The sequence below is a fragment of the Neopsephotus bourkii genome, unplaced genomic scaffold (assembly GCF_033783945.1).
Source record: "Neopsephotus bourkii isolate Nb327-2 ecotype Australia unplaced genomic scaffold, CSIRO-AGI_Nbou_v1 NB_266, whole genome shotgun sequence".
NCBI classification, from domain to species: Eukaryota; Metazoa; Chordata; class Aves; order Psittaciformes; family Psittacidae; genus Neopsephotus; species Neopsephotus bourkii.
The window spans coordinates 1,425,582-1,960,364 of NW_026900775.1; the positions used below are offsets into that span (position 1 = coordinate 1,425,582).

Sequence of the window (534,783 nt, forward strand, 5' to 3'; positions counted from 1 at the left end):
AAAACACACACCAAAGGAGGGGAAAAAAATGAAAGCAACTTTCTGTAAATTCTGTAAATCTATTTTCCCCTTTGTCTCTTCCACTCACAAATACATCTTCCTCTTGCCTGACAACCACTTTGAAGATTCGCCTCTATTGCCACCAAAGCAACCATGTGAGCGTCAACAAATCAGTAATGATTTAGAATATGTCAAAGGAAATTCAACATTTTTGTCTCTTCAGAAATCTTAATGACAGGTAGATAGAGTTGGACAACACCATCTCTGTTGGCTCTCTCTGAGTTTTGATGGGTATTTTTCACAGAATGAAAGTTTGCTTCCTTTCTGCAGCAGGCAAGGCAGTGGAAGTATACCTGTAAAATCTGATAGTGGCAAATAGTTGCATTACCCGTGTCTAGCTTTCATAGAATCACAGAATAGTTAGGGTTGGAAAGGACCTTAAGATCATCAAGTTCCAATCCCCCTGCCATGGGCAGGGACACCTCACACTAAACCATCTCACCCAAGGCTTTGTCCAACCTGGTCTTGAACACTGCCAGGGATGGAGCATTCACAACCTCCCTGGGCAACCCATTCCAGTGCCTCACTACCCTAACAGGAAAGAATTTCCTCCTTATATCCAATCTAAACTTCCCCTGTTTAAGTTTTAACCTTTCTGCATAATTAAAAATGTTTTGGACTTTATTACATAGAAGATCAATGATTACAAAATAATATTGTTTTTTTCTTTGTTCTGAATTATGATATAATAGTAATTAACTCTAAGAATACACTGCTAGCTTTAAATAGGGGATTAAAAGTACCCTTTCATTTGATAACTCACTGGAGAAGAGCCGCAGAGGTAAAAGGACATTGAATGGATCTGACAATACTATTAGCTTACTGTATAAATCACAGTGACTTATTTCACCGAATTTTAAATTAAGATAAAATATTAAAATGAAAAAAAGAAGAAAAATTGCATTAATACAACATTAAAGTCAGAAATTTTAAGCCACAAGATTGGGAAGTGAAAAAGCTTTGTTAGTAATAACCTATAACATGTGTGTGTTTTCAATGAGTAACCTGAGTGATAATACTGTATCTGAAGACATTGAAAACATCCTAAATATAAAGGGACAGCTACATTTGCTAGGAATAGATTAGGTACATAGAGTTTAAAATCCCTATTTCTGTTGTATTTACAGGTTTGATAGAATAGAAATGGCAGTGTGAGTTTTTTCCTTGAAGTTGTTGCATGCCATACTGCAAACCTTTTGGGAGTATATTCTCCTTGTGTCTTGCCCACTAAAGAAATGGAGCTGTCATGTTTCAGAAGCTCACTATGAAAGTACCATCAAGAAAGTACAGGAACAGGTTGTGCTTTAAAGAATTTGCAAGTTCAGTGTTAGAGTTACCAGATGCAGAAAGAGTTCAGAGAAAGAAGATAAAATAGATCACAATGGTGGATGGAAAGTCATTGACACTATGGGTCTGTCCTGCTTTGAATGAAGCATCCGTTAGGCAAGGTTGCTGCAGACTCATTGATTAAACCACCGGTGCAGAGTTCCTTGTTGAGTTTCTTATGTCTGAAGTGAACTTGTGCTCCTTTAATGCCAGTTTTGTTACTCCCCTGCCATCAGTGATTTGGAATTTCCTCAGCACTTAAGAAATAAAAAAGACTGGGAGAAGAATGGAAAATGAAGGTTCCCTAGCACTTTCTTTCTCAGTTTGTTCCTACCTTTCTAATTATGCAGATGTTTTCTCTAGGAGCTCCTTTTATTTTAGGGTCCTTGAAAGTCACATTTCTATTCCACTGGAGCACAGTCATCCCACTCTTGAATAAGTATTGTGCCAGAAAAAACTGCATCACATCACTAATACACATCACGTTGGTTACTACGTTATGTAGGTCTGCATGCCATTAGTAACAGACACATATGAGCTGAAGAAATTGAAGAAGCACCTGAACATACAATCATTTTCTATTCTTAATAGAAATAGCCTTTCAGGGATCTGAACACTAGTGCTCAGGCCAAAGCCACAACAGCAGAAAAAGGTGAGAGCTAGTGCAAACCTGTAGGTGCTTAGTCTAAATAGACAAAGCAAAGCGGGGGGAAAAATGCTGGGGAAATGGAGTACAGACGTGGAAACATAAAGGGAATAGCCTAACGAGCACAGAGTGCAGCTGGATGATGACAAAGCTGGGAGAAGAATCAGCTCCGCAGACCCCCAGTTCAGGGCATAATCTAGCAGGTTGGTGGATGGCCATACTGGGAACCTATCCAATTTGTTGGTCTTTCACAAGCCAGTTTAGAATGAAATAAACAAACAAACAAACAAAAAGAATTTAAGAAGTAAAAAGAAATTCTGGATTTAAAAGCCACTGGTTTTAAATGATTATAATAATCCTTGAGGCAGGGGAGAGGATGTATGTTGAATGTCATTGCCACCCGCTATTGCACATACTGATCACACCCATGGTCTGGACGATCAACAGACAGAGAAGGACCAGTCAGTATAAATATCATAGACACTTGTGTTACATAGCCAATCTTTATCTATTTACCTTTCAGAACATTAGATTGATCGCCTGTGAACTTTGGTCTTTTCACAGTCATAAATATTATTGCTTCCCATTCATAGCAACTACAGAAATAGCAGGGATACTGCTGATGGAAAGACCATGACCTTACTTATTACACCACCTGTGTACTCTTGAGAACCCTATAACTGAAACATTACATGTTGACTCACCTTTTTCTCATGATGTATTGTGACTTCTCAAGGCTAGTGTTTTCAATCATGGATTTTCAGAGCTGCATCAGTGTAACAGGTTTTAAATCTGTTCTATTCTGAGAGAAGCTTGTCCTTCTCAAGAAACTCTCCATCTTTCACAGTTATTTTATTTCATTAAAATGGTTGTTCTAAACAATTCCTTTTTCTCCTATAGTACAGATTATTCTTGAATAATATTTCCTACAAGGTTTTCTATTAACCAGGAAAGATTCAAAAGTATAGTTGGGCCACTCAGGACTCCAGCATATCAACACTGCACACTCTGTTCCTCCCTCAAAGACTCCTACACCTTTCTTACATCACATATAGATATAAAAATAATCCTCCCACTTCTACTATATCTTGCAAATGTTACCCCCTCTGTTCCACTTGTCTCCTGCAAAACCGTTCTTGTTGGTACTACCTTCAGCTCCTCTCTGCTACTGTTCCCCAAAACAAGCATTCAAAACAGGAAAGTGTCTAATGTGCTCATCTGTCAGCGGACATACTACACTTGCAGAAGCAGCCTGTGTTAGTTGTCTTCCCAGGAGATACCTCCTGATGGGAAGCAGTCGGACCATCTGCAGATCATCCTCCAGGACATTCCCCCGATGATTCATTATGAATAGTTCATTGGCCTAATAAAACCTATTAGTACTGTGAGACAAAATGACTATGGAGAGCAAATATGTTTCTAGCTTGACTAATATGATCGCCTAAATATCTTTTGAGGTTTGGCCCTTGTTCTGTCAGATGTTTGAAGGATGCCAATAGCCAGAAGACATTTCTCCCAGTGAACTCCATGAATGTTGCTCATCTACCAGGGCTTGCTGCAGCCTCATGCACACAGCTGAGAGTCAAAGGAACATGGAATATGGCTCATCTATCTGTGGCAGCTTGCCACTCCACGCTTTGCTAGCAGAAAGCTCAGTGAATAATGCATTTTAGCCTATAGCCCCTACAACACTAAGCAAAAAGTGGAAGGGACTTTGAAGACACTTCCCCTAGCTGTGGGAAATGCATTGCCGCCAAACTGATACATAAAATAATCCCAATGATAACCAAGCAATGCTTTGGAGCTTTTGATCACCCTGGATATTTAATTTTTCCCATCTCTTTATGCTAGTTAATTGCTAGTTTAAAACCCCACTGAAACACATATCACCTCCTGTAGGAACTGTTGGTGAGGATATGTTGCAGGAAGTTATATAGGAAGATACAGGTGAGAAAACACCTCTGAAATATTCTCAGATTTTGGAAAGCTTCCTTGCCAAACAACTGATGATTACAAAAGAAAATGATCCATAACTGACTAACTGGAAGCACTGACGTTTCTAGACTGATATTATTTATTCCCTGTCCACACTTACACACAATCTCCCCATTGCAAGTAATAGTACCTGCAGTGTTGTGTGGTCAGTGTTGTGGAAGGTTTCCAGAGACTTTCCAAAGACTTGTCAAGAGGACATTAGTTTACATAAAGTCCTATGGAAAAATTGAACCTAATTCCTGGCTCTACAATTGCCTGAGGGCTAAATAGGCACAAGTTCTACTTCCTCAAATATAGCTAGGTTCTCAGCATCTACCAATTCCACAGTGATTTATATGACTTAATAAATTCAAGGATCCCAGTCTAGATCTCCTTATAACAGATGGGATACTGGTACTAGTAGGTGTGTAGGGGTAAAGAATTATTATTGACAACAGTTTTAAGTGAAAATATCTAATTCTGTTAATTCTTTGAAGAAATCTTTTATTTTTGAGAAAGAGCATGTCATTCTTCACCTAAAATTCCTGGCATAGTTTCCAACTTCTTTCTTCTAATAGAGGTTCCAGAAAAATGCTTCTATATTTTAAATAACGAATGCCTTCAGAAAGAAAGCATAAAATCACTCTTGGATACGGTTACTAGAGAAGTTAATGTTAAGATACTTAGATTACTATGATAAAAATGTTTTCCAATGTTTTTACTAATGTAAGTCTATATTGAGAGCTTGATAGCGAATGGCTTTTGTTCTTCAAGTTCTTTTTGACCTGCATAATCCTTTGGTTTAAATTCTTGAGGGAAAATAAAAGGGCATTAAAGAAACCATGCTCTGTATACAAATAATTTTTCATTATTTGCATAATGAAGGAATAGTCTTTCTATTATTCATTGCTTTCTTCTTTCACTGAAACATTTTTTCACATCCACAAAATACATAGGCTCGAATCACAGAGGTCTAAAGTTTGACAGTGTGTTAAAATGCTTTCTCTGCAGTAATTAAAATTAGGCTGTACCAATTGCTACTTTTTCTGTCAACCAGAAGATTATGAAAGTTTTGCAGTGTGGGGGAAAAAAACAACAACCACCCACCCTGCTTTTTTTTGCTGGCCTACATGCAATTTCCTGACCGCTTTCTTCTTTACAAAAATAAGGAAATAACAAAAAGCAACCGAAGAAATAAACAACCAAACAAAAAAATAGACTAAGAATAAGGGTAATCTCAGAAGTTATCAGAAAAATCTAACTTCTGTTCTTTGTCGTCTTTTCTACTGAAGTGATAACAAGGAATTTCAAATTTTGAGGAATACTCTGCTCTCAAAGTAGCAAAACCAGTCTGAGCAAAGGGAGGAGACATTTAATGTGTTCACAGTGCCATGAAAATGCATCCTGACACAGCATGGCTTCTTCCCTCCTTTCAAGTTTAACCCTCATAACATTGCTGGTAAATATCTGCTGTTATTGATGAAGCTAATGGTTCTGGTATTGTTAGTTAATCAGTAGAGATTTCTATTTTCAGATACCTTACTATTCATTCTCATAGAGCCTTATCCTCAGGAGTATTGTAATGGTTTGTAGTTATCAGCTGATGGTAATTATGGAAGAAAAATATTTCAGATGAAAGAGAGATTGAGATTGAGTGGATTGAGCAAGATCACTGAAGTGATTTTGGGATTGCTTTACCACTCCATTTCCCATCTCATCCCCATCATCTGCAAGGTGTATTCTTCCCTTGACGACTTTAGCCACAAATAATACTGTACAACTTTTCCTTTGCTGTGGAAGTGTGGTAGTGTACTGCCACCCTCTGCTGGAATATACATGGACCAAGCACCCACCTCCCCATGTCTATTTAGAAAGGACAGTACGGATTGCATCATTGTCTAATATAGCAAAAAAAAAAAAAAAGGAATGTGGAAAGTTAATTTGAAATTTTATTTATTTTTTTTTAAAGAGGAGGGCTTGAACCTTTAAAATAATTTTTATTACAGGACTAATGTGCACTAAGTACATAAAATTCAGTTCCTACAACTCTTCCAAATGGAGTAGCGGTGAGGAGAATTTCTGTAGAGTTTTGTCAGGGAACTTCTGTGTTACTGATTGCAGAGTTGTGGACCTCTAGGGATTCCTTGGTTACTTCATATTGTACACGCATTATGGAAGGATTTAAACAAACTTCCAGTTGTGAGTTTTGCAACACTTCTAAACATCACTAGAGAACAACTAAAAGCAGAAACACAAGTTCAGCTACTGTCCATCCTTTCTATGAACCAAGGTCTACATGGTATCACTCAGGTGATAAGCCAGAATTTCTTGCTTTGCTACAGTGGAATCAAAGTCCTTTGAGTTACAAAAGCAAATAAAGGTTGTGGTGAGACGGGCAGATGTTTAAATTGTTTAAACAAGATCAAGAGATCAATAACTTTGCTTATGTGTTTGTTCTAAAGAGGTACAATAAGGCCTACTGTTTTATGTCCAAGTGATGAAACTGGGCACCTTCAATTCTGCTTGTCCAGTTTGGTAGTTTAAATGCAGGTAAATAGAGTTCAGTCCTCTCAGAGTACCAGACTTCTCCAAAATATTTAAGCCCAATACCAATGAGCTGCAAACCACTGATCCCCTCCGAAAGCTGAGGTTTATTTTTCCATCATTGCTAATGTGCAGGATGAGTTCAGTTTCTAAAAAAAATCTGAGCTATTAAGATCAAATTCTGACCATATGGGAGTTACAAGAAGGTCTCCGAGAAGGAATATTCCATCATGTTAATTGATTACTGCAATATGTTGCACACGAGGAGAAGGAAGTAAAAAGAATGCTATGAAGATGTTCCAGCAGGTCCCATCTTTTGAGTAATGCAGATCACTGAGGATTTATTGCCCAAGAACTTACAGCTTTTATTCACATTTGGCTCTGATTTAAGGGTCTGATCCAGATTATTGAAACAAATGGTAGACAAAACCTCGAATATACTTGAGCTTGGCTCTTTACAAAATGAAGTTAACTATTAAAGACAACCCTTGGCTTACGTAGGACAACCAGATCTTTACACTTCACAGTCTGTAGCTGTTGAACAACACTGAATTAAAAGGTAGTCTGGCATACATATGATACCACCAAGATTATATTCTATGTATGACCACCTAAGACGTTTCTCACTAATAGTATTTAATAACTTGTATTTGTATTAGGCAAGCAAAAATAGAAGGCATTATTTTGGATAATCACCTAGTCATAAAGTGCTGTTTGTGTTTATTTCTAATCCAGGCTGCATTCATTATTATTTCTGTTCAAAAATGCCTTCATTCTCTGTTCTTGAACCTTAGCTATATGAGGAAAAAAGGGCAAAATGGAAGCCACTATAGTGTAAGCAAAGGGAAAAACATGTCAGTTTATGAGGGAAAGTGTAGCATAAGGGGAAAGTTTGGTTAACATTAAGGCTCAGTATGTCATCCTCTTCACTAACAATTTGGAATTTAAAATCAACTCAAATTAGTAACACAAAAAAGCTTTCAATCAAATCATGGTTGCTGGACTTACGAGCCATCCGTGCCATACACTGAAGCTTAACTGCACTACTGTGGTCAAAGTCTGAATTAAAGGGCGTCAGGAGAGGGACAAGGAGGAGAAACAAGAGGTATAGCCTCTAAAACCTCTATAAATCCAACCTCCCTCCTTCCTACTGCCATCATTAGATTCCTACTCTGCTGCTGAATAGTCTCAGGTAGAGCTTTAGCATTCGACAAATGAAGGCAATTTGAGGATTTTATACTTGTGGGTACATTGTAAGACTTAGTGTGGGACTTAAAAGCATTTTTCTTGTAAATCAAATATTTTCTTGGAAAATAACAATACTGGCAAATGAAACCAGTGAGGTGCCACTCAAGACTACAGTCCTGCTTTAATCATGTTGCTCTTTGAGAATTTAAAGCTTTTAATCATGCCAGGCTGCCATGTTTCGGGTTAAAATTCATGGGAACTTACAGGTATTATTTTGGCCACTGGAGAGCTCACAAATACAACAGGGACTCTATTGAAGTCATAGAAATTTTTTGTGTTATTATTTTGTGAATACTCCACAGTGACTGCAAAGTTCAAACCTAGTTGGGTTCATATGTGACAAAGTTAGTGTAAAATGGGCTTAATTTGCAATTTCATCTCTTTTGTTCTTTGCCTGTCTGCTACGCATTAGCAGCTGTTTCAGTGTAAAAACAGGATCTTTTGATTGCTTCATATCTTCATAGCAAAAACCTGTTAACTTTTGCATTAGTGCTTTAACCTTGAGTTAATAAATACATAAGTGAGTCCTTACTATTATGCTGTTTTCAGTATCCAGTCAAGACCAATGTGGTCTTATGATACGACACAGGCCAACAATAAACTACTTAGAGTTTCATTCAGTAAGGTAATTCTTTATCTTTTAGATGAATTTTTCAAATAGTTACCTAAGAGATACCAATCCGGAATATAACCACAAAGCCATTAGAAGCTAGTCTTAGGGTTTCCTTCCTTGGAGGTTTAAGGACAAATATAAGGGCTGGCAGCAAACATAAGGGTAAATTCCATTTCTCTCCCCTACATTGCATGTATGCAGTTATGTAGCATTGAAAAGGTTTAGAAACCAATCGGGGCAGATAATGAATACAGCATACCATTATAGATACATAACCAAACAAAATGGTACTGACTAGTTGCTAGTGCAGACAAACTCTAGAATGACATGGTTTAGTTTTATGAGCATTGAAGTCTGCTTTTACGAAGCACAAGCATGAATGTCTAAGCCTTTTGAATATTCCTTCAGCAGTAATACTCCTGTTGACAAACCTTTTAAACACCTTATGTGAGCATCACTTCATGCAAATCACATTTTCAGAGGTGCCATGTGAGAACACATGCATTAGATCCAAATCCACCAGAATGCCAGGGATAAACGCATGTTGCCGAATCATGGGAAGATCAGAACAGTTTTTAAGAAGCAGTCTTTCTAGAATGTAGATTCATTGCTTCATAACACCATTTTCAGGCAGATTTATTTCTGAGTATGAAGTTTTGAGTTCATCTTAGTTTATATTTCTGAACCCAAGACTGTCAGCTAGATATTTGAAAAGCCATCTCCCAGACATTTAAACTAACTTATTCATGGATATGCATGGCTTGTAAACCTGCTTCCATATACCAATCTTAATGAGATTTTGCTCCTCAGCCCTCTAGTTATGGGCAAAACAATCTGTTTTTGTGACTCCAGTGTGTATGCTTTGAATGTGAAATCGACTTGCATGTTGCTGCCTCTCATTTTTGTACCTGGCTGACAATTTATGCTATGCACAGTGAAATACAGTTTTAAATCAGTAATAAAAACACTTTAATTGTATGTAATTTTCTGAATTTCATCTGTTTTCAATTTTGTGCAAGCACAGAAAAATTACTGAAATATCAGTCTACACAATGGAGTTCTTGGAAAAAAACCCGTTATGATTGTTGACAGCAATTATGTCCAAAATATACCCCATTTAATATGAAAAGAAGAATGCATAAGTCATTTCCAGTGCAAGCACAATGCCAAACAGCACAATAGATTTAATATTTCTCTCAAGGTGTTGAAATTGTTGATTAACTAAATTCAATTAGTTAAGTAAAGAAAAAAGGACTGTATCACCATAATTCTAGTCATTTAGCCCTTAATAGCTATGAATTATTAACATTATGAAGTTGCTTGTGTATAGCCTGGGAACTCATCTTCAAACTCCCTAGGTGCTTGCTACAGACATGCTTACATGACTTGCAGTGCCTAAGCAACTGCACTCAGCTGACATACTTCTTACCTGCTGACCCATGCAATCTGACCTTCTGTATGCTCCACTCTTACCCCATTTGTAAAACAAAGCAAATAGCCTTAAGTAACCATCAGGAGAGTTTAGCACATTTTAATTTGCATTTACAAGAGGTGACAAATGCACTGAAGAGTCAAATTCAGTAGAAGTTTATCAAAGAACCTTAATTTATAATGAGCAACAGCATGTGAGCACTAAACAAATGATTTACAGAGGTTCCTTCCATCCTAAAATCTTCTCTGGGATTCTATGAATTATATAATTTAGTGAATAAATTGCTCAAGGATTTGCAAACAGTGAACCCTGATAGCCAAGAAAAGTAATCAGAACATCCCAGTTGGAGTAATCATCACTATGCTGATGTTGCAATGCATATTACACAAAGGAACTTTCATTTGAAAGGAAAGGGATTTCAATCACTAGTGAATAAGGTGCTGACGCAGAGGGGTTATATTGGAATGTCTGTAGCCCAGACTGGCTAACCAGTTATGTCCCTGAACTGCACACAGCTTTTAGCACTGCCAAGGAATCTCTTAAAGCTTACCTGGAGCAAGAATAAATTGTTGAGGAAGGAGACATGGGAATGGGAACATTACAAAATTCACTGGTGAGGTAGAGGCTATAGGGAGGTAGGTTATAGCTCCAAGTTCTACAGATTTAAAGTTAGGTTTAAATTGTCCTAATTTGTTACTGAACAATATATATTTTATAATAACATGATGCTTTTTCTTCATGGACTGATAACCTCATCCAGTTCCGAGCAGAAGCCTGGCTCTTTCTGTCTGACCTACAATGGTTGATCCAAAACCAGGCATTTTCCCATTGCAGACAGACTGGGAAACCTGAAAGAGACAAACTGGGAAGTTAAATGACTTAAAGGACTTAGTTCCAAACCTGTAACACTTTCTTATCTCATGTTCATTCAGAATGGCTAACACACATGCTCTACAAAGTCAAGATAAATGCAAAGTGTGTTCATTTGATTTCTGGTGTGAGTCTGTTAAAGTCCTTTGGACTGCACCAGAGGAATCAGTTCACAGTTATGTTGGGGTGTTTTTATTTAGCTCAGTTTAACCTCCATTATGTTGGTATTGAAGAGCCCATTTGACGGCTTGATTCTGTGTAGGTAGGCAATGAAGAGGATGGCTCTTACTTTAGGTAACAGGACAAAGCAGACAGAAAGGAAGCAAACGGGAAAGGCCAGAATTGGATGCACATGAAGTGAACAACCAGTAGGAGTGGGAAAAGGACTTCTTTGGTTCATGGCTCACTCAAATTGCAACTGAAAGGCACCACACTAGAAGTAGTTTACCATCTCACTTTTTGGTAGCTTATGTGTTCATTCCTAAGTAGGCACTGGCTCAGATTTAATCAAAACTTCTTTTCTAAGGTGGGATAATATTTTCTGCAATGAGACACCAACCCAGTCACCATAGGAATAGTGACAGTACATACCACCCAGTACGTCAATAATTTTCTTTCCATGCATCTTGGACAGGCAATGCCTGCTGAGTACCTGGGTTACAGCTAAAGTCCTCAGTACCTACACACAAGTGACTGAAAGAAGCAGAATTCAGTCCAGTCATCTTATAATACCTCTTCGAGTTTCATCGTATTGGTAGCATGCTACACTTCTGCTTTCTAAATTTAGAGTAGCCACATTGAGCGAGTATTAAGAAACTGCCTGATTTTTTTTTTATCTGGTTCATGGATAAGACTGATTTTAAGCATGCAAATAGACCTTTTGAAGTTGTAGCAAATTTGCATGTGACACTATACATGTGCTTTAGCAATGTGCTTCATGGAACTGTTAATGATTTTTGTCCTGACCATTTTAATGCCAATTCTAGCAGCTTTCATGCATGAAATTCCTTTTACCGACACACTTATGTGGATAATCTGGCATTTAACTCCTATCTTTACTGAGTCAGGTACATTTTGCTTTCATCTTTATTCTAAGCCAATACGGTGTTCGTGATTACCTTTATCAATCTCCCTGCACTAGATTTGAGTATACTCACTGAATAAACTGCACTATAAACAACCTGTTTGGTATGTAGATAAGAATTGGATCCTTTTAATCCCAAATTGCTATTACATCAGGCCCCAAATGTGTAATTTAAGGATCAAAGCCTTAATTGCTATCACAAATGTAATTCAGCAGCAAGGAAAACCTGACTGATTTTCAGATAAATAAAATCAGGCAAAATCAGTGCAACTCTATCACCATTTCTCTCATATTACTTAGTGTATTTAATTTCATTTTGTATCTTTCTTTGTTAGGTGTACAAATAGAAAGACCTCAAGGTGTTCATCAGCTGAACAGGTAAGGGTCAAGTTTACCCTAGAGCCTCAGCATTTCATATTGATTATTTTATTTTGCTACTCTTCAGAATACTATCATAGTAAATTTATAACGCAAGATTCTAAGTTAGCTATCAGATCTTGTTTCCAGTTTCTGTAATCTTATTTGCACTAATTCTGCACAATCTTCTACATTTTATTTTCCTTTAGACAATTTTTATAGCTCCTTTCAGTTATTTCTCATGTTTAATATTTGCTGTTTTCTGTGTTTTAGCTAAAAAATGGAGGAAAAAAAATAAACAACAACAAAAAAACCCCTACAGTTTGATATGAAATATAATGTTGGAAATCATTAAAATACCCAAATCATCCAAACTGTATTGCTAGGAGTTTTGAATACAATTTCTGCATTCTCTCTTCTTCATTTAAATATACACAGATGCGTGCAAGATAATACATGCAAAGTCAGTACAGTCTACCTGTGCTCATGTAAACTTTATCAGTAGAATTTAACCAATAACTGAAACGGAATTGTGCAATATCTACCTGGAGTGGGGAGTGGTTAAATTATACTTTTTCTTTCTATAATGAATGTTTAATTATTGTTTACAAAGTATGAAAAGAGAGAAGAAAAATGACTGCTAATATAATTATATATTTGACCATTGTTTAGTAAATACATAAATCTTTTCTTCTTTCCTTAGATACTCAGCTCTTTTCAGCAGAATAAGAAGGAGTAGGTAAGTTACAATGATAAATTATTCTTTCCAGTTTCATATTCTATTTATAGCCTTTTCCTTCATTAGAGTTTTTAATTTGTTTTGGGGTTGCCAGTTTTCACGCTTCTGTGTATTTTTAAAGAAATATTTTATTGCAATTCATATTTCTTTCTTTTCAAAATTATAGTCCAATTACTTTCTCAGTAAACAAGAATTCCTCTTTTTTATGTGAAATAAACTACCAGCAAAAGTGGTTTCTGATTAGACAAGCTAATTTTGAAAGGACAGATAGAATCAAGCAATGAACTGGATAAAAATAATAATGGAGCATACCTTGTTAGATAACAAATGGAACAGGCTTTGGAGACAATTAATGCAGGAGATGCTTAATGCTGAGCTATGTTAAACAAGCTTTGTCTTATTTATTTGCTGCTATAAATCATAGCTAATTTCCTTACATAATGTACTGTAAGCACCTAGCTAGCATCACATTTCAGAAAACATATGCCACTGTAACTGTTCTTTCCTACTTTACATGGAAACACCAGCAGCCTTTCTAGGCGTGGTAGTGCATATACATATATATATGTGTGTGTGTACATTGATAGATGTATACAAAGACAGATCAATTGATAGATTGATCAATCAATCAAATGAAGAAGGGAAAGTGGTCTGAAAACATTCAGGATGAACACTGCAGGAAAATGTTTGGTAATTGCATCCAGTGGATGAACATTTCTTTTACATTGGGTTTCCAAATTGCTAAATTACAAATTGTGGGCCATTACTTGCTGGGCTTTATTCTGTTTGAAGTCTTACACTAAAGCAGCAGTTTTCATTGGTTTTTTGGGAAAATTGTATCAGAGTCAGGTGGTCCCAGGGATATTTTTTTCCTGTATTATCTGCTGTGTATATAGAATTTCTGTTTCTAAGAAACAGCATAATCAAGGGTTGTGGGGTGTTGTTGTTTTTTTTTGCGTAAAAAGCCAAAATGCTAGACTTTTGATAAAAAATAAATGTCTATTAATTCCTGTCCTTTTATGTTTATGAAATGAACATATGTGTGCACAATTCTAAAGAATGAATCAAGTTAGTGTTAAAAATATCCCTGTCCCATGTTAATGACCTGCCTCCTCTAACCATTGTCAAACTTTTCCAAACTCCAGAACTCAAGAGTAAACCATATCGGGTTTAGAACTTAAAAAATGTGTGCAATATAATCACAATGAAATTTCAAGTTCTTTAGTGTAGATCCCAGATACATCCATTCAACTTTTTGTTCAGCAGTTAAGTGACTGGCAATTTAGTTAGGAAAGGTAACATGTAGTTGCATATCCCTATTCTGTGTGTCCAGTGGTTTTTGTTTAATCTGAAGATAGAGAAATTTTATGTAATTAAAGGTGAGAATGGCTGTCTTACCTTTAGGAAAAAGAAAGACATTTTCTTTATCTTTTCTTAGCAGTAATACTTCCCTGGCAATTTTCAAGACTGCTTTCAAACCGTAGAGAAACACTATGAGCAACTATTAAGAAATCAGAGTTTGACATAATTCTCTAACTGTGTATTCTATGATTGCATTTTGTATCAAACAGTAAAATTTACTGCTGTGAAAGACTCAGTTATAATACTATTTCTTCGTCACTGCCTTCAACTAGGAAGTTGATGAAGCAAGCAGAGGATACACAGTGGCTTAAAAGGGAGCTGGGCAAGGTTATATGGAATCAAACGAAATTTCCTCAAATATAAATTTCCACAGATAGGAAGGGTGTAGGAAATGCTTCATTTCCTCTGGGAACATGAGGACCCAAGTGCTGAACTTTCTCATATGATTTTGGGCACAAATGACACCAAGGTGTCAATGGACAACTTCAGAAGCAGACCATGAATGGCTAAGGATACTATCCTCCAATCTACCTATGGACTTAATCCAATGTTTACTGCTCAATTGCTTCATCTTCCTCTTTCTGTGGCTTTATCTCATTAGCAAGAATGGTCTGCTTCCTCTTTGTCTTGTGATCTGTGACTGCATCAGTCATATGGAAAAGCAGCACTGTAAAAAACTCTCAGTATCACAGGGAGGATTCAGTCCTCTCAACATCTTTATGGTTTCTTCTCTTCCGTTAAACAAGTAAAAAATGGAAACAGAGTCCTCCTTCGTGTAGCCTGTCTTGGGTTTGTGTAGCCAAGTTCTTCCTTACAATGTAGGAACCCTGTAGAAGAGTTGTTTTGAACAGAGGTATGTCAGGCACTGTGCCTCAGTGTCCTCCACTTAGTCAATTCTACTATCTCAAGTCCGAGGAGTAGCTCTTTACAGTCCAGTTGGAATAACGTAAGGATATGATCACTTATGAATATGAGTAAGCATCTTCCTCCAGTAGCATAGTATCCAATTCAAGCTCAAGAGCGAGCCATCAGAGTCAGTTTTAAATGTCTGCTGATTTTAAGGACAAACATAGAAAAGTACCAAATACCACCAGTACCATAAACAGCCAGCCTTCAGTCCTGAAGAAGGAAATGGAATCATGAGGTTTTATTTCTTTCTGCAATCCGTGGGGAGGCCCACATGCTGTGACCGTGTGCAGAATAAACTGTTCTTCTAAGTGTTCTCACAATTGGTATGAAATCAGTTCTCCTACTTTCGCTTGCTGCAAATTTCAGTTCTACATAATGATTTAATAGGAAAAACATCCCCCTAAATGTGTGGATGGCTCCTATTAAAATATATTAACTGATTACACCTCTGTTTCCTGCTTTCTGCTTTTATTTTTCAGCATTCAGGCAACTAATCATGCGGATGGTAAATTTTCTTGCTGAATGGTAACAAATTTCTAAGCACTCAGTATACTAAGTTTGTTTTTATTTACTTCCAACACTTCTTATTTACTTCTTTTTGAAGATTATACTGCCAAATCCCTCTTATCTCTTGTGTGTCATCTCGAAATCATCCGTAACTTCCTTCTCTTCCTTACTCAGTTGAACTGCACCTTAATCCAGTGAAACAGCTTCACAGTTTCAACATCTGAAATCTCTTGTATCCTTCTCCAATTACCAAAGCCACTGCTTCCAGGTGTCTGCTACTAATGCTATATTGCATGTCTAGTGTTGCAGCAATTCTCATTTTTCTACTTGTTCTTTCCTCTCCCACATCAGCTTCCCTTTTGTCAAGGCTTCGTGGATATACACTGCAAGAGGAGTACAAGATGTGAAAGATTGTGCTGGGAGGTAGAGCCAAACCCAGGACATGAACCTCTAATACCTCAGCACAGGGGATGGGATTGGATTGGTAATATGTGTCATGTCAAGATTTTGGGGTATTATTGAATAGCACCACCATTCTTTACTTATGAACCTTTGCTTAATTTTACATCATTTCTCATCTCCTCTGTTCTCAGGAACTTGTGGTTTCCCCTTACCATACAAGAAAGTTCTTTCCAAGATTATTACCTTTGTGGACTTGTGTTTCCTTTTAGAGTACCCAATCCTACCTTGTGACTAGCCTGCTTACTAACTGAGATTAGTTTTATATAGAGTTCTTCCGCATTTCAGAAGCCCTTAAAACATCAGAGAACCACTGCACAAATGTGGTTACAATACATTGCAGCATGTGTTAGTAAATATGGCTGAATCTTATCTTGCCTGCCTGTTCCTGTTCAATCTCATTTTGTAAAGAACAAAAGCAAAAGATTAAGTAGTCATCTAGGTTCATGGAAAGATAGGTTTTGGTCAAGACAGTCATTGCATAACTGCATGTTTTATTTGTATTTTCATTTCTCATGGGAGGTACTGCCAGGAAAAAGACTTTTGCCTTCTCATGTCTGAATCAGACCCTCCAGGCAGCTCACACTCTGGTCAAATGTGACACAACTTAGAAATTGCTGTAATACGTGCTTTGAATTTTTTGTTGTTGTTGGCCTAAGGTTATGCGTAGGCCAGAGTTTCATGTTGCCACAGAGCAAAAGATTTAACACATAGGAATATTGTCCTTTAAGTTTCAGTTGTCTTAGGATATGCATAATGAAGTGCATGGGAAAGGATAGAGACAGGCATTGGAGCACAGGTTGGATCACTCCCATAGAAACAGAAAATGTGATGCATTAGCCTGAATGGTAGGAGAGACAAAGGTGGAAAGATATCAAGAGTGCAAGAAACATGGTGATGGGAGAGTAAGAACATCCTGAGGAGGAGGAAAAGTGCCAGAGGCAGATTGTAACAGGAACCAGCTGTGATTTCAAACACTTATTCAATCAAACCTCCTCCAGCATAGCCCTGTGATGGAGCTTGGGGACCACAGAGGTCCCTGAGGAATGATTTTGAGTGATCTAGCCAGAGGACAATGAGGATTTTGAGGCTCGCCTGTATTTCATTAGAAAGTTGAGCAAAATCAGCACATTTCTTGGGAAATAGTTCTGTATTGATGAACCAGCATTTTCTGTGAGACAGATATTCTGTTGACAACTTTGACCGGCTTTAATTTCAGCATCGAGGGATCTTGTGCTACATCTCTCTGTCATATCCACTCTGGTCCTTGATGCAGGAATTGTCATCTTTAGTTACATGTACACACTGCCTGCAACACTGTCTGGAGGCCATAGACAACAGCACAAATAGGCACAGAAATCAAGAAACCTAAGGTGTTTCAATTCCCGTGTCAATCTAATGGAGAAGAGAAGGCTGCGTGGAGACTTCATAGCAGCTTTCCAGTGGTCTGAAGGGGAGCTATAGGGATGCTGGGGAGGCACTCTTCATTAGGGACTGTAGTGATAGGACAAGGGGTAATGGGTTAAAACTTAAATAGGGGAAGTTTAGATTGGATATAAGGAGGAAATTCTTTCCTGTTAGGGTGGTGAGGCACTGGAATGGGTTGCCCAGGGAGGTTGTGAATGCTCCATCCCTGGCAGGGTTCAAGGCCAGGTTGGACGAAGCCTTGGGTAATATGGTTTAGTGTGAGGTGTCCCTGCCCATGGCAGGGAGGTTGGAACTTGATGATCTTAAAGTCCTTTCCAACTCTAACTATTCTGTGATTCTATTCTATGATTCTAATTGGTGACCCCTGTAATGAATTGTCATGGTTTTAACTCAGCCAGGCACTAAGTACCAGGCAGCCTCTCGTTCACTTCCCCCACCATCACCTCGGTGGGATGGGTTGGAGAATCGGAAAAAAAAGGTAAAATCCTTTTAAGCGTTTTTAGATAAAAACAGTTTAATAATTAAAGTAAGGTATAATATAATGATAGAACTAGTACTAGTACTAATACTAATAATACTAATAAAGGGGCATAATAAAAAAGAGGCAGAGAGAGATTAAAGAGAAAAAAAGTGATAAAACAGCAGTGATGCATGATACAGTTGCGGACTGATACCCAGCCCAACCGAGCATCAATCGCTTCCTTGTGGGTAACTCTCCCCCCCCAGTTTCTATCCTGGGCATGATGTGCTGTGGTATGGAACACCCTTTTGGTTAGTTTGGGTCAGGTGTCGTGTCTCTGATTCCTCCCAGCTTCTTGTGCCCCTCCTCACTGGCAGGGCATGAGAGCCTGAAAAGTCCTTGATCAGGATAAGCACTGCTCAGCAACAACTAAAACATCAGTGCCTTATCAAGGTTATTCTCAGACTAAATCCAAAACACAGCACTGCACCAGCTACTAGAAATTCGACTCTATCGCAGCCAAAATCAGGTCAATAATGCTGCCAGAAATCAATTCTGGCACATCACAGATCAGCCCTGAATGAAGGAACTAAATGCAACATTCCAGATTATTTTTGGTATTGCTGGCATAGAAATATTTTAGAGAAAAACCTCAAATTGAGAAATGTGGATGGTTTATACCCAAGCAAAGTACGATCACCAGTGGTGACACTGCTGTCCTCTCTTTTGTGGAGAAGCTGATTTAAATTTAAGTTTAGTTCACTCTTTTTAATTTATTTCTCCTTTTAATTTCCTCTTTTCATATAGGGGAAATGATGATCTTATGAAGGTGACATTAAATGATCAAACAATATTGAACAACCTAATGACAATCTTAAGCAAAAGGCATTGTGAATTAGGTATTTGCTAAACTGACAACGCAAGCCTTTGTAAACCTGATTATTGTTCTTATGTAAACTCATGAATGGAGACTTTCTCAAATAAATTACTTAATAACATCAGAGAGTCATTGGCTGTGTAAATATATCCCAGGGGCCCATACGAAGATTCCTGAATTTAAATGTTCAATAGAACTTCATATTTGTCACCTTTACTAATGAGTTTTTCCTTATGAAATCATTATTAGCATGAAAAAGTTAAATTTTGTCTCTAATTTCTTGAATTAATGCTGTTTGAAGACCCTAAGGGTTTGAAAGTTCTTTCACTGGAATTCATCATTTACATAATTCCCATAGCCCCAACACTTTGCTCTCAACTATGAATGCACATTGTGATATTTTTTTTTATGCATTAAGGCAGAAACTTCTATTTTTCTCCACACAAAACAATTAACAGAAGAATAACAGATAATAAATATTTTTAATCTTTAATGTTACATTAACAGTGAAGTGCCATATTTCAGGCTTTCACAGCAACACTGCTGAATGATGCCTTTCTGATTCTTTGCTATGAAGATATTTGATTAGAAATGGAAAAACAATTGAGTTATTTGAGATCAGTGGAGCTTTCCATCATTTCCTGCTTGAGATACTTGCGAGCACACAGCAGCATGGCCAGATTTTTAAGCAGACTAGACAGTATTTCTCAGTTCTATATTATCATAGCTCAGCCATGATCCATGAATGAGATGTTTACTTGATATATTTCTTTTTTTTGTTAATATAGCTTATAAGATAAGAATTTGGTTCTTTTCATAAGCCCAGACTTTGAATACCAATGCAACACCAAAATATCTCTCTATGATAACTTTTCCTCTGCCTATCGTTACTGATAATAATCTGTATCACTGCAGGTCTTTGTGACCTCAGGGTCATGGACATATGGCAGGCATAAGACAAAGACATAGAACAGACACAAATCTAAAAATGTTATCAAATTAGTGACAAAAGTAGGCCTAATATCTGGGTGCTAAACTAAATTTATTTTAAAATAACTGCTTACATCCAGTGCTTTGCTACAGATTACAAATCAATTTGATATGGTAGAAACATCCCTGTTCCCCAATTTAACAATGTGCATGATAATTTCATTATGATGACGATTATTATTATTACTATTTCTGTCTACGTACTGTGAAAAGACTAAAGCAAACAATGCCATCTATTTCATGGCAAACTTTAGCTTAGGAGTCAATGTGAGGTTAAGATTCTGCTTCTAGGTGTACACTTTTCACCCAGCTACAGGTATCTAAAATGCTATTGCACCCACATAATATACACTGACTGTACTGACTGCCTCTCCCCTGCCTATGATGGGAACTTGCACACCTAATGGAATTACTTCTATATTTTCAGCTTTTAAAGTCCAAATCTGGAACCAAATATGGCCCTTCAAGTTTGATTCATTTGCTCATAAATTCATGTTTAGTGTTATTTGAGAAGCCTAGTGTCATGTTCTCACATAACACAAGAATTATCACCACCTTCTTACACCAGCCCTGCAAGCAATTTATCCTACACCAATTCAAAAGAAGCAGCTTCACAAAGTTTAAACTGAACACAATTTAGCTTGCATTGCTAAATGCAATGCAGTACATTAATAGTGATTTTGCAGTGAATTAATAGGGATTTTTTTTAAGCTAGTCTATTGTGCCTCAGATTCCCTCCAATCTTTTCCATAGTTTCTGTAAACACACACTCTTGTTTTCCTGCAGGAATTAAATCACATATCTGCATGTTTTCACCCCAGTCACAAAATATCTACAAAGGGTTTCTAGGTGCATTGTGTAGATTCCTGTTGGTTTTCAACTGATGTTTCAAGTGTCATGTTGCACATTAATGTTGCTGCTTTTCCCACCCAGGGACAATACCAAAGAGTCTCAGGGATGAAAAAAAAAAAAAAAAAGATTAACAATCTTGGAAATATTGTTAGCAATTAAATCCAGATGTTAAAATTTTGCTGATCAGTGCTTAATGTAGAAAGGGGCCTAAACCAAATACTGAAAGAGAATGAACCCATAAAATGCTGGAAGTCTATCTTCTGACCACAGCAGCTTCCTTGCAATCCTTGTCCCACATTTTCTCACTAGGCAAATCACTCTGATTGACATAGTGGAAGAAGTCCAGCGTGTGTGATCAACTCTGTATGGCTCTGAATTCCCTACAAATCATGTTAGCTGCTTGAAAATATGTGAAACTGTAGGAATTAGCCATGCTAAAGTTATCCATTTTGGACTCCAAACAAACAACCTCAGAACAGCTTGTTGGAAGGTCTGGCACTTAGTTACAATCGAATTTGATGATGGCTTGTAATGTACACGTCAAAACGAGGTCAGCCGTTTGATACTGCTCACTACCAGCCTTCCCTTTCTACAATCCAAATCACTGCCCAGATGCTCAAAGAGGCTTGTTTATTACCGTAGTGCCAACATGTTATCCAGGTTAAAATGTGGTTTTGCTACTGATCCAAACATACCCTAAGCCACTGCAAAACTTCATCAAGGAGTGCAAGGCTGCTTAGGAATGCCAAAATTCAACTGGCTCAGAATTTTGAACCATTTTAAGCCAATTGCTATGTCCTAACTCACTGTGTTTTGAATTCTGGTTTGTAAGATATGAGGCACTAAATGAATTCAGTTGTTTTGGCTTGTTTTTTTTTTTTTCTCTCTTGGTTTTTCATGGCCATTTCCAATAGCCAACCCTCCCAGACCAGCATTTCCCAATGATCCCGACTGGTTTCTGAGAGCTGTGGCTGCAGCCATTGGAAAACCTGCACTTGACAGCCTGCTGAATTCCAGCCGATGTTCTCTCTCTGTGTTGATGTGCACTTCAGATCTAATTGTCTCTATCTGCAGCACCTCTTAGTATCCCACGCCACTCTCCTTGATTCATTCCAGTGACAATGGGCACAAATTGAAAAGAAGCACTTATAAAATTCAAATTAAAATATGTAATGCAGTTCATGCAATAGCAATGTTTGCCTGGTTATAAACAAAAACTCTCTGGAATCATTTTAGGATTTTAAGGCAATGCATTGTTGCCCTGTAAACCAAAGCCATGAAAAATATGACTAATGGTACCTAAAACATACCATGTGGGACAATGGCAGCTACATGTTCCCACTTGTTTCTTTGTTCTAACTTGAATAACTCAAGGATACATTCTATTCCACTACTATTAGGACACTAATTTTAGGTTTATGGACCTAAGTTACATCTATCTATCCACCAAAAGATCTTGAAGGTATGCGAAACATGTTTCATTGAATCATTCCTCTACTTTCAGCCATTTTTTTATGTGTATATTAGACATCATATTGGGGAGGAAAAAAACCCAACGTTGTAGTTTTCTTTTTTGCACACTATTATCTTGTGATTTTACTTCTAAGAAACATACAGTTCTAGGGGTGATTTTACTCATTGGTATAGAATTGTGTCCGAAGTTCACAGACAATTTCACAAATACAAACCCATTTTGGTTCTAATGCGCTGTCTCCCTGTAACTTTGACTTTTCTTTCCTCAGTTTGTGTACACAATAAACTTTCCCATGTCACTTATTGTCACCATTGGGATTTCTATTGTATGGCATACATTTTCTTTTATTCTATTGAGGAAAGATGGACTGTTAGGAAGGACTCCTTTTATTCTTACCCTGGATTTTCCTGATAGTCTGCATCTTCATACTGTTGCAGGATTTTTGTTGATTTGAATTGCTGTAACAGGTGCTTAGTGCATAGACTGAGCTTGTACATTAATTAAAGAAAGAGACTCTCAAGCTATTTAACTTAATAAGGAGAAGTTAACTGACTTGATCAGAGTCTAATACTTGCAGAAGGAAGAACGTCTGATAATCATCGACTCTTTAATTTAGCAGAAAAATATATAACAAGATCCAGGCAATAGAAGATGAAGCTTGACAAATTCAGAGGTAGAAATAAGATACTCAGAGTGTAATTAACATCACAGCCTGCCTACAGATGTGTTAGATTCTTTGCTGCTTGCAGTTTTGAAGTCTTAAAAGATTTTCTGCCAAAATAGCAATATTCGAATAGAATTTACTGCCTGTTTTCAACTTCCTGGTTGAAATTCCTGATGTCTATTGCACAGAAGAGCAGACAAGTAGTTTTACAGCAAGCCGTGGATCTCACCTACATTTATAGCAGAATGCTGTCAATTCACTCAGTTGCATCCTACACGTCTTCCATATGGTGAGGCTGCACATTTCTCCACTGAACTTTTGGTTTACATCCCTGTGTGGTGCAGATGATACAGGACAAATAATAACAATATTTAGTAGGATAAATAGCATAGAATGCGCATGCTACCGTAGTGTTGTGCACTACAGACACAGATCACAGAATCACAAAATCCCAAGGGTTGGAAGGGACCTCAAGAGATCATCTGGTCCAACCCCCCTGCAAGAGCAGGGTAACCTAGAGTACATCACACAGGAACTTGTCCAGGCGGGCCTTAAATATCTCCAATGTCGGAGACTCCACAACCCCCCTGGGCAGCCTGTTCCAGTGCTCTGTCACTCTCACAGTAAAGAAGTTCTGCCTGATGTTAACGTGGAACCTTCTATGCTCCAGTTTACACCCATTGCCCCTTCTCCTATCACTGGATATCACTGAAAAAAGCCTAGCTCCACCCTCCTGATACCCACCCGTTACATATTTGTAAACACTGATGAGGTCACCCCTCAGTCCCCTCTTCTACAAGTTGAAGAGACCCAGCTCCTTCAGCCTCTCCTCATAAGGGAGGTGTTCCACTCCCTTAATCATCTTTGTGGCTCTGCGCTGGACTCTTTCAAGCAGTTCCCTGTCCTTCTTGAACTGAGGGGCCCAGAACTGGATGCAGTATTCCAGATGCGGCCTAACCAAGGCAGAATAGAGGGGGAGGAGAACCTCTCTTGACCTACTAACCACACCCTTTCTAATGCACCCCAGGATGCCATTTGCCTTCTTGGCCACAAGGGCACATTGCTGGCTCATGGTCATCCTCCTATGCACCAGGACCCCCAGGTCCCTTTCCCCTTCGCTACTTTCCAGCAGGTCAGTCCCCAACCTGTACTGGTACATGGGGTTGTTCTTCCCCAGACGCAAGTCTCTACACTTGCCCTTGTTGAATTTCATCCAATTTCTCCCCGCCCAACTCTGCAGCCTGTCCAGGTCTCGCTGAATGGCAGCACAGCCTTCTGGTGTGTCAGCCATTCCTCCCAGTTTAGTGTCATCAGCGAACTTGCTGAGAGTACACTCGGTTCCCTCATCCAGGTCGTTGATGAAAATATTAAACAGCACTGGTCCCAGCACCGACCCCTGAGGCACTCCACTAGTCACAGACCTCCAGCTAGATTCTGCACCATTGACCACAACTCTCTGCCTTCTTCCTTCCAACCAGTTCTTGATCCACCTCACTACCTGATCGTCAAGCCCACACTTCCTTAGCTTATCTATGAGAATGCTGTGGGAGACAGTATCAAATGCCTTACTGAAATCAAGAAAAACCACATCTACTGCTCTACCATCATCCCTCCACCTAGTCACTTCCTCATAGAAGGCTATAAGGTTGGTCAAACATGACTTCCCCCTCATAAAACCATGTTGGCTGTTCTTAATAACCCCCTCATCCTTGATATGCCTAGAAATGGAGTCAAGAATAAGTTGTTCCATCACCTTTCCAGGGATGGAGGTAAGGCTGACCGGTCTATAATTACCCGGGTCCTCCTTCTTGCCCTTCTTATAGACTGGCATGACATTTGCCATCCTCCAATCCTCAGGCACCTCTCCCGTTTCCCACGACTTACCAAAGATGATGGAGAGTGGTCTAGCAATGACCTCCGCCAGCTCCCTCAGCACCCGTGGGTGCATTCCATTCGGACCCATCGATTTATAGATGTCCAGATTGCACAGCTGATCCCTAACCCAATCCTCATCTACCAAAGCAAACTCCTCCTTTGTCCTGACTCCTTCTGGGGCAATAGGAATCTGGGGCCCCCGGGGAGAGTCTGCAGGAGTAAAGACAGAGAAAAAGAAGTCATTCAGCACCTCTGCCTTCTTTATATCCTCTGTCTCCAGGGCACCTACATCGTTCAGCAGTGGGCCTATATTGCCTCTTGTGTTAGTTTTATTTGCTGTGTATTTGAAGAAGCCCTTTCTATTGTCCTTAACCCGACTAGCAAGATTAAGTTCCAAGGAGGCCTTAGCTGTCCTAATTGCCTCCCTACATCCTCTAACAACTGTCCTATATTCCTCCCAAGTGGCCAGCCCCTCTTTCCATAATCCATAGATTCTCCTTTTCCACTTGAGTTTGCCCAGCAGCTCCTTGTTTAACCACGCTGGTCTCCTAGGTCCCTTACTTGATTTCCTGACCATTGGGACGCTCAGATCCTGAGCTTGGAAGAAGTGGTCCTTGAATGCTGACCAACTATTTTGAGCCCCTTTACCGCCTAGTACCCTTTCCCATGAGACTTCTCTTAGCAGTTGATTGAACAGGCCAAAGTTGGCCCTTCGGAAATCTAGAACTGTGGCCTTGCTAGGTATTCTATTCCTCCCACACAGGATCCTAAACTCCACCATCTCATGGTCACTGCAGCCAAGGCTGCCACTGATCACCACCCCTTCAACCAAACCCTCCTTGTTGGTGAGTACTAAATCTAGCAGTGCTCCTCTCCTAATTGGTTTGTCCACCATTTGCATTAAGAAGTTTTCATCAATGCACTGGAGGAACCTCCTAGACTGTGAATGATTGTCTGTGTGAGTCTTCCAGCAAATATCGGGATAGTTAAAATCCCCCGTGAGGACTAAGGCATGTAGTCGCGAGGCTACTTCCAGTTGCCTACAGAAAGCCTCATCAACTCCTTCATCCTGATCAGGAGATCTATAATAGACCCCCACAACTGTATCACCCGTACCAGTCTGTCTCTTAATTCGTACCCACAGACATTCCACTTGCTCCTCATCTGGTCCCGGACAGAACTCAATGCAATCTAGTTGCTCTCTCACATAAAGAGCAACTCCACCACCTCGCTTTGCTGACCTATCTTTCCTAAAAAGGACATAGCCATCCATGACCACATTCCAGTCATGTGAGCTGTCCCACCATGTCTCTGTAATTGCCACGAGATCAGAGCCTTTAGACTGCACACAGACTTCTAACTCCTCCTGTTTATTCCCCATGCTGCATGCATTGGTGTACAGGCATTTCAGGGAGCGAGCAGAGCACGCTGATGGCTCATGCCATCTCTTAGGCAGCCTGGCTTTGACAAAGCATGATCCATACTCCAAGAGACTGATTAAAATTAGGCTATGAATATGTATTCAATTCCTGGACAGAAAGACCCTAGTAATAATAGCCTCTACTCATGACCAAACCAGTGGGGCGTTTGCACTGTGCACTTTAGGAGTGGAAGTCAGGTCAGCAGATTAAACATCTAATTTTAACCAATTCTCACCTTACGACAAAATACTCTTCATATAATCAACAGAGAAGAACTTCCAGAGAGAGGTCTTGCCTATCAGAGTTTAAGTTTTATATGAACCCAAATCAGCTTCTGAAACAGCCTGTTTCTCTCCTTTAACTGTGTAACAATTCTAAGAGATTTACCCCCTAAATTAGGTATCTGCTTAGGTTTCAGGAAAACACTTTATAGTACACCTCTGATTGATAACCTTCAAAAAACTACAGCTTCCTTAATTTTGTTCCCCAAACACTTGTGAGCGCTATCTGGCTGCAACACCTGACAGACCTCTTTCCCTCTTTAAAACCACATTGCTCTTAGGGAAGGTGATGATTTAAAAAAATTGGAGGTATTTGTAAGACTAACTGTAGGCTTCTTGGGGCAATCAAACCAATTCTCTTTATAGCCAGAAAAAAAGAGAAATAGTTGTTTGTAAGGCATGATTCACCCTCTGTAATGTACTGCTACATATAAATTGCATTCTAATGATGCCTCTTTTCCCTTATAAGCAAATGACATCCTAAAGAATTTAGTTAAGATTTAGATCCTGATACTGTAGATGTTTTAAGTTAGGTCAGATGAACCTTTCCAAAGGTTGCCATGCCAAGCATCTTCATCTGGTCAAATTAACAAGGGTTGAACAAAACCAAATGTAATTCAGTAACATTTCAGAAGACATCTCAGAATAGCAGTGAATGAGGTTTTTATTACATTGCATGCATCACTGATTTACTAGTTTAATACAGGAGAAAAAGCATGTGGTACACAATAGCAGAACAATGGAAATAAATTTTGAACACAGTGTACAGAACATTTCTCCTGAATAAACCTATAAAATGAAAATAACACATCATATGTGAAGTGCCATAAGTGTTTCTGAAGAACAGAACAGGCTGATTGTACTTTGGAGTGCATACATGGCATTTGGGTACCTAATTGACATTTTAAGTGGTTGAATGAGAGGAGCCTACATCCCATTCCTCTTGCTGAAAACACGCTCCCAGGGTTCACATCCAGGAACAGTCCTGGGTGATAGGCATAACAACAAATAGATGGGGAGAAAAGGAAAAGATGTTACCCGTGAGGTTGTACAGCTTCTTTTCATTGTGAGAGAATACTGTTTTTAAGTCAGCAAGGGATTTGGAAGAGAATGCCAAAGCTTTCAAGGTAGAGATTTCTTTTTCAATAGGGAGGTGGAGTTGGGGAAAGTATCAAAGAGTGTTAAGTTTAGAGCCATGGGCATGGCAACTATCCTGATACAACCAAAAGAGAGAAGGATGCTGGAGGATAAAAAGGAAATGTAAATCCTGGGACAAGTGTTATTACTTATTGTCCTTCACCATGAAAGAGGTAAGAATGAATGACAATCTCAAATGCCTCCAGCCTCTCAACAAAAGAAAAATGGAATTTTATACTCATTCTTCGCTTAAACTACACTTCTATTCTTTTTCCAGACTGACATCAAATGATTACCTCTATGTTCTAATTTGGTCCAAAAGTCACCTTAAAGGTGTACAGGCGAGAGAGTATTCACATACATGATGAGTATTGGGTCTAGATTTTAACAGTAGCCATTGAGCACTCTTTTCCATTTGAACCTGTTAAGCAAGCACATACAGTTGCATCAAAGTATGACTCTCATCTTATTGCAACTTTAACATCTTTCACTGCATATATCTTGAAAGCAAGTGAATTTAGTTCAACTCTGTGATTCTGAATGGGTTATCAGGAGTAAGTGGCTTTGAATTCTAGTCTATACAGTTGCAGAGCAAAAATTTTCTAAGGCTTGGCTCTACTAAATAAACACAACATGAAATCCAGCTGTGAGTTTCTCTGTGGGTTTGGCTGTTTGTTGAAAATCTCCTTTGAAGTGCTCAGATTCATACCCTATCACACTAAAAAGCAACACCAGGTAGCATCTTCTGGCAATGTTCATGCACTTGCTAATAAGAACTCCAGTGTACTTGCTAATAAGGACTCCTGGAAACTGGAAAGTTTCTAGGTACGGTTCTCAAATCGTGGAACTCTATAATAAAGTAACTATTTGCATTTTATTTCCATCAACTTCAGATAAAATTGCACACAGTTCAGATAAGATCGTAGTTGTATCCAATAAGGTTGCATATTTACCCAAAACAGCGACAAAAAAAGACCTTTTTCTATTGTGATTCTTGTCATGACAATTTGCAATTGGACCATTTCTAGGTTTTATTTTCTTAGAATGCATCAGAGCTACCAGCCTGGGACATATGAAAATGTAATTGAGCTTGAAATGTCATCTTGATAGCAAGTGATACAGTTAATTCTGTTGGTAAATGTTGTGCAGTGCTAATTGCTAAGTCTAAATTTAACAATTAGTTTAGAAAATCTGAAGTGTAATTTATAATGGCATATAAGCTGCAGGCTTCAGCTTGTGCTGACTTCTTTATTATTATTACTTATACCAGTTAAGGAGGATGCAGCTGAAGAATTTTAACCAAGAATTGAGATGCATGCCTAATTTAACTTCAACCAAATTTGATTATACATCAAGTAAATTTGCTCTGGCTGCAAACCATGCTCTAACAAACTAAACTTTTATCAAGTCTTTTGCTTTCTACAGTTTGTAATTATACATAAACTGATATTGTCATCCTAAACTTCATTAACTTCTTTAAAATCTTCAATGATGTTGTCTGTCAGAGAAGTTGGTTGGTACTGATCTGTGTGTTTTCTATGCTTTTAAAGAGGAATGTTGCTATATTCGGCATCTGGGGTTTTGCAGCCTTGAATTAGTCACACAGATTTTACATTAGACATTCTGCAACAGAAAAATCCTAGAATCATAGTGGTTTGGGTTAGAAGGGACCTTAAAGATATCTAATTCCAACCCTTTGCCATGGGCAGGGACCCCTTCCACTGGAGCAGCTTGCTCCAAGCCCCTGTGCCCAACCTGGCCTTGAACACTGCCAGGGATGGGGCAGCCACAGCTTCTCTGGGCACCTTGTGCCAGTGCCTCAGCACCCTCACAGGGAAGAACTTCCTAATATCTAACCTAAATCTCCCACCTTTCAGTTTATAGCCATTCCCCCTTGTCCTGTCACTACATGCCTTTGTGAAAGTCCCTGTCCAGCTTTCTTGCAGGCCCCCTTTAGTCACTGAAAGCTGCTTTAAGGTCTTCCCAGAGTCTTCTCTTCTCCAGGCTGAACAAGCCCAACTCTCTCACCCCATCTTCGTAGGACAGCTGATCCAGCCCTCTGAGCATTGCTTTCGTGGCCATCTCTGGGCTCTCTCCAACTGCTCCACATCCCTCTTACACTTGGTGCCCCACAGCCTGATGCAGGACTGCAGGTGGGGTCTCACAAGAGCAGAATAGAGGGGGAGAATCAGCTCCCTCAATTTACTGGTCACGCTTCTTGTGAAGCTTGACAGTCTCAAACGCAGGTGAGGATGCTATTGGCCTTGTTTGCCACCAGGTTGCATGGTCAACATGGGGTCCCACAGGACCCCCAGGTGCTTCTTTTCCAAGCTGCTTTCCACCATCCGGACCCCACCATGTACTGGTAATGTGGAATTATTCCTCCTCTTTGGTCTCAAGGACCTAGAATTCTGGAAGGCTGGTCTTACCAATAAAGACCTAGGCAAAGAAGGCATCGAGTATCTCAGCCTTTCCTGCCTCCTTTGTCATCAGATACCCTAATGCATTCAGCAACAGGCTCACTTTTTCCCTTGTCTTTCTTTTGCTGGGGATGTATTTCTAGGAATACCAATGTGAGGTTTCATTGCAGCTTTCCTCAGAAGTCCCAAAGCACTTCCGTAGCCTGGGATTGCTGCTTGGGTTACAGTGTGAAGTCATGGTAGCCAGGGCCTTCCACCTCCAAAAATGTTTCATTAATCAGATCAGAAGAAAACAAACCCCTCACCACCAAGCACACTGTTTAGACTTTAAATTACACTTATCATGGAGTCACAGAAAGGTTAGGGTTGGAAAGGACCTTAAAGTCATCTAGTTCCCACTCCTCAGTGGGATGTGTCAGTGTTCTTGCGTATTCATTTTGACATGTGCTTTTTAGTAGATTCAATGTCTTCCAAAAATCTGTGCTCTTTGGTCCAAATCTGGCACTGAAATCATAACTTAATCTTGAAACCACCGAACGTATCAATTTGTCCAACTTTATATACACCTGTGGATGCGAAAAGCTTTCACTGACATTATAGCCAAGATTCAGCTGTCTTTGGAGCACTGCTAACTTGCAAAATGATAAAAATTATTAAAGTTGTTGCTATTTCAGTGCAACAATATGCATGGGGTATTTAAGTTTTCATTTCAGCAAAACTTTTTTTCCCCCCTTTTTCTATTTATGCTTCATTTCTTCTGATTTCTGTCTCCTTCAAGTATGTAAATCTGCAGTTAGTCACCCTTCTCTGTTCAGATCTGTAGATATAGCACTGTAGAGATACTGCAGTTTTGTCATTGGCAATAAACACAATTGGATTTACTGAGTTGCATAACCATGAAAAGATTCACTTTTGAGAAAAGCAAGATCCTCAGCTAGTATAAACTGCCATGTTTCATTGAAGTGTGTCGTGCCAAGCTTGCATTGGCTGAATATTTGGCTCTGAAAGCTCCTTTTGAAGTCGATGAACTTCTCATTGTCATCCCTGTGGAATGTGGAATGTTGGACCCATGGCATAAGCTTTTAGGTAGAACCAAGATGAGAATTTCCCTTGCCAAGAGAGTATTTACAGAAATGCGAGAACATGTTGACTGCTTTTTAAGCTATACAATGTTGTTACAGAGCAGTCACTGCTCCAGCATGAGGAAAAGGAATGACTGAAAGAATGGTCACACAGTAAGCAATTTTCAGCCCATTGAAAGAGCATTCTTGCTCTCCCACCTAAGTTCAAAGACAATATAAAAACCTGAGAGTGGCAATGATAACTTGACTTTCTTCTGCTCTGCCCCAACTTAAAAAGTATAATTTTTTGTCATATAAAAATATCTGTATATCAACAACGCAATACTGTTTAATGTTGACCTTAGGTATGATCTGCCAATTCATTACTATGAGGAGACACTTACATGTCTTCTTTTCCACTTAATCCTTCTTTAAATGAACCAATTCAGATTCCCTGTGCCTTCCACCAGTCCTCCTGAGCATAGTACACAAAGCATCACAAAAGCTCAAGTGACATTAATGACTGTTACCCTGGGTCTTAAGATGATGGGGAAGGGCTGCAGTGAACTGGCAATGGCAGAGGGAATGGAGGGATTTCATCTTCTTCCTAGCTGTAAGAGGTGCTTAATGAATTGAAGACTTTTTCAACCACACACATAGTTACTTGTCTAGGTCTGTGTAGTACATTTCTTTGGGTAGCAGGCTTGCAATCTGACATTCTTCTTTCTGAAAGAAAAGAAAATCAGTTAAATGGAGTCTAAATGTTGCCCTACTAAAGATGCAGAGACTTCAATCCATTATAGTCCCTGTTTCATATCAGTCTTGTGCAGGATTGCCTTAACATTGACATTACCAACCTGAAAGTAACATGCACCTTTTACACTACTATTGTAGTAGTGGCACCTCGCCAGACCTCTTTGCTGAAAGCCATGTGAATTAAATGAGCCTAAAAGCAATAAACTATATACTTTACCCTATAATCATTGCAATGGACAAGATTATACTTCCAGCCATTTTCAAAGATTATCTCCATTACTAAGTATGACTTTTAGTGTTCTCTTTGTACAGTACCAAAGGCACAATAAATTAAGTTACTATGGTCCATAAGATCATTGTAAATGTAATACATGTCAGTTGATATAAATTAATTTACTTAGGATATCATATAACAGAGACGAGCCTTTAAATGATGAGTAATATTTCTACCTTTTCATAGTTAAACTACAGACGGTTTTTACCTTTCATTTGTAAAGAGACAGTTAAGACAGAACTTCCAGGGATCTCATCAAACAGATTTAAAAGCTTTCACATCAAAAAAAGCAAGAGAGGCAGACGGTCAACAGAGTTCATCAGGTGAATTTTGTAAGGGTTACTGAGATGTAGCTTGAGTATTACTACAGTTTTAGCATTAGAAATATCATAATTTTACATTAAGTGCCCAGCAAGAATTTTAATCGTTGGCATTTAGAAGAAGGAACACAAAAATGTGAATTATATTGAACACAAACCAGGTAGGAGGCAAGGAGCTAAGGCACATACAAAAGCCAGCTTCTGAGCAGTTCTTATGTAAAAGAAAACGCTAAAAATATTTTTCACGTTTTATATTTCAAAACCAATGCAATACTAAAGAGATATGTTCAATAAAATCAGAGAGGATTCACAACTAATAATGTACAGTTTGTCTAAGCCCTCATATGATTCCTGTCACTGCTAGCAAAGCTCTTTTGCTTCCATGTATTCTTACTGCTTTTTAAAGCAATCTGGACTTGAAGGCAATCCAAAGCTACATTGTTATGTTGTAAATTTGATGTTCATCAGCATTAAACCAGTCATTAGTGTGAAGAGAACCAGGAGAAGACAGGGAAGACATAAATTATTCAACATACAAGAGACCATGTTTTCATATGCTTCCTTTTTAATATAAAAAGTAAATGTGCACACACATACATGCACCCACATGTAAGGACAGTTTCTATTAACCCTTCCATTCCGAGCACCTTTAAAAACCATATCATACACAAATAATCCAAATTCCTAGTCCAGTTGTCTGCACAATGGCATTATTGTAAATAAACTATCGTGCATTTGGCGAGTAGTGGGATAGAACATTGCATTAAGCCTGGTTGTGGATTATAGGTACCCATGGTGAGGTTTTCAGACCTCTCAGATTTTGACCTGTTGACTTTAAGAACAAAGTTTGTCTAAAATGAAGTACTTGTCACAGTTTCAGCCATCGTATATTGTACTAAGAGCAATAGACCCCATTCATGTTCATAGTAATTATCTTAGATACTGAGCTAATGCTTTGCAACATTAGAAGAATTGGTTCTAGAGCTGGTAACGAGTCTTAATATAGCTTGGCATAGAACTGGAAAATAGCAAAGCTATACCTTTTAAAAGGGATGTCTTATAAATCTAATGTGTAAAGGTGAAAAAATAAAAAAGGAAAACAGCTTCTTCTGTATTAAAGAAATAGAAACAATAATTTTTTTAAATCCAGTTTTCTTTTACCATTTTGTCTGCATTTAATGTACAAGATGCACAGAATGAAAATTTCAGGTAAACCAGGCAATGTCATTTTCCAATTTATAATCAATAACAGAAAATATGAACATGTATTTCTGGTGACACAATGGAACACTTATGAAGCTGTATCTGCCCACTCCCATTCGCATGAAATATTTGTGGTATTACCATGAGTCACAACCTCAGAACTTGAATTTAGAACATATGCTTCCTAATAGCCTCTCTTTAATAATGTATCTGTGCTCCTAATCAATGTGAGTGAAATGTTTTCATAATTTAATAATAAAGTGGGTATCTTCAGACTTTTGAACAGGTGAGGATAACTCATGTTTGCCTGTGAATAACAGCTTTTATCATTTACTCAGTGGGATCATAATGTATTCCTTCAATCTGCACCAAAGGTAGTAGCAGGAAGCTATTTTATAGATTTCTTGGTAATCTGAGCTGATGTTATACCTGTTACAGGACACTTCCAATGAAATAGAAACTCAGCAGGATGAAAAAAGATACAAATGGTGTATTTATACCAGTCAATAAAAGCATGACTCTGTAGCAATAGAAAATTTGTTCACAAATTGTGAAGTACCAGTGGCTCAGTTGGTAACGTATTAAAATAATTTGTGTCCTGCCATTGTAACTTTTTTTTTTTTACAATTGTAACTTTAATTTGATGACTCATTTTCATTGTCAATGAGAAAAAGTCAGTCAAGTACATTTATGAATGATCTCATTAAAACAGTTCATTAGAATGAGCTTTTAGTCTGTAGGTCCTTCCCTGTAAGAAGGAAGTCCAGCACATATGTACATATGAACTTATTTCTAATGCCTGAAGTTCCTGGTCTAGAAGTTGTATTTTAGTGATACAAAACATATTTTGTTTGAGATTCCAACACCATAGAATAGCTTCCAAAATTGTTTAGGAGTCTAAGTTGCTGTCTGGATGCAAACACGAGTCAGCCAAAGTTTCTCTCCTCCTGGCTGAGACTCTGCAGATTTCAGGGTGCTCTTAGACGGCATAAAGGTTGCCAGCTGGGCACAGTTTGCAAGACAGAATCAGTAATGTGGAAAAGACTGTTACAGACATAGCAGTTAATTGGGCGCGTTGAATTCTGACCCCAGTTACACTACTTAAACTAGGAATCATCCCAGAATGAGTAGAAGTTACTCTGCTTTGCAGTTATGGTTTGTAAGCTGTGATTCTCCTCAGTGCGGATCTCGCATTTCTTTCAAACCAGGAAATTAAAATTAAAATCATTGGAAAGAAATAACAGTAGCCATACAGCACCTGAAGTGTAATTTCTCTGACTGGCTAACGATTATTTTTTATAGCTGTTATTCTCTCAATTTTGAGAGAATAAATAGATGTTTTGGCACATTTAGGTGTCCAATCTCCATCCTTTTACTTGTAGATTTTGCATGGTTTTTTAATGTCTGGTGGGACATTGCTCTATTGTTTTTGTTTCACCACAGGTGTATTTGTTGTTTTTCCTGGGTAGGAAATTCTGATTTTTATAAACATGTTGTACTTTTAAAGCACAGAATACTAAGATTATTCAGTCTGTAAGGGAATGTTCTTTCTACCTTCCATGGGAAAAAAAGAAAATGAGTGGTATAAATTTTGCATCTTAGATCTCATTTCCTCTTTAGAATATAAATCTTGTGCAAAGGAAACAGGGTCTCCATTATCTCTTAAAGATGAAACAGCTTCTAATACAGATAGTCTGCATTCCCTCTGTCATATTCCTGGGGGATAGGTTAATAAATAATGAACTAAATGTCATATTTTGAAGTCTCTTAGTTCATGGTGATGCAGCGCTCTTACATGTTTATTAAATTTCAATCTTCATTAGACAAGGTTAGTAGAGAAATTAGGTCCCTCTTCTATTGATTTAGTAATTCGGAGTCATAAAATAAATAAAAAGCAGAGAGATTTTTGCTTTTTTTCATCATCTCTGGGTCTTTCCTTGATCCTGACTGTGCTAGGTACACTGTCTATGACTGAATCAACTAAAACGTTCGTCAAAATAATTTGACACCATCCATTATAAAGGTTAGGAAGGGAAGAGTTGAGATTATGTTCTGTATTGGAACAACAGAGACCAGCCTGAGTAATTGTCAAACAACTCTTTATAAAAGCTCTTAGCACAAATTACTTCAGGACCTTGAGATCTGTTTGGATCCCAGACATAGGGACTTATGTGAACACTGACCTTGTTATCGTCACTCTTCAGCTCTACACTCAGCTGTGTTATTGGGGTGATCTTTTTTAACTTCTCTTCAGTATCCAGGAAATAACCTAAGTTCAGGTGGAAGAATTTGTGCTGACTTGATGTTCCCCCCTTTCCAAGCAGTATTTCAGTTATTCTTGAAACCTGCCATACTGTTAAGACCGCACTAGGGAAAATAGAATGTAGCACTGATCACTTCTATATGAGGAATGTGCTTTCAATAGTGAGCAGACATAGCCAAGGCTGCTAGGATAAGCAGAGAAGCAGAGTGCTTCCCTTTCAGAAGGACACAAAGCAAGTTTGGCTTGCTTAGCCTTGCAGAACATAGATGAAGACAGGGTATGATTGTTCTCTATAAATTCATCAGGTGGGTAAGCACCAAGGTAAGCACAACAGGGAGAAGAATTGCTTAAACTAAAGAAAAATGTTGGTCCAAGAACAAATAGTTATAAATTGCCCATGAATAAGTTTAGGCTGGAAATTAGATGAAGTTTTCTAATCCTCTAGCGTGTAAGGTTCTGAAACAGTCCTCCAATAAGAATTATAAAGGCAATGGGGAATCTATTTGGTTTTAAGAAGAGGCATTAAATAGTTTTTGGAAGGGATTATGTGGTGTGGGTACCTGTGATGAGCAGATTGGATTCAATGGCCCAGTGGACTGTTTCCCATTTTAAGTAGATATTCTGGTCAGACCGATTCCACAGAATTATATCTAACTCTTTACTCATGGGTGTCCTTTTTGAGCAGATAGTGATAGAAATGTAGGAGTCCTCCCTGATGGCCCTAAAACAGAATTAATAATTTACTGCTCTGGTGTATTTCATGTGAACTGGAAGGTAAAAGGCATCAGAAAATGAAAACAAATAGAACATTCAAAGCAGGCTGATCACTTTATAAAGCAAATCACAAAGAGCACAAAAAATCCCACACTTGATGCCCCCAAGAAAATGTGCAATATAAAAATAAAAACAGTCAAAAGATAGGTAACAGAATGAGAAGAATTAATGGGGCTGCCCTGGTCAGCGTGCTGAAGAGCTATGTTAGCACACGACAGGTTTTTGTATAGCTGTCAAAGGAGACTTTTGAGAAGGAAAATAATGTAAATACATTTCTGTGAATTTGCTTTAAAGCTTTTATGGCAAAGAAACTGGAAGGGCAGAAGAGGGTGAGTATATACAAGCAGTGAAGTTGAAGTTGTATTTATTACTTAACCAGAAGCAAGAGTCCACTGTATGAAAGAGGGAAATGATAGACAGGCAAGACTGCAGGTGACGTAGAGCTGTGAAAATAAAAGGAATGTCTCCCATTTGACACATGGAACACAGAAAGCAAGGAAAATAAATCAGTATCAAAATGACAAAATCAGAAAGCAGAGTTTGGCACCCCAAATGGACACAAGCAAATTAAAGTTGCATATGTCAAAAAAAAGGTATCACAGAAAAAGAGGTACAAATAAGAGATCCAGCCATGCTGGTGGGAAATAAGCCCTGCATGTTATAAATGCTGTGTAAAATGAACCTATAATACTTGAGTGAAAGTGAAACTTGAGACTGACAGTAAGACTCTAGAATGAAGATAATGTGTGTATAGAAAAATCACGAATTCATATTAGGATCTGTAAATAGATCTGTACATTGGTTTAGGATTTATAAATATGGGATCTATAAATTGCTTAAAGGTGGACATCCCGGATGACTGTAGATGCCCAGGTACCTTTGACTCCCAGGGAGACACCAGCTCTTCGAGGACTCATTGCAGTTGTTAAAAATGCTCCCACTTAAACCCTGGTCTAAAGACTGTCTTTAGCAGAAGATAGGACATTTCATGGATAAATAAGTGTTTAGTTTTCTTTCACCTGCACTTACAATGGAAACAGATTAGTGTCAGACCTAGCATTTACTTTTTCACTTTAAGTCTTTGTATCCATTTATAACTTTGCAGAATTATTTCCTTCAACAGGTACGCTCCAATTCTTAATGATGGGCCTCTTGTACTCCATCTACCCTTTCTTTTCTCCCAAGTGATATTAAGTAATTACCATTATTTAAATCCTGGATGAAAAATTAGAGGGCTCTGCTCTGTAATTATCAGTGACCTTTCGGTGTAGAAAAATGCAGCCCATCAGATGCAAAGGGACTGCCACAGGCAGCCTAAGTATTTGGACAGATATCTTAGGAAGAATGCTGTCCCTCCTCTGGATCTATTTTTATTGAAGGCCAGTGGAGACGTAAGGAGAGCTTTGAATAACATTTCCTTATTGCTCCTTGTCATTTCAGAATTACATTAAAATACAAACTAAGAATGAATCTATCTGGAAAATGACACAGCATTCATTTATTTCATTGCCTTGGACAACACTGGTTTATTAAGTTCATAAATGTAACGCTAACATTGGTAGTGTAACAAACCTGGAGTACCTGATATCGTATCAGGTACTAGACTGACACACGAAAATTCATTCTTTCCATAGAGAATTTGTGGCATAGTTAGGAAAAGCCAGTAACAATGAAAAGGGGAACTTCAATTATCTGCATTTTAGAGAGAAAAATGCAAGGATGAATGTCTGATTCAGCAAGCCATTGACTTCAGGCATGCTGGGTAGTTGCTTCACATCCATGATGCCTAGTAGACCTCCTCCAGTGTCTTTCTGCGTCACAGCCTAGAGGGGTCTGTCCCAGGTTACAGAAAACTATTCCAATGAGAGACCTATAGGACTCGTGTATTTTCCTCTGGAGACAAAAAATACCCCCAAAAAATCAATGATATAAGCACACCTCTGCTTGGCTGCTCTGCCCAAGGCATGGTCAGGAGGTGACACGCAGTAAGCAGCATCTATGAAAAAGCCTAGAAAAGAGCCTAGCGAAGCCAAAAGCACTCAGGACCCAGATGGGAGCTTCCCTGTCTGCTGCTTCTTCAGGTGACTCCACATGGAGCTGTCTCTCCTGATCCATGTTTGGTGCAGCAACCAGACTATAATTCAAAGATGAATTATCTTATATGCATCCCATTGACTGTTGCAACACAGGGAGTCACCCTTCCTGGGGCAAGTCTTGCCCTCTCTTCATAGGGTGAGCATCGCAATAGTTTTCTGAGCTTTGAAACAGGAACAAGGTGAGTTTGCTCATGTGCTTTTAGAAAGTTATTGTTCCTTAATTTATTCATTCAAGGACACTTTCCACTTCTCTCTGTGTCTGTTCCTGTATTCTAATGGACACATCTGATAAGAAGGTCCTAGAACTCAAGACATTCCTTTTATTACTTTTGCTTTTTGCCTAATGTGTTTGGTTGAAGCTTAAACAATTGTTCACTTGTCTAGTTTTGACAAGGGTTTACGCAAACTGCTCGCTTACTTCTATAGTAAGTGAAAGCCATTTACCTGATGATCTACAGTTGCCAGGTATTCATTGGTTACTTAGACCTTAACAGCTTTGCTTTCTGAACCATTTGCCCTAAGTACTACACTCAGAGAAATATGTCACCATTATTAATGGACATTGTGTTGCAGAACCACAATGCCAAAGCATTAGTTATAATTACCAGCATTCCTGTTTATGTGTAGGTAAACTACAAGTTTGTCTACACATAAAGTTTACATGCAGGTAAAATTTTCATAAGTATATGATGCTGCAATAACCAGTGGTGCCATAAAAATAGATAGGATCAAGAAACTATGAGGCATCCTCACAGAGCCATGTGTCAGAAAGGGTTATATATTTAAGGAATCTTTTTCATTCACTGAGCCAGAGTAAACTGTGGGAGCTGCTCTAACCACACCATTTAGGATGGGAAGTGAAGGCAACTACTGTCTTAGTAGTAGGAACCTAATTATCCTTTTGGAAATCAGCCAAGATGCTGGATCTAATGTAGATACAGTATTCCATACTAAATGATACAGATTTTTATGAACCGCACGTGGCCAACTCTCCATTCCACTTCCTTATTAAAGACATTTTCAGCAGCCTCTTGTCTTCTAATAACATAGACATTTCCTCAGGCTTGACATGGAGAAACAGACTGTCTAGTAAATTCAGCCATCCTGGTGCTTTGTCTTACAGAGAAGACTGCCATGCACATATTCACCAAGCTATATAGTCTGTATCCTGCTAAGCCTGGAAGATCAGAGGAGATAACTCCTAAGGTTCGGTGGCAGCAGGTGGTAGGATACTGTTGAGTGTAAATGAGAAGATAAATTTGAGCATCAGAATCTTAACTGTGAATCACCACTACATCCAACCAGCATGGTATATTAATTTATAATTAAATGTTGACTTCTTTTCCCTAAGGATATTTTGGCTTCTATACCATCACAGTTCATTAGTTAGTCACTGCGGTTGATCCAGTTATTGTCATGCCTTTGATCACTTTCCATCTAACTGAGCACATTAGAGAGGATACCAAAAACCTTTGTGCTTCTTTGTAATTGCTTCCTATGTAAGGAACAGCATTTTCTCAGCGTCAGTCATTGCTTCTCATGACAGTTCTCTTACTTCGTTGAAACTGCTGGAACTTTCTCAAAATCTATGTTTTGTATCAGGATATTTCCTTTTCCAGCACAATATACTTTAACAAGATAAACAGTCTAATTTTCATGGGACTCTCTAGTAATTCTTAAAATGAGCAATTCTTACTAGTAGAGTTGAAAAATTGCTTTTAAAATATCTACTTAAGATAACATCTATGTTGTTAGTGCTCGAGGTCTAAAAGCACTTCAAGTAATTAGATTTCCTTGTTTAAATATAGTGTTAGAATTCCTGTCCTGAATGAGCCCCCAAAGGATAATGGTGTTTGTCAGAAGGTAAAGAGGAAGAAGACAGAAATTTATAAAATTATAATTCCCTTTACCTTTGTTATCAATTGATTGAAATTTCTGACTCAAAACAGCAACAGTTTTGATTCTTTACAAGATATTTTCCTACTTAATTTTTTGTAGTTAAAAAAAAATGATTAAGTGCAAAAAACAAATACTGAGCTGAAAATACATTTCAGTAACAGTGTCAACACTGATGATTTGCAGATGATATCGGCTTGTTAAAATGCATCATCAACTTTATAAAACATCAATTTCTCTCTTACATTTGTCATAGCTTTTGCTACATATAACACCTAAGACTCCTGTAACTGAAGGTTTAATGTATTTTTTAAACCTGCCTCTTTAATCTTTCAGTATTTCTTTGAGCATTTGTCACAACTCTGTGCTTACAAACCTTCATTAACTCCCCTGTATAGACACCCAGTTAGGATTCGTTTAATGAAACTTTAACCAACTAAAAGTTCATATGGGGCGTAAAGGAGCAATCTAAGCTTTCTGCAGGTATGGCTGTTCCCTTTCTGGAATACACGACTGATTGATATAGATGGAAATATTTTCTTCTGAAGTTGTTTATCTATCTCTCTACACTGACTACAGGGAAGCCGAGGCAATTACTTCAAAAGAAACACCAAATAGTTTAACAGTTAAAATGACAAGACAGATTTCTTAGCCTTCCCTTTTGTTTATGTGGCTAAGCTATGGGAGAGGAAAGGACTGCTGTCATTTTTAACAGGGTACCGTGACTGAGAATCTAGCATGAGTGACACAGTTGAAAACTATGCTTCGATTTATGTTTTGAAAATAACAGTAGTGGAAATTGTGTCATTCCTCAGTTCATGCATATCATTGGAAAGTGTGTCCATAACTGTATTTCTGTATCTTGGGTACAACTGCTGTGCTACAGAGCTAGAGGCAATCATGGTATTTGCCCACTGCTAACTTTTAGCGTGATTTGATATAACAAAACCAGGGCTGTCACCACAAGGGGCCACTCCTCTTTCCTGATGCCTAGTCATTCACATGCATTCCCTCTCTCTTTCTTGGCTAAAACTTGTATGGAGAGGTGATTCTGTGCAAAATTCTCTTTGCATGGTTAGCTTTATTTCAAATCCCCTCACTGACCTTGCTCACCCAATGCCAGGTCAGTGGTGGGAACCACAGCTGAGCTGGCCACAGGGGGAAGAGACAGACTGTCCCTATTTGCAGCCTTCAGCAATTCTAGATAAATGGCAAATCACACTGTAAATGTTGTTCTCATGGCATGCATGGGTTTGAATTTGTATACAAAATGTATCAGAAATTTAAGCACAAACATAAGATTCAGATAAATATACTTTGCTTTACATCTTCAGTGATGACATATTTTGTATTTATTTGTTATATCCTAAAATATTCAGAAATGGACAGTGATCAAGTTTCACACCCCTAAAAGCAAATTCTCTCTCATCTGGACTTTGTAACTGGCTGTTGCAAATAGCAGAACGTGCCACTGTCCCACTCCGGGTGTTACAGCTCCACTAAGTTAGAGGGATGAAAATCCCAGTCTTCTTTATACATGCTGGAGGGACAGAAGAAGAGTAATGCATAATCAAATTGTGGTCATGAATCCATCAAAAGCACATCACTCCCGAATATAGTAGCCAAACTGTCATAACATTGTCTTTCAAAACATGTTTGTACAGTGCTTTGAAGTTATCTTTTGCTACTTATACATGATTTTATGTCGTTAATGATCTATCTTGGTCTTATATTACATTTTATGGCTTCCATTCATTTCACATTGATTTTTCCCTGACTTATTAAGGTCTCAGTCTCAGACCCTAGGCACTCTGCAAATGTAAATTTCCATACAGAAAATAAAAATGCCAAAATCAGTCTGTGCCTGCCAAGTCGTAACTCAATATTATCTACCATCTATGAAAATAAAATCCATAAATACTTCTTAATATCCACATTAGCTCCATAGAGCATAATCCGTAACGGCTGTAACCACTCCCTCCTCCAATGTATGAAGTTACTTAATCCAGATACTAGGAGTATTTCTTCTATGAGCATTAGTATTAAAGTGCTGATCAAAGTGAATCTTCAAAGCTTCCACATGTCTAAGTATTTGCAGGATCCTGGGTGATCTGCATATAGTCTTGCCACTGTTTTTCAGACTGTTTACATGCTGAACTTCACTTTGAATATATAAACAATACTGGATTGCACCAGGCACACTGTGCAAATACTGCAGTATGGAAAGTGCTTTTCTTCCTGGGCTGCACAATACCTGGAAAATGCTGGGAAGCTCTTCATAAAAGCAGCAGGAACTATTAGAGGACTGACTGAAAGATTAAGGAAGATGGAAGAGGCTAAGAATGAATTTGAGTATTTTGACTAAATAGTGTTCCAGATTTATGAATAAATTGGTCTAGCAAACCACTTTTTTTTCCTGTATCAGCAGGCCCATAACCAATTTTCACTATGGGTGTAGGGTACCCACAGGTAAAATTCATGCCATGGTGTCTTTCTATGTTATGCATATGCAGGTAGATACATCATTTATCATGTACTTCTTCCTATTTATTTGGAAGACAGTGGAATATTTTGCAGCATAATCCACTGGGATATGTAGAAAACATTGATATCCTGGTATGCAGTAGCATTACATTGGTTTGAGAGTTTAGTTTGCACAGCAAATATGAAGTGTAATGTACATGAATTATAATGCAAAATGACTGCTTAATTCAAGAGACATCCAAGGATTTAGATAACTGCAGGTATATACAATATGTATGAGGAATATAAGTAGATTCATATTTTGAGCAGAAGGACCTGACATTACAAGCATTTCGGTATTACAAGAATAACACTGAGTTTCCTTAACATCTCCTACAAGTGTAATTCCATCTTGATGTTAAAGACTTCTGTTTACTCTAAAATTAAGGAAGACTATTAGCTTAGTAAATGAATGCTTTTATCTGTTGAAAACAAATTCACTGTGTTTTAATGGATATTAAACAGGAGGAAATCTTGTTGAAAAAGCGTGAGGTGTCATTTAAGCAAAAGCTGTTAGGAGCAGGGCATTCCTTTCACATCCACCATGTCCTCAGTCCTTCTCCAGCTCTTCCTTGTGGATTCAGCACAGGAAGGAGCTGCATGGCTTATGGAAGACATGCTCAGCTCAGGAGATGCTCTCTGCACAACAATATCCTCTCCCAGACTTGATGTCAATCCTCATGGTAATTGAAGGCTACATATAATACTATTAACTCCCAGGGGGATGACTTTGCATCCCTACTCGGGGGGGACTTATAGGTAGGGGTGCCTACGAGGAATCCATATGCATCCCATATGCAGTTTCTCCTCTTCACAATGGGACCTTCTGCCTCCTCATGGCCCACTCTCCCCTGAGGGATACTGGAAAGAAAGAGGTTTTTCTCTTCATGCTGGTTTCTGCTCACATTCTGCTGCATGAGCCGTGCTCCCAGCTGCCCATTAGCAAAGTACCTATAGACGGAGAGCAGTAAGTCAAGGTGCTGACACAGCCAACTTCCTTTTCATCTGAATGTTGATTTCTGCAGTTCCTTTGACTGTGGTTCATCTGCTGACAAAGTTTCCCTCCCGAAAGAGCCAGCAGACTCATCGCTATTTCTTCACTATTTGAGAAAATAAAGCTGTCCTTGCCGCAAAGCCGCGCTCCACCCAGAGAAGGGCCAAAGCTGAAACTGCAAAGAACATCACAATTGCATACACAAAACACCCTTTCACTGCCTGAGGAAGAGGCATGCAAAGATGCTGTTTCTGTCCTGGTTGTGTAAGGAATTGTGGCATTTAATCTAAAAAGACTGTTTTTCCAGAAACTGAATATATGTGTACATAATGAGCTGATTAATGCAAAACAGACAAATGAACCAAGCTACTGTTGTTGTTGGAGGTGAGACAGTTGAATAGCTAGAACATTAATCTGTTAAGAACGTCCCTGTTGGATCTCAATTTTAAGTGGTTTGGAGCATCTCAGACAGCACAAGGGTAAAATCAAGGAAAAAATATAACAAAACCCACTTAATTTGAAAACTTAATTTGAAAACTAATGTACTTGGAATGCTGCAAAATAAAGCTTCCATTCAGAAAGATTAAGGCAGGCCTAGGCCAGTGTCAAATGTCTGCAACTATTAAAATACTAATTATGTGTTTGCTTGTAGGTAATATAATAGATCTGTGTTAATTTACATCAAAATAACTTGGAAGTTAAAAGTAGTTTATACGTAAGAATCATATACTTAGTTTAGGTAAGAAAAATATGTGCATATATATACACAATACACATAAAAATTTGTGTTTATGCATCTAAATATATCTCAGAGCTCCTATTTGCAGGCTTTGATTAATGTTTTTGTGCCAAGAGTTTCTGAAATTAAACCAATATTCCAGAGTGAATTTCCTCCTTTTAAGCACACAGATAACTTCTTGATGCCTTTCAGGGCTTTTTGGTGGCCAACACAGGAATTCTCTCACCTTAGGAGGACAAAAATCACATGGAAATAGGATGTGCAGGTAAATTAAAAGTCTGCTGCTACTATGGGAGTCCTATTGAAGCCAGACAAGTTAGAGCAGTAGAGAAACTGTTTCTGTTAACACAAAAGGATGAAGAGGCCAAAGGACTTGACAAGTGAAAACTTTTCTTCTTTGGATCTATGCACTTCTAGAAAATGAGCAGATGCTTTGAATCAAATCATCCTTATATATCAAATGATATTTAAAGAAATGCTTCTTTGTAAAAGCTTGCTATTTTATACATGTCCCTAACCAGGACCAGGCACTGAATCTAGTCTTGATACTGAAGTTTCACCTGACGTTGAAGCTTCATTTGTAGCTTCAAGTGTTCTGTGGAAAACTTCCACACAGAAATGTAAGACTTAGCATTCAGTAGGGCTCAGCCAGACATCCTCATCTCATATCGTACTTCTTCACACTGGCCAGGAGTGTGTAAGGGATAAAAGTAATAATATCAAATACTCGAATATATATACCTTTTTTCAATTACTTAATTTCTTCTTAGCAATCTCTTATCTGAATCTTGTCTGGTCTCACATTAATTCAGCTGGAAAGACTTGGTAAATAAAAAGTTCAAGTTGATCTGACTGCAGATTTCCAGTTAAAGGATTCGTATTAGATGGTTTGAGCTATTACACAAGAATTTGGCTAAAATCTCAAGGAAAATGTTGTATTTGTTTAGTAACCTTTTTAAATAAAAACATGCTTTGTCTGAAATGTTTCATGAAAGCTGAGTCCCTCTAAAAAATTCCAACTAATGCTCATTTTGCTGACAGTGCAATTTATATCCCACAAAACCTTTGGATGAAAGTTATCCATACAAATATAGCCTCTCGTATTCCCATTTTACAGCATAGGAAAAATTGGAAAAGTCTTTGGAGCTGGAAGTAGCTTTGAACTAGAATTATAGCTCTACCAGAGAAAAAAATTAACAGCAAAAGGTGGTGGAGATTTGTGTCTAGTGTCCTGCCAGTGTTTTTAAAGGGCACACACTCATACACATTACTCAGATAGACCTATGATACAAATACACCACTTGCCAAGCAGATGAAATTCATGCACTTCAAATATGACTACTTTCCCTGTCAGTAAAGTTTGTTGCTTAATTCACCCATGCACTTTGATAACAAGGTAGGAAGTGAAATCCTTTTTGGGGGCTGGCTACTTCAAAGATAAAACCCACATTTGCTCTTCAGAAGTACTTTTCAGAACCCCAAGGATAAGTCTTCTCAGGAAGGAGTTAGCTGTAGACAGAGGGGGTGGACTCCCATCAGAGTCAGAAAGATTCACACCGACTCTTGAGGTGGAGGAGGATTTCTGAAACTGGGACTCCCAAGAGTCCCCTCTAGCACTTCGTCATCTGAACACTTTGAAGATCTGTGACGGAAACTTGGAACCATATTCTTCAAAGGCTAATGAACAGATATTCTGTTTAGACAACTTCAACATACAAACAGTAAGCCCATTACTTATTTTTTCTATGTAATGTGAAAGAATTTAAACAAGGGGTTCCACTGAGGGGATATGGGGTTTGTGACTTTGAACTCTAGCACTTGAAGAAGAGGCAGTGATATTATCTCTGGGAAAAGCTGAGTGTCCAGCATCACGCCCAATGAAAAAAGGATTGTGCTACAGGAGGCCTTCAGCTGGTTTATTTAAATGTGAATATTTATGTATATAGCTTCCCTTATGCTTGACAAAACATAAATCTATGAGAAGATTCAGTATGTTTACAATTGCGAGATTACTACAGAGAGCTGTTGAAGCCAAAGGTAACCAGAAATATATCAGTTGACTGAAAATTGATTGCATTTCTCCTCATGTCTTCCCTCACTTATGTCTCCTGATCCTCACGGTTGCTGATACTTTACAGAAGTGTCCCCACACTTTTAGAACAGGATGTTAGACTTCTTCCTCAAACTGTTTTCTCCAAGCCTGAACTAACAGATCACATCTTTGTGTGAAAACCAACTCAGTCTCTAGATCCGTTTGGTTCTCTTAATAAGGCTGCAAATGGTGATATTTTTAAAATGGGGAAAACTGACTGTTAAAACTCATACTGAGTGCATTCAACTTATTTTACACAGAACTCATTGGCAGGTTGCAGGTGGAAAGGCATCCTGCTCCTTATCAAGCCAAGCTTTTAATCAGTTGTCTCAGGGTAAAAGGCTTTGTTATAGCAAATGTTAATCTGTTTCCCACTGCAGTGTTTGGTCTGCTATAGAGGTCAGGGATTTTCCAAGACAGCTTCATGCATCACAGACAGATTACAGTGCTTGACACAATGCCTTCAGAAAATGACATGCTTTCATGCTCTTAAAATAACATGCTCTCACAGGTTTGCTGCTCTTCTAGCTGAAACAAGGAGCAAGGACTTTTTGTTTGTCCTACATAAGCAATAGTATCCAGCTTGTGTGATTAGGTGGGAGACTTGCTAGAGCTCCAGTTAAATAGAGTCCTGCAGACAAATGCCCACAAAGCGCTGTTAAATGGTACCCTATATCATCAAAAATGAAGAAATCAAGGCAATTTGCTCACTGTGATCTCACAGAGTCGGTTTTCTGCATCACTGTAGAGTGCTGTCCATTAAATCCATGTCTCATGAGTCTGTACATCCATCATCATATTGGACAATGAATAAAAATTCATCTTTCTCAAGCTTAACTTTGAACCTTCAGATACATCCAAATAATTAAATCATAATTTCTTAAACAAGTAGTAAGTTGTATTTTATCAACTTATTAACAGAGGACTATTTGTTCTTAATGAGACAGTATGTATGATAATACAAAGAAGCCAATGTGAGTTCAACCTCTTTTATGGCTGTGTTTGAGAAAAATGCCAAGAGCACTGATAAGTAAGAGCAATGCCAACAGAAAGTCACGAGCATTACTGATGCAAACATGTACCTAATATTGCAGCATACCATGCCTCAGGGGTAGATTTGACCCAGCCTACTGTGGGCTAGTATTTAAAACATAAGCAAATACAGATAGAAACAGTTTTCTCTTTCAAGTAAGTAATTTACTTCATATTTCCTGAATTAAGTAAACTGTGAGAAAAATACTCTGTTCTCAAAAGCCTCACTTTTACTAAGGAAAAATAAATATTCTTCACCCAAATCTGCTAATATGTGGCAACTAATTTGAGATGAATTTATGAAGAGAAAGGCTGTTCATCCATCTTCATGGCAGTTAGCAGACTGACATGTTCCGTGTGAAAATCACTGGCTATCTCATTTTTACTTTATTTTAGCTAACATAAAATAAAGCCACTTTTTCTCCCCACTATCAACATGATGAAAGTCACTTCTTTTCATTGTAGAGAAATATTTTATTATCTTTATTCTAGACTGACAAAACACGTCTTTGCAGAGAAAGTCTGAAAAGAAATATGTGGCTGATTCTAGAATTTGTAGATTGCTCTTCACAGAGACAGGTATGTATACAGTAGGCACTTTCGTCTACAGGAAAACAAATTCAAACCATATTTCTTTAGAAATCTTCTATTTAACTGAGGGAATTAAAGAAGACAAACAAGCAGAAAGGCAGAAAACCAGAGACAGTGAATGGAAAGGAAAGAGAAAAAAGTAAGAAATCTTCAAAGTGCAATGATCTGATGCATTTGAAAATTCATTAGCAAAAACTGTATCTGGAGAAATATTCCCTCTTGTATATGTGCAATTAGTCCATTCAAATGCAATGTGAAAAGATCTTAAAATCTTTGAAGAAAACTTATGATGTTGCACCAGATGGTGAATAAAACATAGTCATTCATCTTTCACTTTACAACAACCCACTTAAAATGGAAACTATAGGCACACAGCAAAAGCTTTCATAAATGCATAAAGAGATTTTCACCTATAAAGTATACTCCAAAATAGATCCTTATAAAATCCATTGAAGGGAATTTATATGTAGAAAACAACAGTGAAAATGTTTTGTTGTGACTTTTTTTTTGTAGCTGTGACAGTGAGTGAGAGCAGGAACAGGACTTGTAGTCATCCCTTCTTGACAATTAACCTCCGATAAAAGTGATCTGCAGAGGTCAAGAGTGTTCACAACATGGATATAACGTCTCTGTTGACCAGTCTCCTGACTCAGACCTGTTCTCAGACCAGTACACTGCAAGAATTGTTCTCTCTAGCAATTTTTAATGTAGATTCCTTTTTTAAAATCAAAACAAGATTAAACTTCCTGTTTTTTATTATTATTATCCCCTTTCCTTACATCCTCCAGAAGAGATTTGTGCCTTTTTTAGTTAATTGCATTATAGGCTTCAGTGGGGTTTTGATCTGTCAAGGATTTGTTAAAATATCTTTGCAAAAACTGAGACAAGATTCTAGTGTAAAGTTTCAGACTAATCCTGAAACCTCTAAACCCTGTTTTGCCAGGTCAAAATGTAGTCAGTTTTTAAACACTCTGGGGAAAGGCCCTACACCAGTACAGATGGCAAAGCATTCTAGCTCTGGAGTCTATAAAAATAATTCCTCTTTATTACTCAGCTGGTTCACAAGTAATATGAAAATAGGTCTGTTTCTTGATGATTATATTAAGTGTAATTGGAAGAAAGTAATAGGGCATCTTCTCATTATTGTCTATGAATTGATGCTCCTCAATTATACCCTTTTTATGTGTATGTCCTGTATTTTTCTTTTTCCTTTTTTTTTTAGGCAGCAATTTTGCCTTCCAAATGTCTTTTCTAAAGGAAATTAACACATATCATGCTTTTAGACAAAGTACTGTAGCATAATTAATCTCCACACTGTCCTTTCCTAGCAACCCAAAGTAGGAAATATATGCAGCCAAAGTGTAAAGCTAAACAGGTTTCTATATTTACAAGAATCAAAGCAGTTAAATGACTCAGCTGCCTCCTAATGTGGGTTATATTTGAATTTGGGGAGGGTGGAGAAAAGAATGGGGCATTATTGCTTTAACAAGGTTTACTGCTAAACTGAACATATGTTGCTCATAATGTCACTTTCTAAATCAATGAAATTATCATTATAGAACATGTCGACAAATTAGACATGTAAAGTGCAGGCTGTATGTGGGAGAGATGTAATTTGGCTCTATAAAAAGAAATTAAACAATAAAATATCAATGACAGATGTAGTTAGCTAAAGGTTTTGAGGTTTAAATACCAATTTGTGAAAAAAAAAAATTATGCAGACCCAATCAGGGTACGAGATAAAAATACCAGCCTTCATGCAACAAGATGATTAAGTATTTGGACCAGATGTTCAGAGACCTTAGCTGTGCCCTTTATTTAACTGGCAAGCATGCTGGCAAGTCCTTAAATTTCCAAAATCCAAGTAACGAAGGTTAGCTCAGATGGAAGTAATAAACCAATCGAATATCAAGAGTCGTTCATGTCTGTGAATAATAGATCATGCTACAGTCCTTACCTCCACATTTGAACATACCAGCGTAGGTTTTAAAGAAATAGGGGGTTTGCCATTTCTTTTTTTTAAAGGAACTTACTGAAGTGTTTTGTTTTCTGCTCCAACTTTCAGTTCGCAAATCAAATGTAGGCACCAAATGCATCTGATATGTTTTAGATCCTTTTCCCACAGGTTTGTAGTTTTTATAGCTCTCGAGCCTCAGCTAAAACTCGGTGTCATAATTCCTGGGTTATAGCTTTGTCTTGCAGCTGCTGCATGATTGTGGGCAAGGTGTTTAAGTCTAAACAATAAAATGTCTGTACTTTCAAAGAAGAATGTCTTGCAGGTTAAGAGATGGCTTCTGTTTCAGACTCTTCTATCGACTTTGCAGGGTGATCAATCTCTTTGTGCTTCATCTTTTCCTATTCACAGACAGCAGGGTGCCATAATCTAATCTTTTAGCTCATTTTCTCTCTTAGGCATAACCTCATTCCTAATCACACTGAAGCTGCTGTGCGCAACCGTCTTGTGGCAAACCAACATTGTGATCTCCAGTCACGTATCTTGGGGTCCTGACTGGGCCATGCCATGGCTCCTGTCTGACCCATGCACCAACCTATCCTCCCCATGGAAACCAGGACAGGTTTTCACACATATTGGGATTTTACCAGAGTGGAAATATAGATGTATCCTGAGCTCAGAAATACTGGATCCCTTCTTTGATGCAGCCACTCTGCTTGGACAGTGACTAGCAGAGATGGCCCTGCTCTTGTTTGAGCCTTCAAGACATTGCCATAATATAATCAGCAGCAATTCTGAAGGCATAAATAAAAGATAACATTCATGAGATTTTCAGAAGGATGACATAGCGTGCATAAAACATTTGAATACCACAGACAGAGCAGATGAAAAGGGATTGAGCTGTAAAGAAGAAATCATTCCTTGATGGGCTGATGTAGCTTGGCAGTAGAAGATGGGTTTCATCTGATCAATGCAGGCATCTACAGTGTATGGAAAGCATCTCAGCTATTCACTCCTGCTCTTTACCACCCTTACAGATAATGAAGAAAAATACGCATCTCAGGCACAATTTAACTCTTCTGAAAATAAATCTTTAAAATAGATTAATTTTGGCTACAGCTTAAAAATGCCTGTGAATCACCATTAACTCTGGAGAGTGCCTACAGTGACTAGCCCAGATGTGGACATCTGTGGGATAAATATGAAAAGGCAAATGAGATGTGTGCCCACTGCAGGGCCCATCAATTGGTAGCTTTTCAGTCCGCCTTGATACCATAAGATCACCTTAGGAAGTGTTGCAGCCAGTCAGAATATTAAAGAAAATAAAAGCATATAAAAGACCAGCATGAAAAGTTTCCCATTTCTTATGAGAAGCCCAATTTGACATTCCCCACAATTTAGGCAAGTTAATACAGCCATCTGAGTAGAAGAATACTCCCTTGTGTATGCTGTTGCTCTTGTGTGATGCTTTTTGAAATACGGGTTTCAGCACTTCTGTTACCATGGTGGTGCTTGCAAAACACTTGTAGGCCTGCTAGGGACATCAGAATTTGATTAATTAATCTCTACAAAATGCTTTGAGTTTCACTGGGTGGAAGATACTCGGGGTTAGTTTCCTTGGCCTTCTCTCATGAGCAGCGGTACCTTCAAAAGATGAGGGAATGTATGCAAAAATTATTGCTTGCCTGGAGGCAGATAAACTAGTCCTGGAAAAAGAGGTTTTCTGTATTTGTTTTGACCCTTCTTTTTTCCCCATTGGCCTTTAAAGGGCAGATCCCAGTCCTATTCAAATGGCTACCCTCAGTGTATTGACTAAGTGTAAACTCTCCCTCACTCTGGGCAAGCAGGGAACACAGCTTTCATTATTCAAAAGCACTTAAATGAAGTGAAATATTCTCTTTAAAGTGATTGTCTGAACATAGAGAGTGATTGTCTCAACATAGAGAGATGGGACTTGTAGGAAGAAGTAATGTCTTTTCTGAAACAAACTGATGGAAGCAAAAAGAAACAGACAAGCTTTAAGGGGCTTTTGTCCTGGAAAGATTGTTTTTTTCCAACACTGTCAGTTATTCTAATAAAATATATTACCTCTCCCTATAAACCTTGCCTCTCACCTCTTAATGTTTCATATGCCGATACTTCTTTTTATTCCTGTGTTCAGAGCTGTATGGATTTAGAAAGAGTCCATATCCATCTTCTGCAGTTTCCAAGTGCTTAAAACACTCTGCCTGTAGAATTCACACTGTATATGGAGCGCTCCCAAAGAGCTACGCTTTACGTAACAGTGCTGATTGAATGTCTTGTTTGACACGTGCCAGTCCAACCGGCTGCAAATCAGGCCTGCTGAGGAATAGCTGCTTTCTGAAAATCATTAGTCCTTTTTCCCCTCCCTAATTAACTTTCTTGTACTGTTAGAGAGTTGCACTAGAGGTATCAAGGTGATCGAATCTGGATCATGCTCCAGTGTAACCCAGGCTTGCCTGGGAGTCCACTAAGATTCCCTGCTTGCTGCTAATGGGGTTATTTGTGAGCTTGACATAACTTTATTCCCAGGATATCTAGAGTTATATTTAATTGCTTTTCCTCTTCTTTGGACATGATTAAAAGGATGTTCGCTTTGCCTCTAAGATGGCTCAAAAAGGAGAAAGCTTCTGTGCATTCATACCAAATACCCAGAATCACTCCATTTATCTGCACAAGCTGAAAATTATCCTTATGGTTCTTTAGACTACGGCAAAATTACCTTGTCTACTGAACTGATTAAAAATAGCATCCCTCCTGTGTTACCCATCTTGGACTACTTTTTTGTACCTCCTAATTTGGGTTAGTTCTACCATGCCCTTTCTCAAACGGCTGGGGCACTGCTTCACCAAACTGAGACAAAATACTTCTGTAAGAAGAGCTATGACCCCCCTTTTGACCAATCTTCTACAGAAAGGCTATGCCCAGCAAGGAAATACCCTCAGAATTCACATGGTCTGATAGCCTTAGTTTAGAGAAAAAGCAGACAGATTATCTGTTGGAGAGAGAAAACAACAGGCATAAGCAATCCAGGAGGTTCCTGGAGTGCACAGTTGCTCATTTCCTTCTCCAAGCGATAGAGAAGCCAACAAGGAGGGTTAATCATGACAGACCTCATATACACCAGCAATGAGGGGATTGCTGGGAATATGAAAGCTAAGGGCAGCCTTGGCTGCAATGATGACAAGATGATGGGGTTGAGGATGCTGAGAGCAGGAAAAGGAGTGAAAACAAACTCACAATCCCAGGCTTTAAGAGGACAAACATTGGCATCTCCAAAGATCTGCTCAGAAGAGTCGCATTAGATATGGCCCTGGTGGGAAAGAGGGCTCAAGAAAGCTGGTTCATATTCAAAAGTCGCCTCCTCCAAGCTCAACAGAGCTTCATTCCAACAAATACGGAGTCCAGCAAAATTCCCAGGTGGCCAGAGTGGGTGGACAAGGAGCTTCTGGCCAAATGCAAATACACAATGGAGTTGTATAGAGGTTGGAAACAACCAGCTCAAGGTGGTCCTGCTTGAGCAGGAGGCTTGTTCCAGGTAACTTCCAGAGGTCCTTTCCGACTCCAACCATTCCATGATTCCATGGTTCTACGCTGTCTGCCATCATGTCTTGAAAGCCATCCAATTAGAGACAAAATATATTTTCCAAGCTATAAGAAATATCAAGACATCATATCTGGCTCACTGAAACAGAAAACACTGAAGTCTGGGTGGTGTTCTGGCACTGTATCATCTCCCTTTTTCATCTCTGGGCACTGGCCACAGGGCACTGGAGATCAACTTGACCTTTACTTGGAGCTAGAACATTTTTAACATGTGGACAAAAAAGGCCAGCAACTATCATGAATTTCTAACTGCTTTTCCATGGCATTTTTTCACCATCAGTGAATGAGTTTTGCAGACATATATAGGCACAAATGACAGAATATAAAATTCCTCTCATTGTATTGAGGGTACGCAAGGGTGTTTGAGAAAGACTACAGCATCCAAGTGGTCATTAAGGTAGTTTTCTGCATCTATGAGACACACTTTTAAAAATCATTCCTGGTGGAGTTTCATTAGAATAGTTCAAGGTTTTTGAAACTCTCTTTCGATGGCAAGCTCTTTTCAGTGAAATGGAATGTCCTTATTTGGTAAAATTTGCAGGTTTGGGCCTGGGGAAAGAAAATAAGATGATAGATTTTTAGTTTTGCAGTCATAATCTGAAAAGTATAAAAAATAAAAAGCATATTTATTAATACTTAATTAATAATAATTTCTGTGACTTTTTTCCACCAACACAGGATAAATTACTTTCCGACTAGCTCTCTTTGTACTACCATGCATTTTGTATGACAGGTTGTATCAGCCCTTTCTCCCATATGCTTATAAGCAAATGCAAATTGCTGGCATGAATCCAGACAGCTGGCCTCAGTGGGACATCCTCCTTGGTCATGCCTTTGAATCTAAACCCTGCAGACAAAAGGCGGCGGTGAATAAGTCACCCTTTTCACACTGGGCTCCAATTACATCTGTTGCTTTTTGAGGGAGGGCATTTGAGTTTTGCAGACGGTCTTTGTCCAGCTGTTAGGTTTGTAGCCCTATCTAAGTCTGAATTCTCATGAATTGGAAGTACTTAAACTCCACTATGATTCCCATATCCAACAACCATGGGAACCGTGAGAAAACTTAGGCAGATTGATTAGACTCTGAGTCACCTAACTTCAGTCAGGGATGTGAAACTGGAAAGCCAAAATAAGCTTCCTTCAGACAGGGGCTCACTGGAGATTTCTCTACAGTGTTTAATAATACGACTGTGCCCAAAGAAAACCGAGAAATTGTGAGCTTCCTCTCATCTGACATTAATAAAATTAATTTGCCTTCAGAGTAATAATGAAATGTTTCTCCAAGGAAACTTATTTTATATGCTCTTTCCCCCCTGCTTTTGAAGAGAGAATCTTCTGCATATTCTGCTGTTGTATTTTTAAATGCTACAGTATTTTGAAATCTGAAATTAAAAGGTTTTCAAGCCTAAAAAAAATGCAAAATCTGATAATAGCTTCTTGGTTTATTTTTCTCTCCTCCAGCCTTAGTCCCATGAAACCAGAATGGTAGAAGCTATTAATTCCCTATTATTTATTGGTTATCTCAAGACTTCATCCTTCTTGTGACATCTTAATATACTGTTTTCTATGAAAATGATTAAGGTATCACAGGCAGAATACTGTGATACTGCTTGAGAGGTTCCAGAGCATGTGATCTCCAAGGAAACAGAGATCCTGTTACTAGTCCCTTTCCTACGGAAGTTATCAATGGTACAAGATGCTGCAGGTCATACGGTTGACTTCAGCAGAACTATTCCTAACTTGTGAAGTACATGAAGTATGTTTAATTGGTCTATTTTTAAGATAGATTAAGCAGTACACAAATTTACCTCACTGATAAGCTTCTCAGACTTTTGGATTTCTCTTCTACTCTTTTGAGACAACTATTGGTGTGCAAAAAATAAAACTTTACAGCAAAAGTACAGCTTTTAGTACAGAAAAGCCCACGTGGACTGTACATGTGATCTGTCCAGGCATTGTAGGGGTCTGCCAGCTTTTGGTTAGCTTCACATTTTGAGGCCACCCTAATCCCAAAGAAATATCAGAGTCTCTGCAGAAGTCTAAAGTGATTAATACGCTTCAGGAGACACTTTTACTACAATGAGGAGGGAAATACAAAATAAATTATGAGTTTTACGACCTTCCTTTTACCTCGTGACCAGCCTCTCCAGTTAATTATATGAATTATTGTTCATATTTCCACTGCAATACATGCAGGTTTCATTGCTGCTGTATCAGGGCCCCTCATCCCTTCACAAATGAAGTCTGGGACAGCGCCACAATGTGCAGGCAAATCCCAGAGGGCTAAAGTAGTGTTATAGCCATAGGACAGCCTTGCAAATTTATTGGGAGGAGGATAGGAACATGATGATTCTCCAGTGCTTTGCTGAACTGGGACCTGTATAAGCCAGTTTCCAGGTGTTTTTTCCTTAGTTTCTCTCACACACTGCTTTATATTGGCTTTACAAAATCCTGGTGTGTTAGATGTATTGCAAATGATGTCTTAAATATCACTGATGGCTCCCTGATGTATATTCTCTGTTAAAATGTTCGGTCTGATTTAAATGACCAAAGCTACAGAGCTCCCACCAGCTCCCTGAGGAAGCTCTTGAGACTCTAACAGATCTCACCTTCCAGTCAGCAAGACTCTCTTATTTAATTTTGCCTGCCTATTACCTGGAGACACTTCTCGTACCCTAAGCATGCCATTTGCACTTTCACTGTGATGTGTTATAGCTTAGGATACAAATGACTTACTCTCTGTTAGTTATGTCGAGCCATTTGTTCAGAAAAGATGTGGATAGAAAAACATACTTCAGAAAAACTGTTAGGAATGTTATAACTAAGCCTAAGAGGTTATTCCCTGGATCTTCTACCTTATTCTATTTTTACTATTTCCTGGTTTAATTGTCTTAACGTGGATAGCTAGAGAGAAGCACTAATCCTATCAATTGCACTCTCTAAATCCCAGTACTTTTGTTCAGGTTAAACTGGAAGTCTTCTTTAGAGAATGCCTTTAAAGACCTTCTCATGAACTGTATCAAACAGTAGAAGCTTTTAGTTTCTGAAAGTAGAATTGGAAAGAAGTTTAAAAGCTGCTGTTGCTGGGTTTTCTTTAAAGTAATGCATCTGGCACTGAGATTTTATAAACAGGCTGAAAGATTTAGAAACTCTGTTTTCTGTAAGTTTATAAAGATATTTAATGAAGGCAGCCCTACAATAAAATGGGCCTGTTGGTTCTGGAAAAAAAGTGTAAACCAGACATCTCTTCTGTGATATCTCAAGTGAAGCTGATTTAATCCTGTAGACTTTGGGTAGATTGGCATTCAAATGTAAGAAAGAGAATATGAAAAATAGGACCTTCGGTTTCAAGATGCCTAGACTGCCTTAACATTGCACAGGATATTTGCAGAGCAAAATGCTATGCTGTAGAAGTCCAATTGTCCCTGCAAGTGCAGAAAACTTTTAGTGAAACACACACAATTTAGTTATTAAAAATAACACTCAAGTTTGTCTCAAACCACATTAAGATAAGGAACAAGGGATGGCTTTGTTGGACTGAAGAAGACAATCTCCATCCAAAGATCTGCCATCAGCAAAAAGTGGAATTCATCCAACATAGAATTTTATATATTTTTGTCCTAGCTCTATCTGTCTTTCCCATGTCAGCTGTAAACTTCAGTGAAAGGGCTCAATTTTAGTGTATGTGCCTGGCATGAAGGATTACTCATCTTGGACAGCACTTTTGGATGCTAACATAATGCAGTAATGACTCACCATCAAATGCAAAATGTTCTCAAGAAATCATATTTGATTATGACTTGTACTACAGTGATGCAGGATGAGGACTGCCTCTCAACAAATAGGGTTCAGATGAAGATGAAAAATCCCACTGTTAGAGAAAGAAACAGCATTTCAGGGAGAACATAAGGCTATGTGGACTGCCTGTACAGTGCAAACAATACAATGAAGCTAACAGCATTTTTGTCTTTCAGTATTCCTCAGCCCTAAAAGCTCATCCTACAGGATGTTAATGCTTCCTTTAATGTCCTTTGGTCTCATTGATTTTAGTGATGCTCAGTGCCTTAGAAGATGACATGAAACATTTGAATAAAATATAAACAACTCTATAAAACCAGGGTAAATATTGAAATTGACAGTCATGATAAATTTAAATGGAAGCGATTTTTCGTGTTATGTTCAGCTTCCATTCATTCAGTGGATATTTCCACTTTGAGTCTTTGTATCTTTAATTATTTCAGATATGAAATAGCTGCTTTTTAAGAACGTACAATTGACCAGAACATACAATCAGAACAACTTTCATGCAGTAAAAGCAATTTGACTTGTGTGGAACTGAAATGCAAATAGACAACGGTAGCATTAGTCAGAAGGTTTGTCTATGCATGACAGTTGCTTTATGGCCCCTGTGATAAAGTGAAAGAGCACAGCATTGTCACCTGCCTGTCTCTCCATCCATCATTAGTTAGGCTAGAATTGGTTAAGGTGTCATATACGCTGACTGATGTAGCAGGATGCTGTTCAGCATCAGTTGCTACAGGTCCCGGAGTTACTAAATCCCTTTTTATTCCTATTTGGAGTCAGGGTCTATGGAAGGTGCCATATCCCTTTGCTAAAAACCACAAGTTGGCACTGAAACCTACAGAAATGACAGACATTATTTCTCTGAATACCTGTAGGAATTTCAGACATGTTTTCTGCAATGCTTCAAAGGGGAAACTAAATATTTTCCCTTATTTTTATAATAAAATAGAGAGGGATTAGGAACACGGTTTGTCTGTGGGAAATACCTCACAAGATTTGCTAGTGACTAATTTCAGTATTTTTTTCATACTTTCCTAGTACCCTATAAAAGCCCTCACAAATCAGAAAGTCTTTGACATTTCAGACTCTCGTTAGCTTAAAAAGAATGATTCAGAAGAAACACTGAAGTAAGGAATTGTGGGACCAAGAAAAACTACTCCGAGAGGCTTTGCTCCCAATGTAATAAACTAACATCTATGTAATTAGTGTTTATAGGAAAATCAAGGTGATGATTTTTGAGGCAGAGAGAGCAGCGTTTTGTCCAGCTTCTCATAGCACCTAAATGTAATCCATCTTGTTATTTGATGCAAATTTTTGTTTGGAACTTCCTCTATTCTCTCTGTTTCTGAAATTTGGCATTGGGATGCCTACATACACTGTTAGAAAATGAAAAGCAAGAAGTCTTGTTTATTTTGTTACTTTTGGACCATTTGTGCAGTTTCTATTGCATGTTCTTGATTAAGATCAGAATTTCCAAGTATTATGAAAAATCAATATGTACTCACACAAAACAGCATGTGCATTAAAAAATCAAAGCAAATATTGCCATGCTAACTGCTGCAAAGGCAATATCAACACGAGGAATAGCAAAGGGTTCTACTAAAGAGCCACGTGCCATTGCAAGCACTTTATCACCTTACGTTTACACTATAATTTATCCTGTGCAATGATCATACTTCAATACTGTTCACAATCATCACACTCAAATTATAAAAGTTAACGTGACTTGCCATAAAGTGAAATGAAACCAAAGGGATAAGTATCAACCTGCAGGAACTATTTGGTATTCTTTCCATATTAAAAACAATATTTTCAGTATTGTTGCTGTCCTTATTGTTTTCATTACTATCTCAATAATTTCTGCAGGGCATTACAACTAAGAATTTCATTACATGTATATCAGTGGATCTGAAGTACTGCAGTACCACGCCAAACAGTTCTGAGTCTTACAGCTATCATTTCAAACTTATGGTTCCATTGCTTCCAACTGGGTTTGCAGGTTGAATACTGGTTTATGAAGCATTCATTCCTGTTTTATGTTTCAAAATACTGCTTTCTCAGTTTACAAAAATCAATATACACAAAACCAAACATTTTCCCACTGGGTTACAAGCACTTAGAATCCGCGAAATGTCATCTGTCAATTGCAAACGTACTTAAAAAGAAATCCCCAATGCTGTCTGACTGAGCCAAGGTTTAAGCAAATAAATATATTCAAATATTCAAAGATATAGTCGATGTAGTAACACTTTTTCCTGAGCTTAATTCAAAAATCACTGCAGTGTAGTAAACAGAACACCCCCTAAAACAGAGATTAAAACAAGCAATGATAGAACTGCATATAAATGACAAAATAACCACAGGTATATGAATCTTTATTGCCGAAAGAGACCACATTTCACACTAAACACAAGAGGTAGAGGTGGGGGGATAAAAAGTAACGATTTAAATAAAAACTAATAGGATGTTATCAGTCTGTGACATGGTCCCAGTGTTTGACAATGCTCAGTTCATGCACCAGACTAATAATGTCTTGTTCTTTTGGTCATATATTCTATTATATATTATATACAGACACAATATTATGCATTTGGCTGCATCTTGTTGATCATAAGACTTTAAAACAAAGCATAAGATTTACTTTTTCATAGGTGTTTTTTTAAGTCTATAAGGCTCACAAGTCATATTTTCATGCTTTTCTTTAAGGTCTTATGGACCTGAAAATTCATAGTTCTAATAAAAGATGTTTTGTTTTGGTTTTGTATGAGTCACATTAAATCACAGGACTTAGCAATTATACCATAAATTTATAAACATGCATCAGAAAGATTAGAAGGCATTTGTTATCTTTGACTTTCAAGGTGCATACTTCTTTTTAGGGATCTCTAAGTTTTAACACCTTTTCTTATTTTGTCCTTCTTTTTTCCCCCTATCAAAGTGTAAAGCCCAAGGATCCTTAACACCAGATCCTCTGAACCGGTGTTAAGTGCACAGCACTAAAGACTGTACTGTAAGGTCAGTGGCAAACCTGCCTCCCATAATTTGCATGCAATGCTGCACCAACGGTAAAGAGAGGTTACATTGCCCACTGCTTGGTTTAATTGGAGCTAAGTAGATCTATTATGTCGGTGTGCCCCATACACTAGCTGCTTATTTTGATTAATGCAGGCATCCCTGTGAGTGAAATGTCTGTGGAAGAGAGAAACTTAATGAGCAGTAAGACATTATATACATTAATTTTCTCAAGAGATATGTGTATTTTTAACGCTTCCCACTGCCTGGGGTAGCCGATTTCTGACACTTTGATATATCTGCTGCTCAGGATGAGTCCTCATCAGTTGTTACATTCCACAATTTGGGACCCTAAGAATTGAGACACCCTAAATCACGACTCCTGATTTTAATTTATTACTTCTAATTTGTGACAAAAATAATAGTGAGCAAAATATGAGCAGGGATCAGTCAAAAGGGATGTAGAGGCAGTTTAAAACAGTAAGATCTGAAATAAGACAGGCAAAAAAAAAAAGCAGTTGGGAAGAAACTTAAAATTTGCTCATAAGCAAAAGGATATAAAGGATATACAGCCTGCAAAGGTACTGTGACGGGAAAGAACAAAGGTCAAGGCATTAGCTTTAGAAAGGTGAATAAATCTGCTATCTATAGATATCAGACAGACAGAGAATTTCAACGCTGTAATCCTCCTGGACTGCAACCAAAAAGAAAGTGGTTCTGCTTTGGTAGGCTCACAGGAGAGAAGATAACTAGAAGGGTTGATGAATGTAACTGAAATGCAAATGTGAGAACCAAGACAAAACCTTTCCAGCCAAGTTCCATCAAGGTCAGGTAAATTCAAGTCCTTTCCAGCATCAGCTGAGTCTTCCTGGTGGCTACAAAGGGAACCTAAATGACTCTTTTATGCTAAATGCCTGAAACCAAGGCATCAACCCTGGGCCATCCGTGTATGTTACCAGCCATGTGTGCTGCAGGAAATGGTTGGACTGAAGGTTATTTAAAGTCCTTTTGTGATGTTATTTATTGCACTGGAAAACTCAGGGCAATGTAGTGCCCTCAGCAGCGAGAACCTGCTCAGGAATTCACAGGGCCACACCAGCCACATATTCTGGTGGGAACCAGGGACAGAGAGATTACCTGGGGGACATTATTTAGGAGGTTAGGGCCAAGAGAGACAGGCACTTATTAGAAAATAAGGATAACAACCAAAGTTGGAATAACAGCTCATAAGCTTTCAAAGTTTCTAGATGCTTATCCTAATGAAAATTGAACCTCTGAACCTTCTGAGGTTGACTTGTCCCCACTTATAACATCATTAGGAGGTAATGTCAATGAAATGGAACACTGTCACAGGACAACAGTTTCCCATTGCTAAACAAATGCTGAGCCAAAGCCAAGATATTTATTTTCAAAGTGGGAGATATTTACCCTGTAAACATGTTCTGTTCCAGTGACTTTATGTCTGTTACACCAAACTGCTAATGGGGTAGATGCTGCCTGATGCATGTGGTTAAACTAATAAGAGTTTCTCTGTGTCCTCCTATTGAAAATATTATCTTTTATTGGATCGAAGAACAGATTAGCTCAGAATTTCAGCTAGTCTGGGAAACAGTTGACTCATTCCAGTGCAGTTTCCCATATACACCCTACTTTAGTGGCTCTTCGATGTAAACAGCTGGAAAGCCCTATTGTCATTCAACAGTTATAAAGCTGCAAATTAACTGGCTTGCAAGGCTAACAATTTGACATATGATGTGGCACTAGCACTGAAGACATTACAGGAACCAAAATTGCAGAATCCCGTTCATTTTGATATGAACAGTTCTAAAGAAATATTGACAATCCCTGGAGAACTGGAGAAAGAGGAAAATGTCTGGGCTAAGATGCTTTTTGCATGGACCCAAAACTTTCCAGTTTCAAGCCAAAGGAGGTGCAGGAATTTGGACAAAGCTGAATCAAGCATGTGTAGTATGGGTCCCAGAAGAAGGGAATGAATATAGGGACAGGAAATGTAGATAGTCTTAATAGCCACTTCCATTAAAGCAAATCTCTATCAGAGCTATAAACTGATTTCTCTCCTGCTTTGACAATCACAGTCCTTGACTGTTGACTGCCTAGAGGAAACAGAAAAACTGTTTGCATTAAAGACCTTTATTTTTAATTGCTTTTAATATAATGTAATCAAAGCTTAAATTCAAAGTTCTGAAGTTCAAGAAATTCTTCCTTTCTTGCCACATATATTGAGGAAAAGTTTAAAAGTATGATTTTGGAAAACAACTTTCTAGAGAGAAATAAAATCCCATAAAAGACACTCCTTTTTCCCTAGTGCACTGAGTTCCTAAGTCAGACTGATCTTAGTATGATATAGTAGTATATTTGTTATTTCAGGGGTTTAAGGCTCCTTAGAATTTCTGTGGATCAGGATCTTCATGCCTTAAATTTATCAAATCAGTTTCTTCAGTACTGAGAGCTGAATGTTGCATATTACATAGGCTGGAACTGGAAGTTGATACACGCAATAAAGTACTCACTGTGAAGGAATACTTAGATACTGCAATGAAGCATCACTTAATATTTACATCTATTGTCCTTTCTATTTTTATCACATGGGCTTATTTGTAGGCAAGGAATTTGGGTAGAATCACCTATTAAATACATTGGTCCATTGCCTAGCAATTATAGTAAGGTATTCCTGGTGCTTCTACCAAGGTGAGGCAAGGATATTTTACTGTCTCAGAAATAAGTCACTTTCAGAGCATTAAGCACAAGGGCACACCTTTATGACTTACTGTATTCCATTTTCTTGCTTTTGTTATGAACTCTTTTAGTGTTTTATTCTGTTCTGGAATATATTTTCCAGGAGCACTCCTAGGCAATGCTGACATGGATTTGAGTTTGCATTTTGAGAAGCCTTGTTTTTCATCATACATTCATATCTCCATGACAGTCCTTCCTTGGACCACATATGTTTCTATGTCTCTACAGCTTCCTCCATATTCAAGTTGCCTCAACATGCTTTTTTCTGTAGGTTTATTTCAATTCATTTTAATATAGCCTCAGAGCAGATGTCATCAGGATCCAATAATCACACTTTATTGGGTGGACAGAAAGCAGGCAGTCGAGTCTCTATGGGGACCTTCAGCATCAGTTTATGAGGTGCATTGCAAAACTAAAATCCATCTGATTTCCATCAGCTCAGCTATGAATGTAGGCATAATGATTCTGTCCACTTATTTTCAAATCAATTTAACATAACTATCTCCCAGAATTAGGAGACACAGATCACTGCACAGTTTAGGCACTAGTATAGTAGTTTTTCCTCACCAGTGTCCAATAGCACTGATTAGTTTAGTATCCCCACTCCTGTATTCACCCCACATTGTTAATAACTATTGTAAACCATAGATTTGTGTTGTTTGGGCTTTCCTACACAATCCAGGCAATTTAGAGAGCAGAAAATGCAAAATGTTTTAATATCAAATGTTGCCATTTATAAGCACTTAGTGCCTCAGAATGCTAAAAACTGTTTGGGGCTTTGGGGATACAAATGTCAATAGCTTAAAATTTGGAAATTTGGACCAGCATGTTCATGGAAAACATGAATTAAGAGAAATGTATGTTTTCTGCCTGCTTTCAGCTGTCTCACCAGCTTTGCTGAAATACAAGAAGTTTACATCTTTGTAGTCATGCTGATGGCTGAAATGGGGGCAAGGACCAAGTTAGATAATGTACTGGTGGAATTTATAGGAGTACGTAAATATGCATAGCAACATTTCAGTGTACATATTATTCCAGAGAAAAATTCAATTCAAAACATGTAAAGAAAGAATTGAGACATTCAGTTGGATGCATTTTAACACTGGAGTTTAATTTATATTTTCTATGTTTATTTATAGGGAAGGCTTTATTATGAGCAGGATCTTCATCTGATGAAATGCAATGATGCAATTAAATTTCTGCTTGTTGAAACAGGTTTTATGGTGCTTATTAAAAGTAAATATAAATAAATGTTTGAAGAACTGTGTGATCAAAAATGCCTTTTGATATTAGATGGAAATATAGCAGTGCATGAAATGCCTTAACTCTTTAAGTGCCGCAGATGAATGATTTTAACATCACCACACCGATCTACTATAAACACAACTTATTTGGCATTTTCAAAAGCTTTTGTCAGCGATCTCATGGGAGTCTATTAAAAAAACAGCACAAATTATCATGGACTGTATTAGAAATATCCAGGTCAAAGACAGACTCCAGTATGAGAGTATACTCTTAGACAGCAGTTCAAGAAGAGGAAGGAAAGACTTGTTCTGCTACCAAATGAAGTAAGAGACCTACAGACAGAAACACCCAAATAAGCCACAGTGTCTACTTGCCTTTTTTGATTCTGCCTTCACTGAAGAGACACTGATTTGATGAAACAGCTAAAGCAATTAAAGGCATGAACAAATGAAGAAAAACTAAGTAATAGAAGTGGTTATATTAGTTATATATTTTCATGGTCACTGAGCCCCAGGAAATCCACCCCAAAGACAGCACTATCAGAGCTGTCAGGACAATCTCAGAGCTGTCAGTGGTTATCTTGGGGAGCTTATGGGAGGGGAAGCCAGAACTGGAAAAGCGCAATTATTGAGCCTATCTTTAAAAGGGGGGAAAGGAGGATAAATTTGTCAGCTTAACTTTAATTCCTAGAAAAATCCTGGAGCAAATAACCAAGCAAACAATTTGTAAGCCCCTAGAAGATAACAAAAAGATGAGTGACAGCCAACATGCATTTGTCAGTTGGGTGGGTTGACCTTGGCTGGATGACACATGCCCACCAAATTTTTCTATCAATCCCCTCCTCAGCAGGACAGTGTGGGAAGGAAAAAAAGATGGAAAAGGAGTCGTGGGTCAAGATAAAGGCAGTTTAATAAAGCAAAAGCAAAGGCCATGCATGGAAGCAAAGGAAAACAAAAGAATTATTCTCTGCTTCCCAACAGCAGGCAATATTGAAGTAGGGCTTCAATAGGCATAGCGGTTCCTCTGGAAGACAGGTATCATGATAACAGATGCTCCCCCTCTTCCTCCTCCATCCTCTAAACTTTTATTCCTGAGCAGACATTGTATGGTATGGAATATGCCTTGGGTCAGCTGGGGTCAGCTGCCCCGGCTGTGTGCCCTCCCAAGATCTTGCCCATCCCTAGCCTGCTGGTGATGGGGGAACGCTGGAGAGAAGCCTTGGTGCTGTGCCAGCACTGCTTAATAGCAACCAAACCACTGCTGTGTTATCCACACCTTTCCAGCTGCCAATGCAAAGCACAGCACTGTGACAGCTGCTATGGGGAAAATTAACTCCATCTCAGACCCAATACATTCAGAAACAAACCTTGTCAAACTAACTTCATTTCCTCCTCTGACAGGATAGCAGGCTTTGTAGATAGGGCAGAAGCAGTAAATGCTTTATTTCTTGACTTCAGTGAGGTTTCTGACAATGTTTCGGCTGACACTGTCATAGTAAGGAAGGGAAACATTGGTGAGATTAAACTACTATGAGATGGGCAGAGGAACGGCTGCAAACTTGTACTCAAGGAATACAGAGGAAAATAAAGTGTATTTATTAGGACAGAAGATGCCAAGTAACTGAAAAGAGGTCCAAGCACTTGGGAGGGTAAGAATTCAGAGTGAGCTTGAGAGTTTGTAGAAACAGCCTGGTACATCTAAGATGACTTCAGGGAACAACTGGCTAATCAGCAGCTCTGCAGAAAAAGAACAATGATGGAGAATAAGATAAGAGCGGATCTCTGAAATTAATATTATCAGCAAAGTGACACTTTTGCAGAAAAGCCAAATGCTATTATGGGATGTACAAGCAGGAATAATCTAAGTTACATGACATAATCTTTCTGCTCTATTTGGTACAAATAAGGCCGTAGCTGAAGCATGCTCTTCCCTCTGCAGTTTGCATTTCAAGAAATATTTGGGTCAGCTGAAGGCAGAGCACAGTGATTAGGGGTGTAGAAAATCAGCCTATTAGAAGTCAGAGCTGAGAGTGCTTCCTCAAGAGAAAAGAGCAAGTAGAGGCAGGGTCAGTAGTCTTCAAATACAAAAAAGGTTGCTGAAAGGGGGAAAGATTGAATTGTTCCACATACCCATCTTGTATGTGACAAGAAATACTGTGCTCTAAACTGTAGAAAGGGATATTTATGTTAGACACTGGAAGAACTTTTTACTGGTGAGAACAATTATGCTCATATTTCTATATGTTGCCTGAGTAGACTGTGATTCTCCATCAGTGGAAACCTTAAGAGCAGTTTAGATAAACATACGTTAGGAACAGCTCCCAGAGAGCTGATCCTGCCTGGGGTGAACGAATGATCCCTTGATGTTCCTTCTACCTATTCTTTCTGTATTCCTCCCACACATTAACATGAGGGTGCACAAAGGTTCACCATTTAGAGTTGTGGAGCTGAATGTAATTGCTAATGATGCGCACAGTGGATAAGCAGGACATTGGCAGGTGACAGAACATTTTCTCTTAGTTGAAGTTTACTCAGAGGAATTTTTGACAGTACTAAATGGGAAAACTGATAGCAAAGATAGCTTGAATTACTTATTCACACTGCTGCTAGGCTAGCTGGCAAACCAGAAGATGTAGGTGATTTTGTGCTTAAGACATATGTGGGCTGTTGAGCCCTCCCCGATGGTGAAGCTGTGCATGAGAGTCCACACTGAAACTCATAATGCTGTCAGATAAAACCAAAGGATTTTTTTTTTTAACCTGAATTATTATATGAATTTTGGTTACAGAAGTCCAAATTTGTATTATTTCCTTATTAAATAGGAACTGAATTACTAGACTGGTTAGAGATTAGTGGGGGATATTAAAAGGCCAACAAAAATAATTATATATTAGAGTGTATTCCATCTTATAATTGAAGATCACATGAACACACAACATCATTTGTGCCATCCAGAATGATGAGGAAAATGAAACACTAGAATATCCCTAACTGGAAATTTTTTAGGTTACCTGTCATTTAGAGTAGTCTGGCGTGGAGACAGCAATGTGTTCATCACAAAAGCAATAGAGCAACACTCATAAATATGCAGTATGACATGAACTCCATAACACTGCTTCAGCTTTCTGCACAGTAGAGGCTTGTATTCTGGTAAAGGGTTTCTTTCTCCTTAGTTAGTAACTGTGCACTGTTATTAAGCATCAGAGTCTACACCGAGCCATTCCTCCCTTGCAGACATGTAATCTATTCTCATTTACTTCTTTACAACTAGCAGCTCTTTTTTGAAGCATGCTTAAATAGATATGTTTTATCTCAGGGAAATGAATAGCACGGGACATGAATCTACCTTATCTTTTGAATTTACTAAGGTGTTACCTGAGGTCTTTACCATCATGACAAGGCAAAGAAAACCTATGTGCACCAAAATGCAAGTGATTCCTGTAAGGAGCTTTGTCTTCTGACTCGTCAAAGAACAGAGCTGTTCTCCTATATTCAAGAACTAAAACACAACATAGCCAGGTTTTCTTGATTTTTGTTTTAAAGATGAAGAAACGAGATCTTCCTACCTGCCAAGTGTGTCAAGGAGAGAAACATCACTGTTTACATCTCCTATCTAAATATATTTGTCTCGTGTCAATATAAAATGATTGTTGTATTTCCCCCCGCTGCAGTTGTCTTTGCAAAGTGGATAATTGTGCTTCAGTCTTTAAATTGTGTTGGTGTTCTTTGAGATATAAACTGCTACACAGATGAGTAAAAAATCATCTGCATTCATGGTTTAAGTTTGATCATAAAGGAATGACAATTGCTTGCAAAACCTTTAGAGGAGGAAAAGTTATCAGCAGAGTTTGAAAGTGTTACTTGTTGAAATACAGCAATGCAGACTTGACAATTTGAAATTACTCAGTGTCACTAAATAAAGTAATGGGGTCAAATCTCATGTGTCTCTAAACTGGTACAGGTCCATGGAGTTTAACAGCACTGTGCTAATTACATCAGCAGAGAATTTGCCCTCTAGTTTCTTAAGACATGTCACAGGCAAAAATGCTTTGCACACAGGCATTTATTGTCAATTTGGTATCCTTGGATGTGTTTTGGTTTTGCTTATATAGACGCAAACACTGATGAAGGGATAGATCTGTGCAGTTCTTTAGCTCTGGCATGGCTATCAGCAATCTGTACGTTTTCATTTTGAACTCTGGCACCTCGAAATAAGCTGGAGAAGAACTAATAACTCTGCCTGGTGTCTCCAGGTCTAGAGAGATCCGAAATGCTTTTATTGATAGACAGTGAACTCTGTTTATGACTGAGGAGAGTTGAGGGGGGTTCTACTGCTGGAAAAACATAACTATTGAACTACTTTTACTGAGGGAGGGAAAAAAGCGAGCAAACAAAACAACTCAAGGTACTGTGTGTTAGGCCTGAATTCACCTTAGGCCCTTTATCTTTTTTCATCCTGTTTTCTCTCTGCTTTATTCCATGCTCCAGCCTATAAGGATTTGACAGCTCTGCTGCCCTTTAGCAATGCTTGCTCTACATGGGAGGGCAGCAAAATATTAGCTAGTTTAATGACATTCTCTGGCTCCCTAGAAGAGGAGCATTCATCATCATCACTTAAGAAAACACCTTATCTCAAGTAGATAAGCTCAAGCAGGTTATTGCATCCACATCCATTACAAGGTTGCAACATCTACACTAAGGTTACCAAGAGTCAGCATGCATTTTACTACCGCTACAGAGAGATTTAATGTATCGAACCACAGTGTTAGTTAATTATCCATATCATTGACCCCAACATACTTAATGGAAAGTATTGTTTCCCATTGCACAGCAGCTCACACAGAATTAGTGCTGCATTGGACATATTATAATTAAGGCTTGAAAGCACATAAATGGTTATAAAAAGAGGTCACTCTTGGTCTACCTTACTACCTCTCTCCTGTTCCTCCTTCAGGTGCAACTCTTCAAAGTGGACTTTCAGTTCATTTATGTGTGTTGAAACCTTGTGTCAAAAAGTGATGTCCAAGCCAGTATTGTCTTGGGATCCTAAAATCATTGGCTTATGTTAATTCAGGCTGGAAGGGACCTCATCCATCCAAGCTCCTGCTCACAGCAGGCTCAGCTTATTAACACCCCATTCCTTTGTCACCATGCTCATAACAGTGAGGTAGTAAGTCCCAGAAAGTAGCTCTAAATATGTATTTATTTGTGTGATTTCCCAATCAACATCTATTTTCTAATGAATTTCTTTGCCATTATTAATCCTCCTCCCTTTTGCTGCTAGTCAGTTGTCTTAAATATTGTTCTTTTAAGTCTCTATAGTGTCTGATGTAAAAGTATTAGGCTTCTGAGTGTATTCTCAGACTTAATCCTGCAATTATCTACTTCATATCATGCACCACTCTGCCCAGACTCCTTACAAAGATTATTTGGCCTGAATAAATACCTTCAAGGTTTGAAGATTCAGTTTCAACAAAGTTTACAGAAGCTTTCATCTTTATCAACATTACTAAAGTCTGCAGCGTGATTTTTAAATTTAGTGGTATAGTGTCTTCTTTGGACTCGCAACAATACTCTTGGCCAAGTGTTAGGAAATCTGTAGTAACCACGTTATCATTATTTTGATTCTCTTCCTCATTGGACTAAGAAACTGGATATAAAAGATATGGAAAACTGGCATAAATATATGGAAAATGTCAAGAACCTGTGAAGATCAAGGCATAGGACTGAAAAGTGAAGATCCAAACATTATATAGCATGTTTCAGATGGATATAGATCACTCACAAAAGATTTATTGCCCTTAAGTTTTTGGAGCATTAATTGTGGTAGCATCTCAGTTTTTTTTATGTAAAGTAACTTCAGGCAACTGTCAAGCTTTTAGAAGTGCTCACAGTTTTGAAATCCTTGAAAACTGAGTTCCTCTGAAGTGAGCAAAACAACACTCTCATGGCAAAACTTTCCTGAAGCAGCCAGAGACACAGTAATGACTCCAGAAACAGAGATCCCTAAGGAACCACACCGTCATTCAAAGCACTAATGAACAGATTTGCTCAGGATGCTCCTGACTGCTGAGAGCAAGAGCATCTTGCTGGTTTTGAACCTTTAACCAGGTATCAGCATGAAGATATAAGCACCAGAACCAAGACACTGTCCCTGGAAAAGTAAACCTGACTTTGATGGAGCAGGAGGCTGGACTAGACAGCATCCTCTGGTCCCTGTCATCTTGTGATTCTATAAAGCATGTGTAAAAGTAATTTCTGGGGGTTTTTAGAATATAGTCTTACGTATTTCATTGCCACTTTTATTACTGTTGGTTTAAAGGTAAGTATTTTCTGAAGAAATCAACTTAAAAAAAATCCAACAGCAGCAAAGAAACTGTAGAATTAAATTAAACATCATTCTTTAATATCTAGGCCAGAAAATACAAAGTTTGTAAGGCAAATCTATGTACATATTTTAGTGGATTAGATATATAATACACATGGATGACTGTCCCGTGCTATGTTTTATTTGCTACACTAAATGCATCGCATCTTACAGGCCACAGAGAATTGTGCTGCTGTATTAATTACATTTTAAAGTGATTTTCTAATCTTTAGACCATTTTAATATAAGACTGTTGCACAGAGAGTATTAGAATTTCACACCACTGCTATCTGAAAGAATTTAAATAGTAAGCAAAAGCTCTCCATTTTTTGTGTTCTTTCAGCCATTTATTTCTATTAGTATCAAAGTGGCTGTTTTACATTATGCAAACATTCATTGTGAAAGCAAGTTGGATGGTAGGTTAACTCTTAGAGAAGATATATATACTATGATAACATTACCCAGTGTGGATATGTTATACTTAAGCCATTAACTTCAGTATAAATCGTTCTTCATATGAAATAAAAGTGCTTTATTGCATTACAGCAAGATCCTAAAACACAGTAGACGGATGTTGTAGGATGCATTCTGGGTGCTGCCAGTCAATCGCTGTTCTTTTTAAAATAAAGGATAAAACTGTAGACAATGATATCCAGGAGAACATAAAAATCTGATATATACCCACAAAATCAATGACTATTTAGAATGAAGCTTGAAAACTTGGTATAAAACACTATCTTTATCTCATCAAACTAGGCCTACATCTTGTCCCATTGAAGGGATTTATGGAGGCAGTACTGCAGTATCTTTAAATGAATGTGAATTCCCTTGCTCCTTCAGGTCTGAGGCACACAGTGGAACATTATGACCTGTTGAGACTTTCCTGAGCAGCAGCAAAGGTAATAACAGCTTCACTTACAAGGATATAGGAAATCAACCAGTCTTTCCTTCTATGATTCTCTTTCCTTTTGAATAATATAACCATAGTATAAAAGCATGTTTAGCAAAACAACGAATTAATTTGTTTTCTGAGCTTGCTGGAAATCTTCCATCCACCTTCTTTCACTAAAAAAAAAAAAAAAAAAAAAAGGGTTGTGAAAATGAAAAGATCTTTTGGAAATTCATTTTTTTCATGAAAAAGGTTTTATTTCTGCCTTAAAAACATGCAGCAGACTAAAAAGCTATTTAGTTTATTTTTTCCCAATAATTTCCTCTCTACATTACTAACTAATCTTTAGGTGCCAGTTTTCATCAGTAGCTTTCAAATCAGTACAAAAGAGAAAAATGTCATTGTTCCTGCTGAACCTAAGGTACAGCAAGGGGGTAGAAGGAGATGGTAAGTGGCTTGCATTAATCTCCCAGCAAGCCAGAGCAGCAAAACCCACCTCCCAAGCCCTAGGACAGTTTCCTACTTACTTTTCACAACCAGCCAGCACTCCTGTATGACCTCTCTTTTGGCAAGAATCCCATTGAAATCCTCAGCCCAAAATACCTGTAAGTATGGCAGAATACAGATTTAACCTTCACATTTGGGCAGTTCATCTGCTGAAGGAGGAACTCAAGGCTCAATTAGAAGCCTTCTTCCTCAGTTCATCAGTTTCTGAATATCAGGAGCCAAACCACATGAGTTCTTGTGCCTTGGATGTTTATTGTTTTACTTCGTAGCCTAGCAGACAAAGAAGAAGAGAGCAGGTGTCGAAGGCAGGGAAGAACAGTGGGACTCCTTCAAGACAGGAAAATACATTCTCAAGCATGGGGAGAAAAAGAAAGAATAAGTTGCTTTGTGCTGCCAATGCCTATAGTGGAGGAGCTGAACAACATTCCCCGCATCACTTCTGCCTCTTTCTCCATGCACATCATTTTTTGCATGATAAAGAGAAGTGATACTTTGTCATGCTGTATTAAAGATGTTTATCTCCTGCAGTTCATGTGGTTTTCTATAGTTCTAGAGTTAACCTAGGTACAATCCTTGATATTTGCACAACAGAACAGATACTTGCCTCAAAGCAGAAATCCTGTGTTTGTTCCTGAGCAGCTCCTTATCAATACAGATTTTGACCTAGATTGCTGGTCAGCCAGCAACAGCACAGCCAAATTCAGCTTGAGCTGTGGTCAACCTTTTAATTAGTTGCATTCTTGAGATTCTATGGGAAAGATCCACATGGTTGTGACACATCTGGGGCCTACATCCCTATTACAGAAAATGGTGGTGACCCATGCCATGAGTCAGAAGGGCACAAAATGAAGCAAATATCTATGGAAGTTTTACTGATTTCCATGTGGTTGTCAGGGAGGAAAAAAGTTTGGATGCAGTGGGGCTTGAATTACCTATGGTAGCTCCTCTTCTAGTGGAGGGGCCTTTGTAGGAAACCCGGTCTCAAAGGAGACATTCAGGGGACCTACTCTGGAGGACCTGTTAGGTCTGTACTTTGATGAAGCCTGGAAATCTGCTGATGTCCTCGAGAATATTGTTGTGTTCTTCATGTTCTCTGATGCAGCTGAATGGGTGGCTTACAGACAGATGTGAGTCGTACCTGTGAAAACAGCTCAAATAGATGAAAACCAGACCAATAAAAGAGATTCCCTGAATGAGTAGATAGCTGTACATCTGTCACTGAATACAACCAGTGAATACCTTTGGAAAGCTTATGGGATGCAGCCAGTATTGGGCACCTGAGACACACCAGTGCATCAAAGGGCTTGCAGATCGCAAGACAGAAAGACTCATGCTCCAGTATTTAAGCACACAAAGGCTTGGATTTGCCTATGAGGCAGCTCTGGAGTCCTCTTTGTCTCAAGGCTTGCTTTCTCATACTTGCAGGAGAGCAGAGGCACAAACACACCAGGGCAGCATACTTAGGACCCTAATGTGTATTTTCACCTTATGGTAATATCTAAAAACATCAGCTGAAATAACTGCACCGTACTGTGCACTGTACCAGCACTACAAAAGACAGTAGGATTCTCAAGCCACCTATCACTTAAATAGACAAAAGAATGGGAGAATGTAAACATTATCATTCCGCTGAGCAAACAGAGAGCTGGTATCACTCGAGGGGGGGGGTGTCAGTCGGATTAAGGAAGAAAACTCAGATCTGGCGACTCCCAGGCCAGTGTCTGAACCACACAGCCACAGTTCCACTCTCAACAGAGCTGCTGTCTCTGGGTTTTGATCAGCACATATTGCTTCCAGCAGTTGCCCTGTCTGATTTCCATATCCATATTAATTTTTCCACAGATGATGCAAAGGGACAAGGGAAATAAAGCAACACAACTCATGCAAACGTGTCGAGAAAAATGCCACCCCTTTTCTGAAAGCTTGTTGTAAAATAAATAAATAAAGTCATATTAAAGACTGGAAAAATTACCAAGGGAGTCATAAAAAGTTAGCTTTAGGCCAGAGAAATGTTGCTTTTCATTTCTATATAGTACATGAGAATATTCTGTGGACTAACAGTGCATGAATAATGTTTTATTAAAATGTATATCTTTACAGCTTTATTTTATCAGGTCCTTCAAGGCCTGGCATAAAAAAAGGTTTAACAAGTTTGACACATGCTGATTTAGCATTTATACCACAAACGGAATCTGCTGCTTTGTGAGGGAAAATAGGCCAGCTTTCAAAACACAAACACTGTGAAGTATTCAAAGTGAAACAAAAAAAAAGTGAGAAGTGGGAAGAACAAAAAAAAACCCAGGACGACGATCGAAAATGCAAACCATGAAGCTTCCAGACCTGCTGTGGAAAGGCTTTGGTCTAACTTAGAAAATATACTGCATTAAATGGTGCAGTGTTTATGGTCTCAGCATCCAATCTTCTTAATAGAATATGCCAGTAGTCCAATGTGTAGAATTCAACTGAAAGCAGCCAGTGAGGTTTTTGTTCCCTTTTCTTCTTTCAAATGAGCATTTGATCAGGCCCTTCCTGAGTCCTATTAACACTTTAACACTAAACATACAAGCCAAAAGAAAACACTTCTGAGAACAGAAGAGTTTTAAAACATTAATATCAGATTATCAGCTGCAGAAGGAGGCGTTTTAGAAATCTCCTTGTTCAGCCAGAAGAAAGCCACCCAAATGTTCATTAGGGCTGCTATTTGAAAGTTGATTTACAAGGCAATAATTATGTATTATTATTAAATACATACATATTAAATACATACATATTAAATACATTAATAAATATGTATGTAAACCCCAACCTTTAGGACTAAAAAAGAACTTTTCCTGTTCTGTGCTAAACTCTGACATAGATTCCTGCATTCTGAAGTTAGTCTAACCTGTCTTGTACAAGAATTTCTTAAATACTTTAATCACAGTTTTTCTTTCCATGCAAACCCTGGATATCTGGTGTGGTTTGTAACTTTGCATTGCCAATTATTAAAATTGACAGATGGAGACCAGTTAATATTATTTTTATTTCTGTTACTTTGATAATTTTGTACTTCTGCTTTTAAAGTAGCCAGACTAAAGTTATTTAAATCCTCTGAGCTACTTGTTTATATAAGTGGGCTGTAGACACAAGTATATGAATCTATATACTAAGCTTGCTGGAACTGCTACAGCACTACAATAGGGAGAGGATGGGTAACATAGAATCATAGAATCATAGAATAGTTAGGGCTGGAAAGGACCTTAAGATCATCAAGTTCCAACCCCCCTGCAATGGGCAGGAACACCTCGCTCTAAACCATATTACCCAAGGCCTCATCCAACCTAGCCTTGAACACTGCCAGGGATGGAGCATTCACAACCTCCCTGTACAGCCTATTCCAGTGCCTCACCACCCTAGCAGGAAAGAATTTCCTCCTTATATCCAATCTAAACTTCCCCTGTTTAAGTTTGAACCCATTACCCCTTGTCCTACCACTACAGTCCCTAATGAAGAGTCCCTCCCCAGCATCCCTATAGGCCCCCTTCAGATACTGGAAGGCTGCTATGAGGTCTCCACGCAGCCTTCTCTTCTCCAGGCTCAACAGCCCCAACTTTCTCAGCCTATCTTCATATGGGAGGTGCTCCAGTCCCCTGGTCATCCTCGTGGCCTCCTCTGGACTTGTTCCAACAGATCCATGTCCTTTTTATGTTGAGGACACCAGAACTCCACACAATACTGCAAGTGAGGTCTCACGAGAGCAGAATAAAGGGGCAGGATCAACTCCTTCGACATATTTTCATTAATAAGGCATCATCTTTACAGAACTAATCAATAAGCTAATTAAGATTTGGAGTTGTACCGTTGCCCAACTTCACAGTGGGGCTTTTATGTTCTACATTTCCCATATTTCTGGCAAATTAGAGATAACAAAAATTTGCCTCTATCATGACACACATCTGAACTTCTATTTCTTAGTATATTGAACAGCAGAATTGTACATCATAAATTAAAATGTATGTTAGAAGGAAAGACAGTTCTATACAAAGCCCCTAATGGTTCCTCTTATAAGTGCATTCTTATGACATTCAGTTAATTTAAAGATTATTTTCCTGAAAACTCACAAGCTTTCTAGTGCCTTAAGGTCCTTTTAGTAGCAATCATTCCAGAGGTAATTAATATAGTTTTATTTGTATAACAAAAAGAGACTTCAAAGCTGTTTGTACAGGTTGTTTTCTACTACTAAAAGTGGACACAGACACTTTCTGCAGCAATCCAGGAGAAGGAAACTGTGATGGCTGTCACATTCCATTGCAATTTCAAAAAAACCCCCATATATTTACATTCTATAAGGCCTGAATGTCAAAAAGTAAAACCATCGTGGTTTTGATGAAACCAACAGTTCTCTACTTACATGCATCTACTGGAAACAAATGAATACGGGAAGTATATATCAGAAAATCTGGAGTTTATTAAGCTTTATGGAATTATCCTTTATTCTTTTAGAAACAGACTAATTTGTAGTTTTAGCCAACAGTTTTTGCCTTAAATATGTCAACTCAATAAATCTTTCTTTAACAGTATTTATAGCTGATAAAATACTGGAGGGAATATGCTGTTTCTTGTGGTTACAGGTTTGATAGCATTAACAGAAATTTTAAGTCAACTTTTACCTTTTTAGGGTATACTTAGCATAAGACAGGGTCATGCTTTCCTGAATAAATAACAGAAATCTATACAACAATTGCCAAATTCCCTTCATTGTATGTTTTATTGCTGGGTGATTCAAAACTGTAAGAAAATACTGAAATTGTCCTCAGAAAAAAAGAAATAGCTAGATTGGGTAATGAAAGAGTGATAATGGGAGATGCTATCAAAGTTGAAAATCTTCTGGTCTAATAATAAAGGAACAAATGATGATCTTAAGGTCCTTTCCAACCCTAACTATTCTATGATTCTATAAATGTTAATTTTGACTGCTTTTCAGTAATCTGCACGAGAGATCTGTATAGCAACAGAAATCTGACCAATGAAGAAATTGTCTTGGGATTTTAATACAAATTGACATTTGCAAATTTACATTTCCTGGTGACATATTATCCTGTTTGTTCACTTGCCTTTCCTACAAATTTCCATTTCAGATTTAACTTTGTGAATATTGTCGGGTAGTGTGACAACAAGAGAGCACTCTGGATCATTATGGCCCTTTCTGACCAGTGCTGCATATTGCATGGCAAATTTCTCTTATCTTCAATGGCAATGGCTCTGAAACACCATCACAGATTTAATTTAATGTCATCCTCCTCATAATATCATCTTCTTCATAGTGTCATCCTTCATATTGTTTTCTTCTTTAGTTTAACCTTCTTTCCCATTTGGAGAGTGGAAATAAGGGTTAATCATTGTAAATGTTCACTGATGTAAAATCATCTGATAGTAGGAGATGAGTGTGTTCGACGAAGGTCTGCAGAGTAAGTTATTCTGCTTTGTTTTCTGCTAAGCACTGTGGGCAACCCAATCCTCTCTGCAGGCCCCTGCTCCCACAGAGCTGTCCAGATGGTCTAGGTCTGACTCTCTTTCCTTTCATGTGAGGTGGGGAGGTGATGAGGCAAGTTTGTGTCTGGCTTAAATGACTTATCCCTCAGATCCCTGGGCCTCAGCTGTTACACAGCCCTCAGAAGATCCCCACACGTGCCTTACACCATTGCTTTTTGGTTGTCTGGGGTTTTTCTTTTAAATAATCCCAACACCACCTCTTGCTTCTTTCTTGCTCTTGAGCCCGCTTATTAGCTCTAAATTGTAAGGCAAGCTGGAGAGTGAAAGGCAGGGCACACTGGAGTGGTCCTTGCTGGCTGCAGCAACAGTACAGTAGAAATCATAGTGCTTTTGGCACGTTGGTAAAAAGGCTGGTTTTCCACTTTTGTGAAAGACACAGCCTGACTGGGATGTATTGGAGATTGGTCTCCCCCACTCCCCATAGGATGCATCTGTGCTCAGGGCTGGCTGAAAGCTGTCTGTTGAACCTGTGCAGCAGTGAACATGAAATAAATAAGTTATCTTATAACTTACATGTGAGTGTTAGACCTACGCATTAAAATTAAGGGAACTCGGAATATACAGAAAAATCTGATACGTTTATCTTGTTGAAAGACTGATAATTTGAATAAACAGGTTTAGTATCTCTACCCATAACTAGTCTAAAAAGGGTGGAGTGAGCAAAAAAATGGGTTAGTGAAGGGGATTTCAGGATCATAGGATGACTTGGGTTGGAAGGGACCTCAAGAGATCTATAGTCAAACTTCCTGCTCAAAGGTAGGCCAGCCATGGGGTCACACCAGGTTGCTCAAAAAGAGGAGTCTGCAAAAATGAGTCCATGTAAAGCATAAATTACATTTACTATAAAGAAAGTACTTGAAATGGAGTTCATTGTGGAATTAATGGATGAATGTAGCAGCAGATGCCCAGAGTCTCAGTGCTGTGGAGCTCTGTGCAAGTTCATAAGGTCATGGACCTTATCACAGGATAGATCACAGGATAGATCGCAGGAGAGGCAGTGCTCTGTACTAAAACCACCACTTGCATCTGCATTAGCAGGACTGAGAGTATACATCAATCAAAAATTAACTACAAGTGCTGTAAAGGTGTCTCCACCCAACTATTTCAAACAAGAGACACAAATCAAACCTCACAATAAGATGTGTTATTCCATAAACACCAGTCAGTAATGCATGAAGGGGAATTGAGGTGTGATGGGACCCTTCGGTTCCTGAGACATGGCTACTGTACCCATGAAGGTGACAGCAAAATATCAGTCATCATTTGTTTAGGTTTTTTTTTTAAGTAAAGTAGTTTCAAACATAACTAATATTGTGCTCAACACAAACCAAATCTGTTCTGGACTTCATTATGTCAGATAAAGCTAAATTTGTCACTAGACTGGAAGTTAGTCATTGCCTAAGGATGAATGATCATTACATGATTACATGCAGTATAACAAACTGAGTACATCCTTGCTAATCATACACATACTGGTGCTTTAAAAGAGATAATTTTCTAAAGAAGAAAAATTCTGAATGAAACTGATTGGAAAATAGGAAGTTCTTTATTCATGATTTTATTAGATTATCTTAACTCCACAGTGAGTGAAGAGGGTATCTTTGCCTAAAAGCTTATACCATCTCAGTAGCATAGACACAAAAAATAAGAGAAACGAGAAGAGAAAGCGAGAAAAAAAGTGGAAATGGGGGTAAATGAAATGTTATGAAATATGTAAGGGATGTAATAGAGAAGCCAAAGGCATAGCAGGGAGTGTGGGCTGGCTTTCAGGACTGAGACCAGTGAGAGAAGCTGAAGGTGTGCCAGGCGCAAACAAGCAGTGCTGTACCTCAGGGACTGTGAACATTTATTGCCACATACTGGTATTGTTGCTGGTAAGACAGGAACAGATTTTGGCTCTGGGACAGCCTATTTACTTGAAAGTGGTTCTTATATCACTCTTTAATTTGGGAATTTCCTCCTTTAGGAACCCTTTTCTTGTATTACTAAAAAAAAAAGACATCATTTCTAAAAATCCAATGTATTTTTCATGCACTAGGTTATTTTCTTAATTATATTTGCTGGAGATACAGTTTCAATTGCAGTTTTGCTCACCTTCAATTTATGTTCTTATTTCTAGAGCCTTTGGCAGTCTTTCAAAGAGTATCCATATACTCTGAATTTCATCTCTCAGCTTTAGGTGATAGCTCTCAATAAATCCACTAGCAGGACTAGCAGAAGGGAGAGCACTTTCCCTCTTCTCCTCCCCTGAGCAGAGCTCCAGAATAAATCACAATCCGCAACACTTCATTGATTGTGGGAAAGCTCTCCTTTCTGCCAAGTTCAATGGCTGATGAAGTTGCAGCTGCTATTTCTCCAGTCTCGTGCCAGGTTTTACAGCTTTCGGAACAGAAATTAAAGAATCTGTAGTATATAAACATTTAAGTGTTATTTTTCGATTGCAGGTTTCCAAAAGCTGTCCTGCCACCCAGGTCAAGACAGCTTTCCACAGCAGTTATCTTGCTCAGTCGTGAGTTCAGACTATGACTGATGTATCAGTTCAGGTTGTTCATTAAAGTGGTTGTCACCTCTGATGGCAGCGGAGAGTAACCAGGTTGGAGCTGGAAAGTAGGAATTTGATTCAGCAAGAGCTAGCAAACTTTCAGCACGCATGGGTAGGGATAAAAAATGGCATTATTCCTCTGTCCTGGGCTGCATACTCTTTTAAAACCATTTCTTTTAAAACACTTCTGTATATGAGCTCTTAGTATAGGTCATAACTAGCCAGACACAAAGTTGTTAGTAGCATCGCAGGAAAGACAGAGGTGGGCAACAGGATTTTCTAGATCCTGGATGACAAACCCTTGATTCTGTATTGGAAACATAGCAAGATGATTTGCTCACATCATCTAAGTATAATGAAATCTGTTTCAAATATTTAGAAGATTTAAATAGCTAGAAACATCTCTTGGGAAGGGATTATTTTTAATATGCAAACTGGGGTAATCTGCACTGAAAGGGAAATCTTATTTGCCATACCATAGAATCATAGAATAGTTAGGGTTGTAAAGGACCTTAAGATCATCCAGTTCCAAAGCCCCTGATAGGGGCAGGGACACCTCACACTAAACCATGCCACCCAAAGCTTCGTCCAACCTGGCCTTGAACACTGCCATGGATGGAGCATTCACAAGCTCCCTGGGCAACCTGTTCCAGTGCCTCACCACCCTAACAGGAAAGAATTTCTTCCTTATATCCAATCTAATATCTAATATCAATCTAATATGTTATATCTACCATGGTCATGTTTAAGTTATGTGCGTCAAAAATGCCAGATGTGCTCCCTCACATACCCACGGACCTGTAAGCAAAATGCCAGAAAAGATACAAAACATTTGGCTGAGAAATATTTTACTAATAGGAACGTAACCAATGGAAACCAGGAATTCCTTCAAACACACCTATTTCATTCCTTTATAGCATTACAATAGAAAAGTATTAATACTCCTAGGCTCTTAACTTTGCATCCCTTGGCAGTCTAGGGGGGATGGCTATTGATACCAGCAGAGCACAGGTTAACTGGATTGAGCACAAGCCAATTAACATCTCAAAGCAAGCCTCAGGTGGATGATTGTGTTCTAAGACAAGTATTAGTCCCAGTTTTGTCATCAGTAACATCAACATGAAGTCCAAACTCACTACTGACATCATGAACCACACATGAATTTTAGATGCAGCATCCATAATTTGGAAAGAAGTTTGGAAGCAACCTTTGAGTGCAATTCAGGATCTTGAGGGAGGTAGGATGATGAAAAGCAAGCTCAAAAAGCTGGACTTCAGGAGAGCAGACTTTGGCATCCTCTAACATGAGATAAGAACCTGGAAGGAAGGGTGACCCAAGAAATATGGTTCATATTCAAGGATAACCTCCCCCAAGCTCAAGAAAGTTCCATCAAAGAAACGAGAAGTCAGGCAAAAATGTCAGAAGGCCAGAGGGGATGAACAAGGGCTCCCAGGCAAACTCAAGACACTAAAAGGAAGCATACAGAGGACTGAAACAAGGATAGGAGGAATACAGAAACATTGTCCAGACATACAGGGATGAAGTTAGGAAAGATGAAGCCCAGATGGAATAGAATCTTGCCAGGCATGTCAAAGTCAACAAGAAGACCTTCAGTGAGTATATAATTGACAAAAGGAAGACTAGGGGAAATGTGGCTATTGCTCAATGAGACAGAAAAGACTGGGGTACTGAATGCTTCCTTTGCCTCAGTCTTGACTAGGAAGACCAGCTTCAAGGAATCTCAGGTCCCAGAGACCAGGACTAAAGGCTGAAACAAGGGTGATCTGCCACTGGTGGAACTGGCTCAGGTCAGGGAATACTTCATCACTGAGGATGCTCTCAATAATTTTTGACTGGGATTAGTGTCCAAAGACTGGAAGAAAGTAGATGACACTTCTATCTTCAAGAAGGGCAAGGAGGACAAAGCAGGAAGCTACAGTCCAGCCAGCTTCACCTCAATCCGTGGCAATGTGAGGGAACAACCAATCCTAGAAACCATTCCAGGCACATTGAGGACAAGAAAGTCATCACCAGTTATCACCAAGGGGAGATCATGCTTGCCCAACTCGGTAAACTTCTACAGTGGTGTGACTGGCCTGGTAGATGAAGGGAAAGCAGTGGACATCCTAGACTTCGTGGATATCCTATCAGCCTGGATATCAGTAAGGCGTTTGGCACTGTCTCCCATAAGATACTCATAGACAATGAAAAGACAGTGAGAAGGTGAACTGAAAACTGGCTGAATGGCTGGTCCCAGGGGGTGGTGAATGGTGGTGCTAAGTCTAGTTGAAAGCCAGTAAACTAGTGGTGTACCACAGGGGTCACAGTCCTTAAATGCCTTAAGTTAGTAATATAGAGTTCAGTTTGTTTAGGAGGATTTCAGTCTTTATTATTATTACTATTTTCTTTCTGGAGATGTACAAATATTCCATTAGAAGAAAAAAAAACCCAACCAAACCCAAAAAATCTTAACGGAAATTCTGTCCTGTTCATTAGCTCACTTTCTATTTACTTTCCAAGGCTCTGGTATCTAAAAGAAAAAGGAAAAAGGAAGGGTTTGGGGCACCTAAAGGCATCTTGGTGAGTGACTAGACACCTATTTCTGCAAGAGGAAATGGCTTTCTCAAACTAGTGGATAAGGAACAATTAGCAGCAGCTGGAACTTCTCATTTGCAGGCAAGCTACAAACTAAAAGAGAGAAATACAAAGTATTTGAAGAAACTATTACAGAAAGCAGAAGCATCTTTCCTTCCTGATTCCTCAGGCAGAGAATGAACTCCTTCCCAGCTGACGAGGAACAAACACAATGTGCAATTCAGTTCTCTGAAAACCGTGTCAGAGGGCAGTGAAATCTAAGGTAGTGATCCCTTCTAGTGATCCCTTCTTGACTGATGTACCAGTCATGAAGTAGGCTCCTCAAGGACACCCCATGAGTTATTAGCAATCAACCCACTCCAGGCTTGAGGGACTCAGCCTGTATTAGGTTCCAGAGAAGCCTGAATTTGCTTAGGCTATGACAACTGAACATCCAAATGAGTAAACAAGGATATTTTTCTTGCTGCTCTATGGGCCAAACTATGCAATATGCAATTTTCAAGACATCCGGTGTCCAGAAAGCGATGCAATGGTCTAGAAAGATGGTTCTATTAATCTAACTCTTTTTGCGGGATTTATTGGTTGGATTTTGTCAGGTGAAGCAATGAATGTTTATGGCTGAGGTTTAGAAAGTAATAAGAATATTTTATTTTCAACATGGGGATCTGTGCTTGTCTTTATTGGAATCACAACCTAGGTCTTGTCTGGGAGCAAAACTGCTAACGTGCTCAGGCTTTTGTAAATAAGGTCAGCAAGAAAGAAAAGGGTGACATGAGATTTGGAGTAGTTTTGATCCGAAGGAAAGGATTTCTTGTAAACAAACTATGTGTGAATTTGACCTGTGTATATAAATAATGTAATCCGGCCTACAGTAGCTATTAATGCTTTGAAGGATATAAAACTTTCATGAAGAGATGTAGGAAGTAATGGAATAGCCAACATGGGAATGAATGAACATTTACGTGATGCTTTTCTTAAGATGGGTAGTCCTCAGAAATAGAAAAAGCATGGCGCTGCATTTTCACAAATAAAAGACATAAAAGAAGTTTCTTTAGATAATAAAGACAAATAATTGCACCCAGTAATTAAGGAAAACAAATATGCTTTCTCTGATTTCCTTTCAATTAGGAAAAGGACCTTTTCAGTGAACCTTTTATATGGGTAAGTTGCATTTTAGAACTGAATTTAATTCCAGCCTTCTACTGATAAAGTAATACTGTTATGAAACTCTCTCCTGTACTGTTTTCACAGGGATAACATGCTTTTGGTGGGGTTTTTTCCCCCTCAGGAGAGCAACAGACTATTTCAGTGTGTTCCATAGTGCTTTGTTTAGACATATACACGCACCTGTACATGTATTTGTAGATGCTTGTTCCTATGCAAGCAGATAAGCACTTCTAAACAAAGGCTCCAGGGAGTTACATGCCCAGAATCAGGACACTTAATTGGATTTTGTGCCTATAAAAATCTCCTGCCAGCTGTTATGGCAAAAAGTAGTCATCCCATTTTGTCAGCTCTCCCTGCCTTTGTAACACGAAGATGAAACACTGCTCTCTCTAGTGAACCCAGCAAATCTTGAATCCCGACCAGAGTCAGACATAGGCTCAGCCTGTGCTGGTGTAGGCTAAAAGGATGCTTCTCCATGCCTTTATATGAAATATGTATGTGATAGCTCTGGCATCTAAAGCATTTTCTCTCTCCCTACTTGCATGTCATCATCTTCAGGTCAATAGCAAAGCACGCTGTCACAAGGGACATTGTGTGTGTGTCTCTCTGTTTAAAGGGTATAATCTCCACGTGCAAGGTGTTTGTGGTTGGCACTTTTAAAATCATGAGCCTGAATGTCGTTTAATAAAGATGAATCTCAAAGTGGAAGAATTATTTCACCATTTTATTAATTTCATAACTATTCCCTTTTGCTGTTTTCCCCTTATTTTCCCCTATGATTCTGGAGCTTTTCAATCATTTTCATTTTAAAGGGTATAGTATAGGTGATCATTTTTTTAAGCTTCAGGGCTTCCTTACTGTTCTACAGCAACTCCTAAATTTTTGAAGTGGTGGAAGCCATCTGTCTCAACAGATCATGTTCTTTTACACTGAATGACGAACCAGCATTTCACTTGATTTAGACTTAAAACAATCTTGGAAAGGAAGGAATTTCATAAAGCTGCCAATTTTTATGTCTTCTATTAAGTTCCTAGTGCTCTGCTCTGTAGATTGCTAGGGTGGTATCTGTCCCTCCCAGATGGGAAAGTAGGGCACAGATAAAAAAATAGTTTTCTCAATGTCAAGTAGAAAGACATTGAGAAGAATTAACTGAGTATCTCCATCTAGTCCCTTACCAATAATCGTCCTATTCTCTGGACTTCTGTGATGAATAGAAAACCGGAGGTAAATATTTGAAGAGTCTATTAAAGACATATGGGTATGGAAGCACTGATTTTCCTTTGTCCCTTTGAAAATCGTTTCCTAAATATTTTACAGTATGCATTCAGCATAATTTAATTTCTTTTAGATTTATACTTCAGCGCCGCATGAGATGGCATTCAGACTGTGTAAATGCAGCTGTAGCCCATGTGAAAACATGGCCTTCACAACAAAGCACTTATTAAGGTCATTACTGAAATTTTTATTTTCTGGACTACGTTACAGAGGAAGCCTGAACAATAACCTTTTTATAAGGATGCATAAGGACCTCCTGGTGTTCACTGTATGACCTGACACCAAAAGAATGAAAGTTAAAGGACGAGCAGTGTCAGCTCTGGCTTTTCCGTCTGCCGCAGCACTGGAATAGTTAACAGCTGCTATTTTCCTCTCTCCCAGATTTGACCCATGAGTCTTCCGAATGGAATGAAAGGGTGTGCAAGTGGCTCTTTTTGAACATGTCTGGCAAATACAAGAAGCTTTTCTTTTCCTTCCTTCTTTGCTTTGGGTTAGGAAGGGCAAGCCCTGCCTTGGACTACAGAAGTGTTCTTGGTCTACCAGTGCTGCAGAATGAAGAATTCCTCCTACTAGCCAAAAAAGAGAAATTTAGCAAAGGTTTGACTCATATGCTGCTTAAAGTAAACTACAAACACAATTAGAACGATGTGAGTTTGGGGAAGACTGTCTTTACAGAGAGCCTGGAAAGCATTGCTCCCATAATAAATTATGCCCTAATAGTAATTTTCTGCCAGGTGTGAATAGGCACAAAACACATCTTTGTTCATGAGGTTTTTTATTGTAGCAGTTGTCATAAGCAAAACCTAAAAGTACTTGAAAATCCATTAAAATCACAATCAGAGTTATAAAAGAAAAAACCCATCTCTTGAAAGTTTGTCTCTGCAGACTTTCTAAAAGTGAGAAGTCGGTAAGTATGAGACACATGTATGTAACTTCAGACTAATGATTAACTGTTGAAGTGCTAGCTTTGTACAATCAGGCCTGCTGCTTAGCAAAGAAACAAACCCCTTCAATCTCTTAAGCTGCGGATGAAGCCAGCTTCTGAATCGCTATGTGTGATAAGATGTGCTGAATCCCAGACTGGATGGACATTGACTGGCCATGAATCAGTGATTACTGTCTCCAGCATGTTCCAGTTACGGTGCTCTTTCCCAAAGGGTAATTGTCAATTGGATTTATGCCTGCTTGTAACTGCTTTATCTGTACTTGTGTCCAAGCCCTGGTGCATTTCATAAACTTAGGGCTTACAATTTCTTGTCTTCCAGGTCATGTATTTCACAAAGAGAGAATGGACTTGCATTAGAGATTTGTAATGCTTGGATTTACTCAAACAAGTTCTAGAAGTGAGACTTTTAATATTTTATTTTTTTTTACAGAATTATTGAATTCAGACAGATTTCTTTCTTCACACATCCAGGTCATGAACAAGCGCTCGAGTTCCCAAGTTAAAACAGCATCTTGCCAGCTTCAGAACATTTGGCTGGTCAGCAGGAAAGGAAAAGCTGCTTGTAAAGCACTGGAGTGGATTTTCAATTAGTCACTCCATTGCTTAAAAGGCCAGGCATTAGACACTGGGAGGAGAGGCTGGGGGGTGGCTATGCTGGTGGGGAGGGACAGTATGAGGCACTTTGGAGAAGGGCCTTTATCAGCCCACAACAGCAGCCCTGAAGTTGGAGGCCACTCTAATAGATAAGCTCTTGTTTAACAGCAGGCTCCCTAGAGACAGTGAGGTTTTCCTGGTAGAAGACCAGGATTTCTTTCAAATAACTTAATATTGCTTTGTATGAAAGAGCGGTGGAAAATATGTGTTGGGAAGATGCTGGACGGTTATTTTTCTCTCTAGAGAGGTTATTTATTTTATTATTGCCTGATAACCAGGCTGTTGGGCATCCTGACTAAGAGGTCGTGCTTTGGCAGACCTTCCTTGGCTCCTAAAATATTTTGAATGAGATAACACCCTTGAAAGAAGATTAAATAACCAACGCAAACTGCTTACTAGGTTTACTTTCCTGCCCAGCGCTATGAATTCCTCAGTCCAATAGGTTTCTGGTAAAGAAACAGCTGGGAAAAAACCTCTCAAGACATAAAACCATCTTTCTAATACTCAGTAGCCATCACTGCTTCTGCCTTTTTTAAAGGCTTTGTCCTGTACTTGACCTTCAAATGTTTGTAGCTAGCTGATCTGGAACGTTTTTGACTCCACAGCTGTCTAAACTAAGGGTGATGACATTGCTTAGAGATCCTTTTGTGTATGTGTGTATATGCGAATACTGTTTTCAAAAGAATATATGTATATTTACTTTAACATGACTCAGAATCTTGGAAAGCTTATACTTCTTTATCATATTAACTGAGAACTGCCAAGCTCTTGCTAGCTCATGCATGTTATGGCATGAGAAACCAAAGGTATGCAATAGGCTGGTTTTCAGCAGGTAGAGGAAATGTTAAGAGCTGTTGCCTTCTGGCTAAGTGTGATAAATTTGCTCAAGTAATGTTTCACAGATGTGCTGGCTGTTTTGGCAAACAAGGCGAAGATCATAGGAAATTTCTTCACTTCAAGCATAAAAATTACAGTTTTGAAGACAAAGTTCTTAACCGCAACAGAAAACCACACTGAACTAAAAGATGGGCTGGAGCACCACTATCCAAGAGCAAGAGTTAATATAATCTTGCACTGAGTTTCTGTTTTATTTGTTTTCTCCTACTATAGCTACACGCTGCATGAAATACGTGAGGCTGTTTTGGAAAATCCATTGCCTGCCACAAGTTTCTCTGTGCTAAACTTAATCTTCTAGCTTTATTTTTAGCAAGCTTATAGTTGCTTTCTTCAATGTTGGAGGGAAAAGACGGCACAATGACAGCCAGGTCCAGCAAAAGGGAGACCTGGCTTTCATTTCAGTTTAAGATAAAAATAATAAAAACCACCACAAATAGTTTCAAATATGAAAGGAATAAGAATCTTAACTTCTATGGTATAGTTTTCATGTGGAGGAAATAATGGAGTGTTTTCTGCGCAATCAAAACTGGGTTTACAGAAAGTATAAAATATACTGCTAAGAGAGAAAATTTTAGACATGGAGATAGTTTGTGGAATTTCTGGATGAACAGAGTAAGAGATGCTCAGCATCCTGGTGCAGTTTGGCACTCACCTGAAGTGCGGGACAGGGGATCACTTGTTGCTCTTGGTGTTGGTTTCTCCACATCGGGGTAAATTGCGATCCTCCTCTCCTTGTGTTGGAAGTCTAGGCATATACAAACATCCAGCCTCAAAGTAAAGGTCTCTTACCCTTGTACCTCTCACCTACTCCTTACCAGTACAGAAACTAGAAACCAGTCAGGTCCCGAAGTGGGGTGGAAGTGCAGAGCATCATTGCCTCTTTCTTATTGCACAGGAGTGGATGGGTAGGATGTGACAAGGACTCAAATCGGGCTTGTCAAAGGGACGTGATAGAGTGGTATTTTGATTTTCTTTTTTTTTGTTTGCAGGCTAAGCTTGAAGCCTTTGCTAATTTGAGCCTGGCCATCAATATGAGATGTTCAGTGAGGGGTTTATATGGGACAATGTGTGAATATAGCTCTAAACCCAGAAAATTTGACAGTAGAAAAGACAGTGTATGTAACCACTTATGTCGTCCCCAGCCTCAAGTGAGGGGTTAGCCTGTATAACAGTGGTTTACAAACTTTTGGAAGGAAAAGACACTGTCCAGTCTCTTTTTAATCGCTTCCCATGCTATAAATGAAGGTTTCCTGAGCTCCACAAAGAAACACATGACAAGTGCGGATTGAATTTCATTTTCCATGGCAAGCATGTAACCCACCTCCTGTCGGTAAATTAATATATGGCCTCAAAGTTTCCAGAGGTGGATACAACCCTTATCTCCGAAGAAGTGCTCAGAGATATGTGTGCATAAGGTGAGAAACACCCTGTGCCTGTTAAGAGGGAGATGGGGCATCTGTAACACCCAGCCGTCCTCCTCCCCCAGATATGCATCTTCAGTCTCACCAGCAGCAGTCTCTGATGTGTTTACCCTTGTTACACCCCTCAGAGACAAAGCAGAGCCATTGGAGCCATTGCCCAGGGGAGGGTGTAAAATCCAGAGGTCTGAACTTGGGGCCCCACTTGCAGAGGCCAGAGGGGGCTCAGGGTGCATTTCCCTTAAATGAGGGATCAGTGATGTACTGGCCTTTGAACATAGAAGGCATTTTGTATCTAGGTTGTTTAAACCCGGTTGTTTTATCTGACCCCACTATCTCCTGCCTGCTGTCTGGCAGGCAAGATGGTCACAGGGCAGTGGGAAGCCTCAGTGTCACCTCCTGGCAAGGGCAACACTGTGCTGCCTTTGTACTATAGGGATGCCAACAAGGGGGAGAGGGGGAGCCAGCCTGCCCCAAAGCAGCCTACAGCATACAAGAGAGCCCTGGAAACTGTTTAGACATAGCTCAAGTTCTATCTCTCCAAAGGAAGTGGTGGTGGAAGACTTAAAGCAGCCTCAAAAGACCTTATTGTACCCCTTATTATGTTTCCATGAGCGTGTGATCCCACACATTACCAGAACTCTACGTGACCACAGTACTGCTTCTTTTTAACATACAGGGGATGAACTTATTTCTTTTTTTTTTTTTTTTTTTTTACTTTTTTTCCGTCATCCGTCATTTGGGCTAGTTTGGTTCGGATTGGGCATTTCATAAAGTGCAGTTTTGCTCCCCCCCCCCCCTCCCCCCGAATTTTAATTTGGGAATTTCTAGCAATCCCAAGAATCAGTGGAGCTCAAGGAGAGGGTACAGTCATTCACATGATGAAAGGAAAACACTGGCGGGGGGGGTGGGGGGGTGGGGATGCAGAAGATAAATCTTTACATATACGGAAATCAATGTCCAGAAGTGTTACAGAAACACAAAATAAGCCGCACATCCAGATTTTCCCACATAAATACACACTATCAGCAGTTACACAACTTTTCAGATCACCACAGTGATCTGGAGGATGCTTTACTACTCATTTATGTAGCAACAGACAGAAGAAATGGAGTTAACAGAATTATACAGACACCTTCCCCCCCCTCCCCGCTCTCAAACACCCAAAGGGTTAGGCTTTATATTATTCCACCATCATACAAATCAGGCTGCTTTCAGTCACAGCTTCAGCTCACAAGTCTAATGGCTTTTAAAACATAAAGGGGGGACACAACGACGACGATTCCGTACTCAAAAGGTTGTGAACTGGTTTTGATGTGTGCATTTGCCTGTCTATACCAGGGGTAAGGGGAGGAGAAAAGGGTGGGAGAGGGAATTGCGTTAAGTCCCTCCTTTAAAGGTGTCAGACTCCAACCTGCACAGAACAGGGAAAGCCCCCAGCAACCTTCAGGAAATAATATAAAAGCTAAACCTCAGAGGTAGAAGGAAATACCCAAAAGGAGAAGACTGCAGCTTGCAGTAATCTGTAAATGATTGCTGGCAAAGACTGGAGGCTTCAAGCTTGAGCTGTGTTTGCTCCAAGAGAAAGCCAAGAAGGACGGTGTTAATAAAGAGAGATTTAACTGAGGGCTGTGCTTGGAATAAAGTGGGCTACAAAAAGGTCAAATTTGATCAGTTGGAGCAGATTACAAGGGCTTTAAAAGGTAGTGGTAAAGAAATGAAACTGGGACTGTGAAGCAATATAGCACAAGATTGATTTTGGGGGTGGAGAGAAGCTGGGACAAGTGCTTATCAGCTTGAGAAGGAGGAAGAGCTGTGCTGGGTTTGTTGTCATTCCCACACTGAGTAGAGTACTTGCTGCTTTTGTGGTTAGGCTTCCCTGCCGTGGGGTTGTTTTTTTTCCTTCTTATATATATATTTTATTTTTACTATTCCTGCAATGGTGTCTATAATCTCTGACTTGGATCCTCTGAAAAGCTGGAAAGTTTTAAGGTAGGCCTATGCTTTCTTCGGTTTGGTACAGGCATTTTTGGTTTAGCCGTAAATTAACGGGAGCTTGAGTTATAATCGGAATGTGAGCCCTGGGCTTAAGTAAGAGAAAAGTTTCTGGCAATTAGAGCCCTTTTAAGATACAGCAAACCTTTGAGCAGATGTTTAGAGAGACCCGAGGGAGGCTTTTAAAATACACTTCTCAGTGTTACAGTGAAGAGAGGTTTTTTTTTTCCTTTCTTTCTTCCTTTTTTATAAGGAGAGGTTGCTCCGCAAATTCAAGTTAGCAGCAAAGGCTCACACCAGTTGAAACTGTGGGATTAACTCCCTGCTTTCCGCACCGTGCTCTGCAGGGGATCCGGGTGGGAAACAGCATGGAAGTTGAGCAAGGAGCGGGAAATAGTCTTGGGGGGAACGAAGGGGGACAAACGTGCTTGTTACTTGTTTCGTTTTGTTGTTGAAGCTTCCACACTTTGTTGTCCCTCCAAGGCATGTGTTTGATACTTAAGTTTGATGCTTGCAATCAGTTTGGTACTGATTTTTACCTTCAGCGCTGCTATTTTCCTTTGTATAGTGAAAAAGGGTAACTTGAGCTGCTAAAGAGAAGGGAAGGGGGAATCATTGTTAACGCCTGCTGCAGCTATTACAGCTCCACAGTGTTAAATGACCTTGTTTAATGCTGCTTGTAAGTGCCTTATTGAGTGTCCGAACATGCAGAAAGTTTGCAGAACTTTACTTGAAATATTTGGGAATGTAGACGGTGAAATGTAGTAAATGAAAGAAATGAAATAAAATAGTTAAATATAAAACTAAGTGCGTTTTCTTCAGCTCTTAGGCAAAACATGAAACTGCACCTAATATTAATGCAGTATTTTGTTATTTAAAGGGAGTAAATTGCAAGGGTTTGGAGAGGGTATGTGAATTGAGATATTATGCTATATACAATAATAGTAATACAGTATGTTTTAGCTTCTTAGTGCAGTGTTTTAAAGAACTTAACTAATGTGTCCTGAGCTGAATGAGGGAAAACAACCCTTCTAAAGTCAAACCATAAAGTTTGCTTACATTAGTAGGTTTGGTTTTTTTTTTTCCTCACATTTGCTGAACGTTGAACTTTTCTTTTTTGGAAGCTTGAATTTCTCTGTCAGTCTTCTGAGCCTGTGCATAGGAATGTGAACTGAAATCCTTTAGCCTTGACTGTGGCATGAGGCTTGGCACAGCGGTCTTACTGCAAGTTTGTTTTGTTGGTTTGGTTTGGTTGGGTTTCTTTTCAAGTCATTTAGGACTGTCAGCACGGAATGATGAGTTTGTATTCGACTTCCAAAGCCTCAGCGTGCATGTGAGCTCAAATGTGCTGTGCGGGATAGTGGAGTGCTGTGATTGGCATCTGGGGTAAACAATCACGTTACATCAGACCGGAGCAGGGGTGACTGCTGTGAGTCATCACCAATGAATGCCAGAAAAGGACTTTTGCAGAGCTTCATGTGTGTTGTCTTACAGCGTGTGCTCCAGAAAAGCTATTCTAGGAGTTACTTTAAAAGTTCATCTCACTCTATGAGGCTACTTCTGATTCCTCTGCTAGTCAGGTCAGGTGATGCCAGGTTTTTGCTGCGTTGAAGGATGACATAGAGGACTTGAAAGTTGAAAAGATTGAAGGAGGAGACAGTGTTACCACCCTCAAAGAATCCTGCTTTCTTAGAAAAATGATGCGTTTGCATGACTGTAAAAAATCTCTCCTTGGCACTTTTTCCCTACAGCATTGTGACGTTTCCCAGTGTTGTGTGTATATCTGGACATTAGTTGTATGGATGCAGAGTAGGTCAAAGGTGTGATTAAGTCAATTTTACTGGACGTGTCTGTGTGTAGTTACAGTGTATGATTACAGCAGCAGCCCTGTATGAATGTGGCATTGTGTTGATCAGCTGCAGGATGCAGAGGGTTAAGGGGTGGTGCATCGCAATATGTAATGTAAGTGAAATAGTCACTGATAGTAAAAAGCTAGAAGTCATCGTGCAGCTCATATGGCTTATGACTTATTACACTGAGATGCTGCTTCTGCATTTCATAAATTTTAGCTCCTCTTCTGCAGGCCAATTTCCAGCTTGATGCTTCTGAGCTTACTGATTTTAGTGCCTCTTCTCCATGTACAAAGGAGCCTATAGCTGATATTCATAAGAAACAGAGGAATGTTTCTGTGTGCTTCTCTTAGGTGGCATGTAGCAAGGCTTAAGAGCCAAATTAAATGCTGTGGCAAATGCTATGCTCAGCTCAGAGTAGCATCCTATGGCAGCAAATACTCAACTTTGTTTTCCCTGTGCTTCTGCTGTAATTTATTCTGTGACTCGCTCACAGTTTGAGACCTGCTTAGCTGGGAAAAGACTGAAGGATGCAGATTTCATGGAGGCAGGGCAAGGAGGAGGAATAATGGCATTTGGACTCAATAACTCTCAGGGGCTTGGTGCACCTATGGACTGCCTTGGTGCTGATTACCCTCACCTCAGCTGAGCTCTGGCTCCTCTGCCCTGCTCCCCAAATCCACTGGCAGCACATCCTCTGCCCTCTGAATAAAGGTAATAATAAAGGAAAAGGTACAGTATAACAACAGACAAGGCTGTGGGAGGTGATGGAGCCTGATGGGTGTGAGAGGTGGTGTTGGAGGATGGCAGGGGATTTGTTGGACTTTAACCAGCAACACTGGGAGAGCTAGCAGAGGTATTAATGGCAATAAATGGCAGTGTGGTGTGTATATATAATATTACATCAGGCCTCCCTCTTCGTTGTCTGTCTGGGGTAGGACAGGTTTGCAATGCTTTCTGGCAAGCCTCAGCACCCTCTGGATTCACATTACAGCAAGGGGGGAGGAACTTGGGCTCTAAACACAGTTTAATGTGCAGAACAAAACCCACTTCAGAAAGTATTTTCTTTCACTGGATTTCTTGATAGTGATCTGAATATTAAAGTTACTGGAAAGTAATCTCTGATAGCTCATGGATTTGTTCTTTCCCTCCTGTTGTCTCTCTTCAGATAAGCTCCCAGCATAAAATCTATGCTTTGACATTAACACAGTGCTGCCTGTTCTTCCTTTATAGATGCTTTCTCACTTTTCAGTGACTACAGTAAGCGCCATGTCTGTTGTACTCTTTGGAGCCAGGAGAGATTGGCAAAGCTTCAGGCCTTTTAAAAATCCTTCAGAGCCTTACAGCAAATGGTGTGTGCTTGCCCAGCCCTCTGTAGACATAGGAATCCCATTTGCTTACATCCAAAATGATAACAGGAGTTGGAATTCTAGACCCCTAGTGCATAAGAGGCCAAGATCAGCTCCTGTGACTCCAGAGTTATCTCTAATCCCTGTTTGAAACTGCTTTGTACATCTTAGATATGGTTTTGTTCCTCATATGTGATAGGGCCAGCTTTGGTCACTGTTTCTGAAGTGACCTGTGCTCTGGGCCTCTACAGCAGGTAAAGCATGGCAAGGAGAGGCGCTACAAGAGAACAAAATACATCCCTCAAGGCCATGTCTATGCTGCTGCTTTTCTCCCTTAATTTGCTCCAACAGGGCTAAATGCAGCACTATAAATCACATGAGCTACCTATACAAGGAAAACCTTGTCCCGCGTTTGCATTCCTGTCTGAAGAAGTATGTGACCTTTCTATGGCTTATGGCTGGGAATGCAAAAAAGTGGGGTTTAACTTGACTTTGCAACCTCAAGGTGAAATCCAAGCAAACAGTAGGAGTGCTTCACTCCCTTACAGACTGTGAAGCAGTGGATCTTGCTGTGCTACTCTGCATTCAAACGACCTGCATTTCACAAATACTATTGAACTGGCCCATAAAGCTTGGCTGGTGGAGTTGGGAACATCTTGTTTGGAACACACCATGTGTCAGGCAGATGTACGGATTCAAATGTTCTCTCTAAAATGCCTTTTCCCACCACACATGCCATCCAAACAACCTGTAAATGGTTTGGCTTTTCAGGAAAAAAAAAGCCGTTTTCATGCTTGACAGGTCAGTCCAGAGGGAGCAATTTCAGCCTTGTTGGTGTTTGTATTATGAGCTATTTTGGGTAAGTAGACCTATCATCACGCCCTGCTCCTGCTCCTGTGATTGCCTATGGACAGATTAGTTTTAAAGTGATCAAACTGGGGAAGAGGGGGGGGAAGTTCACACAACAGCTCAAATACAGTTGTAGACACAGAGCAATAAACCAAGACCAAACACTGATGTGCGAGTCTTATTCCTGCTTTAGCCTTTGCCTTTCCATCTTAGCAAAGCTTAGTGTAAGGCATCCTGCATTGTATTCAGTATCAGAATAGACCAGTTGAGTGCCTGAATCCCCAGCACAGAACCTTTGTTCAGGAAAAAGGGGGTTAAAGAATCTTATTTCACATGTGCTTTACTCTGAGGACCAAGACAATGTTGTCTAAACCCGCTACTCAAAACCAAAAGAAAACAAGTCCTGAAAGTTTGGCCCATGGATATAATGCTGAACTCCATCACCACTAGATAATGGAATTTCAGATGTCAGTGGACAATGCAAATTCCCCCATAATTGCCACAATATGCTGGCTTAAAATAAATGAATAAGCACAAAAAGAGAGGGGTGTGTATCATGTAATAACTAAAAACACGTTTCAGAAATGGTTTTCCAGTTAACCCCTCCAACAACACAGAACATGTCAGAGATGGATGGCACTGAAAGGGTTGCTAGTGAGGGTCACATAAATCCCGAGTTGTGACACCAGGGAGATGATGGTTGGTTCTAAGCTCTGATATGTAAAATATGAGCAGCAAAACAGTCTGGATTCCTCCACTTTCAGTTTGAATGACTCTGGAGCCACTCAAGTGCATAATACAGGGATGAAAAATTAGGGCCAGCTATATCAAAGTGTGAGATTTTAATCATTTTTCCATCTTTTGTATCTGTGATTCCTCTGCAGTTTATTGAGGACAATGCTGGCAGTTTTTCTTGGTTTGTTTCTTTTTCTTAGAAATGCAGGATCTATGGGGTGATTGGAGAAGTGAAGATAACAGAAAATAGCAGATTAGGATGTAACACACTCCTGCACCCATTGTTGATGGCTGAGAAAGTCATCCAGTCCTTCTCTAAGCCGGTGCAGATTTATTCTAGCATCTTTATTTTCCCTGATTAAAATTCAGTATCACTCCTTTCAAAAAGAGGTTATTCTCCACTGTTTTACTAAAAACAATCCACTTTTCATATTAAGCCTGTATACAAGCGTATTATATCTTGTTCATTTGGACATGAGTTGTTAAATCTTCCATGTGCTTTATGGGGGATTTAACCATCCAATTCAAATGAATGCTCTCTCACAAAGAGGTTTACTTGCCATTGCTGCTATGTTCCTTTGCCTAATTGTTTAAATTGCCCCAACCCCTAAAACATAATATGAAATTACTGTGCCAGCAACACAGATGCCTAGCAAGAGTGTGATGGTAAGCGTGTAGTAACGCTGTGATCCAGCCACCAGTGATGCACAGTTCAGGGACTTCCTATGCCAGCAGTGGTGTCTTTTTCTTGAGGAATGCTTCCTCCATGAATTTATCTGGTTTTGCAGTTGTAGCTTGGAGCCCACAGCATCTTGCAGCAAGGAAATTCTGTGGTTTGACACTTTCCTGGTTGCATTATGCTACAAAAGCAGTGCTTTGGCAGGGCTCTCTTTATGCGTAAGTTTGTCTTGCGTCTGTATTTTGGGATATATGGTAGCCGTTTCGAGTGGTTTCCCTGCTAAGGCCTTGACACACTGAGTTCAAGTTCCTTTCTTTTGAGGGGAGATTGTGTTATTTCTGTATCTTTTATACCCCTAAATTTCACTCCTCATCCTTGGGCGACATGGTCTAGTGGAAGCTGTCCCTGCCCATGGCAGGGGGGTTGGAACTAGATCGTCTTAAGGTCCTTTCCAACCCAAAACATTCTATGGTTCTATGACCTGTGATTAGTGACATTAGTTACATGGATCCACATGTTGCAGGATGCAGGTAAAACCAAGATCATCCTTTCCTTACATGCACTACTTAATCATACTGATTTTCACCTACCACTTCATAGTCTTCATCTCTTAAACCAGTAAGAGTTCTAATGTACTTGTGCAGATCTCGGCAGCTCTTTCCTAACTGACCCACTACTAATTTTAAGTTTTGTTTCATTCTGTGCTTAGTAGAACTGAAATAAGGAGGAAATTGCCTGCAGAAAGGAAAGGAAACTGAGCAGTGGCAGGGTTACATTGTGACTTGAGAGATGAGGTTATAATTTCAGGGTTTTCCCAGGCTTTCTGTGTTAGTTTGGGTGAGATATTTAATCTTTGTGTTCCTCAGTTCCTACAAGTAAAATGGAGTTGTTAATACCTATGTTATCTACTTTGGCTGTAAACTTTTCATGGCTGTAGAGAGAGATGTACGGCTCTTTTCGTATAGAGCCCATAGCAGTGAGGGCTCAAGCCTTGGTTTGGGCTTTTCATGACCTGCCCTCACAGAAATAACTTACTTCACTGAAGCTAGAATTTAACTCTTTTTGAGAACAAGTAATTCCTTGGTCATTTACTAAACCCCTTTCTTCACTTTTTCTGCTTTTACAACGCAGTTCCTCAGAGAAGCCATTAGAATTCCCCACATGCACAAGCTTTTTTCCAAGAGGTTGTTAGGCTGAAGCTGGTTTTAAGCCTGGAACCCAGAGCTGAATGATCTGTCTGAGCTTTGCCTAAATTACTTAGCTTGGGTGTCTGGGTTTCTTACTATTCCCCTTTGGGTTTTTCTCTGTGTGTGATGCTTCTGTTCAGTAACCCTTTATCAAAATGTATAAGCTCTGTTACTGTTCTGCTTTATTAAACTGCCTCCAAACTTAGTCTTTCCTTTGGTGTGCAAGTTCTTTCTCTACATAGCTGCTTTTTTCATGTCTGATAGGTGCATATGTGAATAATTTGTTTCAATAGGCTCATTTTTTACTCTCCATTTTTCTAATCCCCTCCTCAGTTGACATACAACTTTACTCACCTGTATTCCATCACATTTATTCAGTGATACCTGTGCCACGTGGCATTTTCCCAGCCATCAGTAATGTAACCCCTTGTCCGCATGCAGTCATTAGAGCAGGGGTGTCATTAGAGCAATGAAACTCTTCTAGTAGTTATTATTACAGCATTGCCTGGATAACAGGCTTTGTTTTGTTCAAGGTAGATTCATTAAAGATCTCTTGCACCCCTGTTAGTCTCAAGTGCTGTACAAAGGATGAAGCAAAGGTGCAGATCACCAAGGAGATTTGCAGACTCTCTTCCTGGACCTTTACATCAAGACCAGGAAGATTTTTACTTTGTTTTACCTGAGCAGGAGCTAAATTTCTTATCTGTAGGGAAAATGCTCTAACTGCTCCCTATGGGTGTTGTCTGGTGACTCTCCCAAGGAACCTATTCAGGCTTCAGAGCTCTAATGCTCCTGAAAAATGCTCTGTGGCACTAAAAAATTCTTAGCATAACCTGACTTTTATTATCTAACCTCTGAGCGTGCTTGTACTGATTAGACTCAATTTTTCCTGAATAAGGAACCCAAACAAACCAACCTCATGAATCACATTGCTATTTACCTTTCTCAGAAACTTTTTCTTTGACTGTGTGTTTCCTCATGTTTCATCACATGTAGTAGATGTCCCTCGGGGTTTTTTATCCCTCATCTGTGAGAGTCAGTGCATCCCCTGCGCACAGAGTTTGGTCTGGTCGTTCATTATAGGATGCATGTTCTTGAGTTGGTCCCAAGCCAGTATTAGCCGACTATGAACTGTTGACCTGCAGATACTGGCCTTTTATTGTTGGTCTTTTTTTTTTTCCAATTGAGATTTAAAACTAAAGCATTTCTAAAGGTAGGAGAATTTCTGAAGGTAGGAATATTGGGAGACTCCAGTGATTCTCACAATAAATGTACTGCCTCTTCTGCTGAACAGGTGGATTTCGGATTATTCGGAAGATCTGTCATGTCAGTTGTGCTAGATTCTTTTTCAGATGTCAAGTTAAATTGTCAGTAGCTGGTTACCTTCAAGAAATGCTCTATATGGATACTTTATATCTATTAAAATATTAATTTACTTGTTCAAGTAGCTTTGCAAGAGTCTTAGGTAGTAGAAGTCTGATTCTCAGCTAGACATACCTGAACTGCAGACTAATACTTTTATGTATTAAATTAGTAGATCAATGGAGCCAGAACTTAGTTGAGGTTTGAAATCTTGGTATGACTTTGGAGCGATTTGATTAAGCATATTCCATCCAAGAATTTGCATGGGTATTACAGAAGGCTTTAAAGTAAAAGGGGAGAGAGGTTAGTTGTTTTTATTTAGCTTTTAGACTCTTTGTTCTAAGTAGGGTTCTTGTTTTCCAGGTCCTAAAAAAAAGTATCATGTATTATAGAAGGGACTTCAGTCGAGTCTTTGAAGCTGTGGGCATTCACATTCTGAAAGATATGTGGACTTACTAATCTTTTTCCACAAAGAATAGGTTCTAAATCTGCAAGTGAGTTAATCTACATGTGTCACCTCAGCACTACTCTTCCCGTTACACTCATCCTGAACCAGGAGGCACTGTCACATCTTAAGCTGAGACTACTTTAAATCTGCAAATAGTAACTAAATTCACCTTCAAGCAGTTGTAGGATGAATTTCACTTCTCGGTCTCTTAGGCTGTAATTAATCTGTTTTAAGCAAGCAAGGGGTTACTGTATATTAATCAGAGTTGGTTTCTAGTCCCTGGGAGGTTTACATGGCTTTATGTGTGACTTCCTTCAAGAAGTGCTGGGTCTGTCATCTGTGTTATGTATTTGAGCCTTAATTTTATGTGCCCTGTCGGTAGAAGAGCTGCTGGGCATGTTTGCTAACCTGGCACTTCAGCTGAACATCCTTTCTGCCTCAGTGTGGCTTAGGGGAAGAACTTCAGTCCCACCAGTAGCTGGCACTGCTGAAGCTGGTGGATGCCTCTGTGGACCGTGGACTTCCCCCTTGTTGGAAAAACTGACCTTGCCACGAGCTGCAGGATGTTGTTGACTGGGGTAAAGTTCTGGCTGGACATGCCAAAATAAGGGATTTGGGAAGAATTACAGGCTTGGAAGGGGAAGATAAGCATTAAAAGTCTCAAATGCAGTGGTGGGGAGAAAAGTATTTATACACAGATGTAAACTTTTGTTGACTCGAAAAGGAATTAATTGGCAGGGTCTTTTATGTGACTTTTGAGGTTAGATTTCCAGATGGCACAAATTGACAGTGTTCTATTGAGCAAGATCTACTTGCCCCACATGTACAGCAGAAGACTTGACATTTTTCTTTTTGTACATGAAGTTTCTGGATCTAACAGGAGAAAAAATGTCTTGGTCAGAGTACTTATTGTACTAATTAATTCCATCCTGCTGATGCCCAGTTTTACTGTGTCTGAAGTCTGGACTCTAAAAAGCTCTTGGGAATAAGGTTACATTAAGTTTTAATTTTCTACTTATTTTTTCCTGTGTTTAAAAGAAACAGATGACCTAGCTCTTTCCTCTGTAGTCAGCGTTCAAGTAGACTAATAAATTTAGCATAATCTATTAACAAACCTAAAGCTATGGCAACCTAGGTCGCAGACAAGCTGTGTAAACTAACTATATAAGTTGCATACCAACTCCAAATCATTGGGAAGTGGTAATAGCAGAAACCAAACTTGATATATTAGACCGTAACTTTATTTCCTCACTACCAATTTAGACTGAAAGTTTCCTGATTTTTGCAAAGGGATTTTGTAGTTTATTTATTAATTAATTCATGCAAAAGCAGATTGTATTTTTAACTGGGAACAACGTGGTTCTTGCATATAGCTCTGGGACTGCTCTTAGTCTGAGTTCAGATCTCCCTGCTGTTCAGTGAGAGCTGCAGCTATGTCTGTGGGCAGCAAGTTGCTCTGTTTGCCATGAGAGTCATTAAAATCTGTGGTTAATGAGAGCTTACACTATGAGCATAGGTCTTACGAGTGCTACCATGGAGTCTTGTTACATGATGCCTCAAAGCTGGCTAGATTGCTGTTTTATGTGGATTTTGAGGTCTTCTTTTATGTCTTTACTGTCATTCTTCTCATAAGAAGCATTCAAAAGCAGCTTCAGTCTTCCACCCCCACACCCCAGAGAAAAAGCAAGTCTTTTATTAAATGATCCCTTAATTTAAAAGTACCCTGTCTAGCAGTATTTTCTATAACAAGCTACAATCCGAATTTTCCTATTGGTAGGAATCTGGGATGCAGTTTTCACACTTTGCATCCTTTTTTCTCTAGCTTAGCTGTAGATACTGCAGAACCAAGCACAGCAGGGCATCCAACAATAAAAATAAGTAAATGTTCTTACAGTGACAAAACAGCACAAAGACTATGATCCACTGCAAAGAAAACTTGTGATGTTCACGTTGGTGTGGTTGGGTAAAGGCAATAAGAAGAATGAGCATGGAGGCTTAATTCCAGGAGGCATAACTTCATTCTATTTACATGCAGTTAAGAAGTTACCTTTGCCAGTATTTTTGATACAGACACAGACGCCTCTGCCCAGTAATTAACTCAATTACTGTTCAGTTAACTTCTACAGTAGTCACTATTAAAGAAGAAATCATAGAATCATGGTTTGGGTTGGAAGGAACCTTAAAGATCATCCAGTTCCAACCCGTCTGCCATAGCCAGGGACAATAAAATGAAACATAATAAAATAAAACACCTTAAACCAGAATGTCTTCTAATGTACAGAAACCTAGTTTGAATGTAACTATGCATCTGTATTAATTTGACTGTACTAATCACTGCCTTGTTTTCCCATTAAACTCCCTGCAAGTTACTGCAGGGCTGATTGTGCATCGTGTATTGTCAGTTCAGGTTGTGGATTAAATTTAAGCAGGTATTATGAAAATACAGTCTATAGCAACAGCAGGAAAACAAGCTCTGTTGATGAAAATGAGCCATGTACGCAGTGAGCTTGCGATCTGAACATGAAACAGTGTCAGGCTCCAGGTTGCAACATCACAAACAATGTAGAGGAAAGTATTAGTTCTGCATTTATTCTTTTTGTCCCCATTTGTTCTTATGATACACAGCAGCAGTCAGACCACACAGGAAGTTTGCACAAATCTACATGGTAAAAGTGGGATGGGAAAGCAGAACTAGCCCAGCAGCAAAGGGCTGGGCATTTTGTATTTCTTCCGCAGCTGGAAGCTTAGCGTGGCACTACCCAATACAATCAGCTTTGCAGGGAGGAAGCTGTGCAATCAGTATGTATGATGGTTTCTTAAGATGTGATGATCTGGAACAGAGCAGTTACCTATATATGGTATCTTTGTATCTCCTCAGTAGTAGCAGCCAATTTTAATTCCTTCAGGAAGATGATAAAAAAATGGGCTTTAACTGAGGGTTTCCAGCAATAGTTAGCTAATAAGGAAGTCCTTTTAGGTCTGAAATTATGAGGAATGTTTAAGTATGGAGGCAGAGTTGTATAGAATCACAAATGCTTCTCAGTTCATTTTTCTTTTTGTATTTTGTGTTTCTTTTCTGGTTTTATTGTTTGTATTTTGTCATAATAAGGGGAAAAGGAGGGAAGACCTTTTGAGAGATTTGAAACCAATAACCTAATGTTAGCACAGAGGATGCTGTGCCAGTAGAAACCAAATGCTTAGAATTGGGAGGGAGGGGGAAATTATGGATGATAACATCTACAATTAGACAGGATTAAAATGGATGGGGAAGGACATAAGTCCTCACGCTTTGACCAATTACTGTCTGAGGTCGAGAAGAATCCTTCCTTATTTGGCAACATATCCCGTCCATGTAGGCTTTTTGTACCTCTTAGGGATGGAAGGTTATAAAAACAAACTCCCTTCTGACTCCGTGAGACAACAACTGTGTTATACAAGAGTGTTAAAATCCTATTAATTGATTTTTTTTTTCCTAATACTGAATTCCAACAGCATTTACTTTCTTGATGCAAGGCATGAGTAAAAAAAAAAAAAGGATAAATCTTTCAAGCTTTATGTCACTAAAGAATATACTTTTATTTCACAGTATTATATATGGTATCTTAACCACTTTCTAGACCGATGAGTTTCCACAGAGTAATTTTTCATTGCATTAAAACAATTATCCATCACCATTTGAACTTGATGTACTCTCAGATAGGTAAACTGTGTACGTTAGCAAACCAGTATGCATTCTGACGTTGTTATGGGCAAGATTTGCATGAGGGGAATGTGGGCTTCCTCCCCCTCTTTCCCATGATAAAAATCTCCGTACACAATAGCTGCACTGCCACGTGTCATGGGGACATTGTGTAAATTAGAGTTACAAATTTGTCAGCCTAACCAAATGTCTGAAAGAATAATGTCATATTAGTTGTATTTCATCTGTAAGCCTGGCCTGATTTAAGGTTGATTTGTGTGGCAGCTAGCCATACCAACAGCTTGTGCATGGTTGATTATAAACAACTTTGTTTTAATGTAACAAGATTCTCATTTAATTCCTGGGAGCTTAATGCAATGGTGATCAAAGATAAATTCAGACACATCTGTGAGGTAAAGGATTAGATTAGACTGGCCAGAAAAGAGGGTCTTGAAGATTCTAAGACTGTAAGATCTTTTGCATGTTATAACTCAAACTTTCTGAAGTTGGATAGTGCGCCTGAAAATGTAGAGATGGAGAACGGCATTACATGCATAGCAAGCCTTGATATAATTTGGTCCAGTTTTGATTTGCATTTAATTCTACATTTTTATGGAAGGGCGTGTGTGTTCAACCAAGGGTTTTGGCCTTTTTGGGGGGGGGGAGGGTTGTTTGTTCATTTTGGTGTTTTTTTGTTTGTTCAGAAAAGCTTCATTCCTTTGGGATTGCAAGGTCTTTTTCTTTTACATTTTTCTTTCCATATTAAGGAGGAAAGATTTATTTGCAATGAGTTGAAACCTTGAAATCTGTCTTGTTTGCCCGGGGTTTGTGTGTGTGCCTCGGTTGAATCCTTTTGCAGCTTGGTTCAGACTTGGGGAAGGGGGGTCATGTTTGAGGTCTTTTGACATTTGTGGTGGTTTCAGCGTTGTAGGGAGGGGGTTTGTGTTGGTCTTCCCCCCCCCCCCCCCTTCTTTTTCTCTTTATAACATTTGGATTTGGGGTGGATTTTGGCTTAGGTTTATTTGTTTGGGGGCTTTTTTGTTGTTAACGGCTTTTTGGGTTTGGTTTTTCTTTCGGTGGTGGTGATAAAAAGTGTCCTTGTCTAAAGTGTTGTACCTGAGAGACACTCTGCTGCCTATTTTTAGGAGGCTTAAGACAATTTATTATTTTTGAGATTACCACCTCTGTGCCAAGCATCTTGGAAGCTGAGCGAGAAGTTCAGAAAAGGTGGGAGGGATTAAGGTAACCTTTGTTTGTGACTATACTTACACATCAGCTTTCTAAAGAGGATGGGGAAGCACTAAGATGTTCGCTTTGTTTTAATATCAGCAGTAGTCAACTTTGGTCCCTAAATGTCAAATTTGAGGGGTCTGGTTACATAATCACAAAGCCTTGAGTTGGACCTTTGAGTGCTTCTTAAGCTTGTCATGAACTGAACCAAATTGCAGGAATGATTCCTTACTTAATTACCCCAATAAACTCCTGTCTGCTTTGCAGCTTTATGGTCTTTCTTTGCAAATAACTGATTTTGAACTTTCCCTCTTTCCCTCTTGTAGACAAAGTCCAACTCCTGCTTTCAAACAGAATCAAGCCTTTACAAAACCATGGTTGTTAAAGTTGGGAGAAATCTGGGTTTTTTCTCCTTCCCTTTCTCCTCCCTCCCCCCCCCCCCCAAGTCTTTAATTCCTGACTTTATTTTGCTTGACAGAGCAACAATATAAATCATGAACTTTAAATTTTCTGTGTGGTGTTGTTAATAGCAGTGGAGGAACAGGGGTAATAAGCTAAGGTCTGTCATTACAAGTCTGGTATCTGTATTACAGGGCAGTGTGATCTTGTCCGTCATCCTGATATTGAGAAACTTTTAGAAGTGAAGATAATGAATCCAGTGCAGCTAGTTTTCATAGTTACAAGTTTCCTTGGCAAGCTGACTATGTGAATGGGGATTTCTAGTCTATAAACACACGGGGAAAAGGCACATATGTTCATGTGTATTCGAAGACTTTTAAGGTCAAAACCCTCTTGTTCAGTCAAAAGGTAAAAATGCAGAGATATGCTAGTATTTATATCGATAGATAGACATAAGTATAGTGGGGTTTTAGTTACCTCTACAATTATTGCATGGTGTTGGGACTTGCTTTGAGACCCACATTTCTTTTGTGGTTGTCAGTCCATAAGTTTTTGACAGATTGCTGACCTCACAGGGTAAGAGAAATCACTCTTCTAAATTTCACGTGAGCTTCTGGCCACATGTTAATTTCTGCTTCGGCTGGGATATTTCCCTTTCACCTGGACTACTTGTCATACAAATGGTTCTTGATTCCGAATGGAAGCATCAGTCCTGTTTCTGGGTCAAATTTTCGTGTTCCTTTTAATTGTGTGCTATAGAAACTAAGTAAAACTCCTGCCCATCATGCATAGAAGACGTCAGCTTATGAAGGTTTTTGTCAGTGTGTTTCACGGACAGATACTAAGTTGTTTAAAATAGTTTAGGTCTAGTTCTTCTGTATTCTCATGCTTATGGCTTGCTGTTTTAAAGACCTGTGAGTTTTAAGACTTCATACCAGTACTAATCAGCCTTAGCTGCACGTCCCCAGACTACGTATGAAGAAAATACGTTTTTATGTGTCAAAGAAGACTCTATGCCAAACCAAAAGCTCAATAGTCACTGAGTGCTGGGTGGGGATCTTTTTTGTTTAGCTGTGTTTGTCCTGGAGATTGTTAGGCTGAGCTATTTGTTTAAAAGAAACAAAATGAAAGTTAAGAGGCCTGTAGCCAAGTTTTCAAATGATCCTCTTGCTCACTGGCACTCGCTGAGGCAGGAAAAGTGATGGCTTCAAAAATCATTTGGGCTCTCATTTTTGGGAATTTGAGCTCCTAAGAAAGCCTGACCTTTTGCCTGCGTCCTGAGATTAGCCTGAGCACTGGGTTTTTTTCCAATCTCCACAGTCTAAAATGAAGGCATCGGTTGGGAAGTTTCTAAGCTGATTCTTGTTAAGGCATCTCCTTTGAGGTACTACCCGCCTTTAACTCTTCTTGACTTGAAAGAGTGCTCATGACTGAGTTCCATATAGGCATATCAAACCAGAAATAGACCCCCAGTTTAAAGAGGTGTGCTTTCAGTAGGGTTTGAGCCTCTCCTGCCATTTCTTCTTTGTGAATCTCAATTGTTTCTAATACCGTGTTTGACTTTGCTGTGAACTTCTGTTTGGCAAAGGAACATATTTGTTTGTGACGGGCTGAGTTTTGTTGCTTTGCTTGAATTTTCTCCTGTTCTGTAAAATCACAGTGGCTTTCTTGGGAATCTTGCCAGTGTTTTAAGACTTCAAAGAGTGATAGTAAGATTAGTGGGCTTGTTTGAGGCTTACATAAGGCTAAAGCTAATATTTGTGGGCATGATTAAATGTGTTTGGTATTTTTGAGGGGAGGAATATATCTAACTTAAGAGTTATGCTTGCTGCCTTGTGTGGATTCCTATGATATGCAGCAGCATCTCAACAAGTTATCTAGCAGAGGGAGAGTCAATACAGGGTGCTGATACTCATAAATCAGATTAATGCCTGCCTTACACCTCTTTATAAAAAGTGGATAGCAACAATCTTAATGTACATATAATCAGTAAACAAGTGTTGTATTCATATACAAACCAGATTCTTCTCATTCTTCTGCTGCAAAGTGTGTGACTTCGCAATGAATCATTTGCAGGAGATGAGTTAATACATGCTTGATGGCAGCTCCAGCCAAAAAAGAATAAATCATGAATCTTAACATGAGGCAGATAATTGGGATGTGGGGGGTGGATGTCCAGATTTGAACTTTTGAACTGTCAAACATAAATTCCTGCTATTTCCTCTCAGCAATAGGTACAGGCTGGCTGTCGATTTTGTGAGCACCTGGGCTCAACAGAAGTGGCACATGCTGTCTTCCAGTTAATAGAGAGAGATGACACTGAGTCATCAATTAGCAGGCTGATCACTTGTCCTTTTGCACATAGACTATTTTGACTAGTAAATGGGAAGTTTGGGGACCCAGAAAGAAGAGAAGGCTGAAAAGATGTGATTAGAAAGAAGTGGTCTTGGAGAGGAGGAGGAGATTTAGAAAGAAGATGAAGGTCGCAGCTGGAGGAAATATGTGAAGCAAGCCCTGGACATGAGGAAGGTAGGCAGAGATGAATGTTGAGGGATGCCTGGAGACCTCAGCTGCCGATGCCCAAGATGTGTAACCGTAAGCAGTGGCACAGCATGGACCAACACAATGTCCTACCCAGCCTTCCAAGACCAGAGACGTTGAGACCTTGGGAATGTATCAGGAATATATTATGTAAGGTGATCAAGTAGGTAGAACTGAGTTTTGTGTTCAGTTTTGATCCCCATTATACAAAAAAAGATGTGGACAAGATGAGCAGGGTCCAGAGAAGGGCCACAAAAATGATCCAAAACCTGGGGAACCATGTGAGGAAAGGCTGAGAGAACTGGGTTTGTTCAGCCTGGAGAAAAGAAGGCTCAGGGGAGACCTTATCACCATGTCCCAGTATTTTAAAGGTGGCTACAAAGAACATGGAGACTTCCTTTATGCAAGGACTCAAATGGAAAATATGAAGGGCAATGGGCACAAGTTACTCCTGGGGAGATTCCTATTGGACACAGGGAAAACTTTTCACAATGAGAGCAGTCAGCCATTGGAATAATCTCCCCATGGAAGTGGCAGACTTCCCAACACTGGACACTTTTACATTCAACTGGACAGGTTGCTGTAGTTTTGCAAAGGTTGGACCAGATGATCTTTGAGGTCCCTTCCAAACTGTTATTCTGTGATTCCATGAGCTGAATGTCCTTGGTTCCTAAATAACTCCTTGCACCACCAGGAATGGTCTGCTGAAACATTAACTGATATTCAAGCCTACATACATAAGGACACTCCTTAGGTGGTGGCATGTAGCACTTCTTGAAGCAGAAAACAAATGCTGACTGCTAGATTTAAACATGGCATGCATACATATGCATGCCCATGATATACAGACTCAATGATGATATGGAATTACAATAATTCCATAAATGGTATTTATAGCAGGACTGTAAGCAGCAGTGTAATCATACGTATTTTCCAGAGGAGACTCTGGTGATGATTTCAATGCCAGTTGACTTCCAAAAAGCACAAATAAGCTTGAAGCATTTTGAATTAAATGGTATTCTGTGAAGCGTACGTAGGATTCATTATACACATTGCTAATTAGGTCTTTGAATATAAATGATTGTATATGGTATTGAATAACATGTTTTTCTTTGAACTCTCAAACCTTGCTCTAATCACCTTCTAGCTTCCTTTGGTACTCTTGGGTACAAACTAACCCCATCTCTTCTTCCTCAAATAATCTGTCGAGAGTTGTTAGCTGTTGGAAGAGGGTCCGCAGAGAACGGGGGAAGTCAGTGACATAACTGGTTTCCTCTCAAAAATATGTATGAATGAAGATAGTTGCAACTGTCGGTACAGAGAGAAACTTTCCCTGCTTTGATTAAGAGCCTTTTGATACAAATTATTTGTGAATGCATTTTGCAGCTAACCCATTTTAAGGAAAAAAATTTGCATAAATAGGATGTCTGTACTTCCTAAAAAGTAAACTCTTATTAAAAGTGAAGGAAATTACAAACTATTTCAAAACTTTCTACTGGAAAGACATGGAAAAGTAGGTGTAAAGCCCTGGTTTGTATTTTGAAGCTGGAATAGAGGATGACAGGCATAGTTGTTATTCAAATATCTTCCTACATAAAGCTAATAAACCATTTTCCACCTGACTTTTTCAGGGCTTTGAAACTACTTCTAGTGTAGGTGCTTCTTCTCCAGCAGTCTTCATCACTGATGGTTCAGAAGGTTAGAGGGGAAGTCTCTCTTCTGTCCCCATTCCCTCACCATCCTTAGTCCATCTTTTTTTCCAAACATTAATTGATGTTAAACCATAAATCTGAGCAGATTCCAGGTGTCAGAACCTTAAATCTCATCCTTGGATATATAGCAGCTGTATTAACCCAAGCAGAGGAAAGAGATCAATCGTGTAAAGACAGTTTAGGCCCTGAGCAGAACCATTTGGTGTCCAGTCATACTCAGGGGGCTCTCAAACCATCGTATAAAAAGGACAGTCACAGATTCTTATAGCATTGGATACTTGAGAGCTGAAAGAGGTTGGATAATCTGTAGTTAAATTGCAGTACTGGCTGAAACAGTAACTCCCAAATCAACATCAACTCTAAACCTACTAAGACTAGATTAGATTTTAAAATACATAAATATGTCTAAAAACAAGATCTTTAAAATTAGGTCAAGTGAAGCTTCTCTGTAACCACAAGCGTGGCCCTAGTGCAATATTAGTTAAGGTTGGTTTTTTTTACTTTAAGCAAGTCTCTGTCTTAGAGATTTGTACTCATGTAACTACTGGACAAATACCTGACTGCAATTTATTTCTATCAAATGAGGACACAAATACAGGAACAATTTAATTCACATGGGTTTTGTTTGTTCGTGTGTGTGATTTACAGGGACTTTTAGAGAAGTGCCCAAACAGACAGTGGCCCTGCTAAGTTCAAGGTGACTTTCAAAATCTGCCAGAACGCTGGCAAATACTTCAGCAGTTTGTCAAGGATCAGTTCTTTGCTGCTTAAAAAAGTATGTAAATATATACACTGTTACCCATTTTCAAGTAGGTTGGGGTATATTAAGATCTAAATGAGCTAGATTCAACTCATGAAGGACTAAAGGAGTGGGTGTATCTTTAGCATGTATGCTGCAGCTATTTACCTATAACAAGTTTTATGTCCAGGTAGATGCATTATTAAATAGGGGGGGACACATCAGCATTTGTACCAAAGTACACCACTCAGATGAACATGAGAAACAGCATGTTGCACACAAGGTTTTTCTCCACTAGTGCATGAGATTGGCACAGGTATGAAGTGTTTGAAGTTTGTTTTGGGCCTACCACACCTCCTTGCCCCTGGTTTGCTAGCTGGGAAAAAAACCCCACCATAATATAAAATTGCTGTCTCAGTTGTTGGGTTCACAAGATGCTTCATCAGAGAGTCATACCAAATGCCACGGTATGGTTATCATCTGTGGGGGTTAGTTGATGGAGATCTCTTCAGAAACAAGAATAGACTCTTAACTCTTCTGCATAGTGTTTCTCCTTTGTACAGAGACAACACAAAGGGAAGGAAGTCTTCATGAAGGATCTTGGTGAACTGATGAGGTTATACAAAACAGTAACAGAGACAACATATGGGTTAATGTGCCTATAATATGTTGTAAAACCCAACAATTTACACATGCATATTTGGGATATCCAACATACATTCCATACTTGTAACAGAAACCCTGTTTGCACTTTCCCTAACTTCTTCCTCTGGGCTCCACCCTGCTGTTCAGTTGAAGCCTTTTTTTGGTCACATCTAGGTGCTAAAAGCAAATTAGTGATAACTGCTGGTCATGACAGCTATTGTGCAAGCTGTTGCCAATGGCTGGGCTAGTTCTTTCCTGTTCTTACCTGCAGCAGCCTTTGTGTTTTAATCATGGGCCCCTAGCAGAAATTGTCAATTAGATTGCGCCTTGTGGTCGTCTTTGAATAAATGTTCTTTATCAGATAGATTTAGTGCTTTGCTACTCTATTCCCCTGGTTTCTATGTGCAATATACCTTCCATATACACTAAAATGAAGTATCTTCCTGGGGAAAAAAAATCTATCCAATCACACACGAGATAAAGTGGCTACTCTGCTGAACTCAAGAAAGAAATGAGAGGGCTTGATGAATGCCTTGAGGCCAAAACAATGATTCTCTTGCTGCTTTCTCTTGGAGAAAGAAAAAAAGATGGAAAAATCTCAGTTATTTCAATTTAAACAGTACAGAGGATTGTGTTAAAAGAGGCAGAGTCACTTCTTTTATCGTGCCTACATTTGATCAGTGTTTCTTGAACGGTTTTGTCCCAAGCAGGCTAAGGGAAACTGGGATCTTCTGTGTAAGTGGTTACAAATTATTGGTAAACAGGGCAGGATACGTGAGGACACAGGGGTGGGTTGTTCCACTGACTCAGGAGAGCTCTGGGGGATGCTGGATACAGCAAACACAGCTCAGTTGTGCTTCAGAGGATGGTTGCATAGGCAGAAACTCACTTAAAAATCACAGACAATTTGCACATAATTGTATCTGTTGGACTTGAGTGGGCTGTGAGAAGGAAAGATGATAGAGTCTAGAGTTTGGTTATGTCTAAGTCTAGTCTGAGACAGGGACAGACAACATCATTTTGCATCAAACTTGGAAATTTTGTGAGTTTGTGATTCTTTTTGTCAAAATTTCTTAGTTATCTTTTATAGTGGAATCAACTATATATGTAAGATGCTTATATACTGGGGCAAGTGAATGAGGGAAAACATCCTGCTTGAAGGGAGTGTGCTGGGTACCAACAGGGCATTGACATGAGTTCAGGATCCCCCAGCACTCCAAGATGCTGGGCTGGGATATGGTTATATAAGCCATAAGAGACACAAGGAGGTTTGCCATTATCTAGCTAAGGGGTCGAGTCTGGAGATGAGGCTGCCGACTGGACAGTGTGACTGAAATGTTCACAAGAATGGTTTTCTCTTTGGTTTTGTCATCTTTTTGTTGGCGTTTATTATTTTTCTTTCTTCATTCCACCAAAATAGTAAAAAAAAAGAAGAAAGGAAACAAAGTGGAATAAACCAACAAAAACATGGGAAGAAGTTTATCTAGCACATAGTTCAGCAGTTGTCCTGACTGGCCCCGAATGCACACACTTGTGAGATGCCAACTAAAAAAATGACTTTGGGGGTTAGAGGTGGACAATAGGATTTGTTATGCTTGGGATGCTCCAACATGCACTCTCTGGGAGAACGTATGGCTGGAGGAGGCAAAAGGAAAAGGGATTATTTGTTGCCCATGTTATGGATGGGTATAATTAGGTGTCTTGCCAAAGGTGACACGGAAATCCTCTGTCAAAAATGAAAGTGGTAGTCCAGGTCTGGTGGAGAAAAGCCTGCTGCAGTAAACACAGATTTACTCTTCCTCTTCTGACTGCCACTTTCCAGCTAATCCCTCTACTCCAGGGCCATGAGCTTTTGGTTTTACCTCTAGTAACATAATGATTGAGAAAAAGGTGCTTGGGCAAAAGGCATCAGAAACTCGAAGCTTCCAACCATGTGCAGAATGTGCAATAAATGCCTCATAGTGGCAATCACTTCAAAGGTCCATCTTGGGCTGTGTGTGTGATTTACTGTTTTTACTGTAAATCAGTTAATGTTTTAACTTCGCCAGAATGGAAAAGCCTCCTGTGCGACACAAACCCCAGCAGTTTTGCCCTGAATAAAATGGAGGCAGCACTCGCCTGTGCTTCCCCTGCAATTACAAAACAACTCTGGTGTTTTCTTTGAATTCCCGTTGTCGTTATGAAACGCAACAGGCTGACGGCTTGGTATTAAAAGCAATTGTGTTTCCATTCATGCAGATGCCAGCCTCTTTAGGTGAATTTACTAAGTCCCTAGACGTACATTTTTATATTATTGCTGTCTCTGGGCCGTGCTGAGCATTTTAATTCTCTGAACAGAACCTCTGTTTTCCTTTCATCGTTAGCTCTTTCATCATAAGAACGTGAATTTAAATATATATATATCTATCTTAAAGTTGTATGTAATAAAGATGTTTTTATCATTCCAATTTGTTGAGCTGTGCTTTTAAAGTTGCATGGCATTCACAGCTGTAAAACGGCACAATTATTTTTGTGTTGTATTGCTTTGTACCCTGAGGTTCCATTTAAAGCAAAGCAGAGAGATGTGTTTATAGGCAGTATTGAAAGTGATGTATATGGATCTTGATGTCAAGCATATTTTATTGAAGTAAGATTAGATGACAAGTTCTGCACTACTGAAGTGAAATCAGAATGAGATTTTGTGCCAAGCTGCACATTGTTAAATCAAAATTTAAGTAATACCCAGCTGTGTTGTTACTTTTGTGGCTTTTTGGTGGCATCTTTTAAAGATGAACTTTTCAGCCAGTTAAGAGTATTTTTAAGTAAGCATTCTGAGCTTTTTTGGGGCATGTTAGTAAATTGCAGTACATGCTCATGTTATCCCAGCCAGGTCTTTGGGCTGGGGGGAATTTCTGTAGGTGTATCAGATATCTGAAGATCTCAGTTTCCAGCTCTATATTGTGCATGTATGCTTGGATTAAATCCTTGCAAGTAAAACTAATTTCCTTTCTACATAAAATCACTCCATTAAGTACCTCTCAGGTAAAAAGCCCTTTTTATTTGAGCTCTTCATCTGTTCCGGTAATGCTCTGAAAACAGGCTGTCAAGGTTTGTGGTTTATTGGGTTTGGTTTCTTTTTCTCAGAAGGAATACGCCTAAATTCAGTCGGTTTTGAAGTCAAATGCCTGGGATTGCGTCTAGTTAATATCTGCAGTACAGGAGGGAAAATAGAAAATTAGCAAAATCGTAGATTTTTTTTCTGTGTACAATTTTTGCATTGTGCTTGGAGGGGATCCCATAGGAAACATAGTTTTGCTTTCAAATTTGCATTTTGAATCATAGAGGGGATCCGTTCCTGATTAATAGAGGGGGCTCCCAAATTACAGGCTTAGTTAGACTGTGCTTCAGGATGCAAAGGAATCACTTCTTAACGGATAGTCAAATTAAAATCTCTTGCTTTAGTGTTTTATGATGAACTGTTCTGCAGGACCACCTTGTAGTTTGCACAGGCACTAAAATTTCTATGGTGTTTCTGCAGTATTAGTGTCTGGAAAATACAGTTACTTGAAGGCTTTTGAAGCTCTGAAGTACCATGACTCAAAATTCTTAGTGTACTATTGCAAGAATCTAAGTATGTAAGGGAACACCAGGTTCCTATTTTAACTGCCAGCTCTGCATGTTCAGTCTGGCTCTGAATGTCAAGCTGGATTTTGTTTTAATCATCACTGGTGTTATTACGTTTCTCACCTCTCCCTCCCATGAGACAGTAATCTGAGCAATATATGATTTAATAAATATAAATGATTTAAAATCCCGGCTGTCTTTACTCCATCCAGTCATGGTTTAGCCACTGCCTGGTATGTGGCACATAGCATCTTCACCCTTTTTTGTTTTGGCTCTTTCCAGGTTTTTGTTTCTTTTCCATTGAAATTAGGAAGGATGGTAACCTTCCTGCAGTCTGCAGCATTCAACACAATCCCATTTCAGGCCTGTAGATGTAGGAATCCCTAACATATTCTTACTTGCTATTGTTATTTCTTTAATATGTGGAGTTTTGTATCTCAGTCTCAGACTCCCTTCACCCACAAGGGTGAATAACATGGAAGTACTGTGCAAAATACACTTCATTCTGGTGGGCTTTCTAATTCCACAACTTATGTTCTAATCATTGAGCGATGATCCTATGTAATAACATTATCACATAATCATATATAATATTCTATATAGTAGTAAGATCTGTGTTACAGCAGTACAATTATTACCTGTGTATGAAAGGGCTGTTAATTTGGGTTTTGGTGGTTTAGGTTTTGGGCGGGTTTATTTGTTTAGTGTTAGCAAAATCTCTCTGCGTATTAAATCCTATCTGTACTACTACTACTAGGTGAGGACTAGTAATCTTTAAAAGCTAGCTTTTTGAAAATGCGTTTATCCAGGGGGAGGAAGGAAGAAAAGTTGCTTTCATTTAGTTTTCTATTTCCAGTCATTTGGGTGGCACAGTAAAAGGTCTTTTGCCAAGCTCAGGGGAGGAAGATAGTAAATGACTTATTGTTGTTTAAAATTTTTTGGCTGTTGCAACGTGAGCCCACAGATTTTTAGTTAATTTTTGGAATTTTTCCTTTTGTTTCAGTTTTCATGGAAAAACCTGATATGTTTAGAAACTGAGGGATTTACTACCCAGCAAAAAAAAAGCCAACAGCTGAATGTGTTACCAACCCCACAGCTGTCTTGTCCATTCTAAAGGGGCATATAATGCTTGGACTTGAAGAATGGATCAAAAGAAAAGACTGATATGATAGATTTGGAGGGAAACTTTGCAGTCATGTTTGTGCAAGTGTGCATGAATTGGCACAACTGGGGAATCCATAGCAGTGACCCCCTCTGTCTAAATGGTACTGCTGTTGTGTTGTTCAATGTTAATAAAAGCATACTGGGGCAAACTACTGTCCTACAAATAATGAATGTTAGTAAATGGCAGTGAGAGTGCACAGGATGCTCTCTGAGACCCAATTACCAGCATTAGCAGAGTTGTCTGTCACCTGCTGCAGGTAATACACAGAAAGGGATGTCTTGAAGGAAACGATGTTATCCATATTTGGTTGCTTTTCTTCTGATGTTGGTATGAAAGCAAATAGGCTCCATCAGATCTGGGTTCTTTTGGCTCCTCACTTGTTTATCGGTGCCAGATGACTTCTACCCTTCACACACAGTGCCATTCTCAGTCAAGCATGTGAGTGCAATATGTGTCAGCAGTTGCCCTGCCTATGTATTTTTCTATTTATCCTTGGGACATGCAGGGTGAAAGACTTTGAGCCCCTGCTGTAATGCAGCATGTCAACTTGGCAGCCTTGTTTGTACAGCCGCTTGGCCTCTCCCTTTTCTCACCCATTCACATGCTCCGTTTTGGAACGTGTGTCAACAAGTGTGACCAGGTGTAAAGAGGCATGCAGCACAGAAGTGACACAGCTGTCACATAGGATGGATATCCTGCGGTCAAGATGCACCTCCTGTGGTACTGCGCTGGCTGCCCATGCACACCCCATTGGCACCCATGCGCCCGTGAGAACTGCTTCATCAGGAAGGAGGTAGAGTTTATGTATTGGTAAATGGCTGTGTTTTGACCCTGGTGTTGCTGTGCAACTACTGTGATTTCTTTGCTTTACCCTCTTCCCAGTGTGGGCATGCGCCATTGTTCATCCCACTCATATTCCGGAGTGGATTGGAAGTAATCCAGCTGGAGGTGACTTGATTGCAGTTGTCGGTGTCAAAATCTGCAGACAAGATGACATTCCTGCCTTATTGGTTGTTGCCAGGAAATCATCCTGGTGGAACAGACCATGAAAGTAATATAATGGGAATGTTATATTACAGATAGCTCTGAGGGCTCCACTGACGGCAAGTCCTGGTTATAAAGAAACTTCACAAAACGCTGTGCAGAGTTAACTGCAGAAAATACTGTATGTTGTGTTGGCCATCCCAGATGAGGAAGCGCTGCAAGTGCTAAACACTGGTGGAAGAAATCATCAGAGATGTTTGAAAACATGATTTGGTCAGGAAGAGTTGTGAAATGTTGGTTTCAAACCATTAATGATCCAACAGTAATGTTTTGGAAACTAGTTCACAGTTATATTTTGGTGTTTGGGGAGATTGATAGCAACAGGTTCTGTGTCTAGAACAAGCCATACCAGCTGGAGAGGTTTAATGATGAGAGGTTTTACAGACTGATGGATCTGATGCAATTTCCTAGAGGCTGGATGGTGAGACCCCAGATTAGATGTAATGCCGTTGTGAAATATGTGATGTCTCAGTCCTGTCCCAGAGGTTGATAATCACAAAAAAGGCTTCCCTATTCTCAGAAAAGAGACCAAGATGGGTTACTCAAAGTCAGGGCTTTTAAGCTGCCTGTCAGGAATTGGCATTTCTCTGCTGCCTGCTCGTGAAGTGCAGCAGACTTCATGACTCCATCATATGGACTCCATCAGTAACTTCCAGCTGTAGAGCTGTCAGTCTTCCACTAGTTCAAATTTAACTTTCAAATAAAGCCAGGGCTTCTCCATAGCTATGCAGGCTATTTTTGATGGCTTCTACAATAGCGGAGAAGTAGGCAGGTGTCTGTGCTAGTTTTCAGTGGTTGGGACAAAGCTTTGTGAATGAAATGGAGGAAGGAAATGAACAAGGATCATAACAGCGTCACATTTTGCTGGGCTTGCCTGTCCCCTTTCAAAAGTTACCTCCCCTCCACCAAACACAATTCTTTTTGACTTCCATGAAGTTATAAGTGATTAAGGACAGGAATCTAGAAATCCCAGAGTGAGAGCTCAAAGTGTTCAGATCAAACAGGGCGTGATGACAAAAATGTAGGCAAAGGACATGGAGCAAAATTCCAACTGTAACTGCAGCTCTGCTGTATCAAGCAGTTATTCAGACAATGAAGAGTTGAAAAACTATTCACATCACTTCACATTTGCTTAGCCTTGTGGCTAACATATCATTTTGGTCATTGTTAGATGGTAACCAAAAGCTGTGAATAGTCTTTACTACTTGGGAAAGAGTTTAAAAATATGACTAAATGAATAGCTCTTTCTTGGATGCCTCTTATTGACCTAAATTACACATGGAAGTGTTAGGTGAACACAACCTGTTCTCTTCAAGTGCCTTGGTCTGTCTATAGGATATGTGAAAAGCCAGAGAGAATTAATTAGGATGTATCTTATTTTGGACAGTGAAAGCTAAGTAAAGCAGATTCAAGCATGACAAATAAAGGTACAAGGAGACATCTCGACAGGACACTGTGTCTGCTCGCTTTGGAGATTTTTTTACTTCCATCGCGTAATACAGTTCTTCTATTTCTGACTTTGGATGAAACTGGAACAAAGGCTCCTTTTGCAGTACCTATCTGAAGGCTGAAGAAGAACTAAATCAAGCTCATTTACTCTAAAGAAAGCATGTGGTTCAAATACTGGCTTTGAGCTTGTTGGCTTCTTCTGTAGAAGCTATTAGCCCTTCCCTAGGTCTGATCTGGGGCTTCCAAAATCTGAGGGGTTTTCTCTTTCTTTTGATTGCTGGCAGCAATTGCTTTTAACAGTTATGCTTGAAAAACAAATAACAACCCACTACTAAAACTAACTAACACTGATGTCTAAAGTCTGTATTACGACGAGATTACGCATTATATCTTTGTGAAGCAGTACAGGGGAAACCAGCTACACAGGAAAGACTGTCTTTAGCCACTGAGACTTGTGAGGGTGTTAGGATAAAACTAATATTAGTATTAATCAGTGCCAGTGCTGTTGTTTGGTTTTAGCATTTCACTTGATGCAGAACAAGCACAGGCAAATAGAAGAAACCTGTTCCTGACAAAAAATATCTCTCAAATACTCTAGTCAAGAACCACCAAGCCTGTTTGCCCAAATTCTTGACATGCAACATAATTTGTGATTATTTTTTTTTATAATTAATTGTCATATTTGTGCTGAGTGAAAATCAGGCAATGCCATATAACTGTTCTTTGTGTGACTGCCAAGGGGTCCTTCTGTTTGTGTTAATGTGTAGCCTGACACAGTGATTCACAATGGGAGAGAAGGAATGTCTCAAACTTTCCTTTTAGTTTCCAGCTTTCATGACTGCTCCAGAGCAAACATCAAAATCAGTAACCAAAGAGGGTTGCTGATTTGATTGGTTTTAAATTGTATTCAGCTCCTTACATTGTAAGGACCAGAGCTTAATTACTTATCTGCCTGTTAAAGAGACAAAGATACATGGTTAATAAATAGATAAAATGAGGTCAAGACATAAGACTTGGAACCCATAGGAATCAGGGATTGCATCCCAGGGTGGCAATAGGCATCTGGTGTGAACCTGGGCAAATTGTTAACAGGAGGCCTCTGTTCAGTATTAGAAAACCAGGATGATTACAATTAAAGTATTACAAAGATATAACTCATTACAACTTGCATGGGGCTTGGGCATTGCAAAGATGGAAGCACTTTCATGATGTGGTCTTAACTTCATAGCTAGAGTAGACTCAGTCAAAACCCAGTTTGCCCTCAAGAGTCCAGTTCTCTGTGTGCTTTAAGAGTAAGAACAAAAAAGGTGTAGGTTCACTTTGGGTTATTTTTTTTTCCCATGGTTATGCCAGTCCTACTGACGAGGTAGCAGCAGCAAAATGCTTTTGGAAATGAGGGATACTGCACTTAGGTTGAGTGAAACAGTGCATCATGCGAGCTAAATTTGTACAAATACCTAACACGATTATGGTTTTATATTAAAACCAGTAATTCACAGTCACAAAAATCCGTTCCCTGAAGACAGCCTAATGGAAAGGGGCTGATTTGGCGGCTGTGTGTTTTCAAAACCTTTCTGAAAATTAGATATTTATTTTGTGGTGCTTTGTTTGTTTGGTTGGGTTTTGCTTAAGGGTACTTAAAAAAATAGAAATATAAATGGGTGTCTCCTTCTCCAATTTCTTGTGTAAATAGCTAGACTCAGAAAACCCAGACAGACCTATCTACCACTGTGCTAGGCTTTGTGCAAAAGCAGCTAAATTCAGTCCATATTACAATTTAATTAAAATAAACTGCAGCGAGTATGAGAAAATCATTAAAAAGCAAAAGGCGAGAATCTTTGGAGCTTAATCATATTTGTCACTTAGAAGCGCTATCAGCACAAGAGGTTTCATGTCTTTAAGATAAGTAAATATATGTAGGTTAGGAAGCTCCTAATATCGTCCAATTAAGAAGTGATAGCTCCTATATCAGAAATGGTATTTCAGGAAGGATTTTTGTACCTGGAAGACTTTTCCTAGGAATGTGAGCTGGGTGCAGAAGGAGTCTGGTTAACCTATTACAGGTGGTTATGTCCCTTCCCGGAGGAGTGATTTGAAGCAGATGCTCAATTTTGAAGAAGCAAGCTACTGTATAACCTATACGTGAACTACACAAGTGAGTGATGAACACCACTGCTGACAGAGTGGGGACTGTCTATGATGATGCCTTAAAATGAAAGTGAAGGCTAGAGTTGGGCTGAAGTCATTAGGCAGCACGGGAGTTTGAGTATTAAATATTCCCTGTCCTTTCCTGAACTTAAGCATTCACAGCTCAGTTGTGAAAATCCACTGATTCACAGTGTTGTGGATTAGTTACAGAATCAAAATGGTTTGAGTTGGAAAGGAGTTAAAGATCATCCAGTTCCAACCCCCATGCCTCACACTAGACTATGTTGACCAAGGGATGGAGCGAGCACTGAACACTGCCAGCGATGGAGCATTTACCACTTCTTTGGGCAACCTGTTCCCTCACAGGAAAGAACTCCCTTATATTTAACCTGAACTTCCCCTGTTTAAGTTTGAACCCATCACCCCTTGTCCTACCACTGAAGTCGCTAATGAAAAGTCTCTCCCCAGCATCCCTATAGGCCCCCTTCAGATACTGGAAGGCTGCTCTGAGGTCTCCACGCAGCCTTCTCTTCTCCAGGCTGAAGAGCCCCAACTTTCTCAGCCTGTCTTCATACAGGAAGTGCTCCATTTCCCTGCTCATCCTCGTGGCCCTCCTCTGGACTTGTTCCAACAGATCCATGTCCTTTTTATGTTGAGGACACCAGAACTGTACACAATACTCCAGGTGAGGTCTCACGAGAGCAGAATAAAGGGGCAGGATCACCTCCTTCGACCTGCTGGTCACACTCCTTTTGATGCAGCCCAGGATACGGTTGCTTTCTGGGCTGCAAGCGCACACTGAAGCTGGCTCATGTTCATTTTCTCATTGACCAGCACCCCCAAGTCCTTCTCCGCAGGGCTGCTCTGAATCTCTTCTCTGCCCAGCCTGTAGCTGTGCTGACTGCATTTTAAAAAAATGTGGTGTTTGTGTTTTAAGGTTCCTTTAGCACAAAATCTTTCTCTTGGTGAAGGCGGGTTGGGGGGGAGGGTGTTAAAAAAGAGACTACTTCCATGCAACATTAATAGTGAATCCCTTTTTGCTTTTTATCTGCAGCTTATTTCTGTTAAGAGAGAGATTCATAGTTCTGTATAGGAGAAGAAATTTAAATTCCTTATTAGATTGTTTTGGGTTTTTTTTTTACTTTTTTAGGTTTACTTTCATCTATGTTGATATATTGGAAAAGCAAAGTTAGAATTATTTAAGCTGCTTGCAGACATAGACGTCAGCAGGCTTGGAGCCTCTATTTATCAGGGCTGTCCTGTGCAGCTGCATTTATAACATCTATTATGAACAGGCCACATGGCAAATAGTTTAAAATGTGTTGCCATTTAAAAGGCTGCTTCTCTCTTGTCCTCTGTTCAAAATGGAATTGTAGTGGCAGGTCCCAAATGATCTGAAGACAAGTGTTGTTTTATTCTCTTTCTCCAAACTTGTCTGTCTTGGACTTGCTGTAAACATGCATTTTTAGTTCGGTGATGAGTCTTAGAAACTCAAAGTAACAAGCCCCTCCTAGACAAGAACATTGTTGCAGTTATCTATGCAAAAGAGAAGCTGAAGCGAAATCTAAGACGATCGCAGACCCTGAAACCTAATTTTAGTCTTTCAGGGAGTGGAGAGGGATGCACAGATCTATTTACTCCAGCAGTAGACCAGCCAAAAAAGGCACATGTCATTTGAGACTTGAGCCTGTGGAAAACATTTGGAATTAAATGTAGGAGGAAAGCGCTTGCTTCATCATCCTCTTTCCACATCTTCACTGTAGAAGAGAAGGGAAGTCAGATAAATTAAATTTGCATTAGATCTTTCATGTGTGCAGCTCCTTCTGTGAAGTAGAAAACTATTTCTGCTATGTCTGGAAAAGCCACGATAGCCTGCCAGTGGCTAGTTTAACCTGTAAGCCCACCGGGCTCTTAACCAAGCCCTATGAATCCACAAAGTGATCTTATTTTGAAGATAGTAAGTTCAAATCTAGTGCCTGCACAGTCTTTTGTCTTCCATGTACAATCCGTTACTGTTTCTAGCACTTACTTCCAATATCGTACGCAAGTAGTCTGAATTGAGAATTATGTCCCACTACAGAGGACCTTGCCTGAGTAGTAGGAATATCTTACTAGATAAAAAAATATTTGTCCATGTAGGACATGTTTAAACTTTTTCACTTACATACCAAAGGAAAAGTGATTGTGATACCTGGTTTTAAGTAATGCTTTCACTAACTGTTGTGTGACTTTTATAGTTTTTCCAAATAAAGCCCTTCAAGGGCTTTAGATGCTTTAACTTTGTTACAATTAGGTGAAGGCAAAAAGGGAAGAAGTGTGTTTCACACTGAAGTCTTCACGACATCTTTCAGCTTTGCCTGCCTCTGTGATTATGTGCGTAGCATATCATGTAAAACCACAGGTTTACTATTCCAGATCTACAGAGTTGGAATTTATATCTCTCTGGGTTGTTCCAAGAAGTTGTTTTAACCAGGGAATGTTGCTACAGACTCTTAACAGCTGGAGTTGGGGAAAGTTGCTATCAATTGGTCATGATGGGAGCTGCTAAGGGAGTCTTAATTGCAGTTAGATTTGAGGTGCTACGCTGGGATGGTCATTAAAATTGGTGTTCCGTAGTCAAAGCAAATGCTGATCAGAAAGCTTTTTCTGCTGACGGGAGAGGGAGGTTTGTATCATCTATTCCCATTATATCACTAATGGGTTGGTGCACATTTCCAAAGGAAAGGAAAATTTATACTTGTAACAGCAAAGCCTTGAAACACTGCTTCAAATGCTGAAAAACACCTTGATGGCATTAATAGACGTAGGAAAACAAAGCACATGAGAATTTAGGTATGTAAAGGTGTGGTGCTGCAAAAGAAGCGGTGCTTCCTGTGTGGTCAGCAAGAGCAGAGGACCGATCCCACCCTGGCAATTCCCAAAAGCTTTTCTCAAACAATAAACTAATGGGTTTTTTTTGCCAGTGATAATTTTCCCTGAATGGCAAATAAACCTCCCAAGAAATGTAAATGGAGAAGCGCAAGCCCTCCGCATGACTTCATCTGGCAATGAGAAAATGTTATTATCTGGGAGTGAAAAAATTGAACTTTGGGAACTTTGTTTAACAATCATTTCTCTTCCTGATTGAAATAAATGAGCCCAAAGATTTAGCCCCATGTTCACTCTTCAGAGAAAGGGCTTTTGCATTGATTTCTTTCAATGAGCATAATTTTTTATTTTGATGTGCAATTAGGGCAAATTCAACTTATTTTTTTCCAGCTCTTACTTTCACACAATGCCCCTTAATTAAATGCACTACACAGAGATGGCAGGTGACTTGACATGCAGGGCTGAGACTCTGCTGTGATCAGAATTAGAGCCACAGTTCATACCAACCCATGGCACTTTTAGGAACATATTGCAGCAAAACTGAAAGTAAGAAAGCCAAAGCACATAATAGTTAACTACAAGCTAGACAGTGAAAGCCAAGCACGGGCAAGCTCTCAGCTGTATGCTTGAGCTGGTGTGTACAGCATCATGTTAGCTTGCTAGTGGTCACATATAGCAGAGGATACATCTCATTATCAAAACCCAGGACTGAACCCCTAATTTGCTTGCAACTTGCTGTTCGACAGCAACCCCCAGTAAGAAAATGGAGACCCTGCTTGTCAGTGAGGGCTGCACTAATTGTATTTAATGTGATCCAGTTCCCTGCTCTGAATCCTGGGCTGAAAGCCAGTGGGGACCTTTAGCTAGCTCCTCCTGGGGCTTTGGGCATTTGCAGTTTCCATTGCCCTGCTACACAATTCCTGCATCCTGTACCAGTGTGCTAATTCTCCAAAGCACTTTGCAAATCCCTATGTGGTCAGTTCCAGCTGGCTGCTGCAGGGGCACGTTGGTTTGAATGCGTACATGTAAATGCTGACCTGCCTGTGCCATGTTATAGCATAGCTTTGCTTGGAATCTTGCATGCAAACTGTGTCTCAAAGTGCCTTCCAATGATAAATGCTCTTTTAGAGTAAAGCAGATGTGACAGAATATGGAAAACACAAGGAAATAACTGGGGGTTTTCTACTGTATTATAAGGAAGATGGAAAATTAAGACAGCAAGAGAATCCAAGGAGACTTGTCCAGGTGGCTAAAGGACTATTTCAAATTACTTTCCTGCCAAATTCTTTCACACTGTTAAATTTCTGACCTGATCAGGATTTCAGTTTCTTTCTTCTACATACACCAATGCTTCTTGACACTTAGAACTATGAATATACTCAACTTAGAAAAGAGATCAGTGTTAGGCAAAGGGAGGTAACCTGAGCCCCTGAAAATGGGCTTTAAGGATAAAAACGGAACAACGTCATATTCTGAGATCAGTTGGTATTCCAGCAATAACCTGTTTTCAGATCCTACGTGTTTTGCTGAATATATGACAAGGATAGCTATGACCCAGGGACTCGAGGAGCCTTGGAGAAAAACATAGGAATACTTGGGGCTTTGCAGGACATTTTCTTACTTTCTTTTTTTTTATTTTTTTTTAACTTTTTAATATATCCTGACTGCCACAGTCCATATTTTCTTTGTTCCAAACTATACCGTAGCTGTCTACAAACTGCTGTAAAGTGCAGTTACCTGTTATTGCCCTCTAAATAATTGAATAACCTCTTCCAGGCAACATGGTCAAGATGCAGATTTAATTTACTTACAGGCCAGGAGTAAAGATAGTTGCATCCATTCGGTTCACTGTCTCTGTCTGGAGGTGTTGCGTAGGGGTACATAAATAGTTTACTGAACCTGTCAAACTCTCTGCCAGGAATGAGCATGCCCTCTGGTCTGCTACATGTGCTTATACGAAACATTTCCCCTTCAGTCCTCAAGCAGTAGGGAGTAATATATTTTCCAATACTTTTGTGGAAGTAGGTAAAAGCCATAATGAATCCTACACATAGTAACAGAAATGGACAGAGAGTTTGGATTTCTGGGTTTGGTTTCGGGTTTTTTTTTTTTTTTTGGTGGGATTTTGTTCTATTTTCAAAGGGAACCGTGGTATGACTTATTTTTGACACTCTGCCCTTATGAAATGCTATAACCTAATTAGAAAGGTGATGTGTAATTGTTTCTGCCAAAGTTTTGACGTTAATAGACAATAGGGCTGAAATGTTCCCCAATATAATATTCAGGCTTTGAAATTAAACACAGGAAAATCAAAACTCAAATTAGTCCCCATAAACATGAAATGAGATGCATGTGGCCTGCAGCTTGCTGTGGTGATGGCTCTTTGAGCTGTGGTGCTGGGGACCAGCCGGTCACCTCCTACCAAAGTCAGCCTTTTGGAAGTGCTGAAGGGGCTGCATCCCCACATTGCTGAGGCATAGGTTTGCCACATATCAAATGAGGATGTCACATTAAAACTGCTTTTTGGAGAAGTACCATGAAATCCACAGATTGGAAAAGACCTTTAAGATCAACAAGTCCAACTGTTCCCCCAGAACTGCCAAGTCCACCACTAACCCATGTCCCTAAGGGCCTCATCTACACAGTTTTGGAACACTTCCAGGATAAGGAGTGTGATTAAACCAAGAGATTACCTTGCATTTTACTTAAAGCCAAGATCCAAAGTCAATAATATCTCTTGACTAGTTGCCTGAGCCTTTCAGAATCTTTCATGTCTGATTTTCAAAGTTTTTATGTCATAGGTATAACATATATCGCTTAAAGAAAATGTTTTGATTCTGATCTGCATTCATTAGATAATAATTTAATTGATATAATTTCCTCCTCAGGTTTCTGTGTTTTGAATTCTTTAGCCTCTATAATATTTTTTAAAAATAATTTTCAAAAGATTAAGAGAAAAATAATTTTTAAAGGATGAGATATGTTGGAGGGAAAAGAGAGGAGGGAAATCTCCTGTTTATGAGGGGAGTCTTAAATGAGGTATCATCTGCAGATGTCCCATCATCTAAATTGCTTTTCCAGGATAAATATTAAAGTCTGGATGCCACTATTTCTCCATTAACACTACCCCTTTGGAACTGGAGATGCTAAAAATCATGTTGACAGCATGACTTCTGATTGCTGCCATTAAAAAAGACTAAGATAATAGAAACAAGAACACTCCGTTCAGCTGTCAGTCTCCACAATGTGAATGCTTTAAGTCCTGATCACATATAATCAGTAATATTCCTCTTTATTTTGGTAGGATGGTGGGTGTCTAACACACTGAAACACACACGCGTGCTTGCAATGTCCTGGCGATATTCCAGGATGGATAATGGTTTCCCTATCTCAGTTCCCTTACAATTTGAATTAGCTACAGTGTTTTTCTACTCTTGCTGTTGTAAACTCTTTTTATATCGCATGGCTGTGCACTGTTAAACAGCTGTTACCGTCCTCTCCAGAGGCAGATGCATTATGCGGTGCTGTTCGCAGAAATGCTTTAAGTGCTTTTTAATGAAAAGAATGGAGGAAGGGAGCCACTGCCCAAAATGGTGTTTGCTTGGAAACTGCCTCTCATTTGAAGGTCACTGAAGATACTCTATTGTTTTGAATTGGATGGTCAATAGTCTTTCAACAGTCCATGTGTCCCATGCACGGTTGCCCTCCATCCAAGGATAGTGCGGTGTCTTCCATCGAAGTGACCAAAAGGTGACTGTCCCCAGTGTGTAACCAGATGTTCAGCCATAACATAAATGTTTTTCCATAAGCTGACCAATAAAGACATAGCAGTACCAGCCAAGACAAAGTGAAGCCAGAGTGACATCTATGGTGTCACAGAGATGATGAACCCAGTGGCAATATCTATGCCCAAAAGCCTCGCTACTGCACGACCTGGGAATTTCAGGAGTTGTTATCGCTGCAACTCTTGACTTGAAGTCTGTTAGCTTTGAAAATAACCTTCTTGTATAGATAGATAGAAGTAAGGGCATTATATTGGTATATAATAACGTGCAGCTAATATTTATAGAAGTGCTTCGTACTGCTTAATAGTTTGTCGCTTTTGTTGCAAGCTTACATAAAATCTGTGGCTGCTGTAGGGCAAAGGTATAAAACTTTCATGAGTAATATAAAATATACAAAATGTTGTTGTTAATATTTAATACAATTTGCAGCAGTCATTGAGCACAATCAATGTTTATTAATTAAGTTGTTCAGTTGCAATAGGAATTTCTTCTTTTTGTGCGTGTGTGTCTTCGGGGAGAACTTTGCAAGCTTTTTTGACCCTCTGCAAAAAGTCGGCATGTTTAACAGTAGTGCTGGCAACATCTTACGTTAGTTGTTTGCCTTTTCTTCAGCAAGTAAACACAACTCTTTTAGTGATATCTTCTATTTAAACACACTACATGATAAGGGGACTGGGTTTTGGCCAGGATGTTTAATAAGATGTGTCGTAATTTGGGCTGCTTGTAGCAGCCATATGGATGCACTGCAGATAAACTAGCATGTAGGGGTGCTTTTTTTTTGTTTTAACCCAGTTTCCTACATGGTGGTGGCTGCATACAGTGCAATGCAGGGAATTTATTCAGCTGATACCTGTAAGATCATAAAATCTCTAGTTAGCTTTGTGTGTGTCTTGCTGTAACTGTTGAATCAGCTCCAAATGGGCTGCGCCTTGGCTGCAGCCACAGACATGCCTGTGTTGGGGATGCTACCCCTGGAGCTTACAACACCATGGGGTCCTTTCTCTGAAATGGCAGGAGGGAGGTAATTCCCCAACTCAGATGTTCTTGCAGGATTAAACTGGTCAACAACAGGATTTTAAGCAACCCTGCCACAGCTCAACTGTGTCTGATTCATCAAGATTACATGAAACCATGAGCTTTGAGGATTCCATGGTGCCAAAGCAGTTGGTTGTGATGGAGAACCACCAAGGACCAGGGCCTGTTTCAGCAGCAGGTGTAATGTTTGATTCAGGTGAATCCAGGAGATTATTTCTGTCACCTGAAGTTCATGGTTAATTTCTCATTGCTGTGTCAATCTGTTGCCTTCATTATTTTTTTTCCCCATGTTCTGTCTCTCTTAATAAAGATAAGCAGATTTCTTCATACTATAAAACACATCAACAAATCTATCAAGTTTTTTTTTGTGATTAATGGCTTAATGCCATATCCAAAATTATGCGTAGTCTGTAAAGTCCATCCTTTCATTTTAATCTGTGTGCTGTACCAGTTCAGAACCGCTTGAGTATATCTTATTTCTATTTTTCCACTAGACCATATCGAACTCTCCAACTGAGAGGTCTTGGGAGCTTTTTGGCTTCTTCAGAAGTAAAAACATTTTATGAGATAGACTAGAGCAGTGCAAGAAGCGGATACGAAGTGGTTAAGTCATTAATTTATTTGTCTAATCCCTAAAGTAAACATAAAAGCCATGCTACTTTATTTAATTTGTCCTCTGGGCTGAAAATGTCTCGAGATTACCAATGATCTTACTTGTAATAACTTTTATATATATTTATATATATCTGTGCCACATTATTTTGAACTACACTGCTAGGGTTTTATTGAAATATATCAACCTTATTGCTAATATTTCACAGGCGGTTCTTCATTTCAGCAATATAGAATTCAATTTAGCAGAAATGTGATATTCCTTCTGAAATTTTAAATTCCCAGCAGATGTATAATTCAATTAAGTCCAGAAGATTAAAAAAATTGAAGTCATTCTCTATACATACACTCTTTCTGCTCAGTTCCAAAATAATGAAAAACTACAGCTGTTCAGTTTTGGTTCATCTATCGCTTTGTACAATTTTTATGGGTTTTATGTGTAATCACATTTGCAGAGTGAATTTTTATACAGCCTGCTCCATTTTGCACAGTTATTATCTTTCCACATTAAAAACAGATTGTAAAAACTGATACACAAGCCTTGGGCCCACTCCTTAAGGAAACTAAAGCACGGTCATTAATCTTGGGGGGTAGAGTGGGGGCTGTAGGGGAAAAAGGAGCTTGTAAAACTTAATTGTTCTGTTTCCTTGTGCTATGGGATGGCCTTTGTCTCCTCTTCTTCCTTCCATCAACATGCTTGCTTCATTTTAAACTCTTTCCAGTCTCTGTGTGGAACTAAAGGGGTCATTTATTTGTGCGTAACCAACTTGAGCAGAAATTGGACACAGGCATTAACTAAAATTGTAATTCTCCTCTGAAGGTGAAGAGGTCCTTTCGTGTAAGTGCCTGCATGCTGAGAGCCTTGCCAAACCCTTCTTAAGTTCTTGGCTCGTGTTCCTACGCCAGCTCTCGAGGTCAGATTTCCATGTCAAATGTCACAACAGTGTCTGTGATCCGTGCAGATTAATTTAATTTCCTGTGCCTCAGTTTGTCCGGTTTTGAATGCAGCTGCAACGCAGACATGTTTCAGAGGGTGCTGCTTGTCCTAAGAAATAGCTCTGTTTGGGGTGCCTTCAACATTGTTACTCCACAGGGATATAAGTGAGGTAAACCTTGAATGTATTCATGTAACTTATGCCAAAGAATTTGCCCATTTCTGTCTTCTAATGACATCGATCTATCAGACATTATATCTCTCTCTGTCTCTCCAAATTCCTGATACAGAGGGGAATGAAAATCTGTTTCATCTTGGCATTTCAAACATTAAAATATATAACATATTCAGAGTTTCAAGTGTAGGGTGTCAGTTGGGCATTTAAAAACCATTTACCCCACGATTCCTTCCAACAAGAAAGCATTTGCAACTCTCCCTAAGCAGTCACTCAAAGGTAAATAGCTTAAGCAGTAGTGATCACCACTGCATCTAATCAACTACCTGATTACCTACATGCATTCAACACTGCTTGGTATTGACCTCCACAAAGAAAAAATTGATTCACTGACCTGTCACTAGATTGTTTTCCAGAAAGCATTAGGGACTCTACCCATGCTTGTTGAAGGTGTTTCTTATCTCTAAGGTGTCTCGCCATAAGCAGATAACATCCGGCTTTCCCCCCCCCCCGTTCCCCTTCCCAGCAAAACTGGAATGTGCAGCTGTTGAAATAGGAGAAGCAGATGATTTCACTTTGATTCTGTTTTTGCTAAAGGATATGGCTGTGGGGTGAATAAATCAGCTGAGGGAAAAATAACTGGCAAAAAACTACTGTTGGCAGGAGCGTAATACTGGATGGAGCTGTGAACTGTCACGCTAGGTGGAATACGATGTATGTGCTTGCTATAGCATGTGCAATAACACAGCTGTCCTGTCCATAGTTACTTCTTCAGCAGCTATGAAAAGGGTTTCAGGTCAGACCTTACGTTAATCTGTGTAACAAATCGATAATCAGATGACCTTAATAATTATGGAAGAAGAAAATCATATTACTGTTGGCCTGTGTTGTTGTTTGTGTCTTGTGCGTGTGGCAGCATGTTAAGATCTCAGTCATCATTTGGGTACTTCACATTCTTCTCACTACTCCTTTTAAAATCTGTATTTTGGTCTATGAAGTTTGCAGAGTTTGGTTGTGGCTCTGTAGGGATCTATCTCCCATGTTTATTAGTTTTCCAATGGGAAAAAATGCCCATGACATTAGGAATGAAAAGGTGTTAATACATACTGTAACTTTTTGCTTCCTTCTGAATCATGTCCTATAAAATATGAAAATCTTTGAGCTATAGTTAAGCAGTTTTTACCTTCCTTTTGCTGTCTCCCTGCATCATAGATGCCTCCCTACATGTACTAAGCCACCAAACCAGAACACTACCCTCTTCTGATGCTGCTATTCATATTTTTAGTATTCCTCTTTTATAGAACAGCAGCTTTTCCTTGGAGTATAGGAATGAACTGTTTGCCTTAGTGTGAAATAGATCTACAGGAGACATTCTAAGGCACCATAAGTGTTTACTGTGATCTCACCTGTATGCTTGTTGTAATGTGCCAGTCAGACATCTGCCATTAAATTTCTAGTTATGTGAATTCTGCAGTCTTTCACTCCTGGACACAGAGAAGCTATTCTCCTCCTCTTTTTGCAGTAGTCTTTTCTGCATTTGAAAGATGCAAAAGCCAGTCTGCAGCTTTTTACATTGAAGTTTCCCTCAGCCCTCTACTCTCTGGATCACAGCAACAACCCCAACTCTTCCCCCATGAGGTATTTAGCATTTGGAACTTGGACTGTTCTTGTTGCTCTCCTCTGGGTTCTGTCTAGTTGTCTTATAACTTTGTGGCAATTTGATGCTTGAAACTTCAGCAGCACTGGGCAGAGTGTGTTAAGAGTTAGTTTTGTGGAACAAAAATTCCCATTTCCTACTGGACTGTGTAAATGTGGAGACACTGATTCTGTGTTTGTCTCCTGTGATCCAGAAGGGTCTGCCCACCCTTACCTTCACATCTCTGAATGCTCCCTTCAAGGAAGGATACCGTCCCTCCACTATGTCCAGTGGTATATTAGAACTTGAATGCCTGCAGAAGGAACTCCTTCAGCCTGGCTAGTCTAAGCTCTAATGAAAACAAATACCATCCAGTTGGGTGATAATCTATCTTCCATGTTTTCTCATAGAATTTGCTGTATTGCAAAACTTTGATTCATGTGCCTGTAGCTTATGTTTTGAAGCTCATCCTGCTGATGCAGGAAAGGCTCAAGAAGAGCATCCAGAACAGAGTTGTTGAGAGATCCTACGGGCTCCTCCTGGCTGACTGATGAGACAATAAAAGAAGGGTTTTCTGATTTTAAGTTTCCCTTCTTATTTTTTCTGTTACCCAGTCTGTGCTCAGATATTATCTGCATATCTAGACACATTAACTTCTTCCCAAGAAAATCCATGTGAGAATTTTTTCATAGTTCTTCTATTGCAACAAAAATTTCATTGTCCAGTAGATGGAATGGCAGTACTGAAGTACTGTATGTAAAAAGTTTTTTGACTAAATAAATAATGCTAGTCAGTAAATACTTCTGGGTTGGTTGGTTGTTTTTTTTTTTTTGGTGCAAAATATGTATTTTCTTCATGAATGGGTTTCTACCTCTTAGACTATGACATGAAGCAGACATTTGAATTTGGCACTTAAATTGATTGGAAAATAGGCTATGTGACTGGAACCAGAAAGGAGCTGGGTTTCTTGCGTTACTGGCCATTGTCTTGTTCTTACTGCAGTGAGCATGTTTCACTGTCAGCTTATGGAGGGTTTCACAGCTAATGCCCCACAGCAACCTCTATATAATTTACAATTCATCAGGACCTTAATGTAATTTTCTTTGTAAAAACCTGATAAAAGTTTTGAAGAGCTTGTGAACTCACCTTTTATCAGGCACAGGCACAAGTCTCTATTTAACCTGCCTGAGTTGCAAGTGAGCGAGAGTCTGGGTTGAGTTTTGAAGTATTTTCTTGCCAATCTCCTATGATTAAACACAACTTGGTCTGAGAATGATGGGCTTTGACTGATTCAAGAACATAATGCCAAACTGGTAAACAACATCAGCCCAATTTGTAGGGAAAATTCTCCTTCCTTTTAAAATGTTAAATCCTTTAAATCCAGTTAAAAACTGGAGAGAATAAGAGAAGCAACAGTGTGCTGCTACAGGCCTGGTCCATCTTGGGTTTGGGTGGTTTTTTACTGCTGGGTGCACATTAGGCTTTCAATTACTTTCTTGTTTACATCAAGAGAGGAAGACAATGCTGATTGTACCTGCAGGTGGTCAGCCTTTAGGTAATCAAATGAAAGCAATTAATTCCTTCCATGCGCAGCAATGCACTTCCTCCTAATGGAAAATTAACACTGTCACTTCCCACAATGCAGTGGAACATCAAGGGAAGGATACATGGATGCAGGCCTTTTTCAGCTGCCGTGTTTCTTTCCTTTTTGAACTGAGAGGGGAGAGCTGAGGGATTGGGAGTGGGACAGGGAGGATCCCTAAATGGATGTTTTATTTCTCAGATGCTGCCTTCTGTGGGAAACACATCAAAACCCACGAATCTCAGATGTGAAAAGCACTGGAGAAATCCATGTCCAGTAAATTCTGAGGAATTAACGTTTTAAGGGGCAGTTTGTGGTTTACTGCACACCTAAATTCTTAAGCAAGCAGCAAATACACGCTGGAAGTAGTGGAATTCCTCAAGCAGATACCATTCCATAGTGGGATGGGATCCAGGTACCTCATGACTCAGGTGCAGGTCAGTGGTTTCACAGCCATGGGTGTACCCTGTGGCACTGTCGCATTGAAAACCACCTCCTGTCTTTCCTTCAGTGCCCAAGAAGAGCAGTTCTTTTTGCCCAAGTGATGGCACAGCAAAAATGGGGATGGGTAAAGGGGGTATTATCGGCATGAGGACATGAATGCATCCATCCCAGCACAGGTAACCAGATATTTAAGAGATCCTCATCAAAACATTGTGGCATCAGTCCTCAGAAGAAATGAAGATGAATTTTCAAATGCTTAAAGGTATTCAAAGCCGTTGAGTTGATAGTTTGGTTTGTGGGTTTTGTTTGGGATTTTTTCTCTCAATTAAAGTGAGGCTTGGGAAAACAACCAAAAAAAAAGCATCCTGTTAAGAGAAGTGCTATCATGGGACTTGCAAAAAAGCGAAGGAGTTGATAATCCCATATCCTGTCTTTCCAAAACATACAGTTGAGGATTTTATGACTTTGACCTGGGTAAGCACGAAGTCTTATTCAACCCTAGCTTGAAACTCTTGTGGTTTTTGTCTTTTGAATTGCAGTGTGGGTGAGCCAACAAACAGTTCAAGTTTCGGTACACAGTGTTTCGCCATCTCGAAATTTAAATGTCTTGTATTCTAGTATTTACACAGTGTTTCCTTATAAAATGAAAATGAGGAAAACAAACCCTTCTGTACTTCATTCTCGCTTCAGTCTATTTCTGTGCATAAGTGGTCAAAGTGATACTCCTAAGAGACTCCAGCTTACGTGTGTTCTAGCAAAAAAAATTTGGAGAGAACCCAATAACAGACAAGGTGGGGTTTTGTTTTATTTGGGGTTGCATCTGTTGGTTTTTTTTCCTGCTTAGTTTATGCTGGTTTAAGGAGGACCAGTAAGAGAAGAAGACACTGGGAGGGATATGACTTTAATGTTACCCCCAGTTTAGCAGAAAACAGTAATTTAATGCATTTTTTTCTCTTATTTAGGAGTTACAAGATTATAAATCAAACAAATAACCCACATCAAGAGCAATTTAAAAAGGCAAAAAAGCAGAGCTCATGGAATTTATCAGCCCCCCCTTTTCCTGTGCTCTGGCAAGTTCAGTCCTGTATGGCTTGTTATGCAAATAGATAAACTTGAGTAACATGAGCTTGACAACACAAAGAATATTAGTGCTAATCACTTGGAAGCTTGTAGTACTTGGTACTCTGCCACATTTATCTTTTTCACATACATCAGAACGAAGTTTACCACTTTTTCTTAATCTCTCAACATTTAATCTCTGTAGCTGGACAACTTAATCTTTACTCCTACTACTACCCAAGATGTTGCACAATAACTAATGCCTTCATTCATCAGCCTGCTCATCCTATGGATGTCCATAACAACCTAAGAAAAATAAGCTTTTTCTTCTTTCCTGTGGAGCTGTTATGGAGGCCTCCAACCATCACCTTTTCTGTGTTTAGTTTTAGATAAAGGGCATAACTGTTCTTGTGCTTCAGGTGTGCATAGGAGTGACTAAAGCCTTGAAGTGATTTTTTGTCTCTGGAGCGGGAAGACCGCTGTGGTTTGTGCACATGACTTCAGCTGCTGCTATCGAATGTGCGAGTTGTAAATGCGAAGTGTCATGACTCCTTCGAGTGGATCAAGTGCTGGGAAACTGCCTTGAAAGCTGTCAAACCAGCCAAAGCGCTGCTCCTCAGACATGATCTGTCACTAAAAAATACTTCCAACCAGAAGTTGTCTCAAATAGCAAACTCGCTACCTGGGCTATCGGATTTCTGTTCATAGGATGGCAGAAAAGGAATGTACAACGCTAGGAAAATTACTTGATGGTAATTTTTTGTTGTTATCCTGCTCTTTTCCCAGACTGCTTTCCTGCTTTTTTGCCTGTCTGGGATATTGGTTGACAGATGTTTCCTTCTTATCTCACTCCTTCTTTATTGCTCTGCCAGTAGTATCTGATTGATAGAAAATGGGCAGGCTGGTACTTACAATGCTATCCTTGGCTGATAACTCTTTTGCCACCTTTTTAAGTCATTGCAATATTTTGACTGATTTCTGCTAATAGAGGAGGAAAACGAAAGTAGGAAAAATTACCCAGTGGTAATTATTCTTCTTATTTTTTGTGTTATTTTAGTGAAGCCTGAATAAACATGAGCAAAGCCTCGAGTTTTAAGGATCTGAGTGGTCTATTTCACTTCATACATTTAGCTGGGCTGGGACCTGGATTGAGCTGAAACAATGATGTAAAAAGGTTTAGGGCAAAAGTTTAAGACTGTCTTACTATTTCTGTTTAAATAAGCCTTACTGGCTAAATTGCTGGTCATGCTGGAAGTGTCATCCTTTTGCCTGAGTCTGTAATTCCATTCGTGTGAGTGCTTATCCTAGTGCTGAATATCTGGTCCTGGTCTTAGTTTAGTAAAACACCATGCAAGTCGACAGGAGGATTTGTGTGAAGTAGGACCATTAGGTGAGATACAGAGGAGACCTAATGGTCCTCCCAGGCATAGGAGAAGCATATTTATTGCTTTCATTGCAATTTAATAGACACTTTTGTGTCTTGATGGCTCTTTAAACTATCTGGAACCTATAAAACCACTTACGTGGGTAAATTTTGCCGCGTAAGAAATGGAGACCAGTCCAAATTGCTACTGTGCCTACCACGTTAGGAGTGATCTCTGTGAGGATTTTTGTCACTGTATTTCTCTTTTATCACTTTATTTGCTATATGTCATTGCCGGTATACCCCATTCATCTGTGATTAATAGGATAATTTCATTCTTGACTTAACTGGGACTCTACATAGTAAGAAAAATGTGGTGGTTGTATTACCTTATGCGATAAGAGTTGTGTCATGTAAGCAATTGGGGAAACATTCTGCCTGCATGTGTTTATTGCAGTGCAGTACTTTGTAAAGTCCATTTGAATTGAACAAGGCTTTTGAACTATTGATTTAGCTGGCACTTTGTGCACTGAGAATAATAAACAGTTGTAGCTTGTAGGCAGAGGTCTATAAGAGGTAAGAGTCTGCTGGCATATGTAATGCAACAACTGATGTCAGCTGCTCTGATGGGAAGCAGTAATGAATATGGCAAAGCATAAATTAAAAAAGAAAATAAAGGAAAAAGAGATTAGCTTCAACCCTGTCTAAGCGGGAACATACAGGGCATTTTGTCCTGAAGCTAGCTTTAGGTATGCAGGAAATCCCATAATGTGTTTTGCAACGATGTATACTTTGCTGAAATAATTCATACAGTGCAAACAGACTTAGAAATCGATCTAATAGCAGAATAGCATATGTATTTATATTGGCTAGATATATGTTTGCATGGGCTAACCTGCTGCTTCTGAGAGATTTACCTGGAAATAAAGGAGTATAAAATATATTGTCTGAAAATTTTCTGGCCAGCCTAAGCTTTTGTAGATTATTTATGAAGTTTGCAGCATGATGATAGAGCTGAAATCTTAAAGTTTTCTGTTTGCTAATGTATCCGAATGGACTTTTCTGCTCTCGCAGGGAATGGCAGAGAAGGTTGCACCACTAAGGCAAAGCAGGCATGAGAGGTGGGAATGCAAAGTTCACATGGGGATAGGTGAGAATTCCTGCAGAGGTAATCATAAAATGGTTTAGGTTGGGAGAGACCTTTAAGATCATTGAGTCCAACCATTAACCTGACACTGCCAAATCCAATGTCTCTGAGCACCACATCTGCGCATCATTTAAATGCCTCCAGGGATGGTGACTCCACTGCTTCCCTGGGCAGCCTCTTCCAATGCTTGACAACCCTTGTGGTGAAGAATTTTTTCCTCAAATCCAATCTAAACCTCCCCTGGCACAACTTGAGGCTGTTTCCTCTAGTAACGGGGATAATATTTTTGGTCTGGGAACTGTGGCTAATGAATGCAGATCAAATCCTCAGCACTTAGTTGAATTGGTTTGGGGGGGGGTGGGGTGTTGTTTTTGTGTTGGGTTTGGGGTTTTTTTTCCCTTTGGTTTTACCTCAAATGCCTGCCTGAAATGACATCCATTAAAGTGTAAGCTTTGCAGAGGACAACGGGCCACATCACTCTGTCACTTTGGAGGCAGAACTCCCACAGACTTCAGCAAGCTGTGCTGGGAACCAGATGGTGTGTCTTGGCCCAGCCGAGGCGCACAAAGCTGAACCCAGGCACGAGCAGCCTGCTTGGCAAATCCTATTGAAATTGGGGTAAATTCTCGTGGCTTTCTCTGATCAAGCCTGGATTCCAAATAGTTGGATTTTTTTTCCTTCCCCCTTTATTCTATAGCACAAGCAAAGCTTTTTCGCAGTCCTGCCAATCCACTGTGATCAAAAAATGATGCTTGAGTCTTGCTGCTGGTGGGATGTTTCCTCCCGTACCTCTGTGCACAGAGATGATCCTCTGCTTAAACCTGTAGCAGGCGGAGAGAATAAAGCAGTGTGTTTGGAGCACATTTTAATATATTTGAATGTAATGGTTTGTTACATAAATCAAAGTAACTAACTTGGTATTTGTGGAGAAGCTCAGAATTAAAACTTGTGTGGTTTTATTCCTTCCAGAATTTTATTTCCCCCTTCACAAAGGCCCAAGGCAGCAGCAAGCTTAATACATCATGAGCGTTTAAGTGCAAGAGCATTTTCTTTTGTTTTCCCTTTATTTGTGGTCACCACATGCCTAAAGTTAACCGCATGCTTAAGAGCTTTGCTGGATCGTGGATGAAATCCAGAAGTCTGAATCTCATTTCTAGCACAAGCAAACGGAAATAAAGGATGGGCAGATACATTTTGAAAGCCACAATTGGGGCTCTAGAGTCCCCAGGTAAAATTGCTGGACCACATCAGGTGTGGAGCTCACGGTTAACCTGCAGCAGCTGGTTGCTACTCTCCATAGTCTTCTGGAAGTATGTATCATAGGCCGACTGGTCACCACCTTAATCCAAAGCATGTCACCTGTCAGCTTTGACAGCATTTTGGGTTTTGCTGTGGCATTTGAAATCTGGTTTTGATTTATTTTGGCTGTCTTTCTCGTATTCAGTTTGGTTTTGTTGCCTTTGTTCACTGCACATCCTTTGACTAAGCCTTGGGTGACACTGTTTAGTGTGAGGTGTCCCTGCCCATGGCAGGGGGTTTCTTTCCAACCCTAACTATTTTATGCTTCTGTGACCCATGCAATGAAAGGTTTGCATGTAAATGGCTGACCACAGGGAAAATGTGGTGTATGGTTATTCCTATCATGTGGGAGCCAGGTTTTGGTTTGCTGCTCCTTCTTTTTTGTTCTTTCTTTCCCCTCTGCTTCACTGAAGAAGCAAGGATTATATAGTTGAATTGGCTGTCAGCCCCTGTTTTTTCTCCTCTTGTCTCTGTGGCTTTTTATGCCAATGAATATGTTTTAACCAAATTTGACAGGCACAGAGGTCTCAGATGCATTTAATTTGTGCCAGTTTCATGAAAATAGCAGGCATTACAGAAGAGGAAAAAGGGAAAGTCAGGAGATCAACCTTTATTAGGTATTCAAAAATGCATGTGGGAAGCAACTCTGAGACATAAATCAATGGGCAACAAGGCCCCTTTGGTTCTGCTGCTCACCAAACCCCCTTTCTCTAACCTCTGTTTATCTGAATCACTAGGACAGATATGGCATAATTCTATGAGTGCACTGTGGGGTGACATCTGAGCACCAGAGTAAAGGGGGGCAATCACTTCCCTGGTCCTGCTGGCCACACTCTTGCTGATACAATCCAGGATGTTATTATTATGAATCATTGATTTTTCAGGTAGGCAATGATAAGTTACAACAAGAAGTTCAAGGGCAATCAAGAGAGACTTCAGAGTCTTGGGATGACTGGTTAAGGGACAAGAAGCACAAGCGGTGTTGTCTGTTCTTCCACTTGTGATGAATGATGAGAAAGAAGAACCAGCAGATCAATACCTGGCTCCAGCAGAATACTGGGGGCTTTTTGATCATAGGTCTGTTTACGTGACACTGGGGCTGCTGGCAACAGACAAGGTACACCTTCGTGAAGGGGCAAAAGGCTCTTTGAGCAGGAATCAGCAGGGATCACTGAAAGACCTTTAAACAAGATTTGAAGGAGAAAAGGGATAAATCAGGCTTGTTAGAGATAAGACTGGGGTAGCATGTCAAAGTTTGAGGAATAGCGTGCTAGCAAGGTCCTTTGGTCTGCCATCTTGGTGGAGGCAGGGGACAGGGATCCATGCAGCAGCAAAGAGGTAAGGGTTATTGAAACCAGAGAAGCACCTGAAAATGGTCACGTAGGACTTTGGGTTTGTTCCCCCCAAAAGAGTGGCTGGAAAGATTTAGATTACCTAACCAAGGGACATCAGGCATTGGAAAAGGCTGCACAGGGAAGTGCATTCCTGGAGAGATTTAAAAGACATGTAGATGTGGCAATTGGAGACATGGTTTAGTGGTGGACATAGCAGTACCAAGTGAATGCTTGGACTCAATCTTAAGGGTCTTTTCTAGCATAATGATTCTATGACATAAGATGAATATGAGCTGTAGTAATGTTACACTGAACACAAAAAAAACATTTGGAAAACTAAATTCAGATTTGCTTACTATTTCTGGATATACATTGGAGTCAGGGAGGGCAAGAAAACGACCCTGTTTAAATGGTCTGTGTGCTTAAAGTGGTTGAGCACAGGAGCAAGTTAGGCAGGCTGTGTGTGTCTCCATGTGTTTGCAGTGCCAATTAATTACATTTCTTTGCAGCTTGGTAGTGATTTCATCCAGGGGAAATGAAAGGATGTGCAGTTAAATAACTTGCATGTATATGTAATTTCTGGAGCTGCCTGTGAATGCTAATATTATTATTTGATAAGCTGCTTCTTGGCTCTTGCAGCCCCCCAGCAGAGCACAAGTGCAAGTTTGGGAACTTAAGAGGTGACTGGCCCAGTGAAAACACAGCAGGTTGGCGAAGCCATGGTTTGATTCTGTTTGTCTCTTCAGTTCCTAATCATTAGATAGAAATCTTCATTTTCTATCTAAGAATGATCTACAGCTTGTTAAAGAGAAAAAAGTCTAAAGGTGTAAATTCATCATGTGCATAAATTCATATAAATTCATATAAAAGGTATAATTTTGTCATTTTCAACTCTGAAAATGAATGGAAGCCAAGGAAATTTTTCAGCCTGAAATCTGTGGATTTGCTTTTTTGTTGTTCTCTGCTTCTGGCTGCTGTTCCATGAGATGGTGCCTGTTTAGAGGTGTTAATCTATACAGAACGAAATTTCAGAGAACGCACGTCCTATATCTGTAGTGCTCCAACTGTTCTTTGAGATCCCTGTGAATGCATCTCACATAATAACACCCAAAGAAAATAGTGGAAAGCCTGCAATTAGAAACCTAACAAGTAGAGCTTATGTAATGGTAGCTAAAAACGCTACCGTTCACATGTGTTGGTTTTCTTTATACAGCTCAACAAGACATAGGGGTAGGAAAGCCCCAGGAAAAGCTGGGGTTTTAAAGTTTAAAACAGAGTACAGGAATTCATTATTTCTGTGGCTTCCTTTGAAAATCTATCTTTTTCCTTCTTTTTTCCCCTTTTTTTTTTCTACTGAAAGCTCTTTCTGAAGCTGCAAGACCTGTTATACTAGCCAGCTTAATCTTTCTCCTCCACCCTGCCTCAGTAAAGTGAGAAACTTTTTGGGTAAACAGGTCTGAAAGATTAAGACCATTAAAAGCATAGCTGATACCACTATTGAGTCAATAATACAGCATCTTACATAAAACTATTGACCATTCCTTATGTACTATTTTCATGCTTAGTCTTCTTTTCTGGAACACTGCGTGTTTGTCACTTGCTAAATAGGAGGGAATGTGCAGTCGAGGTCAAAATAACTTGTATCTAAGCAGTCTGTGGCACATAGGCATGAATATGAGCATAGTAAGAAGTAATTGAAATGGCAATTAGCTGTAGCTGAATATTGCAGTACGCTGCTAATTTGTTCACTAGGGTGTTATGTATATTCCAGTTCACTGTTCTGTGTAGTTTGGGGGCAAAATTTGGCTTTATGAAACAGACCTGATGTACTGAATATTTTGTATGATGATATAAAATATCTGTGTTTGATTTTTATTGATTGATAGTGTAAGAGGTGAAATAGGAGTCTGTACTTCTGGAGGCAAGGGTGTACAGATAGATCAGGTTGCCATAATAAAGCAAACTGAGGAAGACGATGTGCAAGGGGAGTGTAAAGCAAGGGGAAGGTACTGCAAACTGAATATTGGGATTAAACTAGACTAGAAGAGATTTAAAAATAGAAGAATTTAGAAAGACACATTACTGGCAGTGAAATAAGGCAGGGCCACTGAGACTTCTGCCAGGAAGAAAGGTGGAAGAGAAGTTATCTGAGAGAAGTGCCAAGATAGACCTCAGCAGCAGAAGGGGGAAAATGAGAGCATCAGCTCAGTTTGCTGGGGTTTGTCTTTTCTTTAAAAGGTGGGTAAAAATCTCATGCATATTGATAGTATGACAGGACAAATTCGATACCTGACAAGTGATAATGTAACTGTCACTGTTCTGCACATGGGGAAATGTCCCTGGAGCTTTTATAAAAGTATTTCTAATTCCTAGTCCTTCCTATTTAAACATACAAAGCTTTTAGGATCCTAATAACCTGACTGTCCCTTTGGGTGTGGATTTGGTGTTACTTCAAGGAGTGTTACTTGTGAGAATCACCACCATCAACTTCCTGAAGCATCTGGGGTTCCCTCGGAGGTGTCTCCCACAGGTCAGACCCGGCCCCATCTCGCTTATGAGATCTGACGAGATCATAGCCTGGGGTTGGAATGGCTTTTGCAAAGAGCTCCATAGATTCGGGAAATAGGACAGATTAGGGTCAGGCTGACAAGATTTAAGTTGACGCACATTTCATGAAATGAAAAGGTCACGTTTCAATGAGAAGGAAGTGGGGTTTTTGTTTGTGGGATTTGGCTTTTGGCTTGAATTTCACTGATGGCATTCTGGTCCACAAACATAAGTGAGTGCGGCCAATCCTTGAACACCGGTAAGGGCTTTTGAAAGATTTCAGGTGGTTACAACTGATTCGTCTGATATGCCCCAGTTTGAAAATACCAGTTCACTCCACACCATCTGTATTTTAAAAGCCTTGTCCATGGCTTCACAAACTACTGATGTCCAGGAGAGCTTTGCACCTCTCAGTGGGATGGCAGAGATGCTCCAATACCGCTCCTTGAGGAATTCAGCAGGGGGGGAAATGTTGAGATTGCCTGGCTGTGAAAACTCTCCTTTTGTCCCTTCTATAAAGTTTTAAACCTAAGCAAGCAAGGATTTTAAATGGGCTAAAACTTCAATAAGGATTTTTTTTCTTGTGTTGAAGCGTTCCAGGTTTTGGCATTTTTGGGGTGTTTTTTTCCTATGGATACACTTATGGCATCACCTGCAAGCCCTAGCTGTGCTCTGTGCTGTTTCTAAATGCAACAAAAAAGTTGCTTCTGTCTCAAAGAGAATGTAATATATATGCAATATAAGGCAACTAGAGGGAGTTCTCACAAATACAGATTCCCCAGCTGGAAATAAACTGTTGCAGAGATATCTGCTGTGGACAGGAGGGTTGGAGGTTTCTGTTTTCTGCATTTGAGACAGCTTTTAAAGGGCTTCTGCTGATAGCTGTTTTTATTCTTCTCAATATTTTTCTCTTTGGCATCGATTTGTTTGCAGCTCTTGTAGTTGCATCCAATTTCCACCTGTCATGGAGGTGTGATGACTTAAGTTGGATCTCACACAAAGGACTCCCTAATACCTGTTTGAAACACAGTACCCCCTATGGTGAACATTTTAAGACCCTTTACACTTTCATTCACTGGTCCTACTTTTTCCCTTGTGCAGTTGCTGTGGTTGTTCTGAGCTGTTGGTATCACAAAGACAAATCTTTAGTTTTCCTAAATACAGCTGCATTATGATGCTACTGGAAGCTGTCTGGCCAAATAGTGCTATTGAGTGATGCGATAATGTTCGGCATTGCAGTACCCCTTCCTATAGGGGCAAATAGGCACCTCTATTTTTGCCTTCTTTGATCAGAGCGATCAGCATGCCCATCACATGAAAGAGGGTAGATTTAGGTTAGATATTAGCCAGAAGTTCTTCCCTGTGAGGGTGCTGAGGCGCTGGCACAAGGTGCCCAGAGAAGCTGTGGCTGCCCCATCCCTGGCAGTGTTCAAGGCCAGGTTGGACACAGGGGCTTGGAGCAAGCTGCTCCAGTGGAAGGGGTCCCTGCCTGTGGCAGGGGTAGGAACTGGATGAGCTTTAAGGTGTCTTCCAACACAAGCCGTTCTATGTATGATCCTGTGATTTTCTTACTCGAATGTGACAGCAGCAAATCTCCACTCCATGGGCAAATGCATTGCGCCGGCATTTTAATGATGAGGTAGGCTAGCCAGGTTATAATTGTCTTTAATTTGCACTTGCAGAAGCTGTAACATTTACCTGAACACGACTGGCACTGGGAGAAGTGGAAAATTATGTCGCACTTTTGAAAAAAAAAATCAAAGGAACGACTTCAGATCTTATGTTTGAAACAGAATATCCTGCTGAATGACCACGCACACTGGTATCAGTAGGCCTTTTTGATCCATAGAGCTGAATGATCGCTGCAAGTAGTGAACACACAAAATTAGTTCCATGGTGGAAAGCACGTTACTTTTTCTTTACCTTTCCTTTTGTTCCTGCCTTTCCCACAAGCATTTCGGAACGCTCAGTCCTTTTCCCTGCTGAGTGGCACGTTGAATTCTTGCTCTTCTCTCTTGCTATCCTTGGAGACTTGGAAAAATTTTTTAACTGAGGTTATCTCGGGTTTTCTCTAGTTTAGCTATTTTAACAATGGAGAGGGGAGGCTGCCCTTCCCATCCCGCCCACTGTTGCACCTTCTGACTGTAAAATATCATTTCCTTCATGAGTGACGAATGAGTGACAAACATAACTAGCACAGGCCTGTGCACTGGTCCTGACACTTTCATGAGCTTGTAAACCAACGTTGTGTTTTCTCATCTTGTTGTGCCTTGCACACATCCCCTCTTTCTTTGCAGAAGTTCTTGCAGGAAATACCCATAGGCTTTAATTTCATTCTTACTGCTGCTTCTTTTTCCTGTTATTTCTGAACTTCTACAGGGAGCTGCTTTTGCTTTCAGTGTTTCTGTTCTGTAGGAGGGAACTGTGGGTGGTTACAGCTGTAACGTGTGCTCCATCATCTCGAAGCATTTGTTCAAAACTTTGCCATTTGCTCTGTTTCAATTTTTAACCAGCTGAGGGGTGTATGCTGGTGCTCTGGGGGAGCCTGGCTGCTTCGGTGCCACAGGCTCAACTGCATCCCACCAACACTTGGAGCACTTGCGACTGGACCCTACAAGACCCACAGCCTCCAAAGAGAGGATGAGGATGAAGGCTATGTTGTAAACCTAGTAGTCACTGTGGGTGGGAGTTGAGGGGAGATGTGTCTGAAGGGCTTATTTTTGTGTTTGGTTTAATTTTTAACCCTAAGTTTCTGGGCAGCCAGTCCGCAACCCACGTTTCTGCTGGACCCACAGGGGAAAGCGGGAGGGCATATCAGGGAACAGTGGGAGTCGTCTTGTTGGTAGCCAGCAGCAGAAGGGCCAAAGTATAGGCTGGGAAATGTGTGAGAAAAGGATACTGCTGCCTGAGAGGAAGCAGAAGGCATGAACAGCAGGCGTTTTGGATGGGGAGAGGGAGTTCAGATTAGGGGTGAGGAGGAAAGAGATCATGGCTTGCCTTGGTTTATATCCATCCCGGGTATTTGAGAGCATATGGATGTTATGTCCTCATGTTAACATTCTCCACAAATCTTTTTTTGTTTCTCCTTGTTGTGATGATGTGATATTTGCAATGCAAGTTTCCTTGATACTGTTGTTATAGAGACATTTCTCCTCTCCTCAATGCCAACTATTAAGAGCCATCATGTGCAATAGCATTTGAGCTTATTCTTCTCCTGGCATTAGCAGAGCGATTTCTTCTCTTTATAAACGTTGAAATGTTTTGCAGCTTAGTTATAAATATAGAAAATCATGTCACTTTAGTTCCAGCATCTGGTAGGATCGCTTTAAAATATAATTGAGTAAAAATTAGAATTTAAACGGCAATTTTGTCCCTATTTTGCTACTTCAAAACGAAAAAATCCAACTTTTTTGTCATGATATGTATAAACAAATCTCTTCTTTCTTTCATGAAACTAAAAATAACTACAAATGTAGTCTCTTTCCCCAATTGCTTGCAATTTGTATTAGCATTGGCTTCAAGATTCAAGAGTGTGGATCTGCCTATTGAACAGTCCCTGAACTGGTGGATATAACACTGTGGGCTTTGTCAGGGAGGCAGCCAGACATGAAACCCTGGTTGCCTCTTGTTTACTGTTAGGGGTATTCACTTTTGATAATTCCGTAAAGAAATGAAAGGCAGATGAAACATGTTTGCATCTTGTTGCTGTGCATACAGGTTCCTGAAACATGGGCTATGCACCCTGGGATACAGGCATCAGTTCTCTGTGCTGTGAAAATTGAGTATTCAACCCCTCTCTTGGGGAAGTATGTTCTGAAATGGTGGGATCTGAAATTTAAATAAGGGATCTATTTATTTTCTCTCCTTTTTTAATCCCTCCAACCCCCCCTTTTTGTTTTCATACTGCTTTTTTTCACCGTCTTGTTTTTTTTTTTTAGTGGGGGGAGCCTTTAGACCAAAAGGCCATTGAATTTCTGTCCCAGGGTTTGTCTTCTCAACCCTGGTCATAGTTTCAGCACAGAATTTTTGTTCAGCCCTAATAGTAGGTACATATCTGTGTTTAGGAGAGGAAAACACTTCTCTTCCAAGCGGAAGAAGTAGGTTGGAAAGTTTGAGAGCACTTCCATGAACCGATTGTGAGTTTAGTATCTCAGTCTAATCTTCTTCTGAGCAAAGAGTGGCAGTCGTGTTCCCTTTTATAAAATAATTCAAGCCTCCCAATTCCCAGTTTATGTTAAAACAGTTGACAAAGCTTCTGTGATTCTCTGCAAGGAAACGTGTCTGTTTCAGAGAGAACCTACCGACCTGGAAAAGGGAAATACTGCTCTTGCTGTCTTAGCCCTCCTTATTGATTAAGTTCATCTTTGTAAAGGTGAAATGTTTTCATTAGCCCTGGTTTGTAATTTGTATTTCTGTGTAAAAGTTGTGAGGAAGTTGCTAGGGAAAATAACTGGACTTTCAGTAATTACACTGTATTGTTTCTTCTCATGATTTGAAGACTGAAGATATACACGGGAGATTTGTGGCTATGGTTTGAAATGTATTTTGTTAGTCCTTGCTTAGTTGAGCTGCTCTGGGGGAGGCTCTTCTTGGCGAACCCTGTCTGCCGCAGAGATTTGTGCTGTAGTCAGAAACCTGTTATATCTGTTAAAAACATGTAAAAGATGGACCCTATTGCAAGAGCTCCCTCTAAACTTAAGCCAAAGAGATGACGTGGGTAAAGGATGGATAAAGAAACAGCTCAGTGATCCTACTCCAGGCTTCCCAATTCCTGTGATTTAGATTTCACTGTTCTTAATCTCACCTTAAAACCTCCTTAAAGGCCTCACCCTTTGGACAAGATGGCCAGAAAGAAAACTTAGCAAACTTGGTGGTAGTAGTTTGCTATCTTTTTGCATCACAACACTTTGAAAAAGATGCTTTACAGAGTGAATTTTACATGCCATATCTTCATTTAAAAGCTGTGGCACACATTAAATTTAATTACTCTCCTTCTATGGTTTAAATTGAGGGCAGCTTCAAAAATGAGGGTGGCTTCTATTAAACTTAATTACTTTTCCCTGCAGTCTGCATGGTTAGTAATCACGGGTAGATTCTAAACAAAGATACAGTAGAGAGATTCTTTTATGAGAATAGAGCTGGAAAGTAGCCTATAAAATATAGAGAGATATCAAATATCTTTTATACTCAGGTTTAATTTATTATTGTTACAGTTAGCTGGTACAATAACAATAATAATAATAATAATGTTTCATTGTGATTAAAAATGTGTTGCTGGGGAAGGGCTCTTAGTTGAATTTGGCCTTTGCATATTTAAACAATGAATTCTTCAGTTTCTTCAAGTTCTTCTGCAGATTTATGGGGTGAAAAAAGGTTAATGATAGAATTTTTTTTACAATGTGTTCTATTGACTATAGATGGCAGATCTGACAGTTAAAATGAAAACTGTTCCAGAAGAAACTTGTGTCAAACTAATTATTGGAGATGTTATAGGGATGTATAATTATATTCACCTTAAAAAAAAAAAGAGGGGAAAAAAGTTTTACTACAACTGTGCTTTTTAAAGAACAAGTGGAGAAATAAAAGCTGTAATTGTTCTTAATTATAGTTAACTGTAATTGCACACGACTGCAATATGCAGCACATCAGCAGCAGATTAAGAGATCCTGGCATATGTGTAATGTACGGAGCAACTTTGAGCAGAGGTGTAGTTTTATGAATACACTTATGTATAATTCAGGTCTCCTACTTTGGATTCTATCCTTGTTGATTTTATTTTATTTTTATGGCTATTATGGCAAGATAATTGTCACTTGGAAAGTGCTGCTGCAGTGATTTATCTGCTCCAAACAAGTCAAAAACCTTCAAAAGGAAAACTTGTTTTCTCTTACAGCAATGATGGGATGTGACCAGGAGAGATTTTCTCAAATACGAGTGTGTATCTACTGGTGCAGATAGATGGCTAGAGGGATTTCTATTTCTTTTCTTTGCTTTAAGAATCTCAATATAATCAGCACTAAGCACCCAAGAATTTTGCGGCAGGGCTGAAAATCTTTGCTAGCAATCTACTTACGAGTTTTTTAGATTCAGACCCCTCAAAAATGTAACCCATGAGTCTTAGCCCATGCAAAAATGCTTCTCTGCACAAAATCTAAGGAAGCGAATGCCTAAAGGTAGACTCTAACTTCTCTTTGTACCTGATTTACAGCCTTTTTTTGTTTCCCAGATGCATGCACACAGCTCTTGCTTTTGGGTGCAATTCTGCCTATAAAACATTAAGCTGTTGTTACATAGTGAACTAAAGAGGGAACACAGATGCTTAAAGTAGGCTGTTGAGCTTCAAAACTGCTGGTTGTATTTCCTACTGTAAAGTAGATCATTGCTGAAAGAGTGAGGGTCAGTTTGCACCGTATTATGGATGAATGCATGCATGTTCTTGAGATGGTAATTTCTGCATCTCTTGAGTAATTCAGAGTCCTTCAATTTTTGCTTTGATATGCCAGGACCCTCTCCAATGTTCCCAACCTGTTTTAAGCTGTTCATTTTACCCCAAATTAAATAAAATCCATCTGTCAATGAATGCCTGCCTTCCAAACCATCATTTTGCAAAATGTTTTGGTCTTAGACCAGGAGCAGAGTTGATTCCACCTAAACTTTGTGGAACAGAAATGATCTTTTAGACTGCTATAGGATAGGGTTGTGGTTTTGCCCTGCTTCCTGGCACAAACAATAGCCCCAGTTGTAAGGAGCTGTACTCCTAAGTTTGTTTGGCTTTGCAGTTTGGGAAGAGAGTGTATACTTACTCCAAAGCAGTAAAGAAGGATTTGGGAAAGAACTGTTCACAGAGAGCAATGATGCACAAGAAGTGAGTGGCAGATTTCTGGGGGTGCAAAGAGGCATTGAGGAATCGGGTGAAATTAGCTGCAGCAAAAAGAGGTAAAATGCATGGTTAGATACACAAACAAGCACGCAAAGAAGCACGTATAATAGATGTTAAATGCTTCTTGCAGGTAGCAATCAGAAATTAAAACTTGTTCCTGCAAAAGGTTTACTGCATGGAGGATCTGATAACCAGCATGTTCTAAATGTTCGCTTCAAATGGCAGCACCATAGCAAAAAAAAAGATCTATTATAAGGTTGCTAATAAGCCAATGTGAGCAGTATTTCTTGACAGCAGGCAGTGGGTGTTTTTTAATAAATCTGTGTTAAGTAGAAGAGGAATAAAAGCTGAAACCCAAATAGCAATCCACTTTGGCTACTGTTTTCTCATTGCAACTCTAGATGGATGTGTTGACCCTGCTCAGAAATTCTTGAAGGATAATTTTGGTTAGTAGAAGCTAATGTGGAATTAAATGTGTATACATTTGTGTATGTGTTCCCGGAAAAGCTAATGATACGATTCCAGATGCTGAACATGTTCCCCACTCCTCTTTGTTAATACAGTGTTGCTCATGCTCTGCAATAAACTATTATTTCTGTGCTACTTCTGTAATTACATTTAATAATCAGCTCTCACAGTCCAATAGTATCAAACGTAGGAGTCTTTTCAACAAACTATGATAAATAGCTCATTGCAGAACTGCTGTACTTGAGGAAGCTTTATGGCTCTCTTTGTAAGATTTGTCATTTTCTTAATGCAGCTTCAAAAAGCTTCTGAGCTTCCTTGTGGACGTCAGTGTATTTTCCCCTTCCCCCTCTGCCTGTGAGTGTAGCTGGGTAAATGAAGCTTAATGTGCCATTTCCAAGCACTGTGACACTCCTCCAGGGCTGGTTACATTTACCATTGCTAAAGTCTAAATAAGTGAGTTTTAATGAGCAGGAATGCTTGCTAATAGCCGATTCAGGTACTTAGTAGTCCATGTTACTTAACTGTGGTAGAATTACAGAACATAAATGGTCTGATGATTAATAGATGTACCTGCTATATATTGCAGCCTAATAGTTTTTGCCATTAAAGAACTATCTTAACATCTCTTGGTTTGGATGTGATTGGAGAGAAAAGGGCTTGCTTGCAGATTTACATCACTGGTGACTTAAACCTTAAAGCACTTCATATAATAATATCACACCACCATCTATATATTGTTCAGTAACATTAGTGGACTCATTAGAGAATGGTGGTACTTGTGTACTTCAGCTTCCTGAGGTGGCCAGCTCAGATTTATTCTCTCTGCCTAGCGCTGTCAAAAACAAACTTAGCCTATCCTTTTAAGGTCAGAAGTAAGGCAGTGAATTCAATCTTAATCTCCTTTCTTCTCCTGTTCTTCTAATTGTGGGCACTGGTAAAGGGACCAGTAAGAGCATGGCTTGACTGTTTTTCAAGCAGTTCTGATCTGTGGACAGGAAGGTGGAAAGAGGGAGTTAAAAACAAGGCAGAAAGTAACAGATGAACAAGAATGAAGAAATAAAAGCATACAACATCTGTTGTGGCTTGCACTGAGATACTCCAGGAGATACTGCAGTATTTATGGAAATAAGGGCTGTTTAGAGATGCAGGTAATGGGACACAGACCGCTGCCTGGCAGGCCTGTTCAGAGTCCTTGCTGCATTTTTCCTATTCCATGCTATGTTTCAGCCTGACGTTGTTTCTTTTGGATCATAAGGAAAGGAGCTAAGCAGTGATTTTATCCTTGATCAGCCACTAGAGAAAGGCATTAACTATTTCAGCAGTTGGATTAAAAGACAAATAAGGACAGATTTCGGTTTTACTCATATAACTTTATGCACTGTGTGAAGATGTGACTTCTTGGGGTTGTTTAGCCTAGAGAAGTCCTTGGGGAGACCTTAGAGCAGCCATCCAGTACTTGAAGGGTGTCTAGAGGAAAGATGGGGAGATACTCCTTGTCACAGAGTGTAGTGAGTAGACAAGAGGTAAGGGTTTTAAACTGAAAGAGGGTAGATTTAGATCAGACATTAGGAATCCATTCTTTACTGTGAGAGTAGTGAGGCACTGGAGCACACTGCCCAGAGAAGCTGTGGCTGCCCAATCCCTGGCACTGTTCAAGGGCAGGTTGGACACAGGGGCTTGGGGAAGCCTGGTCTAGTGGCAAGTGTTCATGCCCATGGCAGGGGCTGGAGCTGGATGAGCTTTAAGGTCCCTTCTGACCCGAACCATTCTGTGGTTCTTCTGCAGAGTTAACTCGTGGCCCAGAGTTCTCATTCAGTTCTTTATTTGTACAACTGAGTTTGACCTCAAATTACCTTTGAGACTTAAGGTCTGATTCCCCTCCTTCCTTCTGCACTGTGGAGAAGAGACTGTGGTAAAGTTTAAATTGTAATCAATGGAAATGGTAGCATGAGCTACAGGTAACTCGGATGCCAAATGTGCAAAACTTTCTGCCCACAGAGGTTACAGTAGCATATGGGGAGGTCTGTCTGCTCTGTTCTGGGTGATCTTTCTTATTTTGGAGAGAGACAGAGGGTATTTTCCTCCCACTGAGCTCATACACCTCCCTGAGGCAGGAGCCTGTGCATCACTTTGTTCTCTCCTTGCACTAACCGGGTGAAGATGTAGGAGTTGGTACCGCAGCAGATTCTCCCACATGTTCCTCCTGCTGCTTGCTGTGCCCCAGAGAGACAAATTCGGTACCCATGGTGCTTCCTTCCCTCACTTCTGAGTCATTAACTTTCAAAATGCAGCAGTTCCCTGAGAAAACACACGGCATCAGCAGTCCCCGTGCCAGCCGCATCTGCGCATCCACAGTGGCAGGGGCTGACCTTGGAGCTAAGCACCAAAGTCGAACCTTCTTGCATTTCTTCTCTATACCCTGGTAATTCTCTCCTAATTCTCTGGCTAAACCTTATCCTATCTATGGCCCTATTAACAATCTGTAACATGGACACACTGCTGTGGTGGTTCTACCTGCTCATCTTTATCTTGCCCTTTAATACCACAGCAGATGATGTAAGAGAGAGGAGCTTTCATCTGACGGCCTTGGGGCGTACTTAGACAGGAGGCCAAGATCTTAGCTGGGCTTTGCAGGTAAATTGCAAGGAGTGAGGATTCTGGCCTAATTATGCTTGAATTTGTAGGTTACACTATTGCTGTCATCAGAGATGTTAGGGGGGAGGTGTTCAAATTGAAACTTGATTTTTTATGAGGTATATTAAACAGCCACAATGATAGGAGCATGTTTTATTTGGGGTATTATTTGTATACGAGATGTACAGTGGACTTACACTGTTTTGGTGGCAGGCGCTTATCACTGCATACACAGGGGTTTCTTTCCTCCTTAGCTGAGGAGGAATGAAAAATTCAGAAGCAGCAAATTGAGGAATAGTGAGAAATGCAACTTTTAAAAATACTCATAAGAGAAAACAGCAAACATGTTTGCTCATGTCCTTTATCTCAGTCAGCTAATCTTGCAGAATGTCAGCTTGTATAGAAATAGATTTTTACATATGAACTTGTTACATCACTTCCTAAAAAAAAGAGGAGTATTTAGCTTGTATTTAAATAGCACATTCAGAGGCTGTTTATGCAGTATTTCTGCTGCAAATGTATGATCCTTGTTAGCTAGCTAAGCGTTGTGTGAAGTTTTAAAACGACAATGTATTTATTTGCTCCTTACTGTGTGAAAGATAAAACGCTCACAAAAGTATCAGTGTGAAATCTTCACATTTTTAATACCTTAATTTTAAAGAGAAATTAATTTGTTTTCTACCGTTTTGGCTCTACTGGTCAGAGGGAACAATTCTTAAAAAAAAAGATACGTTAAAAGCATGTGATACAGAGAAAAAACCTGTGAAATCCATCAAATTAGTCATGGCAAAATTGAATTCACAATTTAAACCCCATTTTATCCAAATGTAGCTTGTTTGTTTTGCTACAGTCTAACAAAGCTGAGAACAATGTAATTTCCTACTGGTGAACTCTTGTGTCTCACAATGCCATTTCAATACATGCTATTAATTCTTTCAAGTTAACTCTGACATAGACCCCCATGTGGTTTTAGGGGGAGCAGAGACAACAATGTGTCTTTGGAGGTGCCATTTTTCAACTGAAATGTGAAATCAATGTCTTGAAACCATTTGTGGTCATTAAAAATCCCATGGCACTCTTCTGCAAGAGACATTGACTCCCAAGTCCTGGTGAAATTCCAGCTATGTAATTATATTCCTCCTGATGCAGCCTTCCTTTTAAAGCTAACTTAGTGTTCCTCTTCAACTGTGCTCCCCCACTTTAAATGGAAAATACTTCTTTTCCCTTTGTAAACTTGCTTTAGTTCTGCTTTATCCTGGCAGCCAGTAGAAGTCTTTTCTCTTACCACATCAGTGGTGCAAGTCCATGCAGTGAAAGATAGTGTGTGCACAGAACCCCTACAATTAAAAAAGCTGTTTATTGAGGGACTAGTTTAAAAACATGGGAATTAATGGGATGTATCCCATTGAGCTAGTTGTCACAGGAGCCATAAATGCTGTAGCTGAGAAGTGTTGCTCAACCATATGGTTCAGACCACTCTCTTACCCGATCTTCTTGTGTTGCTGAGTGTAGCATAGAGAGCTGGTGGTATGGTCACTGTTCCCTGTCTGTGTGTAGGCAGGACCAGGAAATAGTGGTCAAGCCACATTTGCCAGCAGGGCAAAACAAGGAACAACTCATGGTTATGCAACATTAGGAAATACTTCAAGATAGAACTTCCTAGTTATCAACATTTTCACAGTTTGTTACACCCACCTTGTCAGCATGCTTGGCATACAGAGTTATGCCCACATTGGATGTTAATGGAAAAATACATAACTTTTCAAATGATCCTCCTAGATACCTAATTTCTCTTTCAACTTGTACTTATTTCTGTTCACAAATACATCCCTTTGGTATGAATAATGCTTGTAGCAGGTGTAGGACTATGGTTAGTAAAGGGTTGGACATTTCATCCAAACCAGAAATATCAGCTTAACATTTGGGTTTCTTTTGTGCTTCATGGAAAATGAGTGTAAATGATAGAGCTGCTGCTACACATCCTAGGGAATCAAAGGGGTCATGGTCACTTGCCCTGGAGAAGACACTACCTTCTTACCTCCCTGGCTGAAATGATGACTGTTGGCTCTGATGGATAGAACCATGACCTTAGGGTTTGGATGCTTCTCTTCACAAGCTGGAAGTCTCCCATATTCTGCATCTTGGCGGGGGGGGTGTTCTGATTGCATTTGTGCTGTTTTCTTAATACCATACCGATTCCTTCTTCAGCTTCGCTCTTATCCTTATGTCCTTATCCTTACTTGCCCTGTGTGCCGTAGGCGGGCCTTACCTCTCCCCAAAGCATGAGATGGAAAAAGGAAGAACAGTGACACACTTGCAGGAATGTGTCGCTGCCTTCCTTTCTGCATTTTCCCCATCACCCTGACAGATTGCATAGCTTGAATCCATATGCTTCCCTGTTCACAACAAAAAGTGTTCTTGGTGGAGACCTAAGGCTTTCTATATCACTAAGGGTCATGATCCTGCAAAGAAAAAAATTGTTTCTGAGCAGAGCCTTGACTCGCATGGTTTGAACTCAGTACTTGCTAGGTTTCCTGGCATGCATCTAGCAGATTATGCACAAGAGGATCTCCGTTGTCCTTTAAACCCCTGCCCTGTTTCTTGTGCCTCAGTTTACACTTCTGCAGATGCACAGCACAGACTGTTAAATTGGACAAAAAAGATTCACAGTTAAACCTCAGAGCTGTGTTGTGCAAAACCATGGGCGTAGGTGGGTAACAACAGCTGCCAGTCAGCCTCTGAGGGAAGAGCACCATATGATTTCTCAGTGAACAAAACATTTAATACAAACACAACACTTTCCAAATATTCTTGAGACTTTTCCTGAACAACTTTCTTTAAACAAAACTAATGGGCAATAAAGTCTGTTTGCTGATCGTTATGCAGATCTTCCCACTTCCACTTTGCTATGAGGTTTGACTAAAATATTTATACTTTTTTGCTTTGGTACACATCCTACTCCGATCCTACAGGAAGGATTTCTTAGCCTGAGGAGAGAAATGCCAAAATGCGTGTGTGGTGCTTGATTACTTGGTTCACCAGCATTGGCTTCCTGGGTTTTGAGCATAACTATGAAGTCCTCTATGGAGCGTGCAGAGCCTTTCCGGTAGGTCAAAGCTCCTCACAGGTCTAGTGAATTATTAGTAAACCTCCAGTTTGATGTATTTGGAAGGCCACATCTGAGAGGGTTAGGGTTAGGGTTAGGGTTTTGGATACAGAGCTCCCACCTACCACCCTCCTGGCTTCAACAGCACTTTCATCTTCCATAGGTACATACCACCCCGCCCCAGATCCATCCTGCACCACTGAACACAAAATGGGAAGTTGTAAATGACCGTCCTAGAAATGCTGCAACTGCACTTTGTAATGTCATCCTCCACGTAATACCTTTTCTAGGGTTTTAGCCTAGTCCTCTCCTGTCCTTAATGTTGTTGTGCATTAGCTTATCCCATTTGCCTTGTCACAGGTTTTGGTGGAATTCAGGGGCAGCCCTGATGATGCATTTGGGTTCACATCTTCACCCTTTTTCACGGTCATCCATTCATATCACAGGCTGGACAGGAAAATAAATGGTCTTATATTCAGTTTACCTTTGAGAATTATCTGCTTCTTGGTTTTATCAAAAGAAAAAATAGTATTATCCTTCTCTTGTTTTCATCCAAGAAAAATAATAATTTCTGTAGATACAGTAAATGATGAGTTATATTTATTGTATGTGTCATTTGGGAGTACTAGGGTTCTGAAAATTGGTTGTATAAGTCTAGCTTCAGTTTCTTGAAATACTGCAGAATGAGTATCCATTATCTTTAAATAAACTTTAAGGGTTTTCTTGATGAGTAATTTGCTCCATAAGATTTTCTTTTTTAAACTCCCATGAAATATATTTATAGCGCAGTGTTTAAATTCCTGATATTTATAGGACACTTACAGTGGACATTAACCATCTTCAGCATCCCGTGTACCACTTTATTTTCAGTGACATTGCAGAGAAAATCGTGGTTGTTTTCTAGGAAAATTATATTATAGTTATAATCTAAAGGGTTTGGGTTTTTTTTGTAATAGTTTAAACGTTTGCTGAGTTGATGAGTAACAGTGAAATCTTTGGGTAGTTGGGAAGTAATCAGACTTCCCTTTTACTTGTGAGTTTGGGAGTTTAAGTTTGATCTGTATTTCAGAAATCATTCCCTTACGTATTTTTGTTTAAAATTGGAATTTGATCCAACCAAATGTGAAACTGGCAGCACGATTAATTACATGAAAAATGTATACGCTAAAGGTCTTGCAGGATCTTTGTTTAACATTCTGATCACATTCAGGGTGGTTTCTTCATCACTGTATCGACTATTTAATAATTGTTTTTATAACGCCAGCATCTCTTGTAGAGAGGGTTATTTAACAGAAATGAAAATCTTTAGGAACCTAGATGCAGTAATCACTCACTTCTCTGCTCAGAAGCTGGCAGTGTGTTTCCAGTTTAACGTCCTCTTTTAAACCTAGCTTCTGCTGCTGCTTGATGCTTCCTGTAGTACCCACCCGCGATTTGCCTGCTTGTCTCTTTAAGCTGGATGAGCAACTGCTATTTTATCAGTTGCGCTCCCATACCCTAAAGCAATAAGGTTTGTGCTGTTCTGTTATTAGAGTGATAATAGGTAGCTAAAGGGTAGGGAGTCCCTTTAGAAAAACTAAAAAGGAAACGCTCAGCTTGACTTTTTAGTCCAGGTTCTTCCCCCAGAAAAAGCATTTTCATCAAAATGCCTTTTCTTCCCCCCCCCCCCCCCATTTTATTTTTACTGAAAGGAGATGATGCCTGTGATTAGTGGTGGAAAATTTCCTGACTGTTGGAACCATTCAGTGATCCAGTTCTTTGATAGGTTACAAAAAAATATCTTATTAATCCTTTGAACTGTGTAAGTCATGAGTAGGGCTTGGGAAGGTGGTGTGATACCAATGTGCAGGAGTTTAATGAAAATAAAATAACCTAAAGTGTATAGCTGTACCAAATTACCCCATAGAAACTAAATCTGTATGCTCCACTATAATTTCATTTTCTTATCTCTTTACATTCCCTTCCTCTTGCTCCTGGCTCTCACCTTTGATGTCATTTATATCATGGACTTTGTTCATCACAGGCACAGCTAAATACGTACCTGTCTGCCTTTTTGCTGGGGTGGGAACAGGCTCTTCTGAGAGAGGCTTAAATGTCTCCTGGTCTGTCACTGAATGGTGTGTGCAAGAAAAGGGTGTGAAATGCCTTTCTATTTTTTTGCTTATTCCTCTTTGCAACTACTGAGCACGGTTCTGATCTGTGCCTTTTGAAGCAAAACACTGGGAGGTTTAAGGCAACCTTCTGTGACCAGCAAACTGCACACCTTGAAGATAGAGACTCAATGAAAATGCAAAGCCCTGCGTGCTTAGAGGGACCATTTTATCTTCTCTGACACTGTAATGGAGTCTATAATTGCCAGTGTAACCATTAAGGAAAGAGCCCGGGTGTCACTGTGGGGTACTCAATTTAAAAAAAAAAAAAAAATTAATAAATAAAAAACCCCAGACCCTTATAGGAGCTCTGAATTACTGTAAGTCTAATATGATATCTCCGTAGATACTGCATTAAAAAAAGTGTCTTCAGAACATGGTGAAGCTCTGCAAGAGCCTCCAAAAATGTCTTTCTTTTTGTCTTTTTCTTTCCCCCTTTTGATTTAGAAAAAAAATTAGGCTTAGGGGTTCAGTCTGTAAGGGTATAAGGTTTATACCCTCACAATACAAATGTGTAGGCTTGGTTCCATACTTCATCACAAGATCCATGGCTTTGGAAATTGTTAAGGCAAGGAAGATTTGGAGACCTGTCTTGATTACCACCAGGACCCCTCAAAAAAGACGTGGATGGAAAGATCTTCCTCTGCTGTAAATAAGGAGAAGAGATTGTGTGGAGATTTGTCCCATACCACAAGTTCAAAGCCACAAATGGGAAAATTTGCTGTTTAGATCTCAAACACTGAAGCAAATAGGGCATGAACTAGCCAGCTGTCTTGTATGCAGCAGACTTAAGCATAGGACAAAGAGTTTGTAACTGAATGAGCAACATGTAAAATGAGACGGAATTCTGCTCAAGTCTAGGACAGCAAACTCCCTTAATACCACCTTGCTGGTTTTCTTTAGGTCTTACGCATAGGAGAGAAAGAAGAAATGGGGCTGTCCAGCTGTTTTCCTGATATTTGGATCCAAGTAAATGTGCTGGGAAGGGGAACAAGGATACAGTGGTGCTAGATCTAGGGTGTATTTTAAGGGCTATGTACATATGTAATGATAATGTATTTAATTGTTCTTTAATGTGACATGCCCATTTTCACTATCTTTTTCTTTTGCAATTTGTTTCCCTCAAACAGATTGCAAACCTTCAAAATAGATTCAGACAAGAAGATTGGATCAGGAATCTCTTATTTGGAAAATAGTTATTGCCTAAAACCAAGCATAAGAAGATTTAACCTTAACATGATATTCTTTTCAGTCATGACATGGTTATGTATCTGTCTAGTATCTTGCTTTTGCTGTAGTACTGAAAAAAAGGAACTTTTTCTACTAGAAAATTGGCGCACTGCTACGTTTTGGCTATGTTGGATCATGCAGTGCTGGCATTTGTAGTAGTGATAATGTTATGCCCTAAAAAATGAGTAATTGAATTCTTGAGAACTTTATTCTGATGAAATCCTTAAATCACATTCCATCATCTGCTTCTCACATTCTTTTGTATATGATCATGTGGACATCAAATCCACAAGTGACGTATTTGTGTATAAAGCTGTATGTGTCTGCACTCATAAAAGTACAGGCAGTATAAAGGTCTTTAAAATTTTATAACTTCTTTAAACAGAAGCTAAGTTTTCCTCCCTTTGTGTCTTTCAGGGAGACTGCCACAGAGTTATCTGGAACATTACCAAGGTAAGCAAGTTGCTCTAAACTACATCCGTGTATCAACGTCTGAAAGGGGCTGAAAGAAGCAAGACTTTTTGAGCCAGAACATGATCCTTTTTCTAAGGAAAACTCCTAGGATACTGAGAACTGGGGTGCAGAGAGGAGAATATACACTGCATGACATAGACAAATAGACTGGGAAATACTGGCACGACCAAAACGACACAGCTTAGAGCAATGTGTTGGAAGTTGCTTTGAGACTTAGCACAGTTGTGCACCTGATGAGAAAAATCCCAGATGTGGCTTTCTTCCAGCTGTGCAATTATACCCACTTCAGGTGGTTTGGCTTTTGCTTGAAATTTCACCTGAGGGATGAAGGGAGACGAACTTGGATGTAGGAGGAAAAAACACTGTGATCTTAAGGCTTTTCAGTTGGAAAGCAGGAAAGCAGCTTAGACCGACTTCTATGCCGAGAAAGCTTTTCATTAAATAATAGAACTAGACACGACTTCTAGGCTGCAGTACAGGTTTCTGAAGAGACCTGCCTATGTTTTGTCAGAGGATGCAATAAATTGCTGCAATGATGCAGACAAAGGTGAAGTGAAGCAAAAAAACCTGATATAGTAACCTGATACTTAGCAGAGATGCTTGATAAGTAAAGAAAATGGTGCTCTCAGTCCTCTTGCATCTTCTGCCACCAGTTTTTGTTCTCTGAGGTTCAGGGGATTTTAATGGGGTCATCGGTTTGGGGTGTGTTGCTATGCTATGATTAATATCAGTGTTGTAGATCATACAATATATAATGTAAAAAGAATATTTCAGCAGGAAAGTTCTTTAAGCATGATACTTTATGCAAGTTAGAGAGAAGGACTTGGGGGTGTTGGTCGATGAGAAAATGAACATGAGCCAGCTTCAGTGTGCGCTTGCAGCCCAGAAAGCAACCGTATCCTGGGCTGCATCAAAAGGAGCGTGACCAGCAGGTCGAAGGAGGTGATCCTGCCCCTCTACTCTGCTCTTGTGAGACCTCACTTGGAGTATTGTGTGCAGTTCTGGTGTCCTCAACGTAAGAAGGACATGGATCTGTCGGAACAAGTCCAGAGGAGGCCACGAGGATGATCAGGGGACTGCAGCACCTCCCGTATGAAGATAGTCTGAGAAAGTTGGGGCTGTTCATCCTGGAGAAGAGAAGGCTGCATGGAGACCTCAGAGCAGTCTTCCAGTATCTGAAGGGGGGCTATAAGGATGCTGGGAAGGGACTCTTTATTAGGGACTGTAGTGATAGGACAAGGGGTAACGGGTTAAAACTCAAACAGGGGAAGTATAGATTGGATATAAGGAGGAAATTCTTTCCTGTTAGGGTGCTGAGGCACTGGAATGGGTTGCCCAAGGAAGTTGTGAATGCTCCATCCCTGGCGGTGTTCAAGGCCAGATTGGACAGATCCTTGGATGACATGGTTTATTGAGAGGTGGCTTTGGGGTTGGAACTGGATGATCTTAAGGTCCTTTCCAACCCTAACTACTCTTTGATTCTATGATTATTTCTTTTCTAAGGCAGAAAATAACTGTCTGCCTGTCTTTATGGTGGATGTAGTATATCAGTTGGCTAGTCTGTATTGTAAGCTATAAAAATGTAGATTTTCGTAGTATGTGATGGTTTTCCACCTGTACGTGATGATTTTTCCCCCCTCTGTAATGTATCAGCTTGTTCTGCGAGTATAAAGTTGTGTGATTTATATCAGGTGTTCATTTGTTAGATTCCTTTCTTTTTATGTCTTACCATCACTTGATATTCTTAGCTGTGCAAGCAAATATGCTGGTGAAATTTTGCCAAGCATTTTCAGTGCTGACCAATAACCAGGTCTGCCTGATGCACAGATGATTTTACTCATCTTTATTGCAAAAAAAATTACAATTCCTCATAGAAACAAAAATAAAGAAAGAAAACAGGGATTCAACAGAGCATCTGTCTCCTTGCTTAGGGATGTCAACAACAATGCCTAGCTATACCTTTTAATATGTTTAGTGCTAGAATATTTCTAGTTAGGCCGCATGCCCCAATTGGTTAGGTATTATATGACTAATATGCTGGAAACATGAAGTCCTTGTACTGCAGAAATGAATTGCACTTTAAATTAAAGTTAAAATAAGAGCTATGGGTGCTTGAATAAACATTGCGTTTCATACTTGCCATTAATGATTGCGTAAATGTGGGGTTTGAGTTATTACCACAAGGCTTTAATTTCAGCCATGGCAAGATGTCACCAGTAAAAATCAGATTGTACAAGCAATGTGCACAAGGCATTGCAATTGTGTTATAAATATTAAAACCTATAATCTTGTCTTGATTTAAACCAAATGTTTACAGCTGTGCACAGGTTGGCTACTCCTCCAGCCTTCATGGGGATTCACCTGTTCCTGTATTTCTCTAAACAAGCTGTTCCTTGGAGTTTTTAATCTTATGTTGTAATGTATTAATCTAATTTTTTTTTTGTTCTTCTTTTAAACTTCAAGTGAACCATTTTTCTATTATTAATTCATAGCAGCAAAACAGTCTAATTTCCCCTCCTACACCACATCTTCTTCCACCTGCAGCTATTTCATAGCATATAAAATTTTAGGTGTTGCACCTTGAAATGATGAAACTAATAACCACTTTCCCACAGTCACTGTGCTTGTGGTATTTTGTCTGATGGGGCTGAAAATGCCTTCTGTAATGTTAGAAATGTAACTCTCATTTGTGCAAGCAAACCTGATGTCTTTTCTCAGGGCATTAATGACTCATAGAACCACAGAAGGGTTTGCATTGGAAGAGACATTAAAGCTCATCCAATTCCAACCTACTGCCATGGGAAGGGACACCTTCCAGTAGAGCAGGCTGCTCCAAGCCCCTGTGTCCAACCTGGCCTTGAACACTGCCAGGGATGGGGCAGCCACAGCTTCTCTGGGCACCCTGTGCCAGCACCTCAGCACCCTCATGGTGAAGAAATTCCTCCTTATATCCAACCAAAATCCCCCCTGTTTAAGCTTGTACCCATTACCCCTTGTCCTCTCTCTACAGTCCCTGATGAAGAGTCCCTTTCTGCCATCCTTGTAGGCACCCTTCAGATACTGGAAGCTGCTCTGAGATCTCCACACAGCTTCTCTTCTCCAGGCTGAGCAGCTCCAATTTTTGTTAGCCTGTAGATTCATGGATATATTTGCGGCAAGGATTGAGCAAATACTTTTCAAGCATTAGTGAAAGTGGTGAAAGTGTTTTCACTGCAAGCGATGTAAGTGTGAGCAGATGTCTCTGTATTTGGAATGTGTTGTCCGACTGTCAGGAAGGATTAGACACTGGTGGCACTAATTTTTTGTTGTAATTAAAGCCAAAACCAAAGAACTGATGAAAAAAAAAAAAATCCAAATTTTACATAGTTGACTTAAAGAAGTGAAGTTCAGAATTTTTCCTAGAAAGCCTTTGTAAATATTCTGAAGTTACAGAAGAGAGTATTTTTTTGCATTCTCTTGTCTCTTATAGTAACCAAGTGAGGTTACATATGTGTGTTTTTTAAAAAACAAACATAACAGTGTCTTGTAAAATGGTGATTTTTTTAATGTAGTCATTTTCCATTAAATACTGCTGATTGTTCTCTAGTTATTATATTTAAGAGGAAGAAGAAATTACCTTCTTGGCAATGAAGAATATGTATCATTGATAGGCGAAAGTAGAAAACTGTGTTGGTGGGCATCATTTAGAAGGAAAGTTGCTAGATTAACTTTGCCTGTAGAAAGACATGCACAATTATATTGAGTGGGTTTTAATTTACCAGTTATTTCTGATGATTTTGGGAAGCTCAGGCTAGAGAATGAATTGAAAATTTCAACTCAATGTGATAAGGAAGCTTTACAATTTGTGTATTAAATGACATAATTATATCCATGAATGTATATTGTTTTATTCGAAGAAAGGTTTTCTGTATGCAACAGCACATCAAAGAACAGATCTTCACAAGGAAAACTTTATAATAATATTAAGTTGTTCATTGCATGACCTATTTAGAGTACTCAGATACTTCTTGTTGTAGACTACATAATTAAATTTTAAATGGAACATGATAAAGAAATTATACTGGTGATCTCCAGAGATTTGAATACCCTATTTGGATCTTTACAAGAGTGTAGCAAAGGCATACTTTAAAATTTAATAAAGGTCTGGCCTATTTTTTTTCCCCTTTTAGATGTTCTGTAGCTGCTATGGCAGTCCTATTTGATACTGTATTTGCTTTCAGCACTTCATAGATGGTACCTGCATTACAAACCAAACTAAAACTATTAGAAGAAACACAGCTCAAGAAACCCACTATTTAAACATATTGCAAAACAAAGAGTGAAGAGAATCGCCTAAAATCTTGCAGTGACCAAGCTTGTCACCACCCTTTTGCAGGCCAGCATCTGAGCTAACAGTCAAGTCGTAAATGAGCAAGGTGGAGTGCTTGAGAACAGTGCAAAGCCCTATGGGCATGAGGGAGATGATGTCTGGAGCTTAAATAAGAAAATACTCAGCTTCAGTATCAAAGGAGTGATTCCAGTCTCTAGTCACTTCTGTTTGCTTCTGTGAAAGTTACTTCATATTTAAAGAAAAACAAATATTTTAAATATAGACTAACCACATGGATTATTTATTTGATTAATGCTAAGTTAGTAATGATAACAGAAGTAAATCTGGGCTACTTTTCCACTTCTGTGTAGTGGCTCAATTTTACATTCCACTCGAGTGGGGGAGTAAAGTTGAAGTGGTCACTTCCTCCTCTGAACTGTTCTTTCCTAACGCTTAACAAAATCTCAAGAACAATTTGCACAGATTTTTTTTTTTCATACAAAAATGTATAGAATTTGAGCAGGCCCTGCTTAAATCATGAGCATAACTCAAGAAAACTTGTATTTTGAGGTGAAGGCCATCTTAAGACTGCCATTAAGAAATTTCTTTAGAGGGGTGAGAGGAAATCTGCAATAAAATATAGTGGCATGGATGCGTTGATATAAAAAAGGCCACGTATTTTCTAAACAGAAATTTAAACCTTCAGCTTGTTGTAGAATCATCGAACAGTTAGGGTTGGAAAGGACCTTAAGATCATCAAGTTCCACCCCCCCCTGCCATGGGCAGGGACACTTCACACTAAACCATGACACCCAAGGCTTTGTCCAACCTGGCTTTGAACACCGCCAGGAATGGAGCATTCACAACTTCCTTGGGCAACCCATTCCAGTGCCTCACCATCCCCACAGTAAAGAACTTCCTCCTTATGTCCAATCTAAACTTCCCCTGTTTAAGTTTTAACTCATTACTGTTGTCTTAGAATTATGATAATTTGCAAAACAGTGGTCTGGAGTAGGGCACGAATTTTAAGCCCTCTTGAGTTGAGAACTTATTCTCTGCCTTTCCATTGCTTTAATAGTGGCTAAGTTCCATTTACTGCAGAGGCTGGTGTTCTTGCAGGTCTACAGCATTTTGAAAGTAGAATGTAAGTACTGAAGTCACTTCTGTACTTTTGAAAAATGTTAACCTGCAACTTCACCATTATTTAAATCTAATGCAACTAAGCTTTTATCTAAAGGGAGAAGAAGAATTGACAACCCACCATATGACAAGCAAAATGAAATCTCTTGATCACTAACTGTCAGCAGTCTTTCTAATACCATTGTGTTAGGGAATGATATGTCTTCCAAGGAGCTAAGTACACAAGGTTTTGAATCATTTCTGTCTTGACAGCCTAACACAAGTAACTACTTGTAAGTGCTTGGATGAATTATAAAATCTATGTGGCTCAGTAAGAGTGAGTTAATAAAACATGTATGAGCATTTTAATTACTATAGAATGAAAATGACTATTTCCTGACAGTAATAGGTGCATGGACTAAAGACCTACTTGACATCTCAATTGCTTTCTTCACTGCTTTCGCATGGACAGTGGAGCTGGGGTTAGCTTCTGTGTTTGCTCTTCTGCTTCCCCTCCAGCTGAGATCTGCTGCCAAGCGGTTTCTCTCACTCTGAGAACACCAGGTTATGCCTTTCACCTCTCATGCTTCATATAGTGTAGATGTCCTCTCATGTTGCTAGTGCTGCTTTACAGTCATCAAAGTCTTGAATACCCATCCACCTACACCATACGTGTGTCTCTGCCAGACTATGACAGAATTGTTCTTATCTTGATAGAATGTTTACGGAAGTTTTATTCTCTCTTAAACAAGGAGGGATTTGGCATAGTCCATTTGTGACCCTGTCTTTTAATGGAGAAGTTTTGCTTTCCAACTCTAAATTCCTTCTCAAAACTCACTTTCATTTAGAGACATATAAATAATAGGTCAAGAAAATGTTGTTCATCCCGGGTGTCAGGCAGTGGTAGCTGATAACATTAAAATCTCTTGAATGTCAAACTATATGCAGCTAACCAGAGTCAGTCTTTGGAAATGATATCATCTTGTATCTTTTCTGAAACCACATCATTAAAAAGAAAAGAAAAAGATTCCAGCCCTCGGTATTTAAATCTTCTCAAGTCAACTGTCTTAAAGAGCATGTTTTCCATAATTTGGATGCCTGCTATTTCCTTCAGAAAATCATTATTTTAAATTGAGACTTGAATTTAAGTAATAATTCCCTTAAAAAAAAAAAAAAAGGAAAAAAATATGTTTGACTTTCTCTGTGCCTTGGATGCTTATTTCAAAATATTCTTTTCTTTCATCTAACCTTTGAGCCATTTTTCTATACTCCAAGCAGGACTGCCTGTTACCTATTGTATGAGCTTTATCGGAATGCCATGATGTTGTTTGGGCTTTCTGAGGTGCTGTAATATAAATCACAGTAATTATTTGGGGTAGTAACAAGTTTGCTGTTAGTGTAAGTGCATCTGTTTTTTTTTCAGGAAATAATACACAAGTTGTCCCTTCACTATTCTGCCCTCTATCTTTTCTAAGGAAAGTTTCAATATCATTAAAACATGACATGGATTCATTCCATCTAGTAGCTGTTGGCATTTTTGTTGTTGTTGTTGTTTTACATCCATTTTGAAATATGTTTTTTACAGCTAATGTTAATCTTAAAAAATGCTTATGTGCAATCTGATCTGTTTCTGAAGAGATATCTTAAAAATCTTAAGAGGAGCCCAAGGAGCATGGAGGTGATTATCCATATGTGCTTACTGATGACTTGCATTCAAAAATTACTAAGATACCAATGTCAGGATTCACATCACCTAAATTTAGCTACCACAAAAGTCCTCAGTCTGAAGAACCGAGGAAGAAATGAAGAGAAATAGGTACCTCATCTCAGGACAGGGTGAATAACCTTGGGGAATTGTTTTTCTTTCTTCATTGCCTGAAAGTTGAGCCTGGGGGAATAGCATAGTCTAGATGTTTCACCTGATGATAGCTTTAATTTAAGGTGAGTTCTAGCAGCCTGAGTTTTATAAGTGTTAAAGTGCCAAATGACGTAAGCTGATGCCTACTGGAGTTTTGAGGACATTGCCATGCTTAACCTCAAAAAAACTTTCAATATTTGGTACTTAAGTCCTAAATATAGACCTGGCGGGGGGAGGAAGTCAGACAAAAATGATGGTTGGACTTGATATGGCTCTGACCCAGAAGGCAGTAGCTCTTCTCACAGTGCAGAGCCCTCCGAAATCACAGCTCACAGTCTGAAACAGTTCCTAATTTTACATAGCCTTTGAATCTTAAAATGAGTGTAAGTGGTTTTGCACAGTGTTGGGTTTTGAACCCGCAACCATTTTCACCAGCCACTGTTAGCACGTCTCACAAACGCTAATGGATTTGATAGCAAACCTTTATCTTAAAAGTCTGGTAGGGCTTTCATTTTTATTCCCTGTTGTAAAACTCTAAAGCTAGAGACATAATTCCCTTCTTTTTTTTTTTCCTGTTATTCACCTTTACCAGACTTCCAAGCATCTTTTTAACTCACTTTACAAAGCACTGCCAGCCAAACGTGCCCGAAGAGGATAACGTGCAGCAAAAATGAAAGCACTCAGATCTATCTTTTTTTTCCATTCCTGAAGGTGAATTCCAAGATCATGATTATTTTTATTTATACAGTGCCTAAAGAGTGCTAAATACTTTATGGAACAAATAAAAGACCTCTTGTAAAAAGCACGCATTCCTATAATCTAATTTTAGTCTCAAATCAGGCAGTATGAATGCTAAGCAGCAGGGCTTGAAGAAAAATGGAAGGTATATGAGGGCTACACTAATAAGATTGAGCAGTTATTTATGTTCATTATCTGTTCCACTTAATAGCGCTGCAGTATCTTACTGGTTTATGTTAAATTTACATTGGTCTGTGGAGAAGATTTGACTGACACAGAATGATATTTCTTGGGTTTGCTTAAAAAATGAGCCTTTGAACGGCAGTTTGAAGGAAGATAGAAAAAGAGACCATTATAGATGGATTTTGAGAGGCCATTCCAATGTAAGAAATGGCTGACTAACTTAAAATACAAAGCTTTTCTTTCCCCTCTTCGCTTCATTTACCGTCTGTTGAAATACTTGTGCTCCAAGCTGGTCATTCATGTGTATCCTGAAGTGTTGCTTTAGCACTTAATATCATCAGCACAATGTTATTTAGAAAGTCAGTGCAAAGCATTAAACTTGTGGGAATAACTTCAGATATATATATATGCATTTGTGCATTTGGGGGAAGGTGTACGTATATCAGCTTCTGGAGAATCAGAGTAGCAACGGAAGTCAAGGAGAGCGTTGTTAACATTGGTGGAGTTGGTAAGTTTTCTCTTAGTACCTTTGCAAGGCATGTGTCTTATATTACGTATATATGTGTGTGATTATATAATGGTATACTATATGTTTTGTAAATAGTTAGAAATTAACTGCTGATTATTTTGTGTATCATCCTTACCATTAGTCCCAGAACAGCAGGAGTAAGATATACGGATGGGGCAATGTCAGGAGACCCACACTGATACTCCTAAGGCAGCAGAGACTCCAGTTCAGTACTCTCCTCAATGTTCTTTGCCTTCTGAGCATTGCTTTTATTTATTAAGTAATAGCTATTGTAACATTTACAAAAATTGCAACTGTTTGAACAGTTTCAACAGATTTGCTGTGAATTACAAGCAAGTTTTACACAATTCTGAGTAAATTATTTAAAGAGATTTAAAAAAACCCCTGGAACCAAACACGTTTCCCAGCGCTCAAGGTTAACAGTTTATACTTCGTCTACATTATATTAAAAACATTTTTATTGGATCCCATAAACGTTGCACTTTTTTAAAAGGCAATGATCGCAGTGGGATTAGATGCGTTACATAAAGCCAGACACAAGGCCTGCAAACAGCAATTTGTGGCTGTTTTGTACTTTCTGAGGGTGCTGACTTGAGACTCCTCCTGTGAGATGATGCAGTTCTTCCCCTCTGTGCCTTGCCAATAGAAGCAAGGCAGGCCCTAAAGTTTCTCTGTGATCAGCAGAAGACAACTGTGAGGCTCAAACTCACGTGTTTGAGGCAGTGTCTCATAGTGGTGCCATCATTCTCTTACCAGCAATGATGTTTTGCCAGTTTGGAGCCACTGAGGACCTACCCCACTTTCTGTGTATGTCCTCCCAATGTGTTTTGCAAGTTGTGCCCTACACAGCACTTCTTCATCAGCAAAGTGCCGGTGCGGCACTTCTCTTAGCTGGTCTATAATGGAAAATATTATTCATTGAGACCCTTGGAATTTTTAGAGCTTTCACATTGTTTTCTGCAGGGAACATTTAAGCCTCAGCAAAGCCATGATGTTGTAGAGTTGGATGCAAATCATGTCTGCTTGCCATAATCTAATCTTAATGAATATCGTGGAGAAAAAAAGAGGGAAAGGAAGATACTATTCTTCACCTCACACACATTAAAAAGAAAGAATTGACTTTCAGCTGTTTTTGATTATTTTGCTTTTGAATTTTTAGGTACTAATCTCACAATGGTTCATGTGCTTAATTTTGGGGAATAGCCCTGCTGGTACCAAAGTAACTGCGCAAGTCAATGAGATTTTAGCATCGGTGTTGCTGCTTGCTCATTGTTATGAAATGAATATCACCTTATTTGATCCTAAGCTTGTCACTAAGACTATATAGACAGCTCTACTTGATCAAGACTGAATATACACATAACAACTTGGATTTGGTAGAATCCTCTTGAAACATGAATTGAGAATCATAAAGTCGAAGTTTAACATAAGGGCCTAAATGGCTCCTAATGCAATTTAGATAGATGGTTTGGGTTAAATAAGAGTACTGGAAGACTGCAGGTGCCACTGACTTCGGTTCAAAGGGCAAGTGTGCTTTTCTGAACCAGGCTATTCATTCAAGCTTTTAAAAAGTGGCTGTGACATTTAGGAAATTGGTAAGGGCTTGGAGCTCAGGAGCCCGTCATTTAACTGGGTATTCAAAAGGTATTTTCTTTATTGATATATTCTACTGGGGGGTACAAATGCACCTGCACCGATGATCTTGTGAATGCCACAGAGGCTGTGTCTTTTCTCAGTGGCTGGTAGCTTTCATTCCAGGATCGCATGGTGAAGTAAGCAGAAGTTCCTAAAAAGTTTAATTTAACAAAAATGAAATATTATTATTCATGTCATGAGTAATTGAATCCGCAGATGTTCTCATTCTGTATCAATGGCTGGGGACAATATGACTCTAGATAGACTGTGACAACATGAATTGATTTCTTTCTCATTTTTTCCTTTTTTCTTTCTCTATTTTTTCAGTTTCTTTTTAAACCTGTGAAGCGACTGTGGAGTTTTTAGGTTGTTTTTTTAGCTGATTGCTTGGAACTGACACTACAGGCTGTGCAGCTGTAAAAAAGACCTTCTCATTTTCATTGAGAGTAAATAAAATAAAGTATTGCAGAAATAGCATTGCTTTTTTTTTTTCTGGTTCCTGCCCTTGCAGAATAAACAGAGATAAAGCAATTGAATTTGGAATGGCGTTCTCAGGAAGAGATGGTTGCTGCTAACACTGAATATTCAGAATATAATAATAAAAGTAATCATGTTGCTAAAAAGCCACCTGTTACTTCCTTCAGTTTTTATCTAAAGGATAGAGTTCGGTTTTTTTGTTTCTGAATTTATAGCAGGGATGGGAAGCCCAGTTCCTTCAAATCCTTATTACGTGTGCACGATAGTAATTCCTTATTAAAGTTGAGTAGAGAAAGAAACGATGCTCGCTAACATTTCCAAAGCTGTAAAAGATGAATGTTTCCGTGAAGGAGCAGAAGTAGAAAAGCTTTAAAGTGCTTGTTAAGGCATGCACGCAGAGTACATACAAGCAATAAGTCTGTTTTGCTGAACTGTGAAATTTCACTGAGTAATTTCTCTAATAACAGAATAGATATTGCACCTCTGACCCCAGAGGAGCTGCAGGCTCGGTGCAGCAGCCGGCCCTGGCATCAGCAGAAACTTGTGCAACCGAAGCACGGGCTGCGTGCTGAGTGGTGGGAAGACAAGGAAAAAGGTGGTAACAGAAGAAAAGCGACATACAACTTGTAAATGTCCTGGCTGATTTGAAAAAAATCAGAGAATGATTAATGGTGACGGTACTTTATTTATTGATCCCCCCTCCCCCCATGACCTATTCTTCAGTGGAGCCGCACAGTTGTGGCCATAGCTGTGTGTTTGACAGCTACCTCCTAATTCCAAGGAAAGCATTCAATCCGCTATGAACGTACAGCAGCAGAAAATTTTAATTGGCATTTTCATGTTAGCTTTCTCTTCTGGAAATGATGCAGTGGTGATGCTTTTCTTTTGTGTAACGGAGAATGCCTGTGGAAATAACAGTTCAGTAGATGGAGCAGGAAATAAAAATAACCCCACAGTATCCCTCAGGATAATGCTGCACGTGCAGGAATGGGAAAAGAAATCATATAAGAAAAACATTCAGTAAAAGCAGCAACTTATATCTTCTATTTCAGAACTTGCAAGGTGAAAAAGAGTGATGTGGTTTAAAGGGGATATTGATTTGGCTGAGCTATGCGTGAACTCATGCTACAACCTCAGTGCTTCTCTGGTCTCTGAACCTGTTAGAATTAATGCAGGGGTTTTAGATTGATTGCTTGAAGTTTTTTTCTGTAAAAACAGTGAGGCTGATGAATGGCAAGTACTGTGGGTGATTCAGAAATAAATAAATAAAGAAGTTACGTGAAGGACTGAGAGAAACTTTGTCAGCTGTACTTTCTTCTTGTGCTGTGTAGTTAGAGCAAGGTGACGAGAGATTCTATCTCATTTCTTCTGCCTTCCGTTTTACCTTGTGAGTGACTGACTTTCTTCAGCAGCTCCATCAGGTAACGTGACATAAATGGGAAATAAATCCCCATCATGAGTTTGTCTCACACTGCCAGGGAAATAACAGACATTCCCACGTATTCATCCCTTGAAAAAAATCAGGGCTCAAGCAGATGTTGGAAATCTGGCAATCAAGTTTGGCTTGCTATTCTAATGCAAGTTTGAAAATGTTTGTCTTAAGTGGGTGATACTTTATTAACTTGTGGGATGCTGTGGGGCCTTGGTGGTGAGTGCCAGGTAATAGAAGATATGCAGGAGGAGCTGTTTATTATTTAAGGAGCTCTTAACACAGCAGCATTCAGGAGGAAGCCAGTGGTTCATCTCTTCATCTGGTATTATGTAGCAGCTGCTTTGAAAGACAGGCTGGCAAAGTGGAGAAAAGGCAGCTATGCAAAGAAATATCTGCAGGAAAATCTTTTCAGCACCTACCCAAACCTCTTTTCAGAGAAATCGAATGCTTTATACCCTTGTTTTCTATGGGGCTTAAGGCTTTTACAACTCCTGGTATTCTACTTTTTCAAGAGATAAAGATGTCCAGTTTTCGTCTGACTTTTAGCTGTGATGATTTCTTTGGATGAACCAAAACCAAAACCTTGTTTCCTTTTGTAAATTCAGTTTGGATTAACTTCATTCTCTGAAACAAGACACAGATTTAAGGAATTATAGCTAGAATTCACCAAAACAATGAGTAAGGAAATAAGGATTCCCAATTAATAAGGAAAAGCTTAAATTACTTTTTTTTTTTTCCTGTTTGCCTGTATTCTGCATGCATCAAAGCTGGTCTTTTCTGACCTTCTAAAGACCTACAAAATGAATGGTGTCTATATATCTTATGGTGAAGCTTCGAGTCTAATATAAGAAAATCAAAATGTCCAAAGCGAAATGATACATAAAATAAAACAGAAGTCCAAAACCTCCACCAAATCCATCTTTAGTATTATTCTGCCTATGTAAGAACATCTCAGGGTAACTAAGAGACAGTTGCACACGATTTGCCTGTGCCCAGAAATGCCAGCACAATGCTCATCATTGGATGCTTCTCTCACCATGGTTTTTAGTCTTCCGTATATGCAGAAATGCTCAAAATATGCTTTCAAAAAAAAATCTGCTCCAAACACCGGTCTCTTTTACTGGTATTTCCTGATTGAAAAAAGGGGCTTTTATCACATATCCCATATGTGCTTTATGGTGCTGAGACTTGATAACTGAGATATGATTTTATAATGAAAAATCCCCCAGGGAAGCCTGCAGATGTACTGTGGAAAGATACTGACACTTTGTGCTTTATTTGTAGGGAGGGTATGAAGAATTTCTCCCCTTCTTTTGAACAGAAAAGAACATTAAATTGAAAAGTATTCTCATGTCTCTTGTAAAACTCCTGAAGACGTATATCCAAGTGGTGGCTGAATGATGTCCATGTTAAAATGGTACTCTGCAACACATCAGCCTAAAATATGGAAAATATACCTGACTACTGATGGTATCACTGTCTCCTTCCTTTCAACTAAATATGAAAGAAAAATAAATCTGAAGCCTTCGGAGTTTGAAGTGAATCCTACAGCTAAGGAAATTCAGCAGGATGCTAGTAAAGAGGGCTCTTGATGCCATGCTCCATACTGGAAAGCTGTCTTGTGATTGAATGCAAATGTGACTTAGATATGTAAATCATATTCAAGATTTCATCAGTAAGTATTTAATATATCTAGAAACTATCTTAAAGCATTTAAATAAAATGTTAATTGAAAGTATGGAATAGTGTTAGCAAGCTCTTTCAAAGAAAGCTTCAATTCAAGGCACGTAACAAGGAAGCAAGCGCTCTGATCTAGTCAAACAGAACCTCCCATGGTAAAAACCTATAATTGTTTTAAAGTTCTCTAAAAACCTACATCTCTGTTCTCATCTCATCCCACACACTGTGATATTCCTTATGTTCCTCACTCTCCTCTCTCAGAGCTGACTTTCTTTGTAGCCTTCTCCCACTCCCAGCGTGCTGCCTTCTCTCACCTCCTACACATGGAGCTGCCTCCTGCTGCCCATACAACAAGCACTTTTCTACACATCCCAGCCCTTTCCTTTCCTTTCCTTTCCTTGAGCTTGTCTGTGCTGGATTCCCTACGAAGCCATCAGGATGTCTTACCCTGCACCAAAATCCAGAAGGTGAACTTTGTTTCCAAACTGAGGAAAATCTCAGTACTAAGCCAAGCTCTCTTCTGAGAGCAGTCATCAGATGGAGCAAATGACTGATCTTTATATTTAATGAAACCAAACCTATTCTAAAGAATAAAGACAGAGGGGTTGAGCTAGACTGCAACCCTCTAGTGCTTACGGAAATGCCTTCACAAGCAGCAGGGCAGTTCTCAGCAACATTGACTTTAGTGGTTCAGCTTCAACCAATCTTGGTTCGATTCATCAACAAAAGCTTGATATTAGTCCTAAGAGCTAGAAGCGTGGGAACACAGAAGCACAAGCATCCTTGCTGCAGCTCTGGTTTTGATTGTCGCTCCTTACCTCCTCATTAAGCAGAGGGATTTTGGAGGTATGTGCAAAGTTACCTTCCTATCTGCAGATGGTCTGCAACAGTGGCAGCAGCTGTTCCAAAAGCAAGCATGAAGGGAGGTGTTGTCTCTTCTTTGCTGTGTTTACAAATCTTTAACAAGACTACTATTTAAAGTATGTTCTTTTGTGACTGCATGCAATATGTTATCATCTCAGTGCTGCTGGATTAATGGAGGACATCAAAGGGATGCGTCACGGATAAATTTCTCTGCTTTGGAGTGGTTTCTTTTAGAACCTGTGTAAATCTCTTAGCTTTGGGCAGAGGTTGCACGGATTAATACTGTAACCTGTGACTTGTGCTCTCATGACTGGGGGGGAAAGAAGGGCAGCCACATGGTAGTGTTCAGCTGACAGGAGTTTACAGAAGAAGGCTGGAGAAGTGCCTGAATTCTGGAAATACATAATTCTACACTGAGAAGTGAAAAATAAGGAGAAATAAAACACATTTCAGTTTTGCATGTTGAGTGCGCTTTTGGTGGCAGAGGAAGATACCAGCTTGGAATGATTTTCATGGTCTTTTATAACAAATCTCAACAACCACAGACTGAAGGTACTGAGAGGTGTGCTATGCCTTTTGGAGGCCATTGGAGGACTGGGATACTCTTGCATGGCTGTCCCCACCTCTCCAAGCAGCAGCAACTCAGGCAGGCTGTGCTGCTTTAACTGCAATGACTTATGGCATGACCAAAATGACAACCTATGCTGGTGGGACTGAGCTCCTAACGGTGTCAGGACCATATCAACCCAAACCATACATGAGGGGTGAAAGCTAAGGTTCTGCCCAAGCTCTTCTAGTAGAAGCTTCTCAGTTTCAATGTATCCTTTCTGCTGTGCTTTACATAAAATGGTTGCCACTTAAGATGGTTGGGTTTTTGTTGCTTTGCACCTCAGCTGTGAATGGAGGTTTCTTTCTATAGGAAGTATTCACAGGAAAAAGAAGAGGGGAATGCATGTAGTCAAAAATTTAAATATAAAATCTAAACATTTGGTAAGGAAGTGAAAATCCAAACAGCCTCATTTCCATTGGAAGCATGTTGAGTTTCCATGTGGTTCCCCACTTCTGTGACTCATTTGCTGGTGTTCGTGTTATTCCCACTTGGCTTTAAAATACTTCCCCACCTTCTCAGGTGAAGGGATTCATCCCACAGTCCTTTACGGATCCATACTGAAGTGAGATGAATCATTCCTGTCTGTTTTCACTGTCAACTTAAAGGGTACCTACGCAACAGGGTTCCCATGGAAAAGTCCACAGTGGAGACAGGTGAAGTTAAGGGGGGAAAGTTTCACTGTTGTCTTTGCCATCATTTTAATGAGACTGGAATTGCATTTCTTGAAATAACCCAGGGAGTGGGGAAGTGTCCCACTGTGTGGTACCACTTGGTGAACCACGCAAGTTAGGCTGATGAATTGAAGGCTGGGGTAAAGTGACAATGTGTCGTGTGGTTTGGGGCATTAAATGTTAATGAATACATTTTGGCTAGTGAAATATCTTTCTGGGACTAAGCGACTGTTGTTTCTTGATAGTGCTTGCATGTTGGGAAGCAGAACTAGAAAAATGCATTTAAAAATTGCACCTTTCTGAACTTGTGTAATCAGAGGTCAGTAAAATGAAAATGGGAGAAAAGGAGCTGATGCTTTCAGCTTGGGTAGATACGGTATGAATACAAGGAAGTTCTACAATGTACGGCTCAAGGTTATACAGGAGTTCACTCAAAGGGTAAGTGGTCTGTGGCTATTACCTGTTAGGGGAGGTAGAAGATCATCGTTCTCTGCAAAATCAAAAAGCCAGTATTCATTCACAAGACTGTTCCTGTATGTATTATAGCTTAACAACCGCTCTGTATAAGTTTTCCTGTCTGCTGCCATCCCCCTAACCTTTGAATACACCTGTGTAATCAAATCAGAGGGGAAAGGTCTATCATGTACTTCTTAATACCCTTGGACAGATTGCTGTCTCATTAGAAAGACCCGTCAAAGTAATTCAAGAACTGTAAGGTGCTAATAAGACGCTGGCTTTAAAAAATGGATTGGCTGAGTGGAAAGTCTGGCAGGACCCCAGAATGAATATCTGGCCACAGGCTGGAATCATTGCTGTGCTAATCTGCTTGGTGTGTTCAGAGGATCTTCTTGCATCTTGTGGAAGTGGGAGGTTTGGAAGCTGCTGACCCCTGATGAGCTCCCATCTGTGGATCCAGCTTGCTACAATGAGGTCTGGCTGGTGGCTGAAGAGTTTGCAGTTTTCTGCAGCTACAGTCCATGGGCCAGGGCATAGTTTATGAGTAGAGGCATATCCTGAATACGCCCAGCCCTAAACTGTATTTACATTTAACCAGGGTGATGTATAGGCCTTATGTAGCTCTGATTGCTGTGCTGAAGTGAGCTGTCAGAGCTTATCAACCTAACTTTATTTTTTTCTATGCAACCTTGGGAGAGGAAGCTTTGGATTTTAGAAAGGGAATGGCAAAGAGAGAGCTGACAAAAAATCTGAAAGTGCACTTCACTGAGAAGTGACTGGGCACAGCTCTTTAAAATACAGAGTTTGCAGTTGTACAGAATTGATCTGGAAAAGATGCAAATTCCATCCAGAGCTAAATTCAGATTTAGATTTAAAATGCTACTCGCATGGGCACCAACTAATACACTAGCCAAATTCACTCCATTATTAAGTTAAGAGACTATCAGGTGACCCCCATGAAATGTATTAACATAATGTCAATAATGAATCTTTGAATAGGAAAGTGTGGAAGGTAATGTAAGCAGAATTTGTAATATGGTACCGCACTTCCAGCCTGGCTTGTTTCTCGTTTCAAAAACCTTTATGTGATGGATCCATCTGTTCCCAGGAGATGAAAGTGTGTTGATGCCATTTTCATGGGAGAGTTTGTTTCTGGGTTGAAGCTTTCTGAAGTTGCCTGAGACTTGGTATTTGTTGCCTGGGGCTAACTATTGCCAAGACACTTAGCACAGCTAGCAGAGATTGCCTTCACAGGCCGGATGGGCCCTTTACTTATCTCTATCAAGGCTCATTAAAGCTTCAAATCTCTGAATGCACATTCGAAATTGAGTGACAGTAACTTCTGGGAAAGTTTTGTTGAAAAGCCTGGCATAACCGAGTAATTATAATATAGCAGTACTTCATATGCAACTTGATTGTCACAGCCTGTGTCAAGAGAACTCATAATTTCTGAAGGATAAGACCATATGTTCCAAAAAGAGCTTTCAGAATGTGGGATACTTGTTTTGCAAGTTTGGTTTTCTTTTTTTTTTCCCTCTTCATAAAAAACAAACTGTTATGAAATAAGATTAAAAAAAATCCCCCACACTTAATTAAACTGATTCCCCAAGAAGGAGTCCCAAACCTCTTGGATAAGCATGTTCTAATAGCTGTGGTTTCTGGTTTACTTCTGGGTTTAGCTGAAACAAAATGTTGCAAGAGTAGTCAAAAGGACACTGGTATCCTAAATATAAATCTAAGAACATATTTCTGCTTACGGAGGCTAATGCAGTAGTTAAGGATCTCTTCATGTACGATGGCAATCACCTTGTTGGTTGTAATTGGCCCCTGAAACAAAGTATGGATGGGAGAGCCTATCAAATGCCCAGACAGATTTGTGTGTAGCAATTGTAAATGTTACATGCTGTGGGTTACATCAGCACTGACTATAAATTCATCATTTTCCATTTTAAGCTGTATGTAATTCACCTATATTGTCCTGAAAACTTCACACTTCTTGAATGTAATGTGGAAAGGTAGCTTGGGCATTGCTGATGTCTAAAAGTCAGAATTGAACCTGAGCTGACATTTCCAAGGATGTAAGAATTATCCTGCTTCAACAGGAAGGAATAATAATGACTAACAAGATTTCAGTCTGGTTTTGGAGACCCTGAGTGTACACCATCGTTATATTTTTAGAGTACAATTTTATGTTCATCAGCAATAATATTCCAGTAATGGGGTAGTGAAAACCAGCTAGAGTCAGATTGGTGGCTTGGGATATTTTTATTCCCAATAAGTGACATGCACACAGAGAGATGTGATTATTGTCCCAAGAGATTACAATATCATAGTCACAAGCACAAATTCATCAGCTCATTAAGGATATCCCTGTAAGATTTCCTGATGGATTTTTTTCTGCATTTCATATTGAAGGAAGTTGCCATACAGCAATCAATAAAACCTAGCCTTGCTAGGGAGAGATTTTTACTTACATTGTTGTAATAAAATGGGATAAAATCATTCTTGTAAATATTTTATTTTCCTAGCTGGGAAACAATCGCATCATCTTAGCCATGCATGCTCAACTTCTTAATGTTACTGTTAGCTTCCTTTAAATGAGGGGAGCATCATATAAAGTCTACCAGAAAATTTCCCCATTTTAATTACTTGGAATATTCTAAATTATGTGTTTTACCTGTTTTCTTAACATTGTATATTTCAAACATCCTCTTATTACTATGTTCCTAGTAGATACTTACACAATAAGTGGCAGATACCTCCACTGGAAAGGAGCTACGTAGATTTGACATTTGTTAGGCTTGTAACTTTTCCTGATCCATGATTCACACGGAGTTGCGAATTGAGGCATTAGATTAATCCTAAACAACATGTTGTAACTGCGTTTTAGTATCAAACATGTAGATGTCCTCATCTACACTGGCCATTGTGTGGTGAGTAGAGAAAAACAGGCACTTTCCAACAAAACTTTTCCAAAGTAGGTATTTAAAATGGGTTGTATGGTGTGCTTCATACTCAATGTGGAAAAATAGGTGTTGCTACACAGGGAGTCAGAATTAGCGGTTGAGGTGTGAACGCCTTCTCTGAAGAGTTATAGAGAGCCTAAAGTCATGAGAAATGGATTGTACCAGCTTGCCACTTGACTCTTTATGGGGAGGGAAAAAGTAAATGCTTCCATAAATCCTTTCATTATCTGTCTCATATGTCTCATGGAATAACTTCTAATGGACTGAAAGATGCTAAAAAGATCACCCATTTTCCATGATCTGCCAAGTTAGACAGATTCTGCCTATATTCTTTTTATGTTCCAAATCCCAGTGATCTGGTCGGCTGAGTTTTGGCTGACCAACTTGCACTGTCTGCAGCAAACCATCTTGACTGCAAAGGATTCACTGACTGATGTTAAGAATAAGCTAATTCTGCGGATTGTAGCCTCCATCAGGCAGCTTTCTCGTAAATGCTAATGAGTAAGTAGCAAGAGGTGTTCCAGAAGTGATGTGAGCTGCCTCCACTTAACGAAATACCCACCTTTTTCCTAGTTTTAGCTTGTCCCAGTCTTCATTTCCTAATCTAGGCAAACCACAAGAGAACTGTTTAGCTAATGAATGATTGAAAAGGATGAACTCCGAATTCAGTAAGTCAAGAAGAAAACAAACATAAAACCCCACAGAGATAACAAAATGTATGCTTAAATGCATCATTCAATTACTCTGCTCACTCTTTGCTTCCCATTATACTCTCCTTTGTCAGTACACAGTGCATCTAAATGGCAGTCTCTTTGTGACAAGAAACTTTTCTTCATGCTTTTACCTGCTGGTGCAGAACACTGTTGTTACTTTGCAAATATCAAACAGTAAAAAGAATTGATTGCAAGCAACGTATGAATTGCATGATAGTTAGTGAAGCTTCTCAGAATTTTCCCTAGCCAGTACTAAGGTAGCCACCAAAGCTTACAGATTTGGGCAGCACTGATCTTTATGAATGAGAAGGGCAATTTCAGGTCAACTACTGTTAGAAGACTAGGTCCCCAAGTCACCAAGGGCCATACAAGCCACATAAGGACTATTATCAATATGGTATTATTCTTTGTTTTTTTTCTCTCAGGATAAGTCAGCCAGGAATCATATTGCCATTACATGCTTAAAACTGTTTGTCCCTGAGGATGTAAGTTTATCAGGTTTTGTGCTCAAGCTTTTCTTTCTTGAATGTTCCTAGAAAGTTGGTTCATCAGCCTGCCACAGTTGGACCAAAGCAGCTTTTCTTGCTCAGAGGCTACCCTTATGGTAGAAACCAGAAGTTCCCTTGCCTCAAAGAACAGAGCCAACTGCTTTGTCTTGCACCATTCTTAGCAGATCTCTTTAACTGCCTATAATAGAAGTGAGTCAAAGGCAGAGCTAACATTTGTATTATTAGGCTGCATGGCATTAATGTTTCTTGGGAGCTCAAGATACGCATTTTCAGTGCACTAGCATCTGAAAATGATTGTATGATTCTCTAGAGCCTTTGCTTGGATATTGCAGACAGCTGTTAGAAAAAAAAAAAAAAAAGGAAAATGGATAGTGGTATTGATGAGTCCCATCATAAAAAGATAAAACAAAAATGTCATTACCTTTGCATTGCTGTGTATCTTAAGATGATGAAATGCGACAGTCATTATGGAAGAAATGGTCTTTTTGCATCCTCCAGCTATAGTCTATTGCATGCGATTAACACTAGAGTCTTTACTAATTAGCTTTTATGGTCAAACAGTTTTCATGAAGTTGGTTTCAAAGAAATAAAAATTAAACTCCTTGCAGCTCTGAAAGATAGAATTATGGAATATGAATGCATAGATAATCTTTACAAGCTAGACGAAAATTATCATTCAGCAACAAAAGCTATATAAAAAGACCCAGTAATATCTCAGGTACTGCAAAATAGTGTGTGTGGCTAAGTGGTGACCCTAGGATTTTATAAATACAGTCTAAGTAGGGTGGGAGATATACGTTATTATCTGATGAAACTTTACATACTGATACTGTGAATGCAGGTGGTATAGAACTGAAAACAGCAGGATGCAAAACTTCCTAGAATCACAGAGCGGTTTGGGTTGGAAAGGACCTTAAGGTCATCCTGTTCCAACCTCCTGCCATGGGCAGGGACACAGGTTGCTCAAGGCCTTGTCCCCTTTACTCCTCCTTGAAAATTAAGAAATCCAAGAATGGGATGTGGTCGACTGAATTCATCCCATCAGAGGAACAAACCAAAATGAGTAATTTCCTGCTCCATCATTTTGCTCCTTTGCTTTTCTTTGCATTCTTTTCTTAGTTTGTCATACCTTCTAATAAAACACTGCTTCAACTGACTTCATCCCCACAGTGTTGCACTGCATCTTCTATTTGTAAGTGTAGTGACGAAAGAGCTTTTCAAAGGCGCATACACTGAAATGAGGTGTTTCTCTTCCAAGTTGAACTGCCTTCATTCACCTATGTGTTTGTGCAGATAAGCTTTACTAAACTGTGGTTCGGGAAATATCCTCTCCTCAGTGAGCATGTAGCAATTACATTTCACAGAAGGAAGGGGAAGCGCTGCATTTAGTACAGTTTTCAAAACAACTTAGTTTTATAGCAGAAAAAAAAACCCAACCAACAACATTTAAGCATTTAGGGGCTTTCATCCCAGTCACTACTGATACATTTCTGGCTCCCAGAAGATTTAGCAACCCAAGTACTTTTAAAAAATCTATCTTTTGCTCACTGAATCTCATAGATAAATCGCAACCATTTAATCCTTTCTTAGAAGAAAGGGGAGGTCTTAACTTTTGAGGGGACTACATTTGGAATTAAGAGTGGACAGCGGAGACAAACCCACCAAACTTCAAAAAGGCTAGATGTTTCATTAAATTTGCCACATTTCTGTATCATTAAACCCTTCAGCGTATGGCAACTTTATGTCAAAGAGATTCTTAGACAGTTATCACATATTAAAGATAAACACAAAAGAAGTTGTTCTCATAGGCTGGCTTTTCTTCAGTGTGATTTCAGAGGAAGGCTTTATTGTTCCAGTTGTATTGTGGATGCCTTCAACAGAGATTTTTGCAGTCTGATATGATTTACATATCTCAGATTGCCCAAACACTGTTGTTTTTGGTCCCATTGTTAACATTAGCTTCTGTCCTAGGCCAAATTATTCCAGCTCTTAGAACCTGAAGTAGCACAGGATGACCATGAGAGGCTTTGATCTGAATATTGTCCTCTTGCGATGGGATTTTGGGAGGGTTTGTTGCTTTTAATATGGTTTGGTTTTGTTTTTTTTGGGGGGGGGGAGGGGAAGGAGAGGTTGTACCTAGCTATACAAATTCCCAGTATTATTGTTAACAAATAAATACATATACAATTGTAGAATCTTACCTATTCAGAGGAGCATCAGGCTGAAGGAACTGGAAGCAATTAGGTCTATATAGACAATTCATGTTTTCGGAGTGTCTTACAAACTCCATTTTAAGCCAGGTGGATTGTCTCTCAGGATGAGGCGATCTCCACAGCATCATCCACTGCTGAGATCTTGGCTTCCGTTTTTGACCACTGCAGATGTAGGCCAAATAAATGTAAAACTTGTCTTGATTTTGAGATGCACCTTCTACCCTAGAGGTACACTGGTGACTGTCAGTTTGTGTTCAAGATTTGTATTTTGGTGAGGCACTGGAATGGGTTGTCCAGGGAGGTTGTGAATGCTCCATCCCTGGCAGTGTTCAAGGCCAGGTTGGACGGAGCCTTGGGTCCAGTGGTTTAGTGTGAGGTGTCCCTGCCCATGGCAGGGGGGTTGGAACTGGATGATCTTAAGTTCCTTTCCAACGCTAACTATTCTATGATTCTATGACACCACTATCCAGTAATAAACACATCCAGTACTACATCAAATTAACGGACTCGAAGCCTTGGAAATGCCACAAGGAGTTAAATTATGAAATGGCCCAGATGCACTCCATTAATAAAAGAAAAAAAAGCCAACTGCTATTTCAAGTGTTTGGAGATGTTTCTTTAGTGGTTGTAAAATAGGTTCCATTGCTCAAGAGTCTTAATACACGAAAAAGAGCTGAGTCCCATTATATCATTGAGAGAATCCACTTCTTATTTACAAGTTAGGATTAATTTTACTGAGGCTTAAATGCTATAAACCCCTGTTGTGTGGCAGAGACTGTGACATTCTGTTACAGGTTAATTTCTTTCCTTGCAAATTAGAAAATAGTGTGACTTGCAAACCAGGGGGAGAGAAAGGGGAAATATGCCAGCAGCTGAGCTTAGACTTCTTTGCCTTTTGGCTTCTTTCATTTTCTAGTCTGCTGCACTTCTTCTTTCAGTGATTTGGATGCTGGATGCCAATTTAAATTTCCAGTGCATTTAGCACCCTACAATACCAGGGGATTGGAAAGAGAACCAAGAATGTAGAAGGCAAAAACAAAAGGATGAAGTATTTTTTCTCCACAGTCCTTTTTATCTTTTTATTTCTCTGTGATCGCAGTGATAACAGAATCCAGTAAACTACAGCCGCAGAAAGCCAGTGGCATGTTTGTTTTGCAAAGGTGTGTGTTTAGAACAGGAACTAGACTGGGCTCTCTCACTCACAATCTGCAGAGGTCTCTTTCCAGATCAACAGACTATAAGATTACTTTCCTGAATATGAGCCATTGATGGACCCATACAGGCTACTAAGAGTCATGTAAGAGTCTTTTATCCTGTCTCAGCAGGGACATCTTCCCCATGGGCTTCAAGAGAGAGTGTTTTCCTAGCAGCAGATTTAATGGGGGGAGAGAGGGGATGGGAGGAAGATTAATGTTCGTGCCAGTTCCCCACAAGTCCACAGAAGATACTGGCTCGAGCAGGAGTGGCCCTGACTCCTGTCATGCTCCAGCCTTTTCTGTGTACTCAGAGTGGCATGTTTTTAATCAAATGTGAAATACAGCTTTAGCAGGTCGAATGGATTAGCCTTCCTTGTAAGTAACTCTGCCTGCTTTAGTCAAGGGTGCAACTTGTATTTTTAAACTGTTTCACACCTAAGGCTGTCGCCTTTAGCTTACATCAGTTTAATGTGTATTTGGAGTTTTAATTGTTAAAGGTGGCAACTACTTTAATAACCCTATCCAGTTGAGTTTCAAAGTATGTTCAGTGACGACAGCAAGGTAAGGAACTTCTCATCTGGTCTGTCATAAAAGCTTGGAAATGCTTGAGACAAACAGGGAGTGATCTGTTCCTTTTTTATTACTGTATTAAGACTACAGCACTTGTAAATATTTAAGTTTTCCTTGCTTTGGGCTTTCAAATCTGCCTACATTTAGAGAGTTAATATCCTTGTATTCAAAAGCTGGAAAATCTGTTCATGACAGTGTACATAACTGATTTCCTTCCTCTAACGCTTGTTGTTATTTATCAGCATCTCATCAGTCTCCTGATCTTACACAGCGTTGAAGCTATCAAAGAATGGAGGGGATTTTCACCTACCTTATTTCTGGGCCTCTGAATCAGCCGAGCCTCTAATAAAGTTAGGCTGTTCATATCAAACCATCCCTTATCAGTAATGCACTTTGAAAGCTGTTCTATCTGGTTAAATCCCAGTGAAATAATAGACCTCGTACCTGTCACATCCTCAGGCTGCTGTAAAGTGTTGTTGCTTCACTAAAATAAAGAGTTCAGGTGATTTCCGTGCGCCAAGAAATTGATGTCAATACTAGAGATAATTTAAAAAATAGCTTGATTTTCAAAGTACCTGAAAGTTCTAGATATTAATCACTGCCATATTTCAGTGCCAGGTGTGGTATGAAATTGTTCTCCATTTTTCTTGCAACACAGGCTTTAAAAACTTGAATTTTTCTTTTTAGTACTATTTGTAATTGGCATTTACATTTCAGAGCTGTTTCAATGTGTTGTTTAGACAAGTTTCCAGGGACTTGTTCATTTTACTAAGTCTGGTTATCGAAAAGTAAGGCTTCAAAAAAGCCAAATTGAATCAAACCTCAAAACTTTTAAAGCTTTGTGAGAATTTATGCGATTAGAAGCCTAAGGAGAGACAAGAAAATAAAAATGTATCTGAAAAGTCATGAGCTCAAGCAGGTCTCTGCCGATACTCTTAAGTTTAATTCTATTTGCATAGAAGTAGATAGGAAATGTTAACATAAAGTAGAAACCACCATTGACTTCTCTGAAGAGCTTATCATAGATAACTACCTTTCAATCGTTGTTGTCATGTTGAAATTCTTCTTCCTATGCTGCAACACCCAGCAATGTAAGTGCAGACAGCAAAAACTCCAGCAGTCAAGATATTCTGTAAAACTTCAGACAACAGAGAACAGGATATCATGATAGCTTGACCATATACCATTGGGTGAGAAATGTGAGACATAGTCTTTTGATTTGTATGGGGATCATATTCCAGTCATTGCAGTGTAACAAAATTCATTACTTACCATAATAGATTTCATAGAATAATAGAATGGTTTGAGTTGGAACTGACCTTAAGACCATCCAACCATGGGCAGGGACACCTCACACTAAACCATATCACCCAAGACTCCGTCCAGTGAACACTGCCAGGGATGAAGCATTCACAAGTTCCTTGGGCACCCTGTGCCAGTGTCTCACCACCCTCACAGTAAAGACCTTCCTAATATCTAACCTGAAATTCCCCTTTTTAAGTCTGTATATTAAGATTTATATATTTTCATTTAAAACAAAATAACAATAAGAATCAGTATAGCCCAGTAGTACTGCAAAAGTTGTTGGCACAAGATCTTCTGGTTCATATTCCCAACGCCTTGCCCATTCCAATCTCTTTTCTATTCCACTGCCTGCCTGTCCGTTAAGTAGGAACAAAACTCAAAGGGTGCCTGGTGTGTTTTGTACTTTTTTTTCTTTCTTAATTTGAATGTTGGTTCAAGGCCATGTTTCAGCAAAGCATGTCAGCAGTTGTTTAAGTCTCGCTGACTCTAGAGATGAGTGCAGTGTTTTGAGAGAGCAAGGCCTCTGAAGTTCTGCAAAAACACTACATCCTCAGTATAAATAATATCTCTTGTTTTATCTGATCAGGGATGGGCTATGCTGTTTTTGCTTTTTAAAGCAAGTGCCTTCATTTATCACCATCCAGGGACCTATTTGGATAGTCAGTGGACAGAAAATAAGGCATGAATCTGTTGAAAAAATCATTTGGCTTGTGTAGTCCTGTCTAAATATAACTCCCTGATCAAAGCGCAGAGTGTCTTTTGTAAGTCCTATCCAAAACGGGTATTAGATGAAGAATATACAGAAGCCTTCAGATTTTTGACGATGCCTTTTCAAAGGCATGCCATTCTGAATGTGGCATCATGTGATGCTGTTTGAACTGAGCATTTTGCCTTCGACTTCTTTTTCCTTACATTTATGCCACTCTACAGAGATAATTGTGTACACAGCTAAAACAAATATATATATATATATATAATAATTCAAAAATTCAATTAAAATACTGGGGATTTTTGAAGACTGCTGGAGAAAAACGGTTGCAGTGTTATGTCTTAGAAGTGTTTTATTTATTTATAGCAACTTACGGACATAAATAAGCATAAATTGCTGCAGGGTTTTGTAGTACATTCATAAACATAAGGGTCCTTGCAGCTGTAATGGTATCCTTCTGAAATGACACTGAATAAAAGCTGGTTTTCACAGTATCACAGTATCACAGTATGTTAGAGATTGGAAGGGACCTCAAAAGATCATCTAGTCCAATCCCCCTGCCGGAGCAGGAACACCTAGGTAAGGTTACACAGGAACGTGTCCAGGTGGGCTTTGAATGTCTCCAAAGAAGGAGATTCCACAACCTCCCTGGGCAGCCTGTTCCAGTGTTCCGTCACCCTCACTGAGAAGAAGTTTCTTCTCAGGTTTAAGTGGAACCTCTTGTGTTCCAATTTATACCCATTTCCCCTTGTCCTTTCATTGTTTGCCACTGAGAAGAGCCTGGCTCCATCCTCGGGACACTCCCCCTTTATATATTTATATACACTAATAAGGTCATCCCTCAATCTCCTCTTCTCCAAACTATAGAGACCCAGCTCCCTCAGCCTCTCCTCATAAGGGAGATGCTCCACTCCCTTAATCATCTTAGTTGCTCTGCGCTGGACTCTCTCCAGCAGGTCCCTGTCCTTCTTAAACTGAGGGGCCCAGAACTGGACACAGTATTCCAGATGAGGTCTCACCAGGGCTGAGTAGAGGGGAAGGATTTTGATTTAGCTACTAACTAGATTTACTAACTAGTTTATCAGTGTCTTTCAGGTGACTCTTCCTGTTTTGAGAGGAGACGCAGGTGTAAACTTAAGAAAAATATGACTAAACCCTGGTGACCCTTTACCAAGTATTAACTTAGCACTGAGATTTGATTGCATTGCTCTTCCAGTGCTGTGGTTTTACAGAACAAAACTGTTAGCTGTTCTGGGGGTGCAGAGACAGGAGAGAGGGATGTGCAGGGACTCAAGACCTTCCCTACTAGCACATGCTGTAAGAGTGGGGGCCGGGGAGAGAAAGTTGTTGTTTTTGTAGAGCTGCCACAAACAGTGCTAATTAATACACTGATTTTACAAGTGATGGAAGGGACGTATACAGACAGAATTAATTATTAAAATCTCTTTCTTCAAAACACTGTTTCTAAGGTGCTTTGCATGATTATAATATGAACCTGCCCTACAAAGGAGTCAGAGATCTAAGATCAGATTCAGACAAGAGTCATGTGCTTTATCAACAGTTTGAAGATGAATGTACGCACATATCTGGTGAAATTAGGGAGTCTGGTTTGGAGGGATGCTGTCAGGATCAAAGCCTGGGGAGCGCAACATAGTGAGTGAGGTCAACAAGCATCAGGGGAAAATAAGACTTTACTAAGTCAGTCCCAATATATGGGGCTGCTCTCTGGCTTTCAAGTTTTTAATGTATTAAGTTTCTTGATAGTTTCATGAACTTTCCTATGGGGTTTTCTTCGGAATGCAGAGAGGAACGTAATAAGCAAATCCGGCTGTGATTATGCTGGAGTCGCACTCTCTTGGTGCTTGATTTTCTCCTAACCTCCCTGCAGTAATCTGCAGTAGCTACTCTGTAGTGAGCTGGGTTGTTGGGTTTTTTTTCAGCTATCTAATTGGTGTTCATGCTTCAGGGACCTATTTTTAGAGTTATGGTGAAAATCAGACCTTGCAGTGCAGAAGGGTTTGTAGTAGATCAAAGGCCAAATTGTTATTTCTTATGCTGGTTTTATTCTTAGCCCTGCATAGTGATGCTCCTCATGTCTGGAGCACAGATAAAAATGAGATATTGATGACTTTCAGACTCCAAAAGCCTTTTGCTTGTCTAGAATACAATTATATAAGTGACAGTAAGTGATGCCTGAGTGAGACTAATATAGGCTGCCTTGCTCCTCATTGCTACAGGTACGAATGTGAAGGTCTAGGAATGGCTATTGAAAGTATTTAGCAATTGAGGTTGGTAGTAAAAAGGGGAGACTGGTTGTTTTTTTTTTCCCTTTAAGTTCATGAAGATCTGAAGTAATGAGTAGCTGCATTATATAAGCCATCAGGTGTGATGATGTATTACCTATATTATCGCATTTAAGAGTAGCTTTGAAAGATCTAATGCACCTTCCCAACCTCATTTGAAGCAGTCAAAGAATATTTAATAATAGAATTCTCTCTTTACAGCCTCAACATTTCTATCCATCGAAAGTCATAAAATTAAAAGCAGAGTTTGTGTAATTTGAAAGCAATTTATTCTACCAAATAACAGTGCACAGAAGGAGGCTCAGCCTCCACTGATAGAGTTATGTCTTTCTACTGGTTAAGTTTTGGGGCAGAATCTGTTCTTGGCTTTATACCTCCATAAACTGACAATGATTTCGTTAGTGCCATTACACTTAATCTGTGTAATTCAAGTAAGAATTGAGACCCTGGAGGTTGAAAAGCACAATGTCAAATTGCAGTAACTATGAAGTCAATCACTGTATAATTTCCCTTAGGTTTCATGGAAAGTGAAGTCTCTGGATACCTGGATAAACTCTGAATAACTAGGGGAATGTAAATTCATGGATTTGTGTTGAGGAATGGAGCTTTCAGGGAGGATGTTTGTTCAGTTGGGGCTTTTTTTCCAGAGAAGGTGAAAATATTACATTGATCACACTGATGTAATTGATGTGTGGCAGTCCATTTACTGTGAAATAAAACACATCAGAAGAAAAAAGAGTTACTTGAAAGTATAATACTAAAACCTGTTGAACTTAAGTGAATCCATTGAATTTCATTGTGAAGAATCACTTGCTTGAAAAGTTACCTAAACTGACACTAACTGTGTGCTGGGAAATGAAGCAAAAGAACGAAATTCTGATCTCATTTATACTGATATAATTAGGGAAGATTGTAGGCCCTTTGGCCTTTGAGGTGATTCTTGTGCATGAGTAGGGCCAATGGGGGCTATAATAATAAAACTGATATATCCGAGAAAATCACTGGCACTGGTGTAAAGCTGCTTTATGGGTAAGAGAAAAGCTGATCAGCAGATAAAACATCCACAATACATTTTTCTCAGGGGGCTGTTCACATAACACACACATGAGTGTGGGAATGACAAGGGTGATTATCTTTTACATTAAAGTCTTCTTATGTCCCCATGGAATATAAAGCAGCTCTAGGAAAGAATTTACACCAGTGTTCAGTTCCCAGCACATGGTGTCTGAAACATAGAGAGAATACGTGTGTGAATGGGGAGAAAGGCCATATAGAATATATCTCAGCCCTGAAAAGGGTTTTTTTGCTTTGGAAAGCTCATAAGAAAGCTTGAGCATGGGACTTTGTCCATGTGACCCCCAGATTGCATTTGTGCACTTCCTAGGAGCAAGTATATTCAAGGCAACATGAAATGAAATCCAGTAGCCTTGTCTGCACTGCAGATGGAGGCGGGAAGGTGGCCTCCCTTTCTTCTTGCAAGCCATTCAGCTCTGCAAAGAGAAATCTGGGGTATTGAGCTACCAGCTGGCCCTGCCGCAGGTGTGTCTGAGGGTGCTGCGGGGGAAGGATTCAGACTGGGGCCAGGCAATGTGGATCAGAGGATCTGCTGTGAATGCTTGTGTGCGCCTTGTAGGGCAGCTGGTGTCACTGGTCCGTTTTTGCTTTGGTGCCTGTTGGAGCTCTATGGAAAATCCCATTTATTATCTTACAGAAAAAATAGATCAGGATATGTCCGCAGCTCATCTATCCAGAGCAGCATTCTGATAGCCGTTTCATCTCTAAGACCTTTAGTGTGGATAAAGCTGTTGTTTCTCCTTTACTAAAAAATTAAAAAATATTTTAAATACATTTATATCTATAAATATATATAAAAATATATTTTTAAGCGTGGCAACTGTGCGGCGCATCATTCCTGTGAAACTCTTTTGAAACACCCGGTATTTCAGAAGTATTCACTAATTAGGGCTGCCCAACTGGGCCTGATTTTTCAGATCTTCTGAGTGTTCGTTGCTTTCATTGATCTTTAACAGGAGTGGATGGTCAGAGCATCTGAAATTCCGTGAGGCAGGCAGATGAATGTTGATGAACCAGAGGGAGAGCGTGGAAAGAAAATGCTTTGTTTGATATTGCTAATTGTTTTGTTTTGGCAATTAAGTATTTTTTGAAGCAAGTGATTGATTTGGTGAGAGATGAAAAGGGATTAAGTGTGACCCACTGAAACTCGTTTCTAGCCCTAGCTGCTTATTATGAAATTAGTTTTTGTTTCAGAATAAAACACACAGACAGACTTGGTGGTATGGAAACTATCAATTAGCTGGATATACAGAGAAATCCCTTTCTGTAAGTCGTCATCTTCTTATGTGACAATCTTCTAAATATATTCTTTTGAGAGTTTCAATTATTTGGTGGTTTGTTTTGTTTTTTTTTTTTAAAGCAGTGGTAAGGAAAATAAATAGATGGTGCTGGAAAACAACTGAAAATACTTGTTTACTCTTTTATTTCCCCAAAACATATCCAGAACAAACTCTTTTGGCAATTTTAAAATAATGCTGCTGGTTTGGTCAAGGAGCATAACCCTCCGTCAAGAGTTGTTTTATACTGTTATCATGAAGTATTGATTTTAGTGCCTTTGAGTTAAAGTAATAATAATACCATGTTGTTTGCTTCATTTTTTTCCCTATCTGAAGATCTGGGAATTATTATGAACTTAGGTGGTGGGTACAGACTCAAGCAGGAAAGTGTGTTACTGTGATTATCAGATGCACAGACATTACATAGAATGAGCTTAAGAAGACTCTGTAGTGTTTGGGACACCTTTGTTTTCAGAACTTTATCTGCAATAAATGCCTCATTGAAACTCAATCTCACGCACCTGCAACGATTTGAGACCTAATTTTCCACACAAAACAAGATTCAATGAAAAACTCAGATCTTAAAAAGTTTTTGCTTTAAAGGAATAATGGGGCTTCCCACATACTTAAATCACTTTATAAAACACAGGAGTATGGAAAAAAAAATACCTAGGATGCCCTAAATTTTGGTTACGTTCTTAGGAACACAAGTGGATTTCACAGAGGATTCAGCATGGCTGGTGTAGCCCCTTCCACAAGGATGATCCTTTGCCATCCTTGGGTGCCCAGCCAGCCAACCTCCAGCTCCATTTCTGTCGCTTTGTGGATAATTAGTCTTTGTAGCTGCAGCTGTCAGTGCAGAGATGAGCATCTGAAGAGGACATACAGAAGGAGGCAAAGAAGAAAGAATAGAGAAGAAGAGAATGCGGCTCTTAACAGTACAGCTTGATTTGATGTTTTGCCTGAATCTTCCCAAGTGTAAATATTTGACTGCAGTTTTGGTGCTTTTTTTTATTCTCCTTCAGGTAAAGTATTTGTTTACATAGCATAACATTTCCTCCTTCCTCTCTTCTGTTTTTACACTCCACGAGTGAAAATCTGCAGCGTTTTTTTTGGCAGGGGTTTAAACATAATGGCGCTATGAGTGTGAACGCTGCTTTTTCTTGAGACTGTATGAATCATTCTCCTTTTACTAAAGGTTCCCATGGAGAGGGGCATTTGAGTTTTGACCCATTTTTTTGCATCCTCACCGCAGTGAGAGTCCAAATGGACCTGGAAATCTTGGTTAACAAAACCATTACATTTCTAACGTTGAACATCCAAGTTTCAAATTCGTGCTCAGGTGAGATCTTCCTTACACAGTGGAGGGCAATTTAGTAGTTAATGCTGGAAATCTTGCCCTTGACAATAATTAGCGCAAGAGTTCTATTCCCAAGGAAAAAAACATGGAGACATCCCCACTTCTAGGAATCGCATTCATTATTTACTGTTCCATCCAGGCACCATTGCCTCCAGCACGTGCCATTACACATGCTCATGGAAGGAGGGATTGAATTCAGAAGAGTTTACCTCCTTTTTGACAGCTTTTTTGGAAATGAGAGGGACTCTACCATAGGTTTCTATTTAAGTTGTTTATTTAGAGAGTGGCAACAAACAACTGAACATATGTTCTTTCAGCTGTGTAGATGTAGAGACATTTGGTTATAAAGCTTAGCTATATGAAGGTTGCTTTTAAACACCATAAAAGAAACAAAAAATTAGCCTTTAAAAATCCATAAACAAGAATGCGTGTTGACATTTGGCAGGTTCGTACCCCATTTCTGGGATCTTGTACAACAAAACAGTCACAAAGGAGATTTAACACTGCACCATCCCTGGCATCAAAAAATCTGCCTCTTTTGAGAGACTTTGCTCAAGTATATAGTTGCAAGGTTTAGGAGTAGCTTAATTTAAGCACGTTGAAACCCAATGATTGAGTGAAACGGCTTTTCCTAATGCATACCTTGCTCCCAAGGCAGAGAAGATGACTTGCAATTTTTTTTCTTAATGAAAATGGAATAGGAAGGAATTAGGTTTCATAGGCCTGTTTCAGAAGTGCTAATGCAAGAAGCAAATCAGTAATGAAAGTACAGATCTTATTTTTTTTGTCATGCAAAAGAAAGTCACTGAACCTGTAATGACTGACAAGGGTGGATTTTCACAGTACTAACAATTTTCTCTGTACTTTTTATTATGAAATTACTTGACACTTAAATACCTTAATGAAATTATCAGGTTTAAAAGACCAGCATGGGAGTGTGTGGAAGATGTCATGCTGTCACCTGTGCGGCTTCTCATTAAAGATTCAATCTTATTTATTTTGATTTATGAGTTAGGAAAGAAGGTCTTTTGTAGAATAACCTGCAAACACATCACAATTAGTTGTTCGCACTCATGGCATCTCCGGAACAGAAGGTTCCTGCTAGGTTAATGATTTTCCTGCCTGACATTGGTCATATTCCTTGACTTACGGGACAACAGATTGTAATATTCTTTTAAATCACAGAGGAATGGCAAATCCCTCTTATTTGGATGAGGATGGAGCAGATGTGTTGAAGAGTATAGCATTGAAGTAAAGAGAAATAATTTTGGGATGGAATTTCTGGCACCCAAAATATATTCTGGAGCTTAACTGTAGATATTTTGATATGCTATTAGGAATTTTTAAGCTATATTTGGCTTTGTGTCCGTAGGGTCAACTATCTTACAGATAGCTGTTCTCTATCTGTGGAGAAAGGAATGCTTGAAAACCAGGTTTAGTGTCTCCTTGGGTTTTTATTCTGAATTAATCCTTTGGGAATGTCATTCTCCCTTCACTTCATCCATCACGGTCTTCAGGAATGATTTTATACCATTTGAAAAACTGAATCCAACTCTCTGACATACTCGACACTGCGTGATCTTATATCAGTGCTCTCTGGAAAGTAGTATGTAGCTACACTGAAAAAATGGACAGTGTGGGTTCCCATTAGCTGAAATACCTAAAGAATTTGTTATACTTAGAGTTTTGTTCACTTATGCTTAATAAATCTCCACTTTAACTTAGGGAAAATTAGTTTCATTTTCTCTTCCTGCCATTAATAGCTATTAGAGTTGAAAATAAGGCTTTAAACATATCATTAAAGTACACTTAAGTAACTTGCAATTGACGATTAACTCAGCATGGTAATACATTATCATAACATTTTCCTTTGATAGGTTTGTCTCTTAAAAGATACAAGGAAAGACAAAGGATGACTTTGTAAGATTCATGTTGAAGCTATTTCTGGTTTAATCTTTCAGATTTTTGTATTTTATTACTGGAATGTGTTCCATCATATATTCAAATACCATTTATTTGGTGTCTGCTGGTGGGCAGTTGTAACAGACTGTGTTGAGGGGGTGTCTGGGCTCTGTTGATTTGTTTCTGTGGGGACAGTGGTCTGGTGGGATGGATACAGAGTAATCAAAGGAATATACAGGCAGAATGAAGATCCATATTCAAACATGTTTGGCTCTCAGGTTTTATTAACGTCCTCTTCAGCAAAACATACATTAAGCTATAGGAAAAAAAAAACCTGGTTACTAACATCTCAGCATAACGTACCATGTGTTTTCCCTTTCATGACAGTAGTAAAACACAGTACTGCACTTAAAATGAAAGCATTGTTTGTCCTGTACATAAGACCGAGAGCTGACGGTGAGCACGTGAGTGTGCAGCTCCTCAGCATGGTGACCAAGGACTGCCACTTTCCAAAGCTGAGGTGGAACGTTACTATGACAGTTGCAGCACCAATGACATTCTCTATTCCTTGCACAGCCAATGGGCATTGACCTTATCCTGTCAAAGCATGTAAAAAGCAATGAGGGCAACACTGGCTTTGTGAAAACTGGACACATTTGTGTAGGACATTTCACCACATTATCATATAGTGAGTTGTAGAAGTGCAGCTGAAATACCTGCTGTGTTGTAAGGTGGGTTTTTTTTCAGTGGAGCTAGAAATGCAACAAAGGCAACTGAGGTCTGAGCAAAGGTTTTTTTCTAATGCTTTTAATGCAAAACCACTGGTGCAGGCATGCAAAATCCCATCAGTTCTATCCCCCAGATCTCCTCTCCTGTTTTCTTGTAAATCCACTCTCAGACATACTTGTTTGAAAATTGCACATCTTAGGGCTCTGCAGCCTGGCATACTGAGCAGTTTGTTTCATTTTGAACACTTTCACCATGCTTAAATCTGCAGAACTTAAAGAAATCAACCTGTTTGCATACATTCTGCTGAAGCTGATAGGAGCACAGCATTCCAGTGTAGTATTTCTTGGCTCACTCTCCTCCCTTTCTTCCTCAATCATTTCTTGAAAATTCCTTCATAATAACCTTATCCAAACCATAAATATGAAAGTCAAATAAGCCCAAAGGAGATTTATCATCCTCTTGACTCCACACTCCTTTTATGATTAATAATGACATTGATTCCTTTAGAAATGAAACAAAAATTAATTTAAAGGCTCTGATTGGTTTTAGTATTAGGTAAACTTACACATATTGAATGAGCGTAAAACAATTATCAGTCTTATTAACAAAATTAGCTACAGCAAATTTACCAGAAGGAAACTGTTGCTATTTAGCTCCCTAATTATGTCACTATTCTTTGTGACCAAATGATATAATGAAAATAATTTGATCTACTGGTGCTGCATAGAGAATTTCCAAGGAGCAGTTGAATATCATAATCTGCTTTGAATATATGTTTTCCTACTCTTCTTCTGTTTCAGAAAGTAGAGGTCAAGGGCTTCAGAGAACTTTGCAGTGAAGTGAACTTGAACTGTGCTGGGCAGAATATGGAATACATTCTTTACTATTATAACATGTTAGATAACCCTTTATTCAAGGCCAGAACCCTTTGACTTACTCAAGCGGTTCACGCTGCATAGATTTCAGAGTCTGGAAAAGCACAGGATGTATTTCATTCTGCCTGCCATTAATGACTAGAACTGGACTTTCTGTCCTGTGCTGTTGTCTACATATTTCCTTGCACTGTGCATCCATCCAGGCACTTTAATTTGGCAAGTTCTTCTTTTCAGCCTTGAGAGTTAAAAATCAAAGAGGAGTTGGATGCCCTTTAGCCGTAGACATTTCAACCCAGGGGGACAGTCACCTGGCCGACCTTGAAGGCTACCCAAGCAGTGGTGATATGAAGAACTTGATTTTTGGGTGCCATCTTTCATCTCTTCTGTGTGAGTATGCTCATGGGTTAGTGGTGCAGTGGAGTAGAAGCAATGAGAGCTGACGAAGCTAGTGGGTGAAATCATAACATGGTCATGGAAAACTTCTTGCAAGATGTCTCTACTGGTCCTACTGTAAAATTCTACCCCAGCAAGCATTCAAATAGTGGGGTCTCAGAGTGTTTCCCTTCAACCAGATCTGCCTGCTCTCCTTGGCTGCATCCTGACTTTGCCAGGATATGACCCTCACAGTATGTGTTCTCATTTCTTTCTTCCATCTGCCATCTGCCTTCCCTGGATTGCCATCAGTGGGCATCTTGGGTTTAGGCACATTTCCTAACATCATACCTATTACAGCTGCTCTGGGGAAATGGTAACTCTTATAAGTAGGATCTTTCCCTCTCTCCCTCCTTCATAAAGTGGAAATAAGGAGATGAAAACATTTTGCACAGTAAGAATCTGCAGAGCATGAGTGCCCTGCATATTGTAACACTGCCTTAGATTGTAACAATGAACTTCAACATGATCAACTCTAATATTAAACCACACAGAAGACGTGAATGAGAAAGCTCTGGTGGAATAGAAACCTCTTGAGTACACCTCCTGGCTGCTTGCTTAATGCTCATGAAGATGCTTTGAACTACGCAACTCATTTTCTTGCCCACGCTATGACTTTACATCTTTACAGTTTGTGTCCTTTGGGAAACATTTTTATTTTTGTTTCATTATTTAAAGCAAACCTAATATTAATGATGGGGTATGTGTATTAAAGTACTGTGCTACCAACCCACATCAGTGCATCAACTTTTAGTGAGGCTTTCTGCATAATTTATGTCTGAAAGAGAGTATGCTGACACAAAATTGAGGATTTAAGCATGTTTACTGCTGCTTGCAATAATTAGATCATTTCATACTGGAACTACTAAGCAAGAGTAGCAAGGTGGGCCTCTGGGTAACTGTTAAATTTACAGTCTTCTCTTAACTGGTCAAACACGAAGAAACATTTGAAATATGTTTTGTGGCCTGTTCTTTATGTAGCATCATCAGAAACTGCAGATGTTTTAAATAAGATACTTGGGTGCCATCAGATGGAATACAGCAAGAACTGGCGAACAAAATTCACGTCCAAATCTCAGGGTTTGACTAATCATCCTCAAATTCCTTGAGTTTATAAAGCATCCTACAGTGTTACTTGAAAGAGTTGTCCAAGAGCTGCATTAGGCCCCAGCAGAAGCTCCAAATATCACGATTCATTGAGTGTCCCAACACTTCTAAGTATGACAGGAACAGAAAGGGCTTTAAATGAAAAATCAGACTCATATGTGTGCTTCTATTAACTTCTGGTTTGGTACATTTTAAATCGCTGCACACAGTTCTATATACAGTTCTATATTTGGGTGTCCCTTGCAACATTCCAGAGAGCTCTTTCTGATTTCCTGATGGTGACTTGTTTCTTTCCTGAATTAGACAATACCTATTCTTATTTTTGCAGCTTTTATAGCAGCTTACTTTGTTTCTATTTAGATATCCTGAAGGGACATGTGAAGGTGGTGGTCTCTAGATAGGGTGCCAGTTACATGGGGATATGTGTTGGGTTCTTCCTGAAATGACAAGAGGTGTAACCTTCTCCTAGACATCATCCTGCTTACTTTTGGATGCCTTCTCTGAAAGATTGATTTTCACTCGTATGCAGTACAGATTACAGAAAAGGCATCCAAAATCAAGCAATCTGTAGCATATACCAGTGAATATTCATCTTTCATGACTTGGGTTTTGTGTGGGCTCAAAACAAACTCCCCAGTCTGCATCTTGTTTGCTAGGAAAACAAAAAATCCTGATTCAGTTGGGCTGCATATTTTTTCAATGGGTCAGAACCACCTGTGCAATCTTGGCACAGAAATTCCTGTTTACAAATCCAGTTTTCTAGTCCCTCATGCAAAGCGATCAAGAAAATCACGGTTCCCACATGTGTTACTCCCGTACTTCATTTCCTCAGTCATATCTACAAGTGAAAGGCATTCAGATGCCAAAACCACGTAGTGTTTCTGAAGCGGATTGTTATTAATATTGTTCTGTTTGGGTTTTTTTAGCTGTAAACCTTTTTGAAGTGCCTAGCGAACAGTGAGAGGAGCAGTTTTGGAAAGGGGAGACAACTTTGAAATCCAGAGAGCAGAAGCTTTAATCTCCAGTTGTGACTGACATCAAACAAAAGTGCAAAAACTCCCTTTGTTCTTGAGCACAAAGGGTGTGTTTGTTGTTTGTTCAGGGTAAGTGAAAGGCCCCCATGAAGTCCCACTGAAGATGTTTAATGAATCTGGCAGCCTCCAAGCTGTCTCTTCTACAGAGTAATCCTAATGACAGACCCATCACACATAACTTAACGGAGTGTGACACAACAGTCTCTGCTCAGGAGAGGCTTCAGCGAGGGAATACTTTCATTACTCAACAGCACAGACCCCTTAGGGTCGGTGCTGTGGAGCAGAGCTCTTGGTGGTGGTGGCCACACTTTTCGTCTCTGAATTGAGGAGATACACGCGCTCAGGTATTGGCTGTTAAGCTTCCTAAACACTGACTTTGAACTCATGGTCAAAATAGAGTGAACTGTACTATGTATAGTGGAGGGGGGGCTGGGATTTTGGCAGCCTCAGCTTGTAGTAGAAGTTAAAGTCAAGAATATCTAAGAAAGGAGGTCTGCTCCCAAAATCATGCCAAACAAAGACATGCATATTAGGGAAGGAAGGGAGAAACAGCATCAGGAGTGAAACGATAATGGAAAAGACTATAACAAGTAGGAATATTTCAGTAAAGGCTTACCATATATATGTAATTTTCTTACCAATTCTTCCTAGTTGGTCAGTCTCTGGATGACTAGAATAGGAATGAGGATGGCATGTGTCTTTAGCTTCCCTTTTCCTTTCTTTGGTCTAATGTTTATAGCATTTGGTATTATGGAAGTTGGGCTGCTTGCTGCCAGGTCTCATGTTCTGTTTGCCAGGATAAGCTTCTTTTGTGTGGCTGGGAGCATGTGAAGTAGCTGGTGTGTGCCTTTATGGTCTGGGCTTCTATTGGCTGCGAATGGGATGGAAAGGACTTAAATACTCTCAAGACATGAGTGCTCAGGTGGGAGCAATATCTGAATGTATTGTTCTTCTTTCAGCAAAATTTGTTTTTAGCTCTGCTTCATGCTGCATGTGCAAATTTGGGCAATTAACTTAATCTCTGTCACTGCTTCTTCTATAAAACGGGCATAATCTTGTTTATCTACTTTGGGATAAGCTATGGAGTGTGACTACTCACTACAGCAGAGCCTGTGAAGAAGAAACCACTGTTTTCTTGGAGCACACCATGTTTGGGGTTCTTTTTTCCCCTTCTTTATGACATAAATCAGGTTTTATCCCCACTGTGGATATAAATGCAAAATCCATTCGTAGTGTAAATGTCAGCTTCTCCAGGGACTGCTGAAGAGCTAAGCACTACCTGCTGTTGCATTTGATCCCCATGCCAATTGCCAACCAAAGCCCCAGCACACCATTATATATCAGGTCTGATGACTGGGATTCAGACACAGTCCCGAAACAACACTTACACCCTGGAACACAATACACAGGCCCTTTGTAAGAGCTTTTCTGCCCACTATCCCCATTTGAAATAATTCCTTGGTTTCTCTTGACTTGCAAGAATACTGTAGGATCTATCTAAAATAGCAGTTCCGGTTCCCCTCCCTTCTCCCCCCACCCTTTATCAAATCAGACGTCCAAAATCAAGTGCCTGTGTGCTCTGCTGACAAGCACAAGGGGATTAGGGAGTGATGGGTTTAACAAAACTGGCTCAAGGTTTTGTAAAATGCATCTTGGAGCTTGAGCTCTGAACGAGCCATAAAATTCCTCCCACGAGGTAGAAGTGAGGTTTCTGCAAGACTGGATCAGAACTTAATAATGCTTTTCTAGGTTACTTTTTTTCTTGCTTTCAAAAAGGAGCTACAAAAACATACAATTTTTGAAGATGCTGCAAGACTAACAATGATTTAATGTAACCATTGTGCAAAACGGTGTTTTACCACCAGCAAAAAGAACTGATTTCTGGGCTGCATGCAAACCGTTTGGGGCAATTAGCATGTAATGTAATTTGCATTAATCAGCACAGGGTCAGCAAGAAATTAACTTTGGGTGTAGGTTTTACATATAACAGCATATGAGAAGAAGGGAGGAACTGTTTTTACAGGGTGTTAATTTGGAGTTAAGTGCATTCAGGGAGTTCTACAGGGTTTGGCCTTGCAGAAGAAAGATGTATGATGTGGATTTGGGAGCACTGAAACCACAAAAATGATGTGGCAATTCAGCAAGCGTTTAATCTTGCAATATGTAAACCCTTTAACAGACTTATTGGCACTGGTAAAGATCAGAGCACAGGTTCTGCTGAAGCACTAAACATGCTGCTAGCGCTGAAGGGATGTGTATGGCTGGACGTGGATGGGGTCCCACAAGGCTGTGTGAGCTGACCACGCTTTGAACCAGATGATTCAAGAACGCAGATAACCCGAAAGCTCAGATCTCTGTCCAGCTCCACAGTATTACCTTACTGAGAGCTCTGAAGTGGGAGGAATTTAGGCAAATGACTTATTTCCTTATGCACCCCTTTGGCCCTCCAGGCTTTCCCTCTGCTGCCATTTCATTTCACATATTCTCCTGGGGCTCCATAAGCCTTTGGTGCTAGCAACATGGTAAGTGTTGTGAGAAATCCACTGCTGGAGACACAGAAATCAGTTCTGACAAGTGGTATCTGAGCATCTGGTTATGGGAAATGAGATGCTGAGGAGTCTGGTGGTGTTTGGCTACGTTTAGAGGGTAGGTAAGATGTATATGGCTCTTATGCCTTTTTCTTTGAATGAATCACAGAATCACACAATGGTTTGTCTTGGAAGGGTCCTTAAATATAATCTAGTTCCAGCCCTATTGTCATGGGCAGGCACAGTGAAAAGCAATTACCAGTTTCGTGGTATGGAAGGTGTCTGAAAGAGGGTCTCTTTTGCTACATGTTTTTTTGCAGGGGATAATCTCAAGGCACTTTGGAGCTGCTCTGTATATATATGTAGCACACATACATCTTCGTTATATGAGAGTTAGAAAGAAATGTGGGCAACATTGCACAACCCAGTTCAACAGAGGATGCCATTGCAAGGTCTGCACCCATTGCCTAAATATTCTTCTGGAAACAGGATTTGTGGACAAAGTAGACATGGAGATCCCATCCAGTTATTTGTGCTTAACTGAGATGCTGGTGTTGACCCTAGTTCACCTATGCTTCTTGCCTAGTCAAAGGAAGATCTGTGGTAGGTTGAATGGGAATTGAATTGGAAGCCAAAAGTGCTTATGCTCTTGGGCTTCTCTGTTAGGTGCGCAAAGTGGCATGCATCAGGCCCAAGACTGTCTGAAGGAACTGGCTATGCAAAGAATTTGGTCATGCAAAGTGCAGTCACTTTGGGATTCAGAATTAGGATCCATTTTTTTAACAGACTAGGTATCTTAGTTTTGCTTGAGCCTTCCTCCCTCTGTGGCTTAGGATATGCATACTTACTTCATCCACTACAACATTCAAGCTTGTGGGAACAGTCTACCTGGCATGGCTGTAAATGTATTACCCTACTTCTTACACCGCTTCCACTGCTTCAGTAACATTTTGGTATCTTGACACTGTCTTGTCAAGATATCCTGAAGCAGTATTTTCCCCATTTAGCTCTCTATTAAAAAAATGTATGCTTAATCTTTAAGTCACTTGATAGATTAATAGAAGCAAATTTGAACCAAGAGTCATAGAATCCTTTAAGTTGGAAAAGACTTTTAGGATGACCAAGTCCAACTGTCAACACAACACTGCCAAGTCCACCACTAAAGCATGTCCCTGAGCCCTACATCTACGCATCTTTAAAACAGCTCTGGGGTGGTGACTCCATCACTTTCTTGGGCAGCTTGTTCCAGTGCTTGACAATGCTTGTGGTGAAGACGTTTTCCAAATATCCAGCCTAAACCACAACTCGATGCCATTTCCTCTGCTCCTCTCACTTGTTGCTTGGGTGAAGAGACTGACCCCACCTCACTCCATCCTCCTGTCAGGCAGGTGTTGGCAGCGATCAGGTCCCCTCTGAGCCTTCTCTTCTCCACACTGAACCCCCCAGGTCCCTCAGCCCTTCCCTGTCACCCCTGTGCTCCAGGCCCTGCACCAGCTCCGTGCCCTTCTCTGGCCCTACTCCAGCCCCTCAATGTCTCTCTAGTAATGAGGGGCCCAGAGCTGAACACAGGATTCAAGGTGCAGCCTCCCCAGTGCCCAGCACAGGGGCACAATCCCTGCCCTGGCCCTGCTGCTGCACTGGTGCTGATACATGCTAGGATGCTGGTGGCTTCCTGGCTGCCTGGGCACAAGCTGCGCATGTTCAGCCAGTTCTTGACCAACGCTCCCAGGCCCTTTTCTGCCAAGCAGCTTTCCAGCCACTCTTCCTCAAGCCTGTAGTGTTGCATGGGGTTGTAGTGGTCCAAGTGTAGGACCCAGCACTTTGCTTTGTTTAACCTTATGGTATTGGCCTCATCCCATCAATCCAGCCTGTCCAAATCCCTCTGCACAGCCTTCCTAGCCTCCAGCAGATCAACATTCCCACTCATCCAGATCACTGATAAAAACACTTTTCTCTTCTTTGTGCTCTGACATTTTAAGGAATCCCCCAACCTAGAACCTCAGTTTGCCAGATTTTTCATCAACAGTTTTCAAACACACCTAACTTCTGGGTGTTTTTGCAGGGTCTGGTGTATTTCTTCCTCCCCACAAATCAAGATCCTAGCTCTGGAAGTAGTGGCCCTATGAACGTCTGTGAATTTGGGCAGTAGAATCACAAAAAAAGTCACTTTCTTAACACCTTGCACAAAATTGTCAAGTGTTGGATGACCTAAGAAAGGTCGGAGAAAAATGTATTGTGTAGTAAATCTAACTGAAGTTTTATATCCCAGCTCTTTCTTTTTAATCAATGCTAATAGAATTTTAAGGACAAAAAAAAAGGAAGAGAGAAAGGAAGACTATCTTTTGGATAAAAAATGTTAGGTAGAGAGTTTAAAGTATTAAAAAGTGACATGATTGGGGTTTTTTCTATCATGCAATAAAATTAATTAGGGACGGTAAAAGCTGCTGAAACAAGGCTTTTTGTTAGTTCATTTATTAAAGATATTTTCTAGACATTAGTTTTATTTTTATGGCAACTGTATAGATTGATCCACTTCCTTCCTTTCACAGGAAATATATGTACTGTGTGTCGTCCTTTCTTTAAAGTATGACTATTATCAGATAATAAATCAAGAGTTCTCAACTAGTATTTGCAACCAAAGATCACTTAATCTGATTTGAATTATACAACTTTCAGTTTGTTTCCCTTCTTGTTTTTAAATATCAGTGTTCATCCCTGGTGTTGGATACACGTCATGGGTGTGTGAAATGAACCTTTTGCCTATAGCGCCATAATATCATTTAAAAATAGGCTCAATAGAGCTGTTAAATGTGATTCTCATTCTAATTTTAACTTAAGAGCACAAGTAGACATTAAATTCTCGTCTGTAACTATTAACATTTTCCACGTTCATTTATGTGTGTTTAATGTTTATTCATTTGTATATATTGTTCAAGTTTACGTCCTGTAGACGGTGCCCATAACAAGGTTTTTGATATTCCACATGGCATGTAAAAAAGTTATGATCTTCCCATTGCTACAAGTGTAAACCAAAGATATTAATGTTTAGACAGAGCAGGTCCTACTTATACATTAAATAGACTTAAAATTAAAGCAGAAAAGATCTGATTGTACAACCAGCTGTGTTTGTTCCCTCTCTCCTTTCTTTTTTCTCTCAGATCTGGTGCTCTCTTGCCTCCTCTGTTTCTCTTTGCTCTTTTGATCAGCTTTTTCCTTCTTTCCTTTAGTTGCAGGCCAGATGTTCTTGTGACATGTAGCTCTTTCCAAATACGTTATTTGCTTTGTAGAATAGCCATGTCTGCAGTCACAACCTGGCCAGTTTTAAGTTGTTCTGAGTGATGTTTTTTCTCTACAAAACACGCCGATCTGTTGCTTATATGTTAGAACTTGTGATCTGCACAAGCTGCAGGTTTTGCCCCTTCCTTGTTGAGGGTTGGGGGAGCAACAGAGCACATCACTTAAGTAAATAGAAGGGGGATTGTTCCTTCTCCTGCCTCTCTCTTCCAGATGCTGAGAGAGTCAGCACTGCTGAATGCTAGAGGGAGGCAGTGCACACCTTTCCTAATGGAAAGAACCAGTGGGTTTAAAGCGTACAGTCATTTTGTACACTTCAAATTCAAAACTTTTTATTCCCCCGCTGCCCTAATCTTACACACTTTGGGAACATTTTGTACTTCTGCATTTTCTGCCTGTGCTATTTAACTTTCATAATGCTCATTGGGTGCTCCTGGATGAAAAAGTAAGGCTAGAAAAGACCTTTTGCAACATCCAGACTGACCTGTGGGTCTGCAAGTAATTTCTACCCCCATGACTCAGACAGGAAAGACAGACATGCAATTTGAAAGAGCCACCAGAACAAGCAAAAGGAGATGTGGGCAAATGTCAGACTGGTTTTGTTGCCTGCTTAAACAAAAAATCTGCGGTTTGCTGCATCTTTACTGCAGGTGCTTGAAACTAATTCTCCTTTTCCTGCACACAAAGACAACAACACCCACAGGTACTGTGGGTGTGAATAACGCACACAATGCATGCAGAGTTAGAAACTGACCTGAAGACAGCATGGTCTGCACATGCGCAACTGCCTCAATATGGTTTTATCATGAAATTGAACTAAGATACTGGTGAGGAACTGTGTCTCCCTGGCTTGTGTTTTCATGCCCTGCAACAGTAAAGAAACTCCTACACCTGTATGTACATGCATAATACAGATAGCAAATGCAGGACTGTCTGATACCACATGGTTATAGCTCTCCTGATAAAGCAGTATCTCAGGTGTCAGACTGCTGGAGTTCAGGACCAAAATTTATCTCCCATGTACAACTATCTTAGTGGTTGTGTAAACAAACAACCAAATCGACAGAGAAGGTGGAGACAGAATGCAGTAATTTGTTCTACACAACAATGAACAAGAACTTCAATAAGAGGCAGAGGTAAAGCTCTTATTGATACACCTTTTACCTTTCTTAGAGATATAGCCCTTTGAGTTATTGTTCATTCCTAGCTATTCACATTCACCAGAGATGTGGTCCGGAGTACTCTGGTTCTAGCAACACCTGGTCTTGTGTTCCATGATTTTTAATAACATAAGAGCTGCAAGCAGTGAGTTGTCCATTTTCCTAGGAGATTTTAGGAGGAGATAACCTGAACGAACTGTCTGCTTTCTCAAAGCATGCTGGAAAGACTCCGCTTGTTCCACTTGTGAAGCTGAGGCCGATTTCCTTTGTACTTCAAATGTGCATAGGAGTAACATATTAATTGCTGTAGACATCCTGCAGGCAGGTGACAGCTACACCTGGAAGTGGCAGACATGCTCAAGGTATCTAAGCTGCACTTGCACAGTGGTCGCAGTGTGCTTGGTGATGCCGAAATAGAAACACAGGATTTCTCACTTTTGCTTTAGGCACATAGGTGCAATTCATCTTGCCTAATTACATATATATATATATAAAAGTAAGGGGGTTTATTGCTGTATAGTCAGTGGAGGGAGATGGTAACACTCTAGTTTAATTTCTCTTCACTGATGATAGCGAAAACTTAGGTGACTAGCCAAGACTAATTGCTCAACATCAAAGGTGGGATTTAGCTGTCTAAAACAGTAAAATGCTATCAGATTAAAGAGTAACTTTTCACACCTATACAAAACAAATGTGATTTGAGCCTAAATAACTGCACAGAACAACATATAACTGAGACATAGCTTACAAGTCCCTCTTGGGAGGAGATCTACTATAAATGTTTGTGCGACTCACAATAACACACTTTTATAGAGCTTCTAGTGTTCTGTATTATTGTCACAGTGTTTGGAGTTTATTGGGCTTTTCCATTTTAAAGATGGAGATGTGAGCAAAAGGTTAATTGGCTTGCACGAGATCTGACACAGGACGTGTGGTGAAATGGAAAAATGAATCAAGGCTTTCTATTCTGCTCATGATTGCATTCATGCTTTTGGGGCTATTGTCCTGGATACTTGTCCACCATCTCTCTGTCACGAAATGTAGTTCATTGCTTAGCTGGCAGCATTGCTTCTTGAGTGTAGCAAAATGGTGTTGTATTTTGGGCTTCTGAATATTGTAAGAATACTGTAAACAAATGGACCGGTCAAAGAATATTTTTAAGTAGAAGTAGGGAGGAGAAGACATTTTTAATTTATATAAATTACCTATTGTTTGCCACAGAGGTTTCTATTATTTTGCCTTTGTATATGATTGGTATTCCTGTGGCCTTTCAAGGATTTGTAAGATCACACGATTAGTTTGGCCATACATAGAAGGCTTGGGTTTATATTAAATATAGGACAACAAAACTATTACATTTCCACTGTCTGTAATCTGTGCAGAACATTCTGCTGTATATACATATCAGTTAAGAATCTACAATCAATTTTCCTGTTAAATGTTGACTTTAGACTCCACAGCTGGACTTTCATCTTGAAAGAAGCCAGATAGCCCTGTACATCTGGTTTAATCTTCCCTTTAGACATACTATTTTAAAGGCACTACTGCTTAGTGCATATTGCAATCGAAAAATAATGCTCATATTCCCTCTCATCAGCAACAGCTGTGATCTCTCTGCAGATGTTGCTCTGTCGGACATTTCATTATGTGCAACAGAAAGCATAGGTTCTTTTTGTCTGTTTGTGTTACTGCTTTGTGGATCTTATTTTCTTTTGCTTTATTTATTCCTTTGGCCATGGATGAGTCCTTCCATATAATACTTCACTTTATTTCCTATCGCTGCTGTTTCGCCTTCTTTCTAAGCACAGAAATGATCGGGAACTTGCAACTGTGTGGAGCCGCCCGACAGAAGCCCATTGATTCCCCACCAAAGGGCTCTGTGTGAGCCATTCTACTCCAGCCTGAAAGGAAAGCTTTGTTCTCTCAGCTGGTAGTGTCTTAAGATGCTGATCATTGCCATATTTTTGGAAAACTGTCGCAGTTTATCAGAATGTTTGACACTTCCCATTCAGCTCTATATTCTGTAGCATACCCTGGTATTTGCCTCCTCTCATACACCAGTCCCACAAGCACAAGATTGGTCTGGAGCAGCCCAGTCATTGCAATGAGTTTTGCTGGGCTGAGGTGAAGAGTGAGGTAGGAGGAATCTGGAGTGCTGGTGGCCATTTAGTATTTGGGGCAGGAGGTATGGGATTTGTCCTGTGTTGGTTGAGTGTTTTCCTGGCCGCTTTCCATGGCTGTTCAGATATTTTTAGCATGAAGTACAAGCTATGACCTTGGAGCATGACATTTTAACATGGAATTGGCCTGAACTGATAATCAGAAAATATGATTTATTATCTTTTATTACAAGAGTAACTAGAATCCCAGTCATGTTTTGCAGATGAAAAGGGAAGCAAACTGAAAACTGACTTTTCTTGACTTCAGGCCTCCATGATATCCATGCTTCCTAAACTACCATTTTTCTCTCTGCATCCTTAAAAGTACAGTATGCCTAGGTTTGTTTTTTGAGTTGTTTTCTGGTCATTTGACAAATATTATATCAGAATGACTGAAACTAATCCCAAGGTCTCAGAGTGCTCAATGAGAAGTGCAGAACAAAAGGATTGTTTCTGTCGCAAACAATTTATGACCTTAATAGAAGTTTACAGCTGCTATCAGAAAAGCAAGATCTTGCTACCAATATCTTCATACTGATGATTGCTCCCTCTGTGCTTTCATTCCCAGACTCAAGTTTACCAAAAAGATCCAGCTCCTAAATGCCAACTTCCGTTAAGGAATTAGAAGCAGTAGCACTGTATCAGGATGTTCAAGGCAGTAATATATAATGTAGGGAAGGAGGTTCAGCCCAACCACAGACATATCCAGAAGTCTACGAAAGTCTGAATTTATGTTTTGAGGTCCAGATCTATTTCTATCTTGGTCTATTTGACTTCCACTGGGTTTTTGACTGGTTGCCAGGTTTGGATGACTTGTGTTGAGTGAGTTTTGCATGTTCTTATGTTAAAAGGAACTCAGAGGAATCACTTTTAAGATGCATTTTACTGCCACAGCGGTGCAGAAAAGCCCTTGACTGAAAAAAGCATTTGAGGTCTTGTTGTCATTTTCAGTCTACTAAATAAGCACCCACTCCATTATCTGATGTAGACTTAAAGAACTAAAACAAACCCAAACCAAATGAGCCATCTTTCTGCCTCAATCACAGCTTCATGGTTTAAAGATTTACCCAGCAGAAGGTGAAATCAAGATGTGAAAATAAACCTCTCTCTGACTACCTTGGAAACTGGGAAGACCACAACCTGTTTCTGCCAATTCCATGGCAGATCTGCCAGGCAGGGCCAAAGAGGCTGTGTCCCTGAAATCAGTGTCACACTATAGTTCCTTTCATACATAGGAAGTGAGTAAATCATTGAATAATGCAACACCCTTTCCCGCCTGCGAGAACTCTGCCAAAGCCAAGTGTAACGGGCTGGGTTAAGGCAAACTCAGTTACTTGGTAACAGAGCTGTGTTTTGGAGGGGTTAAAATCGGAGGATTTTGGACTTATGTTTTTGGAGGGGTTAAAATTGCCAAGAAAAACTGAAAACTTGAAGAAGATCCCCAGGTGCCTGCATTAATACTCCCTCGCCTCTCTGATGTGAGCTGGCAGGTCCCATAAAGCCACTCAGCCTTGAACAGGGAAGGGAAGGAGGGAGAGAGCAAAAGCTCCAGCTGCGACTCCAGAGCTCCAGAAAAAGCCTCTAACCCAATTCCCTTAAAGTGCACAAGCATCTGTTTGCCACTGTATTCACCGAGTTTGCAGGGCAAACAAAAGATCCATATCAAGGATGCATCCTTCCAGAGAGAGAAAGCCTTCCCTCATTCACCCATAGATATTCCCCCCCTTTTCTTCCAGTTAAAAATCTGTATTTTTATATTTTTTTAGAGGAGGGATATGGGGGGGGAAATGTTGCTAATTTTTTCTTTTTTTTTGGATGGTAATTAAGAGAGCTAACACCATCTAGGCTAGAGTGAACGCAAACAAGACCCCTATAGGCAGCACAGTGCATTAATGTAAAATATGCCCAGACAACATAACTTGTCAGAGAGGATTATTTCTGCTTAGTGAATCTGCAGGGGCCCCTTTGCTCCACCACTCAGCGTCTGCCTAGAGAGAGAAAGAGAGAAAGAGTAGCCATTAGTGAGTAGCTACTGTGGCATTGATGTTTGAGCGCACTTCTGAACTGGCTTTTGTTGAGAATATCGGTGCAGAAAGCATGCGCTGTCCCAAATCCGCTGTTACTATGAGAAATGAGGAGCTGCTTTTAAGGTATGTTGTCTCCTTTGTTTTAACGCGTGCTTTCGAGTTGCCTGGGCCCGCTGCAACTATACCGGTGCTGTGTATTAAGTAGTTTCCCTATTTAAAGGAAAAGACAGGCGTTGCTGTGTGCAAGTAGCATTTTTCCACTAGTTAGAATCGCACATTTTCGTGTATGATGACAAATGAATGGAGAGGGCAAGGAGGGAACAAAATAAATATATATTTTCTTTTTTTTCTTCCCCCCCCTCCCCAAATGAGAGCTGATATTTCTTTTATCACCTCCTTTGCAATGTTTCTGCCTGTTTCATTATTATGCACTGGGCATGGAATAAGCATGGAAAAAAGCTCAGGGAGACTCCATATTAGAGCTAGTGCCCTAAATACCACTTTAATTTTCACTTAGCCTATGTAAATAGTTACTAATGCTCTACCTAGCCTTTGCCACTTGAAGATGCTTTAAAAATATCTAAATACTCCCATCTGTGGGATTACACATATATTCTCTAATGTTCCAAGGTTTAGCAGGGGGCCAGCATCGACTACTCTTTTCGGAGACATACACACAGACACATGCACACGTACACATCAACACAGAATTATGCTGGAATTGGCACCCCGCTTTGAAAAATGTAGTCTTTTGTTTATTTGCTAGCAGACATTGTAGCATTGAGTACATCTTTCGGTCTGACAATGGGACAGCTGAACAATGGTGCTGTCAAACTAGCTTAATGTATGTCTGGCGCTGGGGTGGTTTGGGGTTGGTTTTTTTCCCCCTTTCCTTTTCTCAACCCCTTTGTAATTTCCCTTCATCTTTATGTATCTGAGAGAATATGAAGTGCATTGCCTATTTTTTGATGGTTGTTTCATTTGATGCCTGCTAATAGTGCAGGGAGGGGGAGGTTTGTATCTTATAATTATGCCTATTGCATTAAGTTGGAGATTTATTACTAACCTCTCCCGTAACTGTGGCGAGAAAACTTATTGATTCTGGAAGCTCACAATAGTGCTGTCAATCTGGCAAACACAGAGTTGCCAAATGTGCCCTTGCCTGATTTTATGCCTGATCATATCAACTTTAACTGCTGTTTTGGAGATACTGTTTCTAATTTTGTTTAGGTAATGAAAATGCAATAAAAATGATAAATCAGATCTCGAAGTGTGAGCCCATGCTACTTTCCATTTTTATAATCCAGCTATTAGCATACGTTAGAATTTTTAAGGTCAAGCAGAATAATTTACCTGGATGATTCCTATCCCAAAATCTAGCAAATTATTCATATGACATTTCAGGAATTACCTTTCTGTTTAGACAGCCGTAGTTTAGCATTAGAATAGTTAACAGTTCTGCGTTTGAATTTGGCAGAATGCTCGGGTACCTTATGCATTATGAAAAGAAATCGTTACGGAGCTTTTGAACAATTCTGAGTTACTCCTTGGACAGCAGCTTGTATCTTAAATCAAATGAATTGTCATCAGTCTGCGGAGTTCCTGAAACTGTTTGAAGTCTTTAAATACTTTAGATGTTAAGTAAATATATTGCTTTTAATAACAGCTGTAATCGTTTGCTGAGAGAAAAGAGATATTTATCAGTGGTTTCTGTATTTTTTTTTTTTTGCTCAGATCAGTTAACTGTAGGGGTTTCGTGCTTTTTTTAAACTGGATTCTAGTGCATGATTTATATGGGTTGAGGGGTCTCTTGGACCCCTTAATTAAAAGAGAAAAGGCATTAAGGATTTCTCAGTAGCAGTCAGAGCTCTCTAAAGCGTGTATTTGCAACAACAAAATGTTTTATGGGGAGCCTTGGAGTACTTGCTGTTCTGCTTTGCGTTTTTGTTGTTGTCGTTGCATCTCCTTCCCTTGTGTGTTGAGATCAATCAATAGGAAAGAGTTTATGTGAACAAAAGAGGTAATATCACATATAAGGCTCTGGCAGCCTAGAGGTTATGGATTATCAGGTAATGCTTGTTTGCTGTGTGTTGTGCATAAACATGAAGAAAGCGGGGATGGTGTTTAATGCAATGGGACCATGCTATAATTCACTTTCTTGGAAGAAGTTCTTTGGAGATAAGCATTAACTCCTTCGGAACTGCTCTGCGCTGCCAGAACTGGAGGGGGGTATTCTTTACCACTTTATTATTTATAACACAGCACGTTCTCCTCCTGCAGCCTGGGCTTTGTAGCAGCTGCTGCCCTTTGTGGGTGGCAGTGAAGTGGATCCCTTGCTCTCGGTTACACAGAAATGCCCCTTTAGTCATTGTCCAGAGTAGGGTGAATTTCAGCCACTTTTGTAGCAGCCACTACCAGGCACCTGGCAGCACATTTAAGGACTATTCAATACTGAAACTGGCTCCAAATCTGTCTTCTCAGAGGTGAGTTCATACTAAGCTTACAGTAGTTCTTATATTTTCAGATAAAATACTGCATTAAACACATATACTACAGATTTTGTGTCTTGGATTGCCAATTACTCTGTTCTTTTCCAAGGGTGTTTTCTGACACTGCATTCACATCAAAGACTAATTTTTGAATTAGTCTATGTGCGCTTTACTAAAGAAAAGATATTCTTTCTATGCATATTTACTGAAATATTGCTTTTTTGAGCCATAATTATTATTGACATCAAAGAGAGTGAAGCAAATGTGTAATACAAGCCATTTCTTAGCATGCTTTAACAGAAGTGTCACTTTTTGAGGGACTGTATAAGTTCAGAGATCTTATGCCTGAACATTGCAGGTGTCCTTAGCGTTACCTAGTTTGAATCTCACCCATTCACAAAGGAGGGTGGTGCCCTGCAGTTGTCAAACTTGGCAACATCTGTTTGCACAACAGCGCTGAGAGAGGTAATTCAGACTCTACATGAGCTGTTACTTGTTCTTGCAATGACCAGGTGTAATGTCAAAAAGAAAGACGGTCCTTGGTCCTACCTGTCAGAGCAAGTGCGGGATAGGTCTTAACCTGGGAACTGGCTTTCCATGCTGCTGTAGGAAACTCAAGTGATTTATGTGTTAGCCGGGAGTCTTTGTCTGTTTTCTCTTTTTAATTCGGATTCATGAACCACAAGCTCTGTATCAGTACATTAAGATGCTCGTTGCTGAATGAGAATAAAACTTAAGGTGTTTTTCTTGCCAAATTGAAGTATGAAGGGATAGAGAGCAGCACTGCTGAGAGGAACTTGGGGGCACTGGTGGAGGAAAAGCTGGACATGATCCAGTAGTGTACATCTGCAGCCCAGAAAGCCAACTGTATGCTGGGCTGCATCAAAAGGAGCTTGGCCAGCAGGCGGAGGGAGGGGATTCTCCCCCCTCTACTCTGCTCCCATAAGACCCCATCTGAAGTCCTGGATCAGGCTGTGGAGCACCCAGCATAAGAAAGACGTGGACCTGTTGGAGGGAGTCCAGAAGAGGCCATGGAGATGCTGCGAGGGCTGGAGCAGCTCTGCTCTGGAGCCAGGCTGGAAGAGCTGGGCTGGGTCAGCCTGGAGAAGAGAAGGCTCCTGAAGGGGAGACCTTAGAGCAGCTCCAGTGCCTAAAGGGGCTGCAGGAAAGCTGGAGAGGGGCTTGGGACAAGGGCCTGTAGGGACAGGCCAAGGGGAATGGCTTGAACCTGCCCAAGGGGAGACTGAGCTGAGCTCTTAGGCAGAAGCTCTTCCCTGTGAGGGTGCTGAGGCGCTGGCACAGGGTGCCCAGAGAAGCTGTGGCTGCCCCATCCCTGGCAGTGCTCAAGGCCAGGTTGGACACAGGGGCTTGGAGCAAGCTGCTCTAGTGGAAGTGTGTCATGGGGTTGGACTATATGACCTCTAAAGGTCCCTTCCAACCCAACCCCTTCCATGATTCTATGATTCTATATAAGATTACAAACTACACCTTGGGGGCTGAAAAACAAAGGAGAACATTCAATTAATATTCATATCTAGAAGTTTTCCTGCAAGTGTAGATTGTGCTTGAATACTTAAGAAGTCATTCAGGAGTGAATCAATACTAATTATTGTAATCAGGAGGGTTAATTAGCTGAAGATGCTGCTGATGGAAAGTTCACTGCTTACAGCCCTGAAAACACCTAAGTTGATGAAATCTGAAAGCAAGATGTCTAAGAGGACTTTGTATGGAGAGAAAAGCTTGGCTTTCCTCTGGCATTTAAAGAGTCAGTTGTTCCAAAGGGGAAACATAGCTTGTACTTTCTGTTTTGCATGGTATTAATTCAGAGGGTATTAGAAGATGCAACTGTATCTGTCTGGAAGATATTTTGTGGTAGTTTCTCATTAAATGCAAGTACCATTTTGGATAACCTGTACTGTCTCTGCATCATTCATTTGTAGATTACCATAAATTAATATGGATAATCTAATGCATTTGAAATCTTGTTTCAGAACTGTTATTGGGAACAGTTTGGTGGTTTGGTTGTTTTGGGTTTTTTTTACCATTTGTGTGCAGGCACAAGGTCTTTATATGCTATATGTACATGAATTACACATGCTCTGTATCTAATATATGTGCATACGTACACCCGTACACATATGCACACAAGTTTAAATGTTTCTCATTGAGGGGGGTTTATATCTATAGTCAGTACCCTCAAACTTCCACTCAGTTTCTATCTGCAAAGATGTATTCAACTAAATATAATACAGAGGACAGTTACTGAACAAGGAGTTCATTAAATTTAAGTTAGATGGTAAGGAATTAAAACTAAAAGAAACGACTGAAGGAAACACTTTTCCCTTAATTAGAGCAGTTGTGTTTCTTAAAGTGAGCATGACCAAATTCCAGCAGAATCTTGCTCTACAAAACCTTTCTCACAAGTGAACTGCAAGATTTTTTCTGTCACGCTGCATGTTTACTTGGTTGTTTTCTTCCCCCCCCCCCCTTTTTTTCCCTAGTTATATCTATTAAGATTATAACAAAGACAAACGTCTGGATGTTTATTCGAGGAGGGGAAAAAACTCCATACTCAAAACCCCCCTCTCAGTCACACATACACTCACATAAACCCCCCGAAGTCAAGTGATGCTTTCAGAAGAAAGAAATTCCGTTTCAAAACACATCCTTCTTTCCTCTCTAATGACATTAGAGATTATCACGCGCAGGTGCTATTTATCTTTGCAACTGCTTCCCTATGACTGTTTTACTGCTTCCAACATATTTACTTGTATGTCAGCCATAGAAAAGGTAACTGAAAATGGCAGCTGTTGAGAAAGCATGTCGCCATGCCTGGAATGACATGCATTATCGGGGCAGCAGGAGTTGCTGGCTCTACAGCCCATTTCTACTTGACCTGCGGAATGATTGGCTGCCTGGGATGGTGATGAATCGCTGGAGTTTATGAAACAGGACTGCTGGCATCCTCACAGAGGAAATAACAACAGGGCTGGGGTTTTTTTTCCCCTCTAATACTCTTGCTGTGGCAAGAAAAAAAAGGCTTTTTTATTTCATTTCGCCTTTGTGTTATTTCACCCCGCAGCGGAAGTAAATGCATCAATTAAAGGCGCTTTAATACTGTTCTTGGTGAGTTGATGGTGCACTGAAGGTTAACTACCTTCATTGGATGGATGGGGGTAGGAATTTTCCCAAATTTGGTGTAAATCTTGATCTGGGCCCTAATTATCTCATCTCTCCCTCTGGTCTTGAGACTGAGACAGCACAACTAGCAATCAGCTCGAGCAGGATGTGGAAGGGATTTTAGCTGTTCTCACGCACAACTTCATTTTCTGTCGTAGTCTAAAGATCAGGGACCATTTTGTGGGCTAGTATCAGACAGACCCATCTTCAGGGATTCTGAACTAACGGCTAAATTGGCATTTCTGGAAAGCATCGACTCCCAGATTTACACTCAGTTTTTGAGGTGGTTCGTGAAATTATGTTATGCATTAAGCCCACATTACCAGATTAGGCTATTGTGAGTCAGTGCTGGTAGGAAAGTCTCGCAGGTCTGTAAACCTGCCTGTGCACTGACTGACACTGACACTGTGTGGAGCACAAGCTGCCCTGCAAAATGCAGCCAAATCAAAATGATCCTTCTATTTCAATTAAAACACCCCAAATTGTGTTTGGGGTGGGGAATGGAGAGAAGGACTTGCTTGTCTCTCCGTGTAGCATACTCGGGGTTAGCCTATTTGGGTAGAATAACTTATTATGAAGTTAACTCTCTCTGATTCAAAGGAATAGGGTTATCAATGAAATTGTTTAGGAAGTTTTAAATATGGTAATTAAATGAAGCTAATGCTTTCTGTCATTACATTAGAGAGGGGTTTTTTGAGTCTCATGCTTTGCTGCCTAAGCTTTTTCTCCTCTAGTTTGGAAAAGCAATTTGCATGCTCACATTTGCCATTAGACTTTCCCACCTTTCTCCATATAATAGAGCAGTGGCTGCTGCTGGACGCTGGGGAGGCTGCAGCACTCTTGTATTTAAGGCACAGCCTCCCAATGTCCCTGCAAGGCTTGTCCATTAGAGGAGGGCAAAGTTTTACTGGAGAGAAGGGTGGCGTGGGGAACTGTTGCGCGTGCCCTTTGGTGTGGGAGGGGTAAATGCTGTCCTCACTCTGGAGTTCCCATGGCAGCAAATCGGCGGGTCATCTTCAAGAGCAGCCTTTGAGGATGCCAGACAACAGTGTGTCACTGGGAGGAAGACAGAGCAGAGGGTTGGAAGGAGGGGGGAAATGATAGAAGATCAGAGAGAGGATATGGGAATTTACTATTCCTATTAGACAAATAGAGGAGTGAAGAGAAAAGGAAGGGCACCTGAACATAGATCATCTGGAAATTGAACCTTGCAAGTGTAGATAGCTGTGGATGATATGAGAGCTGTGCTACAGAGTGAATTTGAGATTCAAATCCTGCACCTGCTGTCCCTGCAAGCCGTAGGTCGGCATGTGAAGAATTGAGGCCCTCTGGAAAGGAAACAGTGAATTATCAGGAAACTTAAATTCTTGGAGACTCGACTTTCAACTGTAACAACCTCTTGGTTTCATTTTCCTTCTCCTCAGCCTAAAACCGATCTGTCTCCAGCTGAACTGCGAGGAAGGAGCTCACTCCAAAGCCTGAGAATTTGCCTGCATCATTTCAGCCCACATTTAATTTTAATGAGGGAGTTATATAACCCCCTTTAAAAATAACAAAACACCAACAGAACTGCATTGGCAACACCAGGTGTTCTGCAGTGCTGCTCCAATGAATCATATGGAGATCTGTCTGTGTGCGGCTGATGAACATGCATTTAACTCAGTTAACCCCCATCCCTGAATATAGCGGTCCAAAGTGACCAGAATGCCTCCTAAAGAGCCTTTCTCACCCAAGGATGCCAGACGAGGTGCCTGCCCTAGGAACTTCATGGTTTCAGCATTTTTCCCTTATAAAATTGTGTTATCAGTGTTTGGGGTTTTTTTTAAAGTTGTAGACGAATTATTGTGGCTTTACTGAAGTTAAGCATTTTCCGTTAAACACTAAGTTGGGTTTAATGTTCTGCTTCACAAAAGAAAGCAAACGTTCCTGTTTGTTGTACTGAGCCCCAAACCTCGGAAATTGTTAAGAACAGCCCATTTAACAGGCAGTTCTGGGAGTAATAAACATATGACTTCATCAGTGTTTCCTATGGAAAGAGAATGGGGGGGGGGGGAACTGAATCAGCAGTTTTGAGCCTGTTAAACACGTTGGTTTGGGTGCAGTCTTTGACTCAGGGAAATCCCTCAGCCACTGGTTGCTGGGAGGTAGGAAGGATCACAGTGCACTTACCGTACTCATGCTCTTCCTCTTTGTATGCATTACAAGCCATTACCAGAGCCAGGGTATAACCTAAGCGGGCCTTTTGGTCTGACCTATGGGGAAATTCATTCACTGTTCATTTGGGGCTGGGGAGGGAACAACAAAACCAAGCACGGTGCAGTTTTCTGCACATCTGAATGCCTTACAGTTACTACAGCAGCCTTTTCTTTCTGTCCTTCATGTCTGAGGTTTAATAGATTCTGTCTGTGGAAAATAATGGTGTCAAACAGGAATAGTCACTTTACATATTATCAGGATGATTGTTGTTTTTGAGGACTGAGGTGTACGCTAAGCACTTCATGAACAAGTGAAAAAAAACCAGACCTGTGAAATTTCCTACCTTAAAGATGTCACAGTTTGAGCATCAGGTGATATCCATTCATTTATAGGGGAAAAGAAAGAAAAACACATGGTAGAAATGAATGAGAAGGGCAGATGGAGGTTAGCAGTTTGAAAATCCTGCTGTTCAAAATAGAGTGCAATAGGTTCATTCAGATGTTGTAATAAACACCTCAGATTTCATTATATTTGCCTTTAAAAATAAGTCTACTTTTGGCTTCCTGTGTCTTTTGATCTCTTGGTTTCCTGATGCCATGTTAGAACTTCGCACCTGCCTTTGCCCGTTGCTTTTGGAGTTCGAGCTGGCCTTCAGCATCTGCTCCTGGTCCAGCCTTTATCTGTGTTCAGCCCCTCTTCACCATGTGCTTTCCTGATCTTGCATCTCTCCCAGTATCCAGCCTCCCCGGGTGGGCAAAACTCTTCCGAAATCTCAAATTTATGCAAAAGGAGAGGTTTTTGTGTCTCCCAGAAGTTCTTGTGGATTTGGATGGTGGGGAGGAAGGTAAAAACCTTCCTCTGTTACAGTGGGCTTTTTCCCCTGCCCTGTGAAGGCCTAAGGCTCTTCCACATGGTGAGGATGGAGCAACGCAGACAAGCACCAGAAGTGTGATTCCTCGTATCCTATGTAATACAAGATCTACTTTCACACGAACATAATACAGTAGCCAAATCCAACAACACTAAGTTCCCTTTTTCAGTGTTCTTTGGAAAGGTGCCTTTTGTAACCATAAATAATGAGCCTGCTGTCTAGTAGGAAATCAGGTCTGCCCAGTGCATGCAGTGCCCCAGTTTCTCTCTTAGCTGAGTAGTGGTTGTTGATGGAATCAGTCAGCAGATGAGAAGATAAGGAAGTCAATAAAAAAAGGAGGGGAAGAGGAAAAAACAGTCAATGCCTGTTGCCAAGTGGAGGTAAGACCAGGCGGACAATGACCCTCATCCTGTGTCTATATGCACAAGGCACTATGCAAAGGCAACACCTACAAATCAATAGTGATGCTCTTCAATAGGGCTATAAATAAACAACAGGACAGTAAGATTTGCAAATATTGCAAATATTTATTTGTTACTGCTTTAGTATTTGCTAAAAACAGTGCTGAGTGCCATGGATAGCTCAATTGGAGCAGATCGTACTGGGCAGCGCCTGCTCAGCACTAGGACTGCGCAGGATTGGACCTGAGGGTCCCAATTGACTATCCCAAGTATCTACATGCTGTTAACAAAGCAGGGTGTTGTTAACAAAGCAGGGTGTTCCTCTAAATAAAAGGCATTTCCTAAAAGCCCTCCACCACACGGAGCCTTGTGCCGTAAAATCTTGCCTAATTGTTTTTGGAAAGATTGGATTATTACCCACAAAATGGAACAAAGGCCTTATACCCACAGCAGGATGAAATCACCTCTTCAGTGGTATAAAATAGGAAGAGAGGGGGAAAAAAAGTGAGTGGGAAGTTTTACTATAGCAACCAAGTTTACATAATATCAATGTGCTTCAAGTGAAAGCTCTAGAAATGCTTAATTTGAGGTACCTTTTCACGGGGATAATTTTAAATGACGTTTGTTTCTGAAATTACTGATCAGCTACAATAGCCGACAGAAGAGGGGGGGAGCCTCACAGACAGCAAAGACTTCAATGCTTGAAGATCATTCATGACCTTTAACCAGCGATTTAATTTTCTTTTTAAAAGGGTTTTGATTACATGCAAATTGTTTTATTTCTCAAAATAAGATAAATCATAAAACCATAGAACAGTTAGGGTTGGAAAGGACCTCAAGATCATCCGGTTCCAACCCCCCTGCCATAGGCAGGGATACCTCACACTAAACCATGGCACCCAAGGCTCTGTCCAATCTGGCCTTGAACACTGCCAGGGGTGGGGCAGCCACAGCTTCTCTGGGCCTCACCACCCTCAGAGAAAAGAACTTCCTCCTTATATCCAATCTAAACTTCCCCTGTTTAAGTTTTAACCCATTAAACCTTGTCCTGTCACTACTGTCCCTAATGAAGAGTCCCTCCCCAGCATCCCTATAGGCCCCCTTCAGATACTGGAAGGCTGCTATGAGGTCTCCATGCAGCCTTCTCTTCTCCAGGATCAACAGCCCCAACTTTCTCAGCCTGTCTTCATACAGGAGGTGCTCCAGTCCCCTGACCATCCTCGTGGCCTCCTCTGGACTTGTTCCAACAGATCCATGTCCTTTTTATGTTGAGGACACCAGAATTGCACACAATACTTCAAGTGAGGTCTCACGAGAGCAGAGCAGAGGGGCAGGATCACCTCCTTCGACCTGCTGGTCACGCTCCTTTTGATGCAGCCCAGGATACGGTTGCTTTCTGGGCTGGAAGCACACACTGAAGCCGGCTCATGTTCATTTTCTCATCGACCAGCACCCCCAAGTCCTTCTCCTCAGGGCTGCTCTGAATCTCTTCTCTGCCCAGCCTGTAGCTGTGCCTGGGATTGCTCCGTCCAAGGTGTAGGACCTTGCACTTGGCATGGTTAAACTTCATGAGGTTGGCATCAGCCCACCTCACAAGCGTGTCAAGGTCCCTCTGGATGGCATTCCTTCCCTCCAGCGTATCAACCGAACCACACAGCTTGGTGTCATCGGCAAACTTACTGAGGGCGCACTCAATCCCACTGTCCACGTCAGCAACAGAGGTGCTGAACAAGACCGGTCCCATCACCGATCCCTGAGGGACACCACTTGTTACTGGTCTCCAGCTGGACACTGAGCCATTGACCACAACTCTTTGCGTGTGGCCATCCAGCCAGTTCTTTATCCACTGACTGCTCCATCCATCAAATTGATGTCTCTCCAATTTAGAGACAAGGGAGGACTATAGTGTGTTTAGTTTCATAAATAAAAGAATCCTTACTGCAAGGTCAAGGCTTCATAATGCAAAACTGTATTCCAGTGTTAGATCTAACTGGTAAAGGGGGATTTATTACAGACAATCAAAGCCTTCACAAATGGTAAAACTTTGGTGCAGAACCTGTTCCATACTTTTTTCCACTCAAAGAAATGCACTGCTTTTTGCTTTAATTGTTTGCAGCTTTTACACCACGCTTTCGCTCTGCCGAAACGCTTTGTGCAATGTGCATTCATGTGCTTTGCTTTTCTTTTTTCTCTCCTTCCATCTTCTTCTCCCTCCAGAAGTCTGCTACTAAATATCAGGGGGATGTGCTTCCTCCATTATAGGCAGGTAGGCTCACATCCCGCTGCACAAACTAAAATGCTGTATTCTCTGCTATTAGCCATGCTACGCCTTCCAGGCTCCTGGTCTGCCTGGAAGGTTATTTCTTTGTGAAAGACAGGGAACAACTCATTTGCATTCCCTAATGCTATCTGGACCAGATTTCTTTTCCCCCTCGCATTTGCGGAAGATCCTGAGTGATTCCACTGAAGTCATTTGAGCCTGCTCCAAATTTACACCGCTGTCGCTGAGCTCTTGCTTCTGCTACCTCTGTTAGAAACTGGCTTTGATGCCAGAGATAAGCTTGAATCCCGAGCATGTTCATTGGCTTAGGGGGGAATAAAGCAGAGGATTTGAACTCTCTTCATACTGCCTTGCAGGCTTGGGAGAGAGTGAAGTCATTCAGTAACTTTCCCTTGAAGTGCTTCCAACAGTAGCATTTCCTTGGCCCAGTACTGGGGGCAAGCTGATTAAAAGAATGGCAGTTAAGGAAAGGATGAGGAGGAGCTATGGAGAGGTGATGTGATGTGAGCTCCAAGCTGGATTTGGCTGCAGGATCTGGATGGGAAGGGGGGTGTCTGTTCATTCTGTCATTAGCTGAATGGAAGAAGCACAGGCAGTGATGTCAGAGCAAGCTCATACACTCGACAGCAATCCACCGCCCAAGCCCTGTCTTTCTCCTACTGAACTTTTTGTGGGTTTTAAGGGTTTTTTTTGCTCTGAAGAGGTGTTCCGTTTTCAAAGGTTGCGTTGTTTGGAGGAACTGTATATAGCTCCGTGTTTGAAACGCTGCTCGAGCGGTGACTAATCCGCAAGGCATGAGGTGGAATTGGTTCATCTGCCCCACTTAAGACGTATGGAGAAACTAAGGCACAAAGAGTCAATGATGTGAGTGCAGGGGCAAGCAGGCTCTGGGCCTCTGAGACGAGGGGAGGGTGGATAGGAGGTCACATTTGGACTAGTAGATGGAATAGGATTAAAGCCTGAGGATTGTGATTCCAAATTCCAGGTTCCTTCCTCAAAACTACCATATGCTTCACCAGCTGAAAAAGCTTAATATCGGCAGGCAGCAAATAGCACAGCAATAATGCAGCTCCTTTAAGCCAGTGTTTAGATCTATTGTATGATTTATGCTGTGAAAATTAATGCAGCTTCATTTGCCATTCCCCCTCCCCATTCCCCTCTGTACTACAGTAACGGACCAAAGCTTCCATTTTTCCCCTTAATTTTTAATAAAAGTTGCTCTTTTGTGCACACGCGCCAGTCAAGACACTGGCATTAATGTGACAAATGGCAGAGCCGAGCCTGTAACAGTGTGTGAAATGCTCAGGGGTTTGGTTTTTGTTTTTCACCACTTACCCTCTGCATTCGAGAGTTAATGCATACACAGACACTACATAATTTATGTTTGAGACCCAAATTATTCGAGTGCAGTTGTTCCCCATAACCTCTCCTTGAGTCCTATCTCAGTATCTTCTATAGAGTGGGTTCCTTTTTGCATTTGACCCTGCTCCTGCTTCTGACTTTTAAATGGCAAAAGCAAATGTGCTTTGAAAAGTGTGTTACACTGTAGTTGTTAAATAAAGCAATAACCTATGCACTTGTAATGCTTTCTCTATGACCTACTTACATACTACTTCACCCTCCTTATAGTATGATTAAAAGCTGCTTTGAATCCACTATTCCCTCCAGGGATTTGAGGCTAGAATTTAACAAACTGCTGAGAAGGCTTAAGTCAGTAAGAGGGCTTCCCTACAGCTTCTTCCAGCTAATTCACATGTAATTAAAAGGAAAATAAATATTTCAAAAGAACATACGTTTTAATGAAGCATTTTTAAGCACTTACACCTTGTGAAACAGGGCAAATTTACAAAGATCTCACTATTCCATATGCAGATTTTAAGCAAAATTATTTGTGGTCCTCTCCTTCCTCCCCCTTTTGCATCCTGTGCAAAAGGCAGCAGCAGCAGCGGGGCTGTGGTCCTTAAAAGCGACAGGCTGGTGGGACTGAAGAGCCTTAGATTTAGCACGTACCAAGTAAAAAGATGATGGAGAGGTGCAGATCTAGGCGCACAGGGCGCAGGGGGCGTGGATACCTCTTACTTTAAAGAATATCTTCATCCTCCCTGAGCCGTCTGTATTTCTCCTGAGCTAAAACCTGCCCCTTCTGCAGTGGCAAGATTTGGAAATTGAAAGTTAATCCAACTCTGCTCTGGGCTGGATTAACCACCATGGAGGCCTCAGATCAAAACCCAGGTGGCTGCTTCCAGCTGGAGAAAGTTGTGCTGGCTTCTCCTTTTATTTTGACTTGGCACTGATTTTTGTTCTATCCGCTGTATAGTCCTGTGCTGCGCTGGATGGGTGCGTGGAGGAAGTGCCATCAATTTAGGACAGAAGAGCCATAGCTTTGCTTTGTGCCTTTCTACAGAGAAGTTTAGGTGCCATGGTGACGAGGACAGTATGCCAACATATAGCACAGAGCAGATTAATAACACTGGATATCTGTCCAGGATTGCAGCTGTCCTGTGGGGATTATGCTGGGGGCCAAGTGGACCTTTTCTTTCTTTAGACTTGCAAAGTAGGCAAAAATTTAGCAGCCTGAGGGGGTTTTATCTTCCTTTTAACTGTTTAAAGTGGAAAAGTGCAATAAACTGGACTTGGAAAACTCGCCTGGTCGGTATTTTTATTATGAAACCAACATTGGTCAAAATGTAACTAAACCTTTGCCTGACTGCTGCGTATTTACTTATTTATTGGTCGGTTTGGTTTAATTTTAGGGTAGTCTTGGAAAAGTTCGAGCAGAGTAATTTTTAATTAGCGTTTGTTACTTTTTTGCGAGTGTTTGACTGTCGAGAACAAATCAAATTATAAATCCTGGAGAGTGATAGGGAAGGAGAAACGCACACAATGCAGAGAAGCGTTTTGTCTGTCTAGACTGCTCAGATCAGCCAGTAATCTTCGTAAATATGTTAATATTCTTTCGCCTGGAGCTGCTGCTTTTGCATTGAAGCAAGGAGGGTTTGGAGATGCAAAGGGAAATTGATACAGATTTTCAGAGGGCGGTAGCGTGGGGAGGGTGGCTCCAGCTATTTGTATGTGTGGAATTCTGTGTGCGCCTGGATGGTGTCACTTGTGTGTGCTGGCTGCGGCCAGCCTCGGGTGCAGCCGGGTTGGGCACGGGCTTTTGGCAGGTTAAAACCGCATGAGGCAGGATTTATCGCCGTTACTTATTTGAACTCCCTATTTCTGATCACTGAGGGCAGAGTCACTACCAACAGTCTCCCGCGAACCAGCCACATCACTTTGAGCGTTTAAACGGGTACCGAGGGGCTGAGTAAGCAGGGATTTGGGTAGAGAGCGCACCCTGCCTCAGTGCTCCCAGCGCTCCCAGTTCCGCACTGACCGCTGCGCCTTCCTAATGCGCTGGTAGCAAAACCAGCGCAGCCCCCTCGCCTGTGCCCGTAGGGACTCAACCAGCGCGGTTTCCTCGCCCGTTCACTCCGCGGGGGCAAAGCACCCCCGCGTACCCTCCGCGGTGCCCACCCCAGCGGCGAGGCAGCAAAGTTTGCCCGAGCGGGTTCCCAACCGGGGCTGCGCGTCCCCGTGTGTGCCCCCTTCCTCCTGCCGTCCCGTCCCCGCGCTCCGGGCTCTAGGCCTCTCCCCGGGGGCGCAGGGGTTAACGGGGAGCCGCAGCGGGGCGATGGCTCCGCCTCCCAGCTCAGCACCTGGCGCTCCACCGACAGTTGCCTCAGCAGTCGATTTCGGAGGGGATTGGCGGAAAAAAAGAAGCCACCAAGAGAAGGGGGAAGAGAGATGTGACAACTGCCGGGGCTGGCGGCTGCCGCGGGGAGGCCTCCGCACCTGTGCCTGCCTCTCGGCCGCCCGGCGCAGTTGTGGGAGCCGCCGAAGCCCCGCCGCATCCTCCCTCCGCACCGCCGCGGCGCGCCCGGAGCACAGCATGACTTCTTCGTTCAAGCTGGATTTCCTTCCGGAGATGATGGTCGACGGGCGCTTGCTGGTGGCTGATAGAATGTAAGTGGCGGTGCTGGGGCTAACACTGGGTAACTCCCCCTTTATCCCTCCCGACATCCCTTCCTCGCCCCGACCCCGCGTCCCTTTCCGCGGGAGGGGAAAGGGGGTTGGAGGGGGGTGTTGTTGTGTGTTCCCAAGTCAGTGTCGGTGCTCTCCGCTCCGTGTCTCGCCCCGCAGCCCGGTGTTTGGTATTCCGGCGGGCGCGGGTGAGTGCCGGGTTTGTACGTGCTGCTGATGCAACGTGGAGGAAGGAGCGCGCCGCGGCCGCGCACAGCTGCCTCTGCACCCTGCGGGAATTCCGCCGCGGACACTTGCGCCCAAGCCCGCTGCCTCTCAGCCCTTCCCCCGGCCGGTTAAAACCCCTTTGCTGCGTCTTCGTCAGGTTCCGAGTTCACACAAACCGAGGAGCATCCTCCGGGACTGACAGCGGGCAGCAAGAAAAGGTTTTCTCTTTTGCTTTACCCTGTCCCCAAGTGTTCCCTTGTCCGGAGAGTGTTGTTTAGTGTGAGGGTGGTTGTTGTACATGCGGTTGAACTCGTGATGAGATTGATCGGGAGGTGCTGAATGCTGGTATTTCACAAAGAGAAGTATTCCCCTAGCCCGCGTCTGCTCCATTAATCTCGATCTGAAAGTTTCTATCATCGTCCTCTTGGGCTTTGCCAATTGACAGGGGTTTTCAGGTAACCTAAGCCTAATATGAACACATAAGAGCTAGAAATGAGGCAATAGTCACTTGTTGAAAGGTACGAAGACCGAGTGCTGCGTTTATTACAGCATCCAAAATGCCTTTTATTTCGTTGCTTTTTCTCTCATCAGGATGACAGATGTGGTTTGAGTTGCATTAGAACGAGGTTAGAGGCTTTGGCATTGACTGTGCACTGGAGCTATTCTGGTTGAGGCAGCAGTTAAGTTACAAGTGTAAATAAAGCCGTGTGTGCAGCAGAGACTGTCACCTGCGATTTGCTGCACACTGTGCCCCCATCTAAGACTATTCAGACTTCTATTACCTGCTTTACTGGCAACCAAACTTTATCCTAAGGTGGAGTGCTTTCCCTTGCACCAGCAAATGCTCTGAGTGGAGATACTCAGTGATTGCCATTTGTTGCAGCAGCTGAGATTGATAAGCCTGTAGGAGAGGGGAAAGAGGCAGGGGGAGAAGCTTCTTGGTGTGGGTGACTTACACTGTTGTTACAGTCCTTGAAGGACAGCGAAGTATTTGCCTAAGTGCTGCCCGTTGTCTCTGTTTCGTGATATTAAATTCACTGCTGTGTTTTGGTTTTCCCATTGTAAAATACCAGTTTTTATTGGCACCAGTCAGGTTTTGGGGGAAAAAAAGTGCTTTGTTTCTCCCCTTTTGCATCAAAATTGCATAGGTTTGATTGCTGGGGTACAAAGTTGCGGCTGAACATGTGTTCCACTTGCCTTGCAGCCCTCTGTAGGGACCTGCCACAGCTGAGCTTCCCCTTGTTTTCATCATCTCAGCTTTGATTAGACTTTCTACCTGCTGTCCTTCCAGGCAGTCAGAAAAGACACTGCTAACAAACATCTCCAAGCTCAAAGGCACTATTAGCTGTGGCTGATGATGCTCTGTTGTCACTTAGGCTTATATAACTTTATCTCCAACTTCCCCCCTCAAGGGGGGAGCATCATGTCAGACTCCTGCTCCTGCATTGCTATCTTTATACTCCTGTTCTCGGGGAAGCATTCATAATGTATTTTAACACTGCTTGAAACACAGTCAATGTTCAGTAGACGCAGGTCTTAGTGGGTCCAAAGAAACAAAAATTACTCTGGAGATGTGTCAGCTTCTGAGTGGATCTCTAAATACAGAAGTTTAATAATGGAACTGTTACATAGACGCATGCTGATTGGATTTGGTGCTGGTATCTCATGTATTTTGGGGGAGAGTGGGATGACTATGTAATCTTGAAGGAAAAAAACTTTACTTCCTGCATCTTCAGTGGTTGTGTTGTGATGGGCTTCCTTGTGTTAAACCAAGCTTTGCTTTTCAGCTGATCTATGTAATCATGAAGATGTAGGATTTCAAGGGACCATGTGTCATGCATGCAAATTAATATTGAGGCTAAATTGCTATTAACGAAGGGGAGCTTCTGTTTGTAAAGAAAAAAAACAGTCTTGAAGCTAAATGCTGCCTGTGGAAGCTTTGCTACACTGCCTTCTCCAAAACTCTGTAATTCGCTATACAGAAACATCCTTATTTTGTCCTTCTAGCCAGGTGGAGACATATATTTGTTTGCAAGTCCCCAGATCTCTGAACTAATTGGTGCTGACGAGAATGCAGTTTGATTACGTGTAAGGGGTCATGGGCACGTATGCACCTTACCCTTTAGCTGGCCCACCCGGGGCATAGAGTGTTCATGCAGCGTTCAGCAGGATGGCACAGAGCATTGGAGAGCAGGCTCCAAGTTACGATGCTGCACAAAACTTTTAACCTCACCATCTGGTCTAGCCATTGAGTATTGCTTAGTTCAGTCTTTAGCAGAAAGGAATTTCCTATTTTAGAGTGAGGCAGTTAGCAAGATAGATGCAAAACTCTTCTGCTTCACAGTGAAAATTTGCAGAACCAGATTTATTTGGGTTTTCTTATGCCGGTGGTGTACCAGATGTTTTAGGAAATCGGTATCTTCCAGTACCGATTTTTACACGTTCTTTTATTACACATTTACACGTTCTTTACATATTCAACAATTCTTTGCAAAGGGAACTGTTCTGCAGAATCATCCATTCTTCCAACAAGCAGAAGAAGGAGGATTTTCAAGGAATAACTTTCAGTGCATAGCTGATGTGGAAGTTAACTGACAGCTTGTAAATAGTTAAAGTTAAAATGCTCTTACCTGTGTGAGACTTAATTGCTCCTAAGTGTTGATACCTTCCAAATTTTGCTTCTGTTATTTTGTAGCAAAATAGAAACAAAATAGAACATCGGATACCTACACTATATGCACGGTATCAGTGTACCTGGTTAGTAGCTGAATGGCAATTTTACTAGTAATTAATGAAATGACATTAAAAAGCAGATACTGTAGGATATGAAGCATAAAAATGCATGAACTTTTGTTCCTGAGGACAGATGACAATGACGAGAGCATCCAACTTGCCAATGCTTGCAAAGAGGCTGCTTGGTTAGTGCTCTAGCTGCGGGATCACAAATTGATGTTATCTGTAGCCTGTGTGTAAACCATGTGGAAGAAGCAGTTCTGAAGAAAAGATCTAGTTGGAAGTGTGTGTGTGTATTTGGGCAGGGTACTAAAGGGTTAATGGTTACCAAGTGTGATTATAAAATCTGAGTTCAGTGTAATTTGCTTAGTAATTTCTTTGACTTACATGTATGTGGCAACTGGATGCTTGTAAAGTCGTTGCTTTGAGGATGAAATACTCATCAATGTAACCCCCCTCGTTGATTTCTGCAATACCACCAAAGGTTTTTGCATTCCATATTGCACGTTCCACTGCTTGGGATTACCTTAAATGTAAATGAGTAAAAGTGTTCGTTACTACTGAGATAAACTCAAATTTTACTTCAATTTTTGATAGCTGGATATGATGGCAATAAAATACATGATGCTTAAAGCATTGCACATGCAACTGCATGGCTTGCATGGCAATTATGCATATTTAGCCTTTGAATTCCTGCCTCTTTGCATCTGAGATGAGTCAAAATCAGATGTATGTGCAATATGCTGCTAAAAAGGCAGAGGAGATAAATTTTCCGTACTTCTTGTTTGCTTGTATTTATTGTCTATTTATTCTTGCACTTTAGAGCACCAAACCTTTCTGCACCAAACCTGCAAAACAGGACTTTTCCCAGCACAAACTGAAGATATTAAAATTAATTGCTTTTATTTTATTTTTAAACTTCTCATAGAAAACTCAACACACTGTCGCAAATCTTTTCATCTACCTGTATTTAGTTTTTTTATTCATATGTAGAACATGAAACCCTGAATTGCTAATTGAAAATGGATAGCTGGGTATCAGCTGGTTTTTATATCCATAGGCTCATCCTTATACTGGCATTTTATTCTCATTTTGATTCAGTAATAGCTTTAGTTTAGGTATTATGGCTTTAGTTTATGTGTTATGACTTTAGTTACTTGCATGACACATTCCTTGGGCCACTATTGATGGAAAGCAAAGCAAAAGTATAAAATTCTGGACTGTTGACAAAAGAGTTTCAGAAAGGAAAAGAAATCTTTGGCTGTTAAGTAATTATGATTTCATGGTGTCCTTCTCCCCATCATCTTGCCTAGTTCCTGCCTAGGACCCCATTCAGTAGTTAACCTGTGGTAACTCTCAGCACATTAATGTTTAAATATATCTGCCACTTTCTATGATATGATCTCACAGGTTTTTAAGCCTCCCCCACATGTATTCATCATCCCAATTAATCATCAGTTATGATTGCTTCAAAAACTTTGATAGCTCTAAATATTTCATTGCATTTTAGGATGTTTTTTGAACTGAGGAGCACTTGGACTATTCAAATTTCATTATTAATTCATAGATTAATATAAAAATATTTGACCCAACTGATACAGGGAAGGGGTTAAGAAAATCTTTTTTGTTTTTTTAAAGCCAGGAATGCCAGGAATATGCTTTGGCAAGGCAACCCTCTAGAGAAAAATCATTGTTTTATAGTTTAAGCATGTAAAACCCACTTTTCTTCTAAAGTGAAGTGATTTTACCCCCCTTTGTTTCTGCAAACTGTGTTTCCTATAGCAGATTATTGCTTGTGTGTTCATATAATTGCAAAGTATATTGCATCTCCTGACATGGTTTCCTTTGATTAAAACAAACTGGTGGCAGGGTGAGGTTAACCAGAGGCTAAAGTCACGAAATAGAGAATACACGTAGAGAGTGAGGCTGAGCTTTGCTTAGCAAAGAAGTGGGAAAACAGGAAAAACCTTCCTAGGTGCAAGAAAAATGCATGAGCAAGACTGCCTATTTGGAAAATAAAAACTAATTAGGGCAATAAATGTAATGTTCTCAAGTAATTGTGTAATAATTATTCCCCTTTAGAATCATCATACTTTAATTGCTTTCCCCCACGTTCCCGTGTTCTGCATGCCTATGGAAAGGAAGAGAAGCGCTCGTGTTCCCTCCAGGATTTCATTTTTCATTTGCAGCAAGCTGCTGGCTTTCTTGTAAAGGTTTTCAGAAATATGTTGCCTTAAATGCTGTTGTGTTCTTCCATATGGTGTTAAGTAGAAAAGGTGAATGGCAGATGCTGAAGCTATAAATTCCCTCCTATCGTCCAGGTAAAGCACCTCAAGATTTAGTTGTGCCGTTTACACATCCTGTGTATCACAGATTTATAATCAGTCTCTCATTTTTATTGAGACTTGTGTTACGTAAAGAGGACACACTTCAGCAGTGCATTCTTTTCGCTCACAGCTTGATCCTTGAGAAATCAGCTGACAATAGTTTAAAATTACAATATTAATAAAGAGGAGATCATCTGGCCTTCAAAATGACATCTGAAAGCAGCTTCTGTTTTGTGTTAAATCTTAATTACTGTATTTAAATGAATGCCTAAACGAGCCAATTCACAAAGGAGTTGCCTACTGTACCAGTAGTGCCTGTTGGGTGATTTATGTTTCTTTGGATTTACAGAAATACGAAAAATAGCTCATATTGAAGAGAATAGCTATATTCTCTTGCCTCTTACAACTCGGCTGAAAAAGACCGAATTATCTTGTGTCTGATCTCTGTCCTGGGACAGCTTCTCCCTTTCCTGGCTGCTCTTGACTGTCAAATGGTGTCAATACTTAAAGCCAAGTTCAAAAGCGATGCTCCAAAAGAGGCATTGGTGCAAGAGCAGTAGGAAAGGCTCTGCATTGGCCTCCTGAATGTTATTTTGTGAGTTTACCCATCATTTACTATTAAGGCAGCATATTGTCATGCCTGAGGGAGGGAGTAATGGCTTAGGACTGGGGAGAGACTTACACTATGCCTATAAATGCACCAGCCCTGCTGTCTTGGGTTAGGCTGGAAGGGACAGGATCGTATCCAGCTGAGCCCAGGCTACTCTGAAAGGCAGTCATGTCCGATTGTGCCCACCTCACTCGTCCTCTGTGAATGAGTATGCAGGAAATTAATGTCCTTTCTTTCCCCATCAGCCTATGCAGGCTCAGCCACTTCAGGTGTGCCAGGAGAATGACAGCTGCGATCCGAATATTTTGGTGTATGTTTTTCACCCGCTTTCTTAAATTGTTCTGTGGATTTTACTCGGGGGTTTTAAAGTTTACGACCATGATTATTTCAGAGATGCAGCCGTTGATCATGAAAATGGCATTGCTGATACACTGATTTATTTATCTTAAATTATTATTTCCCTTTTTCATTCAGTTAGCATTAGAAAGGAAATACAGTCCTGATAGAGAGGCCTGTCTCCTCGCAGTGTTGGTATTTCACTGCAGCACTAGTTTACAACTTATTCATGGGTTTTTTTTCCACTCAAATATCCTTGCCTCTGGACAACAGTGCAGTTGCTGCATGTGTAAGAGGTAGATGCATCTATCTCTTTAGCTGGTGTGTGTAGCTGGTATCTTCACATTGGGAGAACAGGCAGTTCCTTTTGAACCAACCGTATGACCCTTTCTGTCCCAGACTATACTGTGCATTTCTTGTACTCTGTTCCTATATCCTTTGAAGCAGTTCCAGTCTGATTGCAAGCCACAGCTGACAAGAGCTATCTTTTGTTTCATAACCCTGATAAATATTGAAGATCCTTCATCCTCTTCATCCAAAGGCATGATGCTGTCTTCTTCTTCAGCATCCACACACTCTTCCCGTTTCTTGCTTCTTTGCACCACTAAATTGCTCAGAAATGCAAAAAAATACCCAAACAAACCCACAGCTTGCTTCACCCACCTCTTGTGTTACTGACTCCAGTCCTTGGTGACACTTGGTCTGGTGTCACTGACGGTGCCTGGCCTGGTATGAGATAAGTGAGATAAGTTGATTTGCCTGAAAGAGGTCGTCGAAAGTTATTAGCTTCTGGCAGAGGATAACTGTATTTGAAAACCTACAAAATCAAGTGATCCATTCCCTTCTTCTCCCTATTTTTTCCCCCTGTCTCATTCAATTGCTTGGATCTGTCAGCCTTTGCTTGCAACTCATTGCTAGTGAGACACATCTGGTTGTGCCCTATATCAATAAACGCTTTTATTTTGTCTTCATATCTATTTTACCACAGGTGGTTCATAGAACAAGCATTAGGAGTCTGAAACACTGTTAAACACACTGTGCCCAGTGGATATCACTTAAAGGAAACCCTATTCTGTACCTGATTTTAATACAAAATGGTGTAGAAATTTCAAGTTAGATGGCTGCTGTTTTGCTTGACTTCACCTTGTCATATCTTTTTGGGGTGGGAATCTATCATTTTATCTGTAATGTTTCTGTATAAACATATAGAAAAGTTGATTATTTCATTAGTTTGTAAATGAATTTTCAAAAATTTGGTTTATTTTTTTTAATTTAATTTCTTCTTCCAACATCTTATTGCTTAGAAACCTTTTTTTCATACTTTTAACTCCCCTGTGCAAACTACCTTTGCTCCCTGCTGTGCAAAAAAGAGAAAGATAGAAAAAATTCAGGAATTTACAGAGAGCATTACTTCAGGTATGAATTTCATCTTTAAAATTGATTCCAGAAAATGTCCCGATTGGAGGCTGCTTCAGAGATTTCACTACATAGCCGTAAATGCCTATTTAAGGAATAGCCACGGGTCGAGATGATCGCTCCAGAGAACAAATTGCAAGTCATTCCCCTTGTCCTAAACTGACCTATGTAACTTAACTCCTTCCTTAAAGCACTGAAATTGTAGGATTGCAAGGTGAGCACTGGCTATCTCCAACAGGTTCTTAGTTACCAGCTTCTTATGGAGATGAGTATTGAGTGTGAGGGGACCAGAGGGAAGAGGAAGAAATAAAATTAGCATTTAATTTGCAGGACGTGGAAAAACAGATGACAAGTGAAGCAAGTCTGAGAAAAGAGAACCTCTCTGGACACGTAAAGCACTATTATCTGATATTTTATTACTGACTATAGCCCGCAGTCATGTTCAAGCCAAACTTCCAATGGGTTTAGAGGAGCTTGGCTTGAATGAGGAATGCATAATGCTGGGCTTTGCATCCTGTGCCAGGCTGTCCAGCTCTGAACCATAAACTGCAATTGTATAAATGGATTTTGCAGTCTTTTTTTCCCCATTGCTCACTTCAGAGTGATCCTCAACATGGAAACAAGAGGCAACTAGCGTTTCAGACTCTACCTTGCTGGCAGAGCGAGTTGCTGTCTTGCTGACAGAGGGGAAGACAAGTCAATTTTAATTGTGGAGGTATTCTTTTGAGGGGCGTTCAGACATCTCAGGTTGGGGCAGGGGGTTTCTTTTGTTCTTGACAAGCCTTTTCCCCTTCGCCAGAGAGGAGGATTTGTGTCGATGCCTGAGGGCTCTCAGTTTTCACCGACATACATCTCTATGGTTTGGCTGCAGAAGACAGAGTAGAACTTCTTTTCAGTTGGTTTGCTGTCTGTGGAGGAAAGAATAAATGCAGCAGCTTCATAACAGTGCTCAGATACAGTCAAAAGAAAATCCTCCACTGTATTACATATTTTAGAAACAGTTGTGTTTGCCTGATTTCATTATTGCTTAAGTGTAGCCTAGTATTTCACTTGCTGGATACTAGCAATTACTTATATTCAAGATAAGGTTGTGTAGAATAGGAACACCTCAGTTTCATTACCTTCTGACCATCCTCGTTTCTGTGGTGTTCCTGGGGTATTTCACTTGAATGGAATGAAGCTTTGTAGGATTTTTTTAATGTATTGTAGAGCATAATGAATTAAGGGCAGATTCTGTGTACTTTGGACCTTCTTTTTTCCCTGCAATTGCTATTACAACATGGCCATAAAGATGTTGATGTAGTGTTCCTAGATGTCATTATAAAGTAAGGCAGAAGCAACTCTTCAATATCCTATACAAACACTTCCTTTGGGACAAACATGCAGTAGTTCATACAGGAGTGAGATCTGTTTTCCAGACAGAAATGCTGCTTACAAGAGTTAGTTTGGCCCAAGCAATCTCCAACAGCACTGGCTGATCCCTGTGTTTTCAAAGCACTATTCCAGGCTCCTTTAGGTCGTGGGTTTTTGGTTTTTTTTTGGTGCAGTTTATCAGATTTGGGAAAAATCCTGCAGCAGCACTGTTGTTGCCTGTGTGTCTCTGCTGAGGAACAGCAGGTTACCCGTAGCAAGGGATGCATGCCGTGATTCAGAAAGGACCAATTTTCAGCTCCTGAAGATGCCCATATTTGCTACCTGGAAACTCTGCAGGAGCTAGAGACTTTTTGGCTGTTTCTGTGTCTCTTTTCTCCCTCTGTCCTCACCTCCACATCAGGGGATACTCAGACTTCTTCACTTTGCTGGCCTTCAGAGGATTTGGAGATCTCTGAGCTTCCCTAGGCTCTCTGTTTCCACTCAAGTGGGAAAGGAAATGGAGAGGACTGCTGCTGACTTCAGCCAGTCAGTGCTCTGATTTTTCTGTTTGGTTTGAAGCTACAGATATATGTTTGGAGTTGAGAGATGCTAGGCCCCTGGGTAACATGAATATTGTGGGAGAGAGATGTGCAGATGAAAACAGGGGGAGAAAGGAATGTATTTAGGCAGACTAACAGATGCAAATTCGGGATTACTTAGCAGATAAAATAATCATGTAAAATGATGTTGTATTTAAGAAGTGGAGCATCGTTCGTGTTAACAGGAATGAAGATGTTCTTTTTAAGCTCAGCAAAGCCTCAAATCCCAGAAAATGTAAAATTGCTGCTGATAATTTCTGGATGTGAACCTGGGAGGCTTCATGGAAACTTAGAAGGAAATAAATCAACTTCCCTCTCCTTCCCCACAGCTCTTTGGGCAAAAAAAAAAATCTGTAAATATTTAACAGCAAATAATCACATTGCCAAGAACCAGCAAACAAAGCCCTTTCATCCAGTCCTATGAATGCTGTAAATAATGAAACCCCTCATAGATCCAGCTGGAAAATTGTTATATTTTTTTCTTTTAACAGTGAATAAGCTCAGCATCTAGCACTTTAAAAATCCATCAGCATAGCTGAAACTCTTTTTTTTTCCCCAGTCTCTTACCACTTCACATCATATTCTTCTCTGTCCTTGACATACGCAATTTGCCCTGCTTATGTCTGTTTAGAATGCTGGGAGCTTTCCGCATGCTACAACATTGCATGCCTGTAAGAAGCCTTCCCCCTTTCCTACCTCACAAGGTAAGACCTGCCCTGCTCTGTTCTCCCTTATCACCACCCATTCAATATTGAAACCCCTCTGTCTTTCCTACCAGCCTCTTTGGTGGAAGAACTTCCTATAAATATCTGTAAAACATGTACTTTATTTTCCTCCTTCTTTGATAAGATAGGTAAGAGAAACCAGTGGAACTTGGAGACCCTCCTAGAATTTGGATCTGAAGGGCTTCATGTTTTTATATTCTTACTATCCAGCTAGTGACTCATATCTTGAACATCCCTTGGACTACATAAATCCTTTCTGGTCTGTGCTCACTGATACAGCATATTGGAATTATCAGCCCTGACTATGATATTCTAGGTCTTCTGCGGCTCTGTTGTCTAATACAAATGTTGCTTGGCAAAATACAATAGGTTTTCTTGCATTTTTGTAAGGGATGTTTTATTTGATTCTGTCAGCTTTGTTTTTTAAGCAGTCTCCTGCACCACTTGTGAACCAAATACAATACTATCATGTGTTTTGTTTTGTTTTTGTGTTTGTTTTTTCCACAACCACACGTTGCCCTACTTACCCAATGCAAATCACTGTGGACCTACGTAATATGACTTCCTCAAGGGCATCTCTTAATTCCACATGATAAGCTGAGAGTTTTAGCCGGGAATATTCAGCACTGAAAAAAGACCTAGCTAAAACTCAGTAGGACATGAATCAAATCTTAAGCAATTCTCCCAAATTATAGAGGTGTTTAGGTGGAACCTTTTATCATTAAGGGGAATGGTAGTATTCCCCTATACAGTAAGCGTATGCACCAGAAAGACATATCTTCAGTAGATTGTAGTCCTTTATTTAACTACCTGACTCTATATACAGCAAAACTGGTGGTAAAACTCAACTAGCATGAGTAGTTTAGAATCAGCTGAGAGGTTCAGATTCCAGAAATACTCGTTTTTATGAATTAAATTAAGGCTGAATCCATGGCTTGTTGCATCCATGGGCATGCTCCCTTTCATTTCAGATCACGCTGTATCTGTGATCCAAATGCACCGTGAACAAATAAAGACAAAGAATTTATGTTGATTGGACATATTCAGTGTGACAAGAGCTGAAGTCTGATTCTCCGCTTATGAAACACAACTGTGTGCTTCTCCCTAGGGTTGATGGAAGACAAGTATTTTGTTAGCTGCATGCTAGGACTCCAAATTAGTGCAAGTGCTGGCTCCTAATGCTGAGAATTGCAACACTATGAAATGGAGAGAAAGCATGGGTGATAACAGTTTATTTTGGGGTTATCCTGATTTGCCTTCAGGGTTTTAAGACATTTATCCTATTTTTTTTTTAAGTCCTTTTAAACAAGTCAACTTTATCTGTTGAAATGCTAAGTTTAATGACATCAAAAGACTTACAGTTAACTTGTGGGCTTTAATGAGATGAGATTCTCTGCTTGCTGACTGCCCTCTGTTCTCATCCTCTTGCTCTCATTGGAGTATGCTTTGTGGCATCAAGCTCCGGGTCTGCCTGTCCCTCACACGTAATTGCCTGTGCAGTTTTGGGATACTGTGTAGGTTCTTTGTTCTGATGTGCAAATATGCATCCTCTTCTTCCTGTGTGTAAAGCTGTTTTCTTTAGGAAGAAGGTTAATTTTCTTAGTCAAGGAGCTCAATGAGCTCTAAGGGATGGATGTGCTGGAAGTAGCACCAAAGCAGCATCAAGATCACTTATGCCTCAGTCTGATTCTGGTTTACCACTGAGGTGGATGAGTAGTTACACTGAATATGGAAGCAGAAATCACTTTCACTTAGGATATGATTAACTTACATGAAGCAGAACTCCTCTGATATGGATTGCTATTTTAATATCAGATACATACATTTCATTTTACCCTAAAATAATTTACTCTGTTTGGATCCTCTGACCAAATGAAATGCTTGATTTCTCTTCCTGAAATTCCTGATCATGTTAGCTTTGAAGCAATCTTCATTCTCCTTTATAACCTGAACCTGGTGAGTTTGTCTCAAAGTGGCTTCTGCTCTTGCAACATCGATACCTTTTCACTTGCTGTCCTTTTGGTTTGATCTTGATTTACTTTTGCAACTGCAGAATGTGCGGTCATTTCAGCAAGTTGTGCTGATGTACCCCTATATTTTTTTTATTCATATCAGATTTTTTAAAGTAGCCCAAATTAATCCTTGTTCCGCTTTATGTACGTTCCCTATGCAAAGAGTAGAATGATGGGAAAAGTAAAAGCAGAATGTATGTATGGGTTAGTATAAACCACAGTCCTTTTCATATCGAACATTAGCTTATTGAAATGCCTCCACTCTTGGCAGAAGGCAAGCTTCGTAACCTAAGAGGATGTGATTTGAGTGGAGTTTTCATGCCCCATGTGCTCGCTGTGTTCTTGCCACTGATGCAAACATTATCTATAATTACCTTTTCAAGAGACTGAAAATTGCAGTCTTTGTGGAACAAAAATGCAGCTGAAGAATGGGATGTATATCCTCTCCACCCTCATTATAAGTTTTATAAAAATCAAACTGTAGGGCCCAGTACCATAGGTTTCAGATGCAGGAAGCAAGCGCTGTTAATATGTGTTAGAGTACTTTTCACTGAAAATTATGGCCTTGTGATGATCAAGCTAATGCTGTTATTTCCAATAGTTTGCTGTTGAAACTAGTTGAGCTAAAATTTGTAATTGAGATCTGTATAAATAAAGTCAAGGAAGTTGCTCTGTTCACTTATTGATAATATTATTTTCATGGCTTTGAGATTTTCTTCATGATTGGTGGTATCACCAAAGATTTATTAGGCAGGCCATAACATGGGTCGTGAAACTTCCTATCACACCGTACTGTGGAACAAAAAATAGTACTGAAAATGCTGGGTTTATGATGTTCTCCTGGACACCAAAGTGTTTTAGTGTTGCACCTCAAACCCTGCACGTCTAACACTTGTAAGCCACATCAGAATGTGACCATCTTGCATTCTGCTAGCTGAAGAACCAGAAGCAGAAAGAAAGTAGAAAGAGGTATCCTTGACCTCCTAATTGTGTAAAACAGGAACTGGAAACTTAGACAGAAACTTCTAGGTGGAGAAATGTAATACTGAGCTTCTGCAGTATGCGTTTAAAAGTAGAAACTCACAGGATCATAGTGTATTAATCACCTCTTTATAGCACCCATCCATTCTTCTTCCTCTCATGAGATTTAGTTTTGAATAGTTCGTTTTTTTCCCACTTTTAAGAGTGGAATTTGACTCTAGGGGGATGATCCCAGGGAGATAAATGCATTAGATGAGAAAGGGACATGCAGTTACTGGTTCTGTGATTTACAGCACTGAGGAGTGGGGAGAGGTGTTGAATGATCACAGGAATGCTAATAAATAAGGGGTGGTCCTCCATATGTGTTCATCCATGAGCAGTTTGTAAGTTCATGCGTGTATGTCAGTGGATTTATTGCAGAAGCACAAATAGTCTGGGCTAAAATGAGAGGAAATCCACTGTTTTCCTTTCAGCAGGGCTGTTTTTTCTTATTCTAAAGAAGGTGAAAATTTGCATGTTTTTCATAGGTTCATGGTTATTTTAAAAGCAATTTAAAATTACTTTGGAGGAAATAATGAGTCTTATTACACTTCTGTTTATGACCATCTAGCTTTCTGTAGTATGGGCTCTGGCAACGCCATATTGCAATCAGGGCAAATAGATCCACGTGCTTCATACAGTTGCTGCCCGAGTTGGTAATTCTGCCTTCTAACTTCTGCTGCTTGATTGCTGCAAGTTATGCACATGAACACCATGGTGATTGAGTGCTGGAGTTCCCAGGACAGCATCTATTCTTAGTGGTCCAGCAAAACTTATTAAGAAAAGTAATTAGAACAAAGCTCAAGTACATTAGCTTCTTTAATGCTCCTAAATTCTCAGAGCTATCTTCAACATTGGCAGAGGCTGTATTTCCGGAAGAGAAACTGAAACTTCTTTGCTGAAGTTAAATCCTTATGATCTTAGCATTGTGATGGGAGTTTCTTCTCACACAGTGGTATTGAGACCCACACAGATAAGAGGGTGGTGGTATACCAAATAATACCAAAACCCTTTGATTTTCTGTGATGAATTTCTGTTGAGACACAAGGTTTTGTGTTTCTGCCCACTTCTTACGTGTGGTGGTGTTCTATACCATGTCACCTTATACCTTTCTGTCAGCTCCTGAGGCTCAAGAACTGTAACGTGGCTATAGAGCTGTCTCCCTTTCAAAAACCATTCTTTCTTCCTTTCTCATCTGTTAACTCTGGCAGGCAAGGAATGTATTTTCTTTCTCTGCTTGCAACACCACCCAGTGTACATTTGTTCAGCAAATCATCGCCACCATCCTCCTGAATACTTGTTTCTCCACTGGAATCCAGAAAGCATGTCAAGGCTGTTCAGTCTTGTCTGGTGCATCAAAACTATGTCTCCCTCAGGCTTTCATGATGTCTCTGGGTAGATCTCTTTGGCCTTTAAGCTTCAAAAGTGTGAGTGCCTGTCTTCCTGAGATGGGAACATTCAATAGCTCTGAAGACCTTCAGGACAGAGAGACACATGCTCCACTGAGTAGGCTACAAGGGGAGCTGCTCTTCATTTCTCCTATTAGATACCTGTACCCATCCAGCTTGCATACTTATCCCGTTCCCCAGGCGTCCCTCTCCTTGCAAATTCTGGTATAGGTGGACAAGGGTTAACAAAGTCTCCTTTGAACTCTAGGATGTCCAGTTACATAGGTATGGAGAGTTCAAACCAGGCAAGAAAATGGGTTTCTAGGTTTTACAGGTCCAGACTACTCACGTTCACTTACTGAACAATCTTTTTATAACAGGAGCTACAATCTATTTTTTTCCTTCCCTTATGCCAATTAGTGACAAGTTTTAGGTCTTCTGCCACACTCAGATTTTTTGTCTTTGCTCTTCAGTTGCCTTAGAGAGGTCTTTTGATGCGTTCTGTGCTGTTGCATTGTAGGGCAGATAGTCATGTCTAGTGTCACTGCTGACAACGTGCAGTCTGCATGGTAAATTTAATAGAATAACAGTCATTTGTCCCTTAAAAACAAATCCCTCATTTAGTGGAAGCTGCTGAATTCCAAGGATTACACTGCAGCTTGTGTTTCTGTGAACACCTGAAGACCCATCACTGGGACCACACCAGTACTTGGTATTTGGTTTTCAGTCTTGGCGACCTTGACACCTGTGGGGGAATGAAGCATCGTTTTCAGTAAATTGTCTTGATTCTGTATTGAACCACGTCTTTGTGTCTTAAATTCCCAATGGCCCTGAAAATATCCTGTCTGTTAATTTTAGAAGATTTTCAAGACGTTCCCAAGGATGGAGAGGAATGATGTCCCATTACTCTGAGGCAGGCTGCCTTTTACCTGGCACTGCAGGGCAGGATTGATGCTAGTTTCACAACCAACTTTTTAATAAAATACACTGTTTGAGTATAAATATTACAGTTGTCAGAAAAGAGCCTGCTGCTACCTGCCTTAAAGTTGCTGCTTCCCCATGCTGAGGAGGTGGAACGCTGATCCTCGGGCTGTTTTATTCTGTGATGCTAATAGCACTAATACAGTATCATTGTGTTTGAGGCTTCAAAGATACTATACAAGCATTTTCTTATAATTCCCTGATCTTTGCATTTATACCCAGCTGTTTGTTATTCCGTTCAGCCATCAGCATCTAAGTCTCAATGGACCATGTAATATGCAGCTGTAGCCAGATGTAATGCTTCCTATTCCTAAATGTTTCTGTTAGAAGCTAAGAGTGGCAGGCTAAAGACTACTGATAACAGTGTTGCTTGCATTAATTTAAACTCCAGAGCTACACGGATTCTGTTTGGCAAATTTATTCCATGGCCAACAAGCAGAGCAATATTTCCAATCTCCATCATTGCTAGCAGTGTTGACATTAAATACATCGAGTATGTCTGCACTGATACAGAATGTACTTATGGTGCTAATTCAAATAGGAGAAGGATGTCCAATTTGCATAAACAAATATATTTTCAGATACCGTGCTCTTTAAGGGAGATAAAGACAGAAAGGAGCCTGTTCTAAACAATGACTCGCAATAATTTGGAACACTTCAACAAATCTTCAACCTCTTTAATTCTTTGCTTTCTATGGAGAGCTGAGGAACCTTTATAGTACTTTGTTCAAGCTGCAGGCGGGTCTTGCTCTGCTCAGCTTTCATGGCTTGGGTGGTGTTGCAGAAGGGAATCACAGTGAGTTTTGTGCCACAGATCACTCCAAAGCATTTGGCAAATTGCAAGTGACTTGGGTTGCACACATGTTGGGGAGTGTTGGTCTTGCCCTTCACTGGAAGTTGATGCCAGTGTGTGGTATAGAGGCTCCTGAGAAACTTTGGACAGGAGAATTCACAACCACAAAATGCTCCACCAATGGGGACTCACATACATCAAAATGTTTATGTACATTAGCTTTTCCCTAGGGACTTCCTTTTGCAGAGCATCCTTGAAACGCATGCTTGAAGTTCTGCTTTGTCATTTCGAGGTGTATGGTTTAACTCACTGTAAGAATGACAGGGCACATGCCCAGGATGGTTTGTGCTGCACAGCAGAAGGCTTCTGCCCCATGTGCTGGGCAATACGTGCTCGTGTTTTGATTCCAGAGTGAGCCACATTACACACAGGATTTGATGGGGTTGTAATGAATTGCATAGGGGAAGTGCTTGTTTGAAATCAACTCCATTAACTCGCAGCACAAACCATTACAAAGTCAACAGTTTTTCTGAGTGGCCACCGCCAGCCATCTCTTTCGAAAGCGCTAATGGGCTGTTTAATTAGGTGATGAAAATTGTTTACAGTTGGTGATCCCAAGTTTTGTCATTTTAATAATGGTTAAATTCAATCTCTTATTTGATTCTTGGCAACTCTCATTATTTCATAACCTGCTTACGTCGAGTTTAATTCATTTGCATGTATTAAAACCAAACCTCTCTCATGCAGCAGTGGTGTTTACTTAACTGCACTGAGTCATTAGAATAGGTGGGGAATGACTAATACACAACAACGGATGTTAAACAAGTAGAGCATTGCAAAATAATATTTACATTTGTGGAAGATGTATTCCTTTTGTACTGATTGTAAATGAGACCTAAAGATAATCCTGGCAATGGCATCTAGGTTTCAACTGTTCCTGTGCATTTGTTGCTCCTGGGGTGTGATAGCTTCTCTTCTCTCTCTCGCAGCATTAATAATATCTGTCACTTGGAGAGTCTAAAAAGGGCCAAGTACAGACGTGTCCTTGTATGCTTGGTTTTGGCTTCAGTGATGCAACCAAGAGCAGAAGTTTTCTTTTTCTCTTCATTTTCTGATGCTTGTCCTTACTTAGAGAAGGTGGAATAATAGGAAACACTGAATTCATTGTTAAATCTTTTTTAATGTTTATAGCCACATGATGCCTATGTGCTGCTTTTTCTCTTCACCCTACCTAAGCATACTGCAAAGACCCACAAGTCCCTGCTGTAACAAGCATAGAGTCTAAACAACAGGAAAAAAAATTGGTTGGAAGGTGAAGAATAGAATGGAAACACACCTGAATTGCAGGAGGTGCATCCAGGCTCATTGGATGGCACTGGCAGAGGGCAGGAGATGCCTGGTTCCCTGTCTCTTGGTCCTGTGCCCTCTCAGTGGACTTGGATTTTGGATTGGTTTGTGATAGCATTAGCTACATGCCACATATTTTGCATATATGTTTTTGTCTTTTGCATGCTTGTGTTTTTCTTCCCCCTCCATTTCAAATGTCACATCTGGATCTGAATTCAGAAGGGATAACAGCCTTTCAGATGAGATTTGGACATAAGACTGGTTTTTTTTGAGGAGCTGGTGACTGCTCTGCTCAGAAATCAGTTGGTTTCTGTGAAATCAGGTTGATTCTCTGATATGAAATCTTCCAACAGTTCTAAACCTCTCCCCATCTGCTCTTTTTGTGTTGCAGATAGAAAGCCACCATTAATACAAGCATACAATATCCTGCATGGGGAGTTAAATCATTCTTGCATGGTTTTCCCTTGCAAAGTAGTACAGAAAGTGACAACAATATATGACCGCAGTAGGTAAAAGTTGTGCTTCCTTGTAGGAGACCAGTCCCATCTTCAGAAGGCTCTTGATGGCTTCTAAGTCCCAGTTGCTTTTAACAAGCCCTACTTTGCTATGATGTTTGCAGAGAAAGCCCTTCTGCGGCTCAGCTGCTAAAGTGTTCTTTAACCCTTAAAGCCCCCAGAAAAGGGCAAAACCTTAGTTATGATTTCAGGGCAGGTGTTGCCACAGCAGTTGTACGTGAGTGACCAGCTAAACATAAAAATCAGGGCAGTAAGAAAGCTGTACATCAATGGAGGAGGCATTTTTCAAGCATGACCATCTTCACTTAAGGTGTTTTCTACTGCCATTGTGTGTACTTAGCTTTCGGAAATCGAGGTAAATAGGCAAGCTGTGGTTTGTTGTACTCCTGTGTCTGTGACATTACTGGACTTTTGGAAAGTATTGTGATGCTATTGTAATGCAACAGGTGGTCTGTTAGATAAATAACACTAAAGGAGAAAAAGTTTATGTTCGAGGATTGGAACCACATAAATAATTCAAAGGAAGTACGATTTCTCCTGCATTCAGGTGGCTCAATCATTCGGAAGTTCTGTAAATATGCACAGAAAATACAAGTAAAATAGCTTTTTTTTAAGATTTCTAATTGTGTGTGCTGTTTTCTCCCTAGGGAGCAAACAGATGAGCCAAAATAAATAAGGTTTATTTTCCAGCTTAAGTGATAAGGGTGCTTGACCTGAATAATGATGGAAAGTAATGAATGCAAATGTTTGCAAGAATCTGTCATATATCTTTATTATGTAATCGCAGAATTCCAGACTGATTTGGGTTGACAGGCCCTTAAAGCTCATCCAGCTCCAACCCCTGTCATGGGCAGGGACACCTTCCACTAGAGCAGCTTGCTCCAAGCCCCTGTGTCCAACCTGGCCTTGAACGCTGCCAGGGATGAGCATTCACAACCTCCTTGGGCAGCCCATTCCAGTGCCTCAGCGCCCTCACAGGGAAGAACTTCTTCCTTATAGCTAACATAATTCTACCCTTCTCTTTAATCAATACATAATAGTTGGGATTATGTTCACATAGCAGTGGCACACCCTATTAACATGTTGTGTTTCACCATAAAGGCAGTTTTTAAGAGTAACACTCAAACCTGATTATAAGGGAAGTGCTTAACAACCTTTTCCTCCTTACCTTTGTGTCATTAGCTATACATTCAGAAACGTCTCTCTTCTTTACTTGAAACTTTCTATAGTGACCTGCATGAGAAAGCAGTTTGAGGTCTGTTTGGGATTTTTTTGGGTCAAAGTTGTATTAGCTTGGGTATTTTCAAAGCTAGAAAGCAAAGGGTTAAAAGGAGAGTTTGTATTTCTCTATTCCCAGACCAACATTTAAATTGAAACATAGTTTTATAAGCATCACATCTGAATACCATTTCTTTTTACAGGATCTTTTACCTCTGGGACACTGGCTTGAATCAGGATCTTTTTTTTTCCTCCTTGCAACAGCTGTTCAGTGCATGAAATAAGCTAGTGGATGTGGTCCAGTTTATAGTGGGAAATAGTCCATCTCAAAACCACCATCTCAGTTGGCACTGAGTAACATCCTTGTCTCAGCAAAACGGCCAGGAATTGAATGAGCATGAATAATGAACCCTTTGCAATTGTCCAGGTCAGGTTGACAGCAATTTTGCTTCTGTGTATTGATAAACTTGGCAAAGGTTTGTTTCCAGGCATGTAGAGGCCTTTCTTAATGATTAATTCTTTAAAATAAAATGCACCCAGATTAAATGCTTAGTAGTTCCTACTGCTCATTAATAGAGCAATGTAATTTTGAGAACATTTTAATAGAGAGAAGATCTACTTCTTGCCCTGAAGAATTTTCACTTTAAAATCATAGCTAGAGGAACAATAAAAGGTGGTTTCATGTTGCAGTAATCCAGGATATGAGATTTAAATAGTATAGATTGTCACATGACCTAAATTGTCAAATTTGGGTGCCTAAAGATAGGCACTGAAAATCAGGCCAGTTATTTTAGTCTTCCTACCCATTTTTTGCAAGCACAGAAATACACTGTAAAGCCTCATATTCATTTTCTGTGGAAGTAATGATGGCTTAGTTTTAGCCTAGTGCTTTTTCTCTGGGAGCTCTGAAGGTTTTTATGAAGTATGTCAATGTCTTGGTAAGGAAAATGTGATATTGAAACACAGGGAAGTTCAATCTGTGCTCTCATCTTACTATACAACTGCCCTTTCAACCCTGCCTAGAGCCTTTGAAGGTATCCACATAGAGGATTATCTTTCTTGGCTTCCTCCATAACCAGTGGAGAATGAGAGGCTCTGGTTTGGAAATGTCCTGTTAGAGCCAAACGTTGGTGCTCTGCATCATCCATCTGAGGAGCTTTCTGTCTGGTGTCTGTATAGAGGAAACCTGAGGCACTGGATTAATATGCCTAAAACTAGCTTTGTTTTGTAGTACCTTCTTTTGTGGAATTAATGCAGTACACAAGGATAATGATTCTTCTGTGGTTGCCACCTGAATGACTTTGGTCCTTTCAGGTCCTGCTTTTTCTTATCCTAGGGACATCCACAAATCAAACTCTATAAAATGCCTGAGTGGGGCTGATTAATCTTGGTTTTGTCAAGTAATTACTCAGGAGTAAGTCTTCCCTTTTGAAGGGCCTGGTGGGAAAACCTTGTGTTGCACAAAAAGGAGACCAGATTTTTTTGTTAGGTTTGTCTTTAGTCCATCTTGATTTGAGACAAGTTAGGTGAAGAATGCTTTCTTAATTGGCTGGTCCTGTATGACACACTTGTCAAGGCTGAGTCTCAGAGCTGCTTTCAGCCATTCTGTCCAAGCCAGCTAGAAAGCAGTAGGCTCAGAGAGAGTGAGGGAAGCATCGCAAATGCAGGGTTGTCTCCGAAGCCCTTCATCAAATGCTGAAAGTGAAGATGGAGACTTAGATTTCTATGTGGTTTGGGAAACTTCCAGTGGAAATACTCTTGTTGCAAAATGTCAAGTCTTTTTGTTATTGCACTTGGTTTTGTAGAAGTATGCCAGCTTTCTGTCAAGGAATAGTCCTTTCCTCAGGCATGGAAGTGAGCGAAAATAGAGATTGATCTAGATGAGCTAGCAAGGTACTAAGTGGACCCCTGTCTAGGCTGACCTAATTTGAGTGGAAAACTTGAACCTTGGTGTCTTTATATCAACCGAGTTCGCCGCCTGCCAAGTTGGCAATTTCCAGTGCAATGGTGGAGAAAGTAGGGGCTTTCCATCCCTCCTGCTCAAATTCATTGAGCTCATGACTCACATGGACAGTGCAAGACAAATCTAGTCTTCAGAATTGAATGTTTCCTGGCTTGTAGAGATTGTAGTAATTCTTAGTTGTGTTTAAGTCTCATCCCGTATCTTCACTCCCCAGCAAATATCCAGTTGATCTATACATACCTTTTCTAGCCTTAAAGTGAATCTTGTTTCTTAAAAGGAAGGCTGTACATCCAGTTCTGTACTTCTCTGGTGATTACTAGAGTTACCTTACTATTTATTAATGTCCTATACAACTCAAAGGCTGCTTTACAGAGTAAAAGCCATAGAAGATGGTCTACAGACTGTCCACTTACAGTCAAGAACTCAGCTCTGTCCTGAACTCTTTCTACTGAATAAATTTGCTTCTCATTTCAGACTCATTTGAGACCCTAAACTGTGCAAGGTCTTTAGAGAAAAGACAATTTCCTTGTACTGTGTTCATACAAAACCTAATTTCAGGGACCCTGATCCATGAAAGATCTGAATAGCTCCTATAGTAAAAATAATCATTTGGGAAATACAGACTTAACCCCTGCAAAAACAGATGTATTTGCTGGTTGTTGAAGGGTGGAAGGGGGAAAAAAGTGTGCCTAAAGAAAATGGTGTCTGGTAGGCTGCCGGAAAATGGACCAGTCTGTTAGGAATTAGTGCGAACAGGCCTCTAAGTTTCTTTCATCCAAATTACTGCAGTCCAGAAAAAAAATACCACTTCACATTTGTGCTTAATTTCACCTCTGTTTATTCTCCTCTCCTGTTCCCTGAAGAATGTAGATGAGGTTTAAGTTAGTTTTAATAGTAATAGGTTTGGAATCTAGCACACTTTCACAAAATTAACTTTGCTTCTGTTGATCTGGGAATTAAAATGCTTCATTAATTTAGCAAGTCCTGGTTTGACAGCCAAATAATGCATTTTGTGACTTGGAGTCTTTAAGTCTAAAATTCTTACCTGCAGTTCTCCATGGATGTCTCAGGAATTCAGGGCAGCTTGGAGTTCAGCATGGCCTAGAAAGTAGGCTGATGTGTGTGAACGTGTATATGTACAAGTACTATAATACAGTTTAGATGTGTCTAAGCATGTCTTTAAGCACTGCATAAGTAGGTAGCTATCAAGAACTCAGTTTCTCCCCTCCATTACAATACACACTTGTTTTTTCCTTTGTTTTTTTGTATGTTGTCAATGCAACTCAACACAAGCAGTGCTGTGAGAAGAAGGCTTGGAGGCATGATGGATTGCTGTGCTGTACACCCAGGGCTGGGGGAAGGGAGCAGAAAAACCCCAAGTGTATAATCGTAGGATCAACTAGGCTGGAAAGGACCTTGAAGACCATCAAGTCCAACCCCAGGACTGCCACGTCCACCACTAAACCATGTTCCTGAGGGCCTCGTCTACGTGATTTTTTAACACTTCCAGCAATGGTGATTCCACCACTGCCCTGGGCAGCATATTCCAGTGCATGGTCACCCTTCCTGTGAAGAAACCTTTCCTAATATCCAGTCTAAACCTCCCCAGGTGCAGCTTGAGGCCATTCCCTCTTGTCCTATCTCTTGTCACTTGGGAGAAGAGAACAGCCACCTCCTGGCTCCATCCTCCTTTCAGGTAGTTGTTGCGAGATAGATATCAGTAGCAGAAAGGTCCCCCTGAGCCTTCTCTTCTCCAGACTAAACAACCCCAGGTCCCTCAATCATTCCTCATAAGATTCATAAGGGCTCCCTTGGTGGCCCCTAGTGTTCAGGATCAAGTCTCCTGGATGCTGTGATTTCCCCATGCTCCAGTGCTGAAGGTGTCCTCTCCAGAGCTACTCACTTTGGCCAGTGACCCAATGTCTGTATTAAAGGAAGAGGTTTGTCATCTCTCTTCTCCACACTGGATGCTACGTAGTACTGACTCCTGGGAAACGTAAGAGATGCCTATACATATTCTGTAGGTGTATATTTAAGAACTTGATGGGTGTTTAGAGTGTTCTTGTGATACTGGTTCCAGTCATTCTGCAAATGTTCCTTATGCTAGAGAAGTTTTACACAAAAAATATCCAGGAGCTAAATGAACTATGATCATGTAGCAGGCTTGCAGATTGTGCTGTTGCGTGATACACACTTGCAGAGGACTTCTATGATCCCATTGGAGTTTTCCCCATCACAGAAAACAAATCCCTTCTTCGCATCTGTTATAAACATATATGATGTTCCCCAAAAAAACTTTTATTTGTATTTTGGTGGGTCTCAGGAATTGCTCTGGTTCTGGGCTGTAAGGCTGTGCACTTACATTGCATGGGCACAACCCAGGCAAACGGCTGCAAAACACAACTACAGAAAGACCCCAGGATCCTCAAGCCTCCATAACACTAATTGTAAAGCACTGAAATATAAAACAAGTGGAAATGGTTTTACTTTATTGGTGTCTAGTAATGCTTTTTCCCCTTTAGTGTCACCTCAGAGGGGTGCAGTCCAGCAATTTAACAAGGAAATAATATAAAAGCAGGTACAGGTTTCCCAGCATGAAGCTTCACTGGATTCCAGGCTATAAAGGTAGAGAGGTTCAGCCATCCCAGTAATCCTGCTGGATGAATATCCCTCAGTGTAGTGTAGCATGCAAGGAACCAACACAGTAGAATCAGACTAATTTGCACTTTGCTTTTTTTGCGAACAATGATCTCTGTTTTATTGGTGCCTACTGAAATTCCATACAAAGACGATCAACTGTAAAATCCTGTCTGTGTGCCCTGCTGAAAAAGCAGGACTTTTACCCGTTCTGGATGAGTGGAATTCCTTGAATTTCTCTTCTCTGCTCTAATTATCATCATAAAGATGACTCTGTAGGTTCTGTAGCTGAGGCTGATTGTGTTTTGCTTGGGAAAGGATGCGGAGTGAAAAGCAAGGTGTATTTTCATGATGTAGAGACGTGAACCGTTTTTTATCCCTCTTCCCCCCCCTACCCCGCGTTGCTTTGTAATATCACTTATTTCAGAGGTAGCTCTTCTTTAATATGGCTCAGATGGCAAAATTTAGTATTTCTGCCTCTATTTTGGGAGGGGCTGGGGAAGAGTTAATTTTGCTCTTCTGTTGTCTAGGAAACAGTGGTTGTACTCACTTCCCTTTTGAAAATAGATAGTGAATTCCACATTCAGGGAGCAATGAATAAGATAAAAAGCCGCAGATTAGAAGCTTGAATTGGACACCATTCGAGAGAGCAAAGATAAGTTCATGTGCGATGGAAACTTTTAGGTTGTGCTGAAGTGAGTAGGAGTGGAGCTAAGACCTGTTTTTAAAGAAGGTGCTCAGGGCTTTAAGGCTCTGGGAGTGTTGGCACTGATTCGGCAAAGCATTTTAAGTGCCTTATTTTAATGATATAGGACCCCACCAAGTCCACAGTTAAGGATATGGTCCGGTTTGTCCATTAAGAAATGCTTTGTCTCCCACCACTTGGAAAATTCAACCCTGTTCATATAGTGCTAAAACCAAAGAAAGACTCCAACAATTCAGTTTGGGTGCTGAAAACAAGCTACCCATCCAATTTAGTGCTGTCAGTACTAAAATTGGAGATGGAGTTAATGACTGGGAACAACAGAACAGGAAACAGGATTAAAAACCCCCAAACCTTGACAGTTGACACAACAGGCAGTAAATGACAAGTGCATTTCACTGCATGCTTAAGAAGATTATACTTGGAAGAGGGAACTAAAATATAAGGCAAGGGCTATATGCAATGCTGCACGTTCAACTGGAAATGTAGGTTATGTACTTGGTACTAATTCATGTCCCAGAGAACATTCTTCTCTTCAATTCAGATGGGACTTGAGCTGTAGATTTTTCTGACTAAAGAGCTCTGGATAATTCTTTTCTTATGTATTATTAATAGTTCTATTACATTAAATGTTAGGTGCTCAGACTGATCCTCTGGAGGTGTTTCTCCCTCTCTCTCCTTTGTTCCCAGCCAGAATCTAGGGTGACTGTGCTCCTGGGTAGGTGAATGTGGGCTTGAGGAAGAGGCACGCAGATGCATATGAAGAGAGACACAATTTGCAGGACTAATTTCTTGCAAGCGATTCAGCAGATGTGTTTTCAGGAGGGATTTTAGTGCAGTCAAGGAGGTGCTGCCCTCCAAAAGGAACAGTCTGGGAGACTGCAGAGTCCTGGGAAAGAAGTGCTGAAGCAAATGAATGGGAAAGGGGGAGGGACTGATCGAAAAAGAACATGTTTGGAGTGGTGAAAGGGAAGGATCCTGGCAGGGAGTGACAAACCGGGTGTTGTGGGTGGGTTTGAAAGGGCAGTGTCAGAGACAGTAATGCAGAGTAAATCTCCTCTCCGGGTTTTGTGATTACTGTGTCATGATTAAGAAAACAACACAAAAGCACTCAAAAGAAGACAGAAACAGAGTCACATGCAAAATCCTCCTGACTCTTCTTTTGTGTTACTGATCACAAAGCAGTTCCTTGTGAAAGTGGCCAGTATCACTACACAGATATGCATGCCATGCTTCTGACTGGCAAATTCCAGCCCTCCCTTGAGGGGAGCTTTAAGAGAGGTTTTGGAAATAGAAATGCAAAAATCCAAAACCCGAGAAGGAATATGGAAAATGGCAAATGCTCAAGAGGATTTATGATGGCTTTGTGGACTGGAAGGAGGATGTGAACTCCGAGGTTGGAAGAGGCTTCTGGAATGGCAGTCAGTTAAAACTAGATGGGATAGGGGGTTGACAGTCTGTATGATTTCAAACAATGGCTTGCAGTATGGTTGGTAAGGTGCAGCACTTAGTTGAATGTGCTCCTATGGTAGTCATTAGTTACCTTTTCCCTTCGTATAGAGCAGAGAGAGCCCTAATGACAGTGTATATAACGATGCCTTCAGGGATGCTTAAGGAGTAGCACAGCTCCTATAGCTAGGTGCAGCCATTTCCCTTCATCTCCTCTGTTTCACCAGTACATGCAGGAGTCAGGACATGCCTCAGGGGTTGTCAGCCCCTCTCATCATCACCTGTCCTCCTTGAACATCCCAGAGCTGATAGAAAATTAGTGGCTCCTTCCTGCTCATGGCCATGAGTGGAAAGGGAGCTTCACCTCCACCACCTCACACAGGGCCAGGAGGCATTTGGCCTCCACCTTATAGGATCAAGAAGTGTAAGTTACTGCTCATCCCAGGCTGTGCATCTTAGTGTAAAGGGTTACCTCGCAGGTCCTCTGCGAGAGCCATTCCATGTCTCCCGATGAGCTTTCCCGGTGCTGTTCTTGCCTCATCTCCCTCTGACATCGACTTTCCCAGGCTGCTGCAGCCTTATGTAACTGCCCCAGCAATCCCAGCAGCCTTATTTTATGGGAAAAGCTGCTGATTCACCCTGCATGCAAGTGCTGCAGCGTGGCTTCTGTTGCAGCTCTCGGGTTGGGCAGCACCAGACTGGGGACAAGTAAAGAGACAGGAGGAAAGTTGAAGCTTGAGGGAGGTCACACCGCAGCATACGTGTTTCTGCCTGTCCCTTACAAATGCTTGCAGGGGAAGGAAAGGACAAACCTGATGGATGGTTGGATGTGCAAGAGGATGGAATGGCACTTAATAAACCCATGCTGCTTTCTGGGGTACACCTCCAGCAGGCTTTAATCCTGGCTGCTATGGGTCGTGCAAACAAAAAAGACATGATGGCAGAGATGGCCGGGTGAACCACCCATGTGCTGGGTCACAGCAGAAGTACCGTGGGTGCCTCTTTGCTCTCACAGTTGATATTATGGTGATAATTAGGAGAACTCAGCATACCACCAATGATTCTTCCTGCACAGGTATTGGCATTCACCCAGTGTGATGCTTGGTTGTACTACAGAGGTGGTTGTCTACCTGTGGATCCCTGAATCCCAGTGACCTGTAGACTACAGGTCAGATTGTCTTGAAAAGGGACTGAAATAGGAATTATCAACCCTGGCTCAAGCAGCTGACTCTGAAATATGAGGCTGTAATCTCAGGTTCCTCTGGCCTCTTGACAGAGGAGAAGGGGCACCGCAGGGATGTTCATCTCTTCCTGACCTGCAGGAACAGATGGCTGTGGAGGGCCAGTTTCTATCCATTGGTGAGAGAAGGAGCCAATGTTGTGACCTATACAGCCTCAGACATCAGGACTTCATGTATCTGAGATAGGACAAAGTGCTGTATGGTGACATGAGTAGAAACATGAGTAGAAACCAGGAAATGGAGGCGTTTTAAAAATGTGCTGTTTTAATGAATGTTTTCAAAGCAAACCAAAGCTGTAGTCCCAGAATAAGGCAGTCTACAAAGATTCCAGACTTCAAAAGCCAAAAAAGAGGAGATTTCAGTGTACAGAATGCACAATATATAAAAATACATTTTTTGAAGACTTTTATAAATTCAGAAATCAGAGTCAAGAAGGAATGGCAAGAAGAAAAGAAAAGGTGACTTGAGAAGGAGCTAAGAGGGGTTTCAGGGCTTTCTTTGTTGTTTTTATTTGGTTGGGCTTTTTTACCGCTCGTCAAAGTCTCCTACAGGGACTCTCCGTTACTTGGCTCTAAGAAACTGTCCTAAGGAATGTCTCATCTCACAGGGATTAGCTGCTTGTGAATGTGCTAATTTCTAATGGTAGTTCTGGGAGTGTATTTGCTTTCCTTGCTGATAGCGACCGTGTTAGCCAATAAAAATAATTAAATTTATATTATCTAGATGTAATTGGTGATTATGCCCTCTAGGTGGGAAAAAATGCTTTCAGATGAGCAGAAGCCTATATTCTCCATTCAAATGACTAAACTTCTTTAATTTCAGCAGAAGTGGACTACAGGGAGAGTGGTATCCCCCAAGCCTGCAAAGAAAGGGCATTAGCAGCCATTTCCTAAAGTAATTTATAGTATAGTTCATTGTATTATGCCAACTCTAACAAACTCTCTCCTCCTTTACTGCTAGCATGGCTGTAATTCCAGATGCTCCACTGGGAATCTGGCTCTTGGAAAGCTAAGTGATTTATAAATTTTTAAGAAGTGATGCATACAGCTAATCTAAAGGAAAATGGGCTCTTGCAGCCTGTGCACCTGCTGTCTGGGAAGGGAGAGGCTTTCATGCAGGATCCCTCTGCCAGAATGGGAAAACACGGACACTCTTTAAGGTAGCGTGGTTTAACTTGGTATTGATGAAAGCCCCTGGAGCTGAAAGCCCTCGGTTTACCCAAAATTGGTTAAAGCAGAGGTAAGGATTTTGCAGCTTAGTCTTGAATCATAAATATGAATTTCCCAAATCCTGGCTACTTTGTTTTCTGTGCAGAGGTGCAGTGTTTTGTGGAACCACGGTGGCCTTTAGTTAGGTTGGACTCATTCATCCCTTTTTGCATCCCTCCCCAGCATGCTTTTGAGATGGAAAACAAAAATCTTTGTAGGAAGCAATCTGTGAGCAGCCTCTTTTCTTCCAACTGTGACTTAGGGGCACTGGAGAAAAGAAGTGGGGTTCAGGAGGGCTGCAGGGCAAGGAGCCTCAGAAGTCTTCTTTGGTCAGTTCATACTGTAGTAACTTAATGTTTGATTTCAGGAATTGCCTCTGGAAGCCTTCATGTATGATAACCCATGACAAACATACACTTCAAAATGTGCCTTAAGAGAATTCAATAATAATCCATTTACCCTTAGTTCTCACCAAGGTCTAGGTCAGAAGTTGCATGGTGATGCAGATGGCACCTGATGCAGCAAAGAGATGGAGGAGAAGCTGCTCTCTGCCCTGCTTCAGTTGTTAGTGTGTTATTGTTGCTAGAGAAACACAAAACCTTGGACTGGGATTCTGGCAGAATAAAAGCCTTTCAATTCATATTTGATCACATTTAAAGGAGGGGGAAGGAGGGACCTTGTAAAAACCCTGTTCATCCACTAGAGAGCATATAGGCAGTGCTGCTTCTTGGAGGAAATAAAATTGTCAAGCTCTTATTATACGCATAATGCAGTGTGGTTTAAATGTTTACTGCTGCTCTACCAGTCATGGTTACATGTAGAGAAGAAAGGCTGTGAAAACTGGAAGAAAGCTTTGCAAATATATATAACTTTCATCTTCAAAAGCCTCTTACCTACTTGGTAGCGTTTAATATCCTCTTGTTCTTAAAGAACATTCCTATTTCCCCCCGTGGAAATGTTAAATTATTTACAAAGCTCCTAAGAAATCCAAGATTGGACTCGAGAAGGTGCAGAACAGATCTCTGCAAGGGCATCTTATGGCTTTTGGAGAATTCAAGTGTTTAATCTCTAGCTGATGTAGTTGCGAAGAAGCTTCTGCAAACAAACTGATGCGGGGCTGCCCATTCTGCAGATGATCAGTGCAAGAAGCTGGTGCTGAGAAGGTGATCTCTGAAGTTTATGATGTTAGTGTTGACTCTTCAATATTTCATGGCTGTTACTCTTTTGTAGTGATTTGAGTGCTTAAGTTATGAAGGATGCTTTTTTCCTAATCTAATTACTGGCTTTACCCTGTAAACTGCCTCCTTCTGTGTGTATACAATACACGTATGTAACTTCAAATTTAAAACATAGGGATTTGCATGCATTAAATGAATGGTGGATGGTGGTAGACCCCGCTAATTAGTCTTCCCCCCCTCCCCCTCCCCCCCCCCCATGGCAATACTATTTGTTAATACAAGTTAGAGGCTGTTTCTTCCAGTGGAATAAGCTGCTGACTTCCTCTGTTGCCCTAGTTAACCTTATTCCCTCTGTCTATAGGTTACAGATCATTCCACTTACACTTGTAACCTGCTGTGAAAGATAGGCATGAAAAGTGTATAAAACCCAGGTAGCTCTTGTGATAGGTATCTTTTCCTCTGGTTTCTTTGTGCTTGTCTTACGTTGTGGGTGCTAAAATTGTTTATGGTAAATTTGGTAGGTTCATATCGAGCAACATGGGTTTGGTGCAGCACAGATGTAGATTTATTTATAAGGCCTTTTCCTGGTATATTTTTACTTGTGTGCCATGAGTCTGACTTGGTCGTTGTCAAACTAGTTGTGGAGTATTTAGACACTGGATGGATTATCCAGAATAATGGATAATCTGGTCAGGTTATTATTTGCCCTTAGCATCAAACAAAACTCTCTTTTTGTTGCCTTTTGCGAGTGATCAATGGATCCACTTACATTATAAACTGGAGTTAGGAGCAGAATTATATGTTAATATCTCTCATTGCAATAAAACGACTGTTAAAGTCCATTACTTTTCTGGGGAAAAAAATGGGATGTATTTAATTTTAACTGCCTCAGTAGTGTACTGGTGCATATATAAATCCTGATGAATGAAATCAAGCAATTAGGATTGGAAATGAATAACACAAGGCATCTAGTCATTGTGGAGACTTTGCATTTTGATTCCGATTGATTTTTCTAATATTTGCTAAATGCATATGTATCAGGAAAGACTGTATCCATATGCTGTATTTCAAAAACGCCATCATGTTGACTTCTGGGATCTAGATCTGTTATTTGACAGAGTATTATGATTTAATTTCAGTGATCTGAAAAAATGCACCATTCAAGTAGTTGACGCAGAATTTGAGCACGTCTGTTCATTGTTCTCTTTTCCAAGGTTTTTGGGAATTACACTTGATGCCTAACACTGCAGAGTCAGCTTACATTTAAGGCAAGGTTATTTTTCCTCTTTGAATGACAGCAAGTATTTGGGTGCATGCATGCAAATGTGACATGAAAATATGAAGCTATCTGCCGTACAGTTTTGTTTCTGCCTTTTAATTGATATTTGGATGATATAAAGCGAGCAACTGCCATATGACAATAAAGTGGACCAACTTTCCCAGCTGGATGTCATATTTTATGAAGTATGTAACCAGAGAAACTGTGAATTATGTAAACAGCTAAATAGGATTCAGGGTGTAACTCATTACCCCTCTGGCTGGAAGACACTGCTTCTTACTTGCACTTTCTGAAGCAACATTATTCTGGCTGCTTCTCAGAAGTGCTCAGCTTTGTTACTGGAAAAGAAAATAATTCAAGGAGTGAGTGCTGTACTTCTGGTTTCCTATGGTGAAGGAGTGGGAGGTTTTGGAAGGCTGGAAGCGAGTTGTATTGGGTATGACTTCTGAACAGTTGACTGCCATGCCTTGAGTGTGTCTGCTGCTCCGCTGCCTCCAGGTAGGGACTGGGATGAGCTGGATCCCATGAGAGCTCACACCGAGGACAGATGCTGCTGTCTAGGGCTGCTAAGTGTTCTATGGGCCAGTTTGGGGTTGTGGTTTTGTGTTATAATCTGTTATCTCACCAAGAAATGTTTTATTTGCTTCTTGGTGTGTCCCTTTGTGGTTTTGTGCTTGTCTTTTTCAATTAAACTGAATTGCATAGTTTACAAGAAATGTGGAGAGGGACTTTTTAGAAGGGCATGTAGTGACAGGACAAGGGGGAGTGGCTTTAAACTGAAAGAGGGTGGATTTAGATCAGACATTAAGAAGGAAGTTCTTTACTATGCGAGGCTGGTGAGACACCAGAGCAGATTGCCCACAGAAGCTGTGGCTGCCCCATCCCTGGCAGTGTTCAAGGCCAGGTTGGACACAGGGGCTTGGAACAAGCTGCTCTAGTGAAAGGTGCCCCTGTCCATGTCAGGAGGGTTAGAAGTGGATGAGCTTTAAGGTCCCTTCCAACCCAAACCATTCTGGGATTCTGTGATACAGTTCTGGAAATACCCCTTTCCTGATGTCATGCATTTGCTTTACTGCATAAACCTAATGCAGCATCACTAAAATAGACATTTTACATTTTATCCTCAATATAAAACTTACTACTTTATTTTTTCTGCTTTTCAACTTTGCTGCTTTTCACACTGCATCTGCTTTGCTTGCTCAGTGCCCCTGGATTTGCTGTTGGATCATGTACAGCACATTCTTGTTTATCAGCCATCACGAGTGTAGTAGGTGCTCTGTAGAGGCAGGCAGACATTCTGCAGTAGCATTCAAGTTGTGTCAGGAGCTTGTATCTATGTGAAGGTATGTGAGTTGGTTTGGTTTTAGGAGCAAATCCTCTTTGGATGGACAAGATTTGGCAAAAAGCTTTATTCTTTGTGCTAAAAATTGTGTGGCTTGACATCTTGTAGGAAAACTCACTTCTCAGAGCTGATAACCTGAGTCACAGTAGCTGTCAGATTAGTATTTATGGAAGGTATGCACATCAGAACATTGTCCATATCCATATGTTGTTGGGCTCTTCTGTTATGATGGGGCAGTCTTGAGGCTTTGAGCAACCTGGTCTAGTGGAAGGAAGCCATGGCAGAGGCTTGGAACTGGATGATCTTTAAGGTCCCTTCCAACCCAAACCATTCCATGATTCAATGTTTCTATGAATATTAGATGCTGATGTGAGCTAGGTTTCTTATTCAACAGCACCTTATGATTTAGGGCTGAATCTTGAATGAAGAGCAGTCCAAGAAGACAGCATGAAGAGAGACGGCACATGATGATGAATTTATCAAGCCTGCTATTTGAATTTTTAGTATTAACTTTTTTTACCTCCCTCCAAAAGGCCTGGTGTGTCAGGCCTAATGAAACATCTTGAGCAAATACCCCACATCTGCTTCTCCTGCTTACCTTGTTCTCGATTAGAGCACAGGCTATAGGCAAAATTGTGGTAATAGGCAACATGGTCAGTATTCAAGTTTTGAAACAAATGCTTTCATATTTCTTCCCTTTTTTTATTTCTGAGTTTTCAGGTTCTGTGTTTTTTATTGCCTTTTTTTTTTTAGTTCCTCCCCCCTCCCCATGTGTATTTTGAGTCTTTCAAAGCTGACAGTGCCATGCAATGGGAGAGACGACAGTTCTCTTCAAACCTTTCCAACATTCCTTTCTAGGACATGATTTGCTACACTTTTACGTGTGAATCTTAGGTAGGGAGAAGAAAGAACAGGGAAATGCAGCTGCGTGGCTGGGAGAGGGATCCTTGCTCTTGCTGTAACCTCGGTGAATGGCAAAACTCCTCTTTCCTGAAGAGCTGGCCAGATACTTTCCTGCTCTTGCAGCTAGCAAAAGGTACTTTCTGTTTCAAAATCCCACAGAAAGAACAGGAAAATACCAAGAATTAGAAAACACCTGCATTACCCCTCTTACAAAACCTTCCCAACTTGGCAGATGAAGCATCTGGTATACGCCACCAGGAAGGTTTAGGTTTCAACTCATGGGTATTTTCCTGCATAGAACCTTGTTCCAAGTATGTGGGAACAGCTTATAGGGCAACCCCATTGGTACAGTACATTGTGAACTAATCTTATACCATAATCCAAAGGTTTTGGGGGCAAAAAGCTGAATGTTACCACAGTGATGGATTGCAAAGATCTTGTGCTCCTGGGTGCTGTGACCTTCACACAGGAAGCTCTGTTGCAGCATGTAAATGGGGTGCACCATAGCACAGATGTTTGCACAGTGTGCCTTCCTCAGTGTTTGTTCTCATTTTGATCCTTAAGGTCTGCAAGGCTGGGCAAAAATGACAGGAGAAAATCAGTTTATATTGGGGGTCTTGGAGAACCTCTGCAAAATGTCAAATTCTGGGGAATCTGAAAACTTGTAAATAGCTCATCCTTCTTCAGCCTTCCCCAGAATACTTTATTGTTGCGTAAATTCCAACTTTTCTCTGTTAATACAATTTATTACCGTTCTATGATGTTTCACTCCAACATGGACTTAAATCTCAGTTTAATATAGTAGCCTTTAGGCAATATGGAAAGTACTTGAAAATTCAGAAATTTAAGAATTGGTGTTGAAACTGGGGTTCACCTGTCAGCATTCAGGCAATGGTGTAGCAGTCATTGCCCAGCAAGTCCTGTTGCTCAATGCAAAACTATCAGGCTTAGCAAGACTGTATTAAAAATGCAACCAAGCTGAGTTTTCGGTTGCTTTCATGTTTTTAGCTTTTAGATTCAAACTACAGTGTGAATTTAAAGCTTCCTGTCTAGGTCTTGTCATTTAGAACTTTTCTTTTTGTGAATGTGATAATGCGTTTCCGCTTACTCGTTGCACTGTGAGATCGTAGGCATTAAAAAAAAGAAGCAACATTTGGGAGACTGAAGAAAAAGTCAGTTTGATACGTTCTGTGGAGTACTTTCATATGCATAAGGACCTTCATGAAGAGAAGGAATGTAATTTTCCCCCCTTTTTATTAACTGTCAAATGTCTTAGGGTGAAAATTGGAAAGTGGTACAGACTTCAGTACTCGCTATTCAAGTTCTGCTTTTAAAAGCTTGTGACAGGGTTTTTTCTATCAATTTGCTAATAGGTTCCCAATTCCAAATGTCCCATTTTTGTGAGGTTTTGTGAATCTTTTCCTATTATTATAGTCGATCTTTGTGTTCTGTATGTAATTAGTCAGTTATGAGGAAGAATTACCAATATACTTCTCTACAAGCTCCACTAGAATCTCTGCCCTTCACAAAATAAGAGAGCTTAAAGATACTGCATATAATTTTTAAAGGCTAATTTTGTTTCAGTGTTTATGCAGCAGGTAACAAGAACTCAGCCTCATCTCAGGCCCTTTTAAAACATCTGGTTCTGCTACATGGTTCCACTGTTGGCCATGATGAGATATTCAGTAATCTCATTTTATTTACTACATTTTAAATGGTTTTGTCCTGCAGTCCCCATGCAACCTCCTGCTTTCAATTTGAATTTTAAGTTCAAGTTATTTTTTTACTTTTTTCCAGCATTTGGTCTGTACTGAAATTCAGCCTTTTCAACATTCCCAAATTTCTTTCCCCAGCTGTGTTCTGCAGTGAGTTCAGTCCCGCTTTTCTGTATTAGTTAACCTTTTGCTCTATAAATATTCGTTGATGGAAATTTTTCTCGCTTGGCTTAGGTTTATAATAGTCAGTGAGTCAAGGCTGATAATGAAACCCTGCTGCCAGCGTGCCGAGGAAAGCATTAAACCACAGCTGTACTCCTTAGTGCTCCTGTCTTTACCTGCCCCTATCGCATACCATTACACTTGATTTATCCAATGTAACATGATGCTTATACAAAGCCAAGCGTGGTTGTCTTAAGACCTTCCATTTTCATGCCTTCCTTATCTCTACCAGCTGCATTTTCCCCAGTTCAACAAATAGCTCCGATGCAAAGCTTTCAGAGTAAAAGGAGCCAGGACTGAATTTGGGCGATTTGGATTTGAATGTGGTTTGGTTTTTTCCTCCTTCCTTTCAGCCTCTTGTATTTTATGTGATATGAACTATCTTGGTTATCTCAGTACCGGAGAAACTCGTGAGCAAGACACGCCCCTATGTAGATTATCCTGTTGTCTACACATGCAAAAGCCTTGGAAGCCCAACTGCAGCCATCTCAATTTTGCATTTCCATGGACCTGAAAACTTTAAAGCTAAACAAAGTAGTCTGGCAAAATATGCATGATTCTTCCATACACAGTCCCACCACGAGACCTTCCTCTTCAGACTTTGATGTAAAACGGCTATAGTGCTAATCTTTGCGTTGGATCAAGCTTAGAGTGAGTTAACCACTTACAGTGAGTTAAGCAAAGAAGACTTTTATTCGTATCTCCCTGCAGATTAACACATTCAAAATTTAGATTAAGATAAAACAAGTTGCATTGTTGGAAGCTGCTGCTAAGTTCAGGTCATTAAAAATAATATCGTGCCTTTAGAAGTCTTCAAATTGAAAAATGCCAGATTTCTGTGTCATAACAGAACCTAAAATCTTAACCAGATGCATACTTCTTTGTCTTGAGAATCATAAGACTCTGATATTCTTGTCTCATGTTTTAAATCTTTTTCATTGTAGTCCTGTGGACTGCAAACTTTATCCATTTTGTTGAAGTGAAACCTGAGGATCCCCTGTAATCTTATGGGTTGGTTCTTTCAGTTTTGATTTTGGTTTGTGCTGCGTTTTTTTGCATGATTTGCAGTCAGAATATCAGTCTCCTTGTCAACATTTCAGTAAGCAGAGGTCAAACTGGAACATGGAAAACATAACTTACATATTCATAATTGCAAACATTGTTTCAGAAGAAAGTCTTTTGTTGTTCTCTCTCCATTGGCATGTTTAGTTAATAGTTCATGGGCACCATGAAGATGTCACCTGCTCCTTACTGGTGTATTTTATTTTACTTTGCATAAGCCTACGCATTCTTTCAGACAGGAGTATTAGTGTAATCTCTCTTTGAGTGATAGAGACATGGGTTCAATGCCTAAAAGAAGGGATGGCAGCATCATATATCTGTAGAAGGAAGAAATCCTTGAAATACTGCATTCACCTATGCAGATAAACTGACCAGATATTCAGTCCTCAAAACACTGATCCAAGTTTACTGTATAATCTATAAGTCTATAAGCACCTGCCTACAAAAAAAAAAAAAAAAACAACAAAAAACTCAACAGCAAAAGGTCAGAAAAGAGAAAGTTATTAAGTATGAGAAGAGATCTGGAGGTGTTTGAAAAGATGAAGCAACAATAAAGAATTACTGTACTGAAAGTATTGCAGTTTTGTAACAGTATGGAGAAAAGAGATGGAGCAGAGAAAGCTAATGTAAACTTTAATGAAAACTGATGTGTTTTCCATGAACATCTTTAAGGTTTGGGGAGGGAAAAGCCATATAACAAACAAAAACCAACCAAACAAGGCTCTGTGATCAGTGGTAGTACAGCCCACAGGTGCAGCCATCTGAAGATGAAGAAAATGAGGTGTGATGCACTATTGCTTTGGTCCAATTTTTGGCAAGATCTTTGTCACCGATGACTGTGCTACATGAATGTCTGAGGGTCTTGGCTCTAATCAGCTCCATCCTGCCCTGAGCACAGTGATAAAAATGTTCTGAAGTGCTTAGTCTAAGTATAGCAAAGCTAAACATGCCTTCAGTTGGGGTAGTTGCAATGGTGAATCAGGCCAACACCTGAGGAAAGTTAAAAGTCTCAGGGCAGACAGAATGTCAGGGGTGGAACAAAACCCCCTCCTGATTACTAATGAAAGCAAAGCCTGCAACTTGGTTTCCCCTTTTTCAGTAGGGTATGCTTTATCAAAATTGCCACCATTTGCTTGCAGAGGTGATGAGCCGCAGTCACACCGCAGGACATCCAAACAGCCAGGTTGCACAGAGCATGGCATCATCTGTGCAGCAGGCAATATGCCATAGTTCTGGGAGCAAAACCCATCCAATCCAGGAGGCAGAAACTACTGAGAAACTACTACTGAAAAACATAGGGGCTCTGCCAGACCTCTGTGTGGGTCAAATGCAAATGCACTTGTAAGAAACAAGAGGTGAGTCAAAACCAGAGCAGCAGAGCCCTGTGATGGGTTTGTCCTCGGAAAGCTCTGAATTTCAGGTAACGGTGCTTCCTTCCCCACCAAACACAACCTCTTGCCAAAGGGAACTGTAATTTTTATGAATGCCTTGAATTGCAGCCAGGTTATTACCTTCAGGACGTTTTCATTTTGCTAAATGTTAATCTATAGGAAGTGTGTGTGTGTAAGCTACAGATTTAATAGTGTCATAAACAAGCATCTCGATTTAGAAGCCTTTAAAAGAATGATGTTCCTAGGTTCAGGGAAATACTCAATTTCTGTAAATGCTAATCCTAGGAGGATACTTTACCTTTGGATATACACCATGTCCGTGTACAAAACTCAGCATGTTGTACTCTGAACTACCCAAAATCAGCTTTGAGTTGCATTGGCCTATTGTAACAGTGCTGAATGTCAGTTCATTGCTTGTCACTTTTCACCAACAGAAGCCCAACATCTCTGCTGAAGAGCCTGTTTCCTCAAGCTTTCAGATTTATATTTTATTTTTTTCACTTCTATTAATTTATTCCCTGCATTCCATTAAAATGGCATTTACAGGTCAAAGAACACTGAAATTATTTTCTTTGCAAAAAAACCCCACCACATAACCCCTCAAAACAAGAGCAAAACCCTCTCTTGTCTTTGTTGATGTGTACTTTGCCAAAGGTTTACATTTTCCACATCTGTTGACTTCCCATTGTAGTTTTTGTCTTGCATGTAAAGTTGATGAAGCAGAATAAACATTCTCTTAGCACTGGAGTAGGGGAGCTTAATAATAGCTCAGATTTATTTTTCCCAAAGTATACTGAAGCAGCCTATATTTTTTATGATGTCACAACTAGTGGAGAGTTTGACATTATCGCATTAACTGGTAATGTATAAATGCAACACTAATGTACTAGAATTAAAACATTGTATAATGACCTTCCCTTGGTTCAGCCATTAAAAATACATTAATACTCTTTCTTGTAAATTGGACCTGACAAAATTTATTCCTCAGTATCTGGTTTGTGGTTTTTTATGTGGGTATCTGTGTTTATTTTCTGGAAAATTATTCTGAGTTTGTCTTTTGCAAAGTAAAAGCTGTCAACATCTCATGTGCACTTGTATAGCTTTTGTTTTATTTAGAATAGTAGTCAGAAGAAGGAAACTTAGTCTTCTTCCTTCTAGCTTGTACACAAGTCCTTGCCTTGGCTCGCTTTCTCCAGCATTGTGTGGTTCAGCATACCCATTTGTAAAATTAGAATATTACCCATCTCACGTGCAAATTGAGGCTTAATTAACAGATGTTTGTAACTGCTTTCACATCCTCCTAAGAATCACACGGAGTGCAACGCAGTTGTTGCTGGGAGATGAGAACAACAACAGAACAAAGGCTTTATTGGAGATGGGGAGAAGTTTACGTAGGGGTTTGGAGCTATTTTTATTTATCACATACTTTGATACCTTTTTAGAACTCCCTGTTTTGTAGTAGTTGGGGCACAAGATGGCAAAAGATATATCCCATATAATAGGTCTGCTTCCTGCATCTCCCTTCTACGTCCCGCATGCGTTAAGGTTTTAAAGCTTTAAAAAGCAAGCTTGGAGTTGAACAAAAAGGCTGCTAGAACAGCAACGGGCATGTCAGAGCACACTTGAAGATAACAGCTGTCAGGACACAGGAGATGAAAATGCAACCAAGTATAAAGGCTACAGGAAAACTTGGCCTTGGGCATTTTGCTTTCACTTCAGTGGTTTTAACCCTTTGCACACCATTTTTAAAGTGGGGGAGCACAAAAGAGGAGAAAAGCCTTTGTGAGTTGTTTCTGAAAATTGAAAATACACAACTAACTAGTAAATAGCTGCTGGGTCACTGTTATGAAGTACAGCAGTGTTGCATTTAGACAGCTTGGGTTTTATCTGATGGTGAACAATGTGTTTCCTCATACGGGAACTACTGCCAACCCACTTCTAATCAGTTGCAGTTTTGTTTTTGTGTGTATATTAAAACAGCTTGCCTTGAACAGGAAGTGAAAAGAAATGTCTGATCAAAAACATTTCCATGAAGCAGTATCTCTCTTGCTTTAGTTTCATCGAGCATCTCCAGTATGATAATTTTCATTTTACCAGGGCTTGTAACTCTTAATATATTTTTCGTCAACCCCCTGATTACAAAGATACATAAACAGTTCATGAACCATATGGGGAAGTCTCCCCAGAGACTTTGCTCTTTAAAATGTGTAAGTGCAAGTATGACTCAGGAGACTGGTGATGAAGAATGGAAACTTTCAGTTCAGTTGTTGTTTCGAGTCCACCTTGATTTTGGAGCAGCAACCAAAAATACTTCTTCCTGATGACCGTTCAGGGGCCTGTGTGAAAAGAGTTGGTGGTATCACTTACTGCAAGTAAGCAGACACATATTTGGAGCATGCCTCAGCAGAGACCAATATACCTCCCAGCCAAGCCACGTAAGCAGGACAGCGCTTGATTTGTAGCTAAAATCTGGTCTGTGACCCAACAACACCTCTTTGCACTGAGCCTGTTGCTCCTGCGCTTTCCATTTGTATTAAACCCAGTTAAAATGAGAACAGCTATATGCGAGCTTCTGCTAGCATCATTTTCCATGCCTCTTGTCTGAAACAAAGCCTAATTGTCACAACCCCTTCCTTGATATTTTCTTTTGACTCACCCAATATTCTACAGCCTTGATATCTAGAGCATAAATGCCAAGGCTGAAACGTGCATTCCATTAGAAGCTGACTCTTGACTGACCTACATAACAGTTCATTCATGAGATAATGTGACCTGGAGTCATGGAGATAGAAGTCAGTTGATTGAGCTGGGTTGGCTGTGTACACTGCAAACTCTCCAGTGACTGAGGAATCAACCTCAATCTAAAATTAGACATACGCTGTACATTACTGAGAGCCTTTCAGACCTGGCTCCGTTTCGGTAATATTTCTTTTATGAGATGGGCGTATAATTTGTCATATTGTAAGTCTTTAATGATTAACTGTATTAGCATGAAGTGCTTAGGTATCAAATAAAATGAACAATTAAGTGATTTATATTTAAGGTCTGCTCTCAGTTCAGGGCTTAGGTAGCCAGTCTCCCATGAAGTGGTGAGAGCGCACACGGTATTTACCACTTCCTTCTGACAGCTACAAAATGGTGCTTTTGGAAGATGAACCTGCTTGTGCGTGTAAATCCCAACTGACTATTAACTGTACTGCAAGTTAATATGTGTATTTATAGTACAGGTTGTTGTGTGTTGGTAGCGACCCGCAGGATATTTTTCCTAGCTTTTGCCTACTAGATTTGTGAACTCTTGGCTTCCAGGGGAAATAAGAAGTTAACCAGTGAGTAAATGACTAAAGCGTAATGATGAAACGACACTTTCTGTAGTACTAAGCCACAGAGGAAGCTCAGATAAGGGTTGTAGGTCAAAAAGAAACCTTAAGGAGCATGCTTGCAAAGTGAGGCGGTTCAAGAGAGGCGGTAGCTGTCCCTTCCAGATCTAAGGGGCTGTGAGGTATTTCAATGATTTTTCTTATCCTTTCTTGTCTTAAAGATTCGTTAACAGAATAATGTGAAATTATCTCGTGTCTTTTAGGGCACAAGTTCCTCTTTTTCTTTGCTTTTCCCCTCTGTAAGGGTGGTAGGAGAAGTCACAGCAAGCCCTTGGTTCCTCTTGCATAAAGCTGCTTAAGCACTGACTGGTGCATGTTGTTATGAAGAAGGGGGGACATTTTATGCAGGGAGGCTGATCTTCACAACACAGGGCACAGCACTACTTATTTTGAGGTTTTCTCTGTTAGTAATGCTTCTTGTGTTTTTTACATGTGCATTTAAAAAACAAGTTGCATGCTACTTCCTTCTCTGCCTCTTCGGTATGCTTGTTTGGTGTTTATGGCCGTGCTGGCACAGTTACGATCCTCACTAAGGGAGGGTAAAGATGAATGGGAGAGCACAGGATCTGGCTGTCAACTGTCTGGTAGGAGGGCGGGGGAGAGTCCTTTGACACTTTGGGGAGTTTTTGTGCTTTATGTTGTATAACCACTAATAAGGAAGTGACTACCTGGACAGGAGTGAAAACACATTTAACTTAATCTTTCACTTTGCAGTGCTTTCATATGATCCGTTTCTTTTATCCTGCATCCACATGGTTTGGCTTTGAGTGAAGAAATTGTTGGGCAGGATGGCAGAGGGGAGCAGGAGAGAAACTTACCTTCTCACAGGAGCTTTTGGGTTTAGGTAGATCACTCTGCAAGCTGAGGCTGAAATTGCACAGGGCCCAATTAGTGCCTGTTACCTTTCTGTTTGCTCTTGATTAGTTGCAGAGTCAGAGGTTTAATTAAGCAGAAATGGGGACGTAGTGTTAATGTTCGTTATAACTAAAGTCGAAACAGCTGTTTACCTTGCTGAAGCCTTGTGTATTAATGTCCATAAATCTCCCCCCTGAGGAGCGCTCGGAGGAACCATCCCCTGTAACACACGCCTTCCTGGATATCATGTTATATCATCTTACATACTTGTTTTCGCAACATTTCCTAATCATATTAATTAACACATTAGGGTATAATTCTTATTGTCTACAGAAATTACCTCAATTAAAACTATTAACATATTATCATGATTGTTATATTATTACCCCTCGCTTTGTTACTACTCAAAAACTACTCCAGCAAACACGCATGTTTGAAATGAACATGAAATTGTTGTGGCTGTGCCTTTCCTCTTAACCAGTGGGTCGGGTCTCGCGGTAAACTTCCTGAATGATGTCTGTGCTGTGGTTTCTACAGTAAGAAAAGATGTAAGGGGCCACAAGATGAGCCTAAAAAGAGCTGGTCTTGATCAGCCTCGGCAGTGCCTTACAGGAGTGTGACTGCTGTGCAGGAACATATGGGAAGAGTAAATGCTGCAGAGGAGCCCAAGACAGTAATGGATATAAATCGGTCATGTTTATGCTAAAATTAGTAGATGTTTTGTTTCGTTTTGTTTTTTTCTTGGTCAGACCTGTGAGGTTTTGCCTGGCTGCCTTGTGGAGGAATGGAGGCAAGAGGCTAACTTTAATGTTGGACATTGCTACCAGCAAAATCTGTACAGGCAAAACAAAATGTGTCCTCTGTGTGAAAGGCAAAAATGTATCATTACTGTAATTGAAATCTTAATGGTCTAATCAAAGAGTTATTATTAGTTCAGGTCTACTTAGTAAGAGAAAAGGGGGTAGAGCTTCAATAAAAGTACATTTTAAATGGATATACACACATTTCTGAGTATCTAGCTCTGCCTGTGGTGTTTTGCTCACCTTAACTGCATGGATCGTGAGGCTGATGGCTTTAATTTTTGGTGCTGGGGGTGGTTATGGCAAGTTTTCAGATACCATGGGCTTTACTGGAAGGGATATGTTGATAGTGGGAGTTTCTTCTTCCTCTTTGCGTGAGGAGCATGATCATTTCTTCATCCTCACTCTGGGCTCTGCTTTGGGCTGTTTTAATGGTTTTACACCTTGCTCCTTCTTTGTTGGCTTGCAACACTGCATTACCCCTGAAGTCAGTATGGATGTGATGTCTTATGTGTGTTCGATATTTCTTTCTTAGCCCTAAACCCACAGGTTTGCATTTCTTCAGCCAGCTATAGTTGAATTTTTATAGCCCTGCGTCCTGACTGTCACTCTGTGCCCTGTCTGATACCATCTCCTGCCTCCACTTCTCTGTACTGCCCTGTGTGTCACCTCTTCCGAGGTCTCATCTGTGATAACCGTGTCTGTGTTCCTCTGCATGCTGTTATTATCCTGGAATCATAAATATTTCATACTGCTCAGAGTAACTACTTGTTACTACTGTCTGTATAAAAATTACACCTAAACCACATCGTTATGCAAAGATAAGCAAAAGTAAAATAAATTAGGCAACAGCCACCTGGTCATTAGGAAAATTGCTGCTACAGCTAAAGCAGCGAAAATGAAGCTCCAGGCTGGGCAATACAACTGTAGACAAGCCCGACATGCCTGGGACCTCAGGCCATGCAGACAGCATTAAGTCCGTGGCACCAGCAGCGCTGTTTACTGGACTACAGGGCTTGAATGTGATGAATGAGGTCATTATTTGGGTTTACCCATATTGGCTGGGGACCAAGCTTGGTGACACAGGATGTCATTTCTGGTCTTAGGTTCCTAGCAACACCTTAAACTGTTGAAACAGAAAGGGAATACTTTTTCCCTTACAGAGCAGATGTGTATTGGCACACTATTAGCAGACAACTTGAACGGAAAACAAGAAAGTTCATCTAACTGGGGTAGGTAGATAATTGCTGTCATTATTCTAAGCCATATGTATTCTATTCATCTATATTGCTGTGAAAAAGCTGTTATCCTCCTTTACAGATAGATAGTACTTATCTAGATTTGCCCTAGGATGCCTCAGTTGTCATGGAATGACATTCCTACCTCCATTTTAGTCCACCTGAAGTCTGAATTGCCCTCTAAAATGATTATTTCTCTTTACAGAGTAGGAAATCCTGCACATGTAGATTTAATAAATCTGAGCCAAAGAGATTAGAGATTTGTCTGCAGCAGATGAGTTTCAGAGCCTGTGCTTTCACAGCTGTTGCTAGTAACTAGTTCAGTTTAAATTTATTTCATATATGATCTATATAGGTGACTGTCGTAGTTTAGATTGTACTGTTGTTTTACCCCAAATGAGATGTGTCCACGGGAAGTCTGTGGCTGAGCATGGAAGTCAGTTCTCATATTTCAGATGAGAAGATAATCCCCTAATCATTTCTCGTCAATGTAATGCAGTCAGTGGCACTACTCAGTTCTTTTCAGTTTGGCCATCACTCCAGACTGTTAAACCATCTGCTGATGGCAGCCCAAAGGATGACAACATAATCAATTACTATAAAAAGCTAAGATGCCTAACATCTGCTCTTCACCAAGCTCAAGCATCTTCCCTCTATTGATGTTGTGTCTTCTCTTGACACAGAAAGAGAAGATGCATGGTATGAAGTTATTGCAAATTCAGATCATTTGCAGCTGGACCTACATTCCAAGCATCCATCCTCTTGGGAATTTTAGGCCTGAATAGGGAATAACAGTAGAGAAGGGAGAAGACAAGGACGGGAGAACAAATAGTTTCTTCAAATTCTGTCTGAAGTTTTCCTGGCCTAGGTGAAGGCCTGAATCTATTTGTTGTTCATTGTGACTCACGAAGAAATACCTGATGATGGCAAGCAGGATTTTTCAAGACCGAAATAGAAACTGCTACCTCTTCAGAGCCACATGGCATTATGTTCTGCATAATGTTTTAATCAAATGACAGTTTGCTTGGTAGCATGGCCCATGTTGATTAGTGCAACAGAATGCAAACGTATTCTAGATAAGATTATGCAGCTCTGAAGGTGCTGGGTAGCAGACACTGCTGAGAAAATATACACATAATATTTACCTAAAACGTTCCTGGGGCCTCCTTTGGTGTTATTAGTCTGTCGCAAAAATCTGCAAACACACACTTATCAAAAACTCACTGCAAAGCATTGGGTAGTTAGTGAAGTCAAATATAGCAGGGTGGATGCCCCAGTAGAGCACAGTTAATGGTTGAGCTGTGACTTGACTTGCATCCAAGTGCAAACATAATTAACTTAGGAAAAGTTCTAAAGCCAGTCTAGGAGGTGTGGCCTGCTTGGAATGCAAAGATGAAACTGGATCCCATCCTACTCCTTCACTCTCCTGAGGTAAAACAATAGGAGACAGAAGTGCAGACCTGAATTCAGGTTAAAAGGTGTAAACCAGGCTAGTAGTTGCCACAATGTTCTGCTCTTTATCATGGCCCAAACTTGTGCAACTAAGCGACCTAAGAGAAAGGACTTATGGAATGCAAGGCTCCTGGAGGTTGTTATGGCACTAATTTGTGGGATTTTCCTTACATTAACTAAACAATATGAGTTGATTTCTAGTTTTCTTTCTAAGTTTGCTCGAAGCTAAAAATCTCCTCTTAAGACATGTTTTCTCTAAGCATAATCATAGAAGGGTTTGAGTTGGAAAGGACCTTAAGATCATCCAGTTCCAACCCCTGCCATGGGCAGGCACACCTCATACTAGACCGTGTTGCCCAAGGCTCTGTCCAACATGACCTTGAATGCTGCCAGGGATGGAGTATTCACAACTTTCTTGGGCAACCCATTCCAGTGCCTCACTGCCCTTACAAGTAGAGAACTTCCTCCTTATATCCAATCTAAACTTCCCCTGTTTTAGTTTGAAAAGTGTCTCCGGCTGACATCTTTAATCTAATGCAGAAAACAGAATTGAACCTGTAGCTGTCACTGTCTCACCCCAGCATGGCAACCAGCTGTGGCTGACTGCCTATAACAGTATGTTCTCCTTTTTAAAGGCATTATTTATAGCGTTATCTTTAGAGGAAGGTGTGAGAATGGTCTGTTTGGCTGCATAGCAGTGTCAGTATGTTCATCTCCTATAGGGTAGAGGTGATGTTTCTAATTAAGCTGGGGCTGAATGGACTCTCCAGGAGAAGCGAGCTGAGGTTTCTAAACAACTTAAAGGGTTTGGTTCAGAACAGTCATTAATCAGACATTAAAAAGCGATTGTGAATGCCATTACTTTCTGTCCATCTCCAGTGTTTCTCAAGCATGCCCCTGAAAGCTCGACACCATTCCACGGGCTTAACGGTAATTTGAATGCAACAAATCGTACCTGCAAAGCACAGATGTTGAAAGCTGAAAAATCTGAAGGTGCCGTATGTTTCCTGTAATTGAAAGCAGGTGCCCTGAAGGAAGCAGAGATTCTGTTTCACTTTCTGAAGTATCTAGTTGGCAAAGCAGGCAAAAAAATACCCTCTGAAGCTTCATTCACTAGGACTGCATAAAACAGATTAAAACTGTTGTTTTATGATAGCTCTGAGGGGCTCAGGAAGGGCACCACAGACAAAAGGAATTAAGTCGCCAAGTTTAGAGTCCTGAATAAATAGAACTGCATGTATTTAAAGGATGAGATGAGGGGGAAGAGCATGATAATGCTGCTTAGTGCAGCACTGTAAGCCAGGCCCACCAGCTCTACTGCTTTGGGTCTCTTTCCACTCTTCACAGGGATGGGTACTTCATCCCAGGTCTGCATCTCCCAGGTCTTCCACCTTCTGAATACTTCTGTTGTTGCTTCAGTGAACACACTATAGCAGGCTACCAACCTATCTTCTGCCTCGAATCCATATGTAAATATGAATAAATACCTAAATGTGAATAAATATAATATGAAGAATCCATACCAAAATATGAATAAAAGCCATGGAAATTTATGCTTTCAAGGATGAATTTTTGGGTAACAGTCTGTACTGCGAAGCCTGCAGGACAGTGAATGGGAGAGAAGTGTCCTAGCTGTAGCTCTACCTGCAGATCTCACAAGGCTTTTTTGTAGGTATGTGCCTCTTATTTATGGACAGTGGTAAAACCCCCAAGGGTCCTCTGAGAATAATTCAGTTGATGTTTGTGGATTTTTTTTGTGTAGCTTGTAGTACTTTTAAGACATGTAAGAGCCAAATGTTATTACCCCATGGAATTTTGCTGAATTGCATTCAAGCTGAGCATAGCCAGTGGGTGTAGGTAGTATTTGACACATAAAGACAGAAAACCAAAATAACAGAAAAGCAACCCAAACCGTCAAAACTTGCTAATGCTTCACACCAGCTTTGTAGTGCTGCAAGTTTGAGCAAGCCAGGCTATATCCCCTTCCGTTCTGTGTTTCGGTAGCTATAGGAAGCTCAGAAGGAGGAAACAACTTTGATCAGAACATTTTTCAGCTCTTTCTCTAATGAAAAAGACAGTGCCTGGCACAGTGTCGTTGTGCAGTTATTTCATCTCTCCCTGAATGCTTCTGTTAACTTCTGAAAGTGCTGTCTGACCTTTGTGCACCAGGCTCAGAGCTCTTGCTCTGAGTCTTTGACTGCCCTTTAAAGACTCTGCAGTGCTTTCACCATGCTCTCTTTCTCCTTGCATTGCCCACAGGTGTTTTTTTCTCCTCCTTCAGCAGCAGGCAGACATTTTGCAGGGATTTTTCTTCTTTAGCCTATTGAGCAACCTGAAAGAAAGAAGAAATGTCTTTTGTCCACATTGTGACAGAGATCATAGATTTTGCTGAGAAGATGGAGAATTATGTTTACCACCTTTCACTAATGGCCAAGAATAGACAGGGAAATTTGCATTCCCAGCAAGTGGAAGAAAAGGCCTGATTTTCAATAGATACTAGTCAGGTTTTCTTTCTTTTTGACACTCTTAAGCTGACTTAATATTAGATCTTAATTCCAGCCAAAGATTTAAAACCTAGGAATTTAATGACTGTCCCCATCATTTCCCTGTATAGCTTCCTATACATGAAAGGTCAGTGTCAGTCAGGCTGTACCATTTGGCATGAAGATGAATATAGAAGCTAAAGAGGATTTAAAAAATACATGATCTGGCATTTGAAACTGAAGTCTGGGAGTTGAGTCCTGCCTTTATTCCTTTCTGCTGGTGACCTAGCACTTTGTCTCTTAGGGGGTGTGTGTACAGATTAATAGTCTTTTTGTCCTTGTGGAGTGGAGAAAGTCTGGCAGTGGCTGAGTCAGATTTTTGGCAGGTAAAAGAAGTGTCTGGGTGCTGCTACCACTCTCTGTAGAGGCATCTACGTGCCGCAAGTACGTAAAATAGGGTTAATGCTTTCCACACCTCACAGAACCTGAAAAAGGAGTCTGTTTACCTAAAAATCCGTGGCAGGGCCGTCTGGTCCCCTTGTTTCTTACTGTTGACTGTAGGAAGAAGGGAAAGTGGCTGGGTTACTAATGTGGTACTTACTGAGGCTTCTGTAGCTCAGTGAAATCTGTCTGAGCATTAGTGCCTTCATTTTCCCATCTGTGAAACGTAGGTTATGTCTTGCGGTGATCCTTACTGCTTCTGTGTTCAAAATGCCTGGAGAAAGAAGGCAAAGCTAAAAGACAAGACGATATTCTGATCAGTGTGGTGTTTACTCTAAAAACTGCAATATAAAGCCTGGAAGTCTAGCGGAGATAAATACCTGGACATATACAGTATGAAATTATAGCACAGAAAAGTAAATTAGCACTAGACGTCTTATGAGCCATCTTTCTCTGTGCAGTAATGCTTTTAGGTGTTAGTGCTGGGTATCTTTGGAAAGACCAAGTTAAGTGTTTCCAGTCAGTCTTGGAAATATCCATTTTAATGTACACAGCAAAGATGGGGAACCTTTATTTATTATTTGGATGTTTGCAAGTAGTCAGGGCTCTGTGCATAGTCCCTCTGCATCTGCTGACCTGCTCTTCTTTGTCTTTAGCTGCTCACTTTTGGTAACTGTGTTAACTTTTCAATTGAAAATGCATGTTACAGACTGTTGGGCATCGTTCAACAGTCAGCCAGGCTGCAGAATCGACCACTAGTTCTTCTTACAAATACTACAACAAATGACAAATTTCCAAACTTCAGAGCTTTCTATGAAATAGAGCCTGTCTGAATAAGCCACATCTTCATGTCATGTTTCAGGTCATTTGAGTGGGGAAGTGTTTCTGTACTACAAAATCAGCATTCACTCCTGGGGTTTCCCTTTGTCTGCAGTACCTTCTTTGGCAGCAAAACTGAAGGGTCTGTGAAAGGCTGACCTCATTGGTGCTCAGAGGTCCTACACTGAGTACAAAATCACTCTTAAGAGCACTTCCTTAGGTGCTACTGAAATTTTTTGTAACTTCAACCACTGCGATGTGATGTTCTGGAGGACTCCTACATTTATACCTGCATGTTTAATTGCATATCTAAGTGATAGTGGAGGGTGCTACTTTTCCCTTCAAATGTATATTACCTTGCTTTGGTTTTCTTCTTTATGGTTTTGTCATGCATGTATAATATCAGCTTTTCTAGAACAACTTTCCTGTGTTTAAAGTGCGAGCTGAGTTTGCAGGTTGATCCTGCAGTTTGAATACATAGAGTTTCTCTTCTGTTTCCAGGTGAAGAGAAATCAAGTATCTACTTTCTTAGGATGCCTAGATTATCAGGCACTGTAAAATAGCCATCACTCATTCCTACATCCATGTTGTCATGCAGAGAGCAAGTATCTCAATCCCTGATAGCAGTTACAAATGGCAGATTGGCATTTGTATCAAAGTGGAACAGGTTTACTGAATGAAATGATGACCTGGTGGTGTTTAGCTTCTGCAAGAAAGCTGTTCTTTGCTAGTAGGTGGCTCTTAATTTATCAAAACCAAAGGACTTTGATACTCGCTTTCCTGTCACGTAAGACTGAGCTGCTGCTGTGGTACACGAGGTAAGGTTATGCTGCCCCTGGAGAAATAATTCACTTTTGTCGTACTCTCTGATGTTTCAGTTTCATCCCTTCATGATGTGATGGCTTTCTGTTGTCACTTCTCATTTCTGTAAGGTATTACTAAGTGCTCCTGCTGCTAGTAGTAATGGGATCCTGTGGTAACTCAGGTTGGAAGGTCCCTCAGGAGTTCCCCAACTCAACCTCCTGCTCAGAGCCCAGTCAGACCAGGTTGCTCAGGGCTTGATACAGATTGGTCTTGAAAAAGTCTCAAGTTGGAGATTGCATAGAGTTTCTGGGCAGCCTGTTCCAATTGTTGACTGTCCTAATGGGGAGAATATTCTTCCTTGTATCCAGTAACTTCTGTGTAGAGCCATAGAATCATAGCATAGTTTGGGTTGGAAGGGACCAGCACACACACTACATTAGTGCAGATCAAAGAGAAAACTCCACTTTTATTTAATGCACAGACAGCTGCAAAGTGGCAGCTCTGGAGAATCCAGTGCCCCCACAGTGTCTGCATGCTGCAAGAGCAGTGGACATTTAGCCAAAATGTGGACCCTCAGCCCCTCCAATTAATCCCACTGGCCCCTCAAAGACGTCCTGTCCCGATGCCCCATGGCTGTACATGGAGAACGGGGGGATTCCACTTTCGTCCTGACCAGGCACGGTGATGCTGTGCTGCCAGGAAGCAGCACCGTGACATGGGGTGGCCAGATCCCTGTGTCATGGTGGGGGCCACACCACAGGTTTTGAGGTGCTGTCCCCAGAGGGGTCCCTGTGCCCAAGGGCTGTCCCTGCCCTTGGTGGCCATGACACAGTGGGTACATTCTGCTGGGCTCCCTCCCTGTGCCCCTGTGCAGCAGGGTCCTGGTGTCACCACGGACTGGTGGTGCCTGTGCTCAGCCTGGAGGAGTCCAGCAGAGCCCTCTTCCATATGACATAGGGAGACTCTGTCCAGCACATGGCTTGGTCACTCCAAGTTGTTCCCTCTGGGATTAGAGTTTATTATCCACTGAAACTGGAAAAACATATCCTAGTTATGGCTAGGATAGAGTTAATTCTCTTCCTAATAGCTGGTGCAGTGCTGTGTTTTGGATGTAGTCTGAGATAATGCACTGATGTTGTAGTTGTTGCTGAGCAGTGCTTATCCTGATCAAGGACTTTTCAGGCTCTCATGCTCTGCCAGTGAGGAAGAGCACAAGAAGCTGGGAGGAAGCAGAGACACGACACCTGACCCAAACTAACCAAAAGGGTGTTCCATACCACAGCACGTCATGCCCAGGATAGAAACTGGGGGGGGAATTACCCAGAAGGGATGGCTCACTGCTCGCGTCAGGATGGGTGTCTGTCAATGGGCGGTGAGCAATCGTGTTGTGCATCACTTGTGTTTATCAACTGTGTTATTGTTTTCTCTTTCCCCTTTTAGTTTTATATTATCTTTCTTTGTTATTTCAGTTAGTATTGGTACTATATCGTACTTTAGTTATTAAGCTGTTCTTCTGTCAACCCGCAGGCTTTATATTCCTTTGATTCTCCTCCCCATCCCACCCTGGGGGGAAGACAGAGGAGAGTGAGAGGCTGCATGGTTCTGAATCCTCATGGGGAGAATATTCTTCCTTGTATCCAGTAAGATACTCTTAATTTATGTATAGAATCATAAAGTCATGGAATAGTTTGGGTGTGAAGGAACCTTCAGAGCTCATCTGGTCCAAACCCCCTGTAATGAGCAGGGACATCTTCAACTAGATCACGTTGCCTGTATCTTACCACCATTGTGCCATGCAAGGGACCTGGTCTTATTCAGCCTGGAGGGGAGAAGGCTTCAGAGGAACATCCACATTCCTATGGGAGGCTATTGAGAAGACAGGGCCAAGCTCTTAAACTGGTAGATACTCCAGTGCCATTTTATGGCTGAAGGTTGGTCTGGAATTGTTCAGTCTTTAAGAAATCTTTGGAAAAAGGTGGTTTAAAGAAAAGGGATACGGTTGCTGGCCATGCATGTGAATTTGAGGAATTCTGGCCCTCTTTCTAGTCTTTGACTTAGGGAATCTATTCGGTACTGCATGGCATCTTGCCTGCCTTTGGCTTCAGCCTTCTGAGCATCCACAATCCATTGGCAATCTGCTCATAGGTGCAGCGAGACTTGTTCTGCTCCATGTTTCCTAAACAGATACGTAAGAAGGGTTGTCTCAGTTTTTGCATATGTCTGAATTTTCTCCCCTGTAGCTGTCTCATGTTAACTTGCTGCCTGAAGTCATACAAATTACTGCTACAAATGGTTAACACTTCAGGAAATGGGGAAATTGTTGTTCAGACAGTACCTATCAGTCTGGGTAGCAAGTACACAAAAACTTGTTTCATTGTAAGGCAGAGTAGCACCCAAAGGCAAAGAAGAATTGCATCGGTGTTCTCTAGCTATTTAATAACACATTTTCTTTTTGTTTTTAAAGTCTACCAGTAAATACACATCTGTTTGAGCTGATTTTTTTAAAAACCATTTGGGACTGTCTGTTAGTTCCTTGTTGTGTATCTCCAGGTTTGTGTATTTTTCCCATTATTTCTCTCTTAAGAGAGATACCAAGGCGGATTACAGCTGACGGTAATTCGTATTTCTAAATCTTGCACAACGCTGTCCCCCCCAGCATGGGAAATTACTTAGGTACAAACTGCAGACATAAATGAAGCTAACTTCTGTTGTATTTTAGTTCTGATCAGAAGAAAAATGAGTTCATGTAGTTATTTAATGAAAAGAATAGCTTTTCTGGTCCTTTGGAAGGACTTGCTATATTTCTCATTTTGAGTGTTTGTTATTATTGCTAATGCTACTTGCAGTGCCTCCAAAGCATACCTTCTGATTTAACAAAACCAGAACAGCTTCTTAACAAAAAAACCCTTTGTCTTCTGAATCTGGAGAGTTATGAAAGTAAGGAGTGGGGAACAGAGAAAGAGGAGGATTTGAGTTTTTATGGCAACTGTTTTTTCCAGGAGAGAGATGGGAGCTTCTGTTCCTGAAGCAGTTCATAGTAGCTTGACTATGATGCATTTTGACTGAAGATAGGACTGAAAAAAGAGGATTAAATCTTTCTTTAAAGCTATTTAAACTTCAGCAGTAGCTAAGGCAAGGCATATGAACAGCTTTACAGGACCAAAGTAAATATTGACCTAACCCAGTAGACTGTCTTCCACAGAAGCCCACAGACAATGTATAAGTAAAAGTAAACTAAGTAATAGTGAAAGTGTTTAAGGATTATTATTTTTCCCCCCTGTAGGCTCTCTCAGATTCTTTCAAACGCTAGCATAGAATCACAGAATGGTTTGGGTTGGAAGGGACCTCAAAGCCCATCCAGTTCCTACCCCTGCCACAGGCAGGGACCCCTTCTACTGGAGCAGCTTGCTACAAGCCCCTGTGTCCAACCTGGCCTTGAGCACTGCCAGGGATGGGGCAGCCACAGCTTCTCTGGGCACCCTGTGCCAGTGCCTCATCACTGACATAGTAAAGAACTTGTTCCTTATATCTAATCTAAATCTCCCTTCTATCAGTTTAAAGCCATTCCTCCTTGTCTTATCCCTACATCCCCTTGTAAAAAGTCCCTCTCCAGATTTCTTGTCAGCCTTTCTAGGTAGTTGAAGCTGTTTTGAGGTCTCCCTGGAGCCTTCTCACTTCCAAACCTGAAGTTACACCTACATGTTTGTCTTAAATAGCCTTTGTTGGATTTCTTTTCCACCAGGGAAGAATTTGGTGGGTCCTTCCAGGTTCTAGTGTACCATGCTGTTTTGAGAAAGAGGAGCTAGATATATTTTCATGATATTGCTGTTCATTATGATACCCTCCTGTACATTAATAGTTCTGCGCTATTAGCATCATCCCACACAGTCTGTGTTTATGCCAGCATGGTGAGTCAGACAAACATCTGCCTGGGGGGAAGAAATGTGGTTTTATGTGTGAATGTGTAAACATGAAAACCTCCACACCTTCTGATCTGAACTCACGCCAGAGAGCACAGGAGACCTGTGAATGCCTGCAGCTGGGAACTGGCCCTTCTGCCTGTCCCATGTGAGAAGGTTGGAAGGGTTAAGTTCTCTGTCCACATCACTGTTAATCACGAAGAAAACTGGCAGAGCGACTGCTTCCTCCAAGAGTAAAGCTACAGATGTTGTGGCACCGAGATACACATGCTGTTATTTCATTAGCATTCGTGAACTACTTTGTCATGAATCTAGGTCAGTGTCGCATTGCTTGAACTTCAGTTCAGCGCAGGGACTATTTAAGGTAATATTGATCCTTCTCTTTTTTATTATATATTTTTAAATGGCCTTTTTTTGATTTTTGAAATATTTTGATTTTGTCCATTCAGGATTAAGCAACTTCTAATCAGAATTCAGCTCAAAGCCATTGATGAAGAGACACAATCCAGGAAAAAGACTGCTTAAACATGGAGCTCTCCTTGAACATTTTTACATTCAGGGAAGTGCAGGTACCCAAACTTCCCAGAACACATTGAGCTTTTAGTATATAACTTCAAAGGTTCAGGGGTCACAGTGATCCTCCTGCTGGTACTATGGAGTTTTCTGGCAGCTGACATCCTGGAAAAGCAGGAATGTCAGCCATTGCAAGCAGCTTTAGCATGTTGACAGATGCGTGTTACAGTGGCATCTTTAGAAAGGTCTGGAAGTGAAACAGAGCTCATGTATTTCTTAAGAAAGTTATTTTATGCCACAGTTACTGGAGTTTTAAAGTCTTGTTTTGAAAGGTACCCCGATAGTACCCCATGGCAGGGGGCTGGAAGTAGGGGATCTTAAGGTCCTGTCCGACCCAAACTATTCAGTGTTTCTATGATCCTGTGATACAATCAGGTCTTCCAGAATTGGCTGCACACTCTTTCAAGAAAAGTCCAGGGCTCTGTCCCTCATGCCTGCCCAGAGCTTGTATTACTACAAGTAAAATGGCAGCAGAATTTCCTCTCCTCTTTAATCCCATCCCATGTTCTCTTTTTAGGCATTAAAAAAAAAAAAAATTACATTATAAAATACCAAAACAGAAAGTTCATCAGAAACATGGCAGTAAGAAATCCCAGCCAGGGAAGATGCTGTACAAGCAGAGGGGTTGAAGTATTCAGGAGCATCACAGCAGCCTTGCTCCACATTTGCAATTAATACACGTCTGTGTTTGCATTTGTTATAGGACTCTTGACAGCGCCAACATAACAAGAAAAACGAACAACCTGAGTAATAAATCTCTGGAGGCATTCAGCAAGTGCCATAGGGCTCATTAATCTTGATTATTCCCCATAATAGATAACTTCACAAATCATCTATTCTCCCCAATCATGCACATAAGGATAATGTATATATAATAGCCTCCTGTACTGTAAAACCCCAAATAGAATTTAATTTTTTAAATATAAGTCTTGACAAATGCAAGACAAGTATTTATAGAAAAAGGATGTGTGTGAATAACAACAAACTGGACTGAAACAAGTAGGGGTAGAGGCTGTTGTGAAAAGAAGGTGACATTTTCTGGGTTTGGGGTTTGTTCATGGGTTTATGGGGGTTTTTTTTCCCTTCACTTTCTGATGTATTTATTTGAATCAAGGTACTCATTTATTTATAGCCTGAAGTAGATGGGATTTTCTTTCTAAGAGTTTTGGCCAGCGAGATAAAGGAGTGTGCAGCTGCAGCCTTCATGCATGCTCTTTAAGGAATGTAGACAGGGGAGAATAGGAGCAGCTGAGAAATATCCTGAATTACAAATAATTAGAATTCATGCTACTGATTCCTTCTTTTTCTTTGCCTTCCTTTGAAAAGCAGCAAAGTTATCAATGAAAATCACAGTTCTGTCTGATGTTGTCTTTACCTGGTTATCAGGTTTTCTCATGACTGAAATATGCCAGTACAACCGAAGAGATCTGTGAAAGACATCATATTTAGAGTAAAACTCCATGCTCCTTTCAGCAAGAATACAGAGATGCTCTAATACCCATAGTTGACTCTGGGCTGCAGGCTGTGCTTCAGCTCAGAAATATCATGGTTATCTTAAACATGATAGTGCAAAGAAAAGAAAATATAGGAGACATTAACTTTAAAAGTACATATAAAATATTCTGGGTTTAATGCAGTTGGTATTAAAAAAGGATAGGGAAGGTGAGTGAGGAGTAAAATAGAAGGGTTTGGGTTTTTTTTTCCATAGGAGTGAATCGTAACGTTTTATATCTTTGTAATAGTAGTGACCTTAACCTGATGCTTAAGTTCTGCTGATTGAAGCTTCAGAAGAGTAAAGCTGTATTCAGAGTTGATCTCATACAGTATAAAGCATGAGACTTGCTTGCCCTCATCTTTGCTCGCATCTCCATTTTGCCACCTTTGTTGTCCTTGCCTCCTTCCATGTGTCCAAACCATCTCAAACCTCCAGGATTTTGTTCTGTGACCTGGGGCACCAAAATAGCAGTTTTGCACGAGTGGAAAGGATTTAAAGGAGTGACAACCGACTTGCTTTAGGAAAGGTTTCCTCTTCCAACCCTAACTATTCTATGATTCTTGTTCACTGTCTCTCCTCCACCCTTTGTAACAAGTACTCAGGATTAGTTTTCTTTAAAATTTAATAGAAAAGAGAACATCTGCATCATCTATCAGAGCTGAAAGAAGAACAATCTGAGATTTGGATCCATTTCTTTCTCCAGGATCAGCTGTGCGCATCACTTGAGCAATTCTGCTTCTCTGATTCTTTTACAGGTGAATGCAATACACACCTCTAAAATATCACAGTCCTTTAATAGCCTTCATTGCACATTGTGTCTCTGTTCCTAAAGAAATACACATTAATCATATCCACAGGCAAAACACCTTCTGGCACAGAAGTGAAGAATGGGTCTTACCTCTAGGAAGTTTTAAAAAGGGGAGAAAAAGAGATGAAAAGCCTTCACCATCTTATAAGTTTGATCAGGTGATTCAGGATCCTGTAGATTTGGCTTTTGTGGCTAGACCCATTTTTCTTCAGACCTCCGCAAAGAGCTTTGTAAGACAGTGTTCAACACTAGTGCATTTTGGCTTGAAATCTTTCTTTGATATCAGCAGAGCCTGGTTAGTTTGAAACACAGTTTTGGAATCAGGATAAATGAGCTGTATTCCTAGCTGTCTGAGACAAATTCAAGTAACTCCCTTAATCTCTCTTGGCCTCAGTTTCTCCCTATACAAAATTACACTAATAATACTTCACTATGTTTGTAAAACATCAGCCTTCTGATGAAAGGAACTATTTTAAGTTCAAAGTGTTACTCTTAATGAAAGAACGAACTTGCTTATTCTTGAAGAAATACATTATATAAACATCAAAGAGCTGTTTGTACCAAGTGTTAGTCTGCCATTAGGTGCTTCCTTGTCTCAATTAGCAATATTTTCTCTTTCACTTCTCCATGAAAAGTAATGTGTTTGGTGATCTGGATGCCGCATGGTACAACTCCATCAATGTCAATGTGTGCCATAGAACTAAGTAGCATGATTGGCATTGGCCATAATTTCATATTTGGTGCAAAAATTGGATGCAAAGTGATGTGCACTCCCTTGTCCTGCCTGGCTGATACCTCCCAAGAGCCAGAAGTCAGTCCTGGGAAGTGGCTTGGGTTTTGCAGTTCCGTTTGTGATCCAATGGGTTACTGGTTGGTTTTCATGCTTGGACCCATCTTTAGATAGTGCCATTTGCGATCACCTCCTAAAGTCAGTGTCCTCGCCTCTTGCTGGGGGAGACTATCAAAATGTAGGGATTGTTTCCTTAGAAGTTAATGCAAAATGCCACCTAATTCAGGTATGATTGATGCTGGTTGACCATCAACAAAAAGAGGTTAAGCAAGTGGAAAACAGGATATGTTCTTAAGTGGATTGCCACACACTACTTGTCCTGTTTGTTGAGCATTTCTGCCTCTGGCTATTCTCAGCTTAGCCACATGAACTTGGTTACTTCTCTGGCTCATCTCTCTTTGATAAACTGTAGAGTGGCAACAGCCTGTCTGCTTGCTGCATTTACCCTATGCAGTAAGGTATGGGTTACTACCTCTTTTCAACGAAGTGCTTTTTAGGAGGCAGTTGGAAGAAGAGGAGGAAGATGGGTAACAAAGAGCTTCTTAGCATTGGGAAGTTAATGTGCAATTAATGGAGGTGAGCTTACAAGGCACTGGCAGCATGGCACCCCCTTTACTTGTAGACAACCCCAGGATGCTGTGATTGCATCTGAGCAAGAAGCCTGCTTTGCTATGGAAGTGGACTGTGCCCCTACCCCTATAGGCACGCTCCAAGTGTGGGTGGTACTTCTGGAAGCATGGAAGAGAACAGCGACATGCAAGAAGGCCAACGCAGTAGAGTGCAAGGTGGCCCTGGTGTAACTTTCCCCTTACCTGGGTTAAAAAGGTATAAACAGCAGCAGGGTCTGTAGTAGCCCTGGACAGCTACTCCATGTTGTTGAGTAACATTTGTGCTGATTAAGCACTCTGGTTCTGATACTCTTGTCTTCTTCCATCTTGGAAAGGCATAAGAAAACATTTTCTCTTTTTTTTTTGTTATGCTGATATAGTAGTATAAAAGGGGATATTGCCCCTTCTGGTTTAAACTGGGGTTGCTGTGCTTAAACTGGCAAAAAATAGAGTTAAACTAGGCCAGAATATGCATATTGGGATGTCTTTACATCTCTTTAACTGATGATGGAAGAGAGGGGACAGCACTGTATTAAGAGATGTTTAGTTCAAGGACACAAAGGGTTACAAGGAGAAGCTGGTTCCCCTCCAAGTCTTGCTAAAATGGGACTATAAATAAATGTAAATAAATGTCCAAGGCTATGCTGGAGGGATCATTTCCATCTTGCAAGATAATGTCTAGTATTGTGAGGAGGCAGCACTTAACAGCCCTTCCAGTGGTATCTCCTTTTACCCTCAGGTGAAAGTCATCTCCATAAGCACTTTGCCAATCAATACTCCTGTGCTTGCTCCAGTGAGATCAAGTGACCAAAGCCCTGCTCCCATTGTAAACAGAAAAAAATACATTGCTGGTTTATTTTTAAGTTGTTTGGAAACCTGACAAGCGAAAGCAGCTCTAAATGACATCCAGATTCAGAGAACGTTGCTCTGAGTATCTGAAATAGAAGTTGTAGTTGTGACAGACTTGCAGTGCTCACATCTCTGGAGCTTAAAAGATGAGAAACACATGCTTAAACTCAGATGCCCAATTTAGAAATAAATTCATAGAGGCTCTCAACCTCTACACTAGGACCTGTGTTATAGAAAAAAAAAGTTTATGTAATGCTGTTTCCATTATAAATAGAGACTAATTTTCTCAAGAAGACTTAATACCGAGCAAACAAGTAAGTTTAGTACTAAAAACATTCTCAGTGCTTCATTGCCTTGGGTTTACAATATCATTTGCACGTCAAATTATATTTCAACTTATGATTTAGTAATGCCAGAAGAATAGATCTAATTCTGTGTCTCATGATACCCTTAAAGATGGAAGATTGCTTTCCATGGAGTGTAAAACTCAATTTGTAGTCATGTGTATAAAACATGACTTTATGGCAGATTAGCTTGCTGTAGATTTAGTTTTCTCTGACAGTGAACTGAAAAATATTAGCATTTCACTGAACACAGTATTAATGTCAAGACGAGAGTATTATTGTAACATAGAAATAATGTATTTTTGAAGGTAGAACCAATATGCAAAAGAAAAGGTATTTAGAGATGTGCAAGGAGTTTAAAATGAGTTGGTTTAAGTTTTTTCTTTCATTCTTCTTTTCTTTTTCCTCTCTCTGGAAGTCATTTTCAACAGGCTGAGAGAGCTGGGCTTGTTCACCGTGGAGAAGAAAAGGCTCCTTAATGGGAAACTAAAGGGAGAGTCCAGTGCCTACAGGGGCAGAAAAGAAAGTTGCAGAGAGGCTTTTTGCAAGGGCATGTAGGGATAGGACAAGGGGAAATGGCTTCAAACTGAAAGAGGGGAGATTTAAATCAGGGGGAAGAAATACTGGCACAGGGTGCCCAGAGAAGCTGTGGCTGCCCCATCCCTGGCAGTGTTCAAGGGGCTTGGAGAAAGCTGCTCTAGTGGAAGGTGTCCCTGCCCGCGGCAGGGGTTGGAGTTGGATGAGGTTTAAGGTCCATTCCAACCAAACCAGTCTGGGATTTTGTGATTTTAAGAAGCAAAATGTATTTTCAGTTGTCAGATAAAACTTCATGGGGTTCTAAGTAAAACAGCAATTATATTAATGGAAGATGCCTTTGGACCATAGAGATTTCATTACATCCATGTGCTGTGCTGAGGGTTTTAGTAGAAGAGATGGAAGAAAGAAACCGAGAAGGAAGCCACGTAGGCACTGGAATTAAATGGTGACCAAGAGGAGGATGTTTTATAGACACCTCATGCTCTTCTGTATCCTGCACTTGAGTTTTTGCAGCCTGTGTTATATGTATCTGCAAGAGTGATCCAACATGTTTATGCAGAATCTGATTTTACTCATAATAATGCAATTCTTTATGCCTAAGTAAAGTTAATATATGCAATATACAAATGAAATATGAGGGTGGAGAAAGCACTGCAACAATTTAGCTGCAGTTGTAGAAAGGTTCCTCATGCTTCTATTTTAACTGAATACTTTTTATTTATTAATTGTGTTCATTTTAATTCCACAGAAAGTCAAATAACGATGTGTGAAAACAGCATAATTATGCTTTGATATCTCTGCAAAAGTAATAACTGAATTCGATCTGCCTTTAATCTTTGAATCTATTCATTGTATCTATCCTTTCTACCTATAGTTATCATTCTTTTCATTCAGCTCTTTGATTAACAGGCAGTGGAGGTCTACCTGCTTTCTTCGGGGAGGCGCAAGCTCTGCTTTCTTCTAAAATAGCTTTCATTGTGATTACTGTTCCTTTGTTTCTATTAAGGAAAGCATTTAAGATTGCAAATGATGTGCTAAATTGTCCCATTCTCTACAGAATATTTTCCACATATTCCAAAGGTTGAAAATTATGACAGTGTTCTTGTTCTTAATTATACATGCTTAGATCAATTCATACTTCCACTAATTTTCTTTCATTTTCAGCTACAGCTTATCCTGTGTAGGACCCAGTCCTACAAATATGCATGCAATTATTTTTTCCCAATAGAACTGGTTTTCTTGCCATGATTTTTTTCCAGTGTCCATAGGACCTTCTTTGCAACATACAGTACACACAACAACATGTCCTTGCTGTGGGATGACACCTGTGAACAGTCAGAATAGGGTGTTAAGGGATGGAAGGGAAAACTGTTTGTAGTCCCTGATGTTGACTGGTTTGTAACTGGCTTGTTGCTGGCCAGCTGGGAGGAGCAGACAGGTACTTAGTGATGGGAGGACCAGCATGGATAGCAAAGCATTATCAGAAAGCTGAGATGCTTCTTTCTGATCAGTTACCATCACCACAGTGCTAGAACTGAGTTCCCCTGCAAAACCAGCTGCCATAGTGGTGGAGCTTCATGTGGGCAAGTGAGTTGCAGTAAGCTGGAGGGGAAGACATTAGGGGCACACGACTCCTGTTTCCTAAGTCAGCCTGCTGTGATGCTTATTTTACAGGCTATCATGAAAGTTATTTCTAATCCATAGAATCATAGAATGGGTTCGGTTAGAAAGGACCTTAAGATCATTCAGTTCCACCCCGCTGCCACAGGCAGGGACACCTAACACTAGAACAGGGTGCTCAAAGCCCTATCCAACCTGGCCTTGAACACTGCCAGGGATGGAGCATAGTAGCCTAGAAGATGGACTATGATGTTCGGATGGTGGTCTCCCTGGCTTTAATGCAGCCTGGCATTTGGTTTGCACACAGTTGAACACACACACCGTGCAACCCATCACTCAGGTTTGCAATGCTCATGGGTGCATCACGGGCCTGTGGCCACTCTCCAGCTCCATGACCCAATCACAGCTGATACCATCGCAACCTTCAAAACCAGCCTGCTTGACAGCATCTTTCTCTGCTGCGGTTTGTCACCTCCTTCCTCATGCCCAGTACAGCCTCCCCCTTTTCATCTCCCCAGCTACTTGCAGTGACAGTAGTAAAAGTGCAGTTCCAGAAAAAAACAGGGCCAAAAAAGATGGGTTTGTTGTAAAAATCCCAATGAAATAGAGACTTAATGATGTCTTAGGGTTGATGGAACTATAGTGAAACCAGTTGTTGACACTTGCAAGAAAAGTACTTACTGAAATGTTGATGTTTATTTGAAGTTAGCCCAGAAAGCCAACCGTATCCTGGGCTGCATCAAAAGGAGCATGACCATCAGGTCAAAGGAGATGATCCTGCCCCTATATTCTGCTCTCGTGAGACCTCACCTGGAGTATTGTGTACAGTTCTGGTATCCTCAACATAAAAAGGACATGGATCTGTTGGAACAAGTCCAGAGGAGGCCACGAGGATGATCAGGGGACTGGAGCACCTCCTGTATGAAGATCGGCTAAGAAAGTTGGGGCTGTTCAGCCTGGAGAAGAGAAGGCTGTGTGGAGACCTCATATCAGCCTTCCAGTACCTGAATAGGGTTGATGGGGAGAGACTCTTCATAGGGACTGTAGTGATAGGACAAGGGGTAATGGGTTAAAACTGAAACAGGGGAAGTTTAGTTTGGATATAAGGAAAAAATTCTTTCCTGTGAGAGTGGTGAGGCACTGGAATGGGTTGCCCAGGGAAGCTGTGAATGCTCCATCCCTGGCAGTGTTGAAGGCCAGGTTGGACAGAGCCTTGGGTGGCATGATTTAGTGTGAGGTGTCCCTGCTCATGGCAGGGGGGGTGGAACTGGATGATCTTAAGGTCCTTTCCAACCCTAACTATTCTATTCTATGATTCTGTAAGTTGAGCATGCCAGGACAAATACTGAGGGTTTCCTGTAGTTTATCTGGTGTACTGACATGTGCTAAAACTGTAACAGCCAAGCCCATGCTAGGACTGTAAGTAGGTAGGTAGTGTTAAAAAAATACATCATGCTCTTTTATGATAGCAATGATAGCAATGTCTTAATGCCTCTGTCACTGGATGTGCTGCCCTGTGTTGCATGCCTTACAAAAAGATGCCCATAAAAGATGTTTTCAGTTCATGGACTGTGCTCTGGTGCAGGAAAAGAATATCAGTGATGGCTTGTCTGCCTGCCCAGAGCAAGAAAACCACCCTTAGCCACACAGTCCTATAAATAACAGCTTGTCACTGCGTGGTGCAACTCAGATGATGTGTAGCACATCAGAAGATTTTTCTTCTCATGCAAGTATCAAATCTTTAATGTAAAAGTATTCAGAAATACATGCACTTATGCATTTTTAAGGGCTGTCAATGTGCCTGACACAAGCACCTTTTGTCCTAACAGGTCATGAAAACCTGGCATTTTTGTTAAGTGCCTACAGACCCCTCGAGGCTTTATAAAGGTGATCTGTAGCAATTGCAAGAGGCATTCCAACTACTTAAAAATAGACAGGGGCTTTAAAGAGTTAATGAATGCACATTATTTACCTAAACAGTGTTTTTATAGATCTTTGCAAATATGACATTAATTAAGGAAAGTAACTAAAGCTGAAGTGCCGCAGAATGTTAATCCTCAGCATCAGTAATTAGCTGTGGATGAGAATTTTTAAAAGTGTTTCCAGTTTGTATCATTTTGTTTTGGAAGAAACACAAATATGTGTGTGGAATTATGAAGAAAACAAATGAGCCCTCAAAAAAAACCCACAACAAACCCCAAATAAAAACCAACCAACAAAACTCTTAAAACTGAATGACTGCATGGAAGTACCTGTGCTGTTGCATTGAGCCTTTGCAGGTCCATGGCTGTACTGACTCTATGGTGGAAGATAAATCATAGAGTCATGGAATGGTTTGGGTTGGAAGGGGCCTTAAAGCTCACCCAATTCCAGATCCTGCCACGGGCAGGGACCCCTTCCACTAGAGCAGCTTGCTCCAAGCCCCTGTGTCCAACCTGGCCTTGAACACTGCCAGGGATGGGGCAGCCACAGCTTCTCTGGGCACCCTGTGCCAGCGCCTCACAACTCTCATACTGAATAATTTCTTCCTAATATCTAACCTAAATCTCCCCTCTTTCAGTTTAAAGCAATTTCCCCTTGTCCTGTCACTACATGCCCTTGTAAAAACCTTCTCTGCAGCTTTTTTTTTCTGCCCCTTTAGGCACTGGAGCTGCTCTAAGGTCTCCCCTTCAGGAGCCTTCTCTTCTCCAGGCTGACTCAGCCCAGCTCTCTCAGCCTGGCTCCAGAGCAGAGCTGCTCCAGCCCTTGCAGCATCTCCGTGGCCTCCTCTGGATTCACTTTATTCAAAGGTTCCACGTCCTTATTATGTTGGGTGCTCTAGAACTGGACACAGGACTGTAGAGCTCTCCTGAAAACAGAGTAGAAAGGGAGAATCATAAAAGTATAGAATCATAGAATGGTTTGGGTTGGAAAGGAGCATAAGATCATCTAGTTCCAACCCCCCTGCCATGGGCAGGGATGCCTCACATTAGACTGTCCCCTGCCTTGACCTGATGGTGATGTTGCTGGTGATGCAGCTCAGTACAGGTTTGGCTTTCTGGTCTACAAGCACACACTGGGAGATAAAACCTGAGGCATCCCCTTATCACGCAGTCTCTCCCCTCTGCCCAAGCAGGGTGTCTGCTGTGTGTCCTTTGCTCCACACCAGGAGCAGTGGGATCGATCAGCCCATCCCATTGCCAAGCGTAACGCTGCATCCTTGTGTTTGTAAGTAGCCAGTGAGCCCAGGTAGTGCAGACAGCTACTTGCTCATTCGTTTGGCTGTGTTTTTAACGAACCAGTAAAGACAGTTCTTTGAACCCATCCCTCCTGCATGCCCTGATAATTGTTTTGTTTATCTGCACAATTTTGCTTGCCGCAGCGGGCAGTGGAAGGGCCGCCTGCATTGTTTGTCTTCCTAAATGGTTAAATGAAATGACTCAGAAGATTCAGGAAATTAATTTTTGTAGTCTAGATATATGGTGAACAAAGAGCGAGCTTTGAAGTGGTGATGTCAGTGTAGCCACTCTGAAATTCATGAATCAGCCTTTGCAAGATCTTCAGAGGCTTAAAAAGTGAGGGGGTTTCTTTTTTTCTTATAGTTGCATCCTTTTTAGTTGCCTACTGATATCTGAACCTTAACGATTCGTGTCACTCCAGGCTTTATTCAACTGGCATTTTGTCTGAAAATGAAAACCAAGATGCCCGTATAAATAGGACTTCAGGAATCGGCTTTTAAAATAAAGCATAGCATTATTATTAGACTTATATTAAGATTGTGATAATGTTCAGTGTTACCTATTCTCTTCTCCTGCCTTTTTTTTCTTTTTTTTTAGGATGACTAATTTAACAGATACTATTGAAATAGCCATAAACAATTTAATAAACCCAGTAAAGCTTCAGATGCTTCTTTATTATGCATTCAGACTCAGCCTCTTGAGTCCTACTTTACACCCTTGAATGCTGCAAAGTAATGCCATTAAAACAGCAATACTAGGAGACCGTTCTCATTTATGGTGATTATAAAATAGTGGGGAGACACTGGTTTGAATTCAGTTTGTTTCCACAATAAATGCTAAAGGATAACCTTTAGTCTCTCTGGATACCAGAAAGTTCACTTTGACCTCTCGACATGTGTTAATACTGTCTCTGACTTTCTTATCTTGACATCCTAAGCTTGATTGTATGTTAGCAAATGATAAAAGTGAGTCTTCCTACCTAGAAGACAGAACTGTGGCTAAACAATGGGTGTGTCTTACTGAAATATCGTTCTTTTCTATAAGTTGATTTCTGATTTCTTCCATGATTTAGCAGGTTTTGTTAGTTAAGGATGTTTAATATGAAAGTTAATAGATGATTTACTTTTTAATTTCATGCCTATGAAGAAAGGCTTATTTGCAAATAATATTCCAAGGTATTTGATAAAAATCTATACTTTGTCTAAGCACTGGAAATTTATGCCTTCAAGACATGTCATTAGTTGAAACATGTTATGCAGGATCTTACATATTTTGCCCTCATTTTTGTGATACATATTTAAAGGTAATAACTCAAGCTGTGTGACAGGTAGGTGAAATGTGAGCCTGTGGTTTTCTCTGTAGGTGAAGAAAGGTGAAGCTGTGAGACTTTGATTTCTTGGTTATTTGCATATACAGATACAGGTGTATTATTCAGAAGTGTCGTCAAGAGTCATCTTTGTGGTTGTAGAGATATGCAAGAGTTGCACAGGAAGTGTCCCTTGGCCTGAATTTGTAAGGAGTCTTCTTGGGGGACTAAGGGCAGAGATTACTGATGAAGAGCAAGCGGGCAATCTAATGCACTGCTTCTGCCTGGCTTGCGATTCCTTTTTGACACCTGCAGTGCTGCTTTACATGTTTCAGGGGCTGTCTGCTTTAGTGATGAAGCTGGGAAAGAGAGTTTGTAAGCAGTGAGTGCAGCACAACCATTGCCTTTCTGGTTTTGAGTCAAAGGGTCAGGAGTTGCTGAGTTCTTCATCCATTTGGTTGAGAAAGCAGATTTTCAGAGATGGCTGCAGAAGGGTACTCATGTCTTGGTAGACCCCTCCTTTCCTTATGATACTTGTTGTTCTGCACAGTGACAAGCTGATTAAGAGCAGTTTTCTAGAGAGGAAATAAAGCTACCTACAGTACACGGAGAAAGGAAAAATATCAGGCTCTCGCATGAACGTCCTTATATCAGTGGTTGTGCTCCAGTAATTAAATTCTGACAAACAGATGAACAAACAATCTCCAGGGGTAATGAGGCTCAGTCAATGAACCACAAGTGTTCACAAGTACTAACAATAAGAGAAAATACAATTGAAACCCTTGCATATGTGTTACTCAAAAAGCAAGTTAAGAACTAATTAAAGGGGTTTCTGTTTTTCTTTGCATGCTTTGCATTTAGAAATAGATATACAGAGTTTATTCTCCAGGCTTCCAGGATTCTTAGGTATAAGCAGGCGAGTAGGTTTTAAAGTCGTTTATTTTAAGGAGGGACTTTAATGAATTCAATGCCCCCCTTGACCCAAAGTTAGCACCAGCATTATGGGCTTCTTTTCAACAAACCCTGTAACCGGAGAAGTGAAATCCTTCAAATGCAATGTGCTCGCCCTTTGCTTAGGGTGCATGAAATGCAGACTCATGAGAATGCGGCTGTAGAAATTCAATACAGTTCCTTCCAACCTGCTTGGTGATAGCATATTTCACAGGTCAAAATGTAAGTATCTTTTCTGCTCTTCAGGCAAAATGATAACATACGCCATCACCTTAACAGTGCAATAAAGTAACTCAAATTGGTCATGTCGGTATAGAAGTGCTTTGTGTCGTGTGATATAAATATCTAGATTTTTTTAATGTCCTTTTTCTTATCACCTGTGACAGGGGCCTGTCCTCGCCTCTCTCAGAATTGATTTTTTCCCCTTTGAAGTATTGTTTCTTAGTACTTCAAAATATTTTTTCCAGCAAAAAAAGATTGGCAAAACGACATTTCATATGACAAGAACAGATGAAAGCTGGCAGTAAATAGAATATCAGCTTTCCCTTTTGCTGCTGTTGCTGGGCTGAGAGTTAATCCCATCATTAATGACAGTCACGTTAGTTTTATCGATATTTTGTAATCTGTCTTTCCTTTCTCTCCCTGGTTCACTGCAATCTGCTCTTGGTTAGTGACCTGCCACAAGCTACTCGGTATCTAATTGCTGCATGTGTTCCTTGTGCTTTTAGGGATCAGGTGAAGTATACTGATGAACAGTGTCAACTGGTTAGATATAAATTATGTTTCCACCGTCTCCCTTAATGGACCCTGTGTTTAAACTGTATGCATCAGGGTGCTGTTTGGCTGCTCTAAGTGATGGAGGTCACCAGTGTCTGATGCTTTCTACTGCTCCAAAGCCATGGACAGGGGGCCTTTTGGAGAGATTCAGTAATGCCTTCATAGGTGTGTGGAAGTGGTAGAATTATGGAATGGTTTGGGTTGGAAGGCATCTTAAAGCTCATCCATTTCTACCCCAGTGCCACAGGTAGGGACACCTTTCACTAGACTAGGTTGCTCCAAGCCCTATCCAACCTGGCCTTGAGCACTGCCACGGATGGGGGAGCCATAGCTTGTTTGGGCAATCTCTGCCAGTGCCTCAGCACCTTCATGTAAAGAATTACTAAATGTCTGATCTAAATCTACCCTCTTTCGGTTTAGAACCATTTGCCCATGTCCTATCACTATGTGACAGTGTAAAAAAATCATGGTTGTTTGGCGTTAACCCATGGATAGTGTAGTTCCAGGTCCATGGTAACCCTCTATCACTGACAAGGAATCTGCTGCCCGTTTATGGAGTTAATGTTATATAGTTATTCAACTCATTACTGCATCTTTTTTTTATTCCTCTTTATGGCAGAGCCAGCCATAAAAAGTACCAAGGTCCTTAGCACAGTAAGGGAAAGACCTAATGACTCAAAAAAACAAGAGCTGAATTGAAGCTGATGTGTAAAATACTGAATGTGATTCTGATATTCTAGTCCAGAAAAAGATTTGCATCTGGGTTTTAGTTTCACACTTGTTCTGTCTTTGTAAGCAGGAAGAGTAGCTTCAAGCACTTGTACTGTGCAGCACAACTGGTGTAAAGAAGGAGTTTGGTTTTGTTCACTTTTTAAACCTATACCAGTGCCAAAATGAAAAGTGTCTGTGAGTCGTATTGAAGATGTAGCCACACTATCTGTAACGCTGTGGGAGCTTTTGCACACTTCTCTGGATTGGGGTGGTGCTGTCTCCAGCAAAAACAAGGGGCTGAATGATATTTGCCATTAATGATTCCTCTGGCATCCAAAGATGGGCAACAAAATAGAAAAGAATGTATGAATTTCCATCTCAGATGAGATGTTGTTTTTTTTTCTACTCTCCATAGTATTTTTTTGTATTTTTCTATGTATTTTTTTTATGTATCTCTATGTATTTTTTTACATAGAAGGGAAAGAAAAATAGCGGGCTGATTTTCATAGCTAATCAATCCATTTACACGTTTAACTTTTACTATTTATTTAGGACTCATTGACATGATGGCCTCGTATACTGATGTGGCCACTGATAATGATGTATTTTACATCCAGAATACAGCAGTTTCCCTAAATTAGATTTAAATCTTGTGTGTCCACTATGGGATATGAATACAGCCAAAGGACAGAGAGACTGAATTGGTAAGGCACAGAGATGTCAGAATTGCAGGAAACACTTAAACTTGTGTTCATCGATCCAGTCCTTTTAAAAGTTTACTTTACCTTGAGGCTTTCTGCAGCATGGAACATTGCCATGAAATGGATTTTTACATACAACAGGTAAAAATGGCCTAAATTCTGACAAATTTAATTAGTGCATTTTAATAAAGGCTTACATTTTAGAAGAGTGAACTTGAGTAACGTGCAAACTTGGCAGTAGATATTTTTGGGATAAACTCTTAAGTTTAGTTGCAGGAAGGTCATAATTCAGCCATATAGAAGTTGTTCTTCCATTTTAATAATACTAGTGGCTGTTGTGGTGGTGTACACATCTCAAGCCCTTCATTAAATGTTAAGCCTCAGAAATTCCCTTGTGCAGTTCTGTAGTCATTTTTCACCTTCTTCTGTTGTGGCACAGGGAAGTGAAGTCATTTTCCTTCTACAAGAGCCAGAAACAGAACCAAGATTCCCCCACCCAGTGACCCCTTTACTGACTCTCTCTGTGTTCATCAGTTAAACATGATCACTTTTTGTCTTTGTACAGTCTAAATGTTTTAGGTTTCTTCTGAACTGTTTGCTGTCTAGGGATTATGTTATCTAATGCATAGTATAGTTATGAGTATTTCATGGTCTGTAGAGTGCTTCTTCCCCTTTCATTTCTTTTTATTTGCTTTTTACTTTACCCTTTTTTCTGTCCCCCCCTCCAAATACGGTTCTAAGCATAAATGAGGTCCATGTGTTCTCTCCTCTTGCCCTATATACAAGGATGCTGTGGAATTAAAATTTTAATTTAGTAGTTAGCGCAAAACCAAGTATTTTCATGGGTTCTGCCTCCTGTGAAGGAAATCCCCCAACCTTACGGCGTTTCATCTTCCCTTGGAGAAAGCAGCCCTGACATCTTGCTTTCTGAAGTCTACACAGTGATGCTAAATGTACAGGTTTTGACAGCTAGAGGAAAATTTTGACTGTAACTGAGGGGTTATTTACGTATAAACAGGCACCTCCGTCCTACCCGTCTGTGCATGCAGGCGCGTGGGCACGCACTCTTTTACCCTCCCCTCCTCCTACTGCATTCCTCCCTTGAAGAGCCCTCTGTATCTGAGAAATGAAGCCTCATTACATATCAGTCAATCCCATTACCATTAAACTCGTGTTGTGGGATGCCTAAACGAAGTAACTCGCGTATAGCATGCTGTTTTCCCAGTGTTAAGCAGCCCCTGTTTGTGTGGAGCCATAGCCAAGACAGACAAACCTCCCTCCCACAGTACGAGAACAAAGCATTGTTTCCTCTTTGCCTGAAATTATTTTTCTTGAGATAGTCCTACAGGGACCAAAGCCATTCTGCCATTACCCCTTAGTGCTGTTTTATGTGGGATTTATAATGAAATTGCTTTGACAATTTGGATAAGGATGGAGCAAGGCAATAATAGACGAAACATTTTGGGGTAGATCAATTTCCCTTGGGAGACATCAACTTTTGTATTAAAATTGTAGCCCTAATGTAATACACTGAAACTTTAAATAATAATAATTAAAAAAAATTAAAATACAGTAGTCTTTGACTGCATTATTTAGTGTCTCTCACTGATTTTTGTTTCTAATAGTTTTTAAAGCAAGATTAAAAATGGTTCTGGTTCAGTAAAACCCATATAGTTAAAGGATTCTATCTCTGCTAATCAAATAACCAAGAAATTACCTTGTTAGTACTAGTTCCAAGATGGACATTAAAATCATGAGTAATAGTTTTCTGTAATTTTCACTAAGCCAAGCAAATGAGCTCTGTGAGACAGCTTGATGTTATACTAACAGGGGAGAGAGTTTTATTGTGTTTCTAATAATGTCCCTCAAGTTCTTAGTTTAAAATTTATCCTCTAAGATAGTAATAGGTTTTACCACATCTATATATTTTTAATTGTCCATCTAATGCTTTTTTATTTAAAGATCTCAGAACATTTAACTTCAGTTAGTTTATTAATGAGTAGTCTCGCAGAGCACTTAATGTACATCAGAGAATTACATTTACTACTGGAATATGGTTTCATTCATTTGTAGATCCAGAGGACCTAATGAAAGTAGGTTGTCCTTCATATCTCTACTTTGCAAACAGGAAAAGTGAAATTCAGAGAGCTTGAGTGCCTCAGCCAAGACCATAAAGCAAGTCAGGGACCTGATTCATAGACGCCATATACATTAAATCCTTTCCGAGTACTTGTATTTGTTTAGCAGACCAGTCAGTCTCTGATTACAAACATAGGACTATTTGCATGGATGGATTTTTGTCATGCTAATTTCCAGCACTTCAGTGCTTGAAGGTAAAGCAGTCAGATCAATCACTAACAAAACCTCTTCTTCTGAGAAAAATATTTACAGCTGAGCTGTGAATTCCTGGAAAGGGAAAATGGATCCTTGAAAGCACAGCTCCACAGCCCCGGAGAACTCCTTGAGAGCACTGCATCGGGTACATCTATCTGCCCATGAAAGTAGTTTTTCCATGAATGCTTTAAGAAACGTGAACATCAGCTGTAGCTCTGACACTTGTAAAAGAGATGTTGAGTTAAAACATGTGACATTACACCAAACAGATATGTTAAAATTTGTAGTTAAAGGTTAATATAATAAAAGTGTAGTTCATGTGAGAGTGATAGAAATATTGATCATAAAAATAAGTAGTGGCCCAGAAATTCAGCTGAAAAGGGGGGAAAAAGGCTAGTTGATATATGAAGAATTTGAGTTGTGACACCAAGATCAATGGCTGTATTTTCACCCAGTGAAGCATGAGAGCTTCAGATAAGGGCAGTTAGTCAGTGAAATACTGACTGACATACCCTTTTACTGTTGGCATTTGGTCTCCAATATTGATCTCGCCTGTCACTGCCAACAAACTATACTGAGGCTATATTTATGTTCAGATAATGTTGTGTTCAGAGTTTCATGAGTGATTTCTAAAAGCTCAAGGTATATAAGGAGTTAATTCTAGCATCTGCCCTCATTTATTTGATCTTTTACATTCCTACAAGCCATTATAATCTTCTGCCAATCAGTTAGAGAACAGATAACATGCTATAATCTGCACAGATTCTTTGAATACAAAGATTTCCTATTCATCTGCTGAGAAATGGTATACTGTAAACAACAATTATATAGCACAGGCATTCTTTAACTGTAGGTCGCTATTCCTGAGTGTACAGAAGGTAGCAACTAAACTGGTTAAAGAATAAATCTTTATGAGGAAGGTTATTATTTCTTGTGTCAGTTTGGTGGAGCTGGAAGAGTTAAATTCAGAGTTTTTGGAAATAATAGTGATATTACAGCAAAGTGTGTTTACTGAGAGACATGCATCAAAAACTTGACGTTTTGTTTTCCTTTACCTTTTTCCGCTGGCTCCAGCTGAAAATCGTGTGTGGAATAAGATTCCATTCTGCTCTTGTAAAATTAACAACCTGAGCTTGAGTCAGAAAGGTTGAGAGAATTGTGTGCCAAGCATGGTGGCTTTCAGCTTTGCTTCAGCCACCTTGGCCAGACCAAGGGTCAAGCTCTTGCTCCACTGCAGTCAGGAGCTTTTGCATGTTGTGAGTTAGCTGTTAGCTGATTCAAAGATGCAGAAGGAATTATCTAGCAAAGAATAACTCAGTCCAGATCAGATGGTTTTTCTGCCTTTCTCAGAGTGTCATCCATAGAGTTGTAATTTCTGATTGTCTTTTCTCATGTTTGGTCATACCTGCAGGGTCCCCTATGGTTCTCATAGCTAGCATTGTATTGTATTATGGCAAAGCTTGAACTTGAAAGGAAGTATAGACAAGGACAGAAAGTAGAGCCCAAGCAATGGCTTCCCTGACTACTGTGAAGGTCTGGTGTGCCATTATTAGACTGGGGTAGATGAAGTGGCTCTGTCTATGCAGTGACTACTTATTTCTGGAGTAACAGTTAAATAAAATTGAGTTTTGTGGTTTAACCAAGACAGCTTATGTCAGTCTTAGCCTTTGACCTCTCATTCACATTCATTTGCTTTCTTACAGCCAAATAACTCTCCAGAATAATCCTAGCTAGCAGCAGAAACGTCACAAGAATGAGTAATGAATTTATAAAGCTGGAGACATGGGAGAGGTGTCAGGAGCAAACTGGGAAATTGCATCAAGTTTTAAGAAGAATGAGTGGTTATCATAAAAGTAATTTTAAGAATGTAACAGTTAAGACAAAGCATTTCCATGCAAATTTCTGTTGCAGAAGTAAATAATACTGAAAATCACTTAATCCAACTCTGCTGCATCCCGTACAGGTAATGAAGCAGCGGTTAAACCGCTGTGAGCTGCCACCAGCCAGTTTCATTTGTTTCTCCACAGCCGGTGAAAAAGAACCTGTAATTTAAAACCAGAAATGTATTGTTTCTGCCTGCCTTTGCTTCAGATTTTGTTTTCTATATCCCATGAAATCTTATGCTGAATACAGAATCACAGAATGGTTGAGACTGGAAGGGACCACTGGAGGCCATCGCATCCAGCCTTGCTGCTTGAGCAGGGTCACCTACAGCACATCGCTCAGGGTTGTGTCCAGATTGCTCTTGAATATCTCCAGGGAAGGAGACTACACAATCTCTCTGGGCAGCCTATTCCAGTGCTCAGCCGCCCTCACAGTAAAGAAATTCTTCCTCACGTTCAGGTGGAACTTCCTGTGGTTTATTTTATGTCATTGCCTCTCATCCTATCCTCTGGCACCACCAGGAAGAGTCTGGCCATATCCTCTTGATAACCTCCTTGCAGATAGTTGCATGCACTGATCAGATCCCCCTCAGCTTTCTCTTCTCTAGGTTGAACAGGCCCAGCTCCCTCTGCCTGTACTCATATGAGAGACCCTTAATTATTCTTGTATCCTTCCACTGGACTTACTCTAGGAGCTCCACGTCTCTCTGACACCACATAATATCATCACCAGTGGTGAATTTTATGTTGAGGGTGTTGATACACTGGGCTGCATGCAAAGTTTATCTGGATTTTGAGTTATGAGTGGATGTTTCTCTGAAGGGATGTTTGAATTTATGACAATACTTTATCATCTATAAAAGCCTAGGGTTATACTGTACATGGCAATTCTGGTGATGCTGAAAGTGCTAAAAGCATAGCAATCTTTCTGGTTTTTAAAGTAGTGAACGTTTTATTTAAGCAGAGTGAGGAGCCACTGTTGAGAGGCAGGTCTGCAGTATTACTGGGCTTCTCAGCTTGGACTGTAGCGGTGCTTGTCTTAAAATGGATTATCCTAGGGTTACTTAGGGTGATGTGACCACCTTTTAGCTGAAAGATGGTGGATGAATGTGGTCATGAAATGTAATACAGCATATTGTAGAGAAGAAGCATTCCTAGACATTGAATGAAGCCAGTTGTTCTTTTTGCAGTCTCACCTCAGGTGTAAGAAGGTTAAAATTGGAAATGATAGTGCTCTTCTTATTAAGCCTTTTACAGTTACAAATGAGTATGGGGTTAGAAGGGATGTCTTCTGGACCATCAGAAGCTATTCTTAGCACTTTGAAATTTCACCTTTTCATGAAATGACAGAAACTTTTCTGTGTATTACCGGCTGCTTCCTAAAAAACGAGGCATTTTCCTGCAATAAGGAAAAATAAAAAATGTGACCTTTTCAAACTTTTTGTTTCAGTCAGTCATCTTTGATTTTTAAGTCATGAAATTGCTTAGCTATGGGTGAGTAATAACAAACACTCATGACATGCACCTGCTGATGACACCCAATAGACACAGTGATTTCAGTACTGACCTAACGCCGCTCTGATGTGAGCCAAAGTCAGTCAGGATCTGCAGGTTGTCTGCTTAAAGAAAGCATTCCCCAAATTTGGAATCTGATATGCAAAAACCCCATGTTTTAGTAGATATTTTTTATTTTTCCTAGTTGCATAAGCAAACAAAATGGACTGGAAACCAAAAGAGGATATAAACCAAGTTCCATTTCTCACCATGAGTCATGTGGGCTGCGTTCTTTTCAGTCAGCAGAGCAGCTTTCTGGGTTGCTGGAGAACTTGCAGAATCTCTTTGGTTCTCAGTGCAACTGTGCTTCCGTCGTGTCTGGAGCCTGCTTGGCCCTCCTGTCCATTACTGTGACCGTCATGCTGTTGCCACCATGGCTATAAGCATCTCTTCCAGACCTGCTCTTTTTCATGCAGGAAGCTCTCTCTCCCTGTTTACAGGAGCACAGGATCAGCCTGAGTGCAGAGATGTAGCCTGTTGCAGTCAATAACCACTCTGATGTGCTGGGAATTGGCCTGAACTTGTCGGGGGCTCCTGCTCCAGCCACAGTGTCTCCCTCAGGTGAACTAAAGCTAGCGATCACCCTTTTACTTGACTCTTTTTCTTCAGTGTGTTTTGGAGGGGTCGCAGCAGTCTGTGAAGCCTATAAATCATTGGGAACCCCTTTACCACAGGTGAAAAGTTTTCTAAGAAGCACTTTCTGTTTTTAGAGACAGAAAAGGGGAACAGAGGGTTATTTATGGGGCTTTGGTGTATTTGTGTTTTTTGCAGGTAAGGGCCCTTTGGAAATGTTTTCTTTGACACTGTTCAAGGATATGATGCAGCAGGAATGTCTCTGGACTTTGTTTTATTCTCCTTCCATCCATCTTTGTCATGATTTATGAAAAGAACAAAGGTGGTTAAGGGTGAGTGAAACCAGGCATCCCAAAAGAAAGCAAGGTACAGCACACTTCAGTAGCATTTTAGGATGATATGATCCAACAAGCCTATACACTATGACTGACATTAACATGATGACAATTTAAGAGCATTAATGATCTGTATCAGCATCTTCATCAGCCTGTGGAAAAAAGGCAAAAGCAAATACTAACATAGCTTGTTACAGGCTGGCTTCCCATTTTCACTTTATTTTGACATTCTATGTGTTCTGCCCACTGTGCTCACTTTATCACCATCACCTTACCAGCTGTACTTAAACTTCAGTTCTTCATTAAATATTGCACTAAAAAAGCAATGATATTCAGTATTTGGAGGCATTTAGGGTTGTTTGCAGCATCTAAGTTAGATCAAGATAGTGCTGTAACCAGTCTGATGTCTTTTTATTTTCTGTCTTTTATATATATATGTATATTTATATCCCTCTGATATGTTTTGATGACTGTTATTTTAGAGGGTGATTGTATTGTTGTAATTTAGAACATGGTTCCCTGGAGGGAACGAATGCCATCCAGAGGGACCTTGACACGCTTCTGAGGTGGGCTGCTGCCAACCTCATGAAGTTTAACCATGCCAAGTGCAAGGTCCTACACCTGGGTCGAAGCAATCCCAGGCACAGCTACAGGCTGGGCAGAGAAGAGATTCAGAGCAGCCCAAGGAGAAGGACTTGGGGGTGCTGGTCGATGAGAAAATGAACAGGAGCCAGCTTCAGTGTGCGCTTGCAGCCCAGAAAGCAACCGTATCCTGGGCTGCATCAAAAGGAGTCTGACCAGCAGGTTGGAGGAGGTGATCCTGCCCCTCTACTCTGCTCTCATGAGACCTCAGTTGGAGCACTGTGTGCAGTTCTGGTGTCCTCAACATAAAAAGGACATGGATCTGTTGGAGCAAGTCCAGAGGAGGCCACGAGGATGATCAGGGGACTGGAGCACCTCCTGTATGACAATAGGCTGAGAAAGCTGGGGCTGTTCAGCCTGGAGAAGAGAATGCTGCGTGGAGACCTCATAGCAGCCTTCCAGTATCTGAAGGGGCCATATAGGGATGCTGGGGAGTGACTCTTCATTAGGGACTGTAGTGACAGGACAAGGGGTAATGGGTTAAAACTTAAACAGGGGAAGTTTAGGTTGGACATAAGGAAGAAGTTCTTTCCTGTGAGAGTGGTGAGGCACTGGAATAGGTTGCCCAGGGAAGCTGTGAATGCTCCATCCCTGGCAGTGTTCAAGGTCAGGTTGGAGAGAGCCCTGGGCGAGATGGTTTAGTGGGAGCTGTCCCTGCCATGTCAGGGGGGTTGGAACTAGATGATCTTGAGGTCCTTTCCAACCCTATTCAATGATTCTATGTTTCTAAATGTATATGTATACACACATATGTAATATAGATGTGTTTGTATATATGCATATATATAAACACTTATGTTTGTATATAAACACAGTAATACAGAGTACTCCATGTCTTCCCTTCCAAGTGGGGTCTGTGGATATATCCTTGTGTTCAGAACCCATTATTTCTGTTCTCCTAGGCACTGTAAAACTCTTTAAGGTAGGTAGAACTTGCTGCCATTGAAAGATATAGAAGCATGCCTGTTTCATTCTGGGGCTCTTGTCTGTGTTGCTTACTGAGTACCATTGCCTTGTAGTAGAAGGGTCGTGATTTCAAAAAACTCCAATAAAGCTGGTCATATTCTGTGTGTGTATTCGAGTGTAGCATAAAGCCTTTGTTCATTTTGACTGCCACGGAGCTGACTTAATACCCTGTTCTGGAGCTGTTCTTTAACTACTGCTCACTCCTGTTTTCCTTGTTCAGACTAGTTGTCCATCCCGTGGGTTCATTCGCTAGTGTTTATAGTAACATCTTCTGAGGTTTTGCTAGCCTGCCTAATGAAACAACTGGATATTTGCTAGTGCAGAATCCTGCGGCACATTTTCTGCACATCAGCTTAAGAGAAGGGCGGCAGCTTTATGTTATGGTTTGATAGGTTGGAGTATCTGTGCAAATCAGCCTCAGGGTGTGTAGAGTGCAGAAGCATTCATGAGTCTACTCTCTGCACATTGAGCTCTTTTATTACAACTACAGATATACCAAATAATTTCTTGAAGGGTTTCGGGAATGAGGCTCAAAGGGCTTGATGGTTTGCATTTACGTAGCTAAATAAGCAACCTAGTATCGCAGATCATTCAGCATCCATCAGACTCAGTTGATCTTGTTGTGATTGTTTGTGGTGAACCCTCCTGGTAACCTGGTTGCATCTTTCATGTAGCTAATTGGAGATGATCATGTTGGATCTAGCTTGGGCTGGATGTGTTTTATCACTACTGGAAACCCACTCCAGGATCTCTTGTTTTCCAGTGCAGCTTGTTGATACACATGTCAATGCTCCTGGCTAGCTTCTAGGGTTTGCACATCATCCTGTTCACCATCAGTCTGCTCAGCAGGTAGTCCTTGCTCAGTAGCTGATAGCAGAGGCTGAAGATGAAATTGTGCTTAGACCTTCTCCTCCTACATCTCTATACACTAGGCAATGCTAAGTATAAGCAGCTGGCAAGTAGTCTATAATTTGTCCTGGGTTTGAAACCTATAAATAACCAGATCATTAAAGGTGTCAATTACAATAAGCCTTTGTCCCAGAAGCTATTTACAGAGCAGGCTTCGGCTCTGCACAGTTTTCTTGGATTGCCAGAAGCAATGTTAATCTACTTGTGGCAGTGAGGCTGGTGGAGCTGGTAGAGATTAGCTCTTCTCCTTTCCTTTCAAGCTGGAAAAATCTTGTAACCTGTGGGGCTATTATAAATTCATCTGGGTGTAAAGCAGAGCAAATCTTGGTATCTTGTTTTATCACCAAATAGAAAAGAAAACAAAGATCCAGCAACTGGCAAATTTTTTATGGACGTGTTTTAGGTAGGGAAGTAAAAATCCTCCTTGGGTCTTGAGTGCTCTTCAAGGGAAAAGGAGGAAATGCACTTTTTATTTTCAAGATTTCATTGGATTCCTGCTTACTGACTGGGGAACAGAGAATGCCGCAGTCCAAAGCCAAGCAAATGCACTTCAAATGAGTCATAATGAAAAGATATAGGGACAGAATGTTCAGTGGTTATGGGGCTATTTAGAAACTCAGCAGACCCAGATTAGTTTCCCTTCTCTGCCACAGACCTACATTACTACCTTCGCCAGGTTGCTCAGTCTGTGGACTTGCACAGTTTCATGTTCCTTAGGTGGTCTCAGACCTCATCTTCTCTTACAGTGGGCAGTTCTTGTTCTCCCAGTCCCTGCCTTTGCTTTCTGCATCAACATAAATGAATGCTGATCATGAGTCCACTCTAATGAAGGCCATTTAGTGTGGATGCGTGCAAATGTTTCAGGGATGTAAGCACCCAAGCAAGAATAGCAACATAAAAGAAGTATAGGGCAAATACCTTTAAGAGTAGCACTGCAGTTTTTTAGGAGTGGTGTTTCAGTTCAGGAATGCCCCAAATAAGATGGAATCCTTCATTTTGAACTAGGAGGATTATGGATTAGGTGCTGCTATTATTTCCCTAGTTTTCTTCTGTAATTCTAATGTCAACTGCAAGCAACATTTGATTTCAGATCAGCAAGGGTCTTTTTCCATTAGCCAAAGCCAGTTGAATCGTGAAGATCTTCTCTTTTAAGAACACAGAAACAACTCAAATCAATTCCTACCAAAACAATGCTTTGCAAGTGGAAGTGGGGGAGACTCTGCCCCTTCCATTGTTCCAGTGATTCATTTGACCACGAGAGACCAAGTTGACTGAAGTCAGCCTCTGTGTGTGTGTGCTCATGCACCCATGCATGTGTCTAGCACAGCTGATGCTCGCTGAAAGCTTCTGTGCAGTGAACCATGACATTAATAGTGAAATCAAGGTTCGCTAGCTGACAGACATCAATTTGCCAGAGGCCATCCCTCTTCTCCACCCTCCCTTGGCACAGTCGTGCACTCACATGCACACGGCCATATATAATCTCGTCTGCGTTTTTTCTGGCAAATCCTATGGATACTTGGAATCTCTGTTCTCAAGAAATCTGCGTGCCAGCCTCTCATTCGTACTGTCTTGTGCTCATTCCTGCAGGCTGGGGAAAAAAAAAAAAAAAAAAAGAAAAGAAGTTAGAAGAATTGCAGATGATTCAATTAAACTGATATTGTGCACAACAAAACTGAGAGCAAATGCAATTTGGGTCCTGTTCATGTGACTTAATTATTTCTTACCTCCCCACTCCACCCCCTTTTTTTAGAATTTAAAAACAATTATGATATAATTGCCAATCTGGAGATCCTCAGATACGCAGTAAATACCCTTTGTCTCACTGGATGCTCTTTTCCTCAATTCAGAAATGGGACCTTATTAAAAATGTACACACACACAAAAAAAATCACATAAAGTCATCAAATGACCTTCAGGAAATAAAATTCTGGAACGCTGTATACCCAGAAAAGATACCCATGTATTAAGTGAGTGAATCAGCTAGTCATTGAAGATAATTAGCTGTGTGCATTTGTAAGATGCACATACTTTCAACACTCCAGGCAAATCCCTAGAAGTCAACTGAGACCTTCACTGATAGAGGCTTGGAGGTGCATTTGAAGACCAAATATGCCTTTTTTGCTTGTATTAGTAACAGGTTTCAAAATGTACTAACAGCTTTCTAATGTGTAATCAGCTTGACTTAATGGGGAAGAAAAAAATCGCGATCATTAAGAAGCCCATACTGAGTGTATATATTCACGCGGTGGGAAAGTGCCTTGCAGTATACAGTAGTTTGGAGTAAGTAGGATCCATTACCCATATCTGCTGAAGGGCTGTCAGATACGAAGTAAATTTAGAGACCTGCTTGTCCCTCTGGCTATTCATCACCGCTGAGTGGCTCTTGCGGCAGCCGGTGGTATTTTTAGAGAGGAGAATGATACGGAATTTCTCCATGTGCCGTACATTAGCTGATCCCATTACTCAGAGCTGCTCAGAAAGTCACAGCTGACGATGCAGGTCGGTGGCAAAGAAGAGCAATTGGCTTAGAAGGGAAAACACAGAGGAGATGTGTGAGGAGGGTACATTTGTGGGGACACTGCCACGCTGGGACTCTTGTCAGCTGCCCTCTCCTGTTACTCACAGTCAGCAGCAAAATGCAAAGATAACTTTGAAATGGGCATTTTCTTTCAGGACTGAGTGCGGTATTGCTCAGGCCTGTTTTCACATAATACGTGTAATAGTTTGAATAATAACAACTCCTTTTTAGCTCCATAAAGCCTCCAGCGGTCGAAAATCGGTTTGTCCTGAGCTCCAGGATATTTTCAAAATAATGCGGGCAACTGGCTATGAATAAGCTATTTTGCAAACAACCAAAGTTGTCTGCATTATTATTTATCATTATTTCATCAAAGAAAATCCATTTAGTTTAATGTTCATTTGAATTGCTTTTCTTTAAGACCTCCAAATCCTAATAATGCGTCGAACGTACTCTTGAATGTCAAAATAGTAAATTGTATGCAATTTTCTTTGACAGTAAGTGGATGAGTCCTTGCCAGAATCCTTCCTTTTTACACCCCATGCAAAGTCATTGCTTTTTCCCCATCAAATGATACTCAGCTTTCTAAAGCCCACTAACAAGAACACCACTGACCTTCTCAGAACGAATTCAGTCGGCACTGGATGGGGCTGGGTTAGCAGGGAGAAGCGGGCAGTGGGCAGTTGCCTTCTGCCTGTTCTGCTGCAGCCCCAGCTCCACACTATGGGGGACTGAGGGTGGGCATGTGTGCCCAACATTTAAAACCCATGTGATTTTTTAAAGAAGGTGCTTTTATTTTTTTAATAGCTTTAGTACTGACCCCCAAGCACTGCGATACTGAACTTCCAAAGCTTTGGGCTTACAATGAATAGCATTCATCTTCGCTTCTGGTTCTGATCTTGTAAAAGCTAACTCATGCATGCACAACATGATAGACCATGTTCCGCCTCAGAGCCTTTTTCAGAGCTATCATCTAATACATTTTTTATAAGGCAAAGTGCATTCATAGGATTCTGCCTCAAAAGGCATTCTTGCTTTAATGGCTGTGCTGAAATGTCTAGTCTGGGTGCTGGTACATTTTGAAACAAAAAGGTGATTAAAATGTGGACTTTTTTTTATAGTAGTCTTTAAATTTCAGGGGTTTTCTATTAAAGGTATGGTGCTTAAAGGTGGAAGGCTGTCTAAAGAAAAGCTGCTTTCTGCTAGTCCTAAATGAAAAGGGTCAGAATTCTGTCTGCCAGGGTGGTGTATGCTCTTTGTGGAAGTGGCTGTTTGGGTATTTTACAACATATATACACACTTTTATGTGTGCATCAGCACAGAAGCTGATCTTGAAACAAGTTAAATTAAGAAATGTACTAGGAATGGCTTTTCTGCTGTCAGACCTGAGATTTTGCTCAGGTTAGATGCTAACAACAGAAGTGAAAAGCAGAAATGATTCACAGATGTAATTTTTAGCGTGCATCAAAGTACCAAAAAAGCCATAAAAATCTAAATTCAGAAAGGAATGTTGCAAAATATATATTCACCCCTGTTGGACCCTTTAGTAGATGGACAGTACATACTCTCACTGAGTAATTTTCTAAAGGAAGTTGGTAATCAAATGTGAAAAACAGTGCTCTTGAAGTTTTCTAGTGCTCCGCAGGCAGGAGTGCATTCATCTGGCTTGCTTTGACAGATCTTGAAGATTATTTCCCTATTGATCAGCAGTTTGATTTAGCAATTACACTTATTCTTGGGTTTGTCTGTAAGTGAAAAGCTTGCTTGTCTTTAAAATGGGGAAGAAATTTGCAGTGGTAAAAAAAGAGATTTTACATTATAATGCATTATACATTATTAAACCTCATAGCAGACTTCCAGTATCTGAAGGGGGCATATAGGGATGCTGGGGATGGACTCTTCATTAGGGACTGTAGTGGTAGGACAAGGGGTAATGGTTTAAAACTTATACAGTGGAAGTTTAGGTTGGATATAAGGAGGAAATTCTTTCCTGTTAGGCTGGTGAGGCACTGGAACGGGTTGCCCAGGGATGTTGTGAGTGCTTCATCCCTGGCAGTGTTCAAGGCCAGGTTGGATGAGGCCTTGGGTGATACGGTTTAGAGTGAGGTGTCCCTGCCCATGGCAGGGGAGTTGGAACTGGATGATCTTAAGGTCCTTTCCAACCCTAACTATTCTATGATTCTATGCCTCCTTGCAGTCCCAAGTTTAAGATTCTGTTGAAGTACTGTAGAAAATACTCTTTTTTTTTTTTTTTTTAAGATGCTTCTGAAAAGCTTCAAATGAAAGTTGTGTGAACTTCTGCTGGGCGTGAGTGACTCACTGTAAAAGCTGAGCTTGCTCTGTGTTTGTACTTTGAAAATCTGTAAAGATGGAGAGAGTGTGTCAGAATCCGCGCCTTTGATTCCCTTCTGTATAGAGACAGAGTGCCTTTTGCTTTGTCTCTAAGGAAGAATAATTTGTCCTGATGCTGTTTTCCTCAACTGAGTTTGAAAAAATAGTTTTTATGTACTCATGAGTCAAAGAGAAGATAACTGAATGGTGTCTTTTGTGTGTGAGGGTGGATTATTTGATGTAAAAATTGTCCAGATTTGTTTAACTGTTTTTAATGGTCTAGAGCCTTGGTACAGGTTGCCACACTTTGCTTCGTCTTGGCATCTTCTGCCCATGGTCTCATCATACGGCCATTTAGCCACCTTGCTTGTAGGTTTATTTTGATTGAAGCAGTCTAACCTTTACTGCACATTTGTCTTTTTGTGGGGCTTGAGTATCATTTGCTTTACAGATAAGGCTCTTAAAGAGAGTCTAGCTAGAAAGCAAGCTGCACAGGAGTGAGTGTTGAGCCCTTGCAGTACAGAAGTGCAACCACATCCTGGGGTATTCTAGCAGAAGGGTAGGCAACAGGCCAGGAAAGGTGGTTATTTCTCTGTTTGGTACCCATAAGTCCACATCAAGACACTGTGTCCTGTTCCGGGCTCCCCAGTACAAGACATTGGCATCTTGGGAGGAGTTTGGTGGAGAGACACCAAGATGATCAGGGAGCTGGAACATATGATATTCAAGGAGGGCTCAAAGAGCTGTTCTCAGCTACTCATTGACAAGTTGCAAAGACAATCAGCAAGACTTTTTACAGAGGTGAACAGAGGACATAGATGATACACATTGTTAGAACAGAAAGGCAAATGTTGATTAGCTAGAAGGCAAAGCTTTTCACCATGATGGTGGTCAAACACTATAATAAGCACCCAGAAGGGCTGTCTTTGGGGATACTGAAATAGCAGCACAGCCCTGAGCAGCCTGGTGTAGTTGGCTCTGCTCCTGGGGGGTGGCTTGACCAGGTGACCTCAAGATACACCTTCCAAACAAAATTGCTGTGCGAATCTGTGCTGACACAGGCTCTCTCTGTTTAACAATGTAGTCATGAAATTTTAATGCTGACAAAAGGGAAGAGGTCATTTCCTTCTGCTTTAGAACCTGTTTGTGTAAAGTTAAACCAAAAAAAAGAAGAAAGCCTGTGTTTATCAGTTGTGAGTTTTGCACAACTTGTGACCACAAGTGAGCGAGAGCTTTTTATGTTACATTCTGAAGAAGCAGTAACCACATGGCTATGTTTGTTCAATGATTGCAGTAGTAATTGATGGTTCTTGCAACAAATAAGTATTTTATTCACCTCTGTTGCACTCTATTTTGTTGGATATGGAAAAGGAAGAACTGCTTGGGTCCTATAAGGATTGGGATGAGACAGTGGTGAAGTATGGCTTCAGAATCAACTAAATGCCCACCTTTCTTTATGTTTTTTTTTAAGGCTGTCGGTACATCTAGGAGCAGATTTAACATATCTAATCTTCTAAAACTGTAATTAGCTTTAATTTCTATTGCTGAAGTATTCAGAGAGCTGAGTCAAGGTCAGTTGCTAGGTGAACAAACATAAGCGAGGCAGACTTTGCTTCACCCTCTTCAACAAAAACAGTTAATTTAAATGTTAGGCTCCCTGTGCAACTCATGACAAGATCCACCCCACTTAATTGTAGCTCTCTTTAAGTGTTCACCCACTGTGGGCCTTTAACAGCCAGTGGAAGATGAATAGGTCCTGCAGAAGACTGCTGCAAATGTTTAGGTGCTAGTATGATAAGGTATGATAAGATGCTAGTGTGATTTAAGGGTGGTGATGGGTTGCCCAGGGAAGTTGTGAATGCTCCATCCCTGGCAGTGTTCAAGGCCAGGTTGGACAAAGCCTTGGGTGGCATGGTTTAGTGTGAGGTGTCCCTGCCCATGGCAGGGGGGTTGGAACTGGATGATCTTAAGGGCCTTTCCAACCCTAACTGTTCTGTGATTCTATAACACATCTGAGATTTATCCCAACAAAAGGACTTATTAAAGACCAAATTTCTAGTACAGTACCAAGGCCTGGAGTAAGACCCAGATCTTCCGAGTGCTGGTCCAGTGCCTGTGTGATTTTTATACTCTTATCTACCATGATCCTGAAGATACCCCTGTACATGAAACATTATGTGCTGTTTCAGGGCATGTTATTTAGTCTTTATTCTCCAGAAAAGTGTGCTTTGGACACCTGTATCACTTCTGAAGCAGACAGCCTGTCTTTCTAGATATTTTCAAAAGCAGCCTACAGCAGCCTTGCTCATTTCTGCAATAATGATGACAACCACTGGAATAATATAAACCACTTACTAATCAGTTTGCAAAGGGAGGACATCTGCTTTACACAATACAGAAGCAAATTAAGGAGGCTTTCACAGTAGTCTGAAATTGTGTGTTAGAGTTTAAAAAGGGAGAGAGAAAGAAACTAATGGTAAATAAATTGGACCATAGTGCTAGTTTTCATCCAGCTGTATGCGGCTCTAAATCAGCTATCTCAGAAAGGTACCTGTTATTTATTAATTCAAGACAACTCCAAAAAGCAATTCCTCCATAAATTTCTTTCCAGCAACTTTCTAATCTCAGTAAGTTGTTGACAGAAGTTGTGCTGGGAGAATATGTCCTCAGTCAGTCTCTTCACTATAATAACTCCAAAAGACACTTAACCTGTAGACACTTGGCTTTTAAGAGCATGTGGTTTTGTATGCATGTTTATCATGTGTTAGGTGCTGACTTTGAAATACCCAGTTGTACCCTGCATTGCAGAAGAGAGCGAGCAAGTCTGGAATTCGAGGCATCCCAGATTTGACGGGCTTGGGTTGTATCACTTTATCAAGGTTCTTATTTGTACCTGCTTTTCCATCATCTTCCAGGTAGCAGCTCCACAGCCAGTTTGCACTGCCTCTAAGAAGCTCCATACATCATCTCCTAAGCTAAAATGTTTAATATTTTTCATGCATGAAAGGCTGTCAACTTGTGTTCTGAGAGGTAATGTCTGGGCACGGGGGAGACAAACTCAGCTACCTTTGGGGTTGGGGATTAAGTGTCAATAGCCAGGAATAAGTCAATGGGCAAAATTCAGATAGAGATTTGATTTAGGATAGACATTGTGCTTCAGCTTGGAAGCAGATCTCTCTATTTAACTTCCTTTCTTGGATACATATTTCAACAGACAGCTATGTCTAGCAGGGTTTAGAATGAATCTGGACAGAAATCCTAAGATTAATTTTTATTACTGTCTGGTCCACGACACAGATGCCAGTTTAACTTTTTCCTTATTTGCTCTGAAGACTGGAAGGGTTGGGATCTGAAGTTATGTTTCTAGCAGTTAGTGACATCAATGCTGTTTGGTTAAACCTGCTTATTTAGAACTGGGAGAATATTAAGTCTGAACTACATCTGATTGCATGGAGAACGCAGTTGTGGAATATACATGCTACTGTGCTTTGAATGTTTTAGGTGGCACAACATATAACCAAAATCTGATGGTCCACAGAAAATTAGTCCTTTTGGGAAATGCAGATGTTAAAGATCTGAAAGCACGCAGCCCTTAACTAGGAGAGTAATACACTTTAAGTTCATCAATATTTCCTTTTTTCTTGGAGCAGGGGATGTTTTCATTGGCAGAATTTCTGTAGAAATTGCCAGTTTTGCTGATGTTAAAAGTAACACTTCCCCACTTAAAAGGGAAGGCCTGAATCCAGTTGTGGAAAGTATGCATATAACTCCTTTTACTTTTTCTTGGTTATGCAATTCCCACACTCCTCTCAAAGTTGGAAAGTTTAAGAAATAAAGCAAAACATAATGCCATTACAAAAGATGTTTAAAGCTCTTCAGGTTTTGTTTTTTCATTTAAGTCCTGAGTAGTGTTGTGCAGGTTTTCTTTCTTCTATTTATTTTTAAAGGTGATGCAATATGTAGTACTTGGTGTTAAACTTTTTCCCCTTCTAAAAGAAGTTCTATGGATACCGATCATATTTCAACTGAAATGTATAATGTAATAAAGTAATAATGAAGGCAGACCCTAATACAATCCTTTTTCTAAAAAAAAAAAGTGAGAAAGTACAGATTTTGGGGAGCTACTCAGTATTTCTTCCAGCAGATCCTCTTGTCTAGGATGACAGTGGTCCTGTAAGAGTGTCCTCTGATGCCCATGGATTTCATGACTGCTGTTGGTGCCTAATAATAAGCTTGTCCATGACCAGACTCTTAGTACTGGTGCACTTAAGCAAAAATGGGGGGTTTCCTCTCTCATTAATCACCTAATTCCACACCCCTGCATGGGCAGGGACACCTTCCACTAGAGCAGGGTGCTCCAAGCCGTGTCCATCCTGAGCACTGCCAGGGATGGGGCAGGCACAGCTTCTCTGGGCACCCTGTGCCAGCGCCTCAGCACCCTCCCTGTAAAGAATTCTGTATATCTCATATAAATCTCACTTGAGTGCTCAGTTATCTCATGATTATCTTAGCATTCACTGAGAAGCGTGGATTCATTGAATCTATTCAGACTTGTTACTAGCATGAAATACCACTGGTCTGCATGATGCTGGCTACAAAAACCTTAGGACCTGCTGCATAATTTAGCCTAATGATTTTTTCTGTTTCATTTTGTGGAGCCCTCTATTTCTGCCTGCAAGCAGAGATACTGCAGCTCTGCTAAGGCATCTCTAACAATGACCATATAGCACCCCCATTTTGTGAACTCTCAAGTGCACATTACAAGATCAACAATTACTTTTGGACTAGAGGTTAAGAGGGAGCCCCTGGAATGTTGTTTTTTTTTTGCAGTAACTCAGGATTGAACTCCCTGTGGTTGGGATTTGCTAAGATATTCTAAGGACGGCAGCAATTTGTGCCTCCTGCACAATGTTTCTCAAACCTCAAAATGTCTTTCCCTCAGCAATTTAAAGGTTGCTGTTGGCTGTGACTGCAGGGGAAAAGACATTACTGTTTCTGTGAAGAAGTTAGTTGTAAACATTAAAAAAGCTTCAGTAATTTCTCTAAGGGGAGGCACCAAGCCTCATAAAAATACTGACTGAACTTATGCATGGCTTTTCTGAGCCATGTTGATTATAAATAAAATCAAGATACCCAGATTACATTTCATAATGGAAGAGAGGTGACCTGAAAAATTTATAGCGGTGTGAGATAATTAAGAATGATAATTTTCAGTTAATATTTGAATGATAAGGCTCCATTATAAACCATTTAATGCAAAATGCAAATGAATGCATCTGGAAAGGGAATGTTACATTTGTGGGTTTAATATAATTGAATGCAATACATGTGTGAAGGTGTTGTTAGTAGGTAAATAAAAAAATTAAGGCTGAATTTGATTCCTCTGCTGAAAAACCTGAAAATGTCTTAATGAAGTAGTGAAAACAGGCCTTTAAACAAATAGGACTTACAGGAACGTTGGGGTACTCTTTGGAGGCAAGTGAGCCCCTGATATCTTCAGTAGTCAGGGGTATATAAGACAATGAGAAGAGCCCTCCACATTGTCTTTCTGCTATTGATGTTTGCTGTAGAAAACGGCAGAAAACTGTAGAAAGTCTCAGTTCATTCCAGATCTGATACCCGCAACACCCTCAGAGCAGTAAGTTTGCTCCCTCATCAGGTTTTGATGGGAAAGGTGCCTTACTAGCAGTCAGTATCCATGGAAGAGGGTAAGAGACGCAACCGCTTCTCATGTGGCCAACAAGAGGCCAACAGTGGCCCCTTGTGTTGGCTTTTCAGTGGGTGGGAATGCCCAGTGTCTAGTCTGCAAAGAGAACAAACTGAGGGGTAGAAAGGCCACCCACTATAGAGGTGCTGAGCTGGGAAAAAACCCAAACCCAGAGCCCCACAGCTGCTGAAAGCAAGAGGAGCAGTGAGGTCAGGGGCATCTGGTAGAGCAACAGGTGATAGGAAAGGCATTCATTAACTTGGTAAGAGCTGTTTAAATACAGAAATGGCAGTGTATCTCCTACCAGGTGAAGCTGCAAGATACATACTGCCTTGTGATAGGTAAGTGAAGGCCTCTGCTGGCAGATCTGATGACAGTTCCTCAAATGTGAATGTTTGTGGGAATACCTCAAAATGCTGATTATCTCCCCCTCCCTGGGAAAACACTGCAAATAGTGGTTTCTAGCCCATAGCCACTGAGCAGAAGTAAGCAGTTTCAAATGGTTCACATTATATGTTAAAAGGCACAGTCTGCATCTGGTGGATAAGTAGAGATTTTGAAGTTGAAGATCGTTGAACTACCTGAGGTAAATAGGAATGGGTGCTTTGGTCTTTAATTAATATTCAATTTTAATGTCATTTAATTCATTCTTGAAGTATTTTTGGAGCTTCCAAATAATTTGTAATCGTCTTTCAGAGCTTTAGATGTACCACATCATCTTTTCAGTTAAAGATTCATTATTTAATTAACGGGGCTCAGTCAAGCCCTGATAAATATGGGCACCATCAGAGCTATTTTTGTTTCCTAATTCATTTCTCCACTGAGGACTGAGGAAACACCGCCTTGAACCGTGTCTCTAATGGTGAACTCATTTCCTGCTGAATAAAGGCACTGAAGAATAGCATTATTTGAATGTATTCCACTTAACATTCCACTACATAATATGGAGCTTAATAACATCACTATATTTCCCCCCCTGCAAACACCTGACTTTACTAAGCCACACACCATACAGTAGAAAGCAGAACACTGAACACAAAGAGTAGCTAATATGTAAAAAGAACACTGAAGAAAATAAAAATAAGAATGTTTTTAGCTTGATTTTGGCTGTACTGTCGTTGTATGCCCAAAGCAACCTTTGTTTCTAAGTAGTTTGCATGCTGTTCGGCTATTAGCATTGCTGCCATTGAAAGCTCTCTTCTTTTTCTTCTCTCCTTCCCACCCTGTATTCATTTTTATACCTGTCATGAAGTGGCTGGGGTTGAAAGTCAGCACAGAGTGCATCATTTGTACATTGTGTCTCCTTCCCTCATGTGCCTCTGCTGCCAGGGAAATTGAACTTTATCCATTAAAAATCCATTTATTGTGTCTTGACTTCACTGAACTAAAGAACAGGACATTTCATCAAGCAGTACAGTTTAAAATCAAATTAAATTGTACCAGTGCCCAGAAAATGTGACAGGATAAAGACCTTAGTAATTTAAAAAAATCTTTTTAAAGATCTCTCTGATTGCACTTATTGATACTTCCACATATCCATCCTTTAAGGCCAGAATTGGTCAGTGATGCAAGGACTCGGCATGGGACACCTCAAAAGACCTTTTTGGTGTATTTTTGGCCTCTTTCCATTAAACAGGTAGTGAGCACTTCTTCCAAATTCATGCTTCCTCAGGTTTAGTATCTGCAAGCTGGGTCTGGGTGTAAGTGGTCCCCAGTCGTGATGTCCTTCCCTGTCCTTTCAGGTGAACCTTTCAGTTGAACATCACTGTTCCCGCCTGCTGGCGGTACAGGGCTGCCATCAGCAATGATGACTTGCATTGAAGTGTATAGGATGTGTTTAAGTGGAATGCTCCATCCTTGGCAGTGTTCAAGGCCAGGTTGGACAGAGTCTTGAGTGACATGGTGTAGTGTGAGGTGTTCCTGCCTATGGCAGGGGGGTTGGAACTGGATGATCTTAAGGTCCTTCCCAAACCAAACCATTCTGTGATTCTGTAAGTGACTCAGTAGCAAACCCCATGAAGATCAATGGAAACATGCTTGTCCAGTAAACCTGCCTGATGGCCTTTCAACTTGATTAGACACATTCCCTGCCAAAATGGGTTTCACATCGTATGTTCTTCTGTTGGCAACCTGGTCCCTTTATTGCTGTGAGTAACCACAACATGTGGAGGAAAGCCTTGTAAAATGTGTTTCTTATCCTAGTTACAGTTTCCATAATGTTGATGTGCCGCTGGAGTCAGAGGAGCTGGAGTTTCACAGATGGATCACAGAATTAAGTTGTGTAACATGCAGGGATACATATGTGCAGAGTTTCTGGAAGTCCAGAAATGAAACCAGGGGCTGAGAAAACACCCTTCCTCCAGTCCCAATTTAACGGGCAACAGCTGGAATTTGCATGGCTCCTTATTCAGTTAATATTCAGAAGCCACTATAGCGTTTTCCCAAGAGCAAAGAGATGGTAAAAGCAAGCTGCTACATCTCACTCCACTATTTGTCCTCCCCCTTACACAGTGTTGGGTTGTTTGGTTGGCTATTGGAAGTGTTTTGTTTCTTTTTTTAACCTCTTATAAATATGTGTTACATGTTCAAAAAGGCGACAAGGGACCAAGAAGAGAGCAGCAAAGTGGTGTTTCAGAAGCCAAGAGAGAAGCATGTTTAAAGTGAATTGCACCAGCTTTTTGCTCATATGGGAGATGCTTCTAGTGGTTTTTTGCTTGACTTGCTTCCGTGCATAGTAAATGGCTGAGATGCTCATTTATAGTTGAGCTCTTTCTAAGGTATGATTTGGGTTTATGGTGTAACCAACAACAAGGGGAAGCTTTACTGGAGTGATAAATATTTATTTGGATATAATGTTAACAAGGTTTCTAAAATGTATGCAGCAGATTAAATGCAAATATATTATCACTGCCTTTCACTGTTGAAAAATTAGGTATATCCTTTCACTTCTGGAGCATACTCTATATTCTAAGCGGAACCAGATTGCAAAACGTTACTTGGAAAACACTTTTTATAAACCCTTGCTTTGTTTATATGTACCCATCAGAGGTGTCCATTTCATTTGTGTGCAGAAGGAATACAGCCAATATGACAGTTTTCCTGGCTCCCAAACTGCTCAAACAGAAGGTCAAGCCAGGGAATGTATTCCCTTATGGTGCTGTTTCTGGACTGAAGAGTGAGCTGGCCCTTGAACTGCATGTACTACACCAGCTCAGAAGAGCCTATTGTCTGGCAGCTTGCTTTTTATCCTACTCACGGCCAGAGAAACAGAGGTGAAAGGGAGTTATTAAATGGCAGAGTTTGTTACTTGCTGGCTTCAAGGAGTGGTTTCTGTCTAGAAATCATTTATCATTTCTTGTGAAGTATTGACAAGTGACCGAAAGCTAAAAGGAGGTTGTGGATGTAAAGTTCTTAGCTTGCAATCAAAATGAGAAGCTTTGGGGATCTGGATTCCTTCTTCTTCTGACCCACCAATTTCAGGGAAGCACTGCAGTCTTTTTTCATATACTTATTTTTGTAATACTTCAGCTCAAATATAAGCTTTTAATCATTCATTACAACATAGGCTGAGGAGATGCAGATCAATGGTCTTGACTTCAGTGTTTGGCTTTTTGATTTAAGGACTTCCATGTGCATCAGTTGCATCATTTTAGTAGGAAACTACTTCCATTTTTGGTACCTCATCATAGTTTAAATAATTGATTTTGGTTTAATTTGTATGCTTTTCCCTATTTTGACAAATTACGATTATAGCGTACAGCTTTATCATTGTCTCATAAATGATATAACAACTGCTTGTGAATGCCCATAAGTTTTTATTGTTGTGTGTGCATGTTAATAACAACATTGTGGAATGGCACAGAGAAGTTTTTAGCAGATTAATGTTTGCATTTCCTCTAGTAAAATATAATGTCATAGTACAATTCCTGTATAATAAATCTGTAGAATCTCTTCTCTATGTGTATCATGGAAATGACTCAAGTACAGAGCTTCTAAACAGAAGATTATGTTACATCTGTGATATGGATAGTTTGAGAAACAGAAGGGTTATGATTCATCCAATATCTGAGAGAGTTATTACCATCCACAGATATTCCAGCTCTTGCTTCCCGTGACTGAATGGGTATCATGGGCTCCCTGATCACTGGGCAAATTGCAATATGTGTGTACTGAGGAAGCAGTGGTCATGGAGTTAAAATGAAAAGTACTGGAGGTTTGAAGCATTGTGGCGAATGGAGGGAACATTCTCTGTACCACCTTTTCTGGGTTATACAGTCAGGCTTCACTTATCCATAATGCCACCTCTAGGGAGTAAGTGATATTGCAAAGAGAAATTTATATCAAGTCCTATTGAAGAAAATATACATTTCCTCCAAGGAAATATACTTTATTTCCTAAAGCCTTTCTCCCAAACCCAGTAAGATTTCTTCTGGGTACTGATGTCTATACCATCAGTAATGGTCTAAACCTTTACATTTAAGACCTACATTTAAGACCTTTACATTGAAGTTGTGAATGCTCCATCCCTGGCTGTGTTCAAGGCTGGGGTTGACATGGGTCAGTGTGAGGTGTCCCTGCCCATGGCAGGGGGGTTGAAACTTGATGATCTTAAGGTCCTTTCCAGCCCTAACTATTCTCTGCTTCTATGTTTTTTTTTTTTACCTTACACTGTATAGAGTAATATAAGTTTGTATCTCTGGCTGTCTGCTCCTAACTTGAGGTAGATACAGTGAGGTCAGGATGCTCAGTGCCTTGTCATGCTTTGCACACCAAAATCCTGAGAGTGAAACACCAGATAAATTATTTTAATTCCCTCTTCTCAGTAATACGTTGTTGTCATTCTTTGCGTCTTCATTTTAGTTTCAGAGGCTATTAATATGTGTCTGAATGGGATTAAACATGTATAAGCCTTTTGGTGGCTGATGTTTTAGGAAATAGTTTCCTTCAGCTGGAAGCTTTTACTGTGTGAAATGCTCCTAGTATTTTTTTGAAAGTTAAGTCAAAATCTTAGAGCTAAATTCAGGGGATGACATATGCTTTACTAAAAAGTTAGCAAGCATTGATTTCAGTCATTTTTCAGAAGAATCCAAAAACCTCAACCATACAGCTTACCAGGAGTGAAAAAACTGGTTCAGGCACTTAATGTGTTTAAATTTACTGCTTATTTTGGGATGACAGGAATGTGGGATGAATGGAAAGCCTTGAGTCCAAACCAAACCTGACTCAGGAGGTGGGTGAGATGGCAAGGCAGGAGTAAAATGTGGGAAACCCCAGCTGGGAAGCCAGGCACGGTGCCTGTCTCTTCTCCTTCACCCTTCCCTAGAAAGCCACCACTGTGATAAACACAACCTGAAACAGCCAAGATATGGGTGACTGCATCCTCCCTGTCACCCCGGGACCTTTTCGCTTCTCTGCCCTGTTGCAGGCAGAGGAGAGTTCAGCATCTGCGTGGCGTTTCTCTCCTAGGAAATCTCAGCAGTCAGGGAAACAATCTTAGCACTTGTAACACTAATGAAAGTTGAAGGCAGTAAACAGAATCATGGACTAAATCATCCAGTGCTGACATGTCTTTTGGACAGCAAAGAGCCTTTCATTTGAAGACATGAAATAACATTTCCTTCGTGTTTTTTGCTAGACGGGTAATTAGAAGTGATTTAGGATAGCAGTGCAGGTGCCTCTAATGGGCACCTTGTGGGTGTTAGTAAAAGGAAGAATACATTAAACATCGTGATTTGTGATTGGGCTGATGGGGTTAATATTTTCTTAGACTATAGCTGGCTGTTTTTCTTCCAAGTAACAGTGTAATGTAATTATAAGTACCTTAGTAGATGGACTCAATTGCTCCTATCATGAAAATTAATTTCAGGATCATGCTGAGGCTTTCTTTCTTTCCCTCTTTATTTTCTATGCTGTGCAGGGGGGAGCAGATACAGATGAAATTATTTTTGAATAGACCTACCCATGGAAGCCTGTCCAATTCCTATGAACAACTGGAATTGATATCTAGGGGTAAAGAGTGCATTCCTTGCTACATTTCTTCACATTTTCTGTACCTATAAAACTCCCATTTTTCTCATGTGCTCTTTTAAGGCACTTGACAAAGCTATATGGATATCTTCAGTTTATAGGAGGGAAAACTGAGATCTGTGCAGTATTCCCAAAATGCTTCCCAGGAGTAACTGAGCTATGACTACAGCTTTTCCAATAAATTTATCCAGGCTTTCTAATCAAGCTTCTTCAGAACAGGTAAATGTTCCTGCTGTAGTATTTTAAACACTAAAATAATAAATAAGTTAGTGCTATTATTACTACTATTATTATGCGTTTATGTTCTCTATCTTTTAATGCATGGCAAAATACAAAATCCTGGAAGTCAGGATTTAGAAATCTCAGGATTTCTAAATACATTTCTAAATTTTTGTGATAAGTGAAAATGCAGTATAAAGAATGATTGTAAAAGGTGTCAAAGAATAAAATCAACAGAAACTTCACATGAAGAATCTATGCTCAGTGATGTTTTGAGTTCTCATCAGTAACTGTAGCCTTGAAAAACTTAATGGAATTAAACTAAATAGGACTCACAGAAATTGCTCTGAAAACATACACAAATTTGGAGAGATATCAACAACATGAAAGTCTTGGGTTGCTGCTGTGTGGTTTGAAACCTTAATTACCAATAACTCATTAGCAGATATACATCTGACCTACACTGACTTAAAGCAGCTAAAAATAAGTCCTAAACCCATGAAGGAAGAGGAATGTATAACAGAACAAAGTAGTGAGTCTTGGTCTGTTTGAAAGCAGTTTGTTGCATGCTTTTAAGCCCAGAGCAGGCACACCCAGGCTTAGGGTTTGTAGATGTGAAATTGGGTCCTGATTTGAGCTGATGACATTTTGTACTAATTATATAGACCTTGCAAGCTCAGAGAATAGAGTGTTGTGTGTGTCTGTGCTTCCTTAGTGTTAATGCTTCTTAACATAGACTGTAAAGAGTTAAGGAAAGAAAAAGGCTGGAAATTCCTTTCCAGAGAATCCTTTGCATGGTGAGGGAGGTAGAAACACAACTGTACTTGCAAGTCTAAGCAGAGCTATGCTGGAGTTCATGGCTCCCTTTCCTTCGGATTTCTGGAGAGGTACTTAATGGTGTTTGAATATGACTGTATAGTGCCATTAATGTAACATTTTCATTCGTACAGTGCAACACCAGAAAGATAATCTCTGTGTTAAGTACTTTTCCTTTATAATCCCTGGAGAGTCAGAACTCTTAAAAGCAAATATTGTATTTACCATAGACTGTAAAAGGGAAGAAATGAGGCTGAAATGCAAAGCAGTGTAGATAAAATAGAGTTCCTTTTGGATGTCTGCAGTGGTACTATGAATATATACATATGCACTGTTATGCTTTTTATGTTATCTCCAATTTGAAATAATCAACATGATTACAGATTAGATCAATCATGGCTTCAGTATTTCTGGCCAAAGCAAGAAAAGACTTGATGTACTAGCTAGCCATGTAATTGAAGCAGAGATTGTTTCACTGTTGGTGATTTGTTTAAGGATTTTAATTTAGAGTAGGGAATATTCTTCACTGTATTGTAACCTGGCTCCCCATGTCTGCCTTTGGAAAGCAGTCACTGTTTGTATATACAGATGGAATACCAGTGGAATATATGCCACTGGAACGATGATGCGAGGCGCTGAACACCAAAATGGGTCCTTACTTTGATTTGCACAGGAGCTCTGGTGGGAGCATAGCCATGGTTGGGGACTGGGGGGAATGGAAGTGGAGCGTCTTTCAGAATTCATCAAGTGAGCAGATAACCAGCAAGCTCCAGAGGACAGTTCTGACTTGCCTGCTGGAGGGACTGAAGGATAAGATGCCTTTTCCTGCATCTGACGCCTGTATTTCTTCTTATGAAGTTAAGCCAAGATGCAACAAGCGGTAGCTGGAGAATGCCACAGGTGGTTGAAAGCAACTTGTCAAAAGCAGAAAAGAGAAGGGGAGAACAACAGTGTAAAAGCACGTTTATCTTTGCAAAATAGTTAATTCAGACCAGAAAAGCACTGTTGGGAGTCCAGACAACGTTAAAGAATGATAGAACATGATGCTAGGAGCTCGATGTTCAAATGCTTTGAAGTTGCTGTCACTCTGCTTTCGGAATACTGTCCGGGAATGACCATGTTTGCCTTCCTTATTTTTATGTATTTGATGTATTTTTGGTGGACTCATCATTTTAATGAAGAGCAAATACGCTAAACATAAATGAAAGGTGTGTTAAGGACAAGTGAAAAGAGGAGAGGTAGGAAAAAAACCTGTTAAATACAAAGGGAAGTAGAGGAATAAAGGGTAGTGTGAAGAAGAAAATGTGGTCAAACTTAATGTCCAGAACAGGTTTGATTGCCTGCTTCAGATGGACAAATGATGTCATTTCCCTTGAATTCCTTCTTAGGGACCCCATCCAAGATTTCAGTGCACATCTAAGTAGCTCAGTGGACTTGCTCTTCAGGGTGCCTGGAAGCCTTGACCATATGTCAGGATCTTCTTTCTTGTGGGCCGCTCAGTTGATATTGAGAGTAAAAGTCTGGATTTCAGAAAGCTAATGTCATTGTTCTCATAATCTAAAATGGGATATTTTGTGTCTTGAATTCAGGGACTCCTACAATCAGCAGGATTTTATTCTTCTTTTCAGGAGGCTATTAGACCACCACTAGAAACCCATGCTTAGTATGCTCATCATGCTGCTGACTCTAATCTTTCTCTACTGTCAGTGGTGCAATTCAGCTCTGATGTACAGGTTCATCACCCTACTAACTGAAAAATCCCATTGCAGATATGATTTCTGTGATCTGTACAAGACTTAGGAGAAAGTACATTATGGACGTACTGTGGGAAAAGAGTGGGTGTTATGAAATAGAAATGCAGGTTGTGACCAAAGCCTCAGTCTTGTCCGCTCTGTAACTGTGATTTAAATGTGAAACTCTATACATGAAACAGTTAATCGTATGGTGTACCACTAATTGCCAGAGGAGATTAGGTGTTCATTATAGAAAGCAATGCTGAGGTATTGTGCGATGCTACTGGGAAGTATAACAAATGACATGGAAAGCTGAATCAGTCAGGGTAATCCAAGTAGCTGCAGTGTTACATACTTAACGCTTAATTTTTCAATGAGACACTTGGAATGACATCTTTTCTTTTACAAATGCCAAGGAGAAGAATTGTTATCTAAAGGATTGCAGAATGACACAAGTCTTCCATTTCAGAGGACTTTGCACCAAGTAGGAATATTAGTAGGCTGCTCAGAGGGAAGTAGGGCAGATGAATTAAAACTTCATTTTGTTTCTGTTGAGCCTCAGCAATTGAACTCTAATGCTTTTTAATTACATTCCTTACCTGGCTGGTGAGAGGGGCTGTATTATACCACAAATACCTTAACATCTGGGGCTCATTTGTTCCAAAATGAACACCATCTCCTTTAATTCCCTATTTGTCTCCCTCTGTCTGCTCTTACAATATTTGCCTTGTACTGATTCTCCTTGCTAATTGCAATCCATCCGGCGCTGTATGTGAAAAAGCCATTCTAGTTGCATGATTTAATGCTTTTAAGTCATCTTGGCTTTGCTGACTCACTGGTCAACCTTGAAAAATCACAACAGTGCAAACACTGCAATGCCATCAGAGGCCTAGCAGGTTGCGCAGGGGAATCTGTTACTGATTAGTGTCATTTTTTTCTCCGAGTTGAAAGAGCTATTGTGTTTAAGGCCATGAGATTTAGAATTAGGAGTAATTAAAAACCAAGGCTGCTGCCTTTATATTTTTTTAAATATGAAGGGCCCCAGGAGTCTCTGTAGTCATTAGAAAATCCTATTCTCGTGCTAAGCTTGTCCTTATAAGCAGTTCTGTTGTTGGCTTTCCTGAATGTAAAGCAGGATCTTGTTCAGAGTAATGCTGAGAAGGGAGAAAATATCCTAAAGGCAGGGGAGAAGAAAAGTGTGTGTGTGTGTGCGTGTTTAGGGGGCAGATATTTAGTGGTTGCATGGTTGCTTTGTAATGTGTCCTTAGCAACTGGCTTTCTACTCTAATGGGAAAAATAGATGGTGGGAAGGCATTCAAGGAAAGTGGGTCACATTTGATCCATGACCTAAAAGGAGAAATGGGGGAAGGGAATAATCAGCTCAGATCATTAATGATGTGAAAATTTATCCTTATAAGGCTCATTCATCAAACTGGGCAAAATTGCTATTCTGGTGTCATGGTTATGTGACAGAAAATGCAGCAGTCGCTCCCTCAAAACACTACAATTGCTCCACGGCTTTTTATTTAAAGGAAAGGGGGAAAAAAATTGTTTGTTTTAAACACTCTCAAGCAGCACAATTATTAGACATGACAGTTTGGCTGTGGGGCCTTCCTTTCAGCTCAGGAAAATAGAGAACATAGCTGAGCTGTCCTTTCCTGGCAAAAATGAGGTCATTTGTAAAGCTTTTGTGTACATTTCTGCAGCGCTCGTGGAACAGAGCAGGCAAAACAGTTCTGAAGTCTCAATCCTACCTCCACCAGTGTTCCCATTTTTAAGAAATGCAGACCCATTGACCATGTAAGATGAGAAATCACAGGCTGTGATTTAGACTAAATGACTCATCGAGGTTGTATAGTTTTGATTTAACTGTCAGGGGCACATACGCTGCAGTCATAAGTGCACTGCCATTGCTGACTGAGCTTCTTAGATCTCTGTATGGTTAAGGGAAAGCTTCTTGTAATCTGTTTCCTTTTCCGTGTGAGCTGTGTATGTGTTCTGGAATCAGCAAAAGTATGCTGTCAGGTTTGATTTTGCTCTTTGTTACATATACAAATGTACTGTATACATTATATTTGTTAATCCCCTTTGTTCATAAAGGTGCCCTAGCCAATTAAAATTCATTAAATAATAATTTATTTCATGTAAAAGCTAATATTAATTTTCAGATCCAACTATTTTTCTTCTACCAATCAAATGTTACATAGTTGCTAATATTTCAAGCTAGTTTTAATTAGCATCTCAGCCTAACGCAACTCTGTCCAAGAATGCATCATCAAATTAAATACTAAAGGATAGCAAAGGTTGTATGGGATAAATGACTGGAAAATATGGAGTATTGTGGTACGCGAGCTGGCGCATCAGAGCTGCATTCCCTTCGACCTTGAAACATCAGGGAATATGTCCCATTCTGTCCGTGAAACGTGGTGTTAGCTCACAGATTCTCTGACTCTTCTTAGTAAAGCATTAAATGCTTCAGTCAACTCTGTTGACATTCAGTCCTATTTTGGAAAGATGGAAGTGCAGAGAAGTAAAGAAGCCTTCAAGGTCTTGGGCTCCTTAAGATAGGTGGTAGAAAATAGTAGATTAAAAATTCTTTACTTTGTAGACTAACTGAACTCAGACCTGCTGTGTCCCCTTTTCCCGTTTTCCTTAACCACCTATAAAATACTCTGAGAGTGCATTGTGTTTCCTAACATAGGAAAATAGTAGGAAAACATCTGGCCTCACTAATAAAATTAGGCTTGCTATTTAAAAAGCAGCCAGCATTGTCTGGGGCTTCAGATATACTCCTTTCAATGCAAATAGTAACAGTGGTGCTGGAAAGTGTATTGCATAATTTTCAAATACTGCTTTTAAAAGACAAACTAGAACTGCTTCAAGTTAAAAAGTGCATTGTGAAAGGGTTGGGCTTAGGGTTTTTGCTCTCTAATAACATAATGGTTCAACATTTATGTAGTGCTTTCCTCTGAGTGTTTCAGAGTTTTTCACTGGGATGGGGACATAATGTACTGGTTCAAAGGTGAGGGGGATATGCACAGCAAAGGTAGGAGACTTCTGAAATTGTGTGGCTGAGAAACAACTTTCTTTGTTGTGTAGTCCTCTGCGCTTTACCACTAAAACCACTTCCCAGTCTTGTTCTTCTGTCGGATTTAATTTTCTCTGAAGGATGGTTACAGCAAGAAAACTGATGTGTCTTAAAATAATCTCTGAGTAATACCCCTCTCAGTGAATTTGAAATTGCTCAAGTAAAGCTCCATGTTTGGTGCTCATAGCTGACCTGCTGCCCAGCTAGTCACTGTCTATCATGAGTGACTGTACGGGCACAGGGGGGCAGATATCCTTCCCTGTGTTAAACCAAAATGAGCAGAAGTCACAGTTCTCCAGTGGAAGAACTCAGAATGGAAATTCAGGCTTTGCATTTTTTCTCCATATTTCTTACTTACAGTGACAAGCCCAGCAGGTTTCAGCCTTCAAATCATTAAAATAAATGTTCATGTTATTAAAATCCCATTTTTGATGCTTGGATTCCCCTCTTGTTTCCTGTATCAAGCAATTGAGACCTGTAAGCTTCAAGCCTGTATTCTCCCATCTGCAGCATCCAGGCTCCTCCGCATGGCCTGGGGCAGCTTTATTCCCTTTTCCCATCTGTTGAGTGAAAGTGCCGATGACCGTACAAGAGAGGGGTTATATGGAAAAAAAGGTGGAAAAGGGTTAGAGATCTTAGGGAACCACATGGTGTTACTAATCTTCCAGCTTTCCAAAGACTTATCATCACAAATAAAGTGTTTTCCACATTCAGGGGAAGGAGGAAAAGAGCAAAAATAAGGGAAGAAATTAACCCTGTGATGTGATGACAGAGATTTCTATCAGTCACACCACCATTCACACTGCTGCTGACAGTCAGCCAAACCTGAGCTGGCCAAGTTTCCACAGGCTGAGTATGTTACAGGGAGCTTAAAAATACATCCACAAGTGTTTGACTACCTCTTCTGTTACATGAGGCTGTTGATGTTAAGAGGCTTTGTACATCATGGGATGGTCAAAGAGATGTAGATGGTACTCAGTTTTTTTTGTATTTTCTCCTTTCCCATTTCTTCTGGAAAAGTGCCAGCAAGCCCCCAAGACCTGGCTTCATTTTTGCTTTGGAATAAAACCTCCAGAGCAAATAATACCCCACTAAGAGAAGCTTTTGTCCAAAATGCGCTGTTGAGAAGTTACTTTATCCTTTTAAATTTCTCCTTCTGCAAGTGTTTACCACGACCTTAAAACCATGGTTTTTGGCAACTTTTTTGAGATGTATTTTCCTGTCAATTTGGCGGACAAGTTCCAAATGACAGTGCTCTCCTCTGTTCCTAATGCTGCGCCCTCAAAGCACACAACTAGAAGATGCATGTCTATTTTTGAAGTGAGGAGTCCCCATAGCTGGCTGCCATATGACTTGGGAAGCATGTGTGTTAGGTTGTGGTTTTGTTGGGATTTTTCATGATATGTTCATTAGGAAAATTTAAACCAGTTTTTCTAAGTTTTGTTAGTTTCTTTGAATGATGCCTTTAAAAGGGGGAGTTACTCCTTTCCCAGTCATGTGTAATTTTTTATTTTCTTTTGAGCCTCAAAAGAACACCATGACCAGTGGAGCAAAATAACTTCTTTGCAATAGGGTAAAAATTAATAAAACCTTGTACTATAATGAGAGTTTACTTTAAAGACTCAAGATTTGTTGTCCAGTGCTTCTTAGGCTTATATATAACTGCTCTCTTTTCAGATACAAAAGTATAACCGTTGGTAACCCAGAATACAAAGGAAAATTGATCTTTCTTTGAAGAACTTAGAACACAGACTGCAATGGGATTTCAAGGTTTCAACGAGTGCAGAATTGAGACAGTATGGCCCGTTTTGCCATGTGTACAGGGCAATGCTTCCCATATAGCATGTGTTGTGTTTTTTCATTAAAAATCGATTAGTATTCTGGCTTCACAGCCAGTTTCTCTTCTGTAATCTACATATTATGGTGGTTGCATGTGTTGGTGGTGGTTGCATATGTTGGTGGTGGTTGCATGTGTTGATGGTGGTACATCTGATGGGACCTGGTTCTACCACCGTTTGACGCTAGCAGTAGCATGTAAGAATTGCCCAGTTGAAGTTGAAGGCAGGCTAAGCTTAACCTGTTACTGTCTTCCATGAAGCTGGGAGAAGTACTTGTGCTGTAACATAGAATCAGCTATGAGTTTTGTTAGGTTCTGGAGCTTACCTACCAAAAAGCTGGAGCACTGGGGAGTGAGGTGTAACTGTGTTGAAAGTCACCGGCAAAAATAACTTTCTAACTATAGGCATTTTAGTAGCAATCTAATGAGGTACTTAGATTTTTGTAGTATTTGTATTTGTAGTATATTGAGGAGTAGTTAGAAAAGGTTCAGAAAACAGAAACTTTTGCATTTTTTTATTAATTTTTCCTGGGAAATGGGGAAAACAAGAAAAACATAGGATTCCCAAAGTTTTGCCTGGGCACATACTTTACCCTCAAGCCTTGGGAGGCATAAATATTTTATTCTTTGTTTGCTGTTTAGGGTTTCACCCTCCTTTGTCATTAAACCAAGCCTGATCCCACTTTTCAGTTTCATCATTTATCTGTAGCCTCTCTAACACTCAGCTAATACCAGAACCCTGTTTTCCAAGACACTGTAGAGGAGGACTGACTCAACCTGAAAGAGTTACATAGGCAGGCAAGGGACTATGATTCCCAAGGCCAAATAGTAGCGTGAGAAGAGATGGGAACAGCCTCTAGCACCTCTTGGTTCTCCGGCCAGAGGTAATGTCACCTAATGAACAGGCACTGAATATCTTAACTCATATTACCCACCTGCAAAAATCGCCCTGTGGAAGTCCACTCTGCCCAAACAAAATGCGTGATTCATTGAAATCAGTCATGATGGTCTGCATTTTCATCTGTGCTGCAAAACTCAGCTTTGTCACCTCTTTGACCTCCAGTTCACTGAAACCCTTCCATGTGTGGAAAGTAAGAAGTTGGCTACAGTCCTTCATAGATGACTGCAGCTTCTCCATGCTTTCCACAGGCTTGGTTAGTGCAGGAGCAGGTCAAGACCACCCCATGCTCTAGGCTGAAGTGCTCATGGTTGTTGCCCCCGCAGCATGGTGTTCAACCCATCATGTACCACGATGTGGTGGACCAGTCACCCTGATCTGAACCCGCACGAGCTCTCGTAGTATGCGCTGTGTTTATGTACACGCTGTTAGTGTTTCCACTGAGGTCTGCATCTTTCTAACAGCTCGCTGCAGCTGTATTTGCGCATTATAAAATAGCATGCTTTCAAGTGCCTTGCGAAGCAGATCCATCCAGCCTTGCGTTGTAAGGGAACAAGAGTCACACCATGCAAAAGTGTGTCTGTGCGTGTCAGGAAAGTGCTTTTTCAGCATGATAGCTGAGTGCCAAAATTTCAAGAGGAATCAGGCAATTAAATTCCATACCCACATCTTTGTTGGGAATTCATTGTTTCACATAGATGCAGCATTTCGTGGTGTGTTTAGTATCTACTAGATACACAATTTCATTTTAATTTTTTAATATTGTCTTTCCCTGTTGTTGGGATTTTTCTTTTTCTTTTGGACAGGTTATACATATGCTAATAGAAATATGCCTATTATTTGAAGCATAGTTCTGCTTGTCAATGAAGCTTCATTAACACCGTTATCACTGCCTGACATTTATCTTATAATTTTCCAGAGTTGACTGTTACATCTCCATGGAAACCCAAATTGCAATTGAAACAAGTGAGATAATAAAGGCATCCATAGAGGATTGACAGTATGCAAGCCCACAGTGTTTGCAGGCTGCATTTGTTTATAGTTCCTTAGATAAATCCCTTGCAGGGGAGATTTTTATTACCTGTCTCCTGTCTTTCTATGACTGCTGCTTATTGCAAGGTTTAGAACAACACTTTTTTATTTTGCTTTTTAATTAGAGCAATAAATTTTATTGGACTCAGCAAGGGAGGCATTGAAGATGTAAATTCTGGAGTGATTTTTCTGGGATGAAACAGGAAGCTTTTTACATATGATTGTGGCATTATATAGGCAGATGCATTATTAGGTTGGTCTGGGTTGGAGTGTTTTTAAAGTAGGCAAAACTTACAATCATGAACAGTTTGGATTTGCTGACTTTCAGTATGCAAGAACAATCTCTTTTTTTTTCCTATACCTAAGGACTTGAGCTCTCTAAGTTCGTGACTCTAAATCAATTTAGATGGTTCCTCAAAGCATAGAGTCATGAAACTGGAGTGGGTCCAGGGTGAATTAATCTGAAATTAATTTGATTTTGAAAGGCTCCATCTGGCTGTGTTTGGAAAAGGCATTTAGGCAGATATACAAACAAATGATCATCTGTATTCTATATGCCAGATGTGGTGTCAAAAAAATGAAGAAATGGTTTTAAAAAAAAATTAGCTGAGGGGGATTTTGCTATGATGATGCGCAACTTATTAAAATTACAATTTCATGACACTTCGGACAATAATTTTTCTTGTATTTGTACAAGGGGGAAGCATGGGTGAGCTTGATAGGATATTTTGTTTTAAGTAAGGAAATTGAATGTCACGGCTTGCTTTAATTGTCTATTTGAGATCTCACATAAATAAGTGCAGCTAACCCAAATTGGCTGTGCCCTAAGACAAGGAGCACTGTGATCTTCCATTCCCTTCTTAAGGAAGCTATTTAGGTAAAGCAGCCATGGCAGACACAAGCTGCTGTCCTCCCTCTCTTTGGACGTACACTTTTGGGCCCCATGAATACAGCTCCCTGTGTATTATGGAGCTCACCTGGAAGCAGGTTCGAGCACCTGTATACACATGTGGGTACAGGTTTGAAGTGCATTGGACTGTAAATTACTGCTTGCAATAATGGGTTGACTTTAGTGCATAGAAATGGCTGTGTTTCAAAACACGTGTTTGGAGGACATATTTCCCATGCCCTCCATCCCCTCAGCCCCCATTCCAGGACACAGTTTGCCATAAAGTAGGTAAGTTCTTTCAAACCTCATAAGAACTTGCAAGTGACTGCCAGCTTGGGCATAAAGCTTGCTGAAATAGTCACATTATTAATTATCAAATAAATAAAAATTGAAGCCTTCATTACTGATTTTGAAGGTTTGGGGGGTGGGGGCAAAGGAAGAAGGAAATTGAGTAACAACTTTGTGAATTTTGAGTGGTGTTTAGAATGTGGAGAGAGAGACTGAGGTTGTTGACAAGAAAACAGGTGGTCCTACACGTCCTGAATTTTAAAAGCCTGGTACTGTTCTAATTCTGTCGATGACATGTCACAAATATATAAGCATTTGGGTGTAATCAAATACTTCTCTTTTTTAAAAAAAGTAATACTGATAAATGTTTCCTGCCACACAGAAAGAAGTATGCTTTATTGCAAATATGTGTAATCAGTAAAGCAAGGCATTAATAATCCACACCATTAATACTGAGCAGTCAGCTACTTCAGACTGAACTTTATGTGAAAAATTGTATCATTTGGTCCTCCAAAACTATAATATAATTGTGCAAGCACATGAGCGCTCTCATGTTACTGTCCATCTTATAGTAATTCAGAGAGAAACTCTTGGCAATTTGAGTCCTTTTTAGACATAACACACATACTTATGCAAGAGAACAGCATCTCCCCGAAAGGGAAAAATCGGTGAGGAGCACAAGAGTGGAACAGTAAGATGCAGCCACTGCTGGCAAGCATCATAGCTGTGGTGATCTACCAGGGTTCTCTATCTGCCATAATAGAGAGTAGTCTAGAGACAGAACGCATATGAATTGGAAGCTTTTATTAATGCTAAGCTCTGCAGGTCACCACCAGATGTGCAGATGTCCATATGGCAATTAGCCAACAAAAGCCCAGGTATTTAAAATTGAACACTTAGGTATTTATCAGATGTGTCTTAGCTCTTGTGGCACTTTTCTCCTGCTGCACAGGATTAGAAATGCACCCACCTTACACTTGATGAAAACAGACCCAATGTTGTTTGGGGGTTTAATGTCCAGAACAAATCTTGCCCAGAATGCAGAAATGACTTGGTGGGTCGCTGCCTAAGCTCAGCTTTATGTTGCAGAACATTATTGCTTGTCAGACCTTATCTAGCCTCAAACTTGTCATTTCCCAAAGCCTAAAGGAGAGCCTGGAAGAACAAGGCTGGGGGTTAATATATACCATCTTGATTTAGATCTCCAAGAACTTACTTTAGTCATTATGTATCCCTAGAAATTTGTGATTCTCATCCGTACTTGAACAAGAGCAGAAACAAACTCAAGGCAGTAAGGGTTGGCATTGGGTGGGCTTGGATTTCTTCAGATGGCAAAGGGCAGGGGTCTGTCACTGGTTGTTGAGCTTCTGCTAGTTTCAGTTTAATAACATCTGTAGGCCAGTGTGGGCAAATCCTTAAAGACATTTTAAATAGATCATTATAAGTTTTATCAGCATAAACAAGATGATGCTGCACAGTTCAGACCTGTACAGATGGTGTGTTTACTTGTTTGCTTCCACTACTGGATGAGGTAACAATGATATTTAATTGGTTTCCATAACAGAAGACTTAAAAAAAGCTGGCAACTTTTCCTTTTCCCTGTTTGCCTTTACTTCTGCACTGATTCATCCTCTTGTTTACATGTATTTTTAACTAGTATGAGTTACTCCACTCATGTCTGTATATGGCAGATACACATCATTAAGCACTATTACATGCTATAAAATAATTTGCTTGATAAAAAATAGGTCCATACACCAGCAATAGGAGTTGAGACTGTCTGAAACATGTTGGACATCTGATTTTTAAGAAGGTGTGTTGGAATGTAGGGTTTTATTGAAGGTGGGATGTAGCAAATGTACAGATCTTTTGCATAGTTAATATTACTTCACTCTACCATTCTAGGAAGCATTACCAAAAGCAGGACATTCAAATAATGTCATTCAGTGGTTTAAAACATGTATATAAGGGGTATTCGGGATTGAGGTTGAAACTCCAGCTTTAAATCAAAGAGGTTTGTAATGGAGGTGGTGCAGAGACTGAGCACCTGAAGAGCCAGTAGCCTTTGGAGGTGAATGTTTAGTAATGAGCATGGGGAGGTTGCAGCCAAGTAGGGACAGACCCTCTCTCATTTGCTTTGGGGACCAAAACTGGGGGCTGATTTTAGGAAGTCAGGAAGCCTTGGCACAAAGGAGTGAATGTGTTCCGATGTGCACCACGAGCAGAAAAGATAATTGCATTTTAATGTAGCTCTTATTAAGAATTCCTTTTGTATCCTTGATTTCTTCCTGTGATACTAATGAGGAATCTGCATACATACCTCTAAAAAATGTGTTTTATCTCAGGTATACTCAGCTGTCTTTTGGTGTTTCTGTAGTATGTGTTTTGTTCAGTACTTTTCCCAATTCATAGTGCCCTTAGTATCATGCAGTCTGACCTACCTGCTTGCATGGCAACTTCCCTCTGCTGCTTCTTCTCCAAGCACGAATTTATTCCCCATCAAAACATTTTTCAAGGTAGAAAAAGTGGCTTTTTTCCCCCCAGATTTTCAAATCTTTTCCTCTGCTGTGACAGTACATAACCTCCTTACCTTACTTAGTGTTTAAAGCATTAAAGTGATCCCATGCTAAATTTGGAATTAATCAGAAAACAGTTATCCCTTATAGTAACAATGGTTTGCCATGATTTGTATGATCTAATATACGAGAGTTAGCAAAGCTGAGCTACAGCTAATCACTGATTTCACCAGAAAGATGACTGTGAATTTCAGATTATCAGGGCAGTAGAAAGGACTCCATTATCTTAAGGAACATTATGCTTTGACTGATAATTTCTGCCAATGAGGAGATAACACAAGACAAAAATGCTGTGTTTACCATTCAGTGCTTACATGAGGGTTTGGGTATTTTTAGCTACTGAGAAGAAAAAAATCTGAGCACCGGGTGTCAGGTATTAAAAGCCATGAGAAGTGTTCATGTAGTTAATGTTCGTGTGTGAGTGCAAGTGCGGTTGCTCTCTGCTGGATGGATGAAGAATTGCTCAGCTCTTTGTTAAAGGCTTTTTGGGTCTGTAAGATGGAGTAAGGGGGAATGTTTTGCTGGCTCAGAGTTTCAGTGTCCCTCCTGCAGTTGCAGTTGGCCTTCAGGTGTAGCAGGAAGACAACTTTGCATGTCCTACAGCTGCTCAGTTATAAGCCCTGCCAGTGGGTGCAGGAGATTGTTTTGCAGGCTTTCCTGCATGCATAGGACCAGGCATCCTGCAGCATGCTGCTTTGTTCATTGGGCACTACGTCAGGTTCATTTAGCAACTACTATTACAGATGTATTACTTAATAGTAATTATTAGCATTATTAGCATTTAATAGTTCTGCCAAAAACCGTACAAGACACTACCGCAGACACAGCTAATGATTTCTGAAGCATCATCTTTCCTTTGAGCTGCTTATGAGCAACTGCACTGTGAAAATGCTGATGGGCCAGAAAGCTTTTGGAGATGAAACACAGAGACCTGGTCATTTGCAGCTTAAAAATATGAAGCTACTTTTTTTTTTTTTTTTTGGTGTTTTTCAGAGGTTCTGGCCTTTATTTTGCTGGCCAGAATCCAATGTAGGTAATTACATTCTGTGTCTATAAATCACAGCCCCCTGCAGTTTTCAATTGGGTATGGTATTGTTCTACCCTTCCTGGCTGAAATTGTTGTGCGATAATGCTCCATGTCATTAAACAGCTGCCGTCTGTCACCTTACGATGAAGTCATTCCTCCGTAAACAATGAGTTTACAAAGCCCTTTTGGGTCCTTCCAGATAAAATTTGCTCGTAAACCAGCAATTACGATCTTTCAAGTAAGGTGATGCTTGTTTGTCTCTCTTGACAGCAGTTGAAGTCCTTCAAATGGGTGTTGTCCCTTTTGCCAGCTTGTGTGTGATATCCTGGCAGTGGCTTCATAGCTCAGATGTGAACATTTATTACTGTAAAACTCTGATGCGTAGAAATGCCTCTGCACTGGGATGGATTTAGTAGTCTCTATACTTGGAACCCATTCATTATCATGTTCTTATTGTTATGTTGGCTTTTAGAGGGAGTTCAGTGTTCTCCTCCACATGTTGTACCATAGAATGTGAAAAAGGCAAATCCCCAGCAAAATGGTAAAATAGGGTGAGGGTTGAGACATGAATTAACCAAAATGGAACAGTGAGAATGGTTCTGGGCAGGGTTAGAAACATATTTGGAAAACGGGTCTTACATAAACTGGTCCCCGTTAACAACTGTTTCTCAGCACGTGGCTTGACACCTAGTTCATTATTGGAAATTAACATAGATTAATGCCAAAGCTCTTAACAGCGATGAGTTTGAGAGAGTCCCTTTTGATCCAGAGTTTTTTTTTTCTGAAGTCTCCTTCTCTCTCCTAAGCAGTAAGTTCTCTTTTAGCAGTCTTGCTGTAATTACAGATAGGAATGGGAGAGACAGAGAAGGTGTCTACTAGGTTTTTCGGGTGCTTCTGCTTAAACAGCAGTGATATTAAAACAATCTCTAGCTCCTCAAAGAGTGGCCCTGTCAACTTGTTGAAATGATGGAATGGTAGTTAGGTTATTAGAAGGAAAATTGGCCCAAATTGGGAGAGAGGATGCTCTGGCAGCAACCACAAGCAGCCAGCAACTCAATGGCTTAATCTCTGCCCTCAAGCTACTCTCTACGATATGGTTGACACCTTGTCAGTGAAGATGATGTGCTGGGTCACCCCTGAGTCCAGTGAGCTAAATTGGCCATAGAGGAAAGGGCTGCTGATGTGTTAAGGCAGCAAGCCACATTATCTTTTTTTCTTTTTTTCTTTTTTTTTAATACATATGTCATCATTTGGGGGCTGACAGTAACTGTCAAGGGATCCCATTCTCATTAGCGTCCTGTAGATACAGCTATCTCGGTAGGGTCATGCTTTCAAGAAATAAACCTAAGCATTTGCAAGCAATGCGTTCCTGCTTCTTGGAAAGTTCAGCATGTGGTTTCTCTTCTGCCTTGTTATTACTTGGGTACAGCAGGAGGGAAAGGTCTCCTCTGAGAGCTGTTGTGTTGGAGGAGTAACGAAAACCCCTGCAGCTGTTGGTGACTTAGTGCAGAGCACTAATGTCCATTGGGCGAAGATGAAGGTTGGGAAAGGACAAGGGAATTCATCTTTAGCAGAGACTATTTGCAAGGGATCAAGTATATTTGGCTGGATTTTGTATTGTCTCAACAAGCTATGTGACAACTGAACCATCAGGCGGGTGTGCTGTATAGCTGTGTTCCTCAGTGGAACCTTCAAGTACACTGCAGGGATCAGGTTCATAGAAACTATAAAATTGTGGGGCTTTTTTTCCATTGTTATCTTTCTGTTCTTTTAATTGCTTGTTCAGTTTGTCTGCAGTTGGCTGCAGTCCTATGGCTGTTGCCAAAGCTGGGTGAGAATGCTTACTGCAAGTGCCACTGCTGCAACAGCACTTATGTGCTCCTCATCACCCCAAAAGTTAGAGAGTGATGCCTCCTCTGAGGTGCTTCAGAGCCTTAGTTTGCACTGATGTTAAAGGAGATGTGATTTAGAAAGGATTTCAGCTGTACTTGTAGGAATTAGTGTCTTTTCTTCAGCCTATCAACCCCACCAAACTTGGCTACTCAGTGAAACCCCTACCTTATGGTATAAAAGGATCAAAAGTAGAGTCTAAGTTATACTTGGTTTTATCCTAAATCTGCTGGAGTTAGTGGATTGGCAGAGATGGTGGGATACAGTCCAGACATTTTTAATGACTTACCCAAGATAATTCAGGCGGCAAGTACCAAAATCTGCCCACTGAATCTTTGCATAGCATCATAGAATAGTTAGGGTTGGAAAGGACCTTAAGATCATCCAGTTCCAATCCCCCTGCCATGGGCAGGGACACCTCACACTAAACCATCTCACCCAAGGCTCTGTCCAACCTGGCCTTGAACACCACCAGGGATGGAGCATTCACAACTTCCCTAGGCAACCCATTCCAGTACCTCACCACTCTCACAGTAAAGAATTTCCTCCTTATATCCAATCTAAACTTCCCCTGTTTAAGATTTTGCCAGGCACAGAGGTGAGACTGACTGGTCTGTGATTCCCTGGGTCATCCATTTTGCCCTTCTTGAAAATGGGCGTTATATTTCCCTTTTTCCAGTCGTTTGGAACTTCACCTGACTGCCATGATTTTTCAAATATGATGGCCAGTGGTTTATCAACTTCATTTGCCAGCTCCGTCAGGAGCCGCGGATGGGTTTCATCAGGTCCCATGGACTTGTGTATGTTCAGGTTTTTAAGATGGTCTTGAACCAGATCCTCTCCTACAGTGGGCCCAAGGTCTTCATTGTCACAGTGCCTGTGTCTGCCTTCCAAGACTTGGGTGGTGCGGTCAGAGCATTTGTCAGTGAAGTCTGAGGCAAAGAAGTCATTAAGAACCTCATCCTTCTCCAAACCCAGGTTAGCCAGTTCTCCCGATACCTTCCGGAGGGGGCCTACATTGTCCCTAGTCTGTTTTTTATTCGATACGTACCTACAGAATCCATTCCTGTTGTCCTTAACATCCCTAGCCAAGTTTAATTCTAACTGGGCCTCAGCCTTCCTAACCTGCTCCCTAGCTTCCTGGACAACATCCCTGTATTCTTCCCAGGTCGCCTGTCCTTGCTTCCACCTTTTATAAGCCTCTTTTTTCCTTTGAATTTTCCTCAGCAGCTCCTTATGCATCCAAGGAGGTCTCCTGGCCCTCCTGCTGCACTTCCTTGTAGTTAGGATGCAACACTCCTGAGCTTGTAGCAGGTGATCCTTGAATATCAACCAAGAGTCTTGGGCCCCCCTGCCCTCTAGGGCTATATCCCATGGAACCTTACTGAGCAGGTTCCTGAAGAAGCCAAAGTCTGCTCTCTTGAAGTCCAGGGCAGTGAGCTTGCTGCGCGCTCTTCTCACTGTCCTAAGGATCTCAAATTCAACCATCTCGTGGTCGCTGCATTCAAGGCTGCCCTGGAGCGTCACATTTCCAACCAGCCCTTCCCTGTTGGTGAGCACAAGGTCAAGCATGGCACCTCTCCTTGTCGGCTCCTCTATTACTTGCAGAAGGAAGTTGTCTTCCACACAATCAAGGAACCTCCTGGATTGCTTGTGCCAGGCCGTACCGTCATTCCAACAGATGTCAGGGTGGTTGAAGTCCCCCATGAGAACGAGGGCCTGTGAGCATGAGGCTTTTCCTATCTGTCTATAGAGTGCTTCATCTGCAGATTCCTTTTGATCAGGCGGTCTGCAACAGATCCCCACAGTAATGTCTCCCATCACTCTTCTCCCTTTAATCCTGACCCACAAACTCTCTGTTAACTGCTCACCTGTCCCCAGACAGCTCCGTACTCGCCAGCCTATCCCTAACATAAAGGGCAATTCCCCCTCCCTGCCTGCCAGGCCTGCCTTTTCTTAAGAGCCTGTAACCTTCTATTCCAACACTCCAGTCATAGGAGCTGTCCCACCATGTTTCTGTGATGGCTATTATATCATACCTCTATAGATGTGCATGCAACTCTGAATTCCTCCTGTTTGCTCCCCATACTACGGGCATTTGTATAGAGGCATCTGAGCTGAGCTCCAAATGAAGTCAGCTCATTGGCTGGAGCGGCTGGAATCTCTCTACGTTGCTCCGAGCATTTATTATAGGTGCTGGCAGCTGACTGGGTGTGTTGGGATGGAATGATGCCCCCCTCCTCCAACACATCTACTTTAAAGCATCCTTGACCTGCCTGGCAAGCCTCCTACCAATATGGTGCTGAGCAGCTCCACCATCCCCCAGTAGACCTGGACTACAAACTTGGGTCCCATGTTCAAGACCTCCAAACTCCTGACTATGGCACCACCCTTTTAACCATTTATTAACCTGGCTAATCCTCCTAGCTTTTTTAAGGTCCTCCCCTGTATGCTGGAGAATCGACGAAAAGCCAGTCTGAGCTCCAGAGCCCCTAACCACCTCTCCCAGGGCTCTGTAGCCCTTCTTTCTGTTCTCTGGGCTACTTACTATCTATATCCCTAGCACCCACATGGACTCCTAGAAGTGGGCAGTAGTCCGTGGGGCTTATTAGAGGAGGCAGCCTCTCTGCAACATCCCTGATCAGTGCTCTTGGAAGGCAACACGCCTGCCTTGGGACTGGGTCTGGCCGACAGACGAGTGCCTCTGTCCCTTTCAAAGTAGAGTCCCCTGCTACTACAACCCGCTGCTTTTTCCTGGCAGCACCAGTAGAGGTCTTCTTTAGCAGTGCACCAGCTGCCTGTTTCTGGTGCACATGCGTTTCCTCGTTAGCCCACCGCAGAACTGGAAAGCAGTTCTGGATGAGTTCATGCTCATGAGGCGGGCGCTCACCATCCCTCTCGCCTGCGCGCTTTGTTGCCTGCCTGCGCTCCCTGGGGCAGGTTTTTACTCCCTCAGGGCTAGCGCCGTTCCTCTCGGCTCGCCCCGTGAGTCCCTGCTCCCCTCAGCGGAGCTGCCGGCTCCTGGGCAGGGCCTGGCGAAGCCTTGAGGCTCCCTTGGGGGCTGTTGCCGCTCTGAACTGAGGCTCCTGGACGCTGCTCTCCTCCTACTCTGGTGTTGAAGGCGTCCTCTCTCGAGCTGCTCACCTCAGCATCACGGCATGAGGTAGCCTACACCAGGAGTCAGAGCCTTTAAGCATATTTATCCAATAAAACATTTAAGGAATATGATGAACATAATTGGACTTCAGTTCCACTAAAGTAAAGAAAGGGCTTAAGCATTTTGTGGAATTAGAAGAAATCTTGGCCTGTGCCTAAACCTTTAGCTCAAAGGAGGAACTTGATGCTAATGGGTTCATTAACATGAGAAAACAGGTAGAAGTGTTTGGTTTTGTGGTTTCCTAAAAATTGGCTTGTTAGCAATGGAAATTGCAGTGCTGTTGGTGGTAGAGGTAATTTGCGCAAAGGAAAAAGCAAAGGAATAAACTTGTTATTCTTCATTAAATATGACCTTTGCTGTAATTTTGGGCTAAAGCAGCAATTGTATGTGGATTTCTTAAAGAAGAGATCCAACAGAGAGAATAGATGAAGGGCATAATTTAAAAAATGAACTCAATTCATTTTTACAATGTAAACAACATAGAGAATAAATGAAGTGAGCAGTGAAGCCATTTCTGACAGAAAATAGTTGACTGAGTCCAGGCCAAAGCTGCGGGCTGCAGAGCTAAGTTTCTACCTTTTAATGTCTTCTCAGGTTCAAAATAATGTGTGAGCATTTTCCTTAGTTATTTTCAGCTATGGGTCAGGGATTTTTCAACCTCACTAGTGGGGAGGTTGTTTAACAGATTAGGTTTTTCATAAAGGAATAGGAACTGGAAAGAAATAATGGAGTGATGTAAGCGTTAGTTACATGCCTATGGCTCCATGAAAGTCTTGACAGTTGTTCCCATGGGGTATCATTCAATTGGGTCAGTCAGAGTATTTCTGCTTCTTGGAGAATTTTTGAGGGTGGTTCTTTGGTTTGTTGGTTTGGTTTGGTTTCAGCATTACATCCATATGAACAATGCAGTTTGTAAGGCCTGGAGAAATCAGAGTCTTTCCAGATGTGCTTATGACCTGCAGAACATCTTCAAAACAAAGACCGTATGTAAGAAAAGAGAAGGTATTTATGCATGTAGTAAAGGGCTGGACCAGATCTTTCAATCTCTTGCTTAGGCACTACGCTAGAATCAATATGAATTTTGCCTAAAAGTGAGTGTGATAAGTCTTGTTGTCTGCTATTTCACATTGAAGATGCTTCATAAACAGTGATCAAACTCCCTGTTGGTTTAAAATGCACCTTTAATATAACTTCCACCTTCCTGCCGTAAGCAGGAAAAGTGCTAAAGTTAATATGGGAATATTAATGTGCTCAGGTGAATTATGCTTTCCAGGAGATGGAAACTAATTTGTCTTTGCACGGGTTACAGCTGTGAGACAGGGGAATTAACACAGGGTCAGTTTTTTCTTTCCATTCTTAGATACTATTTTTTTTTCCACATGTAAACTATGATTTTCATCTGGTTGTGCAGTTTTTGAGCTCTTCCAAGTCCTCCTCTGGGCATTCTCTGCTGAACTATCATCAAATGGAGACACTGAAATTAAAGCCAAGGTTTTTGATAGTGGCAGGTGGCTCTGAAACGCCTGAATTCTGCATTGATCAACTCTCGACAGTGCTGAACACAGGCTATTTCACTCCTTTCCCTGGTTGAAAGATAGGAGGAATGCTCTAGAAGTCACATCTCATTAGTGTTCTTTCTTGAAACCGAAGCATCCAAATATTACCAGTTATGGAGTCTCCAGCCAAGTAACTAGTTGAAATTACTCACTTTAATTATCAATAGTGATGTGAGGCGGTTTTCTTGGTATTTTTACTTTTGTTCTGTACGTTAAACTATTTTCATATAAGAATACAACTCTTACATGTTTAGGTGGTTTATAAGTGGCATTCTTCCTAAACCGTAGTATGTCATTTGTTTCTCAGAGCAGGTTATTTTGTGTTCTTTTCCCCGGCAAAAGCACATGGTTGTTTCAAACTTCAGTGTACATCTGGAGATCAGACAGAGTAACAGTTTACAGGGTGTGAAGATTTTCAACAAGCTCATGGCTTTTTGCAGGGAGAAAAACTTTTTTGAAGCAGCATTTTCATTTTTGCAATAAAATATAGGCAATTTTGCCTTTTTGAACTGCGCTTTTTTGTCTTTATGTCAGGGTGCAGTAAACAATGTGCTTTAAACTGGAGCTCTCCAGACTGCTTCTGCTTTTTAAAGAGCGTAGGCAACTAATCGGCATCAACCAGCCACATAGCTGGAGTGTTTTCCATTCTAGGCAATATCATCCTAATTTGATGCACACATGGATGCTTCACACAATCTGCAAATTCATCACTGGCATCTTGTATTAGTCATCTGACAGATTGCCAAATGTTTCATACTCCTTTCATGTGACTTTATTACAAAACACACACACATGCACTGCCTTATTTCTGCCAGTAGCCAGTTCAGTGAGAATTCACTGCAGTTCTGTTTACAGCAGCCATGGAGAGAAATCTGCACTTATTTGCAACTATCCTCTGCTTCGAAACGCACAACTCCCAGTTTGCGTTGTGCCTCGCTCTTCTTATATAATGACATTAAGCAGCAGCCTGCAGAGAAAACCATACTCAATGAAAAATGTAATCGTATTGGTTTTTGTTCATAATACTTATGCTATTAATTAAATACTGATTTATTTTTTTTTCTCCTGCTTTGTGCCAATTGACATCATCTTCTGCATCTAGTGCACATGAAAACTGGATAGTCTAACTTGCCTTCTCTTTTTAATCTCTTCTACTTTCTAGTAACGGCACAGCTAACAAGATGAATGGAGCTTTGGATCATTCAGACCAACCAGACCCAGATGCCATTAAGATGTTTGTTGGACAGATTCCCCGTTCATGGTCAGAAAAAGAGTTAAAAGAACTTTTTGAGCCTTATGGAGCTGTCTACCAGATTAATGTTCTCCGAGACAGAAGTCAGAACCCTCCCCAAAGTAAAGGTACAGTAGTTGTGCTCTCTTTGCTTTCAGTTTGTTTGTTTCTCATGATCTTGCTTTCCAGACAGCTTTGCATCTGGGCTTTTTTGAAGCATACTCTGTTGAGCTGTGCAGCACTCCTAAGAGTAGAGGACTGCTGAATACCTATCGATTACTGTGTTCCTCTTCTTAAACTGCAGTTTAAATGTCTGTTATCTGGAAGCGTGCATTCCAACTGTGCAAACAATAACCAAAGATTGCTGTCCTTGTTTAAATTATTATTGCTGAGAAACATGGAAACCTGAGTGGTCACTTTCCCAGGATTAGCTCATGAAAAAATATAATTTTCTACTTCCTTTCATTCCCTCTCCTTGCACCCCAGGTGGGAATAATTATAAGGACATAAAAGGGGACAAATTATAGCAAAGGGCTTTTGCGACGTCATTGCTCCAGGGGCAATAAAACTTACAAAATAGAGTCGCCCTGCCCTTTCCCAAAATGTGATTTCTTTTCTGCAGTCATGTTGAAGGATTCATTTTTGGCACTGGTACTTTTCTAAATGAAAGGGTTGTATTTCCTTCCATGTGTAAAGTATTTATCCTTTACTGTAGTGCTTTCTTTCACTGTATATCTATGCATATTCAGACACATGAGAATTCTGTATATTATAGCTATAATGTATATGAATATATGTTATAGCTATGTGAGTATAATATATGCTTACATGTAGACAGTAAATATTTTGTTTCACAGAATGCAGTTTTTCACCCTTATAGCTCTGTACTTTCATTTACACTTAAGGTTTGGTACATGAAAGTGTTGCCAGCATTACAAATAATTACTGCATCTCGGAGGCACAACTAAATATGCATGTGTGCCTGGCTGTAAGTTTACTAGATAGTTCTTCATTCTTACTGCACTCCTGCCACTGCTTCTAAAAACCTTTAAAGCACACATGCTACAGAGGATATTATATGATGATTTTTTGGGCTGGCAGCTGATAGTACAAAACAGCACTCACTTGAGATCTCCAGTTTAGTGAGTAGTGATTGCTCCAATGTGAGGCACATGGCACAATTTTTGGTGCTTCTGTGCTTTGTACAAAGCATTGCCAAGGCTCAGCATTGCCCCCTTGCCCTGTTATGGGACAGATGATCCTCTCAGTGACCTTTTTTTGGTGCCCACTTGAAGCATTTTTGTGCTTTGAGTGATATTAGTTCATTACGGGTCTTTTGCAAACTAGATGATCTTAAGGTCCCTTCCAACCCTACCTGTTCTATGATTCTGTGATTCTATAATTCTGGTTTGGGTTGCTTGCATATATCAGTTCTGGTTAAAAGACTTGATGCGTGGGTGTCACACCAGTGGCAGGGAAGGTGGCATCTCACCATACCCTGCAGCTAACCAAGTCCCCATCCTAGATTGCTCTTTTCCTTCAGAAGCAGAAGGTGCTTCTTGTTGGAGTGTTTCGGTCTAGTTCTGCTTCCAGCTCCCTCTATTCCCAGGATAGATGTATTGTAGCATGCAGCCCCCTGCTGTGTTACCACAGAGCCCTCACCAAGTGTTTTTTTCTTGTAATGCTGGATAGAAGACAGCATTAAGAGGTCAAGCAACTGGATTTTCTGCAGTCTGGGCTGCTATGGATGAGCAAACTCCTAGTTAGTTGAAACCACTAAAATGCTGAACTTTGAGACTTGTCCATTTAGAAAGAGCTGATTCCTGTGCCACAGAAATGCCTTCCCACTAAGCAGTAAATGAAGTGAGAATGGTATTGTGGTTAGACAGAAGCAAGCCATTGATTCCCGTTTCTCTAGTGTTTTCCATTATGCTGTACCTGCTTGGCAGGGAGATGGAAGGCATAAGGATTAAGCACAGGTCATGCAAATCACTGTAGACTAATTATGCAGGTTTGTAGCTCCCATATTCAGTATTCCTTTTGAAAGGTGGTTGTTTGTTTATTGGAGTTTTTTGGAGACTTTGGGGGGGTTTGGGGTGTTTTTCCTTGGACCCTTTCCAGGCATGCAGAGATGATGCTCTTAGGTCACTTTAGGCAATATGTATTTTAATAAGTAAATTAAATGAATCCTCAAGAAAGACCAAATAATCTTCAGATGTCCATTTCCCTGACACAGCAGCAAGCTCCTCTGGTGGTGAGCTTTTCCTGTGGAAGCTTTGGTGGAGTGTATCTGCATGCTGGCTTAATCCTTCCTCCTGGCTCAGCCTGCCAGCAAGGTTGCTAGATAGAGAAAGCTCTTGAGTTTCTTGTGGGTACCTCTTGACTAGGAATGATCTTTATCTTAGTCCAGTAGCACAAAGGCTTCTGTGCAAGCGGTTGTTAAGAATTTTAGAAACAAACACACAAATATCTGATTGTCTTGTGATCATGATGCACGAGAAATTCTTCACCTGTGCTATCAAGCTGGCATTTAATGATGAAGATGAGTTTTGACTCTTTGTTTGGATGAGCGGTCGAATTCCATAGAATCACAGAATCCCAAGGGTTGGAAGGGACCTCAAGAGATCATCTAGTCCAACCCCCTGTTCTCCATTTGTGTAAACACCCCCTGAAAACGACCATTTTCATTTTCTTTGACCTGGTTGGGGTGATTGCAGCCATTTTCCTGGCCATTGCCTCTCTGCATCACCTCCAGCTGTGCAGAACAGTGCATCACAGGGACCTTGTGATTGAGTCACACTGGAAAAGGTCCGTTTTTCATCTCATCGCATGGTCATGGCTGGGTGTTGTGCAGAACATTCACAGGCTGGTATCTGCAATCCATGAATTGCAATGACAAAAATGCAAGATAATGCTACTACACCATGGGGGGGGTGGAGGTGTGTGTGTGTGCCAGTGTGATTTTGTTCTTTGATGAAAGGCATTTTGATTTTTGAAAGAGTCCTCTCTTAGCAGACATGGGCTGTGTATTTCTGTTAGCTTGGCCAAAGGGGCTTCTCCAATTTGGACGGAATTTTTCTCTGATGAGCTGTTTATGAAGCTGCAATCTGAGTCTCTCCCAATTCTGTCAAAAATAACCATAGGCTTCTCTCTCTCCTGCTGTTATTAAGAATGTCTTTCATACCCTCCAACGACAGACGGCCTAGTTCATGTCTTTCCTCCTTTTCTGTATCACTTGCCAGCTCTGCAAAGCAGAAGGAGGAGAAGGAAGACAGGTAGAAAGCCAAGTTTTACTCTCTTTGGGAAACTAGAGGAAACCCGCCTTACTTCCACAGATACATTGCTGCTAGTGCAAAGCTTGGCTTTATTATTTGTGAACTGCATTTCAGTGGGTAGTGGTTGGAATATCCTGTGTCAGTAGGAAACTCCTCGTGCGTTCTGCAGTGTGCAGTTCTTGGGTTCTTGTTGGATGCACGAAAGAGCTCAGCAAGGTGATTTGACTTTGTGTTCATCGCCTGTTTTGCAAGGTTTTGTCCTCTTTCTGCAGCAAAGGAAATCCAGGGGATTAGATAAACTAAATAAAGAAATAAATAAATGAAGGCAGGAAATCCTGTAACACTGAAATAAATGGCACTTTCAGCTTCTGAGGGCTAAGGGGATTCAAGTCTAGGCAGATCAGCCCTCTCTGTTCCCAATCCAGCTTGCTTCCTTCATATAATTTATTCTGGGTTGGATAGATGACTTTTTCTCAGAGTAGTTATTAAAGAGCGCTTCTGTAATACCTCAAATACAGCCAGCTCATTGTGAAGGCAGTATAGACCCCCAAGATCTCTTTCCTTCCCCACTGTTCTCCTAAGCTGGAAAGATTTCCTTGGCTGCTTTTGTTTCGGAGTCTGAGTGCAGAAGCAGGCAGATGGCACAGGGCTACTTTTGCCTATTGAAATGCAGCAGAAGAGTGCTGGGCCAGATCCATGATGTGCTTTTCGTACCTTGCGCCTATTTTGATACCTGTTAATTTTTGTAGGGATCAAGGTCCCGTAAAGCAGCTTTGTGAGTCTGAGCCTGCTTGTGCTGTGGTGCAGAAAACAGAGGAGAGGCACCCGTGTAAGAACTAACTCCATGTTTTCTTATAGCCTTTTACAGACCCTTTATCAGATTAGAGTGAGGCTGCTGAGTGAACAAGGATGTGCTGTAGTTAAAGGCCAGTGTTTATTATTATCCTATTTAACATGGTAATTTAAGTCTACAAGGAAGAAAGCAGAGGAATCTAATAATGAGGCATTCATCTGGTGCATACAGGAGAGACTGGACGGAAAAGTTATAATGGAGGCAGAAGTTCTCTGGTTTGTTTGGGTACCACTGCAGCTACAGATGAGTCCTTCAGAAACCCCCTCATGAAGGCAGGAGGGATGGTTTCTTCCCTCCTGTTTACAGTGCCCCATTTTCCGCACAAGAGTCAAGCATGAGAGCAGAGCAGTGGCATGCCAGTTATCACACAAGCCCACCCTGACTGTCCTCATCAGCAGGAAAGACCAACTGTTCCTTGCCTTGTATTGCCATTCAACTAATTGTACCTGCTGCTCTTTGGAGCAATTTCAATACATCGTGTTTTGCAAAACTATTTGAGATGCTTTTTGAGAGCTCCCTTCAGCCAGTGCTCCAGGAGTCAGCATTTCTCTACGCATTCTGACTTACTCTGTGTTTTGAATGCTCTCACAGGTCCACATGAACATTGTTTAGCTTTTGAGATCCAATGAGGTGCATCAGGAGCATATAAGCTGTTGAATGCAGTGCTTGAGACCACAGCCATTATACGTTTCTGGTTTAGACTGAATTTTAGTGATCATGGCTGGGAGATCTTCTGTTACAATTGCAAATTTGATATCTGTCATATACTGAATGACAAAGTACCTTGCGTATTTTTTGTAGCAGATGCATTGGGCACTGTGTGAAGTTTCACACAACAAAGCCACACATTGCTGTCAGATACAAGGTCCTACACCTGGGTCGGAGCAATCCCATGCACAGCTACAGGTTGGGCAAAGAAGAAATTCAGAACAGCCCTGCAGAGAAGTACTTGGGGGTGCTGGTCAATGAGAAAATGAACCTGAGCTGGCTTCAGAGTGCGCTTGCAGCCCAGAAAGCAACCGTATCCTGGGCTACATCAAAAGGAGCGTGACCAGCAGGTCAAAAAAGGTGATCCTGCCCCTCTACTCTGCTCTCAGGAGACCTCACTTGGAGTATTGTGTGGAGTTCTGGTGTCCTCAACATAAAAAGGACATGGAACTGTTGGAACAAGTCCAGAGGAGGGCCACGAGGATGATCAGGGGACTGGAGTACCTCCCGTATGAAGATAGGCTGAGAAAGTTGGGGCTGTTCATCCTGGAGAAGGCTGCATGGAGACCTGAGAGCAGCCTTCCAGTATCTGAAGGGTGCTGGGAAGGGACTCTTTATTAGGGACTGTAGTGATAGGACAAGGGGTAATGGGTTCAAACTTAAACAGGGGAAGTTTAGATTGGATATGAGGAAGAAATTCTTTACTGTGAGGGTGGGAGGCCCTGGAATGGGTTGCCCAGGGAGGTTGTGAATGCTCCATCCCTGGTGGTGTTCAAAGCCAGGCTGGATGAAGCTTTGGGTGAGATGGTTTAGTGTGAGGTGTCCCTGCCCATGGCAGGGGGATTGGAACTGGATTATCTTAAGGCCCTTTCCAACCATAACTATTCTATGATACAAGTACAATGGAGAGGGAGGGTGAATGGTAAAGCTGAGTTGTTAAGTTTCAGCTTCTTTAGGATATTTGAATTTAAACCTTAAAGAACCTTATTCTGTAATATTATATGGGTTATAAGTGGCATTATGAAATACATTACAGATGTGAACTGATTTTTATAAAAGGTAGTTCTTATTTGACCAATCTACCAGAGTTTTTCAAGAGCTTTCTCTGAAAGTGGACAGGTGTGAAATTGTGTATGTAATCAAGCTGATTTCCCAGGGGCATTTCACATAGTGTCACACAGGAGAGTAACACATACAGTTACTGGTGAAGCAGAGAAGGGCCCATTTTCAAATGGAGAAGGCAGCTGGTTAGATGATGGAGGGCAGATTAGAATGGGGAAAGGTTACGGGCCAGGGGAAGAGAGGGGACGATGATTGGAGAGCAACAGGGACTGTTACTGGAGATCAATACTTTTTCACTCTCTATGTAAATGGCTTTGACAGAATGAACCACCAACTTGTTATCCAACTTTTTGGTTCACGCAGAAGGGACTGGATGGGGATGAAGCCAGCTGATAACCTGGAGGAAACAGTCCAATACAAAGAGATTCAGTTGGGTAAAACAAACCGTGAGCAAATTTGAGTTTTGAGTGCACACCTATGTTGTATGAGTGTATTTTTCAAAGGTTCGAGAGCAGGAGAGGATTTGAAGAGTGCACATATCCTAAAAAGACTGACTTGATGTTTTGTGTCCATGTGGTCAAAAAGGCACAGAAAATGCACAGCTCTATAAATGGAAGCATTGAATAGAGCTTTCAGGGAAATACTGTACCACTTAAAGAAGGAGTTTTTTTGATCATGTTTAAACTACAGTTACCAATATTTAGTACCATTTTATAGAAAAGGGCAGAGGTCCAGAGAAGAGCAGCATGACTTTGTATGAAGTGAGGAAGGGTTAAGCCATGGTGAAAGGTCTAAGAAGGTTAACTTGTAAAGGGGCTTCAAGCATTGACTTTCAAGAAAGTTAAAAAGGGAAAAGCTGAGGAAGAATACAGGATTATACCTTGGTTTGGAAAGAAAAAGTTACAAGGGCATACAATTGAAGTTTCTCAGTGTGTTGAAGTGCATTCTTAAGGCAGGAATAGGTAAGCTCTTTCAATTAATATTAAGCCTAGTGTCTGCGCAGCGTAGACTTGAGATTGAGAAGCAGCAGGACAAGAGAAAAAAAATCCATCTTCTTAAGACAAACTTTCTTCCTCCACTTGCAGAGCAGAGAATGATCTTCCAGAAGCTGCAGTAAGAAAAGTTCCAAAAGAAACTTTTTTCTTTCTTGCTTCCATTTAATATTTTAACATAATGTGTCTGGAGCAGTGTGTGACATGACTGCTCCTCACATCCCTGCACGGTTTAACCGTGTAAGCAGGACAAGGTGCCAAGGCTGTGGGGGACACAGCTGACAGTGGTATGAAGAGGGTCTGTGACTGATGACTCCTGGTATTTTTGTATTGCTTTGAAGGGAGGGAGTAGATGAGGGTAACGTCCCATTGCGTACTTGACTACAAACCTTTTGCCCCTGTAAATCAGTCTCACTCTATATTCCCATTGTTGACCATGGCAAGAAAGTTAGCCCCTTTAGTAGCAAAAAAGCATCACAGCAAACCAAGCCCAGCAGACAGTGCAGAGGTAGTGGAAGATACTTGTGAAGACACTAACAGGAGCGGAGAATTGTGACTCCAGAACAGGAAGAGTAGAGGATGTTGGGGGTGTTACATAGAGAGTGGATTTCAGCTGGTTCTTAAAGAGGAAGCTTCCCTAGCATTGTTCCTGAAGTTCCTATATACAGCCTGTGGATGACTGGAGCTGTAGCAGAATTAAGCTTTTTTTAGGCATCCTTTCACTCTGTGGTTTTATAGTATTTGTCACAGTGGAGGTTTGGTCCAGAAGTGAGGACCCTAGGTGTTGCTGTAAGAAATACAAATAACACATCTCTAAGGGATTAAAGTAGATTGCTTCGGGGCTCATTGGTTGCAGTTTTGTAGCAGCTTAACTATGATTTACAGCTGTATATGAATTTTCAAAATGAAGCTAAGACTGTATAAGCACATTACTAATTACATCTGTGCTGAAAAAGTGCATAAACTGTAACTACATGAATCATTTAAGTTGCACTGATAGAAACCTCATATGCAGACCAGCCAGTATAAGAGTAGGACTTGAGGAAAAGGCAAGTTAGATAAATGGATGTTAGAGCTCCAGTTCAGGCATGAAATAGATTCAAGAGCTTTCCAGATACATTCATCAACTCCAGGAATACAGGTGAAGGTATGTTCAGGAATAATACGAAAACAAAAAAGGAAGGGGTATGTCTATCTATTTTTAATTATATTTAAAAATAATTAAAGGCTAATGACTGAAAATGAAGGGGCTTAAACAATAGTGGGGTTTTGTCTAGACAATGCTGGAAAAGAATGTTTTGCACAGTAGTTAGAAAAGGCACACAATTCTTTGCAATAACGTCGACTTCTTTGATACACTGTCCAGTATTTGCCTATAGAATGTTTTGGAAAAACTTTACAAAAAATAACCCCAAATGTTTTGACCATATAAATAGGTAATCTGATTTTCATAATGCCATCATTACATCAGAAAAAACACATAGGCAGGCAGTTAAGACAGCCTGAACTTTCAATAAAATTGGAAAAAAACAGCTAATCAAGTTGTATTGTTGAATCTGAATAATATGCCAAACCTTGGTCTCTCAAATATGTAATCTCAAAGGCAAAAATTGTAACGCATGGAAAAAATCTAAGTCAAGTCATGCACGCCATTGCTCACAGGAATTAATCAATGGGTATAATACTCAGACATAAAATCACATGCGTGTTTAAGTGTTTTCAAGATTGGTGCCTGCATTTAAAATATATACCTCTGTAATAGTGCCAGATACTGTCAGTTTGAGATTTATGGGATCCAATTTCTTCAGTTGCATATTAAAGCTCCCATCAATGAGTTTCGATCTTTTTATGACACTGTTGTGGCACTGAAACTCTTTCCTCTTCCAATTTGCTATTAAATGAACAAGCATACAATATTTATCTGCTTGCCACATAAAAAAATGATGTGTGTTTTTGTTAAACAACAATGGCTTAAAAAAATAACCCAAACACAACCCTTCTCTTTTCTAATTCTGTTCAGGTGGAATGTTTGAATCCTTTGCTCATAGCGTAAGAGGAGGTCTTGCAAAGGATTTGAGAACCAGTCTGAAGTCTTCATCTGCTTTGGCATGGAGCTCAAAGGAAGAAACCCTTTGACAACTGGGCAATGTAAAAAATGAAGTGTAATTGGGGAGTAGCCTTATGAGCATGTATTTCAGCTGCACTGCAGCTTCCAAGTCTCTGACTTCCACAGCAAGAATGGCATTTTATTGCTTTCATCTCCTGCTCCTGTCACAGCACTAATATCTCACACAAGCACACATGCACACACATGCACAAATAAATTAAAGCCTAAAATTAAAACCCACAGTGCAAGAAGTTCTGCTCATTAAAAGACAGAAGAGACTTCAAGGCAGTAAGAATGTAGCTGTTACTGCAGAGTTGATGTGAGAGTCACATAAATATTAGAGTGATGGGTCACTATAAAAAGCTAAATACCTTGTAAAACATTTTAGTGTAAATAGTCATCAGTTTTGCTAGTTCTTAATGTGAAATTTAACCCCTAGGAAAGCCTTGAAAGGATGTCTGTTACTCTTTATATTTCTGAAGCATGTTACAAAATGGGTGTATATGTAGCATTTACAGTGTAAGTTAATTAATTAATTAATAGTTCATTATTTCCATCTTCCCCACACCAGACCTTGTCACCCTGTATTTTCTGCTGGAGCAGGGTAACAAGAGGGGACAGCATTGCACTTGCTTTGGGTCTGGTAAAACACACAACCTACTCAGTGTCAGACTCCTGTGATGCAGGTGCCAGGAAAGCATGTGTCATGCCAATTGTAGTGTTACTTTATTTTAGACATCAGTTTCACTGTAACCATCAGCATATTTCAAAAGAATTGCAAATAACTCCCTGAGGATAAAGTGTGGTAGTGGCTTCTAAGCCTGGTTTGAGCTTAATCCAAGCCAGTGAGCTATGGGTGGAAGGCTGCATACGCTGCATATGCCATGTAAATCTGCTGGTCTATCTATCTCAGGGAAGAAAGCATTTTCAGGAATCTGTGTCTTTCTAATTGCTTATAAAAACACTCTGAATCAAATCAGTGAGTAGATTAAATCTGAACGTTTCCACTGGATCTTTTCAGGTTTTCACTGAACCTATTTGCTATCTAATCTATGCCCATGAGTATGTGGTTTTAAGTGGGACATTAGACTTTCACTGTGCAGATTAAAGTCTGTGGTGCATGAATTCACTATTATTTGTGTCTTACTACCCTGTGGTTTTCATTTAAAATAACTACTACATCAGTCATGAATTCTTTTGAAAGAATGAGTTGTGAAGAGGTGGAAGATGTTTTCTAATAAACTATTATTTGCCTGAATTGGGAGAATAAACCATAATTAAACATCTAGTAGTTCAAAATGTCACACTTTCAACTGCAGTTTTAGGGAGCTGCACCGCAATAGGGAGCAGATTAATGTAATGTACTGCATGAAACTTTCTAGCTGCACGGATGAGCATGGCACCATAAGGAACAGCACTGCTGCTTCAGCCATAGATCTCCAAGTGTTTTGCAAAGGGAGACAAATATCATCACTCAGCTTTTACCAGCTGGAAGAATAGAGAGGCAGAGGCCTGGGGTGACTTATCCTAAAATTTTCAAGTCACTTTGAGCAGGCAGACAGTAACAATCTGCTTGTGCTGTTCTTGTGCTGCCTGCATCAAATCTGCTCCCTTCATTCTCAGCACTTCAGTCCCTGAGCTGGTTGATATGAAGATTTTGTTATGTTAACACTGCTTAGGTGAGATCTTCATTAGTTTATTCACGTGTTCATCCAGTCTGATGAAGACTGCTATGTGGAGTGTGGAGCACTGGCTCCCACGCCTCCTATGCCCCCCCACCCTAAAACAATAAGTATTAAACAACAAGCTTCCTTTATTATTTGCAGATCATGGGATACAAAAATCATTGTAGCTTTAAAATGGGCTATATTAACCTGCGTAATTCCGCTGAGGCTTCAGTTTCTATAGTGAAAAGTGTTGTGTTGTCTCTGGCTCAATTAGATTTTTCTCAGTGTCAGTTTTAATTCACTTCACCGGAGCGTGGGGAAACTCTCTGTGGAAGGGAAAACATTACTTCTGAATGAGAGCCTCCTGGAGCCCACATTTTATTTAAGAGTTTTAAAATGCTTCATGGTCCCATGTTCTCCCTTGAAGGTCTGCTATTGTGTGCTGGAAGAGCTGAACGAAATCACTTGATGTCGCTTAATGTGACAAGCATCTGGGTTTGAGCAGGAGGGTGGAAATGAGAAGAGCAGGGTCCTTGGTTCCCTCTTTTTATTTAATAAAAATAATAATAAAGCCTTGGTAAGCTTTGATGGCCAAATACACGTAATTATGTCAAATGTTTCTCACCCTTACTCACATCTACGTGGACACACGTACAGAGGAGAAAAATCTTCTGTGGTCTAAGTTTTTTTTCCCCTTTAGACCTGGTATTACTCACCTCCCATGGCCATCAGCACTTAGGAGTGTGGATTGCTTGGTTATGCCCTGCTTGGTGCACACTGCCCAAGTAGCCCAAAATGTACTGTTTCTTCCCCATTTTTAAAGGGAAAAATGGAGTTGATCTTAAATTCCAGGGTGCTTCTCATTGCTGTGGAAAAAAAGACAAAAAGAGCCTAAGATAAGGTTGTAAGGGAAAGTTTACCATAGACAAAGGCCTGAAATGTCCACTGTGTATAGGTGGAGCTTTCCAAAATCCTTGTTTTCCATCATGCTCAGCAGGTTTATCTTCCTGTCTCTGTTGCCATCCTTCCAATATTTCATTAAACTCTCAAGACATTATATTGATGAACAGTTGTGGACGCTGAAGCATCCTAAGTTTTACTTTGGGGTTGGTTTGTTCATTTGTTGGGGTTTAGTTTTTTTTTGACTGACACCTCCCAGTTTCCAGTTTTGTAAATGATTTAGGTTGCTTTCCAGTATATCACTGGGCTACTGTGGGAGAGCACCTGCAAGTGTCACCAAAACCCTACAGTTTGGTTAATAGATGTGGATCTCTCTTCTGATTCACACAGAAGATAATATTGCAGTATGATGCTGGAGTCAGCATAGCTATTAATACCAGCTTGTGTATGAAAGGTAAACATGACTACATCTCCCTCACATCAAGAATTGAGCAAAGCACTCTATTACAATTCTGGTTTCTATGTGTGTCATCTCCCAGAGTTTACGTTTCCAACAGTGTTAGCTTTCCTTTCCAGTCCTGAGCTGTTAGCATGTAATGCCTTTCTCTGCTTTCTTGCTTGCTCGTTCTTACTTGGGTATATATTGAGTTAAAATGTGACGTGTGAAAGTAGGGTGGTATTATTATTATTACTAATTTTATTATTAGCTGCAGTTTAAGCAGTTAAAATCTCACAACTAAAGGTCAGCATAGCCTGTAGATTTACATATGCACAGTACAAGTAACCTTCAGAAATTTCCTCATGACAAGATAAGGGCATCACTTATATGTAAATGAATGCCAGGGAAAATTTCACTGTAAACTGCATTAGCTGCAGAGTGTGTGCTGTAAGGGGATTTAATTGAATTAATGTTACATACTATCAAATACTCCATCTAGTGTATTGCCGGGTCTCCTTATTACTAAGAATAATATTTGGCTTATAAAGACCCCTGTTCAACTAAGCACACAGCCCTGATGACTTCAGCAACTGATTAAAGTTAAAGCATTTTCTTCACTGCTTGGCTGCATGGGAATAGGCTGGGAGTGAGGAACAGGTATTAACGTGTGTACGTCATGTGTAATCACCAAGGCCTGTAAGAAGGCTGTTTAGGGAGATTCCTCTTACAGATGGTGTCTAATGAAGGTGTGATTTTGGTAGAGCGTCTTTCCTAGTTTCGATGTAGCTGTTTTGGACAATGACTGTGATGGAGACAAGCAGCGCGAGTGCAAGTCTGGGTGTAAAACAGGAGGAGTGTTGGGGTGATCCATGCAAGGCCCTCCACTAATAAGTACAGTAACTGATGGTGGTGGCAGAGGGATTTCACTGAATAACCCTGGTGGTATTTTAAATGCTGTTATTAATGCAGGATTATACGGAGATGGCACAATGAGATCCAGAAAGGTATTTTGTGTGACTTCCTACATAAAAGCAGGAATGCAAATAAGCTACGTTAACATATTCACACTATATAAATGGAAAACTCATGCACATGGAAAAACCTAGTGACATAGCCAGAGACATGCTTCAAGCCAGTGATAAAGATACCCACATTTTGCCTACTCTGCTCTTATGTTTTAACCATTAAGGAGAAAATGTGATATATTGGATGTTTTTGCTGAATATTTGTGAATGTCAGAAATATCACGGATTATGCATCTCCTTGATGTTTGATATTATTTTCTTTTCCTTTCACATGCATTCTTTAAAAAGCGAATACATGAAGCCTAGCAAAAAAAATCTTTTATTCTCCATTCATTCAGCAACAAAAAAACAGAACAAAAAAAGAAAAAAGGAGGTTTTGAACCAGTCTTTTATAGAAATTGGGAAACAGTGGAATAGTTTCTACAGCAACTTTATTGTTGCCCAAATCAAATGGCAAAAGTTTTTATTCACCTACACATCTTACATTTTAATGATCCACATGTCACTCCTGAACTTCACCCACCCGTGTTTCTGCATGCAGTTGACATTCTGGCACAATCAGTAAGGCACATGCCATTCAAAGGAATTACAATCTCCTCATTGTTTTCATGTTTTTTTCGGGGGGGGGGTGTTAGTGGGGTTAGGGGGAGAAATAGTAATTGCCCGTGTGAACCGATGTTCATTACACGGAATTGTTTAGCTTCCTTAAAAAATCACTGATCTGCTTTTCCCCCGTGAAAATGTTCAAGGGCTCAGTTCACAGCAGAGAAATCAGCAGTAAAGCAGCAGCCTGGCAATCTGTGCTGCAAGGAGTGAGAGCGCGATGTGCTGCGTGGCAAGCGTCAGAAGTGCTTGCTATCTTTAAAAAAATAATCAGATCTTCAGTGAGGATGAGAAACATTATTACTGCTTCAGTCTGATGTGATGGGGGGGGGAACAATCTGTTTAAAAGTAGGGAGCTTTTTTTTTCAGATGTTTGCATATAGCCTTTATGATTGAACATTCGTTCGGCAGCATCTGGCATGGACTATTCCTCTTTCTTCCTAAGTTTCATAGCTTTGTTTTTTTATTTCAGGAGGATATTTCAAAAGGTAATTTGATGTCTCATTCCCATTGGTATGGTCATGGTTTTACCTTCTGAATGACTCCCTTGAAATAGGAGGAAGGGGGGGAAAAGGAAAAAAAAAACCAAGCAAAAACATTTAAGAATTTTTTGTAGGGAATATGCAGCATTTGGATTTCATGAAGAGTGCCCATAGTACATTGTGTGCACACAGCAAGTCAGAGGTGCAGCCACCTCCACTGTGGGTCGGGGTCTGCACACCATAGATAACAAAGAGACCCGGAATCTAGGGCTCCATCCTCATCCACATGCTCTTATTACCGCTTGCTGTTTGTGTTGCAGATGCACATAACAGATTGTGCAATATGCTGTACAAACAGATTGGTGAAATGATCTTTGTCCTGAAACACTGATGGCGTAGATGGACGGGAAGGGTTGAACGCATGCCTGCACTGAAGGCTGCACAGCCCAGACGCCAGGGTCCTGGACCCATGTCCTCAACAAAAAGGGCTTTGTGCATCCTTCTTGAAGCAAAGATCTGTTCTTGCTGATCTTACTGTAAAGGGTTGAAATTTTAAATTAAGATTTAAAAGAAAATAGCACAAAGACCATTAGAGAGTGAGTAGGAGAAGGGAATGTGCCTACTTCACCCCTTTTCTTCCTCTTTTTTCCTTCCCATCTAACAGCATTTCTCTCTCACTTGCCAAATCGAGCACGTCAAGGGAACAGACTTCGGGTAGTTGCTCACAGCATTGGAAAAACACCCTGAAAAAAAAAAGACTGGGGCGTCCAGGGCTGAGGCTTTGATTGTGGGACTTGGGGAGGCAGTGCTCATGGAAACTCTGACACTCTGGAGATGACAAGAGCAAGCAGCAAAGTTGGCTTCCTCTCACTGGGCTACTCAAACAGGAAAAGTTCTAATACTTAATGTCTTTTTCATCATCCAGGCCATATAAAAAGATCACCCACTTATGCCCTGTGTGGTTAAGAAAACCAACAATTGCTCATCTTATTTACTGAAGTAGCTAATATGCATTTCAAAGTGCCTGGATGTTAGCTTGTGGGAGAAGGAGTAACAGACATTAAGACTAATTTCAATTAAAATATTTTTGTGGTAAGAGATTGCTCAGTGAATATAGCTCATCTGCAGCTGGTAGAATAGTGATATAAGTCTGTTTATAAGTTTTATTAATTCAACAAACTGTTTATGTGAAGATGGAGGTGTCTGGATTGTGCAAACAGCTTGTTCAGAGGAGCACTGCTTAGGGCCGAGGAATGATCTTGCCATTTCAAAACACTTCTGTTTCTCTTTCACATGAAAGTGCTCTCTCTCTAAAATTATTAAAGAAAACATTTTTCGACTCTGAAGTATTACTGATATTTTGGCGGTGGCTGTGGCCTCTAGTTCAAGTGATGGGAACTGCTGGGCGCTCGGAATCTAAACAACTTGTGTTGACTTTGTTGTAAAACAAATTTTATGCTTGGACCAGACATAAAACTTGGATCCACGTGTTCTTCTGGGTTGGAGGTATAATGGTACCTGAATATACCAGGAGACAGGGCTCAGTGTCCCTGTGTGATCATAGCTGAGCTTGGTTGAGAGAGCTGGGTCTCTACATCTGTCAAGAGTTCTCATGTTCCGGAATGCAGAGTTCTCAGGCTTGGAAATACGACTTAACTGAAAAAAGACCTGGTATTTCGTCCAGCTTGTTGTCTGCCAAATCCATGCTTGTTCTGTTTAGTGAATTCCTAAACGTTTTGTCCTTTTATTTGGAAGTGGACCATGGGATGCTGTTTCCAACTCCCCCCCTCCTTCAAGATTAAGTGTTTCATTATCATACTATAAACACACACACTCCTGACATTTTTTGTTATTTTGGTCCCCCAACTTTATTTATTTTCTGTTGCATAATCCCTGATCTGTGCTAATACTGATGAATGGGAGGGATGCATTTTCTATCATGTAAAATAGTACTGGGGATAAACTCTGCCTAAGATTTTGGCTGACCCCCTCATCAGGCTTAGCTCAGAAATTAATTTGTCATTACCCAGGTGCTACGCACTAAGCTTTATTGGCATAGAGGAGCACCACAATACTGTATGTTCTTTGGAAGGAAAAAAAGTGGTCATATAATCACTGAGACAGTAAACAGTCAGTTCCAATCTAGTAATATTTTATATGAACTGGCACTGTATGTTGTATATCATCCATCTTGCTAATCCTTGTTCCACATTGCATCCCACTTGAGGCCAAGAACATTACAGCTGTGCCAGAGAGTGGGTGGAAAAATAGCCTTATTATTAACCTAAGTTGAAAACATAATGGCTTTTTTAATGTCTTCATTCACAGATGCAGTCATACTAAAATATTAATATCCTTAAGTGTAAAGAAATAGAACTTTAATTTAAAGTCTATTGTCCATGTGTGTTGCAAAAGTGAAAGCCTTAAAAAGTGTTGTGAGTGCCCTGTACCTTTCTTTTATTTTAATGTTTTATCTTGTAAATTCTAATATTCTGCAATAAATGAGCCAAAATATTCTTCAGAGTAGGTTTTGAGCAGTGTTGCTCCATCACTAGCATTGTATTGTAGTAAATGAAAGAAGAGTTTCTACAAGAGTTTGTCTTAAAGCACAGGGAATAATCAACTGGATATTGAAACACAAATAATGACTTTTTAGTACCATGATCAAGCAAAGCTGCATTGCCAGTGTCAGTGTTAGTTTAAATCTCAATCCCAGTGGGATCAAAAGTATTCAAGATGCATGTGTTTTCTGGGAGCAATGAAGAGTAGAGGGGGAAACTGCAAGCCTCACCTGATTAATCTTTCTAGCACCCTAGCATCCTTTATTTACAAGCAGAAATGAAGGACCTGGCAAATGAAAATTGAGTAAATCTGCAGCACAGCATCACTGAAAAGCCACAGAAAAAAAAGAGATGATGCTGTTCTTCAGCTATAGCCGTGCTTTGCCTTTCCTAGGTGTGTAACTTACTTTCATGTATATCTTCTCAGGTAAAATACAAATCTTCCACAAGCAGCTTTGGTATGTGTAAGAGTTGTTCTTGAATAGTATTCCGAACAGATTGTAGTCATTTCTGACTAGCATGAAAAAATGTGTCCCCCTTTAAAAAGCAAAACAAAAAAGATTCAGACCTACAGTGTATGAGGCCATGTGCTGTAAATCAGCCTAATTGTTTTAGAATTCAGCAGTGTTTCGTCATTTTAAATTGGGCTTGTCTGATATTTAGTTCCACATTTTTTTACAACTCTGCGGGACTAATACGTAGCCTGTTGTACATGAAAAGCTTTTTTATCCTATCTTTAAAGGCTGACGAAATGAGAGGAGGTTGACAAGTAATCACTTGGTTGTCTCTGTGTGAAAGCTTAAGATATGCATTATAGTGAAAATGTGCAATATGCAGTTCCAGAAATAATTTTACTATATGTTAAGGTTTATCCTTCTTGCATACAAAATGTAAGAGTGAGTAATGCTGCAGTCTGATAGAGGCTTTGAAATTGCTTTGAGGTGTCTTTAGGTTGCTCTAATGAGACTTAGCAGAGGCCAAAATATTGTACAAGTTATGTGTCCAAGCCTTACCATTACTTCCCTCTGAGCACACCCCTATATTCCCTTACATCCCATCTCAAGTGGGAGAAGGAATTTCACATTTTTAGGACATCATTTTGCAGTTTGACCCACTGCACTCCATGCTGTGGGTAAATGCAAGTCATCTGTGAGTTGGGGTTTTTTTGTGACGAGAGCAAGCAATGCTTGTTCCCAGTAAGAGCCGGCAGTTGCAAAACTCATTTGACAGTCTAACCTCTAACCCACCATTCTTCATCTCTCCTTCAGGAAAAATCTGTGTACTTTTAGCTCAACGTAGATATTTTAAGCCATTATAACATGTTAAATAAAAGACGAGGGCACACTGACTGTTATAGTAACTAAAGGATTCTGTTACCAAGATATTGTGGTTGTTCAGGTTGTTCTTCATGCAACATGAACACTGATTAAAAGAGCCTTTTGTAAGAGAAGGAGCAGAGGCTGAAGGCATGGTCCCTTTGGGTTTTTTAATTTATTTTGTACTTTCTTTTAGCTTCCAGCTAAGACCAGGGACTTTGTTCTAAAGCTCTATGAGGTTTTTTAGGTAGTGAAGCATTGTTAGGCTGCATGTCCAGGATACTTTGCTGGATGTGTTCCATGGGCTGCCATGGTGACCTGCAGAGAACGCTGTGCAGAATCGTGCTACTCCAGGTGTGATTAGATACATTCAGGATCCACACGCTATTGATGCCAAGGAATGCTGAATTATTTCATCTCCTTTGCAGACAAGCCTCAATGTAAGCCCTCCTGCCACTGCCTGCTGAAGGACACCTTTGACAGCCACAGGAGCCAACACAGGCACTCGTTTTGTTCCTTTCCTCTATTTTTCTTTCTCCCTCTGATTAAGTTGCCAATCCAGTCATCCAGCTTCTTTCTCTTCTTGTCTTGATAAGTTGCAAATCATTTCATACAGCCTATACCTCTCTAGCCAAGTATTTTCCTTGTCATAACTTGGAAACAGACTGCTGGAGATTTATTTTAAATCTTGATCTGATTAAATGCCACATCTTTTTCTTGAAACATATTCTTCAATGTGCACTTGCAGCCTAGAAACCAACCGTACCCTGAGCTGCATCAAAAGGAGTGACCAGCAGGTCGAAGGAGGTGATCTTCTGCTCTTGTGAGACCTCACTTGGGGTATTGTGTACAGTTCTAGTGTCCTCAACATAAAAAGGACATGGATCTGTTGGAACAAGTCCACAAGGATGATCAGGGGACTGGAGCACCTCCTGTATGAAGATAGGCTGAGAAAGTTGGGGCTGTTCAGCCTGGAGAAGAGAAGGCTGCGTGGAGACCTCAGAGCAGCCTTCCAGTATCTGAAGGGGGCTACAAGGATGCTGGGAAGGAACTCTTCATCCGGGACTGTAGTGATAGGCCAAGGGGTGATAGGTTAAAACTTAAACAGGGGAAATTTATGTTAGATATAAGGCAGAAGCTCTTCCATGTGAGGGTGCTGAGGTGCTAGCACAGGGTGCCCAGAGAAGCTGTGGCTGCCCCATCCCTGGCAGTGTTCAAGGCCAGGTTGGACACAGGGGCTTGGAGCAAGCTGCTCTGGTGGAAGGTGTCCCTGCCCATATCAGGGAGGTTGGAACTGGATGATCTTAAGGTCCTTTCCAACCCAAACCATTCTGTGATTCTAACTTGATTTTCTGAGAGCTATAGGGCCTATATATCTTATTTGGACTGCTCTGAAGTGGTGTTAATTAGAGGACTTGAGACATCTCCCATGAGTCATCCAACACACTCAAAATTCCCTTCCCTTAATAGATATTAAATATTGGTGAATAAATTTTTTAATCAGTTTTCCAGGTCATACATGGTTGATAGTAGGAAGAAAGAAGCCATCAATTATATGAAGAATTCTGGGGGGAATAATGTTTTTACTTGTATGATACATGGGTTTTTACTGGTTTGCTCTAATCTTAGGTCATTTATACAAAAATCAGTAGCTTTATTTAGGGAGGTTTTTAAGAAATAAATAGCAATGGGAAATTAAGCAAAGCTGTAAGTGTTTACTGTGGATTGTGCCTTTAAAATTAATCTTTGTGAGATTGCAAAATAGTTTCTGGGGAAATTATGAAGAGCCTGATTCTCGGAAATCTCCTGATAGAATCAGATAAAACTTTGGAAGCATTATCCGTGGAAACCCAATGCTGTCCTTTCCTGGAGGGGAGCTTAGCTGAATTTCCTGCCTCTTAACAGTTTTATAGTTCTATTAAAACTGCTTTCCTAGATTTGCAAGGTGATGTTTCCCCCAGTATTTACACTTTATTAGCTTACTTTCCAGTCACAAGGAAAAGACTATGAATCATGTTAGCTTTTCTCTCTCATTTTGGAAGCACATGCATTACATGTCTATTCTGCATCGCCCTGCATTGATTTTACATGAGTTAATCATCAGACAAAAATAAAGAAGAAGAAACTGGGATAACAGTATCTTACCACAAATACGTTCTTTGCTTCTGTGAGGCTGTCCAGGCATGGTGAGACATGAGCTATGACTCTTCATCAGGACACTTGTTAGGTATGCAGTGCTAGTCTGTGCAAAACAAGGTGCTGTACAAGGGGTAGAGACGAGTCAGGCTTGGGAGGCTGCTGTGAGGTACCTCTCACGTATCTTTGAGCTGGAGCCTTCTGAGCATGGATCCCACACACAAAGTGTGCTTTTCACTCTCTTTGCTGGTGCTCATTAAGCACTGCCATTTATTTTCGTGTGTCTGCACAAATATATGGCTTTATTACTAAAGTGGTTTGTTTATCTTTGCTGCTGCTTGCATTTATTTTAGCACTCATCTAAACAATTAATTAGGGAAACACTTGAGTGCCGAATATGCTTCTTCAGATACCACTCAGTTGGGTGTTTTTTTTATTTCCAGGAGCATCAAGCATTTAAAAAACCCACCATCTTTTGCCTTTTTTTTTCTTTTAATGTTTTTATTAACCATGCCTTTTTCCTGCTTGTTTGAAGCTTCCAAAGGCAGAGTTTTTTGCTTTGAAAGGTCATGGGTCCTGTTGAGAGTTCAGAGCCAAGTAAAGATGGTGCTTAAAGTTCAAAGGCTTTGTGGAGTTGCATCTTCATCTGCATAAAATTCTTTCAACCAGCTAGAAAGACAGAAGAGTTGCTAGGAATTTCTTCCATTTCTTTTTTATTATTATCGTAAAACAAGCTTAATTGGAGAATAAATGTGTCACTGCTAACAAGTTCAGGGAAATTGAAGCTCCTTAGATGAAACACTGATTGAAGGTGTACATGGTGTAGGAAAGAATTTGACATGTGCTGTGACCCTGTGAGAGTGAAACTTTGAATGCTTGGAAATCAATACGAGGTATGTAAGGTTTTATAATGTTGAAGTCAAGGAAGAATTGAAAGTGTTTGCATTGTGGACAAAATAATGTATATGTATTCAGACAATGGATCTAGACCCAAGTTTTCAAGATGAGGAAAAGTAACACATTTCTAAGGAAAAACCTTTTTGACTAGATGAAAGTTAGCTCCTTGAAAATAGTGTGTATATTGCAGCAAATTGTGACTCAGAGTGGAGGCTTTGCCTGGTTTTAGACCAGCAGAGACTGGAGCCCATTCTAAGGTGACTTGGCCAAAAGCAGTAAAATACAGGGTGGGGGGGTGCTGGGGGCAATACAAGTAATACGGGTTTGTTGCTTCAAGTTCTGGGCACTTTGAGGCATTAATTAACTTAGCATTTCTTCCCATGCTGCTTAAGTGCCGTTCAAACCAGCTCGAATGTCTTGTATTGATTTCTTCCATTTCCTAGAAGCAAACTTCTGGAGGAAGCCAGGCTGTTGTGGGTTAGATGGAAGCAGCACTGTCAAGTTTTGCTCTGTTGTTTCTCATGTCGATATTATTGCAGGACCTTTTTACCTCACTTCTATTTTTTAATGGTTTCTTCACAATATTCCTTTGAGCTCAGGACATTTTATTCTTTCCACTTTACAAGGAGAAGCGAGGGCACAGAGAGATGAAAGGCCAGATTGTTCAAAAGCATTTAGACATTGAAAGATTCAGATGGGCATTGAAGAGCATTACTTTCAGAGGAACTTCACCCTATTCCTAGAAATGAATTATCCAAGGTCAGAATTTAGATTCTCTTGTAAAATTGGTAACTAAGTCTTCCAAATCCAGATAAGTGTTGAAACCAACTTGTACCCCGTGTTCTTACCAAGTTCCTGGGTAAGGGACAAGGTTGGGTTTTCGTTGTTCTTTTTTAAATGGTTTTCATTAAGTGTGAGCAGTAGCAATGTTTTCACCCTGTGTCTTCTTTTATAACTCCTTCTCCCTGGACCTCTTCTTCTTTTGTCCCTTTGGCTTTACATATACTGTCCTTAGAAGACGCAAGCTCAGAGTTTTAGTGCTGTCAGGGCTGTGAGTGGATAAGTGGTCTTGTAATACTGAAGGAATGTGAGGTATTTAAACAAAACTTCATCATGTCAGATAGAACAGATAAACTGTAACTTATAAATATCATATTTTGAATTCATAAATGTATTGCTATATTTCAGGGTGTGACACAACATTCTTGTCTTGCATGTCTGGCAGCGTGGGCCACGTTTAGATTTTGAAGTCTATGGTTCTGTTACTAATGAAAAAGAAAAAGAAGATTCTTGTGTTCTTGCTATGAAACAAACTCATCTTGTGTGAAATCTGTTAGTGAATGAGAGCTGGTTGCCAGCTGATGAGTATAGCAATAAACCAGTAATTTAGCTGGTAGTGTCTGCTGAAGTTAAATAAGCTTGCAGTGTATTTCTGAAGAAGTTAAGCTATGTTAGCAGGCATGTTGTGAAAGAGCCGTTTAAATTCCTTCATTGCCATTCCACAGAATCACAGGGTGGCTGAGGTCGGAAGGGACCTCTGGGATTCATCTCATCCAATCCTTGCTCAAAGCTGGGTCACCTACAGTAGGTTACTCAGGGCTGTGTCCAGGGAGAATTTGACTGTCTCCAGGCATGGAGAGTCCACAAGCTGTCGGGGCAAACTGTGCCTGCATTTAATCACCCTTACAGTAAAAATTCCTTATTTTTAAATGGAATTTCCTGTGCTTTAATTACTGCCCATGGCCTCTTGTCCTGCCACTGGGCACCACTGAGAAGGCTTCGTCTTCTTTACTTCCTCTTCATCAGGTATTTATACACCTTGGTAAGATCCCCTGTGCCTTTTCTTCTCCAGGCTGAACAGTCACAGCTCTCTCAGTTTTTTGTCATGAGAGATGGTCCAGTTCCTTCATCATCTTCATGGCAGTTCACTGGGCTCCCTCCAGTACATTCATGTATCTCTTGTACTGGGGAGCACAAACAGGACTAGCACCCTAGATACGTCTCAGGAGGGCTGAGCAGAGGGCAAGGATCACCTCCATTGACCTGCTGGAAATGCTTTGCCTGGTGCAGCCCAGGATGCTGTTGGCATTTAACCAGTGAAAATAATCTCCCATACAGAACAGAGGCTTTTCATAGTAACAGTGTAGATATTTATAAATCTCTAAGATTTGAAGATTTTAAAGGCATAATTTTATGGTAAAGCTATGCTTTTCTGAGTATTTTTCACTATAGAGTTGCCTTCTAGTTGAACTAGGACTTGAGTGACTTCTCAGGAGTTGCAGTGCAATTAGAGGTTACACCAGAGCAGTGGTCTGGAAGTCTTACCAGGGAAAAACAGTCTTTAGTTATCTGAGTCATTCAAGCGAAAGAAAACACAGAAGGAAATCCAGGACTATAAGATGTGTGTGCTAGGAAGTTTGATTTGCTACTAGTGAATACTAGGGTTGGAGACTTGTATGGCTTTTGAAACATGATTAGGGAAAGACGTGTCCCTGCCTACATTAATTTATATAAACATGATCTTTTTAGAGTCTTTTTGAATTGTAATACAATGTCACACCAGTTTTCTGCTGTAAGAATGGATTCATAAGGGAGGACATCTTTATTTTTCTTTTCCTTTTTTTTTTTTTTTTTAGCATCTGTGCTCTGAACCCTCTTTCTCTCCTATACCCAAAGATGTATTTAGCAGGTGGATAAACTTAGGAATTAACTTCAATGGAGAACATGTTAATTCATTCCAAAGAAAATAAAGTCAAATCAGTAATTGTTATCTGGTTGAGAAAAAAGGAAACAATGACCATCTGCTGAGAAAAAAAGAGTAAGGATTTGCATGAGGGGAGAAGCAAGTGAATTAAAGATTAAGGAGAATTAGTGCAAGAATTAGAAGGAAAAGAAGAAAAGAAAGGTAAACAGGAAATGAGAAGGCAGCATAAGAAATACATGATTATTTGTGTATACATAGTGACAGGGCTTGTTTAGAATGATTTCCAATTAAAACATGTTCCTTGTTCCCTCTGTATTTTGTCTATATTCTTTTCTTTATTATACAGGTGGGAAGTACAGTGACTTCCCATGGGAGACTCCTCACAGAGCCAGAGGTTGGAATAACATCTCCCCACATTCTCCCCCTGCTGTCCTACTTTAGTCTTTCTTCCCAAGCGCTCTGACAGGCAGTTGTTATTGTAAAGCCGTGTGGACTGATGTGTAAGATCCCAATTATTCTCTACCCCTGAGATCTAGAAACATGAGCGGACCAAACGTGAACTCAGCAAGAGGCACTGAGCAGCTGCTTTAGTTTTCTCACTGGTGTTGATTGACTGACAGCCTTCTGTCTCACAGGGCTGGGAAAGCAGTGACTCTCCCAAAGGGTTTACACTGGGTGGGTGCCTGAAGGGGCTGGCAGAGGAGGAACATCCCAGGTTGGTGATGTTTCCATCCTGCTGCATCAGGGTGTTGATGTGGTATTGATGTGGGGGTTTAATGCAGCGGCTGCTCACCTGTATCTTAAGAGCATTTTCAGAGTTTCCGTTTGGATGTATCTTACCCACCAGTCAGTCCAGACCATTGCAGCTCTTCTTACATCCCAGCATGCAGCAATGGTTTCTTTAGGGACAGATTAGTTAGTAATGACATGAAATTGCCTTGATGCTATGAACCTGATTTGTATGTATTTATTTACCCTGCCACCACGTATATAATCTAATTCTGCATCTGCTTTTTTCCCTCATTTATCACCATGTAGTGCATATATCTAATGAATATTACCAAGCTGCAGACAGGGAAGTTGGCCCCTTTCTTCAGAAGTAAACCAAAGAGTGCCAGCATGCTGGCCACTCACTTCCCAGGCATTACACAGTCAGCAGGAGGGTTCAGGAATTTGCAAGAGCTGTCATTGTCCTGTATGAAAAAATGTACATTGAAATTCTTCAGATACTTTTACAGCTATTAGCCATTTAAAACTGTTTAATATAAGTGCCTTATTTCAGAGAGCAAGAAAAGCAGATTCTGGCAATTTTGCCCTTGATATCTTTTCTATCTGTGTCACACTTTAGTCAAAATTTACATAATAATGGGTAGGGAAGTGTTGTGGCACACGAACCAGTGCATATTAGTTCTTAGTCCCTTTCCCAAAAGGCTTAAAAATGCAGCAGATTTAATCTAGGTCAAAAAAAAAAAAAAAAAGAAAAAGAAAAGGAAAAAAAACCACACTTCCATTCTGTAGGCAGAGGACATTATTATAGAGAGCATTTGTATTCACAAGGGTATGGGAATGACAGAGTGCGACTCCTCCAAAAGAGCTCCCCGGTGCAGCTGAAGGCTGACAGCAAACTAGGACTTGTGGCCAATTAACAGAAAGGCCGTCATAACTTGCAAGGCATGGAGAGAAAAAATTGAGCTCCATGGGATCATTTTTCACTGGCCATTTACAGGGCTGTTACCAGCCTGGAGTATTTGTGCTTTAATGCGACAGGGGCTGTTCAGAGCACACCGGGGCTGGTGCATCGCCACTTTGGATGTTAGCACCAGGAGGAAAAATAGAGCCCAGGGTGGAATTTGGCACGTCCTGGTTGTGAATCCTGCTTGCATATGAGCCGCTGCCTACATTCAGCTAATGTATTAATATTAGAAGTGGCATTGCTATAATATGTGCTGTCATTAGAGTGGCAATGCGATTTCCTGGCTGGTGACAGGACTGGTAATACGGTTGCCATCAGGGTGCCAATTATATCAAACTATTAGCAAACCTGAGCTAATTGGGAGGCGGCATTGTTAGAGGTTGATTTCTGCAGTATATGGCAATTCTATCAGGGATTTCTTTGGGACTGGATCATTGCCATCATACTCTTGGGTGACTCTATATACAGTAGAGCAAGAGGGTGGTGGAGGTGGGAATCAAAAGGCATCCCTGCCTTAGACACCTTCTTTTTCTGTTCAGCACAATTATAGGGATGGTTGGATTTTTATTTCTGGAAATATTTTTTGCTTCCCTTTGTCATGATTTTCTGTTTGCTGTTCAGGCCATTCATGTTTTAAATCTGGTTTTGCATGAAGTCACGCAACCAAAATCTCTAAGACTTGAAACACCTCTCCTCATACTGGACTGGTGCTGCCCATGCAGGCTAGCTAATTGCACTAAAATCTGTAATGAAGAAGAAATGACAGACAAGGCTCCCATTGCACTGCACCAAATGTAGTGGATGTGAAAAAGCTTGTTGCTGAACCACACACCTGAACTCCTGTAGCAGCAGGTCTTTTTGCAGTGGCTTTCATGGAAGAGAATTTCTGATGTCTTCATTGGGGCTTGGCAAATGACAGTGTAGGTCGTGGCAGGTTTGGTTGCAAATCACATTGCTCAGGAAGGTGTTTGTGATTTACAGAGCACGTATTTCAGCTTTCAGGTGAAATGCATGAGGCCCTTTTAAGAGGCAGCCCTGCTGAATTTCAGTGTAGCATTTAAATTTTGGTAGGGGAAGAATGAATGCAGAAATCAGGAGATGAACGTTTGGAGGGGGAAAAAAAAAAAGAGAAGGAAAAAGAAATCCTCCTTAACTTAAACTAGCTTGAAATGTGCTGGATTGACAAGAAGCTACTGTCCCCATTGAGATTCTAAGCTTGTATGAAGCCAGCACCTGTTCTGCTTGCAAATGCACACACAAAAGTTAGCTTCATTCACAGAAAGAAAGAAACATAGCAGGACTTCACTCATTTAGCCTTCCAGGGCCTTCAGTCCCTTGATCTGTCAGCCCCTTAGAATTCAAACACAGCCTTTAAAGGAATTTTCAATTCACAACATGATGACTTTGTTGATGTCCTGAATGTGAATGTATTTTGAATTGAATTAGTCTGCCAGGATTCTATTACTTGCTAAAAGAATACAGAGTTCAATCATCAGATAATCATTATAGCTGTTTTGAAGTGTTTATTTTATTAGTCTAGAAGGTAAAGCAAATTTCATACTTTTAAGTTGTTGCAGGCTTTACAGGCACACTGATAAGCTCTTGTATTTCTGTACCCTATGGTTGGGGTTCAGATACTGGCAGCAGGTGATAATATGCACAACGCAGGAGAGATCCAAACTGACAAATTTTGACAGTTGAAAACTATAGAAACTCATTAATCAGACAAGTGAATGCGAGGTTTAGTGTGGGGTTTTTTTTCCTCCTATATCTTCTCACTTTTAATTCCCAAATTTTCAGCACATTTTTTTCAAGCAAATCAAAACCTCAGAGCATCTTGTAGAACAGCGTGTTTTAATTCCTGTTCAGATCCAAGGGTTATTTTCTCCTGTTGTTGCACATGTGTAATTCCTGGTAATTTTAACCTGGGAATCAGATATTCAGTTTAGGGAGCTGTGAGAGACTTTTTTCACACCCGAAGCAAGATGGAGGATGCCGTATCCATTCAAGCATGAAATCCTGGCTGAGAGATGAAGCCTCTTACACAGATCCCAGTGCCGTTAACTGCCAGCAAGGACTGTGTAAGCCATATCTCCGAGTGGAGGAGAGCTTCCTTTTGTTAGTTGTTCAGAATTAGGAATGTAAACAGCTCTCACGGAGTAATGAGTCTGTGTTTGGATTGGGAAAGTGATAAAAATAATGACATGATGGAGCTCCCAGTCATGTGGCTGTATCTGAGCCGAGCAAAGCTGTGTCTGCTGGGTGGATGTGAGGGGTTTGCAGGTGGCTAATATGGGTCATAGAGCAGAAGCAGCATGGAAGGAGAAGTCTTATAGCAGGTCACTAACAGCTCTTTGGAAAGATCCTTTTGCTCATAGGAGGAATGGCATTATTTGAAGTTTCAGAATGCAAACTCTGCCATTTGTTGTCATTCCAACAATGTGCACAAGCATCCTCCAGAAACAAGCTTTTTTGTCAGTAGAAATTCATGGGTATCGTGGTGTGAGTCCTCACCGTTTGCCCATCTTCTTAATGGTTGCTTTAGTGAAGCTGTAGCTGCATGATCCATGTGTAATCTGTTGCTGCCATCTTTGACAGTTACTCAGGTAACGTGGTTTCTAGCCATACACAGGGCTGTTTGCCCCTGGCCGTGTCTTGCTAAACAGTTTTCTGTGGAAATTAAATAAATAAAATCTCCACCACTGCTGCTAATTGGTGCCTTTGGCAGCCTGAGCAGGGGCTTGTGAATTGAATGTGTCATGGAGAATTGAATGTGTCAACTCTCTCCCAATGGCTGGGACCTTGAGGTCTTTTTCTGGCACTAAATTTCCTTTGAAAAAAGAAAAAGGAAAAAAAAGAGAGAGAAAAAACAAGCTGAAATAAGAGATCTTTCCCCCCCCCCCCCTTTTTTTTTTTTTGAACAAGGTGTTGAAGTTGAGCATTGTAGTGTACACACTGCGGTGTTTTCTCGTCAGATGCGTTGAGAAGTAGGGCTCATTTCTGCCTTTGTTTCTCAGGCATCCCATTTGTTGCTATTAGACGCTGTGCAGCACAGGGTGGCAGGTTTTATTCAGTCTGTTCAAGCATCTGGCAGAATAGCCATGAAGTTGTTGCTGATGTCCTTAAGGGACTGTGAGGATCTGCATGATTCATTCAGTCTTTTTTCTAGGTACAAAGAAGAAATGTTTTACGCTGTAGTAAATGCGGTTCCAAGTAGAGCACAACCCAGCTCACCAAAACACAGGAGATGTGCTGCATCGGAGGCACTGACTGGCAGCACAAGCTCCAGTTCCTTTGGTCAAGTAGATACTAACCCACATGGAGTTAAACTGGGCTGCATTGCAGGCTGTTGGGGATCAGCAGAACCATGTCCACAACCCTATTCACCTTTGCAGTTTCCTTGAACTGGGAGGGGGGAAGTTTATCACTGTCAGGCTTTGAGTTATTTGGATGTCACAAAAGTTTAGTTGTGGTTCAAGCTGCTGTCAGGTTTGTTGGTGATGAAGCCAAGATTGTGTGTGCAGGGGGATGGAGAGAGGAGGGTCAGGTTTTTCTTTTCTCATAGTAGGAAACATACTTTTTCTTTTCTAGTGGTGTCACTGATTTATCTTTGGCAATATTGCATTTTCCTTGGGAAAATGGAGGGATGAAAGTTGTTTACTAGTTGTCTTTCAGCAGCATCCAGCTACCAGTCTTAAAGCACATATTAGCCCTGTCCTCTTACACAGGCATCTTCCCTTCCAGTATTTCTGCAGAAAGGACTGAGTTTGGTACTTTTGTCTATGGGATGTAGTACTGAGCCAAAGAGATTATACACTGAACGCATCTTCAAAGCCGACCCATGGGGGCTGCAGTAGTTTGTGTCACTTGGCAGCAGGCACCTTTGGAAAGTCTATAGGCTGAGCTGTAAGTGCTTCCTTTGGGCCCTCTGCACTTTTGCCTTTTCTGTTCTTCTGTGTTGTATGGTTTTCTTTTTTTAGCCCATCCCTGACCTCTTTAGCTGATAGCTTCAGAATCAGGTGTCCACAACTGGTGCCAGTACTCTCCTCAAACCACAGCAAACTATCTCTAGCTTTACTGTGGATTTTGTTTGGGCTTGTTTTTGTAGGAATATACAAGCAAAATGAGTCCAGGGAAAGATTTTATCCATGTGTTTTTTCAGATTTGTTGGTCTGTGAGCTTAGAAGTCTCCATTTTTGTCAGGGTCCAGTGACCTGCCTGGAACATCTGCGTGTTTCCCATTAAGCTACTGTTTCCTCCCATCCCTCATTCACAGAGACATTTTCCTCTTCTGCGCTATTACTTCCCAAAAATGACTAGTTAAAGGGTATTTTACAGAGTATTCATCTTTCAAGTGCAGTTCTTTCAGGTAGTGCCAAGAATGATAAACCAGTAGATTTCAAACGTCTGATTGGAATAAACCCACAGAGCTGGAATATAAAACGCACCCTTTGGACCCATTGTAGAGGAGATCACAATCACAAAGTCATGACTATTGCTTGATATCTTCCCCCCTGAATCCTCTCTCCTGGGTAAAAATCTTTATGTTAAAAAGCTAATAAGCCAAATGAAGAAACAATAGAAGATTGACTTTGGAGCCGGCTGGCAGGATAGAAAATATGATGCTATTAAATGTCCTAAACTCAGGTTTATTTCCCGTTTTCATTCCGGAGTAAAATAATTCAAATTTTCAGACTTTTCCAGTGGAATAGGAGATTTGGAAACATAGGAAGCATGAAGCATAGCAGGCTGTGGCTGTCTATAATGCTTGTCCCTGCCAAACAGCATTCAGCTCACTGAAATAATTATTAAACCATCTCTATTGTAAACTGTGAAATTTTAAGGAACCTGTTGGCAGTATGAAAACTGTTTCTCTCAGCATTACCTGCCTGCCTGTGTATTGTATTGCATCCAAGTGCTTTTCTGCATTACGGATAAACTCACTGTATTCCAGCTGGGAATACATGATTACCTTTGCTTGTTATAAAGGTAACTGTCGTCACTGCCCTGGCTGCAAAGCTGTAGGGAGTGTGCACAGTGCAATGCACAGTGCAACGCACAGCTTGAGCCAAACAAGAGGCAGTGAAGGGGTGTTCTGGATTCAGCCCTTCCTTCCAAAGTGTGGTATAGGCCACCTCCACACCGTTACTTAAAATGTTTGCTAGCTGTCTGTGCTTTCTCCTGGGCCTCCTGTGCTATTCTGGGGATGCTGCGAGGTTGGACACAAGCAGGCACATCAGGTGGGATGTGATGTTTCACCTTAGTCAACATTAGGGAGTTGATGCAACATCTTTCCTCATTGCCCAGAGGACAGATTATTTTGTCTGTGTTATCCTTTGAAGGAGCACCAAGGTTTGAGAGTCAGGGATTCTTTTGTCAAAACTGTTTGATTTTGAATTTCTCTGGAGTCGTAACAAATCTCTGTCTGTGATTAAGAGAATAGCCCGGGTTTTTGGTTCATCAGTAAAATCTGCATCATTTTGTTTGATATGAAGCAGGTTTTTACTTCAGTAGCCACTTCTGCCTCCCAACTAGCATTACCCACCATGTTTTTCCTCTCTGCATCCCCATTGCTCTTGTAAGAGTTTTGGGGTCTCTTCTTAATGTGACATGGCTCCAAAGCAGGGTCTATGGGACAAGGGCTGCATTCAGCTCCGCTGTATTTCCTCTATGTACAGAGTTGCAACTCCAAGGGTGGTCATACGTCACTGATCTGCTGTGCTGGGTGGGAACTATTTAAGCATGAATTTTCCTTATGTCTACATACCTGCAGTCTTGGGTTTATGTATACAAGTGTGTGAGAGGTGCTTTTTAAGTGGTTTCCCTCCCCCTGCCCCAAAGTAAAGTTGAAGTCACAAGCTGGGATACTGTGTTAAGCATCATACATGCAACATGGATGCAAGGTCCCCCTGTAGTAAGCTCTCTGTACATGCCCTATGCATGCCTAGAAACAGGTGTCATTGCTGTGGGACATTACAGACTGCAGCAAGTCAGGTCCTGGTCCTTGCTTTTTAGTCTCATGCCCGTCATGTTCTAGCTCTTCCCTGAGAATCTGCTTGTGAGCCCTGTCCTGCACTGGGGCTGGTGTTGATCTGCCTGGATCATGTGTCCTGTGGGAAGAGTAACTTTAAATGTTTGCAGTGGAGAAAGCTGCAGCAACATGTGTTTGGTCCCACAGACAACCTGGTTGGACCATGCTGCCAAAGGGAAAACTATAGGATTAAGGCAACTGAAACTGGCCTACTGAAGTTAAGACAGATGCAGGGTGAGCAGAGCCTCACGCTGTCAAGCATCAGCAGCCTCCACTACCCCACCAGTGGTGAATTCTCCTGTAGCTTATTTTTCACTCTGTAACTGAGATGAGTGTCCTGCCTGTTTTCACATAGAGGGAACAAACTATAGCTCTTACATATAAGGCTCCATAAATAAGGTCCTGCTTTAACCTTATTTTTTGTCTGGGATGCAACAATGAATTCCTGTTGCTTGTATTCAAAATATAATGGGGAGCCTTCAGAAAAATAGAACCTTATTTATACTGTATAAAGCCAATTGGATTTTGGTTAACAATTTCTAAGTGATTGCAGTTCACTAACAATGTAGGTGTGCTATAGATGCAATGCACAGGGGGTGACATTTTATTTTAAACCATAAAAGCTTTCTTTTATTCATGTCATTCAAGCAGACTCATGATAATTCGCATTTCCAGCTTTCATAATGTGTTTTTCAACCACTGTTTTTTGTCCCTCCCTATTGTACTCTCACAAATCATACTCACTAATTTCTGAAAGCTTTTCATTTCTCTCTATAGGTTGTTGTTTCGTAACATTTTATACAAGAAAAGCTGCTCTTGAGGCACAGAATGCACTGCACAATATTAAAACTTTACCTGGGGTGAGTACATTTACTTTTCGATTCTAATTATTTTATTGCCAGCAAAAAATAGCCCTTTTGCTCAAGATGCTGCTTGGTGCCCTACATGACCTTGATCTCTTCAAGGGAGGGTGGCTAACCCGATGGTCTCTCCTATAACAGTGCCAGTCCTGTAGCAATGGCATCATCTCAAAAGGCAGTTGCTCTTCTGTAGAAAGTCCCTAGGCTGGAAACAGTGCTGATTCCTGCTGACTCGAGGCAGTTACTGAAACACAGTGTGCATTCAGTTCTTTCTTTATTTAAGGCGGGGGGACGGACAACATATGGCAGGAAAACACTGCACTGCTGGGGCTTCTCGTCCAAGAAGGGAGAGAACAGGGAAAGGCAAAATACAGCCAACTTTGTTAAATGCAGCCTTTATCCACATGGTTTCTAAACAACCTGACTGTGTTGGTGTGGCGGCTGCACATCAGGGTACCCTAAAGAGTGGCACCGCGTAGCTGCTTGCAGTGTCATCCTGTTTCCTGTCCCCACCTCTCCTCAGCAACCTGTGCTCACTGACACCTCGCACCAGTGGTTGAAACAATTGTTGTGTTGTACAGACTGTAGCTTGTGTTATCCTACAGATGTAAGTTACAGGCTAAAAAGAAGTGTATCACTGGTAATTGCATGATGGAGCTCTGAAATGTTCTTGTTCCAATGTATTCATTTCTTTTACTGAACATAGCCAAATACTTTGGGGACGGGAAAGGAAAAATATAAAAGATGGGGGATATTCGCTCTTGATGTAGGGGAAGTGTTCAATGGTATGGTTGGAGTGTGTGGTTACAGCCACAAAAATAAATGCATATATACAGCACTGCATAAATAAATAGAACATTGACTGGACTGACAGTTACATGACCAATATCTCCCTTAGTTCCTATGTCCTCTCAGTGCAATTGGGCGCTATGTGTTTGAAAAATTCACATCTGGCCAGCTGACTTTATACAGCTCCTGTTAGAAAAGCCACCTCATCTGTCATGAAAATGACCAAGGTAGACAAGTATGTTGGATAGATCCCCATGAGTCCTGCTAATTCACCAAGGTAAAATGGGAGTCATTCACTAGTGAAAATGCTGGAAGAGGCAGTAGGAATTCTGCAGAGGTAGGCCAGCTACAAACAAATGAAAGAAAAATTGTGGCACTTCAGATTCAAGCAATGTTTTCCAGCAGCTGCCCCTTGCAAAGGACAGTGTTGAGATCTTACAAGCAGCAGGCTCATCTTTTGAGGGTGTAGAGGGTGGATGTGCCATCCTCTGAGAGAAAGGAACGTTCTGAGGGACAATTCCCTTTGAGACCCATTCAGAGCTCAGGTGGAATCTTCTGGCTCTGCAACCCCAGTTGCTGGTTTCCATCCCCACTGCCAGAAAATGCTGAGCCCTTCAATGAATGTTCTCTAACCCGGTTCAGCTAGTATTACACTTAACCCAACTTGTTGTGTAATTGCTGTCCAAATTGCTCTGAGTCAAATGGCCATGCTGAGTGGCTGGGCAGAATGGACACTTAAGTGGAAGTGGTCCCAGGCTGCTGGAGCCAGCATCCTTGGGTCCATGTAGGCTATAGGACCCTACCCTGAATCTCTACCACGTCACTCCCCTTGGAAGCAGAGAAGGTCCTTTTGTTTGTTCTGCTCTTCCCTGAGGCCGTCGAGCTGGTTGCTGTGTTTTGGGTGATCTCAGTTATCCCAGCAGGCAATTCAGAGAGGCAGACTCCTTCCCTGACTTCCTCATATGTCTCTAGCTCTTTGTCATATAAAACTCACTTTTGCAGGCTGTGATTTTCTATCCTGACTGTGAGGTTACAAACTTACCCTTTAAGGAAATAGGAAAATTACATTCCCATGTCTCTGGGGCCTGGGCTTTAAAAATATTCCTGATACTGCCAGAGATGTGAAGATTTTCCTTTGAGATAAGTTGTTATGCCTCCTTCTTAAAGGGACACTTCTAACAAAGGGAAGCAACTCAAATACAGATTCATGGCTTCTCTTCGGGAATGATTCAGCACATATTATGCGACAGATTCCATATTCCTGTCTTTTCCATGTGCTCTATGCTGCATTCAGTGTGTATGGTGATACTGCTATGCTGCATCTGTGTGTTCCCAAAATAACTTCATTTCAGCACACTTTAAAGTTATGGCACATGTGCTGCAAACACTTCAGTTCATACAGGATTCTCCTGGTATGAAGTTTAGCAATTTCCATGTCGTTAGCCCTTGCCTGCTAAGCAGCTTTCACTGAAAGAGCAGGAATCAGCAGTGGATATATCCACGTGTGAAACAGTCTCAGAGCAAATGGAGGCAATCTTCTGGCAGAGTTACAAGGGATGAATTTGGATCAGGTTCATTTGGGCATCCAGTGTCAGCCTGCAAGATATGGTATGTAGGAGGCTCTGTAATAAGGTGTCTGCTGGAAACAAAAGAATCCCTGCCTTACACTTTTACTATAATACCACCATGCGTCAGATAAGAGGCATCCTTAATTAGTCCAGGAAGAAAATCCAAGGCAAAGGCAGGTGATTTATTACTGCAAGGTAAGGAACGATGGCAGAGGCGGAAGCAGGGGGCTGCAGGGGTGCTGCAGTGGCTGGAACTTGCCTGCATTTTACCTGCACACGTGTATAATCCGCACTGCTGCAGTAGCATGGAGGAAAATACATCTGTGTTCATTAAATCATACAGGCCACATTATTTTGTCTCTTAGTATCTTCATTTCTTGGACACAGACTTGCTTCACATGGCTTGGTAAGCAGGTTTTGGATCAGCATTGGATAAGCCAAAAAAGTGAGGTTTTAGTGTGAAATTTATCCCCTTTCCGATACTGCACATCCAGTTAAATTTAGGTAGGTATTTAATCAAAGCCTGCAGTGTTCTGTTTCTACATCTACTTTTTTTGCGTGGACCTCATCCTTAATGGAGGTATAAAAAAAAACACGAGTGCTTTATCTGCTCGTTTGAGCTGCACCCTTTTAGTGGACATGAAGAAAATAAGACCGGACATAAATGATTAATACAGAATCTTGGAAGAAAATATTGCAGGGTGCCTTGCTGTTTGATTACAAGCCTTGGAATTAGTCAACATTTCCATAATTCTAAACCAATATACACCTGTTTTCCCACTGTGATGTGAAGGCACAACTTAATTTAACAGAAACCCCGCTGTGCTAAATCTCTCATTAAATACCAAGCTAGTTCTGTAATTTAAAGTTGCAGCACCACTATTTTAACTGAATTGCCTTTGTATTATAAAATTAATAAGAAGTTAATGATGCACTTTGCTGTATTCTCTCAGAAACGTGTTTTTTTCACAGCGACAACAACAAAAAAGAAAGATAAAGAAGAAAAACATGTCACCAGCTGACATCTCAAGGCTTTTCTGGTTTTAATCATTTTCCTGAGGATAAAATTCATTTAAAAGATTATTTTTTTTTACACTTTTAAAAACTTTCAGCATAAGTAGGATCAAACATTGTCTTTTTCCTCATTATTAGTATAATCTCTCTGTTAGTCATAATATTCCTTGTCATACAATGGAGCTTTTATCTTTCCCCCAAAATGTATTTAGATGTCGCTTGTTATGGTAGGATTGCTGCTAGGCGGAGAACATACACAGTGTTTGAGAAATACAGGCATATTGATATATATAATACGTATCAACACAGTAGGGACAGTTCTGTTTGCTTGGTGCTGGCATCACAAGTAGCTTTTATGTCTTGTAAATGAACAACATGAATTTCCAGATGTGTCTTTTCAGATACAGCATGCAAGCACATAGCTCATAACCTAACTCATAGGGATATGGTTTGTATTATTCAACTTCCAGACAGGTTTTCTTTGGATGTTTGTTTGGATTTTGTTTTAAGAGGCTGGAGGGAGAAAAGGGAAAACCTCAAATTGAATGTAATAATGATCTTAGAAATGTGCTTCTTTGGGATGAGATACAGAACTGAGGCCTTTAACTAGTCTCATCTTCATTAAGGATCTCATGGCTTTGTTAGTGGTGTTTAACTTCTATTCCCTAAACAAAATAATCCAATAAATTCCACCCATCTAAATGTATTCCGTACCTTCACTTAGATGTAATAATCTTAGTTCCCCTGTGCTCTAATTTGCTACTTAGTGAAAATTGGCTTCTGGATAGAGGGCAAATCTCAAAGAGCTCTATGCAGGGACTGCTTTAGCTGCCTTCATGGCACTGGCATTTTTTGTTTGTTTTAGTTTTAACATGCGTTAGTTTCAAACCAGAATGTGCTCTGTTTTTCTAACTAATGAATCTTGTAGGATTTCCTGGCAAGAGTTAAGTGCAGATAGGTTACACAAGAGCACTATATGTTGGTTGGATTCTTGGAGACAAATAGACAAATCTTTAATTTCATGCAGAAGCTGTTTGAAGTCCGGAATCGATGGGAACCCATTTGTAAAATCTACACCTAAAATCTGCCTCTTTGGAGTCTTTGTTCTACGTTTGAAGTTAGATTGATCTGACATGGCAGCAATCATTTGTTGCCTATATGTATATTTTTGCATATATCCTCATAGCTAAGATTATCACAAAAAAATAATTTCCAGCCCACACTGTTTAAGCCTTAGCATTCCTATGCTCTTCATGGATTAATGGTTTATGCAGTTCTTATTTCAAGTAGGATATACATATTCCAAGCAGCAGCAAACCCTTTGTATTGAAGTTCTGGCACGAAATTAGGACATTAGTTGTATGAATCAATTTAATTAAGAGTTTAACAATGGAGAAGTGCAGTTTTGAGAAAGCTCTTAAAATTTTAACAGCAAGGAGGAGTTTGTAAGATCCATCTTGCAAAATACTCATGGCTTCCTTTGTGCCAGATGTTGTCAAGGGAAAGATTTTTCAGTTTTTACATTATAAGAATTACTGCTGGTTTCATTGAGAGTTGTTTATATGATAGGGAAACAGGACTGTCTTAGAGGATACTTTTCCTTAAGTGTCCTGTGCTGTCTGGAAGGAAACTTCAGGGTCCATTTAGGGGTGTACAATATGAAAAACTGAGGTTTAAAGAGGAACTTGGATCAAAGGAGGGCCACAGAAATGATCAGAAGCTTCTCTCATATGGAGTCAGGCTGAGAGAGCTGGGGTTGTTCAGCCTGGAGAAGAGAAGGCTCCAGGGAGACCTCATTATGGCGTTTCAGTGCTTAAAAGGGGCCTATAAGAAAGATGGGGGAGAGACTTTTTTAGCAGGGCCTTTTGCAGCAGGACAAGGAGTGATAGTTTTAAACTAAATGAGGGGAGATTCAGGCTGGATGTGAGGAAAAATTCTTTACAGTGAGGGTGGTAAAATCCTGGCACAGGTTGCCCAGAGGAGTGGTGGATGCACCATCCCTGGAGATATTCAAGCCCAGGCTGGATGTGGTTCTGAGCAACCTGATCTAGTTAGAGATCAGGTTGGACTAGATGAACTTTGCAGGTCCCTTCCAACCCAAACTATTCTATAATTCTGTTATCATTCTTCTCTTTGGTACCTGTTCACAGTAGGGTTTGTTCTGCCCTACACCAAGCTGACAGTCATCATCATGATGCCAGTCTGCTTTGGGGCTCCCCCTTGGCTCCATAGACCACCTCAGACTTCACATTGAGTGTAAAACACATTTGTTCTTCCTACGTGCCGTGGTGTTGTTATCACATGTATCACAAGGAAGCAGCATGGCCCCTCGGGGGTATGGGGCTTAAGGGGTTGTAACATGGGAGAGAAATCTCAGCACTATGCTGAATCAGTTTAGCAGGTTATTTAACCTTCAGAATAATCTGTTTCAAAATGCAGGCATCCATGACGACTTCCTATGAATCCACATTCACTTTCTGATAAAATACTGTTTGAACAAGGAGCACAGAAGGAAATACATTTCTGATTTTCACTTTACATCATGAGCTCATTTCTAATGAATATCCCAGTACACTCCTTTCTGGAGTAACGTTTTAATATCCAGTTCCCTTCTCTGCTTTAGGCCTTATGAGTTGTCAGTACTGTATGAACATTATGTAAAAATTACCTGTAATAAAGAGGTAATCATCCAATATGACTTGAATAATAGCCTGAATATGATATATCAGTGACTTTGAGAGATTTTGACAAACAGAAAGGGAATTCAAAGAGCAATTAAGTTAGCTAAGGGATTGCAGTGATTGATTTATGATGACAAATTAAACTAATTCAGTACCCATATAGCATGGCCAAATGCTGTTTAATGAAGGATCTGAAAAGTCTAGAACTGCTTAAAGGATAAAAAAAAAACAGATGGGAAAGTGGAGGATTCCCAGGGAGCACCTATTCCTAGGTATTGAGCTACAAGACATTGAATGATGTTGAGAAAGTGAATCTGGCCCATTTCTTTCTTCAAAATATTATGCAAATGGAACCACTTAATGATACATATTCCATCTCCAAAGTGGGTTTTTATTATGCAAATAAACCTCTGCCACCTCAATACAAGTTGTGATAACTTTGCCACTTAAATGAAAAATCAATATTTGCACTAAATTCAGGTACCTTAGTAGAAAGGTTGGGTTTTCACCTACCACTGTGTGAAACACAGAACAGATCACCAACTGATCAGCTGTAAAAAGTGACTTAGGAGCTCAGTGAAATCCCTGTAAGTAGCAGAGCTTGCAGCTTAATGGTGGAATGACGGTGGTTGTGCAGGCGTAGGGAGAGGGCAATATTGACAGTGAAAATAACTTCTCTAAATTGAATTCAATTCATAATTACATTGTCCCTTTTTCTCAATGAAGAAGGGAGGCAGATTTACCTTCCTGTGCAGCCTGACTATTATGATAGCTTTCTGTCATGCAGGAGAACGCAATTCATGTCCTCTCTGGCTTGTTTGTTATAAGGATTTAATGTAAATTGACCTTACAGATCATTCACCACTGGACTTGGTTGAGATTGGAGGTCACTGTTTCTCCTCTTGAAGCTGTTCCATTGTGTATGAAAATATTAAACTCTCATGGGGTGGAAAGAAATCAAGCAGAAGCACTTGGTTGCCTAGTACTGAGGGCAGTGACTCAAGAATTGTGCTATCAGGATATGAGTCCATGCTCTAATAAGTATTTTTATTATTTGGTAAAGCTTGAAATGTTTGGAAGATGCTCTCTAAGAATAGGGAAGTACAGGAAGATCTATTGGCCTAAAACACTGGGAGAAGGAGGCTAAGCATCGATCTGCCTTACTCAGGGGAGGATGATGCCACAGCCTAATCCCTGGAATATGTCAGGAGGGTGCAGAGCTCCATGGGGTATGGACATCAGTGAGCTGTTTCAGATCCCAGATGCTAATATCAGACTGTTGCTTTTCCCTGGTGTAGCAGGTCTGCTGAAAAGCCAGGAGCACATTAGCCCAGGTGCAAATGCAGTTAGATGCACACTGGATTTTTTAGATAGCTCTTTCGGAGTAGTTCAGGATACATATTTTGCAGTATAATAATACTAGGATGGAAACTAAGTAATGCAAAATACTGGCTTAACTGCAGAAAAATTCCCTAGTGTGAAGCCCATCCCCAAAAGGCCGAACTGTTGTGATGTGTGACTTCTGATTTCCATAACTCTGCACAGTTGAGGTCATCACTTTGCAAAGTGCCTCCAGAATTTAGCATCCAACTTAGCGAGGCTGGAAGATCTGTTCACAGGATATCACTTTCAAGCTGGGTACCCAGAAATCACTGACTGGAGAACCATTTGCTGTGTGCTTCAGAATGGAAAATGGAACACAATTGAGAGGCCATTGCTGGAGTACTCTGGGGTATTGCAAAGCTCACCAAGATTTAGGTGGGATGCTTAGCTAAGGATAATAGCCCAGGCACTCTCCTAAGCAGCTATTTATCCTGCTGCTGGTGTTAGCTGTTTTCTGCTATCTGGAACAGGAAGTACAGGTGCTTCAGTCAGCCTCATTAGCACCATGACACAAGCTATTAAAATTGTCTTTGTAATGAAAAACTAGTTCAGGGAGCCTTCCTAGCTGCCTGACTATTCCTACAATAGTGAAATTAGAAAGGCAAATCATAAACAATGTTGCAGGCATCAGGAAGCAACATCATTAGAGATGCCCTTGGATGCCATTTACCTGCCTCAACAGCGTTGTTTGGCGCCCATGGGTTTGAGTTATGTTATTACTGAAGAGGCTGGGCTTCATGGCACATTTATAGCAGAGAGATTGTTTGTTCAGCAGTCTTCTGCCATTGTCTCCAGCCCTATCAGCTGTGCTGCTTCTTTCAAAGACTTCTGTTGTGTCATCTGTGCCTCTGTGCGTTGCTGTAGAAGGGATGCAGTGATGTCTCATTTAGTGTTTGTCCTCCTGTGGTGGTGCAGGAAGCTGAGGAATCCCTAGATAGCTTTATTCCATCTCGATCAGGTGATGAACCACGCTGTTGAGATGCACGATGCTGTTATATGTGACAACATACATGGCGAGAGAGAAAACCTAAGTCCTGACTTATTTGTGGTCATTACAAACCCCATAATATGTCCTGGAAAACCAGGTGAAACTGGGTGGCTTGATGGATCCTCCTGCTCTAGTAGCGCACTTTGGCAATTATATTCTGCCTAATTAAAAATACTCTTTGCAGACCCAGAGAGATAATTGATTTTTTTGCTCTTTGTCCAGAAGAAATTACCATCTTCATCAGCTTAGTTGGAGGAGCCACTTTGTCTGCTCTTCCCCTGTGGTACGCAGAGCAATCCTTTCTCCTCTTGCCAGTGGGGTCGCTGGGGCCGCTAGAAATACTTTGGATTCATTTGGGTGCAGCTACCTCTCTGGGGTACAAATGTGTTCAAGTGATTGTCATAGTAGACATCCAAAACCTGAAGGGACACTAAAACAGGCTCTGAATTCCCAACCTGAAAAGTTAAAGAAGACCCCTCATTGCAGAGCTTGTATTTCATGCTGTTAGTATATGGAGCAAGTGATCAGCACCCTCTGAAACAGAGAGCAAATATCATTAAAGTGTTATATACCTTTTAATGGGAAAAGCAGTACCAGAATGAGCAAAGCTAATGTTTGCCTTACTTTTGGACTAGCCCATCTTTTCACTTGCAGCTTTGCTGAAATCAGTAATGGCTCTGCTCCCAGAATATAACCTGAATATCTCCAGGAGCGGAGAGAAGCAGTCATTGAAAAACATGCCACCATAACTCCATTTATTAGCGAAAGCCCATTTCTATTGCCTTGTGCCAGGGAAGTTAAAAAAGCAAAAACTGGAAAAAAAACCCCACCATTGAACTAAACAGAGTCTTAAGCAGTGGTAAACAAAATGTAGTTCCTTTGTGGTTGATTTTTATCCAGCTGCAGCCAAATATCAAAGCGATATCAAAGGAAAGCTACCCATTAATTAATTCAGACTGGCTTCACAAAGCAAGCTGGAGCTTTTGCTGGTATCTGATTCTGACAACTTCCTAATCTTCACAAGTTGTCATTAAGAGTGGCATTAAAGCAGTCTGCAGTCAATCCCAGCTCTTGCCCATTGTAGCTCAGAGATGGGCTATCTTCTGTCGCAGGAGGAGGGGGGATGCGCAAGCAGGGGTTAGAATAAGCAACTTTGCTTCTTTGCAAATGGAATTTGCAATGTATCAGGGAATCTCATGAATACATTGCCTCTTGTCATTCATTCTACGAATGCTCACCCAATCCCACTTGCAGCCATTACAAGTTGCAGGGAGTGGAAATTTTCTCTTCTGAAAGAGAAACACAAGTTAAAAAACAGAGAGGGAAAAAAAAAGAAAGAAGCTGATGTCTGAAAGGAGTAATTGGAAGTCTGTAATGATCTTTAAGAAAGTATGAATAGAGCCTTATGACTGTTTTCAAGATAGAGAACTTAGGATTCTGGGCTGAATAAGATTGTGGAAAATAAGATGCTAATCAGAGGGTAAGATTAATTTTAAACTAAGGAGAACTTTAAGCAACCTAGTCTAGTAGAAGGTGTCCCTGCCCATGATAGGGGGCTGGAACTGGATGAGCTTTAAGGTCCCTTCCAACCCAAAACATTCTGTGACTGTATGAACTGAAAGCCAGGCACCTCCATAAGTGAAGCTTGTAATTCCACTGTGAAAATAAACAAAACACTCCCGTGTTCCTTACTGCCACCAGGACCTTTCAATGGGATTACAGCCTCATGCAGAGATGCGAGGTACGCGATACCTTTGTATTTCTAGTCAACTGTGAATGGCTCAAATGACTGAAGGGAGTCTGTGTTCCAGACCACTACTTGAGCAAGTATCTGCCAGAGAGCAACTAATACTATTTTGTGGCCAATTCATGAGGATACCTTAGAGGAAAATATGCTGTGTTATTATACAGTATGTTCATTTCCAATATTGTGGGGAATACAGAGAGGATAAATGCCTTTGTGGGAGTACCTCACCACAGCAGCATGGATGTAGATGATGCATTTATTTCCTCCAGGGGCAAGCACTGCCCAAATACTATTGACAAATAGGAATTCTTTTTGATTGTGCCCAGAGCTGAGGATTTACCATCATAAATAAAACTTCGATCAAGTATCAGGAAAAAAACAGTATCTGCCCAATTAGAATAATCTTCTCAAGGAAACAAAGGTAAATCCCAGTCCTTACAGGCATTTGAGGTAGGAAAGGATTAGAAAATATGTGATAGGCAGTAATCCTGTAGTGGCATTAAGTCATTTGAGATGAACTACTGGATTTTGTCATCTCTCATTTCTGCAGTTGCTCAGAAGTGAAAGAAATTGCTATGCTTGCGTGAATATAGAATCCTCCTATTTGTACAAAAATATATGATTAACCCCGAAAATAAAGACATTGGTAAGTAAGGGCTACAGTCAGTTTAAATGCTGTGCTTATACACTTATGTCTGGATGGCTCTGAGGGTTGCTCAGGGAGGCGTGTCACTTGCCTCTTGTGACCCTATTCACTTTGCAAAGAACAAGGGTTTATCCCAGTTTAGAAGTGTCCTGATAGCTAACAGCTCTCAAGTCTGGCACTTGTCTTCCTCCCTGTTGACGTGACAGCCAAAAATAGAGGGTGTGACTTGGTGAAAATGTCTTTTCTGCACCCATGCTGTCTTCCCCTGTGCTTTCGTTGCCTTCTGGTGCCTTCACCGAAGCTGCAGCAGCCCTCAGGCTGCATTAGCCCTGCTCAGGATAAATAGCATACGCCAAGAAACCAGGAGTTCAAGACTTCCCATAGCTCCAAATGCTCCCTTTGGAGCAGGTAGGATGAATGATGTAAGAGCTTTTCGCTCAGTTGGTTTTATCAGAGGACCTTGCCTGATAGCTCTGGGTGGCCTCCAGCTGTTCCACCTGAAGCTGTCTCTGCAAAGAGATTTCTTTGACCTTTAGGCAAGTTGTGCATAAAGATGTTACTCACGGGGCACAGCACAGAGAAAACTTCTAAATGAGTAGGATAGCAATATAAGCAATAAGTAAGAGAATGCAGCTTTCTACATGCTGGCATTTACAGTGCCTACATGAACCATGATGGTGCTTTTTCAAGAGAATCAAGGGGCCCAGTCTGTGGAAAAAATGCATTAAGGTTCATATTTGGGGTCAGGTGTTAGTTGAGAGCTTTACAGATGGGTGGAGGCTGGTTGATTTTGGCCTTCCTGTTCCTGATACTGTCCCTTTTACTAATGAAAGCTTAATCACAGCTCAGTCCAGATACCACTGCCAGCTGGAACTGACTCATTCTTCAAAAAATATACGTTTCTGCTAATGTTGTCCATGTTTTTCCTTGTTTGTTTAACTTCCCAACCAATGAATTTAAATACATTAGAATTCCTTCGGATTAGCATCATAAATGTATATTGCATGTTTAGTATGAATAAAAAGTACTTCCCTCCTCCCAAACAAAACGCTGGCAAAGTACATCAGCCACAGAGATGCAAGAAAAAAAACAGCCTTAAAGAGAATGAGTTCATACAAGGGGTGGTTAAGAATTACATGGTTACATAATGTGATTATATGTACAATTACAAAGAGCAGCCACACACAACTAGAGGGTCATCTTTTCATGCGGACAGTGCGTGTTCGTGTATGTTTGTGGCTGGGGACTGCAATAACATTCTGTTTTCATAGATGGATCAAATATCAAGCTATCTTTGTTTTCATTCTCTTTCCACAGCCAAATTATTTCGCCACTGCAGAGTATTGGCATAACACCGGGAGCTTTTATTTGGATGCTGATACTGGATAGTTGTGGAAAATTCCTGTAACTTCAGCTCATGGAGAGCTTAAATAGAATTTATGAGCCATATCCTCATTTGGCATAACATATTATGGCTCTGCTGGTTAAACAATAAAACTGTACTGCTTACACAGCTGATCACAGTCAGGCAAGGAGGATTTTTGACATCTTCATTCAAACCCCCTTTTCTGCCTGAACACTTTGGCTATTCCCTGCAATATTTAGAGGGGCATGCTGTTGACAAGTAGCTGGGGATTAGTCTGCGTTTGGTAACAGGGAGGAATTTGACTGCCTGCCTGACTGCTGGAAGGGTGGGAATTATGGATCAAGACTTGTATTCTGAACTCAGAACTGCTCTACACCTTTGCTAAGTGAAAACAGCAGCAGCCCCACATCATCAGTGCCAACTCTTTGTATAAATTGTACCCTTCGCTCTAATTTAAAAGGTAGAATTTCAATAGAAGTTATAATTTTGATGCTTTGGGGGTTTATTTTAGACTTACCTCAATCACACTTTTTTAGCTAAATGTTCTTGCTGATACATTGTAATGCAAATATGAAAGCTTTCCAAAAAGAACTTTAAAAAAAGCTTTGCATTAAAAAAATAAAATCCCATAGCCTAGAATTTGAGTTTTGTACCTGATAATAGACTCTGCTTTCTCTCAGAAGAGGTAACTAAGTGCGTTGTTGCATCAAGGTGACCTTCCATGCTGCAGAAAGAGTCGGGCAACATTTCAGAAAGGCAGGAAAGCATAGTCAGGGGCGAAGATCTACTTAGTAAATGAACAGAAAAATCTGTGATGTGAAACTGAAGGAGTAGTTGAGCCTGTTTTTTCTCTATTGAGTGAAGCCCGAAAATAGAGAAGATAAGTGTAGATGAAATAACATTGTAAAGAAACAGAGGAGCCCCTGACTAAGGCCAGGTTGGACAGAGCCTTGGGTGCCATGGCTTAGTGTGAGGTGTCCCTGCCCATGGCAGGGGGGTTGGAACTGGATGATCTTAAGGTCCTTTCCAACCCTAACTATTCTATGATTCTATGAAAGGTTTCTGTTGCTAGTCATTCCATTTAAAGGGTTACTTCCTTAATTTCAGCTTGGCAAAGGTAAAGGATATTGCTGAGCATAATCACATGGTGTTTTCCCAGAGCACAGTTCACAGAGGAGACAGTACATACAAGCACAGAACAGCATATATCTTAAAATAGCAAAGGGGCTTGCAAAGCAAGCATTTAATATCCTGGTAGCCATGCCCTCAGTCACAGCGAGTTTGTGTTTTGCATTACAAAAGCCATTGCATGTTTTTAAAAGCCTTTCATTTATACCAGTTTATTCACAGTCATTAGCAGCCTAAAGAGAACTTACTTTATTTTTGCTTAATATTGTGTTCTGAGGAGGAGAAGAAGGAGGTAGAGGATTGCTTTGTTTTCCTCACAGGTTTCTAAAAGTCATCCTTGATGTTGATGTGATATCAGAGTGATTTGTGTAGAAAGAGAGGGGTTCATGTGGCCCAGGCTCAAACATGAGCACCTGAAAATGGTGCCTGCAGCCGGAGCTATTTGAAGTTTTCTGTTTGGCAGCAGGAGAGGGTTTTTTAAGGTGGGGACATCGTGTTGAGTCTTCACAGATGCTGAAGTCATAAATGAGAAGGGCAAACTTCCCTGAGCATGCCCTCAGGAGCCAGTGCTTCCTAAGCAGGGGATTTTATTTTTGTTAGAGGAAATGTGAAATATTCCTCTTCAGACCACTAAAGTAAGCACAGGCCTATGCTTTGCTGCCTCCCCCGTCTGGGATAGTTAAGGGACCTCTGTTTCATTCCCATGGTAGGCAGAAAGACTTCATAAAGATGAGATAATAGGTAGCATGTTTTGGCTTTGCTCTATCTCTGTTTTCCATATGTTAGTATGGAGAAGTGCTCTTAGATTTGAAGGAAAATTACTCCTTTATAAGTCTGAACCTCCTGTTGACTTCTGGAAACCAACACCCAACTGGGGAGATGGAAGAAAGTACGGCTTCAGAACACTTGAGTCATGTCCAGTGGGACATTGACTGTAAGGCTTGTGTCATGTTGGGAATTGCGTCTTGGCATCATAGGTCATGCTGGGCAAATCCACCCAAGCACAAGGCTGCGTTAATTATTAGCTGAGATCCCCAACCCACAACAGCTTCACTGGCATTTGGTTCCTCCAGCTATCCTGGATGTCTGCTTCAGGTTCTTATGTTACATCTTGAGTAGGGTATCTGAGGAGTAATGTTGTAAAACAAAACCTGCTTGTGTAGAGTACACCTGCTCATTAATGCCTTACCTACACCTGGTGATAAAACTACAAGATGTTGGCTTGAGAGACTTGGCTTTGGTTGTGGAACAACCCCAGATAAATCATGTCTAGCCTCTGTGCCTTTTTCCCCTCATCTTTCCTTTCTGCTAAAAAGAGATAGCAGCAGTGAGCACCTTGCAATGGTGTCGGAAGGAGAAATCAATTAGAGCATGAGGAACTCGGCTTTTGCTGAGGTGCGGACAGCTCACCTGCCTCCGGTTGGATAGTCACTGTGGGCCATGCTGTGCCTCCCCACATGAGGCCGGGCAAGTCGACGCCTCAGTGCACTTCATTTTCCACTCAGAAATGTGGGCAGTGATTTTTGCTCCTCGCAGTTACCTTGACTGGGTGTCAAAATTCAGTCAATTAACATCATGGAGAGTTTTGTTCTCTTTCTTCACTTTATCATTTTAATGCAAAGGTTGGGGGAGGGGGAATGAACACTTTGGCGTGCAAATTTCAATTGGCAAAATGTCAACAAAAGTTATTGCTGCTGCAGATGAGATTCATAACTCTTGCTGTTAAAATAATATCTGATGTTTTGCTCGGATGTCTAATGGATTTGCTTTGTAAGAATGGATGATACAAAATATCCCCAAGGCATTATTCCCAACAAGATATAGAAGCCCACTTAATGTCTATTTTTAGGATTCAATAGGTTCTGTAAAGGCTCATTTGTTTGAAGAGAAGCTAGTTAATCGCTCTGGTTTCCGTGTGATTTTGAAGAGAGAAATTTTGGTAGTACCTCCGCTTCCTTATCTCAGCTCCGTTTGGCTCAAGTGTGTCCTGGAGTTGTTGCCATTTGTGTGGGTGGTGAGAAATGAAGGAATTAAATAAATGGAGTAGAACTGCTAACAGAGCAACAGTAGTTATTTGTACATTAGGAAGTGAAGTTGTCACTTCTAAGACCGACAACTTTTTCATTTCTATATCAGGGTACCACTTCTAAAGGAGATGGCATGTTATAGCCTAATTAGTAAATGTATGGGAGGAACAGCAGGATGCAGGGCTGCCTGTGGAAGGAATCGCTGGAATATTATTATTAGTATTATTATTGTTATTTTAAAATGCAGCATTGTTTTTAGTCTCTCGAGCTAATGTTCAATTTAACTTGAATTTAAAACACGGAGAGTAGAGGATTGCAAATGACTGAGCTGGAAAGCTTCCAATAGTCACTGAATTTCAGCAGTTCCTGTGTTACCCGGTAAAAGAAACAACTTGTTTTAAGCAAGCTATATGCTTGTTTCTGTGCTCTAAATAGAAAATAATGATGTTATGCATTACTGCATAAACTATATTTGGCAACCACCAGCAATATTCATTTTATTCTGCTTTTCTCCCTTCCTTCTCCCCTCTCTCCTTTTCCCTCTCTTTCCAGCATATGCATATATGTCTGACGGTAATCTAGGATGCCAAGTAACAGACCACATTCCTCTACTACTAAAATTGTATGAATACCTAACACAGTTTAAATCCCTTAAATTGGGATTTATCAAAGGATGACAGCAAACAATCTTCTGACAATGCCATTGCTCAGGCAGCTACAGCTACTGCTTTGCATTTATTTGTGAGAGTCTATGTGATGGATGGGCATTTGTCCTCCTTTTACCTGTGGATAAACTAAGGTAAATGACTTAAACCGATAATGGGAATCCAAAGCCCTGCCTTCACTGGTAAAGCAAGTAGGACCACAGCACTGGTCTCAGTGCCAGTTAACACTTTCCTGTCCAGTGTCTGGGCATATTTGGGGGAATAAATTGAACTAGGTACTGGTCCCACTAAGCAATATGGATGGACAAGGGCATGCTGCTTTAAGAGAAAGGTGAAGTATAGCTGTGAAAATGGAAGCTGTGCCACATCACTTCTCTTAAGAAGCAGAGAGTGGTCCCTTGCCTCTTTTATTCACTAGTATTTATTTGGCCTCAGAAACTGTCCCCAGTTCCTGGAGAAGTTCACTGAAGCTATAGCCAGATATTGACTGTGTAATTCAAGTTAGTTTGACCCTAGAGAAGTCATTCTAAACAGTTCTTTTCAATAGGAAAATACACCTCTTTCACTTCTGGGAAACATGTATTACTTGTGAGTCACAAGGGTTTAAAAAAGCAAACCAGTTGTCATTAAAGTGATGTGAGAAATAACGTTTAAGAGCTCCTCCAAACGGATTCTACAGAGAAACCTGAGAGCTGAAAGCTGAAACAAGGGGCTGGGGGGGGTTAGGGTGCCTCATCATTAGATAGTCCAGAAAAAGAATGATCTCTGAAGACCCTGAAAATCATTTAGTTCTCTGGTGCTGAAGGACCATATTTTCTTCTTTCCCATTCTTTTGGTAGGTCAGTACATTCCTTCCTGACTTCCAGACTCAGTGAAGTTGTTCAGGGACCTGGCAAGTAGAGATTCGGGTTCTTCTTTTCCTTGGACTACATGGTCTAATTAAGCTGCACTCATTAATTGGATCAGGAGCTTGGAGAAAACTTTAAATTCATTCCCAGACCAGAGTCAGGCAAAGAAAGTAATTTTTTACCACTATTTTTCATGCTGATGCCTCCTTAGGGGCTTTTTTTCTTCTTTGCCCTCAGCCTGTCCCTGCTGGTCCTTAATATTTTCTTCCTCTTTGGTTTTCCTATAGGTCCCCAAAAGTCTATGGATTTATAACCCTTCCCCCAAGAAGAATATTAGGATTTTATTAAGGTCTGACATTTCTTCTCTCTCCCACATCCTCTGCTGCCATTTTACAGTTCTGAGATGTACAAACTGTGAAAGAAATCCCCTTTGGCTTCAACAGTGATTAATGCTAGCAAGAAGCAAGTCCCAGAGTACTATAAATGACAAGATACATGCAAGCTGTCATCATTTAGTCCTACTGCAGTTAGTTTGGTTTGGATGTTACCTGAATAACCCAAGTTCTTCAAATTTACCCTTTGCTTGGGGGAAGGTTTAGCTCAATTCTCTGTTGTGTTTCCTTATGATGCTGTCTGCAAGCGTGACAGGTAAGGGACCAACTGAGCAGCAGCATGGCTAGAAACTTAGAGCTGCAGCAGATGACAGGGAAGAGAGAAAAAGGACAGGTCTGAAGAGGGCTACGAGCTCTAGAAATCTAATGGCTTTAGAGGGTTGCAGCAAGACAATGAGAGGACTGGTAAGGGGTGAGGAGTCATGGATAACGTCCTCCACACACATCCCCCAGACTCCCATGGTGTAAAGTCACACTCTGCTTAACTTCAGAGGACTTTCAGGAGATGGTCTTCAACTGACATACTGAGCTGTGGGAAGGTTTATGTACATTTGGGCTCCTTTCTTGCCAAGTGGTTTTCTTTCTTCAAGGCATGAGGAATGACAGGAACAAGGCACATGCAGTCTGCCACAGCAGGAATGGAGAATAAAAGCTGCTAATGGATGTAGTAACAGTGTATGAAGGTGTTTTTGCAGTGGGCCGTAAAATAATTATTTTCCTCATAGTCTAATTACATGGTCAGAGCTTTGGAGCCACTGAGGGCACCCACATTTCACAGACTCAGAACAGCTGCAGCAAATTGAGCCCATCAGCTCCTTCATCTTCACTGAAAGGCATTTCCTGCTTTTTAATCACTCAAGTCCTCTGTAAGACAAACATACTCACATAGGTAACAACATACCTCTCACTGAACCAACCGACATGGATCATTTAGAGTGTTGACTGCCTTGGCCTACAAACCTTGCTTCACTTGCAGAAATTAACGCTTGCAGGAAGTCTTTAGCCTACCCAGGTCAGCTGAGTGCCCATTTCTCTTCAGAAAATGAATGGAAAGCAGGTGCCCAAAAGCCTTTCCACCAAATACATATAAATGAGCTGTAAGGCAAGGCGGTGGTGATTCAGAGCAAGCGGATCCCATCCTCAGCCATGCCTGAAGACATTTCTTCCCTATTCACCAATCACTTAAGATTACTTAAGAAAGCTTAAGATTACACCTGATTTGAAGCATCCCCTGACTAAATACAACAAGCCATAAGCCGATCACCTTGTACAAGTGCAAGCACACAATAGTAATCACAGCTAATGACTCTGCTAAATGCTAGGCTGCACACACCTCCTTGTTTGGTGTTTGTTTTGTATACAGAAGGTAACATCGACTGCATAACAAGGATGCCAAGTTACAGATGGGGTTGTGGAATCATATTTGACAGGCGATTCGAGTAATCTGACAGAAATGATGACTTAATCACCACGACAGATTCCAAATTCCCAGATAGAATTCCACCCAGGTTAATCAAATTTCCCTGCAATATTTTTTGCCAGGAATAGACTCTTGGCTGGCTTGTTTTCTCTCATGCAGACGTCACATGGCTTTGACAAGAATGCAAATAGGTTGTGTTTTTATTGTTGAAAAGATGACTTTTGAGGCTCTAAAGCTGAGAAAGGTGCCTTTGAGAAGGTTTTGGGTTGCTCTGCTGTGTTTTCTCTAATGAAGTTGTATTTACATATGGTGGGATGTACTCTGCAAAAAAAGGGAGAGGGGAAGATTTAACTAGTTAATTGTAATTCCAGGCCATGGCTGGGTCCTGCTGCTGCCCTCAACATAGGCAGTGGCCAGATTCTCATTGATTTCAGGGGGTTTACAGGATTGCATGTTTCACAACTGTTTTCTTCCCATTTGGTTCCCACCTCATCAACCCTGCTTGGGATGTGCCCAAGGAGAAGCGGTGCTGTGCTTGGCCTTAGGCTTTCTTTGGCCTCGATAACAGGTCAGGACATGGATGGAGCCCCCACTTTGCTGTCAGCGCCGCCGCAAGGCACTGAGCAACCCTGGGCAGTGGGCATTTGCCTGCATCTGGTTGTAAAACAACGGCATGGTGTGTTTTGAGACCCAGGGATAGAGAGCGTGGGTAGATCATAACGTTTCTGGATGCACAACTGTGTTCAGTAGAGCTCTCTAAACCACTGCTGAGGAGATGCTGTTCCTTACAGCCCGTACTCCAGTCTGGTTTGGATATGCCCATGCCAGAGGAAAGTGTCCATGCTCAGAAAGAACTTGCCTGAGAGCTGTGCTGCTCTCCTTAACTATATGGTCTGAGCACAGGATGATGTTAATGTCTATAAGTTACTTACTGCAGTTATTTTTCTTAGTCGTGCCTATTTATTAATTGCAACTGTGCATTCATAAATACTGCATTTTCATAAGCAAAGGTTTCTTTAAGCACAGAAGAAAATTTTTCCTGTTTTTCTACGTGACAACATGATATACTGAGAAATCACTTACCTTGAGACCCATAAGTGTACAGCTTTGTGATGTATAGCTACAATAACAGCTTTCCGATTAAGACATGAAATCCTTCATTTCAGTAGATGACATGATTCTAGCGAGTGGCATCTAATTTGAAACAGGTTTATATCATCTATAATCTTTTGGAGGGCCTCGGTAAGCGCAGCTATTTTATTATTTTATAGCCTGCAGTTATACAAGCAAGATATAAAGCGCACAGATTTTCTCTTTTGCTCATCGTAGAGTGAAAAGATAGTACCTATTTAGACTTTGTCTCTGCCCCTTTAATTTCCTTATTCACTGCACACTTCTTTGAGATTCATTCTTTTTTCTTTCCCTTCCTTTTCTTTTCTGCACCTGCTTTTAAATATTTTATGGGTAGAGAGCTTATAATATGTATTGTCACGGCAGTTGTCTCTAGAGGTCAGCAATGAGTTTAATAATGAGATGCGAACCAGTGACTCTGTAAAACCCATTTCAGGTTATAAATGGCATGTTTTATTGAATCTAGTGTTAAAGGTTGTTAACGTATCAATTGGTGATGGTCAGGGTTAAACAAGCTTCAACACGAGCCCTCTTATGTTAGGAAACTGTCAGTAACGTATTTTTCCACCACCTTCTTCGTCGAAGCCATGTTTGTGTATCGCATCCATTTTACCACGGTTATTCTGCAGTTTAAACTCTCCAGGCCTGATCTGAATCTTTTACTAGTGTTGCACCAATATAATACTGTTCAGCACAAAGGCATCACTCCTGACTTCGGCTTGCTGGTGCAAAGAGAGCATGGACCATGGGGTTTTAGCAGGAACTCCTGAAATAAGTCAAAACCCAGATGAAGCTCACTTCTTGCTTTGTGAACAAGAGAGCATTGACTTAGTGACATAGTATTTGTTAGGTGGCACTGGTCTTTATGTTGTGACCCTGGGGCTGCAAAAATAACTTTTTCACATTAATTTGGTCTAAAGTGTTTTTCTCTGGTTCAGGTGGTTTGAAAAATTGAAAGGTTTTTAACACTGAGTTGCCTTTATTCAAAATAACTCCACTTAGGGGCATATAAGTGCAGCTAGAAAGAGCGCGATAGATTCTCTGCTACAAAATGTATGTAGCAATGGATTTGGGTTGGGTTTTTCTTCTCTAACCTTCATATTCCCAAATTTACAATATTCAGTTTTCTTTCTTCTATTTTCTCACCACTCATTGCTCCTCAGAGATGTCAGTATATGCAACTGTCTCACGGAGCACGTTGCATCCTTTTCCTTCTTTCACTTTTTTTGCTTTCCAAGTGGACACGCTGCATCACATTCCCATGAATTTGAAGTCTCCTGCAGTGCCCAGTGTATTGTTGATGCCAGGATAAATGTTAAGCACTAGTTAAAGCAAAGTAAAATTAAAGTTCCCTTTTTTCTATAAATTAGATCGAATAAGAGTGGTGGCAGACAAGTGCTGGGCTATTGAAGTCCATTTGGGAAACAAATAATTCAAAGAGAACAGAATTGTTAAAATTGAAGCAAATTTGTGCATCCTGGTGACTACATCCACCGTGTGGCTTAGCCTTTTCCTTAGGGCACAGTGGGGAGCTTTGCAAGCAGTACAAGGAATGCATCGATTCACAGGGCTGGGGAGCATTCTGAACTTTGAGTAAATCTTACAGGAACATTCACAGCCATACTTGATGTTTTCTAAAGAATCTAGCAACTGCGTCCCTGGAGGTTAAGTGGCTCCACCAAAAGCAATGCAGATTTGGTCTTCTGAGCTGCTTTGAAAGCGCATTTGAAATGAGTGCATGGATGTTCTATCCTGCTCAGCTGGTTTTGTTTCCCAAAGTTTGCCATAATAGTCTTTTAAACCAGAATTGCCTCTGACATTTTCAGGCAATGCCCTGTTCTGCTGCACTGAGAAATGATAGAAAAGCAGAAAGAGCATAGGTTTTTACTTGTTCATATGAAATGGTGAGGAATTGCTGAGGAGAGAAAAGGTAGCATGTCCCTGCTGCTGCTGAAAGGTTTGTACAGTCGAACCCCTGCAGTTCTGCAGGCCCCTATGAAAGAAAATAAAAGTGGGGTTTTTTTTGCAAGCTTAAACACCTCCCACGTTGAAACTCAATGTGAGGTCAGTTCTGAAAGTGTTTGTGAAACTGCCACACAATTTCCCTTCATCCATCAGAGTGGACATGCAGTTGGCTATAACCAATGTCCAGTTGAAAAGCCCACACTGATCAGAGGGAGCTCATCTGTTGTGTTGCTACTCCTGAAACAAAAGAAAACACCATTCATAAAATACTTGTTGGAGTTACCAACAACTCAGTGGCAGGGGGAGCATCATTTAGTAATGGAAGCTGAGGACACACTGTATGGAGTGTGCCAAGGTAGGATGATGCCATGTGATGCTCAGCGCAGCATGAAATCGGGGGCAGGTTTATTTTGCAGTAAGAGTTACATGAATGGAGAAAGAGGCTGAAAAGCAAAATGTATTGGGAGTTTTTATGGAAACCAGAGTTATGCGAAGGAAGCTTTATGAATGAATGTATAATGCATTCTAAAAGTATAATAAACAGTTATAGGAAGTTATTATAGGAAGCGCGAGTCTGTTCCTCTTTAGTCCTGAAAGAATCAGCATGTTTTTTTAATTACAAGCAAAGTTCATTTGTCAGACTTGACTCCTCTGAGTATGTTTGAAATGCTTGCTAGCTTTTAAATTACTTGAAAATTCCATCTTGGTTTTGGCAGTAGTTGAGTTCAAGGAAAAAAAGTTGGTAAAACAGAAACCAAGCATGCCATAAACTAATGAGGGCTGTAACTTTAGAGGTCTTCTGAAACTAGATACAGCAAATTAAAGTTTTATATAAGTCCTGTGGGCCCAATAATCTATTTTTTTAATCTTCCTGCTTATAAAATGTTTCTTTACCATTTTATCTTTTCTTAAAAGCCTACAATGTAGTGTTATTTTGAATTTGTATCATTTCAGCATGTTCAGTATTAATCATGTACCTTTTTAGCCTTCATTAGAAACATGATTCTTGTTTTTTTATGACTATCCAACCTGCCTTACTCTTTTTCATTTTTGTTTTTAGATGCATCATCCTATTCAGATGAAACCTGCAGATAGTGAAAAGTCAAATGGTATGTGTTTAATTTATTTCTGCTTAATTGTGACTCTTTCTAAACTAAAGCAAACACAGCATTGTGAGAATTTTTGCTTTACTTCTTGTGTGGTAAAAACGGTATCAGGTAGTTTCCCTACACCTGACATGTTGGGGAAGATGTTGACCTGCTCTCAACTCCCATTTATCCTCTGCTTTAAAGAAGGAAGTGTTCTGGAAAACAGTTTTCCTTGTACCTGCTGTATGTCACAGCCTGCCTCGCTACATACATCTTTCCCTTGTGTTCACTTAGCAGTGAGGTGATGTGGGAGCACCTGGTGCTGATAAGATGGAGATGAAATTTTAATGGTGAAAATAAAAAAGAAACAAAACCCATTCCTGTGTTAACAAACCATGTAAGCAGCTGATGGCCTCAAACATTTGTCTAAAGTTAACTTTTAGAGAATGATGCTGTTCTGAATCTGAGCCAAATTTAGCTTTTAATTATATGCTTGGCTCTGAATTGGGAAACCCACCTTGCAGCTCTCTGTATACTTATTCCTCTCAGCACTTGTAAAATGAATGCTATAAAGACAGTAATATTCATTCAGAATACCAGTGTACTGACTAAGTGGATGTATATGGCATGCAAAATAGATGGCATGCTAAATCTATTAAACATGCCAGGTTTGTATATTCAAGGAAATAAGATAATCGAATGGTAACGCAACCTGGCTGTGTGTGACTCTTTAAAAATATATACATGTGTATATTTTGCCCCTTGATTTGTTCCTGTAATTTTCTAAAATGTATGTTAAAGATATCATCTGCCTTCTTAGATTGCAAGAGCTTCATTTTCCCACAAGGCCCACATAATCAGAGCTGGTTCCTCCAACAGGCATCTTTGCACCTCATTAATTAGTAATCAGGGCAGAAGCCGTGCACTTAGAGATCTACATACCTGCAAATGTAAATGATGATTGGGCTCTAAATCTCTCCGCAAGGCTTTTTTAAGGCTTCTCTTTTTTTCTTTTTTCTTTTTTTTTGTCTGTAGTGCATCCCATTTTCAGGCTTCTCCAAGGATTATAAATTTTGGAAGGAAATAAAAACTTTGTGTTACGCTGGGTTTCCTATTATGACAGCTCTCTAAACAAAACTGGCCACAAATGCAGCAAATTAGAGCCATTACCCATTTGTAATAGAGTGGTGCTATCTCATGAGCTGAGTTTTAGCAGTGATTTCTTGCTGCATTTGAATGCTGAGAAGAGAGGCCAAGGCATCTGCATGGACAGAAGGACCAAACTTTTCAGGTCCCACTGTGCTCAAGGAAAACTTTGCTGTTGGGATCCAAATTCCACTCCCTACTATTTATTGTGCTTGCAATAGGCACAGTTTTCCCTTAAGTACAGGAACACTGGCCTGGACCCTCTGAACTATGCATAGCCCCTATTAATTCTTCCTTGAAAGGCAAATCCCACCTCAAGTCCCTTGGCAGAGTAGAAAAATAAGAGGCGATGGGCCAAAAATTGACTCTCAATGAGTTACTTGTTCATTGCCTGAAGTTTTTATTGCTAAGGGAGATTGAACATACTGGCAAAGCACTATTGGGAATTGTGCAAGTTCTGTATTGCTCTTAGGTCCTCACTGCTGCTGTTAGACTGGGGTTGTCTCCGTGGTACTCCTGCCTGCACTGCCCTATTCCTAGCGTGACAGTCAGGAAGGATTGCGTATTTTTGCTTTTCCTCCCATTTCTTTCTTATTTTGGAGAAAATACATTGACAGATCAAAGGTAGAAGTTGTCAAATTAAATGCCTTCTTAAATTTAGACTCCTGGCAGGTGTAGGTACTTCTGGGGGTGGTGAACTCTTCTTTTTTAATAACTGGGGAAACAGAAGGCAGACTAAAACCATAATGATGCTAACAGTGGTACAACTCAGAAGGACAGGACGTAGGCGCAGGGTCCACGGAGAAGGTGAGAGCTTGCAAGCAGCTTGGAGAGCAAAAAGAGAAAGAAAAGAAGTATGGGGAATGTGAAGGCCTGTTTGGCAACTGTTTCCCATATGCTTCAGGCTATACATCTGAGGAGGTATATTATCTGTGCCAAGCTGACAGTACCTCTTCAACAAGTCTGGTAAATTCAAAGGGGAAAAGAAAGAAGGAATACCGAAGAATCTTGGTTTTCATGATCTGTGCTGTTTGAGCTTTTGAGGAATGCTTGGAACCCTTTGATTTCTGAGCAGTGTTTCTGAAGTTTCAAAGAGGTTGAAGAAATTCTCTTGGTCAGAATTTCCAGATAGCCTGTGGACAGTTATATAGGAGAGTGTGAACACTCATTACAATTCTGAGCTTGCACATATTTCTGAAGGCTTGAGAGACCTGTCCAAGTTCCACCGGGAGGATGAGAGGTCCCCTAGTTCTTTGTACACAGGTTTACAAACATCATTTGCTGTGGGATAAGATGTCCCCTCCCTATCTTGAATTCCTTGCAAGAAAGTTTGAATGAGCACCAGGGGGGAATGCTCCTCCTTCTCCATCACTATTCCGGTCTTTACATGTATGCATCATTTCAGAAGCCTGTCCCTTAGCACAAAAGGCCAAGGCCACCTCGTGGAAAATGGGAGATTGGTATGGAAGAGGCACCTTTGCACACATTTGCTTTAGTGCCTGAGCACTTCTGCAGGACTGGGAGTTGGTCAGCTACCTGAAGATCTGTTTCCTTCTGAATAGGAACTGCTTGATCTTGCACAACCACTTCCATACCTTCCCTACATACAGTAGCTCATGCGTCTGAGTTATCTGTCTGCTCCTGCACATGAAGCAAAGCTAAATTTGTTCCACCGAGCGTTTAGCAGCTAGAGTTGATGGGGAAAGACTTTCCTTTAATTAATTTGTCTACCCAGAAGGATTCTGAAAATGCTTTTGTTGTTCAGAAGTGTAACATCCCTGAAAGATTTTCAGATGATGAATTTTGCAGCGTGTCTTGATCTAATCACCCATTAGATATGGTCTGACCACCTTTACATAGGTGGTTAGGGTGGTTAGGTGGTTATTTCAACCTATCTACAAAGTCTTGGTTAACTATTACCTGCCAGAAAAGCATGGTTTCAAGACTATGAAGGCTCCACTATTGCTGTATTCATCCTGACTGTTAACCACTCACAGTATTTGTCTGTTTATTTTCCTTTCTTCATACATAGGTGGTTCCTGCACTTTAGTGCAAAAAAAGCACATAAACACGTCTGTAGCCAATAATATGCTACAATTTAGCAAATACTTAGATGTGTCTTGGATCAAGATTTGAATACAGTCGATACTTTCAGGCATATATCCCATGGACAGTTGTCCTGGGTTCATGACAGTAGTATCTATTAAGCAGACCAAAGCATCCCCACTTCTGGGAAAATGACAAAATTCTCTATTAAAAAAAAGGGGGGGGTGGGGTGGGGAGGTGTAGCTGAGTAATTTAAAATTTATTTCTATTTTATTAGGAAAACTTGAAAAAATAATTTTGAAATTCCAAGTGGCACAACTTTGCCGCTTTGGAGGGAGTAATTAAATGCCATATGTTAGCACTAACACATAGCAAAGTTGATAATTAATGCAGGCAGCTCCGGATCCAGGTGTGACTTTGACAGATTGTATGCAAGGGGTTTTTCACAGGCTTACAAATAGGGATAAAAAGTCTGTTTTCCCCCTTCCCTTCTGGATGGAAAAGAAAAACAACCCAAACACAAAAATCCGAAACAACAAAAAAAAACCCTTTATACATGTTTAACTATTTCTTGATTTGCTCAAAAGAGAAGGCGACTTCTGGGTGGAAAATGCACTCTGTGACTGCAGTGCTCAAATATGTATAATAACAGGTTATAATTTTGATTTTTTCAGGACAGAATTTTGGGGTTTAGAAGAAGGAGAATGGAAGCTTGTTGAATCTTCAGGGAGATTTCCCATGATTATTACAGGGTTTAATTCCTTTGTACCATTTAGAAAACAATCTACTCCCTTATTCTCCTGGGCTAGCACAAGCAATCTAACCTGGTCTGCAAGAAGTGCTCATTTCTGAAGCAAATTGAGTAAACTTAAAAAATTAGACCCTTCAGGATGTTATTCTGCAAGCTGGATGTAGTGCTGTCAGAAGGCTGGATGCTCAGATTTAAAAAAGCACAGATAACCTTTGATGGCTAACGTAGCGCTCTGAATTCTGATACTATGCTTAGGCACCCATGCTAGTGATTGCAGAGCTAGTCTTCATGGCATTATGAGATCAACTAATTTTAAAATAGATACCAACACTGGGTTGCTGTTTTCAGGCAAAAGATTCCCACCCAAATACATCAGGCTTAGCACTGGAAGTGTCACACTAACTACCCTGGCAGCATAGCTAATCTGTGTTTATAAAATCTTTGGGTGGATTAAAGATGAACCCATAATTAGTTAATCAAGATACTGGGCAGCTTCACACCTTCCTTCATGTAACTAGAACTTCAGACCTGGATGCTTCTGCTCCATCAGTGAGGAGTACTCAGCCACCCCATCCTGATAGCTGCTTATGCATAGCTGTATCTACTTCTTGCCCCCAGAGGTGCAAAACAGCCAGAAAGTACAATTAGGCCTAGGAGCGAGGTTAAGAAAGAATGATATCAAATGCTTACCAAAGTATTTTCATTAATTTTATGGATTTTGAATTATTGAAACCTACCTCTAGTGTGGAAGAGAGGATTATCAAGCAGCAGTGAAATTGTCATGAGATGTGTGCATACAGACATTTGTGCCGTTATCCTTCCCCCCAGCCGTCTCCTTTGCCTGCTGTCATTACACAAAGTACTCACAGCTCCCAAGCTTTGTCCAGTCCCCCCGAGCTCATTTGTTGTTCCTGCAGCTGGAGCTCAAGACATTCATGTGTTACCATGTTGACCAGCTTTTGGGAGTTGACTGGAAGGTAACAGCCCTGTCTACTGTCAATAACAAGGAAGAGACTCGCATGAAAATAGCCATCCCATCTTACTGAGAGAGGCAAGATCAGTTACTCTTGGAGGAGCTCTTGGTGCTGACAGCAGCCAACTGATAACATTTTAGCTGAGTCTAAAACTGGCCACCTAAATGTAGATGACTGAAGTTAGGCAAGATGGCTTTGAACTGCCATCATTTCTCCAAACAGCAGTGGGTAGCGCCTTTCCCAATCTCAGTGCCTTTTCTGCATGTGTTTAATGGTGAGCTCCTCATTTTAGTGTATGGGAGCAACCAAACACACACAGGCAAATCAGCAGGCGTGTCTATCAAAAGGGAGGTTTGCTAACCTCTAAATAAGTTTGACTGATACTTCTTGCAGTCGGTTGTGTATTTGATTCTCAAGCCATGCCTGCATGGCAGGTAAGAGTTCATTTTAGAAAGAGAGAAGTGGCTGACCAAAAATGTAGAAACAAATCCAGTCAGCCAGTCTTGCAGAGGTAAAAAAGCATTTCTTCTGCATGAGAATATGTTGTTAAAAGCTCTTTCAGCTTAATAATATCAGATGTTCTATCAGATGGAGTGAAAACCTGTCATCTTGATCCTGACAGTTGTCCCTTTAAATGTATTTTATGCTGGGCCCCTAGCCAAAAAAAAGAATAGCAATTTTCTTAAGCTTCAACACTGATCAGCACTGACTAATAGCACTGAATGCAGAGCACGTCATCATATCAATATGTTTTCTGTACTCTGAGCATTCTTTGTGAAATCTGCATTTTTAAGATGTACAGTACACGGGAGCTGGATGTTTAATTCACTATAAAATCACCCTCAAGCTTCAAACCTGCAAACCATGTTAGTTAAATGGCATATTTATAGGTTTACTAGCGAAACTGAAGGAGGCCGGTGGGGAGTTTTTTGTCTGCTACTCTTTGGAAAATTAAAACAAAGCCTTCCTATTTGCATTTAATTTCTTTTGAATCTCCATGTGAATCTCTTTGGCTTGAATCTTTGTCCTTGCACCTAAGCAGGACCCAAGGTACTTGCAAGGCATTTGTGCAACTTGGCCAGTAGCTCTTTTTTTAAGAGGGTTGGGATCTAGTCACCGTTAGGGTAGACCTGCACACTGTATTTCACACCTAAAATCAACCCAAATTTAAGTGGCTGATACTAGCTGACTCACAGGTAAAAGAGGTTCATAACACAAAGCAGAAGGCAATGCTTGGATCCATGCTTGGCACCAAGGCTTCCTCCAGCCTGACCTTGGTGTGTGGTAAGGAGAAATCTGTACCTGGAAGTCCAGCTGGGTCCTCATACCCTTTTCTGCACCCTGGCCATAGTGTGTGTCTGATGTCGAGGGGACAGGCTGGCCAGGGGCCTTTCTCCAAGAGATTACTCAAGGCAATATAGGAATTGTAGGCAGCCAAGAAACAGGCATCCTTTCACCAGCAGAAGTGACTACCTAGACTCTCTTGGGTCTGTGAGCAAGGCGAATCAGTTTAGCCATCCTTAAAATAATTAACAGCATCAGGGCGCATCATATCTTACGAATTAGATGTAAAGTTTTATTGTAAGACATAAATATGTATTTATATATACCCCCTATATAAATCCCAGCTGGCAGGTCTTATCTGCAGTCCCACGTATTCAGCTCCAGATCTGTATATAACTGGCTCATCCCATGCATTCATCATTTGTTAACCCTTTCTGGAGGGTTAACCTGCATGTGGATCCTCAATATGAAGTGTGAATGAAAATGTTCAGTCCTGAGGATTCTCTGCCGAGGAAAATTTCTTCTCCTGGGGGTTAGATTCACACCAGTTTTCTTGCAAGCTTGTAGAGGGAGACGCTTGGATTGCAGGGGCTGGTGGCTGGTTTGGATTCTGAAAAATGCACAGTCTTGGTGTTTGCTTGCATAAAAGCTACAAATACCTTTTAAAGTCAGCAATTCCAAGGAAAAAAATCATTTCAAGCACCTCTCACGATCAATAAACATGAACCTCTTCTTTTTATTGTTGAAATTATTAAATGCACTTAAAGCATTGAAGTATCACACAAATAAAACCCTGTGAAAATGGACGCTGTTTCTTATTCCTCAGCTGCAATTTATTCCGTATGACAAGCTTGCACAAATAAAGCCGAGCGAGTTGGGGAGTGAGAGAAGATTCATTATATTCTTTTTCTTTCTTTTTTTTTTTTTTTTGGGAGCCCAGAAATGAAAATACTTCATTACAAAAATAATTTGCACAATAATAGAAATAAGTGAGTGCACTGCAGACTCTCTGGAGTAAAGCTTTCCTTCTCTCTTTGCTTCCCGCAAACTCTGACAGTCTGCTCATTAACAGTGAATTGGATTTACATGCCATTTCGAGAGGAGAAGAAAGCAGTGCTGTATACAGTATTATACAGTAGCATAATAAGCGCTCAGATTTTTGGTTGGAGGATTTTTTAGATGTGAGGGTGCATTTCTAAGTCTTTTCAGGGTGATTTAAGTTTTTATGATCTATTCCATTTTTTACAAGAGTCCACACAGCTTTAGAGCCATAGATTGGAGTTTGATTAACAGGACTGCATGTGTCCTGGTGCAGCAGTCCAGCTTTTGCGATTTTGGTGACTATGCAGGCAGGAAATACTCTACCAATGCTTCAGGTAAAGCACTTTTTTCATGGGGTTTTGCAAACTCAGCATCAGTATGAATCAAAGGGTGTTAAAGTGATGCCCTGGAATATGCCTTGTCTCCTCCTGAAGGGGAGAGGGCTGTGCAGTCTGAAATAAAAAGCAGGGAAACTTAATGCATTTTTTCTTTTCAGAGCACTCATTACACATCTGCCTTTTGAGTACCGCTGCATTAAGTTGGCTGAAATTGAAAGCTCAGATAGAAGCTGCTCTCTCCAAACATTTCTTAGGAATCTTTTTCATTAGCTCGTATCACTACACGCACAATCCCTTCTTTGCCCTCACCCCTGTCATGATTTCTTACATAGCGGATGGAGGTGAGGGGATTTATCTGTATTGGAGTCTATGCAAAGATGTATTTAAAAGTCTCTCTAACAGAGGATGCTTTTTTCTTAGAAGCTGCGATGGGGAGGCATACGCAGAATGACTAAGGCAGCCAATTACTCCTTTATATAAACAGCAAGCACCACTAGAAAAAGGAGAGAGAGAAAGAAAAATGAGAGACTTCGGTTGGGGGAGGAAGGAGGGAAGGGAGGTTGTAAGTATAAAGTGTTTGCCTTAGGACTTGTCTTCAGTTACAGAGCCAGACTCACATGACTGGAGCTTGGTTTGATGTGGTAATGAAGCATTGATCACAGGAAAAAGATGAAATGGCCTTTGCTCATTCATTATTTTTATCTTCTAGCTGTGGAAGACAGAAAATTGTTCATAGGAATGGTTTCGAAGAAGTGTAATGAGAATGATATCAGGGTGATGTTTTCTCCGTTCGGCCAGATAGAAGAATGCCGAATCCTTCGGGGACCGGACGGGCTGAGCAGAGGTGAGTGTGCAGTCTGTAAAGTCTCTTTCCTTTAGTACTAATTGGGAGCTATATGTCACAGCCAAGGTAGGCACAGCTGCTGTCTGCAGCTAGAGGTTACGCTGTAATACGTCCCACGTGATGAAGGTATCCACATGAACTTTTCACAGTGGCTGAAATTATCACCTTTTATTTCCAGTGTCAGAAAGGTCTCGGTGCCAACGTGTTAACTTGTGTTATTGCCCTGTTTGTCAGCTGGAAAGGTTCCTTCGCACGCTGAGAAAACACCCTCAGCTTTCTGCTCTCACAAAATCAAAGATCCTTCCCTGACCCCATTTCTGCTTTGTAGCATAAGGCCAAAGAAAGAAAAAGGACTGTAAAGACTGAAGGCATACAGGGTCATGGGAACTGGCCCACATTGTAGCACTATCTCCTCCATTCCTGTGTTTTCTGTAACTATATGCAAAACATAGGTCTGCTGTAACTGAGAAACAGAGGTTAGCTTGAACTGAGAGCTTTGCCTAGACAAAAGTGTATGAGTTTTTAAGTCTCGTGCCTCTACCACAACCCCAAAACTATGACAGAGGTGTTAAGCAGCACCACCAAGAGTAGTTAAGGAGCTGACCTGAACTTTGGAAACGACTGGCAGCACAGACTTCCGTAGCCTTTTGAATGCAAAAGTGCCTTTTGAGGCACTCTAAAAACATTGAAAAGAAAAATCAATGTACATTGATGACCCAGGCTGCATATTAACTCCATGGTGTATGGACCTGAAATTATTCTCAGAGCGTGAACCTTCTCAAAAAGTCAGTTCCAGGTGGTGCTGAGTGGATAAGAAAATAGTGGTAGTCCTGCCTGTCAGTGTGAAGGATGCTGTGGCCACGGCCATTTAACAGCATGGGAAGTGAAGTAGTTTCAAGCATGGAGCTGTGAAAACATCGCTTTTGTTTCTGTAGAAAAAAAAAAAAACTAGAAAGCACAGTTTATGCATTTTATTACATTTTCAAAAGGCATGGAAAAAATAATAGTACTCATTTTGCTTATAGGCGTAGGTATAGATGCAGATATTTTTCTTAACTTTTGGATCTACTTGTTTCCAGAAGCCTATAGCATCTGCAGTATTTTGTGCAACAATCTGTGCATGGGATTTTTTTCTTCTATGTGCAGCCCAGCTTCTTTAAAACACGTATACATTTCAGCAGGGGAAGTTGCAGGTATTCCTATATTTCATGGCACTGCATGAAAGTACTTACTATACTACTTCTGAATAATAAGGGCTTCTTGAAAAGACACTCTGACAATAAATAGGAAGCCCCAAGAAAATGATGCACTTTCATGCATGTTTAATCTGTATCCCAAAACTTTTGGAGCTGGGATGTAGCATCGCTTCAGGCAAGGAGAGCCCAGGGATCATGGCTTTTGCCTTGGGGAAGTCAGGGGGCAAGGTCTGAGGTTGGCTCCTGCAGCTCAGTAATGAATGTTAACTGATGGAGTTGAGTGCTGTCATTATTTTTCTAGACCCAACACTGAGGCAAAATAAATATTTCTGATTTTTACTTGATTTAATTTCCTAAGTAGCACAGGGAAGGGGTGATGGAAGACACAGTGGGAAAGGAGCTAAGTAACTGCTGAAATAGCAACATCTGGGCGTCGTATGTTTTGAGCCCCAAAAAGATTTAACTTACTCCTCCGCATCACCCATCAAAGAAATGGTTCTTTTCTGGGATCCATAGAAATCCCACTGCATACTTGTTTTTACTCAACAGACACTGGGCACAGTATGAGCATAGAAAAGCTAATTATGAAATCTAAGAGGGTAACTGAGGTTGGTGGGGCAGTTTTATTCTGTTGTAAATACCCATCTCATGATAATCAGAAGCTGAGATTTTAAGCCATGTCACCAATGTATGAGGCAGGGCAGTGTTGTCTGCTGCCCAGCAGAGCCATAGAGTTAATGTGCTGCTCTCTCTTGCTGGAGGCTGAAGATCTCAGTCCAGGTAGGTCACACAGCAGCAGTCATAGCAGAGCTGCCGCTGGGGTTTATTTCGGTCACAATCACGACTGATATTCTATCATGCCCACATGCATCATGCCTTGTTAAACTTGAATTGCTTTCTACACACCCATGTTCACACTTCAAAATGAGTTCAGCTGTGCCAGCCAGGTTTGCAGGCAGATGTTTATCAGCTTCACAAAACCACCACTCCATGAGAGAAGGCAAAGTGTTGGGAAAATGGTTGATATTGCAGTTGAAATAGAAAGTGCTAAGGGAGCTTTGCAGTGGAGGGAGCTTGGCTGGAAAAGCACAGGGTGAAAAGCTGCTTCACAAAACAAGAGGGAGAATTTATGCGGTTAAGTCTTTGTAACCAATTCCAGTACTTAATGAGTTTTAATTCATGTTACAGTTTCCAAGATGTTAATTCCCTTTGCCACGAACAGTGTTTGTTTTCCCAGCATCCGTCCGGATGCACTTTCCTCCTAGACACAGAGGAGTGAATGAAAAATAGTTACTGTCTTAGGAAAACACTGTCCTCACCATGCCAGAGCCTTTGGGAACTCTCAGTGCTCACAGCAGTGCGATGGAAATACGGTCCAATAAAATCTATTTGGCATCTCTCTCCAATTGCATAACAAGTGCACATCATGGTATCATGGACAAAAAGAGCTTGAAAAGTATATTCGTTAGTATTTATTCCAACTTCTGAGCTTTGTTAAAAGGTGGAGGCAAATAATCTTTATTACCAGCAATTGCAAGGAATAGCTCCAGGTTACACAGCTCAGTAGAACAGTTTTGGTTTCTGCTGGTTGTTTTTATCTTAGTGAAGAGTGAAAAGGTTTCAGTTGACTTTTAGACCATGCCTACACTAGAACAGCAACCTTGCCATTCGTATGGTAGCAGTCTGCTGTCGGCTCCTAGGCAAGAGGTAGGGTTGTAGTGTACCACATGGCTTCAATAGAAAGGAGAAATCCCGTCCTGTGGTGTCAAGGGAAAATGTAACACTTTGTGATGAGCGTGATATAAGTGCTAAGGTAAAGAGAGAAACGGACAGAGATTGAGCTGGTTGTTTCTGTCATAGTTTCTAGCCAAGAATTGGCAGAACTTTAACTAAGTCACACCCATTACTGTCACTACTGATAATGGACTATCAGCATTTCCACTTCAAATTCCTGTTGTCAGCTGTTTGAAACTCATCTGTAAAATGAGACTAAAATAATGATACAAAGCTCCAGTGGTGAAGCAGCTTGTTTTAAAGAAACTGAGATGTTTGGGGCTTTTTTTCCACTTTGTTCTATTCCTGCATCTAAGAAATAGTTGTTTCTATCTGTAACTTGTTAAATTCCAGCCAGCTCCAAGAAATAGGCAGCAACCAAAAGGCATTGACTTCCGAAGGCTCGGGGATAGTCCCCGTGAAATTAGTTGGCTCGCAGAGAGTAATTCCTAGCTGTGAAAAGTATTAAAAAATAGAAATACCCTGTTGGCTATAGAGAGAAAGAAAACAGGGACTCAGCAGACATGGAGGCTGGCCTTGGCTTTAGCAGGGTTCATGGGACTATCTGAACAAGCTTGCCACTGCCTGTACTATATTCATTATTCAAAGAGAAAGATTCAGCCTGCAGGGTTGTTTAATCCAGCACTTTTTCTGAAGAGCTAAGTATGCTTTACAGAAATTCATGATTGTGATATCATGTGCTAAGCTTCATTATCATGAAAAAGCAGAAGTGAACTGCCTCAGATGATTAAGATTTTAAATCACTTATTGTAAAGGGCTTAAGGAAACTTTCAGACCTCCTGACTCCTAGCACTGTGTAGAGTCTACAGTGACCACAGATGCCAACACAGACAGCCATGAAATGATAGCTGGAGTGCACAAAAATAGCCAGAAATACCGAGGTTTAATTTGTAGCTGTGCCTCTGATGTGCTGTACTGACCGTAGGTGAGTTGGCCTCTCATCATCTCCCTTTTGTCCCATTCCTTAAAATGAGGATAGAAATGTTCCTCTACCTTTGTAAAATGCTTTTTTTTTAGATCAGTGGATCAATATCTCTGTATCACTCAAGGAATTATTGCCATCCATAATGATGATAAAAAAATCCTCTTATCCTTATCACAGGAGCACCACACAGCAAATTATTCTGCTGTATTGCTAAGTGAAGATTTGTATAACAGATACCAGAAAGAAGTCAACTGGGTTAATAGCATGCACTGAAAAAACCTGCTAATAACATGTACAAATGGTTGGATATACCATGAATACTGTGCAAAAGCTCAAAATGTATATTTCTACTTCTAGGCTCCTGATTATGTGATTTTTTTTAACAAAACATCATTAGGCACATGGGACAAGTGAACATTTCTGCAGACATTGATTACAAGGAATTTTTTTCTTCCTTTCTTTACTTTAATAGGAAGATTTCATTTAGAAATGGCATAGAGAGTTATACCATGAGAGCTATACCATGGTCAGGCAATTTAATTTCATTAAAATCCATCCATAACTTTCAGATTCTGTGTTTTTCTTGATTAATTAATAAAAGAAAATGAGTATTTCTATCATAATTAATTGCAGTGAAGGGTAGATGAGGAGTTTTTATGACTGTTTTTTTTCCTTATGGATACTTATTGCTCCTTTCTGAGCTAAAGTAATGTGAAGTACCAGCCATGGGAACAGCCTGGATTAGGGGCAACTTTCTGACTTGCGTATCAGTAAGTGATGGAAAACAAGGACAGTGGAAGTGCTGTATCCTTAGTAGTTTTTCAGAAGCACTTCCATGTCTTATTTCTTTTGCTGTAATGTGGTAACATTTTAAGTTTTTCCAGTCATTATGGCACATTTAATTTTCTTCTTCCCCTGCTGAGACTCTTTTGAAGCTGGGAAGGCAAAACACATCCAAGCGACCAGTGGATCTGCTGGCCTTTGGCCAGTAGCTACATCTCAGATTTCCATTACTGCAGCTTTGCAGCAATCCCTCCCCAGAGGGAAGTCTGAAACGAAATCATTTACAAGAGTTTTTATTCCAGCAAGAGGGTCATTGAGGCACTCTTAAGCGAATGTGGTCTTTGGTTCCTGTTTGAGTCTTGGTTTGTGTGAATTCCACATAACTGAAGGCTGTGCTTTGCAGCGTGGTTAATTGACTGTCCAATTAGAAATGCTTCGAGGGAACCATGAACTTCAGGAAATTTAAAATCTATAATCTGTCGTCTGGTCAATAGTCAAGAGAAGTGAGTAAAGCCAAAGAGCTGAGGCATGTTTACAGGACGTGCCTCTCATTACCTGTATGGGTCTGATATGCATAAAGAGCTTCACTGTGACTTTTTCAAAATGATTCGCTTTGGGCTGAGTTGTTGCACTTGGTCTCAGACCTGTCATTGTGTGTCTTCAGCAATACCTAATGACCAAATGTCTGTACAATAAACAATTTGATGTCTTAATTTGGAGCTGAAATGTGTTTTAACCACTGAGACAGATTTTTGTGTGATGTCTTCATTAGAAGGCTGTTTCCCAGGCTGTTCCTTCCTTCAGACTGTGCTATATTAACACAGCGTAGAATAGGGAAAGTCTACTTTGCAACCTCAGCTAGAAATATTTTAACACAACTAGAGCTTATTTTTATCACGCTTCAATTTCCATAGCTTTTTATTCGAGCCTTATCTTTTCTTTAAATAGAGGCTTTCATCTCAGAGGATCCCAAATGCTTCTTGCAGGAGTTTTTTGGCAGCTTTTCACTATTGTTTCTTAACAGAAATGGAAGGAAAACCTTGTTTACGGTGAGCCATTTGCATCACCAGCTGCGCAGCCACCATACCTAGTACTGCGATTGCTCAGATGACTTTGAAAATCTCTTGAGCCTCCTTTTGTGTCAAAAGGGTCACTGTGCATTTATTTTCTTTATAATTGATTACATCTGCCTTTCTTTCATCTCCAGAACCTTAAAGCATTGGTTTTAAACTTCCATTTTTAACTCTAGGCCTGATTCAAACATGCCTAGGGCTTTTGCATCTCCCTTTGGCTTCACTGAGAGTTTGGGGGCTTTAATATCTCTGGTAGACCATGGTAGTTTTATGTGGGAGGTTTCTTGTGTAGGTATGAGGTCAGACCCCTTACCTTGAGTCTTCCATAGTTGAAAATGTTCTACTTCACTTGAGGCTCGCAAGTACTGATGTTGTGTTGGACTGTGCATGAACTGCTGACTGAGCGTTTCAAAATAGTCTGCGAAAGCCGGAGCTGAGAAGGATCAGATGAAGTGGGAGCTGAAATGGGGCAATGCTGAGCTTTTTTAGATACTTCAAATAGTTAAGTTGCTTGAGCAGCAAGCCCGAGGTTTGGGATGGCCCAGGTTGAGGAGGGAGCTTGACAAATTCATAGTTTCTTCAAAATTCCCTTTCAGTTGGATGGTAGTAAGGACCAACACTGTGAGTTTAGATGTTCTCTCAGCCAAGATAGTGAATGTGGCAATGTGCTCCAAAGCATCTTTGGTGACAGGGCTGGGTGCCTGCCTCTGTGCCTGCAGGAGGAAATTACTTCAAGCAGCCTTTCCCCAGTCAATCATTTATCTGGTGCAGGGGATGAGAAAGCAGCCTTGGAGAAACAACTCAAACTCTTAAGCCTCCTTTCTCCCGCCCTTTTTGTCTCTGTTAGTGATCCCTGACATTTTGAAACCAGAAGTGATAAATAATTGCAAGGTGACTTGCAGGTTGGCTCTATTTACAAAAAGATTTTTATTTTCCTTTTGTGGTTAGCTAGCTGGTGGTACAAAACCAAACAATTTCAAGGCATTACCTATAGAAATATCCCTCTCTCCACATTTTCTCTCTAAAATTGCTCCATCGCTCCAGTAAGAAGGGAGTAATTGAAATATCGGGACTCAGTATGGTAAAACAGAAACAGTTTGCTTGTAGCTATTGGTCCAGAAGACCTCGGTCCACAGCAGTACAATCAGTGCACTGTTTCATAAGATGAGGTAAGAGGCCATGAAAATCTTCCTTGTTTCCTTGCACCACGAGGCATGAAATGTGATTAGTCTTGTCCTCGTATAATTGTGATTTACAGTCTTGAGCTGGCAGTGTGTTCCCAGAAGACCACCTGTATTCATGAGATACAGTGAGTGACAGTATGCTGAAAAGGGTTTTCCCAAACTCTCAGAAACTGCCTCAACAAGAGTACAGGATGGTTCAGGCAAAGCTCATCTGGCTTAAACAACTGAAATCCAGTGTCCTTATACACCAACTTCTGATTAAATTCCAGGTGCCCAACAAAACTGTCCTCCTAAAGTGTGTATGTACCCTATATAGGAAAATAAAGGTACTGCCATTGACTGTAGCATAGAATACAGGCATCTCACCAGTACAGCTTTTCTGAATATCTAAATTATATATGGAAGTTGAGTGATGGGGTTAAGCGGACTGAATCCTATGATACAGGTTTAGCTCCCCTCTGGTGTGGCAGTCTGGTCATGAAGTTAAGGGTCCTGTGGTTCACACATAATAAAATATATGTGTACACATAATAAGTATACAAATTCTGTGTGTGAGTGTCCACGTTTGGTAGCTGTAAAAATAACCCTTGAGTGCAAATATATGTAACAAGGTGGAAAGATGGTTAAATTAGCTAGAATTTATTTGGGATGCTGAGGGCTACAACTGAAGGTCTAGGTTTTCAAATAATTTAGAAATAAGGTTGTCTGCTGATTTTTCACCATGGTTATTGAGTCAAATAGAGTATTTACTGTGCAAATGGCCACTGCCTATCGGTAGGAAATGACTGGACGTAACAATGGGATCTAACCTTGTAGCCTCTGGCTGGCAAAGCTTAATTAAAATGCAGTCCCCTCTTCTCTGTGGAATGCTGTTTCCAAATGCTCATATTCAAGCTGCATAACCTCATTTATCAGGCATTCCCCTTGCCTGGAGAACAACTTTCTGTCAAATGGGTAGTTCGCTAAATGACACTTTACAGAGATCTGCTATGAAGGTCTTTGCCTCCACAACAGAGACAGTGGGATCCATGCAAACGGCTTTGGGCTGGGGAATGAGAAGGGAGGTTTTCCAGTAGTTTTGGGCACTGAAAGGCCCCAGCAACTGAGCCTTTGTGGTTAAAAAGAGAAAAAGCTTAAGGGAGGGGAGAGAGAGTCTGCTTTATCTTGAGTGGAGTGCAGCTTTATTTCTCTGCTGATACACATTCCTTTTGAGACCTGCTAATTGCAACATCTCTCAGTAAGTTACTTACAGCAGGACTGCTGGGTAGAAATTGTGATAAATGCATAAACTGTGTCTTATTGATTTTTGTTGACATTTTACATGCTTCTTATGCATTCAAAACCTCCGTTCAGTAATTGTCACTATGGTACACACTCCTGGATAATGAGAGCGAAAGAAGTGAATGAAGCAGTTTTTTGACCATTATAAAACAGTATTATTCAGGGCTCTGTATGGGGTTTCTTGCCTGCCCTCCAGTATATCTCTGTTTGTGCTCATCCCCCATTGAATTTGCAAGACGAGCAATGAAAACCCTTGGTGTTATTTCCTCTGTTAATGATAATAACAGAAATGTTACAGAGAGGGATTACTTTGAGACTGATGGTAAATTTGGGCCTCTTTAATTTTAGTGCACAGCAGCAATATGGAATCTAGCAGAGGTACTGTAGTTTATTTACCCTTATACTGCACATTTTGTCAAGATTGCTGTACAGAAAGCTGTTTTGTTACATCATTTGCTTTGACAGAAATTTGTTGCTGAATAAGAATAACATAGCAGCATGTCGTGTGGCTAAACACCAGTAAGTCTTCACCAGCTGTTACATTACCTAAGAAATACACAGAGTTACAACAATGCTGTGGAGTTTGTGTAAAAGAATTCTGACTTCTGATTTTATGATGCTCACCTATCAGAGGTACATAAGCAGCTTAGGTTCTTTTGTATCAAGGGCCTCTACATTAAAGAGAAAAAAAAATACTATACTGCATGATGCAAAAATGCATTGACTTTATTTTCATGACTAGATGTAGTGCTTTTGGGTAATGATCAGGCATTGCTTTCTCTTACTGTTGTTTGATTAAGATGTGATTACAGTCTTGACTTGATAATCTCACCAGATACACATGGAGCAAAAAAAAGAAAAGGTATTTTATGCCTCAAATTGATTTGCATAAACCAAACAATCTGTTGCTTGTTGGATTGCAAAATGGTTTATTTTGCCCATTGGCCACAGGGGCAACAATATTGTATTTTTGATGCCAGAATGTAGCTTTCATGCATTAGCTCTAAAATGACAATATGCTTTAGCCTCTCAGTGCTTAGATTTGCTTCATTTGGAAATCTTTTAAGTAGTAATAATAATAATGTTTTGAGGAAATTGAGTGGAACACTAAATTATTCTCTGAAACCTAAGTTCAAACTGTGCAAGGCTAAGGGAGCTGAAAATCAATGCACTTTTAAAGTCATTAGAGATCACAAGTGAAATAAGTCTGTGTTGCTTTAGCTAAGCTTTTAGTGTGCCATGGTATTATTACAAAATCAGCCTGAATCTGCATTAATTTCACAGTCTTTTTCTTTAAGATGCCCAGGGGTGCATGAAGAATAAAATGTAAATCTCAGAAGGCAATGTTTTTATTAGTCGAAAGGGCAGTGAGTCATGCACTGAAAAAGCTGACCTGTACTATGCCCAGTGCAGGTATGACTGACAATAGTAAAAGGCTGGAAAAATAGCCTACGCTTTAGCCTACTGGCTTTTCATTATGATTTAAAAGGCTGAGGAGGAAAAAAAAAAGCTAATTTTCAGTTTATTTATGCACGTAGCTTCAGAATTGTTCAAGCTGGGGCTGGCTTTCATAGATCAAAGAATTAAACTTGTACCTAGAACTCGGAAAAGCAAAAATCATAAAGATTTTTATTTTCAATCTGTTATTTTCTTAAATGTTGAGATTCCACCTACATTACTGAATTTTGTCTGAGTCTTTTCATACTTAGTTGCAGGCTGGACAGTGGAGTTTTTCTCATCTATTTTGTATGGTTGTTCTTGGTGCATCACGGAAATATGTGGCATTATGGACTCCTTTATTAAATTCCCAGTTCAGCTGTCAGTGATGCCAGTCATTTATTCACTATCCACTATTTACCTGCACAAAAGCCATAGCACGCAATTGTTAATGCGTGGTCTGAATAGACTAAACTATGCAATCCAAAGGCTACATAAAAGCCTTCCTTATTTCAAACCCTGTGGCTAAAGAATAAAAACAAGAAAATAAAATGAAAGAAAAAAGGGGAACAAAATAAGGAAAAAAACCTTTCCTCTCACCCATCCACACCTAGGTTTTTTTTTCTTTCATCTATGGTCAGATTAGCAAGTCAGCACTGTCGATAAATAAACTAGAGAAGTTGTTTATTTTTATGTACTACTGAGAACAGTGTCGTCTTGTGGCCGTTCTCGTAGACTGTGTTGGTTTAACAAGCGTCCAACCCTTTTGTCTTGTTGTTTTTTGTCTTTCCTGCTCCCTGTCCCCTTGTTCCCACAGGCTGTGCGTTTGTCACATTTTCTACAAGGGCAATGGCACAGAATGCAATCAAAGCCATGCACCAGTCTCAGACCATGGAGGTACAGTACTGTATCATTTGCCCTTTCTTTGTTTTCTTTGTGCAAATGATTGCGAATGGTAAAGCCATGCTCTCCTGGATCAGATCAGACACATGACAATCACAGATTTAAACTTTTTACCAACTCACTCTACCTGTCTTTGGAAAGCTTATTTTTTCGTAATGACCTGAAAGCGCACAATAACGTTGCTATGTGGTATCCAAACACAGCTCTTGATTCTGTTTTCAGTGGCATTCAGCAGAGAATAAAAATGCTGTGAATACCGCTCCTCAGCCATACTCAGAGAATATCTGATAAGTAAATTAACTTTAATTTTAACACACACACATGGCCCTGAAGAAAAATCTTAAGTTCCTTTCATATAGATTTTTAAGTGTTGTGGTTTGCACTGCTCTGACAAAAAGCTCAAGAGGTTTAACCTGGCCACGCTGAGTTACTAGTGCATGCGTTTTTCTGCAAATAGAATCTCTTTTTAAGTTAATATAATTTCTCCTCCTTCATGTAGCCAATAAAAATGCTAATGATGACAGAGCATATCAAAGTGTGGCACTTCCTGCAGAGCACCGTTGTGGCCGGCTCCTCACAAGCAACACTCTTTATTTCCTTCCAAACTGCCTCTACGGCCTCATACTTTATCACGACGAGCAACAGGAAACTTTAAACCTGTTCAGTTAATGTGACTCTAGCTGCAGGCGAACAGGACGTTCATTGGAGTGGTTATCGAATGCCACGGCTTGTCTGGCAATCTCAAAACTTTTTTCAGTCTGTGATTTTTGTCATGGTCTCTCAGAATTTTGCACAAAAAACCCGCACAAGTATGAAGTCTTTACTTACTCTGGATCTTGTAGCTTATCATTGGAGAGTGCATGTTATACTGTATTATGTATACTGTATCTTCGTGTAGTGATGATTTTTCTCAGAGGTGGCATTGATGTTATGTGCACTTGTTTCTTTTTTTTTTTTTTCTTTGATTTTCCACCAGGACCTTTCCATTTTATTTTATCTTTTATTTTTTCTCAGTAATTTTTCTTTGCAATGCTCTAGTCTCCCAAAGCATGCTGGGTGCTAAACAATCATTATTGCGTCATGTCGTTGAGCTGCTTTGTGTAATGAGCCAAGGGGGGACACCAAGGGTGGGAGGGTGGATAGAGGAGAACAAGAAGAAGCTAAAAATCCAGCCAGTGCATGAAAATGTCACTAACTGTTTCCTGTATACTACAAGTAATGATATCGGCATTGCAAAGCTATTGTCTTTCCAAACATCACGTTTGAATTTGGTTGAGCTTCTTTTATAATTGATGTGTTTTCTTTTCAGTGCAATGCATTTTTAGACGCTGAGTATACAGTTTTAGATGAGAATGTGCCAATGAGATGAGAATAATTGAAATGATCTTTACTAGAAAGCTGCTGTTACACAGTCTATGCAGTCTGACAGTATATTGTGAAAAAACTGCCACTTTGAGTCTCTGAAATAATACTCATAGTAATTTGTCTGCCATGCACTGCTCCATTAATTCAGACCTATATGTTTTGCTGGGTTTGATTCCAGGTAAAAAGGAAATGTTTATTGATAGTACTGTGTTTTGCCTATATTTTCCATGTGTTTTAATGTATTTTTCTGCCTAGCAAAATGAATTTTGCACAGCTCTACTTCAGAAGATGGTAAAATTAAAGACATATTACCTCCCAGACAAATTCTCTCATTCTTCTGTCGTATGCAGTACTCCAAAAGAGGCTACATTTTGATGTTATACTCCTGTTGACATTAGTTCTATAAAATAGCTACTCTTAGATCAAAATACTTCTCAACACCTTTAGAGACATCAGCAATGATATCTCCAAATTGGCCAGGTGATTCCAAATGGTTTGCAGTGTAAACATTTGGGTCTTTGTGTCAGTTGAGCATGGGCTTAGAGTCCCTTCGTGGAGACAAGCAGTTCACCCTCCAGCTCCATGGGTGAGGGACTCAACAGGGTCTGTACCTCCTGTCTTGACAACACAGAGGAAAATATGAAGGCAGCACCAACTATTGGAAGGAAAACGGCTCTGAATGGCACGGAGATACCACGCCATTCAATGAGGAAGGGAGATGCACCTTGTATATGGGCTGGGAGCTTCCTCTCAAGATAGAAAATAGAACAGCATAAAATCGAAGTCACCCTTTAAGGGGAAAAAAAAAGAAATTGCTCACTTTTGGCAATACTGTCCTGGTAAAAAGTTAATTTGGGTTATCTAGTGTTAAATCTCAACTCTCAACCTGAACCAGTGGTCCTTGACACTTTTGTTTCATGGGTTTTTTGCAAACAAAAGTGGGCTGGGGACAACATGTAGTACACAATCACATTTCAACCCAATTACTGCAGAGGTTTTTTTGTCTGATTTCATTATTTTCAGTTCTTTGGCACACATCATTGACCAAGATGAATTTTCAAAGAAAGAACAATGGGGATGTTAAATACAGATGAACATGTCTCACAGAATAATGAATTCTCTTATTACTCTTTCCACCTGACTTTCTGACCTGGTTAAATCAACTGATTTTAAGAACATAATTGCTGCTCTACAGTTTTTGCTCTTCTGTCTCATTTCTGTGGAGGCTTTTTTGTTTGTCTGAGGCATTCAAATGCAGCACCAGTAGATGACACTAATTTGTTATCACGGAGTAAATTTGGTGCAACAATAACAATCCTTTTCTTATAGAGAGCCACTTGCTACATATAATTTCAGTCTTCAGAATGTTTGCTTTCTTGAAAATGATGAAGTGATGAAATATAGAACAGGCAGCGAAAAAATGAATTATAGATTCATAAATTGCAGAGATATTGTTTTTATACAATTTACTGACATTTAAGCATTCATAAATAAGATGTCAGCTGTAGTGTTGAGTGCTGAGCTGCTGAATCAAGAACTAGAATAGCCATATAATCTTTCTTCCTTTGAAATTAATTTCTCTTTCTTTGGAAGTACACTTGGTTCTCCTGTACACCCAGGTAGAAGTCAGGAAGTTCTGGCTGGTATTAGCTCAGTGCTACCAAACCTCATCTTGAATAGGAACAGCTTGAATTTTTTACTGGCAAAACCAGAACTTCTTTCACACCCTTTACCACCTCCATCCTTTTTCTTCCTTTTTTAAAAGGGTCTCTTGGTTTTAATATTAGTATAAAAATCACTGGAGAGTGGTAATTGTGTAACAAGCCACCTCCTTCATAATCTTTATGTGATTGCTAGAGTGGCACGTATCTCTTCCTCACTGAAACATGGAAAGACATTTTTACAATGAATTGCATGGGAAGGGAGTTGGAGGTGGAATAATGAATCACAAGTAGTGATTTTTCTAAGATAAGTCTAAAGGAACAGCATTGATGGGAGATCTTTATACGAGAGATATTATTATGTGGTTTATTTCATCATTTCATCTGTTGATGGTGAATATTCTTATCATTTGTCCTGGTGTGAAGTTCCTCAGAGAAAAGGTACACAGCTGCTTTTACTAAGAAATAGAGGGCAGGACCTTTCCTGAAGATGTTCACAGTGTTGTGAGAGCAGCCATGGGAAGAGATTAAGTATAACCCTGCTCCACATCCCATGCTACACACTTTGGCTAAACCACTGCTGTGTTTTTTGGGCTTGAGTCACCTTTCACTCCTGCCATTGTGTTCAGATTGAAGTTAGACAAGACATTAGTATAACAAAGCATTGTGGGTGGAGGGAAGTTATTCATTCGATCCTATGAAGTTGGAAAAGAGTATGAAATGGATTGACAGTTTCTGTGACTCACAAAATGCTTGAATTAATTTGAAGAACCGAATCATTGCAGTATATAGTTTGCTCCCTTGATGTGAAAAAAATGAACACTTGAAAGGTTAAAATATGGAAAAAAATTTAAAAGGAAAAAAAAGTAGAATGAAAGCAAGAGACGTCTTTTATATTCATGTCTCGTTCTCTCAGTGACTTTGCCCAGGAATACCCAATTTGAAGTCCAAGGGAAATATCCAGCTTACCTCAAAAGCCCGTCTGGTCCATGACCTCCTGCTTCTTCTCAAGGGTCCCTCAGACATGGGTGAGGAGTAGGCTGCAGACCAGATCTCTGGTTCTTTCTTACAGCTTCCCTGTTTCCTAAGATGTCTTACAGCCCTCCCATATCATGTAACAAGAGGCTCATAGGAGTGATAGAAGAAATGGTGTCAATCAGGAATGGGCTGCTATCACCAGAACTAGTCATTTTTGGTCTGCATCCTGCCCTTTGTTCACATCTCAAGGGTGCTTGATGCAAAGCGTGCCTGGGAGCAGACCGCAGGTGGGTGAATTGTCCTAGCAGCATACCCTTTGTGCTCACTTCGGACTGGGGGTCCTTGATAAGAAAAGGACCAACAACCTGCTGATGATGGGCGCTGGAGTAGATCTGTTGCTCACTGTCTGTTTACATGAGGTACACAAGCCAGCTGCACCGAGCGTGGCCGCACAGCCAGACCATGGTGGCAGGACGGTGCTGGCTGTGTGGTCCCTGGCAGCAGGGAGGTTGGATGCCTCTCCCTTTGGCGATGCCTTGAAAACAGACTGCAGATAAAGCATCACGTCCATCTCATCAGCTGTGAAGCTTAATTAAAGAGGACTGGTACACTTCGCTGTCTCTGGCAGCAATTTTGATAGCTGGAAGGGAAAGAGAGCCTGAGGAAAGGTGCTTTGTAAAAAGAACTGTGGAATCAATAATTTCTCCATAGCTTTTTTTTCTAAGAAGCTGAAAATCTTAGTCCTTGAGGTATGCGAATCACAAAGAGAGGGTGAGCGATCAGGTCATGCCATTGCCAGTGGCCCTATGGGACATGGCTGAGCACACGATGTGAGGGTGACTTGGTGTGATTTAACGCGTCTGTCTTTCCCCATCTGTTTAACCACAGGGCTGCTCTTCGCCAATCGTGGTGAAGTTTGCTGATACCCAAAAGGACAAGGAGCAGCGACGTTTGCAGCAGCAGTTGGCACAGCAGATGCAACAGCTCAATACTGCCACTTGGGGAAACCTCACAGGTCTTGGAGGACTCACACCACAGTATCTAGCTGTAAGTTCATTTCAGACGCGGTGGCTGTATTATACCGTATTTATTTTAGAACCACAGTAAATCAGCTGTAAACTATATATAAACTCCCTGCAATAAATTGCTAAGTCCTCCGGGATATGTAGTATGCTTATCATATGGTCTAAAAATAAATACCAAGGAATAGAAAGTGAATAAACCTTTCAAGGTGTGTCAGTGCTGTCCAAGACAAGCATTTAAAGTTGACTCGTGGTGCAAAATGAAGTTTTATTCCATTAGTTTTATTGTTCTTTTGAAGGTTAGAGTCTGGTTTTTATAGCTGGAATAAAATTTAAGTTCTTCCTTAGGGGAGGACACATAGGCAGCTGAACACTGTAAAGGCCGTATCTATATGGTGCAGCCTTGAAACTAGAATATTGTGGCTGAATCCCCTAATTTTCCACATTTTCGTTTGGAAAGGGTCCTGTCAATGCTGAACATGCATGGCTCACACTACCCATACAGAAAGTGAAGATGGCAGGGGAAAGACAGTTGTTTTCTCATAGGTTTAAAATGGCATTTCCTTTGGTCCATTTGTTAGATGAGAAAGAGGTGCTAGATGCTGCCCCTGTTGGAGAAATCTGAAATACACAGCACATTTCTTAGCCTGAATGGCCAAAAGAGATTCCCTGCACTTGAGAGGGGGCTTCTGCCTTTTATGACTCTGCTTTGGATAATTTGGAAGTTCCTGATGGTTCCAAGTTAGACAAATAGATATGTCCAGATATATATGTACTGTGTATGTGTAAATACATAATTTGTATGCATACAGTGCTTTGGTATAGTGATATAAACAGCAATTTAGCCAGCAATTAAAAATATGTGTTAGTTCTGAAGTAGGCTAATTAATACTCAGGTAGGCTAAATTGTTATATACAAATACCAGTCTGATGAATATCTGTGTGCTTGATTCATAAAGTTAATAAAGAAAAAACAGAATTCAAGAGGGTGGGGGAGAATGGACCGTGATTGACAGAGATGAGTTATGGTAACTACTAGACTACAGAGGGTTGTAATTAGTCACACTATGTTGGTTTAAATAGATTTAACACCTGGTTGTTAAAAAGAATAAATTGATTAATTGTTTTAAAGCAGCCATGTTATTGAGTTTCCCTTGTGTCTCTGTGTTTCTTAATAGAGATTAGACATTAATATGGATTTACAGCATTGACTCTAGGGATGTTCTTTCCAACAATAGACAGAAGCAAGAGACTATATAAATGTAAAGGAAAGAATAAATACTCCAAATGTGAAATGATGGCTCATTTTAGTTTTATCTTCATTTGTTACATTAATGTCAGATAGATTGCTGTGTTGTGTTGTTAATTTGCAGCTTCTGCAGCAGGCAACTTCCTCCAGTAACTTGGGTGCCTTCAGCGGCATTCAGCAAATGGCCGGTGAGTTAAAAACCATTTCATTTTGTTCCAGCTATGTTTTGTATTCTTAAGCTATTGAATTCTGTACCTCTAATAATCACATTGTCGGGGGTGGAGGGGTGTGTTGTGTATTAAATGTGGCAGATGTATTGGCAGGGGACAGCTCGCAGTTCAACGTCAATAGAAACACTTTCTCCCCTCTTTCAGAAACTGAAATTAAACCCAGTGCTCCCAGGTTGTGCAAACAGTTTGTCTTGCATTAGTCACCTGCCATTTGTCCAAAGTAACCAATTGTAAATTGCAGGAGAGCTTTTAGTCCCTGCTGCCATATCCTACCCTATGAAAAGTGCCAGTAAAGCAGCAGCAGGATTACATTCTGATTTCCAGTGAGATTTCTGTGTCCTGAAAAATCAAATTAATGGCAGCCTTCAAACATTTTAATAATAGGTGGTGAGTAAAAATGTTCTGACCTTTTTAATGAAACCCAAGATTACAGGCCTACCTTCAGTAGGAATTTTCAAGCTCCTTTTATAATCATGGAAAATTAACTGGGTGCCTTTTTGACTTTGGAACCCTCGTTGACAAAATTACACAACAGAAGATTTTATGTAAAAGTATAATCTTTAGTCTGGAGGATAAAGAAAGAAGGGGGGGGGGGGAATCAAAGTGTGAGCAAATTTGAAAGCCAGCTAGTTGGAGGGTTTCTTAGTAATGAGCTGTGTGCCAGTAGTAACTGATGCGTAGTGATTAGCAAAAGGTCACTCCCACTGTGTGACCTACCATGCTGATACCCTAACTTAACATGATGCTAGAGAAGGCAGCATGTGCAGTAAATCAGAGCACAGATGCACATTATGCCTGCCGTGAGAAACTGTTAAAAAGCTTTTTTCTTGTTAGAGAGGGGGAAAAAAAAGGAAGCACAAAACCCCTAAATTGCTACATTAGTTTATTTTAATCATGAACCCACTGAATCAATGAAATACAACATTGTGCTTGCTTCATCATCACAAAACAAGAGCTAAGTCTTTATGAACATCATTTTCCTTGTTTTCTTTTAATCCTGGTCTTTTTCTTCTTCTGGTTCTGCTTTGAATGAATCCTGAAATACTTTAACAAGTATAGATACACCACACTGTATAGCTATACCCCACAGGTATTCTTTGCTCAATCGTTATATTATGCCATTATTGCAGTGACATCAGAGGCTAATGTGAACCTGCTGTCTGACAATATAAATTGGCCTACAGATGACAATATCTCTGAATTATTCTCTCTTCCTCAGACCTGCTGGCAGTGCTTGCTGGTTCTATTATGTTACACTTGCAATCTAGCTTTTTTTTTTTTCATGGAAAAAAAAAATGTATCTTAATATGATAAACAGAACAGAGGGTTCAGTAACAGTTTTATCCTCGGCAGTTTTGGAAGTGGATTTTAGCTCGGAGGTTGTGCTTTAATGTTTTCATATATTGTTAGGTCTACAAAATGAAAAAAAGAGACACTGAGGAAAAATAATGTGAGATCCATTGCATTGTGTGCATCTTAGAAGTTATGCGTTGCCACTGTCACTGTAGATTCTCACTGTCAATGTAGATTCAGCTTTGTTTCTCGCTGTCAGTGTAGATTCAGCTTCGTCTTCAACTGTGTTGAATCTAAGAATTTCAGTCAATATCAGGATGGGCTCTCAATCCAGGATGTGATTTATTCCGTGAAAATCACATGGTCTTGAGTCTAGTAGAAAGTCATTTTAAGAAGTCGTAGTGGCATATCATTGTTACTTGAGCAATATACACCGTGACTACAGTTTAGACTGCTAATGCACTGGTCAATGGGATAATTTAATGACTGATTGCCTCTCATGGAAAACACGTACTTTTTGTCTTATATTCATCTTACCAAAACAGCTTGAAGTTTACTCCTTTCCCCAAAACAGGTAACTCTTAAACCTTTATGTTCAAGATCAAATTAGTGATTCCCTATGTGAATTAGCTGCTCTACATGAAAGCACCAAACTAAGCACTATTTCATTGTTAGGATTAAGAGTTCATGTCCTTCCCTCAGAAATCAGGCAGTACTGTGTAATGCAGTGCATCTAGTGTTAGAGGTTTTTATATTATGTTTTGTGAAAGGAATAAAAAATAGTCCTGTGTCTGCAGCAAAGCCTTGCATGGCCTGTTGAAGCCATCCTTGAACGTTTTTAAAGGCCTGGAGTTTTTTAATTTAAGCTGCATACATTAATTTCACAGGAATGAATCTAATATGTATTTCTGTACTGCATATATCTCGCCTATCAATATAATATTTCAAGGTAAGGAATAAAATCTAGACACGATTGAGTAAGGTGCTAAAGAAGATCTGTCATGGCAGCTTGAAAGTCCTTTGAACTTTGTGTTTGAGGGGCCCAACTTTTGTCTTTGAAGTCAATGGGTGTGCTTACCGTATAATTCAGACACTAAAAGATTGATCAAAAGCCACATGAGCCATTGAAATTTCACCGTTACTTACAGGGCTCTAGCACCTCTTTTGTGTTCGAGTCTCAGTGAAGTCACAGTGTGCTAAATTAGGACTTCTAATACAGCCACCTTGCCCAAAATTAGTGGTCTTTGGATCTGCAAATATTTATTTCTGCTGCTAAAGCTCATGTTGTCTCTGTACTGAACAGAAAGGACACAGCACACACCCTGCTGCACATGTAAAGAAATATTTGCCATGAAGTCCTTTGTGATATTATTTCTTAAATCAAAGCAATTTTCTTTGCCAGCAGACCAAAGACACTGGTCTTCACTGTGAAGTTTTAAATTCCCTTTCCGTAATACGCCTGAGTCTGGTTAAAGTACGTTTTATGTGACAAAAGCAGGGGTTCTTTGGTTTTGTTGAAAGGAGTGAGATTTTCAGGCGTTTCTAGTTGAAGAGAACTGGAGGGGTTTTGTTTCTTTGTTTGTCAGACTGGGAGCTGGGGATTGAATCCAAAGCAAAATGACGATTTTTTTCAAGAACTCACTAACATACAGACATTAAACAGAGAGCACCAGCTCTAAAAGTGAATGCTATTCTTGCTGTAGCAGCCCGCTGACCCTACTATATATTCAGCACTGCGTTTGCCCTATGCTCACAAACCATGTGTGAAGTCCAAGCAAGTTATAAAGCACATTTAACTAAAATTTGTGAGATATTTAAATTGGAGAAACAAAAAGTTGCAGCTTTCCTTGTAATTTGCCAAGCTTTAAGGTTTCACACTTGATTTCCCAGTTTCGTTTTTTCTCATTTTTAGTGAAAAATGAGAATTTCATGAAATTGTTCTATTTCAGGAGCCAAGCTAGTATGTCAAGACTGGTAATAAGGCTGGGAGAGTTGACAGTGCTGCCTTTGGTATTAAAGTAATCCTCTGGTCTTGATTACAGTAATGACCCCTACCTTGCCCAACTCTGCTTCACTGCACTTTTAAAACATGCAAGCACATACCATCATCACGTGTATAGGGTGAGCACTTCCTCACTTTTCCTCCCCTCCTCTTATATGTGCTAATGCTAATTTGAAGGTACTTTTTTTCTCTCGCAGCCTCAGTGTCTAGCTGTGCTTTGTCCTTGGGGAAGGCTAATAATGTAGATGAATTACATTATGTGATTTGATTGTCTTACTTTAAAAAGGCAATACAAGCTACATTAAGCACTAGCAACCTTTCAAGCAAAAATGATTCCTCCTTCAAATACATACAAATTTGCGGGAAAGCTTAGTTCAAAGAAGATTGATGTCACTTGAGCATTTGCATTGAATTTGCCTGGCACTAGATCAAGTCCTAAAAGCTGTAGTTATTTAAGCCAACCTACCTGTTTAAGATGAACCTGGAAAGTACTGTTATAGAGAGTATAAACAGAGAGGGCTATGTCACATTGGGTGACTGTAGAAAATTCAAGTGTTCAAAAATACCCAATCTATGAAGATTTTCTGTTGTCGATTCTATAATATGCTTTGGCAGGAATAAACATTCACTTTACAGAAATATTTCAGGACATACAGACATGTACAATACTCATGAAAGACACAAAAGGACTCTGGATTTAATTGAACAGACAGATTTCTGAAGTCATGCAGGAGAAGAAACCATGATTTTGGCTTTTGTTGTTTTGGCTTTGAGATCTCTAAACCCTCTGCAGCTGGGACTTTTTATATTTTTCCAATGTATGGTGTGGTTTTTTTCCCAGTCCTTTCCAGACTCTTCACAGTTTGGTTGCATTTTGGGTTGAACTTCTGGCCCTTTCTGAACCCTGTTCAATCCATTTCCCCCTTCTTCTGTTACCCAAGCCAGATTTCCTCCTGTTGCAGAGTCTGTAGGAGCAGATGGGTGAGAGAAACTCTGTGAGGTTCTGCTTTCAGAATATTTTCCTCTAATTGTTGGATTGGCTCAGTGGATCTGGAGGGACCAGTTGGAAGCCAGGACCATCTGCACAGAAGCTCTATACTTTTGCATTGGCCCAAGGATCCTTTTTATCCTCTGACTCTTTGATGGCTTCATTCCAGCAAAGCCATGCTGAAGGAGGGTTTCTCCTGCTATGACCTCTTTAGGGATATCATGTTAAAACTAAAGGTCACTGAGAAACTGTTTCCAGCTCAAGGGAGATAGCTGCTTCTTGAAGATAACTACCAGTTTTGAAAATGTTGACTTCAGGGACCAAAACCATTGAGCTTTCAATTCTATTGAAATTCCTACTTAATTTAAAACATACAATTAGTTCGGGTGGGTTTTTTTGGCTAATAAGTTAAACAACTCCATTTAGCTTTTTTTTTTTTTTGGAGAGGCAGAATTTGAAGCAAGTGAGCCTGTTCTCAGTCCACACATTGCTCCTGCTCACGGCAGGAGAGGCACCTTGGGAGGAAAAGTGACACTCAGCAGTTCACGAGGCGTGTTTATTCAACTGGTAAAAGTGCATGATGTGGAAGTTTGGCCAAGTCTGGGCACATGATCTATAGCTCTGGCTGGGCTTTCTGTAAATGATGAAAGGAGGGCAAGGGGCTTTTTATTGCCTTGGTCCCTGTATGGGTGGAATTCATCTCACTGAGCCTCAGTAGTTTGGGAAGTAGGCATCCCATCCCCCTGCAGTGCCGATGAAGAGGGAGTCATTCCCAGGCAGAGATTCATCCTGCCAAGGGCTGGTGTTAACCTGTTTTAGGCTCTGATGAATCATCTGCTCGTTCTCTCTCCTTTGACTATAGCAAGATCCTGGGCTAGTAACTCTTATTTGGATAAAGTTAGATGAGATGAATCTTTCCGACTACGATTGGCAAGGTTTAAATTGAGAAAAACACTCTTCTTGCCAGGATGTGTTTAGAGCCTGTATAACCTGAAAATGTGCTGAAATCCTATGTGAGTCAACTAGGAACTCTAGCTTTCAGTTGGATCTAAGCATGTACTCTTAAAAAACAGGTCAAAATCAAATGTGGACTTGAAAGCTGTTTTAAGGCCTTTGCTAACTCAAATGCTAAATGGTCAGGGTACCTTAAGCACTGTTCAGATAAGTAGCTTTTCTAAAGGTAGGCACAGGGTATATATGGTTTGATGGAGGTAGTGCTCAGGTCTCCTGTCTTTTTTAATTCTTAGACTATTGCTAGAATAACATAACACTATTTAAGACACCGGCCATGAAGCTTTTACCCCCGTTTTTAACATCAGCATCCAAATGGCTGATGTTAGTGGTAGCAAATAGTTGCTTTTTTGGCCTGGAGATGATAAATTTTACCTTAAACCATGATTTTTAAGCTGCAACCAGGATTTAATTCACAAAGAATAAATCCAAAAATTAGGTATTTCCAAAAAAAAAAAAGAAAGTCAAATTAGTGGGAACTGCGTATGAGCTAACCAGATTTGGCTCTGATCATCACCACTGACTGAAACTCTCCATGCATATATTATCACTAAAATGTAGCCAGTGTCTGCCTTTATTAGGAATTTGTTCAGCAAGCGAATCTCAGCTCTTTCCTAATAAGATTTTATTATGGTCTTGGAAGCCCAAGAGCTGATGAGGCCTTCAGGAACAGCTCGTGACTCTGTTGCCTCCTCTACAAATACCCGCTAATTCCGACTTTACAGTTACCGCAGGAGAGAAGCTGTGGTGAGTGAGATGAGGCAAATTGCTTCATCGTATGAAAGTCTGTGTCGGAGGCAGTACGAGAAGTTGTAAAATGTAAATCTCGTGCTCTCAAATTTCGCCGTGTTTTCACAGAACTGCATCTGTGACTGTGCAGCACTACAAAAATTTCCTGTGAATGTGCTAATAGGCCTTATGAGAATGTTCTATCACCATCCATCTGTCACTTTTTAACAGGCCTGATTGGCAAGCACTTGTAACAACTGACATCTGTTCTCGCTTATTGATATGTAGATTTATGGTAATTGCTGTGAACAATAAGACACAAAATTACCTAAGGTGAACATTAAATTAAATTTTCATGCCCCTGTCCTTATAAATAATTTTTTAAAAAATCTTAAGTTTCAAGCAAGGCACACTGTGCATCTGTTTTGTACATAATTTAATTGTTTTTTTAATCTGCCAAATAACAGAACAAAAGTTGAATTTCCTTGCAATCTTGAATATTTGCCAAGCTGATAGCACATTGGTAAATACATGTTATTAAAAATGGAATCAAACTGTATTGTGATGCTGGGGTGTTTTAATCATTTCCCTTTAATTCCCAACATTGTCCCCATCATGAAGATCAAGAGTTATTCCTTACCCAGAAGTTTTCTTTTCCTCTACAGGGGGATTTTCATTTTTCATGTGCAGTTTTGCCTATGAGGCTGTTCTTCAGCGTTAAGCAATTTGCATTTCTTCTGAGAGAGGTGCCTTTGCTGAGTGAGCAGCACTTTCAAATAAAAACAATCTAGCCATTTGCTGCCCAGCTCTGTTGTGGGATTTAGGGCTGGGTTTAAAAAAGCCGTAGGATGTGAAATGTGTGAAGACAGTGGGTGTGAAGGGAGGGGGGGGGGGGAATGACAGATTAGTCCCACAAACTGTCCCTTAGCTGAAGTTCAAATGAACTAAAAAACCCCATTTGAAAGCAAAGTACATTTTGGGTCTAGGACTGACAGCATTTGGTTTCCCTCCTCCAAGTTTGTCCTAGCAAGTGAGATGTTGACGCGCGTTGGTGACAAGTTGGTGGGAGAAACCCAGAAAGAAGGAGCAGAGATGATAAAATGGCTGGGGAACATGGAACAGTGATGACAGGACTTACTTTTTATGTTTGAGCGCACAAAAGATCCTAAAGAGGTTCACAGAATCATAGAATGGCTTGGCTTGTAAAGGACCTTAAGATCATCCAGTTCCAGCCTCGTGCCATGAGCAGGGACCCCTCGCACTAACCATGTCACCTAAGGCTCTATCCAGCCTGGCCTTGTACACTGTCAAGGATGGAGCATTTACTCCTTCTTTGGGCAATCTGTTCCAGTGCCTCACCACCAATGCATATTAACTGATAAACCTGTTGGCACAATCAGAGCATGCTGCATGATGGCATGTGCCGTGAGTCCTTTCTGACAATCACATTTGGGTGCTCTATTCAGCCAGGCTTTTTTCTGCCCTTCTCTTATGCATGTGTGACAACAGCAAGCAGTCTTTTACCAAAGGCATCAAAGCTGACACCCTGTAACATCTGCAGAGCTGGTTTGTGGCCAATGTCTTTTAGTCACCTCTGCAGTAAAACAGACTGGGTGGGGAGAGAACTTCGTCACTGCCTAGCTCTTCTTTGTTAATCCTCTTTTGGCAATGAAAATCTTTCGTCAAGTTGATGGGTTCTTCTTGTGCTTCCACAGGAAATGTCTGACTATAAAAATGTTTTTGAGGGATGAGGCAGTGCTGGTGTTTGTTTTGCATCCACACAGGCGCCGTGGAGGTTTCTGAGCCCCCAGAGAGCAGATATTTGTTCCCCTGCCTGTTGACTTTCTCTTGCCTGCAGTATTTCTCATTGAGGGCTGTACAGTGCTATATGCTGCCTCCCATCTCCACAGCCGTCTGTGCTTATTACCCTCTGCAGCCTTGCATGCATGGGCAAAGCCATGCACATAAAATGCAATAGAAAGAGCAGCATTAAATTGCTTTTAATTGTGTCTAAACTAAGGTTTGAAGAAAAGTCCATGTGTTTTCCAGAAGCATGTGGCACTTCACCTAGGTGAAACTATTTGCAGCCTCTCCTCTAGTACCACCCTGTCCTTTTGCTATTATTTAATCCTGCCATGTGTGCTGTTTAAAAGTCCAAAGTGGAAACCTCCCCACAGAAGAAGTATAAGCTGATTATAACTGATCCTTCTTCTGAATAGCTAACCAGTGGGTGATAGAAAACCATGCTGTCCTGTTGGAGAGCATCCCACTGCTTTCCCAAATCTCTTACAGAATGGCATGAAATAATGACCTCAGTAAAGACCAGCAGTGTTTGTTGAACATTTTTTGCTCGACATTACTTCTTACAAAAGAGGAAGATAAATTATATTTGAGGACCAAATATCAATCCAGGATGAAAATGGATTCTGTGTCTCATTGTGAGAACCATTGTCTTTGCTGAGAGGTAGACCCCAGCTTCAGTCTTCTCCATCCCTAAAGTCTGGTTTGAAGTAATTTGCAGAATTTTGCTATCAAGGAAAGGATTTTTCAATTAAAGAAAATAATTTACACCCAAGGCAAGCCAGTAGGTCAGATGAGTAATTAAATAAAAATAAATTTAAATTATGCTTGCATGTCTCAATTTCTATCTGAATTGTACTTGAATGAAAAGTTCTCAAGTTAAGCCAGGTATAGGGTTTGAAAACTCTTCCAAATTTCTTTACTATTGCTGGTTTCAGAAATTTATGTATTAATATGATGCTGCTTCCAAAATTTAATTTCAAACTGGCTGATAATAAAAATAAAATGTTTTTAAAATAATCAACTTTTCCTGCTTTAAAGATGACTTTGTTCTAGAGTTCAAGACTTGAGATGTTTTAAGCAGTTTTATTCTATTTATTTGGGCATCCAGTATCTATTTTTTAAGTATTTATTAACTATGTGTCTAATTGAGGTGCAGTTTTGCCATTTCAGAGTTATCTTTGTATTTTAAAGCACTTAAACGTCATGAGAGCTGGTTTAGAAGACCGAATTGCAACAATGACCCATGATCACTTTATTTAGTAGCTACACCTCATTGTCTAGCTTAATAATGACGTGGGACTAGGGTAGCTTTAGTGCATCTTGCAAAATAGTTTGGGTTGGTTGTGTTTGAGAAAAGCTTTATTTTTCAAGATGGTCATTAGCTTCTGAAAGAAACCTGGAAGAGCTTTTTTAGTCATGTAATTTGACCAAGTGTTTTGTGCCAGATTTCAGACTGTTAAATGGTGGATCTTGGACCAACTAAAACCTTGCTCATACATTGTCCTTGTGTCACATTTTCAAAAGCACCAGCATCTGAGCTGACTTTGGATATTTGAGGCAGAGAAGTTAGAACCTCAGCCAAGCTGGGTGCTAACCTAAGATCTGACCTGCCTGTTGGAACATACAAGTAGCATGGAGCATGTATTTAAATTTGGGAGTTTATTCACAAATAGCTGCTTATATTAAGGTTCACTTTAAAGTTTTAATGCTGGGGCAATAAGAATACTTCTTTGTGGGGCTCATTGACTAAACCAACCTGAGTCTGCAATATGTGTGTTTTAAAGTAATACCACTCTCCATTGTTGCAGGAGTTCTTAATACCTAGAAAATACCTCTCCTTCCTTGCATTTTTCTTCTTCTCAACATACTTACGAACTATTATATTTATCCTTTTTTTCATCTTCTCCCAAGTTGTCATTAAGTTCTCCTGGTTTGAGAAACAAAGTGTGCTGGGAGAAGTGGTATCTTTTGTTACACAAACTAGCATTCAGTATAAAACTGACAAGTTTATAGGCCTTCAAGCTCTTTGGGTGTACCCCAAAGCTCATGCAGTCTTTCTAACTCTATCCCTTGATCTGAAAACAGGATTGCTCTTCCTGCCACCCAGCCTTTTGTGTGTGCTTACATTATCATGACTACAAGAACACAACAAACCTTTTTCAGTGATTTGCTTTTATTCACATTGTCAATTCTGTTGAGGGCTCTAGCACCATGCACAGATCTACTTCATGTGTCCAAGCCAAAAAGGATGATCTCTCACTGCCATCAAACAACCTGTCTCATGTTTGTATGCAGACACTCAGGCTGAACATTGCCCCTGTGGACAGTTGCATCGCATTCAGAGGATCCTGAGAAGGATCTAGGCTGGTTAACGCTAGCATCTAACTTGTATCTGCATTTTAGTCTTACTATAGCAGTTTGCCTCAGAGTAAGTGCCTAAGTAATTTGTCTAGTCCACGGTAAAAGGTGGGTAGTTTTGAAGACCTCTGGAGAATCATACTCCTATCCCTCTAATTTAAGTAAAATGAATGCCATTTCGTGTTCTTGAATCATCCTTTTTTTTTCCCGTATCACAGAAATTCTATTATTGTTTGTCTTTTTTAACTTACTATCTAACTTAAAGCCTTTGCTATATAAATGCATCCATTCCTTATTGAAATGCAGGTATATCTCCCCCACATCCTCTAAAATAATGAAATGGCTGATGACTGAGTAGACTTAATATCACAGTCTAGAGTTTACGGCCTGAAAGCCTCTACCTCAATGATAGCTTCGTGATCAGACTCATACTAATTTTATGTTCTTAATTCATATGTGGGTTTAGAAATGAGCCATCAAAAGGAATATTAGCACAATTATTGGTTACTGCACTAAGTGTAGCCTTAGTAGATACATTCAGAGGAGATACAGGAAACAAATTGTATTCATCCCAATTATATGACCCTGTCCTAAATGTGTTTTAAATGTTAGTTATCTTCTTTACACCCCCTGTTGTGCCAGGAAATGGTATTGTGCCTGGGCTTCACACAGAGTTTAAATGACTTTTAATTCCACACTTCCGTTATAAAGGAGGCACAAACTAGGTTTAATTTTCCTGAACTATAGGCTGGTGCCTTTGCTGTATTCTCTCAACGCCAAAGTAGAGAGGTGAGAGATGCTATTTGGGGGCTGTAAGAGTTGCTTCCCAGATTATAGATGTCTTGGGAGTGAAAAGAAGAATTGACTCTTGGCAAGGTACATCCCAAGTTCCGTGGCCGTTGAAAACAGCTTTTTTAATTAGGATTATTATCACATATTTTAATTAACCCTATTGCTTCTTTACACAGGCATGAACGCTTTACAATTACAGAATTTGGCAACTTTAGCAGCCGCAGCAGCCGCCGCCCAAACCTCAGCTACCACCACCAATGCAAATCCTCTGTCCACAACGACCGGTGCTCTGGGAGCCCTCACAAGTCCCGGTAAGAGCAGAGTGCTTGCTTTCAAATTACCAACATGAGAATAAATGGGAACAGGATAGTTAAAGCAGTGGCTCCGTGTCGTGGCTTACGTTTTGTATGCATATGAATTCTGAAGACCCTTTTAATAGGCGAATATATTTATTGCTGTTATTTTAAGCAAATAACCAGTTTTTCAAGTAGTCCAGTGTGGACATGTTCACCTTTCCAGACTCATTTCAGGGGCCATTAAAGCCTAATGGACCCATGTGTCCTGGGTTCAGTTTTAACAGTTGTTCTTCTCCTTCTTGGTAGCTGGTGCAGTGCTGTGTTTCAGCTTTAGTCTGAGAACAGTGCTGATAGCACATGCATGTTTTAGTTGTGGCTCAGTGTTTCTTACCCCAGTCAAGGACTTTTCAGTCTCATGCTCTGCAGTGAGGAGAGGCACAAGAAGCTGGAAGGAAGCAGAGACACAACACCTGACCCAAACTAGCCAAAGGGGTATTCCATACCACAGCACGTCGTACCCAGTATAGAATGGGGGGAGTGGGGGAGTGGCTGTGTGGTTCTGAGTTACCAGCCATGCTTGAACCACAACACCATCTTACAAAACTCCATGTGGAAATTATAATTGCATGGGAAACTTTAGCTGAAATTGACTTTTCAGAAAGAATTCAGAACATGAGCAAATTCTTCTCATCCTATGGAAAAATCAGCTGAGGTAGTATTACTTAATCCCTGAGAGACTGACTGATCTTTGATTCCCAGCACATCATGCATGTATTGCCTTCACTCATCATGAATTTTTGTGAAGTCTTCTCTTTTTTTCCTTCTCTTTTTCTTGCTGTACCCTCACTTGAGCTTTCTTCTGGTCCTAACTGAGAATACTGTTACAGAAGTGACATCAAAGGCACAGCCAGATTCTGTCCTCATTACACGAAGCAAAAGACAGATTTATGTGGGAAAAAAGGACAGGCTAAGAGGTGGTGGTGCCTCCATGACTACCATGTAGACTTTCAGCACAACATGTCCAAAAGCCCTTAAGAGAAATAAGGCAAATAAGAGTTCAGTAATGCCTCAGCATCTCCAGAATCCAGAGAGAGATGCTGTTTCAGAGTAGTTACCCTGGGTTTACAGAGATGTAGCTGAGTGAAGAATCTGGCCACTTATCTTTACATAAAGGCTGCAGGGTGTAATTATTTGCATCATGAAGTGTGTTTATTGCTGTTCTAAAAAACATTCATATTATTTTAGACACCACTAAAGAACATTTGTGTTTAATCTTGTTTAAGTGTGTATTTATTCCCCATGAGAAAGGAATTCATGTCAGATGGTTTGAGCTCATCAGTAAGGAAAACAGGCTTCACTGCACAATAGAACTGGGACCGAGTGTGGTGCTGGGTGTTAAAGCTGGCCAACACTTCCCATTATATTACAGTGTTATTGTTGGTTTGGGGGAGAGGTTAGATGGAAGGCAGCTTGGCTAATACTAAGTTTATGCAGAGCCTCATCTCAACCTACAAATAATATTCATTTGCAACATCTCTGAGAAGAAGATTGTGTGCAAATAGTTTTGGTTTGCTAGTATATGTTTTATTTAAACCCAAGCAGTATCTTCCCTACATCCTGAAGCTGGGGCTCAACACTTTGCAAAGGCTGATCTCAGTGTCAGTGCTCCTGCAGTACTCCTGTCCAAATGTCATTCATATAAGTAAGTGGGAATGTTGCATTTCATGCATGTTCTGTAATATCTCTGCAGTTTAGCTGTTAAATGTCCGAGTAGCCTGTCCTCCCAAAGCATCCTCCACATTTCTTAAGCCATACTGACAAGACTTTTCAGGGCAACTCACCACACTGCACTGCAGTGCAGAGGCTGGAAGTGAACTTTCTTCATCATTGCTGCTCTGCAGCAGAGTGGCATCAGAACCTCAGGCAGCAGCATGTTTCTGTCGTGCACTTTGCCTTGCCATGTTAGCACAAGATTCAGGTTCATCCTCAAGGCCCACATTTTCCTCCCTCCCTCTTCAACTCAAGTCTTTTTATCCAGTCTGGCTGACTTGCTGTTCCCTCTTTTAACTGGGTCTCAGGGCTCTTGAGTACCTCAGAGATCGTTTCATCTAATGTCCAACTCTGCAGACACACGTGGTTAGAAAGGTGCTTCAGCTGGCTGGACAGATATTCTTTAGCTGAAGTAAAGCTTAGTATTGCTCAGGGTTGCATTCTAGAGCAGATACCAACGTGTTTCCACAGACATTAATTATTTTGGCTAACATATTGAAGATGTGTTATTTTTAAGAAAAATCTGGATTTTTAGCCTTTGAAATACTGTATTCAGGACCATGATTGCTTCTGAAACTCTCACAGATAGTAGCTGTACACAAGTGTTTCTAATATTAGACAGCTTGTGTCAAAGAGGAATTCTATCTCTTAATAGGTCCATTGACCTATATATTTTGCACAGCAAACCTAAAATCAAGCCTTGTTAAAAATGTCCTTCAGTTTAACCTTTCTTATCTGGTTCCACATTCTCCACCCTATTAAATATTTTGTAAACCTGAATAATATCTTCAGTGATTCTTCTCTGCTCTATGGAAAATGAATTTACTTCGATAAAACTTTTCATAGTAGCTCAAAGTGTTTCCATTAAAACTTGAAATATGTTGTCAGAAAACATTTAAATCTGCCTTTCAGTGTGTGAATGTTTGGAGGCCTTCAGGGTATTTTTTTGGTCTAGATTTCTTTTAATAGAACACTTCAGCTTGTTGTGTTTCATAAGTGTAAATTATTTTGTCTGTTTTCAAAGCCTGCACGAAGCCCAGGAAGAAATGTTTGCGTCTCTCCAGATAATGCATTAAATTAATATTTCTCGGTTCAGAAAACTGCCCAAATTTATGAGAGTGCAAAAGGTACAGGCTTAAATTTAATCCTTTTCTTGATGCTGTTAAAGCCAAAATACTGCATGGAAGAGGGATGGGCATAAGCATGTTGTTCTAATATGCCTTAAACCGCAACAGCCACATAAATCATACCCATCTTTCTACCAATATGTAACTGTATCTCTCCTAAATCAGTCTTTAACCAAGAGCTCTTACTCTGTCCTTTGTAGACATGTGTCATAAGAGCCCCAAAAGGTGATTGCTTTCATTAAAATTAATCTTGCAGCTTCATCTGACACAGACAAGACTTAGCAACCTTCAATGCATCAAACTGTTACAGAGGGGTTGGTGGTCAGTGCAACTTTGGTACATGGACAATGCAGAAAAACAGGTCAGGAAGTGAGGAACCAGCAGGACATCTGATTCTTGAGGATGTCACGTTTTACTGCTGACTTCTAATTGCAGTATATTAAAAAAGAAGAGAAAAATATCCAGCATCTAATAGTGACTGTTCAATCTGTATGAAAGTCTTTCTTCAAGGTTCATACAATTACTTATTTCCAAACAAATTAAACTCCAATGATCTTTCTCTCATACATTCTTACTAAATAGCTTTGACCCGCAAAAGAGTCTAAGGACACTCATTCTGTCTCATTTCTCTTAGGCTTGAGACAATATTCATTCAGAAAGAACAGAGACAATGCAATCCCCCAAACTATTAATTTTTTTATAATTGTAAATTTATAATTTCAATTTTGCATACCCATGGAGTCTCTCCCTACAGCATTGTTAGAAATGATTTTTTAAAAGCCTTTGCTTAAAAAAAACCCATGAAAGATTAAGCTTTCATTTTAGTAAAAATCCCCTCAGGCAATAAATAGGTTCTTTTGTCTCTTGGCCCTAGAAAAAAAAAAATTAAAATGGTTTAAATTGCCCATGGTTAAAGTAACTGTTTCTTGCAATTATCAGATGGTAGTGAATAAAAATGAAAATGAAATCATGAAAGAATAAAACCCAGGTAAATGCATATTATGTCTTTCATGAGTTTCTCACAGGTCTTTTGAAGACTCATTTAATCATCTTTCTTGTCTTTTATTTTGATATGATAATTGTTTCCTTTATTTACTTTAATCACCTCTATTTAGTTAATTAATTCTTCACTTTCTTTTTATTTCACTCACTTAGAGTACTTTCCTTTTTTAAAGGCAGGTAGCTGTAGTATTTTATAACATAAGGATTTCAGCTGGGGTAGCTTTGACCTGATTCCAGGTCGTCTGAGCCAGTTTATCTCAACTCCCTTTTGACTGGGTCCTGGAAGTTTGAGTTTCCCATTAACTGGGAAGGGATTTTGGGGGAAGTGCCTCAGGTGTAGGTATCAACACTGTAAAATTCTCAGTTTAGGCAGGATGAATCTCACCTGAGTGTCAAGAGTTTCATCTTCTCCTCCAAAGACCGTTCTTGACACATCCTGCAAATGGATCAAGTAGCAGAGCTCACAGGGAGGCCGCTGTTTCAGAGCCTGCAAACATATATAGTTAATTCAGTGGGTGGTGGGAAGGCCTGGAGGTGGATGTGAAGTAGGAACATACAAGCTCAGGATCAGAATATCTGCCTCTAACGCTGCCATTTAATTTGCCTTAGTTGACCTGGTGCCCTAATTTTCCCAAGGATAATAATGTTTATTCTGACTGGTGGTACAAGGTTGATAAGACACCTTTCCAGATACCAGGAGCTATGAAGGTGCTCATCTTTCTGCAAACTGACATTACGCAACAGCTTGTACTTATTGGAAGAATATGGAAGTTGGGTTTCAGACACCAGCTTATTTTGTCATCTTGCCCTTATCCTCACTGCATGTATTGTTTATTGCCATACCATTATAATCACAGAATTTCATAGGTTGGTAGATGCTTCGCAAGGTCTCTACTCCATGCTCCTGCTCGCAGCAGGACCACTCAGAGCAGGTTGGTTAAAGCCATACCCAGCCAAGGTTTGGGTATCTCCAAGGATGGAGATTCCACAGCCTCTGTGAGCTCATTTCAATTTTGTTTCTTAAAATACATGCATAAATGGGGTGTTTTTTTCAGATTCCAACAGGAAAATCCTTCTGTGCAAATGAAGAGACAAAACATCTAATTATGTATCCAAATTTATCTGCATAAACATACACAGTATAACTTCTGAGCTGTGGGGGAATGGAATTGCTAAATCAGAAGCTAATTCAGTTTCAGACCTAGGAGCCTTGATTTTCCATGACATTTCATGATTATTTGATTCTCTAAACTATTATTTATTCACCCAGCTGAACCAGCTATTCATGCTTCAGTAAAAAAGCTCTTCAGGTTTATCTGCTCTGTAAACCTAAGAGGAAATCTGTCTGCAAAAAAAAACCACCCTACTGTCAGTGTAGAAAGTAAGACTTTTTTCTTTAACAACCTCTTAAAATCCAGCCCAGCTTTTGCCATATTATATGAGAATTTAGCCATTAACTCTTCTGTTGAAAAAAAAAAAAAAGCCAGTTCTCCTAAGCACAGAAGTCTAAAAATACTCATTTTCAGACAGATGCTGACATTGAAGAATAACAGCCCCCCCCCAAAAAAGAAGCCTGTGAAGTACAGAATAAACTAAAAAGAGGAGAAAACTGATTAACTCATCCCTTCCCCCTGCTAAAACAGAATTATAGTTAGCATCCACGGTTCATTATTTTCTCTGCCCCCTAATACAGTATGAAGATTGTCTTTGTTAGTTGAGGGTATTCATGTTGTGAACAGAATTGTCGAAACATTAGAGATTTTATAGAATATACAAGGTGCTTCAGCTGAGCAGCAGTGAAGAATGTTCAAATAATCATTCTTAGAAGATTCTCTCTTTGTTCAGTTCAGTACAATACGTTTTTCTCCAATCAGCAGTACAAGTCTGCCACCGTGACATTTTGTTAGAGGCCAGTACACCTACTGAGATAGCTGTGATTTCCTTCCAGGATGATCCAAAAATAACCCTACCAGTAGGTGTGTAGGAAGCTCTGACAGTTTACTAAAGAATGAATTGAGGTAGATGTCTCATGTTGGAAAAGAACAGTTTAAAATGCAGAATGGCACTCTTCATACTGTATTACAAATTGATTATTTTTGTACCATTTCATGTGGAATTAACGCAGGTTCCATTATCATAAAATAATTTTAAATAAGCTTTATTGCTTTTGCAGTACATAGAAAACTTCCCCAGTATAATGTTCATTATTTTTAGGATAAAGTTCAGTTGATAAATGTAACACATATCTTAAATAAAGATTTATAAATACTGTATTAATACATTACACATACCTTGTATGGATGCTTAAACAACCCAAGTGTATGATTTTTAATTTTATACTACAAATTATATATATATATATATATATAGCACCATTATCTCCGTATTCAGAGCACAGAGTAGTCCAGTGTTTTAACCCTGATCTCAGCACCAGTTTCCTAAAATGCATGTTTGCTGAAGCCGTGGAAGAAAATCTTGCCTTAGCATGTCCACCATCCGGTGCCTGTCACTTGACTGCAGAATTCAAATGGAGTTGTGATGGGACAGGTATATTTCTGAACTACTGTGTGTCAGCTGGGCTTACCCACACAGTGTTAAGTTTCTGAGTCTGTGGTTAGGCTCCTGAATAGGTGAGTTGATTTTGGCTGCTCTTAGTACCCAGAGATTATGCTACTTCTTGGAGAAATACTTTGGTATTAAGCCCATCTGATAATTAGGTCACCCTTAAGCAGGCATCCAAACACAAGTTAGAGCCAAAAACAGGAAACTGGGCATGCAGTTTTGACCTATATTTGTATTTTTAATAATTCTTCAGAATGTCTTTACATTACTAAAGAAGAAAAGAGTAGGAATTGTGGCTAAATATCTCCAAAATCCCAGTGCAGTAAGAGGAGAGGTGAAGGGTGATGAATTCCCACAGAGCCTCCCTGGAACACTGCTGTCTGCCTGGTCTCCTCATTGTGATAACCTGAAGGATGCCAGTGGCAGCAGACAGGCCATCAATTAACTGGAATGACCTGTTTGCATATTTGTCTCTTAAAATACAACAGGTCTCTGTGTATTCTCCTAGCAAATTGATTTCTGTACAGGTGTATCAATTCAGCCTAAAGGATCTTTGGGCAGCTCAGTTGCTAAATAGTCAGGCTTAGGGTGGGCAGAACCTCTCAGTGAAGAAACGTGTATTTCTCAGTGAAGGACTCTGTTAGTTCTTCGGGTTTGTTTTGGTTGTTCTTTTTGTTTTGGGTTTGGGTTTGTTTTGGTGTTGTTTTTTTTTTAGGAAACAACATACAGTACTAAACCATGGATTAGTAGGATCTAATTTAACAGGAGACGTTTGGTTTTTAAACATTAGTACATTATGGTCTTCCTCAAGTATTAAATCCGTTGGCTTAGTACATTTAAGGATTTACTTTGCTTGAAGTAAACAAATAATGCTTTATAATACATTATGTTTTGTAAGTGTCTCTCTGCCCCACTCTTAATCTCTATTTCAAACCACAAGAATCCCAGTTTATAAAGAAGGCTATTTTCCTTTCTGTTGGAAGTACTATTTCAAGTTAATTCAGGGTTGTTTTCTACAAAGGAAGCATGATTCTATCAGCTTGGCTACACAGGTAGATATGTGAGTGTATATGCTATATATCTTATATGAAGTTCCAAGCCCAGAAAATGTGCTGGAGTTCATATTATTGAAGAAATGCTGTAAATCTTAGCAAAACTCATGCATTCGAATGAGCTTTCAACTATTTAAGGTTTATTACTGCCAGCACTGCTCCTTCAACCCTACTGAATTGTGAGTGTATCCGTGGATACTCATGGCTGGTTTTCTTAAGGGAGGATAAATTGTGGAACATAATGGCAATTAGAGTTTATGAATGTCTTCAACCTAATTGTTTCAGTCATTGCTTCTGAGAAGAGCTTGTTGTTTGAATATGGGGCAGCTGATTTATTTTATGCATTGGCCAAGCAAAAATATCTCCAACAACTGCATGGGTTTAAAACCAAATAAAGTAAACCCTTGACTGCCTTGGCTGTTCGTGGAACAAGAGTGTGCAATATGAATGAAAAGAACCAGTGCCACATTGAACTACGTATGACTTTAGAAATGTTCTGCAAAGGATCTGACTAATTTTACGTGAGACAAGATAATCCTTGAGTTCTGTGGCTTACAGAGCTGAATGACTCTTATCTTCTGGTGTGCTATTGCAATGAGGTTGTGCTTCCACATCCCTCTAAAAATCCCTTCTTCCATGGAAATTATTATTCATGCAGTTTCTGGACTCATAATTCCTTTACCTATAGGCTCAAATTTTCAATATATAGTTTATCACATCTCTATTCTAAAATACCATGGGCAGAATTCCTAAGTGTCTGAGTTAAACAGAACTTTTAGGCACATCTCGCCACAATGGAAAGACAAACACCTCCCAAGGACTGTTTACCTGATCTTAAGATAGATGAAGATGAATCAGGCCATGCTCTCCCATGTACTAGAATTTGAATTGCCATATTGCATGTAATTAGAATTCATGCAACAAAAACGTTGCTTACCTTGAACTATGGTCTTGGACTTCAACGACACTCCTTTTTTTATGGAGAGATGCTTATGTTTGTAATTGCTTAGTGATGAAAGTACGTCAAAGATGTTGCAAGCACATAGAGGGTAGTGTGAAGGAGCCTTTACCCAAGCAGAAGATCCTGGCCTTATTGATTCTAGATCAGAAATTCTTTGGGATATGATTTAGAAGTGATTGTATGCTGAAGTGGCTCCACATGGAGGTCATTTCAGCATTGGAGTATGAGTCCCTAAACAACAGCTCTCTCCAGATTGTGTGAGGTAGCAGTAATAAACATGAAAGCGCAGCTGGAAGTTCCCTGTAGATATGCTAATGCTCTGGTTTTGGTGTGAACTCAGTGGTGCTTTGATGAACAGAGGCCACAGCCTTTGGCCCACTGAGTAAAAGAGTCATAAATGCTCAGTAATTATTCTTTGTTTACTTCATATTGTGGGGTTTCAATTTGGTTTGATTTCAGCTTGAGTTACAGCTGGAAATGTCTAATGGACAGCTATGAAGTTTAACCCAAGCCAGTCCACTGTGCCTTATTATTTTCTTCCCTAGCATCTTTTTTAAGTACTTCCTACCCAAAACCAAAAGTGATTTATCATTGTGGTCTGCTGGACAGAATGCATGATATGTTGCAGGCACAGTGCTGAAATAGGATATATGATTTTTAGTTTACACTAGAGGTGGATGGTCTTTGCTGAGCAATACATTTCAACAAATCAAAAACATCGCTGTGGAGCTGGCCCAGAATGTTAACTTGCTTTTTTCCCTCTCTTTCTATCTTCATAAGCTCACAGGAAAAGGTGCCGTTACACACAATAGCATAGATTCACAAAGATATGCCCAATCAATAAACTGTTGTTTCCTAAAATACCTTCTGTTAGATAGATAAGTTTAGAAGATAACCAGCTGATTGATAAGTTTGTCTCTGATAGCTGTAAAACCTTTGTGTGCTCTGCTTTCTCTCCGTCTTTGCACTGCTGTGGAACGTGGTTGGTGTAGAGACCGTAATTTCAAGACCATTAGAAATGTCAAGTTAGGCTATAATATAAATAAGTGATTAAGATAAGTGACTCTGATTTTCACTTGTCCCAAGATCATGGAATTTCCTTAGCTCTCAAAAGATGCATCCACTACCTAAAAGTATGGATGTATGATTCTAAAGTTAGTCTCCAGTTCTTGAAGACTTTGACTTCTTCTGAATTTGTTTCTCCTTTCCTGTACCCTGAGAAGACACAGACTGTCTTTCACAGGAATTGTTCACCTGTGAGTAGTGAAGAAATAGAGGGACACTGACACATTTGAGAAAGGCTGGGATATTAGTATATGTCTTTCTATATTGTCATTCTTGTTTCCCCCGACTCTTTCTTGCTCTTTCACTTTTCTGGCACTCTTTCCCTGGAGTGTGTCTGTCACTTCTATTTTATTCTATCGAAGCACAAGTTGAGCACTTAAAACTTACTAGAGTCTTCCTTTTTGACATGTCAGACAGCACGTCCAAGATACCAGAAAATGAGCAAATTTCACTTCTTTCTCCACACCAATGGCAGTATGTTTGGCAGAGGAGCCTATGGAGAATTAACGACCCCAGAGCAGGAAAATCTACCTGTCCTTTCCCAAAAATTGCCCTGAGAAAACCAATGCATGCTCGTGCTATGTTAGTGACTGGGACACCAGCAGTTTGTGCAAGGGTGAATGCACAGATTGGCTGGAGATCACCGTAAAGGGCAGACAATTTAATGCCAGTCACACATGCTGGTTAGATTAGAATACTGATGAGCCTTTTTGAAAGGCCAACTGCATCTTCCTTCAGCAAAAATATTAAAATGCCCCTCTTTCCCCCACCTCCCCCCCAGATTCTCCTCCAGAATAAATTAAAACTTGGAGGTGTGGTTATTATCACAGAATAATTAGACCCCATGGGATTAGAGACACTCAACGTTTGTTAATGCCCCTGGGTTGTGATTATCTAATAATGATGATGCCTCTGTCATCGCTTAATTATTCTTCCCCTTTAAAATGTTCCTTCTGCAGTCAGAGCCCGTAGAGTGTGCTCACTTCAGACGGAAATGCAACTGCAAATTCCTGGGAGCGCTGTCACCTGCCTGGTGTGATTGACTTACCCATTTCTTCCCCATGTCCATGTTTATAATCCTCATTTCATAAACTACATCATTACTTGAATCATTCCTTATTTCCATAAGAGGCATTTCATTCACATGTTTAGGAGGAAGGTTTGGGGCCTCTATCTCTTTAAAACAATCATCATTAGTGCTATGTAACTATGTAAGTGCACCTTTATCAATTGACTTTAAACTGATCTGTCCAGAATTTTGTATTATGCCAGACTGGTGGTCTAGATACCCCACTACATAAGGGCCTCCTACAGTTGGGTGCCATTCTTCTCTGTTTAAGATGTCAAGAAGATGTAAGTCAGACTCAAGTTGGAAGCTTTGCATAGACTTTGTCCAACACAACTAAACTTTATCTAATATGATCCATTATATATTCCAATACTTCAAGATATATTCCAATATCCTTAGTCTTTCACTCAGGCCAGCAACTGTTTGTCTTGTTTGGATACAGTTTGCAAGACATTGTTCCAGAGTCACTGGGTTTCTAACTAAAGATTAGAAAGAAGACAGACAACACAGCCTTAATGTGATTATCATTAAATCCAGTGTTGTCGCTTAGCCTCCCGTACTAAGAAAGGGACAAACACATACTCTGTTTACCCAAGAGATTTTTGGTAGTAAACAAAGACTTCCTATTCAGCTTGCTAGAATTAGAGATTTCTAGTTTGATTTTAATATTTCTTTTCCTTTTCTCCCCAGCTCTTTATATTTTTTTTCCGTGTCATTGACTAAGGAGATGTTAGGAATATTAAAATACCTTTTTTTTTTCTTTTCCTACTTAATTTACTCTCCTTGCATAATTTCCTTATATCCTTTCTTTCTGTTCTTCTACTTTGTTTTTATTTTCTCTTGAACGTTGCTAAATCTAGAAGATTGAGGCACTGATCATCTTGCTGGCCTTCCACTCAAGTGCATCCAGCTGATCAATGTTTTCCACGCAATGAGGAGCCCAAATCTGGATGTAATATTTCGATGTGACCTAACAAATAAAGATAAAACATCACCTGGGTCTCCTGGCTCTTCTCCTGTTCCAATAGCTCAGGATGCTGTTGGCTTTCTTTGCTGCTGGGGCATGTTGCTGGCTCATGGTCACCTCCCACCAGAATCTTTCCATGTCCTTTTCCCAGCCCATCCATCCCCACCCCGTGTTATTGAAAGGGATTATTCCTTCCCAAGTACAGGACTTCACATCTTTCCTTGCTATATTTCATGAGGTTCCTGTTGGCCAAGTCTGTCCATCTGCATCCCTCTGAATGACAGTCATTTAATCAGGAGCAGTTTCAGTCAGATCTATTTCACCTAGCCCTTGGAGTCAGTGAGCTCAGGACGGCAGCAGAAAACCAGAAATACACCCAAATTCAGTGCAAGAGAGGATTCTGGACTCAGACAACCAACAATACAGGTTTGACAGGAGTCTCTCCCAAAAGAGAGCATGTTTTCTTTGCAACTTCTCATGCTTGAAGTCATAGTGACACTCAACCTTAAATTTGCAGGTAACATTGATCCCTGGTGCACTACTGTATCGCCTTAACCAGAGTTATTTAAACTCTCCATTAGGTAAAACAACAAGAACAAAGTTGTGGTTCACAGCTGAGCGGAGATAAGCAGGTATTTGATACCAAAGTAAACGTTGAGCTTCCTGTTGTGCTGTGCATTAGGTAGTGACAGGCGATTGCAGAGCGTAACCAAGAGCTGCCTAAACGAAACCTGTCAGCAGGGCTGACACAGTTACTGTTGTGAATCTCTGTATGGAAAGCCCCAGTCTAGTTAAGCCAGTCTTGGAGCTGACCCGAAGCTCTGCAGCGCCAGAAAGCTGGTTCTGCTCCAGAAAGATGAGCTGCTTTCACATGGATGAGGTGAGAGAAGGTTTACAGCAACCCGCTATGCAGGCAAAGAGCTAAAGCTGCCCTTGACTTTATTTGCCCATTCTTTCCTTTAGTCCTGCCCTAAAGCCAAATTAGTGTTTACAAAAGGAAACTTCACTTACTATCTCTGAAATTCATCTTTGATACTCTTAATACCTTAGTCCCAGGCCTGCAGTGTGACTGTGTGTCATTTCCAGACAGTATGACAGTGTTGGAAGAGGAGGAAGGAAACAGGATGAGGTGAAGAGGAATGGGGAGAGTGCACAGAAGAGCCTACTGCATATCAGCACCCATAGAACAGTGCCAAGTTAGCATATATACTATGGAGATTCCACAGAGACTCTTTTTTTTTTTTGTGGTATATGACTTTGCTAAGTCATTGGAGTTCTTTTATTACGTAGGCATTTAGTAATGAAATTAAGGAAAGAATGGGCTCAGCTACACACTATAATTCACCCCTCTGCTAAATCACAGCAATGCCTATGTGATTCAAGCAGGTTCTGGTCTTCAGAGCAAGTGAGATGGAGTGTTTGTCCAGTACTTCATTTCACCACCAAGTTCTCAGGCAGCCTCCCTGGGCCCTCTAGTTGACCACTTCTGTTGGGGAAGAGGGTTTATTTTATACGTTGGCCCTGGGACATGAGAGGATTGGGATTTGCCCAAGGCTGTCGTACAGACAAACATAGGCCTATGGGGTTTTTTTGCTTCAGAACACCAAGAAATCCTGTCAAGAGCACTGCTTGGTTTTAGGTGTAGGAGGTAAATAGGCATGACAAGAATGTGCCTGTATCTCCAAGATGTGGCTTTCTAAGAGACAAGCCTGTGACTGGGAAGAAGCAAAATTAACCCTGCCTTGCCACAAAAAAAACATAAAGCTTTATCCAGGGCAGCACAAGTTTGAGGCAGAACTGGGAAAGGCATCAAAAGGAGCGTGACCAGCAGGTCAAAGGAGGTGATCCTGCCCCTTTATTCTGCTCTCGTGAGACATCACTTGGAGTATTGTGTGCAGTTCTGGTGTCCTCAACATAAAAAGGACATGGAACTGTTGGAACAAGTCCAGAGGAGGCCACAAGAATGATCAGGGGACTGGAGCACCTCCCATATGAAGATCGGCTGAGAAGGTTGGGGCTGTTCAGCCTGGAGAAGAGAAGGCTGCATGGAGACCTCAGAGCAGCCTTCCAGTGTCTGAAGGGGGCCTATAGGGATGCTGGGGATGGAGTCTTCGTTAGGAACTGTAGTGACAGGACAAGGGGTAATGGGTTAAAACTTAAACAGGGGAAGTTTAGATTGGATATAAGGAGGAAATTCTTTCCTGTTAGGGTGGTGAGGCACCGGAATAGGTTGTCCAGGGAGGTTGTGAATGCTTCATCCCTGGCAGTGTTCAAGGCAAGGTTGGACGAGGCCTTGGGTAATATGGTTTAGAGCAAGGTGTCCCTGCCCATGGCAGGGGGGTGTGAACTTGATGATCTTAAGGTCCTTTCCAACCCTAACTATTCTATGATTCTATGATTCTATGATCAATAGCATCTAGTAGTTCAGCTCATCCTGTTGCTTTTAACAAGGCCATCCTATTTTGTATGACCAATACTGTCACACTGCCCAAGTCCCTGCTGTTTGGCTCCTTTCTCTGAAAGGGTGTGCTGAACAGAACAGTGCACATCCTCTGCAGATTAGAACAGAATTGCCCAAAATCAGGCAATTCTCTGAGCCTGAGATTTGATTGAGGTGATTACATTCAGACTCCTGAGTTTTCCCATTTTGGCATTGATTCTGCACACAGGATGGAAGCAGATCCCTCGCTTTCAGATTACCAGCTTGTTAATACAACGTGTGGCCAACAAGAAGAGCAGGATCCATCCCACAACACATTGCCTGTCTGAACAATCTGTGTCTACTTTGAGTTCACCATCTCAACCAGTAGGAAGGGTCACTTTCAGAGGGCAATTCAGCCAATCCTTAGATAGAAATCTAAAGGTAGGGTGTCCGAGTTGGAGGTCTCAACTTCAGAGACTGCCCAAAATAATAGTTTTGACTAGACTATCTTAAACTAACAATGAGGCTGCCAAGGTGGGGAAATTAATCCCATCCACAGTGTGCACAGCAAAGCCAAAGAAATGCTTACGTGTCATTGCCTTGCCTAGATGCTGTTATCCTGAATCTAGTTTTCCAGCTGATGTAAATCCAGACGTTGTAAATCATCATGACTCTGTGGACATAAGCTAGCCAAAAGAATGGCCAAAATTTTCTATGCTAATACCGCTTGTTTTTCTAGGTTGGCAGAGTTTTTAGGAATTGTGTTGAAATGTTACTTAAATTACAAGGGGAATGTCTCATTGCTAGCTTAGATTTCCATTAAAATATCTCTGACCTAAAAGCTGTTATAACCTTTTACAGGTAGAAATAAATGTGTTGAGGAGAATAGTTGAAAATGCCAGCTTCTTTCAGCCTTAAGTATCTCTATGAATGCAACATTACTGGTTAAACACAAATATCTATACTGTAGACCAACCACTCCAAATGAAAATGTGTTCTCTGTATCACAGAGAGCTCTGTTAAGGAATATGTTAACCAAAGGCCAAGTCTCTTTATTCATAATGAAGCTGATAGCAAAATTTTCATCAATTAAATGGAGGAAGCAGAGTAAGATCAAATGGCTGGGGTTGTGAATGAATTAGAGGGGTGTTGGGGAAGGGCTGCAGCGATGCCTTTCTCCATTTCACAGCCTCTTAATTGTATTATTAGTATTATTTGAAGTTTTCTGGATGTTTATTAAAGTGGGATTGAGCTTGGAAGAAAGATGAAGTCGTGAGACTGACACAGAAATGTGGGAAGAGAGTAGTCAATGAAGAAGAAACCACAAGGTCTCTAATAGTGAAATAAATATTTTGAACCTTCTCACCTTTCATGGATGGAGATGCTAAAGTGTTTTGTAAAGTCTGTGTGTGGCCTGGATTGAGAAGGCAACAGGTGGCCAGCATGCGGTGTACCTGCAGGAAAGAGCTGATTTTTCTACAGGTTACTGGACAACTCTTTATTCTCACACGTTAAACTGACCTCTTTATCCAGTGCTTGATACTGTTTCCTGTATTAATAGATTCTTAAGGTCAGTGGGGAATTCAATGAACATCTTGTCTGAATTCTTGCAACAACAGCCAAAAGATTCAACCCCGTAACTCCTGCCAGGAGTCCCTGATTGAGCAACAGCCTCTTTAAGAAGGTTGTTGGCTTATTCCATGACTGATGTTAGAGAGGAAAAAGTTCCTTTGAGTAGGAAGAATCTTATCTATCATGTTCTGATGTTTATCCAGGGCTTAATGTTGTAAGGGAACGATCGGTATAGCGTAAAAAGCATCTTCATTCTTCACCAACTATTGTATATTCAGTCAGCATTCAAAAGGCTGGAGCTCCAGTCTGCTGAATCTCTCCCCCTAGCTTCAGTATTAGCTAACTCTCTTTGTACTGCCCAGAAACGTATTGGGTCCCTGACATGTAGGTTTTAAGAAGGCAAGGATAAAATTCCAAGTATAAAGGGAAAAATAATACACCAAATGTTGTGGATACAGGGTGTGCCATACAGAGTGGCAGCAGAAGCCCAAGTCCTTTGCACTGTTTATGTGTGTTTTGATTTTCCTCACTGTTGTACCAAATACTGGTGCACCAGTAGCATAAAGAGGGCAATTCCTAGTGACATTACAGCTCCATACATCAAGCTAAGTACCTGGAGAGAGATGCTTACTGTTTGTTAAGCAATACTATGAAGTGCTATGATTCAGAGCAGCAATGTTCTGGTGTAGAGGATGGAGGGACCTGTGACATGTTTTCTTTTAATTTATTTGGTAGAAGGGAACCTGGTAAAAAGCAATTTATAAATTCTGTAGGTATCCAATCTGTTTTTGTCATCAACACATTAATATAGAATAACACTATTCTGACAGTGAATTATACTTCCCTTACCATTACTCTGAGCAGTTGTGGTGCCCAAGAGCTTTGCTGACATGAGAGAGTTATACAGGTTCCCCAACAGTAGTGCAGTCCTCGACTGTTACCACAGGCATGTGACTTTTTTTGTTTTCCCCCTTTGGTTCAATATATGTTACAATTTTTTAGCTGAAAGGAACTAGAAACAGGTAAAGGACATGAGAAGCATAGTCCTTGTCTTTAGATGGCTTTTAGCGTGGTCTGGGGTCACATGAGGTAAAAACTTTTGGCAGGGCTAAGACTCCACAGGTATCTTGTAGGACCTGTTAACTTCTGTTCCGTGTCCCTTTAAGTATTTTGGGGACAAGGAATACCATTGCTTCAACTGTTAATTTGAGAAATTTTCACCTCTGTTAATATCTTCGACCTTTTATGGCCCCTTTATGATAGTATTTTAGCTCATCACTGTCTTCATCTTTATTTCATACATGCAGGTCTCAGTCAAAGAGAAGGACATAACTAGTGTGGAGTCTCTCAGGAAAGAGAAAGGTGCTGAATCTGTCCTTTACAAGTGCCCTAACAACAGGAGCTCCATTTCTGTTCACCCCATGTTCAATAAGATAATGGAAACCACACAATTTGTTCAGTTTCTTTCTCCTCAAAGAAATAAGCCAAAGAGGAAAAAGTATTGTCCCAATGGATCTGAGAGACAGATCACTGCTAAGCAGAAGAAATAGCCACAACAACAAAAAGCTGATTTCTGAGGTGCTTCAGTGCTCCAACTAGTATTTCACATTGATTATATGCCAAGGCATTATTTAGGCAAACTTGATAATCTGCGTTGTAACTTCGAATGGGAAAATCACTGAGGCACCTCCTCTGTGTTTGTCTGATGGAACAGAGAAACTTGATATGAAGAAAAGAAAAGAAATGTTGGCCCCAGATACTGTCCATCCCTGGAGCATGTGTTCGAGCAGTGACACCAGGATAAGAGCCATCACAACACACTCTATGGGGTGTGTAAAGGAAAGGATTTAATCAGGTTTTTCTGCCTTCTCCAGGGGATGTGATGATAGTTGTAAGCGTGTGGCTCTCATTCACAAGAGTTATTTGCCCCCAGTTTTAATGTAATTTTTAGGCAGCTTCCTAGCCCCTGTTTCTCTCATCTCTTAAATATATGTATTTTCTCTGGAGAAAAGGGTAGTAATCCTTTGAAACAGAAAATGGATGGAATTCAGCCCAGTCAAAAACGATCAAATCCTTCAGATTTGAGGTTTATGGACTTCATTTAAATGATGTGCTAATAAACATGAGCACAAACACAGAGCAGTATTGGTCACAGGGAATTCACTGGCCTTCATGCATGCTTGTTTTTTTCTCTCTGCTGGTGCTCACATTATCTGACAAAAGTGGGGTTTTACTTGTTTTTTAATACTTTTTTAAAAATCAAGACATTATTGGCTTCTTATTGCTTTGTGGAGAGAGATTGAATAATCAAAGCCGCCTCTATCTGCACCATATGCAATTACTCAAGTTAACATTGCAGATGCTAGGGAAGTGGGGACAAGAAGCGCCTCAGAGTCTGGAAACCTCGCCTGCACTCGGAGAGTCTTGTACTTTGAGGCCTCATGAAGGCTGAGGCTTGTCTTTGGTGGGTCTTCAGGTTGTAAAGGTAGGTTGTAGGTTAAATCTTGAAGGTGCACCCATAGAGTGAAAAAGTTGCTTCCTGCTTTCCTAACTGGATACTGACAGCTGTAGAGGCTTCACTTTCTTGAGGGTTCACTGACTAATCTGATGTGTTCAGCAGCTCAAAAGAGCATCAAGATAAAAGTGGTCTTAACCGTTTCAGAGAGGTCATGAACAGGAACCAAAAAGGACTGTGTAGACATGATGTGCTCCAGTAAATCACCAACAAAACTCTGACTTTAAATGTTCACTTTTCAGAAGATAATGCAACTTTATAACGGAAAAGAAAGTCTTTATGATTGATACATTAAGGTAGGGCTCAGGAGACAAGCTAAAAACCTAATTGCTTCTGCAGCTTTTATGAGTGTGATTCATCTGCTATAACTTCACCTACCTGTAAGTTAAGTGTTTAATCTACACTGGTTATTCAAGGCCCTTCTATGAGGGATGCACATTTCTAGTTTATCCAACCTATCCCAAATTATAGCTCTTTCTAAGGTGTTTTATTACTTTCCTATGACAAAAAAGCCTTTTTCTTTTCTTAAGCAAGTAGTTTAGACAGATTCATCTCATCCACCTCTATCATTCCCTTGGCATTGTAGCAGCAAGGACCTTTGCTCCACCTGAGCCTCTGCAGAGCTTCTGGGGATGCATATAGTATCTATCATTTATAGGGTGCGTATACATGACTAGTTACGTACAAAGGCCAGGCTAAAAGCCTTCACTAAAATGGATAGCAGATACATTTTGCGTTTGGTTGGTCATTCTTTTTGCAAACTTCAAGGGTTTAAATGATGTTCACACAGAATCCTAGAACAGATCCGTAACAACATAGTGTCTCATTTAGAATAATTAACATTTCTTTTATAACACTTGGTGCCCAAACCAGAAAGCTATTTTAAGACAAAATTACTAATTCTATTTTAGAATATATAGGATATATTATATATATATGTATATTCTATATTATGGAATTACTAATATCTTTTTTTCAACAATAAATTTTAAAATGTGACAGAATCTCAATAGCCTAGTTAGCTCATGAGCCTGGGGTGTTGGGTTGATAGACAAACGTTCTTGAAAGTGACTGATCCCGTACTTACTGTTCCTGTATTATGTCTGCAAATAGTAGCGCAATGCTAAATTTTGTGATCCAGCCTTTGCAGCTCAAGGCTCATCAACACTTTCCATGAACAATCATACTATTAATTATCTTGGACAAGGTTGGTCTACTGGTCTCACTTTTTCTTGCAAATAACCCTGTTGTGCTCAGCATTATTGTCAGCTGTTTTGTGATCGACTAAAATAAGCAGCATATGGCCTTAATTTTGCCTTTGTTCATTTTTTATTTTCCTTTCAGTGGCTGCATCAACTGCTAATTCCACAGCTGGTGCGGCCATGAATTCTTTGACTTCTCTGGGTACTCTCCAAGGATTGGCTGGAGCCACTGTTGGACTGAATAATATTAATGCACTAGCAGGTACCGTAAACAGTGAGTATTTACTGCTGTGGTGGACAGCCTTTCCCAATAATCATTCCACAAAAACTTACCAATTGTAAAGTGATAATTTTTGATCTGTATACAAAATAAGGGGGTCAAGTTGATCTAGTTCCATTCGTGGTACACATGCAGTTCTGGAGTCTTTAAGTTTCACATAGTTTGCTCTGCAAAGTGAAGTCCCTTGGGTCCCTGCACAAAGACTCCTTTTCTTGCAGGGTGTATGGAAGGTAAAAGAAATGTCACCAGGGATTTGTGTTATCTAGGCTATAGCAGAGGCTCCTTTGTCATTTGGGGAGTCTGACAACAGGTATGTCACCCAATGTACAAAACCTCACTCAGAAACGTAAAGATAAGAAAGATGTTTGCCATGGAGGCAGTCCTTTTCAAATGTCCGTAGGAACTATAAAGTTGACTTGAGAGCAACATACTTTAAAAATGAAGTCAAGTCTTTGACTTTTAATTGGCAAGCGTAAGAGAATGATGCAGTCAGTCACCTGCAGTACCAGAGCATGCACATCAATCCTATGACATCCTTTACAAACCCTGGCATCTCCAACTAAGTAGATGCTGGTAGTTGTTAGAACATTCTTCCTTGTTCTTAGCCATGGTCAAGGTTTTCCTGGAGAAGAAGGATTCTTTTTGTATTTATTGTTTCTGCTATGATGACTTCACCTTTGCCTGCAATGGAAGAGATTTGTCCAGCTGCATTTCCCCCTCCCTTTTTTTTCAGCTGCTGTTACTCCTTGCATTTCCTTTTGCAATGCAAGGAATCTATCTAGTCCATGAGCCATCATAATGTACCCCCAGGAATGGATGTCCTCCTCAGTATCTCTTGCTCAATCTGATGCTCTGCATGATGTCCTTTTTGTCACTGTTACGTGGCTGCTCACACAACCTTTTTGTTCTGTGATCTCTGGTTGTCATTGTTGGGAGCTGGGAAGGAAGGGGGCTTATGGATGTCCATGTAGCAGTGTTGAGTGGTGCATGGGGTCTTGTGTAAAACAGGTCTTGCTTCTGGCAAGGACATGCATATTTCACACAAACAACCTCATAGTAAATATGACTCAAGAAAATGTAAGAAAAGTAAGTATTAGGTCCCAAAATGGAAGATCATAGTTTCCTTTCTTACTATTACATTAGTATTAAAGCAAGCCACTGAAAATGGCATGCATGAAAATCTCTCTTAAGCTCTCATAGTAAGAGAGCTACTCTGTCCAAGTAAGAAATCATTAAATGTCCTTTCCTGATGATCAGTCATTGTGCTTTACTTGGTTTGTAAGAAGTCACAGTACTAAAAGCAGAATATGGTATCTCGCTGCTTCCCTCCCACAAGTGCTAAGAACCCAGGTACACTGGAGCACTCCAATATAGTGTCCCCTTCATCAAGGTGGATCAAGAGTGTATCACCTATGAGCTCTTGACTTTGTGTGGGAACTCTTCTGTTGCGCTGTTTTTAACAGTTCTTGGTAGGCTAAAAGCAAAGAGTTTACGTTTTCTCAGCAAGTATTTTGAGGTGGTGTGTGTGCAAACTTACCTGCTTGTGTCATTTGAAGTATTAATGATGTATTCAGAACCTAGTACCAAACTTCAGCTTGTTTTAAGCCACCATTACTTCCATGGACATATACCAAGAGTGGCTTCAGTCCCAGATCTTATTCATGGATGTTTTTATGGACAGAGTGTACGTGCTTGGAATATCTGTATGTGTATAGCACTTACAAAATGTATGTGGATGTGTCTGTCTTATGTATATACATATACAACAGAGATCTAAAGAGGGAAAACTGCTCCTCCACAACACAATACAGTGTTGTGGCACTGTTTCTCTCAAAAGGGTGACACTGATTATCAGTTTCAGGTACTTGTGATGCTAGTGGTAGCAAAGCATTGTTCAAATTACAACAACCTTCCCTGTCTATTTTAATGATGATCCAGTGCTTTTCCTAGTGACCATGCCTGATCCAGTCGTTCACACTCCAGCCTGCATAGGAGTTTGCCCTCAGGAAACTCCACATTTAATAAGTCTGATGTTTCACGCTGTGCCATGGTCATAAGCTGTCCAGTAAAAACATTCATTGGTTATGGAGGTTGCTGAATTAACTGTGTGCAGAAGTTGAACTTGAGTGACATGCTTCTAATTTCGGAATTCACAAAAGAGATCAAGACAAGTGGAGCTTAACCCAAAAATTAATCACAAGGTAGCACTGGGCTTGGGCTTTGATGTACACAGACATGTTAGATGTTGAACGAGCATCTGTTGAAGCCATGTCCTGCTCTGCATGTGAGAATCACAAAAAGAGCATCTTCCAGCTTGAGCTCACTAAGAGGCTTTTATCTGTTTTCTGGATCCTGTCTTGGTCCATGAAAAAGAAGTTGGGCTGGGGAGACAGATAGTGCACTCATTGTGGAGAAAAGCATTGTAGAAACATGTCTGGAGGCCTTAAAAATTAAAGAAAGTGGAGTATGTTAAGTTATTCTGTCTCCAGGGGGTTGGCAACAGTTGTACATACATGTGGGGATTCACCTAGTCTTTCTTAAGTTGTGCTTGGAAGCATCTAAAACCTTAAATGACAAAACATTAGAATGTCTCCTTTGGACATGTAAATTTAAATAATGGAACTAACAAAAAGAGTGATGAATAATAAGGAAGAATGAATAAAGAGGGAGGAAGAGATTCACTGAGTTAAGAAAGAAGACCATGGATTCAGGATACAGGACAGCTATGGCACAATATTTGTCTGTGAACCCAGGGCAGTCACTTAACCTTTCTGCCCCTGCATTTACATCTGTGAAATGGAGATAAAGCTATTCATGACAGTTTTGAAGGTGCTTGGAAAGCACTTTGAGAGCCCTTTGGACTTGCCAGGCAATGTCACTTCTGTATTATGTACAGGAACTCAAAAAAAGTAGAAGGCCGTAGATGAGAGACACCAAATGGTTATTTCACGGAAGTGAGAAAGGAACCGGAGTTTAGTATCAGACTGAGGTGCATTGGTAGAGATAATAAAGAGATGGCAGAGATTTGTAACTGCAGCTGGACCTTGCAGATTTCATGAAAATGTAAAAAGGGAGAATAGGAAACACGTGGAGAGCTTTCTGTAGATGTTTTGCTCAGGGGGCAAGTGTATTTAGACAGGAGCACTGCAGCAGCAATAGCTGAGCCCTTCCCAGAAGCAGTGAGCTGGGGCTGTCTGGCTCTTTGCTAATCTGAATTCATTTGGTGGGAAGGGGCTATTGATTCTAGGTGAAAGAAGGGAGAGGATGCTGCCCACTGCAACACAAAGTGTGTTTATATAATAGGCTGATGACTCACGAAAGATAACATGTTATCCTAATGCTTCCTCTATTATCAAGTTATTTCAACACTATAATAAAAGGGCAGATACAAGCAGCTTTATCAGGAGGCTTTAACCAGCACTGTGTGTACACCCATGCAAGCAATGACACAAACCTAAGTACAAAAACACCAGAGCAGGTTAAGGTCAGTCTCAGAATAAAAAAAAATCATCATTTTTTATTTGGTAGCAGTAGTAGTATTGTTATTACTATTATTATTGTTGTTGTTGCTGTTATTATTAATCTTCATTTTCCAAATGTCCTGTCATTTAGATATAAGATACTTCACAAGCTATCTTGGTTTGCAAGTTTTTGTTTTATAACTGGAACCATTATACTCCAAATATATGGCTCTCGCATGCTCTGACAGGTTTTTGCTCAAAGCAGTGGCAGCCAGTACCTCCTATCAGGATACAGTGATGCTCTGAAGTGGAGTGGAGGGGAAAGAGAAATCTTCAAAGTGCGAGACATTTTATTAAGGAAAGGCTAAGAATATCACATCTCTGTCAAGTGTTTAGTCAGACAAATTATAGTATTATCAAAAGGTATCATTTATGCAGTACAGTTCTCTTAATTGGCACAGACTCTGGTAGAGCCAGAAAGGTGCCACTTGAGCAATTGTCCTGATTATCGAAGACTCATAGGAATACACTTTTTGAATCTACATAAGAGATGGAAGAAAACTAGCAGGTCAGCATCTTTATCCTCCTCTGTCAACGCAGGATAATTCCCTGCAGTACTCTTTCTATCTCTAAATTACTCATGTGATAAGGTTTCCTTGAAGATTGTTTGCCAGTCTAATAGATTTCATTATTAATTCACTATAAAGTGTCCTCTGCTTAATTTTCTCACTTTTCCCCAATTTACGTATCACCCCTTATTTGCTCTGAAATTAAGCCCTCTCTTCAATGTTTCTAGCTCTTGGGTCTTAATATGGCTCCACCAGTCACGTCCATCCATCATTTTCCCGACTGAAACACTGCACGGTCAATGGTTGCTGGTGGTTCTGGGTGCCCCAGTTTTCTGGTGATTGGTCTGCTGTACTTCAAGGGGCCTGATTAAGCCCTTTTTTTAATGGGATGTTCACCTAAAAACTGGGGAGCACAGGACAGCTAGTTGTGCAGAAAACATGGCCTGACTCAGTCCTGACCGGCGCTTACTGCTCCAGTTGACCCAAGTTGGAGTTGTGGGTGATGAGCCAGGCTCTGAACTCTGCCACCCCTTCAACTGCAAAGAGACTGCAGCTCTAACAGAAATTTCACTTTTTCTAGAATTTCTGAAAAAAAGTAAGTGCTAGCACTGTTAAATTCAGTGTGGCTCATTTAGGAGCCATGATGAGGCTTAGAGGAAATGGAGAGGTGGCGTAGCCCAGAAGTTTTCCACCATCAAGTCAGAGTATTAAAACTTCTTTTGCAGACCACACTGTTTTCATGGATAAAGGCTGCCATTTTCCTCACAGCTAGCAATCTAATTTCCTCTTTGGCAGTTATCCCCATTAACTTCATCTGTTATTTATCATGATCTAGAATTGCTTTAAAGAAAAAAAGTGAAGGGACTCTGCTTCCAGTGAGAAGGCATTGCTAGAACCAAATGCTTGTTTCATCACGAAAGATACCAGATCTGGATGAAGCACTTCAGTCACTCTAGATGTGCTAGATGTTCATCTCTTCTGGAGTAACTGGAAGAGGAAGATGGAAGCACAGAGCATTGCAGTCCATCTTCCTGTCACAAACCTAAGGGATGAAGCGCATAAGTGTACAGAGGGTTATTTCAAAGTGGTGTTTATCGGAGTTCTCTGCCAACTCTGTTTAAGCAAAATGCGTCTGATACGGTGTGATCATGGCCCATTGCTAAGTCACTTGGTTGGAAAGAGTGGGTTTCATTGCAGACTGCTTTTTCCCACTGGCCAGCTTGCAAGGATACAGGTCAAAGAGGTCCACCTCTCCCAACTCCAGAGACCCTCCAGAGATATTGAGGGCTTTCAGGAGCACCGGGCTGTAGTACTTGCCAGTAGCAGGCTGCATGTGAGTCCATTTGACTGTGCAACCCTTGTGCTAAAAGTGATCCTGGCGCCAAAGTCGTGTTTTTCCTTGTTTTCAGTCCCATTTGGTGACGTGCGGAGCTGCATGCACTGCTGTCGTTGTCAGTGTCATATAATACCAACGACTTTCGGAAAGCACTAATGAACAAGTGCAATTTCTTTTCTCTATTGTTGGGTTTTTTGTAAAGTTGCTCAAATGCTCTCAGGTATGGCGGCCCTGAACGGAGGACTCGGCGCAACAGGCTTGACGAACGGTACAGCCGGCACGATGGACGCGCTCACCCAAGCCTACTCAGGAATCCAGCAGTACGCGGCCGCCGCACTACCCACCTTGTACAGCCAGAGCTTGTTGCAGCAGCAAAGTGCTGCGGGCAGCCAGAAGGAAGGTAAGTGCCCACTGATGGCAGAGCAAGCTACTTACGGCCAAGACAGAGCGGTGTCGTAGGTTCGTTTCTTCATGGAGGCTTAACAAATGACCTCGAGTAGCTTCATCTTTGGGTTTTATTTCAGTTTTCTGCTGTTTAGGCTTGTTACCTTATTTAATGTCTAATAGAATTAATATTTTAACCATGTCCTTCAAGTTATACATCACTGCCTGTTCTTTCTTCTATAAAAGCATTTACCAACTACTGGATAAAAGTGCACTGCTAACAAAAATCATCCCTTTATGGGTGCCATTCTCTCTTATAGTTTCCATATTCTGTGATAATGGAGTTAATCTGATTAGGTTTAAGGTTTTGAGTTAATGACAAGATCCATTTTCACTTTGAGTGGTTCTTTGCTTAATTGCGGGTCTTGTGGGGAAGTGAATGATTGCCCCTTCTCCCCGAGCCAAACAGCAAATAAAGCTCAGGAAATTACTGCTAAGAATAAATGAATACTAATTACAAGATGTTTAGGAAAATGAGGTTACCCTTTCCCCCTCTTCTGTTCCCCTGCACACTTCCCAGGCATTTGGGGGGTTAGTTTGTTTTCATTGCTTTCTCTCATCCTTATTTCCAGCTAGTTCTAGAAGGACAGCTTTCTAATATTGTATCTGTGTTGTCACTGCTGTTCTTGCCAGGGCTAAGCTTTGGAAAGAAACCTAGTGTAATATCCTCAAGAGATTTTTTTTCATTCTCTTTTAAAACAGTATCTTGTCCTGTTATGGGAAATGTTTCCTAGGAAGACAAATTTGGCATTCCCACAGCTGGCTATTGTTTAGGGCCCCTGAAGTTAAAGTGTGTATTTTCTCTGAATTCTTCATTTACTGCAAACAGCCTGTATTATTTAAAATGAAAGTTGGTTTTTTTTTTATCAACCTTTTTCCCTAATTTTTTTGTGTTCTCTGCATTTGTCTTTCAAATCAGTTTGTTGAGACTGACACTGGAATTCAATTGTTTGTTTGGTGTCATTATAGCACCCATAGTGGAGGACAGTTTGATTTTTTCCTATCTTAACTTTTTTCTGTTTATAAATGTTCATATCAAGTGTAGGCTTCCTTTTAATTACTATGATTTGGCAGTGTCCCTTTTAAAATGCAGTCTTTTTTGTTATATATGTCTTGTGTCTGTTTTATATATATATGTATCTTGTATCTGTTAGCAAGGGGTTAAGTTAAAGTGAATGAATTCCATCATTGAATACTGACAACTATGTTTTGTCTCTTAACATGATTTCTGATGGAATAATGAAGAGTCTGGAGTGGTTGATGATAAACAAGTACTAGAGAAAAATGCTATACATATATTAAATGCTGAAGCACAGTGAACTGACACGTGCATATATTCTAAAATACTATCTAAAAAGTTTTTTATTAGGATTTTAAGAATATTTTCTGGAAAAGATGGTTTACTTGTGAAAAGAAGAATAAGTGCAATTATTTTTTCCTCTTATTTTTTCACAACTCCCAGAAAAGATTTTCTCTTTAAAAAACTTTCTTTCCTTCCCTAATTGCCTTCTTTGAGGCAAACATTGCAAACTTTTCCTTCAGGCTGAGAGAGAGCAGCCAGCTTGGCTATTCTGTATGGGAGAGGGGAAGCTTCATGACTGTTCTGGAGCTTAGTCCATAAGTCTCATGTGTGCTTTCCTCTTCCTCTCCACAAAACCAAGGACATCACATCTTGGACACACTTAGGTTCAATTAAGCAAGGAAATTCTTGAACAGGCTACTCTAGATACCAGAAATGTTTTTTCCCTTTGTGTACCATGTATGCTCCTGGTGTGCGCGTGGGAAGACCACGTCTTGCTCCATCTTACATCCTGTTCTTCCAGGCATCCATTGCTCCTTTCCTGTATGTTACTGTAACACAGAAATTGAACTAGGGAAAAAGATAACCTATTAGTGCTAGGATGAGTGTTTAAACAAACACACTAATAATGAATATCCCAAATTTTAGCTGAAAGAAATACCCAAAGAACCTTTTAGCTTGCATCTTTCTTTGCAAACTCAGCTTTGTCTAAAGCCATTTTAATTTCAACCCAACTACTTTTTCAAAGGACTTGCCTCACAAAGTTTATTCCAAGAGACAGCTTCCTATGGAGAAGTTGTATTAAAAAAGAAAAGAAAAGGCTGCTATTTTGCGATGAGTCAGTACAAATTTAATTCTGAGTATCTTTCTGACATCACTGATTTCCAAGTCACAAGGTTTGCTTTGCCTTATCATTTTTATTTCCATCTCCACCAGTTTCCTGCCCTTTGAGTTTTAATCTGTGATACGCAAATCTCTTCATCTCATTTCATTTCCATAAGTTTCCACATCTAGAACTAAACTGACAAACTCATACAGGTGTTTGAGGCAGCAGAGGACTTGTGCAGTTCTTGGGGTACTGTGAGAGAGTAATACATTGTGTACCTTTGTTCCTAACCCTAATTATACTGAAAGACACTCGTATAAATTGAAAAAAGAGGCTGCAACTTAACTTCTTCTGTACTGGAGCTGTCAAGTAAACATTTTTCAAGACAGATTGCTCTAAAGAGCTGCATTTCAGCTCTGTTCCTTTGATGATCCATTTGCTTTTGTTCCTTCAAAGTTGGAAAGTGAAATGCTTTCTGACCATCACCTTCAGTACGTATTATGGAAACAGATTAAATATAGCACTTCTAGTGGCTGTTTTCACATTTTCTTTTTTTGTTGTTTTTTTTTTTTCCCCTAAAGGTCCAGAAGGGGCAAACCTCTTTATTTACCACCTCCCCCAGGAGTTTGGAGACCAGGACATTCTGCAGATGTTCATGCCTTTTGGAAACGTTATCTCTGCTAAAGTCTTCATTGACAAACAGACCAATCTGAGCAAGTGCTTCGGTATGTGAAATTTAATAAATCAAATAGTAAAAACCACAGGCACTGTACTGAAAAAGGGACAGGAAAGAAAATTAACAGCAATGTGAGAAATGTCATACTGGAGACTCAGTCCAAAAATAATGGACTGTTAATCCTCAAATGAGCGGGGAGATGCCGAAACTACTCCTAACTAAAAATTGGATATGAAAAAACAATAATAATCTTCCAGTCTGACATCTCGCATGAATGTGTCAAGTACGTGAAACTAATTGCGCCCTATGTGGGGGAATGTCATTTAGTATACTATTAAGCTGCCTTATTACGGATACCTAATTATTCTCTATTGTATAGCTGAGCTGCTTTAAAATGCTCTATGTTTAACCCATTACTTCTACATTACAGGAATTTCTTTCTTGTGAATTAAGTACAAGATTTTGCAATTAGTGGTTGAATGGTGCGTACGTGCAGTTCAGACCGCATTATAGACAGCTGATGTCTAGGTATGCAGCTCCAGCTGTTGCAGGTGGACTCTGGTGTATTACAGAAGGTAGTATCTCCCCTTACCTTAAGGGCAGGGATGAGGGGAGCCTCACAAGATCAGTGTCAGGTTTGCCAGAGAAAACTTTGAGCTGCCAGAAAAGGGAAGGTGATACGTTGTTGTGAAGCACATTCTAGGGTTGATTAAGTGGGCTGGTGTCTTCTGAATAGCCTAGATGCACCAGTTCAGTGCTTTGTTGAGTGGAGTACAGCATGTGAGTGGCAATCTGTTAGAGCATTGGTCTAATAATTGTGGTCTTATACAAGACATGAAGAGGGTCTGGGTAAGGGAAAAGAATCTCTTAAAGATAAGTTTTATAAGGTTTGACTTAAAGTACTGGAGCTTCTGTAAAGTGACAGTACTTTCCCAGGGTAAAGGAATGCAACTGTACATGACAAAGAAGTAACCAATCCAGACAAAACCTTAGTTTCCAAAACTCTTTTGTACCAACAGCGCTGCACTTAGGTCAGCACCATCCCTTAATTCCGCAGTGTCCCCATTGACATTGTCCCCATGAACCATATATAATGCATATTTCTTAGCTTTTCTAAATATAGTTTTTGTTAAGACGTGCCTGTCTAAGATCTCATGTCTATCAGGGCCACTCAGGGGCCTCACAGCAACTGGACTTCAACCCATCTTGAAAGGGTTTGACCTTGTCTAAATAGCCACTGGCAAAACACAGGGAGAATTCATCAAGTTACTCAGAAATACCTACTTGAGCTGAGATTCAAACCATGCCACAATCTGAGTAGTTTTCAACCAAAGACAAACCCTGAGTACACTTGGAAAGTTAAGTTGGGTCAAAGAATGGTTGTAACATTCTTTCTGCATTTTTCCTTAGTTTTTCAGTTCATTTTTGAAGCATTCGTCTCTCTAAGCTTTACAACAAATTGCTCATATCTAGATTAATATAGTCCAGCATGTTTCTGCAGTGGGTTAAAGCAGTACCTGAGGCTGTAGCAAATTTGAAAAGTGGAACTGAAATGGACTCCCCGTTGATCTGGAGCCAGTCCTGTTAGTATGTTGGGGTGACAAAATCACTGTTGAGGTCTGCAGGAATCATGATGAAATGTCAAATCAAGGTACGTTAGCCGAAATGCAGCAATTGTGGTGACTGCTGAAAAAAATGTAGATTAGTTTGGGCAGGTGGCTTAATTCATCAGCTCAATTCCACATTTGCATTTTGTGGGTTTCTTTTTACTCTTTGATTCCCTGATTACACATTGGATTTACGGGACACAATTGCCTAACTTAGACTGATGCACCGAGCTTATCTCATTTGAGAGGTCAACACCCAATGGATGGGGGAGTCCTCTGCCTCTTTTGGCATTAGTCAGCTTTCACTAGCAAATTTAATTTCTCATTCTTCCTTCCCAGATATACTGCCACCAGTGAGAGAGTCCTGCTTTAAATACAACAACTACTGCAGTGGCAGAGGAGGTTGAGATTTTCTGATTTGATAGGTGACTACTCCGTGATGCTGCTAATCGCAGGCAAAGCCAGAATTGACCCTGCTAATTTAACATACTAGCATACTCTTATGCACCTCTTCAGCTTAATTAGCAGCAATTATCTATTTGTTGGTTTGGTCCCGTATTTCTGTTTTAAAAACCCTTATTTTATCTCTATCTTCCCACCAAAAAACAAGGACAAGAGTGCATCTAAAGAATCCATTTCTCTCCTGTATCATTAATGGTCATTGCTCTTGATACAGTTTGGAGGTTTTTTTCTTGACTGTTTTGGAGTTTTTTTCCTTTTTGGAATAACAATAATAATGATAATAATAATAGTACTAGTAATAATGGTAACAATAATAGTAAGAATGTTTTGCACATGCTTGGTGCTTTCTGCTCTGGAGTTTCCATCTCCCACCCAAGCATTCCATCAAATTACAGCTGAGGACAGGCTGAAGACCAGAAAGGTGAAAAGATTGTCCAAGGGTTTCCACTGGCAGAAGTGGGAAGGGAAAGTGATGAACTTCTACGTAACACTGGTTTTCAAAATGAAAAATTACTTCTCCTTGCAGAAAATGGACTTTGGCATTATTTGTTTTGTTGTCCACCTCAAGTAAATGCTCAAAAGATTAAATGGTGCTAAGGATAATGTTTATGCCTGAACGTGCTCTTCCATGAGTTCTCATGAGTTCCTGTCGATTCAGCAGACAAAGGATTTCACTCTTTGAGCTTAACTCTTGCCTTTCAAAAACCTTAGAATAACAGAAATGAGAGAATAAAAGTAAAGCAGGGGAAGGGAAACCCAGTGACATCAGTGCATAAATGCGGTCTGCTTGAGAGCAAAATTGCTACTCAAATGATTAAAAATATTTATCCTGATTATAGGGATACCTAGAGATTTAATACAAAATCAGAATTGCCATGACAGGGACTTCAAAAATTGATAAGAAACATCATCCCGTCCTCATGTAACCTGCTGTTTAAAATGCAGACAAAAAATGATGAATGGGTGCAATCAGAAAAAGATAAATAAAGGGAGAGAATGCCAGATTCCACTGTAAGCTTTATAAATAAAGGTTCTTGATAATGGAGAAGATGAAATTGTAACAGGCTAATGTAGATACAGCATTCTGTGTGAAGAGACAAATTGGGAATCAGAATAACAACTGAATGATAAAGGCTGATATCACTGATGCAGCACAGATGTTGTATGTTTGGGTTTGTGTCTGAGTCAAGGAAGATAATAAAGAGATATAGAGTGAGGTGACTTGTCACATCTCCCACTGAAGGTAAGCATAGCCTGAGCTAATCATTCTTCTGTCATCAGTGGAGGCGTCTACACTGGTGACCTGAATGGTGGATGGAAAACCTACCTCTGGGTGTGCTTGCTTCTCTTCATTCACCATTCATAGATACCATCTAAGTGACTAGTTTAAATCAGTTGCTTAACTTTCAGGTGCATAGAACTAGCTGAGAAGAAAAAGGATTAAGGTCATGAGAAGTTCATAGCACAATGCTGTTCTGAATGCACTTGAGAGAACAAAGTAAAGGTCAGGAAAGGTGTAGAGGAAAACGATGAATTGTCAAGGTAGGTAAGACTAGCTACATCTGAGTTGTGGAGCACCTGCCTGGAAGGTGCTACAGTTGCCTCCCAGCTCATGGCTGATCTCTTTTATATCTCTGAGGCAATCCTAGAGATCAAGGCTAAGTGAGATCTGGGAGCTGAGAGAAGTAGACACAGGAGGGCAGTGCGGCAGTGCTAAGACAGTGATTGGAGTCATGTGAACAGGTAAGACCTCCTAGAAGAAAATAGGGGAAAGGAAGAAAGGAAGACAGTGATGAAGCTACTCAGGATATGGCAATAATGGAGGAAATGATCTAGTGGAGAAAGTGAGGAAGTGACAAGTTAGTAAAACCAAGGAAGGTATGGAGGAACATTTATTATCCCCTGAGGAGGTAACAAACCACAGAGCAACATGGATAGAGCATAGTGGCTTTGGCCAAGAGAAGGTCTGCAGAGATTTAAGCAAAAGGTGGTTTTGAGTGGAAGGAACAGAAGCTAACCTCAATTGTCAGAGAAGCATCTTAAGTTAAATACTTTGGTAAAGTTGATTTAAGATGAAACCATAGGGGTGGTCTAATAAGAAGAGCAGCCAGACAAGGACCAGATGACTTGTAAGAGGTGGTTTTTCTCTGCAATGGGGAAAGTGTATTATTCTGACATTGAAGATGGAAGAGGGCAGCAGTGCAAGGTAAGCCAAAGCCATGAAAGAAGATGTTAAAATTATGGTAAAAAGAAGTTATGAATCAGAAAAGTACATAGGCACTAGCCACAAGTGAAGAAAGGTGGTAGAAGAGAGGCACCGAGAAGCCTGTGTGTTACAACGGAAAACAATATGGGGGGAATCCATGCTTTAAGAGAGTGAAGGGATGTGTATTGAAGGAAATTCAAGTGGAAAGAAAAGGGAGCATTTCAAGGCAGCTGCACATGGGCAGGATGACTACTGCAGTAATTAGCCAGAGCTGAGGCAGAGCAGCAGTTAGGCGAGCTTTGCAATTACAAGTGGGAGGCCCAGATATGAAAGTGAATTTTGAGCTTCCAGAATCGGGGAGATTTGAGTCCATTATGAACTGAGCATTTTTAGTCTCCATGGGGAAAGACAGCTGAGCCAGGGCAGCCATTCTGAATTACCCAAGCAAGCATTATCCCCCTAGTTAGTGCTCACAACTGAGGAGCAGAAGATCTTGAGTTCTATTCAAGCCCTGCCACTGTCTATACAATGCTGCTTAATTCTGATGCTTGCATACCTTTCTGGGGACTAAGAGGCTGAATTAATTAACATTTAACGTACCTTGAGATCTTAAACTAGAAGGAGCTGTAAAAATACAAAATAGTAATGCTGCAACTGTCCTAGGCTAAGCCCAAGGGGATGAGTGTTTCACAGTGCACAGGACCACTGAACATGAACTTACATTAGGGTGTGCAAATGTCTGTAGGTGGTTTGGGTTTTGTTTCTGTAACCAGGCTTTTTGTTTCAGCTTCACATCTACGGACTGGCCTAATAGTACTTCCTAATAGACTGAGAGGTATGTAGATATTAAGTTGAAAAGTGTCACAGTAATATTCTCAGTCTCTAAGGTAGCTAGATAAACAACAGATTGGAAACTGTATTGCACCAAAACTGGCCAACTGCATCCCAGCTCGTAAAGAAATATTATGAAGGTAAAGGGGAAGGAAAAGGAAACGGGAGAGGAAATGGGATATGAAGTATAATCAAATCACTAATTGAAAATGAGGTAAATGTGTCAAGTAAATAGTAATAATAAAATCCTAACATAACACCTTCTGACATTTGTTCTAACCTACAGTTCACTTTCTCTCCCGCCTCCGTTCTGTGTCTCATAGGTTTTGTTAGCTATGACAATCCAGTCTCTGCACAAGCTGCTATCCAGGCTATGAACGGCTTTCAGATTGGCATGAAACGCTTGAAGGTTCAGCTGAAACGCTCCAAAAATGACAGCAAACCTTACTGATCTTAACCCCAGATGCTTACTGCTCTTATTTTAGCTTTCTTAGGGTAAGTCCCATGAGCAAACCTGTCCTCTGCAGGGGATTAAGAAAGAACATAGAGCCAACCTTCACCAAGAGACAGTTATTTTTACAGTTACCACTTCCATTTCCCCACTTGTCCTTATTACACTTGGCTCCCATTTCCTAGCCAAGTACTTACTGAGTTGTGTTAGTGTATTTTGTTTTGCAGCATAATTTATCTCCTTTTCAAAAGAAAAAATAAACGTCTTGAAATTCAAAGCAGCACATACACACACACACACAAAATGTGCAATTTAACTCTGTGAACCCTGGTGCCATTAGCACACAATAAAAGTTGTTTTCTATGGATGGATCGTATTTTGCCAGGGTGGCACCAGCAGTTTATAGGTTAAACAAAATGGCCTCCTGCCAGTTGAAGCACTTACTTTGCAACAAAAATTGAAACAAGTCTTTCCACTACATCAACTTGGTTTTTTGAGAAGGTTTGATTATTTCTTTTGCTTTGGGTTCAAATCAACGTATTGTTCTATATTAGTCTGATTTTACCCTGGTCGTCTTTATATTTCACTTTTTTTTAAGTTGGGTTTTTCTTTGGAAAGGATTAATGTAAAAAAGATTTAGAGATCTGTTTCTAAAGCTACAGGGTTTAAAATAAAAAAAAATAAAATAAAATGAGTGACAATACTTGATGTTTCTTGAGAGATAAATTTAATAATAATAATAAAAAAAAAGCCACAGGCCTGTAAATTTTATTTGTAAAAAGCATTTCTATTTTTATACAAAATTTTTACTGCCTCAGAAATAATGGAATTTATTTATTGCCTATTGTTAACTTATTGGATAACTAAAGAGCAGCTCTCTATGCTAGCTAGATCCTTTGAAGTAGTCTCTAGAGTAATTGTGCCAAGAATGGGCGCTTTTTCACTGTTGAACCCTACCCCCTTTACAGTTCATACTTTTATCCTCTTGTTTGTACTTGTCTGGTTATTTTGTTCGTAGTTTCCATTACCTAGTTTAAAGTTCAGTTGTCTGACCTTTCTCCCCCTTCTCCCCGTGCCTTTCTGTTACATTTGTAGAAACTGGTTCTTTCCTCTCTTTTCTCCCCAAAGAGGAATCCATTCTCTCTGAGTCCTTTCAGATGGATTCTTTTGGGGTTCCATTGTGCTCTTGTTGACAAGTATTGTAAGTTAATGCAAATGATGTGAACGGCTCGTAGACTCTACTGATAAAAAAGATTTGCATTAGTTTTCTCCTGCACCCATAAAAGTGATTTCGTTTGTGCTGCATAGATTCTGTGTAACTTTTTTTCCTCTTCCTTGTTTTTTCCCTAGACATCTCCATGCCCGTTAGCCCATCGTTTGCCTAGCATGTCCCTGTGGCGTCTCAAAAAAAAACCAGTTTCATCGTCCCGTCATTGTTTCTGATGTCTTTCTGACCTCACATCATATTTGGTTCTCCTACTGACCTTTGATCTAGTTTGACCTTTGAAATTTGCATGTGACCTCATCTAGCTATGAATTCTGGGAAGTCAATGTGAAAAAACATTGCTGCATTCATGCAAGACTGAAATTTATTATTAGATAAATTAATGATAGGATTTAAAAAACAACCTGTGGCAAAATGTTTTTTCTTTCTTTCCTTTTTTTTTTTTTATTTCTTTTTTTTCCTTTGGGTTTTTGTTTTCTTTTGGGTTTTTTTCTTCCGTTCTTGTTTTTTTTTTCTTTTTTTCTCTTTCATTTAGTAAAAAAAAAAAATAAAAAAAAAAAAAACAGACTTGAAAGTATTATACAGGGATTGGCATTCTGCCTGGTCACTGGTGACAATAGCAATATGTGTCCAGAGGCACAGAATGTTGGTTTCTAACAGACTACTTCCAAAACAGTTTGAGAAATAAAACTGTCTGATTTTAAGTCTCTAGAGGTCTGTAATAGTTTTTACATTTTTCAGGCAGTGTAAAGTTTTTTGATAAGGCCATTTTAGGTGGCTCACTTTCTCATTAAAGTATATATATAGAACCACTTTTTGTAGATTAGTATAAGAAAATATTTACCCTGTTTTAGGGCAAATGCTACCTACTTGTGTCACCTTTTGCTGAACTGACTCACAGTTAGACAATCCATGGTTTAATGCACATGAAATTACCTATATTTTATACTGTTTCAATGTACAGAAGAAAGGTTACTGTAAAATGTGTTACGTTGGTGCTTCTGTGAATTAAGTTGTGGTTTCATCATGAGTCTTATGGTCTTAAGTGTTCTATGTTTATAAAAGACGAGTTTAAAATTGGTTTACTTGAACAACAAGAACAAAAACAAGATTCAAAAAAAAAGAAAAAAAAGAAAAAAAAAGTTGTTTGCTTAAAAAAAAAATAATTTCATGTGAAAAATGAAAAAATATTCCAGAATAAGTTTGTGTTGGCTTGTGACGCATTGATGTCATTTTTTTATCGTGAACAATTTAGATGTGTTTGTGTTCAGCAAAATGTGATCGGTTTTTCTTTTAAAGGAAAAATAAAAAAAACAGTGAAACTATAGTGCCAAATTCCAAAGGTACTTCTTCCTAGAGCTTCAGTGTGTTTCTCGTGTGAAGTAATTTGATAACATGGGTATTTTATTATGTGTTTTGTATAAATCCCTAATATTTAAAGAAAAAAAAAGAGGTTAAAAAGTTTGTTAACTTGCTATCCTGTGGTCTTGTTGCCTGAAATTGTTATTGTTTGTTATTTCTCTTTGATGTTTTTTGTAAAACATTGTATAAGTGCCCATGTTTCACTTTTTTAACCACTCTGCACACATCAATGCTGTGAAAGCAAACCTCACTATGTATTTTCTTCATATTGTATGGAAACCTCTAAGGTGAGAAAGTTTTGAACTTTTAACCCTTTCCACCCAGAGCTGTCTTGAGTGTTAATACCTTTTATACATTCACCATTTTGCTGTTTATTTTTATATATATATCTATATCTATAAATATATATATACTTAGTTTTTTGTGGTTTATTTAATACATGGTTGAAATCAGAACAATGCACAGGGCAGATCTGAAGGACAAAAAAATATTTTACTGCTGTCTAAATTTCTTCTGTATCTATAACTAAAATTATTTAAAACAGTAATTAACTTGTGGTTTTCCTTTTTAGATTTTGGGGATTTTGTCTTTTCTTAAAAGAGCTTTTAATATGCTGCTGGAATATGCTATTCAGTATTAATAAAAGAAAAGAAAAAGAAACAATTCTTTAATTATCTATTCTGTGAGCCACTCCCAGATAGGAGTGGTAAATCCACCATTTGAAAACCTTGAGGAGAAAAAAAGAAAATAAAATCATATTTTTGTAATTTAAATAAATGAACTTTTGCTTAAATCAGATGCACTAGATCTTCCTGGGTGAAAATTCAGTGTGCACTGCAGTTAAACTACTTTTTATGGATAAAGTTTACATACACTGTAATGTTTGGTGTTATCTGGCATTCTTTGTAATGGCAATATATTGGCTTACTCCTGCAGACACTCGTGTAGAGAGGAGTAACTTTACTCGTACAAGTAGTCCATGGGAATATATATGTGATTGATGTGGGTGTTTGCTGGAGGAAGCTCTGTGTAAGGAACCAGAAAAGAGATGCTGGTAGCCCTTTTTACTGCCTTGTACGTCTGATTAGATTGCATTTCTACTGCACAAGTAGTGGCCAACAACCAAATTGGGTTCTTTACTACCTGTATAGACAATTCATTGCCAATCCAATGTGTGTGAGCAGCAGTACTTGTTACTGATGATAAAGTGCCATACCTTCTTCCACTTCCTATTTGTATCCAATTATATTTGAAGCCACCTAAAATTAAAAACAAAGCCCTATATGAATGACATCAGCTGGTGCACTCTTGTCTCTCATCCCCAACTTAAATGCTTCTTTATGTAGAGCCCTGGGATGGAAAGGACTAGCCTCTAGTGATGCAAAAAAGTTTCCTTCTTATAGCACATGCACTTATAAATAAATGATCTATACTTTTCTCACGTATTTTTACTACTGCTGGGGCCTTCCTACACCCTTTGAGGGCTATTTTGTACTACTTGCAGCAATTTTGCGTATTCGAAGTATCATCTCACGTACGTTATATTATATATATGTACATATATATATATAATATGAGATCATCATTTGGATTGTTTAGACTGTTTCACTAATTTTTTCTCATTGTACCCACCGTATAAATTTCCAAAGCTTTTTTAGATGCCCTAATGTTGTCCTGTGGGTTTACCAGTCAGTCAGAGCAGTGATGCCTTTGGTCCTCAGACAGTGTAACTCGGCATCGGGCTGCCCCGAATTACACTACATGGGACACTGGCTTAGCAGTGGGAAAGGAGGAATCTTTCTGTGCTTCCAGGCAACTGAGATGGGTCATTGCTGAGAAAAATGTCCATCTTGATAAAAAATAAAAGAAATCCCAGTACAAAACCAAAAACCCAAAAATACACCTCCTTGGAGACAAATTAACTACCAGATCTCTTTCAATATTGAAAGGACAAAGCTGCAAGGGTGCAAGGGCCTAATAAGAGAGGAAGAAAAACAAGGGAAATTGCTTTACAAAATTCTAATCAAAAGACTAGACTAGTTGTTTTTTTTCAAATTAGCTAATTGCAATGAAATGGCAGTCCTCAAAGGAGTAACAAGTTCATCTTTCTTTCACCATAGGGGTTACAGTTCCTTGGCTTGTGCTACTCTGGAATCATTTTACTGTTTCTGTTTTTATTATCTTAAGTGCTAATTAACAAAAGGAAAAAAAATATCCTGTAGTTTCATTACCTTTTTGGATAATGTCATACAAAAAAAATGACAAAAAAAAGAAAAAGAAAAAAAAACAAACCTATGTACTTGTGTTTTTTTTGTGCTGTGAGAATTGTTGTTTGTAGATTAAGAATACTATCATTTTGTTTAGAATGACAAACTAGTTTTTAAGTATTGTCTGAGAAAAGCCAAAGTTAATGCAATCTAGTGGAAACTGTAAGACCATTTGAGTATTGTTTCTGTTTTATTGATGCATTTGGATTTTGTTGTTTGATGGAATTTGAGCCAAAAAAAATAATCAAAAAAGAACAAAAAAAGGCAAAAAAAAAAAAAAAGCAGGCTTTCCTATTTCTACAACTTGATTGTACTTATGCATTTTGTACCAGTGGAACTTTTTATACTGGAGATTAAAAAACAAATGGAAATTTTTGTGGCTTACTCTCGTGGGCCCCCTCGATCATGACTGATTTTCAAGTTTGATTTCTGGACGGTAGAAAGAGAGTTGGTTTTGTTTAGAGAATTCAAAACTTTGGCTTGATTTCTTTTTTTCCCTTTGCTTATATCTAGTGTTTAGAATTTTGTCTTAACAAAAGCGGTAAGTTTCACTTTTTATTCTGTATCGTGCAGTTACACAATAAGGTAATTAGAATTAGGAGTACTCGGTCACTTTGCGTGGATAAATGTATTAGTTAAAACGTTAGGGGTTTGCTTTTTTGCTGTTTAGATCAGAGTTTTTTCTGATTCTTCTGTCCTCATTGTGAACATAACCGTGTAGTTGAAACAGTCAGACTTATTTTTGTAACGTATGTTATTGTGTGATGCAGTTTTTTGCTTCTGTCTCCAATATTAAACCATTTTCCTAATACTTGTCTCTCTACTTTGTGTGTTGTATTGTTGGTGGTCATTCTGTGTTGGTAATACATCTACACACCTCACTGTTTCACGTGCCTGTTTTTTTATTTTCTCTATTTGTTGGTTGTGTACAAAAGATACAGTCGATTCCACCTAAGTGAATATCTGATTGGGGGGCAAAAGAGGATTTGTACATTTTAGACATGTTATGCTTCCTTTGATTTTTATTTTGCTTCTCTCTTCCTCCCCCTAGTCATGCCTTATCACTTGGATAATCCACCTGAGCAGGAAGCATTTTAAATGAGCTTCCTGCAGAGTCATATTGAAGGCAGCTTTTGTTAGCCCTCTAACTGCAAAGCTTCTGCACACAAACACACAGAAGCCACCTGAAAAGTTGTTCTTTTTCCTTGTTCTGACATTTCGGTCAGTGTGCGAAATGTGGATTATGGAGATAAATTCTTCCTAGTCGTTAACAGAAAATAATAAAACTCTGCTGCTACATCGCAGAAGCACATGAAGCAGTCAGGAAAAGGAGGATATAGCCGTGGGATTTCTTCCAAACTGCACAGTAATCTGATGGCATATGGTGTTAGTCAAACTCTCCTAATCAATTAGTCAAACTAATCACATCTTAACTAGGGCTGTGAGAGCCTGCGGAAGCCTACCAGGTGATTCAGCTTGTTATGTGCAGTTGTACAGCTAATAATGACAAAATAAAATGAAATCCAAGTGAGCACAGGAAGACTTTCTATTAAAGCCAGTGCAAGTTAAGGAAAACAAAAGCAAAAACAAAAAGATAAATAAATGATGGGGGGGGGGAAATCCCCTGGTGTTCAGAAGGGTGATATTTTTGCTGTGGGTTTACAAAGCAGATCGTTCTCAGCATTGGCTAATAGTATTACACAAATCTCAAAAGGGACAAAAGAAATACCATAGCACTTCTTTTCTCATTATTTTTTACAGTTGGCTTTTAGCTTTTTTTATTCTTTCATTTCCTATATATTTTTTTCCTGCTCACAAGAATCTCTCTGCTCTCCCCAACTGGTGTCTATCACAATGAAATAAAAGCTGCGAGAGAAAAAGAATCTATGTTGTTCCAGTTTACAAAAAGTCTCTCTTCTCTCCTCTGATCACAGATACAAACCTTACAATTTGGAGAGGGGGAGGAAAAACAAAACTGACCAAACCAAACCCAAGGAGGAGAGAGAAGCACTGGCAAGTGCTCTCTGGAATTCAAGCCATACGCCCCTGTCCCTTTCCTTTGTCCCACTTTCTGTGATGCTCAGGAATCAAAGACCACTTTAAAGTGCTCTTATGAGACCCAAACAACACTCCTCCCTCTTGTCTCCTCTCCCCTGGTCTTTTTGGCACTCTGGCTTTGGCTCACACACACAAACACACACACAGACCCCTGCTCAAGTAAAGTCCATGGTGCACTGAGTGTTTCCGTGTGGTGTCAGCAGCGACTTTGGCTCCTGCATTTGGAAGGGTTTTGACATTTTCGGGTTTCTCATGAGTTGGCCTGGTTGTCACTGATCAATATATTTTTATTATAACTTCTTTTTTTCCCACTTTTAATCTTTTCTTTTTCCATTAAAGGCAAGTAAGTGATGAGTCTGAAGTCCCAAACAAGCTCAAGTGTCCTCTTGCAGGGTCTGTTGTCAGAGGTCAGGGTCCAAGTTTAATGTAAAGCCAGAGGAGCTTGTAGTAGACAGCCCAGGCAGGAAAGCCAATGGTCAGACTATATCCTGGGCCTTTGACACCTCTAGAGTTTGTGATCCCAATTTGGATAATTTTGACACCAGTGGATTCAGTTAAGTAAGTCTTGACTTGCATGAATGGTGACTCAGAATTGGTCTCTTGGGTTTTTAGGTTGCTGTGGATGTTTTCTGTTTTCTTTTTTCTTATTTCTCCAAACTTGGTCTTAGGAAAGAAACTAGAGCTTTGTGAAGGGTCTTTTCTTCCAAAACTACAACTGAAAAAAAGACTTATGCTGCAGTTGGGTTTCTTTTAATACTCAGGGCTGAAAGATACAGGTTTTTCTTTCTTTTTACTTTTTTTTTTTTTCTTTTTCTATTTCAACAATGGGAAAAAAAATGAGTTCCTTAAAGCAATGCAGCTGAACAGTTTGTCCTGCTTAAATGCATGCTTTTAATTTCAATTATGTAAGGCACCTTGCAGTGTTAGCAAAATGTCTCTTTGTTAGCTATATGTGTATCGCCATGGGAAATTACCAAACTGTCACAAGACTTGCTGATTAAAGAATAGCCTGCCAGAGTGTGTGTGCCTTTGCCCAGTGTGACTTTTAGGTATTAGGCTAAGGAAAACAGTTTATCAAAATGTAGTGTGAATCATTCCTGATAAGTGAATAAAGCATTGTGACCAAGCAATCAGATTATTCACTTATCAGGAATCGACTGTACTGATAGTTTGCCTGATTGTTTTTGTTCCTCATCTCTGTTGTAGTTCCACTACTTTGCTGTGTTCTGTTTTTTCTCTCATGCTCTTAGCAAAATCACTGGGAATATCCCTTCGTGTGATCATGAAACATGCTACTGAGTAACAAATAAAAAAAAAAATTAAAATATAAAAATGATATCTTAACAAAATCTATGCACTTGCTATCAGGAACACAATACTGGATGTGTCTTATATATATTGAACTATAATAGTATTCGATTTCTTAAATAAAGCTTAAGAAAGGATTCTGTTGTCTGTAAAATTTTATGAGCATTAAAATGGAAAACCAAAAACCTGTTTCTAGGGTTGGGCACTTTTTGTTGTATGAGATCTTACTGGGTGCATGGTCTTGAACCATGCCCAGGCAAATGTTTTATGATTCGGTTGATCATAAATAACAGAGACCTTGAAAACTGGGCTCACTGAAGTGTGCGGGGAGAAAAAGTCTTATCATTCAGTGACTTGCAGCAAGAGATGCTAAAATGCAGAAATTTGTGTCTTTCTCTATATTTGCAAAAGCAAATCACATGCTTTTGCACTAAAACTAAGAAATAGATAAAATACGTGAATCTGAAACTGTAATGGAACAATATTGTATTACTTCCACAAATGATACTGCTTTTGGTATGTGACTTTTTTTCCTCCTGATTCTAGATAGCTTTAAAATGAAAAAATGAAACCCTGTTTGTTCAAACTCGCAGATTGAACACTGGAGGTCAAAGCATCTTTTTTGCAGAAGATGTGTGGCTTCCTGTGCGCTTCCTGTATCCGAACCTTCTCTTAGGAAAACATTCTCACATCAGAACCCATGAATTAAATGGGAATCAAATAGCTAAAACTGTTGAGTAAACTGGAAAATCCATTCCTTCAATGGCGTGTATTTGCCACAAAATTGTAGGTGTTGAACAACCAGATATTTATGGAAATACCTGGGCTTGTATTTAGGAAACTTTCAGTGATGTCAGCCTTTGGCAGAAAGATCCAGGAGAGTGGTGGGGATTGCTTTCTTCTTTTCTTTTGAACTGCATTACTGCCTCACTTCTCATATGCCATTATATTATCTGAAAAAAAAAAAAAAAGAAAAAAAAAGGAAAATAATAATTAAATTGTGGAAAACTATCCGCTGCTTGTATTATTCTCCTCTATTGATATGTGTTTAGCACACATTACTGGGCTCGATAACCAGCAACCAGGTTTGTTAGACTTTGTAAGCCCAAAATACTGCACCACTGGAGAGGACATGGAGATGATTGACCCTGCTGGGCAGCAGGACGGTTGTGTCCAACCACATCTGCACAGAGGTGGGGGAACAGCCCTAGTTTTTAGGCTGTTGATGTAACACAGATATTAAGTAATAGCAACTATCAGCTCATATTTGTATTCCCTCTGATTTTCCTCCTTAGCAGACTTTCTTCTTTTTCTTTTCCATTAAAGGGAGCTGGAAAGTTGCAGTCATTTTCTGAATCATTCGCCCCTGTTGATATCCTAATTGTTTTACATGAATGCTAATATTTCCCTCTTACACATTTATATCTATCAGTTAAACCAGCACTAAAGTAAACTCTTCTGGGATACATTCCTATATCAATTAGCAAGAATTTATGCTCCAAAGCACTGTTAACGGGAGTGTGCTTTTTAGCATAAACAATTGGCGATAGGTCTGGTGGACTTTATTTCATAAACAAAGAAGCATTTGAATCTTAAGAGACTTCCTGAAGATGGTACCTCAGGGAGTGATGTCCCAGCCTCCCCAGGCTGCTCTCACAGGACATGCATAAATTGTTGAGTTCCCAGCAAAAGGAGACAGCGGTGGTTTGGCAAGTGGGTTCCCTTCTGGTACAAAGTTTTCCTGGCATTTTTTCTTCTGAAAGCCTGCCTGAGAACACACGAGACAAAACTTTCAGTATTATCATGCATCGCTCTGACTGATGGCTTGGAAAGTTTCATTCTTGGTTCGTCCACATCGCATCATGCCACAGGGTGGGGATCACAGAGGTGCTGGAGGGAGGGGGTTTGGGAAGAGGCAGAAGGAAGACCAGAGATGAGGTCCTATGAGAAAGAAAACGGTGGGCTTATCAGCTCCCTGAACTGTAGGTTTGACAGCTCCATACCTTTGAGTAGAGAGTCAGAGATGACCAGTAAATCACCAAGTGTTACTCTTCACATGTAGGACAACATACCTCCCCTGTCCATGTCCGTGTCCAAGTCCATACTTGATCAAGTCAACAAATGTGCAACCAAAAGGTTTCTGTCTTAACCCAAAGCCACTGGGAGTTGGGGTGAAAGACCAGCACTTCCCAGAGGTGCACAATCTGCTGAAGCCCTGCCTGAGCTTCTGCAGATGTTTTCTCTGTTGGTTCTGGCTCTGCTCAGTTGTGCTACATTAGAGATCCCCTTTGTACCTGCCATTGCACTCCCCAGAGGCACTCATAAAAAGGTCTTGAGTTGCTTTTCATCCTCCTTTTTCCTAAAATTAATATATCATGTTCTGGAAACATCTATGTACAATAACAGGGGTTTTAGCCCCATTTCTATGATTTATTTCTGCAAATTTTTTCTTCTTTTTCTCTTTTTTCTTGACATCCTTTCTAAATTTGGGGTACCAGATCTGGGTGTGTTACTTCAACATTAAGCTTAGTGATGCAACATGCAGACATTAAAAATTTCATCCCTACTCTACACTGAATTACACGGTCAGGGATTGCATCAGTTTCTGCAAAGGATAGCATGCAAAAGCCACGAAGCACCAGACTGGCAGAATTATATTGAGTTCCTTCTTTAGTGTGCCCAAATCTCTTTCAGGTGGGTTGTGCTCCAGGTTCCTGGGTGTACAGTCGACTTGCCTGCTCTTAGACTTAAAAGCTTGCTTACCACCACACCAAGAGCACGTTTGTGTAACTCCTACTCCTCTTTGTTATTCTCTAATGTTATCAGCTGCTTTAATATTTACTTCCAAGTCCTTAGTGAAAATACTCAATAGCAGTCAGCCCTATTACTGATCCCTGCAGTACCCCTCTAAAAAAATACTCTCCTACAGTGATCCCTCTTTTACAGCTTCTTTGTTGACATGTCAGACAATCCTTAATCTATTTTGTGTGCCTTGTATTGACAGGGTGGAATGCTAATTTTCTTAATCAGGATCTGCTGTGCTGTCAAACATACAAAAGTCAGAATTTATTCCATCTTTGCAATTACTTTTATCAGCCAAAACCTACAATCACCTCAAAGAATGAAATCGAGTTTGACAACCTTTCCTCCCTAAAAACACCATGTTGATTGGCATTAATTGTCCACCTCTTCTTTATCGCCTTCTTCCCCTTTATGCCCATATCAGTATTTCCATTATTTTGCCAAAGTAATGTCAGACTAGCCTCCCACGAGCTGGGTCATCCTGATTGTCTTTTGTGAATGTGAGCATGAGAAAGGCACGTTCCTGTTGTCTGGGATGCTGCTGGTGTGCTTAAAGTGTCCTAAAGCCTATGTCAATAGATCAGAGCTCTCAGTCCCATTCTCAGCCAGGGTACCTGGGACTGTCTGCTTGGAAATATGGTCGCAGCAATGGCAGCTAACTAGACTGTTAGAGTTGGACAAGAAACCAATTTATCCTTTTCCCAACATAGGTATATGAAAGAGAAAATTTATGACATTCCCTCTTTTTGTGCAGCATGACCAGCAGTTTTCCCAGCTCCATGCTTAAAGACGTTTTTGCAGTTGTCCTGCAGACATGGTGCAGGATGAATAGGACATTTGTCACCTCCAATGTGGGATGTCCTAGGCCACTTCAAGGACTCTAAGTAGCATAAAGCATATGAGTCTAGTGCATCAGGATGTCTGGCTAAGGCTCCCTAAGCTTAGAAGGATGTGTCTGTGAGCTCAATCCCACTTTAAGTCCTTTATTCACTATCCTAAACCTGGGCCATGTGGGATACTCCAAGGCAACTCAGATAGCAATGATGCCTGCATTTATAAGAAAAAATTGAGCTCTAGGGGTCTAATTTGTAGACAGCTGAAGGTGAATTTCAGTGAATCCTATTGTTAATAAATGAGCCTTGGGTGATGTCCCACAGGCCCTAAGTGAGAATTGTGCCATAAAAACACCAACTGCAGGGGGACTGCTTTTTAGGGGATAGATGTACGCGGAATATGCCTACGGCAGAAAAGCCAGACCCCCAAAGACTTGTATTGCATGATCTATAGAGCACCTTTGGCATTATTTTCATGCTATTCAACTTCGGTGCCAAGGATCCCTAGGAAACGATTATTACCTTTCTTGTAGATATGGCCAAAGTATAACCTTATGTGTGCCAAACCAACCTTGGACTCTGATTCTGGTGTAATCATGCCACACGCTGGAGCACCCCGCCAGACCCTGGATCCTCCTGTTTAAAAGAATAATACAATAAAAAGCAGGAACCTTCACAGCCTCTCTGGGCAATCTCTTGTGCTATTTGACTGTCCTCATCGAATCACAGAATCATAGAACAGTTAGGGTTGGAAAGGACCTTAAGATCACCCAGTTCCAACCCCCCTGCCATGGGCAGGGACACCTCACACTAGACCATGTCACCCAAGGCTCTGTCCAACCTGGCCTTGAACACTGCCAGGGATGGAGCATTTATCAGTTCTTTGGGTAGCCTTTCCACTGCTTCACCACCCTCACAGTAAAGAACTTCCTCCTTATATCGAACCTGAACTTTCCCTGTTTAAATTCGAACCCATCACCCCTTGTCCTATCACTATAGTCCCTAACGAGGAGTCCCCCTCCAGCACCCTTGTAGGCTCCGTTCAGATACTGGAGGTCTCCATGCAGCTTCTCTTTTCCCAACTGAATAGCCCCAACTTTCTTATCCTGTCTTCATACGGGAGGTGAAGATGCTCTTCCTGATATCCAGCCTGAACGTCCCTTGTTGCAGCTTACACCCCCTGCCTCTGACACCCTTCAATATGCCACTGCAGAGTCCTGCTAAAACTTCTTGATAAGTTCCTCACAGATATCAGGGGATGGTGCTGCTGTTAGGTGCCCCCAGCACTGCCTCAGCTCCAGCCTCTGCTGGTAGATGAGTGCTCCAGCCTGCCCAAACCTGCTGGTGGCCCTCTTCTGAACTTCCTCCAGTTTGCCCATTACTTTTCTGTACTGGTGGCACAAAAAGTTGGACACGGTATCAAGATGTGGCTGCTTCCCACCAGGACACCCCCAGGTCCTTTCCAGCCGAGCTCCTCCCCACCCTGCCCATCCCTAGCCTTTATCTTCGCAAGCACCTCTTCCTTCCTGGACACAGGTTTCTGCATTTGTCCTTCCTGAATTCCACAAAGCTCCTGCTGGCCCTTTCCTCCAGCCTGTTGAGGTCACTTTGAATGGCAGCTCTGCCCTCGGTCACCCTCCATCAATTTGGTATCCTCTGCAAACTTGATGGGACGGTGGGTGCCAAGAGGATGGTGCCAGACACTTCAGTGGCACCCAGCAACAGGGTAAGGAGCAATGGCCATAAACTGAAACACAAGTTTCAACTCAACATGAAGAAGAACTTCTTTACTTTGAGGGTGGCAGAGCACTGGAACAGGCTGCCCAAGGGGGTTGTGGATTCTCCCTCTCTGGAGACATTCTAAACCCGGGGTGGATGCATTCCTGTTTAAAGGTAGGTGGCCCTTCCTTGGCAGGGGGTTGGACTAGATAATCTTCAGAAAACAGCCAGAGATTCCCTTCAAACACGAACGATTCCGTGATATGAAGTGGTGTGAAATATGGATGTTGCTCTTGCCCTGGGTTGTACATGTCCTTCTACAGGTGGCTGAACCTAATGCAAGTTGAGGCTGAGGAGATGCACATATAGCACAGTATGGTATCTCACCCAGTTCTCTCTCCTTCCTTCCATGCCAAAATGAGAAGAAATTAAAACACCCAAGAAAACTCTAGACAGTGGTAATAAAGCAAACAGAGGTTGTTCTCTAGCAGGTACATGGTAATCAGGCACACAGCATTCTCTGAGCATGCCCAGGGAGGCAGGACAGAGATTTATGCTCATCACCATGCTGTGAAGCACACAGTGTTTTCACTGGTCCAAGCACATCTTGTGGCACAAAGGTTTGGGGCCTCCTGCTTTCCTGCCTTCATTACAGTTTTTTCTGCAGTTCACTCTTCTCCGCACACCCTCAGCAAACCCCAGCCTTCCAGCAATATTGTGGGTAGGGTAAGAAACAATAAAAACACCACCACTCACTTATGGATTAAGAACGTGCTGACTAGAAAGGCGCGAATACCTTGACCAACACGGGTACAGAGAGAGGAGTGGGTCATGAAGGGCTCTTTCTCCTCCACTTCCTATCTCAATGCATGGCCACACAAGCCTGGAAGGTAAGGCTGCATAGGCATGGCTGTTTGCAATTAATTGCCAAGCCAGTGGCTCCCATGGACATCTTAATGGGCATTACACAACCAAGTACTATCACAAACTCTCACGTAAGATGCCCCACTTCCCTGTCCTATTCCAAGCACCTTCTTCATGACTGGGGATGCCTGCTTACTAGATAGCTCTCATTTGTGCTGCAGTATATTTCCCCCCCTCCCTGAAATAAAACCTTAGTGCTGTCCCATCCCAGCCCATGTGCCTCCCTTTTAGTTATAACCTCACAAAAGAGTTATAGCTGCATCTACCTTCTGAACAACTGCACTGGGGCTGTGGAGTGGACTGGGCAATGTAAGCATTTTCCCAAATACTGAAATTGTACCCATACTGATGCCACAGCCTGTTTATATCTTCAGCATCTCAGGAAAATGGCTTGTCACTGGGTCAGAATGCAATTTGTTTGCTGCAAATCACCTCCCTGTGCCTGGTGCAAGGAAGAGACGCCAGCCATAAATTTACTCGTGGTGGAACAGAGCTCCTGGATGAGAGGTCATGTTCCCAGGTGTGAATAAATAAAAAGTGCACAACGCATGAAAACAACACCAATCAGTTGGGTTGTAGCTTTGCATGGAGGGTGAACAGGCTTAACAGGAGGTGTTCCCAGTGCCCCGTTTCCTCCAGCCTCATTTTCTTCAGTTCACTTAGCCTCACTGTTTCCTATTAGCAGTTGGCCATCTCCCTGCTTGCTGAATACCTGTCTCTTCCTTGGAAAAGTACAGAAATGTTTCCTATCTGCAGTCCTCAGGGCTGGGGAGTTCAACCCAGGGGAATAGTTCCAATCTGTCTACTTAGACGTGAAAGCTTTTGCATGGCCAGCCCTTGGGTTTGGCTAACCAAAGTTCTTGGTTGTTTGGACATCTCTGTACACCTTTTGGGAAAGCTAGAGAGATATCACCAGATGTGGGTCAGAGCTTAGAAACTGCTTGTTCTTTGCCAAAGGAGAGTGAGGAAGCTATCCTGGTGCAGAGACCTGACTTCAGCATCCCAGTTGGGTGCTCAGCTCACAGCAGCTGGATCCAGTGCACTGGGGAATGCCTCCTGCCCTTGTGCTCTAGGAGCATACCTCTTGGCTTGCCTAGAAATTCATGATCTTCACATTTCAAGATCTAAGGAAATGAAATACGCAGAAAAAAAAACCAAAAAACAACAAACCAAACCAACACACCCCCCCCACCCTTCAAAATGCATTTTGTGCAGCACAATCCACTGGTGTCCTTGGGAAAGAAAGCTTGTGAGAAGCATTACTATTGGCGCTTGAAGGTCTCTTGAGTCCTTCTTCTGCATATACACAGAACTGTGCCCCCTGAGCTGCTTTCACCCACCAAAGGCTTGCTGGGCATCTCAATGGCTGCAGGGCTTATGTTCATGGCACGCTCACTGCCGCTCTCATTTTATGTTCGGTTGCCCAGCCATACCTAGGGAACTGCCTGCATTCCGCTGCTGTTTTGGGCTGACAAGGCATCAAAGGATGCCTGCTTCTGAGCAGAGCACTTCAAGACCCCATGAGAAACTGTGTTTTGCCTTCCTAAATTAATATGCAAAAGTAAGCAGCATGAATCAGCCACAGGGTATGGCAGCACTCCTGTATCCCTTTTACTAGCAACTTGGATTTATGCTTGGAGCATCATTCTTTCCCTGTTCCTTGCCTCTCAACTGATCCTCTCTCATCCAGTTCCCATTCCTTTTCTTCTATGTGTAATTCTTGTTCTCTGCTCTGTATTCAACAAGTGTTTGAGAGGAATGAAGGAGGTGATTAATTATTTAGGATTGTACAAGGGAATCTAACTAGGTGCAGTGGGAAGGAATTAAGCAAGTGAGATGTAAAGGCTGAAGATCAGAAAAATATTTCCTTAAAATGAAATGTAATAGAGGGCAAGCCAGCCTCTGGGGCAGCACGGGAAGTTTCTCCTCCCATGGGATTTAAGATGGCAAAGAGCATAAAATGGTCTTTAAGAGTAATCCTTCTGGGACAAGGTTAGCTAGCCCAAAAGACTATTTGCCTCTGCCTTCCAGACAGAGCGGTGGGACGCACTTTGTGAGAAAGCACTGAAATAAGAGCACAAAGAGATTTATTCATGCTGCAAACCTTAAATGCAGTGGGCAACTTCCCTTCAGTGCAAACAAATGCTTTTATAACCTGAGAGAAGATACCTTTTAATATATTCTTATTACTCAAGCAATTAATTTTCAACAGTGAATGTGAGAGGACACTGCATTAACACAGCAGGTAAATTTGGGACTGAAAAGGAAGCACACCAGCCCCTAAAATTAGAGTTATTTGTGAAGATTACATCTAAGATTTTCTGAGCAATATGAGGGTTTTCTGCTTTCATTTTCTGTGCTGTCTCCTTCCACCATTACAGAATGTCCTGCCACGAACACCACGAACCTATCTGCCATGCTCTTGAATCCTTTATCTCTCATTAACTCTATTTTTATTTTTCACTGATCACTTCCTTCTCACGCAAAGACTTGATATATTTAACCTTCATAATCTTCCTGCTTTGCAGTTGTGGGTCTGTAATTATAGGCAGTTTGAGGGCTCAACTAGCAATAGATCAAGTTGCACTAATTGAACAAAGACTTGTCCAAAAAGCTTCTTGCTGAAGTGATCATTTTAGGCTTTTTGGACAATTGTATAGCTCAGAAATAACACAAAAATTTGTTGCTTGTGTGAAGTCTCAGGGTTTTTTGGCAACTCACAAAACCCATTTTGACTGCAGGCAAAGTGGTATATTTGGCCAGGCTAGGCTGCATGCTGTGGGCAGCCCAAGGAAACTGTGAGTGGTCAATTGTTGGCTTGGGTGAAGCCTATCATTAGTGAACGATTTTGTCACATTCAGTAGTGTGACATTTTAGTACTGCAAACACCCATTCCGGCCTGTCTGAGGGCATTGCAATGTAGCTGGTTCACTGAAATGGCTGAAATTTTTCTGCCTTTTAATAGCTTCATTAGCTGCGTTGAATGCTTAAAGTACATCAGTGGGACTCAGTTCTGTCTCTGGAGCAATACCCACTCTAGTGCTGAATTAGCTACCCTGAGCCCTCAAAGCTGCTGGAGCATCGTGTTCCTCTTGACCTAATTAGAAAGGCAGAGTGCAAGATCATCTTATCCAGCAAAATCCACATGCCTGATCCTCCTGTGTGCTTTGTGTGTAGCACACACAGCCTGTGGGTGGTGGTTCCTACACACATGGGTCTTACAAGCTCATAGTGACCAACGCATGTGCCAGCGTTGGTGCAATCATGAGACATTTGGCCAAGGAGAAGCACATGTATGGCAACACCTGGTGATAGGGACTCACAGCCCATGTGCCTTGAAGCTTTTTGGGTACCTGCTGTGTGTGCGAGATGATGGAAGATACCTGCTAGCACAGAACCTCCAATCTACATTGCCTTGCAGAGCAGTGCTGGCTAATAATTAATGCTTTATAACTTGCTAGTAATAGAATCATAAAATCATAGAATAGCACAGAAGGGACCATAAAGCTCATCCCGTTCCAACCCCCTGCTACGGGCAGGGACACATTCCACTAGACCAGGTTGCTCAAACACGTAACACCAAAACAATTCATCTTTGGTTTCCCTCAACTATCACAGTGCATGGGACTCCTGGCAGTGTGTGTTCTGTTCTTCTCTGTTCTCTAATTTACTGCTGTTGAGATCAGGACTGTCTGGTATCCCCAGGCAGCGGCTGTGTCTTCAAACCTTCAGTGCTCCAAAGAGCTGACAGTGATTTCAGATTCCCACAAACATAAGCTAAGGAAGCAAGAAAAATAATTTCATACCAGTTTTACTGTACAGGATCCTGATGTGAGCTCTTCACAGGAAAAACCCCAAAGGGGGGTGGGAATGAAGAAATAACACAAGGCGAAGGTTTCTCATCACTTTTTGTTCCTCCCAGAGGATATTAGCTGCACATTGATGCCAAACAATATTGTTAGAAACATAGAATCATAGAATAGTTAGGGTTGGAAAGGATGTTAAGACCATCCAGTTCCAACACCCCTACCAAAGGCAGGGACACCTCACACTAAACCATATCACCTATGGCTCTGTCCAACCTGGCCTTGAACACCGCCAGGGATGGAGCATTCGCAACCTCCCTGGGCAACCCATTCCAGTGCCTCACCATCCCCACAATAAAGAATTTCCTCCTTATATCCAATCTAAACTTCCCCTGTTTAAGTTTTAACTCATTACCCCTTGTCCTGTCACAAGAGTCCCTCCCCAGCATCCCTATAGCCCCCCTTCAGATACTGGAAGGCTGCTATGAGCTCTCCACACAGCCTTCTCGTCTCCAGGCTGAACAGCCCCAACTTTCTTAGATTACCTTCATAGGGCAGGTGCTCCAGCCCCTGATCATCCTTGTGGCCTCCTCTGGACTTGCTCCAACATACTGTTCATGTTCTTTAGTTCGGCACAATACCTCCTGCCTTGCTCTTTATCTGATCTTCTGGATAAATCAGTCCACTTATGTTCCATATTTGCAGCTGGAATTTCTCAGCGCACCAGTAAGCAAAACAAAGCTTCTGCATGTCCCAGTAGTTTCAGATTCCTTCCCTCTCATTTAATTAGTTCTTGTAATTGGTAGCCACCAAGTCTGTTCTCTGTTTTTCCCTGTAGGTTATGAGAGTCTCATTCATATTTTGGGAAGCATCAGACAGAAGAGGATAGAGCTTTATCAATCTGACCCTCAGTATTTCTTCACAGTGAGGGTGGTGAGACACTGGCACAGGTTGCACCGAGAAGCTGTGGCTGCCCCATCCATGGCAGTGTTCAAGGCCAGGCTGGACAGGGCTTGGAGCAAGCTGCTCTAGTGGTTGGCAGAGGGTTGGAACTGGATGAGCTTTAAGGTCCCTTCCAATTCAAACCATCCCATCATTCTATGGTTTTATTTATATTCTTTTTATGCTTTTACTGAGCCTTCATTTCCAGGCTAAATGTCACAGCAAACTGACACCTGTGGAGAAAAGCAAGTCAAAGCTTTTCTTGAACACTGCCATTTTTTTGAGGAATGATTTGAGACTGATAGAATTATAGAGTCATAGAGGCATAGAATCAGTTAGGTTGGAAAAGTCCTCTAAGGTCATCAAGTCCAACCATTACCCCAGCACTGCTTATGACACATCACCCAAGTTGTCTTTAACAGTTGTTGGGTCTGGGTCTCCCATCACTAACAAGTCTCTCACCACTGCATTATGCAGCACAGGCTGCTGAATACAAAGGGACTTGTGCCCAGCCTTGTCTTAAAAAAACTTCAGCAGCTATCCATATGCCCTAGTGTCCCACAAATGTCTGAATGACATTTTTCTTCCCAGGAATATCAAGAACTGATGGTAGGAAACATGCACATTCCTGCAAGGGCTTCTTACTGGTGGATGATAAGCAAATTTGAGTAGAAATTACACAATTGTTTAGGTTGGAAAAGATGCTTAAGATCATTGAGCCCAGCTGTAAACCTAATACTGCCTAGTCCACTACTAAACCATGTGTCCCTAGGTCACACACCTACAGGTCTTTTAAATACCTCAAGGGATGGTAACTCAATCACTTCCCTGGGCAGTCTGTTCAGTGCTTGACAACTCTTTTGGTGAAGTTTTTCCTAATGTCCATTCTAAATCTCCCGATTACATACCTTATGTCAAAGAGAATCATTGCAGGACCTGGAAAAGCAAAGATTTTGTCCATATAACATTTTAATGAGCAAATTTGTGCCAGGGGAAAGAAGAAGGGAAAGTTAGCTGTAAAAAGCAGCAGCTTTCAATTGCATTGAGAAGAAAAAAAAAGTAGATTCTGAGAAAATATTTAAATGTCTTCTCGAATTGAAAAACCTGAAGTGAGTCTTTCCCATCTGGGTTTGGGGGTTTTTTTCACATTTCTGAATAAGCATATGATTATTTTTTAATATTTCCTCCATAGGGTGTTCAAAAGTTATTAAGCAATGCTGGTTCCTGAGCCTCTGTTTTTAAGACCTCACCATGACTGCTTTGCAGCAAAGATGCACCAAGGCTTGCATTTGACTCTGCAGTGCTCAAAAGACTTAAAGTTCTCATTATCACTATGGCAACTATTTATCATTCGTTTGTTATAACATGATAAATACATGCCCCCAACTAGAAAGCATGTTATAAATCACTGGAGTACTCTCAGAGCCACTCTGTGTTGCACTAAGTCACTCAAAGGAAAGCACAAGTACAACAGTGAGTACGTGGAAGTGTTGCAGCAAACCTTGTGATTTAGGTCAGCAGCAGAACAAGGTAATCAAGTTCTCAGGTTTTTGTTTGATTTCTTAAAACAGCAAATGCTTGTGGTGTAAAGAATTTACTCTAAAAGGTAGAAGTTTAGAAGTGTGATAGTCATGCATGTCTCTGCCATGCACTGGGAGATGGCACAGTCACTCACCACGTTACCTCCAAGGAGTTGGATATACCATCCAAGAATGAAATTTCAGATCTTTGAGACAGTATAGGCACATCTACAAGGATTTCCATTCTCCAAAGCAAGGCTGTTTGTTAAGATCTTCTTGGGCACAGAGCTATACTGACATGACTACATTTTGCAGTCTTGGAGCTCACATGAAGGTATCTCTATTGTGCTGCAACATCATGGCTACATCCCTGATATAGTTACAAACCTAGATCCAGAATAAGACATCCTCTGCTCTCCCTCATTCTTTTCCTAGCCCATGTAGGCTCTTTCTAGTGATAAGTACCAAACAAAAAATGCTTGAGGACAACATCCACCAAGACATTTTAGCAGCCACATTAGCACCAAGCAAGACTTAAAAGTCATTCTCTTGGCCACACTACTACATCACTGGACACAGCAAAGACCCCTTCCCCTCACCAAGAGCAGTTGAGGCAGACTGTCTTATATCCAAATTGACTGAGGAGAGCAGCCTGTGGAATAGATGGGCCAGTGTGAACATTGGTCAGCAACTTGACTTGGGTTTCCTATGCCTTATGGCCCTCAAACATTAGTAGGGTGAGGGACCCCTGCTGTTCATATTTCACAAGCTGTTCTTTACAACATTATACTGAAGGTAAGTTCAGCGGTGCAGACCAAAGGATGAGATGTTTGAAGTTGCAAAGCTTGGTAGGTACATGCTGGAGAACTGATGTGGTCCTTTTTCCAGAGCCTACAGTGAGTTATCATTCAGCTGTGCCCAAAAGCCTTCTCCAAGTGACTGCACTGACTTTTTCCAGAAGCAGCTCCTGCAGCCAACTCACAGGCTCCTAGCATGGGGCAGTGACCATAAGTGCAATAGGCCATAGAAGTGTCACTGGCAGTGGGAGACTGCCACAAAAACCTTTAGCCCTCATCTTGACAGGGCACAATGAACAGTAAAAGCCACCACCCAACGTCATTGTCTTTGGACCTCTTTTGAGAAAACTACTGATTTTTTGCCTGGATCAGTGTGAGTTTTACATAGTGAGAACAAGCCTAAAGCCATCATTTATAGGGGTGACTGGCATTGATGGTGGTAGCTTCAAAAGGCTCTGCAGTATCAGCAGCAGTGGTATCTCAGAGCACCTCCTTTGCTACCTAAGTAGGCCAAGGCAATTTTTAATTCATTTTTATCTGGTACTTGTGAGACTACATCTAGGGTACTGTGGCCGGTTTTGGGCCACCAAAAGCATGGTTAGTCAATCAGAGTAAGTCCAGTTTGGTTATGTCGTGGTTTAAACTCAGCCAGTAACTCAGTACTATGCAGCCGTTCACTCACTCCCCCGCTTTCCTCCCCCTGCTCCCAGAGAGAACGTAACTAACTGCCACGGGTTGAGATAAGAACAGTCCAGTAACTAAGGTATGACACAAACCACTGCTGCTACCATCAGTAATAATAATGATAAGGGAAATAACAAGGGAAGAGAACACAACCGCTCACCACCCGCCGACCGATACCCAGCCCAACTGAGCAGTGATCTCACCCTTCTGGGTAACTGCCCCCAGTTTATACAGCGGGCATGACATGCTGTGGTATGGAATACCTCTTTGGTTAGTTCAGGTCAGGTGTCCTGTCTCTGCTTCCTCCTGGCTTCCCCTCCTCCCTGGCAGAGCACGAGACTCAGAAAGTCCTTGGTCAGAGTAAACATTACTGAGCAGCAACTAAAACCATCGGTGTTATCAGTGCTGTTCCCAGGCTGAAAGTCAAAAACACAGCAATGCACCAGCTACTAAGAAAGAGAAAAATGACTGCTGCTGCTAAACCCAGGACAAGTTATAGTCCAAGATGATGAGGGAGCCAGAGCACATGATGTATGTGGTGTTACTGAGACAGTTTCAGTTCATCCTGGAGAAGAAGCAGCTTCGGGGGAATAGGAGGGAGGTGGGATCTTAAAGCTGTCCTCAACAACCTAAAGGGTTGTGCATGAGAATTTACTGGAAGGGCAATTCCAATTAGCTGTAAGAAAGGAAAGGTTCACCATGAAAGGAGTTAAGCACTGGAACAAAGGTCCTGAAGGGAGGTGGGATCCCCATCCTTGGAGACATTCAAAATTCAACTAGGCATGGCCCTGAGCAACCTGATCTAACACTGAAGTTGGCCACCTGAGCAGCAGGTTGAACTGGGACCTCCCGAGGTCTATTCCAGTCAAAATTGTACTATGGTGCTGTGATCTTTTATTTAGGTGATTCCTACCTAGCTAATCCCCAGCAGCACGTCACTGCAGAACATGCTACTTAATCCACCACTCTTTGATCTTTAGGACTGGAGTCAGTGAGGAGATCACTATATGAACCCAGCTCTGGAGAGATCTTGTCTCCAGGGATTTATGACAGCTAACTACATTCCTTGCTCAGCCTACATGGTATTTTATTTCCTTTTATCCTGTTCCCCCAAATCCCTGTGCCCAGTGTAGCAATTCTCCTCTGTGTTGTACAGAATCAGAAATAAAGAATTCAAAGATGAGTTAGCACCACCAGGAAAGGCTTTAGAATAGCTTGTAGCTTTATGTCTTATATTCAGATTAATCGAGGAAATAATCACACACAGCGTTCATAAATAGATGTATCCTGTGCTCCTAACAGAGGCTAAACTTGCAGAAAAAAAGAGAAATGAAAGGATGGTTTCCATGTGAGAACAGCAGGCTTAGTGGATGGAGAAGGAAAATCTTCTATGGTATTTCTATTCAAGTCCAACCTCATCATAGGGTGATCATATTATGTATTTAAAAATGGAAAACTCCCATCTATCACAAGGATTATCTACAAAGGCAACACAGAAAGATATCGCAGCAAGGAATAATGTGCCGGACTGGATAGGAGCAGCAATAAAGGGGCTTCGTGATGCTCAGCACAGTTCAGATACTGAGATAACGGCCTCTTTGTTCTATAAATGTTTTTCCATAATGTTCACTGCTGAGCTACCAGAGCACTTTCAAGTCATACACTAGGCAATATGACTAACATCTGGCATGTTTTCAACTTTCATCCTGTCCCCAGGGGCACAAGCTTGTGCAGTCATGGGAATGGGAGGTTAATTACATCATGTACATACATTTGTACACACACATATGCACCCATGCACACATATGAGCTGCTGAGATCTTTTCCTTGCACACATGTTGTTTAATTTGCCTTATGTCAGCAAAGGGAATAGCTAGAAGACGTACTTTACAAAACCACAGGGGTGGAGATTTGCAACACATTTAAAAGCAGAGAGGCATTTCTTTGAAGTTCTGAAATTCAAAGGTAGCACGCCCAAGACCGCATCCTACAAGTGAAAGACAAACATGATCTTAAGGAAACCATAAACAAAATCACTCCTCCTCTAAAAGTTCCAGCCCAGAATACCCTTCCATCTTCTCAAAACAAACAACTTTTGGCTGCAAAAAGCACTGTGGGACATGACAAGGCAAGAGCTGTAGCAGTGTTCTCTTCCAAAGCAAACACTCAATGCTTTTACTGCAGTGAAAAATAATAATGGGATACAGGGTGTACATGATGTAAACACCTTTAATGCAATTCTAGTTTTATTGCTCGTCAAGATCACAGATTGTTATGGCAACTAAAGAGGGAGGTGGGGGAAACCTGTTCAGAGCATTAATTCGATATCAGATTCATTTGTTCCACATTTGTGCTCCAACGCATGCATAATAAACAATGCCAGTTAAAGAAAACTAATAATATTGAAGCTATAATAACAGCATAATGTAGTATCTACTTAACCCCAAGTTTGGTTAACAAACTAAAAACCAAATCCCTTACGGGTGTATTGCAGTTCCAGCTGCAACACAGGTCACGTTATAATCAATACCACTTGTAAAGCGGGAAGGCCTATTTTCAGAAATACAGTCTGTCAAAGCACAGACAACCGCAGCAGTGGCCCGATGTCCCAGCTCTAATCTCTGGGTAGGCAACTCAGCAGCAGCCAAAGACCCCCTTCCACTCCCTCCGATGTCATGAAGGTGATGGAGTACCACACATGGAAGCGTGTGTCCAGGGTGCATAGCGGCAGCAGGGGAGGGAGGAGGGCCTGGCTGGGGGCACCTCGTCTCGTTTGATTTTCCTCTGTTGGCAGAAAACAATAAACACTATCGCTGCTCTGTGCCCGCTCTCCAGAACTCACATCCTGCTGGAGCGGTGGACAGGCCAGGGGACTTGAGCCAACCCCAGACAAGGGGACCCTAATTTCTCTGATGGGCTAGTTAGCCATCCAGAGGGTCGGTGTGCTTGGAAGGCCTGAGCTGGGGTTTGCTGGAAGATGACTGAGTATTAGCTGGTGGTGGTGGGAGCTGGTGGTGTTGGGAAGAGTGCTTTGACGATAGAGCTCATTCAGAACCATTTCGTTGATGAGTATCGGTTGATCCACTGGAGGGAAGGAATGCCATCCAGAGGGATCTTGACACGCTTGTGAGGTGGGCTGATGCCAGCCTCATGAAGTTTAACCATGCCAAGTGCAAGGTCCTACACCTGGGTCAGAGCAATCTCAGGCACAGCTGCAGGCTGGGCAGAGAAGAGATTCAGAGCAGCCCAAGGAGAAGGACTTGGGGGTGTTGGTCAATGAGAAAATGAACATGAGCCGGCTTCAGTGTGCGCTTACAGCCCAGAAAGCAACCGTATCCTGGGCTGCCTCAAAAGGAGCGTGACCAGCAGGTCGAAGGAGGTGATCCTGCCCCTCTACTCTGCTCTCGTGAGACCTCACCTGGAGTACTGTGTGCAGTTCTGGTGTCCTCAACATAAAAAAGACACGGAACTGTTGGAACAAGTCCACAGGAGGGCCACAAGAATGATCAGGGGACTGGAGCACCTCCTGTATGAAGACAGGCTGAGAAAGTTCGGGCCGTTCAGCCTGGAGAAGAGAAGGCTGCGTGGAGACCTCATAGCAGCCTTCCAGTATCTGAAGGGGGCCTATAGGGATGCTGGGGATGTTCATTAGGGACTGTAGTGGTAGGACAAGGGGAAATGGGTTAAAACTGAAACAGGGGAAGTTTAGATTGGATATAAGGAGGAAATTCTTTCCTGTGAGGGTGGTGAGGCACTGGAATGGGTTGCCCAGGGAGGTTGTGAATGCTCCATCCCTGGCAGTGTTCAAGGCTAGGTTGGATGAGGCCTTGGGTAACATGGTTTAGAGCGAGGTGTCTCTGCCCATGGCAGGGGGGTTGGAACTTGATGATCTTAAGGTCCTTTCCAACCCTAACTATTCTATGATTCTATGATTCAACACGTTGTGGAAGAAGACTGCATAGGTTTTGTCTGAGCATGGTCTGTCCAAGAGCATGGACTAATTTCCTAAAGCCACACAGAACACATAGAGAGGTTGATAAAAACATTTGTTTCAGGAAATACTCTTAATTTGGGAAGATGAGGACTGAGGGAGCAATAGCAGAGACAATAAGCTCAGACAAGTGATATGCTGGTGTCTCAGATCTTCACTCAGGCTGAGATGTGTAACCACCATGGTTGTTGGGGTTTTGTTCCATTGGTAAGTCCCTCTGTTACCCACCAGGCTGGTATAGGTAGAAAGTGGACCATGTACATTTACATGCAGACACTTACACCTTCTCTATCAACAGGTCAAAATTTCTCCTTTCATTCTTCCTAGAATAAAAACTAACTGCAAACCCCGAAAATTTTCCACTAACCAGAATCCCCATTCTGCCCAGAAGATCAATAAGTGTAAAGTGGAAAAAGATTGAAGCTACTTAAGTGAGGATTCTTAAGGGAATCATACCCATCTCCAATAAAGGGAGAAAGATAAGCAGCATCACAGAAATGGAAGATACAAGCTATTGCCCTCCGAGGAATGTGATGTCTGCAGCTTACCCAAACACCATTCTGGAGGCTTTGGGGCATGAAGTGTGGTTTCAATGTGAAAAGAGCCCATTATTAATAGTGTCGTGGGTTTCTGGGATTACTGTGTCTCAGAGGTTTATTGTATGTTCATTTGCTCTGTTTACTAGCAAAATGTTCCTCTTTCAGATTCTCATCTTCCAGGGCTGTAAATGCAGCTTAGGATCTCAAAGTCAAGATGAGCTCTTCCAGGCTCATCCATCAAGAGTAATAAAGTGTCTCCTGGAGGTTACACATGGGTAAGCAAGAGCACAGTTTGATGGCAGTGGGATTACACTGTGTGTCCTACAATTAGAAATTAATGATCAATTCCTTCACATGATGCAGAAGGTATAAAAGGCTCCAGTTCTAGAGTTCTGTTAGTACACCCAATGGCAGTAAAAAGTGCATGCTCTTCCCCAGCCAGGAAACATAACTCTCAAAAAGCATCAAAACCACATCTGAGAACATGCCTTTTCTATGTCCAAGGAGAAGTAGGGTTCACTCACACTTCTTTCTTTGAAGAGGTGAAAGCAGTGAAGCAGGATGTGCCCTGAGGGTCAGAAATATGAACACCCTATTAATGCAGAGTAAATTAAAACTTGACGATTTCATACAATTGGCTAATAAATGTAGAGATGAGAAATCAGATTGCTCTTTTTCCAGACAATAGCCTCATTCAAATGTGCATTCGGAAGCATCATCCTGTGCCTGGGAGCCAGGTAAAACCGTGTTTTACAGGCACCTAGCAGTTGTTCTAAATATAGGTGTATTTCTCTTTCAGTGACAAAAATAAAAGCAGCTGGTCTCTTTATAAAGGATTAACAGACTCAGCAGTACTTACATCTACAAATCATTGAAAGAAAAAAGCACCTAAAGGGGCCCGCAAGAAAGCTGGAGAGGGGCTTTCTGCAAGGGCATGTGGAGGTAGGACAAGGGTGAATGGATTTAAAATGAAACAGGGGAGATTTAGATTAGAAGAAAGAAATTCTTTGGAAGAAGTTATTTACTGTGAGGGTGATGAGGTACTGGCACAGACTGCCCAGGGAAGCTGAGGCAATCCTCTGGCAGTGTTCTGTGCCATCCCTGGCAGTGTTCAAGGCCAGGTTAGACAGGGCTTGGAGCAACCTGATCTAGTGGAAGGTGTCCCTGCTTGTGGCAGGGGGTTGGAACTGGACAAGCTTTAAGGTCCCTTCTACCCAAACCACTCTGTGATCTGATTCTTAAATGAGCAAACAGTTCAGCAGAAGCAGTGCCATGTAGCTATCAGCTTCTAGTTCAGTGCTATTTAATTACTGTCAGAATTATTGCTTCATATTTTTTTAAGCTTATTTATGGCTATTCATATATGACAAGGAAAACCAGTGTTAACAAACTAACCACATACTATGTTCACCATCATTGGCACTTGGTGCATAAGATAGAGCAGTAAATTCTCAATTAGCCAGAGCTGCAGACAGATCTTATTATCTCCTGTACTTAACTGCATCAGTCACTTCCAAGCATGGAAGCAAGGACTTTAAATGTTCTTGGTGATGTGAAGCCTTGAAAAGGCTTCAATCTTTACTGGACAGGCCACATCCACCAAGCTGATCACACAAAACCTGTACTCAGGCTTACGCTCTGGCACAAACACCAACTTTGAAGCTCTTCTGATCTTTATCACCTAAAATGTCATGCAGAGTTGTAGGAATTTGTTTGCATGGCTGAACCAGCCATGATGGGAAGTTGAAACCTGACAAAACCTCAAACAGGAAACAGGGTGGAAACAACAGGCTTCAGATAGAGGATATCAAATTAGATGAGACAATGATCCTTTCTGGGATTGCAGGCCAGGAATTGCCTTTATTTTTCATAAATAAACATGCAATCGGTGTTTTGCTCATCCAGGTACTTGGATAATGGCTTTTTCTTTTTTGCATACAGACCATCATCCAAGGCTAAACAAGAACAGGTTATTTGTGCAGAAATTGAAATATTTGTCCTTCATAGTTCATTTCTCATTTGACATTCTTTATTCCTGATGATTCTGCTTTAAAAGATAGAAGCATCCAGCCATGGAGAAGCAATAATACCCTGTAGCAGTGGAAGCTGATGACACAGCACAAATGTTGTACTTTGCACTTGGAGCCTGGCACCCAGCAACACCACAGGAGCTGAATCCAAAGTGGCCTTTTTTCACAAACCAGTTTAGCAGATTCTTCAGAATAACAAAAACATTTGAGGAATGATCAGCCCATAAACAATTAAAATACCACCTAAAACCATCACCCACCTGCTCACACTGGGGTTTTCCAAATAGAGTCATGAATTTTGGCCACATGGTCTTGGGGGGACGCATTGACCCTTCAGGTACTATCCTCAGTCTTCTTCTGGGAAGAAGACCACTCATCTCAGGAATTCCTGTGCTGCGCCTACTGCCTCCTGTCTTCTCTGGGACAATCTGAAAATGCCTCCTGTAATATAAAGACCAACATCCTGGTCAGGTAGATAAATAACAGGCCCTCCCAGGGACTGCAGAGTAAAGGACCTCTTCATGTGAGTTATAAAGGGCATAGTCTGTGTAATGCTGCTTCCCATTATCCTATTGCTGATTTTTTTCCCTAGCAGCTGTTTCTGTTCTGGAACTAGAAAGCACATCCTGAAGGAGAAATAATCCCAAGTAAGGATTCTTGGCAATTCAGGCAAACTCCTCCTTTCCCTTCTTTTCAGTATGGAAGTGAAACTTCTCAAAAGTCTTTTCCATCCAGAAAACAGTGTCAGCGGGGATTTTCAAACTCCTCTCCCCATGCATTTCACAGCACTGCTGCCCAGAGCTGAAAATGTGAATTCAGATCTGGTTTCGGATTTAGATTTGGTCACTTTTCACCAGAATACAACTGTTTAGGTCTTCTTGATAACATCTTGGGTGGCAGTGACTTGAGCTAAGAAAGAGCAATCAAGCAAATACAGTGAGTCAATAGAGTCTGAGTCTGTTCTTTTTCTTCATCCATGAGGTCCTACTCACAAACAGCATAAAATAATTATAACTTGGCAATCCTGAAGTTGATTTTCACAGTGATTTTAAGTTTTTCCTGTATAAGTTTGTAATGTTTATAGTATTTTGCTCTTTCAAGTGCTTTTCTGCCTATGATATCTCGGCAACTTAGAGTGATTAATGGAAGCTCCAGTATACTCTCATATGATGGAGGAGAGACAGGATTATAGCAGTTTCTTCTTCAAGAAATGAAAATTGCACTCTCTAAGCCACTAGAATAAAGTAACTGATGATGAACGTTGACTTTAATGGCTACTGGGGATCCGTCACTTCACTGCTAATATTCAGCTGCTTGTAGGATGAGAATGCAATTGCCACCCAGGCATCTGCAGCCATGGTGAAAAGCAGTCCAGAGGTGTCTGTTTCGGGGTCGCAATGCTACAGAAATAGTAGCAAAATGTTGGCATTCAACAAAAGCCATTTCCCTAACCTGGAAGCTATTTTTTTGTGAAATTAAACACATATGTATAGAAAAAAAAGTTTTAAAAGGACTGGAGCCTTACAATTAGGAATGGCTCAAAGCAATATCTTTTCACCAAGCTACAAGAAATATTTAAGGAAGTTATTTATATGGAAATGTCATCACCTGTTTTTAGATTTGATCCATTTCAGAAAACACTTTTGTAGTGTTTTCAGTGCTGTGGAGACGCTGCTTATAACAGCACAGAGAGGAACCCCAAGACACTCTGCAGACGGATGGGAAGAGATATCCCATTTCCCAAAGAACCTAGAGTCCAGAAAGACAAGTCAAGCAGAGAGTGGAAAGAGATGGCGAAGACCAACAGCTAACCCAGGCCTCCCAAATCCCAGTCTATTTTATTGAATTACACCTTCTGATGGTATCTCCACGCTTTCAGTTGTGAAGGACCCTCTGCAGGTTGAGCTGCACTGCCTTGCATAGCAAGGCATGAACATGGGGCTTTAATTTCTGATGTTTCGTTCTTAAAAAAGAATGACTATAATTGGTTCAGGCTTGGAATGAAAGCAAATGAGCAAATTATTTGTATTTAATGTGTTTGGCCTTCACTACCTCACCGAAAAGCTAGCTCAGGTGAGTTTTCTGGCAAATACAACTTGTTTTCTTTGAAGACATAGAAGCCATTATGCAAATCTTGGAGCCAGAGGACTTGTTTCTCCCTCAGCCTCACGGATACAGCCAGCTCCACCAAGCACACGGCTCTGTGGGATGCCCTGATATCGTGCTGTTCATGCCCTGAAAATACAAAGCCCCGTGGCCATGGTTAATGTGGCACAGATTAAAGACACTCTTTGCTAGGCAGCTTTCAGCCAGCATGGCAGAGCTCATGCTGACTGAAAACAGTTGTGCAAAAACACTTTAGTGACCCAGGTAACATCCAGCCACCCTGAGGACTCACTGCCCAGGGAAAAGACCTCTTATCTGTGAAAAGTGTGCATGGCAGGATCAGGTTTACATATGCTAAGATCCCTCTTAACATAACTGAGCATCACAGCTGGAGCCCTTCAGCCAGGACTTCTAGGACCACTGAACATCCAACTCTGGCACCGTGAGGAAGCAACACTTACCTGCTCACCAGCCCTGAGCCTCTGTGTGTTGCACTGGGAGCCCTCTGGAGAAACAACACATACCTCTTAAGTGTTAAAAGCATCATCTCCCACCCTGCCTTGAGCTGTTAATTAGATGTGCAAAAACTACATGCTCTGCACAACCAACAAGCAGCAGCTGTTGGCCAGGACACGTCCTCCTTTGTGCACACAAAACCCTGAGCTGCAGGGTTCTGGGTGCCCAGGGTGGCCCCTGTCCCTGGGAAGGGCTCCTCTGGACCATCCAGCTCTCTGCCACATCAACCAGAGATGAAGCTGTCAGCTGTCGAGTGCATGCGTGGGAGACACGATAAAAGGCATTGACTTTTATCCTCTGAAGAAGCCTCATGTACAAATTCTCCTGCAAAAGGGAACTGGTTAGATACAAAAGAGACTCCTCAACAAAAGCAAAAATAACATTCCCATCTCCCTCTTCAGCTGAGGCCAAGAGCCTGGCATGGGGCACCAGCCTGGCATGGGAAACAGCCCTATGGTGGTGCAACATCCATGGTAAGACTTCTCTTCTTGCTGCCTGAAAGCCCATGACAGTGAGTTCATGTCTATCAAAATCACAAGTGATTGTTAAAAGAGGTTTGCCATGATCTGTAGAAGACTCCCCACTGTTACGAAGATGCCCATGTACTCTGTCCTGGGCCCACAGGCAGTGAGACTGGGAGGGGAGAGGGGTATTTAGTAAAACACTAGCTATGGTTTCAGATGTCTAAGGCTTTTATATTCAATTAGCTTTCAGGTGCAGAGACTGGTCCTTAGGAGTCTCAGAGGAGAAAGACCAAGGGGTTGCATCCCAAGTGGCAGAGGCTAAGACATACTGGTTTCTCCTTGTAGTTGTATCAGAGTCAAAATGAAGACACAGAACGAGCAGTTGAGATGGGTTTTACCTTACATGCACGTGGTGAAAACAAACCAGCATGTCCCTGCCCCTGGCCGAGCCAGCCTCCCTGTGCTGTGGGGATCCAGGGTGGCCTTCAGTGCCTTCCCACCTATCCTCAACCATAAAGCATGTAAGGATGGGGCATAGTTAATTAGTAAAGACATTAAATGTGGTTGTCTGGTGGGAGCAGAGTCAGGATTTGGCAATTCAGGGCTAACCAGGGCCAGTGCAACATCTCAGAACAGTGGGGATGTAGTGGGGACTGCCAATAACAAATGTGCCAACATGGTGGGTGGAAACTGATGGAGAAGTTGAGCTGAAGAGTGAACAGTCAACCAGTCAATCAAAAGACAAGAAACTGTTGGGTGAAATAAACGCAGGAGCAATTAGGCAGTGGGGGCAGCAGAGATGTCGGTATAAGACTGTAGTTGACAGGTAGGGCGTGTGGCCATGGTCCCACCAGGCAGAATGAGGCAACTCCAGAGCACCATTCTGTCATTCCCTCTGGTATTTACTCCCCTTTGATCAAATAATTACCTTTTCATCCAGAGATCCTTTTTGCTACTGGCAGCTTCATCGATTATTATCTAATCCATCCCTCCCTAAAGTCGTCCTTCCCATCACTAGTCACTCACTCACAGCCTTCCCAGTTCATCCTGCATCCAGTCTTGTTCCACCCCCTTCCAAAGCCAATGCAGTGCTCCTGAATTCACACGCTCCAGTGTTTTTTGCCACCATGCAACCACCACTCATCACATCACTAAGCAGCTGTCAATGTAAATGTGCTGCTGAATAAGGGACACACTCCTGCAGTTCCCATACATTCAAGGAGTCTCAGGCTCTGAGAAAAAGGTTATTTTAGCTGAATTGTGCATCTATTCAGAGTAACCACACCGTTTTCATTGTGTGCAGAAACAGGAGAACTGAAGCACAGAGGGAAGACCTGATGTTCTCTGCCTGCCAAAGGAGGAACAAGAAGAAAAGGTTAAAGGCAGCTTTTGCCCATGCAGCCCAGGACAGACTTGGTCTCCAGAAGGTTGACTGGGGCTCTTTGAGGTCTCCCTCGGCACCATCGACAGGATCAAGCTTGGCGGCAGTGTTGTGTGCATGGGACTTGCATGGCTTTCATGGTCTGCCTTGGTCAGTGCAAAGGAGATGTGTACAGCACAAGAGTTTCATTATACCCCCCCATTACAAAAGCAAATAGAGAACAGCTAGCAAAAGATACCCAATATTCAAAAAATTACCTGTGAAATTTGAGATGAAAAACAGCACCACCAGCATTCTGTACGTCCATAACAAATGAGCTGGCAACTGCCTTGGGTCAAAGCCAACCTTTGGTGAACTCATGCTGGCCCCAGAGAAATTACCCTCCCAGCCCTAAATCCCTGCCTGCACACTCTCACACCTTCCCCACTATAACCCCATGGGCATGACAGGGGACAGTTTGCTCCCTGAAAAGAGCAGCAAGAGATAAAGCAGCACTTTGCAGTTTTGAGCAGAAACCACTAAAAATAAAGCCACCCCTAAACCTCACAGGAATTTTGTTTCCTTGGTTGAGATTTCCTAATTTCCCACTGTCATAAAAAAATTTAATGCTCCGAATAGAATCAGTATCATCAGGGTGATAAAAAAGCTTCTGTGTGATCTCAAAGTGTTTGTGAGCAGGGACTGAACAAGTCTAGCTAGCAAAGCTTGTTTGTTCTTGCTGAGGACAGTCCTAGAAAGAACATCATTTAGAATTATTGTTTGGTTTGGCCCCATTACTGAAAACTGAAGATCATTTTCAGTGTTATTCACAGCTGGTTTGGATAACAAGAAGGGAAAGATATGCACAACTTTTCCTTCTGCCACAGCTGGCTCTTAAGGAGAGGAACAAGGCAGAAGCAGTACAGGGAAAGAAAACTTTAAACAAACAGGGTTTCTTAAAAGTTGCCAAAATACTCATTTTGTGGGGGTTTTTAATGGAAGTTGTCCTGGCTGCTCTCCCAAAATGTGTTCCATTTAAAAGCCCTAAATCCACATTATAAGTTATTAGAAACTTGTTTATTTCCAAGTACCATTTACAAAACTCAGAAAGGTGAAGAAGGACCCCCCCCGGTTCAGCCTTTTCAAGAGGAATACAACTTTTTGCCACAAAACTCCATGTCTGAGACTTTTCCCACAAAACTTTGTGTTTGGGAAATTTAGCTTCTAGTTCTTGGCAGCTCTGTGAGCTGCAAGGTGCTGTCTGGGACAAGACATCCCCATTGCTCAGCTGTGTGAAGATGTAAAACCACGAGCTCCTTCTGGTGCTTTGTTCCAGTGCCCAGTGAAGGACAGAGGGGGAAAAAACCTGATATTAGACAATAATTCACAGGCCTAGGACAGACAAGGAGCCAGGACATGCGTCAGGACCAGAGAAGAAACAACAGAGTGTTTCAGATGATAATTTTCTTTGGATAAGGAGTAGTTTTAATTCTCAGCACCAAAGTGCGTTTTTTTTTATCTGAAGCGGTAGAAATTCAGCCTTTCCCCTTTGCCTCAGTGAAATTTTGCTGGAAACAACCACAGGAAGTACAGTGCATGTGCTGAAAACTTTTTATGTGATTTCTTGGGTTTTAACTGGGGGGAGGAATGTGATTTAAAGGGAAGTTTAAAACCTAAACTTGCCACCTAAACAAGTCTTTTCAGCTTGTGGGTGTCAAGCTTATAGAAACATTAACAGCCATGTCACAATCGGAGACAAAATCAGAGCAAACATCATTTTTCACATGAACTAACCACATTATTATGCAACTTTTAAAAATGACAGATGATAGCTGTTGAAAGTAAATTATAATGAGAGTTCTGATGGAAGCATTAGGAAAAAGCATAGGCAAGCATACAACTTCAGCTTGTAAACTGCATGTCTCGAATAGGGACTATAAACTATATATTTTAAGTGAAATTAGAGTGAAACGTTCCCTAGAAGAGTTGAGCCCTATGAGTTCAATTAGCCATTCACATGCTGAGTTCCTAAATAGGCGTCAAATTTCACGTCTATGTGTATGCACATATAGATAATTATAAAAGATTAACATTTAATTTCATTAAACATTTAATTTTGTTAAATAATATGAAGATATCAGTAAGTATAGATAAATAAATGCTCACACACATATGTGGGTTTAATTCTTTATGTGTGTGAACATGTACACAACACGCATCTACATATGTTGGTGGAGGTCTGCACCTTGTGCACATAGGACTGGTCGTATTTTGACATCATGGATTTGCAAAGACCAACAAACTGAACCCTGGTGCAAGGACAAATTAGCATATTGTGAGATCCCTGCAGAGGAAATCAAGCATCTCTACATCGCAGCCTACAACATCCTGCAACAAAGAGATCGCTCCAGTTGCCTGCAGCCATATTTTTCAAGATGAGAAACTAATTAGCAACATTATCAGCATATCTTTATCAAGAATTCTTTCTTTCCCAGGTTGAAGATTGCTGTGTACAGGGAAAATGTCGACTTTAACAACATAATAAGAGGGCCTCAATGGGTTCTTAGTGTAATAATAATAATAGTAATAATAACAGTAATAATAACAACAATCATAGATAAGATAGCTTTCCCTTTTTCCATAGCGGCTAGTGACAGATCTCAAGTGCTTGATATCCTCCTGTCTTCCTTTGGACAGGAATTGAAAGATCTTAATTTAACCCCATCCCCATTTACTGTAAATATGCAGTGCCTACCTTGGGGTGGGGTATAGAGGGTGGCTTCTCCTCTCTTTGCACTGTGATGAAGATAGAGAACACTCTATAGCATATCCATCAACAGCCCTCACTCTCAGCAAGGGTCATCAGAGACCTTTAAAGTCCAGGGACAGCAAGGGCTGCTTCACAGCCCACCAGAGATTTGTAAAAGATGTGTCAATATTCAGGCCATTAACACACTCAAGAGCAGCTGAGTTTATGTAGCTTGTGGCTGCTGCTTGGTGTTGTCAATGATTTTACTATGATTTTACCAAGAAACTCATAATGATGTCTTTCCCAATAGCTGGCATTCCTGGAGTTATATGAATTTATTGTATGTATTACCAAAAGCCTTAAAGTTTCAGTCCTGTGTGTACTTCTACCTAAAATGAAGGCAAAAGCAGGTTTGGTTTTCTCTTTAATTTTCATTTTTAAGCCATTGTTGGGATTTAAAGGGATGAAAAATTATGCTGAGCACCCTGGGATGGAGATTTCCACATGGATTTTAAGGGTTTACATCAGAAACCCACCCCACAAACTCTGCATACCATGAGGTGCAGAAGTCAATGTATTTGCTGCTGAAGGGTCAAACCATCCCTGCTGGGACATGGTCCAGGGCAGCGTAGATGGTTGAACCTGAGGCTCCAACACCTGGACTTGGGAAATGTCACAGGAACGTGGAGAATAGTAAAACCATGGAAATGTTGAAGGAATGTCTGTCACTCACTGCTCCTGTCAAGGAGACTGCAGAAAACATTCAACTGGCAAACATACCCTCCCCCAGGAGCAGCGCTACCATGGATCACAAACCCATCACACTGGGGAACAGTGATTGCAAGGCTGTCACTGCCCTGGGGCAAAGCAATGTGCAGGAGACAAACAACCCAGCTCAAGCAAAAATACTCTTCCTGCAAAACACCCTTCCTCAAATCCCAAAATGAGGAATAGCCCGTAGCTCTCTCAGCAAGGGTAACAACATGCTTTTGCCTTTTGCCTCCCACCCAGTTGTCATCAAGAGAAAGGAACCAAAGTCCCCTGAGGGGTTTTTCCAGCCAGAGAACAGAAGGCAGCGGGTATTTATTGAGCAGTTCCCTGGACTTCTGGGTGCTGTGTCACCTCTGAATGGAGTGAAATGAGTCCAGAGGGAGTGGGCACCGCCGAAAGTAACCACAGCTGCTGTGGTGACTCCCCTGCTCACAACAAAACACCCTTTCTCACTATGGGAGCCACCAGTGGGAGCCCTCAAACACGCTGCCTGCAGTGTGGCCACGGACAGTGCAGGGACTCCAGTGAAACACACAGATTTCTCCACCAACCCCGACTTGTACTGCAGCCCAAGGGCTGCCCGAAAGCTGAGTCTGGAAACAGGCCTGGTTGCATGTCAAGGTAGAGGGGCTGCAGGGAGAGCAGGGCTATAAAAAACACTGGAAATCTGTGTAGCATCTCTGTTGTACCTAAAATGTTTTCGTTGTGGTTTTAATCAAAGCATCCTCCAAGCCCCACACATTTGGAGTGTTCTATTTGGAAAACATCTAATGGGGCAATACAGAGCTCAGCTCTGAGGCACCAGATTTAAGTAACATTGTGGGATTTTGGTGCCTGGGTTCCCATCAGAGCCCACAGAACAAGTCAGCTCCACTGAAAGTTGAGCTTGGGGTATGGAGCTGGCAGATATGACATGAGAACATAAGAAGAACTCTGCTTCTCTGGACTGACATCTGCATTTGCTGAAACAAATCAAGCCCTGACTGTCTGGTTTTCCTATGCTACTCTCTAGATTGACTTCATCTGCGCATAACAGGGTCTTAAAGGCTTGAGCATTCATGTGGAGACCTAGAGTAGGTGTCACTCCAGACTGAATCCCACCCTGATTGCTAGAACTAAAAGGACAACTCATTTATTACCCTTCTGCTTTGTTTTGCAGCTTTCCATTTTGCCCATCCCCAAAGATGGGAGAGCAGGCATAGGATGAAGACGGACATCACTGGTCAGCAAACTGAAAGGCATCGCAGACAGGTGGAAGTAGTTCATGGAGATTATCAAACCAGCTCAGCAGCTCCTGAAGGTGCCCAGAGACTGCAGCCAAAGCTGTGGATTTGCTGGTCCAGGATGTGACTGCTGGTGAGACCAAAGGATGCCTCTGTTGTGAAGAACAGGCCGTGTCAGCTGCACGGGTGGTTCACATGGCAGGCAGGCATTTTGCTATGCAATATAGAGCCTAAGGAACTCACACTTCCCTTTTATCCCTCTGGTCACCACAGAGCTCTGGTCTCCCACCAGTCACCAGCTCAAGAGTTCAAATACAGTCATTTGGACAAGGGGTAACGGGTTAAACCTTAAACAGGGGAAGTTTAGATTAGAGTAAGGGAAGTTTAGATAGATAAGGAGGAAATTCTTTCCTGTTAGGGTGGTGAGGCCCTGGAATAGGTTGTCCAGGGAGGTTGTGAATGCTCCATCCCTGGCGGTGTTCAAGACCAGATTGGATGAAGCCTTGGGTGAGATGGTTTATTGTGAGGTGTCCCTGCCCATGGCAGGGGGGTTGGAACTTGATGACCTTAAGGTCCTTTCCAACCCTAACCATTCTATGATTCTATGATTCTAAGTTAAGTAGAGGGAGATTCAGTTTAGATATGAGGGAAAACTTTCCAGTGGTTGGCATAATAGAGAACTGGAGTTATTTTTTCTCACAAGGTGGCCTCTACGTCATTCAAAAGCAGGTTTTAAAGAGATTTTTGGAACAAGTCAGGAATACAACATCTCTCAGGAGGGCTGCTGGGATAGCTGGTGTTCCTTCATTCCTTCCAGCTCTATGATCCTGTGACTGAGTGTAAATACCTTTTACAAATCTTATGTGCTCTTTTGAAAGCTAGCCTTTAAATATGGTGCAGAGACCAAAAAAAATGGAAACTTGTATAAGGAAGACTACATAAGGAATACTGAGAGGTTATGGCCCTATAACTTTTGGGGTTTGGAATAATATAGTCTATGGTAGGTAACTATAGTGTCATGTTTTTCACATGATTTTATATATTCTAATAGTGACTTACTAGCAAGCTGCATGGTTCTTTTTGAAGCTGTGAGCTGCTAATATTTATTTCTCAAGCTATTGTGTGTAAGCACGATGCCTAAGCCTGGGAATAACCTCCTGCATGTCCCAAGTGGAAAAAAATCTGCTCTGAGATTCAGCAAGAAATTTGCAACTGTTTCTGCACACCCTGTTTCAGCACATAGCTGGTGTGAGCTATGGTTGCCTTGGGAATGCGGGATCTTTCACCAACCTGCATACCTACTCCAATGCAGTTTTTCACGTTGATAAAACCCATTTTTATATAGACACAGGCACACACATATGCATAGAGATGTTTAAAGTCAACCCCAGCAAGTGGAAACAAAGAATAGTATTTGAGATGGGTCTAACAGATTGGATTAGCAAAAGCATCCCAACCATTAAACCAGCAACAAGCAGCCCTCGAGTACCCTTGTGCCAAGTTTAATCCCCTCGTTAATTAAAAACGGCCGAGTTATAACCCTTTCAAATATGAGGCTTACAGTGGAAATGCCAAGCGAACAGACCCTTCCCTCTAACAGCCTGCTGGCACCTCCAGGACGCAGCCACAGAACAGCAAAACATATTGGCACCTCCTGTACACACAATTGAAATACTCGCTCGGTGCTGTCTCTTCTTGTTAATTGCTGTGTGGAAAATGGTCCCCGTACAACCCCTTTATCTGCCCGCTTCAGAAGCGCTGCCTACCACCACACGCACTCGCGGGGCAGGGTTGGCCGGGATGCCGCGCTCCGGTGCCAGAGCTCGGTGAGGATGACGAGTCCATCCTCCCTTCCCCTAAAGCAGCAGCTGGATCGGCGCTTGGCTCCGGGGCCGGCGCCTTGGCTCGGTCTGCTCTTGGCTGGTGTGGGGCTGTGCGGCAGCGCGCACGCCTTGCTGGGCAGGATGCTCGCAGGGCTGGCTCAGCAGCCTCCCCTGGCTTTGCAGGAGAAGAGTGCTCCCGAGGCCTCCTCTTTAACTACGAGCTTTTCTCCTTCAATACCATCAGTGTAGCGCTAAAAACCTCGCCCGATTTGAAAGCCAGTTTGCTTTTCCGTGCACTGCATCCTCTCCTGTCCATTTTAGTCACAGAAGAGTCATCAGGGACCTTCAAAGGTCATCTAGCCCAACTCTCCTGCAACAAGCAGGGACACCTCCAACCAGACCAGGTTGCTTAGAACCACATCCAGCCTGGCCTTGAATGTCTCCAAGGATGGTGCATCCACCACGTCTCTGGGCAACTTGTGCCAGTGTTTTACCACCCTCACTGTAAAAAATTCTTTCCTCACGTCCACCCTGAATCTCCCTCTTTTACCTTAAAACCATCACTCTTCATCCTATTGCAACAAGCCCCGCTAAAAAGTCTCTTCCCATCTTTCTTATGGTCCCCTTTTAATAAACAGAAGGCTACACTAAGGTCTTCCTGAAGCCTTCTCTTTCTCCAGCCCCAGCTCTTGCAGCCTTTCCTCATAGGAGAGGTGCTCCAGCCCTCTGATCATTTTCCTCTGTTTTCCACTTCAGTCAAGAGCTTTATGCAGCAGGGTTGCTTGCTCTTAGTTATGACTTTCTTTAACACTGTGTAGGACGCAACAACACCCTGCAACAATATCTATGCAACAACAGAGAACCAGCTCTTAAACCCATCAGGCTAAGGATAAATGAAGGCTGTAAAATGGCTTCTGCCTTCACAGACGGATTCCCTGTATGAATTCAGGAGCAGGGGCCAGATCTCCACTGGAGCCGTGCCAGTCCACACCAGCTGTCAGCGCAGCCACAGAAGACCAAGCATTTCTGTTCCCCCCCCCTTCTCACCATCACAACTGTCAGCTCAGGCCCCACCACAGAATATTTATTAGTGGTGACAACAGGAAAGAATAGAAACATCAACTCAGAGGCTGACTTCTGCAGAATCAGTAGGTAAAAAAATGTGTCCTCATAAAGTGATTGAACAAATTGGGAATGATACAGGAAAACAACATCCTTGGGGCTTAGTGGCAGATTTGGGGAGTTCTTTTAATGAAGGATTGGCAAAGGACTTAGCATCAAACCTGAGACCTCTCTCAAATTCATATACAGAAGTGGGAAACAGAGCAATCAGTGAAAGCACTGATGTACTGGTGAATCTGTGGGTCTGACCATGCAGAAGTTACAAACAGGGAAGCAATAAGGGTTGCTCTGTACTGAGAGACAGTCTAAGTCTTTGCATTTACATACCAGCTGTCATCAAGGCTTAACCAAAGTGTCTGCAATTTCTTTTCATTGTATTTTGTATTGTGTTTGTGTGTTGGAAATCAAGGCACAGAGGCTGCGAGTCAGGGTGAAGAAAAGGACAAAGACAAATTAAATGAGGTGCCAGTGGAATTCAGGTGCTTAAATGCACAGAAAGCAGAATTGAAAGCTCCCTGCTCTGCTGCTGTCTGAACTTAGAGATATTGAAGAGCCCAAAGTATAATTTTTCATTAATAGAAATTGCCTTTATTCCTCTCCTCTACAGCGTGACAAGCCATTCACAACCCTCACTGGTGGGACCTCAGTCCAAGCCCCACCAAGCATGGCCCCCTCCATCCCACAGCCAAGCCTTGCCACATTCCAGCACCTCCCTGTCCCACCAAACTGGGGCAAATCCCAGGGCAAAAGATGAAGGACTCCCTGTGCCCCTGGCTGTGGACCATGCCTGGCTGGAGGAGCTTCCCAGAGACCCCATGTCTGGGGCAGAAAGGTCCTTCAGGTTGATCTGTGTGGTCTTCCCTTGGCCCATCACACAACTGACTTACAGCATCATCCTGCTCCCACCTGGAGCATGTCTGAGTCTGACTCTCCTTTGGAGCCCCTAAACCTCAACCAGCAAATAAGGAGTAGATGTCCTTGGGTTTCCTGCCCATTTCCAGAGGCTCCAACAGGGACTCCAGTCCCAAGCACTGCCTACAGCTCTAAAGGCACTGTGCATCAGGCACTCACATCAGCTGGCTTCCTACCCAGGCTGCTAATTAAGAATTCCCTTGACTAGGAAGAGAACAAACCCTGCAGAGAACAAACCCAACTGCTGCTGAACTGATTGTACTTACTGTAAAACACAGAAGCAGATGAAATCTGTGATTGAGAAAGGAGGAGAAAGCTTTTAATCCCGCTCTATGACACTTGCCAGATTGACAAGTCTAGAAATACAAATGGAAGAGTAATTATACAAGGCTGTACAACATTTATACATGTATACAACATATACAACAGTCATGTTGCTGTTCAGATTTATGTTTCCCAAGTATAAGAAAGAGAAACAGAAAAGGCCTGGCTTCTTCTATTGGTTCCCATAGCTGGTAGTGCAAATTGGTTAGAAATCTAAGCAAGTTCAAGAAGTACCAGACCACTCAAAAATATTCTCCTCTTAGCTGTGGCACAATCACAGTGCTATGGATTGATACAAGACAAAGGGAAAAATAAAAGGAAGAAAACAGCAATTTGGAGAGAAGTCACGTTTTCATTGTTACAAGCCCTATGGTTCTTCAGGGAGGAAGGGGCAAATGTGTTTGTCACCTGATCCAAATCGTTTTAAAGTGGTGGGAGAAATCTCTAAAAACAGCCATTAAATCTTTGAATTCAGTCAGTGAACAAAAGTGATGGTGAGGACCAAACACTGAAGTATCTGGCAACCTATAGCCACTAAATACTAGGAAAAGATACGTCAGGGCTTTGGGTCAGACTTGAGCTCAGTGTGGATGCATTTGTTCGAGGGCCCTTGAGGACACTGTACTTCCAATTTGAGACCTGAGTATCCATCACATGAGGCATTTAAGAATACAGCATAGACAGGATTTGTCTTGCCTAATTCAAAACATCCACGCTGGAGACATCTGAGCCTTACTGAGCCTCCCATCCTTTGTGACCGTGAAGAGAAACAGGCACTTTTACAGCACGCTCAGCTGACCTATTTCAGATATCAGCTTTAGGGCAAGATGAATCATGCCTTGAATGTGCCAATTTCCCTGTGGTGCCAAAACAAGACTCGACAACCAGTTTATTTGCTCAGATGAATCCCATGTGGCTGGGGCTGATAGACTTTGCTATAATCTGGCTGAATGTGAACTGTCTCTCATCCCAAGTCTTACATCATCCTATGAAGAGTCTTGTGAGGTAGATATATTAACTTGGGTAGCTATTCACTAATTCCATGATATACCACCAGTATTAGAGCTGACTCACATATGGCCAGCTAAAAAAATTAGGTGGAAGAAAAGAGTTCTGCATATATCTACCCATTCACATACCTTCAGCGCAGTACAGAAACCATCACTGCGTCAGTGTTGATGTATGCCATGGGAAGCAAAAGAAACAGCAACGTGCCCAAAGTCATACTGGAAGCACGACAAATGTAGGACTAGAAGTCACTTCTTCCAGCCCTCTTCCTGCCTAGTTCAGTATTCATCAGCTGGAAGTTTGATCAGTTCTTCTAAACACTTCCATTATCTGTGGAAATCTTCCACTCTCCTTGGGGAGTCCCTTTGTATTTTGAGAACAGTCCACATATGAGATGTCTTCAGGAGCCTCCAGACATCTTGCTCCTCTAGGAACAACTGCAGATCCAGCCTGTAGTCTGCAGTGAGCCAGTGTAGCTGTGGTCCTTAGCGGTGAGCTTTGAAAGCAGCAGCTGTCCCCAGATATAACCAGTGCTGCCCTAGCAGTAGTGTGCTGACAACTGTCATGGCCTGCAAGTGAATCTACATGGTTTCCTTCAAGACACAAATTGTCTTGAAGTTTCAAGTTGTCCCCAGGTATTTTCTAAGGTCTGCATCAAACAGTGGCAGATTCAGCCTAATTCCTGCAATACTGGTAAGGGTCTGTAGTGGGAAACAATTTGCATTTTCAGTTTGTGTTTCTTGGTGGATGTATGGTAATGCCCCGGACAGCAGTATCAAGAAAACAATTTACATTCTAGTCTTTCCTCCTTTGGCAAGGACTTCTTCTGAAAGGTAAAGATTCTGATTGCAAAGGGATATTGAATATTGAACAGGAGCTTTCTTTCCAAATTCTGTTTCCAGCAGGGCTTAAGAAAGATAACAAGAATTTTATATGTCTGATTAAAAAGCCAGCACTCCAAACTGTGAGTATGTAGGTTCTTGGCATGTTTGCTGTTATGGTCATAATCAGCTGCTTGCCCCTTCCAGCTGCTAAAGCACGGCAGACAAGACTTGAATTCCAAATATTATTCTCATCACCATGGTATCCTGTGCACAGATCCCCAAAGGTAATTAAAAGAGTTTGAGGCTGTAACTCCAAAGGCCAGGTCCATAAATAACTTCAGCTCTCACAGATAGGTGACATTGTGTTTTGTTTTGAGAGTTTTGTACGTACTGCAGGGAGTGAATCCAGAAGCTGCGTTGCCTCCACCACACAGGGCAACATCAGGGGCACTCAAGAGAGGGAATGTAAATAGATAACCCCCCAAAAAGACACATGCACAGAGCAGAAAGTCATGTTAGGGCAGGTTTGTAGGAGATGCTGCTCACAGGGACACGTCTGCAATCTCACCTCTCTTGGTGGATCCTCACCTAGGCTTGCAGGGAAGCAGCTCCATCTCTTCAGGCCCTTTGGACTGAATCCTTCTCTCCTGAGTGTCAATGTTAGAACTTACGACAAACACAAACACAACCTGACCACAAACAACAGAAGACGGCTTTTTGGTCACTTCCTCTTTCAATTCCCAAATTCCCAGGCAGAGCTTTAACTGAGTGGTAATGAAACAAAGACCCTTTGCTGTTTGGCTCAGTATTCCCAGGAACATCCCAAATCCCACATTATTTTCTAGACAAGAGCACAAAGAAAACCAAGCCCCTTTTCCAGGAGCTGGCAGAAGAAGATGTGAATCCTTTAAGATGAGGGATGTGCACCGCACTTCCATGTTTCCAGAAAAGGAGATCCCACTGCTTCCTCTGAGCAGCCAAATCATGTTGCTGCCCATTAGGTTTGCTCTGAGAACTGCTACTGACCAGGATAACCCAAAGGATTTATCCTTTTCTTTAACCCTCCATCCTATGACAAACAAAAGATAACCAGGACTTCAGACTGCAGCTTTTCATGCTTCTACTCAGCATAAAAAAGCATGATTGGTGCAACAGAACAGGAACAAACCTGTAGATATAGAGGACTCAAGTGATGCAAAGACACATAATCAAAGAACGAACCTCCAGATTTGGGTGGTGGTTGGAGATAGGCATTATGTGTTCTCATATTATATTTTACTTGCTTCAGTGTCACATTTCACTTTAACTGCATGGAAACATGGCTAACATCTAGGTTCCTTCAGCTTTCTTTTGGGGCAGAGTGGGGAGAGCAATTCAGAGAGATTTCTGAAGTTGTTATAAGAAGATACAGCAGAAGGTTGTCTTGAGATAGGAATGGGAAGTACTGCGGCCTGACCTCGCACTCAGATCCTGCAATAGCTCATATAGTAGGGTAGGACCAGTCCCATGGCAAATTAACACCTTCTGCATAAGGACTAATGGATCGGCTTTGCCTGAGGAGACACAGTGTTTGCCCTGGACCTTCATCCTGCAAAAATAGCAACAAATGGCTTTTAACATATAATTTTATGTACTTTTCAACATGGGACAAGAGGGACACGATCGGTGTTATTCAATTGCATGTTTATTCCCTTTAGATCCTGCAGCTCCAAGTTTTTCCTTTCTCTCTGCCCCAAGGCTGAGTGCTGCTGACCCATTTCATGTGTCTTGTCCGTCCTCAACACAGTCAATTAATTGCCTTCTTAGAAAGATTTGGTCAATCTGGCTTCTCAGTCAGGCAAATCTGTCTTGAAATTACAACCCTGAATTATACCATTTGCCATAATGTAAAATCTATGAAGAAAAAGAGAATAAAAACCACTGGGAAGAAGAAACACATGTTTTTCCCTCGAGTTCTCTTCCATCCCTGCCATCTTCCATCAATCTGACAAAAAGCTGTTTGTAAAAGCCTCTTGAAATGAAGACTCTAATATTCAATCACAAAAAGATTAGCCTTTGACTGCACTTCTCGCCATGCTACACTAATACAATCCGCATGGGAAATGTTATCCAGTAAGAGGTTAGGGAGAGGATGAAAGACCAGGTGGTGCTGGAGACCTGAATTATAAAGGTTTCTTTTCCATGAAGCATGACTTTTATTTGCTTCTAAGTTTAGGAAGCAGCAGTGCTGGAGACGAAACACAGCATGAGATGTTCAGCCATATACTCAAGGGCAGGTGTGCTGCAGAGTCCCTGCTTACAGCGCTCCCATCACGCTGAGCTTGGGCCAACCTGTGAAAAGGATACAGGAAAACTGGGATTACTTTGGAGAAGTTAATTGCAATCTAAAGCAGACTGCACATACCGTGCCCAAGGTGCCTCTGCAGGCACAAGGAGCTGCAGGAGACCTGGATGGTTTGGGCACTCAGATGTAAGAGTGCAACCCACAAAACATTTATCACCTGAGGCTCCTGAAGGGCCATAAACATCAAATTTTTGCCACTGTAATTACCCAGCTATCTGGAGTTTTGCCACTGCACTCAGAAATGCTGTCACCTCAGCAGGACTGTGTGGGTTAGCATCTATGTACATACCTGTTGTGATCTGCAAATTAGCTCTTTGCTCTGCTTAAGTTCCCTGAGCAGTTTCAGCTTTTTCTGAGCTATGAAGCACAGGGGAGGATGTTTTGCATGGGTTTTCTCTCATGACCTAGAAGCTCAGGCACATCCTTTGGAGCAGGAGATAGGACACGCACAAAACAGGCTCCCAAAACAGCCACAGCATGGGAGGAAATCCAAAGCTTGAGAGAGACAGCAGGATAGCGCAGCCCACCAATAAAAGCTCTGATCCTGCACAAAGGCTTTCCAGTTTCTTTACAGGAACCACATCTGTATTTTGCATCATTTTCAGTAAGTCATCCACCAATTCTACATGTTTGCAGTAGAAAAGACATCTGATTTCCTACAATATAAGCTGCTCTCGTAGGATAAATACATTATATTTTGGTGACGTGAACTGTCACATACTTTCTCAGTGGTAGGATAAACCAGAATTCATGGCTTTGGAAAACAGACCTGATGACAAGCATCATTAAGTCTACAAGTAACTTTTTCCCCCTGAGATGTCCTTCCTGAAGCTACAGAGAAGGACATTCAATACACACACATGTCACCATTACTTACGTCAGTAATCTAGCAGACAAGAGCGCGGGATTGACATGATGGCCACAGGGCCTGAATTTAGGTCACATGCAAAATGAATTAAAAGCTTCTCCTTATCTCAGTGCAACATCTCTCCCTCACTGTCATGGTTTAGCCCCAGCCAGCAACTAAGTACAGGCAGCCGCTTGCTCACTTCCCCTTCAGTTGGGTGGGGAGGAGAATCAGGAAAAGGCAAGACCCATGGATCGGAATGAAAACAGTCTAATAATTGAAATAAAGTAAAATATGATAAGAATAATAGTAATAATAGTAATAGTAATTAAAAGGGAAATAACAAAAAAGAGAAATAAATCCCAAGAAAGACAAGTGATGCTCAATACAATTACTCACCACTTCCTGATCGCTACCCAGCCCAATCTGAGCATCGACTGGTCACTTGCAGGTAAATCTCCCCAGATTCTATACTGGGCATGACGTGCCATGGTATGGAATACCCCTTTGGCTAGTTTGGGTCAGGTGTCCTGTGTCTGCTTCCTCCTGGCTTCTTGTGCCCCTCCTCACTGGCAGAGCATGAGACTGAAAAGCTCTTGATCGGAGTCAGTGCTACTGAGAACAACTAAAACATCAGCATGTTATCAGCACTGTTCTCAGACTAAAGCCAAAACGCAGCACTGCACCAGATACTAGGAAGGAAACTAACTCTTGAAATCAGGACGTTTACCTGCACCCTTGTCTGGCACAAGGATAAGGAAAACCAAACTGCTGTTTGCCAAGCAACTTCTTAGCACAACAGCTCCTAAATCAACGTACCAGAACACAGTAAGCTGGTTTAGCAACAACAGCCAAGCTTTGAACTGTTTGTGCCCATGTAGTTATTACTACTGATCCCAACAGCAATGATCTGTGTGTAAGCTTACCTTACAATAACAAAAAAACCCAACCAAACCAAAACAACAGCAAAACCACCAACAACAAACACACATGCAAAAGTTAAGACTAAATCTAAGCCACTGTCTCGTATCAGACCAAATGCCCGGTGGTAGCTCTGCCTGGCTCATGCTCCCTCACTTCACCTCCTTTTCTACAGAGTGAACTGTGCAGCACAGAGAGGGCTTTGGGCTGAATAACAGACTAGAAGCAGAGACTATCAACCAGAAATGGCAGTCAGGCCTTCCCCTAGGAAAACAGCTCCCTCGTTGCCCTTTTAGAGTGATTAATGGTTTTATAAAGCCCATCCGATACCCCACACTGCCCAAATCTGCACGCACTCATTAATCCAAGCAGAAACCTGTAACCAACACCTAGGCACACATCCCCACCTGAAACCAAGGCATATTTGAGACTTCTCAGGGTTGAAGGGAAGCAGATGAAGGGGTTTTCCTGGTGTCTAAAGAGTACTTTTGCAGGACAGGGGGGACAAAACCTGGGCCTGGCAGCTAAAGGGACCCAAATGTTCAGCACTTAATTCTCACGTGCTGAAGGGACAGACAACAAACCTGGTGAGATGAGGTTGGGGTTGGAGTGCTGATGGGAGAGGTCTGGAGCTTTGATCAGGGACATTGCTTGTGTTTCATTCTGCCTGGGCACCTAGGAACCGATTCTCCACGCTTGGTATGTAAATAAATGCAGCACCATCAAAGCCAACAAATCCCTGGGGTTTCTCTACTGAGTCAGTTTTGCAAAACTCTACATTTTTGGCCAATTGTTCTAATGAAAACTGACAGCAACACGCTTTGCTGTGCACCTCAGATGCCAGGAAGGGCAGTGGGCCAAGGTCCAGAAGGAGGAAGAGGAGTCTGCTGGGGAGGTGAGCCATAGAGACCTCCAGTTCCCAGCTTTGCCTCTGCAGGCATGTAAGCCAGGTCAAGGTGGTCAAGGACATGCATGCAGATAACACTCAAATGGAGGGCATCTCCTCTCCCTTATGCATTTTAGAGTCTATTACACCACAGATTAAGACAGTCAATTTAGGCATGCTTTCTGCTGCATCTTAGCCTGTTCCATAATCGCCGCAAGACAGAATTTGGCTTTGAACCCATCATTTTCCATCCCAGGGACAAAGCCTGTTTTCACCCAGTGTGCCAAGGCATTCTACGAGATAAAAACGGTCTCTTGCAAGGTTGTCAAGATCCTGCCTTCAAGGGTCTCTTTCTAATTGTTTTCAGAGGCTGCCAGCCTTGCAGGGCGCAGCGCTAGCTTCAGAAGATGTGGGGTGGAAAAGTCTTTGAAGAATGATTTCTAAATCACAGGAAGAGAGGAAGCTATTTAATTCCATGCAGAAAATCACTCCTTCTTCCTGCCAAGCAGCAGTGGGAGCACAGGCCTTGGAGTTCACGGTTCAAGAGTGCAATCATTTGACATGCAGTCATTGCCAGGAGGCAAAAGGAGGGGAGGCCAGCCCAGGCAGAGACTTTGCAACTGACCTTCCAAGAGAAAATCCCAATTGACAGAGCAAAGACCTGGAAACACCAACATTCATTGCATTCACCTTCACCTGGGCAACCAGAAAATAACGATGGTATCAAGGTTGAAAAGTGCCCTTATAATGAATGGCCCTTGGTTTTTGAAAGAAGGTTAAAACTTCAATTTTGCAGTCTCCATATTTAATTAGGACACTTAAAAATGCAGAGGAGTGAAACAACAGCAGCAACAAAGCACAAGCACACCCCGTCCTGGAATTAGTCTGATGCCTGGCATTGAAAAAGCCACCAAATGACAGACCGCACCACGGTAATTCATGCTCATGACATTACAGTGATTGGCTTTTAATGCACTCACCAATAAATTACTGCTAGTCAAACAAAGCGTTCCGAGGAGAAAGACACACAGAAAGGAACATTCAAGGTTCTTGATTATTTATCAGTTGGCTGAAACATTCAGAGACCAAAGAGAGTGTTATATATCCTACCCGATGTATCACCTCATGGCAAACGGTTTTAGGTTCACATAAAGTGAAGTATCCACTAAGGGCTGGAGGGAAAGGATGCACAAAAAGCTTGACTTAGCCAAGGTAGCATTAAGATAGCTTTTAGAGGCCAAAAGCTGTTGAAGCCAACAAGAATCTGTTGATTTTAGCCAAACCCCACGTGACACAAAGAGGTTTCAGCAACAAAGGCAGTGAACTCGGATCCCCAGAAGCCACACCAAGGATGCTTCATTAGAGGGAAGCGATCAGGCTAAATGCATTTCCAATTTCAGTGCTACCACCTTTAATTAAAATTAAGGATATTTAAATTACCTAATTTATTCTTCCCTCCCTACCCTGTCCTTTTTTTCAGGATGCTTTATGCAGCCACCTAAGCAGCTTAAAGACTTTGCCTTTTATGAGCTCACATTTTGGCTCTCCCACGCTGTACAAACATTGCACCATGAAAATACCACACTGGAGAAGAGCTGAACAGAACTTTGTCTCAGATGACATTTTAAACCACTCCGGAAGCACCGATTCCAGCTAGGTTTTTACAGTAATCTTTTAAATAAAATAAATGTTTCCACCACAGATTGCTTGTGTTCATCCACTAGTGGATAATAACTTCAAACTGAAATGATTTAACTTTTAAGTGCAGTGTGAGGGGAAGCACTAGGTTGGTAGCAAAAGACAGCAACAGCAGATAAATACTCAACTAATCATAGAATCACAGAATGGTTTGGGTTGGAAGGAAACTTAAAGCTCCTCCAGTTCCAACCCCTGCCATGAGCAGGGACCCCTTCCACTGGAGCAGCTTGTTCCAAGCCCCTGTGTCCAACCTGGCCTTGAGCACTGCCAGGGATGGGGCAGCCACAGCTTCTCTGGGCACCCTGTGCCAGCGCCTCAGCACCCTCACAGGGAAGCATTTCTTCTAATGTCTAATCTAAATCTCCTGAAAGTCCTGGAAACTTTTGTTTTTCCACTATCTTGAATTTGCTTTGCGTTACAAATTCATTGCAGGAGAGCACTGAAGACTCGGTGCTGGATGCTTACAAAGCCATTCTTCAAAACATCTTATACAAGGTGAAAAAGAAACTTCAATGTTGTAAGGCCCTGCACTGGACAGCACCTTCCAGCTGATGCAGCCTCTCAGACTGGGTTGGGTCTGCTCTCGACAACAACATATGCAACAATTTCTGCATGAGCCATGGAAGATAAGGACCCCTGCGGTACTGAACTGTCATCGTGCTGGACTGCATGGGAGTGATAATTCAGCACTCGCATTTTGGGAGAGAAAATTACTGCATTTTTTACACTCTTGTAACTTTCTCTGCATCTTAAACTGTCTTTCATATGATAATTTGAAAGATTTTCCCTAGACCCCCTATCTTTAATGAAAATCAGACAAAGCCTGAATCATCCTGCAAGTTTACTAAATATTTTGCTACAGATGCACTTTTAAATAAACATCTTATTCAAGTATCCCAGTGCTCAGTGTTAGAGCAGGATATGTTGCTGTAATTCTTCACATTTCTACCCACATATCTCCCTGCATCTGTGATGCTGCTGCGTCACCTAATGTCAGCCTGGGCAATTTATAGGCAGGAAAGGGAGAGAGAAAGAACGTGCTGAAATAAGTTGCCTATAGCAATACAGAAAGAGAGCTGATGCCAGGGCTGGGAATTAGAGCTCAATTGATTTCTGGTATCCAGCCCCTTGCATAATTCACTAGGTCACAGTGGCAAGATTTAAATATGGGACTAATTGAATGTTCATATAGGAACTGCTGCTCTTTCAGTCCAGCTTGATGAAAAGTTGGAGAGGGAGAAGGTACAGAGAAGAAACTGAGGTCTCTGGAGGAAAATCCAGGGGAAAAGAATAACTGGAAGAGAAAGCTGCTCTGTCCCTCTCCTATTATCTCAGTGGCAGGTTAATTCGGGATGACAACTGAAACATCAAACACAGTCCATCTACTTCAACAGGGAAAATAAACCATCTCCTCAAATCCCCAGTGACACAGCCAGGACAGGAAGCACCTTGCATTCCAGCAGGTTGCTATAAAGGAGATGCTAAGCTCCCCATGAGCCACAGGCCAGCTCCAGAGGGGTGCAATCATGCATCCAGGGTCCATGGATCATTATGAGCATGAACACATGAGATGATAACAAATATAAATGTGAGGGTGAACATCTCCAAAGGAAAATCCTCTCAAAGGTCTGAAAACCAAACCCAAGTGGGCCAGGGGAGTTACAGCTTCCCCCTTTCCCAGGCTGTCCATCACATCCAGCACAAGATTCTTCCTGTTATTTATTGAGCAGATGGTTTTAGTCCTACCTGTGTTTGCTTTCATCTAGCTCCTGATGGGAGTGATGGTGCTGTTACACTGGCTGGGAAGAAGCTTTCTCCAAGCAGCATGTCCTATCAGTAACCTGTGGTACATAACCCAGCTCCACTGAGCCACTTCAGTTTTGCTGCATACATAGGCAGACATACCACAGATATTCCCATTCCTTCCTGCTGGAAACCCAGGCCCAGCCTTAAACTCCTGGAGATCTCTATCATTTTGCCAGCACAAAAGGGGACTTGCATTGCTAACTACCCTTGCCACGTTGTTTGTCCCTGGGGATGGATCCTGAAGTAACTGCCCAAGTAACTTTTCCTTACATTTGCAGTACTAGAACATATTCTTCTTGGGACTTTCTCCTGCAAGACAGCAAATGCCAGGAGCTTGGGGTCAGATGAAACTCTAAATGTTCTGTAACTGCCAAAGCAAGTAATTCTTCCTCAACCACATGGCATTATTCAAGCTCCAATTAATTCATACAGGACATCTGGTGTCCCTGGGACAGTTGGAAAATGTTCTTCAGTTGGATGGGGCTTGGAGCAAGCTGCTCCAACGGAAGGTGTCCCTGTCCATGGCAGGGGGTTGGAACTGGATGAGCTTTAAGGTCCTTTCCAACCCAAACAAGTCTGGGATTCTATGATGATACATTTCCCACTATAAAAGCTGCAGCAACACCTGCTTTTCCTCCTATGCCATAAATGCCACACGTTCTCCATCTGCTCCCTTCCTCAGGACCTTGGGGATCCAGGGTGTCTACTAGGTACTTCTAAAGGAGCAATGGTGAAAAGGCGAAGCACATATGGAGGTCAAGTCAATGCTCTCCAAAGGTGGTTGCTATCAGTTCCTAATGTTTCCATTTCCCAGTAGGTAAGTTCTCAGCCAGTCTTCCTAAAAGAGCATCTGGACAATCTCTCGCAACAAAACCCACCTTGTTTTGGACTTCCCCATGGAAATACTTACTTTTCAGTGCTCATTCAGGAGTAGAAGCAAACCACAGCTGCTCCTATCAGCAAAGGTGAAGGCTGCTCAGCTGCAGGTCTATGAACTCTACCCCAATCCTGCAATCCCCATTTATAAGGCTTTATTGAGCTTGGTAATATTTAAGGTTAGGGTTAAAAATGAAACCCCTCTGAGCTCCAGCTTCCTCCCCCCAAAACCCAACCCAAACCACATCGTCCAGTAGCCCTGACTAAAAGAAAGAAAACGGCCCATTAAAAGATAAAATTAAAATACAGAAAAGGAAAATAAAAAGTAAGTTTTAGTGTTTGCTCGTGTGGCCATAGAATTTTTGTTTTAACACATGCAGCCAAATGTATCCAACAGAATTATTTCAGGAACTGACAAAAACCTGTTGTTTTTTAAACCTACAAACCACCTATACTGTATCACCCAGTGCTAGCAGGAGACAGAAGTGATGTGGAAGAAAGGGAATGCTTCGGGCCCTTTTTATATGTCACCACCCGGGGTGTTTTCCCTGTTTTCAGCCAGGCTGTACTGATTCCTGCGCTGGCAACAGGGCTGGAAACTCGGACACAGCAGTGGGGACATCCAGTTCTTCCAGATCCCTCATGCTCAGATGCTTTCTGAAGTTGGGATCTGTTTACGGAAACACAAATGCCTTGGCTGGACTCGCAAATGACTTACAGGAGTTAAGCAGTTACTGACTAAAGTCATTACAAATCTTGCTTGTCTTCCCAGGGTCATTTGGAGATGAGCAGATACAACTCGCCTTTGGGCTGTCACCAAAGCCATATCAATAATTATGAGAAATAACTCACACTTTGCACATGGCAAATCTACAGAGCCACGTCTGGAATCAGCCCTTCCTCAATGACAAATTCTAAACAACACGCATTATTAATACAAGTCTGTGAACTACTGACTGTAAGAGACAGTAAATCCGTCTGCAGTAAGAGGAGGACAGGAAAGGCTCCCCGGTACCAATATTGTTAACTGTGTCTGTGCATGAAAGTGGCAAGCTGAGACAGCTCTGGTTAGCAAATCTGATGAAACCTTTAACAGAACGGCTCTTAGAGACAGGGAAAGATCCCAAACTGTAACGCAGGGTGGTTTTGTGACAATGCAGAAAGGTCAAACACTCCCAACTCACTCGGTGGAAGCACTGAGGGGGTTGTTCCCAGAACCAGCCATAGGAGAAAGAACAAGTGCTGACACCCAAGCACAGCACTGGAGCTGTGCACGGGTAACCACGGCAGCGGGATGTGGTGAGTGCTTTCAGCCAGGCTCACCTCGAGGAGCCAACGCTGCAGAGCCTCTAGAGACAAAGCTGGACAAAACGCTGATGGCTGTACTCGACACTGAAACACTGGTTAGGGTTAAAGGGCCTCACATGTGCCATCAGCCCCAGCACAGAAACACACTGTGCTTTCATGAGTGGCTGCTCCAAACACCACTGTCTGCAAGTGGTTTCACAGCTCTGGAGGAGGATGTAAATAACCATGGGGATTATTATAGAATCATAGAATAGTTAGGGTTGGAAAAGACCTTAAGATCATCCAGTTCCAACCCCCCTGCCATGGGCAGGGACACCTCACACTAAACCATGCCACCCAAGGCCCTGTCCAACCTGGCCTTGAACACTGCCAGGGATGGAGCATTCACAACCCCCCTGGGCAACCCATTCCAGTGCCTCACCACCCTAACAGGAAAGAATTTCCTCCTTAGATCCAATCTAAACTTCCCCTGTTTCAGTTTTAACCCATTACCCCTTGTCCTGTCACTACAGTCCCTAATGAAGAGTCCCTCCCCAGCATCCCTACAGGCCCCCTTCAGATACTGGAAGGCTGCCCTGAGGTCTCCACGCAGCCTTCTCTTCTCCAGGCTGAACAGTCCCAACTTTCTCAGCCTGTCTTCATAACGGGAGGTGCTCCAGTATGCAAAATGTTTCAGCTCAACGCTGGCTGAGCCATACCTCCACCTATGGTTTGAAAGTATTTACACTAGAAAGAGGTAAAGAAATAGATACTTTCGTAATATCACAGAATCCCAGGCAGGTTTGTGTTGGAAGGGACCTTAAAGCTCATCCAGCTCCAACCCCCAGCCACTGGCAGGGACTCCTTCCACTGGAGCAGCTTGCTCCAAGCCCCTGTGTCCAACCTGGCCTTGAACACTGCCAGGGATGGGGCAGCCACTGCTTCTCTGGGCACCCTGTGCCAGCGCCTCAGCACCCTCACAATGAACACTACTCCAGCAGCCAGATGTCATCTACCCCAGTTCACAATCCTGGGTAAGAAGATCTCTTTTAATACTGTTTTCCTCTCAAAATCATTATCAAGCTTTAATTCAGCTCCTCAGGGGCAAGTGTCCACCCTATGGATAGGTGCTCTGAGACATTCAGACTCTCCTCAGATTCCAAGCTGTTTGAATACTCAGTGTTATAAGCAGTAAAAGACCAGCATCTATAACACACAACCAAATGTCATGAGACAACAGGGTGAATTATTCCTTTAAAATTGGTCTATAATGCAGAGAAAGGGAAGCTAATCTATCACGAGCAAGCATTGCTGGACACAGCCTGTGGCTATCGAACAGGATTTAGAGTTTCTGGGCTGGAGGAAAATAAGTTTTGTGGCATGTGAAATCAAGGGGCAGTTCAATCAGATTAAATTCCCAGGAGTAAAGCATTTATCAAGGAATTAGCGTTGGGCTCAGTGCTGGGAACTGGTACTTGGTGTGATTCACTGCATGGAGCCGGACAGTGCGAGCTTATTGAGAGTTTATAAAGGGTGAATTCTGCAAAGCATAAGGGAATTGGTGGTGCTCCTAACTGGGAATGTTGCACTTGGGATGGGAGATACTTAAACAGTAAATTCTCTTCCACCTGACAGCTAAAAGAAGCCAACACAAAAACACAGCAGAGATGTAAAACGCGATGCTCTGCAACAGAAATCCATTTAGTTAGAAGGAAGAAATACTTCACTGAAGCAAAATGATAAAAAGCAGAACAGGAAATGGCAAAGTTTCAATCAGGTTGAAAATACAGAGAAGCAATAATAGAGATTACAGAATTTAATGAAAACTTCATAAACTTCAAGAATTAAGCATAATAAAAGTCAGCTTGAAACAAAGAAATCCCAAGTGCCAGGTACAGCTTTATTGTTAGATGTTAATGTCAGAGTTGTAAACACTGATATAAAAAGGCAACTTAATGTAATCGCATTAGTGGGAGATCAGAATCAGTGAGGCTTTTTCCAGCAGATTCCCCCAGGGACTAACTCTCGGCTCAATATTATTTAATATTTTATCAATGTTCTAGATGTTCAGATATAAATCTCTGTAGATCACAAATAGATGGGATGGGAGCAAATGATAAGAACTTTCTCTTAGGCAAAAAACTGGTTTGGGGGTTGGTTTATTGGTTGGTTTGGTTTTGGCTTTTTTCTGAAGGATCATAATACAAGAAAATCAACTCAAACATAATCAAACACAAGGAAATCCTTCTGGGAATGAAGAAAGGTGACTTTGGGATTTTATCAACAATGAATTAGAGGCCAAAGCATTATGAATTATCTTCTGTCATAGGGGTCTCAATTCGACTGATCTTTGCTTGGGGAACAAGAGTTTAGTTTCATGAGTATTTCATACTAACAGATCTAGCCAAAGGATTTGAGTTTGGGATTAAAAATAATGATAATAAAAAATACTGAAGACCTGTGATATGCAGCACAAGCCCCCCAGTCTAACAGCCATTAATTACATCTCCAAACAGAGCAGTCTGCAGCTATAGAGCAGCAAACATCCAAGGTCAAGGACAAGGAAGGGCTCCTCTACATCAAAAGCAGCCTGGCAGCCTGCACGGGGCAGCTCCCGAGGCACATCAACAGTTTACTCTCTTCTAAAACGTGCCAGTTTGAAAAGTACATGCATATCATTCCTCAAATTTCAAACCACAGAACTAAGAACAATAAACTCCTCAATTCCACAAAGACACCACTTTTCTGCTCTTCTGTCTTAAAGAAGGAATAAACCACTCTATACTTACCTGCACGTGGGCTGTGGCTCTTTGGAAGTTAGTGCATTTGTATATCCCTTCTCTACTCTCTTAGAAGACAATATTTAAGTGGTTCAGCACTTAAGTTTTAAGACAACTGAACCAGAAACAAAGACCTGGGCGATGTTGGTCTTGCCTTGATTTGTTCCCATTTTTACAGCCAAGTAACAGTCACAGTCTGGAAAGTTTCTGTTACCCATAAAAGTCACATCAAACATTACTGAGAAAAAGACTCACAGGCAAGGCAATAATTTCTATGTATGCATATCTAACAGGGGCACACAGCCAGATCCCACCTGCCTGGTGGCAAGTGAAGACCTCGTGAGGCGACCAAAGTCACAAACACAGTTTGTACCTTGTATGACAACTGCCCATGACTATGTGTAATTATCAACCAAGAAACCCTTCCAGCCTCTGACACCAGGGACTCGTGCAGCCTTTGTGCTCAGGGATGTTGTTGCTGAGTGCTTTTTCATTATTGTTATTGTTATTTCTCTGAAAGAAGCCTGAGTGAAGAAGTCTCACTTCCATAGGACATCTGGGTCCTCCACCTTCCACAAGCCTTTGTTGGCATCTTCATCCTTGATTTCAATGCTCCTTTATATCTGAGGCCTCTGAACCAAAAGCTGTAAAGAACTGTCAGAGCTATAACAAGTTTGTTGGAATTAATACAATTCATTTCCCTTCTGCCCCATCTTTGCATTGTGCGACCACTTCAAACACAGAGCCCACTTAGCTTCTAGAAGACTTCAAATGTCAAGGCTACACGATTTTTGAGCCTCTTGGAGCAGTTACAATAAAAATCCCATTTCAAATACAAGCTTTTAAACAACATCTTTGCAGGAAAAAATGCATAAAAGTGTTCTTCAAGGTGGATTGATAAATGTGTTGCAGAGCAACAGGTTCATCTAACTTGAAGAAACTGAAATACTTGGCATCATGCACAGAAACTGAGAGAGAACCAACACTTAGTCCAGTACTTGTGAGCAGCCATAAAAGCATCGTCCCACATGCGTGTTCAAAAACACCTCTGAATGAAATGAAAGAAATGTAATTTAAAAGAAAAAGAGAAATGAGATGCAGGACGAGCCATTTTTACCTCCACAAAATGCACCACTCACAGGTACGAAGACCTCCCCAAAGCTTTTAATCTCAGGCACCAAACATGTGAAGACTGATGGGTTTTTCACTTTGTATGTGAAAAATTATCTCACACATAAATATTCCAGCACTGCTGAGGCCAGTGGGCTGTGTATTTAGTCTTGAAGGAACTTTTGCCATAGAAGGATGGAGAGGCATCTCAAGCAAGCACAAGCTAAGAAGGAAGGCCTAAGAAACATTCAACCTTGTGCAGTTTGAATGGGGCTTGGAGCAAGCTGCTCTAGTGGAAGCTTCCCTGGCCATGGCAGGGGTTTGGAACTGGATGAGCTCTGAAGTCCCTTCAACCCAACCCATTCTGTGATTGTGTGACATCAGGCAAGAGCAGCCACCAAAACCTGTACCAGCCTTTGCTGCACATCTGTGATGGGTGGGTTCTCAGTCAACATGGTCAAGAAGAAAGTGATCAGGGTAGGCAGGGCACAGTGCAACAGAGGACAATGGAGCCTAGGCATCGTGTAAGCCTGTGACCAAGCTTACACAAGCAGGGGCTAGGGTGGCAGCAGAAGGGGCTGAGAGAGAAGCCTTGGCAGGGAAAGGCAAGGCAGGGTTGCAGAGAGACTAAAACACTGCTGTGAGCGGCAGGGAGCAGACATCCCATGGTGTCATCCCTCTGTGGATGAAAGGGGGCTGCTCAGAGCTTGCAATAACCCAGAAAGACACGGCTGGGTTGACTGAAGTCCAGGAGGAAAAGACCTGCACAGGAAGAGACTTAACGGGCAAGGGCAGAGAGCACTTAAATATTGAAGAATGCTCTTCGTGGCTTTGAATTCTAATTAAGATAATCAAGTATTCCAGCTGACGCTCTAATAAGGTGTTATGAATTCAAAAAGCCATTCTCATTTCCTTTTGTAAGCTCACTGTAGTGAGAGGTTCAGGGAGACCCACCTCAAAGCACCACCAGCATTCTCCAGGTCTAATTCAGTTCCTAGTGGATAGACAAAAGCAGCTAGTGACTGAAGAAAACCATGCCTCAAGCCAAAACCAAAGCCAGAAAGGTCAGTGCAACCTCACCACAAAATGATTGGAGAGAAGAAAAATATACACGAGGAATAAAAAAAGAACTGAGAAAAGAAATTGTTCAGCAGAACAAAATGCACTTAGAAAGCTACCGTAGGAATTCAATGTGGCGAAGCACGGGTGACACCTTACATCTTGTTAGGCTGACAAGCATTTATTACTTTTTCCCAGCAAAGAGGGAATTTCTCCCTGAGAGTCCCCACCATTAATACACGGAGCTAAAAATAAAAGGGCTGCAGGTTTTTTCTTATAAACACTAGAAAAGAAGTGTCAGACACAAGCTGCAGGCTGGAAAGGTTTTATGAAGTGGCTCAGCCACGGGCTAATGGTAAAACTGAGCATCTGTTAAATGCCAGTAATATAAAGATAGGATTTCTTCCCTGCCTTTCTAAGCTCTTTGGACATTGGCTTCTCAAATTCTATGAAGAACAGCGGGTGCTGCACCCCTTGAAAAGGTGGACACAAGCTTTTTGACCTGCTTCAGTCATTTACAGTAATTAGACCCAACTCCCTCACAGGAGTACCACCATGGAGCGCGCCCTTTCAGTGCTGCATAAACATTGAGGGCTCGCTTCATGGCTGGAAACAGCTCCAACCCCACAGCAACTGATTGTACTGCTTAAAGAGAACAGAGCTGCCAGACAGGAGCTCAGGCAGTTCACCTCCCTTATTCTGAATATAAACCCCTTAAAAATCACCTACAGACCCCCAGTGACCTCCACAGCTTGTGGCTAGGCTTGTAGACTGAAAGAGAGTCTTTGCTTTGCCTCTGGAGACATCCACTGAGGTGGCCAGCTTGCCAAGTCAGATTTTACTGAACCCCCTCCAGTAAACAGTGCACACAAGGATGAACCCTTCTGTATTTGGCACTCAGAGGATGCTACAAGGATAACTTGAAAAACCAAGCAAGTGCAGTTCAGATACCTCGTTAGCAGCTGACACGTCTATTCAAAGGCATCACTAATTCTCCCTCTGAATGGGCAGTGATTTTCCTTTATTAATCCAACCTGATGATAATAGAAGTCACAGAAGTTTGGGTTCCCTCCTACAAGCCCCATTAGTCCAGCTGGAAAGGAAATTTGAGATCTCAGCCTAGGGTCATTCTAAATATCAGAACATGATTCACTTCTAAAAGGGGAGGTAGACAAGGGAGTTTGTCCTTAGGGTTAATAATAAAGTAATTATCAGGGTTGCATGAAATGTTATTCTGGAACTTGAAGGCCTCTGCAAGGAGCCACTTAAATCAACAGGGGAAAATACCACCTGACCAACCCTACTGAGTATAACATGAGGGTTATAATAAAAGTGATCTACTTACGTGCCCAAAATCAGTTCTGAAAGCATTTCAAAGCCTTTCAGACATAACATTTACAATGATAAATGTGTGCACAGCGGGACACACCCCCCCCATTCACTGAAATCATGCTTTACTTCTAATGGCATTTAAAGAGCAAAACTATTTTCTTCCTCGCCTGAAGTTTTGCCACCAGAACTCTTCTCTGTGGGGAGCAGATAGAGCTGCACAACTTCCGAGTGTGCAGATGTTTAAGCTAAGGAGAATTTATCATCTTCCTCTCCACATCAGTGTTCGGTGTAATTTGGGCCGAGCAGGGAGGACCTGGAGAAGATGTGAAGATGTCCTTAAGCTTTAGCATAAAACAAATAAAATACCCGAACCCCAACAAGCGCCCAGGAGGAGCCACGAATGCTTCAGAGGAGACAGGGGCTTCTTTCTTTCACTGCAAGACCAGGCACGCTCCACTGAAACCGAGCACATCAGTGAAACACAGGCTGCAGGCAGGACATGTGCTACCAGCCCTGCTGCCCAGCAAAGAGAACACCTGAGGTTACGGTCACATCTGTACACGTTACACAGCAAAATCCCTGATTCACAGCATCGAAACTGCTGAGGTACAGCTCTGCACAGCGGAGGAACTCCAGCAGCTACAGATTCCTTTCTACAGCTGTGAGTGCACCAATTCTACGGCTAGGAGAGACTATGGCTTTACTTACTATACATGATTAAATGTTCACGGAGCCCTGCCATCAGCCACCCGATAAAGGCTGCCTTGCTCCATGTGCTGGCCAGCATAAAGATCTCAAAGAAAGGATATAACTTCACATTCCAGCAAGGTATTGGAAGGGAAAAACCCAGCAAACAAGCAAGGGAAGGCACTGGGGAGACCTTAGAGCAGCTTCCAGTACCTAAAGGGAACAGCAACAAATCTGGGAAGAAACATTTTACAAGGGCTGTAGGGACAGGCCAAGGGGAATGGCTTGAACCTGCCCGAGGGGAGACTGAGCTGAGCTCTTAGGCAGAAGCTCTTCCCTGTGAGGGTGCTGAGGCGCTGGCACAGGGTGCCCAGAGAAGCTGTGGCTGCCCCATCCCTGGCAGTGCTCAAGGCCAGGTTGGACACAGGGGCTTGGAGCAAGCTGCTCCAGTGGAAGGGGTCCCTGCCCGTGGCAGGGGTTGGAGCTGGAGGAGCTTTAAGGTCCCTTCCAACACAAACCATTACATGACAAAGCCACTTATCACAGTCATTCCAAGTAAGTAGATAAGTAGATAAGTACAGTAGCCTGGAGAAGAGAAGGCTGCCTGGAGACCTCATAGCAGCCTTCCGGTATCTGAAAGGGGGCTATAGGGATGCTGGAGAGGGACTCTTCATTAGGGACTGTAATGATAGGACAAGGGGTAATGGGTTAAAACCTAAACAGGGGAAGTTTGGATATAAGGAAGAAGTTCCTTACTGTAAGGGTGGTGAGGCACTGGAATGGGTTGCCCATGGAGGTTGTGAATGCTCCATCCCTGGCAGTGTTCAAGGCCAGGCTGGACAGAGCCTTGGGTGAGATGGTTTAGTGTGAGGTGTCCTTGCCCATAGCAGGGGGGTTGGAACTGGTTGATCTTAAGGTCCTTCCCAACCCTAACTATTCTATGATTCTATGATAGAAGCACCTGTATCACTTTTCATTATGTAGGTGCTTCATTGTGTAAAGCATAGCAGAGCCACCAGACAGGTCTTTTTAAAGTGTTTGTGGCTGCTCAAAGCCCCTGTGTCCAACCTGGCCTTGAGCACTGCCAGGGATGGGGCAGCCACAGCTTCTCTGGGCACCCTGTGCCAGCGCCTCAGCACCCTCACAGTCTAACAGAGTATCTGATCTAACAGAGCCCTTTGTTCTAGAAGCTATTTCCTAATGGGTGATACTGCAAATTATTCTGAAAGACTATGTTGGACTTGCAAATGAAACATTCGGAGCGTATGGTTAGAACCAGAAACCAGCTCCAGGGCTCCTGGGTAAGAAGAGCACAGACATCCTAGTACGAGCTTCTATTCTCTGTCTCATCTCATTTCAAGCACAAAAATCTGACAAAAGCAACATATTACTGGAAACAAGAGGGTATTTACCTAACCAAAGCAAGCATGTTGTAGCTCTATCTGACCTACTGCCTGCCTGAGCTGGCTGGTTTCTGGGGCACGATACAGCTTTTTGCAGAGAATGCTTGACTGGCCCTGTGTGTAATACAGCTTTTGCTGCTCGATACCGAGCAGAAGCAACCTCTGACTTTGGACTGCAGCGACTGTACAAGTGGCTCCACACTACAGTGTCCTTCAGCAATCACTAAATTAAACTGGCTTCTCTCAGGAAAACCACCTTCCTGGGGGATTCTCACTAAGCACAATATTGAGAATATGAATGATTTTGGGTTTTTAATTTGCACATTGTCTGGAGGGAGGAAAAGCTGAAGAGGCAAACAGTAACCTCTGATACTGCTTTATCCCGCTCCCAACGAACAGCAGAAGCAGCAGCAAAAAGGCATTGCAAAAGCTCTGAAGACCACAAGTTGGCACATTTATCAGGGGAAGTGAGGAGACCGAAGGATCAAGCATAGCTCACCTAGACAAGGCTGACAGGAAGATCAGTAAAATAAACATATTAAAAAGGAAATGAAGAAATAAAAGGCAGAAGAATGTATGTTCATTTTCAGATCATTCAGAACATGTGGATATGAATCTTCTGAAAGCACCGCTGATTTTCCACTAACATCTGAACTCCCTAAGCACGAAGAAAGGCAAAGAGAATCAGATCACTCAGGAGAGGGACGTACACGTCCCCCATTGCATTAAGAAGCCCTCCTGGCACAAAGCAGCCAGAAAATGGTGTCTTTCCCCAGCTTGCCAGACTTGGCAACCACTTAAAGCTCTCCTGAAGTGACTGCAATTGCATTTCCAATTCCATTAGCTGGGCTAGTCATCTCCTTACTGCAACTGTGCCCTTAAAAGCATTTGGATTGTCTTAATACTGCCCAAAACTAAAACACCCTGCAGCAAACTATGCTCCATGCCATCTGAAGAGAAGCCCAAGTGATACTTGGTTAAGTAACTGTTCAACTGTAACTACACCACATTTACAGAGCTTTACAAAAACGCAGTATTTAAAGGACTACAAAAAAGATTATATTTCCCTCTCGTTCAAGTATTAAAAGCAGAATGCACTCTGCTGGAGATGCAATGGTGGGCGTTTGATGGCGTATTTTAAACAGTATTCCTCATTGTGCATGCAGCGTAATGCCACCCAAGGGGGAGATTAAAAAAAAGTCTCTAATTTGCAAGTCCATTTCAAAGTCATATTGAGGATGATGGGAAATTCAGGATAGGATTCTTGAGAGAAATCTCCTTGGAAAATGTGTCTATACCTCAGGGAAGCTTTGGATTTGCTTCTCTACAGTGGAAGGCTGTTCTCTCTTTTGACATTTCAGTGTTGTTTACTCTTTGCATCCAATCCTGGAATTATTGAGTGGTTTATTACAAAGGTGTATCTTTCACTATCAGTACAGTATTTCTCTTCTGCAACCTCCAAGATTCCTAAAAATCCCTTAATATTCCCCATGAAACTTTTATTGGTAGGGAGGATAAAGCAGTTGTTTTTACAGTAAGGGACTAATCCTGCTGTCAGATATGATGGAGGTAACTGACATTTACATGTGTGAAGGACCTTCCTTCTCGGCCCCTGGGAAAAACAGGACTGCCCACATCGGTCTGATTCTTCAACAATGTCATGTTAAGGCTTTAGGTAGTCATCAGCAGGGATTAGAAGGGAATACTCTCCTTAACAGACTTCTGGCTAAATGGATTTCCTGTGTGTTGCCTTCCCTGAAGTGTTACAGACTGGCCACTGATAGACCTAGGGAGAGGAAAAGGGTAAGATTGTTTTCCTGAGGTAAGATTCTCTTCATTGGATGCCTGAGTGAGTGGATGCTTACTTTAAATTTACCACCAAATCTGGGTCAGAAAAGAATCCTCCCCTGAGGCAGATGATGCAGGAGCAGGGATGGCTTCTCTCTTCATTTGCAGTGCATTACATGGCTTGATTATAGAGATAAGCAACTGATCATGTAATCACATCCCATTCATCAAAAACATTAGGAATACCAGTGATAACCAGGATCCTTCCTCTATTTTTCCCATGGCCACAACAACCTGTACTGGAGTGAAGTGCTTCTGTCCAACACTGAGTCATTGGATTTAATCTGGCACGGTATCTGTGGAAGGAAAAGCAACCACAGAAGCTATATACACGCAAGTGATTTCCTTTTCCTCCTGAATTCTAGTTTAATTTTGCTTAGTTTTTGCCATACAGAACTTAGCCATCTATTCTTACTTAAGTCTTCTGTGTTCTTCTGTCAGTGGAGAGCGTGTGGCACTAATTACCCTCCAAAACCTGATCTTGAACTTGTCTCACTAACCACAGTGAGAGCCCTGACAACCAGCTTGGACAAAAACCTACGGTTCCTGTAGCTCAAAGCAGGCAAAATTTGGAACACCATGAAACCACAGGAAAACAAGGTCTCAAGTATTTTATGTTGATACTTACCACTTGGACTGCTTTCAGATCAAAGAAACCAGCGACAGAAAAGCTCTTACGACGCTATCTAATCCATTACACTGAGACGATTCCCTCTACCAGCAGGCCACTGGCACAGCTCTGGGTTTACCCTGCATTGAGGGGTTTTCTGTTACTGGTATGAGCGACAGACTTGAACTGGCAGTACCTTATCTGGGTTTGTCCAGTTAAATGAAGACAAAAGTGTATTTTGCACTACAAACAGATGACACTAGGATCAATGCAACTTTGCAAGTCTCTCACGCCAGTAATTCTCCTCTTTTGAATTGGTATCGGGTGAGATTATTAGAACAAACCCAGAAAATTATGATCACAGTTTATACTCCTCGTTTTTGCAAATGACAGGTTAAGGTTTAGCAGTACAGTAAACTATAATCGATTATCTGGCTACTTCTGTAATAATGCAAAAGCACCATATGGATTTTATCCATACTGCTTAGTCTAAAAATGAACATGTACAAATTACATAGGACATACACCAAATATATATATACACGATTCATTCATGAAAAGCTATTATTCGGGCTGAGAAAAGCCCAGTTTGGAGCTAACCATTTAAGAATAAATACAAAACAGCATAAGATTAATTATTATTATTTTAACATGTTAAAAATACAGTCACATCAAAATAGGATACACAGTTATAAAACCATTGCAGATGACATAAGAAAATAGTGTGTATATATTTTATATATAAAAAAATCTACAGTATGTACTAATGCTGATACATATTTTGGAGCCTTGTGTTGCTTGGACAAATAAATTGTACAGCTTTGTAATGAATTACAGAACATCAGTTAAACACTGAGATTATTACACTTAGCCGCAATATTATATACATACATTTCTAAGCTGCTGCAAGCAATAAGAACTAAAGTAAGCCCAAGTCATCTTTATCTTCACAATTTTAGTTTCAGTGTAGTGCTTTGCTACTGTTAACTTGGCTGCAGTCTGCCAGTTTAAAATAGAAAATTGTCCAGTTCATTAAAAATTACATCAGACACATTATATACACAACATGGTTTTTTGAAATATACTAAGTAAATGTTACTTCCATTTGTAAAAATTGTTTTACTTCTGTACCTTAAAACTTACAGAGCCAACCTGCAGCAATAATAGGCACTAAAGCTCATTCTTTAAAGGAAAAAAAAATAATCTCCATTTCTATGTTTTCAGTTAACAAATCTTATAAAACAAAAGAGAACGGGAGAACCTTCCGAACCTTCCAAACCTGGTGTTGATACCAATGCTTGTATTAGAATACATCTCTCTGTTCAGCACTCCAGGGACCCCTTCTGGTGAGACCCTTGTCCATCTTGACTCCACTGGTTTCCATGAGGAGGGTGCATACAGCACTCAGCAGCTTG

General features: G+C 40.7%; 1 protein-coding gene and 1 non-coding gene across 15 annotated transcripts; both read left to right on the forward strand.

The window, feature by feature from the left end:
• The first annotated feature begins 12,873 nt into the window (after positions 1-12,873).
• Positions 12,874-469,548, forward strand: CELF2 (CUGBP Elav-like family member 2). 14 transcript variants are annotated; one of them, XM_061346212.1, is made up of 14 exons: positions 12,874-12,893; positions 159,324-159,359; positions 342,128-342,324; positions 374,425-374,507; positions 397,326-397,374; positions 405,643-405,777; positions 416,268-416,347; positions 421,246-421,404; positions 422,753-422,816; positions 434,011-434,145; positions 453,559-453,690; positions 459,265-459,462; positions 462,214-462,357; positions 467,738-468,158. In XM_061346212.1, exons 3-14 carry the CDS (start codon positions 342,147-342,149, stop codon positions 467,863-467,865), a joined length of 1,485 nt encoding a protein of 494 aa, XP_061202196.1. In that variant the 5' UTR covers positions 12,874-12,893; positions 159,324-159,359; positions 342,128-342,146; the 3' UTR covers positions 467,866-468,158. The 14 variants fall into 14 exon arrangements, with proteins under 14 accessions (XP_061202196.1, XP_061202193.1, XP_061202190.1 ...); XM_061346209.1 differs by lacking the exon at positions 12,874-12,893 and adding an exon at positions 91,316-91,802; XM_061346202.1 differs by lacking the exons at positions 12,874-12,893; positions 159,324-159,359 and adding exons at positions 224,473-224,809; positions 469,216-469,548 and having other exon boundaries at positions 467,738-467,909.
• LOC133208371 (U5 spliceosomal RNA) lies at positions 191,925-192,038 on the forward strand. The gene has a single exon (XR_009724342.1). It is a non-coding gene; the product is annotated as a U5 spliceosomal RNA (small nuclear RNA).
• Positions 469,549-534,783: the final 65,235 nt, after the last annotated feature.

Coding starts and splice junctions, on each gene's coding strand:
- CELF2 (XM_061346202.1), top strand. CDS start 224,478: ATGGCTCCGCCTCCCAGCTCAGCACCTGGCGCTCCACCGACAGTTGCC. Junction 405,778..416,267: donor ACCGGACGGGCTGAGCAGAG/GTGAGTGTGCAG, acceptor TTGTTCCCACAG/GCTGTGCGTTTGTCACATTT. Junction 459,463..462,213: donor TGCGGGCAGCCAGAAGGAAG/GTAAGTGCCCAC, acceptor TTTCCCCTAAAG/GTCCAGAAGGGGCAAACCTC.